This window comes from Stegodyphus dumicola, chromosome X1 (genome assembly GCF_044657685.1).
Source record: "Stegodyphus dumicola isolate Sdum_Otavi_A_Nest chromosome X1, ASM4465768v1".
NCBI classification, from domain to species: domain Eukaryota; kingdom Metazoa; phylum Arthropoda; class Arachnida; order Araneae; family Eresidae; genus Stegodyphus; species Stegodyphus dumicola.
This window is the reverse complement of record NC_140780.1, coordinates 240,138,138-240,615,467: the sequence shown is the minus strand read 5'-3', so window position 1 is coordinate 240,615,467 and position 477,330 is coordinate 240,138,138. Positions and strand designations below refer to the sequence as shown.

General features: G+C 34.0%; 2 protein-coding genes and 1 non-coding gene across 6 annotated transcripts in view; all 3 read left to right on the top strand.

Moving 5' to 3' along the window:
* The first annotated feature begins 52,263 nt into the window (after positions 1 to 52,263).
* On the top strand, positions 52,264 to 280,728 carry lgs (BCL9 domain-containing protein legless). Its single transcript, XM_085807268.1, has 14 exons — positions 52,264 to 52,646; positions 91,927 to 92,033; positions 201,623 to 201,717; positions 235,497 to 235,608; positions 235,820 to 235,915; positions 241,000 to 241,054; positions 241,252 to 241,439; positions 248,975 to 249,524; positions 249,814 to 249,909; positions 250,094 to 250,356; positions 252,163 to 252,682; positions 264,738 to 265,865; positions 265,961 to 266,180; positions 275,235 to 280,728. Exons 1-14 carry the CDS (start codon positions 52,622 to 52,624, stop codon positions 277,495 to 277,497), a joined length of 5,718 nt encoding a protein of 1,905 aa, XP_085663394.1. The 5' UTR covers positions 52,264 to 52,621; the 3' UTR covers positions 277,498 to 280,728.
* TRNAM-CAU (transfer RNA methionine (anticodon CAU)) lies at positions 120,133 to 120,205 on the top strand. Its single transcript has one exon. It is a non-coding gene; the product is annotated as a tRNA-Met (tRNA).
* Positions 280,729 to 310,129: 29,401 nt separating the features above from the next.
* SWIP (strumpellin and WASH-interacting protein) overlaps positions 310,130 to 477,330 on the top strand; it is a 228,808-nt gene continuing 61,607 nt past the window's right edge. The window contains exons 1-21 of one of the 4 annotated variants that reach the window (XM_085807261.1): positions 310,132 to 310,587; positions 326,856 to 326,995; positions 343,733 to 343,898; positions 351,164 to 351,231; positions 363,046 to 363,171; positions 369,382 to 369,606; positions 372,649 to 372,766; positions 372,865 to 372,992; positions 383,550 to 383,710; positions 391,494 to 391,611; positions 395,991 to 396,116; positions 396,509 to 396,616; positions 420,280 to 420,426; positions 420,511 to 420,590; positions 420,788 to 420,893; positions 435,475 to 435,591; positions 441,784 to 441,952; positions 447,498 to 447,652; positions 465,892 to 465,966; positions 475,237 to 475,341; positions 475,421 to 475,510. In XM_085807261.1, the coding sequence (XP_085663387.1) occupies positions 310,533 to 310,587; positions 326,856 to 326,995; positions 343,733 to 343,898; positions 351,164 to 351,231; positions 363,046 to 363,171; positions 369,382 to 369,606; positions 372,649 to 372,766; positions 372,865 to 372,992; positions 383,550 to 383,710; positions 391,494 to 391,611; positions 395,991 to 396,116; positions 396,509 to 396,616; positions 420,280 to 420,426; positions 420,511 to 420,590; positions 420,788 to 420,893; positions 435,475 to 435,591; positions 441,784 to 441,952; positions 447,498 to 447,652; positions 465,892 to 465,966; positions 475,237 to 475,341; positions 475,421 to 475,510 (2,583 nt within the window). In that variant the 5' untranslated portion in view covers positions 310,132 to 310,532. Of the gene's footprint in view, positions 310,588 to 326,855; positions 326,996 to 343,732; positions 343,899 to 351,163; positions 351,232 to 363,045; positions 363,172 to 369,381; positions 369,607 to 372,648; positions 372,767 to 372,864; positions 372,993 to 383,549; positions 383,711 to 391,493; positions 391,612 to 395,990; positions 396,117 to 396,508; positions 396,617 to 420,279; positions 420,427 to 420,510; positions 420,591 to 420,787; positions 420,894 to 435,474; positions 435,592 to 441,783; positions 441,953 to 447,497; positions 447,653 to 465,891; positions 465,967 to 475,236; positions 475,342 to 475,420; positions 475,511 to 477,330 lie in introns of those variants that run through there. The other 3 variants (XM_085807262.1, XM_085807263.1, XM_085807264.1) reach the window with 3 other exon arrangements.

The following is a 477,330-nucleotide window of genomic DNA, read 5'->3' as shown; positions in this document are numbered from 1 at the left end:
TTTAATAAAGATAATTTTTTAAATTAAATTACAGCTATTAACCTAAAATGGTAAATTTGAAAGTTAAAAACCATTCTACTATCTGAGAAGATTTGTTAATATTCATCTAGACAAGAAAACTAATTTAAGATGCTCTACAAATCCGATATTTGATAGGTTGATTATATATATATATATATATCAGTAGCTGAAATCTACAACTTGAAAATTTTTGAATTTCTGTGGAGAATAAACAAGATCTGGCTCATTATTCTTTTAAGCATTATAAAACTATAATATGAATGTAAAAGAAATTCATTTTTACTTTAGAACATACCAGATTTCAATTTAATATTTGTTTTGTATCCACAATTTTTACAATATCTCATAAATGAAAAGAGAGAGGCTTGCAGTCTCAATCAAACGTGCCATTTAATACGGATAAATGACTTTTTGTAGCACCCATCTACTTGGGAATTCGGTTTCTTAGAAAGAGGAAAAAAACAAAGTCGCGCAGTTCGTGAGTCTTCTTTATTCACCTTCGTATATAAGGTGGGGGACGGAAAAGCTGGCTATCATTCTTTGTAGGGGAGCTTTTAGATAAGGAGGAGGCCTTCAATTAACTTTCGCGCAGTTCGTTTAGACTACCGAAATGTAGTTTATGATTGGTCTACATTGAATCTATCTATATATAATCCCATCTTTCAGTTCTATAGATTGCCATTTTTTAATTCTTCTTTTGTTTAAACATTTATCAGACCATTTAACCTTTTAAGTGTCATGCCCGAGATAATCTCGGGCATAGCACTGATGTTCGAAAATTTCACGCCCGAGTATTACTCGGGGTAATTTTTTGAGTGCATCGTATTGTTATACCCGAATATATATCGGGAGACGTTTATTTCGGCTTCATCTCTCTGTCAAACCCGACTGTATCTCGGGAAAAGTTAATGTGCGCTCAATTCAATAGATGACAGCACTTTACTGAAGATTTTCAAGGTTAGAGGTTATAAGTTCTTTGGTTCAAAGTTCACGGGATCTTTTTGTTGTAATATGGCGTCCAGTTCTTTGAAAAGTTATATAGATGATTTATATTCTTCAATCGAAGATGAAGGATGTGTGTTTGATGAGCAGTATTCATGATACTTCCATGGTCAGCCTCTAAAATAAAAAAAAAATGGAGATATACTCAAGCCTAAGATTGTTTCTGACTACAGTCTAACTACGGGTGGTGTAGATCGCTGTGATCAGGAAATATCCTTTCATTCAACAATCCGAAAACGTCAGAAAAAATATTATAAAAAGATATTTTTACATTTACTAGACAAGGTACTCTGGAACTCATATTTTCTCTATAAAATTGTAGTTGGGAAACGTATTACATTTTTAGAATTTCGAATCCAAGTTGTAGAAGAGCTTTTACATAAATATGATGATGCAGCTTCTGGACAAAAGAATGTTGGCAGGCCACCTACAATAGATAACCCTGTCCGTCTTACTGAACGACATTTTATATCCCATATTCCTCCTACTCCTGTGAAACGTGAGCCTACAAGTGCAAAGTGTGTTGTTCAAAAAGGATAAAAATGGAAAAAGATAAGGAAGGAAACACGATTCTGGTGTAGTGATTGAGGAGTTGGTTTGTGCTTGGAAAAGTGTTTCCATTTGTACCACATAAGACTGAATTACTGAACTACTAATAGGTATTCACTTTTATTTATTTATTTTTTAGAAAATAATTAATTTTTTTCATTTTTAGAAAATAATGCTCCACTAGAAGCGAACTTTACAACTGCCATGTTGAGTGGCAGCCGCCTCAAGCAAATATGCAGTGGCTACAAAACTTTAAAAATTTTACCCATGTACTTCAAAATATCAATTTTTAACTACTTAAGTATATTTTATTTTGTACTAAACATTTGATTTTTGCAATAAAAAAATGTGACAATTTGTGTACCCAAATCATCAAAATAACTTGACAGTTAAAGGGTTAACGAGTAACTTTCCAATATTTCCATCAGCTGGCTGTATTTTTTAAAAAATCGTGAAATACGTATTGTATTATGAAGCGAATAATCAATGTTGAATTTTAAACATAAATTCAATGCTTCGTAGTTCCTGTTACAGAAGAATACTAAATACAAATATATAATATATAAAAGGAACATCAAGGTACAAGGGTAAATAAAACACTGTTTATGAAAATAAAAATCATCACAATATCTTTCTTTGTTTATACTGATGCCTAATGAGGTATCTCTTGTGATTTACAAAAACAATGCTCTCGACTTTATTTCTTTTGCTTTCCTTGCAAAATCACGCGGCCTCTATTCTAAGCTTTTTCGACCGGTTCTAGACCATCTTCAGACTTCTTGTCGGTTCAGTCAGATGCAAGATATACTGTCGTTATGACTCCTTACAAAGCGCGAACTTCTTTCTCTCTGATTACACTACGGCATAATCAGAGAAAGATGTTAACCTTGACCTTTTTTTTCTTTTCTTTTCTTTTGTGATTTAAACAGTAGCAAAAGAAAAATTTTTAGTCTTACACTTATACATTTACTTCGCAAGCTACAATACGCCAGTAGTTCTCTGTTAATTTAAAACATTTTACATCTACCTTCACAATTGAAATAATAATTAGCCCCCCCCCCTCCAATGAGCGGTCAAATATTTCTAACTCACTATCGAAACTTTGTGCGTGACACAAATGATAGTAATAAATTGTTTGAAAATCAAGACAATTTATTTATTGAATCAAAAATGAGTTTCACATTTGTACAATTTAGTACCTCTTAAAGATTTCAGCGGCTAACAGCTTAAAAGTCCGTTATAGCAAGATCCTAATTCAGATGTCAAATAATATTCTATGGCTCACCAGCGGCCGAGCGGTAAAAGCCACTGAACACTGGTAGTTCGGCCCGGGGTTCGAGTCCCGACGAACGGGCTGACTGCATGGGCATTTTCGTGGTTTTTCCTATGTGTAACGTGGATACGAGCCAGTTTCCCTTAAAAAGACCTCCACGGGGCATCCCTCGCTTTCCGTGTAGTGCCTAAGGACGGAGCACTTAATAAGCCAAAAAAATAATAATATTCTGTGACGTAAGAACTTAAGCACTATCATTTTCACTGCCAAAAAATACACTGCTGAACTGAATTTAAACTGAATTGTAACTAGCTTTCCATATTATGCCATATGCAATCTATCGGGAAAGATTTTAAAAGTTAGTTTAAATTTCTTAGGCCTTTTGCAAAAATGCAATAGTTATCTGAATGGTCATTTTTTACGTGAAAATGCCATAGCTATAGTTTCCTACTAGACGTATTCCAGGCGAAAGGGCTAGTAGTAAGGTGGGCATTTCTGTGGTTTTCCTTATGTGCAAAGTGGATATGGGCTACTAAAGTCCACCTATCCATCTTAGCATCTATCTCCATCATAGAACCGTATCACGACAGAAGGTCCATCTTAGCACCCATCACCTTAGACACATAACACACATGCTTTGTCATAATCAAATAAACCAAACCGTTTGGTCCCGTATGCCCCCCAATAACCCATCTTTTAATTCGATATGGCAGCAAATAACAGTAAATTTTCCTGCAATGCTCTTATTCACGAAGTAAAATTTTTTTACATTGACTACTCAAATAATAATTAGTGATAAATTCGAACAATAAACTGTAAGGAAGTGAAAGGCATTCCTTTCTTAAGACGTAGAGTTTCACATATGCAAATGATAGTTGGGAAATTTGAATTCTCAGTGAATTCTTTTCAGGATTTCCTACTTCTTAAAAAAAAAAAAAAAAAAAAAAAAAAAAAAAAAAAAAAAAAAAGGAGGAACTCGATCGATAAAAACTCTAATCGATTACTGAGACATTCAATAATCGATTACACGTTTCGCTTCGACATGCCAATTTCAGGTGTCATACACTGCAGCGAGCTTGAACATATATTCTAGCGGATCCAGTCACGTGATCCGCATTCTCAAAAAATACCTTTGTTTTGATCACTTTTAGTAATACAAATAATACTATATATGATGCTTATATATCAAACGTGAAACACGTGCTGTGCATATTAAAAAAGGTTTAACATGTAGCGAACGTAAAATTACATTAAGAGATAAATGTGTGACTGATTCAACACAGAAGCATATGCGAAACTCATAAAAAATACTAGTTTTGTCTTATTAAACAATTAAATCAAGAACATTGTATTTATCAGATAGAAATGCAGAGCTTATAGAGATTCTTTGAATAATTTACTTGGTAAAAAGGAAGGTAATTTTTTTTTAAATTAATGAAAATCGTCCCTAAATTTTATTCATGATTGTCACAATATTTGGATCGCACTCCACTGTCATAAAAAATAATGCTGTTCTTTATTTAGAGGGCAAGGATATGATATGAAATCATTCAAGTTATTTTTGAAAACATACCACAAAATACTTTAAAATGGTATTTCGTTTTCACGTAATGCGCCTTCTCGTGATGAATGCACACTATTTGCGGTGATCCGCATCAGCATGCGTTTCTCTCGCGCAGCCGCATTTGGTATTATGTTTCTTCTCGAGAGGAAGCGCTCCCTTCCAAAATGTTTTTACACAAGGTTCGGCTAAAATTCTGCGAGGACCGACTAAATATCTGACTTTCTCGATATTCAGTTTTATCCATGATCATAGAAAGGAAAATACGGAAAAATTGTATTCTGATAATAATGATGTATTATGCTGTAGGAAAAGATTACAGAAGCAGATGTAATTTTGTATTTTGAAACTTAATATTATATGAATGACAAGTACACAGTCTTTACCAAAATGGCTTCTCACTTTTTTCACATCTAAAGACTATTTTTTGAGTTTCAAATGTGTCCCGTATCGCCTACCTGTACTTAATTTCGCAATACCATGTAAAAACTTAACAGTTTTTATTTGGAAGTTATAAATAGAATAACACAAGCTAGACTGCCAGAGTGTTTTTAACAGCGGTACATCAGTAAATATTAAAAATGCTAAAACATGTATTGTATTGCGCAATTTTGAGTTAAAAATATAATACTAGTCATGCGTAGTCATTACAGAATATACATAAATTCAATAAGAGTTTAGGAGCACTTTGCTTGCTACATTTTTATAAGCTTCATATATATTAAATAGAGTTTAGATCCTTAATAACTTTGCCGTTTGTATGACTTATTTTTATAAAGCTAAATTAAAGAATATAAGAGTCTTCTCAATAGTACTACAACTGCAAATGCAGTTTCATAGCTTAACTTTGGTTTGGTTTATTTGATTATGTCATAGCGCGCTAGAGCTATCTGTCTAAGGGGACAGATGCCTTCAAACTGTCTCAGGTCCACGTTACACATAGAAGAAACCACAAAAATGCCTATGCAATCAGTAACCTCTGGCTTGCTGGTGGGTTTCTATAGTTTAATGGGGAAAAGAGGACTATACTAAACGCGTTTATACTGTTTTCTGATTATTCTTAAAGCATTTAAATTAAAAGATTTGGCACATTTAAAATATATATATCACAGAAATAAGGGGTGCAATGGCCAGCAGATTAATTAGTTGACAAAATGCTGTTTTAGCTAAGTGAAAAATCGATCCTATGTTAGGACAGGATGCATTTTACAAGAAAGAAAGCTTTCCAAAGCAATTTTCCTTAGTTTTCACTTCCATAATTTGCACTTTATTTTAAATATGATAATGCCATTCTCAAGGTGAAAAAAAAATTTAGCTATTTTTGACGGTTTATGCGATTACGACAAAGCTTCGAGGGCTACCTGCCTAAGAGAAGGGATGCCTTCATGGAGGACGTTTTAAGGAAACTGGCACGTAGATATGTAGCCATGGCGAAAACCACGAAAACGCCCATGCAGCCAGCCTGCTCGCGGAATTCGTACCTCAAACCGAACTACCAGGTGTTCAGCGACTTTACCGCTCGATATTCGATACTTTCTTAAGAAATAAAATTAATAAAATGACTTTAGGAACATAAAACTATTCCATAACTATGTTTAAAGTGCCCGACAAAGCTGATTCTGTTATCAGAAATTTTGGTTTGTTTAATTACGGCAAAGCACTTGAAGGTTGAAAAATACCTTCGAGGAGGACACAGGACTGAGCAAAATTTGGAAACTTTTTTTTTTTTTCTTGCATCGGAGTGAAATAAAATATGAATATCGATCCTTTTCTTCAATACCATTAATTATAAAAAAATGTAAAGCATAATCAGCCATAAAGACTGAACTTATTTTTGCAATAAAAAATTAAAATAACGATGAAGATTTTTAAAACATTGCAAAGAATCAGTCACGTGCCGCCAATGGACGTCTCAGACTAGGCATTAACATTTAACCTTTAACATGTTTAGACATAATACTTTTACTTAACATTTAAAAATTATATGAAAGACGAATGACATTTTATCTGTTCTGAGAGCGCGTGCTTTCGAATTTTCACGCAAATCGGACGACCTTGGATTGCGTCGGCTCTTTTTGAGGGTGGACTAGCTAATTTTCACCTGTTCTCATCGCTGCCATGAGTGCATTGTTAACGAGTGGCGGCAGGTAGTAATAAATTTTTCCTCTCTCATACTCGTTTTAAGTGATAGTACTTTAACTTGTAGTGCCATAATTTAGGTGGCATTCACAAAAGTGTTCTACGATACTTAAAAGAGCTCAGAGTAAAATAATATATTGGAGCCGTAAGTCTGAGTTTAAAATATGGAAGGGCACTCGGTATGATGAACGGTTCTTTTTACAAAAGGCGTTACAACCCATGAGCTAGCAAACTGTCATACTCATGGAGGTCATGAAACCGCTTTAAGTCGGCACGGTTGATCAGCGGCATAGTCTGATTTATGCAGGGGCAAGTATGCGGGACATGTGCTCCGACCTTCGTTTTTAAGGATGCCTCCAAATCTCACTCTACTATTTAAAATAAGTAAAATCATACGAATATATACAATAAAATTAAGGTAATAATTATGTTACATTTAACTATATTTTAATCTTCTTATTTCAGTTTCTCATAACCTTCTTCAAAACTGTGTCTGTGTCTCGCATCCTTATTGCCACGCGATGTTAAGATACTGCACACTTCTTTTACTTTTAACTGCAGGTTCCTGTTCCCTAGTAGAAAACGTCATTAAAAAAAATGATTTCTTCTTAATAAGAAGATGCTGATTTTTTGGGGGGTAGAGGGGGTTATCTGATTATGGCAAAGCACTGGAGGATCTGTCTAAGGGTAAGAATGCCTCTATGGATGACTTTCTAACAGAAATTCTTTACACATGGGTGTAAACCCCCATTCAGCCAGCCCGTTTACTGGGATTTGAACGCCGGTTGGATCTTTCAGTGTTCAGCGATTATACTGCTAGGCCACTGGTGGGCCGGTTTGGTTTATGATTTATTTAATTATGGCAAAACACTCGAGGGCTATCTGCCTAAGGAGAGGGATGCCTTCGCGGTGGACTTTCTAAGAGAAACTGGCTAGTATATATGCTACACATGAAGATAAACATGAAAACGCTCATGAAGCCAACATGTTCGCTAAGATTCGAATACCGGACCGTACTACCAGTCTTCAGAGCCTTTACTGCTAGTGGCAGGATAAAATTGAATGTCAACATTTTCTTCATAAAGCTAAATATTAAGCCAATAAATAGTTTAATCGCTTTAAGTTGGTTCTTCTCTCTGCAATGAAATTAACCAAGATTTGCAATCAATAACAAATTTTCAGGTTCTTCCCTTCTTCCGAATTCATCTGAGGGAATCTGAATCTGGTTTAAAATGCATAAGCTAATATTTATGCAAGTCATATAAACTGAAACCTTAAAACAAATCATAAAAAAGAGTGAAATATGCATTATTTCTGAATAACTTTAAACGAAAAAAATATTTAATTGGTAAGTTATTTCATGAAATACTTTATGTAATTTTCATCAGTAATACCTAATCCATTAAAAAAATTGGCAATGGTGGGAGGCCCTCCTTCAGAAATGTTTCCCAGGGCCACCTGTTTTGTAGTCTCTGATTGGCAGTTAGTATCACGATATTGTTATCTCGACCATATGTCCATCATTTTGTTGGGATCTTATGTTTTCAAGAAAAAGAAATAATAATCACAAAAGGTAAACCTAACCCAGATATTTCCGTTTGTACAAAAATGATAAAAACAAAACACAACCTATTTGACTCCTGTTAGACAAAAATTCACCGATATATTTAATTTTAAAATTTATTATGTTTAGAGCTCGTATACAAAGTGAAGAGAAATATTTAATTTTGCACATAACCGAGGAGGAACTATTAGTTTAGAATAAGTTTTCTGATTTTAATAGATTAAGTAACAAAGTATTACTATGTAGACTGCCGGATTTTTTACTCTTGTAATGTTTTTCAATTCACACTTACAAAATTACGAGTCACATATAACATTACTTACTTATTGCAGCAGAGTGTAAAGGACCATCTACTTTGGGAAAGATGCATCTGTCGCTTTTCTAAAACAAATCAACACGTATTCACGTTGCTCTCTGGGAATTTACGAAAATCCTATGTAATCAATGTTCAGGAGCGAGAAATTGAGCTAGCGACGATTTGGACTTGTATTATTTAGACCATGGCAAGGTATTCGAAGGCAAGCTGCCTAAAAAAAGAGAAGCCTCGTGGAAGGCATTTTAGAGAAACTCGTTCGTATTTATGTTGCACTTGGAGAAAATCACGAAAACTTTTGTGCAACCAGCCCTTTTGCAGAGTTTTGAGCTTTGGTCGAATAACCGAGCAGATTTACCACTCGACCGCTAGTGGGCGAAATCGAAATAAACTTGCAAGTAATTCGTGAGTGATGAGCTCTACTTAAGAGCTAAATGAATGAATTATTTGCATGAGTGTGTCTGTGCAATTATATTACAAATTACGCCTCAGAATGTTACTCATGAAGATATCGTTGGTAACGTCGCTGAACTGGTAGTTCGGTTCCGATTTCGAATCCCAGTGAACGGGCTGGCTGCAGGGGCGTTATCGTGGTTTTCCCATCTGCAGCTTGTATACGAGCTAGTTTCATTTAGAAAGTCCTCCACGAAAGCATCCCTCCCCCTGTAGGCAGATATCCCTCGAGTGCTTTGCCATATTCAAGTAAACCAAACCAAACAATGAAGATATTTTCTGAAGGTAGATTGTAAGATGCTTTTCCATAATAAATTAACCACGTGTAGTGGGAATGTTGAGTTTACATTAAATATAATTTACCTTAAGGTTTTGAAAACCCTCAACAACAAAATTATTTCAAATGAAATAGTCTGTAGCGGGTATGTTCAGCAACACTAAATATACCATTTTTTACGAAGCTGAAAACCTCCAATCTCAGAAGCATGCGAAATGAAGCAATTAAGGGCAAACGACTTTTTAGCAAAAACAAATCTTAAGCTACATCTTTGACAATGTGTGTTATAAATAGAGATTATAGTAGTCCGCTAACGAAGAACCACGTTTCATCTTAACCCTTTTTCTGGCAAGGTGGAAAAAATGTGGAAATATACCTGCACATGGACTGGTACGTGTCTGTTTATTAAATGATGCCAGCGCGAAGCAGCGAACGTGTTTTAAGCTGTGGCAAATCTGAGGCAAGTACAGATCATTTTATTCCCTAGAGTAAATCGGGTGATAGCCTATAGTTTATTTGAAAATTATTACAAAGACAGCACCTTATAAACGGAAACAGGGATGCAGATTTTACTTTCTTCATCACTGATCAATTGCCCCCACTACGGACCGAGCGGTTAATATCACTGAATGCTGGGAGTTCGACCCAATTTCTTTCCCAGGCGAAATGTGTTGTCTACACGGTTGTTGTCTACACGGTTTTCCCACTGGTTTCAACCAGGTTCCCTTATTATAGTCCTCTACGAAGGCATATTCTCTCTAGGCAGGTAACCCTCGTATGCCTTGCAGTATTCAAATAACGTAACCTAACCGAATATCGTTTCATAAGTATTTTAATTTCATGAACTTTGTTTAAGTATAATAAACTGACAAAATTTCAATTCGTCATTCACGATCATTGTTAACATTTGCACGTGCATGCTTCGCTTTTAAACAACAGGACACTAATTTAATTAGAATAGTTAATATAAACTATGGTGAATACTCAATAAAGATGTTAACAAGAAGGAGGCACCTAATGTTTGAAAAACCCATTAAAAAGAATTAACCTTTTAATTTTATCGTCCGTAGGAAGTTAACTGGATTATAGCAAAGCACGCGAGGGCCATCTGCCTAAGGGAAGGGATACTTTCGTGAAAGACTTTTTAAGAGAAACTGTCTCGTTTTACATTTCTGACATGAGGAAAACTGCGAAAACACCCATGCAGCTAACTCGTTCACCAAGATTTGAAGCCGATTCCAATCAGAGCTCGGCGATTTTACCTGCTCGGAGCTGAACCTAGTCTCCATCAGAATTTTAATACGGTTCCATCCGAGTAAAAAAAAGAATGTGTGCTACGAATAGCACTTTTCACCCTCAGGGAAGGTTTGTAGATAGACTAAGCTAATGTAGAGATTCTAAGCTAATAATATTCAGCTCTACAGTGGGTAAAAAAAAAGTATTGGCGATTGAATATAATTAATCAATCTAGCTAACAAAGGAAATGCTTCGCAATTTTAGCTGGGCATAATGAACACATGAGGGAATAAAGATACAAATCTAATGAAACTTTCGTTTTAATATGCCTTCTACACAAAATACACAACAAAAACATAAATTTGCATGTCAAAAATTATTGGCAAAATCATACAGCAAAATGTGGGAACAAAATTTAACACTTTGCATTTATAATAGCTTTTAATCTGTTTCTCATAGAGAAAACTAAAGTCCTGGTTGTTGAAAAAGTTGCACTGTTGGAAAAAAAAAACCGAATTTTGTTCCATTCTTGCAGAAGTATACGCTTAAGTTCCTCTTTAGATGAAATTTGTGCTTCCTGACTTCTAGGTCTAATTTGTGCCAAGAAATTTCAATTGGATTTATGTCAGGCGATTGAGGCAGGTGTCTTTAACTGACGTGGACGGTTATAGAGTAACTATTGCCAGGGAGGTTCACTGTATCCTTAGGGCCATTGTCCTATTGAAACGTAAATTATGTTCCTAAGTCAAGTTTTTGGGCTCTGAATTTCATGTTATGGCGCAATATGTCAATGTACGTATGAGCTGTCATAATACCATCAATGAAGCACAGGTTACCAACTGCGTTTGCTGCCGCGCAACCCCTAACTACGACGCTCTCTCCAACATGTTTTACAGTCGGTGTTAAATGTTGTTTTTTCAGTTCGGTGTTTGGCTATCTCCCCACATATTGTCGTCCATCACTCTCGAAAATGTTAAGCTTTAATTCGTGGGTCAAAATAACTGTGTTCCAAAATTCGTCTGATAAATTAACATGAGATTTTGCAAAATGTAATCTCTTTCTCCTGTTTATTTCTGAAATGTAAGGTTTCTTTCTAGCTGCCCTTCTATAATAATTTCTTTTATATCAAACATTCCGTATTATCTATACATTAAAAGTTTAATGCGAAGTATTAGCAACATCTTTGGCTAACTGGGGTGCACTTATTTTAGGGTCTTTCTTAACCTTTTTGGTAATGCCATGTTTTTCCTTGCAGAAAATATTCAAGGCTGTCCACTTCTAATCTTATTTTCCGTCGATCCTGTCGCTTTGAACTTTTTTGCAACACTTCTAACAGTAAATAAGCTTGTGTTCAGTTGTGTTGTTCAACGATAAGTTAAACTCCCATTTCTGAGCTGAATAATCGGGTTTTAACGTTAACATCCAACTCCTTCGACTTGGAAGCCATTTATCACAGTATTAGCAAAATAACGTTTTCAAAGTTTTGAAGTAGCACTGCAGACTTTATACTAACAGGGTTTCTTAATCGGTCTAAATACGTGACCTCAACATAACAAAAATTTGTATAGTACGTAGTTAGAATTTTGCGAATACTTTTTTGACATGCAAATGTATGTTTTTGTTGTACATTTTCTATAAGAGGCATATAAAATTCAGAGTTTCATTAGATTTGTGTGTTTAGTACCTCCTGTGTTCGTTATGTCTAGCTAAAATTGTCAAGCATTTAGTTTATTAGGTAAATATCATCAATTATAAGCAATTGCCAATACTTTTTTTTTACCCACTGTATATCACAATGTTCGTACTTGAATGCAGTCGTTTTTTTGATAAAATAAAGATGACTATTGCTATGTATGTAAGTTAATCGTACTTTTTTAGTATGGGATAAAAGTGTACCTGTTGTTAATTTTACATGATCCTATATGGGTGCCGTTAATGCATGTATTAAAATGTACTGATAATTCAAATAAACTTTTTTGCCATAATTAGTTGACCAAATCCAGTCATAAATGTTTATAAATATATATTGCAACGTTCTTAGGTTTTTGCATTTAAAATTAATGAATATTTAAGCACCTACTGTATATTAGTTTCAAGTTAAATTATTAAATATGAAATCAAATAATTGCTATCTTGCTTTGATACGCTTGATAGACAACGTATATTTTTTCAATTACAAATCAAATTTTTAAAGTTCCAAAGCTAGAAGCTACATCAGACTTCTAGATTTCGAAGCAGGGGAGAGCATCATAAATGAACTTTGAACAGGACACTGAAATTTAGGTCAAATGGGTGCCATTAAATAACCTATAAGAAAGAAAATATCTTCACTACTTCTAGGGGAAGGGAAATTATGCCCAAGGGGGTAACCTAGTGTCGCCTCCTCAGGTATGGCAATGAGATTAGATGAGATTCAGAAAGCTGGCTTAGAGAACTGAACATTTACCTGGACGGGGGCAAATGTAAAGTAAAATACGTTAAAAAGTTGAAGTTCTTTTACCCCCTTTTCTTTCTTTTTCCTTTGTCTTTTATTTTTATTTATTTATTTATTTTTTGTTTGCGATAGAGATGTTTTCACAAATTCCATTTGCTTTAATAAAAACTATACTAAAAAGCTTATGAATGATTAATCATTAACAGTATTTCATTTAATAATAACTGGATTAGAACAATCAAATTGGTAAAAAAATGCTTATGAGTTATGTTTTAGCTATGCTGACCAAAAATTTATACAATCTACTCTAATTTTAATTAAAAAAATTATACGCAGTCTTATTAACTATTATAATGTAAATTAGTATTTTATTATTATACCATTTTTCGGGCAAAATATTTTAAAAAGTTGACATTTTTTTAATTTCTTTAAGTTAAAATTTAGTAATAAAAACATGTCAAAGAGAAAAAATCGCAAAATATTACAAAACAGATCAGACCGATTTAAAAAAAAAAAGTGTATTAATCAGATTTTGCTCCTCAATTGTTCCGCCGTTTAATTTACAGTCTCTGTTGAAACAAGAACCGTATAACGAAAGGATATCAATATGTTTAGCGTCATATCTCGAGATCCCTTTGATAGCCTTTACCTTAATTTTTCCTGAATTTTAGTTACTTGGAATTTTTGTGGTTCTTCTTTACCTAGCGAATATAGTGAGCCAGGCTAATTTAAAAAGCTTCCTACGAAAGGCATTTTCTTCTCTAAGTAAACCATTCACTTGTACTTCATTAAAATAGTTAATCAATTTGTATTCGTACATATATTCAACCAACTACCTCCCTAATAATTAGCACAGTTACAAAACGACACCAAAGCAAAATCAGGAAATCACTTTCTTTTTTTCCAACCCAGTTCTTCCTTTAGCCTATTAGTGGTCAACGGTGAAATTGTTGAACAGTTATAGTTCGAACCGGCTTGAAGTCCCCGTACATGGGCAGATTGCATAAGAGATTTCAAGACTTTTCTTCGTGTGTAGCAAATTTTGCATAAAGGCTATGTTAAGATTCCTTAAGGGCTATCTGCCTAAGGGAAAGATGCCTGCGTGGAGGCATCTTTTCCTTAGGCAGATAGTCCTGGAGCGTTTAGCCGTAATCCAAATAATTCATTTTAATTTTCTGATATAAAATTACTTTCATTTTCTACACTATTATTGACGAAGCTTTTTCTGTTATAGTTCAAAATATGTTCTGTAGAGAAATATACGCGCGAAAAGTCCTCCACGAAGACATTCCTTACCTTAGACAGACTCCCAGAGGTAAAGTCGCTGAACACTAGTGGTTCGGTCTTTGTTTCGAATCCAGGCGAACGGGCTGGCTAAATGGGCGTTTTCCATGTGTAGCATGTACGCGAGCCAATTTTCCTTAGAAAGTACTTTAGTAAGGCATCCCTTCCCTTAGGCAGATAGCCCACAAGTGCTTTGCTGTAATTAAATAAACCAAACGAAATCCCTTATACAGATAGCTCTATTACTCCATGACATATTCAAATAACCTAATCTATCTCGGAAAGATCCAAACTGCCATCATTGGTAAATCAAAAGAGACTATTGAAACAATTTCCCATTTTAATAAGCAATCGAATTTTAACAACTGCGCTACGAACTACAGCCAGTTACGAAAGTATTCATATATTAATAAAAAATTTTAAAAGAAATCATTTCTGTTTTTCAAGAAATGCATTTAAAATGCATTTAATTCTTCTTTCTTTTTATTTACTATGAATATATTTTAATTTAAGAAATTTAAATTAGTCTTCACAGTTTGTGTTTTGTTTAAAATATGTAAAATTATGTTAATTTGTTCGATGTCAAAAGTATTCACATATTCCCTCTGATGTTATATAAAACAATTTGAAACGCCATGTGACTGCACTTTACTTTTGCAGTTAACTATTTTGAGAACATTTTCATGATATTTTTATAATATTTTGATTAATTTTGTGACTTAAATCTTAGGTAAAAGCTTTGCTACAATTCAAAGTCTAATTAAAAATATTTTAAGTATGCAGAACTGTTGAAAATAAACTTCGCACTGGCCATCCTCAAAAACTAATCCCAAGATGTAAAAGACTTATATTGCATATAATAAAACAAAATCCGCATATATCATCCCAAAACTCAGAACTGAGTTTCAATAAGAATCTTGTACTGTTTCTAGCTGAACAATCAGAAAAGCGTTAGATGAACAAGACTATAAATTACGGGGGCGATCTTCTTGAAGAAAGTTCCATGTATCAGCTCACGCAAAGAAAAGACTTTTGTAAAGAAATATCAAAAGTTGCCTTCTAAAATTTTGGAATAAGGTTGTATTCGGTGATGAATCTAAGTTTACATTTTTTGACCTGATTGAAGATTTAAATATGAAACTTACGAGCCACTGTAAAATATGATGATGGCAATATACTTGCCTGGCAAATTAATATTTATCGAAGAAAAAACTGACAGATTTAAGAACATAGACATTCGAAAGAAATCTTAGGCACATTGCTCAAATAATAGGATTGGAAAGTGATTTCGTATTTCAGTATGATAATAATCCGAAGCTCACCGCTTTGGATACCAGGCTGTGGCTTTTATATAATATGCGCAATTAATTAAATACACCTCAGTCACCACATATAAATTTGATAGATTATGCCTGGAACATTTGCAAGAAAACTATTAATTCCTTGAATTTCTGATAAGATGCAATTGGAAAAAAGTTTTGCAAAAGAAACGGGGGAAAAATATGCAAAGATTTTGCAAAAACTTAGTTAATTTAATGCTAAGAAGATTAACAAAAGTCAAGAACGCTACCCGACCAAATATTAATTAAATAAAAATCAAGAAATTATGCGTAAGTAATTGTTTTGAATTTAGTGTTTGAATACCTTTAATGCGTTCAGTTAGAACCCAGATACTTGTAGAGACATTAGGATTTTTGATGCTGAGAGACATAAAAAATTAGCAATGCCCTTGCCGGGATTCGAACCTCGGACCTCTCGAATACGCTCCGAGTATGCTGACCATCACACCACGAAGGCATGCTAAGAAGGCGAGAGAAATACCTTATATACTCACCCTTTTAAAGGGCAACTGGGGATTAGGGGACACAGTCGCCAAATCCTGTTTGTGGAGAATCATCATCCACCACCTTTTGTTTTAGTTTGGGCGCCACTGTAGGTTATTTTTGAAGCAGGAGAAGAGACAAATGAGCAATGCTCTCGCCAGGACTCTAACCTCGGACCTCTCGAATACGCGCCGAGTGTGCTGACCATTGCACTATGAAGGCATGCTAAGAAGGCAGGAGAAATAACTTATATACTTATTAGTTTCTCTAACTCAACTGAAAATAAAAAGAACTTATTTTTCTAAGTACATGACGATAATATTAAATACACATTTTACTTGCAAATAAAAGTTTTTCAACTTTTTTTCTGGTGTATGAATACTTTTGATACTGACTCTGGTAAAGTTCATTGTTCCTAGAATACTAACCCTGACATTTAGTACATTAATACTAACCATGCGTAAAATTTACTCACTACTTATTTAAATAACATTTACAGCATATTTAAAAAACGTAATTCTTGTATATGAGCATACATTTAAATTCTACACAAAAATTTATAGTACTTTTCTCTGTTTTGCCGGCGTAGGCGTTAAAGTCGCCAATAATGGTACAACTGATGCCAAACGTAATATTCTCGCTGGTAACCTTTTACGACTCAATTTCAAAACAATTCGCAGCCATTTCTCATCAGATTTATTGTTTCTTTCAATACTGGGATACAATTACATATAATTTTTACCAGATAGTTCACTTTTATGCCGTAAGGCCATTCGCGGTAATTAAGGCAATTAGGATGCAATCCCACCGCTCAGCCGAAGGCGAAAATATAGAAAAGGAAAGTCAAGGGTTAAATTCATCAATTCTAATGAGAATACACTAGCAAAGTAAAGCACTGAGGTATTACAAAATTTCTGAGTAAGCTATTCGTGCGAACTGAAATAATTCTTGAATTTAAACTTGTATTCCAAATTAAGATTTAACTTGAAATTAATGTAGATAATTACTGATTGAATTAGATTTTTGTAGCGTAGTTTACGCGAGATCAGATTACTTGGGGTCACGTGATATGAAAAGGCGAATCAGGATGTTGAACCATGAAAGCATAGTAAATTCTTAAATTAATATCTTTTTACAAATTTATTGACTTTATTTATTGGCTTTTTACAAAATTTTAAACGATATTAAAATGTTTATGCCTTCAAAATAAAAAATTCTTAAAACTAACATTTGTTAACATTTTTTATGTGTACACTGTATATTGTCGCCAATAAAGTCTGCTTTTCGAGATTTGCGCCGGCGAAACGGAAAAGTACCAAATTTATTTATTAAACACATCTTTGTAATAAAATTCAGCAAAATTAGCATACTTAATGAGTTAAAAAAGAAAACATAACGATGAAAATTACAAGAACGTATTGTCAGAAGTCAAACAGAATTTCTGCTCAGTGCTCATGTTCGCCGGATATTCGCTTTTACATTTACGACAATAAATAGTAGTATACTTTCTTTTAAAATATGAACGAGAAGAACAATATTTTCTAGGGCCTTTGCGCGCGCTTTTCATTGTTATGTGAGTAAAATAGACGCAGGTTAATATTCCAGGGTTAAGGCTATTTCAATTACTTTAAATTTTGAAAAAAGTACTTTTTGAATAAAACACACACGCACACAAAAGTAACGTCAAAGATGAAAGAATAATTTAACGAAATCGAGTTATTTTTTAAAGTAAAATGAAGGTTCTTACTCGATTTTCCTCACTGATGCAAGATACCATTCGGTTAACCTTGCGACGCAGTCGTGGACAAGCTTGTATGATTTCATGTTTGAGGTTCACATATCACTCATAAATTTCAGTTAGTCTTAATTGGAGGCTGACGAAATTTGCTAACTTATTAGAGAAATTGGCTAATTTGATGGTATTCAATATAATAAGATATTTGTGTCAATGCAGATTCTAAAGTATCTTCTATTACATCTACCGATTCTAAAATATCTCGAGTAGTTTCAGCTTTTTTACATCTACTGTCAGAAAGGAAAGATTAATAACCTGCCAATAATAGGGAAGGAGATATATTCCCCCGTCTTCAAGTATACGTAGCTAAATGCACAATAGAACAAAAAATAATAATTTTAACTTTTGCTTTGCTTTTATTTGAATTTTCATATTTTTACTAGGTTATCCCTGGGGGGGAAAGAGATTGTTTGGTTTATTTACCGTAATTTCCGGAAGAAACGCCGCGGCGTTTACGTGTTTAAAACTTAAATTTTCAGCGGGTGCGGCGTTTCTACCCATGCGGCATTTAGGTGCACTAAAAATAAAATATTTCCTATGATGGTCATTGTACATTGTTTGGATGGCCTTGTCATTGTGCATAGACTGGTGCTGTTCCCACACAAAAGACCACTCAGTTGTTTTTTGCGAACGTTATTTTGTATACATTCTTTCCCTTGAACGGACCTACATGCCTTATTCACTCTAAACGAGAACAATAACATTCTTCCAATAAACAGAACAATAACATTCTTCCCCCTTTCAAATCAGCATTTTGAATAGTCTCTCTCCTCTGCCATTCCATGAATCTTCCAAGACCCATCCTCTCCCCACCCCTGCCTTTTCTGCAATTTTTTTCAAAGGCGGACACGACTCCACCTGCCTCGCAATAACGAACTCTGACGTATTTCCCCTTCAGCATGAATGGATTTTTCTTGGCATTCTGCCAAATACAGATCCCATCAGTTTGTGTACAAGTACTTGTTGGATAGTATTTAATTCACGGAGCGGAAAATTTTTGAAAATGTCTCTAAACGGCACAGAAGCTATACATTTCTTACCTATAATTTATTTTAGAGTTATGGTTTCATTTCATGCATTTTTCTTAACTGGTATGTCATATATCAGGACTTAGGTTGAGTTTTTGCATCTATACGGCTCACCACGATGTCAAGCGCAATTTAATCTATTGCGGCGTTTACGCTGATGCGGCGTTTCTGTGTAATTTTAAATTTTTTCCCGCCATTTTTCTCGAGTGCGGCGTTTACGCTGATGCGGCCTTTCTTCCGGAAATTACGGTAATTACGGCAAAGCACACTAGGGCTATCTGCCTAAGAGAAGGGATGCCTTTTTGGAGGATTTTCTAAGAGAAACTGGCTCGTATACGTGTTACACACGGGGAAAACCACGAAAACGCCCATGCAGCCAGCCCGTTCGCGGGACTCGAACCTCGGCCCCAACTACCAGTTTTCAGCGACTTTACCGCTCGACCGCTGATGGGCCCTGGGGGGGGAGGGAAGAGAGAAAGAAAGAAAAAGTTACATCCTGAAATAATGGGGAAGAGCACATGGAATGGATAACAGAATACGGAAAAGTTTAGTATGTGATTGGATTATTTAGATTACTGCAAAGCATAAGGCGGCTATTTGCCTAAAGGAAGATGTGTTTTCGTGGAGGGCTTTTTAAGGAAAATATGTTTGTATTTTCCACGAAAATTCTTATGTAACTGGTCCGTTTGCCGGGATTTGATCTACGGGTTGACCTACCGGGTTGAATTTATCATCCTACCTCTGAATTTATCATCCACGCGCTTTAGGACATAACCAATTCTCAGAGTGTTAATATTCTGAAAAGTATAAGGTTCTTAATTTAGCTCTTGGATTTAGTTAGTCTATACTTGATGAAAAGACTGAACGATAGTGAAGTGTTGCCGCTGCATAAAACAAATGACCTTTAATTTATCTCCCACGCGCCTCGCGCATAGGTGGATCCTTAGAGAGATGTCATTCAAAATGTATTATCTTTAATTTTTATTTTAGAATTAATTAGTTTGCTACTGATTAACAAACCGAGCAATTTTAAAAAAAAAAAAATGTGCTTTAAACTAATCTGAATCTTTACTTTATTTTCTTTAATAATGAATCTAGTTGATAAAAATTAAAATGCGTTTAATCTGTTATATACCCAATCAATAATTTTTATTTGCTTTTGCATCTTTGTTTGTTAAAATTAACAAGAAATATCTCTAACGTCATATGTTACATAACTGCTATAGAATCATTTCTTATATCAATATCTATTTTATACTTTTTAATTTTTTTTTTTTTTTTTTTTTTAAATTTGTAGTAGAAGTCTCTTACCTGAGGCATCAGATTGTAATCCGGAGTTTTCAAACTGCAGATTTCTGGTCTTTAAAGAAAAAAATGGTTTTACAAATACAGTGCTCCAAATGCAGCATCATTGCATCATTTTTGAATTAATATGATGTACAGAATTCTATCGCGGAATAAATTAAAATGAAATAAAATGCAGTGCATTTGAAAACAAAGACGAAAATATTTAAAGAAATAATTTAAACCGGCTTGTTACTGAAAACTGTAAACTATTAAACTTGCAAAAGCGAATTTGAAAATCTTACTACGTATCTGCCTTTTTCTCCAATATATTGGTTTTCTCCGCTGAATCGTACTGACGTACTCCTTCCTCGTCTCTTTCCCTGATGTACTCCTTAGATTAAATTTTTTGAATCTGTTAAGAGCTCTTAAAAGTATTAAAAATGTCACAGCTTAGTGGTTCTGAAAATCCATCTGTATATGATATGGCCGCACAACCGAGAAAGTGGTTAACGAGCTGACTGTCGAACCGAAAGGTCTGGGTTCAAATCCCGGAGATGGTATGGATGTTTGCAAATGTATAGTATCTGTGCGGCATTGGGGTACTCTTAAATACGCAGTGAGCCGAAAGTCCTCTCGAGAAGTTGGTTCTAAGGAAAGAGTGGTGGGAGACCCTCGCACCCGTTCCATCGGAATGCTCTCCACCAAAATTGGGGGCGGAACTGAACAAAGTCGTAGTGTCACCTGTAAGGTGCTCAAGGCTCTTGCCAGCGACAGGAACAATCTTACAATCCTTGCTACCATCAATTTCGTGGGCTTACTCTGATGTTACTGTCATACAAGTGAGATAAGTAACAACAATAACATATGTGATATGACTGCTGATAACAACTTTTTTATTTCTCGTTTAAATCTTTGTGTTGCATAAAATTACGCTAATTAATGTATGTCTTTTTGCTGAAGATAAAATTGCGTGACTATAGTCTAAAATTCTAGACGTCGTTTAAACTGAACCTTTGGTTTCTTATTACGAAATTTTCGTAAGCAATAAAGAGCCTTTGTTAAACCAGTCATCATTTCCTGCTCTTTCCTTTTTATATTACAATATTTATTTCGCCATAAAATTTTTCTTGAATTACTTTCTTTTCTTAAAATCCGGAGAATTTAAAAAAGGTGGTTACAGGCTTTATTTCCTTAAATATTGATTCTAGACATCTACTTTCAAGTACAGAGTTCCCGGAAAAAAGATAAAAAAAATATAATGATAGCAAACTCAACTCTTCGAGTTGGAAGATTCTGCAGATATAAATTCAAATTCTTACATGGTCCCTGTATATCAAAATGTCCATTTAGTGAGACATTCGTGGTCCGTTAGTCAGTTAAACAGTAAATATTCTATAACTTTAAGTGCGAGATTCGAAAATATCTAAGAACGAATTTAAATAGCTTTTTAGTGCCTCTAACTGACAAAACTACCAGATATTTTTGTCACATTTAAAACGAGATTGCAAAATAAAAGTTGCTCGTTCTGGGAATTAATAGTTTCCTATTGGATAAAACAAGACATTTTATTTAATTTTTACCTGGTCTCCATGAAAATATTAGATATACGTATTTCCGTGAATCTCCACAAAAGGAATGGAATTATTCTTTTCTTTATTTTTAATTTAATTCGTTAGGCATAGGGCCCACCAGCGGCTGAGAGGTAAGGTCTCTAAATACTGGCATTTCGGTCCAAAGTTCGAATCCAGCGAACGGGCTGGCTGCATGGACGTTTTCGTGGCTTTCCCCATGTGTAACGTGGTTTTCCCCATGTATACAAACCAGTTTCCCTTAGAAAGTCCTCCACGAAGGCATCCGTCTCTTTAGGCATATATCCCTCGAGGCTTTGCCATAATCACATAAACCAACCAAACTGTCAGGCATAATGAATATTTTACAAATTATAATTTTTATTTTAGCAAATTATGCAAAAAATTAATTCTATTATAATATAGTTCTCATGCATACTTCGAAGCTTCTCACGCACAGTGTTTAAAACTGCTTTCAAAAAGCTCTATATCTTCTTTGATAAACTTTGAACCAGAAATACGTATCTAAGATCGTCATTTAAGGAAATAAAACCAATAGCCATCTTTTTCGGATACCTTCTACATATAGCGGCAGGGAAAATATTTGAGTTCAAATTAAAACGGTAAAAATGTTTGTTCAAAAACTTTTTGAAAATACAAGAAAGAAAATTCAGGAATTTTAACAAAATCGCGTTAAGAGAGAAAATTTTGTAAACCGTAGGAATACCTACATTAATGACAGAAAGCTTATACATACTGGGTCCGGTAGAATCTTGCTTCTTCTTGCTTAGTTGCTGTATATCAAGATTGTACTTCGACACTTTCAGCTTGACACATGCTTCTGAATGTGAAGCTGTCAGGAAACTTCTGTGCGGATTCAAGACGTAGTTCATGCATAAATAAAACCTGGTGAAATGTGTAGCTACATCCGAAAACAGAAAAGAGAGTAAATGCTATCTTCTTCAAACACGCGAAGACGTACTAGATGCCCAGCAAAGTAGGACTGCTGTAGAACTATTTGAACTGTCCTGTTCAAGACCATTTGCATAACTGTAAAATTTCTTCCACAATTTGGGTATCTCAAATTCTATGTGTTCCATCTCAAAATCATCAACGCCTATCCATTCAAAAATGGACATAATCAAATTCATCAGAAGTAAAATCCATCAAGTCATGTTTGGTGAGGTAAGAAACCATTGGCCTATAACTTTACAAGTCTTGCCCTCCTATTGTAAACGCTGCTTTAAGCACTTCTACATATTACAAAAACTCATCTGAAAGTTAATGGTATTTGAGTTGAGCTTTTATATTTGGGAAATACTTGTAATTTCTACTGATGATATTGTAATTTCTACTGATGATATTACGTTTTAGTTGCATCCAAGCATAACACAGATACGTTCAGCACCTTACCTTGGCAAAGCCAACAATTGTTACTTGGCAGAGGGAGATCACCATATGAGCTTTACATTTCTTCCAGTAATGAAATGAACCGTTTGTGAGTCAGTGCAGGACGAGACACAACGAAATTCACCATCCTAATAACAGTTCAACTGATGTGTAGGAATTTTGCATACAAGTTCTGTTGATGTATAATGCAGTTAAAGCTCAAAATATGACAGCCACTATGATCTCCAAGAAGCTTCACAAAACCCTTACCGACTAATGCAGGAGCATCATCAATGGTACCGCAAAATACTTTGCTAATGTCAATATCTTGATTTTCAAAGTAACGGAAGCAGTGTTCTCTCTCTCAGTTGCACCATAAACTGGGATTAGGCAGTGCAGTTTCTAATATAAGCGGTCACCACGATACTTAGCCACAACGACTAACCGCGACGCATCACTCACATCAACAGCGACACTGAAGCTGACAACGTTTTGTAAATAGTTTGTTTACTTTTCAGATACATTTTATGTCGTCTCTGTCACACGTCTTCATATTGATCTGGCGGAAGCATGTACCTCCCAAATACCGGAGAAGTCTGTTTATTCGTTTGATAACCTCGCTGAACAAAACTGTAGCACAATCTGTGTTTCTTTAACAAATTCTCCGTCTGTGAACGGTTTTCTCTTTAAATCCAAGCAGTAAACACTTTTAGTGCTTCATTAAATAGCTTTCTTTTTTGTATCAACTACTTGATTACTTTGCTTCTGACACCTGGAAACAGCTTTATGGATGGCTTCGGTTTTTCCTCTCGCAAAACATTGAGAGCTCTTAACCGACACAAGGAGAAAGAACACAAAAACCGGCTCTGTAAAAGACTGAAAATCAAATCCGCCACTGTCTTTACGCACAATTCGCAGGGTTGAGTCGGAATCACTGACTTAAAACAAACTTATCTAAACTGTGAGTTGCTAGTAGCATGTAATAATCTTTTGAAATTTAAAATTGTATACAGTTAGTAACCGCGTATATTTCGACTAAGACAAGTGTATTTATGACTTTATAGAGGTCTATTTACGATTCTTCAAATTAATAAATACCCCAGATCATTAAACGTTTTAATTTTTTTTAATTGTTTCACTTGCATTTAACGATGGCACCTTGTGCCGTCTTAAGTGCAAGTTTCATCAAATTTTCTTATTATCTTTGAAAAATAAAATAATTAAATTATTCAGCTAGTTTCACATTTCTGTTTTGTCATATTATGTAGATAACTGTTGAAGAGATCACATTATTTAACTTTTATTTGTGCTTTGTAAGTCTGGTGTGATATTCTTTATTCATATCAATAAAGTTAGTAGAGCAATTCCATCAGCAGACATGCAGTTAGATGGTACAGTGAAACTTATAAATACAACGTTAGATTGTATTGAAGAGTTCTGGGAAAATGGATTTGAAAAAGCTGAGGAAGGGGTAAGGGAATTGGTTGAATCTTTTAGGCGGTACTGGTCAATTTAGTCATATCAGATGCAGAAGTGTAAAAATGCAATTTTCTTGTAGAAGAAGGGATGTTCCCATTTTAGGTTAAGAAAAGCAATTACGAGTAAATGTTTTCAATATTATAATAAATGGTGCTCATATGCCAGTGAGTGAAAGATTTCAGCAGTTAAATCATTACTTTGATGTGTTTAATGTTCAGTGCATTTGCGGCATTGAGGATTTCCTAAAAAACAAGGGAGATCAGAATATCAATCTTAAAAAATGTGCCGATGCTCAAAGTGATTAGAATAAAACACGGGCGATATAAGTGCATCAGATTTTGCGACATTGGTGCTGAATTAAAAGCGCTATCCCCTGTTGCTACTCCAAACAGTCAACATGTGTCTAATAGCGTATTTCAGTGCATTTGTGAAAAGCAGTTAGTTGGAAGACGTTTTCCCCAAATGGTGTCAGTTATTCCGAGAATTTGTGCATCCAATGTCTGTAGCCTCAGCTGAGCGTAGATTTTCAACAGCCAGATTTTAAAATAATAATAATAATAATAAGTTTATGATCTTCAGTGAATGAAGAATGATTAAGTGATCTTTTTGTAATGACAGTTGAAAGGCAGATTGTATGCTCGTGTATGCTTTAAATTTCCTAGCAAACGCTACTGTGCTTTCAGATCACACCCATATGACTTTCTGTCATTGTAACTGATGTTTTAACAGGGATTTTTTAACTAGTGTACTTTCAAGTATCCTCTCCGGCGGCAGAAGTCCATGCTTCTGCATTAGTTGCACAATAATAAAAAAAAATCATTTTATACTGCCTTAAATTTACTTGGCGAGTAAATGCACTCTTTCTTGGCGAATCTTACCAAACAGAAGTATTCATCATAAGGAATGAAGGTATGAATTTATATTTCTAGTGCACTACTATTTTCATGCTTAATTTAAGTAAAAAATATACATACCTTACAGTTCAGATTGTTCAGATTTCGTCCTTCAGGTAGATCAGCCAAAGCAGTAATTACAAGATAAGTAATTGCTCAGTATTTTTTTTTCCTTCAGGTGTTTCACACATGTTGAATCATCTTTAAAAAACTAGCTCTTATAAATGAGTAAAACTATTACTATAATTTTGGTTCTTTTAGCTTCTTCCACCTCTGCAACATTTATACTGATTCTTTTACTCGTATGTCTTTGCAAGATGTTTATTTCTCTTCCATTACAGATTAGGTCTTTTCTCTTGCATATAACTTTATAATGTATTTCTCCTGCCTTCTTAGCATGCCTTCGTGGTGTAATGGTCAGCACACTCGGCGCGTATTCGAGAGGCCCGAGGTACGAGTTCCGACGAGGGCACTGCACATTTTTCACTTTCCTTTTTCAGAAATAACCTAATGTCTTTACAATGGCGCCAGAACTAAAATGCAGTGAATGATGATTCTTCACTACCAGGATTTGCGGATAGGGTCCCCTAAACCCCAGACACCCTTTAAGAGGGGGAGTTTATAAGATATTTCTCCTGCCTTCGTGATGCCAGCACACTCGGCGCGTATCGATGTCCGAGGTTCGAGTCTGAGCGAGGGCATTGCTCATTTTTCATCTCTCCTGCTTCGAAATTACCTAATGTCTCTACAGTGGTGCTCAAACTAAAAAAAGTGGTGGATATTGATTCTTCACCACCAGGATTTGGCCACTAATTCTCCTAATCCGCCGTTGTCCTTTAAAAAGGGAAGTATATAAGGTATTTCTCCCGCCCTCGTTATGTAATGGCCAGCACATTCCACGCGTATTTGAGAGATCCGAGGCTTGAGTCCCGGCGAAGGCATTGCTCGTTTTTCATGTCTCCTGCTTCAAAATAACCTAATATCTCTACAACTTTATTTTTTAACTGTAGCGCTTTTCAAGTCTAGCATTGGGAGATCTAGAATGATGCTGAATTTAGCAATGAAGATATGATAACATTATTTTTGCTTACGATTCCTTGTAAAATTTCTTACCCAGGTCAAGTATAGAATAAAGGCAGTATATTTTACTTACAGTAAGTTCAGTTGTTACGTTTTACGTACAATAAGTTCTTATTATAAACGAATGGATTTCTTTATTTGTCCCTTAAAAAAAGAAGTATAGTTTGTGCCCAAATACAGTGCTAGCATATGTGGGTAAACAATGTAAATTAAGAAGTTTTTTTATTTAACGCTAAAAGTTTGTTACTTCAGTCTTCTCCCTATGCATTTAACTCCACTTTCATGAAAAAAGGACATACTTTAGTTGTGCTCTTAACCGGTCACATATAAAAGCACACGTAATAAATTAGAGTAATAAATAATGAAATGAAAAATTATCGTTTATAACATAAAATTATTATATGTACATTATAAAAACGAAACTGAAAGTACGATGAAATTTCTGTAGCACTAAAAAGAAATCTTTTGTAAAGAAGGTTACTTATTTTTCGCATAACTCATGAAGGAGAAGTTTAAAGTCACTTTCCTGTACTTCAAAAAGAGCTAAAAGTTCCGAAAGCAAGTTTTGGAGTTCCACAGTATGTTTTCGATGGCAAAAGCAAACTCTTGCTACTATGAACAACTACTGAATAGTCAATATGTAACTTTCGATTCTTCTGCCGAATAGCATACAAAACTGTCCTTTTTCGGCGGTGGTTATCTATTTCATTATATTACAGAATCTCAGATAGTTCATTGTACCAACGTTTATTGTTATCTCTAGCCTTGACAAACAGATTTGAGGCGACTGCAGATTTGTCAAAGGTTCAATTACAGCTTTATCTCCATCTAATACAGAAAATTATCTGCTTCCTGTCATCTAACAAGCGGAAATATGTTTTATTACGTTGCACACAACTCACTTTGCTTTGGTTTCTTTGAACATTCTTGACCATATCGCTCCTCCGCCTTTTTTGTCAGACGCATTCTAATAAGAATTTGGCGTATTATTTGTCATGTGGATTCTGAATTATTGCAAAGACTGATCTTTAACGCGACTGGATTTGAAAACCTACTGAAAGAGAAAAAATAAAAACACACGAGCAATGTAATTATCAAACAAGAACATTGCCACATTATACACGCTTAACACTACAGGATAATTACACTTAACTGCACAGAAAGTGTAGTTTATTCTTCAACTAGCTGCCTGTCTAGTTTTAATTTTAGCAGTTGCCAGAGCGATTTTTTTTTCAGTATTTTATTCCACCAGCATCAATAACTTTAAATTCAGATTTATTCTAGTGAGCATCTAACTTGTTAAACAGCGAGCTTCGTACGTTTATACAATTTAACATGAGCCAAAATTTTTCATCATATTCAAGGACGCCGGTAGGATTCACAGGGCTGTGAACAGGAAATTATAATGGGTCCTAGCAGACTAACCTTGGATTCGTTTATCATACGAATAAATACTGCTTTTGTGTGTAGAGAGATGAGAGGTGCAGCTAAAGTAAAACACCCAAACAAATACCTTATGCCTTCAAAATGATTGTTCGGTGAATTTTTAATTTTTTTTCCTTTGAGATTATAAGACATCTTACATATATAGTGATAATTTGTAAGGTTATTATTTAAATCAACCAGTTATTTATAATTTCAGCCTTTACTATAACTCCTTCTTTCCGTTTCCTCACCAGAATGCAAATGAGTGTAGCTAGTATTTAAACTGAGGTTTTAAGATTTTAAGCCAGAGCGTATTCTGGATGCGCATGCACGCTACGTTTAGTTCCTGTCAGCTTTGATAGTTGTCATTCTCGGGCTTTGCGTAACTGGCTGCCGATAAATTGATTTTGGCACTCGGGTTAGAATTACTGGGCCAGCATAGAATAAATTTAAATTGTGCAATCTTTGACTACTATTTCATATCCTAACTTGAATTTGAGTGTTCCTTTAGTTGCATCACCACGAGCTGAGGTTAATTTTGTTAGTACAAGAAAGTGCGTTTATGTTCTAAAATCTGCTTAAATAAAAAAGTTATATAAAACCTTATCATTACTTGTAGTTATTTCAGGCCTAGCGATAATCGCTTCATGTCTGATTGCTTAATAGTTTCAGATCAAGTAAAGCCTCATGAATTTATACCATCGACATGTATATCGCCATGCACGAACGCTTCTCTTTCATGAATTAATTCGTTCTTTAACAGTTATTTACAAAAAGAGCGACTCTATGAATGAAATAAATCCGAGGAGGATTTTTCCTTTACAAAGAAATGTGAAACATGAAAAATCATTCTTCGTTTCTTTTACGTAATCAGAAACGTAAGATATGACTTTATTTGCAAAAGAGCACTCGGATTAGGAAGAGTTTTATTTGATGTTTTGTTTGTGAAAAATTCTTTGATAGGAAAACTTGCAAGGTTTTTCTCCTTCGTGATGTGTCTGGAAAATACGCCCGCCTAAGCAATCGAAAAGCCAGGAGCTCGAATCTTGGCAAAGACAATGCACAACTTTCATGTCTCCTGCTCCAAAACAGATTGTCTAAAAAGACTATACAAGTGCCGCCCTGAACTGAAAAGTGATGGCTGAAAAAACTGCCCATCCGTTCTGAGGAGAAATGTAAGGTTTTTCCCCTTCCTTACGCGTGCCTCCACGGCATAATTGAAAAGCACATCTGTCCAGCTAAAAATGCCGGATAGAAACAAAGACCATCTTGATGGGAGATCTCCCATGATGGCCTTGATAGAAACCAGTAAAATTTTTATGGTTGCCCATAGGATCCGATGGGTTTCTACTGACCTTTACTGGTTTCTATCGGTCTCTACTGACTTTTCTTACCAGTATCAAAATTCCTCATAGAAACCAGTAAACCTTTCTACTGTTACCATCGAATTCTACAGGTTTCTACTGTTTTTTACGGGTTTCTACTCATTTCTGTGATTTTTGTTTCTTACTGGTATCAATTGATACCCATACAAACAGCATCAACGTCAATATAACTTTCTACTAGTTCGTATTAGTTTATATTGATTTTTACTGTTTGTCTGTCTGGTATTAATAGATTTATATTAATATCACATCGATTGATATTGCAATAGATTTATATAAATATTAATGCAATCGAAATGGGTGTTAATATGCCTTCTATTGGTTTATATGGGCTTATGCAAATTTCCTAACTGACATCAATAGACCTCTTGTAAACAATGAAAGTTGAGGGATATTAATATTAGTATCAGTAAACCAAAATTTACTGGTATTCATATTGTCTATTGATTATTTTAAATATTTACTTAGTTATTTATACAGTCTTTATTTACTTATAGTACAGGTAGGAAGTAAAAGGAGAGGCCTTAAGTGGTTTTTCCCATTCACTGCTTTGAAGCAGTGGCGATCCGTTCGTGAAGACCAAAACATTCAGTCACTTACCATTATGATCGCATGTAAAAATTTTGTAATTACGTCGTAAATATACGTATAAATGTACATATTTTCTTTTTTTAGAGTCCTAAGTATGTGAAAAGAATGCATTTTTAAATGACATTTAATTCTGAACGGAATTAAATGCTATACTTTTTCTAGAACAGTTTGCACGAAACAGTTTAATTTGAATGAAATACTCGTATTTTAACAATTTTCGTTAATGACATTAGAAAAATATTTATGTGGAAGTGTCCCGCTTTTCGATTTATTTGGAACTGTCCTGTATGGAAATACTATCAAAGCGCTGTCAAGAAAGCTCTGGTTGTAAACAAAAATCACCTCATCTGGAGACCAAAGTCCGGGAGCAGTGCTTCGCTCGTAGTGTGAAGTTGGTTCCTCCTTTTATTCTTGCCTCCAAGGTTTCCGTAATACTTTATCCTCATTAACTGGCCCAAGGCATCATTCAGCGGAAAATAGTTCGTGACCCTTATCAATGCATGATAGCAGTTTGATTGCTCTTGTACGACCTGTGGTCAACAAGGAGGGGGATGGAAAAAAGCTTCGCAACCTCGCTAATAGCAGACCCTCCAAATGCCTTCAAGATTACAGACATCTTCTGGATCTTCGAATTTTGCCATTCAAGGACTTTATGAAGACAGCAACAGTGTAAGCCTGAAAATCACTCCCAGCTGAAAATACATTCTTTGACACCATGCCCTCATCAAAGAGCTGAACAATTTGAAGCCTCTTGCTGAGAGGACATGCGTATAGAAAAGATTCAGAAAAAACATTACAGCTTTTCAGAAAGGAAAAGGTATGCATAATCTTTTTGTGGAGAGCAAATGTGAAAAAAGATGATTAGTCCTCTTCAGAAAAGAAATCTGCGGATAGAGTACATTGTAAAGTCAAGTGATATATTTAAGTCTGTTATTAAAATTATTATCAATGCAGTTCCGCGGATAGTTTGCAGCCATGACGCCATCCTTTTTACTACGAGCCTTAAAAGCGAAAAGCCATAAATTGGGAGAATCACTTTTAGATGATTGATGTTGGAGGAATACAGAAGCAGAGAAGCTGCTTCTGCTAAAAAGAATTATTGTGTTCTATTCTACAAATAATGAATTTTTCTTCTAAATTTTTAATGTTATAATCGTTTGTCTTCATTAAAATGTCTTTCGTTAATTAATTTGTTCATCGTTATTTCCCCACATCAATAAAAGTTCTGGATCTTTTGTTGATGACAATAACATGTAACTGGAACAAATTCCTATCAAGATGTTTATCATGCTACTACTCCTAAAACCACATCTGCGATAGAACCTGTTTCTGTCAAACGTAAAGAAAACTGAGTAGCCATTACTTGCCCCATATTTATGAGCGAAACTAATGGTAAATTCCATGAAAAACTGTTAAGGACCGCGTTAAAATCCATCTCGATTTGGAATAAGATATTGCAAATATTATCATAGAGCAGTCTGAAAGAATGCAATATTATTTATTACCTTTACGAATGTAACATTCCCATGGTTGTGTTTAATTGAGTTCCCATTCATACAGATTGTGAAATCACCTAAGACCTCTGCTGCTTAGATTTACAGCATCGTTGAAGTCGCACTGATGGAAAAAAAACTGAAAGCACACAAATCGCCACTTGTCTTCTAGGTACAAGTCCATATTACACTGGAAACTTATAAATTATTTCCTAGGAAGAACCTAATACTCATATGGAAAGTACAAAACCTGTTTCAGAGTGGCTAGACGCCATAAGTGACAAAAAAGTTTTATAAACAATTAAATGACGAAGCCAGATTGTAAGCTGTTTTCTCTCTCCTTACTACCTGCCTTCGTGGTGTAATTCGAAGTACGTCCGGCTAGCAGTCGGGAGATCCACAGTTCGAATCCCGGCGAAGGCACAGCTGCTTCTTCCTGTTTCTAGGTTTATATGAGTCTTCAGTGGCACACGAAATAAAACGTGATCTGCGATGATTCGTCATTACCAGACATTGTCGGTTCGGTTTCTTCCTCCCAGTTTTTAACGGGGGAGAATGTAAGGTATTTTCTCTCTCCTTACCGCAGGCCTTCATGGTGGAACTGGAAGCACGCTCAGCTAGCAGTTGGAAAGTTTGGATTTCGAATGTCAGCAAAAACGCGTTTTTCATGCTTCCTGCTTCGACAAGGTTAATGATTCTGTAAGATGTATAACGGATTCTCTAGCTCAGCGGTTCTCAACTGTTTTTTCTTTCGCGTACCCCTTAATGAGATTTAATTATTTCACCTACCCCTTAATAAGACAGTAATTACAGAGCATCCCTAACCTTCCCCTTCAGGACCTATTATGTCCTGATCCTTCTTCAGGCCCCCGAGCGGTAAAGACACTGAACACTGATAGTTCGGTCCGAGGTTCAAATCCCGCGAACAGGCTGGCTGCATGGGCGTTTTCGTGGTTTTCTCCATGTGTAACGTGTATACAAGCCAGTTTCCCTTAGAAAGTCCTCCACGAAGGTATCCCTCTTTTTAGGCAGATAGCCCTTGTGTGCTTTGCCATAATTGAATAATCCAATCCAATTCAATCCTGATCCTTCTTCAGCATTCTCGCAATATATTTTACAATGCAATATATTTTACAATGCAATATATTTTAAACACCACAAAATTAGTAAACTGCAATAAATAAAATCAGAAAAGTTTAAGTTGTTCTTTCTCAAAGAATGTTAATTTTGAGGCTGCTTTAAGAGATTTTTCGTTGAAAGGATCTGAAATCCAATTGTCGTTCTCACTTCGTTTGGGGAAGTAATATTTGAACGACCCTTGGGGCCTTGTAAGTAGATTCTTATCCTTTCTTTGACTTCGTCGGTAAACTGAAGCTAATTTTTATGACAAGAATTTGTATAGTGTCTCTAAAATTTCGGTGCAATTTATTTTCAATGCACGATTCCCAGATATCTAAAATTTTCAGCATATTGAGCATAGAATTAGTGATGTCAGATACTTTGAAAGCAGTTATGGAACTTTTCAGTAATTATAAGCTCCGTTTATTTACATTTGAAAAAATATTGAATAGTTATGTAAGTCCCTGAAGCCATTCTTCATTGTGAATTTTCAAGCTAATTTGAAACGGGTAGTTTTCCAAAACTTGCTTGGCGCAGACGCCAAATCAGAATAATTTGCCGAAAGTGATTTCGTTTTCTGTGCAAAGAACTACTACTTGATAATTTATCTATTTTTATACAATCAACACTTTACAGTTCGCAATATTGAAAGAAATACGAATTTAAAATAAAGCTGTACGCTCAATTTGCTTTTCCTATTACAGTTTAAAGAGAGAGAACTGCATAACTGACACAATTATTCACTACATGCCGAAAATAGAGTCCCCGTATCCGATACGCTGGGATGAAAGGTTAGATACAATGTATATGAAATCAAGTAATATGACAATGAAATCAAGTAATACGACAATGAAATCAAGTAATACGACAATGAAATCAAGTAATACGACAATGAAATCAAGTAATACGACAAGTGTCGCAGGGATTACCTACAACTTATTACATCCTTTTAAACACATTTCGAATCATATCATTCCCATCGGAAATAGTCAAACTGATTTGTTTTTCCTAATCAAGGCCAAATTTAAATTTTCCCAATATTTTGATTTTTAACAGCATTTATTATAGCATTGTCTTTTTTCGCCATTAGTGATAATTTCTTGACGTGCCCCTCACTACTCCATTACTTAGGAGATATAGGGATACGCGTACGAGATTAGGAGACCCTAGGGATACGCGTATCACAGGTGGAGAATCGCTGTTCTAGCTCATCGCTCACCTCTTATCCAGGAAATAGTAGTAATAATAGTATTAATAATATCTACTTCACTGGACTGCGGAGGCCTCAAGTAACGCTGCAAGCTATATAGGTTGCCCTATGTGTCTTAAAAAATAAATCCAAAAGCTTTATGCATCCCAGATCTCATTATAATTTTAAAATGCTCTGAAATGAAAGTCCGTGAAAATGCTAAGATTGCGGACGACATCCCTAGTCAACTAATTCCAATAACAGAAAACTATACTACTAGGCTGACGCTGGTAATAAATTTTCTGAGCTCCTATAAACTGCAACAGAAAATCCATATACAGCCTCAAATGTACAAGCAGCTCTTGTAATCTTGTACAAACAGTTATTGTTCTTAATTAATAAACATCAACAATGGTAATGCTATTATAAACAATTTGAGTTCGTGAAAATTATTTGCACATTAAAAGAAGCCTTTGTTAACGTTTCTGTACCCAGTATAGTGTAATCGATGCAAAGTTATATCGATAAAATCAGAGATACTGCAAATTTTACTGAAAAACTGTGTATTCTTTCTGCAATCATGGAAGATTTAAACTATTTTCCAAAGCTTCAAAACTATTAGAAAGGTCCTAAGAATTATTGTATAGCTTTATAAAAGATATTCCGAAATTCCATTATCAGAACATAAGCACCAAAGATATTTCCTGCAGGTCCTCTCATTCTCTTTTCTGAATACAACGCTTTAATTAAGTTACCACACCCTCAGCCAAAGAGACACTTAGTCAGACAAACTGACTGAAAGCATCATTTTCATTTTCTATCAGTCACTTTACTGCTCACGATCTACTACGGATCCTGCTAGTGAAATACTTGTTTCAATGCTATGGACTAGGTTTAAATTTCATTTTGGATAGTACACGAGACGCACATATCTATCTATTGCAACAAATGAAGAATGTTACACTTAAGTCAGTCATCCATGCTAGCTGCTTCATGAGAAGTAAATTAATACGTTAAGAGTTCAATGTGAAACTCCTTCAAGCCTTTATAGGTAAAAAAAAATTGAAATATCCTATAAATAATACGTAAAGAATAAAATACGTTATAAAGAATTCGGCCATTCCAGCTCTAGATTATACTTATTTTATTAAAGTATATTTAGTTGATATTTTTTAGAAAAGGTCTAAAGCAATTTTAAGAGTTCTCAATTAATGCTGCTAATATTTTACTGAAAATGCTTTATATTATTCCTTTCCTCCTTTTCTGACTACTCTTCATAATTCGTGTAGTTTCAATAAGAGATCCTCCAACTCACTTTTCAAAACCACCCTTTGGTAATATTTATTACATTTATTTACTTATCACCTTCTTCCCTGCTAAAGTTGTCACAGCAGCTCAGATACCACGTTTTCTCTAAAACGAGTCACTTTGTATTCTGCATGTCACCTGACTCCTTCCGCTTTTACCTATTCTCAGTAGTCTGATGAGTAGTAAATGGGTATCTTCCCAGATTAATGGCTTGTTTCTGTTATTCATTTCAAGGCATATTTATATGCAAGTTACGGACTTCTTTCAATACCCGTAGGCCTTCTAACAAATGGATAGTCACCTTCATCTAAGAATTCTCCACGCTCGTCATGTACCATTAATATAGCGTAATGCACGGAAGCCTGTTAGGCGTGATTCTTATCGTTTGAGTCATGGATTATGTTATCTTACTAATGCTTGTTATGCCATCACACTTTCCTACTTTAAGGAATGGCTATTTTTGTCAGAAGGTCAGTTTACGATCAAGCTGCCGCCTGATGTTACTTTTAAAGGTAGAAATTTTAGTAATTTTGTCTTCTTATTTAACCTGTAGCTATCACAATATCACGATAATCACAATACCATAATTTTCGATGTTGCATCAGAAATCTTATTTCTCGATTAGTAGTATAACGCAGTATCGCTGGTCAAGGACGGTTTAAGTAATTTTGAGGCCTTCGGCCAGCTGGAACATGTGGCCCCCTAATGTGAACCCCTTTATTAACATTTTCTATAGCATATTTCAACTATTACATAAATCATTACCACTAGTCACTTTATGCCAAAATTAAAATGTGCAAGCACTTATATGTTATATTTTGTATATTAAAAATTTTCAGAATTAGGTAACTTTTCACAGCTAAATAAAATACAAGAATAGTAAAAAACTCAAGAGTGACACTTTCTTCCCCTAGATTGCTCTCATCCCTGCTTCAAAAGAAAACTACTATTTTAACTTTCTACATTTGGTGTCAGTGAATTGAGCACCCCCTAAACATGTAAATATTCATTTACTTTTATGATTTCTTTCAAATTCATTTATCCAGACTGATCAGTAACGCATAGCAATAGGGCTGAGCGACAAAATTTAGGGGCGGCACAGTTTTTTAGAATATCGGAGAAGCATAAGTTTTGGTGATGGCAAAATGTTTAGAGTTTAGGGGAGGTACTGGGCAGCAGAAATTAACAGAAACCAAACTTTTAAAATTTAAGGCGGCACCAAGCAGCATAACTTAGGACCCACAGAGATTGCACCGAGCGACAAAGTGTCTAACATTGGCCTGATTAATAAATGTGTGTCTAACTGCATGCCTTCATTTTGAATTACTTTATTGACATGATTAAAAATATTGTACCAAATCCCACGGTACTAATAAAATGTAAGTGATGTAATTGATTTTGACAAACTAGATGTCTCACTGAAACAGATGGGATACCCTTTTAAAAATTTATAATCTCCTCTAAGAATTATATTATAGCCTTCTTAATATATTCAATTCTCGTTTCCCATCTAATTTCACAGAGGAGTGTCTACGTCAGGTGAACATGACTGATCAGAATTTCTAGAGTGGTTTCATTGATGCAGAAAATAAAGTAACTAATCTTTGATCCTTGCTCCCCCCCCCGAAAAAATAGTTCAGTTTTTGAAGATTTAATTACATAACTAACAACAAATTCGTGCTATGAACAGAACAATGTATGCAACGTGTTCTTGGGTTTTCACGAAAAATATATCCATGTGTCGTATTTTTGAACTTTTCATGATGTTTTCATTATCCTATGACTTTCCATTGCAATCTACAAGATATCACAGGGCCAGGTAATATAAAAAACAATAATCAGTGAGGCATTTTCGAATATGTGTGGTATGGCCAGTTTCATAATATGGAAATAAATGTTTCTAAAAGATAACTGATCTAGACAGGGGCGTAGCTAGAGAGGGGCAAGGGGGGACATCTGTCCTCGGGCGCAGAATCCAAGGGGCGCCAAATTGATGTTACGACATTTTAGAATTAAATGTTTTCCATCCTTCGCAAGCAATAGGGGGCGCGAAATCTTCAGTTGCCCCTGGGCGCTGAAAACCCTAGCTACGACTCTGGATCTAGAATTTACATCTGTCACTCTTAAAATCACATTCAGCTTTTCTTTGTGACTTATGTTTAGTGTACAATCTAGAATAAATGAATAATATTTGTTTCTAACACTATTTCAGAACATGATACAAATTTTTGTTTTAAATTACCTTTCAAAAATACGTAACCAATCTCCCTCGTTTCGTTACCCATAGATCATGATCACTTTGTAAGGATATTAAGTTTTACTAAGTTTAGTTTATTTTAAATCTTTACTATCACTTCTTATTTTCTACTTCCGGCCAGAATTAAAAGCTTTAACTTATTTATGCAAATTTGTCTGGCGAACGCCAAGTACTTAAGTTGTGGCTTTTTGCCAAGCGAAGAAGAGGAAGGAGTTAGTAGAAGCAGGCCACGTGCCTTAGTAGTTTACTCGGTTGCTGGTTGCCTTCCAGGCCAGAGGTTTAATCCTCTTGATAATTTTAAACGTATTGTAGTGTTAACAGTTCTCTGTACTACATACGGCTTCCTGTTAATATACGGCCAATCTTCCACGTAGGCCCTTGTTTATTATTCCAAAGTTAAGTTAGAGTTTAGTTAATATTTTTATATTCTTACGTTCAGACCACAAGTGGTTGGTCTCTGTATTCCGAAGTCCGGAAATTATTGTAAAGAGTGAAAAATAAAGGGTTTCGTATACCCTTCCTGTGCATCTTGTCTACTTCCCACATTTATTGAACATAGCTTTAGTAAGCTCCCTGTTCCGAGTCAGGTCTTTGCATGTTCCCAAAGCAAGTAAGGCGGAACACAGAACCTGATAACTTAAGCGTCGTTTTTGGCAATTAATTCAACTTTTCCTGGAAAGTTCCCATGGGCTGGATTTCCAAGCTTCTCATAAGCGCGCTTAAAGGAAAATTCCTTTCTGCTGGAAATATAATGATAGAGAAGATGTGGCACCATAATGTTGGATTTGAGAGTGTTTGGGTTATTGTAACCACTACAGCTAGCTCTTCGAAGTCTAATTATTAGGTGCCACTGATTTCCTTTCCCGAGTTATCCAGATAGAAGTGATGCTTCTAGATTCCCGCAGACAAAAACTCAAATACAGTTCCCTTAAAACTTTAATGAATCTCTACTTAAGAATTAACAAAAAATATGCAGTTAACAGCCCACTCGACTGTGCTAAAATTCACACGTCAGTTTTACCCTAAGAGGAACCACAATTCTAATTGTAATGTGATAAGCTTTCAACCATAGCTTACCGTTCTGGACAGGGCTTCTCCGGCACCATCTACTTCAGCCAGGATTAAATAGCAGTATTCGACAGCGACTATTGGTCAGCGGCTGAATCTTTATACTCATCCCCAAAATCTACATAACAGTGATAGAAAAGATGCAAGTTTTCACAAAGCAAATATTTCTAAAACTAGTTTATATCTTTCTTCTTCCTTCTCAATTTGTTCTAGAATTAATTTACGAATTAATTTTTAGTTTTGGAGTCTTAGAGAAACTTTTTGCCTTTTTTATATGATATGGGCGATCTTGAGATAATTCATGATTAGAGAGAAGCTTCCAGAATTTTATCCAGTATCTGTACTCATGTCTCACAAGAAAGTTACAAATAGAATTGAAATATTTGTAACAACAGCAATACGTGTCCATTTTCTGTGAATATGCAAACCTGTAACGCTTCACTTTCTTACTATTTTAAAGGCGGCTACAAAAGCGATAAAACCTAACTCAACATCTTGTTTCTTTTTCTATCGGAAACATCAAATTCTCTTCACCAAGTGTTTGTAGATATTTATTGAAGAGAACTTGGGACATAGATGTGGCTATCAATTCTTAAAATTGATGACTGTAGACCTTCTAGTTATCTCTTGAATTAAAAATCAATGTAACAAAAAAACAGATCATTTAAAGCACTGTAATGGATCTCATTTTCATGCTTTTCAATGACTGTAGGATATTTAACAGAATATTTGCTATCTGAAAGGGGGCTGCCATGCACTAACTCTATTGTAATTTGTAAAAAGATTGTCAATATATCAATATTTTGGTGAAAATTAGTTCTTTTATAAACCTTTATATACTTTTAGTATAAAGGACATTTGTCATAATAAAGTAAAAGACATCTTTTATAACCACGTGACATCAGCTGCAAACTTTCTCAACTTAAAAATCTACATTATTAACATCTAAAATTAATTTACTGATACCTGCATCAAAAAGGATAGCCTAAAAGAAATGTTTACAAATACAAAAATCCATGCATTGAAAATAAATGAGCAGCAGTTTTGATTGTTTTAGAATACTAAGATACACTCGAGGACAATAGAATTTGCCCACAAAGAAGAAAACGTCTGACGGCTGCATTTCCATTCAAATAGCTAGAATATGAGAATAATCCAAATTTGGTGGGATTACGCATGACCGCACACCCTGCACTGACGCTATAAACACAAACTGGTAATCTTGCGTGTAGTCGACGCTCTGTGAAAGCGTAAATTACCGGCCAACATAAACAAGAATATAGACTGAAAAGAATGTCAGGACCTGAAACCAAAGATATTCGTTTACGAATTAAAAGATTCTGAAAGAGGTTTTTATCATCAAACTAAACACTACAGAGTAGTTGGCGCCCCTAATGCTTGGAACTTCCTGATCATACAGTCCGACGTTGTTGAAATCAGTGGACCAACACCTGTGAATCTCTTGCTTGACGGTGACTCTGCTGGACATTTCAGTTCATGATCCTGGCTCATCTACATCTGCTAATCACCTTGATCCTGATGAATTTGCTTGACTCAAGGCTGAAACTGAGTATTTGGAAAAATCTGAAGTTGGTCTGAAAGGTGTTATTGTCATAAAAGGAAGTTCCAGTGTTCGGAAGTTCTTTTTATGGCAATCACACCTGTTTGGAACACACTGTGTCAGTGTTCAGAAGCGACCGACACAAGTATCATTGATGATCTCGTAAAGCAGCTTGCATCAGGAAGCTGCTCTACGGGATCATTCTTAAGAGATCTGTACGAAATTGCCAGAATCAGGAAGCAAGTAAAGATACTCAGAGGTTAGTGTTTTCCACCTTGCAGTTCAGGCCCTATTAGTAGTATTCTTAATTATAATGCTAATAAACGTAAAAATGAAGTTGATCCTAATACCAACCCTGAAGGCTTTATTAAAGTAATTAAAACTAGAAAGCAGACTAAATTAGATACTCCAAAGAAAAATCCGTTATCTACCAGTAATAAATTTAAGGTTCCATCTAACGATGATAATTTTACTTCTCAAAATTTAAACCAAGAAGAACATGTGCAACCTCGGCCGACACCAGATCCTATTACTAGTATTCCGTCCATAATGGTAAACACCCCTCCACTAAATTACTTGGACTTTTTATAAAAACTGGCTCAGAATACGACTGCGAAATTAATTCGCAAGCTCAACGGCGAATACCTCAAGATTCTACACCACTGTGACGATGATCATAGACTGTTAAGTACATTTTTCAAGAACAAACGCATTGAGCACTATGTGATATACTCGAAATATGCACGACCACTTAAAGTCGTAGTAAGAGGTCTCCTTACGGAAACAGCTACTACCAGGATTGTTCAAGCTCTCACAGATCATGGTTTCTCCCTTAATAAAGTCATGCAACTGACCAAAAGACGCTCGAAGGCTCCCATATTGTAAAGTAGGTGATGGCAGATAAAATTTGCAATTTGCATTCTGTCATGTATTTTGCAATTTTGGTAGGAAAGTACATTTCGAAGAAATAGATGCTGTAGTGTCATAACTGCCGTAAATGGAAGGCAGCATTCTTCGGAAAACTGCTATTTCGAGCCGAGATGCGTAAAATGCTCTCTTCCGCATAAGGCGATTTCCGCATCAATAAGGACTTGAAACTCCCAAGTATGTTAACTGTAACGGTCCACAAACTGCCAACTACAGAGGTTGCGCTAAATTTCCAAAGAACAAGACTAAATAGCAGTCGATAGAAAATCTGATCAAGCTTGGAGAGTCTTTTGCTCAAGCTTTAAGCAATTCGGTCAGAAATCAAAATTATAATCGTGAACATGACGCCCCACAGTCGACTAAGGCTACACATACGAATAATAATATGTTTAATAATTCTAGAGTCAATAATCCCAGTAGTAATAATGAAAAAATTATAATCTTAGACTTTTTAGCATCTTTTAATTTGTTAAAGAAGTTAATGAAATTCTTGGTAAAAATATAGTAGGCGATCTTATTTCATCCTTTAAAAACAAATATGAACAAAAACTTAGTTTTGCCACTGATACCATCAATAAAATGTATATTTTCTATTTACTTATCTTAAACACAATTGAACAAAAAGATTAAATAAGGCCAAATCAGGCTGTCCTGGTGTCGCATGCTTTTACTACAAAAAATACTTTGTTTCTACTTGTACTTTAAAACAACATAAATCTTGATGAGTAATTGCTACGTAATTTCGTTGCTATTCTTTTTACATTTTTATAACTGACCATTCCCCATTTTATTATTTGGGTATTCCCTTCTAAAAGTGTGGTTCTAGAAAAGTCCGGTCTTGGTCTTCCCTTTTTCCAACTGCTTGAATTGCTTATGCGTTAAACCTACCTTCCCACCAGTCCTGAAACTCCTTGACCAGCTGACGTACCATCACATGACCAGCTGACGGGCCCATCTACTGAATATGCCTTCTGTTCTGATTTGGGTTCATTTGACTCCAACCGTCACCCAAGCTACATCGCCGCTGCAGTCTTCTGGCTTCTTGATTATAATCTTCTTATAATTGCTCTATCGCTCATGACGCCTCGACACCTAGTCACTTAGCATCGCAGCCAATTCCTCAAGTCTACTTTATCCTCTATTTACCTCTGCTATGAACTTTTACACCGGGGTTATCCCTAAGTTCACACCTCAAGCATCTATGCTCTCATCTATGTTCTTTATAAAACGCTATGTACAACTTCCACTATATTCTACTCAAGATAAGGCTTACAAGCTTAAGGAGCCTTCAAAAGTGTTCGTTACGAAAAGCTATGTACAACTCCCAGCATGTTCTACTCAAGATAAAGCTTACATGCCTAGGAGCCTGCAACAGTGAATAATTAGTTCATCTGATTCTGTTGCGGATGGACCAGGAAAACTGTTGACGACTATGTTGACGACGTAGTTAACTCATTTTAATTTTCTTTCTATCTGTAGTGTACCTGGTCTGTTTTCTAATTTTTTCAACTTGTTGTAAATCTCAAAATTTTTTCCGATATATCCATTGAAATATATCTGCATTATAATTCAAACCCGCATACTTCGTTTCATAGTTCGGCTGCATAGTGAAGATTGTAAATTGCTTTTAACTTAAGGTATCTGCCTACGTTAAAAAAGCGATTTCGGCGAAAAAATTTGATTTTTTTTATTGCCCAATTTGAAAGGTCAATTTTGTAGGATTCCGAAAATGGTTCATTTTTACGTTTGCGATAATTAGAAGAGAAGGTATAGCCAATTAACTGCACTGGAAGTGAAAGCAGAAAGACCGGAAGTGCCATTTAAAAGGCTCAACTTAAAGGTAAACAATGTTGTTATCCGTGTTTTTTTTTAACTGTTTGTGTGTAAAATTGTGCTAAAACATTTCATTTTAATTCTGGTACTTTTTTTTGTTTCTGGAAATAATTATTTGCCTTAATTCTTTGAACTGGGACTGGCAACATTGCGGTTTTTTTAACTGGGTTTGGCAACATTGCGATTAAGTATAAAGACTATGTTGCTGGGTGCACATATAGCCGTTTTAATTTTTAATTCAGGGTATCTTGGATTACTTCCTGTGTTTGAACATTTAGGCATATCAATTGAACAAGAAATGATTAAAAATTACTTTGGAATTGAAAACGAAAGAATAAAGAACTCGAAAATTCATTCGTCGCTCATTTCGAAAATAGCCAGAAAAAAATTAAAATCAAATAGTAAATCAAAATTACTTAAGTATAAAGATATGGAGGGTGTGATGTACAAATGTGGAGAATTTTAAGTGTGTAAATACAACAGAACAGTTTTTCTGTTAATGTGAAATCTTTAAATGCGTTTTCTGAAAAACTAATTTTTCTAGTGTTTTTACATACAAGAAATGTAATTACTCGAAATGTTCTAAAGATATCTCTATTAAATTTCACTAAAATGTTTTCTATATTATTTATTAGGTTTTAAGCTACAATCTAAGTAATATTTATTAATTTGATTGTTTTATAAGTATTTCTATATAAAACGATAAGAAATATTTTACAAAAAACTGTGTTTTTTCATGTAATTACACATATTATAGTAAATTTTAGAAATATCATATACATTTTAGTTCATAACACAGATAAGTGTTGTAGTAGTATACAGTATAAAAAAATTGAAATATATCCTGTGAGAAAAAATATACGGCATTTAACGTAAGTGTTAAATTCTCCTAAAAATTTGCATAAAATTGCATATATTTCAAAAATTTATAAAAATATTCCTAAAAATTTACCTATTTTCATGATTTGATATCATATTTTGACTAAATAAATATATATTTCATCAGAATTCTATGTTTTTTAAAAAAAGTGCTCCGAACGTAGGCAGATACCTTAAGTGTGAAGAACTTTCTTAAAACAATTAAGTTAGGTTTAAAATTTGTATTCATTTTAAAGATTAATTTAATCAAGTTAAAATAGTCCTCTCTTTCGTAATATCTTCTGTCCCTGAATGTAGAGTAAACAGGAAAGGATGAGGCTGGTTTGACTGGATGGTCAATTTGTAAAAATGTGCCGGCGCATTATTCGGTAAAGTCACAAGGTTACCCCGACATAAAGATACAAAGATACACAGCACTCTTATGTGAAGTTCAATTTAGATCACGAAAATTGATTTGGTTTGGTTTATTTGATTATGGCAAAGCACGCTAGGATATATGCTTAAGAGGAGAAATGCCTTCGTGGAGGACTTTCTAAAGGAAGCTGGCTCGTATCCACGTTACATGTGGAAAACCATGAAACTACCCATGCAGCTAGTTCGTTCGCTTGAAATCGAACCTACTCCGGACTACCAGTGTCCAACGATTTTACCGCTTGGCCTCTAGTGGACTACATCACGAAGAAAACCTTAATGAAGATGCTAAGTTGCCCATGAGAAAGTCTTTAATCTTGGCTAATAGCTACCGATTTAACCGTGCTAACTGCTTTGTGACAGGGCATCGTTATAAAATTATCGATGTGTTGGGACATGAAAATTCTCTGCTTTTACGCTGCGGAGTAAAGAATGAGATCCAGCAGTGATGAATTTGACTCGAGCTAACCACAACGGGGTCGAGACGACGCGTTTTGTACGTTTATTACTAGTTTAGCTTTTTTTGGGGGGGATGGGGGAAGAGAAGGGTGCAATCAAATATTTTTCTTTCAATGAGCTTATTGTTTTTTTTGCTGTATGAGTCTAACCTTTATGATTAATGTTGCATCCATCTTTAAATCATCCATATCAGGTGAGTATGCGGCGCTATTGCCTCCTCGCGCCTCGTGAAATTTGTCGAATTCCCGATACCCCATCCATCCCTGACAGTAGATCTAACGTATGCGCGAGTAATATCATTTGCATGACTTTGCAGAGGTTGCTTGCAGTCGGAGCTAAAACAGCCATGTTCCTGTATCCTACTGTGTCAGGAGAAATATGTATCTTATTAATCTCACCCCCTTCTAATTTTTCGAAAGCATTCTCGTTAACTGATTTGCAAATACGTATTTAACAGAATATTTTCAGCTGGTACTTACTCTTGTGTGTACTTCTCAAGGAACGATCGGAATGCAGGCCTGTCTACTGTCCAGGTCCAGACTGGAACACTTTATTGGACTAAAGTTATGTAATATCCAGTCTTGCATCTAGCCATAAACAACTTAAGGCAGCCGCCTGGGGCGCCGTTTCAAAAAGGACGCACAACGTTTTGTTACAAGCGTCAATATCCTGATGACAAGAGTAAAATATTAAAGTACTGCAAGCATATTAAGCATACTTAATATTTCGGTGCCTAAATGTCTACTGCAAAGCATGGGATATGCCATATGACTACTGATAAATGAATGTTGAAACTACTAATTTCCTTAAAGAAGGGATTGTTTTTCCTATTTCATCTTCATAATTTTATCAAACTAAATTTATCTTTTGAATAAGCTTTTTAATTTCTTTGGATATCTATCTTTTTTGGAAATTTTATTTCTGTTCTCTGTTTCTTTATCTCAAAATTGTACCTGTGCAATTAATTTCATTTTGCATTCATACTACTACATTTATTATGTTTTTGTATTGTAACTTCCATTCAGTAGTATTAGAATTTGATAAATGAACATTCCAGCGAAGCTTCAATAGATCCGGAAACGCAATATCAAAATTATTTTTTCTTAAATTCATTTTAATTAAGCATTTTCTTGAAGGAATAACTTCAGAAGCTCACCCTCTTCAAATTGTAAGGTTTTGCTTCTACAGAAGCTCAAATCAATGTCTGTCATACCCTACTAGATTGACTATCGCTTTGTTCTGAAGCAGTGACAAAGTCTTACAAGGGTTAAAATAACCTTTTTATTTAATTCTTGAAAAACGAACTCTACCACTTCCTGGTGTATAAAATTATATAAATTTAAATGCAAATTTAAGTTGTGTAGCCTAAAACTATATACAAAATAGTCTACTTATGCTGGCTCAATTTACGACGCGCCTTTAAAGTCTGTTAGCAAAATGAAGCCGAAACAAACTTTGGCAGATCCGGTGGTAAGGTTTAACTGCAAGTGCAGAAGCTCTCTTGTCTGACGTAGTTGACGCAGCAGAGTTGACGTCTGTCGTTGGTAACAGCCTTGAGCACCTAACAGGTGACAATGCAATTTGGCCCAGTTCCGCCCCCCCCAATTTTGATGGAGAGCAACCCGGGGGGACGGGTCCCAGGGTCTCCCGTCCTTCTCCTCTTCCGCCAAACCACACGACAGGACTTTCGTCTAGCCGCATATTCAGCGCCGCCATGCCACACGGACACTATACATTTACAAACATCCATGCCTTCTCCGGGATTCGAGTCCGGGCCTTTTGGCACAGCAATCAGCGACGCTGACCACTATACCGGTTGAGCGATGCCTGAAGCTCTAAAACATCCAAACACCCTGCTTAAATACTCAAGCAACTAATATGAATTCTGGTGAAGACTACAAAAAGAAGAAGTTATAGTAAAGTTTTAAATCATAATTGGTTAATTAAAATAAAATCGTGTATTTTTCCTCACCAGAATTTAAACAATCTACAATCTCAAAGCATCAGCCAGCTCTTTTTAATTTCATTTAAGTTCTTACCGCTAAATTTATATTCTATAAGATTTCACTTAACTTGCGTTTTCAGATCCATCACAGACTCTGCCTCACATCTCCTGCCAGGAATCTGGAAGGAAAAGTAGTTTAGCAGAGGAAATACGACATGCACAATTCTATATCTAGAAGAATAACTTTTAATAATTCCCTTTCCCTCTTAACCTCTTTTTCGCCCCTCTGTTCAGCCTGTATTGGGTAGAGAGTGTATAAAATTGCAGTATTTCAACAACTACAATGCTGACCGAATTTTTATGGTTAGAAGCACTAGACACACCACAATGAAACTATTTCAAAATCTATACTTTATGCTATAGACTTAAATTTCATCAAGTTTTATAAGTGTTGACTGGAGAGCCTAACTTTTAAATAAATTAGGTATGCTAGCTTTTAATTTTCATTTACAATACACGGTATTAATACAAATTTTGTTTTTACAGTACATTAGCATATTTTATTTTTACATTATACACCTCTCAAACACGTTTAATACTATTTTTCCCACAGTAATCTGCACCTGTATTCATTTTTCACTAATGTATTAATTAAGTAAGGGAAATGAAAATTGTCAATGCGGATCTTTATGCATGTTTTCAAATTCCATAAGACTCAGAATTCAAGTATATCTTAATTGACACCTTGGCCTGACCATCATAAATACTCGTATATTGGGCAGAGGATAACGAGTACTTGGCTTACCTTTCTTTAGTATGGATCAAAATTTCTCCCATGGGATCAGGATTTTTCTTTTGCTGTGGTTTAAACAAACTGCCACTCTCTCTGTAGCATTCTGTCTTCTCAGTGGCTGAATGGTTAAAGACCGCTGGATACTGGTAGTTCGCCTTATCTACGTACACTCTTTTGCCAAACAATCAAAGCACCATGAAGGAAGTGGTTGTATTTGATGAAACTGAATATGTGTACAGCTCATATACATATTATAATATGATTGGAAAATCAAGGTCATAGTACCTGTTCACGGCTCACAATCACCCATTGAGTGTTCAAATTGGTAGTTGGTCGAACCGCCCCTGGCGACAATGCATGCTTGAATTCATCGAGGGAAGGAGTGGTAGAGGTTCCTAATGTCATCCTGCGACACAATTCTGCCAGGCATTCATCAGTTGTCGCTCCAGATCTATATTTTGTGATGCCTGAGTATGACGGCCTACCATGCCCCAGACATGTTTGATTGGTGAAAGGTCTGGTGACCTTGCTGGCCAAGGAAGAGTATCAACCGCACCGAGACAGTCCAGAGATATGCGAGCGGTATGTGGCCTGGCATTATCTTGTTGGAAAATGACCCCAGGATAACTTGCCATGAAGGGTAATGCAACCGGCCACAGGATGGTATCAGCATATCGTTGAGCTGTTAAAGATGTGCGGAGGCTGACTAAAGATGACCTGCTGTCATAAGCTGCCCGAAGAGGGGTTGGATTTCTTTTTGACGAAGAGCGCCCCGGGGTGTCCGAGGGTGTCCCACCCCTCTCCTCTCCCACCATTCGACACAAGAGGACTTTCGGCTTTCATATTTAGAGTGCCGCCATGCCGCACCGACACTATACATTTACAAACATCCATGTCTTCTCCGGGATCCGAGCCCGGGCCCTTCGGTTCCGTAGTAGGCTCCCCTAATCACTGGGCGACCAATGTGTGGTTAATGAAAAGCAAATTTGAGACAATTTTTTAATTAAAACAAAATTTGAAATCTGCGTTTTATTAAAAAAGGACTTAAGAACACAGTTTTCAAAAATATTTAGAAAAGTACAAATGAATATAACAAACGAAGTACATAATTACAGTTCTTGGATCTTGAGGTTCATATTCCAAGTATAATCTGATGAAAGGTATTTGAATACCATATTAAATTTTTTACGTGTTTACAGTCTTTTCAAATTAAAGCAAATGTAAGAAGAAAAGGATTATTTCAGCACTTAACAACGATGAATATTAAACATTAGAAAGCTAAATTCGGTTCAGAAAATTCGCAGTGTGGCACTCGGCTGCTACGAAGTGATATCGGAAATTCATGTCTACTGAAATTGCAATAATCGCGTTGCTTTTTTATGGATGCTTCTACTCCACATCGGCAAAACTCATTTTTTAAAAACTTTGAATAAATATCTTTAACAGTTCTTTTTAAGCTAGATTCAAAAGCCTCAAATGATGAAAACAAACATGAAAATTCGAATTTTCGAATCTCGCACATCATTTTAAAGCTTCGTGGGATTTGAAGATTCAAATTCCCCATTTCTACTTGAAATTGTACGTTTCTTTGGAACAAATCGCATTTATTTTTGTCTTGAAAGAGACATGAGGCAAAATAGTATATCGTACACAATACTCTCATGCACAATACATTTTCCATATTTTATTTGCAAGTATAATATATAGAGTAGGGCAATGCTTTATGTATTTTATTATTATTTTATATAATGCTGTTGAGTCTTGCTGTACGTATATTATCAGTTACAGTCAGTTGTAACTATTTTATGCTACCTTAATACCATATTTCAGATAGGATTCGCTATCACGCGCGGTTTCATGTATCCAAGTACAGAACATTGCATATAAGGCTAAATTTGTGTAGCATATACAGGGCTTGATTGCCATCCAGGCCAACAAGACAAGGTTTTAGAGCTCTAGTCTTCGAGGCTCCAAAATCATCCTCATAACTCCGTTTCTCTTTTCATGAAAATAGGGCCAACCAGCGGCCGAGCAGTAAAGTCGCTGAACACTGGTAATTGGGTCCAAGGTTCGAATCCCGAGAACGGGCTGACTGCATGGGCGTTTTCGTGGTTTTTCCTATGTGTAACGTGTATAGGAGCCAGTTTCCCTTAGAAAGTCCTCCTCCACGAAGGCATCCCTCTCTTTAGGCAGATAGCCCTCGAGGCTTTGCCATAATCACATACACACAAACATACTTTCGTGAAAATAATTAAAGTGAGTGTTCGGAGCAACAAAAGAAATCTATGCTCCGTAGATTATATCAATAAGCCTCTAATTTTTAAATTATTATCCATTACCAGTGTTAAACAAAGTGACAATAAAATGTATTTAGAACGTTTTTCTTTTCTCTCGCTCTTTCTTTCTCGTATGTGTAGCAGTAATAACAATTCTGACGTTTAAACCTAGTTCTGAAAAGAAGATAGCGTTTTCAAAAAAGTCAAGCACAATTTTAAGAAATGACTAAATAAAAATCACTTTTCCGTCATTAGCTTCTGCAAAAATAATGAAACGACATCAGACAGAAACGTGCAAGCACATATGTGGTTTTATTTGCATAACATGCAAGACAGTAGCGGAGACAGGAGAGTCGGAGGGTAATGAGAATGTGAGCTGCTCTGTTTCATTATTATTGCGTCCCATTCGTGTGCTTGGTGCGCTCAATTTATAAATAGTTTATTTTGTTTAATTTTCAAGGTGTTTAAGGATTTATTAAGCCACTAATAACCTAAACCTCTAGGGACTAAATCAGCGGATAATAAATGATTTCATCTCTTATTTCATTTGAGTCTACCAAATAAAGAAGAAAAAATTTGATGGTTAGACACGAGCCCAATTAATTTCTTTGATACTCTTTTACAGGTAATGTTATCAAGAAATTTGTCTTAGTTAAATTTGATACTATACTTCGTGTTTAACATTGCTTGAAATTTTTACTGTCTTTTTACTAGCTGCTTGCGCCAGGGCTGGAGTTACGCAGTAGCTGCCCGGTACAATCTTTGCGGATCCTAAATTCCGCTACACGGCACTTCCATAAATTCTAAAAAATTTGCCGCCCCTGAATTCTGCTGGTCAGTGCGTGACCTAAATTCTAAAAGATTTCCCATCTCTAAATTTTACTGCACTTAATTTTAAATTTGCTACTCCGGTGCCGTCGTATCGGTTGCATCGGTTCTAGCGTCGGCCCTGCTTGCCGCTTAGAAAACTGCAGCTCCAAAGTGATTGATTTTCAAACAAATAAAGAACAGCTAATAATTTTATTTAGTCCTTTTCGATCATTGAAAGATTTTCGATCATCATCATAAAAAAAAATAACTTAAAGATTTATAGTATGAACTGACACTTACATTATTTTTAATAAGTCAGATTCATCAGACTTTTCCGAGGAATTACATAAATCAGATTTTTGAATAAATCATATATAAAAAAAAAGTGGGGAAGGGTAAAGAGCTTAGGAGGAAGGGAAAAAAAAAAAAAAAAAATACGTATATGCATCATGTGCACTATTCAGAGAAGATTAAGTAATTTACAGCAGCAAAGCGCTCGCAAGCTTGTCCATATGCCGGTATGGAAGTGATAGTTTAAAGAGACCTGGCTCCTTACATTTAGATGTAGGCCCACCAGGGGGCCGAGCGGTAAAGTCCCTGAACACTGGTAGTTCGGTCCGAGGTTCTAAACCCAGGAACGGGCTAGCTGCATCGGCGTTTTGGTGGGTTTCCCAATGTGTAACGTGTTAATACGAGCCAGTTCCTCTTAGAAAGTCCTCCACGAAGGCATCCCTCCCTTCCGTGTACTGCCTTAGGGCGGGAGACGTAAACAATCATAATTACATTTAGATGTGGGAAAAAAGAAAATTTCTGTACTGCCCCGCCTTTACCTCAAAACCAAAGCAACCCATGTTTAGTAGTTTCTGGTCACTAGTGGGGCAATATTATTTACGGAAAAAGAGCAAAGATACAAATAAATGAACCAATGCACATATATATCTAGATAGATAGATACAGATATGATATTATTTTCTAAATGATTATTATAGATTCAGGTCATTACAGATTTAGTTAATGAAATAACTTGAGCTTTTATTTATTACATGCTCCACCTTAGGGCACTACATGGAAAGGGAGGGATGCCCCGTGGAGGACTTTCTAAGGGAAACTAGCTCGTATTCACGTTACACATGGGAACAACCACGAAATAGCCCAAGCAGCCAACCCGTTCGCCGAGATACAGACCCCAGACCGAACTACCAGTATTCATCAGCAGCGCTCGGACGCTGGTGAGCAATAACTTTTAGATGAGCAATTGTCAGGGAAATCGCTCTATAACTTAATATAAAGATATTTTCAATTAATATGCCTTTTCCCTTCCATCATTCATAAAAATTATGATCATTTCATTTGCCAAATATATACCAAACGAGAAACGAAAAACTATACTTTTATCCAGGCTTTAATTTTTAAAATTAAAGTCCTGGAGCCTTATCGATGGCCATAAAAAAAGGTAACCAAAATTAAATATAGTTTTTATTTATTAAAATTGTTTTATTATTAATTCTTTTATTTAATTAATTTCATAATAAAATTAAAGAAAATTTAAATAAATAAATAAATAAATTTAATTATGACAAATAGTTAAGTAATAAATTAAAATTTTGGAACTCATCTTACTAGGGGGTTTCGGCTGGAATTACTCTTCAGATTAAAGATGAGAAGTACTGGAGCCGGATTTTACCTCTCGTAATTTTTCGTAAGGCGATAAAAACTGTATGGGATGGTTACTCCGAAAAATTATACGTACAAATGGTAAAAAATAAAACAATTTGTTAATGAGACAGAAATTTCATTCAATATTTTTTTCCATTCCCTTAATAAGAAAATTTTTACCGTTGTGCTTGCGTATTTTCCATAAAAAAATAATTTCCCCGATTCTTGTTTATTTTGGAATGCTTTTTGAGCTATTATTAAAAATGGTTTAACTACTTTTCTCTAATCAATTATTTTGCAAATTCATTAATTCAGGAAACTTTAAAGTCCATCTATTTCACCGTTTGTTTAATCTTGGCGACGATTTGGCTGCGATAGCGGCAACCCTGTCGGAGGTCGTTTCCCTCTCTCCCCCATCGAACGAAATGGGCACAGTCGTAGCCTCAGGTTGAAATGAGTGAAAGAGACGCAAAGTCTGAAAAGTTGTTCTGCTTATCGTTATTGTGTCTCGAAGGAATATTGCGCGTCGTTGTCTTGGAGGGCAGAATGTTAACAATTTTCGTTGTGTTGGGAAGTGTTAATTTTCCGATCTTGTTATTTGATCTGCATATTAGCCTGCAATAATTCTAATTGTGGAATACGAGTCTTTTGCCGCCTCTTAGTTTTTCATCGAGCCAATCCAGCCAAGATTCCAGATCACATGGCCTCAACATGACATATTCATTATGGAGGCCTCGGCTAAAATGCAGGCAAGAATGTCTAAAGTTTGGAGGTGAAATCATTAGAAGATGCCAAGGAAGCTTAAATCTCAAGGTATTGTACTATCTGTATTATTATGTAATATTTTTGTTATGAATACTTTCGTCGCCCCGCGAATCGCTACTAGGTAAAGCGCGCTTTATTTTTATCACCAGCTAGAGGGGGCGGGGGGCTAAAAAAGGAATTGTGTTAACCCTGTAGTCGGAAACTATTAATGAACTGATATCCCACTTCTTTGCTAATGTGCAACTTTGTTTTAACTGTTTGTTGTCGCTTTGATAATGAAGATAACGGGTATTTTTCATCGTTAATTGATGGTAGTTCACTGTAGTGCTATTAGAGGACAATTTCCCCTTTAAGCAATGCATGGCAAATAGACATATGATTCTGAAAATATGTTAGCTTTCTAAAATGTTTACAAAATATTATTGCACTGCATATAATTTTACTTCACAAGTTTCAGTATACATCATTTTGGCTCTTTAAATTCTGGGAATATTAATCATCATATTTGATAGCAGTGCAGTGTATGTTCAATAAACATCTTTTTTTTTTTTTTTTTTTTTTTTTAAAGAAACAATGCAGACAATAAAAAAAATAATGATTAATAACGGTTTCAGCTGGGGCGAAACTTTAATGTATTTGATGTGCCGAGAATTTTTTTTTTAATTCCGTCTTTTTAAACGGCATTGTTATTGTATTAAAAACATTGTTATGAATGCAGAGCATTAGGTATGAAGTTATCAATAGTAAACAAAGTGGATAAAATAGGCTATACTATTCTCTTCTAATTAAGTTTTAAAAAATTATACAGATGCAAAAGAGAATATTTTTTTCTCCTTCAAAAACGATCAGTGTCTTTGTTTTGCAATTGTTTATTTTGTTTTCATGATCGTGGAAACGGAATATTTTTATCGAATTTATGTATTATTCGATCATGACTATACTTTCTCGGACTTATTTCAAAGATTTATTGTATTGTTTCTGTGTCATAATTCAAATAAATTTCAGTTCTGGCCATATTTTGAAAAGGTAGGTTTTATCTAATAAGAATGCAGATATTAGCATAGCAAAGGATATATTTATTGGTTGGAATTTTTGGAAGGAATTTCTGAAATTTAAAGTATTTTAGAATCGATGCAGAGTATGCAAATGTTTTAGTACTTATCAGGCTCTTACGAGTAGGGAAAGAAAAGAAAACTTTGTTAAGATTTGTACTGATGGTTAAAAAAGGCCTCTTTTTTCATGCTATATATTTTATTCCTATCAATTCTATTTCTTTGTATTTTAAAGCCTTGAGGCACATATTTATGTGAAATTGTTTTCTTTCTGTGGTAACTCAGAAGTGGCATTGTGATAATTTAAAATATGTCTGTATCCCATTTTCAAGTTAACATTGGGAAGTGTCATATTAAAAAATATAAATTTATTCATAAATTGCACATAAATTTAAATACCTGACATTTATAAAATGAATATTCACTCATCAAGCACATAAACTAGTCTTGAGGCTGTCATGCCTGGATTATCAAGTTCTGTATATATGTAGGTATACATCCCACTTAAGAATTTCACATGGAGATTAGCTTATATTCGTCTCTCTTTAGAAGAAATTTTCATAGAGGTTAGCTTGTATTTGTTGCATATGTTGTAAGACATGGTTCATGCAACAAGATGTCACCTATTTTAAGATACTAAAAATGAAACTAGCATTATTTAATATATTGAACTGTCAAATGTATTTGCCAGGTTATAGATTAAAATCCTCTGTGTTTATACATGCAATTTTAGGTGTTTATTGAGATAGTATGATTTGAGTTTTCCTGTGCCTTTTTTAAACCAATTCAGAATATTGTCCTGATGACAGAAATATGTATGTAAAATGTAAATGGTAAATGTATATTTTATCTTTAAGTAGTGGTGATAAGAACCTACAAATATTTTATTCATTCGTTTATTGTTGCTGTTATTGATTGGATGTTTACATTTATGTTTATTTTTAATTTTACTCTAAAATTTTTAAAATCAAAACTCTGCATTAATTGTAGTTGATATAGGCTGAGATGTGGTATGTGTGAAAGAAATTCCATGTTCAGTAGCTGTTCGTTCTGTGGGATGGATGATGATAATTAGTGGTATTGATAGTTCTCTTTGGATTTACTGATGTTTATGTAGCTCCTTTAATTTTTCATAAATGAGTAAAGCTCTTGGGAAAGTAGATAGATTTAGCTTTTTAATTACTTATGAATACTGTGACATAAATTTTTACCCTAAACACATATTTAAAAGTAAATATAAAGATCTCTAATTTTATTTCATCATTAACTGCCTGGTTTTTAATACATTAAAGTTTATCAGCATTTTGACTTAAATACAAAATGCTTTATTTGCAATGAGGATAATAGTGATGAGGTTTATTATAATTTTGTTATGTAGTAAGCAAATTCATATTGTAGAAAATTTTTTATTCTGTTACTGTATAAGTGAAAATAGTCTCTTTAGCTATGAAAAATTAAATAAAACAATATCTGTTCCAAAAGAAAAATAACTTATTTTTTGGATTACCATCCGGAGCTTCGAAGAATTAAATGTGAACTTTTATGGATCAAAACATTGAGGCGTGTTAGGTTTTATCTGAGATCTTCAAAAAAACTAGAAAACAAATTGATCAAAAGGAAGTTTTTATGGACTGTATTTACTACCGAGAAAAAGCTATTTTCCTTGGGAGATAACTCTTCTGTGATCTGACTAATTTAAATAATTATATCCGTCAGTTGTAAGATGAATTTTTTTTTTTTTTTTTTTTTTTTTTTTTAAATGTGGAGTAAGTTGCTGATATGTGAAAATTTAAGAATAATTTACTATAAACCATTAAACATTATTTAAAACATTTTACATTTTCTGTTGTTTTCTTGTCTTTGTTTTTGTAAAATAGCTTTCATGGCATATTTGCTTTTGTTACAGCAGTATTGTAAATTAAATTGCAGTTTAAAAAGCAGTACTTAAATTTAAAAATTATAAATGAAATGCGAGCTTATATTATTCAAAAGATAACATCATTAACAATTTATTTCCCTTTATCATCTAAAGATAATGTAAAAAAAATTACCATTGTTACAAAAATTTCAAATTCTCATTTATGTACCCTGAATCAAGTTAAATAATTTGAATTCATTGGCAGTATTGGAGTGTTTTATTTATTCTTCAAAAAATGTATCATTCTTGTGAGAAGTAATCAGCACAGTCGGTATTACATTATTGTTTTATTTTATTAATTTAATATTAAAATAAATATTTGATATACATTTTTGTCACAAAAACCTTATATTAGCATAGTTTAATTAAATAAATGCAATTTATTACCCTTTATTACAAAATGTATCCATTTTAGGCTGATTTCAGTGACCATCAGAGCTGGTGTTAGGCATTTTGTCTCCTGGTTCAATTTCTGTGGGTCCTAAATTCTTTCGAAAAGTTCTAAATTCTGAAAAATCCATCACCTCTAAATACTGCTTTCTCTAAATTCTAAAAATTTTGCCATCCTAGATTTTATTGCTCAGTGTTTTTATGAATTAAAAAAAATTTTCCACTCCTATTCTGCCGCCCAAAGCAGTCGCACTTGTGCTGGTCCAGTATTATGGAAGTTCAGCACTGGTTAAAGAGTTACTAGTTATACACAAATTGTACAGAAATCGAAACAATTCACAAATCTAAACAAGCATTGATGTTGCTGGTGAGCAGAAATAAAGCAAGGAGTATATCCTTATATATAAACTAGTTTGGTTGTAATATTTCCTTTCTTCTCCCAAGAAGCATAAGATGAAAATATATATATTAAAAATGTAATGTGAATTATGAAAATATTTGTTTTCTGGAAACTGTAGCGATTCATTTCAGTAATATACATACAAGTAAAATGTTTTTGGAAAATTCATTAGAGTCTAATTGGTTAGAGTTGACTTTAGAGTACCCCTTGTATGATCGGGAAGTTGTTGTTTCATTTATGGTAACCTGAGTAGTTGAATGTTATCGAAACCCTATTATGAGGTAATTGCATTATTTTGGGAAATTTTGAATCATAGGATATTTTGTAAGGGCTTTTGGGGTGCGTGTGGTTAGAAAGTACATTGCTTGTTTCGTTGTTTGGACGGTAGAATGGTTGAATGTAGTAAGATTAATTTGAAGTTTCTGTATGATTTGGAACAAAAGGAGAAAAGTGCATTAATTGGCTAATGTGTAAATGAAGGTTTACTTCGTAGCCATTTTCCGGATAGTCCAGAATACGTAGGATATTTTTGACTCTTATTTTTGTGAATTTATGTGGCGATGCCGATATACGGTTTCTAATTCAGATAATTTTAGGAAGTTTTTGGATGCTGTTAAGGAATTTTGTGTGCTACAGACTGAATATTAAGGAATTTCTAAATAAGGTAAGTGGATATTTGCTTTGTGTAGTGCTTAAATGCATAACAGATTTTTGCTTTTTTATGTTATTTTATTGTTTGGTTTAAAATGTAGTTTATTGAGATTATGCATTTTTTGTTTGGCTCTACTGTAAAATTGGGTGCTCTTTTGACTTTTTAAGTGAAAATATATCAATGTGTACATGGACAAACTCAAGGGAGTGCACAAAGCCTAGTTTGTGCAATTCTCTGATATTTTTTAAGTGAAAATAGGTTGATGTGTACATGGATAAAGTCAAGGGAGTGCACAATGTCATTTTTGTACAATTCTGGGAATTTTTTTTAAGTGAAAATAGGTCGATGGGGTACAGAGTTTGTGCAATTCTTTGTCTTGTTATGTTGGCTTTGTGAAGAGGTGATTTTTGGCAGAAAAATCGCTGCTACGCAAGCCAAAATAGCAAGTCAAAGAATTGCACATCGGTATCCATGTACCGCCAATAATCGCCAAGCTACGCCAAGGGTGACCCTAAAATATATTTTTACCATCTAATTATTTTTTGGCTTTCATCCCCTTGATTCTGTAAGTTTAGTCAATTGTGCTTCTATCGTACTATAAAACTAATAGTAAAAGTGGTTTTCAACAACAGTAATTATGATATGGCATATTTTTGTTTAATTTAAAAACAGTGAATATTTTTAAGAAGCCTTTTCAATAAAATAAAATAATCTTATACATTGAACATATGAGATTCTGGGTAAAAGTATAGTTTAGGGTACACCTTGGTGAAACTTGGCGATTTTTGGCGGTACATGGATACCGATTTTGTGCAATTCTTTGACTCGTTATTTTGGCTTGCGAAGTGGCGATTTTTGAGCCAAAAAGTCAAAATAGCAAGACAAACAATTGCACAAACTCAGTATATACGTCGACCCATTTTCACTTATAAAAAAAATCCCCGAATTGCACAAAAATGGCATTGCACACTCTTTTAACTTTATCCATGTACACGTCGACCTATTTTTCACTTGAAAAAAAAAATCTCAGAATTGCACAAACTTGCAGTGCACACTCCCTTTACTTTGTCCATGTACACATTGATATATTTTCACTTAAAAAGTCAAAGGAGCACCAAATTCTACAATATAGGCAAACAAAAAATACATAATCTCAATAAAATACATTTTAAACCAAACAATAAAATAACATAAAAAAGGAAAAACATGTTATACATTTAAGCACTACCAAAAGCAAATATTCACTTACCATGATTTTCGAGTTCGCTTCGTACACCCAGAGCCACGTAAAAATCAAAATATCAATCATACTCAAATGTCTTTTTTCAAACCAGGTACTCTTTCTGATCGAACGCTTCACATAGTGACCATCTGAACCTTTCTTCCTACAAACCCATTCAAATCCATCTAAACAGTTTTAACACACACCACAAAAACGCTTACAAAACAACCCATGATTCAAAATTTCCCAGAATCATGCACCCGATTTCGTCACAATAGGGTTTCCATAACATTCAACTACTCAGGCTATCATAAATGAAACAACAACTTGGCGATAAGTCAAACATCTTTGCCATAATACAAGGGGTACCTTAAAGTCTACTCTACCCAGATTCTGTATTGCTCATACATTAAGAAAGAGAATGACTTATTGTTTCTCCCTTTTTTGTTTTTGCCAGTTAAATGTGTTTTAAATTACAGAAAGGTATGTTAAATATAAATCAATTAGAAATTATATTAAAATATTAATTTTATTTACTTTATGGTAGATACAGGGGTTGGACAAAAATATGGAAACACCTTTAAAAAAACATGTTTCTTTGCTTAATATGATGTAGGAAACCCGTTGGCATCCGAAACAGCTTGCAGTCTTCTCGGAATGGATAAATACAGTTCCTGTATGTTTGCCAAGGGAATATTATACCATTCTTCCTGCAAAACGGTGGCAAGTTCAGATAACGATGTTGGCGGTGGATAACGAGAACGCACTTTCCATTCCAATGTAGACCACAAAGGTTCGATAATATTCAGATCTGGTGACTGTGGTGGCCAGGGGAGATGGGACAACTCATCTTCGAAAAAACCAGAAAACCAGTCTGGTGAGCTGTGTGAACAGGGGCTTTGTCGTCTTGGAAGACACCATCACCATTGGGGAACAAAGTTTGTACCATGGGATGAACTTGATCAGCCAAAATGTTCACATAAGTCTTGGCAGTCATGTGCCCTGACACAGTTATCATGGGGCTAGCAGAGAACCACGATATGGCTGCCCAAACCATAAAAGAACCCCGCCATGTTTCACTCTTGGCAACAAGCAGTCTGTATTATAGGCTTGAGATGGCGTTCTCCAGACGTAAACTCGGCCAGAAGTGGGAAACAATGTGAAAGAAGACTCGTCAGACCATATTACTCGCTTCCACTGCTCTATAGTTCAGGCTTTATGACTTAAACACCACCTTTTCCTGTTACGGGCATTAACATCACTGATGAGTGGCTTCTCAATTGCAGCATGGCCAGCAATTCCCTGTTTATGAAGCTCCCTTCTAATTGTTTTGGTACTCACAGGGTTCGGTAACACAACATTCATTTCAGCAGTAACTTTTGCAGCTGTGGTCTTCTTATTTTTCATCACAATTGTCCTTAATGATCGTCTGTCACGATCACTCAGGACACACTTTCGTCCGCGCTGTGATTTAGCAGGTGATGTTTTTCCGCTTTTCAAATATGCGGAATAAATCTTCGATACAGTACCTTTTGAAACACTAAACACCTTGGCTACCTTGCTTACGGAAGCACCTACCATACGTGCTCCAACAATTTGCCCACGTTTGAAGTCTGTTAACTCTGACATAATGCAATGACAACCTCACATAAGAGTACTCCGACAACAACTGAACTGTTTAGCACATTTACGAAGTTGTATAGGTGGCGTCAGTAGTCAAAAACGCCAGCGCCACCTACATATTTCATTAAAATCAATCTTTCTTTTCAAACATGCATTTCACAAGGTGTTTCCATATTTTTGTCCATCCACTGTATGTATGAATTGTTAAGAAGTGTGTGTATTGTTTTTAAATTCCTGATTTCGGTAAGTGCAGTTATAATTTTCTGGCAATACCTCGTGGAACTGGTAGTTTGGTGGGCAACATTGAGGATAAAAGAAAGACCTTTTATCTCATGAAAAAAGAATATGTGCTAAGCCACATGGGTGATAAAATATCATAGTAGAATGGATTGAAAAAACAAAAGGACAAGCAAGCTCTTAACTGTATTACCCTCCTGAAAAGTCCCTGAATATTGGAGACTAATTTTTCATCAAGCTAAGAGAGAAAGAAAGACAACAGTCATTTTCAAAAATGGTGCAATACTAAGAACTATGTAAAAACAGGAACCAATTAACAAAATTCAGAACTCTAGAAACATCCATAATAAAAAATTTCTTTTATTTTGTGCATTTCTCTCTATTTACACAGTGATCTGTTTTAGATTAAAAAAACACCAGAAAATTGCACGAATTCAAGCCTTGTGCAGAACATAGCACACTCCATGCATTTTCGTTTTCCCCATGTACACAGCAGTTTGTTTTCACTTTTAAAAAAATCATGAGAGAGTTGCAGATTTGACATCACACACAAATTTTGATCTATGAAATTCGATTATTTTTAGAAAGTAAAACTTTATGAAATGTGTATTTTTCATTCTGTATTGTCAAACAAAATCCCATATTTTTGAAGAAATGTAATGCTTTTGTTTGTATCAGCTGGAAAACTCCACCATCCCATTAAATTCTTTAGCGCCTCAAAATATGAAAATGTAACAAAAACAGAAAATTGACCAGGATGTATTGCTTATGTCATGAGTTAACTATTTTGTTGACATAGTGGGCTGTATTGTGAATACTTTTCGGGAGGGGTATTATGATGGTAATATCTTTGTCTTGTGTGTTCCACTAATTCAGCTGTCTTATGTGCTCCACTACACGGACTCCAACTGAGGAACTCCTATAATAGGCAAGGGCTGAGTTGCCATTTCAGTTTCCCCATGAGATGAAAGTATGATAATCATGCTACTACTTTGGGCTCGCCATGCTTGAGACACAGACTTTAAAGTTTTTCTCTGTAGCCATTGCTACCTCCTGAGCACATGGGGGTTACCACTTCCATTTTCCAAGGATCAGAACGGTGGGAAACTTGAATGCCTAAAGATCTGACTGGTTGTTGATAATGCTACCCACTGATAGTATGCGGATTGCTCCGCCTTAGTGGAATTAAATGGAATTTGGTTGACAACAGACCAGCCACTGCACCACTACCAATATCTCCACCTTGGGGACTTACGACTACCAGACCCACAAAGAGTTAGGATAATATTTCTCCCCAAGGATTCTCGGGAACCAACAGGTTCATTATGTTTATCCCCTGGTGCCGAGACTGCCAAAAGGCTATCAAAGAGCTTGTTCTGTTGAACAAGAATAATTTTTTCTGTTTGTTTCACAAGGTAAGAGTGAATGCATAGCTTGATCTTTCTGAATTATGAAACAGTTTCATAATATTTTAGTAGAAATCAGAAATGAAAGTCATTTGAACCCTTATTTTATGGGATGGAATTTCATTTTCAAAAACCAAAATTTATAATATCATCCTCATATTCACTGAGAAAACAGTGTGTTCCATGCATTTGCTCTGATAAAAATGACAGCTTCAAACCAAGAATGAAGTTTTTTTTCACCCTCTCCCCTTTTTAAAGTACAGTAAAAGCTTAACTATTCAGCATTCAAGTAGCCAGAATATTTTAGAATTTTAGAAACTATCGCACCTCAAAACAATGAAACAAATGAGACTTTTATTACCAAGCAGTATGCTTTGTAATAGATAAATGTGACATAACAGTACAGTCATAAGATCTTCACCTTGGTTTTATGTAAATCTAATTCTTGATTAGTGAATTTAGTTTTTGTAGAGCCTATAAGTTACCGTAATTTCTGGAAGAAAGGCCGCATCAGCGTAAACGCCGCACTCGAGAAAAATGGCGGGAAAAAAATTAAAATTGCACAGAAATGCCGCATCAGCGTAAACGTCGCAATAGATTAAATTGCGCGTGACATCGTCGTGGGCCGTATAGATGCAAAAACTCAACCTAAGTCCTAATATATGACATACCAGTTAAGAAAAATGCATGAAATGAAACCATAACTCAAAAATAAATTAAAGGTAAGAAATGTATAGCTTCTGTGCCGTTTAGAGACATTTTCAAAAATTTTCCACTCCCTAATTAAAAACTATCCAACAAGTACTTGTACCCTAACTGATGGGATCTGTATTTGGCAGAATGCCAAGAAAAATCCATTCATGCTGAAGGGGAAATACGTCAGAGTTCGTTATTGCGAGGCAGGTGGAGTCGTGTCCGCCTTTGAAAAAAATTGCAGAAAAGGCAGGGGTGGAAAGAGGATGGGTCCTGGAAGATTCATCGAATGGCAGAGGAGAGAGACTATTCAAACTGATGAGAATGTTGATTTGAAAGGGGGAAGAATGTTATTGTTCTGAGATCCCGTTTAGGGTGAATAAGGCATGTAGGCCCGTTCAAGGGAAAAAATGTAAACAAAATAAGGTTTGCAAAAAGCAACTGAGTGGTCTTTTGTGTGGGAACAGCACCAATCTATGCACAATGACAAGGCCATCCAAACTATGTACAATGACCATCATAGGAAATATTTTATTTTTAGTGCACCTAAACGCCGCATGGGTAGAAACGCCGCACCCGCTGAAAATTTAAGTTTTAAACACGTAAATGCCGCGGCGTTTCTTCCGGAAATTACGGTAACTGCTATTTATCCTTTGCATTTTGTAAAAATTATTAAAATTTTAGACCTCCCTTCTTTTGCACATGCAATGGATTATTTTCGGAGTTTCAGGATATTGGCATTAAGATGAGACACAATATGACTTTATTTGAAAATACGGCAAAAAATTATGATAAGCAATTTTACTTGTATCTGTGGATTATCTAACTGAAAAATAAGTCTGCTCCTTTGAGCTTCTTTCAGAATGATTGATGCAATTTTGCAGAATCTGCACCAACTTTTATTGTTGACAGGATTTCAAAATTGGATAAAATATTTTACTTTTATGTTTAAGGTCTAAGAAATACATCGGCTTTTATGTGTGAAATGCCCCTCTCCCATATCTTCTAATTTAAATTTAGGCCTTTTATATTTAAAGTGATAGCAAATGATATTTTAATGGTGATTGGTTTTATAATTTTGGTACTTTTCTGTTTCGCCGGCGCAAATCTCGCCAAGCAGACTTTATTGGCGACAACATACAGTATACACATAAAAAATGTTAGTTCTAAGGATTTTTTTATTTTGAAGGCATAAACATTTTAATATTGTTTGAAATTTTGTAAAAAACCAATAAATAAAGACAATACATTTGTAAAAAAGACAATAATTTAAGAATGTACTATGCTTTCATGGTCAACATCCTGATTCGGCGGTTCATATCACGTTACACCAAGTGATCTCATCTCACGTAAACTACGTTACAAAAATCTAATTCTCTTAGTTATTATCTACATTAATTTCAAGTTAAATCTTAATTCGGAATACCAGTGTAAATGCAAGAATTATTTCAATTCGTATGAATAGCTTACTTAGAAATTACGTAAGACCGCAGTGCTTTACTTTGCTAGTGCATTCTTATTAAGAATTGATGAATTAACTCTTGACTTTGCCTTTTCTACATTTTCACTTTCGGGTGAGAGGTGTGATGGCATCCTAATTAACTTAATTACCACGAATGGCCTTAGGGCATAAAATTCTGGTAAAAATTCTATGTAATTGTATGCCAGTATTGAAAGAAACAATCAAACTGGTAAGAAATGGCTGCGATTTGTTTTGAAAATGAGGTGTAAAAGGTTACCAGCGAAGATATTCTGTTTGACATCAGTTGCACCATTATTGGGGACTTAATCACCTGCGCCGGCAAAACGGAAAAGTACCATAATTTTAAATCAGAAATTTCTTCCAGTTTTTCAGTTTTTTTTGTCTTTTCTGCCATGATTTGCAATTTTAATATGCCCAGCTATTCGCAGTTTTCACATACGGTCAAACCTTGCTTAATCAGCATCTCTCATAATGAGCAATTCGCATAACGAGCAAAACAAAATGTAAAAAATGACTCTCTTAATGAGGTATGATCATCAGAAAAAGTGAAATGGATTAATCATGATGTCGCATGGAGGATGTATCTAGACTTTCAGTCTGTGTTTAGCATTTGTTCAGCTAGCATCTTACTGTCACCTGTGAAAGTTGTATACAGATACATTATTGTGTATTTTTTTAGAGCAAAGTATAAGCATGCTCCCAAAGAAAATGCTGCAGTGACAAATAATTGAGAAGTCTGAAAGGTTGAGCGTGGCTTATCTACGTGCACATATAATCAGTCTACATCAGCAATTTGCACTATACCTTAAAACAGTGATTCCCAAACTGTAGATCGCGAGGTCATTTTCGGTAGATCGCATTATCTTGGCTAATCTTGATTCCGTCACTGAGCTGACGACAACTGCTTATTTCTCCTGCACAACTGCCATTGTCAGCCTCATCTTATAGTTGATGGTATAAGCATGTTTGTTTGTTGTGTGTGTATTAGACATTTGGTAACTTCGATAGTTTGATTTAGGCATTGGTATCTAACTAGGTCTGTTCTAACGATGGCTTGTTCAAGCAAAAAGAAAATTCTTATCACTTTCATTCGGAATGGGAAACCTATTACTTCTTTACTCAGGTAAAGGACAAATGTGTGTGTTGACTGTGTTATGGAAGTGTATCAGTCAGTAAGAAAGTAGGGAATTCAAAAAACATTTCCAAGATTTCAAAAGGATTTTAAGTTGTTTCCCAAATCGCCTTTTATAGAGATTAATGCTGAAGAGGTCTCTACTTGTATTACGGAGAATTCTGATTTTCAAGAAGATAATGCTGCACTTAAGTTGGAACGGATTAATTTTCAAGGTGATATATCTGTAAAATTGCTTTTTTCAAGCTCTGAAAATATTTTGCCTCTTGTTCCTGAAGAAGAATACCCAATTTTGTCCAGATTTGTCTCAAAGTGAAGACAATATTTAGCTCTACATATCTGTGCGAGATTTCTTTTTCCAGTATGAAATTTAAAAAGATATGCTGAGACAGACTCGCTGATGAACACTTGAACAACTGTATTCGAGTAACAGCCACTACCTACTCTTCCAACACTAAGAAACTTGTTGATGACACAAAAGAGTTCCATCCTTCTCATTAAAGTTAATAAGTCTGATAAAAAGATCTGTCATTACATTTGTTATTTATTAGTAACTGCACTTCAATTTCTTTCTTACGTGCAAGTCAATTTCAGTTTCTTTCTGTTATGTACAGTTTGTTCAATCGCCATTAATCAAATGGCGTCGGAGTGAGAAGTTATGTTTTGAAATAACTTTAACAAATTCAACTACTTCCAGTTTATACAAATCAATTTGTAAACATATAATAATAAAATATTCACACGTAAACATTTAGTAATAATTCAGCTATATAGATAAGCTTTAAAGTAAGAATAACAACAGTTATAGGTCAGCTACGTTTTTAGCGACCGAATTCTTCTGACGACAAATCTCAAAAGCATGTTGCCAACACAGGGCAACGAAAAGTGGAAAATAAATCCGATAGGCATGGAAGTGAACATACTCCCACCCTGTCTAGTTTAGTCCTGATATACAGGCAAAGGTGAAAGTTTATTAATTGGTCTTTTGAAGACACCAGTTTTAGTTTTGACTGTAGCTACGCGAACTAATCCATCCTTACCCGGATGGACATTGATGATCCGCCCTATAGGCCAAGCTAAAGGTGGAGATCCATCTTCAATGACAAAAACCACCGTGTTGATCTTAAAGTTGGGTTTGGTGTGCTGCCACTTGGATCTCTGCTGAAGAGATCAAGTATTACCTTTTCCAGTGATTCCAAAATCCACGTCATAGATTCTGTACAAGTTCCCACCTAGAACTCCTTGTTCGATCAGGCTGATGTGTCTCTGGAAAGGAAGTCAAAGTATCTTCTGTAATAAAATGAGAAGAGGTTAAAACATTAATAGAGTCAATATCAGAATCGTTCACGTAAATGGACAGGAATTCAAAATGGCCTCGATCTGGGTAAGTAGCATTGACAACTCTTCATAGGTCAAGAGAGTCTCTTTCAATACTCTTCTCAGATGAAATTTCGCTGAGCGAATGCCGGCTTCCCATATTCCTCCGAAGTGGGGTGAAGCAGGCAGTATAAAATGCCATTCAATAGATGACTGAGTTACACAAATTACACTTTAACTGTGAATTTCAGTTTTTGATTAGATGTGAATTTAAACATAAAAAACACAATTCTTGTTTCTTACAAAGTTCTTTAACATCCAAATTCTTAAATTTAACACATTTATATAAAGCATGAAGTCCATTACACAGTTTAATTGACTTCATATTTAATAGAAATGTAAGTTTATAGGCAGTAAACAAATGTAAGATTTTTTTTAAAAAATTGTAGTTCTTTTTGGTTGGTAGCTCACAGTAGGATTTAAAAATGGTACAGTAGCTCAGAAGCTTCATAAGTTTGGTGAACACTGCTTTAATATAGTAGCAACCACTACCTACTCTTCTAACACTAAAAAACTTGTTGATGACAGAAAAGAATTCCATCCTTCTCATTAAAGTTAATAAGTCTGATAAAAAGATCTGTCATTACATTTGTTATTTATTAGTAATTTCACTTCAATTTCTTTCTTACGTGCAATTCAATTTCAGTTTCTTTTTGTTATATACAGTTTAATTGACTTCATATTTACAAAAAATGTAAGTTTATAGGCAATAAACAAATATAAGATTTAAAAAAAATTGTAGTTCTTTTGGTAGGTAGCTCACAGTAGAATTTTAAAATGGTACAGTAGCTCAGAAGCTTCGTAAATGTTTGGCGACAACTGCTTTAAAATAAGGGTAAGATTAAGAAGATTGATGCTTCAAAGAGTGTCATTAGAATTTCTACGTAGCAACCACATATTTTTGATGATGCTGATAGATTGCTTTTCATATGGACCAACAACGCAATGTGACAATATTAATGAAAACATAGTTGTGAGAAGGTAAATCTAATTTTTCCAATTTCGTTAAGAAGATGCCAGGATCATCAATAGACAAAAAGTAGCATTCAAGATAAGCCGTGAGTGGTTTGAAGAGAAGAATTAGCATCGAAAGCATTGTGAGGCGTAGAGAAGCAGCTACCTCAGGCATAAAGGCACCAAAGGATTTCATTAGCATATTTAAGAAGTTTGTGAATTTTGATGGTTATCTGCCTTGCTAATTTATAATTGTGATAAGATGTGTCTCTTCTGGAAAAGATGCTCAAGCGAACTTGTATTACGGTGTAGAAGAAGGTATCGCTGGGCCACAAGTCAACGAAAGACCGTCTCATGCTGTTGTTTCATACAAAAGCACGTGGCAGTTTGAAATTTAAACCACTGCTTGTTTACCATTCAGATGGTCTACGAAAGAAATCTGAAGTTCAGAAGAGCATGCTTTCCATGAGAGGTCCAATAACAAGGTTTAGGTGACACATGACCATTTTGCAGATTGGATCAATGAAGTGTTTGATTCATCTGTGAAAAACATTCGCCACTTTATCTCTTGCTTGTTATGGACAATGCTCCTGTATATCCTCCAGGGCTAGAAGGTGACCTCTTTGAAGAATGTAAGCATATTAAGATCCATTTTCTGCCTCTCAACACCTATCCTTTTTTTTCAGCCAATGGAGCAGCGGTTCATTTCAAATTTTAAAAAGCTGTACACTAAAGCACTTTTCGAGTTTTGTTTTAAGGTAACTGCAGGAACCAATCTCATTAAGTTTTGGAAATACTACTTTCACATCGTTGCCTACCTCAAGATGGGAGACAAGGCATGGGAAGGGGGTCACCAAGAGAATACTTATTTCTGCATGGAAGAAGTGTTGTTGCTTTGTTCATACAATGTTATCGAACAAAATTTCAAGGGGTTTGACTAAGTGCCTGTGCAACCTGTAATCATGAGACTGTGTCTGTGGCCAAGATTATGGGCCTAGAGGTGGATAGCAATGACTGATGAGCTAGTGGACGAGCATAGCCATGAGCTGACCACTGAAGAGCTTATTGGAGCTGCGTTCTGTGTCACTCCAACATTTGTGGAGATTTCATTGGGGGAGGAGGAGATAATAACTTCAGCAAAGCAACAACCTTCCAGTGAAATAATGGAGATGTTGAAAGCATGGGAAACTCTTGCATCGTATGTTGAGAACTATTTCTGTAATAAGGTGGCACTTATGTGCTCTACAAATTTACTTAATGGTAATGCTGTATCTCATTTTTGCCAAATTTAAAAGTGTAGGCAAAAACAAACATATTTAGAGAACTTTCTTGTAAAAAAGGATGTATATAAGTAATAAATTATTTTATTATAAATTTATTTGAGTATTTTTCGAAAATGAAATGCATTATTCCATTTTACATTGATTCCTGTGGAAAAAATTGTTTCACATCATGAATAAATCAGGAACAAATTGTGCTCATTAAACAAGGTTCGATTGTATTTGTTATTTTCCAAGCTTTCTGGATAATCAAGCTTTTACTGGACACTTATTTCATTTTTTAAGTACAAAAATGCCTTTTTTTTTTTTATTTTTTTGGTGGGGGCTGCAGTTGTATTTAATCCTTTTCTTTCATAAATACATACCAACTTTATGCTCCCAGTATTGATTGTGCAAAATAAGGTTTCCTCCAAATATTTTCAGCAAGCTGAAGTGGGCTTCAACAAATTTTTCCCCCCCATTTTTGTACTTGAAAACTCCTGCCAATTTGGTATATTCTTAATCCCGTATGGGCCTGAAGTGCATCTTGAATGCCCAATGGCCATTTTTCTTCTTCAAATGACTATTGCTAGTCGTATGTTTTGTTATAGTATTCTTTTTCTGGCCTTCTGGTTACTCATTTTGATGAAAATTTGCATTCACTAAATTCAACTATTATATTTACCATATATATATATATATATATATTTTACATATTCCCCCCTTCTGAACATTTTAAAGAGATTCATGTAATTTTTCTGTCCCTCAGTGTGTTTAGAGCATGAGCTCTGTTATGTTTTAAAATAGATTAATCAACATAGTGATTGTTTTCGTCTTGCTCAAGACAAACTCTCACAAACTTGTAAAGGTTATGCCAGATCTTTCACTTTTGAAGGTCAATCCATAAGAGTATTCTCACGACGTAGTTGCCACTGTTTTGTTTCCGTCACCAAAATTTTCCATTACGCAAAGAACATAAACCTGAGATCGCTCATGTTCAACCTTTTTCATCTACAATATGAACGAACAGCTATCAACTGAGTTCTTATCGCATGTGTCATAATCGGGGGAAAAAACTTGTTGTTTACACTTTTCAGTATCACATTGGAGCTACATAGCGATGAGTTTTTGTTTAAAGATATTAACTATCCACAGCAAAAAATCATCAGCATTGTTTACGGCATCTCAGGTCTCTCAAACCATATATATAGGTAGAAATTTCAAATTCTCATTAATTGGAGGGAAGATAAAAAAGAAATGAAAGTCTAAATGCTCTCATTTTATATTATGCACACAAGGCTATTTTTTTAACGTTTTGTGTGTTACCGTTATTCATTAAATACAGTCAAAAGTCGTTAATCCGGACTCGTCGGGACTTCGGCGATTCCGGATTATCGATTTTTCCGGATTATAGATCATCAGTTTAAATCTCGTAAGATGGCATGCAGAAATTCTAAAATTAAAAATATGAAACCGTAATTTATGAAATAAAGAACAATTATGATCTAAAGGGTATCAAAATTTACAAAAAAAAAGGGCTTAATATTTATTTGTTTACTTTATTAAACATTTCTTTCAATGTAAGTTGTTTAAGTTGCTTCGTTTTATGTGATAATACTTTCTCTTTAATTCTATAAACAGACATAATTTCTTGTTCAGTTACAAAGTTCCGCTGTTCAAGTCCCGTTAATTGCTGTGCCGAGAATACCGACTAACTTGTCAATCAAAATTTTTTCATTTTCACTAACCTCTCTGTCACATTCTTCATGTCTTTATCCATTTATTGCAGCAATTCCACTTTTTTTTTTTGTTGGACATCGAAACATACTTTCATTTTGTAGATCCTTTGGAAGTTCCAGCATCGGAAATTCTATTTGACATAATCGAAAGTTCAAGTTTACTTTTATAAAATTGCTCTTACAGTTTGCAAAAAATAATAAGCGGGGTCCAATTCGAAGATTAAGGAACAACACAATCATTAACATTAACTGAAATAGATAATTAGATAATTTTAGCTTACACCGTCCATTATACATTAAACGCGCAGGCGAAAACGTATTCTGCACTTGTGCACACGCATATGCGCAGTAGTCAAGGTCTTACGCACACGCGTAAAACGCCTGTGCGCATGTGCCAACGCGGCGCATGCGCAGAAAGTTTTTAGCCTGGACTCGTCGGGACTTCGCCGATTCTGGATTATAGATCATCAGTTTAAATCTGGTAAGATGGCATGCAGAAATTACAAAATTAAAAATATGAAACCGTAATTTATGAAATAAAGAACAATTATTATCTAAACTGTATCAAAATTTACAAAAAAAAACTTAATATTTATTTGTTTACTTCATTAAACATTTCTTTCAATGTAAGTTTCAAGTAAATTTTTTCATTTTCAATAACCTCTGTGTCACTTTCTTCACTATCAGAAGCGAATTATAATGACGAGGAATTTGATTTAAATCATATCAAAGACGGAGTACATTGAGATGAAATACTACATTTAGTAAGGAATTATAAGCCAAATAAAATAAAAACATCTGCCCTGAAGCTAAGGATAGTGCTGACAGATCAACTTCCAATTCATTGGGCACGGCGGCGTTCCCCCCCCCCCAGAGCAGCGTGAAATTGATACACGGAATGGTTAGAATACGAAGGATAGGCCTTTATCCATTTTATTTGCATAAAAATTTATTTTTATTTAGGCCATTGCATAAAAATTTATTTGTGCCTATAATAACTTTTAAATCTTAATATTATGTGTTGTTAAATTGCGTAGTAAGTAAATTTTCACAATAAAACCAACTGAGTGTAACACTTTTTCTGACCAAACAATGAAACAGCAAATGAAACACTATGCACTTGTAGACTTCTATGAGTGTCACATGATTTTCTTTTTCTTCAATAATTCTATTGGCTAAATGCAGATATTGCTTGTATCTCTGTTTGGATGACCTTTCACCAGCGATATGCGTTTTGTTCTGTAATTTACACTGCTATCATAGTCATGTGGATGCATCTTAACTGTTGAACTTTGTGCCACTAACACAAGAAGTGACCAATCACAAACCTGAAACTGACATTGTCTATGATAGCAAATCTGAACTGACATTGTCTATGATTTTGCTGAGTCAGCTTCATGTTCACCTTTTGTAATTATGTATGGATGATTTGAGTCCTAAAGAGTAGTAGAGACAGCAGTAGGATGGGTAAGGTTCAAGTTACAGGGAGGTAGAATGGAAGATATTAATTTGGTATTGCAATGTTACTGATACCATGCATTATTAAAATGTAGGTTTCTTTTAAAAAAATTAACAATGTGATAGTTTTTTGCTGTATATCATGATTACTTTTCATTTGTTATGTTCTTGTAACTGTGTCCTTTGGAAATTAAATTATTTGCATAAATTTCCCCTCTTGATTTTTAGGTAATGCAATTAGTAAAAAAAAGGGGGATATGCAAGGAAATATAGTAACAAAAACAAAACTTGCATTTATTTCATAGTTTTTGACACAACTGAACTAACTGACTGATGCAGGGTGAGTAAGTATGTACAGGAGGGAGATGGGCAGTAGGGGCACATACAAGTGAGACAGAAGCTCTGAACAACATGTGGCAAATCGCTAGACAGCAAGCATCACATAGATTAACTAAATTATCTTTAAAAACTTACTTTCCATCAGTTTTCTTTAAAAAAAGCTTCTAAACAGTATTCCATATTTAATTTCTAATACTGGTAAATTCTGTATTTATTTATATCTGATTTTTAAGTATGAAAAAGATGTATCCATAATGATAAGGAGAGATACTTGATGTATTTAAGCCCCTTTTGTGGGTGTGGCAGCTCTGAGTATTATGTGATTTATCAACCCATTGTATGGCTCTAGGGTTAGGTGTTTGTATTTGGGGACTTTGCTGCATATTTGGGGGCATATACAAGAGTGCTGTAGCATATATGATTTCATTCATCATTTTTCTTAGATGTGCAGTTTTGTGTTGAAATCAGAACTATGAGGAATTGGTTTGCTAGCTAGTTTGAATGTTGTTCTGTAGTCTATCTTGTAATGAGCATGTTAGCTCCTGTAATCTATCTTGTGATTACAGGAGCTAGCTATCTAGTCCTGTAATCTATCTTGTGATGAGCATGCTCATGATGCATGAAGTGTGTGAGTCTTTGTATCTTGTGATGAGCATGTTAGCTGGTAAAAAGAGTGACTTTGTTATTTCTGGTTCCACCTGTGCATCCATGACTTTGTGGCTGTCCATTTGTCACAAATTTTGCAAATCGGAGAACTATGATAATTTTTCTTTCTTCCTCCTCTCTCTCATGTGCTCATTCTTTGTGAGTATGGGCGTGGCAATTCCAAAATACTTTAGCCATTCAAGTGATTGCCCTTTTGGTGAGACTTGGATCATGATCATGGAGCTCTAGTGATCTTGCCTCTTTTCATTTTCGTCTCTCCATATCTATGCTATTTCCATTTCTTCCTTGTGCTTTACCTTTTCAGAGGTTGGGCCTCAAAGTGAGATTCTGTAACATCCCTCTGTTTCTAGTTTCTAATGGAGAGAAAATCCCATATGAGTTTGTCATGTATTGTATTGTGACCTGTAAGCCTGGTCCTGGTAGTTGAAGGGCGAGGTACTGTCCTCAACACACTGTTTTGGCCTCTGCTTCAGATTGAAACAGGAGGCACTTAGCTGTCTCCACTAGTATCAGTTGGATGGTCACATGCCATTAGGATCAGTGGCTTGGGGATAAGCTTTCAGAAAAGCTGACTATGGGCCTTCAGATTACATGCAAACCCAGTTAACCCTAGTGCAGAAATCTTTGTTCCCTTGTTGGACTCCGTAGTGGTGGGGCTGCCAGTTTCGAATCTTACTTAAACTTCAAATATGGTCACTTTAAATATCACTAGTTCTACCAGTAATATTCCAAATAAAAAGTCAAAACATGTGTAAATGCTAATAATGATACAAAAACACCTAGATTTCTGGTTATTTAACAACTCGATGAGTGATCTGCTTAAAATGTCACCTTTCTTTATTCAGTGAAGTGTGTATAGTCTTTGTATAGGTGAACCCAGGACTATTAAGTGTGTGTGGTCTGGTGATATTCTTGTTGAAACTTCTACTCTATCTCAATCTGTAACACTCCTTGGATTAAAAAAAAACTTGGGCTAGTTGATGTGTCTCAGAACATCAGATCGTAAAACTTTAAATTCTTGTTGAGGATGACATTCTTCAGAGATTGACTTCTTGTTTGTATCTGAAGAGGAAAATGTCTCTAAGCTGTCCAACCAAAATATCTGTGCTGCTAGGCAAATTAAGATGTGCAGAAGTCAGTTGATAAATACTAAACATGTTATCCTGACTTTCAGTTCTCATGATTTGCCGAAAAGTTTTAATTCTTTTTAGATGGCAACCCGATAGAATTTAATATGTATAACTTTTTCAGTGGTAATAATACATGCAGCCGATGAAAAAAGAATTTTAAAACAAACTTTCAGCATTTGTTAAACTGCAGTTAAAATATTTAATAAAAGGCAGTAAAGCTACACAGGCACATCCCCACATAAGTATATACATTTACAATTAAATTAAATTTTTTTTGTTTTTGTTTTCTCTGTGATATATTCTGAAGCATGAGTCCACACAGAGCACTACATTACAATCTTTGTGCTCAAAATAAGATGTTTTCTCCAAATCTCGCTTTCTCTACATAGTTTGAGAGTAAAAATGCATCTTCTTCTCATTAAGAATGAGAGATGAAAAATGCCTTTCTGAGAGGCAAAATGGCACTGATGCACCTAATGTCTGAAATTTACATTCTCTCAAGGACCCTCTTCTCTTCTTCTCCGTAATTTGTTTGATTACTTTTAATTGAAAAGGAAGTGATGGTGTTTTTGTACCATTTTTTCCACATCGTATAAAACATGTGCATTATAGATTGTAATGTCAAGGAGCTCAAAAAATAATTTTTTAAAACATTTGAGAGATTTTCTGTAAGATGGGTAACTGCATCACTAATATCCACTCCTCCCATATTTTTATTGTGTTGCAGTACACAACCTGATTTCTTAATACTTTCTCCCATTTTGTAATTTTGTTTACCAGAATCTTCTAGTGTCCATACATTGTAGTTAAAAGCAGTACTTCTGTACTTTTATCTTTAAATGCAACCAAATACATATTTTAACTATGCATTTTTACATCGTTTTGTCTCATAGATTTTGAGGGAAATTTTTTGGTAGACCTTTCCTCATTTCCATTATTGTGCCACAAACATGCATTTTTTGTCATATAAATCTAATGCAAGTGATGATGAAATGAAAATAATATCCAGATATAAATTGTATCTGTTTCCCAAAAGATCACTTATGAGGGTTTTTGACATATAGGCCATTTATCGATATAAGATTGGTATCTATATTGAGAAGTTAATATTAAGAATATAGTTACATATTAAGAAGTTTCAAACATAACCCGTATTGGGTTAACTTGGTTTATATACACCCCTCAAAAATGAAATTGCAATACCAAGAAAGAATGCATGTAGCATCATGTAAATTGTAGGAGCAAGAGGTGTGAGGTGGATACAGAAATGAGAAAAGTTGCCCATGCATTAGATCACGTGGTACGCATATACGGGTCATAAAAGTCAGCCACTTTCCCTTCTCATAAACAGCATCTGAGGGTTTGTGGAGCATTGGAGACTTTTAGAAGAAGCACAAAAAATGCCTCTGAGACCTCGGCGAGTTCAATACCATCAGTTAACGAATGGGGAATGTGACTGTATCATCAAACTCCTTGAACTTAGTTTGTCGCTGCACACAATAGCTACTCGTGTTGGGCACAACATGAGTACCATCCAATGTTGTGTCACACAATGGATTCAGGAAGGTGTGCGTGCACATCAAAGAGGAAGTAGTGTGCACAGTTTCACGTCAAGAGTGCAAAGACCGGCATATTTGGCGGTCAACTATTGAAGATCCTTTTTCCACGTTACGTGACATTCGAAGCTAGTTGCCTGCAGGAGCAGGTAGATCTGTGTCCACCCAAACTATGCGCAACAGATTGCATGAAGTACACTTACATTCATGGGCACCAGCCACTGGGGTACTATTGACTGCTGAACACAAGACTAGATACCTGGTGTGGTGTCAGCATTATAGTGCGAGGACCATCGAATCACATCACGTTTTGTTCACAGATGAACCTCGTTTCTGTCTGTGGAGAAATGACGGATATGGCGGTGACCCAGAGAACACTATGAAACAGCCCATTTTGCCGAGCGTCACACCAGTCCTGCATTATGGTTTGGGATGACATAATGTTTGATCACTAGATGCCCCTGGTACACAGTAACGGCATTTTGACAGGGGACCACTACATCACAAAGTTGTAGAGCCTGTTGTTCTGCCCTGGTTGTAGGGTGCATCCAACATGGTATTCCAGCAAGACAATGCCGAGCCGCATGTCGCGCGGTGTACTCTTAAGAGCCCGACCCAATTTGATGTCCTATCCTGGCCGGTAGTCTCTGCAGATCTGAATCCCATCGAACACGTGTGGGGTGTGCGTTGGATGTGACATTGACTGAGGACCACGGCCGCGAACCCTAGATGATCTGCATACAACAGTGGATGTGGCTTGGCAAAGGCTACCTCAGGCAACCATCAATGAACTCATTGATAGCATGCCTCGCAGGATTGCACCCTGTATTGCTGACTGAGGTAGGCACATTAGGTACTGAATAAAATAGTTTGTAATGACTTTATGTGTCTGTTTTTTAATCATTTGCATATCCGTACCACAACTCTAGATCCTGCAATTTGCATGACGCTACTAGCATTCTTTCTTGGTGTTGCAATTTCATTTTTGAGGAGTGTACTTTGGTGCCATATCAGGTTCATTCCAACAGAATATATTGTCTGAAACATAAACTTTTCTTCAGGGCAGAACAATCAATAGGCACACAAACAATATGCATGCAAAATATGCAGCCAGATCGAAATCTTCAGCATAAGGTAGCACTAATAAACAAAGATTCATCAATGGACACATTTTTTCCCAGTTTATACATATTCTTAAATTTTTGTACAATTGGCTAAAACTTTTTCAGTTTATCCAATTTTTTAACACTACTGTGTAGAGTCATTAGGTTTAAAAAAAAAAAAAAAAAAAAAAAAAAGCAGGAGTTATGAGAAATGCCCTCAGCGGGACTCGAACCTGAACCTCTCGAATACATCCGAATTGTGTTACCATTATACCATGGAGGCAGGCTGGAATGAGGGAGAAAATACCTTATAACTGTCTGGTGTAAAGTGAAGATATCGCAATATCTTCAAAAATTTGTCTTGTGACATAATATTATAAAAATTAGCACTTACCTGATTTGTAGTAAAGTACATTTTTAGTTCCAGCTTTTTTATTATAACCATTAGCATATTTGATGCTAAAAAATGTTCATTTCTTCATGTGACATGGGACTGAAATGAGAAGAACCAGGGAGAATCTCCATATGACCCACTGAGGTATGGATCTCGTTGTAGGTTAAATTCTGCAAAATTCTTTGTTTTTTATTAAGTCATCGTCGAAAAATATGCCGCCCCCCAAAAAAAATATTTATCACATTCACCATCTATTGCATTCTAATTTATACCAGGTGTACCAGTGTAAGCATGCAGCAGTAAATCTCTTAGTGTATTAGACCAGTTGTCATTTATGAAAGCAGTTTGAAATCTGATAAAATATCCATATCGGAATCGTACAATTCATTGCTAAAACCGCTGACATCGCTCGGATCTTCTTGTAATAAAGCTGTATAATCAGCTTCCAATAAATATTGCTTTCATTCTGACATTTTAACACACACACACACACACACACACACACACACACAAAAAAAAAAAAAAAAAAAAAAAAAAAAAAAAAAAAAAAACTTGAAAAATTAAAGAATACCCTACTCTACCTATGAAGAGAAGAAACTAAATAAACACTGCACTAGCACAAGATAATCTTCCGTCCAAAAGTTACTTGAAAGAAACATAAACAAAAACACTCATGTATAAGACCCACCATGTTTGTGTACATTACTGAATCCTGCTATCTACCTTTCAGAATGAAATGAAGCAGTCAAAGGTCAGGCATCATGATTCCCATTTATCTTGGTACCATGGACATTGGGCATACAGCAGTCTAGCTAGGCCCTAATCCTCTGAGACGCAGATGTCACCCCCGCCATAGATGAACCAAATACAACTTTGACATATACGACACACCCATCTGGAAAGGATTAAGGCCGAATATTTACACTGCCCCATAAGACTTGACATACCAAACCCTTGCGATGCTTTTGGTGTCGGCATTTTAGCCACTCAAAAGTGTCCTCTCATAGCAAATTCACATGAGCACACTGCTCTGTGGAAAACCATGACAGCAATAATTGCAGTGCAAACCCACTATGTGCTAATTGCAAAAGGGAGCACACAGCATTTTCTAAGCCCAAAACTAAAGCCAGAAAATTAGGTACAACCAATAAAGTCACGAAAGAATATTTCATATGTTGAAGCTTGAAAGTTAGTAGCAGAGACACAGCCATGTAAAAATGTATCCTACTTAAATGCAGTGAAATCAATAAAATCAATAGGCACACAAACAATATGCATGCAAAATATGCAGCCAGATCGAAATCTTCAGCATAACGTAGCACTAAAACCAAAACCAACAATAATGGAAATACTGGGTATAATTAAGAAATAAAAGATAAAATGTTAAAGGAAAAAGGGAAATTTCAAAGCCTTCCAGAACTTTAAAGGCAAATTTGTTTGGGAGCATTAGCTCAGAAAATCTGAATTTTGATATGGATGTGGAGGACAGAATGGATATCCCAAAACATCTATTTCCACATTAAAAAAAAAAAAAAAAAAAAAAAAAAGCTTTGAAAAGCAAGCCTGGCTCGTAATGGTCATCCTTGTATCGTGTAAAGTTCAGATATGGATGTGGAGGACAGAACAGATATGCTAAAACATTTATTTCCAAGTAAAAAAAAGAAAAGCATTGAAAAAGCAAACATGACTTGTAATGGTCACCCTTGTATCCTGCAATTGTCACAACATCCACCAAAATCTTGTTAACATCAAATATTTGACCAATGTATATCAACCAGTGTGCTTTGTGATTCAGGAAGCTATGCTAGAATCAGAACAAGCAAAGCTTTGGTGATATTCTCTCACTAGGAAGTGTAATCTGGGACATGAGTGTGTCAGGGGAGGTGTAAGTCTCCTCACCTCACTTGGCTATATTTCCAGTATGATTTTTTTAACCACAAACCTCCAAGTTGTGGCTATCCAAATAAATGTATGGATTTGAGTTTCAAAATTTCCCTTTATTTGCCTCCAAATCACCACATTGATCAGTAAGATTTAGATGATCTAATAGACTACTGCATGAACCCTTTGTCACAATAGGAGACTTTAATGGTCATAGCCCAGTCTGGGGAAGTAAGGGGAAATGTAATAAAACGAGGCTAATAGGGGTGTAGTCACCTCTAACAAACACATAGGCCACACAGCATGTTGTCATACTATTAACAAGACAGGGAATGAGTCCATGTGGTAAATGGACCCATCCCTGCACCAAAGTAGTTCACAGGTCCTAGACTGTTTTCTGAGGTGGGTGGCAAATTGCAGTTGTTCTTCAGAGTGCATCCCAACCATGTTTAATAGGGCTAATGTTTGGAACTCTAGCATCTGCCTAATAACCTCTTTTTTAAGGTATTCATTCATCAGTTGAGCTTTAAGTGGATGAATGTTGTTCATAAAATGGAAATGAGTGTCAACTTCACGTGTAAAAATTCACACACAGGGCTGTAAAAGCACTTGTTTATCCTCTAAGTAATCAGGAAGCCTCAGTCAAGCATATAGAATGGTGTGTGACAATTGCATGTGATGCCTATCTAGACCATAACTCCTCCATCAGTTAATGCTCTTTTTCCTGAAGTTGGTTACATTCCGAAGTAACGTGGTTATCCAGAGGGAAAGTTTTAAATTGTCTTTTTGAACTTTTGTCTTTTTTAACCTTTTGAACAATCAGAAATTCAAATTTTCCTCTATCATTCAAAATTTGAATTGCAAAAATATTTATACAGTGAATTATGGTTGGTGCACTTAGCATATTTAGCTGATAATTTTGGAAAGTTAAATGAACTGAATTAATAATTACATGGACAATGTGTTAATTTTTTTACCATTAGAGGTAAAATAAGCTAGTAATTAAAGAACTGGATAATAATATTTTAAGCTTTTTACCACTTTTAAAAAGTTTTCTAACCAAAAATAATTTGAAAATAAAAGAATTAGCATACAACATTAAAAATCATTGTTTTTCATTGATAAATAATTTCAATTTGTATTTTCCCATGGATTATGAAAAAGAAAATTAGATTAGAAATCCATTTTGTTCAAATGTACCTGAAATTTTGCCTGAAAAAACCTGAAGAAAAAGAACAATTGATGTTTCAAAAGTAACATAGTTGTTAACTTTTGGCTGAACCGAAAAGAGTATCGGCATTTCAAATAAAGGTATGAAATTTTTATTGCCTTTTTGCACAATCTATTTGTGTGAATAAAGATTTTCCACCAAGTTATATTTGAAAAATAAACACAGAAAAAGAATTAAAAGTGGATCCTAATTTATGGTTAAAACTAAGTGAAATAAGACCAGGCATAAAGAAATTGATCTTTCTTAAACAGGTGCAAATTTTCACACTAAATTGTAGAATTAAAGTATTATAACTTAAATTTTGATAATTAAGACACAATAACATGCCAAATAAATACTAATGCAGAAGTCAAACAACAAAAATCAACCAAATCAGCAAAACCGCGCAGCAACGCAACAAATCAGCAAAATCAGGAAAAAAATGGTGGTTCGGTAAAACCATCGAAACTAGTCCTGTGAAAATTTTGTGAATATAACGCTGATTTTTGTTGTTTGACTTCTGCATTAAATTTTGATATTTAAAAGAGCAACCAATTTTTAATCTAATGTCTTTTATGTGTGCATTTTTAGTACAAATAGACAATAGTTTGTCTGTTCTGGCAACATTTATAGACTTTGAATCGGCTTATGATAAAGAATAGAGACTGCGTACTATTCAGAAATTACAGAACTTGGGAATAAATGTCAGGATGTTTTTATGGGTTAAAAATTTCTTATCACAGTGTTTTTCTCTTGTTCTATATTGTTGTGATATTTTTAGATTTAAACAGACAGAAACTGGCCTTCCACAGAGAACAAACAATCATCAGCCCAATTCGTTTTAATGTTTCTATGCAAATTTGGTTATATGGAGCAAGATGGTTTTTTAACCTCTTTTCAATTGCATGTTGCTGAAGATAGATGTGTTATGTATGTGTTAGTCCCAAATGTCGCTAACAGCCGTGTGATGTTCTGGTGCATCGCCGCCTGCATTGATCTTTCAGACAGGTGTGGCATATATGCACTCTCAAACATACACCTTCTTTTATAATTTTTTAAAATCACTAGAAGCTCCGTGTCCACTACGGTTAGCTTATTTGAACATATACATTGCTGACCGTGCGTATGTGAAGTACTTTCTGATTCTGGTAATTCGTTTAGATGTCCGAGTAGGTGATATAAGGTAAACCTAGCTTGTGCACAGTTGGCATCATGTAATATAAATTTTGAACAACTGTTCCGATGCTTAAAAAAAATAAAAAATATATATATATATATATGGGAAGATTGGCAGTGGAACTGTGATTTTAGGAGCTCTGGTTTGTATTTAGTTTGCATCTTCTTTAGATTGTAAGGATTATATTAATTTATCTAACAGTTAAATTTTGAGTTAAACTTCCTTTCCTATCATTTCTGAATTTCAACTTGCAACTTCCGGCCAGAATATAGTTTTAGAATCACGTTTGAATGCAAATTGAGGAAGAGTGGTATTTAACGCATTCACGACGGGCATTTCTGTCACCGAAACGTTGTCTTGGGACGGCGCATTAACCGGATGCATCGTCTTGTGGGTACAGGCAATTCGTGCTGCTAAGCCCAACTTTGAAAAAAAAAAATTCATATAAATTTAATATTTCATCCAATTGTTCCAATTTTTGGTACATTATGAGAAGAACATTCAAATAGTTGTCAGAATTAATTTTAAAGTTTTATTATTATATTTTTCTTAAAAATTTTATAAAAAACACTCATTCTAGAATAATATAATTTCCCCCTTATCCCACAAATAAATATATATGGAAAACTATCCAAACAATCGCAGATTTTATTTAACAGAACACATAATTAAAATTAAAAAATATTAAAAGTGTCTTTCATAAAAATTCAACGAAAAAGAAGCAATATTTCAAAAAAGAGACAGTGTATGATATTCTGTGAAACATGGGTATGCGTAAAGTCCAACGTTGCATATGTCACAAGAATAGAATATCTGCTGCTATTTTACTCAGCAAATTTGACTTATTTAGCATTATGTTATTCTACGGTCAGATAGTGCTTTAGTTTGGCCATTTAAAAAAAACCTTTCTCTCAGCGATACAAAATATTCATCTCAATGCCGGAAAACTCAGAGTAATAAAAAGTCTTTAATGATAGAACATGTACTCCACTATAACGGGATAAAAAATAAAATAAAAATAAGAAAAATTAATAAATTAAATTTAAAATAATTCCAGACCATCAAGAATATATTCATTTGTTTATATAAAATGACACAATAAGAGCCATTACATTACTCAACACTGACGAATTGGCATTTGTGTATATTCTAGGTTCATATACTGCTTTCGTTTGCCATTAAAAAAAGATTCGTTTCGCTGAGGCTACAAAATATTCATCTAAATGCCGGAAAAATCTAAGAGTAATTAAAAAAATCCTCTAATAATAGAACATCTATCCCACTATACCGCAAAAATAAAAAGTACCTCAATGCAGCGAGAACACTTGCATTTGCTTACATCAAATGAGGCAATTAAAGAGACATTACATTGCTCAACTCTCACCCACGAATCTCACTCTCATTCCGAAACAAAATACCAAAAATAAAAAACATTGCATAGGAATGAAGGTAAGCATACTTAACTTTCGATATATTTCACCATAACAGACATACAGCTACATCTAGGAGCAAAAAAAAAATACTAATTAAATGTTCTATCTAAAAAGTCAAATGTGGTACGCCCGGTAATAGAGTGAATTAAATGGCGATTTAAATATGACACACCTGGCTGTGAGGTAATGTTTGCTGCTGATGCATATATGACACGCCTGTACTGAACGGGTTAACCCCGAAGTTCTTGGTGAGAGAGAACCAGAGATTCTGGTTAGCACGTGTCTGCCTTTCAAGACTACTCTTTCTTAAGCTATTATTACGCTCGGCCTTAGGCTCTTGATAGCTTCGCAGTTCAGCATTAAGGGGCCAACTCTGTTAGACTTGATAGCTTCAGCTATATCATGTTCAACTTAATAATTCAGCTGAATATTTAGGTTGCATTCTCGATCCATGCTTAAATTGGAGGAAACATGTGCAACATTTGAAAAACAAAGCCGTGAGAAGACTCTCTGTGTCAAAACATCTGGCTGGCTCAAAGGTGGGGCTGTGACAGAAAGACATTGAAGACTACTTACAAATTATACATTCAACTAATTATTGGTTATTGTAGCAAGATCTTCATCATGGCTCCAGAGAATGTAGTCCAGATCCTCGAAGTCTTCCAGAACCAAGCGTTATGCATAATTACTGAGGCAGTGAGATCTACTCCTATTCTTGCAGTGCAGCATTTAACCAGTTTGGAACCTGTTTATGATTTTATTAAAAGAAAAGTGATCCAATTATACTAGAAGTTGGTGTGTTTGCCTGACCACCCTTTTTGCAGGAACTATAATATAATAATGAAATATCTAGAAATCTCAAACTCAAATTGGCTTTATCCAGACCGCTTAGAGAGAATTTGATGGTTTGGAATTGAGCCGAGGTTGTCTAATTTTAACCTCCTCTCTATTGTCCCTTAAACCTCTTTTTATTTAAATATAAATTTTGATCTTATTCAAAGAGTTGTTAAAAATAAAATGAGCGATTCACAATTAAGATGTACTGCAATGGAAACTATTGGGATTCACTATTCTCAAAATCAGTGGTTGTGTGTCTACACTGATGGGTCTATCTTAGAGAGAGTGCACAGGGCTGGAGCAGGTAGTTAAAGCAAGTTTTTAGTTTCTACTTACCAATGGGCCCTCTTACTACTGCACTTGATGGGAAACAGAAGCCATTGTTGTGGCTATTCAACAACTGTTGATTCATAGCCACTCTTCTAAATGAAGTCATATTATCAGATTCCAAAAGTGCACTTCAAGCTCTTCTGAATAATAAAATAGTTCCCAAAGAATCTTAGACTGTCGGTTTTTGTTTAAGGCAGTGGCACACAGAATTTCTTTCCAATGGACTTCAGCCTACTGCGGAATTATGGGCAATGAAAAAGCTGATACATTGGCTAAGAAAGGAACTTTGATAATGCAACACATTAATTGACTGCTTTATTTTCATACTGCTAATTTGTTTGTTAACCTTAAGAAAATCAAATCTTAAATAAATTCTTAAGCTAGATATGGTTCAATGTGCTATGGATAAGAGATGGGAGTATTCTGGGGAAAGAGACAACTTTCATTCCCAATTTTCCAAGAAAGACAGCAGTAGCTCTATTTAGACGTCTGACCACATATGACTGTTTGCGAGACCATCTGTACAGAATTGGAATGGTGTTTCCCCAAACTGTGTTTTATGTGATTCTAATCAGCCTATGATTTTTGAACATTTAAATAATTAATTGTATTGCACTTTCACTGTATGAGGACATTGTTAAAAAGTACTGGAAAGCCCGTGAACTTAATGGCTTGAGCGTTAATGTTTGACATTTGTAAAATAAATAAAATAAAATTTAAAACATAAATTAAAACAGAGATTTATTCTAAAAATATGTAAACAGTTTTCATAATAATTTTTAAATCATTTTTTGCACTTTCATGAGATTTTAATGTTATGATTTCAGCATGATAAAGATTATTTATCTAGTTGTAACAAATGTTTACCGCCAAAAAACATTCTTTATAAAGTTAGCGAAAAAAATCATGAAAGCACTGCCTTTAGTGCTGGTAGTAACCACCACCCAAACGTATGATTTTCTACCAACGTTTTGGTAGCTTTTCGAAGCCTTTGGCCTAGAAACTTTAAAGAAAAGTGGCTGTGAGTCCAAAAACAGATCAACTTCATTTCAGACAGCCTGTGCAGAATGGAAAACAGTTTGTATGTATTTTGGAAACATAAATTTCATCCGTATCATAGCGGACTAATTATCTTATTGGCTTGTTTATGACAAAACATGCTTCAAATGATTCAGTACATTCCTGAACTATCAATGCTAACTTTTGTATTTCATATTTGTGTTAACTAATATGACAGAATGGTTATGACAGTTACTGTCTTTATTAAAAGACTGATTGTAAGAACATTTATAGTGTTGATTACAACAAAGCACCCAAGAGCTATCTGTCTAACGTTTTTGGTTAGATGAGTCTTGCTGTCATTCAATACCCATTAAATCATTGACATTCAAAAGTCAAACACTTATCACACGAAAAAGGTAAAGCAAAGGGTAACAATAGTGTTGCTGTGTGTCAGTTCTGTGAGTGGAGGTGTGGGGGAAGAGAAACCACTAATTAATAATAAACAATTTATCTAACCAAGATGTTTAAAGTACAGTCAAAAGTTGTTAATTCGGACACTCATAATCCGGAATGATCTATAATCCGTACCTTAAAGCTACAAACTTTCTGTGCATGCGTCGCGTTCACGCATGCGCACAGGCTTTTACGACTGCGCGTAAGACCTTTACGGCTGCGAATATATTTGTGCGCATGCGCGTTTAATGTGTAGCTAAAATTATCTAATTCAGTTAATGTTGCAGATTGTGTTGTTCCTTAATCTTTTGAATTGTATCCGGCTTATTATTTTTTGCAGACTGTTAGAGCAATTTCATAAAAGTAAGCTTGAACTTTCGATTATGTCAAATAGAATTTCCGATATATATATTTACTAATATGTAATTTGTATCTACAAAGCGAAAGTATGTTTTGAAATCCGAAATCTGTTTATCATTTCACACCGCGGATTGGAAGTTGATCTGTCAGCACTATCCTTATCTTCATGGCAGATGTTTTTATTTTATTTGGCTTATAATTCCTTACTAAATGTAGTATTTCATCTCGATGTACTCCGTCTTTGGTATGATTTAAATCAAGTTCCTTGTCATTATAATTCGCTTCCGATAGTGAAAAAAGTGACCCAGAGGTTATTGAAAACGAAAACATTTCGGTTGACAAATTAATCGGTATTCTCAACACAGCAATTATGGGACTTGAACAGCGGAACTTTGTAACTAAACAAGAAATTATGTCTATTTAATAGAATTAAAGTATTATCACATGAAACGAAGCAACTTACATTGAAAGAAATGTATAATAAAATAAACAAATAAATATTAAGCTTTTTCTTTTTGTAAATTTTGATACCCTTTAGATCATAATTGTTCTTTATTTCATAAATTACGGTTTCATATTTTTAATTTTGTAATTTCTGCATGCCATCTTACCAGATTTAAACTGATGATCTATAATTCGGAAAAATCGATAATCCGGAATCGCTGAAGTCCCGACGAGTCCGGATTAACGACTTTTGACTGTATATCAGTGTGTGGAATAGTATGCATATTGAAAATCCTGGTTGACATGAGTAATTTTTATGAACTGTAAATTCTGTTAAATAAATTTAAACAACTAGACAGCATGTGAGATGGTTGGTATATATGAATTTCATACTGTTTCAGAAATGAAGTGATGAACTAAAGGAGAAGATAATGTAAAAAAAAAAAAAAAAAAATCATTTAATGAGTAGTGAAAGTTTTTATTACTAAGTAAAATATATTATAATTTTCTCTTTTTTTAGACTTGCACCATAAAACTTGTTTTGTATGTTTCAAAATATATTCACTTAGAGTATTTGGGAATATTAAATGAGTCAGTTCCTGAGATGTGTGATTTACGAAATCTCGGAGGTTTGAATACAACATTGTACAAGTTGATAATTATCATCATTGACAATTGCTTTCTCTAAGAGAGCCACTTACTTCCACAGAAAAGTGAACTTCTCTAGAACAATACGTGATTATTACAAAGAACGTTCACTATTTATTATGTGTACAAAAAATTTTTCTCTTTTATTGTCAGTTTTCTCTTTTGAACTTGTGAGGTTATACTTGTAAGGTTATAAGAACTTGTAAGGTTATACCTCCTATTTTAGTCATATAGCCCTAAAAGACATAACGAGTTATCTCTGTCTCTGAGACAGAGCAAATCCTTGTGAAGGTTATAAAACAACCTGGTTATTTAAACACAACATTGTACCTAAGGGCACGACTTTGTTACAGTTACCACAGCTCATTGTAATACAAATAAATAAGAACAGTCAATTTAAATTTAAACATTTATCAGTACTCTAATACTACATATTTAAATATTAAGCTATAAGCTAGCTCACTAAATTACCAGCACATGAGTTTAAAGTATTAGTGATGAGAGAAAACAAAGCCAAGATGGTTACAACTGCTAGAGCTGGCTGAAACTAAACATCCTGCTCTAGTGGCACGAACTCTCTCGCAAAGTCCCCAAACTACAGCTTAATAAATACACAAACAATTGATTTGCATTTTGGTAAGGAATAAGGAAAGAAGAAGTTAAAGTACATATCCAAACCATAATAACTGGTTAGTTTAAAATGAGGCCCTTACACACTTCATGTAAAATCATTGTTATGATTACATTTTCATTATTTAGAATATATTCTTAACATTGATATGAATTACCTTGTAAGCTTGTAAGTTTTAAGCAGCCTAATATGCTGCTGGCCATTCAAATTGCTGTACCAGGAACAAAGCAAAGCAAATAGTAGGATTTTATTTACTGTGCATGTACAGCATAATGGAAGGAAGATATTAAATTTGTATGTGGTTTGGGATATGCAGCATGCTGAATTTAGCACACAGATCTGCCACTTCTGGTAACATCTGTAATCCAACTGGGCATGCAGTCAGACCAAGCTTGGATGACAGATAAAGGTACTTCTTTTATTCCAAGTGGATGGCAGAATTCATCAATTGTAACAGCTGGTGCGTGGTAGCGTGTCAGTTTTTTTACCAACCTATGACCAGATATTCTCAGCAGTTGAGAGGTCTAGGGAATGTGTGCTCACCTGGGCAACAATCGAACATTTTTTAAGTATTGAGGAAGTGCAGGACAACATGTTCGACATGTGGTCTGCATTATCTTATTGAAAAGGTTCTGTCATGCAGGTATCAAAAATAGGACACATTTAAAATGCAGTGGCAGCTGTCCACATTACCCAGTATGTGAAGAGGAAGTGACTGAGATGTTTATCCAATGGTATTTCCATACCAGCAAACCAGGTGATGATGACAAATGCCTGCTAGCAACATTCATTCTTGGTCTACCCACATACACGTCCATTATGATCCTATACACAGAATGGGATTCACTTGAAAAGATGATGTGGTGTCATTTGTCCCACCTTTCTAGGCATATCTTTCTTTGCTGTAGCATCAAGGGAAGCCATAACAATGGTTGCCGCATTGACAGTCCATGGTGCTGCACTTGTTATCATACTATCTGTGGAGACACTTGAATGTGAGCCAAGTTCTGATTCAGGGTACATAACATGAATGTGTGATTTTGTAAGAGGAAAACTTGCCTGTCTCCTTGGGCATTAATCACCATGGGCTGCTGATATCCTACATGGCATTCGTTCAGTATGGCTCTCATGGATCCATCGATGACAGTTATGGGATCCCAAACAACAGCAGTTGCAATGCTGTGCAGTGATAAGCCTTGATCCTGCTGTATTTGAATTCCTACATATATTGTTAGGAGTTTCTCCTTACATGAGGCATAATATGACATTTTACACAAACAATGTGTTGAAATGCCATTTCCAAATAAAGAACTTGCTGTTCAGTCTTCCCATTTATATACAGTGTAGATGGCATTACTCCTATCTGCTTTGTGAACATGCATGGAAGTGCTAATCATTTCCACATTTCAGTTTGTAATACTTTCATGCAAATTTGATTCTTGTTAATGATGTATATACATATATGTATGTATATGCATTATATGTATGATATAATGCATATATATTATGATATGTATGATATATATAATATTTTAGTACACGCTGCTTGAAAGTAATGTGATGATGGAAGAAAGCGGTACTTTTAACATTTGGCAGTCGTAAAGACTGAGTGTAGATGCATGAAGATGACCCTGACAAAACTGAATTCGGAGACTCGGAATATTTTTTTCTGCACATGAAATCATTTTTTGTGTGTAAGATATTTCTAGATTAAAGTTAACTACAATAATTTTTATGTGCGTGGGTTAAAAACAATACTACATCATTAAAGAACAAATTAGATAATTAAGCATAACAGCGCAGAGATGTTTCAAAGGACAGCAAAAGTTGAGGAAAGAGTGACATAATTGCTCGTGAACAGGCTGGTGCGTATATACAGGTAAACTGCAATTAGTTAATTTTGGGTTGTAATTCTCTTTGCAAGCAGCATTATGTAAGTGTCATATGATTTTGGAAATATCTCGAATTTGGGAGAAAAGATGAACTTAGGGGGATAACGTAAAATTAATATGTATGTTATATGCATATATATGTGTGTGTGTACGTATATGCTTCTATATATACATCAAAGAGCCATTACTTTATGACCACCCTCCATCTATAATAATGAACTCACCCAGGAACAAAACCACTGCACATGCGTGGCCACTGTTGGAATATATAAAGCGACTATTTATTGTCTTTCCAAACATAGTGTAAATAGTGACATAATGGGAAAAGCAGCTGATTTATCAGACTTCGATAAAGGTCAGATCATTATGGCTCAGCGACTGGGAACATCAGTATCAGAAATGGTATGTTTAGTGGGCTGTGTACATGCAGTTGTTATGAGCACATATCGAAAGTGGTGTATGGGTGATGAAATGCTAAGCCACCAGCCACCAGTGTTTTGTCGATGGCGTATTGATTCCAGAGGAGAGTGAGATTGCTGCTACACGTTGCTCACTATGGCCGAAGAGATACAACAGTGAGACAATGTTTCTCGTGCAGCGCACATTGTTGCATGGGGGACCTATGCAGCAGTGTAGGGTTGAATCATCAGGAAGTGGTTCGAAGAACATTCCAGTTTCTTTCAAATCATGTCTTGGCCTCCAAATTCACCTGACATTGATCCACATTTGTGGTCCCACCTGGAAAACCAAATTTGTACTGCCACACTACCCCCTTTTAGTGTGCAGGACCAGTTGGTGAGCACTTGGTACCAGATACCTCAGACTAGTATCAGCCCCTTGTGGAGTCAATGCCATGCCTGGTGCTGGCGTTCTGAGAACTAAAAGTGGTCCTATATGTTATTAACAGGATGGTCATAATGTAATGATTCTTCGGTGTATATGCTAGTATTGAATTATTTCGAACTTTAATTCAACAGTTGTTTATTAAATACAAAGATCCATGTTATTTGTATAGCGATTAAAATTTAAGTTGAACTGAAAAATTTTTAAATTCTGCATAGTAGCTCATCACCAATAAAATTAATCTGATTAAACTGTATGCTCACTTATAAACCACTTGCGCTAAAAAGACGTGCCACGCACATCGAGATGCTTTTATCTCAAACCGCGAGCGACGTGAACTGCATGTCGATAGGCATTTATCGCAAAAATGAAAATAACGTGGTGCACACGTCACCTAACAACGAGATTGTTTATTTCTCGAGTTACAGCTCTGGATTGCACTCGCAGACATGGAGCGGCGTAAATGAGACACTTTATCGCTTGTTATATTGGAGCGCACGGCACCGCAACCATGAAGTTTAGTTCTAGCGCAAGTGGTTAATTAAAATCTGAGCTCATGCAAGAGCATGGCATAAATGAATGTGGAACCAGCTGGAAAGAAATATATCTCATAAGAGGCAAAACAGAGATTTCCTGTGAAATTATGGTACTTCTTAATTTCTGAACCAGTCATATTAATAAATGAATAATGTATGTGACATATTTGATATTTTTGGTATATTTTTGAACTAAACTTGGGTGAAAATTTGAAAATAAACCACTGCAAGAATTAATATTGTAGGTTAAGAGAAAAAGGATATTTTTCAAGAATTTGTATCTGGTTGTAATGAAAGTTTTCCGCCGAAAAACGTTCTTAATAAAGTTAGGGGGGAACACAAAATCAGTACCTTTAGTGTGGGTAGTAATCACCACCAAAATCTATGATTTTCTGCCAACATTTTGTAGTTCTTCAAAGCCTTCAGCCCAGAAACTTGGTGGCTGCAGCACCAACAAGATGAAGCTGCAGGTGTGAAAAAAGGCAGAGGTCTGAAGGAGCGATTTTGGGGCTGTATGGTGGGTGTGGCGAAAGATCCCATCCGAGTCAATAGGTTAGGTTATTTAATTATGGGAAAGCCTCAAGGGCTATCTGCCTAAGGATGAGGGATGCCTTCAGGGAGGACTTTCTAAGGGAAACTGGCTCGTATACACGTTACCACACGGGGAAGCTTTCTCCCTCATTTTTTGAAACTGTGCATATTCAGACACTGTTGATGAAGACGATAGCTCAGAGGAATCAAACACCCACAAGCAACCTTATTAACTGTGAATGAGATTTATCAATTTATCAGGTTTTAAGGTGGTATAAAAATGAATTGGAAATCAGGACATAGTGTAAAAAATAGTTTGCATCTAGTGGCAAAACAAAAGCAAATTGTCATTGAGGATGTTTTTAAAAGTGTTTTAAAACAATCTTTATTGCACATAAATCCATTGTGCTCTAAGTGCTGAACCATTGCATTGTTTAATAGTGAGCCCCTCCCAACAAAAGAAACCTATAAAAGCATTTGTATTGAAAGAAAAAATAATTTACCAAATTATATGTCTGTTCTTTCAAAGTTTACATTGTGAAAAAGATATTTTAATTTCCCTCTATGTCGATAACTCAAAGTGCTTACTCTAGATAAGTTGATTTATCTAAGTTTTTTTTTTGCTTACTTCATTTATCCTTCATTATATAAGAGATATTACCCAAAAGTGTGCCACTGGTTCATTCTGAATGGTTTTTCCAAATCGCTTTTCTTTAGTCGGTGCTATTTTAAGTTGTTAATGAAAAACCAAAGTCCATAGTTGTTAATAAAAGTAGTAATTACAATTGCCAAATATATGAAAGTAACAAAAACGGCTTGCTGTAGCTTATGTTATTAGGTATAAAATTTAAATCTGTAGTTTTGAAATTGATTATAACTGTTCTCAAATTTAGTGAATTTTTTATATCATTGCTCAGTCTTCTTTTTCTGTTTTCAGATGGGAATCCGTATGAGATCATACGGGGCATGTGGGAAGGTGCTTACGTGTCTCATTTTGTTCGACTCTTCAGAAAAAAGTTTGGTTTCAATTGTCTAACAACTCAGGTAATATTTATTATAAAAATTTAGTTCATTTTCAGTGCTAAATGTATGTTTTCCCACCTTCTGTCATGAATAAGTTGCATTGGTACCATAAAGGATTAACTTGCATTTAAAAAGTTACAAAAGTAAGAATAAGAATTACATTATTCTGTTGGGATCTTAGTCTTCATGGCATATGCATTACGTTGACATGTGGGAATTAAATTTAGTAGACCTTTTAGAGGTAAGTTAAAATAATATAAAGGTCTGAAAAATCTCAGAAGTTATCTAATGCTTTGAAGGTTATACCAGGTATGGATTTGTATGCATACTCCGAGAAACAGTGAGAGTCACTACATTCAGTTAAGTATGACCTGTGTTATGAAAGACTTAAATCTGTGTAAAGATCTGGTCGTGTAAACTGTATTTGTGTTATGTAAAAGGCTAAATAATTTTTAAGAATCAGGTAAGTTTGATTAAATATATTCTCAAATTAGTATAATTCTTTACAGTTAGCTGTCTTAGTCATAGTTCAGATTTTTGTTTTAAACACTTTTATATATATTTACTCTACAAAATATTGTTTTAGTAAGAAGTTTTATATGTATTTATGTATAATTTGATTTATTAAATGGAATAGATGCTTAAAACCTTTTAGGTGGAGTGAAATTTTGATCTGCTGACCAGTAGATGATTGTATATATTTACTATTCAAATTCTAAACAAGATTCCATATTAAAAATTTTTTGGCCCTTTTTTTATAATTATGTATAATGTGACGTTAATATATATATATGATTTAATATTTTGCATGGGTAAGGATTTCTTAGTTGATCTTTGAAACTGAATTTTAATCCTTGTTGATTGATGATTTTGCATTCATTAAATAACAGTCTGTTTTCTTCATCATAGCTAGAAATTAATAATTGCTGTTTTTATGAATGGGGAAAAAATCAATAGAATACATATATGTAAGAGGAAAAATATATAAAATAACCTAACTTTAATTTGTAATAGCCAATAAATCTCTTATTTAATTTGGTTGTTTCCCATTTCTGTCCACAAAATAGTAAAATGCTTTTAATAAACCCCTCTAAATTGGATAATTCCAAAACTGTATCATTCTAAGCCAAACCTTCATATTATTGTCTGTACAATTTTTTCTTCCTTGTTGCTCTGTAGAAATGTCACCTCTTATCTGCTTTTTTTTTTTTCCCGAATATTTCATTATAAAAATGTAAAACAAGCACATGTGTAACTGATTGAGAATGGGATTGAAATTTCACTACTTCAGCTATGCATTTTATGTTTGATAATATGCTTGTTGGTAAGAATAAAGGAGTATTACACCTCCACGATTGCTGCTCTGTTTATGCGCCAAGCTTCATAAATGTGCATCTTCATCGTTGCATCAGAAATTTTATTACACACAATGCATTTATACACACTAATAAGTAATATTAAATGACACCAAAAATTGTAATGCTTAATTTTGGAAATTTGAGAGAATTGAAAGATGCATCAGATATTCATAAATAAGCTTTGCGTGAAGATTGCATTTGGGCGATTGCATCAGTGGTAGTTATTTGAAAATATTTGTGGTAGGGGGATCAGAGGATCATCAATTTTGCTATTACAGTATAAAGTCTTCAATCCGGACGTCCATAATCTGAACCTCAAAGCTACAAACTTTCCGCACATGTGTAAACGCATAATGTGTTTGCGCATGTGAATAATACCTTTGTGCATGCATTTTACGCGTGCACATAATACGTTTATGCATGCGCGTTTAATGTATAATGAACGGTATAAGCTATGCTAAAATTATCTAATTATCTATTTCAGTTAATGTTGCAGATTGCGTTGTTCCTTAATCTTCTAATTGGATCCGACTTATTATTTTTTGCAGAACTGTTAGAGAAATTTTATAAAAAGTAAGCTTGAACTTTCGATTATGTCAAAAAGAGTTTCCAATTCTGGAGCTGCCAAAGGATCTACAAAGCGAAAGTATATTTCAATGTCCATTAAACAAAAAGTGGAATTGCTGCAAAAAATGGATAAAAGCATGAAGAAAGTAACAGAGAGGTGATTTGTTTCTCTAACCATTCCGAAATCTGTTTATCAATTTCATGCTGCTCTGCGGGGGGGGGGGGGGGACGTTACGGCGCGCAATGAACTGGAAGTCAGCACTATCCTTATCTTCAGGGCAGATGTTTTTATTTTATTCAGCTTGTAATTCCTTACTAAATGTAGTGTTTCATCTCGATGTACTCTGATATGATTTAAATCAATTTCCTCGTCATTATAAATATCACAAATACACATCAGATAGTTTTCTGGTTGCAATTTTCTAATTTCGACTATGCATAATGTATGCTTTACGCATGCACGAGTTGAAAAAATTTTTTAATAAAGTAAACAAATAAATATTAAGCTTTTTTATTGTACATTTTGATACCCTTTAGATCATAATTGCTCTTTATAACATATTAGTTTCATATTTTTAATTGTATAATTTCTGCATGCCATCTTACCAGATTTAAATTGATGATCCCTAATCCGGAAAAGTCCCAACGAGTCCAGATTAAAGACTTTTACTGTATAATATTGAAAACTTTGTTAGTTAAGCTAGAAGACCTTAAGTTACCAAATTGTTATTACAGAATTGCCATCAGATGTTCCTCATGAAGATATTGTTTAGGCTGTCATTGAAGGAGGTTTCTCTAAGTGCGTGAAGTGTATAGCTTATAAAATACCACGCTTTAATATTTTTTCCATTTTCCAACCAGGCTAGGAACCAACCAAGGTTCAGCCACACCAGGATTTCTTAGAAAAATATGTTCTCCACAGTTACAAATTTTAAAATTCTCACATTCTGTGTATATCAAATTCTGAAAGCAGGAGGGGGAAAAAGCATTAAATGAAGTAACTTCTTGTAAGCTACTAGTCCCTAAAAAATAATACTTCAGCTAACAGTAGCTCAGGACACAGGATAGATCTTTTCTGTTTGAAGACAATATGCACCAGGCAATTTTCTACAGAAATGTCAAATTAAACATGTTATTCTTATAATAGTGTTCTTGTTTTCAAATTAAGTATTGTCAAAAAAAGTTTGTAAAGTGTGTCAGTCTGTTTCATTTATTATTTATCGGAATAAGTGCATTTCTTACATTTAGAAAAATTTTACCACAGTCAAAATGAGCACAGTGGCAAAAGCATTTAGTATGAAGCTGAAGCATGTAAACTGCTGGCCATCCAAAATGCAACACCATGAAGAAAGCATCCAAACAGCATGAAACTTGCATCATGCATATGCCATGATGGAATACATAAATGATTATGATTACAGTGCATGTGTATATCGTGGGCAACTGCAGTGCTCCTTACAGTTTGTATATAAAAATAGGAAGTTCATCCTCAGTGGGAAAGGCAAAAATTATACTGATTCTGAAACCAAGTGGCCTTGGCAAAATCTTCAAGAGAGTCATCCATCATCAGAATCACTGAGTACAATGGCTGCCCTGCATTGTAAGTTGAACTTTGCTCTCCTCGTGCTAGACTTGGCAAAAGCTTTCGTCCACATCTAACATGAGGGGCTTATCAATTAACTCATTGACCATGAAGTTTGAGAGAGCAATCATCCAGCTTCTTGACTTCTTCCTGTCTTGTCAGAGCTTAAAGTGTTGGTCGACAACTCGCAATTCCCATCAGCGTTGGCATCCCCAAAGGATCGATAACTGGACATATTGTATATGTTTTATGTATCAGACTTCCTAAAGCTGATCTGCAACCCCCTGTTAGCATGTTGTGTAGATGAAACTCCTTTAGTGGTAAAATGTGAAAATGTTAATCACGCTGTTTTTAAGCTACATATTTGGTTTCAAGATTTCACTCATTCAAGATTGGTGCAGGCAATGGAAAGTCTGCATAAATGCACAAAAGTCTTGGCTGCTGTTTATCAGAGGAACCAAGAGGAATTGCATAATCAAGAAAAGCCTGTTTCTATTCAATGAACCAGTGCTGACTGTGGAACTACCAATGTTCAGCTACTTTTTTGAAAAGTTTGTTGAATCTGAATATTTTCAAGTTCTTGGTTAAAGTTTGCAGTTAACTTTATTAAAAAGTTATTTAAATATATTTAGCCAGAACTGTTCGTAAATAATTTTTGATGTACCTGAATTCACACAAAGATCATTTTCTGTTTATGCTGAGCACCGGAAATGCTTAAAACATTTTACGTCGTGTTTCATATTTGAAAAAAAATTGACTCGATGCTCTATACTTGAGGCTACAATTTATCATTTAATACTTTTCACATATTAGAACTTTGAATCAATGTTTTCTTAATACTAACCCTCATTTAAAAATACAATACAGCAGTATTATATCAGTATCTGTTTCATAATCTCAATATATATTGCTTCAGCTGATTGCAGAAGTTTGGGGTGTGGTATTCCAAAGTTGCTGTTGCCTAAAGCTGTTTTTGGAGTCATCAAAAGATATTGCCTTTAGAATTGTACCAGAATTCAGTTTAAATTTGGTGAATCATCGGTGATATTCCTCTCCCTCCCCAAGAAAAAGGAAAAGTTTACAGACTTTATTAAATTTTATCCATAAATTCACATTTATATCAAAATTTCTTATTTTTGTAAGGTACTGTGCATGCCTGTTTACAGTTGTGTGACTAATTCGAATGTGTTTTAAAGCAGTAAATGAGGTGATATAATAAAATGAGAATGGCCTGTTTATTCAGTTGCTTTGAAAGACTATATTCGATTCTGAATTACATATACACATTTCTGCATTTCATGTGTAATAATATGATATATGTTGCATGTGTATAGTGAGGAAAAATTCCTAAATTTTCAGATGTATCTTAGTGTTAAGAAATGGCAAAAAGCATTTTTTTTTTTTTTATTGGGCTTTTGAACTTTGCGTGATCTTCATTTGTCATTGTAAATATTGAGTCTCGTAAGTTTTATTAACGTTGCTTTGCTTTTTTATGTTGGAAATGATAACCAAAACCTTTTGTAACCCCCTATTATGAAGCTATTAATGCTAGTGAAGCTTTTTTTAAAAAATAATTTCTTAGTTTACCAAATCAAACTTTATGATTTATTTGATGTTTGTTTTGGCACTGATATACTTTTATATTAATAGTGCAAAACCAGTAAAGTTGATGCTTATTATAGCAATCCTTGCCTCTTATGGCGGGAGGCATTATAACGGATCACTGGAGACAAGTCATTAAGCTTCGACTATATAAATTTTCTCTGTTTTATGTAATTTGGTATCTGAACGTGCTTCAAATGACTAGTGTATTTTTTAGAAACACAAAATGAGGTGTTAACATTAATTATTAGCAACAGAGAAATGTCCCTATAACAATTAAATTTAAGTAAGAAAATATCAGAATTTCACAGGCTTGAAAAAGGAACCCTTCCCCGCGGGCTGAATGCAACCCGAAAAGGTCACTATCTAAGAAGAGCAAGCACCTCCCTTGTGGTTGCGGAAGAGCACCTCTCCTGATTGTGAAATCACAGTTTAGGTCTAGTTTTCTCTACTCAGAAAAGGGGAAACATGCGGCATCATTTGACGCCTGAGAACATTAGAAAAACATCTTTCGTAACTCCCAAATAATAAAACGGTCACCGCTCTTCCCACTCTTTTTCGAAAGAGTCGATCATGTTTATTTTTTTCCCTTTTAGCTGCCGTTTAAATCATTTTACTTTGACTTTTTTCCCTTACCAGGAGAAGGCCAGACCCCGATTAGGCCTCAGGGGTTAGAGGAAGACGCCATATCGTAAGTAGGTGGAGAAGGTAGGTTTTTGAGGAGGGGATGTAACGAGTCATTGGGGGTATGTGTGTGTGTGTGTGTGTGTGTGTGTTTTAATGTTGGGTCACTATCTTCAGTCTTTCATCGGCCTTGCTGGTTTGGCTGGTTTTCGTTTTGTGTGCTCCCTCATTTTGTGGGGGCTGTCAGAACCTGCCGCATTAATTTGTGCGTTCTTTCTTTTATTTTTATTTTATTTATTTATTTTTTTTTTTTTTGAGTATCCAATGCCAACTGTGTAAAACATTCGAGTTTGCGCAAGTTCTTGGAAGAAGCCGTATAGGGCGACACTGTTCACTGTTAATTTCTTACACGCAAGGGAAGCTGTTCTTTTCAAGTGGAGACTTAGTTTCAAACCGATTCTTATTAAATAAATATGGATTTTGTTTCTTTTTCTTCTGCAGCTTTACTCTTCGATTTAAATTTAAAGGCCATGAGAATTTTAAAAGGCACTAAAATTTTTAAAAATTTTAGTAGCTCCCGCGTGTATTATAACGTATTTGTTATACGAATTGCAATTCTCTGAAAATGATGTGTTATCCGAGCATTTCAGTTTCAACGTAAAATCGCAATTCAAACTAATTAAATAAGATCTGATTTTCGATACTAAAATTGGAAAATGAATATAATGAAACTGGACAATGTGATAATGAATATCAGGAGTGCAAAATAAATTACGATCGAAATGAAAGCTAAGCCATTAATTGTCGCTTCGAATGAGCTTAAGTATGAAATTTTAAATGACGTCTTCTATTCTGTACTCAAGATGAAAAGAAGTCAATGTTATAATGATTGTTACAGTAATGTTACAGGTTCTCGAAATACTTCCGGTCATTCAGCCTGAAAATAAGACATAGACGTATTCTCACACATACATAAACAGCTATCTCTTTGTAATGCTTTCTAATCTGATAACTTGTGGTTATGTTTGTAATGAAGGTAATTTAGCCATATAATCTCACTGTCATAAGGGAAGGGGGGAACTTTGTATCTTATGTTTAGGGAGATCTTCTAAATTTGAGACACTTCTTAGAGGCTTAAGAATTTTTGGAACTTGAAACGTGAGAATATCAGCTTTGCCTTCGACGGGATTGGAATTTTATAGACCTTCCGATAGTCGGACATGCGTCCACGTAGGAAAGTGGGGCGAAAGGAGAAAATTCCCTACATTCTTCCCCACTTTAAAGGACTGGAATATTTTAGTCCGGCGCCTCTATAGAACAATTAAGTGTTTGTCGAAGTAAGAAACATGAAAAATCAACGATGCCTTCGCCGGGATTCGAACTCCGAACTATCCGATGTTAGCTGAACGTGCTTCCAATTACGCCACGATGGTACGCTATGAGGGAGACAAAAAGTCCTTACAACTTAATCCTGAAAAATGACTCCATGGTTGTTTTGTCGTACTACTGAATCCAATAGTAATTCATATTAAAGAAAGAGAGTATTTTTCAGAAAATTGCGTTCAGAAAGTAACATCAAAATGATTTTTTGGTTGTATGCTTCTGTTATGACTTATTATGAGCTACTTACCTATTCGTTTTTAGCCTTAAACGAGTTTTGTCTATATCTTGAATTTATCTTGTGTTTCTTTGGTTCTGCTTTCTGAGATTTGGCTTTCCTTGAATATGCTAAAATATTCTTTCAACTTGTAAAGTTTTATGTTTATTAATTCATCATGTTATTATTTTTATCTTTACTGTCACTTCTACTTTCGTATGCTCCCAGCAAGATACAAATTAGTTAATTCATATAAGGACAGAGTTTTTTAAGTTAAGCCGTAAGTGGAAGTTTTGGCTTGCGAGCTCTGAATTTCTTTGAACCAGTTGACACTGAACTTTTAGAATTGCCTGCTTTGGCTTTAGCTTTTTGATAGCTGTGGTTTGCCCGCGTGAGTAGAGGATCTGAACCTGAACTCACTACAGGATTTTTCCTTGTGAATTGCATGCTTTAATTTTTTGACTTAAAACTCTTATTGACTTATTTTGATCTGCACGAGCTGTGTAATTTTTAAGTTGAGATTCTAATAAAAAGATTAATTTTAAACCTTCTTATGAGTTCGTCGTTATTTATCTAAGGCGCTTTGGTCACTTTTTTTTTCATGATTAGGGAGTTATAAATTGATAGTTAATGTGTCACCGAACGTGCCATGACTGTTTGATTTATAATGGCTTTGAAAGAGCAAGTCGTGATCAGAATTTAGCACCCTAAAACTCGTATCCCGCTACCAGTGACAGTGAAAAATTGTGGGCAAGTTTCAGAAGTCTGAGCAACGGAAATTAGTATTTAAAGCGAGCAGTTTTTCAGATTGATGTTAAAAAGCAAGCAGGATATAGGGAGCACTAAACGTTGTTACGAATTTTAACTATAGAAGCTAAGATCCATTATGAGTACATTTTGGTGAATTTCGTTTCCCCTAATTATATTTACCAGGTTGTCTTATTTACAAGAAAAGTTTTGGCTGTAACATTATTAGATTCACTTACTTCAGATCTTTTAAGTGTTTAGAAGCAGTTACGAAATTTCGGAAAGGTAAAAAAGCTCTGATCCAGTTTACCTTCTATGACCAGAAACAAGTTAGTAAGGCCTCATACGAAAAACATCAACTTAGTTCCATGTTTTCTATTAATAATTAAAGAAATAAATTAAGCACTAATTTTTATTAAATATGTAACTTACTTTACAAATGTGATAGCAGTAATTTCGGTATTAATCCAGAAAGTCTGAGAATGCGAGGCGTTGCTTTGGAACAAATATTACATTGTATTCCTAAGTGTTCAGTTGTCCGGATTTTTGCTGATGCGAAGTGGGTCAGTCGCAACGAGTTCCAGTGATAGTGATCCTTCTGTAATTCAAAATATAAACAGTAACGACTGCCAAATAAGATTTTTCTCGAAGTGAAGCAAAAGTTAAAATTACATGGAAAAGAACGTTTAGTTTGTATATTTTAGTAATGTATGACACGTTTTTATAAGAGCATGTGCTTTAGTAATATCCCCAAATTAATCTTGCCTAACTGCACCTATATTCCATGACGAAATCGATAATGAGAAATTTCTGTGGTGCTTTCGCCCCGTGCCCTACTCAAGACCGTGCACGTGCTTATTTTACTTGGGGATTAATTTAGCTCGCGCTGTAGGTCTGCGTTGAATTTATAACGTAACCTTAAAAAAAAAAAAAAAAAAAAAAAAAAAAAAAAAAAAAAACTAAGCTAAAAATCGTGAAATTGTTCAAAAAATTAGTACTTATATCGTAATTATTTATCAGCTTTTAGAAACTGTTGTCCTTATTTCACCTCTAAAAAATGCGACATTCAACTGGTGTTATTCCCAGTTTTTTATTTATTTATTAATATCGCAGTAGAGAAAAAGCGTTGTTAAGAAAGATTATGTATATAATTTATAGGCAGTGAAGTCTTGCATACAATGATATTTGTACCAAAACTTTTCATAAAGAGCGATAATAAATGTGTCTTTGTCGAGAAGTTCAGTTGGTACTTTCGATCAATGACCGAGTGGTTAAGGCTACTAAGTCCGACCTCTCTTGGTTTCGAATCCTAGCGAATGGGCTGCAGCATGATTGGTTTTCCTCGTGATTGGTTTCCTCCTTTTTGAACGTGAATATGAGCTACTTTCCCTCCGGAAGCCATTCACGAAAGCGTACCTCCTTTTGGCAGATAGCCTTCGTGCCTTTGCCGTGTTTAAATAATCTAACCTAACCTACCGAGAAGTAAAGTAAATTTGCCATTTTAAATCTGGCCATCTAGCATAATTCTAATCCTTATCATTCTTTTGACTGGCTAAGAAGAAAAATGTGCATTTTCCGCTCCGAATTTTTAAGTCACGTGCCGGGAACTGCTGCTGATTTCATTAACAGTTTAGTAACTGAAGAAGCTGTGCTAGGTGGAGAGATGACGTTTCACATGCAACAAAATTGGAATATGGGTATTTCCTCTCTGTATTGTAAAAATAGTAATAACTTTTAAGGACTGCGTCATTTCTATATCAGTCCATGTCGCATGGCGTGCGTAAAGCTGATGACCTAGCTAATTAGGCACGCGAACTCAATTTCGAGAACTGAAACCTATCTCTTAATAAGCAACCTGAATCAAAACTTTCTCTGGGTGAGCTACCATATTGGATTATTGCGCACTTTTGCTTCAGCTCTTTTTCCGTTAAGACGTTACTTCGCTCCCTTAGCCTCTGCCAGCTATTGTCCATTGTTCTAAAAATATAATCTGTATAAAATTGTGGGGTACATAGCGCATCCACAACGATGATGTGAAATGAACAAGAAGATGCGTCCTCGGAATTCATTATCCAGGAATTAAATTATGTGTGAAATTTACGGCTACGTCTTTCTTCGAAATCGAAATTATTATTACACACGTACACAAGCATTTTTCAGGCCTTTATTTTTGCGACCGTAGGCTGAAAACATATACTGCCTATTACAAAAATGTTTTAAATAACAAAAATGCATGTTTTGGCATTTTATTGTAAATCTTTCGAAAAATTATAAAGAAAATTGTAAATCTTTCGAAATGTAACTTTTTTCCGATCCCTGTACTTATATTTGGTAAAATTTTGTTCTTTTTATAAAAAATAAAACACAAAATGTTTCACTCGCGTACGACAGAAATTGATCGAGATGTGTTTTTAATATCCTTGTCATATTCAGAGGGCCTTACACAAATTGAGGAGCGAAAAGTTTACATTTGTACATAACAAAAAAGTAAAACCGTGTAGGAAAAAATTCCTAATGTTATGATATTCATTCAGTGCAGATGATTGTGAAAAAATTTTTAAAGTTTTTTTAAGGATCTGTACTAAATCAAAATCTGAAGTGTTTGATGCGAAGAGGGGATGTATAATAGTATAAGTTATGGAACATTCATAACATGTATGAGTTGTTGAACGCTCGTGTTATTTTAAGTTTCAAAATCTATCGTACCAAAGTTTTATCTTGCATTTGTTGTATTTGAACTTAAATAACTGCCGTATATGTCTTCTAAGGAGGAATACCTTTGTAGAGGACTTTATAAGAGAAATCTGTTCGTATTCACGGTACACAGGGTAACCAACTATGCAGCCTCTCTTGGGTTCGAAACCGGGACGAACTATCAGAATTCGGCGGTCTTCACCACTCAGCCACTGATGGGGTGATTATAGACTCGGCATTTCTCTAAATCTGCTCGTTTTAAAGCTATAAGTGTGATTTAATAAATTTTTAGAACTATTTCAAAAATTTGCAATCGGTAATTTTGGAGAGAAGTACAAAGACTGGGGCTAACTTCCAGTTATAGGGTTGGCGATGAAAAAAGATGGCGCCTTAGTACATATGAACTAGCGGACAACTTCCACGTTGCATGGAGGAAAATTTCTCTCAAAGCGAGCAAATTTATGAATTTAAAGATTATATATATGGTGGATCAGTAAAGAAAATAACTAGAGATCTAGGAATCGTTATACGAAATAACTAGGAATCATTATACTAAAGGCAAAAGTCTATAAATACGCTAAGAAGGCGGGCATAATAAATTAAATTATTAAAAATCTGCTCCCAGACATCTTGAAACTTCTTATACATGAAGAAGAATGTGCATTTTTGTGACATATTGAAAGAAACTAACTGGAATTAAATACGAAAAACGAAAATAAAGATACGCAAAACTAGCATAAAAAAATTGCTCAAGGGAATAACCATTTGTGAAAGTTTGCCTAAGTTGTGTTTTTTAGGTTCTTTTATCGAAATTAAAATATTTTGCAGTTTAATTTTTGAAATGATTTCATAAATTATTTGTCTGTTTAAATGTATATTTTACTGTAAACGTGATAAATGTAAAAAAAAGAATAAGAAATTATATAAAAAAATCTGTTGGACTTCATCTCCTTGTGGTGTCTCCCTGGCATGCAAATCGCGGCACTAGTGTGTTAAAGTAAAATATTAATAGTATAGTGTATAATAGTATATTAATAAGAAGTTTCAAAACAAGTATGGGGGAGTAAAATATTTTTTTAATTAAAGTCTGAGAGAGTTGTGAAGTCTTGGCTGAAGGAAGCGAAGCGTTCGTTTACGTAGTGTTTTTTTTTTATTTTTTTTTATTTTTTTTTTTTTTTTTTTTATTTTTAGTGGTGTTTGTGCGGGGGGCAGGTAAATTCATCCTAAAACAAACGTGTTTTTGGATGAAATACGAACAGCTGATATGGAACCTAATCGCGCTGAATACAATCATACCTGCGCCGCCACTACAATTCCTTGTCTAGTAGTAATTTGAAGGAGAAGGTTAAAGGGGAAGTTATTTCTGGAATAGCAAATGTTGTTCGGCATCTGGTGTATTCCCGAAAGTACATTAGGTGTCATCTGGGCTTGCTAAATGCGATGGTTGTCCGTTCTGTGCAATCTTAGCTCATCATCGACACCTTAATTTGACTTCCTCGTTACAGCAATATCGCCAGTTCTGGTGCATTTCTGGGAAGAGGACCTGCAGCGCTTATTTCCTATTTCAGCATATTCCAAAGTATTCATTTAAGTTACAGTCAGTGGAATGTGAGGTCAACGCGTTGTTTCAAATTCGTTTTCATCTTGACTTAGCCGTTCCGTAATAAAAGTAATTCCAATAACAAGGTGCGGTGTTTTCCTGCTGAAAAATGGTGCTATGATCCTGTTAGATTTCTTAACAGTTACGTTCGCTCTGGACGAGTATTGCCGCGATATCACGCCGAAGCGCGGTATTAGTTACAGATAGAAATGATCGCTTAAAAGGGGACAAGCTTGTGTTCATCATTCATTTTTTATGGGAAGATAACCAACGAGAGCAGCCTGTCACACGAACAAATTTTCATATCAGAAACGTTGTCTCCTACAGTAAATAAGGCTGCGTTCAAACGGCGACGTAAATGTGGCATAGTCACAAGGAATAAAATGCGGGAATTCCGTTCACACATGCGACACAGGGTGTAAGCCGCACCCACTTAGAGAAGCCAAATTTGCGCATGCATGGATGAGTCTACAGTTTTCCAGTCTCTTTTCCCATTCAGGTTTCGCGCAATCGCTCTGATTGGTCGACGCTTATCCCAAGTCGCATAAAGTCAAAAACTTCGAACTCTATGCCAAGAGCTTTAAACCAGGTTTTGTGATGTACAGTGGGTAAAAAACGTATTGGCAATTGCCTATAATTGATCATATTTCCTAACAAAGGAAATGCTCGACAAATTTACCTGGACATAACAAACACAAGAGGAAATAAACACACAAATGTAATGAAACTTTCAATTTAATGTATCTTTTGCACAAAATATACAACAAAAACGTAAATTTGCGTGTGGAAAACGTATTGGCAAAGTTTTAACTACTATGCAAATTTTGTTATGTTGAGGTCACGTGTTTAGACTGATAAGAAACCCTGCTAATATAAAGTCTGTCGTGCTACTTCAAAACTTTTAAAATGTTATGTGCTAATACTGTGGTAAACTGGTTTCGAAGACGAAGGAGTTGCATGTTAATGTTAAAAACATAATTATTCAGTTCAGAACTGAGGGTTTAACTTATCGTGCTATAGGATTACAATTGAACATAAGTTTATTTACTGTTAGAAGTGTAGTAAAAAAGTTCAAAGAGACAGTAATACTTCGCATAAAACTTTTAGTGTACAGACTATACGGGATGTTTGACATAGAGGAAGTTATTATGGAAGAGCAGCTAGAAAGAAACCTTTCATTTCAGAAATAAACAGGAGAAAGAGATTGAATTTTGCAAAATTTCATGTTAATTTATCAGACGAATTTTGGAACACAGTTATTTTATAAAACAAATCAAGGTTTAACATTTTCGAGAGCCATGGACGACAATTTGTGTGAAGAAAGCCTAACACTGAACTGAAGAAACATTTAACACCGACTGTAAAACATGTTGGAGGGAGCATCGTAGTTTGAGGCTGTATGGCAGCCAAACGGAGTTGGTAACCTGTACTTCCTTGATGGTATTATGACAGCACATACGTACATTGACGTATTGCGCCATAACACGAAATTCAGTGCCCAAAAACTTTTAGGAACATTATTTGTGTTTCAACAGAACAATGACCCTAAGCACACAGTGAACCTCACTTTGCAACAGCTACTCTATAACGCTCCTTGCTAGTTATAGACACCGCCTCAATCGCCTGACATAAATTCAATTGAACATTTATGGCACAAATTAGACCTAAAAGTCAGGGAACATAAAGTTTCGTATGAAGATGAACTCAAGCGTATACTCCTACAAGAATGGCACAAAACTCCCAACAAGACCTTTTTCAGCAACCAAGATTTTCTCTATGAGAAATGGATTACAAGCTGTTATAAATTCAAAAGATATGAATACAAAGTATTAGATTTTGTTCCGACATTTTTCTGTATGACCTTGCCAATACTTTTTTGACATGTAAATTTACGTTTTTGTTGTATATCTTGTGTAAAAGGCGTATTAAAACGAAGGTTTCGTTAGTGTTTGTGTCTTTATTGCCGCATGTGTTCGTTATGTCCAGCTAAAATTGTCAAGCATTTCCTTTGTTAGCTATAGTGTTCAGTTATAGGCAATAGCCAATACTTTTTTTATTCACTGTAGCACAGACTGGTTGCCTAGAAACGCAGCTCGCCTTAAACCACTTATGCCCTTTTTACCATCGTCTGAACGCAGCTTCAGAGAATGCAGTTGTGCAACGTTGTGATATGGTTTGGATTTGTGAACCTTCCCATTTCTTTCGTAAAAGAAAAAACTATTCTTAACATCAAATGATCATTTTCCAATTGCCGAGACCTATTTCCAGAGTTCTTTCATGTATGTGAGGAATGGTTGCAGTGCCTGGAGGTAACTATCGTAATATTGTGTAACCTTAAGCTATAAAAGGTTAATTTAGAAGTCAAACAACAAAAATCAGCGTTATATTTTCAAATTTTCACAAGACTAGTTTCGATGGTTTTACCGAACCATCAGCCTCAGCTGCAAAGCGCAAATCATTTGCGCTTATAACGCTGATTTTTGTGTTTTGACTTCTGAATTAATATTTGTTCGGCTGGTTATTGTATCTTAACTATAAAAGGTTTTATGACGCTCCGCTTTTATACTGGCTGGTAATCTGTGCAATGATTTTAGTTTACTGCAGTGATACCACGCGTAGAACCCACATTCAGCCATTGATATCCATTCGAGACTAACTAGTTTGCATCCAGCTGCTGGAATCTGTTCGTGGTAAATCCAATACTAATGCATCATTTAAACGGTGATAGCGGAATAGCCGACAAAGGCAACTGTTTTTGAAACACTGACGTCTCTCTTTTCAGATTAAATTATTTGAATATGGCAAAGCATACGAGTGCTGTCTTCCTAAGCGGAGGGCCGCGTTCGTGGAAAACTTTTTAAAGGACACTGGCTCGTAATCACGGTGTATAGGAGGAAAACTGAAAACCAACCATGCATCCAGCCTGTTCATTTGGAATAGAATCCAGGTCGAACTGCCAGTGTTCAGCGATTTTAATGCTTCTCCGTTGGCGATCTTGAATTAATAAGACAATTTGGAGGTTTATTTGATACGGTTGAAGAATGTTGGAAAGTATGTGTAGCTTTTGAAAGAACCTATTTTTGATGTAAATAAAGTTTTAGACTCTGATTGCGCCACCTTTGATCAAATTCATATAATATATTGTTATATTAAAATTGTGTTTTTGTTCACTATTTGCATGTCGTAACCTTCTTGCCTCGTATTTATAACTTCATATTCATTCAGTAATTGAAAAGGCTTGACGATCCTTGAAATTTTAGAGTTGTGTATATTAACTACAAGTGTATTGCATCAAATTCCAAGAACAAAGTAGCCTGAAAGCTTTTTTAGTTTCCCTTCCCTCTTTTTTATGTGTATGTATTAGTTTTAAGAAGAGACAAACAAGACGGGGGGGAAGGTGGACATAAAACTGACAAAAAATAACTTCTCTGCTGTTTTCAAATGGTATGCTGCGTTATTTTCGACCTGGCGCCGTGATAGTGAGCAGAAATTCGTCTAAAAAATTGGCTTCGCATACGGAGTGAAGTTATTTTCGTCTCGCTTAGTTTCAAAACGGAAGTAAATGAAGAACAAAACCGTTTAGAAATGCTTCACCTAATCTGAGTCTGTTAAACAAGTATTTTAGCTCTGATGCTGGTTAAAGAAATGACAGAATTCTGTTTCTAGTAGCAGCTAGAATAACCTGAATGTAGAGAAATATGCAGAACCCTTGATGCTATTCACACAAGACGTACTAAGTAGTAACCACGTGGTCCATTAAAGTCTATGCACTGGTGCTGCGTAATGGATTACATTGAATTTTTCTGCAGTGCTAGTTGTGATCAGGCTTATTTAATATTATAAAATGCTGTTATTTTGCAGTACTTTGTTTCGTGCGTTAATGTAACAAAGGGAGTACTTATCAATCCACAGTACATTACATAAAATAAAAATTCTTCAGTGGTGCGTTATATAAGGACCTTTATTTCATTGGTAGGACAGTTAAGTAGTCTCTAAATATAATTTTGAGGTATGCGGATATTCAGTCTGCAGTGGTGCAATTTAATACGTTCAAAAACGAAATTGCGATCGACTTCGATTTCTCTCTCTCTCTCACACACACCCAGCTTATGAAAAATGTACTGCATTTATTTACTCCCGTGATTTCCTCTAACCCTTTCCTACAAATTTATCGCTTGAAAACCGAGAAAGGAAAAATGCTCTGTGTATACTAATTCTGAAGAGGTTGCTTAAATGATAAACATAGCAGATTAACAGCACACTTAAAGACACATTAATACTAAATATTCCAAAGGTGGATTTCAAATGTACTTATATAGTTAGTCAACCAGTCTACGTTTAGCAGTTTTGAAAAGAAAAGTGAATCAATCCTGGGATATTAATTAATATTTCATAAAACGTAAAACACCATATTTGAAAATTGAAATTTCTTGTACAAATACCATTCACAGGTAATTGGGAATTACTCACTTGAATATGTTAATGTTCCGCAGGGGAAAACAAAAATCAGCTCGCTTTTGTTTAGAAAACCGCTGTTGCTTACTGTAGCGAATTCGCGGTGAAATCTGATTAGCTTTCTCTACGTTTCTCTATTTTGAATTAGTTCTGTTGAACGTTTTTAATAATTTAAAAGATAACTGCTGTGAGGTATTGAGATATTGTACGAATATTTGAGGAAGTTTAAGCATTCTTTTTTATTTGTTGTGATAATAATAAATTTTTAAAATTTTTCTTCGGACTTGCGCTTTCAATTCATAACGAACCCTTACGCACGCAACAATATCTTTCACAGCACTTCCATACGTCATCTTCCGCAACACGAGGCTATGATGTGGCATTTTCCATATAACGTTCTTAATTTTTTTCTATTCCTAATGCGTCTTTTTAAAATTAATTATCAGTTGTAAGACACATTGATACTGTTAACTTTTTTGAATATTCGTCAACGTAACGTAATCATTGATATTAAATGGTGTGAATATCTCTTTAAACAGAAGAATATAGATTTGCTCTGGGAAAATTCATTCACATTCGTAAATTTTAAATTAAGCAAAAATGCAAGCTAAATGCAATATGTATTTTATGTTTACTTAATATGCAACCCGTTGTAATTCTAAAGCATGATCTGGAACACCTCCCAAAGCCATCGTATACAGAAACTAAAAACTCGTTTTTAGACCACTCTGACATATCATTTCATTAAGGGATTAAGGGAATATGGAAAATGACGAAACTAGAAATTTCTGTACTGTCCTCTCTCCCCCCCCCAAAAAAAATAGTATAAAGTAGCAATTGAAAGGTGCTGTAAAATATTGACATCAAACGTAGCTGCTCTTTAAGAAATAAATATTGTTGCGAGCTATGGGTTCACGGAGATCTCATCAAATAATTTCTCCAGATGAACAGAAAGAAACTGACAATTTTTATAATTAATAAGAGATCAGCACAGCAGAATAATTAGTTATAAATAACTCGAGAACGCAAGATTATGCAGATGCCGTAACTCACAAGAAATAATGTCATTCAGCTAACTGTTATAACCGCAGTTTTTCTGAAATCGCTGAAAATTGGCTAGTATGTATATTGTGCTGCGCAGTCTTCTGCAAACGTAGGGAAAAATTTCCTGATAACAGCTTCGAAAATGCTTTTGCGCAAAATCATCACATATCTCCAAGGCTTGTCAGAAAAGTTTCTGCTTATATACACTGACGGAGCGGGGAATCCAAATAATAAGAAAAATATTGTAAGAGTAATGAAATTTCGGCAATACATATGTCTAGGTAACATATTTAATTGATTAACTTTTCGTGATCAGAGCTTACTGCAAGCACTAGAAGAGCCTTTTCAAGTGTGAAATGCTGGTACCTTAATAACCGGTGTAAACTACCAGAATTTTGCAAATATGCAAACGTGCTTGCATTATGTCGTTCAGTTTGTGGGATGGAGTTGTGTTTGGTCGGCCAATACAAGGGCAGTTAATGCAGATTGTGAATGACGCTAGAGTTGTCGTTCAATGCGCTTGATTGGAGAAAGATCTGGTGATCTAGCAGATCAAGGCAGCATGTCGACACTCTGTCGAATGTGTTGGGTTACAACAGCGGTACGAGGGCGAGCGTTATCCTGTTGGAAAACACCCCCTTGAATGCTGTTCATGAATTGCAGCAGAACAAGAATCATCAGTCTGAGGCATAAATTTGCAGTCAAGGTGCGTGGTATAACCACGGAAGTGCTCCTGCTGTCATACGAAATTACTTCCCAAACCATAACTCAGTTGTAGCTGTAGTGTGTCTAAACCGGAAACGGGTTGGCGCTCGCTTGCCGTCTTTCTAACCAACACACGACCACCACTAACAGCAAGGCAGAGCTGTCTTTCATCAAGAAGCACAACAGATCCTCCAATGAGCTCTAGCTTGACACCACTGACTTCGAAAACGGCAGGGGTTTGTACTCAGTGGAATGCATGCTCGAAGGTATCTGGCTCGGAGCTGTCCTTCAGGTAACCGATTTGTAACAGTTCGTTGTTTCACTGTGGTGCCAAATGCATCACGAATGTGTACTGCAGACGCATAACAATGCGCCACAGTCATACGCCGAACACGGCGGTCTTCCCTCTCAGTAGTGTCGCGCCGTCTGGAACACTGTTTTCTTGAACCAGTACCTTTCCTTTACCACTACTGCCAACAGTCATGCACAGTGGATACATTCCTCCCAATTCTTTCTGCAGTATCGTGAAAAGAAATTCCATCTTCTCGTAGCCCTATATTACGGCCTCGTTCGAACTCACTGAGCTGTTGATAATGCCTTCTTAATCTTCTTAAAAGCATTCTTGCCTAACATCAGCTCACGTCAAATCTCAACGATAAATAACGCTCACTCTGGTACTATTATTGTTATTCTAGCATGCAGCGGGGAATTCCCATCCCTGCTCTTTCCAGATTCCTGAAAGAGTCCTCACAGAGCCTGACATATGTAAAAGTCCGTAAAGGTGATATCCCCAACGAAGTACTGTTTAAAGAAAGAAAAATGAAGCTCTTTGCTTCGAAAAAAGCTGAGTAAAACAACAAAACTCGCAGGTAGAAACGGCAGCAAACGTGCTGCCATCTGTTAGTTGAAAGTGCGGTTAAAATAACGCAAGGCAGGCTATTGAAGTGGAGCCAAAGATCTGGAACTAACCGAATCAGGAAGAAGCGAAGCAGCCAAACCGGTGGGTGCAGAACATGTGACTGCCGCGGTCGGGTCATATTTCACAGGTGTAGAAATTTAAGTTTCTGAAGTCATATTTCACAAAATAAAGGTAAAATTAAATACCTTCAAATATTTCCAGTACTGTAAAAGCCAATTTTTGTTTCTGCATTAGCGACTTCGCGGTTCATTTGTAATATCATCTGGAGACGTGTCAGATGGAGTACCACAAATCACAACTTTTAGTGGTGTTTCGGCTTTCTCACGGAAAGTGCTGAACTGCACTTCGTATTTCATAGGATGGCAAGCGCACGGGCTTGCTGATCACTGGAATTGAAGGAAATCGCGATAGATTCACGAGAAAGGGTTCCAAGTCATATACTCCATTTTGGGTAAAAAGTCCTTTCAGTTCGCTCCAGGTTACTTCCGGACGACTGCAGATAATCGGCGGAAATTTCTGTTTCTTAACATACGGTGTGGTAGGAGAATCAACTTCGATTTGAGTTTCCTCACCAAGCGAAGTATCAACAGTCGTGGACTTTTTCTCGACGTGTTGAGTATCCAGTTTGGCCAAAGGATTGGAGAAACCGGCAGCGAAGTGCTGTTTTGGGTCTTTTGAAGCTTGGTGGTTCTTTTCTGATAGTCCATCCATCATTTGGTATGGCATTTCTCCGGTCGAGAAATTTTAACTGGAAAATTTTCACTCATTATCTTTTTATTAAAGTTCAATTTATTGCGTATTAAGAGCGCAGCCACTTTAACATCTGTTTTGCAACATTTGAGACGTTTTTGCAGTCCTCAATCTCAAACAGATCATCGAATAGATAATCGTTTTCTTCAACTCCCTATCTTTTAAGACGGCTTTTAGCTTTGCTCACATTAATTAGGAAGCGTTCAGTGGCAGACATGATGAGAAACTCAAAGTCCTGAACACGAAAATATCTAGGTAATACAGAAGCGTTAGAAAAATATGTCCGTCGCGCGGCAACGTCAACTTCGTAATCCCTCAAATAACGCTCACGAATTTTACAGCGCGTTTTTAAAGCCAACTGGATTTGCATTTTCATAGTGGCGCTGTCAGCCACACGTATGTATGTACCTAGCGCGAAATTTCAGTAGACATCATCCTTCAGATGTATAAGCACACTTAGCAAATTTCGTTTATTTAGCAGAATTCCTTTTTGGTGTTGGTTTGTTATGTTTTTTTGGGGGGGGGCGGTCAGTGTAGATGGTTCTATTTGAGCTATTTTTCCCATTTTAAACATTCAGAATTTCAAGATTGCATTTTTGTACGAGGCATGGGTACTTACATGCAAACTATGTGGTCATAATTCAATTACACGTAAAATGCATTCTAAAATGCAACAGTTTAACAAATAAATAAATACATGATATTACAACAGTATAATAGAACTCATTCAAATATTTACAGAAATTTAAAATAATATATTAACATGGATAATTAATGATCTGTAGCTATTTCTGTGATTCTTTTATATTTTTCAAAATACCTTTCAACACTTTTCGGATTTGAAACATGTTTTAATTATCAATTTTAAAGCATCTATTCCCATTAGACAACAATGAAATATCCTCTTTAGGGCGATGTGAACAGGTTCATTTTCGTTGATGCAACAGTAAATTATCGGTTGCTCTTCGTTTTCAAACTTTTTCATTATATAGCTTCTCACAAGTGTTCCAGAACTACATTTTTGGTGTTGACTGGTTGTCTTGAACGTTGGTCTTTTTGAACAGTTCCGTTGCCTGAAACACACTTGCTGCTGATAAACCTGCATTTGACCTAACGCATGCTCGCCAGAAGCCGTGATGAAACATTTCGAAGATTTCAGAAGCAGATCTGTCGCGTTTCTTACAAAATAATAAAATAATCTTGCTAAAATTCGTCAACTGAATTCGCAAGGCAATCTTCAGCGCATGGTAAATGGCAGACTGACTCAAAATGCTTGGAAGCAGTGCCCTTGAGCGTACAGCGTCCTATCTGTTGAACTGTACAGTCATGGCTTATATAATCCAGCCACCTTTCAGCACCGTCTCATTGAACTGTCTTACGTTTCTCGAGGTGTTATGATATGCATGTGTAATGGTGAATGATGTACTGACAAAAGCTTATTCCACAGCAACGATTCATGTGCATTGACTCTGCTTTCATTGCTTATATTAAATTTCCATTTTAAAATATCTAGAGTGCACTTTCAGAGATAAGCATTTAGTAGAGCTTAACTATTGTGTGAAATGACTATTCAGATATTTTGACTGGTGCAAGAGATCATCGATATGTCTGCACTTGTATTCCATAAATACGTGTTATTATTGTGTAAATTTTATGTGGCGCTATTTATAAAAAGGTTAAATGTAATTGCCCAGCCAGTTAAAATGCTTTTCTGGGATAATTTTGCTTCGTTATAAATTTGAGCCAGCTGTGATATTAAGCATACAACTAATCCACACACTTTTATTTCTGAAGTTTAACTTCAGTAATCATAAATTTTTCATTAGAGCACTCCAAACTAATGTTGAAGTTCATGAGATATCATTTGCTTAGACTAAATAATCTTCAAACCTACTCAAATTACCTAAAAAACTTTTTTTTTTTCTTTTCTTTTTTCTTTTCAACCCTACATCCTACAAAAAGTAAATGTTAAAGCATTTAAAATACATCAATATTGCATTAATTTTATGTGGAATATGAGAAGAAAATCATTATTTCATTAAAATGTTACTTAAAAAAAGATATAATGTTTTAAGTAACAGTAACAATAGGAATTAAAAAAAAACTATTTCTTTATTTTAGATGCTTTGTTTTGACGTCCTCGTGGTGTTACAAATTTCTCCCTAATTTTGTTCTGATTTGCAGAGCCCTTAAGGGAGTTGCATGGAACCAGGGTCTCACGGAAAACAGTTTGAAAGCCTTTGTCGTAAGCGATCCATATGCCATAGTGGCCAACTACTCTTGTTCTTCAGCATATGTCTCGGTCTTCCGGCAGATTACCGAAATTATCAGTTTTTAACAGCCTTTACTAAGGAATAGTATTTACGAAGATGTTTATTCAGCAATAATTAAAATTTATTAAGTAATTAAACGTAAATTATACGTATTCCGTTCCCCACCTTTCGTGATTTTCAGCATATTTTTTCTTATTAAATACTATTTGGTCTAAATGGCATTAATTTACTGCAGACATTTATACCCATCTAATAATATGTACATTGATTAATTATATTTTTATCGTATTTAAAAATACTTTGGTAAACAAGTTTTCTGAATTTTCTTAGCCGAAACGTGTATAGTAATACATTTTTCATCAGTAACCTGAATCATACAGTATAAAGCGAATTTGAGTCAGTTTGGTGTTGTTATGAAATGGTATCGACATGCTGCGCGAATTATTCAGTTTTTTTATGTTTCAAGGTTGGCAGTTATATGTGATAACCCGGTTTCGGGATGAATCCCGCGAAATGTAGATTGAGCTCAAATTTTTAGTCCTTTTATATGAGTAAATTACAGATACTGAAATTCATGAGACATCATTTGCTTAGACTAGTGACTTTCAAACCTTAGGGACTCGGGTAACCCAAAAGTTCTCCATCTCAAGACACACATCCCTGAAATACTATGCGATATAAATTAACTTAGCTGTATACGCCAGTAAGCAATCTACTGAACGGCGAGTATTGTAGAGATTGTTTTAAGCATTGGGAGAGATAAATGCTTACATTTGAGTCAAAGACTTTATCTGCCAGATTTCTTGGCTCCTACTAAGTCAAAATAAGAGCCACCAGTAGTGACTGGATTCGAAAATTGTAAAACAGAATAAATTCATAAAAGAAAAAAAAAGATCTATTGATATTTTTATAAGCTAATTAATGAGGAAAGAAATAATGATGTACATAAACAGAATCGAAAAGCCAAGCTGCATGAGCTTAAGAATATGTGTGAATGCCAGATTGCATGAGTAGCCTTAGATATTTTTAGAAAACACTATCTTTGAATGAATGCCAAATGCATCTAAGTTCATAAACAGTAAGATTATCTTTTCTAATCTCAAAACTCTTTCTGTTGATGTGAATTTCAGCCAGTTAGTTGTTCTCGAGACTCTCAAGAAGGTGAGCAGATGTTTTCCGTTTCCATGCGGTAACATGAACGCGATTAAACAGGAAATCCAGGTTACCTACACTCTTAATCTTAGTGTGTTCATTTGGGAGGAGTAAAACTTCTCATGGGGGGGGGCATCATTTGCCAGTCCAATGTATCCAAACACAATGTATCTATCATAGTTTTCCCATTATTGCTCTTGTACAATTATTGACATTTTTGTTGTTTTTGTTTTGAAACGTTTTCTTGATTGTGGCAATAAGAAGATACTGATGGGAGAAAGGGTTATATTATTGATTAAATAAGTAGTTGCTCAGGTCGTGTGTAAGACTCATGAATTCAGGTTACTGTTCCGGTATTTTGAAGTAAAGAACTTGCTTTCTATATATCCAAATCGTAAACTATTCACACACACACATAACGTATATATGTTACGGTGAAATACCGAAATCTGGAGAATGTCGACTTTCACCGGTGAATGTCAACATTCACATAGTCGCTTGGTGTATGTCCGAAATATTTTCAAAAATCTCTTATTTCTGACTTACACCGGATGAATGTTGAACATTTAAGAATATTATATTTTCGTCTCCGTAATTCAGTCACGAAAAAACTCACTTGAAACTTAAAATAAGAACTTAAGAATATAAGAACTTAAAACACACAGTACATTCAAAATGAGAACGGAAAATAATACAAGTAAAAACTTACTTAATTATACAGTACGTTCTAAATGAGAAAATAAAATGATAGTAATAAAAAACTTACTAAATTATGTGATTCAAACCCTATTTATTACAACAACTTAAACTATTATGACACTTTATGACCTCTCTTTTCGACCTACACGAGAGCATATCTGTGATTGTGGACATACACTGGTGAGGGTTCGAATGTACAAGAATGTAATGCAGTATTCGATCTTTCACCGACGTTTTTGGTGACGTTTTCCGGTGAAAGTCAACATTCTCCAGTTTCGGTCTTTCACGATAACATATATATTATAAAATGGGTCAAGTAAGTATTCGACCTCCTTACAAGTTTGGTTTGGTGTATTTGATTATGGCAAAATACTCGAGGGCTGTCTGTCTAAGGTGATGGTTGCCTTCGTGGAGGACTTTCTAAAAGAAACTGATTGGCTCCCGTACATGCTACATATAGAGAAAACCACAAGAACGTCCATCCAACCAGCCCTTTCTCCGGTCCATCCAACCCTCCAGCTATCACATGCGACGCATGTGATAACATAGTCTTAGAAATCGCATGCTATCAGTATACAAATACCATATCTCGAAGCTATTTAATGTTAATAATGATCAGAATTTCTGGAATGCTGTTACTTTCAGCTACAAATTATTTAACATAAGTAAGGAAAATTTTTATATGAAAGCCCAGATCAGAGATTGATCAATGCATCTCTTTGCTCGACTGTCAAACACTGAGGGATTTCAGTAAAAAAATTCTTGATTTACGTTAGCTGTTGAGCCACCCAGACAGTATAGTGGTTAAGGGTGCCTACTGCCGCCCGGAGGAGGCATGGTAGTAAGTGTCCGTCCCCCTTCATAGTCTACCTATTAGGCGTTTCCATCGCAAAGTGAATCGTAAGTGCCAATGGGGGGGGGGGAATTGGGCTGGGTGTGGAATTTTTTGGCGGCATGATGAATCAATATATATAATTATTTAAAAAGAAATTTTTAAAAAAGTCTCGAAAATTAGGTCGACTTCTTTTTATAACAGTACAGTAATCCCAAAACATGCGGCTCCTAATGCGAGGTTAGGGCACATATGTAATAAGTAGTGGTAGTTCCTGAACACTAGTAGTACGGTCCCGGTTTAAATCACGCGAACGGGATGATTACATGGGCGTTTTCATAGTTTTTTCCATGTCTAACTTAGATACATGCCAGTTTTGCTTAGAAAGTCTTCCACGAAGGCATCTCTTCCCGTAGACAGCCTTTGCTTGCTTTGCCATAATCAAAGCAAACTAAACCGATGAGCCATATTGCGCCTCACATTAACATTCATTATGTCGATTTTGACAATAATTTGCGTAAGGATATGACAAAATTTCGGACTCACACGTTGCCATGAAAGTGTTATAATCATTGTTTATGAGGTCAGCTAGATTTCATGGTTAGATATAGTACGGAAGTTGGCACGTTAGCTGTCATCTTCTGGAGAAATTCTGCTTGTTTTTATTTCATTTTCACTATATTATTTTCAGCAGTTGAGAAGTTTTCATTGCTCATACATTTATCGGACAAGATGTTCATTTCTAGTTATCACCCAGAACTTCAGATATCTGGGGTCAAAGACTACTATGCTTGTATGATTAGTATGCTTCCCGTCATTAATCCTGTAAACTGATTCGTATGATACTCACGCGTCTTTTGAACTTTCTTCTTCCGAAGAGCAGATGTTCATTTGCTTGAACAACGCGGGCCAGATGTCGCGTCTTCGTTTCGTAAAGGAGTGATTTCATTGACGCTTTAATTTCGCATCTGGTGTGTATTATATACTTCATGGCTCTGAAAAAGTTCAGCGAGTTGAAATAATTTCCATGTTTATTACACGACAAGCTGAAAATTTGTTTCAGTTCGTGTACCTGTTTGACTGATAATCAATCGCAACTTACTGGAAGTTAAAAACTTTAACAACTCTTTAAAAGCTAGAACATGGTCTATTTTTCATAAAAAAATCATAGAAGTTTCAAGAACAGTACAGTTTGCCGAATTTTTTGGCTTTATTTAATGGAGTGAATTCTGTTTGAAGAGGTGAAGGCAGATATGAAGTGTGTCATGGCACGTGCAAGTGAAAACTTGAAAGTGCTTTCAGAGAGTCAAGCATCTCTCCGTTGGAACAGAATCAAAAACGAAATTTGGCATGGCAGTAGTAGTTGGAATTCAATATACTTTTACTGATATTAGTAATTATCACGTATTGTACTGATCATGACTAACTACTTCTCTCTTGAAATCTTATACAAAATTTTGTTACTATTTTTTCTTTATTAGTCCAAAGAGGCTTTGTCTCTGAAGGACTATTGTTTTCGTTTTGCGATTTTGTGTCGGAACTCTATAAACGGCGTATCACTTTTCAGATCGCTGCCACCAAATACTATCGCCCTGTATTATATTTGAAGAAATTAAATAATGAAAAATCTGCATAAATGTATGTATAGTTCTCGCATTGTGATAAAACAATGTTACTTAGAGCCATCCAATTTTGAATGACGTTATCCTACTGCGAATATGGGCATCTGAAAGCCAAAATTTGGCATTTGTTTTATTATCGATTTCATATTTTGTAAAACTTTAAGGAATTTTTGATTAACAAACTCAACGAATTAAAAGCGAGCAATGGCAACATTCTACCGGGGGGGGGGATTTTTTATCTTCAGCGCACGGAACTGTGTATGGTAAATTCTAAAGATATGCTCATTTTAAAATTATTTTGCGACATTGCTGTTGAACTGAATTTTATGGTTTAAGTGCAAAGAACCAAAGAACATGATATTTAATACATAAAGGTAACACGCAAAACATTAAAAAAAAGTCCCTTTGGATGTAATTTAAAATCTGAAAATATTCAGATTTTTTTATTTTTATTGTTATTTCCATTCAAAATCCATAGCAAACATCGTCAAGCTAACCGATAGTGCGGGAATACTTCCTAGAATATTCTTTGTAGCTCTCGGGAATTGAATTGTAAAGAATTAAATGTAGTGCTTCTTTTTCAGATGTTATCCTTTAAAAAAAAAATAAGTTTTGGTCGTTCAGATTGTTTTTGTTCAGATTGATTAAGTCAGTAAGCTTCGCAATACATTCATACAGTATTTAAGAAGGATTTGGTGCACTCTTTGTTCCCCTTGTTTAAAATGTAATTCTGAAGAAAAATTTAGCCCCCCCCTTTTTTTTTTTTTAAAAAAAAATTGATGCTTTGTCTGATTCTATAAAAATTGTTTATCTATTACACATTTAAAAAATATAAAAAATAAAAAAACACTTCAAATTGATCTTATAAAACTTGTTTTTAAAAGAGTAATAAATACATAGCTGTGAGTGTTGTGAAACTGGATGCCAATACTCAGGTTTGAATAACATAAATACTTCTGTATTAATAAATTTGCTTGCGGAAAAAATTTTAAATAATCAAGAGATAATAATTAAATCAAAATAGGTAGAGAACTTATGAGGTATTTCTCCCGCCTTCTTAGCATGCCTTCGTAGTGTAGTGGTCAGCACGCTTGACGCGTATTCGAGAGGTCCGTGGTTGGAGTCTCGGCGAAGGCATTGCTCATTTTTCATCCCTCCCGCTTCGAAATAACCTAATGTATCTACAGTGGCGCCCGAACTAAAAGGTGATGAATGAGGATTTTTCACCACCAGGGTTTGGCGATTAGGCCCCCTAAAACCCCAGAGTATATAAGCTATTTCTCCCGCCATCTTAGCATGCCTTTGTAGTGTAGAGGTCAGCACGCTCGACGCATACTCGAGAGGCCCGTGGTTCGAGTCCCGGCGAGGGCATTGCTCATTTTTCATCTCTCCTGCTTCGAAATAACTTAATGTCTCTACAAACTAGCCAACAACAAGAATTTATGTTATTTACATATTATCGCAACCACCTTAGTAGAAATCGCCAAAGCTTCAGAATACACCAGACTCTGCATAACAGTTATTCAGGAACCATGTGCATGACAAATTTTTAATTTCGAACGTCGTCATTTTCATATGCGTTCCTTTTATTTATTTATTTATTTATTTTTTTATTATTATTCCAACATTCGCTTTTGAGAAAGTTCTGATTATTTTTTGTCTCAAACTAGATTTTAAAATTCTTGCGTGTAGGATTTTCTTATAGTAGACGAAAGAGAGATTAAATTTCTGCAGAAATACATTATTTTGCTGCAAAATCGCTAAAGAAGCAATGTTTCGTATTCTTTATCAAAAGAATTTCCGAAATTTCCACCACAACAAAAACATGTTTATAACTAGGTTTACTGATTGTCTTTTGGAATAAATGTATTAGTTAAACGTAGAATATGTGTGTAATACATTTTTTACAATAAAAGTAATTGTTCTTCTTCTTCCGTAAAATTCGCCAAACTGCGCCAAGGTGGTTGCGATAATTCATAAAAACGGAATTAATTTTATTGGTTTATATTGTTAGGAATTTCATATAATGTAGCATGAACGGACGTTAGAAAACAAAGCTTTGCCGGAAAAATAAGATTACAGGACAAGTCTATTTAACATTGAGAGGAATGGCTATCTCGCTAAAGTGGCCAAGGTAATATTACCAAGCTGGCGATGGTTTTGGCTACATTTTGGTCCGCTCCCTGTACGACTGTAATTGATCCGTATATGTAACTGTAACCGTAACCTTATATACCTTCCATAAATTTCGAGCTTCGACTGGACGGAGGGGCTACTATACATGACCAGGGAAAGCATCAGCTGTCTTCCCCCCCCCCTAGTTCAGTGTAGACTTCGGAGTACCGAGAGATCTCCTTGCGAGCTTTGCTGTTTAGATGTGCTTTGCGTTACGTTGTGCTTAACGTTCTTAGTAGGAAGTAGTAAATATTGATTCTGCTTTATTATACTGAGAAGATCTGTGCGAGTACTTTTGTGGAAAGTTCCAGAAATGAAATGTTCCTTATGGGAAAATAATATTCTATCTGTCTATTATCGACCCTGTGTGCATTCATTTCATTACGAACATGTACGCACACAACCCTATTCTTCCTGTTAGCTAGTTCACCACTTATTTTGAGATAATTACTATCTTTTGATTATATAACTTTTAAGTTATATAAATATATTCTCATTTAACTATTTTTATTTTAAATTGAAATAAGAATTTCATCCCTCCCACTTCATCCAGATATAATTCCGAAACATGGCTGTGTTGATAATTCTTTTAGCTGCTTCTTGACAAAGACCAAAGTATTATCAAGTATTATTTAATAGTTACGTAATTATTATTATTTTGTTATTGTTTTACTTTACTTTTATTTCAGTTTAGTTTTCCAAATTTATTCTTCATTGTTTTTAATGTTGCCTTCCTGTTAAATAGTTTACCACTCTTAGTGCATACTAATTCTCTATATTTTATCTTTCTTATTTAATTTATTAACTTCGAAGCATTTTGCGAGTCATTAATAATATTTATTAATTAAATATTCTACAGTTCTTTCTCTCTCTCTCTCTCTATATATATATACATACGTATAATAAAAATAAGTAGTAAATTTAAATTCATATTCCTTTGAAACAGTAAAGTAGAGGAAAACTAGTGAACACTGTCACAGCATAAAGCTGAGAAAAGTTATGTACAAATTTTAAAAATCTTAAAAAGGTAATTTTATATTTCTCGTGACATCTTCATCTGAGAAATGTGTAAAACTATTAGCGCCCTGAGAAATCTAAAAATCATAGCCTTTTTCGAAGTTAACTAATGTACAACTAAGGGCGGCTAAAATTAATTAGAAACTTCGAAAAATTATATTAAATTTTGCAATAGCTGTCCAATTCCGACAGGTTATGAGTCTGGAAAAGATAGCGCTTGGCATAAAGTTTTCATGAAACTATTAATATTATAAATGTAAACATTTACTCAGCCGTTATAAAAAAAAACGTATATACTGTGGGTATTATGCGTACACATAAAACATTCTTTTCCTTAAAACAGTTTTAAATTTCATATATACATAGTTGACCCGTATCTTTAGGAATCTCCCATTTATGAACTGCTCGTTTTTGCGGCCTATTTCGTTGATCGCGAGTAGTAATGTGTAGAACCAATGTTAATTTCCTTCAATTTATGAATTAAATACGATTTATGAACCTCTGATTTATGAATTAAAATTGCAGATTCCTTTTCGAGAATTCAAGCTGTCCATTCTTTTCATTCCTTTCCTTTCAACATAAAAAATTTTACGTAAGTGAAGCCTCCCGGCATTGGTTAAATGACGAAATTTCTCCAAACTTTCGACACGTAGAGCTCATTAGAGATAAGGCTGTCGAAGTGGAAGGAATGAGCGAAACTGATACCAATCACAGTAGAGATGAAGCTTCGATAGTAAAAATTTCGTTATCGAAACGCTCTAGTTTAAGACGACATATCAGGACCTCTTGTATAGAGTCTTGTATTATATATAACTATGCGTAGATAAAATATCCGATGATGAAATGATTTTATTTTTGCTAACATGAAATCTTTGGAATTTCTTATTTATTGACGCGTAGCTGTGAAGTAAACAAAAATTGAATCTGGGTTAAGCAAAGGTTAGTGCACATCGCTTATATTCGTTTGTTTAATGGCATCCTAATTTACGAACTCTCGATTTTGCGAAATATTTTAGCGATCCGTACGAGTTCCTAAAATCGGTAGTCTCACGCCTGTTGTTATAAAGTTTCTGTCGTAGAGTTTTGAAATTAAAATTTGATTTTGATGATAATGAAACTATGAAGTTGAATAAGGCAATGTTTCATGTCTTGTTTTATTGTCTTTTCATCTGCTGATATTACTTTTTTTATGGGTTATAAGTTTTATTGTAAATAATATTTTCTCCTTAGCCGATGGTCAAGTGGACCTATGGTGAGGTTTATTACACTTAACAACTGAGGGTAAATTTTTTCTGGACTATTCATTTTTCTTTCGGTCTATTATCTTTTGTGAGTTTTGCTGCTGTGCTTGGTATGCTAGATTTAAAGAAAATAGGCGTTAATTTATCTTACCTAGTTCTCCTGGTAGCATATACAAATCGCTACTTGCAAAAAGATTGACGTGTGTAAAAAATTGCGTTCCTCACTGCCAAATTCCTTTCACCCTTGTTGGTATAGAATAAACACCAAAGTATATTTTCACGTGGAATACTTTCAGGAAGTTAATTCGCACATTGAGTAGTACATGCGAGCTTTAAAAACCTGTTCAACTCTTCTCTTTCAGTTCTTTCATCGTATAGTGAGCAATTTTGCATTCTAAACTGCCATGTTTTGAGAAGTATTCATTTTTCGTTGTGTTGTGCTTAGGTTTGAATGGAAAACATTGGGTAGGAAAGAAAACGTTGTAATTGGGATTACGCTACTTTTCCTTACAAAAATTAAGCAAATGAATAATATTTAATATTTGATTAATATTCCAGTATATGAATACAGTATTGGGTGATGAATTAACTTACGGCATAGCTGGCTGTCAGTACCTAACAATTAAAGTTATGTTCTACGCAACAGCTCGATGTAAATAAAAATATTTTTGTCTTGAAAGCAAAAAACAGGTTTTTTTTTTTTTTTTTTTTTTTTTTTTTTTTAAACAGAAAGGTGGACAGACGATGGAAGTTTGAAAGTCCAATGCTCTCTATATGCTTGTCTAATATGTGGGTGCATAGTAAATATCCAATAGTAGGTAAATCAAAGGCTATTTAGCTCCAAAAGATTCTAAGCAATAGAGTTTCGAGACGGCTAAAACTGCAGTCGGTCATCTGCTTGTAGCAAAAACTAACCTCCTTGTGTGTAGGAATTCAACAGTAGGGGATTTAGCGATTATTAAAAATCACCAGCTGCCGTTAGGTAGTAATACTAGTTTTATTTCTTTTATTCTTGATGTGATTTTTATTTTTCTAGACAGATTTGTTGACCTAGTCAAGAATAGTGGTACTACTAGCAAGCTTCTTTTCAGCGTCAGTTTTCTTTTAAAAATTTGCATTAATATATTTTATGGAAAACATGTAATATAAATAAATATCTAAATTACATGATTATGTACATTTGCTTTGCTTGAATTCTGGAGAAAAGGCATGCATAGTGTTACATAACTTGCGCTGTTTTACCGAGACGTCCAATCCTTGACTCTGCTTTTGTCGAGCTCGTAGAAGATTTATTTCTAGAAAGAGGCAGAGTATTTATTCTTTGTTCCAACATTAGGATAATCGTCATGGAAAGTTCCATAGTCTAGCAGTTTCAGAGCAGATGTCAAACTGAAATTAATTTTTTTTAGCCTAAATGGCGTTAGCCCTTGCGCTGTTAATTTCGTTTTGGCATTTTACGCTGAAAACGTTGAATGCCCGTTCCACTTTTCAGATTTGCGCCACCTAATATTGTCTGTCGCCCTGTGTTTATATTTAAAGAAATTAAATAATGAAGAATCTACATAAATGTATGTATGTTTCTCGCATTGTGATAAAACAACGATACCTAAAGCCATCAAAATTTGAATAACGTAATCTTCCATAGAATATGGGCATGTGGAAGCCCTAATTTGAATTTGACATTTGTTTTATTATGGATTTCATATTTTGTAACACTTCAACGAATTTTTGGTTAACAAACTCAACGATTTCAAAATGAGCAATGGCAACACTGTACGAGGGGTGGGGGTAATTATCTCCAGCACATGAGACTGTGCATCGGAATTTCTAAAGATATGCTCTTTTAAATATTTTGTGATATTGCTGTTGAACTGAAAGTGCGAAGAACATGATATTTAATAAGTAAAGGTAACGTGCAAAATGTTAAAAGTCCCTTTGGGCGTAATATAAAATCTGAAAGCTTTCGATTTTTTTTTTAACGCCAAGTAAATATGGGGTAATTCCCCCTCCGCCGGTTAGCCGCGTAGTTAGGGTGGCTGGTGGACACGAATGATCAGGATGCTTAAAGAATTATTGTGACGAATTCTTGGCAAGGTTTCCATTAACTGTGAAGAACTGTGTTCTGTACTTTGCGACTGCGAAGTCGTTATTAATTCTAGCTCTTTGACATACGTATCTAATGATACGAACGATTTAATTCCATTGTCATCAGTAGTGTTTATGCAAGGTGTTTCTAACAGAATGCTAGTGACAAGCTCAGACCAAGCAACTCGACGGATGCTATTACACGATACACATGGCACCAGAAAAATCTTAAAAAAATTATAACTAGACGCACTCTTAGCCGAATTTGAGAGTACCTGTATGGTCCCAACCGTGCTCAAACGAACCGCTAAGTAAACGAAGGTTCCGGTCACAGTGAAGGTAGCTGATTTGCCCTGTGACCGATCATCTACGACTTGCGGACCCTCAGAAAAAGAAATTACCCTTCCTTTTCCACGTACAGACGCCACTAAAAACCAGCCATGGAGGTGCAAAGGATTGTTTCTAACAATTAAGTGCCATATTTAGATTATGTTGATAGGTATATTTTAATCCGATGGTTTAGATATTTTCAAAAATTATGAGAAGTTTTGAGGCAAAGATCAGAAATGAATATTTGTCATTACTTGTTCGTTATGGCCCGGAAAAGTGTAGTAATATTCAAGTCGGTGATTAACTCTTTGCACTTGGGGCGTTTTTCGCGCGGCGCACCAGCAACTCGAGACATTCGCAGTCTTTTTGACGCGTTTCTTTCCAGTAACTTAAAATCATTACACATACAAATTAATGTATAAAATTTTTATATTTTAACATTTTATATATCTGTACACCTTTATAAACATAATTTCTGTAATATTAGTCTCTGTAATTTTTCTGTGTATGATAGTTCATGTAACAATTCCCAAGGTTCATGCCTGGCTTGTTGGGGCAAGTATTACAATAATATGTCATATGGTGCCCTTTACAATAATATGTTGTATGGTGCCTTTTACAATAATATGTCGCATGGTGCCTTTTACAATAATATGTCGCATGGTGCCTCTTTCGGAGTTCATTTCTCTGAGAACAGACTTTGTGATAGATAAGAAAAGATAAGATTTCAGATAAGAGATATCAAAGATAAGATTCAGATAGATTTAAAGGGGTATCATTTTGCACTCCATAAGATTAAACAGAAAAGAGCGTAGGAACCCGCTTCCAAGAAACTAAGCGTAAGCAGTTATTGGCGTGCATCGAGTTTCCGCATCAAACCAAGTGGTGAGCGAGAGTCTAGAGTTGCGGCATGAAATCACATGGTGAGTGAGAGTCACCTCTCGAGTGCAAGGTTTAATATTAATAGGATATTATTCTGTAAAATGCATTCTCTTAGTTGCTTGGTTAGGATCGAGGCAGTTGGGTATCGCAAGAACATTAGAGGAATCTTCTAAAACTGTTCATTTTCCCTATTCCTATATACAGTGGTTCAAACAATGGAGAATACACCTTATGTTTACTTGATAAATCTAACTTTCAGTGTAAATAACACATTACCAAGAAGCGGAAACATGCTTTTATTTTTACCCTAAAAAATTTATTTAATTAAAAATAAAAAACAATCAACAAAAAAATTGTAAAATGAAAAATTTCAAAAACATTAAATAAAAATATGCAGATTTTTGCCTCAAAAATTGAGAATACACGAGTGAAAAACCCTACTTTTGAGACTTTCAAACAAATGATTTGAGTGTATGTCCACGTATTTCCGAATTGTGTGAGTTCCATCATTTCACGCCAAATTATCATTTCAGTTCCAGGTGTGCAAAATAGATTTTTGTTTTTCCCTTTCCTTGTTATTTTCATTTATTGGAGAAATCACTTAGTATTTCTGCCCTTAAAAAGTAATTTTATAATAAGACAGTTTTTGAATTTAAAGGGATTGAAATGCAATTCGAACGTCTCATACATTTTATTTCGCATTTGTCGTAGGCAAATAGCACTCGTGTTGCTTTCTGTTGTTCAGTTAAAGTATTAAGCTTACTAAAGTTAAAGCTAACACGTTATTGTATATTTTTGCCTTACTTTCTATCCTTTCGTTGGCCTTCGCTAAAATACAAATTAATCTGAATTCAAACAGCGAGGGAATTTCAATGAGAATGAATTAGAAGAGATCTAGAGGTGTGTGTGTGTGTGTGATTATGGCAAAGCCTCGAGGGCTATCTGCCTAAGGGGAGGGATGCCTTCTTGGAGGACTTTCTAAGGGAAACTGGCTCGTATACACGTTACACATGGGGAAAACCACGAAAACGCCCATGCAGCCAGCCCGTTCGCGGGATTCGAACCTCGGACCGAACTACCAGTGTTCAGCGACTTTACCGCTCGGCCGCTGGTGGGCCCCGAAGAGATCTAGAGAATGCTCTGCCAATAGCTTAGTATAGCGAATTGACCTTAGATGAGGAGCTGCCAAAGAACTTAGAATGAGAGCTGCCATTAGAGCAATGAAAATTTGTTTTTTTTTTACCGCTATATCGTGAAGACACGGCTGTGCAGTGAAACATCAGCGCAGGGAAGGGGAATCCAAGGAGATAGTAATTTTTTAAATTTTGCATTAACTCAAAATTTTAAACATGCATATATTTTCGGAGTTTTATGAGCAAAATGATATTAATTAATACGCTTTCAGAGACAGCATTTTGTTTCAAAAGGTGGACTGAAATTTTTAATGAAAAATTATAGATTTAAATTTTGCGGGAATCATAGAAATCCTACCCAGTTTTAACTTTTAATTTAATTGAAATTTTGCGGGAATCCTGCTCAGTTTTACTTTTAATTTAAACGGCAAGTCATGTATAAGACAAAATTTTAATGAAATATTTATTTTTTATCAGGATTCAAGTTTATTTTTAATAATTTGTATAGATGATCTTTTATGTTGTAATCTATGTGTAGTTGTTTAACATGAAAGCTACTAAAATTGAGATTGGGGGGGGGGAGGACGGAATCTGAGAGCTTTCAGATTTTATATATATTAACGTTTTGTGTGTTATCTTCATTTGTAAATATCTTGTTCTTCCCATTTAAACCATAAAATTCAGTTCAACAGCAATATGGCATAATAATTTTTAAAAAGCAAATCTTTAGCATTTCCGATACACAGTCTTGCACACAGGAGGTAATTTGTTCCCCCCCCCCAGTCCTCCCGTACTGTGTTGCCATTAATTTTTTTTTCCTCCTCCCGTACAGTGTTACCATTGCTCGATTTGAAATCGTTGTATTTCTTAATCAGAAACTCTATAAATGCTTTACAAAATATGAAATAGATAATAAAACAAATGCCAAGTTCGGGCTTCCAGATGCCCATATTCGGGTGGAGACGTCCGTTATTCAAACTTTAGTGGCTCTAGGTACCTTTCTTTTATCACAGTGCGAGAAACATACATACATTTATGCAGATTCTTCATTATTTAATTTCTTTAAATATAATACAGGGCGATAATATTTAGTGGCAACAATTTGAAATGTAATCCGGACTTTTAAACTTTTCGACGCAAAATTCCAAAACGAAATTAATAGCCCTTCTGGGCTAAAAATACTTGTCATTCCACCCCAACCTTTCTTTCTGTTAATCTTCTTAATTGTTTTTCATTTGATGTAATATCCAGGTTCAAATTATGGTTAACATCAGAATTAATAGCAAGCAAAATAAATTATTGCTGTGATGGTAATGAAAAAGCATTTTTAATACGTAATTAATCAGAAATTAATTACTTAAAATTAGCAGAATTAAAAAATAGCAAAATTCTGATTCTTTTCATATTAAGCATATTGCTAAATATTAAAATAAAGAACAACACATTTTAAGTTGATAATAGTATTTTTGACAGTTCTGCAGTTTCTGTGTGATTGCATGATGATTTTTAACATCTTCACAAATAGCAAGTTTTATTCTCTAGTCATAAAATTTTGTACACGATTATTTGAAATAACCATTATTAAAATCAAGAGCAGAGTTTGTAACTAATTATTGCACTTAAATTAACAAGTACAAAATTGCATTAAAAAAGTCTTTTAAAGAATTGCACATAAATTATTAAAATGACTAATTTTATTCCTTTGATTTCATAAAATTTTCAATACTTATTCCATATAATAATTTGAGATAAAATGCTTATCTTTATATGCTGAGTCAAATCAATAGCTATGCTGAATCAAATCAATAGCTATTAACAAAACCTGGGAAGAAATTTTCAGAATAATTCACTGAATGGAATGTTGTTATATCACTGACAAAGATTATTTCAAATTATGAAATTACGAATTTTTGTAAATAAAAATTACAAAAACGACTATTTTCAGTCTTCACTAAACAAGTTGTAAAAATTCTGTATGCTTGGCCTTTTCATAATTTTAATTCTGCAAAAAAATCTAATGAGAAATATTTAATTCATAATAACTTGATCAAGGAGTACCTACAGTTCTGTAAGCTTTAAAAAAAATAATTAAAAAAAATATTACTTACCTTACAATAAATATTGAATTTTAACGAATCCGCATTTAAAATTTTAGAGTGAAAATGAAAACAAAATTTGCGTGTAACTTAACTTAAATGTAAAAAGACGTTTTCTCCTTAGAAGTTGATTGACACAGTAAAAGATTACCAATATGGCTCCCAATAGAATTTCTTTGCCGGGACGCCGATTTGTTGACTTCTGAAGTTATTTCGCACATGCGTAGAAAAATTCTGAGCGAGGATAGATTGCCTCTGTGAAATAAACTTCAGGGATGTACAAAATGTGTCCCCTCGGTCTGGCCACCATTTTCTTTAGGAACCTTTACTCCTCCTTAGAAGTTGCTTGAAAGATGCTTACACAGCTGCCAGCCTGTGTACTGGTGACTAAATTTTATATCTGTTGGCGCAGGAATGCTCAACAAGTTGCTCGCGAGCCACCATGGACCTTATAAGAAATACACCAACCCAAGTGGGTTTTCTCCCTTGTCCTAGCGCATTCCCAGCTGTCACCTTGACCACATCCGGAGGAGTAGGGACGATTTGCAGAAAGTTAACAATAGTTGGCTATTGCAGCGCGTATAATTTTCAAGAAAAAGCTGGTGATAGCGCCTCATTTCACAAATTAGAATTTTTAGATACCTTTATTTTTGAAACTGAGATTGATTTTTAAAAATTTAGCATGTTTATCAAGCATAATTAATGTCCTAAATAATTATAAAGCCATTGCATGCTTTCATGTCTGGATATTTTTTTAGCTTTTCCTATGCTGTAAGGAAACTTGTATCTACTTTTTCTATTGGTGTAAATAAATATAAAAAAATAAATAAATAAATAAATAAAAAATAAAAAATAAAAAAAAAAAGGGGATTTTTGAAAGTTTTTGTTTAAAATTCTTAACTGTACTGCCATCAAATTTTGAATAACGTAATCTTCCACCCGAACATGGGCACCTGGACGGCCTAATTTCGAATTTGTTTTAATCCATTTCATATATTGTAACAAACTCAACGAGTTCAAAGAGAGCAATGGCAACCCTGGACAGAAAATAAGATTTTTATCTCCAGCGCGGAAATTCTAAAGATATGTCATTTTCAAATATTCTGAGATATTGCTCTTGAATTGAATTTTATGTCGTTTACTTGCGAAAAACATGATATTTAATAAATAAAGGTAATACACAAAACGTTACAAAAAACGCTCCTTTGGGCATAATACTATGAAATCAAATCTGAGTGCTTCCAGAGTTTTATCTTTTTTTCCCTCATTACACTCAAAAAAGTTTATGCTCTGAATTTTATGAACTACTAAAATAAATAATCATCTTTTAATGTTAATTAATTAATGATCATATAATCAAATAAATGATAGTCTTGTTATGTTATAATAATTTTAAAAACTACTACCTGAAAATACTCATAAAATCAAAGAAAACTATCAGATCTTGTTTAATTTTACCTTATTTGTTTCAAAGCATCATTTAATTTTACTTTATTTGTACACAGAAATAAGTTCATAAGTTTTGTGTTTAGAATTTTTACCGTTTTACCAACGTAAAGATGTTTGTACAAGAATTACGCGTGAAAAAAATGCGCAAAATGCAGTAAAAAGTGCTTTAATGAGATATATTAAATCTTATTTGCAAAAACTGTGACTTTCATAATCTCATCACTTATACAACGTATCACATTTAATAATTAAAAACAGTTATGTGATACAAACGCCATAGGTTTCCGTGTTAAAGTAAGCCAGATCGTCCCTACTCTTTCTTGCGGACTTGTGGGTGACGCACGCTCCGCCCACTGGGTTAGTCTGTCTCGTATAAGGTCCATGCGAGCCACCTTTTGATGTAACTCGCATTGCAATTTTTTTTTTTTTTTTTGTCCCTTCTCAGTCTTGGGAAGTTAAGTGCCAAGAAAGGAAAAGAAAAGTCAAATTCTAGAGCCGCAGCCGTTTTCACACGTGTTCAGACGTTGCGCGGTAACATTGCTCCTCAATATTCCTCGCGTTATTATTGATGTCACGGTGAGTTGCTTCGTATTGAACTAAAGGTTGCATTTTCATTCGCTAATCCATATGCCACTCAACGTTAAGATACGTTACAGCACCACTCTCTTGCCGTAGCTTTCATGAAACACACGTCAGTGAACACAGAACGAATTTACTAAATTGTAAAGTAGCTAATTTGTGGTTTCATGCAAGTGTAAAAAATATTCTTTCTTCTGAGTATGTTAAACATTAGTTTTAAAGATAATGATTTTGAAGTTACTTTGCAAAAGATGATTACTTGAGATGGAAAAAAAAACGCTACCATTCTAATTTTAACGATGAATAGGAAGGGGAATATACTTTATTAATTTTAAGAGCAAATGCATTTGTTTGATGTGTCGTTCAACAACTTCTGTTGGAAAAAAAAAAGAACATAGAACAATATTTTACAACAGTTCATAAAAAGTATGGTACTGAATATTCTCGCAGGAAAATATAAAGTGAAAAAAATTGAAAATAGTCAGTGTTTACGAAGTCCGCAAATAAAAATGAAGGTTGCTACGATTGCATTATTTAAGGTTGCACATATACTTGCCATTCATAGAAACCCCTTTGAGGAAGCAATGCTTTCTTCTTTAATTATGTTTCTCTCCTGTGGACAAGTAAAAGATAATTTATAAAAGTGCGTTTCCTTAAGTTTACAGTGTGATGAATCAACAGATATCTGCAATGTAGCTTAATTAAATAATTTTATGAAGATGGTCTTTAACGATTACCCATTAATGAAGGTACATTGTTAATTTTGCCATTAAAAGGCAATGCATGCGTAGTGGACATACACCAAGCTTTTAAAACCGTACAATTAAAATTAATCTTCCGCTTCCAAAAACTTCCATAGCCTGCTTCCGTGGGTTAGGCGGATAATCGAGAGAACGGTGTATGTTAAATAAAAATTCTACTGATTTAGAAGTTTAATTTTCAGTCTGATCTGCAATTAAAAACAAGAAATCACAAACAGAATTTTGGATACTCGTAGTGAGAAAAAATATAAAGAAACTTTTCGTAAGTTAACTTACCTTTGCGAATGTGATTTTTCAACAGTGAACTTGTTAAAATCAAAATTCAGATCCAGGATGACAAACTAAAATCTGAATGACTACATGAATTTAGTCATAATATCATATGGCGCACATACATTACAATGGCCATAATATCATATATCATATGGCCATCATATCGTACGGTATTCATGCATCACAGATTGCAATAAACTCGCAGAAGACCTGCAGTGTCAGGTTTCGCGTTAAAATATGCTTTTCCTGTATATAATTCACGTCTTGTTGAATTTTTAATAAATAGTAATAAAAAGATTACATAATTACACTTTTTCTTTAACATATTGCACCACAAATTTTTATAGTTTTTGCATTATTATACATTTATAATTGAAATATGAAAAGTGTACTATATAATTGTGGCTTGCCAAAATTTTTTAAATTCTATATTGTCTCGCATTAAGTTAAAGATTGGCACCACTCTATTAGCGTGTATTTGAATCCCAGCATCGAGAGCTGAGTTAAAAGGTTAAGTTAACTGTATGTTGTTCTGACTTAAATATGTGGATTTTTGAATATTGCAAATAGTTGTGGCAACTATCGCAAATAGTTGTTGATTTTGAAGTTGTAAACTATAAAGCGTTGTCTCACAAATCTTATAGTTCACTTTTACATATTTCTTGAAGTTAAGTTACACTTCTGCTAGTTTGTGAAGATGACGTTTCAGCAGAGGAAGAAGAATTAAGCGAGTGCAGTGTGATAATTAATTATGCTAAACTTAACAAACCAAGCAATCGAATTTATCGGTTCTTAATACACTTTTGTTATTCCATAATTCATAGCTACCAACGCTTCCGGTTTTTAATGGTTAGCCTTTGCAAGGTTTCTCAGCAAAAAACGAGATTTATTGAATTAAGAGAACATAAATTAGGCAATTTCCACCCCACCTTTAATGATTTTCAGAATAATTTTTAATCGTTAAAACTTATTTCATCTGAAATATAATTTTTTCATATTACATTTTATTAATCTTATTAAATTTAATTTGTTCTGAGTATTTTTAATCTACTGTAGGCATTTGTAGATTTCTGTGTGAAGATTCAGGCGACGTTTAATCAGTTAATATTTATATTTAATTTTGTTTACTCTGATAAACGGTTTATTGACACAAAATACTATGTACATTAATTTCTAATTTTATTTTCATCATATTTAAAAGTACTTCGACAAATAAATGTTATCCTTCCTTACTCGGGAGTTTCTTGGTACAAAAGTGTATACAGAGTGAAATCAACGAAACAACACAAAATTTAGAATATCCAATTAATTTAATAAAATTCAGTTAAATATATTTCGCATCTGAATTGAATCACCAATAAGTCAATAACCTGAACCATGCAATAACCCCTTCTTGGTCGGCGTCGCATGTTACACGTTCGGCTCTTTATTGCCCGTACGGTCGGCATCGAATGTCATGCGATAAACTGCATCGTTGAAAGTAAAATCACCGCTACTTAACGTCTCGTAAAATTCCGCGATTAATTTTTTGTATTTATGAATATTGCTAAGAGTTGGCGTTACTAGTCCTACTTTCTTCACATTTTTTACGGTGAGATTTCCCATCCTGAATGAAAAACATACTCATTTTGCATCTTCTGTAATTTCTCTCCCCCCTTTTTTATTTTTGCATGCCAAAAAGCATTCAGAGTATGCGTCCAAAGGAAGTGAATTACATGGCCAGGATTTCGTTTTTTTACAAAGTAAGCAATAAAATAATCTGCAATAAATGATTTCAATGTGGTTGTTACGCTCTGATATCAAGAAAGATTATAAAGCTTTTTTCAGGGTAATGTTGTAAAATTATTTTCCAAAATATTTTTAATAGTTATTTTTATGCAGTTACTTATCTTAAGTACTTCAAAGCAATAGATTATATATATATATAGTATCAAAGAGTATTTTTTAAATTTAATATTTGGGTGCATTGCTGGAAAAACTGTAGATCAGTGAACGGGATATTACATGTATGATCCAGTAGATCTAGCAAAAAACACTTATTTGCAAAAATGTTTTGCATTTCCGAATTTAGGATAGAACATAACGCTAATTTTCAGCAATTAAAAAAGTGCTCTTTTTGGATCGGAAATTCAAATAAATAAAAAATAAAAACTCCGACCAAGAACAGGTTAAAAAGTGAAAATTTGTAGCTTCTTTCAAATAGTGTCGCAGGGCAGCGTGAACGTTCCGGTTTTCTCGCAAAACATTTTTTTAAGATTTCAAGGTTGGCAGCTATGATAAAAAGAAAAATGTGCATGTTATGTACAGATGGTGTGCATAAGTTGGAAAATTATTAAAAAAATTTCGTCTAATCGGAAGAGAAGTACACCATTGCAAAATTTATAATTAGACCAAAAAGCAGCCTTGGATTAGATTAAATTTTCAATAAAACTATTGATTTCAAGTACCGTCAAGCATAAGTTCCTCTTCTTTAACAGCTGCTTTTTTGTGTGTGTTATCTTAGAAATAGCAGTAGATTTCTCCCATTTAGTATGCAAATGAGAAGGGGGACTGCAACTTTTAAGAAAATGAAACTTAATGTAAAATCGTAGCATATTTTACCTGTTATTTATAAATTAATGAATAAGTAGCATTAACTTCTTAAACATTTAATGTAAAATACATACAACAGTAGCATCGTATTTTCCATATTGTAGCTATTTTTCACGCACAGTTCACGCCTTTTAAGGCTGTGTCTTCAAATTTAAAGCGCTAATTTCTTTGCCGTGAATGGCGTGTCTCCGCTCTGTATCAGCATCACAGCGTCATCTATAGAACCACGGACTGTCAACACGGTAACTGTTGTGGCTTCCATTGACCCTGCAGCAGAGGCAGACACGCCTACAGTAGTACTGAACACAGGAGTGGCAGCGCGTTGTCTTTTCAACGAATTCGGAATCTGTGTACAACATCATAATCGACGTATTCGTATGTGGAAGTACCAAGGAGAAACGAAAGTTCCAATTTGCATTCGTCATTGTCATACGGACTCTTTTTTTTTTTTTTTTTTTTCTTTTCTTTTTTTTGGGCATAGTCGATAATGTGGAAAACGGCCGTTACATTTCACACGTGTTAAGGCCCACATGAGTGCTTTGTTTTCCGAGGCCTGCGTGAGGCCATCTTTTAGCAAAATAATGTACGATCGCATGCTGCCTATGCCGTCCTGACCTTCCTCGATACAGAAGGTGTTCGAATGTTGCCTTGGCTAGCACTTGCTCCAGATCTGTCATGCATTCAGAACGTCTGGTCATGGGCTGCCGAGAGCTGCATGCCACCGCTTGTTAGCCATTACGATTGGTGAACTCTGGGTGTAAAGTCACATTGTGAAGATGAAGTCACATGAGATGAAGTATCTTTGTCTGTCATTCGTGCACAATTCGATTCGAAGCTCAGTCGGCTTGCAGGCGTTGTTGCTGCTAGAGCTGTGTACTGAATTCTGCACATTGTGTATCCCAAACCACCTGCAAATTTCACCATGTCTTCCTTCCATTATACTGTATATGTACACTGTTCATCAAAATTAAAGGGTAATGAGAAAAAAAAAAATGTGCTCATTAAGTTAATGTTGCAACCAATAACCAATGCTGTAATTATGTATGTTAATTAAATACAATTGAACACAAAATTACTTCAGCGCCAGAAATATGCAACTTCGGTGATTGACAGTGTGGTGCGCAATGATCGCATGATGGAATTCCGGTCTGTAGTGCTGTTTAAATTGAATGTGATTTCTTAGAGTGATTGTTATTCAGTAGTTATAGCTCAGTGGCATCATTTAAGTGAAGTTCAAAAGTGGCGAATAATTGGTAGAATCGATGGAGGTCAAACACAGATCGTCCATGATTTGAATATCTCTCAGAGGGTCATATCATAAGTTTAGAGCCACTTTTTACGCACTGGATCAGTTGATAGACGGCCTGGTCAGGGGCGACCAAGAGCAATAACTGCATCAAAAGACCGTTTTCTGTCGTTGTCCGCGCGAAGAAACCGCGAAGCGACTACATGAGATTTGGTTTTAGACTTTCAGGCTACCACAGGAACTCGAATCAGCCATTTTAACTGCTCCACGAAGGGTTAACGATATTGGACTGTATGCGAGAAAGCCAATGATTTGTGTTTCACTCACTCCAGCTTCCTGAGGGGCTCATTTAAACAGGTGCAGTCGTCATGTTCAATGGAACCAAGACGACTGGACACGAGTATTGTTTACTGACGAGTGCAGATACAGTCTGAACAGTGATTCTAGATGTGTTTTGATCTGGAGAGAGGAAGGAACAGCAACTTGCCTTCCCTTGTCCGCGACCGCGGTTTAATGGTTTGGAGAGGAATGATGACAAATGGCCGCACAGAGCTGCATATTTTTCTAGGAAGTTCTGTAATCCCTCAGATATATGCGGACGAGGTGTTGGAACCGGAAGTTAGACTGTTAAGGGTGCTGTCGGCAAAGATTTTGCTAATGGATGACAATGCTCGGCTTCATCGAGTACATGTGGTGTCAGAATACTTGCAAACAGAATATGTCTCTCCGAATGGATTGGCCACCTTACTTACCGGATTGGATATATATGGGGTGCTTCAGGGCCCCGAATTTCAGCACACCAAATTCCTCTCCGGACACTCCAGGAGCTAAAAATTGCACTTTTAAGAAGAGTGGCCACAAGACTTGAGCAACACTTTAGTAAAGTATGAAATCAAGATGTGAGGTATGCGTATTTGTCCGAGGTGACCGTACACCATATTAAAGAAAACTTTTTTCCACAAGAGACTTAATTTTTCCATCAGTTTCGAATTTTCATAAATTTGGTTTTGATTTCAATATTTTCGAATAATCAACTGCCAAACATTGTTATTTATGTTAACTAGTGCTTTTGTACAAATTTATGTGAATATTTTTTTAAGTATTAGTTACGTTTTATTTCTGTCATTATCCTTTCATTTTGATGGCCAGTGTATGATTAATAAGATTCTGCTTGCTTTACATCCTGTGTGTAGTAATTTTAATGGTCAACAGTGTAGATTTATGTTTTTTACTTTCAGGATTTCTAAAGAGCGCAATTGATTTAACCTGTTCAACACTAGCTTGAATGCAAGAACAAAAAAATTGCGTTTTCGCTGGCTTCGTTCCGCGCATATTTTAAGCATATAAATCGCAAAGAATTTGTAGGTTTCTGCAGCTTAACTTTTCACAGGGATGTTTGTGGTTAAATTTCAGACACAGGTGTAAATATGCTGTATATTTAACTTTAAATTGCTTTCTATTTTATAAAAATTGCAGTGGGAGTTATGTTGCAAGTAATTTCTTTCAATCTGGAAAAAAATACTACAAAATCAAAAATACAATAAATCATAGAAAATACAAAAACTTTTAAATAATTTTTATTTTTTAGCTGTGACTATTAATTTAAAATACTCAATTTGATGAATTACTACAGCAGTTTATAAATACGATTACTAATCCTAATAGCATTGAAATAGCACTGTGTTCTACAAGATTTTTAACTGCTTCTTCATCCGTCCTTGTCAACTATGCTTCTCTTGAAAAAATATGCATTTTTTCGCTTTGAACTTAATTGCCTAATAGTTATTTTTAATTTACTGCGTTTATTAATGTGAAATGTCCAACTTGTCAAAATGTAGCCCTAAAACTTAATTATTTTGAAACTTGTTTCTTGGTATTTTTTTCACCGCTGGATGCTATGTGCTCTCTCTCTCTTTTCCCCTCCTTCCTTTCCCCTTTTTATAAAGTGCATTAAAATAGCGAATGCTTACTAATTTCTAATTACGAGAAAATTAAAAAATTTCCGGAAATAATGAAACGGAAACCTTGCTTGATTACTTTTCGTTTGCTTCACCGTTCTGAATTGGGTTTATATTGTTATTTGAATTTTAACAGTAAAAGGAACTGAAATAAATATAGAGTAAGTTCTATTTTATAATGTGATTTCACTTGTACTTGCTAAGCTGATGCATTGCGTGCATATAATTAAAAAAGTATTGCTATTGCTGTCATAATTCGTAAGTTGCAAAAAGTGAGAATTTTTTTTTTTTTTTTTAAATAACCATTGAACTTTCGCAGAATTTGTGTTACTGAAGTGAGTAAATTCGAGTATGAGTTTATGAGCGAACTAAAAATTTTATAAAGAACAGTTAGCCGAACCAAGCATTCCTTATGCACATCCTACACTTAAACGCACGTTATTTTCAAGGTTAACCTGGTAATCTACGCAGAAAACTACAAATAGCGCAGTGGACGCTTATTCTCATCCTACTAATATCCGTGGGTAACCGGAAAATACTTGTTCTTTCATGAAGGAAAAACAGCATTTCTTCATTCGCGTTAGATTTTCCGTTCAGTGCTGTTTTTTTATTATTGTTATTATTATTTATTTATCCTTGCTTTTAATGAATATTTGAAAATTCTTTTTAAGGAAGCTACTCGTGTATGTTTGCTTTTCAGTTCAGTACCTCAAGCACTTCAGAACTATGTATTTTGAGGTAGACATTCATGAAAGATTTTCGGAAAGGGAAATAGGCTCGTATTCTTGAGTTATTGTTATAATTTATTAATTGTAGTAATTTAGAGGATTGGTAGGTAACATAAACGTAATTAATTTGTATATATGTGTATATTAATTGCATATCTGCATATTCAGAGTTCGTAAGTGTTGGAGTGGATATAAGTCTGCTGATTAGTATGCAGACAAGGATTTAAATTCCAGTGAGATCAGCCTCTGTCTGATAAAATTTAAGTAGGAACAATTTTTTTTTTTTTTTTTTTTTTTTTAAAGTAAATAGATTTCTAGCTGGAAGTTTTGCGTTTTCCTAAGATCTATTAGAATACTAAATGATTTTGTTGTAATCGTTGTTAAATCATATATTTTTTTTCTTTTTCCTCACAATTAAATATCCGTTTGTTTACGCTGTAACTTACCATAAATTTTATTTTCGGAAATTTGTAGAAGGCATTGATTCTCTTAAGTTCTAAAAAATCTCAACAAAAGAGACTTTTTATCTTTCAGGCAATTTCGGTGTCGTTATGGGGGAGGGGATTATCGAATTTCCAGTCTGAAATGTCTTAAATAATTAATATTAGCTAATTTTCAAATTTTTTGAAGTAGTTGAAGAAATTAATCTCAGTTGCTTACAAAATAAGATATTTTTAGATTATGGAATTACTGCATTTTTCGGCATTCCTAGACGGGTCGGTTATAAAAAAAATAAAACAGAATAAATTCCGGATTGAATTTTTTCTTTGTTTTAACACCGTTCAGTGAGTGGTATTCCTTTGTGATTCATTGATATTACTTAGTCGTGTGTAATGTTCTTTAGTTTATAGTTTTATTACATATTCCGGAAACATTTTCACACACATGTAATTTGTAAGCTTTTTAACGCTAAACATGCATTTAAAATATTCATCCGCAATTTTATTGCTTTAGTAAAGAAAAAGCATATCTAATAGTAAAGAAAAAGGAAAAACATATCACTCTTATTTTATACAAATAATGTTATGATTTGGCTGTATCCTGTTTCTGTTTTCTAGAACACGAATTCTAAGATTTTATGAAGTAAGATCTTTTGGCAAACTTTGTTTGGATGAAAACGTTTCTTGACAGTTCGTTAGCATTATTTTTGACGTATAATCTTAAATTCCAGAAAACTTTCTTAAACTGATATTTCATTTCTGGTTACGTACAGATGCAAACATTTCGCTTTTCAATATGTGGACGATCCATGAGCGTGATCTCAGATTTTGAAATTAAATAAATATCTTGGTCATTTTTTGTCTGCGGAATCAAACGTTTTGTGTTTTGATTTTTAAAATGTATATAAACTTTTAATAAATGATTAAATATAGGGTGGCCACATTAAAAGTTGGATTTCGTAATTTTTTACAAAATGAATTTTCTTAAAGTGTATGCCATGAACGAATGACTCCATGAAACGAATATCTTCCTTATTTTTAAAGCACTTTTCTAATTGGAAGTGTATATTTACGGCTAGAGGTTGCGAAAATAAAGGTTGCGTAAGGCACGGTGTATATTCACAGAACTACAAAAGCTCGTTTTTGCTTGACATATAATGTATTTGCGTCTTAAGTATTTCAAGAAATTGTTCCTATATGAGTAAATAATAACGTTCACTCATAATGGCAAGGCCCCTGCAATAACTCATGTCACATTGCAGATGGGTGATGATTCACTCGAATTGTTAGTGTGGTATTCAGTTTACTTCTTTTTTCCCTTCATTCCTTCCCCTTTAATAGGGGGAGGGTGTTAACTGTACAGAATCTTTGGTTTATATGATGAAATTTGTATACATAGATTATGTTGTTTTGTTCTGCAGTGCATTTCACTTTTATAATGAAATCTATTGCCTCCAACGAAAAATTTTGTTACAGGGCAGTTGATTTTTTCCCCCGTAAAAATTGTTGAACTGCCAGTGGCCGAATGGATAAAAAGCTGAAAAATCGCTCAGTTCGGAATTCCAACGGCTGGCCTGACTTTATGACTGTATAAAGATGTCATAATTTGTGTGTAATATAAATGCAGTTTCCCTTATGAAGTCTTTCAGGAAGGCATCCTCTTTGTACTTTGCCGTAATCTGTAAGCAAGTGAACTATGTTATAGCTGCATATTAGACGTAGATACGACGGTCATTTCTGTGTTTTGTTAATTTCTAACTGAACTAATTGATATTCCAATGGTTTGAACCATTGATAGAACCATGATTTTTAGTTTCTCAAAACTTATTTTTTTTTACTTTGTACTTTAGTATCTTACACTGTATATCTCAATTAGCGGTCTAATAGTGGATTGAAATAGTATGGTATGAAATGTGTTTTAACCTGTCATTACAACAGCGGGTATGAAATTTCCTCCAGCCACTTTTTTCTAAATAGAGAAACGTGAGTTACTTTTGCGGCATTGGAGAGAAGTTGTAACGGAAAGATCTTTGCGAATTTGTTAGTATTTTTTATTTCGGCTCATAGCCACGTGGATAACACCGTTAAACACTTGTACTGAAAGAACTTCTTTAACGTCTCTCAGATGGGGTCTTTTCACTGCGAAAATTTCGATCCTTGACAGAAATTGTTCTCACTTCATTAGCGGAAAACATATTGGTTTACATGAACCGATATGTTTTCCATATAGGTTTGCGTAAAACGCATGGGTATGGCATAAGCGCTTGTATTATCTGCCCCCGCTTAGTGTCATGGAGGTAGGAAGTAAGATGAAGTGGCCCTAACCGCGTTCCCCCATACCCTGCTTTGAAGCATTGGCGATCCCTACATGGTGAACAAAACATTGGATAATTTACCATTAAGTTCAATGGGTTTTGACACGGTCGGATGTAAATATTTTGTAATTACGTTTTAAATATACATATAAATGTATATATTTTCTTTTTCTACAATTCTTCAGAGTCCTAAGTATATGAAAAAAATACATTTTTAAACAACATTTCATTCTGAACGGAATTAAATGCTATACTTTTCACAGTACAGTTTGCTCAGAATGGTTTAATTTTAATGAAATATTTTCACTAGTTTTCGTTAATTACATTAGAAAAAAAATTAAGGTAATTCCATTTTATTCGGTTAAGGATTACAAAAATTAAGATCAAAGTTTATTTTATTATTAATATTAAAATTATGCATTATTTCTTTTCTATTTATAGAGTTTCTTCTTAAAATACTTTCTCAAATATGGCATGATATTTTAGTTCCTGAGGCATCTTTTAAATCGAAAAATATAGGTAAATTTATAATTAATGCTTTATTCGGTCCATTTCAAATCAGAGCACCTTTTATTTTAATAGCGATATACTTTAAATAGTACTTAACTTTCTCTGAATATTTCTGAAAGGGAATAAAATAAGGATTTTTTCTTAATATTATTTAAAACTTGTAACTGAGTTATTACAAAATGTAAGGGAAATTATTCTTTTAACTATACTTATCAGATTTTTTTACCCTTAATTTCAACAATACATATTCCAAAACTCTTCTTTATTACTTCCTTAAGTACGCATCTCATAAAATTTGATTTACAATACTTTTTAACAGATTGCTTTCCAGTACGAACATTTCTTGCTTAAATAGTTTTATAACGTATTTGTCAACATGATTTCAATTTATGTTTACAATTCAATATTAAGGTTATTATATATTTAGATAATATTTATAATCATTATAAATTTAGATACATTTAATAATTAGATTTCTTCACAGTACCATTCATGATCGGACCTCCTTTAGCAAGATACGCAAATGTTTTCACCTCCGTCGATTATCCTATTTTTAAATTCTTAATAAGCTGTCTTGATGATGTGGCACATTCACATGGTCACATCATTTTGACCGCACGACCGCCGAATTCGCAAATGTATCCGTCTTCTGTTCCACACATTTGTGTAAAACTGTACATAATTTGACACAAATGTTTGGTTACAAATCAAGGAAAAGTTAACTTATTGGCATATCTGTGTGTATATTTATTAATTTTGAAGACTGCAGCATTTGGTGGTAATTTTATTTTTAATTACCCAAATAAGTAAAACTTGTAAGCCCAAAGTGATTATTTTTCAGATATATGAAAATGAAATGAGCAACAGTAATGCCTCTCCTCTAAAAAGTACATGTTACAATAATAACAATAATATGTATGTGAAAAAAAATATTTTATTTAAAATATTTTGTCGTTTGGAACATAAAATAAAGTAGCGAATACTCTATCAAGGGTATCGAAAGATGTATACAATTTTAAAGGTACCATAAGGTATTTTTCATTCTTTTAAGCATAACATTTTTGTTAAAATCTATATTTTTGCAGGTCAACAGCTTAGAATTTTATAAAACAAATTCATAATCAAAATCGTGTTGTTAATTATCGAACTAAGATGTGATTTTTGCGTAAATGTTAGTAAACTATACAAATTGCTATTATCCATCACACTATGAATATTTCTTTTATGCGGAAGTGTCCCTTTTTTCGATTTGTATGGAACTGTCCTGTGTCGAAATCCTATCAGAGCGCTGTCAAGCGAGCTTCTGAATGTAAACAAAAAAACACCCCATCGGGTGAACGAAGCTTCGGATTGGCCACTCTTTCCTTTCTTACCTCCGTGTTTAGTCATGGAGGTAAGAAAGGTCTAACTTCCTACTTCCATGTGTTTAGTGTGTGGAGGGGTTCGCCTGCTTTGCACGTACTCCCCTTCGTGGAGTTCCAAGTTAAGTGATTGAGCGATAAGGCTACGTAGATCAGTATAATCAGATTGCTGTTCCCCCCCTCGTTTTTTATTTTCTAAATTTATAAAGATTTTTAAAAATGTATTAACTTATTATTTTTAAACTTCTTTGAGGTGTTAGATAGACAATGAAATTCCCAATTGCAATTTCATGTTTGTCTTGTGGATAATTGCGACACAGTGTGCAAATTGCTATGGACGCACATAATGAGGTGTGCTAACTGTTAAGGACACGAAGTTATGATGTATCAAAGTGGACAAGTAGTATTTACTTGAACGATGAATTTAACAAAAGTGAACATAGAATAGCCTACACAACATCATATACTTTGGGCTATGGAACTATCAATTGCCTGAACTGATGTGACTTGCTTACTCTGTGGATAACTGCAAAAATAATACGGACACACATCATTAGGTGTGTAACTGATAAGAATATGAAGTTATGATGTATTGAAGAAGACATAGGTTTAAAAACTGGTTGATATATAAGTTCCACTCTCCACAACATAGATCCTATCCATGACAATGTAATTATTAATTGATCGTATATGTATTTTCATACGGATTATTATGTAACAATTATTGTATAGATGACACTGTCAATTTAACATTGTAATATTACTATCATTGATTCAGTGAATGCCGCTGGCGATGGATTGTAGATTCTTTTCCATCGCATGGACATATAACTCTGATTGGTGTAGAACCTTAGGTCGGAGGTCCATGCGACTGCGTATCAGTATGATGCTTTCAGATTGCAGCTGTATTTATTCTTTAACCTTTTTCTTTGCTAGTGGTTTTTATATGTGTTTTATTTTTTTGATTAGGAGATCTAAATTATGTTTTATTAAATATTTTTTATGCATTAGCTATAGTCTAAGTACAGTGCAATGGTATTAAAACTGAGCCATGAAGGGACTATTGAAAATTATCATTAATTTGAGAAATCATCATGATTAAGGTTTGAACATGATGTAATCGTTAAAATGGTAAAATTTATTTTGTTTGCATTAACCGATTGTCTATATGTTTTACGTTTTAAGGACGCATACAGAAAAATATTACTTAAAAAAATCCCTAGTATGGAATAATTTTCCGTTGCTTTTTGCACATTTCGAGCTAAACTAACGAAAACAATTACAAAATCGAGGATATCATTAAATTTACGTTGAATTGTATTTTATTCGTATAAAAGTACTTTTAAAGCTGTTTACAACAATTTGTAGAAAAATATATGAAATTATTTTGGAGTGGAACCTGGATTTGTCGTGTTTTAAGGAAACGAAACCGGGAGGGGGCAATTAACGCGGAAAATTGACTGAACTGTTATATATTGTAAACAAGAAACAGATTAGAAATAAATAATGTTTATTGCTTTCAACATGAGTACACACACACACACACACACAAAAAAAAAAAAAAAAAAAAAAAATGAAAGCACTAAGTCTCGATGAAATTTGGCACTTTCCCTTCTCCGTTTTTGCTTTTTCGTCCATATTCCCTTTTAGGTTTGGTTTAGTTGATTATGACGAAGCACACCAGGGCAATCTGCCTAAGGAGAGCGATGTATTCGTGGAGGACTTTGTAAGTAAAACTGAATTGTATTCGTGTTACACGTGGGGAAGACCACGAAAACGCTCATGCAGGCCACTTTGTTCGCCTGGAATCGAACCGAAGTCGGAACTACCAGTGCTCAGCGATTTCACTGCTCGGCCGCTTTAGACAGAAATTAATCTTAAAACTCCTGAAAACATAACGGGAATAAATTTATTGCCTCTTGTAACAAAATAACTTTCGTTAATGATGTTAATAACGCGGATGTCGAGCTGAGAACTACGTGCGATGAATTAATGCAGTACAGAGTTTCCATAATTGTAATCTGAAAAGAAGGTTAACTCGCTTAATTAACTCATACTTCGGTTCGAATTTTTTTTAAACAATTCATATGGGAAACGTGAGGAACGTGATTTGTAAATAATTAATACCAGGAAATGATAGTTCGGAGAAGAGTGGTTGCAAGAATAAACAACGTCATTTAACTTCATTCGGGACCAAAGATGGCACATGCGAGAAAACGATCTTTACGGGAACAATAAATTGAAGTTGAATTGTTTATTTTTTGAGTACATGAAATTACTAATATCAAATATGCGAGGGTGAACTTTACATAAATTATAGTGTGTAATGACCACTGTAATAAAAAAGTTGTGCAGTGGAATTTTAGTCTACACATATTCTATTGTTATTAAATTAGGTGTGTGTGCTAAAGATGATAATAAAAAACTATGTAAATCAGTGTTTCCCAACCTTTTTTGTGCTATGTCCCACCTAATCCTCTCTAAAATTCTTATGCTTCCACTAGCATTTAAATGTCCATGTCTACATCGAAAATTCTTTATGAAATACTTAAAATACACCGCAGTTTAAAAACTTTTTTACGTATATATCACTTACATTATTCTTTATTTTTGGGAATAAAAAATGAAATTTTGAAAAATTTCTACTTGGAGAAGATTTGGTAATTTGAACGTCCCTGGTCTCCTTAAACTCTGGACGAGTCCATTTTCGAATTGCCCTCCGGGGGCTCTCGTTGGGAAACTCTGATGTAAACTGTACTTTTTACATTGTAATGATTTATTAATACTATTTTACAGAAAAATCTATCCGTGTTGCATGTAAGAGCATGCAAATAGCTGTATTCTGACAATATATCCGAGCGAGGATTTGGGGAAATAACAAATGGGTGGCCTTTCCAGGTTTCCGAACTATGGTTTGTTGGTCGGTTTTTCAATTTAAACGTCGGTTTTGGATTTAAGGAATCGACTGCATCTCCGAAGAAGAGTCTGACCATCGAGACTTCACTGAGACATAGAAAATTATTAGAGCTAGAAATATAGTCTGTGTTTATAAATACTTTTAAGTATTTTTGACTTCAAAAGTTTCCTACTATTTTGTATGGTGCAAGCTGATTTTCCATCAACATTATCATCGTGCCATACGTTGTCAGATTGCGGTTCCTCTAAAAAAAAGTTTTGAAAGCTCGACAGCTTTTAAGAGCTCTCATGCCGCAAACATGCTGTAGTTCGGTGATTCGAGCCCGAACCCTGAAATCCGTCAACTAAGCACCATAGTATCTGGTAGGGAGGCGGCGTATATCTTAGAAACACCCTTTAATGAAAGAGTAGGAGCAGCGAAAATTATTTATTTGTGTTTATACATTAATATATAGAAAAACGCCAAACTGTTTATTACGTAAAAACTAATAACCATATTATCTACACTAAAAATGCGAAATTCTCATTATTTTTTTTTTTCCAAGTGCTTTTTTTTTTTTTTTTTTTTTTTTTCCCCTGTTCGAAAATTTTTATTAAAGTAATGCAAAATATCCAGTTGAGAGTTTTGAATTTTCCTGAATTCTAACAAGACGGCTCCTATGGTCATTAATTTTTTCGAACCCTCATTTATACACTTCCTGAACTTACGTTTCATGCAGCTTTAGAATGTGAACTGTGTTCAGCTGTAAAACTACTTTGGAAAATCTGTTATTTTTTTAGCTGTTTAGCTATGTCACATGCTTTTTGCTGTTTTTATTGAATTAAGTCAAATTTTTGTTGTTGTTTTGAGTCATCACTCAAAACATTCTTGGACCAAACGCTAAACTACACTGCCAAGCAGATGTAACGCACTTTTTGTAAGTAGATTTATATAATATTTTAGATAAGTTGGTCGAAATGCTGTCTACTTCGTCAATATGATTACTTCCTGTATTACACATAATTTTCTGATAAAAATCTACAATTTTGGTACCGTAATTAAAAATTTAGTTTATATTACCACTATAGCTGATTCTCCTTATACATATTGGTATGAAATGAGTAAATTATGTTTAGTGAGTGCACGTTTAATTATTGTTTAATACAGTAAGAGATGTCGCACAGAATAGTTGACAGAAGACTTTAAGTTCCTTGCATTTTGTAAATAGCTTCGCTAGATTTGGAAACGCCACATTTGAAGCCTGACTGAAATTTTAGTGCATTTGGTAGAAAATGCTGAAATATTGGTTCATATCCTGATGCATTTATATGGTATCTTGCTTAGATCCTAAGTCTATGAAAACTTCTTTCCCGCTTTATTGCTGTAGAGAGAGAGAGAGAGAGGTATTGTTTTCTCCCTTGTATTCAGAGCTAGACGAAGATAACTTGGAATACTAGAGGCAGCGATCTTCCTGCAGTCCCTGCAGTCTCGAATCTTAGGCTCGGGCCTTGACATTTTTTTCCATCTCACCCACAGCGAGATGAAAGGAAGCGACATGGAGTACTGCCTGTCTCTCTTTGCTTCTCTGTTCCTTTTCCTCACCAGGTTCTAACTCGTGCTGCGAACCAGCAGGATTGGATTGAATTGTTTGAACTATGGCAAAAGACGCGAAAACTAACTTCTTAAAGGGAGGGATGGCTTCGTGGAGAATTTTCTAAAACGAAAGTATGTGTTCGCGTTACGTAGGGGCTTAAATTAATTCGATTACGGTAGAGCAGTCGAGGTCTGTCAACTTGAGGAGATGGACGCCTTCATAGTAAACTGACTCATAATCACTTTATATGTGAGGAAAATCAAGAAAATTCCCGTTGAACCCGGATCGAAATACCAGCTTTCAGTGGTTTTATTGTTCGGCGAGTGGGACCACAGTAGCGAAAGAGATACAATCGCAGAACAGAGGTAGTTCGACCGAAATTTGAATCTTAGGGTCAGTTTTCTTTAAGAAAGTCTTAACGAAAGCATCTTTACCTTAAGACAGATAGGGCTTATATGTTTTACTGTCTTCGACGAAACTGCTTTTATACCTAGCTTTGACCTTCCTATCTTATGCCAATATCTATAGTTATCTATCTTATGTTAGTGCTTCTTTTCTTTTTTAATACATACGATAAACTGTCTTTTGAACATTATAGGGCATTTTTTTAACCCTTTCGCACCGACTGTCACGCATACGTGCCATCAAGAAACGCACTCATTTTCCGACCGGCACGTTAGCGTACCAGACCGTTTTCTCTTTCACCCCCGGCTGTCACATATTTGTGCCAGTCTCCTGGAACGATTTAAAGATCGCTAGATAGCGTCCTGTGTCCATTACTTTTTAACTGAATAATATTTTTAGGATACCTGACCTTCAGTTTGATCACATTTTGCGTAATATTGGTGTCAGCTGTTGCGTTAGAGGAGAGAATGCGTTTTGCAAACCAACTCGACTCTTTATATCACGCGAATGTTTATACAACGTTGTAACTCGTCACGTAATATAAACATTCGCGTTTCTGATACATCCCTTCGAAACCTTTTTTTATTCTTTTTTTTTTTTTTTTTTTTTTTTTTTCTCTCCCTCTACTATGCAGGGTTTCATAGGGTTGCTATGTGGGATTCTGTTATCCTTTGTATTGCTTTTTTATGGCGTATATTTCGCGTACTTCCTTTTTATTTCAGAAAACCTTGATTTCAGTTTATAATGGCTAGCAAGCGTTATTTATCAGACGAAAGACATACTCGCATGGTAAATGAGCCACTTAGTGACATGAATGAGAGTGATGGTCCATTTACTAAAGAGTTAGAGAGCGTTTTAAAGAGTTTCTAGTGATTTTGATATGGACATATTGACAGAGAGTGAGCTGAGTGGCTGTTTTCCTGTTCACGTGTAAGATTTTTTTTACTTCTTGTAAATAGTCTTTCTTGTATTTTTTATTAATTTAAATGTTTACTCATGTATTTTATCAACTAAATTTTCAGAATAATTTGAATAGCGCTTCTGAAAATTATTTCTCGAAATAAGCAATTTTTGTTTTTACATATTTTCATATAAAGTAAAGGGGGAAAGATATTAAACGCTAATTTTAACATATACGAAAGCTTCGGACTAGACCAGTACTTTCAGCATATATATATGAAAGTTCGTGTGATAATCTAAAATAGTACCAAAAATTATGACGTTAGGATGTGAACTTTTTTTTTTTTTTTCATTATTTTCTCTAAAGTGAGGCGTAGCGGACGCAAAACCCCCGTCCTGTGCGATGATTCCTTTCGACTCCCATCGTCTCCCATCCCCGAGGGAACGTCTGAAACAAAGGTCTCCAAAGGATTTCTTTTTAAATTAAAATATATTAATACGCATTCAATGTGCTTTGTTAATGGCTCTTAATTTTGAATAAATTGAAAAATTTTTATTATTAAATACTTATACAAAAGTGCCTGTTTCCCATCTTCAAAGAAGTGTAATAATATTATTGAGTTTTTTAAGTTAAACTTCCACATGCACTCAACAGTATTTTTTGTGCAATAACAAGACATTATTTTTCATCGCCACTTTCACTTTGTTAGCGTCCAAACGGATGAATAGTCGTGTGGTTGCTTGTGTCTACAGTCGGCGTTTGTCTTACATTGATCGTTATAAAGAGAAGTTGTTAAAGACCTCTCTTTATAACAGTGACCGTTCGATTAAAGTGACCAGTGCAAAAAGATACTAGCTAATTGAGAAAACATTAAATCCACTTGCGTTGCTGCAACCACTCATTGTCGTGTCCTTATTCTTTAAAACGCGAAGGATCGTTATAATGAGCGTTCACTTTGTATCACCTGCTGTGGGTTAGGACATTAACAGTGTCAAGGTGTTACGTATGTGACACTGTCAGTGAATTATCGCCACCAGAACATCTAACCATGAAACAAACAGACATTGCGTTAAAACACTTCAAGCTTATCGTACCTTACCTCTTAGAAGTAATTAAATTAAACTATACAAGCATAAAATTACTGGCCAACCTGGACCTCATTTCAATACGAAGCTCTTTTTCCAAAATAGCTATAAATTCAACAGTTTTAGTCTAACCTAGGTTAGAAACTTACCTAGACTGGGGCAGAGAATCAAACGCACACTTACCAGAGCAGGATCTAACCTCACCTACCATTTTTATAGCAAAGCCACTGTTAGCTTCACCAAAGACTGCTCTAAATGGCAAGGCAGCGCACCGCAGGCCAAACTGTCACACTCCTATTGGTACAATTCTAAACTTTATAGTACTTGCCACTCATATCTACGTGAATTAAGAAATGAGCAAACATCGTAGCGAAAAGGGGCGCTATGGAAAGAATTGAATTATATAACATTTCGTTAGTAAACCGTGAACATAAATTCCACTGATTGTATTTAAATAGTATTTTTGGAGAGTTTAGTATTGCATTTCTTGACAATCGCTACTTAGTTATTCGTTGGTAAAATAAATTTTTACAGTTTTTTAATACTTTAATTAGAATCCATTGTTTTTGTTTCAGTATTAAAACTGACCGATGAAAGTTTAAGTTTTTGCAGTTTTAATTGAAGTACGTAAGAACATTCTACCGGTGTTTAAATCAATAAAAATAAAATGTAAAATTTTAATATTTTTCAGAAACCTACAAACTTTTATACTTGGTAGTTTAAAATATGTAAGTGGTCGAACAATGTGGAATGGTGAAAGCTGCAAAACGCTGATAATGTGCGTCGGATTCTTTTCCTGGTTGTTCAGTAGATTGGCTGCATTAAGTTTCACAGTATTCCTCACATGCAGAAAGCAAATATGAACCATTTCCTAAACTCTCCTAAACAGCAGGCTTTCGAATCAACTAATTATAAATTGGGAAAAGCTCCTCTCCGCTGGTAATTCGTACGAAGTTCAGTTCCCGGCAAACAAGCTGGTTGCATGGAGATTTAGTAGTTTTCCTTTAAGGAAGCTCTGCAGAACTTATTTTAAGGTTAAGTGATTCGAAAGCATCCGTTCCATGAGGCAGATAAGCGTTTGCATGCTTTGTAATTAACTCTAGAATGCGTATAGGGGTTACTCACAGTCTCAACTCATTTTAAATTTAGCTCTTGTATTATCCTAAGGTTGGTCAAAATAATATTGTTATATCGTTTAAATAATTTTAAATACATATTAGAATTATTATGTAACTTAATTTTAATGAAATAACCGACTTCCCCATGTAACCTCTATTAAAAGTCAAAATTCTATATCCACTGAGGGTTTAACCAATCTACAGCCCTGTAGGAAGATATCTCATGCGCTAAATGTTGGAAGCTCACTTCGGGTTAGATTCCCAAACGAACGGCCCACCAGCGGCCGAGCGGTAAAGTCGCTGAACACTGGTAGTTCGGTCCGAGGTTCGAATCCCGCGAACGGGCTGGCTGCATGGGCGTTTTCGTGGTTTCCCCCATGTGTAACGTGTATACGAGCCAGTTTCCCTTAGAAAGTCCTCCACGAAGGCATCCCTCCTCTTAGGCAGATAGCCCTCGAGGCTTTGCCATAATCACACACACACACACACACACACATCCCAAACGAACGGGCTGGGTGCTTGACTAGTTTTCATAGGTTTTGCAGTGTGTAACTTGAATATGAGCAAGTTTCTCTTAGAAAGTCATCCACGGAGGCATTGCTTCGCGATTGGTTAAATCTCAATATATCTGTGCATGTAGTGTTATCCGTAATCGTTGAAGGGAAATATAGAAAATTTTATTCTTTGTAATGAATGCAATTTTGTGCTTAGATTATTGACAGATGAAGTATACATCAAGTACACCATTTTTTAAGGGAATGGATGACAGAGTCGAAAGATACATAATACTTGTTACAGTTTTATGCTTTGAACGTCATGTTACATGGAAACGAAGTAAATAAGAAATACTTACATGGAAACGAAGTAAATAAATACTCTGCTTTTAACTTTTTCACTTCTAAGGATCGTTTTTCAAATTACAAATGAGTTTCGAATCGCTAGCTCGCAATTAATTTTGCAATGCCACGTATATACTTAAGTCTTTTTATTCGGAAGTGATGAATAAAATTAGTGTAGATTACCAGAAAATTCTTAACAACGATGAATGTTAATAATACTGAAAAGTACATTACTGATATATTTTTTATTAATTACATATTAATAGCATAAGTAATGACTGAATGATGTATATATATGCAATTCAATGATAAGCGTTATAAGATACTCAATAGAAGTACTTTGCTTGCTAGGTTTTTATAGGCTTCATCTTTTTTAAACAGAATCTTATTGTTGATAGCAATTTCTAGCCTTTTCTTGTCTTATTTTTCCAGTACTAAATTAAACTGCATTATAGCCTCATTTCCACAGTACTGTAACTGGAAATGCAGACGGCTTTATAAATGAGGAATTTTAGAGGAAAAAGGGATTTAAACTCTTTCCTTATTATTTTTGGAGCATTTAAATTCCAAAGTTTGGTACATTGATTAGATTACGGAACTAGGGTGCTTGTTGGAGGGCAGATTAATTAACTTATAAATTTTAGTTTTCATTGCGTGAAATGAGAGGATATACTCTAATACATTCTACAAAAAAGAAGCGCCCCCCCCCAAAAAAAACATTTTATATTCGTATCCATAATTTCTTCTTTCTTGCTTAAATAGGTTAATTGTCTTCGCTCGGTGAAAAATTTTATTTGGTTGTCGCTGAGAACTGCGACCATTAGATCATGTAGTGATTCAAATGTATAAGATATAAAATTTAGTTATTTCTCCAGATGTAAGCTATTGTTGCGAAATGTACAGGCGCGGTGAGATAGCTTCTCCGTAAATTAGATTTAGGGTTGCCATAAAATGGCAAGGAAAGGCAGGGTTGCCACATTTGGCAAAAATCGCCCATTTGGCGACAAAATTAGCGATATGTCGTGGACGGATGGAGAACCTTCTGGAACGAATTCTTAACCGGTTTAGCCCAGAATGTTCTCGAACACAAGCCGAAAGCTATATAAACTCTGCTGGTACGCGGAGAGTTAGTTTAAAGATGTTAGTTTAAAGATTTCAGATTGATTTCATTTGTTGATCAATTCAAGAAAAAGAAAACTGCAGCTGAAAAATTTAAGCTTGCTGTCTTAGTGAACTTTTAGATGGCATAGATGTTTAATTTACATCTGCTTTGGAAAGATGACTGTCCTAGTTCCTTCTAGCGTCCTTAGATGGCACATTACGGTGACTTTTCATGATGCCCTGCTTTGCTCTACCTGCGTGGTTCGTAGTCACTCCTGCTCCAACCTACTTCGACTTCTCTTTAGAGATCCTCCCACGTCTGGAAATTATTATGTCATGTGCCTTCGGGCAACGTTGCGTTGTGCAATAGCTCGGTATACTTAAGTGTTTAAGTCTAAGGAGAGTTAGTTAGTGCCTCGTCTAGTCAGTCCGTGCGGAGTCGATCGAGTTGACAGTCGGTCAGCGAGTGTCGAGTGGGTCGTCGAGTGCACCGAAAAAGTCTCTTAGTGTATCGCCGTTAGTGCATCGTCGAGAGAATGTGTTGAGCTCCGGGAACGACTGAACCGAGTAGTCGGAAGCTGTGCTCTAGTGTTTCGTCGAGCGCATCGCGAGTTGTAGCGGGGAGAGTCTCGAGAGTACGTGGAGTTCCGAGAACGACCAAGCAGAGTCGGAAGCTGTACTCTTGTGCTTTGCAGTGAAGCTGTCTCCACCGTTATAGCCTGATAACCTGAAGGCTGTGTCGCTGATTGTTCCAGCGAGTTTATAGTAGGTCTTCGACGACTGTAAAACGTGACTTTGGAGCTGTCCTGATTAATACCGGCCAATAAAGTGTGTTTCGATATTCCATCAAGTGCTGCCGTCGTTATTCACTCCAAATCCACACGAACCCCGTACGAACGTGAAGGAAGAAAATAATGTAACAACTGGTGTCGGAAAATAAAGCAACACTATAATATCGCATGTTTCCCACAGTATGTGTTTATGTGTTTCGAGACAATTTATGGTGGGTTGAGAAAAACTTTGCTGTACTGTTTTTCTTTTTGGTGCTGTTGTTGTTGTTGTCGTGTCTATCATAAAGCCTATTCAAATAGTGCCATGGGCGAAGGCCCCCATTTTTTAGCAGCTCTGAATGGCCGGACAATCAAAAATATGTGCAGTTGTCAGTTCTGTGCCCGGGCAGTTATCACAGTTCTTGTAGGTTTTCCCACCTTCTCTGTCAATTTTCAATCCTCTGTGATGGCCAGTTCTTAGTCTGACTATAGTTTTCGTTATAAGTCGATCTCCATTGATGCTGGAGATCGACTATTTTCGTATGCTATTTTTCACGTACTACAATTATACAGAGTGTATCAGTACAGCGGTGACAAACTTTCAGATAGCACCTAGACAATGGGAAATCACATAGGAATGCATGATAGGAAACGCTTTTCTGGCGCAGTAGTGACGGCACAAAAGTCAAGAATGAAAGGACACGAACGGGGTGAGAAAACATGTTTATTATTCGGAATACAACAAAAATACAGAAAAAACAACGTAAAGAGACAACGATCATCATCAAAGAGGATTTTCGAAACCCGGACCGTGATGCAGGAACTGTGCATCATGCATCTTCCATTCGTGATGCAGATCTCCCATGCGCCAGAGAAATGAAACCTGCATCACGGTCAGGTGTCGTAATGTCGCATTGCTTCTTTAATGACGATCGTTATTTGTTTTTGTTCTTATTTGTATGTTTCTGCTGTACTAAATGAAACATGTTTTGTCTCACTGTTCTTCTCCCTTTTTTGCGTTCTGTGTCATCGCTACTGCGCCTAGAAAGCGTTTCCGACCATGCATGTGATTTTCCATTGTCTAAGTGTACTCTGTCTCTCCTGAAAGTTTAGTCAACGCTGTACTGATACATCCTATAGACAACTATTTTTCTTACACTGTAATTACATATATTTAATTAGAATTGCGAATTATTTTATAATAACCAATTAGTGTTAATGCTTATTGTCAGTATATATACTAAAATTGGAACGGTACGTTTAATTTACTTGTAAACCTCGCTATTACTTTTTCTTTCAGGCTATCCTCCTCACCAAGAGTAACTGGCCATGTTACTTATTGCGATAAATCTCATCTACATATGTAAGTGGGCCTTGAGGCTAAAAGGTTTGGGAAAAGTTGAAATAAATAAAGACATAAAACATATTTTTAGAAATTATGGCGGCTGCTCTACTTGATAGGATGAACTACGAGTTGATAAAACATTATTGCATCAACAACACGGAAATGGTTCTAAGCTTGTGTCGATCTGTATGACTGTGAAAAAAGTCGGAAACTTGATATTGATCCATATCATCATGAATAATGAGAAACGTCTTGAAGTCTTTAAGAGAGTATCAGAAGAGGTAATGTGAAGTTTTCTAAGACGAGATTTTATTTTCGACTATGACAAAGAATCAGACATGCGGAAATAGTAAAATTGCGATTGCTGTACTTCTGTAAGCAGCTTTAGATTCCATTTCATTTTCCAAAGATTAGTGTTATCGGAATTTATAGTAGATGCTACAGAAGGTGTAAACCTTCACGAACAAAGAGCTTGAAAGAAGTGCAAAATAAAATTTTTTGTTAGTTCTATTAACTGAATATCATTAAGTGCTAGCCCCTAACGACCGAGTGGTAAAGTCGCTGAACCGTGGTAGTTCCGTCCGGGGTTCGAATCGCGGCGAATGGGCTGGCTGCATGGGAGTTTTGGGGGGGGGTTTCTTCATATGTAACATGTACGCGAGTCAGTTTCCCTTAGTAAGTCCTCCATGAAGGCATCCTTCGGCATATAGCCCTCGATTGCTTTGCCGTAAACAAGTAAACCATCACAAAGCGCTATTTATCTAAGGATCCTTCATGATAGCCTTCCTAAGGGAAACCTGTTCTTAGTAAGGAAAAAAAAAAAAAAAAAAAAAATTACAGAAGCAAACTACAAAGACCCGTGTAGAAGCCATGCGAAAACAATTGAAAGGTCCTGTTCAGCTTAAAGGCTGCGCAATAAAAACGTTAAATATGTAAATTTACTTAAATGAAGAATGTTGTTGAATGAACAGAATCTTCGCTCAATTTTGTGATTATCTGTTTTCAATCCTGTTGAATCAACGGTCATCTGTAGATGAAATTGTTATGTCTGAATATTTAGCTTTTAAATATCTCGTTAAACGACATATTTAAAAGCTAAAAATCCAGACACGGGGAGTTGAGGCCTTGGTTGGTAAGGAATACTAAAAAGAAATTTTCGCGCAGTTTTGTGAGGTGTAGTTGATAATTTAGAATAGTTTTGCTTCATGAAGAAGTTGCAAACCATGGCTGTCCATCAGGGAATACATGGAATTTTTCTGTAGAAGTAACAGTGTAAAGTTTATTTTGAATTTTAAATTTGTACTTAGCATGCTATATTTTTAGAGTACAGAATGAATCATGAAAATTGTTGCCAATGTCTCATATTATGTATATTCGTAATAAATACACTTTTGAAATAATTTTTTTTGGGGGGGGGAATCTGGTGTGCTTATCGTAGCTGTTTCACTTTACTTATATAATATGCGTCAAGAAATTATATTTTTTGGACGGTGGACATTTGCAAACCGTTTCCTCATAGTTAAAATCTTGCTGCGAAAATATTGTGTCTGATTTGCATAAATGCTAGTAATTTGTGCAGCTCTGTATATTACAGGTAATTAAGGAGGTTACAATTTGCTTATTCCCCTTGCTTCCTTCCTTTTAACGTTAAAGTAAGTTTGAAAGACAGCTTTTATGCAGTGGATGTGAGTCATTTCACTGGAGAAAAGATAGAGACTCCTTTTTCTTAGAGAATTGTTTCTTCTGCTTGAGTCCGAATTATCCACAGTGGGTCGATAAACTTATCTGTCATACGATCCTGTGACTGGATTACCTTCAACCCGCCTTGACCTTCAAACATAACCTGTAGAACAAAACGATTGACGTGATTTGAGGAGGGGCCAAAATTCTAATTTTATTATGTTGTTCTTTGGTTGTCTTTTTCGTGGTTACTTGCTTCGCTCTTTTTGGTTATTGCTTACCCTCCCTTCTTTTGTACGGCAATTTTTAAATTCCCGCAAAGGTGACATTGTTCTCCGTTTTTCCATTTCTATACTTTTTTCAGTCTTAATAATAATGGCTGACTACCTCTGTCTCCTTTCGTCTTTTCTGTCGCTGTAGGTGTCGTTACCGTTGCATCATATTGTGTAATTTGTCGGAATTTAACGTGTAGTTCATTTATTTACTGTAAATACGTAGTATATCTTTCGTAGATTTGTTTTGAGTAGAGAAGTGTTAATTATGTTGTATCTTAAGAAAAACAAGACTGCTTCATGCATAGAGCTAGCTCTATGCATGAAGCAGTCATAAAGCAGGGCTATTTTTGTATAAATATAACATGGTAATATGGGATGTAGCATAACTGTAAAGAACGGTTACGTTATAAGGCATTTCGTTTTGAATTCTTGAATAGGAATTAAATAAATAATAATCTATAAGGTATTTCTACCGCCTTCTTAGCATGCCTTCGTGATGTAGTGGTCAGCACACTGTGTGCGTATTCGGAGAGGTTCGAGTGCCGGCGAGGGCATTGCTTGTTTTTTACGTCTCCCGCAGCAAAAATACCTAATGTCTCTATAGCTGTAGATAAATTTTTTGCTAGATTTAACGTCTACATAATCTTGCAAAATCTATTATAAATGATACGTTGTAAGTGGACAAAATTTACGTCTGCCATGAAGAAATCCAGGTTCTTACATATACGTACTTTTTTTTTTTTTTTTCGTATCGTATGCAGGCTGCTGCTTCTTTAATTGTGAAAAAAAGCACTTTTTATTATATATGTATTTTAAAACACCTAAATATATTTCCCAGCGAACAACTGTATATAATATGAGTTAGCATATGTCCCTCCCCCCAATTCGGAAACATTTTAGGATTCAAATTCAAAAACAATCTAGGTTTCATTCCGCCTATAGTTTGCAGTATATGTATGTCTCACTAATGCTATTTAATTAAAAAGTGTGAAAGTAAACTTGTTTTAATTCAAAATTGTCTAAAATGTTAGTATTAGATGTTGTTAAAAGTACCGAAGAAAATTGACCCAAATTATTAATTTAGCTGCGCTTTTAGTTTTGGTCTCATACTGCTGACTTTTAGTTTGTAACTAATAATGTTGTTGTGAAGATTTTCAATAAAATTATTTTTTTGGTTTCCTTTATTTTTATTTAAGTTTCTCCGCAACTACTTAATTTAATACTCCATCAAAGGACCGCAGTGCATGACTGGCTTGCTAACATGAAGTATATTATGTTGAATAGGGGAAGTTGTTTGCGCTTCAAATCTTTAGGTATTTTCTTTTTCAACCTAACTCAAAAACTGGCAAAGATGCCGCTGAGAATTTTCTTTGAACAGCTAGAATAGACCAGTATACTGTAGTGCAGGTTTTCTTAAACTGTGGGTCACCAAAAATTTTAGCAGTTTTGATATTTCTTCAACTTATTATAATAATTTTACAATTACCAAATATTTTTACGCAGTGTATCTGAAAATAGATAAAGATAAGACAATACAGACAAAGAAGAAAACCAAAACGTATCGACGCATTCTTTATTCATTCGCCTAAATAAAAAATACATATGTTTGTATGTTCATAATTATAAACTTTTTTTTTTGTTTCTTACTTCAGCTTAGCACATAGTAGCTTTTCGATAAGTGTACTTTTGGAGTGAACTTACTAGAAATTATCTTCATCACGGATTATTGATGCTCATCGGTCAGTCGGGTTATTTTCTTATTAATTTTCAAATGTGAAGGAAAAAAAAACTGTTCGCGTATAAATATATTCCCAAACAAAACGATTATTCTTAGCGCAAAAATTCGTAATTGATATATTTTTGACAAGTACAAATAAATGTTAATAAAATGCGTGTCTTCAAAATCTTTGAATAAGATTTAAATCACACTGTAAATTAATTAGCGCTATTTCGGTTTTATGATGTTCGTCATTAATGGTTATGAAAATAATGTAAATTGACTGGGACTTCAAATAGTTAAAATCTTAAAATATTTTTAACAGCGTATTTGCAACAAGAATATATTTGAAATATATTCGCAGGCCGCCAGTTTCAGACCCCTGCTATAGTGCTGCATTGGAGCATTAGGTAAATGAGGATCAGTAACGAGAGGAGCCTCTCCTGCTATGTATTAATGGGACATTTTTTACGTTTCTTCGACTGTAGAATGCAGTCTTCGCGTATGGAGACTTTTACTCTGCGACAGCACCTTGTAAATATGTGTACGCACACACATTTAGCCCGGATGTTACTGTTGCAATACTTTGAGGTTTTTCCATTTATTTGGGGGCGGGGGGTGATTTTTGCTTTTCATATTTGTGTACGACTCTTTCTTCAGTTGATGTTGTTCTATTTAGGATTTTTAATTTGTAGACCTTTCATAAAGCAGTTTATTTAAATTAAACTATGCTCAAAATTCGAAGCATTTCAAATTTGTTGGTACAGTGGGAAGACTGTATTTTATCCTTGTTTCAATTATGTAATTGCTTTTTATTTTTGTTCGAAGAAACTTAAATTGCGAATTTTAATCATTCTACGCCATCCAGTTGTTTATCAAAAACACAGAGACATGGTTTTGTATGAGGATTCGTACATTCTGTTCAACCATTAATTGCATATGAGGCCATTTGCGTACGACTACAAACATCTCTGCCTAGAGATTCGGAACGGAACTCGGGACAACATAGGATTTAGTCGCTGCCTTAGCCACGTAGCTAATGGCGGATTGAAGTGTCACTGTATGCCTAAAATATTTTGTTTCTTTATGTAAAAATGACCATGGTTCTTTGGCATATAATTCTATGCAGGGTTGTTAAAAGGTGTAAAATGAAAAGTTGTATGTATTGTTCGAAAGGTTAAAATGTAATTGTTCTCTTACACATGAAAGGTTAATGGGTAAAAATTGAAATTTTAAGTAGTCAGCCATTATTCATGATGTTAAAAATAAAAGAAAGTCATCCCTTCCTCAAAAAAAATTATACATCGGATATTAGGTTTCTAGTAGTCTGTGTATAATTCTTGTTTTCTTTAAGATTTCTAGTGGGGCAATGGGGATCCAATCAAGTATTTTACACAACTGAAACTTTTGCAAAAGTCCCATACTCAGCAGTTCCATTCCCATACTCAGAAGATGAAAGAAATCGATAAGTAACTAAAGTGGTACATATCAGAATAAAAACTCCTCAAGCGGGAAATCGGAACACCCTCCCCCCCCAAAAAAAAACTCTTAATACCAAACGCATTGGAAAAACTGAAAGACACTAAGCATTGACTGTGTGATGAACGGTTAGTGTGCATTAAACCGATTGGAAAAAACATCGAAACAGTGCAAGTTAATCAGTTAAAATTTATGCTGTGTATCTATATTTTAAGTGGAAACAGATGTTCAATTGAAGTGTCACTTTGGGGGGGGCGGTAATTCATTCTTCGAGAACTTCAAAAAATTAGTTTATAATAGGTTTATAGTTAGCTAGCTCCTGTAATTAAAAACAAAAAATTGCAGTTAAATTCTAATAAATTAATAATGCATATTACAAACATACAAACACGTTTAGCAACAAGACGTTGTAGTCCAAGTAGCAAAAAGCCCACCAGCGGCCGACCGGTAAAGTCGCTGAACATTGGCAGTTGCGAACTGGATTCGATTTCAGGCGAACGAGCTGCCTGTATGGGCGTTTTCGTGGTTTTTCCCAATCTGTAGCGAGTATACGAGCCAGTTTCTCATACAAAGTATTCCACGAAGGCATCCCTTCCCTTAGGTAGATAGCCTTAGTATGCCTTGAGCGGTTTTTAATTTTCGTCATCGTGTCTGTTGTTTTAAATGACTGGACACTTGGAGTTTAATGCTTTTATTGGAAAATGCCAATACCCATCTGTCATTTAGCAGTCGGATCATCGTTTGCCCGTTCATCTGTTGCCCGAGTTGCATCTTAGAAGGTTGATTTTACACCCGCGAGTACGGGGGACTTCTGTCCCTAACCTCTCTGGAAGACTTTCAGCTCGCCACTATTTGAAGTTGCCTTGATGCAGCACACTCACATTTACAAACATCCGAGCCTTCTCCGCGATTCGACCAGAGCCCGACGATGCATCAGCCGGGAGCGCTAACCACTGTACCGATCAGCGCGGCTGATTGTAGACTTATACTTCCAATTATAAAAATGCTTTGAAAAAAAAAAAAAAAAAAAAAAAAAAATGTTTTGGCGTTTTCAAATTTTAAAAATCACATTTGAAAAAATTACGGAATCTTTAACTTTTTATACGGTTTTCTAGTAAATATTTATACTCATTTTAAAAAATTAATATGTTAATCAATGTCCTCGTTTAGTAGCAAGTGTGTAGTTCTACCGTGCATGTTGAAGGCTATTTAATCTTGTGTTTAATGTTTGCGAAAGAGTCACGCCACGTGCGTGAAACTTGCAATACTTTAATTTGTTCTGGCATATAATATTAGCATGCTCACTTTAAATGAAATGTGTGAAGTAATAGTATTTGGGAATGGCCTTGATTCGTGTTGAAGAATAAGAAATAATTGAAAGTAAAGGAATTGAAAGACTTTTTCGACTATTAGGAGCGATATCGCATTTTTAGCAAAGGAATCCAGATTTCTTTGATCAGAAGCAGATTTCTGTTATACCATAATGGCCTTATTTGCTAGATTTTTCACCCTCTGACTCAGTTCTCTCTTATCCAGATACCTCTGTTGGGAATGGCGGTAACCGTTTCCAGGAATTTTAAGTATTCATGCAGAATACGTAGCGTGTGCTGCTCATTCATTGAATCTTGTTAGGGAATATACTATGTCGAATTGTGTGAAGGTAGTGTGTAAGAACTGTATAATTATTTTGTTTCGTCTAACCGTCGATAACAAACGTTATAGTCAATTAGCAGAGGAAGTTAAATCCATAACTCTGTGATCTTCAAGCTATGACTCTTGTTGGAGCTGAATGCAATTATGGAAAAAGATATTAATACCTCACGTGACATCGAATAAACGGCATTTAAAGAAGCATAACCAGGAACATAGCAAAAAGATTGCAATCTTTCATTGAGTACTTAAAAAAATGTAAGAAATAATTCAGATGAATTCCAAGAAAAGCGACATTACTAATTGATTAAGTAGTAAGATTAGTGAGACGAAAGAAAATTTCTTCGCCAGTAGTAAAAATCCAGTAGTAGCCCAGCGGATGTGAATGCTACAAACACTAGTAATTCAGACCAGGCTCAAATTCCGAGAAAGAGGCTGACTGCACACAAGTTTTTGTAATTTTCCAATGTTTAACGTATTTTGTGAGCAAGTTAACCTTAGAAAGTCCTCCACGATCCATTAAGCAGATAATCCTTGTGTACTTTGGCATAATCTAATAAATTATTCAGACCTGGATTTAAATTTCGGTGAACGAACTGGTTGCATAGGCGGTTTCGTTGTCTTCCATGTATTATGTGAGTATGAACCGTTCCTTTAAAAATTCCTTCCTTCTTGCTCTTTTCTCTAAGCGCTGGCGAAAAAAGTTTAAGAAACCAGGGTGTCTTAAACTTTTTTCAGTCGCGACCCCTTTTTATCACTGAAATGTTTTCGCAACCCCCAGGACCCCATAATATTTACAAAACTTTTGTGGGACCCCATAAGTATTGCGCAAATCCAACACACACGTTTGTGAAATTGTCAATTTTTTCATTTTGACTGTAATATACTATTACAGTTTTAGGTCATTAACTCTAATTTTAAGTCATAGAACAATGTGAAAATTTTATATAAGTAACAAACGAAATGACAGCGTCACGTGCAAATCCAGGAAATTGAACGTTTATATTATAAAAAGAATGTTTCGAAACGTTTTCGTTTTTTCTTTGTCTGTATTGTCTTTATCTATTTTCAGATACATTGGGTAAAAATATTTGGTAATTGTAAAATTATTATAATAAGTTAAAGAAATATAAAAACTGCTAAAATTTTTGGCAACTTACAGTTTAAGGTGGTGTATTTAATTACGGCAAAGCACACGAGGGCTATCTGCCTAAGGGAAAGGGATGCCTTCGTGGAGGACTTTCTAAGGGAAACTGGCTCGTATACACGTTACACATGGGAAAAACCACCTACAGTTTAAGAAACCCTGCTTTAATCAATCAGCCTAACCTCTGTCATGAAATCCCGTTAACGTGTGTGTGTGTGTGTATTTAATTATGGCAAAGCACACTAAGGCTATCTGCCTAAGGGGAGGGATGCCTTCGTGGAGGACTTTCTAAGGGAAACTGGCTCGTATACACGTTACACATGGGGAAAACCACGAAAACACCCATGCAGCCAGCCCGTTCGCGGGATTCGAACTTCGGACCGAACTACCAGTGTTCAGCGACTTTACCGCTCGGCCGCTGGTGGGCGAAATCCCGTTAACGATCGGGCGAATAAGACCACCGTTGAATGCTTGTGTTTCGACCCAGGTTGAACTTATCGTGTGTTTCCCCATTGTTGTGTAAACGAACCAATTTCTATTAAAAAGACTTCAGCTAGACATCCATTCCCTTAAGCAGATAGGCCGTAATATGCTTTGCAATAATCTAATAAATTCTGTGACCAATTTTCTCTGACGTAAATTAAGAAAAAGCATATGTTAAATAAAAAAAATAACTATTGAGGTAAAACCGCCTTTTTAATTTTTGATAGGTTTTCTTTGCGAATTTGCATACGAATCGGTATGTGATTAAATTTGAAATTTTGTATAATTACAGGAATTTGTATACAAAACCATAAGGACATGTAGCATGAACTTTTGTAAATTTTATTGAAGTGGTTGGGGAAAAAAATGATAAAGAACATATTTATTTACGAAAGTATTTAAACCAGTAAATGCATCTCTAAGCAATTTATGCTGCTGTAATGCGATTTAAAACTGTTTTAGGAATAAATAGCCGAGCGTTGATGTTGCCCTGGAAATGTGCACCTGTACGATCGTTTCCCTCCCCCTTCTTCTATGAATAAAGTATATTATTTTAGATTGGTGTGAGGAAAGATTAAACGATTTGGCAATTTTGATTGTAAAATGTGACGTGCTCAATAGTATTTCTTTCGATGACGTAAGTAAAAGGCTTAAGAAACAAAATTACAAACTAAACAAGAGGTGTCGTATCTTTGTGTTTACTTTTTAATAACTGATAATGTGCAAATTATTTATCAAAAGGTAAACTGCGAACTAAATAGTGATTTTCTCCTTTATTATGCTTAATCATGTTTTTCTTTTTTGGGGCTTCAATCATTTCACATTGCATTTTTTTTTTGGCAAGTTTTTAATTTCACTTTGCACTTGCATAAATAAATAAATAGAAATACACAGAAATAAATAAATAAAGCGGCAAATTACTATAGTTTAGGGGCGGCAGAACAATTTTACCTTAGCAGCGTCAAAGCCTTAAATCCACTCTTCCGTAGCGTGCATTGCCATAATAAAATAATTCAATCCATATGATAGAGATGCAGTGGAACCTCTGATCACGAACTCCTCTCTTCCTTGACAAATTATCTGAATAAAAAAACGTCTCTGATTACGAACGGTGTCTCGAGTTAGGAACACTTAAATCAGCAGCGTATAATTTTCAAAGGCGTTTTGAGGTAGCCTGTGCGACATGACTCACATTCATGGCCTTATGGAAAAATCATTTTAACGTTTTCCATTGCTTTAACTTTCATTAAGAAAGCTTGTCAGCAAGTGACTTACAGAACCCTGTCTTCGGTCTGGAAGAAATTATGGCCAAATGGGGTTGCTGGCAGAGATTGGGTACTTTTGACACTTAAGACTTTTTTGTTATCTGTGATGTTGTATTTTAAATAAACGGGGGTAAATACAACAGCTGGAGAATCATCTACAAAAAGCGATATCAGAAAAAATGTCTCCGGAAGAAGGGGAGGAAAAAAAGTGACCCCAGTTTCTTATCCACGAAATTTGTGTAAAATGGGGTAAGATGCAAAGTTTTTAAGGATTACATTCTGATAGAGCAGTAGCAAGCTAAAGTATAAGCATTTTCAACGATAATGCCATGTTTCACCTTTCGAAATGTTTTAAAACATTAGGCTACTGGGGGCAAATTTTGAGTAAAAAAGAGGCTTCAGAGCAAAGACAAATTTACAAGCAAAGACAAAGTGGCATTTAGAGACAAAGAAAAAATGAAAGAAGATACCTATGAAGAGAGTTATGTTTATATGAAAGGGAAATTCGCATCCAAGCTATAGCATCTTCCTCATCATTTTTTTATTTATGCCGTCTTCTTCGTACACTGTCCTTTCTTTTTACAAGTACAATTTTCGTCTATTTTATGTGTTTAATATTTTGTTCATGTTTCTTTTCTTTTTAATTTAATGATTTCTTTGGTTTTGGGTGCTTGTGCACAAAGTACTGTAGTAAAGTTTAAATAAGTAATCACTTGTGATCCAGGAAGGAATTAATTTATATTGCATGAACTCTTATCGGACCTAGAAGTTCTCCACGAAGGCATCCCTCCCCTTAGGCAGGTAACCCTAGTATGCTTTGCCGCAATCTCAATAAACCAAACCAGTCCTAATGAAAAATTTGTTTCGACTTACGAACATTTTATTTGACGAATTGCCTTCAAGAATGTATTAAGTTCGTGAACCGAGGTTTCTCTCTATTTACTGTGTATATGAAAGATCTTGTACCATTCAGAGATATGTTAGCTTCCTACGGCGAGACCAAGAAGCATTTTACCTTATAGGCCTTTTACAAATATACTTATCTGAGTTAGAGGAGACAGAAAAATCAGTTGTCTGACAGAGCAAAGCTACGATTTCCCGTTCGAAAAATCTCATTTTAGCGCTAGTAGACCCATAGAATTGACTAATCACGAAAAAAAGAATCCATCAGCAGCAGCAGCGCGCTAACTTTCAATACACAACATGGCTGACGATATAAACCAGAAAAAAAAAAAGTAAAGATAGGTATGTCTTCAGGAGGCGGTGGAAATAAATGTGATATTTTTTGCTTAAAGAAATTGTTGTTGTTGATATAAAATGGTTATATTATTTGATGTGAAAAACTGAAAATAAAGGTTTTTTTTGTTGGAAGTAGAGGACACTACGCAGTAGAAAAAGTAAACACATTAATACACTGGAAACAGAGGTATAAAAAAGAAAAAAAAAAAAAAAAAAGATCTTTGCCAAAATTTAATATTGCGAGTACTACTAAAATATACTACTAAAATAAATGAATTTTCATTAAAGCTGACATAACGGCTACGAATATAAAAGACCGAAAAAAATATTTTATACACAAATTTAAATAAATTAGTCGTAAATTTTGTTGCGAACGTCAATTATTTTTATTCTTGTCGGAGTTTTCTCTATTTCCTCTTTGCATACTATTATGCAAATAAAATAAGTATAAATTAAATTTAGTATAATTAATACCGTCCGCTAGTATGTATTGCCTTTTTTTACACTGTTGGCCATTAAAATTGCAACATCATGAAGGAAAGCAAATACAAAAAAGATATTTATTGTACGTAAACAGTGTGACATGAAGACAAAATGATTAAACTTGTAAGCAGTTTGGGGTGCGAATGAAATTAGTAGAAACAATTGCCACCACTGGCAGCTAAAACGGCCCTTACCCAGTTAGGCGTGGAATCGAACTGGGCTTGGATGACAGGAACTTGCAACTCATTCGATGCTGCTTCAAGTCTATGCCGCACTTCATTAACCGTATTAGCTGCAGAGGGGTGGCGGGCCAGTCTCTCAGCAACACATGACCATATGTTTTCAGTGGGTGACAGATGTGGAGACCGTGCAGGCCAGGGCAACAGTTGAATACCCTGTGTATCGAGGAAGCTCAGAACACGCCGTACAACATGTGGTCTTGCATTATCTTGTTGGAAGATGGCGTTCTACAGACCTCGAATATAGGGCACAACCGGTGGACGTAACATGTCTGAAATGCACCGATCTGCGTTCAAATTGACCCGAACTAGAGATGTGCGTGTCGTGTACCCAATGCCTGTCCAAACCATCACACCAGGTTCAGGGCCCCTCGGAGCCTCCAGTCACGTATACGGCCATCAAAATACAGCACGCAGAACCGGGACCCGTCTGAAAAGACGATTGTGTCACTCCTGTATCCAGCTTTGTCGTTCAGCTCACCAGAGTCGCCGTCTCTCTCTATGCTGCATTGCCAAAGGGAAGCCGAAGTAATGGTTGCAGTCCATTCTACTGAAAACGTCGACACACCATACGAGCTGATACTGGGCGTACTGCAAACATGCCCATTTCCTGACTAATGGTCCGTGATATGGTTGTACGGTTTTGCAGGGCTGGCCTTACAATATGTGTGTCTTCTTGGGCGTTAGTCATGGGAGGGCGTTGAAACCCTGCATGCCGTTCAGTATGACCCTCAGCAATCCATTGACTCCATATTCGCATGGCACTGGTTGGATGTCGAGCATTGCGACGGGCGATATTACGGAATGATAACCCACACTCTCGATAGGCAACGGTCCTGCCTCTATCGAATTTTGACACTTGCTGGTTAGAATTTTTTGTTATTATTCGAGGCATAACACGATATTCTGAGGAAACTCGGACCTCACAGCATGCTTTCCGAATGAGAAATCCTCTACACAACTTTTTTTTTATGCAGTACTTCAGATGTCATTTTTACGTCCTGCGTCATCTAAATGCGCTGAACTTCTAATAATTTGCATATCCCAACCTCTTCTTCCTTTCATTTCATTTTGACGTTCGTCAGATCATTCCTTCCTGGTGTTGCAATTTTAATGGCCAACAGTGTATTGTTTAATATATAGTAATTAGGTGAAAGGCATTTTGCGTGCTAAATTCTTTTATTTTAGCTTAAGGCTCACTTTCAGGAACTTTTATTTATATTATTTTTTAATATGTTGTTAAAAATAGAATAGTCTTGAATTATTTAATTATTATTAACTAATTAATTAAAAATGATGTCTTGGTTAATAGTGATTTATTTCCTTAGTTTACATTATATATATATGTAAGATAAATACGGAAATCAGCTTTGTAATTTAATTTAAGAATAGCCTCTTGATTCCTACTTTTTAATTTGGGTATTTCATCTCTGTATTCTAAAAATAGTAATAACTTTCTTGACTGCGCCATTTTAGATCAGTCTACGTCACATGGCTCGTATAATGCTCATGACGTAACTAATTCGGAACTTCAACTCAATTTCGAGAAAAGAAAATTTTCTCTTAATAAAGCAACCGAAACCTTTTCTTAGTGAGCCTCCGTGTTGGATAACTGCGGACTTTAGCTTCTACTTCTCTTCTCGTTAAGACGCTATTTCGGTCTGCCCCCTTCCTGTCGCAACAGTATCAAACATGTGAATGTTCTTGGATAGGCATGATTAGAGTGCCAAGTAAATTGTGGCTGCAAATGTCAATTGAAGCAAAGTTGAATGTTTAATCTTACTCGGCTGACAAGTTTCCTCTCCAGTATGGGTTACGTTTTTACGCTAAGGCAAACTTCTAATTTTAATTGGCTACAACCTCTGTTATTTTTTATTTAATTTGGGGACTTCTTTCTCAAGCTCAGTCAACGCCGTCTCGAAGAACTATCTAACTGTCTAGAAGAACTGTTTTAAGATGTTCTGAAAGGTGTTGACTCAGTTATATCGGTGTTCCTTCCATTGGTTAGTTCTGCTAAAATGAAATATGAAAAGGCCTTTTACGGCGTGGATTACTGAGTTTTACTTAAGGGTCACAGAGTATCCAAATCCAGCTCCTTTTTTGGGGGAGGAAGGGGGAAATAATTAAGTCCATGAGAAAATTGTCTCTGTACTGAACAATAGTTAATTTTCTTCTTCACTGTCATTTTGCCGTTTCGTATTTTTGAGGATTTTTTAGGTAGTGTTTGACACACGTTTAGTTTCTTACTTGTTATTCTAAACCAGGTACGTCGTATTAAAAAAGCTATACAGTATTTATTAGCTTTACTCCCCCTTTTTTTTTTTACTATTTTTATCGTAGGAAAATCGATAGGGGAAAATCATGCGAATAATTTAATTTCCGAAAGAAGCAGTTACAGTAAGCACGTGACAAATGAAAAGCATTCAGGAATAAATTACCGGTAAATATCATAATATAATTTCTTTGAAAGAAGCCTGCATTCCAATAAGAATATATGTATAGTAATATTAACATTACAATATCTAGTAAAATATCTTCATTTCTACTTTCCCCGTATTTTGAATCTCGCCCGTTTTTATTCTTGATCCTCTGCTACTTCCTAGGCCCCAAATCACTTATTGTTGGTAAAACTGCTGTCTGTGTCGTCTTTTACAGCTTGTAAATCGTCGCCTTCGTTAACCATTGTCGCCCACCAGCGGCCGAGCGGTAAAAGCGCTGAACACTGGTAGTTCGGTCCGAGGTTCGAACCCCGCGAAAAGGCTGTCTGCATGGGCGTTTTCGTGGTTTTCCCCATGTGTAACGTGTATACGAGCCAGTTGCCCTTAGAAATTCCTCCACGAAGGCATCCCTCCCTTTAGGCAGAGAGCCCCAGAATGCTTTGCCGTAATTAAATAAACCAAAAACCAAACCAAGGAAACGTAACGGGAGGATTAACTCGGGAACTGTTATATACTGTAAACAAGAAACAATATGTAACATTTATTCCTTTCAACATGAGTATACACACACACACAAAAGAGAAAGCTCTAAGTCCTGATGAAATTCAACACTTTCTCTTGTGCGTTTTCTGCTTTTCGTCCGTATTTTCTGTAGCTTTGGTTTAGTTTATGACAAAGCACACTAATCTGCCTAAAGGATGGGATTGTATTCACGTTACATGTGCGGAAAACTACGAAAACGGGCATGCAACAGCCCGCTCGCCTAGAGTTGAACGAAAGTCAGAACTAAAGTCAGAATTTCACTAACCACTATACCGTTTGTGTGGCACATCTGGATTACAGTCACCTCGAAACTTTCAGGAGTGATTAAGAATGTAAATGTATAAAGTATGCACATGTACATTCTTAATCACTCCTTAAACAAAAACACGGGTACAAAGTTCGCAACATTTCGCAACCCCCAAAATCGGGCGTTTTCGTGCCCGGCGGCGCTTTCGCAATAATTGCAGTCATAGATTGGCAAACATACTACATCTTTGAGATCCTAGGTATTATTTTCGCGAACGGGATCCATCTTAACGCCTTTTGGAATTTCCTTTATAAATGCTGACGAATATTGTGCTAATTTGTGTTCCATTGTACCCTCTGTTTCAAGATCGAATTATTTGTTCATCGAATACAATATACCGTATTTTATTCGATGTTTTCTTGTATTTTCACGTAACTTCAGTTCAGAATTCTTTTTATTCCGATTGGATAAACAGCTCTCGTACAGAGCTCTCGTTTGTCCATACGTTGGACCATGTCCTCTGTTGGCTACTTGTATCTTACCTCCGTCACTTGTATTTATACCTTAATATGAGGATGATAAACCGTTTGGCTAATCGTACAACATACTTAACTCTACAGCAGCGCTTCTGAAACTTTTTTTCACTCGCAAGCCCTTTTTATCATCGAGATTTTTCGCGACCTGAGGTATTAATTTAATTGTAAAGAAATAAAAGTAAATATTTTTCCTTAAATAATTTGTATCTTTAGCAAACAGTATACATATGGGGGGAAAAAAGTAGTTTTAGCATTTGTTTTAAGTGTAAAGACATTAATGAAAGAAAATCAAGCTTTAATGAGACGGATGTGCTTGTAACTTTCCTGCATAGCAAATTAAATCTTGGTGCAGTATTTGTCACTGCTTCACAGTTACGGATGAAACAGATGACACCTTTATGGGAAAATTCAGTGCTAGCTCCTATCCAGAATTCAGTCAAGGATATTTGCGGAAATTCAAGTTTTAAGTCACTGGATAGCTTAACAAATTTCTCTTGGGGTTTATATGGCAGTTAACTAATCTCATTAATGTCAAGTAAAATGGTTTCTGAATACAAGATAACTTTTTAAATGAATTTTCGATAGTCGAAAGCATTTCGAAAGAATAATTTTCCACTCTGTTCTCCCAGATGTTGAGCTCTTTAATAAAACATTCAGTTTTATCATTCGAAACAATATATTGCTGTTTATTCCTTGAAGAGCCAAGTTGAGATCATTTAGTTTCTCAAAAATATCTGACAATTAGCACAGTTTTGATAGCTGGATTTCAAAATGCCAAACTATTGATAGCTTGGCATTTTGAAAAACAACGGCAAGATGAGATTTTTATTCGGTTAAAAATATAATAATATCGTCTTTTTATTAACAGTGATCTTCTTAAATTTCGCCGCCTTAACATCCATCTTACTTGCATGTTTAATAATAAATTTTTGTATCCTGAATTTTGCCTTTGCAGAGATTTGGGAGGAGGGAAAAAGCAGTTATTAAGGGCACGGCTTTTTAATTGTGTGAGTATCCTGAAGCACACTGTTCAATTCCGTTGCTATCCCCCCTCCAAGGGCCTCTGGATGGATCAGGCAAGGTGTGAAAGTTAATAATCATTACCAGCAGCTTTAACGAATGATTTAAAACCAGTATTTTCGCCCATCATCGATTTTTGCACCATCTGACCTGTGTATTTTCGAGTGCAATTTTTCCATTCTAAACCTTCAATTAAAAAAAAAAAAAGTCAACTTTATTATTTATGTCTTGTTCTGTTGTGTGTTCTTCCAAAGGGTGGTATAATAACAATTCTTCATCCATGTTTTCGTTATAAATATATCTGACATTTGGAGCAATTTTTGAAATATCCGTTGTTTCGTCCTAATTGAATTGTAAATTTCGCGCTTTCAAGTCTGCTGGCAAGTTGCTCAAATTGGTCGCTGTTAATTTGAGAAATTCTATTGGCACGTTTGGCAAGTAGTTTCCGATTTTCGTGCTATATTTATTTCCGCAAAGTATTTCTACCCTTTTAATAACAGCAGGTAATACAAGATCTTCTCCAACGCTGTATAGTTTTTCTCCTAACAGCGAGATACAAAACTTCATATAACGCGAGTAATCATTTTTCGCCAACAATCATGAAAGTCTAAAAATATTATTTCTTTTTATTTGAAGACTGCAACAGTCGTTCGGAGTATTCTTTTGGTTTATTGACCTACGAAGGGTGCTTGAATTCTGTATCCTTTTTTAAATTTGGTGGTTTCATACTCACCATAGCTGACACGTTATTACAAATTAAACAAAGAACTTGTTCGTTACCATCACAGTTGTTAAAAGTAAAGCCAAACTGGAGAAATGTCTTATCACTATTTGCTTTTTCTGGTCTTAGATGCCTTTTTCTGATTTGCATTGACATCATTGTCATTACATTTGTTACTCAAGTTCAACTATTTCTCTATGGGTAAAATAATTATTCAAATAAATACCAACCTTAGTCAAGTAGAACCTTTAAGTATAATATTGTATTATTGTTGCGATGTATACACACTTGTTGCAATGAAAAGGAAACAAACGACACGATAGTGGAAAAGCTAACACTACACTAGTCGCAGAGGCGTGGACCATATTCACGGCACACCTGTGTGTCGCAAGATGTTACGTACTGCGCATATTTTGCATAATTTGTTTCTGAAAGAATGTACTTAAATTGCAATGCGACACCGCTTTCATGATGTTCGTAGCGATATTTTTTAATGTAAATACAGTTTGCAGTTCAACTTGGGTAGTATTACGATTTTATAATGGCGCTGTTCAGAAACTGTAATATGTTAAAGCTGATGAATGGATTGCGACTAATGTTTTCCTTTTTAAATTTATGTAAGTGAAATAAATTTTTGCGACCCCAACATTTCGTTTAGCGACCCACAGTTTAAGAAAATACTTAAAGCACTGTTTGTTACCAGTCGAACATTCCAGTACTCTGTATCACACTACTCAAGCAATAGTCACTGCTATACGAACACGCATGCGTCGTAACAAGAATGCCTCATAGTATACAAAGACGTCGTAACTATAGATACGCTGTTTTCCAATCTTTTGGCTGCAAATGCTGTAGATGCGTACGCCACTTTAAATGACCTCTTTGGGTGATTGCGAGCGATTCCAAGATACAACGCTTTGCATGTCTTTTTTTTTATTCACACACTTGGTCACCTCATAAAATTTTCCTACCAATTACCGTTGAAGTCCGATAGCTTTTAGCTTTTTTTCTTAGTAGGAAAAAAGTACTGAAACTGTTATGTTTTTTCGAATCGTATAGGATAAAATAGGACACTATCAATATCGCAATATCTTGCTACATAAGCAAAAATTGCCAAAAAAGAAGAAACAGGAACGACTTAATACCTCGCATCTTGCAGCTTAAAGGCGAGAGCAGTATCATGTCGGTGGACTTGTCAGAAGTGTTCGAGGTGCAGTCCGACAGGATTTCGAAAGCTAGCAGCTGTAAATCGACGAAGTCTTTTTGAAGAATTCTGGTGTCTTCACGCTTCAGCCTAAGATATGAAATTGTTTGCGAATCCAGCTTCAACTGTGCGCATCACATTTCATAAGTCTTTTCAGACTTATTGTATTGTATAGACTCGCATTGTATTAAATCCTTCACAGATACGAGAAGTGAGCAAAGTCTGTTCGTGCTCATAGCTTTGAGTCACTTCATTGTCCTCATTGACTTGTATAATGAGGAGAACGACTTTAAATTTTGTTTACGTCTACGGGTGCAATATGTCGACCACATAAGATGTAAAATAATAGTGTAAGGCTGCTATCACACGTCGGTTTGTTTCGGAAGAACAACTGTTTGGAACAATTTTTCTGCTTTGTCACAACAGCCAATCAACACAGATCGCTTTGGAGTTAATGCAGGGAACACTGGTTCCCCATTACAAACAAGCTGATAGCATTCGAAGCTGATAGCTGATTGGTTGAAAACGAACAACCTGCAATTTTTTTGGAAAGGAAAAAAACGTCGCGCGTCTTTCTTTCAATAGTAAATCAGGCAGAAACAGTTGTTCGTATGAAACAAACGCCGTGTGATATGGGCCTAAGTATCTAGGACAGTATCATTTACGCTTATTAATTAATCACATCAGTGTGTTTATGCAGCGATGGAACCCCCCTTCCATATACCAATCTGATAATTTCCAATGCCAATGTACCACTCAGATCAGCGTTATCGAAACTCCCATGCAGAAGAATTAACGATGACTTGACTTGACTTGCAACGATACGCGGATGAAAGACGGGAAATCCATTGCACAGATCAAACGTTTCGAATGTGTTACAAGAAACAATAATTGATCGCACCGAGAGTTGTGGGCGGTGTCGCTGTGTATCTCAACTAGCAAAACGTCACTGCCTTGTAACAGCTAGTCACGCTTAATAATCCTCGTATCTGCGTAGCAAACAACTTGGTCCTGAGACTCCAATCCTACTGTGCGCAGCATGAGCATTATGTGAAACAATTCATTTATCAACTTCATGAAATCCGAACATTCAGTTTGGACTCCATTAGTTCGTAGTTTTAGGTTCTTTATACATCGGTCTAACTTTCAGCAGAAAGACTTCTGTACGGATATTACTTATATGTATCATAGTTCTGATGTTACAGACTTGTGCGTGATATGTTATGTAGCGAGCAATGAATGTCAAATAACCGTCAATGATGTATTTACATATAAACTAGCGGACGTAATTAAACACAGCTTATACCCCCGTTTTTAAATGTGTTCAGTATTTAGTAATCATAAAACATTTTGAATGATTCATACAATGCGCGTTTGCTTGGTTTATTTGATTATGACAAAGCACGTGAGAGCTATCTGCCTAAAGGGAGGAATGCCTTCGTGGAGAGCTTTCTAAGGGAAATTGGCTCGGTGGTGTGGTGTATTTAATTATGGCAAAGCACACTAGGGCCATCTGCCTAAGGGGAGGGATGCCTTCGTGGAGGACTTTCTAAGGGAAACTGGCTCGTATACACGTTACACATAGGAAAAACCACGAAAACACCCATGCAGCCAGCCCGTTCGCGGGATTCGAACCTCGGACCGGTTCTACCAGTGTTCAGCGACTTTACCGCTCGGCCGCTGGTGGGCCGGAAACTGGCTCGTATCTACGTTATACATGGGGGAAAACCACGAAAACTGGCCCATTTGTCAGATCGACCTACCAGTGTTCAGCGATTTTACCGCTTGATTGCTGGTGAGCCAAATGCGCATTTGCAAAAAGTCGCTTGCAGAATTTATTCATTTGTTACGACCTTTCGTCGACATCCGTCAGTAATCCGTATTTCGTTTCATCTTATGAAAAAAAAAAATTGTTTTAATGAATAAAGATGGATTTGGTTTGTTAAGTTCCCAAAATTGCGAAGAGTTTTTGAGCGGTACGAGGTGTTATGGGAGAAAATGCATTGAAGATGAATGAACTACGTTGTGGTAGAGATAGATCATCTACTTCAGCTAATGAGCAACACGACGATCTAGTTAAATATATGGTTCTTATCGATTGTCATTTAACAATTGGGGATATCACTAAACGAATTCGTGTACTATGTGGATCCTCTCAACTAATTTTGAGAAGCACTTTGGACTTGCGTATCGTCGCTTATCTAGTCCCCCCCCCCAAAAAAAAAGGCAACGTGACCAAGTAACCGAAGAGCTTCTATCTCAGTGCGAGTGATTCTTAAAACTCATTATTTACCAGCAGTGAGAGGTGAATTTGCGCTTTTGGTATTGGAATAGCTCAGGAATCAAGTGCTTGAAATATCAAGCAAGACCAAAAAGACAAATTCAGATTGAATCAAAAATCAAAGTAATGGTTTACTGTTCTTTTCCCATTGCCGAGGCGTTGTACGTTTTGAATTTCTACCAACTTGTCAAACTATTAACAGAGAATATTATTTGAGTATTTAACGGCACTCGCTGGAAGCATTTCGTAGAAAACTGTCCGAATTGTGGCGCGGTAATTCATGAACTTTAAACTATAATAATGCACCAACTTGTAATGTTGTTGCTCTTTGTGGTTTGGTTTGGTATTATTTATTTAATTGAGGCAAAGCACACGAGTGCTATCTGCGTAAGGGGAGGGGTGCCGTCGTGGAGGACTTTCTAAGGGAAACTGGCTCTATATACGTTACACGTGGGGAAAACCACGAAAACGCCCATGCAGCTAGCCCGTTCGCCGTAATTCGAACCCCGGACCGAACTACCAGTGTTCAACGACTTTAACGTTCGGGTGCTGGTGGGTTCGTTGCCCTTTGCGAATTTTTTACCAAAAATTCGCAAGCTCCATATTCATATGATACCGCACTATTTAGGTTTTTCCGCGGTTTAAATTGCCATTTCGCAGTTAGCATTTTGAATTTATTGATGCAATAAAAGAAAATTCATTACGAGTCCTGAAAAGAAGTTCACGAAAACGAGTTTAAAACATGCCTCGAGGATGGGAAAAGGCACTGTATAAAGTTCATTGCAAGCGGAGGGGATTATTTTTTAAAGGATGTGATATAAATATTGTCCATGTGTTTTATTAAATCAGTCCCGATAATCACGGTATATATATGCACAGAAATGACGTTAATTTTGGATGCATAGCAAGCTCATAGGTCACCTCACTTTTCAATAAAAGTATGATCCACTTTTACTGATATCAGTACAAAATTTTAGACATTTTTAGCCAGGCAGGTCCTGTAAACATAGTGTGTCAGTGAGGAAAAAGTATTTTTCATAGTCAGTTGCAGCTCTGTCACCATCGATCAAAATTAGCTGAGATATCATTAATTCAAATATTGGGGGCGATATACAAATAGCGCCAAAGACAGCAACGTTTGTTAAATTTTCGAATGCAGTTGTTTAAAAGGTAATCTGATAACCTTTTACTTCAAACTAACATCCAAACCGTATTGCAGACGTTTGGGCTAACTTCTCACTTGTAGAATCGCTTTGCTTAATTTTTAAATTTTTCGCTTTTTATTACTTATTTACTTTAATATGATATGTTACCCCTGTAGCGATTTCCTTGCAGTTTATTTTAGCCAGTTTAAAACAATTTAAGTAAAAAATTATCGAAATAATTAATAATTTCTTTTAAGGACATATCTTTGCATATCTTAGTATCGAAATATAAAAAAATATATATTTATGTAGAAAACGCATTAAAAAACTTAGATTATGTTGTAATGGTGACTTATTTCACTTGTTTAACAGTAACATCAAAACAAGCCCACGAAATTCGTCGTGGCAAGGAATGGAAGATTGCGCTCCAGGCAAGAGCCTAGAGCCACCATACATGTAACAGTACGACTTTGCTGAGTTCTGCCCCCAGTTTTGATGGAGAGCACCCAGGGATCGGATCCGAGGGTCTCTCAACCCTTTTATACATTTACAAACATACATGCCTTCTCTCGGATTAGAACCCGGTCCGTTCGATACGGCAATTAGCGTTTCTAGCAGCTATTCTGGTTTGGCGACTAAAATTACTGTACTTTTATTAAATGCCAAAAACTGTCGTAATCTTAAAGACTACCATGTATATAAAATTACATCTTATCGGATGCCGCATTCCTATTGTATAGACTGAATACAAGCATATTTTCTTTAAAAAGGCCTTCCTGAGGGCAACCCCTCTTCTTCTACAGATAGCTCTCATATGCTGTGTCGTAGTCAATTAGCCCTATTGACTTTCTAAAAGTAGACATCTTTTATTATAAAAACGAAATACATTGCTGTGTTAATTAGTAATGATGCTTTCAGTAAATTTTAGTTAAACGGGTGTTATATAATTCAGTTATGTCGGGATTTGTTTTGTGTGCATCTTCTGTTTTTTCCAGTGTGTATTGCAGTAATAGTTAATTCAGATTTTTTAAGAGAAGGATTCTGATTGTAAACTAAATATTGAAGGAAGTTAACATTTGGTTTTTACTCTATTACATGTATCATAACATGATTGGTTGTTACTGTTATAAATTTTCCATGGGAATGTGTATGTGGTTAAATGCATAAGTACTTCATATTGATTTCAATGTGTTATGCCGTTAAGATGTTTTCTAAGTGTAGCGGATTTGGTAATGTGTAAATATAGAAACGGCAGGTACTTAGAGATTTTTTTTTAAAGCAGTCTTTAACTAAAATGTTCATATTTGTTGTAATATCTGATGGGACAATGAAAAGGATACGTAAGTGGCAGTAGAATGTTTGTTCATTCATAAAAATATTCGGATTGCAGTTCTAACACGCCATCAGGAAAATAAGTTCTTTGAAAGTCTGTTGTTATTGGTGTGACTTTATCCAGGGCTAAAGAAAAAGAAAGGCTGGGTCATCCCTTTGAGGGAAGCGATGCTGACACGAATCCAGTTGGGGAGCAACTTGACGTCACTGGGTTCCTTACCTCGCCTTCTAACCAGAGCTTCATACTGCGAAAGCTTAAATCTTTACTTCTTATTTCTTTGAAAGAGGTTTCTTTTACTGGAAAATTATAGCTGAGGATACTTATAAAATAAATTGTTATTTATAAAGTGTTTGTAACGGGAAAATATTGAAAAAAATGGGGCCTGTGCCGTTGCTAACTGCAGTAATAATACGTATCATAATAGGAAAGAAACAAACGTAATATTTCATCCATTTCCGTACAGAAAACGTTTAGTAGACAAAGGAATGGCTGCGTCAGTGTTGCAGAAGCATGCATACTTTTTTTTGGGGGGGGGGAAGCATGCATACTTTTTTCAGTCTTTTATCAGTTCATCATATCATTGCTCAGTTTTCTTACTGAAATGGCTTTACAAAACTTTTTTTTTTTTTTTTTTTGTCTTTTTATTATTAATGTTTTGGTGTTTATTTATTAAATATCCCGTTCTTGACGCTTCCGACATATAAAATTCGGTTCAACAACAAAATCACAAAATATTTAAAAACATCAAATCTTTAAAATTTCAGATAGACAGTCTCGCGCCCTTGGAGGTAGAAATGTGTGTTTTTTTTTTTTTTTTTTTTCGTACAGTATTGCCACTGCTTGCTTTGTAATCGTTGAGTTTGTTAATTAAAAATTCATTAAAGTTTTACAAAATATGAAATAGATAATAAAACAAATTCGAAATTCAAAATTCGAGTTTCCAGGTGCCCATGTTCGGGTGAGGATTATGCTATTCAAAATGTTGTGGCTCTATGTACTGCTGGTATGTCATAGTTCGAGAAACGTGCATACATTCATGCAGATTCTTCATTATTTAATTTCTTTAAATATAATACAGGGTGATGATATTTGGTGGCAACAATTTGAAAAGTATACCCCGTTTACAGAGATTCAACGCAAAATACCGTTTCGAGACTAATATCGCATTTGTGCGTAACATCCCTTTCGGCCTAAAAATTAGTCAAGAAAATGGAAAATTACGGAAAATGAAAATAACCGTTTAAAAAATGTACGTTTGAAACATATATACCGAAACACAAAGAAGTGCGTTAATGAAAAACAAGCGAATTAAATTGTGTGCAGAATTAGTGATGGGCAACTTCGGTACTTTCTTGTACCTGGTACGAGAGTAACGGGTACAGACAAGTACCCGGTACAAAATACCCGTTACTCAAGTAACCGTTACTTTGAAAAGTACCGAAAACCGATTTTAAGTACCGAGTACCCAAGTAACGATTTGGAGTACCAAAGTAACGAAATACCGGAGTAACGGTTTGCTGTACCGGAGTACCCTAGTAACGGTTTGCTGTACCAAAGTACCCTAGTAACGATTTGGAGTACCGAAGTGCCCTAGTAACGATTTGGAGTACCGAAGTGCCCTAGTAACGATTTGGAGTACCGAAATACGCAGCTAACGATTTTGCGCACTGAAGGAACTCTGCCACGTCACCACGTGTTTGATTTTATCTGTACGGAGTAAGATTTTGAATATCAGAAAACATGTGAACTACAGAAGTGCCTGAGGAGCAGGCAATTCATGGACACAAGGAGCGCATATCACCATTTCGCAAATACAACCAGATACTACTGTCCTCGTACCAAAACCGAAGTGAGATGAACCCTCAACGAATACCGAAAAGTACCCGTTTCGGTACAGAAGTAACGAATACCGAAAAGCATCCGTTTCGGTACAGAAGTAACGAATACAGAAAAGTGCCCGTTTCGGTACAGAAGTAACGAATACACAAAAGTACCGATTTCGGTACTGAAGTAACGGATAATTGGACGTACCGATTTTCAGTACCCGTTACAAAATACCCGGTTCGGTAGTACCGACTCATCACTATGCAGAATGCATTTCAAAGAGCATTGTAATCAGATCATTATCCGTAAAATTACAGGTAGATATAAGCCATTTTCCTTAAAACGCCTCCACGAATGTTGAAGAAAATTTTTGAAAATGTATGGGAGCAATTAAAAATCATATTTCGAAATTTGAAAAAAGTTTTCCTTCCGTCAATAAGAACACGATTCGTTTATTTTGCTGCTTACGAACATTCATAAGCGTTTACAATAATTGGAATACATCCCTTGTGTCGGCAAGAAAAGCTAACCAGAAAATAGGTAAATTGAAAGAAACTAATTCATTTTATTGTATCAAAAAATATTTCAAATCATTATTTGGTTTAGTATTCACGTAATTTGTTATATTACTTATTGTATGCACTTTTTAGTTGTTTATAAAATTATACAAAATAAATTATGAAATTCTGCACAGAGATAAATTAGCATTAGAATACATACTTTTAAAATATAAGAATGCACGAGTATACATAAGAAAGCATATAAATATCAATTTAGAATATTTTCATTATTTTATGAGTAATGGACGCTGCATAGTAATCCTGATTATCCATTATAATGCTTTCATAATAGTCACTGCAAAGGCTTACGAAAATCTGATTAACTCATTTCGAGTGTTAGTTGAAACACGAAAATAAATGAAGCGAAATTTGTTTGGATTTAATGTATTATGAAATTTATTATTAGCAATATTTAATTTTTAATCAGATGGGTTTAAAGTCTTTCTAAGTACGTATTCTGAAAATACATTTGCATAATTTTCTTTAATATTTCTATTACGCAACTTGTGACATTATTTGCGATATTTTAACTCAAAAAGAATTCTTAGCAAATACAGAAATTTATCAATGTTTTTGTCGATAGATTACTATTTACGTACATTTAAAAAAATATTGTGGGATAAATGAACCATATTTAACGTACTATTTTCAACTTTAAATATTAGTTTAAGCTTATGTTTTTTTTCGTACTATGTTTGTGTGCTAGGTTAATTAAATGTGCCATAGATACTAGGTCAGATAAATGCATATATTGTTATTATCACGAGATAAATCTCTTCTTGCTCATAATATTTACCAAACAATTCTTCATAGCCTTTTCAAGCAAATTTACTCAATCGAAAGCGAAATAAGGATTGTGCCTGTCGTTGGCAAGAGCCTTGAGCGCCGTACAGGTGACAATGCGACTTTGCTCAGTTCCGCCCCCCCCCCCGTTTTTATGGATAGCACCCCGGGGGTGGGTCCGAGGGTCTCCTACATCCTTTTCCTTTGCCACCATCCTCTCGAGAGGACTTTCGGCTTGCCGCATGTTTAGAGTGCCCCCATGCCGCTCAGATACCATACTTCTAGAAACATCCATGCCTTCTCCGGGATTCAAACCCAGGCCCTTCGGTACGACAGTCAGCGTCGCTAACCACTATTCCGGTTTTGCGGTCCTTTGTGAGTTTTAAACAACTGATGTTTTTGATAAGAAGCTGAGCAGTCTTGGCGTTTCCTATAAGTTTAATACTGCTGCAGTATCTTCTACATGTGAAATAGTACTTTGTTTCCTTTAAAATATTTAACTAGTTGATTAAAAGTGTTTTTCCTTTTTTTTTTTTTTTTTTTTTTTTTTTTTTTTTTTTTTTTTTTAACATCTCAAAGAGCTGTTAATTATTTTCAATAAGCGGATTTCGCGCCTTGGCAAAACAAAAAGAAAGGACCTGAAGAAATATTTTCATGCGCAAGCAATCTAATGAAATAAATGCACAGCTAACTCTTGAGTAATTAAGTTTTTTCATTTTAAGCGGATAAGTTCCCGCTTGGCGATTTTTATGAAAATTCATACTATTTTTGGTACATAAATAAAAAATAATCTTGCTTTTGACAGATTAAACTGTTTTCATAATCTTCTTTAATGAGTCTGAAATAAGAAGAAAGAAAGAGAGCCGTATAAGCTGCTGCTTGTAACTCAGTGTTATGAGCAGATGTTGATGAATGCGTAAGAAGTGCTCATTAATTTGCGTTTTACAAAGAAATGAAATAAAGAGCACTTAATAATTCATATTTCTTGAAAGGCGGGAGAATTAAAGTCGAGCAAAGCATGTGAAGAGTATCCGTCAAAAAAATAGAGGTGGTTTTGGGGGGAACTTTTCTAAGGGAAATTGGGTCATATTCACGTTATACAGAGAAAACCACAAAGACATTCATACAACCACCTGGGATTTGAACTCGAGGGAGTGTTAAGCGCTAAAGCGTTGTTATCAGCTGTGGTGAGGAGGGAGAGGTGCATTGCTTTTAAATGTGTAATTTATCAGAAATAAAAAACTATTCAATCTGCCCTCAGTCATGCATTTACCGAAACAGTGCTTACTTCTGTATACTATGCTGCACCTCTCGAAATGTCAGTCAGTCGATTGTGTCAGCCAGCACATGACATTTACAAACAGAATTTGGTCTAAATATTGAACTCCGGTAAATGCAATCTCTGTAATGCCGTTTGTTGTTTTTACGCTGTTTGACAAATCATAAATATTAAGAATGTCTGCTTGGCGCTGCGTTATTTTAATTTATTATATTATATTTTTATTTGTTTGTTATATTGGTCAGTCTTTAAACGAAAAGAAGGCTACATATTTGAAGTGATGTTACACTAAGCGGTTAGTATTAACCGGTGGTGGATTTACGGTGGAATGCTACCGTTGTTTGTTTGTTTGCGTAGTCACTTTTGGTAAAGCTCAAGGATTTAATGATATACATAAGGATGTCTGCCAAAGGGAGAGGATGTCTTTATGGAGCATATTTTTTAGGAAAACTGGCCCATGTTCACGGTGATAGATCCGTTATCTTTATGGTGAGGCACAGTGACTGCTCTTCATAAGAACTCGGAATTAATTTCAGTTTTGTAAGTAAATATTTAAAAACCAAAACTGATGCTGATTAATCCTTAATTAGTATGCAAATAAAATTTTATCTTTACGTGAAAGAAGCAGGTCTTCCGTTTTAGGCTTCAACGGAAACACCATTGTCAGCAGACACATGGCCGTATAGTGAAGATTGCTTTTATGGGAAGAATCCATTGATGCAATAGCCTACCAGCGGCCAAGCAATAAAACTGATGAACACTGTTAGTTCGACTTAGATTGAATACAAATTCCGGAGAACAGGCCGGTCCCGCTCTACATGAGAATTTACGTATTTTTCCTCTTGTGTAATACGAGCCAGTTTCCCTTAATAACTTCTTCGCGAAGGCACCTACCTGTCTTTTGTCGTAATCCGAATAATGCAGTCCAGTGCATTGATGCAGTATCAGAGAACCCTTATGATGAAGCCACTGTCCCCCTTTTCCGATTCATTTGTGGGGAAAGTCTGTATTCAAGATAGTGTCGAATATATTCCAGTTTATTTGATGTCAGTAATTATCTAATTGGAGGTCAGCACTGGTTGAGTAAATAAAAACTTCTGAACACTGTTAATTTGATTCAAGTTCAAAATCTGGCAAGCGGGATGAATGCATACTCGATTTTGTCGTTTTCGCCATGCATATGATGTGAACACTAGTTACTTTTTCTTTTAAAAGTCATCTAGTACATGGTTCTCAATTTGTTTTCCCCCCTTTTATCACTCAAGATCAGTCATCCTTTCCAAAATTCGAAAAGTTGCATATGCATTTATTAGACTATTTTTTAACTGTACAGTAGGAAGCAGATGGTGTCGGGGTGATCGCTTTTCCCACTGAAAACTATGAAATCCTTCACTTGTAGGGAATTCCCCTCTTAATTGAGAATCTCTGGTCTTCCTTTCCCCTAGGCCAGTGCTGGCGAACCTTTTGGGGGCCGCATGCCCAGAGTGGAATGGCTGCATGCCATTCCGTTTGAGGTATTAAATTAGAAATATTCAAAAGTTACTTCAAAATGCTTAGATTTGAAAACTGGAATCTATTTAACAAAGTATTAAAACTCACCGGCAGTCTGTAATAAATTTGAATTCGTTTTAACGAGCATTAGCTGCTTCATTTTTGGCGTATTCTTTCCATGTAACAAGTAATATGATTGGTCCAAACAATTGAAACGTCATAAATTGGGTCAATATATATATCATTTCTATGGCGATATATGAAAATCTTGTATCTAGGCTTATGCCCTACGCCAGTGGCATTATGCGATAAGTAAGTAAGTGAAACATTCAAGAACAGACTAAAACACTTATTTAAATTACATAGTATCATTCTATTGTGATTGTTGGTTAAGGAAATAATATTTTATTCGCGTGCCATCTGATGAAGCTCTGCATGCAGAATGTGGCACGCATGCCATAGGTTCGCCATCTCTGCCCTAGGCAGATAGTTCTCGCATGCTTTTCTATGATTGATTAAATAAACAGACACACAAGTCTGATGGCAATATTCTTGTCGATTGCTCGCCTTAGTCGATAGTGATTGGCAACAAGGAACATACTTTCATCGATGTTCGATGTATTTTTTGAGCAGTGCTATTAATTCAGTCTACGAAAACCTCATGCATGTAAATTAGGCATTCCTTCCTTATTTTTTTTAATGTTAAAGTTTGAAATTATATTTTTTAGCGTTTAAAACTTGTCATTTATTTATTCATTCATAAAAGTCTGTAACACTTGCGCGTAATGTCCTAAGTTGCTCTCAGCTGCACGAAAAGGCCTTAAGCTCCTTCTCCTTTCTTTTCACCCCTATTGAACAATTGTAGTTCGAGTTTAAATTCCTACCGAACGGATTGGCTGCGTGGAAGTTTTCGTAGTCCTCCCCGTGTGTACTAAGAATACGAGCCAGTTTCCCTTAGAAACTCCTCCATGAAGTCATCGCTTTCGCTAGGCAGATAGTTTTCAGAAAGAGCAAATAATAAAACCTTTTTGCTAAAAACTGTTTAAACACGGATCGGTCGAACTTTTAACTGCAACGCTCTGTATTAAATTTTAATATGCACCGTCCGTTTTATGTAATGAATAATTTTTATTTTGTACATGGAAACTAAAAGTACGGAGTTACGTTTTCCGTTTGTAATCTATTCGTGTATAATCCATATATAGTATTAACATTACATTTAATAATAACGGAGCGAGTTCCTCTTGCATCATTTAATCAAAAGAGCTTAGTAGATTTTCTTTATTTGAGATAGTTCGCATCGTTAATTTTCTAATGTTCTTTATTTTTAAATGTTTTCGGTACTTAAATTACACTCAGAGCATTTTATTGTTTTCTAATACGATCAAAGTGTATTTTCTTCTGATAAAATGACTTGCTGACATCGCACTTGCTGTCTGCTTCTCGGTTTCGCTGACATCATGCTGATTCGTTTCTCTGAAATTCATAATCAGTGCCGATGTAGTTCATCTGAAATAGACGCGCTCTTAGCGCCGATTATTTACGTTGGCTTAAAAATTTTTACTAACTGTGAATAAAAAAGAATAATTTAACAAAATCTAATCCATTTGTGCGCTGGTGGCAGCAACAAGTGATGGTAATAATCCAAAATGAAATAAATAAGTTAAAATTCATCCCATATTCAGTTAAAAATAAACCGCATGCAAATACCAAAAAACAGAAGCGCATTGGCAAACTTCAAGAAATAGGGGAAACTTCGAAAACCTTATTATTTCGCATCGTTTTTTAATTTCTCTGTAGAGATGCAGAATATTTTGTTTTCTAAGATAAACTTTGTGTCTGTCAGGTCAGGAATAGGTTGTTTTATTTATTTGCTTCTTTCATAGCACCAATACCCTTATGACGATGCAAAGAAAGATGTAAATATAATTTGTTTTGACATGCTTTGCCCCCTGTTTTTTCAAGTTTGCCACTGTGCTTCTGTTTTTTTGGTATTTGCATGTGGTTTATTCCTAGCTGAATGTGGGATGAAACTTTGAACGTGTTTTCTACTTTATTTCATTTCGCATTGTATGCATATATATGTTATAAGTATTAGAGATTATTTGATGATTTTGTTTATTTTAAAAGAAAGCTTCACTATTTGAAACTGATTTCATACTCGCACTTTTACTTTCTCAATAGCAGCCATGATTTGTGTTTAATTTACAGGCAATGCTCCTCAACAACCTCTGGATTTATTTCAAAGAGAGAGTTTTAAAAAGGGGACAATAATTAACCCATTGTTTCCAAATTAACAGTTTTAATAGCTTATTATATAAAAATAAAACAAACCAACAATGAAATTTGTACGTTTTTGAAGAAAGCTTGTAGAACGTCGCCATTAGTGCTTGTGATTAATTTCATTAAAAACTGAATTAAAAGTTATAAATAATTGAGGGGAAAAGTTTCAAAGAAGCAATCAGTGCAAGGAAATCAGCTGCAGCCTGCATTAAAGAAAAACGAACACTTACAAAAGTAAATAAACGAAAAGGAGGACCAGGTCAAACGAATAAATAAAAATCAAAATAAACCAACAAAGATGGGTAAAAAGAAATATGGAATGAAATATCAAGTGAAACTCAAATTTTAAAGAAAGGAAGCAGATTACTTGAGTGTTAATAGGGGAGATGCTACCGTGATGCTTATTGAAAGTGCACTAATTTATGGGAATTTGCAGTAATTCATGGGAATTCATGGAATATTGCATCTTCTACTTCCATATCTACATTCCGCTTCTGCTTAAATCAGCAAACAGATTGATGATTTAGGTAGAATTGTGGTACCACTGAAACCAGGTTAGTTAACTATTAAGTAACTTTTGATGAAACTTATTATAGGTCTAAAATGTATAGCATCTGTGAAACTTTATAAACTATATATACATATCTAAAATTTGGTGTAATTTGTTTATGAAGGAAAAACATAAATGTTAATATTCAGTATTTGTCACATTTAATTTGTATGTGTTATCAGCTGAAGATTAGCCGAGACGGATTAACCATGCTTTGTCTAAAGAAGAGGTTAAGTTTGTTTATCGCGGAACGTTGGGCAAAACTGTCCATGGAAAATTACCACATGTAACGTGTATACAAGCCAGTTTCCCTTAGAAAGTCCTCCACTCCCTCCCCTTGGACAGATAGCCCTGGTGTGCTTTGTCATAATTAAATAAACCAAACCAAAAACAAAAATCTTTTTTGTTTTGAATTCTTATTTAATTTACTTAATTTTGCGAACTTATTCTCCAAATTAAACTGCTTGAAGATACAGACAATTTTTAGGAGTATTTTTCTGTTGATTATAAAGTGGGTTATTCTTCTTTTCTGCGTATTTTTAACTGCCCTCGAATGAACCGTGATTTTGAGTTAACCTGGCCGTTGTCCTCGATACCCGGTAGATCAGGAGTTGATTATGTAGTGCGTCTTAGCGGCTATCCTTTGATAATTAATGAATGTTTATATGATTAAAATTATCTGTGGAACTTTTCTTAAAACTATTATTATGTGTGAGATCTTCATATGATCTAATTATATAATTTTTTGTAGTACGTAATGATATTTATACATCAGTTAGCTGATTTTCATGAGTATTTTGCGTAACTCAGGAGTTATTTTATTCTCTTGGGGTTAGTAGCTAACTAAGTATAAATTCTTGTCTAGTCAAATGATTAGAAATTTCTCTACGAATATTTGTAGCCCAAGAATAAGCGTATAAGAGTCTTGTTTTTCTCGAGATTACACGTCCCTATGCACGTCATATGGTCGGTGAATGTAGTCAATGTTAAAAGATTTTCTCCAACATGAAATAGCAGTTTCTGCCAAAGGTGCGAACCGGTAATTTTTACATGTTTGAATTGTTGAATTTATGGTGTCGAATTGACAGTTAAGTTGCTTGTGCGTTTGGTTGCTTAACTCTTGTTGATATCGTATATTGCCACTACGACATGAAATATTATTTCCGTGTAGTATCCTCACCGAGCCTACCCGGGTCTGAATGAGTAAGACCGCTGAATACTGGTACTTTGTCTCAGTTCCTGGTGAACCGGGGATGGCATGGCTGCATGGAGTGTTCATGGTTTTAGCAAGTGTAACTTTAAATGCAGACCAGTTTTTTTTTTCTTAAATCCCAAAGCCGTTAAGGAATCCTTTCTGTTAACCATATAGCTCCGTCTATTTTGCCATATATCAAGTAACCAACTAATCAACTTTTCTCACCTTTGTTCGTTGTGTTATATTGAAAGAGTATTTACAAATCATTTACATCCTGTGTATGTGCGTGTGAGAAGTCTGGATTATTCTAGCGTTCATTTAGAAGTATTATTAAGTATTTGAGAAAAGTTTTACGTTTCTCACTTCCATACTTGCATAACTGTTGTGGGCAGATGTACTAAGTGAAGTTTCATGTTTTTCCATTTAACCGGTAATATTAACAAACAGCACTTATGTTTAAAAAAATTTGTTAGGCCCACTTTTGTATTTCTTGTTATTTTAATGCATATTTTTTATTCTTGGTAATGCTTCGATGAAGCTTACTTTTTAGTTAGAAAATGGTGATAATATGCGTAACCATAATTATGGTACTAATAAAAATGGTATTTTTCTCCTGTGATGTCGTGACCATTTATATTATTATTAGTACTAATATTTATTTTTTTGTTCTTCGTTCGCAAACGGAACGCGCTCGACCTTTATCTTGAACAAAACATGGAACGTACGGCGGGGACAGTCGAGTCGACCAATCTATTGTCCCCGGATCACGGAGAAAAAAATATGAAATAAAATATAAGAGAAAGGTGGCCGCCCTTCCTTATATGGGAGGGTACCTTATTCACCTTGGCGCTCAAGCTCAAGGACAGCGTAGGTCAGGGGTCGGTAAGAATCATGTGAGGATTGACTGCTGCCCCAAGGGGAAGCAAGTATCGGTCCAGGTATGCAGTTCTCGACTGATCAAAATGTCTGACTGCCTACCTGCTTCTATTTTTTGGGGGGACAGTTCCCAAACTTCATCTATATTATCCATTGCATCTTCTACTTCCATATCTACATTCCGCTTCTGCTTAAATCAGCAAACAGATTGATGATTTAGGTAGAATTGTGTTACTACTGAAGCCAGGTTTCAGAATTTGACTGTCTGGGTGTCTCCTGTTAGTTTTAGTTTTTATTTTACATTATTTGGCAAATCAAAAAAAAAAAAAAAAAAAAAAAAAACTGCATTATTTAGCAATTAAAAAAGTACCAAATAGTTATTTTAATATTTGCGAACGTTTAAAAAGGCTGCTGATATATCCGGTATTATATTGGTATATATTTGTATATATATATAGATAGAAAGGTTGTCTTTTTCTGGCATTAAATAGCGGAAGAATTTTCACATTTGTGAGAAGAACGTAGTTTCTTTAAGAAAAGTGGTATTTTGTAGGCACAAATGCATCCGCTAACAAGATTTTAGTGTAAACCCCGCATTCTAGCTGTGCTAAGCAGAAAGTAATTATGTGTATTAATTAACGTATTAATGTGCATCATGAGCAGCCTAAACGGGAAACTGCTTAGTGACTCTGACTGCCGTACCGAACGGCCCAAGGTTCAAATCCTGGAGAAGGCATGGATGTAAATTGTCTGTCCCTTCATAGAGGCAACTGTGGCGCATAGGTGCCTCTAAAATAAAGTAACCACCGCTTCCGGCCTTAATAGTGGCTAACGCCCATAATCGCTAGTGTCCGCCATAAGGGGCACTAACGATTATGGGCATATGATCGTAGGATTTCTAAACTAAGTATTAGTGTCTTAAATTAAAACTGTAATAAATGTATTTTAATATCACCATAGCAGAGAGTTTGTGAGTTGTTTGTTTATTAAGTGCAACTTTTTGTGCTACTTTGTAACTTTAGAACAATGCATCCATCGGATACTACTTTTCAGAAGTTTTTTTTATAAATTTGGTGTGCTATATTGCGCAATCCACTATTGACCGAGTGACTAAAATCGTTGAACACTGGTTGTTCGCCTTCAGTTTTCCTGGGGAACGGGATAGCTGCATGAAGTTTCTGACGTACTTTGCATCCTGTAACGTGAATACGAGCTAATTTCCTGTAAAGAGTCGTTTTAGAAAGACCTCTTCGAAGGCATTCTTTCAATACGTACTTTGCTTTAATCGGTTAATTAATATTTAAAGCCACAATCCATGAAAGCACCTCTCATTTGACCTCACAGTTATACTTCTCTTGCGTTGCTTTTAATTCAATTGACTAAACACTCATTTGCGAATAAATGTTATTTGCATTCCGAATACATAATTTCTAATATAAAGTAATGGCCTAGCGAACAGGCTAGCTTGCAGAGGAGTTTTTATGGTTTTTCCTTATTTGTAACCTGAATACCATCCAATTTCGTTTCCGAAGTCCTCCGTGATTTTGGTTATTTCAGTTGCGGCAAAACGTACAAGAGCTACCAGCCTGAGGAATGCCTTCGTGGAAGACTTTCTAAGGGATACTGGCTCCTAGTCGTGTTGTGCGCGGGGAAAACCACGAAGACTCTCATCCAGCCTGCTGATTCGCCGAGATCTGAACCCGAGTTTAAATACCAGAGTTTTCGGCAATTTCACTTCTCAAACTCCTCCGCATCCTTCCCGTAGGCCCGCCCTAAAGGCTGCTGAGAGTTTCGTTTCGGGCTCGAACCCAGGAGAATGGGCTTGGTTGTATGGTTAGCTTTTGTGGTTTTTCCCATGTGTAACGTGAATGCGAGCCAGTTTTACTTAGAAATTCCTCCACGAAGGCATCCTTTCCCTTTGACTGATAGTTCTCATGTGCTTTGCTATATTCAAATGACCAAACTCTTTCCTCAGGGGGAGGTAACCCTGCCATGTTTTGCGATACTCATAAATTTTATCCAATTTATGCAGTTTGTAATACTTAAAATTTTTTAGAAATACGTCGTATAAAAAATGGTTTTATTCGTAATCACAGTGTGTAGATTACTGGTATAACGCTTTTAAAATTCGCACTGCTTTAAATATCAGTATTATACGTACACTGTCAATAAATGAATTCACACTGAGTTGTTGTAACTAATATACAATGCATCATCTATAAAAGTCAAATGTCATTTTAATTTGAAAACAGCTGTAGTGTTATCTCTACCGGGCCGTTATGTATTATATTTTAGAAAAAGCCGTATTTCACAAGACAAGCATATGTACAGTTGCATTTTAATTGTTTTTAATGATTTCAAATATAATGGCTCGAATGCAGTAACTAGGTTTGTTATGAATTGAATGTGCCACGCATGTAGCATGACTTGCTAAAGAAATACGTGAGATGGAAGTATAATTTACACCAGCTACGGTGAACGTGACAGAGTTTTATTCAGAGCGGTTAATACGTAACTTACATTAAGTATAAAAATAAATGAAACTTTTGGTGTACAGTATCAGTATTTAAACATGTATACGATGAATACTGATCATAGCGTGCTAAAGAAAATTTATTTTGCGCTTTTTTTACATTGTGATGTTACGCTGACAATTCGCTTGGCAGTTATTTATGATAGTTCGCTTTTTTTTTTTTTTTTTTTTTTGTTGTTGTTGTTTTTGTTTTTGCCATGTTTCATTTGTCATTGAAAACGGTGATCTTTTTTATTATGATTATTATTTATAGTCTTACTATTATAATTCAGCTGCTGAATTTTCTTCAATGCGGAACTTCATATGCCTACTATATGCTGTAATTTTTTTTCCGACGATATTTAAAATCTTCGCTTAAGAACATTTTCGTGAAGGATTAAAACGGGAGGGATTATATTTACGACTGCTCTCAGGATATGTAGAATTGCAGTCTGTGAAAGTTATCATTTTAATTATTTGGATGTTTTTATGCGTCTGGGATCATTTGCAAAAAGTGCAGTAATCGATGCTATGCTTTTGTGCAGGCATTGATAAGTTATTAAGCGACGAATCAAGTAAAAGCTGTTATAGGTCATTTGAGCAAATTTTGTTCCGAAATGATATAATAGTCATTTGTTTTTATGAAAATAATCAGTATTTAAAGTTAGTTTTTCAACTTCTTAAGAACTTTTAATTGTAAATTTTTGAATCACCCCCCTGATCTTTTGCGGGAAATCAAGATGGGGCGGTTCTTTCATCAACCCATGAGGTTGTCTTTTCTCGCTACAGTTTCTTATTCACTTTTTTTTTTTTTTTTTTCCTTTCTTTTCTTTTCTTTTTCCTGCTTGGATTTTCTTTTTCGTTTACTTTTTACGATCGTATTATTTTTTTTAAATTGCGTTGTCAGAAAGGATGGACGAAGAGTTAACTTGCCTGAAGACCTGGGTGTTTTGATGTAATGTTTGAGTGGATTTTTTCCAGTTGTATAACTTGTTGACTTTGATGAATAGTCATGAGCTGTCCATTTTGCTGTATTTGTGATCTGTTTGTGCGTTACCATATACCAGCTGCTTATTCTCTATGCTTATGTTTAGTAATCGTGATATTTATATAAAAAGGAAATAGTTGATTTCCCTTCTTATACATAGATTGATTACGAGTATCTGTTGTGCTCTTCATTTTCGCATTTTGAAATAAGCCTTTTGAAATTGCGGAAGGTTTAAAGATATATTAACAATTAAAAATTCGTGCATTATGTTGAACGTTATAAATGCATATTATTCTATTATTTTATAATTACTAAGTAAACAGAGAAATTTTATAAATTTTTAACGTAGCCCTTTTTTGTTTTTTAAATAAAGTTCTAATAATATCCGAGTTAGCATTGCTTTTGACCTGACAGTTTTTTCAGGTTTTATTTATTTATTTATTATTTTTTTTAATTCTCCTAACGGGAACAGTAATATTTTAAATGTTGAAAAACCATGTAGTTACATACCGCTTTATCAGCATTTATGTTGTGTTTTACTCTTGAAAACATTTGCATTGAATGACCGGTAAGTTAGACCTGACTATTAAAACCAAGGAGACTTTAGTTTAACCTTCTTGATTAAAGACTCTTTCCTCTTTTTTGGTGGTAACACTTTCTTTCATCAGAGCCGTAGTTAGGGTTTTCAACCCCCTCCTGTTTGCAAAGAATGGAAAACATTTCATTTTAAAATTTCTTAACATCAATTTAGCGCCTCCTGAATGCTGCACCGGAGGACGGATGTCTCCCGTTGCAACGCTTCTGTCTTTCATAGGGAAAGATCGGTACTTTTCCGTTTCGCCGGCGCAAATCTCGCCAAGCAGACTTTGTTGGCGACAACATACAGTATACACATAAAAAATGTTAATGTTAGTTCTAAGAATTTGTTATTTTGAAGGCATAAACATTTTAATATGGTTTAAAATTTTTTAAAAAGCCAATAAATAAAGACAATAAATTCGTAAAAAGACATTAATTTAAGAATTTACTATGCTTTCATGGTTCAACATCCCAATTCGCCAGTTCTTATCACGTGACCCCCAAGTGATCTCATCTCACGTAAACTACGCTACAAAAATCTAATTCTCCCATTAATGATTTACATTAATTTCAAGTTAAATCTTGATTTGGAATACAAGTTAGTTTAAATGCAAGAATTATTTCAATTCGTACGAATAGCTTACTCGGAAATTATGTAAAACCGCACTGCTTTACTTCGCTAGTGCATTCTCATTAGAATGGATGAATTTAAACCTTGATTTTGCCTTTTTTATATTTTCTCCTTCCGATGAGCGGTGTGATTGCATCCTAATTGACTTAATTACCGGGAATGGTCTTAGGGCATAAAATTGAACCATCTTGCAAAAATTCTATGTAATTGTATGCCAGTATTGAAAGAATGGCTGCAACTTGTTTTGAAAATGAAGCGTAAAAGGTTGCCAGCGAAGGTATTCCGTTTGCCATCGGTTGTACCATTATTGGCGACTTTATCGTTTGCGCCGGCAAAACGGAAAAGTACCGAAAGATCTACCAATTTTGTGTTTTTTTCCGAAATTCCAGTTAAAAAAAAAGTTACTATTATTATACAAATAAAAATATTGTCGGTTGGTAACTATTAAGTTAAACGTGTTGTTCTGAGGGCTTGATTTACAGAACTAGAGGTATGGAGCCAAATCTGTTGTGCAGCTCTGACATCTCCATTTTGCCTACCCCACCCCCAGTTTAGTAGAATATGACCAAATTAATGCAATTAAATTTTTTATCTTTTCAATGAACAAGTATATGAATAAAATGTAGAATTAAAAAATGTACTTTCAAACCTGGAAAGAAATCAATTCTTTGCATGGGTCACTGCTTAGTGTTTTTGTCCTGACTATCTTTAAATATTAGTTTTGAAACTGTTCAAAAATCATGTCACTTCCTTCAGCTTTCAAAAATTTTGCATATGAGTTTTAAAGAGATGCATGAACAAAGTGGAATACGAAGTTTAACATTTTATTCCTTCTTAGGTGATATTTAAGACCTCTAACTGGTGGGGGGGGGAATAGAAAATACATATTTTGAATGCTGTAGGAGGATTTGGATACTTGGTGTAGATGCCTCGTTTCTCACCGTTAAAACCAGGTCCTGTGGTTGTAGCATGCCAACTTGACATTTGTTGTAAGAAAACACTTTCATCATCAATTTACTTTGACTCTTGTAAAATTTTTCTGAGCATTAGAAATGTATCTCTTAAGTTAGACAAAAATTAAAACTGCATAAAAAACTTTTGACAGATAGTGTATACTTTGAAAACAAGAACATTGTTATAAGAGATAAGAATATCACATTTAATTTAACCCTCTAAGCGGCCAGGGTTTTCGCTAAGTAAGCACAAATTTCCCAAAACTACTATGAGAACAAATTATTTTTTTGATTTTAATGTAAGAAACTCTCCTGGTATTTCATACCTGGATTTGTGTATTTTTGATATATTGCCGTAATTTCTTTGGCATATTTTAATATGCACGTATATATACGTTCTTACAGATATCACAAAAAATATTCTAGTATATATACGGCCTTGCCGCTTAGAGTGTTAACAGTGGCTTATAGGCAATGTTGGCAGTATTGTAACTAGAATTCCTGTTTTATTTCCCCATGCAGCGCAGTGCGTGACGAGTTTTAAGAGAAAGCTACACAGAAAAAGTAAAAAAATACAGGAGCACGCTCATTTAATAAATAGATATCTCGTAATTTATATTTAAACTGGATAAATGTAATTGACTAGTGTGTTAGCTGTAACCAGTGGTGTAACTAAGACTCTTGGGCTCCTATGCAAAAAAGTTTCTTGAGGTTCCCCAAAAATTTAGATACTCCAAAAAAATTAAAAGTTTTTAGACTTTAACGGCCACCCAGAAGTGTTTGTTAAGGTTTTTTACGCTCTCGCCCAAACACACAGTCTACTAGTCTGTTGTCGTATTCCTGCTAACCAGACCACACCACCTCTTTTTTTTTTTTTTTTTTTTTTTTTGTCTTTTTTAGCATTATTATTAAGCATCGTTTTCTTTGCATTTATGCCACATACACCAAATCACAAAAATTTTTAAAAGCTGAATAACAGCAAATGTTTACAGCTCCCAATGCAGCGTTAAGTGTTAGCGTAAATTTTTATATTCGTTTTAGTTTTTTCCCAGTTCATTATATCCATATTCAGTTTTCTCAATAAGATGGCTAATATTTTGTGTGTGTATGTGTTTTTTTTTCATTATTACCTTTTTACGTGTTAAATTTATTAATTAAATATCACATTCATCTCACTTATACAATTCAACAGCAAAATCATAATATATTTAAAAATCAGCATAGAATTCCAGATAGAGTGTTTAAGTTTGCCATATATACTTTTATATTCGCTACATCATTTCTTTCAAAACTAGCCTCTCACATGGGGCCAGCCGCCTAATAGTTATCTTAAAAAGAGAAAAAGTATATAATGATTTTAATGAGTCCAGCTAATTTGATTGCAAAAAAATATTGAATAGTTCTAATTAAACATGTCATGAGTTTAAAACATGTTTATTTAAATTAATCGCATTAAAAAGTAAGAAAAATAATATTCTCAAGAACAGCGCTTATTGGTTTCAAATCATTTAGTTAATTATTCAGTAACCTTCCAGATTAAATATGAAAGTGTTTTAGGCTTTACTGAAAATCAACATGCAGACGAGTGGAAGATAAAAAACCGGCATCGGCAACATGTTGCTTTTTGAGTGAAGTTTGTTAATTAAAATTGAAAGCTCATGAACTGAGATAAAGTTGTTTTATTTTGAACAGCATTACCACTGCTTGCTTTCATATCATTAAAGTTGTTAATCAAAAATTTATAAAAATTCTTAAAAATATGAAATAATAAGGCAAATTGGAAATTCGGGCTTCCAGGTACACATATTCAGATGGAGGACTACGTTATTCAAAATTTAATGGCTTAACTTAATTAGGTACCTTCGTTTTTTTTTTTTTTAAGATGCAAGAAACACACATTCATACATGTGAAATATTCATTCTTTAATTACTTTAAAAATACAATAGGGCGATAATATTTGGCAACAATTTGAAAAGGGATAGGCCATTAATGGTGAACCAATCTAACAAAATATAACATAATTTATGTTATCATAATAACAAAATATATAAAAATAAAACAATATGCAAAATAGTTACATAAAATAACATGCTAAAAAAAATTATTAGACCTGTTTTCAGGTATCTTGTAATTGTGAAAATCTATTTCGAATTCACTGTAAGATCTTTCTTACAGAATTTAGAAAGACGACACGTTTTAATTTATTTGTTATAACACAGAATGTTTGAAAAGGGCTCTGTAAGCTTGTTTTACTGCACTTTGATTGTGTGCATATACTTCCAATAAAATAAATTGCATAATATTTTGAAAATGGCTTCCACATAGAGGGGAGATTTGTGTAAATTACTTACACATCCCTCCCCCCCCTTTTCTGTGAAAAAATAATAAACACACTAATAAATTTTATGGGGGAAAAATTTTTATTAATAAATCATTCATTATATTTGAATTATTTAAATAAAATTTTCCATACATTTACCTGCAAACTTTGCAAAGATTTACTTGGCAAAGTCTCGGCTCGTTTCTGATTAGATGTACTCATACATAAAACATAACTAATAAACATACATATAAAAAGGTCTTCTTCAGACAAGACATTTAAGGAAAATTTCAGAGAAAATCTTTATGTGAAACTTTTAGTAATAACTATCTTTTAAAAGTAACATTCTTATTTAGCCTATATCATTACTTAAAGCTTCTATTGGGGTCTCTTCATTTTTCAGGAAAACATTCATTGTGTCAAATAGCTGATTGTTGTCTGCTACCTTTATATTTTCTTTGATTTGGAAAGTGCTAGAAATGTTAACACAATCAACGCTTGTTATAACAGCAGCTCTATTACAATGACCACTATAAAGGCCTAGAATTGCTGAGAGTCTATTTTAGGTCAAATATCGCAACAACTGTCATTCGTTATAACCTATCTTTTCTTCTCTGCGATGCAAAAAATTCAAATATCAGTAACTTATAAGTCATATCGAATAAGATTTCTGTACGAGATTAAAAAATAATTAAGCAAAGAGGCTTAAATATTTTTTCCCAAAATTATATACACAAAAACCAATATTGAAATTTATGTGCACCTGAAGAATTATAAACTATTTAATTCTGATTGCTGAAAAATGAAATGTGAAAAACCCTTAAGAGTAGGAAACGTAAATAGAAAGGAAAAAAAGAGATTTTAATCTCTTTTTTTTTAATTTTCATCCGGAATGAACCATTATTGTGAGATATAGATGTAAATAAATTAATTATATAACCAAGTTTTAAAACAAGAACTAGTGTGAAGTCTACAATGCACAAATGAAGTAGTAATTTTTGCCTCATCCAACTCGCACTTTTCATATACGAGAAAATTTTAAACATAGTTGCAATATAAAATCTTTTCCTAAAAGTGGAATTTCGGGTAATTATATAATTATAGTGAACTTTAGGTGGCCTGACTTCCTGTATCTTCATTTTTGTTGCCTTTAACAGCTGCTCACTTCGAGAAATTCAGAACTTATTCTCACAATAAAACCCAACAAGAGTCAGGCCCCGGTTATAGCTAATGACTTGCAAGCTGTCTTGGAGGGGAATCAAAACAAAAGCATACAGCTTTATTGCTTTGTGTTCAGTGCAGCACTGAATTCAGCTGTTTTGTCTGCTCACAAGAGCCTCCTATCTATATATGTGTATACACACATATGTATGTATATGGCATAATAAAAGCAAGGAAAAGGCGGAGCATGGTTGATGCATAGTTATCGTATATTGAAGAGGAAGTATTCTGTTTGTGTTGTAAGCTAAAGTGTTGTTTTCGTGAGTATCTAAAAAACTTGGCAGTCGAGGCGATTTTAATTCCATTTTTATTTCCAGTTGACATTATGTGGCCACAGATCACTTAGCACCCTAATCGTGCCTGTTCAAGAACATTTACATTATTGATATTATTGCAATAGGAAGCAGCATTGCAAAATTGCGTACAAGCACAGCACAGACAGAAGTTGAAGTGCGTTCTTTTGAAAGATGGAAGCACGTGAAGAGAAAAGTTTTGGTTTACAGTGGTAGTTTCAGTTCCCAATTACTATATCATCAGAACTGCGCAGGCCAGAATGATCTAGAAATGACGCAATCCAGAGAAGTTATTGCGATTTTTAGAATAGGGGGAGAATTAATGTTTTACCGTTAGTTTAAATTATAATTTTGATTCACATATTTTTTATCTTATATATATATATATATATATATATATATAGGGAGGCCTTAAAAACTTAAAAGAAGTTGGATTCTATTATATATATTTGTCTTCTTTTAAATTGAAACATATAAATATAATTCAGCAGGACATTCCAAGGGCCCCCTAAGCCTTCACGCCTGTATGCAACAGCATTCCTTGCATACCTATATTTACACCACTGAATGTTGGTGCCTATGTTTCTGTAGAAAACTGTGTGGAGCATCTTATTTTATAATTGAAAACATTAAGAAGCTCTTAAATTGTGTCATTGTATTTATTTCCTTTTTAATTGGAATAACTGCCCTGAAATTTATATTTTATATGTTTAACGCTCATCTTTTTGCCATGTTCGAAAACTGTCTTGAGGTAGGTTATGTGCAATGCAAATATGAGCCTGTGTCTCTTAGTAAGTTCTCTTCAAATGCATTTCAGTCTGGCCAGGTAGTCCTTGTGTATTGTATCAAAATCGATCAAACATACCTAGCAAAGAAGGTTATCCAACTCTCATTAAAAAATGCATGTGAACTGTTCTAGAAATATAAAACAATAAAAAAATATTGCTAATCTATAGGTATTTCCAAAAAATTATTAAGTTTAATGTTTTTGACTACCATTGGTAAATTATTTAATGAAATTTGGAGTAGAATTTTAAAATTTTGTTTTCCTATGTACATGAACTTTACACTTAATATTTTTAGCATATGTACATATTTGATTAGCACAAAAATATTGTCTTCTATTAGCTAAAAATGATTAGCAAAAATTGCTAAGTATTGTATCAAAATGAGTAAATAAAAGCATATTTAAAAACAGGAAACAGAAATTTTAAGGAAAAAAGAGATTTAGCTGCATTTATGAAAGTCTTTAGAAATTAGTCATTTATGAAAGACCATCACAAAGTAGTCCTTTGAAGGTCAGTATACCATAATTTCTGTGTTTAATCTCATACTATCGCATCATTTTGAAACTGCCGTCAGTGAAGCCATGAGATGAAGAATTTTTGGAAGTGTGGCCAGATGCCAGTGGAAATAAATTTTAAAGTATATCGAATAATATTTTGTATTTAAATCCTTTTTGCTTTTATTAAAAAGATATTTTTTTCCTGCTATTCCTGAGATTTTTCTCTTACATTGGTATGCAAATAAAGTACATCATGGCAGCTTATTTCTTGCTTCATTTCACCATTTAACCGAGCGGCATGATCAGTTTTATCTGGTCTTGAGATTTTTTGTGACTTGGTATATATTAGCTTATAATTTAAGGTTATTTTACTTTCTTACCTTCTTCAATAACATAAAAGTTGTCTTGATGAATGTAAGTTCATGAAAATAGAAAATAAAATAAATAATTATACAAATTTACCTAATAAAAGCTGTTTAAATACACGTCTTCATGATAGATCCAAAAACCCATGCTGCTCAGGTGGTTCAAGAGGATTATTGTTTATGAGTAGTTATACATTTTTATTTTCAGTGTTGTGGAAGAATCATCTGGTTAGCTTATTTTTTACTAAAATGCCATGACAAATCTAATACTTTAATTAAACGTCATACTGTAGTGTGAGAAACATACCGTTTTACTGCATAATATTACTTACTTATTATTATTATCAATGCTGCGCTTCCTGTAGCCAAACTCTTGTTTGGTTACTATTTCTTGAATTGTTATTAATATTAATAAAGATTTAACATAAGCATGAATTTTCTCATTGCAGGATTTGGAAGAAGCTCTTGTTGATGAGGAAAGTGTAGCACTTGCAGATATCTTTGCAAGACTGCTGAGATATGTGACTGGAAATTCAGACATTCTGTACGTATTGTGTTGTTATTAACTATACAACAGTTAATGATTTGGAATTTAAATACATGACCAATAGCGTCTAAAGCCGCTTGTTTGTAGAAGAGATCTGTAACCAGTGTCGTCTAGACTCCACATATTATATATCAGTACATATTATTCAGTAAGTCTAAATATATTTTATATATATTCAGCATAAGTTTGATGGTTCCTGTCATGCTCATTACGAACACTGCATTGCTTTTAATGGTTAAGCAGTGTTTTGCACATTGTCAAGACTTGAAAACTGATACAGTTTGGATAATTTAAGGATAGTGGTAAATGTGATTTCTTGAATAACATTGAAAAGTAGATATTATGTTAAAGGAATATCCTAAAAGTCATTTTTATTGACAGTAATGTAAATGACAAGAAATTTAATATATGCAGCACTACTCTAAATGATTCATCAAAATTTAAAACACTGTATGACATGTACAATAATAATTAATACATGGAAAGAGATAGAAACTCTCCAATTTTTTCTCATGTACTACAAATGTTCTAATTATGCCTTGTTGGTCACATGACACGTATGTATTTCAAACATAATCAAGTTTGGTTCATATCTTTTGTAGCATTCTTCTCATCTTTGTAGTGTTGATACATTCCTTGAACTCTACAAGTGTTGAAGAGTTAAACCATACTTAAAATGAAGTTAAAGCAAACTGAAGTTCTGGGAACAAATGAATGGTTCAGTGAATTTTCCAATCTTTTGTTGCTGTCTCCTGTGTTGTTACTAGGTATAAGGTTACTGCATTTTTGAGGAATGATGGCTATATCACCATTCCTTAACTTTGACAGTTTGCAGTATGGCAAATTGAAAAAAGTATTTTTTGTGATATGGTCTTGTGGTGATTTCTAATGCTTCTCCTATTTTAAGGCTGCTTTCAAGCTCAGGTTTCTGGATGTTTTTAGCTTTATCTTATTCTTTTATTTAGTTACTCCTAGGAGTATTCTGTTAAAGATGTGTTATATTGGTTGTTGGAGAGTTCGTACATCTTTTGTATACTCAGCAATTCATATTAATAATTTTCTAGGTAATGAAACAGTATACTGAATTTCCATATTTCTATTTTGATCACGGATGGGGATGGTATTTGTACATGATGTATCTTTTGTGCTGGCATCCAGTCTGTCCATCATATGCCCAGCAATTCTTTTTGAGTAGAATATTTCATTTTAATAACCTGTGCTTTTTGATTCTCCAACATGGCTTATGTATATGCAGTTTATTGATATTTATTTATTTATTGATTGATTATTGTTTATTGTTTCTTTTTTATTTGATTCTCATAAAACAGTTGCTTTTTATTTTTACCTTAGATAGTTAAAGAATTCTGTAATATACCTGAATTTTATGAAAACAAATATAAGTGTATCCAACAAATGTTAGATACCCTTCCACTTTTGTTGAAAACTGCATCAATAAAATCAACAAATAAAATTTTGCAATTGTTTTGGAAAATGTAAAATTGCTACTAAGGCATGAAGCAGACAAAAGTAAATTCATTGGAACATTCCCTCACTATCCCATTATCCCCACATATCACTTCTGATTTCAAAATTATTTTATACAAACATACCCCAAGTCTCATCCATCTGGAAATTGTTAAGATTGCACAAATTGGAATCCAGCACAAGAGATGTGTCATGTTTGTATACCATCCCCATCTATGTTGAAGTTCAGTATATTGTTTAAAAGTATTAAAAATTATCATTGAAATATCAATGTTGGTGATATCTATATCATTGAAAAAAAACATATTAAGTGTACAGACTTTTAGCCAGCCAATACAGCAAATAAAATAGCACTGCTTTTGTATAATACTCTTTGAAGCATTCAGACTCAGTCCTTAAATGAGACAAGATAAAATCATCAACAAACCCTGGCTTTAAATGCAGCCTTAAAATTAACCCACCAAGAGCATATGGGTTTAGCCCTGAAATTTCAAAGTTCCTCAAAATATCATGAATAAATGTTATTTTCTTGACTACAATTAAAAAATTACTCTTTCCCCATTGTACTTTGATTCCTTTTCTTCCAATATACATTCAACCTAAAATTTGATACATTAAAAGCTGGCAGAAATTTTCTTATGTAATGATTACAAAAGCAAAACTTCTATACGGAATTTTTTGTCCATAATGCTGAGAGGGGTAAAGAAGCGTTAGATCATAAGATTATATGGCAATAGAGACCTTGCCTGAAATCTGGATATTAGTCCTCAAAAAAAGAATTTTAATGAGTATCCATTCTGATCCCAACTGATAAAGCAGATTGGCTGACTATAAAACTTCCTTACTTACTAACACTTAAAACATATTTTTGCTTATCAACCTAAGATATTTTATTGAATTCTAACTTTATTGGTGTTAGCAGTTGACAGGGATCGTACAGTCCTTAAATGTCCTTAGTTTTGGCCAAAATTAGCAAAAGGTCCTTAATTTTACTCATCTGATATTTCTAACTTTTTTACTGTCATTTTGAGTGTTAATTAAGATTTTTGAGGAAAATATTTTGGTGATTTATTGACAAATATGTATATGATGGATTATCGTGTGAATTCCTTCTTATGTCTAATTTTCGTACTTCCTATAAATGCTACTCTGCCTCTATTTAAACATTTATATTTCAAAGTTATTTCTTTTCTGAGAATGAAGAGTTCATAAAATAATGCTTTAAAACAGCTTTCCCTTTTTGAGATATAATTTCTTGTATTTATGCGATGCTAAATTTAGCAGCCTATCATTTTGGCGATTGAAATCGCCAAAAGACCAATTTGTTAACGAAATTTTTATCTGATGATTTGCAAATTTTCAAATTTGCTTTTTTACAAACATAATAATATTTATAAATATCATTAAAATAAGAATAATCTGTTAGAATTGTAATTAAGAAATAACATTAAAATATAGCGTTTTTATTTTCCCATGTCAGATTTTAAAATGACATCGCTTTCCATTGTGGGCTCATAATGAATACGTCTTAAGATAAAAAATACCATAAAGCACAGTTTCCAAAGCATTTCTTAGCAAATGCAAAACAGCTACCTAATTATTTACAAATAAATTTCATCTGTCCTGTTTCATATTTTTTCAAGAGTTTTCTTTGTATGTAATTGTTTCAGAATATTCAAATGTGTGTCAGTTTTCTTTTAAAAATTCACTTTACCCTTTTCTTTTCTGAATTTTGTATTCAAGAATATTTTTTTGGGCCGGGGAGGAGCTTTTGCAGAGTGGATTAATTTTTAGACTTTGCACCTTGGAAGGTTTAGGATTTGAAAGCAAGATTTATAGAAAAATATCACAAAATGAAAAATGTTTCCATGGCATTATCATATAATAAATGGGTTTGGATGAAATGGGAAATTTTTTGGAGAATATTTCTAAGAACATTGAAAAAAAAAATTATTTGAATTTTCTACTTTTATCCTAAAAGGCCTTACTCTTAACATGTTTATATTCATTTTATTTTCTCATCTTTTCACAAGATCTATCTTATATGTCTTACTGCACTGTACACAGGGATAGGTGTATTGCCACCCGTTACACATTCTATGTATCTTGAATTTGTCTTCTATGGGTTTTTCCAAAATTCTAAAATTTTGCTAACCTTTAATTCCCCAAACTTTTACTAATCTGTAATTTTTTTTGGCTCACTGCTTCACTAACTTCAAAAATTCTGCCATATTGGCTATGGCACCAACCCTGACCTTATATCATTTTAAATTTATTCTCAATACTCATATTATTAATGAAATAAAATTAGCAGTTTCTTCGATACATTCTAAATACATGCACTTTAGAACAACAAAAATCTTCAGTTAAATCTGAAATCCTAAAATGAAGAGGAAACTTTTTGAGAAAGAATTTGATTACATAAAAAAAATTTTTCCTCAAAGGTATATTGATACAAATAAACTTAGAAAAGGTGCTAGAAAGAAGAATGATGTAAATTACGTAAAATATTGTTAAAATTTTCAGATTAAAAAAACTTAAGCAACTACTCTTATATATGCCTTCGCTTGGTGACAATTTCTCGCCAAATACTTTGGGCGTGAAACTCCACGATGCCATATTACTATCTAAATTTTTTTCTACATTTCAAACTGTAAGCCTAAAATGTCTCCAAAAACTACGTTTTGAACACTTAATTTAAGCTAAAAATCCGAAACAAAAAATTTAGATAGCAAAAATGTAGTTTCTAACAAAACTATTTGACAAGAATCCATGTACACAGCTATATGTTTTAACTTAAAAAAAATCTACAAATTGCACAATCTACGCAGCAAAGAAATCTACGAAATACGCGTACCTCGCTTTAATAAATTAACATAGCAATAAATTTAAAAGAATGCCATGTACACAGCATTCTGTTTAAACTTTAAAAAAAATCTACGAATTGCACAATCTAGGCATTACTCACAAATAAACAAAAGAAACTAAAATAAATTACAAACAATTCAAATAACAACAGAAATTCATAGTAAAAAAACAATGAACATAATATTCTACAAAATAAAAGCAATAAAATAAAATGCACTTACCATAATACATATGTGAATAAAATTTTGCCAATCACACAACGTCTGTGAACAAAAGTGCCACGATTTTGCTATATCACATATCTTTCTGCGATTCAAAATTTCGAAACTAAATGATAAAAACTTCCTCCAAAGTTAACTTACTGCACGAAAACCACAATCCATAACTTAAAACTCCTGACAGCCACATATTTTATCAGCAACCATTTGACTGCAAACCCACACAAGTCTATCAGAAACACCATTCTTTGTCCAAGTTCTCATATCAGCTCCACATTTCAGACACGCCAAATTCCAGTTTAAAAATCCTGACTCCCACAGAAATTCCAAAAAGGCACTTCTACCCACATAAACACACCCGTAAACAAAAGATTCGTTATTAACTCCAACATCGTACCTTTTAATACTAAATTTACTTTGCCCACAATCTAAAATATGCGACTGAAATCTTGCCACCACATCTCTCAAACATGCACAACACGAACCAATGAGCAATTAAACCACTGCAGCAAAAGAGTTAAGTTTCAATGTCAAAAGGGTTGCCATACAAACAGCATTGTCCACCAAACCATCCCACAACACGGAAACGCACCAAAAACCAGCACAGAACACATATCGCCACATTTGGTGATCTTAGGGCCCATATAAGAGTAGAAGCCAAACATAAATATTTTGTTGTGAGTTGTTGCTATAAAACACATATGTTTTGTAGTTTTTTATGTATAATTATCCTATTAGGCTACTAGAATCAATGTAATAAATTACATGCCTATTCTGTTAACTATAATAATGCATCGTACTTGTAGATTTATTTTATTTTGGGAATATATTACAAAAGTGAATTTGGGTATTGATAATTGCTCTCATTTATTAAACTCCCTCTGCTGACAGGCCTTTAATTTTTTCATTAAAGGTCCTTAGAAGTCCTTAAAACCCTCTGAGCATTACGGTTTTAGCTCTCAAATTTCAAAGTTTCTCAAAATGTCATGAATAAGTGATATTTTATTCAGTTTAATTAAAAAATGACTCTTTCATTTTGTACCTTGAGCCCTTTTCTTCCAATATACATCCAAACTTAAATCAGATACATTAAAAGCCAGCAGAAATTTTAATGTATAATGAATGTGGAAGGCAACCTTCTGTACGGAATTTTCCTTCCGTAACGCTGAGAGGGTTAAATTCCATGTACAAAAATGTACACATCCTAAGTACATATATGTAAATGTATATAGTAATATTTTTTTCCCTTCAATTCTTCATAAAAGAAGAAGTCATGGCATTAAATCGGAAGACATGGGGAAAGGCACGATACGAAAGATATAGATCAAACTGAATTTACTTCTTGAATGCATGCCATATGACCAACGGGCACATTTTGAATACTTGTAGTGTATGAGGAAAACTTGACTTACAGCTCTTTTTATGTATAAAATATTGTTATATCAGTAATACCTTGAAAAATGCAGTGTTAGAAGTGTAATAGCCTAATAATAGGTCTATATTCATATACTATATCAACATAGAGGATATGTAGAAAAGGTGACTGGAGGCTGTATTTCCATAAATATTGACCTTAGGCCCATTTCAGTGCTTAGGTGAAGAATTTCAAATTTAAAAAAGGGCTTTAAAGTTTTGAGGAAAAAGACTTCTACAAGTATAAAATCTAGTTTTTTGCATGGTCCTTGTGATCGGAAAGTCCATTTAAGGAAATGTGATTTATTCTGTATTTAGTTGAATCTAGAAACATTCTAAACCTCTAAAATTTGGGGAGATATTAATGACTAAATTAGCAAAATGGAATGATTTTCAGTGCTTGTTATAAAGTGCTTTCAGTAAGAGAAGAAGAGCCTTAACTGTTTGACTGCTATGCAGCGCTTTTGCACTGTGAGTTTCAGTGTGTCTTTGTTGCTCCATGGGTGTGAACGTACGTAAACCTTTTTTGTGTTTAACTTTTTAAAGCATGATGAACAATCCATGCTTCCCCATGGAATCTCTTTATCACCAGGTAGATTAGCAAATATCCTAGCTTTTAATTTTTAACCTTTTATTTCGGCGCTACTGATGTAATTTTTTATTTCTGCCCATTAAACTATGGATGAACAGGAATGGCTGTGTGACCATGCAAGACGACTAGGCAAAGAAGAGCACAAAAACAGATTTCTTACATAGAATGTTCAAATCAAAATGAACGATCATAACCTAATTACTGTGAAGTGAAGATTGTTTACTGCATTCATGTACTTTTAAATATGAAGTAAGTTGCAAACTCTCCCGATTTAGGTGGGATACTCTCGATTTTGACCCTACCCCTGCCAACCCGATTTGCAACATATTTCTATCGGCTTTCTCATTTTTTTAAAATTCCTCATATTTTTATGCAGTTTTGCTTAATACTTCATTATCTGCATCCAAACAATTATGTCACGTTTCTGCTTTGTGTGTGGGAGTCCAAAACACATGTCAGAAAATGTCTTGGTCCAGTTCTCTAATAAGGAATCAAGTGCCACTGTAGGTCATCTGGCACATAGTCAATGAGCACAAAGCAAAATTGAGGTTGTTTATTTTGTTCGTCTTGCTAGTGATAAGCATAAGTTCCATGTGCTTCCCAGAAACATTTTAAGAAACTGTGATCTTATTATATATGTAAAATACATATTTTTCAAAAATCATACACAGATAACTTTCCTTCTCTCATTTCATCAAGGAAGTGTAATATTGTTGTGTGTACGGTTTGTCATTGTGATTTTTGGATTTTGCACGGTGGTAGGGCTGATGTTCTTAATCATGTGCATATACAAGGACAAATGTGGGTTGTACTGGGGGGGATTATTTTTTTGTGTGGAAACAAAGAACCAAAAAGTTATTAATGCAGAACAGCTGTTTTCTAACTTTTTACTGGAGCACCACTGAATGCATCGGTTTCTACTGCAGCTTTTTTTGAAAAATATTTCCCAGTTAAATTGCTAAGAAATACTCATGTGCAAGGACAAAAATGGCTGCAATTGTAAAAGAAATGAGTCAACAAAGTGGTATGAAAAATAAATCTTCAGTTATTGATTGCGTTAAAACAGTTCCATTCTGCCTCTCTACAGATGGAAGCTATAATACCGATCCAAAACTGTATCCAATGTTTTTTAAAATCCAGAGTTTTCAGAATCTGAGTATAGTTTGCTTTCTATCCCCACTTTAGAAGGAGATTTGACAGCTTTTAATATATAGCACACTTAATTATTAAAACTTTAGAAGAAAATGCAATTTTTCGTGATAATTGCTATGGTAGACTTGAAGACTGATTTTGCAAGCATCATAAAAAAAGATTCATATTTGCAAATTATGAAATGCACCTGTTTAATCGTAAATTTGAAAAGTTTGAAGTGAGGAGCATTGTCTTACCCTGGATTTCTAAATTTTTGAAAGCCAGAACTGTCAGGGTTAAATTTTATAAGACCCTATCTAAAGATTTCAGACTCAGTCAGAGTGTACTCCTAGGCTTGGTCATGGGCCCTTTGCATTTTTCACTGTTCTTTGCTGAAATCGAAAAGGTGATATCTATGAGATGTAAAATTGGCATTTTGCTGATAATGTTGTCCTCTGGCACTCAGGCTGTGTTATCAAGAACATTAAAGTTTATTTCAATAGTTCCAAATCTGTGACCAGTTTTTAATATTACTAATAGACACAATTATAATTATCAACCTACTATTGTTATACTAATGCTATACTTGTGATTAAGAATGCTAATGTGAAAAGAATGCTTGGGATATACAATGGATCAAGAGATTCTTAGTAATAGACATACCCAGACTGGAGGTAAGAAGCAGAAAAAAGGCTAAATATACTAAAATATATTTCTGTGCAAGAATGGGGAGCAGATGCCCCAACTCTGAAACAAACTTAGATTTCCCTTATTCGACCTATCTTGGAATATGATTCTCCTATTTATTTCTGTGCTGCAAATTCTAATCTCAGTAGGCTGGAAAGAGTTCAAGTTAGTGAGGTGAAAATCATTTCTGGCTTGAAACATAGCTGCCTGCCGTAATCATATTGCTCTATTTCCATTGAGTATGATCCACAGCCATTGAGTATGATATTTTAGTGTAGAAATTTAAGAACTTAATTTTCTTTTTGTTCACTGTATACCCTTGATATTTGTGGGTACAGTATTTTTTATATCTGTTTTGACTGATTAAGTGTATGTCATGAATGAAAAGGTGGGAGTATTATTCAAACAAAGCCTCAGTTGTTATCTTTCATTCATAGTTTGACATTGTAAAAGAGCCAACCTTTTGATCTTTGTGCTAGTTTTGTTATTGTGCTATGAATTTTGGAAATAAACACATGATGCTTTGGAATATTATATGTAAAATTATTTTATTTGAAGTTTATTAGGAGAAAGAAGTAGAAATTCAAGAACTTAATTTTCTTTTGGTATAGCCTTCATATTTGTGGGGACAGTATTTTATATATTTGTTTTGTCTGATAAGTGTATGTCATCAATGAAAAGGTGGGAGTATTGTTCGAGCAAAGCCTCCGTTGTTATCTTTCATTCATAGTTTGACATTGTAAATGTGGCAACCTTTTGATCTTTGTGCTAGTTTTGTTATTGTGCTATGAATTTTGGAAATAAACATGATGCTTTGGAATATTAAATGAAAAATTATTTTATTTTAAGTTTATTAGGAGAAAGAAGAATGACTAGTTCTTGCAAATTTCGAACAATGTCTAATTAAATTATATTTTACACCAGAGTTACATTATAAACAGTTCAGTAACCCAACTCATGCATTATAAGATGAACTGAAGTCAGTTTTGTATTCTCTTGTTATGACATAACTACGCAGCGTAAAAATTTCCCGGTTTTTCTGATTTCAAAGTTCGTAGCTATATAAGGTATCTTCTTTCTGCATGCCTCCATGTTGTAACTGAGAATGTGTTCAACACGTATTTGGGAGGTCCGGAGTTCAAACCCAATGAGGGCATTGCATATTTTTCACATTCCTGCATCAGTATAACCTAATGACTGTGCAAACAGCACCTACTAGGTGGTGGTTGATGATTCATCACCACTATCATTTGGTGATTGGGTCACCTAATCCCTAGTCATCCTTTAAAAGGGGGAATATATGAGGTATTTTCTTCATTTCCGCATACCTTTGTGATGTAACTGGAAGCGTGCTTCACGCGTCTTCAGGAGTTAACAAGTTTGAAACCCAGAAAGGGCAGTGCAATTTATCACATTCTTGCATCAATATAACCTAATGAATCTATAACTGTGATGTCAAGAATTAAATTTTATAATCAGTTTTTATGATTATTATTCTATTGCAATAACCAGTGCAGACATACCCAACTGAAACGAATATCATAAATGCATTTCCATTATTTCAGTCACTCATTATAATGCCCTTTTTCCATTTGGGATATGAGGTATGATTATGACTAGCATGACGTCTGTTTACAACAGCCCCATTCTGAGACAGTGTCTACCTTATTGAAAATTTTGAAACTAGGATTGCATGTCTGGGATCAATATAAAGAAGTAAAGCCTGAGTGACCTTTTCCAACATCTTCTGTACGTATTGAAGGGAAAAACCTAAAAGCCAAAATGATCTGAGAAATACTAGTAAATAAGGTTAAAGAAACTACAGAATGAATACGTCGGGAAGTTGCGAAACTTAAAAGATATTGAGGTGTATATAATAAAGTCTTATTTCCTCTTTGTCAAAGTACAATTGTAAGAATTAAATTGCTTAGTGAATCCTAAGACCAAATATTTTTCTCGTATTTTATTCAATCGACTATATATGGATGGATATCTCGACTATATATGGATAGATATATGTAATATGGGATCTTGAAAACCATAGCTGTATGAAAAGTGGTCTTTAGAAAATTATAAATGAAGATTTTTTCTGTTTGTCAATGTAAATTTGGCTACTATTGAAGTATATAAGACTTGAAACTCTGATAATGACTTGCGAGTCCAATTCCCAGGAGTGGGACATGCTGGATTCATGTTTTAATGTTTTTTCACGTGTGTTATGTAAATACAAGCTTGGTTTCCTTTAAAAATGGGGCCTTTCCCTCAAGGCAGTAGTCTTCAAGTGCTTTCCTGTAATTAGCAAACAAATCAACTAGCATCCAGGCAGTGGCATGCTGGGGGAAGCAAGGGCAAATCTATTTCCATATGCATCATCCAGGGTGTGCCAAACTGAGATTACAAAACGTTAGAATAAAATGTTTTCCATTCTTGGCAATTAGGAAAGAGTGCTAAATCTTCATCTATCCCTGGGCACTGAAAACTGTAGATATAGCTCTACATCCAAGTAAGGAATTATGCCATCAGCATTTGTTTCTCACATGAAATGTTTTGAGTTTGGCGCTAGTATGAAAAGTAAAAGGCTTATTTTTGCAGTCCATGTTTTATGATTTTTGTAATCTAAAATATTTTTAAAAGAAGCATAAACTTTAGTTAGTTACTTTGTTCATCTGAATTAGTGTAGCCCATAATTTTGCTATTTTTTGCTTTCTTAATCTTGTATGCAGGGTATTTTCATTTTAGAACACCTTGTGTGTCTCCGTATTATAATGTATATGCAAATCTAAGGTGACATAGCATTAATTTAAAGTAACAAGTTTAAGATTTCATATTGTAAAATTGTTCTTGTTCTTTTCTGATTATCCACACCTCCAAAATGTCATCAATTTTTCCTCAAAGAACTGCTGTTCTCAAAATGTAGCATCCAAATAATTCCATAAAAAAGTAATCAACTCTGATATTAAAAAAAAAAAAATGTGCTATAAATCACTTACCTATTTCATGGACTTCTTGTGTCACTTTTTGTACTGTTTTACATATGTACACAGCAATCTGTTCCCCCCGCCCTTAAAAAACATAAGAGAATTGTACAAATTTGGCATTGCATGCTGTTGTTCGCCCTGCGAACACAATAATCTGTTTATGCTAAAAGAAATCTGAGGTGTGCAAACTTGTTATTTTTATGCCTTGTAAATAGACTGTGATCTATTTCTGGTTTCTTAAACTTTTTTCAGTCGCAACCCCCAGGACCCCATAATAGTATTTACAAATATTTTGTGGGACTGTATAAATATTGTGCAAATCCAACCCACGCATGAGTGAAACTGTCAATTTTTTCACTTGTATTGTAATATACTACTGCAGTTTTAGGTCATTAATTTCTAATTTTAAAACATGTGAAAATTTTAAATAAGTAACAGATGAAATGACAGTGTGACGTGCAAAGCAAGGAAAATAAACTTTTAATATTATAAAAAGAATGCATCGAAACATTTTCATTTTTTCTTTGTCCGTATTGTCTTATCTGTATCTGTTTTCAGATACATTGTGTAAGAATATTTGGTAATTGTAAAATTATTATAATAAGTTAAAGAAATAATTAAACTACTAAAATTTTTGGCGACCCCCCTCCTGCAGGTCCCGCAACCACAGGCCCTTGACCCACAGTTTAACAAACCCTGATCAATTTCAATGATGTACCCAGTGCTGCTTATTTTTTTATATTCTTCTTCTCCCATATAAGGCTTGCACACTTCTTGGACGTAATTACACCAGTGTATAGTAGTATTAGGCGTACTTCTAGTTTATTCACAGAACTTCACTGGCATATATTCTTTTGTCCAACAATAAATGAACCGAATAGCTGTTGTAAAACAAGATAGGACTACCTTCAGATTAAAACACTTTGCTTCAATTTTTCAGATTACATCTGTGTAAAATTTGGTTATTTAAGAAGTACTTTTATGGAATATGAATTTTTGCATTCTCTACTACTGGGCAAAAAGCAATATTTCTGGAGAAATGCAATGCTTTCTTTTTTATCACTCAGCGAACTCCACAGTCTGGTTATGATTCATTGCAAAGGAAAAAATATACTTAGTGCAAAAACAAATCGCAAAAAAAAAAAAAAAAAAAAAAAAAAAAGGACTGTCAAATTTAGAAGGTGAAAATCTGTGTGTCCTTAAATCCTTGTCTTGTGTGTGCATGCATAGCTGGGTTGCCACAGGTAAAGGTTGAAACAAGGCTGGCACCTGCTAACTGCTAATCTTGTGCTTAATTTGGAATTCTTAGGGAGAGATTCCTGGGGGGGGGATAGTTCGGTATTCTCACACCTCTCATTTCTACCACCAAGCTCTTGAGAGGGTTTCGGCTCGCCATATGTTTTGAGTGTCTCTTTGCTGCACAGACATGATATATTTTTCCAAACATCTGGGATTCAAATTTGGACCCTTTGGTACAGCATTCAGCATCACTAACCACTATGGCATCTGGATGGTCCTAGGTCACCACATGAATAAGTTGCATTGCCACATAACTATTTTGGGGCCATAGTGCATTGCCTTCTGAATACATTTTGGAATCAGTTTCCCTATTCATTAATTTGCATAAAAGGTTAAAAAAAAGCCTACCTTTTTTCTTTTTCTTCTGTGAGTAGGTAATAAGAACAAATTAACTTTGTTTTCTATGTCCTTCAGTGTGCTAAAATTTTTTTTTCTTTTAATGGGGCATCAGTTAGCACCAAAATTTGGCATGAAATTTAACTAAATGGCATACATATACACAGTATGAAGTCCATAATCCGGAATGATCTATAATCCGGACATCAAAGCCACAAATTTTTTTTTGTATGCTTTACGCATGTGTGTTTAATGTATAACGGACGGTGTAAGCTAGGTTAAAATTATCTTTACTGATTCTATGGCAATTCAGTTAAATGTTGCAGATTGCGCTGTTCCTTAATCTTCTAATTGGATCAGGCTTATTATTTTTTGCAGACCGTTAGAGCAATTTTATAAAAATTAAGCTTGAACTTTGGATACTATAGTAAAAAATTCAAATCAGAATTTTACCTTTAAACAACGAGAACATTATCCAACGATCTCTATGCAAATATTTTAATTAAAAATTTTGTGTGAATTTTTAATGTAGCAGTTGCAGGACTGAAACAGTGGAACTTCCTAATTGAACGAGAAATTATGTCTCTATAGAATTAAAGAGAAAGTATTAGTATAATTTTTTAAATTTTGTTTTTATTTCTACATGTCACTGTACTATATTTAAACTAATGATCTAATATTCGAAAAAAATCCGAATACTAGAATCATCGAAGTCGTGATGTGTGTGTATCTCAGATTTTGTACTGTGCTGCACCTGATGGCTGGCACCCCATTAGCAGAAAACTACTAAAATCCATAATAAATATATAATTTATCTGTTGAAGTAATAAGAAAGAATGTGTAACTTATACTGCTAATCTATTAGGTCAGTCCATAAATTCATGCACATTTTTTGGTAAATTTTTAAATAATATTAAAAAAACACAATTTAACATTTTAATCAATTATATATTTTCCTCCATTATCCGCAGTGTCTCGCCGTCTTACAGGCAGCTTTTTTATGCCATTGCTGTAGAAAGACTGGTTTTTTGATGCAAAAAAACTTGAAAGTTCATTGTGTACATTCTGTTTAGAATATAATTTTTTTCCCAATAAAAAATTTTGTAAGGCACGAAATAAGTGAAAATCACTTGGGGCAATATCTGGGGAGTAAGCAGGATGTGGCAAAATCTTCCATTTAAATTCACTAATTTTTTGCCGCGTTGTTCGAGCCGTATGTGGTCTAGCGTTATCATGATGAAACAACACTTTCTTGATATTCACCAATCGTGGGCATTTTTTGATCAATTCTGAGTTTAGACGACAAAGTTGTTCACTATAAACTTCTGAATTAATCGTTTGATTTGATTCTAACAGTTCAAAACGTTTTGAACGCGGCTCATCATCAATGCTGCTTTTTCCAACTTAAAATTTTTTAAACCATTTCTGGGCAGTCCTTACACTAATAGTGTGTTCACCATTCCTTACACTAATAGTGTGTTCACCATGTACACTATCAATTTTTATCGCTGCAAACCTGGCAGATTCACCACACGAAAATAAAAAATGTAGCACAGCCTGTTTGTACTGATTGTCTATATTCATCTTCTATGGGTACTAAAATATGTTCAATATTTACGAAAGTTGGTGATGAACTGAATAATATGTTAGTCAAATGATGACAAGTTTCAACAGATTCAAAATTGTATTGTTTTAGTAAATGTGTCATAGTGAATTCCACGGATACTCTTAATGTGCACGAACTTATGGACTGACCCATTACAAAAGGGGAATGTGTGTGCAAAGAATATGATATGTTTACATATGCATTTCACCCCTTCCCCAAAATCTTTTGGTAGTTAATATTACAGGATCATGATGTTTTCATAAACATTGCTGGTTTTGTGAACAATTCTTGATATTAATTATTAATTGATAAAAAAATAATAACTTGCATATTTCTATCTTGATTTTGATGTAGTGGCATTAAACACAATCTAGATTAAAATTTCTTTTCCGTATCTAACAATATATGGACACTTTTTTTAATTTAACTCTAGAAGCTTATCAACCTTTTGAAAAAATGTTACAGAGGTGTAATAATTTATTTAAAGAAATGCATTGAAAGAAATGGTCTTGGAAGTGGTATTTCTGCAAAATATGAAGTGTCTTCCCAGCATAGTGACACAGGCATGGTTTTGTGCCACGTAGCTTAGAAGATGAAATAGCCACAGCTGTAGTGGAGGTGTTCTCTGTTGCAAAGTACAACAAAATGGAATAAATTGTCGCAGTTAAACGATTTTAGTTCAGCTTTGAAAAGTCACCTCTAAGCTGGGAGATTGTTGGTAATTGGTACAAGAAATTTACAAGTGTTTATAATAAACCTTGTGTATCTCAAGAACAAATTGAACACATTTCAGTGCTTTAGTAAAATCCAGGAAATCAATAATAAGGGTAACTCTTGAATTTCAGGTTCAGCAGACTGTAATTTGGGAATTTTATGAAAACAGCTAAAATTATGCTATTTTCTTGAAATTGTAAACATATGTAATTATCATGTAATTTTTTGGAATTGCAGTTTGTTTGCAGCACTTGATGTCCATGCCTCTCATTTCATTTTTAGCAAAGGAGTGCATATAGTTAAGAGAAAGAAAACCACCTGTTTTATTTTTCAAATTATTGTCTCCCACCCTCACTGCCCCGCGTGAAAAGACTGCATGAAAGACTGAAAGGCCACTTCATGTGTCATATTTGATTTACTGCTTTTAAAATCTTTATGCAATTATAACGAGGAAGAAATTTAAAAACCAGAAGAAAAGTCTTGGTACTTTGTAATTTATTTAGTCAAAAAATAGCAGTATATGAGAGGTTTTAGCTGCCTGAGGGAGAGATGCATTTGAGGAGAATATTATAAGGGAAGATAACTTTTATTCATGATGTGCATGGAAACAAAAAGACATGTATGCAGCCAATCCCTTCACTAGGATTCAACCCTGCTTGAAATATCAACATTCACTGCTCTTATCCACTTGATGACTCACGGGTGTTCAGTAAAATTCGTCGTGTAAAGGTTTAAAATTTGTACATCATAGGAACATATTTTCCTGAGTATAGACTAAGGGCAACAAGAATTATTTTTTTATAAGTAACACATTAATTAAAAAATGCAAAATGCCTGTTAATTTATCTCAAACATTTCTTTTTGTGCTGGAAGAGTTTTATTTTTTTTAATGGCATATTTACATACATATAGTTGTAGTGTTTGAATAATGCTGAAATCTAATATGCAGCTCTCACTGACACAAAGTCTTGTTACGAAATGCCCAGCGGCGATAAGATAACTTCCCTGAAATGCAGATTTAGGGTTGCCAGATTTAGCACGAAATCCCCCATTTGGCGACAAAATTGGCAATATGCTATAGATGTATGGAGAACATTCTAGAATGAATTCTTACGGGTTTGGCCCATAATGTTCTCGAAAGCAGACCAAAAGCTATATAAACCTTACCTGTACACAAGAGTGTCTAGTCTAATATCGCAAGTTGGTGCATCAAGAGTGTGCATCATTGAGGCTATCAAGTGTATCGTCTAATGAATGCATGGCGAGTTGTAGCATAGAGAGTCTCGAGAGTTCGTTGAGTTCCGAGAATGACTGAATTGAGTCGGGAGCTGTACTGTAGTGCTTTGCCGTGAAGCTGACTTCACCGTTATGGCCTCATAGCCAGAAGGCTCTGTTTCTGATTGTTTCAGCATGTTTGTTGTAGTTTTTAACAAGTGTAAACGTGTTTTTCGAGCTGAGTTAATACTGGCTAATAAATTGTGTTTTCATTCTTTATCAAGTGTTGTCTTCAATCACTCCAAATCCACAAACCCATACAAATGCAACAGTCCCGACATCCCTGTTGTAGACATTAATTGTTCAAGCTCCTGAATATTGGTATCATTCCTTTGCATTTGTGGTTTTGTTGTCATTTTTAATGGTATAAGATTTGGATGAAAAACCTGCTGTACAGCACTGCTTTATTTTAATATATTTGGTGTTGATTTTTGTTTTTATTATGAGTCCCATTTTGTATGAAGTAGCTTTTTAAAAGGATTTAGGATATGTCTCTACAGTATAAAAACAGCCTAGCTGTCTTTCAGCTGTCTGCAAAATACTGTGTACAGTAGAATTCCAATAATCAGCAGATGCCTATAATTCCCACTCAATTTTGGATGCAAACAAACCAAATTTTGATGAGCACAGTAAATGTATCAGTAATAACTTTATCTTACTTAAATACGTAAGTAAAGTTTTTAACAAAAATATTCGAGATTTATTATGTATTTTGAATGAAAAAAAGTGAATTTATTTTTTTCACCGAAATTATTGAACTTTTTCTGCAAGCTTTAGAGCTCAAGCAAACATAAATCATTAATCTGAAAATCTTTCAATTTTTATAATTATTATGTTTGGATGTGTATTTCACTCTCTTTCAAAATTAATTTTGATTTTATGTGATTAACATTTGTAAAAAATTTGCTTATCCACACCTTCTTAGATAATAAATTTATTTCCTTACTCTCCTCATAATGAATAATGCTGATTTTCAGTAGCAAATACTAACAGATTCTTAAAAATTGATAGCATAATATTAAGGGATTTTTAAAGTTTTAATTATACCTTTTGTAAGGCACTAGGAATGTTATTAATCCAGTTGCTGCTGTGCAGAGTGTAATAGTAAAATCAGTGTAAGGATTCAGTTTGAGGGAAACCATTCTACTGGGGTGTTTGTATTCAGTATATTTATTAATTTTATCTTGTTTTTCTTTTATTTAAAAGCATAAAAATTAGTTTGAAAATAATTACACTAGATGTATAGTCCCACTGTTTTCATTTATATTAATAAGATTTTAGTAGCAAGTAATGTGTAGATATGAGCAGTTCCCATCTCAGCTGTTAAGGAAATGAAACAGGAACCCCTGCCTTAAAAAAAAAGGGAGGGGGGAACCCTTTTCCAGTGCATGTATCCTATTTTTGATAGTTCTGTTCAATAATATCCATATTTATTGGTGTTTTGCATTTTCTGAGTGAAAATTTTTAATAAACTCAAAATATTTCAAATCATTCCTCCTGCAAAATAAAAAGAAAGTAAAATCTATCGCATGCCTTAAAAATATACTTTTCAAGCCTATTATGCAATCTTGTGAGAGACATTCATGCAGTATTTGAATGCTCTGTATAATTAATTAAACAATATTTTATGTCTTCTTATATACGTTTCCCATGAAAAATCTGGTGGATTTTCTAGAACTCTTATGTTACTGTTCAAATTTGCAGTGAAAATGATTTTTTCTTGTCTAGAGGTAATGTTGCAGATATAATATGTATAGAAATAATACAGTGGAAAGGATTTTGGGTTTCATGTCATAAATGAAAATAATTAGATTTGTAATTTTAAAAAGCTAGACTAAATCAAAACAAATTAAAAATTTTGCATAAAATAATTTTCTGACTTATTTATAGAGAAATGTAATTTCATGTAAAAAAAATAAAAGCATGTGAAAGTTATTTGTACATTTATCAAACAAATGTTTTATGTTAGTTTGTGTTAAAACGAATAATTACGATATTCTAGTATGTGTGCTTCTCTCTCTCTCGCACACAAAAGAAGTCATTAATTTATTATCAGTTGTAAATCTAAATTAATGTTTTAATTATTTGCCTCCAGAAAAAGTGATAGTCAATAGAATTTGAAGTTGAATAAGAATATAACAATGTCTTGTTATCACCAATGCTTGCCATTGCTATCAGCATGCTAACAATTCAAACACAGTTTTAATTCAGCCTTTCCACTTCAGTGTAATCCCCCCCCCTTCTTGTTCTTTTTAACTACCAAGTAGTGGAACCATTTTTCTAGAATTTAAATTTCTTATTGCTGGAACCTCATTTTCCAGTCTTACTGTAAATTTTCCTGTTGACATCAGAGAAGTTATGTGGATTTCTAGAATTCATAGATTTTTGGTAAAAACGTCTGCTGTAAAAACATGACAAATTACGAATAAATAAATTATCATGAAATTAGTTTCGGGAAAAGTTAAGCAATAAGCCATGTTTTTATAAAGTGAAAGTCCACTAATTATCTGTAATTTTCCATAATAAATTTGTAGCACAAAAAACACTGTTACTAATAAATACTAAAATTAAAAAGAAGTGTAAGTAATGCCCAGTGAAATTATATATTTGTCTTGGTATAAGGTTGCTTTTCTGACTTTACTGTCAAACTGATGATAAAAATTTTTAGGTTATATAATTAAGGCTTAAAAATAATTATGAGGAGGTCTGCAAGTGCATTGTGATATAGCATCATAATGATGAAATAAAATGGTGAAATTGTTTCTATTGACCATTGTCTTCATGTGTTTGATTATTCAGTAATTTGAGCAACAAGACGATGAATTAACCACATTGTATGTAAATTGTCTTAGCTGGAATCCTTTTTGTCCTATTGGACTTTTAGGGAATATATTATGATATGCAGTGTATGGGAACTACTCTTTCTTTTGGATGTATATGTTGCGTCGATCTAAAGTTCCATACTTTTGTAGGCTTAGAAGCTCCATGCATATGTGTACAAAATTCACTGAGCTACTCTAAAATGTATTTATTTTATTGATTATGATGATTTCTTAGTGTTTAATACAGATCAAAATTTCAAATTTCTTGACCACATGCAGGTGTTGACAAAACTGCAGTAAAAGCCTGACTATCTGGCATTCAGCTAACCAGAAAACTCAAGTAGCTGGAATGTTTCAGATTTGTGGAACCTTTTTTCCCTGGAAAAATTAAGCAAATTAAGAGGCTTGTAAAGCAACTATATAAAAAATGTATATTATGTAAGAATGTAATTATATAAAGTATGTCACACCAGCCAAACAGTTTGACTTAGTGCCAAAAGCGTTAAGTGTGATGTTGCAACTCCGATCATAAGATCTTTGTTTTGGTTGTATGTAAGCCTGAATTACTCTCAATAAGCTGGTTTAAATTTTATAAAGAAAGATAGAAGTTAGCTGCTGTTTATATATTTTTGGCTGACATTTAAAAAAAGTTTAATTAAAATTTGCAGTTTGCTTGCCTTCTACAGATTCCTGGCATCAAGAAAAGTGTATGTCACTGGGTGCAGTATGTGACTTTATTTGAAAGCTGATAAAACAATGGTAATGCAATGGTGATAAGTGGTTTAAGTTTTTTATATACTGTATTTATAACTTATGTCTGTTGATTATCTGACTAATGAAGAATATTCTATTCTTTTAAACTTCTGAAATGATCTGCATAGGTTTGGCAATATCTTTACCTACTTTCTGAGTAACAGGGATTTCAGAATTGGGTAAGGTGCTTAGGGCCAATGTTGCCTTGACTTTTGGTCTGAAATTGCATTTAATTTAATAGCAGATTTAAAAAAAACCTGTTTTTACAATTTTGAAGTTCAAGTGTCTTCCATGTATTTGGTTTTTCTACTGTGAATATTATTTTTTAAATTCCCCTCTATTCAGAATTTTCTTGTATCTTGCATTCAGCATTACCCAAGCTTTTTGGATAGTCGAGTTTTTACTGTATTAAACTTTCAGTTGACAACAGCTGTAAAGTATTAAATTTCTCCTTTTTTCCGAGTAATGATTCTGTACTGTATAAAAAGTACTTGTTGATAAATTTGTAGCTTAACCCCATGAAACTATTACATGTAGGATTCTGAAATTTTCCATGCGTTAGTTAGAATTTGTTTCCCTTAAAGTGTGATGTAGCTTTTATTAATCGGATTTTTTTGCTGTGTGGGGATCATATAAAAGCATAGATTTTATTTCAACAGAAATATTCTAATAAATGTTGAAATTGTACCCGTATGACTAATGAACAGTGAAATATATGTTTAATAAATGCTTTAGTGAAATGTATTTAATAAATGCTTTAATAAGTCATATATAAAATCCTTCTTGCATTTACACAAAATGTTTTGAGGATATTAGAAAGTAATAATTTTATGAGACCGTCTGACAGATTTTTAATAAGTTCTGTTTTACTCAGTATGGAGAAACTAACTGCCAAAAGAATAGATTATGTTTTATAGTTTCTTACAAAATCTGGTGAAAGGTGTGCAGTAAAAGGCTTTTAAAAGTCAGTAACTTTGTTTTCTAATATAACTGCTTCCCTACTCCATGCAGAGATATGAAATTTTTGTATGTAACACGTTAAAATATAATGTATATTTCAAATTAGAAATTTCTTTTCTAATATAACTTTTCAAATTAGAAATTCTTTTTCTAATATAACTGCTCCTCTGCTCCATACAGAGATATGGAACTTTTTGTGTATAACATGTTAAAATATAATGTATATTTCAAATTAGAAATTTGGATCTGCAGGGACCATATGAATATTTAAGTTTAATATTTACAGAATCATTCCAGTTTCATCACCAGAATTATTTGCATAGAGTTCTTTGTCTTATTTTGAGAAACATTTTAATTGAAAGTGTATATGAGTAGGATCAATGTTTAAGAAAAGACAGTTGTTAGCCCCGCCTTTTGTTTTATTATTATTATTATATGTAGCATGCCTATGGAAATCCTTATGTGATCTTTATTTCCCAACTGTTTCTCGTAGATATAGACTTCCAGTTGTAAAAATATTTTAAATAAGGTGAGTAATAATATGTTGCCATTTTTAAATTTTAAAAATCAGTGAAATATATCTTTTTATATGATCCCCATATATGTATAGCCTGTATTTATATTTCATTCTAAAAAATAGACAGACAAAATGTTTTACTCTCGTACAACAAAAATTTGCTGAAACTCATCACTGGGATAGAATAGTATTGTGAATATAAACTTTGCATAACATTGTGCTTTATGTAACCAAAAAAAAGTTAGTATTTATTAAAATTACCTGGAAAAATAGCTTACATTAATCCATAGAAATGGATTCAGTTTTTAAAAACCACATTTTTATATTTTGCGGTCCTGTGTCTTACCGATTTAGCCATCTGTTTATATAGAGGAATAAATGCATTTCTGTCATGTTTGTTTTTTATCTGCTTCGGTGTGTTAGAAAAAATTATGCAATTTTTTTCTGGGGTTTCAGTCTAGCACTTTTTTTTTTTACAGGTGTTAAAGCTTTTTCTATTTCTTTTGCTTGTTTCAGTATATTTTTTCACTTACGTTAGAACTGGATTTTAGGTCACCACAGAGCAGTGCTGATTTGTGCTCTCATTGATTTCTTATGTTTGGAATTTTTCAGCGATTCATTAAATGTATCAAATTCATATTTCATCTACTTTTTATGGCAGCAATTAAAGAATTATCACATTTCGTTATGCATGCTATCATGGTGTAAGCCAATAGTGTATCTGTTTGAAAACTGGGAGTTCCTTTGTTTGAATCCAGATGAGTAGCTTTCTTTATTTTTCCTGTTTCTTACTTTGGAAATAGCTGGAATTTTTTTTTTAATTACTATTATTTTTTATTTATTTTGAAGCAGCTTCTGTTGTAATTTTACGCTCTTTTTCATCTACTATTTTGAAGGAATTAATGAAGCATTTCCTACAATTAGCAGAGCATCCCGAAAATTGTTTACCTTAAAATTAATCTATAGGATTGTAAAATATGAAATGAAATTAAGGTTTTAGTCAGTTGAGGGTATACAAACATAAAATTTTGAAAAGACAGCAGTTATTATTGTGGAAGATACTTTTTATTCATTTCGTGTCCTCCCAGTATCCTCTGAAAAACAGCATCACTGAATTTAAAACTCCGTATGGTTGTTTAAAATACTTTAAAAAATAATTAAAGTACATATAACTTTTTTTGTATTGCAAATAATTTAATTTTTTTTTTTTTTTTTTTTTTTTTTTTTTTTATTGAATTCAGTAATAAATTCTCTTTAAAATGATATATACAAGTTTGCATTTTGCAAAAAGTAACATTTTCTGTAAGCATACAAAGTTCAAAAACATAAAAATTTCCAAAAGTGTCCACAATTTTGGCCACCACTGTATATGCAGTGGAAGTAAAAAGTGTATTTCTCATCCACTTTTGTATGGGCCATTTCCCAAGGCTTTCACTGAGAAATTTTAAAGGTAAACTGCTTCATATTTTAGATAAACTACTTCACATATTCTTTAAAGTGTTGGTTAATTTTCTTTTGGAAGTATTGATCAGAGATAGCCTAACACTGCCTGTCTCTTTCAAATTTGTGTCAGGTTTCAGGGTGGAGCGTTTTTTTAGCCGTTTTTTGTTGATGTTGTTGTTGTTGTCTTCCTTAGTTTGTAGTTTTGTCTTACCCCATCTTTTCCATTTCCATGTACTACTGGTATGTTCTAAGAAGAGTTAGACTTTATTCATCTTGCTGGTCAGAAGTATTAGGTATCAGAAGTCAATCCTTTGCATGTGCCATAATGTTGTGGTTATCTAATTTTTTTTAATGCCCAAAATTGTTGCCAGAAATCTCTTGAGAAATCTTGTTCATATCGCTTGAGTTATTCTTCCTTTTCAGCAATGCAGTCAGCTTCATTGTTGCTGTGATCAGTAGCTGAGCCCCCCTGAGAAGTTTCATGAATAGAGCCTGAAGGTGTAATAACAGTCTGCAGTCTTAAGTCTTGTTATAATGGCAACTATAGTAATTTGCCACCCAGACAGTATAGTGGTTAGGGGAGCCTGACTGCTATACCCAAGGGCGTGGGTTTGAATCTCGGAGAAGGCATAGATGTAAAATTGTCTGTCCCTTCATATGACATAATGGTGGCTGCCTGCAGAGTCGTAGCTAGGGTTTTCAGCGCCCAGGGACAACTGAAGATTTTGTGCCCCCTACTGGTTGCCAAGGATGGAAAACATTTAATTCTAAAATGTCGTAACATCAGTTTGGTGCCCCTTGGATTCTGCGTCCAGGGACAGATGCCCCCCTTGCCCCCTCTAGCTATGCCCCTGGCTGCGTGTTAGGTGCCTCCACAATAAAATGGCCACCACTTCTGGCCTTAGGAGTGGCCAATGCCGTTATAGGCTAGTGCCTGCCATTGGAGGAAAAAAAACTAATTGCAGTAAGATTGTGTTGAGTGTAACCTATTCAGTACACTGTGACAGTTAATTTCTTCAAATATTTCTTTAGGTACTCCCCATAGCAATAGTACACAAAATGGAAAGCTGTTTGTAATCAATATGGCTCATGGTATCATAGGTGCTCTGAAAAAGCATTAACTGTCATGGCATATAATCATGTATATTCTGGGTATATGAAACTGAAAAATCTTTCTGCTGTAGGTAGAATGTCAGCTGACTGCAGCTATTTCCAGCCTCTTGTTTATGTCAAAACTCAGGATGGTATGAATTTACAAGAAACCTATTGGAAAAATTCCTCCAAGGGTTTCAAAAGTGTGTTTTCTGAAAATTTCTGAATGCCAGATTGATGAGAAATAACTAGTTGTCCTGTACTAAGAATTACTTTCAGAATATCCTGTTTTGACAGTATAAAGATTACTCAAAAATATACAACAAATAAAGATACAATTATTATAAAAGTACACTGAATAAATAAATAAGCCAATGAAAACGAATACACAACAGTGTCTCTCCCTTTTAAGGGGGTTGCTCACTGTATACTTTAGATTTATAGTCTTATATTATAGGTTTTCTATCGAGAAATTTCAAAATGTTTCTTAAATCTATAAAAATTGTAAGGTAAAAAAATTGAGTTCTGATCTTGTACACAGATTTCATTTTAGCAACTGAAATGGTTTTATGATTAGCACACTTGCATTCATAGACTCCACCTGCAGCAAAACTTGTCAGTAGTCAACGTGCGAGCGACATTTTTACAGCTTTGAAAATGTGCATGTAACGCATGTTGTAATTCACCATTAGCCCTTTCAAGATGGGCATCCCATATACGCATTCCCTAAGAATGTCTCTTACAACCAGGTGACCCATCCACGCATCACTAGAGATTGCATTCAGAGGATGGGTGATGCATATACGCATTTTAAGCTGGAGCGTTTTTCTGGTGGCCACTAGATGACATCCTATGTCCATTACTTTTGAAATGAAGACAGTTTTAGGTTCCTGACCTTGAGTTTGATATACAGTCAAAAGTCGTTAATCCGGACTCGTCGGGACTTCGGCGATTCCGGATTATAGATCATCAGTTTAAATCTCGTAAGATGGCATACAGAAATTCTAAAATTAAAAATATGAAACCGTAATTTATGAAATAAAGAACAATTATGATCTAAAGAGTATCAAAATTTACAAAAGAAAAAAAAAAAAAAAAAAAAAAAAACTTAATATTTATTTGTTTACTTTATTAAACTTTTCTCTCAATGTAAGTTGTTTAAGTTGCTTCATTTTATGTGATAATACTTTCTCTTTAATTCTATAAAAAGACATAATTTCTTGTTCAGTTACAAAGTTCCGCTGTTCAAGTCCCGTTAATTGCTGTGCCGAGAATACCGACTAACTTGCCAATCGAAATTTTTTTGTTTTCATTAACCTCTCTGTCACATTCTTCATGTCTTTATCCATTTTTTGCAGCAATTCCACTTTTTGTTTGTTGGACATCGAAACATACTTTCGTTTTGTAGATCCTTTGGAAGTTCCAGCATCGGAAATTCTATTTGACATAATCGAAAGTTCAAGTTTACTTTTATAAAATTGCTCTTACAGTCTGCAAAATATAATAAGCGGGATCCAATTCAAAGATTAAGGAACAATGCAATCATTAACATTAACTGAAATAGATAATTAGATAATTTTAGCTTACATCGTCCGTTATACATTAAACGCACAGACGAAAACGTATTCTGCAGTTGCGCACACGCATATGCGCAGTAGTCAAGGTCTTACGCACACGCGTAAAATGGCTGTGCGCATGCGCAGAAAGTTTTTAGCTTTGAGGTCCGGATTATGGGTGTCCGAATTAATGACTTTTGACTGTATATTGCCTGACTTTGGTATTTTACTCATCTGCTGTTGCAAAGGTTGGAGGAGGAGGGCAAGCATAAACAGAGGTGGGTTCTTTAAATCGCTGCGTGCTAATGAAAACATTCTCATGTCCGATTTATATCCAATTCCTTTTTTTATTCTATTTTTTCCTCTACAATGCACGATCTTTTAGGGCTACTGTGTGGAATTCTTTTACGTTTTGCATTGCCTTCAGATATATTACCGTTTCTTCTCTTTTTATTTAGGAAAGCCTCACCTCCAGTCTATTATGGCGGGAAGGTGCTATTTATCAGAGGAAGAATACCCTCGTATGGTTAGTGAACCATTTACTAACGGAAATGAGACTAATGATTCATTTTCTAAAGAGTTAGAACATGTGATACTTTTTCTAAGAGTTAGAAAGTGGTACTTCTCCATGCTTTGAGATTTACCACACTCAGTCTTCATTTTAAATTTTGTTACTTCTTTAATGTAAATGGTCTTTATTGTGTTGTTTTATTAATTTTAAACTTTGTTGATGGATTTTATCAATTAAAACTTTGGAATAATTTGAATAGCGCTTCCGAAAATTATTTTACAAGATAAGCAATTTTTAAAATATATTTTCATATAAAATAAAGAAAAAAAAATGTTATTAAGTACTAATTTTAACATATATAAGAGCTCAAGTAATAATCTAAAATGATACTAAAAATTATGATGCTAGAAAGGAAACTTTTTTTTTTCCTGATTTTTTGAATAAAATTAGGCTTAGCGAAGCAAAACCTCCGTCCTGTACGGTGACTGCCTTAAATTCCCATGAGCGTCTTAAACGAAGGCGCGCCATCGCGAAAAGGTTAATTAATCATTAATCAATTTTATTACATTTAAAATCCATATACATATAAAAGGGAAAATATGCCTTGTTAATTATATGCACATTTAATTAGAAATTTTCATTTAACTCCTCAAGCACATATATCACTAAATCTACTAATATATGAGTAAAGCAAGTATTTTAAATCACTACTAATTATGGAAAAAATCAGAATCCATAAATCATATATCTTTATTCCGGATTTGATTTCCACAGGGAAATAAAATTTAAAAAAAATAGATAACCAAGAATAATACATATAATTATTAGAAAAATACTTATACCGTAATTTCCGGAGAAAAGGCCACATCAGCATAAACGCCGCACTCGAGAAAATTGGCAGGAAAAAAAATTTAAATTGCACAGAAACGTCACATCAGTCTAAACGCCACAATAGATGAAATTGCACATGACATCATCGTGGGCCATATAGATGCAAAATCTCAACCTAAGTCCTGATGTATGACATATCAGTTAAAATGCATGAAATGAAACCATAACTCTAAAATAAATTAAAGGTAAGTAATGTTGAAAACATATTTATGTTCACATATATACTTATATTTACCCACTAAAGAAGTCCATATTTGTAATACTCAGACTAGATTATAAAAAATGTTGCAACAACGAAATATTAAATTTGGATGACAAAAGGAAATTTTACTTACAAAAGGAATTACAGCAAACTATACATTATATGAAGCCATCAAAATCTGATTCTTCACTATTTAAATTAAAAAGATTTAGTAAATCCTGATCTAAGTTCCAAGTTTTCCAGATCGTCACATTCATCCTCTTGGTTTACAGTCTCTTTATATAAGGATATAATTTCAGCTTCTTTGAACCCTGCTATTATTGACGATGTTTTTACTGATTTCTACGCACTTCCTACCCACTCTGCAACTTCATCATAAGCTGCTCTACGCATTTTACCGCTTTTGGTATACGTATGCAATCCTTCACTCATCCAACACTCTCACCACTTTCGGACTTCAGCTTTGAAGGATTTATTACCTGACTAATCTAATGGTTGTAAGATTTTTGTCAAACCACCAGGAATTACTGCTATGGTCATAAACAATTTTTGACATCTTGTTTTCACCGACTCAAGTAAATAAATCTCAAGTAAATGAACGCATGGAATCCATTATCAATAACCCTTTTGGTTGGAAAAACGATCCCTTACGACACTGCCAAACTTTTTGTAGCGACTCATGCATGATTGTTTCGCACATCCAGCTGTTCTCGTTTGCATAAATAATTACATCATTAGGAAAATCTCCCTTCAGAATAGTCTTTCATTTAAAAATGATCATTGGCTTTAGCTTGTCACCGTTCGCGGCACAAGCTAACACACATGTAAATGACGTTCTTTCATGCCCCATCGTAAGCACAGATACAGTTTTTGCACCAGTTTCATCAACAGTTCTGTTTGCAGGAGAGTCAAAAGCTAACCGCGTTTCATCCATGTTTATTAGCTGTGACCAAAGAAGTTTTTTTTTTTTTTTTTTTTTTTTTTTTTATTTCAATAATATCTGTCACATATTTTAGAAAAGATGCCTTTTTATCCTGTTAGTCCATTGGTAATTGTTGTTCGACTGTTGTTCTAGTACACACAGAAATATTTTTTCTTTTCATAAATCTGCTAAACCAGCAAGGCCCTCCTTTGAAATCATTTATATTCATTTGTTTTGCTATAAATTTTGCTTGTAAGTGAATTTTTACAGTCGAAATTGCCATTCCCTTTCCTCGTTGCTCCTTTATCCAGTTTGCAAGGTCGTCCTCTAGATTCGGCCTCCTTACAGTATTACATCTTTTGGCTCGTTTCTGTTGTGGCATATTTTTAAGAAGTTCTTTTTCACTTCTCCAACGTCGAATACATCTCTCGCCCACTTCAAACTCTCGAGCTGCTGCTCTATTTCCAATTTGTTCAGCACGTAAAATTACATTAAGCTTAAAACCAGCAGTAAAGCTTCTGTACTGTTTAGGTGACATTTTCAAAAATTTCCCTTTCCCTTCGTACTTAAAAACTATCCAACAAGTACTTGTACCCAAACTGATGGAAATCTGTATCTGGCAGAATGCCAAGAAAAATCGATTCATGCTAAAGAGGAAATACGTCAGAGTTCTTTATTGCGAGGCAGATGGAGTCGTGTCCGCCTTTGGAAAAAATTGCAGAAAAGGCAGGGGTGGGGAGAGGATGGGTCCTCTAAGATTCATCGAATGGCAGAGGAGAGAGACTATTCAAACTGATGAGAATGTTGACTTGAAAGGAAAAAGAATGTTATTGTTCTGAGAATCCCGTTTAGGGTGAATAAGGCATGTAGGTCCGTTCAAGGGAAAAAATGTAAACAAAATAACGTTCGCAAAAAGCAACTGAGTGGTCTTTTGTGTAGGAAGCACCAGTCTGTGTACAATGACAAGGCCATCCAAACTATGTATAATGACCATCATAGGAAATATTTTATTTTTAGTGCACCTAAACACCGCATGGGTAGAAATGCCGTCCCCGCTGAAAATTTAAGTTTTCAGCACGTCGCAAGCTTAAGTTCTGATTTTGAGAATGTTTTTTTATAACACAGTTCTTCATTTGCCTGCATATTTATTTTTTCAATCAAAACTGCTTAGAGTTTTAGGACCTAAATTTGGTTGAAATTCCATCTGATTTTTTTTAACAATAGAAAAAATTCTTTCGCAAGCTACATTTGAATGAGGTATTATTAAGACAGCAAGCATTACAGTAGGCAGTACTTTGTATTTAATACACCCATTCATATTTTTTAATTTGGCAATTTCTCCCCATGCTGTATCAATACGCAAATCTACAATTTCTTTCAAATCATATACTTTATACATAGAAAATTCAATTTCCACTTTATTAAGATATTTTTCATCAATAATGGATGGAAAAGTATTCATCAAGTAAAGAAAAAATGGAAATGAAACTACAGTTCTCAAGTTGATGTCAGCAACTTGAGCATGTTTTAGAAATGGATCACTTAGTGGAAATTTATCTATTATATATGAACGTGCAGTTACAAAAAAAAGCTCGCACAGAATTGAAAAATGATTTCACTTCACTTTCATTCAACTTAGCTTTTTATAAATATAGTCTTGTTTCCCACACCAATTATTAAATTTTCATTTTCTTTTTCTTTACTATACTTCTGAAATGGAATAGATGTTGGAGCAAAATCTTCATTTTCTTTAGAAATTACTGATGATTTTACGAATCTAACAAATATAATTCATGAAAAGTTCAACAAGTTCTCTTCTCAATTTGTGTATATAAGGAGCTTGTTGTTGCAAATTAATATTTACTGTTGTAAACAAAGATGAAGTATTTTTCAAAAATAACAAGTATGGTTTGGTGGTAGATGATTGTAAATTTTTTTTTAATGTTTTGCAATCTCTTTCTTTCATTCTCACTGTTATCTGGTTGATCCCCCAAAAAATTAATGACAGCATCCCAATGTTCCAAAATCCTTGTTATAAATTCTACAAGAGACAATATCTCGTACTGCAGTATTTCAGAATTTTATGAGATTTTCCATTATGTCCCAAAATGTGTTGAGCAACTTTGAAGCTATGCTTCCGTTTCGAACTTTTCTCCAGATAAAAATATATATCTATTAACAACATTTCGATTTCTGAGCCAATTAATTTTTCAGTAGCCATTTTTGCAGTTATATACAAGAGGTGGCATGGACAACCTCAGATGATTATGCTTGGTTGCTTGGTTGATGCATTCTGATAAATAATGCTACACCTTTAAACTTTCAAATCATATTACTAGCATTATCTGAAGGAAATTATAAGTGAATTTTCCATTCTAAACCTTTGCTTTTAAAGTTTTCATTTATACAATTAAAAATACCTTCTCCTGTATTATTCAGGCATTCTAAAATAGAAATCAATGACCCAATTATCACTCCCTTTTCTTTACTATAATATGTTATAATCAATGGGTACAGTTTATTATCATTGTTATTATTACTTCCATCAGTACTTAGAGAAAATGTATTGCACACTGATTTTATAATATCGGCAGCAGTACTTTCTGCAAGCGTTTTCACAATAGCAGCAGTTTTGGTATGACTGCAGCTAAATTTTTTTGCTATGGCAGAATCTGGAAACATTGCTTTGGAATGATCTGAAACAGAAAGCGGTAGATTATGTTCAATCAAAAATCGAACAAAATAGCATTCGGCTTTTATAGGATCTGTTTCATCATCTTTTATTAAGAAATTCATTATTTCTTTAGATTTTACAGTGCCAAGTTCTTTATGTGTTTGAGGAAAATCATGCCATTTACAGTCATCTTTTCCACCATGTCTAGCTGAGAAGTCTTTGTTGCATACATTGTAGTGGGCATGATTCACAGGAATTTTGTATGTTTTAATGCATGGAAATTCTGAAGAATATGAATTTTTAAATTGCTACTTTGATCATTTTGGCTTCTTCATTCGAGGTAGCATCATTAACCCCTTAACTGCCGTGGAAAACGTACAAGATTGATTTCCCAGTGCCACAGTTTTTCACATAGGTGCGCATAGTTATGCGATGTATTAGGGGGGAAATAAGTGCAAGTTTTAATTTCTAGAAACTGTTTACTTTCACAAAATAATGAATAAAAGAAAAAAAATGAATGCACAAAATTTAATGTTTTGAGTAAAAGCATAATAAAAATTATGTTTTTATAATAAAAAAGATCCCTAAAATGGAGTTTCGATCAATTCATTTTTAGACCAGTAAAGTGTAATATCAGGTTTCAATGTTATAGTTTGTGAAATCAGTATGCCTAAAAAAAAAAACATATATTTCTTCTGAACTGGTTGAATGCCACGATTTTGTTCTTGATTTTTTGTTTGCAGTGTGTTGGTTCATATACTTATCTACAAAGCGGTTAGTTTCAGTAACAATATGAAGCACGAGCGGTTCAAAAAAAGATAAATGGGTTTGAAACATCCGTTATATCTTTCTTTATTCCTGGAACCTACTAACAAAAAGTAAACGAAAACGGAGGACACAGAATTTTAAAAAATACGTTTTATTGAAACAACACCAGCCAATACCACGCAGTCATTACTTTCATCGCTTTAGACACACCCCTCTCTCCAATTTCTCGCCACACTTCTCTGAAATAGTATCCTCCTTTGCATACTTTGTCAAGGTCATTGTTGTGTTGCATTCCAAAGCTTTGCGAATAATTTTAGGGGTAGCAGTGCAAAGCAAATGATAGTATTTTGGAAGGACGTATATATACGCTCGGGGCAGTTAACGCATCATCTGAGCAAGGCATATATATACGCCCGTGGCAGTTAAGGGGTTAAAAAGAACTTCCACCTGAATCACAGTTCACAAGACACAAGCTAAGCTCTCGCCGTAATCTAAACAATGGAGCAGAATGCAGGCTAAACACGCGGCAGCAATGAACCTGGGAGACAGACAGACAAAGTAGACACATGTTGCAGGGTACTATTGACAAGTCATTAATGGTTGGAGTTACTGATCTACGATTGACTATTCTTCAACACATGATATATGATGACACAAATATTCAGCCAATCATCAGATGAATTAGTTGCTTCCATTTTGCATACTGGTTCATCTACCCTGTTTCTGTAAAATCCCCAAGTTTTTTCCATACTTTTTGTAGCTCGTAGTTTTTCATGAATTTCCATAGCCAACTACGGAGAGTCCGTAGTAGTTGCAGTCTATGTTACATTAAGAATTAATTAATCCCTGCGCCAAATATTAAATGTAGGGCATAAGATTTGATATTTAAAATAAAGCTGTTGATGAAGCAAAGTCGAATGATAGGGGGAAAATTTGTTGTAATATTATTTTGTGACAAATTAATTTTGTGTGAAAGCTTGTAATCATTTAATAAATAATTAATTTGCAACAAAATACTTGATCAGTTGCATTCTTATTAACAGTATTTTTTGCATGTCCACATTATTTTAGGTTTTCTAAATAGTGCCTGTATTTAACTATTTTAAAATGAGAATTTGAAGTTGAATGAAATAATTATGAGAAAGCTCATGGTGAGGCAATGCCGTGTACAATTTGCTTGTATCTGATTTCTGCACCCAGAAAGATATATGAGAAAATCCTGAAAGAATTCCATATATCAGTTTTTTTTTATAAGGGGGAAAAAAAAATTATATAAATTAATGTTTCGTTATGTTTGTTTCTTTTGCTGGTAGCAATAACTAAATGTGCTTTCAAAGTATGTAATCTTTCTTTTTAAATATACTCCCTCCACCACCAATTAAGATTCTGTATTTTGTATAGTAAGAAAGCAAGAGAAATTCTGTGAAAAACAGAACTCATTTTCTGTGCAGGCAAGCTGGATGTACAAAGAAAGATACTTCAAACCAAAGAGTGGTACTGCAGGCCTCATAGATTCTTAAACCAGCCCATTTTTTGATACTCTGAATTAGAACTTTTTTTCTGATTCTGTATTCATCTTCACCATCAAATGAAATCAAATCTCAAAATTTTAAACATATTTTATTGAAATTTACTTTGTTATTTATTAAATTAGTATTTTCTTGGCAGAATTCTCATCTTCTAATTGTGCTTATTCTAAAATACAAATCTAATGGACTTTTTTTTTTCAAGTTATTAACACAAATGAAATAATTCTCGTACAATATACTCATGTCACTCATAGCTTTAACATGGAAAACTCTAGAAATAAATGATTTAAATTATGAAGATTAAATTTGCCATTCATAGTCTGCCTCTGTTGAGTGAGGGTTAAGTTCTGAAAAAGTGAATGCAGATATCTAGTACTAGTTTTCTGTATTCCAATTCATAAATAGTCCTGCAAGAAAGTCTTAATTAAAACCCCCTCCCAGTTTCTTATCTATAACCAAAACTTCATATCTTTTTAGAGTATTTCTTAGGCTTATTTTTATCAGAAAAATATTAATATACCTTTTCTTTTTCAGCATTGCCAACTTTGATTGTTTTTTACGAAATCTATTGATAAAAGAAAACGCCGAAGTTCCACGCTTCCTTGAAAATGGTACAACCTGGCAAGATTTAACTCCGGAAGAAAAGGCAAGTGCTGATTTATTAATGAATCAGTCTTATTCTAATTATAGAATAAAAAACTTTAACTTTTTTTTTTATTATTTATTTGTTTGGGTGCAGTTTTGATGCATTTATATTGATCAACCTGGTCTAATATAAAATCAACAGTATGAGTACAAGTGTATGTTATTAAGATTTTACATGCGTAAAAAAAAATTTTTTTTTTTTTGGTTTTCAGTTAGGAACACTAAAGTGGCTTATTGATCATGTTTATCAAGAAAAGGAAGAAGACATTGCTGATTATTTGGATGAAAATTATTGTCCTGATGATTTGGTAGGTATTTGTTTGCGGTGTCTTTTTTCTCCAAAGGGGCTTTGTCCCTGAAGGACTATTGTTTTCATTTTGCGTTGAAAATTTTAAAAGGCTGTATCACTTTTCAAATCGCTACCAAATACTATCGCCCTGCATTATATTTGAAGAAATTAAATAATGAAGAATCTGCATAAATGTATGTATGTTTCTCGGATTGTGATAAAACAACAGTACCTAGAGACATCCAATTTTGAATGATGTAATCCTACTGCAAATATGGGCATCTGAAAGCCGAAATTTAGATTTTGTTTTATTATATATTTCATATTTTATAAAACTTTAACAAATTTTTTATTAACAAACTCAACAATTTAAAAGTGAGCAATGGGAACACTCTATGGGGGTCGGGGGAACCTTTTTATCTCCAGCACCCGCAACTGTGTATTGGAAATTCTAAAGATATGCTCATTTTAAAATTATTTTAAAATTATTAAATAAAAGTAACACACAAAACGTTAAAAAATAGCCCCTTTGGGTGTAATTTTAAAATCTGAATACATTCAGATTTTTTTAAATTTTATTTTAAAATACATTTACATTATTGTGAAGGATCAAAATGTACTTCATTAGTTTTGAAGTGGAGACAAACTCAGAGGGGATTGATAATAGTTATCAAGAGAAACTGTGGAACATGTTGTCACAAGGCATATTTAAACAGTGAAAATACTTATGCGGGATCTAATGTCTAGTGTGGATGAGAGAAAATGCAAAAATTATTGCAGGGATTGATCATAGTAGCAACTGCAATGTCATTACAAAGCCCTCAGTGATGAAGAAATATTTGTATGTTCGAAGGTACTAGGCTTGTTGCTAAAGTCTGCGTTATGAGATTCTGAGATGTCTTTGTGGATTTCGCATAATTGAAACCCAAACAACGAATTTGATGTCCAATAATCATGGAGCCTGCGCATTAAGTCTGCTATGTCTCGTTTATTTTCTGGGCTGCTAACTAATTTTGCAATTTTTACTAACTAAACATGGTTTGCAATATCTGTTCCACTGGATGCCTATTGTTACCCATCTGGGTTCATTTATGCTTTAGCAGAAAAACCCTGTATTCTCATGGTGATTAAAAAGTTGGTTAACCTGAAATTTCAGGGAGTATATTGATTTAACTAAAGTGATAAATCACCATACCATCATGTATGCTAGACTTTCTGTTATTTGCAGCATCCAACTTACATAAAGCTCACTGAAAGTTCTGTGAAAGGAGTAAGATGATGGGAGATCATGCATTTAAAATAGGGTAAAGAGAAAGTCAATGACATTTGATTAGAAGGCAATGAATTTTCCTGCTGGAGTAGTTAAATCATTTCCATTGTCAAATACTTGGAAGTTATTCTTCATGATAAATTCAGAACTTTAAATTTTCCTCATCCATGCCTGTGTTTAAGAAATGAAATTTTGTGTTGTGATTTTACCTTCTCAACAGAGATTAAATGTCATAAGTTCTTTGCTTCATGGATTATTTTCATTACTTGTTTTTCTGTCTTCACCTCCAGTCAGCTGTTTAAGAGAATTTACATATATGAGGGTTATGTTGCTAATATGATAAATCTGGTATATGTGGAAGTAGTTTTCTTTTTCCCAAACATTTTTTTTTTTTTTTCCTTAGTTAACTGACATTCTGATCTTCCTGTCTATGTGTGTGGTATGTCTTAGAAGATCATTGTATAATTTTGTTATTGATCAATTCAGTCTTAATTTACTTCATTTATTCATCAGTTTTTATGTAGAGTTAACACTGTATTTGAAAATTTTACATGTTTAGAACTGAAAACATTTCAGAGCTCATTAAAAACATGTCAAAAAAATGTGGATTTTTCTGCTCTAATTCTACAGTGAATTGTTCTATTTCTTGTTGTAATTAATCTAAGAATTATGCTTCTTCGAGAATGTATTTATTAAGTCATATAGAAATTCCACAGAACCAAGTGACTGGTTAAAGAATAGACTATTGATTATTGAACAGATTATTTTTATCTTATGCATCTTCCAAGAAAAGTAATATCAAAATAATCCCTTGATTTATAGCGACAGTGATGAGAGATTCCTTTTTCTTTTTAAAATGAGACTTTTATATTTCTAAACAATTCTATATTTGCAATAGTTAAATTTTGAAACATTTTGAAAAATTTGAAACATACATTTGAAAATGTATGTACCCTCTTTTGTTTCATTTAAAAGTGCTCTAAACCAACTGATAACATTTTCAGAGTTACCTACAGTTCACATGCTTACTTGCCTTTCTTTATCAGCTTGTAGATTTTGTGTTGACTAGTACATATACGACTGGGCGAACTGTGTGCATCACTTATTTTTAAATGTTGCATCAGCTCAAAAAAATTGCTATCCACTACTACTAATTAAAAAAAAAAAAGATTGAATACTGCAATTCAAATTTTTATTTAAAACATGCATTAGCAATAATTTGCCTGTTTTTTAAATATTCTGTCAGTTGATTTTAAATTTTTTAAACATGTTTTAAGTCTGTGAGCATTTGATTATGTGACTTTTTTCTTACAAGCACATTGTGTGTCGGATTTAGTGTATGTTATTGAATATTACAGCATATCTGCATTTTATTTCTTTCAGTGTTATAGTTATGAGTGTTTTACATACTAGTTAATTTTTCGTTGTGAACCGATTCCTTATAGAACTGCAATTTCAAGCATCCTAGTTTATTCTTTCTCAATTTAATTTCCATTCTCCTGAAGCTACTTGTTTGCAGATCTGTGCTGCTCCAACATTACATTTCTGATGATCCCTTTCGAGAGCAAATTTTTACATAAAGAAGGAAATGATGAGAATTACAAGTAAATAAAATGTGTGTATATGGATGTATTTTGTAGTGCATGGAGGCAGGTGTTACTGTTTTTTTAGTATGAAGAAATCTGTCTGAGGAAAATTTCTTGCAATTAAAATAAGAAGTTGTTGCCACTTCTGTCATAAAAATGTTTTCAGTTGTCTTCCAACAGTGGTAGCATTATCTGTTGTAGCTACAGTAGTTAGTCATTTGAGCATCAGATTCATCATACAATATGATATTGAGAAACTTGTATGATAAGTCTTATATTAAGCCAACTGAGTCTAAAGACCACTAACAAGAGCTTGCACCTTTGCTGAACACTAGTGCAAAAATTTCTTAATCGATTCCTGTTCGGTTTATATATTAAAAATGTGTATGAGTGAAATTGTTCTTTGTTATTCCATTATATTCTTAACTTTTGGTGTAAGAATATTGAAAACAACACTTTTTCATAAAAATGTTTATTATAACATTACATGTATGTTAAATATATTAACTGATCATTGATATCAAATTTGAATAAATATTATAACTACTATGTGTTTTTAATTTGGTTGTATTTGATGCGTCTTGTGTTATACGAGGGCCATCCAGGAAGTAGATTACGTTTCCGTCTGTGTCCGCTAGGGGCGGGGCTAGCGCGGCCATCTTGGGGTCAGAGCGTTGCGCAGCTCAGTCTGCATCTAGCCGTGCTAGTGAAAGGTTCGTGCTGTGCTCCGTTCAGATACTGTGACGGTTTGAAATGTCTGCGTTAATTGAAAATCCCGCGAGCTGCGAGGTGCGCTCAGTAATAAGGTTTCTGACTGCAAAAAACTGTAAACCGATAGAAATCTATCGGCAGCTTCGTGAAGTGTATGGGGACAACATTATCACTGAAGGTGGAGTGCGTCAGTGTGTCATAAGATTTCAAAATGGCCGAACCAATGTTCACGATGAAGATCGAAGTGGGAGACCCAGCATAGTGACCGCTGAACTTCTCGAAAAAGTCGATGCTAAAGTCCGTGAAAATCGAAATTTCACAATAACGGAACTTTCTTTGAGTTTTCCACAAATTTCGCGAAGTTTGTTGCACGAAATCATCAGCGAAAAGCTTGGTTACCACAAGTTTTGTGCAAGATGGATTCCAAAAATCTTGACAGAGGACCACAAAAATCAGCGAATGGCTGCAGCGTTGAACTTTTTGGACGCTTACCATAAGGATGGTGACTCTTTACTCGATCGCATTGTTACTGGTGACGAAACATGTGAACTGTGAAACGAAATTGCAATCAATGCGTTTTGATGACGACGCACAGCTGCAAGAAGAGGTAACGAAGTGGTTGAAGGCGCAGGCGGCCGAATTTTTCGACGAAGGAATTTCCAAGCTCGTACATCGCTACGATAAATGCCTTAATTTGTATGGTGACTATGTAGAAAAGTAGTATTTGAGTGTGGCTTTCATCTGTATATAATAAAATTTGTTTCCTATACTTTGTTTATTTTTTTATTCCAAAACGTAATCTACTTTCTGGATAGCCCTCGTATTTTTAATTTGGGGATCTAGTTTCTTTGTAATCTGATTTTTAAATATTTTGTGGATCTGTGTGAACATTGCGATTTTATTTATCTTTTAGGGATATATAGCATCTGTAAAGGATATTGTGATTTTATTTATCTTTTAGGGATATATAGCATCTATAAAGGATATTGTGATTTTATTCATCTTTTAGGGATATATAGCATCTATAAAGGATATTGTGATTTTATTCATCTTTTAGGGATACATAGCTTCTATAAAGGATATAATAAAAGGTTACTCTGTAGTGCAGGTATCTGGTAATATATGATGAGTATTTCTTCGTATTTCTGGATGGGATTAGACTAAGGCCAAATTGAGACCAAGCTTCACTGGCTGTGTTAAGTAAATTAAGTTCTTAAGACCATGCCTAAGGTATTAATGTTATTCATTTCTGTGTCTAAATTATTAATTGTTGGTAAAAATGTCAATTTTGGTGTGCTTATTATAAATTGAAATTGAGTTAAGATAGTGCTGGATTGACAATTCTGCTGGCATTGAACAATGTTTTTCCTGCTGCTGAAGGGTTAAAGTGATCATCTAGTTTTACTAGTCTGTTTGCTAATTGCATGAAAATTAATTTCACTCTTCATAAATTTCATGTTCATTAATTACTGTGTTTTAAACATCTGAGTGCTTATGTTTTTATATTGTACTATTGTAATGTATTTATTTATTTAGAGAGGTATTTGTGCGGGACAAGATGCCTTTAACAATGTGTACTGGTATTTGGATGGTAAGTAATTGCCGGTAAGCACAATACTGTTCTTTCTTCTCCTTTAACAGGAGATTTGAGCATAATGCTGAATAAGCAAATAAATAGTAGTTTTTAAGCCCCCTTTTTTTTCTGATTAAAGAAGCTAATAAAATGCATTTGCATGTGTCATATGGAATGTATTTATCCATCAGTTTTAATTTTCCTTTATGCATTAGATTTAAGGTTGTATCGGGAATTTTCCCATAAGAAGCAAAGTAAGAAGGATTGGGAATGTGTGTGTTTAACCCTCTCCGACTGGCATTCTTTTATCAAGCAATTTCGGAAAACTTCTAATGTGCAAGAAAAGGAATTGTATACTTATCTAAACTTTGAATTGTTTCCCATTGTTGAGCTTGAACTTCTGGTAAGTAAATAATTCTTTACATATTAGGTAATGAAGTATTTTAATAAATACCTGTTTTTAGCTGTTTGTGCAGTTGAAACTGTGATAGTTGCACTTTATTATTCTACATATTCATCAGTGAAACTGTTCTCAAAAGTATGGATACTGAAGCATGTTTGATTGTCAGTATGTACGAGAAAAGAAAGAACTATGTACAGAGTAGGAAGAAAGTAACTAGCTATGGAAAAATGAAAATATTTTAATATATTTAGAATTTCTCGGAAAATTACAGTTTTAGAATAGTATTGCATACTTGCATACTTCACTGTGACATGATATATGAAAATATATTAATATTTATAGAATTTCTTGGAAAATTATAGTTTTAGAATAGTATTACATGCATATTTTACCGTGACATGATATTTTCTATGTGATACCAGATATCATGTATGGTAGTTGATGATGTAGCACGAATACATTTGAACCCTTTTATCTTGCTTGGAACATCAATAAAATTGTACATTCAAACTGGCATGTCAGCATATTTTGAAATTACCATACAAGCTTGGCGAGATTTCATTTCCAGGATGTTATTTTGAATGATGAAGGTCAGCTGATTACTGAATAGGCTCCCTGAATTCCAAGTCTCACACCTTGCTTCTTTTCTGAGCTTAGGCAAAGGATGAGGTGCACAAGACTAAATCATGCTCTTTGGAACAGATGGAGGTATGGCTTCTAGTTGTGATCTCAGATATCCTGAATATTGTTATGACAATATATTCCATGCCCTTTCAATAGAGGAAAGTTGGTAGAGAGTAGAGTTAGAGGATCCACTCGTAAACTAATTTACTTTACTGAATGAATGATCATCACTTCAGCGAAAATGAAACAAGTTCTTTAACAGTTCACCGAGAGCTGTTGTTGGGAAGCATGCCAAAAATTTGATTTCTCTTAATGTTTTTTATGTGTGTATTATTCATGTATATATGTATGCTTTTGATTTGATTGTGTTCCATCTAGTATTTAAAAAAAAACATTAAACAACACATCTCAGCAAAACTGACCACCCTTGTTTGCAAATGGAAGGAGTTTTTTCCCCTTATGTATGGCATTTTCGAGGATCTGTTTAAAGTATGTAAATTATAAGTGCTCAGTTTCCTCTTCGGGCTCTTCCTTCTTTAGCTGTGGATCTGGTTCCTATGGAAACTTCATTATTCACTCCTTTCATCACTCCGGCACTTCTCCCTTGCCCCAAATCTGGATTCTGTGTAGTCTTCATTGTTTGCTCTTTTCGTTTCAGTGGAGCTCTTCCTTTTGAGTTTAATTTTGATTCTTTGAATACTGTGTCATAGTATAGGTATAGCTATGTATATTAGGTATTACCTTTTTTATATAATATTATTGTAACATTTACGTAAAATAATAAATTATATTTTTATTTATTTACTTACATTACTAATGTCTTGTAGTCAAGAGCTGTGAATTTCTCTTTAATCTTTTGATTTACATATATTTATCAACATAAATGTTTCCATCTGATCTATTTTTTCAAGCTCATAGAACAAAATGGCGACCCTATCGTGTAGAAAAACATCAAGTGATATGTGGTATCATTTTGTCAAATTAAATTTAAAAAAAAAAAAAAAAAGAGAGAGAGAGAGAGAGAGAATGCCCGTATTGTAAGCAGACATGTTCCTGTTCTTTGGGATCAGCCAAAATAAATTTCTATTTATTTTTACACTGTGCTGTGTAGTAGCAACAAAATAGCTATTATAATAATAAAATAATATAATGTCTAATGTGGGTGAGTTTAATTTTCATTATTTTTTAACTTTTTTAACATTTTTTATTTTAGAATTTTATTGTTAATTCTATGTAGAAAGGTGTTTTCAGAGAATCTCAGAATTACAGTTGAAAAAATTAAGTCCAGGTCTTGAATAGTTAATATGATTGAGTTGATTCCATTAATTCTGCTTCTTATTTGATTCTTTCTGCCTTTTCCCACATCTTTGCAGACTGCTCTTGATCCACGCCTGTTCCAAGTACATTCATCAAGGTTATTCTTAGTGAGCAGTAAATTGTTAAAAAGAATTGATTCACTTCAGTGAGCGACCGGTTCGAATATCATCCCTTAAAGGAGCAGTTTTGCCCATCTCTTAATAGACGGCACCATTGCTTACCCTGAATTGTGAGCTCATAATGTTCTGTAATGGATTAGATATTAGCAAAGCTAACAGGTGCTCTTCAATATGTAGTTTCTTTCCACATACCTTCTCTATATCATATTAGAAAGAATTGTGGTGAATGTTAACATAGCTCATAAAAATGCTTTTGACATAACAGGGAAAAGAGACTGTAAGTTGTACAGTTTTGTGATTTAATTGAATTTATGTCACATTTTATTCTGGTCTCTTTCAGTACTCTTCATGTAAGATTTAATCATAATCTTTTGTCTTAATTTTTGTTTCTAATGAAATAAATTCTTATTCAAACTTCTGCAGTAAGCCATAAAGCATGGCCTTCTTCATCAGCCAAAGTAATTTTCAGTGCTGTGAAGGCTTAATTTAAGAAACAGTTATTCAGTTCTCTAATCTGATGGGAAACAGCTTTTTTCAGACTGAGCAATAGTGATTTGTCATGTAAAAGGAAGAAATATCAGTTTTTATTTACAGATTTGAATTTGTGGGGGTTTTGAATTTCAGCTATTTTGGAGAATCTGAAATCTAAATATGAAAAGCAAAAATTCTTGGTATGTTCCTTTAAACTTTACTTTTTGTCTAGAGATTCTCGAGTGCAGTTACTAACACTCTGATACAGTGTCAAGTAATGAAAAGACAACTGTAAATACTTCTAATCTCCAAGATTTGAATTTGAAAAATTTATGTTAAAGTTAATTTTTCTTATCTTTATTTTTGAAGTTTCCTGAAGGAAAATTTTAAGACCGCCTCCCCAAAAAGTAAAGATGGTCTCTGCTCTATTAGAGTTGTAAAGCAAGACAGTTTTAGAAAAGTGTAGTAGTGTACTAATTTTTAAAATTCCTCATATTGTATCATAGTATTATGATACTAAAATTAACCTCTGTATTTAGTATCTGCATGATTTCTCTGTTGACTTAAATATGAAAGAAAATAAGAAGTTGCAATGTATTCATCGCTTATCAGCATCTTTGTGCTGTGGGTGTTGTTCCCTATATCCTGTTGAATAAGATTCTGCTGTCATTTAAAAATATCATCAGTTTAATCAATCTTAACCTTTATCATTATGCTGCTTCTTGTATTCCATCCCTTCCTATTTCATCTGGATTTTGTAACTTTTTTTCCAAACATTTTATTGAAATTTGTGAATTAGTGAATGATTATATAAGTTTTCTTGATTATATTTTGTTCTGATGAAATTTGTTAAGTTGTTAGTTTTATCAATGCATTATTTACTATAGTAGCTAATTCAATTTGACATTATTAGCTTTCTTGCTAGTATTTGCCTGCCTAATATCAAATGTTTCCTAAATTGGAGTTATCACTATGTACTACGTACTAGCAACAAGTTCATAGAGACCATCGCATTTGCAGGCCATTTTTCAGCACTGTTGTTACTGCTGCTAATTTGGAAATTTTATGTGTAACAAATGACAAGCTTGTATGTTGCTGAGCTCATCTTCTATTAATTAAATATTAAATGAAAATTGGCTATTTTTTTTCTAAATTGTCTAATAATATTCATGTATTTTTTCTTGTAACATATGAAAACATAACAATTATTTTACTGACCTGAATTAAGTGTGTCAGAGTTTTATACTCTTAGAAACTTTCATCCACAGTGCTAAAATTGTTTCCATAAAAAAATTTTCCTTGTTTAAAGAAACACTTAAGTACAGATACAGATCATGGTCATATTTAATGCAGTCCCTGTAGCACCTGTTTTAAACATCATACATGCATGTTTTCAGACATATATTTAAAAAAGTTCAATTTAGTTCAAAGTAGTTTAAAGTTAATACTTTTATTTATGCTACATTACAAAACAGCTATTTATGTACATGATTTGAAGTTCATTAATGAGTCATTGGTGTAGTGTATTTTAGGGCTGCCCTGTTAGTGATTATCATTGGTAATCTCTCACCATTCATTACTGCTTAAAATTAAGAAGCATATTCTGAATAATAGGTGCTCTACTTACTTGTCTACATTCCCTTTTCTAATTTTACTGCTTGAAAATTAATGTGGAAAATTTATATAGCATATTCTATTTGTGAGCTTAAGTGAAAAGTACTTAGCATATTAAAAAAAGTGTGAATATGTTTATTAATACTGTAGTATTTCAAAGGAATGTGTTGTTTTTCTTACTTTGTATTTCATTCATTCCTCGGACCATGTGTAAAAACAAAATTTCATGCTTAACTGCATAATTTAAACTGGAACATTCATTTTACCAATACAAGAGTGTAGTATTGAAACAAAAAGATGAAAGAGAAAGGCTGTATTATCTTATTATCTGCATATTTAAAGGTTATAAATTTATTCACTAAAAAAAAAAAAAAAGATCAAACAGATCAACTACTTTGTATTTTCAAAGGTGGAGGGAATGTATCTTAGATTTTTCCTCTACCATGATGAAAAGCCGATGATAAATAGTAGTAGCTAGGATATTAAAAAAAAAAAAAGTAGTGAATGACTATGATACATGTGTAAAGAATAATTTTCTGAGAAATTTTAAAAACTCATCATTCATTTGGAAGAGTTAATTTTCTGAATTCATACAGACACTAGATAATCATTAAATCAAAAGTTTCTAAATAATATGCTAAAAAAAGCTAGGAGGAGGGAATGTGTGAATAAACTTATAGGGTGTAGTAATTTTGTAGTCTAATGGTTTGATTTTCGGTATAAAGCATTTAACTTTTGCATTTATATTTGTAGCAAAATCGTAATGTGTTATACTGATAATCAAGCTTTTTCCAATTTTTTATTGAGGTAAAATAACAAAACAGTTTGCTAAATAGCAGCATTGCTTTTCAACTGCTACTTTTTATTAAAAAAATGTCCATTTGAAACTTCAAAGTAGCTTTCTAGGTGTTGAAGAAAATTAGTACACATTTTCTTAAACACTTATTATAAGCAAATTCCATATAAACTTTAAACTAGTCAGTAGTAAATGAGGTGTAATTTTTCTAGGGCTCTTTTTATGGTTTTCTTTATTTTAAAAGTTGCTTTTAAAAATTTCTGGACTTAGTGATACGTATAGTTATGTGGAAATTTTGTTAAATGTTCTTCATCTGGTGGAGGAAACACTTCTTTATTATAGAATTGAAATTTATTTTAATGTTCCTTTCTGGTGGCAATTTCATTAATGTTTTCTTTCATTCTTAAAATGCAGTTTAATTGGATCAAAAAGTTGTTTCTCTTTATGAAAATAATATGGTAAATATATGTAAACATTTGAGTTTATTTGATTGTGTTGTTTTTATATATTGTAATATTATGTATATTTTTACTTTAAAGGTGTTATTTTTTCGGTGCATTTTATGTGCAGTTGAATGTGTGGCTGCAAGATTTGTATATAAAAATTTAATTCTTGCAGATCTTTTATGAGTTCAACTAGATTTAAACTCTGTAGCTCAAGTAGACTGCAAGATATGGGCAACTATGCTTCTGATGAGTCTTTATCACAATTTTTATCTGCAAGATAGTGACATTTAGCGATATCTTATCAACTTGGCGACTTTCTAGAGGATTTTGGAAAGCTGATTTATGGTGCCTATGTATTACCCAAAGTTTCCAAAAGCTTGTGCTGCACCATATCTGTGCCCAATCAAACACTGTATGCATGTGGCTCTGAGAGCCAAAATAAACTAGTTCTTAATTAGCTGTGAAAGTTAAGTGTGAAAGTTTGTATTTTAGAGTTTATTTTAAGGATGATTTTGAGTATTAACAATATTTCTCATGCAGAGCAGTTGCTTAATATCTGCATTCTTCTTGAGCTATTTACAGCTATGTATTTTATTTCGTGTTAGTATTTATAATAAACTGTTAGTTTCTTCTTGCTTATCTGTAATGATATCAGTGAACCTATAGCTTGCAACAGTATTATAGGGTCTACCTATTTTTTAGGGAAAATAATGTATTGGATTTAGAATGTGAAGAATGTTCAGAAGTAATTTTAAAACTAAACTGAGAAGCCAAAACATTATGATCATCCCCACATTTTCAGTGAACTCATCTGAATTGCGTGGAAGGCACGTGATCAAGTGGGAATGGTATTTTACTTCTACTGGAGAAGGTAAGGAATTATTCTTGCACTTACTTGTGCTAGTGATGGGAAAAGCTGCTGATCTAAGTGAATTTGATCGAGGGCAGATTGTAATGGCCCAAAGACTTGGAACAAGTATCTCTGAAACTGCACGACTGATAGGTTCTTCACAATCTTCCATTAGTATTTATGCAGTGTGAATAAATGACGGTGAAACCAGTGGTAAAATAATGTGATGGACGTCCATGCATCATCAAAGAAAGAAAGCATCAAGACTGTGCTGCTTGGTACAGCAAAATTGGCACCAGACAGTGGCTTAGCTGGCAGTCTAATACAATGCAGGTCAAGTGCAAGTGTTTCAGAACTCTCAGTTAAGTGGACACTGTTGGATATGAGAGTGTGCAACAGATGTCCCACTTGTGTGCCTCTGTTGACCAAGTGTCATTGTCAACTATGCCTACAGTGTGCTGAGGAACTTTGAGACTGGACCATGCATAAGTGGACGGCAGTTGTATGGTCAGACGAATCATGATTTCTCATTCATCATATGGATGGTCATGTCAGGGTATGCCGTCTTCCAGGCAAACAGTTGGCTTACCTCAATGAAAGTACAGCAGGTCATATGTGGTGGTGGTATTTATTATACTTTGAGGAACATTCTCATGGGCTCTAGGAACCTTAGTTGCGGTAGAACAGACCACCTAAGCTGTGGACAATCTGAACATAACAACATAATTGTGGATAAGTTGCACCCTTACATAACGTCTTCCCAACTGGAAATGGGATCTTCCAGTAGGAGAACACCCCATGTCACAAGGCTCAAATTGTGTTAGAGTGATTCGAGGAGCATAAGGATGAATTTTCCTGTCCACCTAATTTGCCAGATCTTAACCTGGTAGATCATATTTGGGATGTCAAGGAGTGGCAGCTAAGAGCTGAAACACCACTAAGTCGAAATGTCTAAGCTTTGCGGGACCGCTGCTTAACCATTTGTTACAGCCTGTCTCCAGGCATCTACGAAGAACTTGTGACATCCATGCCAAGGTGAGTTGCAGGCCAAAGATTACGCAATGTGTTATTGAGTAAATGGTCATAATGTTTTAACTATTCAGTTTAATTTATATTAAAAAAATTTCACATTGTGAATATAATTATATGATAGTTTCCAATGCTGGGCTTTAAACTATGTTCATCCTGTTGCAATTTTTTTAGTATAAATAGCTTATGTCCTCCAGTATTTTTTAGCTAATTTGTTAAATGTCATTTTATAGCTTAAAAATGCATTGTATGTCATTTTTTCTTCTTAGGATAAAAAAAGTAAAGCACTTCAAAATAAAGAAGAAATCAATAAATTTCTCATAAATCGTGAGCGAGAAGATTTGGAGGTTATGCTGGAGAAAAAGACTTTTTTAGAATGCAGTAATGGGACTGTTAAACAAGATATAAATGGTACAGATTCTCTTTGTCATGAAAAACATAATGGTGCAGTTGCATCAGTGAAAATTTCCAGTGCTGATGGAAATGGTATTTCAGAATATTTTGTGAAAACTGAAGAGAGCAGTAAAAGTTCTAACATGAACCATTGTGATGGTCACTTGAATATCAGTGAAGGTAATTTTCCAATAACTAGCAGTTTGAGTAGTTCTATGATGGACATTAAATCTGGCTCTTTGTCAAATATGTGTGCTAATTCCTGTTCGAATGCTTGTGCTACAAGTTGTGGTAGCACGCAAGATACATGTGCTGCTGCTAGCAATGGAAATGGAGGTATATGTGGGAATGGCATTAGTTGTAATAATTCCACCTCAGCTTCTACGTCTGCTGCAGTACCATCTTCTAAAGACAGTAGTCAAGAAGGTGTGTGCATTAAACTTATTGTAAAATATTAAATTGTTGTTATTGCATAAATATGTAAATTTTCTATCTATTTTAGTTTGTGCCTGATATGTGAATTTTTTTCCCCTTGGACTAAATTAGAGTTATTTTAATTCAGCTTTCCTGAATTTTATTGTTGTTACTTTTTCCTTGTTCTCATAAATTTTTTCATTATAGTTCTGAACAAACATTTATTGCTTCAGTTTTAATACTATTTATTATGTTCTGACAAAATAGCTTTTTCAGTTTTTATTTTATTTCCTTTTTTTAGTGAATCTGCAACCTATGAGTGATATTCCTAGTGATAGCAGTTCAGTAACTAGTAACAAGGAGAATGCCCCTCCATCATCAGGGAACTCAGGAAATGGTTGGCATTATTTAGATTTCATATGCTTTATTCTTTAGATGTTGATTGATCTGTTAAACTATAATTTTCTTTTCTGTCAATTATAATATAAATTTTTCTTGTACAGTATGTTACCTGTTATAGGTTGTACTTTTCTAGGTTAAAAGTGTGTACAAGTAAAATTCTTTTTATCTCTTTAACCTAGATATCCCTCCTATGTCAGCCATGTCTAGCATGGTAGGGTCCACTTCTGCACCAGCCACAACTGCATCCGTCCAGCCTCTACCCAGTAACATGGTTAATAAGACATCCTTTCAAATGGAAACTCAGTATATGCAGCAGCAGAGTCAGATTTTTGTGTTTTCAACTACTCTTGCTAACAAGGCAGCTGAGTCATATTTATCAGGCCACTTTCCATCCATTATTGCATTTCACTGTGCTCAACCTGGGACAAAATCCTTTCTTGAGGTATACCATGACTAATACTTTACTTGGTGTTTATTGCTTTTAAAATGAAACAGGTCTTGAGTTCAGCTGTTAAAATAAGAAATAATCATATTTTTAAAGAATGTGTACAGGTTGCAGTACAGTCAGCGGTCTCATCATTTTTGCACATTAAGAAAAATACAAATTTTTCTGAACTCTCTTTTTTGTAATTTAAAAATTTTATAGTGTGCTCAGGGTTCGTGGCGGTCCTTATAAGTGCTTATAAGTCCTTATATTTGAAAATAAAATATAAAGGCCCTTATAGGTGCTTACTTTTTCTTTAAAGCACTTATTTTTTTGTTTTTAGTGCTTATTTTTTGCTTTAAGTGCTTTTTTTTTAATGAATGTGCTATTTTCGCCGTAACGAAGCTGAAATTAAATAAACAACTTTTCTTCCTAATATGGAATGTCAGATGGTGAGTCATACTCCCCCTTTTTCTGCATTAACATAACCTTTGGTGTGCACGAAGAGTACAGACAGGTGCCCGTCGTTCTATTGGTCAAAGAATTGCGAAAGCAGTAGAAAATTCCGCTATATTCGGCATTCTTTTCCTCCCACCCAAATACTACACACGTTTGAATTTATATCAAGATCCTCAAAAGATTTGCATTCTCGTTCTGCTTGGTCAGTTCATATTCGTGTTTATTATGATCGTTATGCGAGCATATGTATGAATGTTTATAACAACATAGTTGCAGTAACTGCTGAAGTATAGTAAACTTCCAAAAATGGTTGTGTTTTAACACAGATTAGCTTTCTAAGGAATAATATTTGGAATGGCTTAAATAAAGGGAAAGTAATCGAATAGTCAAAATAGTTTCATTTTTTTTGGCCAATACATTAAACAGTACGAAGGTTGGGAGGTCTCCCCTTTCTCCGCAAAATCTTGAATATTGAAACTGTTACAGTTCGCTGCAAAACAACCAGCGGACCTTTCTTTTGGGGGGGGGTCACTTTCCAATCTGGATTGAATAGGACTAAAAGTTCTGCGGTCTACCAACCCAAGCGAAGAATGATTCTATTCCGGAATTTTAACGCCGTCTGTTGAAAATTAGAATGCAAAACACTCCAGTTATTTAGTTCTTTTTTCTCTCAATACCAGCAGTTGTTGATTCCGATTGCGTAATATCACGTAGGGAAGAATTACAGTGCACGTATTGGGCAATAACGTTTGCGATATTTTGCAGAGATAATTAATTTTGATGTTCAGTCCGAGATTTGTTTATGAGCACTTAAAAGAGTTTTACTGTCCTTGCGAATACAATAAATATGCTTTATTATTATTATTTATTTTCTCTATTTTGAACTGAAATTTCATCATTAAATCTTGTAATATAGTTTAGTTCTTCATAGTTTTTTTTTTCCTCTCATTGTAAACTAGTTCTGTAAACTGAACTATTATTTAAAATTAAAAACCAAAAAAAGTAATTATTTTCCATGGTTGAGGTAATGCTTATTCTCTCTTAATAAGTACTTCATTTCTCATATTTTAAATTACAAGTCTAATTTTTAAGGTTATGCAGTTGTGTATGATGTAATTAGGCAGGTGCTTATTTTTTTTCTTAAAATGTGCTTGAAAAGTGCTTATAGGTGCTTATTTTTTTAACTAAAATGTGGCTATGAACCCTGTGTGCTAGATTTTTCTCATTCTTTACAACTTTTAATGCAATTAATTAATTTTTGTTTTCTGACAATTACAATTAATTAATTAATTGTTGTTTTTTGTTTTCTGATAGTGTCTTTAAGAATAGGTAATATTTCAGTAATTTAATCTGATTCTCTTTCAGAAATATCCATTAAAAGTTCAGCAGTTCAATCGACAAAATCCTGCTGCATGGTTAAATACACTTGCCCAGATGAAACAATCTGGACGTCAGATGAAAAACACTTTAAACCAGTTTCCAGGACATAATTTAAACAGTCGCTTTCCTGGAGCATCAGTTGGATCTGTAACAACTCCTTGTCCTGGTTCCTGCAATATGCATGGGCCAGGTATGTGTTCTGCCCCTCGTGGTCCTTCTTGGCCTAATAGTTGCGGAGGGACTAGCTTGGGACCTACAATGCCTAATGAAATGTGTCCACAGCCATGGTCACCTCAACAGTTTGGACTTAATGCATCCTCGTCTTCCATGAATCACAGGTTTACAAGTCCAATGCCTCATGTCAGGCAAATGGTGCCATCAGGCAGCCCTTTATTAGGCTGCATGAATAACATGAACTCTAATGTTAGTGGTCCTTCATTTCCAAATCCAAATCTAAATGCTATGCAATTAAATCAAGGACCTGGAGGACCTACAACTTTGACAGGTAAGCATAGTAAATATTCCATTTATCTTCAGTTGATATTCAATTATTGCATTATATATTTTTATAGATACTTAGAAATTTTAACAAAGCACCAAAGTTCACAATTATTTATTTTGAAAGACAAAATGGAAAATTTTATTGTTCGATTTAAATATCTCTTTTCAAGCATTGGATTAATTGGTTAATTGGACAGAGAGAAAATTTTCTGTATGCATCATTGCTCCTAAATTTGGTAAACGTTCTTCCCCCCTTTTTTTTCTGATTTTTGCATATTGAGTAACGATGCCTGCCTATGTTAAAATTTTCAGAAACTGGGAGAAATTTATGCAACGCATATATAATATTTGTTTTTAAATTTGCAAGTAGAGTGCAAAATTGCAGAAGTGTGTAATAAAACTTTATAAAGTAATGATGTAGAGACATTAGGTATTTTGGAAGTAGGAAAAATGAAAAATATGCAATCCCTTCGCATGGAATCGAACCGTGGACCTCTGGAATACCCACCCGCCTTGCAGACCACCACACCACAAACGCATGCCAAGAAGACGGGAGAAATACCTTATATACTCCCTTTTTTAAAGGGCAACTGGGTTTTTAGGGACCCTATTGCCAAATCCTGGGTGAGAAAATTCATTATCCACTACCCTTTTAGTTCAGGCGCCACTGCAAAGACATTACGTATTTTGGAAGCAGGAAAGATGAAAAATATGCAACGACTTTGCCGGGAATCAAACCGCAGACCTCTGGAATACGCGCCCAGCGTGCAGACCACCACATCATGAAGGCGGGAGAAATACCTTATAATGTGCACAGATTGTCTGTATGAAATTAATCTGGTTAAAGAAAAAGTAAAACTGATTAATTTTAAATTACTTTCTTGTGTATTTTTCATATACCTATAACTTTTTTATAATAAAATTATTTCTTTCACATTCATATAATTTAAAGTGAGTGCAACAGAAAAAAATCTGTTCTTTGTACTAGAGATTCACTTCCACGTTGTGTAATAATGCTGCATGTAAGATAGATAGTAAAATTTAAATCCTTTTATAGTTTGCATTCATATATTAGCCACCTGGAAAGTTTTGTGGTTTGTTGATGTCAAATGAAAATGAAGCAGAACAAGAACATAAAAAATTTCATTTGTTATCTGTCGATCAGCTGAAATAGTCCTTTTTAAGAAATCATTATGTTTTTTTCATAAACAGGTTGAGTTGCTATGTGATAGTTTCTAAAAAAAGTGAGCTCTGGAACATTCAGAGAATTTTGAAGAGATCTGATGAGATCAGAATTCAAATGTCTGCAAGGTCTTGTGAATATGGGGTTGACACAAAACATCCTGGCCATACTGAATGATTGATTGACTCTTTGAACTATGCGATGAAGTATTGTTATGATGAGGAACAACACCTTAATAAATTGATCAGTTCTATGTGTTTTGCTTCAATGTCTGCTTTTAAAATTGCCATTTTGGAATACAATTCCTTTGTATGTCACCGTATATACACAAAGCATTTCTCATTGGGATGCAGACACATTTAATGTTACTGAAAGAGGTTCATTTGGCTTACCCTGTGATCTTTTTCTTGTTAACATTATTATACAGTGTTCAATTTTCATCTCAAGTAATGAGCCATTTAACCACTTGCACTAAAAAGACGTGCCATGCACAAAGATATACTTTTGTCTCAAACCGCGAGCAACGTGAGCACCACATCGATAGGCATTTATTGCAAAAATGAAAATAACGTGGTGCACACGTCGCCTAACAACGACATTGTTTATTTCTTGAGTTACAGCTCTGGATTGCACTCGCAGACGCGGAGCGGTGTAAATGAGACACTTTACCGCTTGTTATATTGTAGTGCACGGCACCACAACCGTAAAGTTTAGCCATAGCGCAAGTGGTTAAAAAGAAAAGAGCTTTATTTTGTGTCAGGAAAAAGCCTACCATGCCAAAATTGGAGCAAGCATATTCTGCTCTGTTAAAATATAAGGTACCTATGCACAGTAGCAGCCTTTAGCTTACATACTCGGTCTTATTTAAATGATCATTCACTGTATACTTTATAGAATGCTTAATCTATCTGGCAGGTTTTTTAACTCTATAATGTTGATTTTCAGAGAAACTTTTTTAAACTGTTTTAGATCTCCTTGTTTACAACGGATGGTCACCCAGAACTGCAATAATAATTATCAAGGCAGAAATTTCCAAATTTCTGAAACTGCCTTCAGACTGTGTAGCGCTTCAGACTTCACCACTTTGTTCATGTTGGCAGTGGTGATAAAGGCAAAGCATGTTTTGCTTCCCTTAAATAAAGCTAAGACTAAACTAAATAAAATTCTTGCTTTATTCCGTAAATAAAATAAAAGAGCTAATACTGTAGCCTTTACATTTTAAAATCATTTAGTGAAAGCAAACTAGCATAAAGCTAACTGATAATCACACAAGAGAACAAGAAACAAAAAAAACAAGATTCACCGATACCGGCGTACATATATATTATACTTGGCCATCCCGCCGATCTTGACGTCATCGCTTAATCAGCGGCAACCACGTTAGCTTACCGCCGATTGACCTCCGATCAAAATTTGCATGTGGAAAACTAAAGCCAACAAACAGCCCTCTTTTCCCCATGCAAAGACAAAAACAAAACTTTCACAGAAGTTCATAGTTCAATTCTATTATACGAAAACACTTATTGTCTTTAAACACTGAAAACATCTAAACAAAACTTTCTTAAATTAACAGCAGTCGCTGCTTTTGTAAATAAGTCGGCAGTATTTAATTTACTGGTGATAAATTCAAGGTCAAACACTCCATCATTTACTAGTCTTCTAACAAAGTAATATTTTACGTCTATGTGCTTAGTTCGGCGATTTTCTATTGGCGATCTAGAAAAATCAATGGCAGACTTGTTATCACAAAATAGTTTACACTCTCTTAAATTAAACTTTAAAATTTCATCTTGTAAGACATTTTTCGTCCACATTAATTCCTTCGTTGCTTCAGATAAAGTGATATACTCCGCTTCCATGATTGGTAAACTTACACATTTTTGTTTAACAGTTTTCCAGATTACAGGTACTTCATCTAAATATAATATAAATCCTCCCATGGACACGCGGTCATCTCTATTACTTGCATAATCAGCATCTGAATAACAATATAAATTTAGATGTTTAATCTTCGATAAGTTTAACTTATATAATTTAGTACTATTGAGCTAATCAAGCAATTTCAACAATGCTTCCCAATGCCTAATTCCAGGATTCTCCTGAAATTGTGATAAGATATTCACTGCATATGTAATATCAGGCCTTGTCCTGTTCTCTACAAAAACTAAATATCCTAACAGATTTCTAAAGGGTAATGTATGCATTTCCGCAATTTCTACATTTGTAGATGGACAATCTAATTTTGTAAGAATAGTGAGTGCCCTTAGCTATGGGAAGTGAAGTTATTGGTATCTGGAAATGTTTAAATTTTTCAAAAATTTCTTCCGATATATTTTTGCTGATGTATAAAAACCCCATTCTCATTCTCTAAGAATTCAATTCCAAGTAACGTTTTAGTTTTGCCTAATACTTTAAGATCAAAAAACTTACTCAGCTGTGAAATTACTTTATCTATACTATATTGATCTTTACTAAAAATCACAATATCATCTACATATAACAAGAGAATTACATTTGAACCCTTATAAACACAATTACACCATTGTATTTTCTTAAAATGTAGATTTTCTAAAGTACTTTCAAATTCACAAAACCATTCACGGCCGCTTTGATGTAGACCGTAAATGGCCTTGTGTAATAAACACACTTTATTTTTCTCTTCGATAAATCCCTCTGGTTGGGTCATATATATTTTCTCATTTAGGTTTGCATATAAATACGCGTTCTTTACATCTAACTGACAATTAGTCCATCCATATAAACATACCAGTATAGTGAAAAATATTCTTATGATTGAAAAATTTACTACAGGACTGTAAACGTCATCAAAATCTTCACCTTTTTTCTGCCTGAATCCCTGTGCTACTAAGCGTGCTTTGTATCTAACCACTTGATTCTTTTCATTTCTTTTTAGCGTATAGACCCATTTGTTTCCTATTATAGTTTTATTTTCTGGCTTTTCGACTAATTCCCAAACCTTTTTTTTTTTATTGTGTTGATTTCTTCTTTCATTGCCTTATCCCATTCTTCGGCATTTACTGATTTTCGTGCTTCTTTAAAATTTTGTGGGATAACTATTTCTACGGAATTTGCCTCTTCAGACACAGAGCTAGTCTCCTGTTCTACCAAATTAACTTTCCCCGAGTATTCGTTTTTTCCACTAAAATCGAACTTATCTTTTTCATATTTAATATTTCTTGCCTCACAATACTTTTCAATATCATTATAGGATCTAAAACGGGTGTCTGTTCCCTCTACATAATAATATATGTCTGTACGTGTTCCATCTGGCCTTTTAACTGCTTTTCTTTGCCAGTTTAAGTCTGAGACTTCTTTTGGAGTAGATTTGTCATCTGACAACTTTATTTCTTCTCTAGAAATTTCCTGTTCTTCATCTGATTCTGCTAATAGCTCAGATTCCTCTAGTCTTTTAAATTTAGGTTTTGATTTCTGTTCCAGGATGCCATTTACTGCATACAGTTTATCATCGAACTTCACATTACAGGTTTCTATTAATCTGCGTTCTTCTAGCAGCCATATCCTATAACACCTAGTTTTCTTCACATAACCTACCATGATTCCTTCTTTGCACCTCATTTGTAATTTATTTCTAATCTGTTTTGGCACGCCAACATAGGCTTTACAACCAAATACCTTAAAATAAACAACACTGTGTTTTCTATTTAGGAACATTTCATAAGGGGTTCGGTTGCTTTTATGACGTACTCTGTTCCACATATGTACGAAACAGCCAAGAGCTTCTGCCCACCATTCTTTTCCCATTTTACCATCATTAAGCATAGCTTTAACTGCGTCTAATGCCGTTCGGTTAAAACGTTCACACACACCGTTCTCTTCTGGGGTGTACGCGTTCGTGCGTTCAACACTAATTCCATTTTCGGCTAAGTACCCTTCGAATTGCCTGTTACAGAATTCCCCACCATTATCAGTGCGTATACTTATTAATTTTCTATTCATCAGTCTTTCCATTTACCTATGATAATTCTTAAAGTTGTAGAACGATTCTTTTTATTTTTCATACAATACACTGTTACTAATCTACTATAGTCATCTACAATAGCAAGAAAATATTTACTCCCACCCTTAGATGGAACTGGTAGTGGGCCACAAACGTCTAAATAAACCAACTGCAATGGTTTATCCAATCTTTTCGGAACAGATTTGAAAGTTATTCTACTAGATATAGCAATAATACACGATTTACACCTCTCTATTGGTTTTTCAATTTCTGGTAATCCTTTCACGCTTTGATTCTTACTAGTTTTCTTAATGTAATCAAAATTTACGTGGCTAAATCTCCGATGCCATAGCATTGCATCGTCTACTTTATTTAACTTTCCAATTTCTGTACCGTAACTAGCTTCCCTTTTACTTGTTGCATATCTAAATGGTTTTACGTGATAAAGTCCGTCATATCGTTTAGCGTAGCATAATCTATCCCAATTATTAAAGTATATCCACATCTTCCCTTTTGAAATCACAAAACGAACACCAGCCTTTTCTAACCTTGCTCCCGATAATAAATTTCTTCTTAGATTTGGATTATATAACACATTATCTAACTCAATCCAATTTATTCGATTGCCTACTTTTACTGCAAATTTGACAGTACCCTTTCCTAGTACTTTACTTTCACAATTTCCTACAGCTAAAGACATACGTATATCGTTTATTTCTTCAAAATTCGTCATTAAATTTCTATTATTACATAAATGAGTTGTAGCTGCAGTATCTACGACCCAATTAAATTTATCTGTGTTACCTCCTTTATCTGTAGTTGTTACATAATTTTCTACTAACATTAATTCTTTATCTTTAAACTGTCCATTTTTATTGTCTATTTTAAACTTCTGATTTTTACTTACATTTTCTTTACATTGAGCAATTAAGTGCCCAAATTTATGACATCTGAAACAAGGTCCTATTCTCATATTCCCCATTTTTTTTTTAGATTTAGTTTTATTTTCAACTTTATCTTTCCCTGCGTTTAAACTAATAGTATTAAACACGCTTACCTTGCTGTCTTCTAAATCGGCAATTACCTGGCGAAGTCGGCTTTCTTCCCTTACCAGCTCTTCAGCAATTCTTTCCAGCGTAAAATCTTCGTCCTTCCACCTATATATCAACTGTACAATGCCGGAGTATTCCTGGGGTAATCTCCTTATTGCCTGGAATCCTTTAAAAAGATCTGCCAAGTTGTGACCAGCTTCAGCGAACTTCTTTGCAGTCATTCTTATTCTTGCGATGAATAATCCTATTTCTTCATTTGGCGTATCTCTAATACTAAAAAATTCATCCAGTAACTGAATTATCCTTGCTCTTGTTTTGGGTTCGAATTGCTTCTGTAGAACTTCCCACGCTTCTTTACCACTTGAACATTCTTGTATCATCGGCCTGAACTCTTCCGTAATATAACGTAGTGAAGGCTCTGTTCTCCCTCAGTGTGAACTCCTGCTTTTTATGCTTTGTTGCACTTTTATCTAATTCTTCTTCTTTGTCCTCTATGAAGCTCCAACAATTTCTATCCAATAACAGCATTTTCATGTCGACTTTCTATCGATCCCAGTTGTCATGGTTTAACAACTCAAAACCTTCAGGTAGTAATGACATCTTCAATTAAGTGTGAGCACAACGACTTGAACAAACTTCTGAGACAGGTCAGCTTCTTTTCGTGGATAACGGCCCTCTTCACCTACATTCCTTTAATGCTGAGTTGAACTGGATGACTGATTAGCTGTTGGCGCTGGGCCCATAACCCTGTTGGCAGTGGTGTTAAAGGCAAAGCATGTTTTGCTTCCCTTAAATAAAGCTAAGACTAAACTAAATAAAATTCTTGCTTTATTCCGTAAATAAAATAAAAGAGCTAATAGTTCATACACAGAGCAAATTTTATGAAGCACTTTTTCCTTTTTTTTTAATAAAAAGGCATTAATATTGTTATGAAACTCCCAGCTGCGAAAAGATAGCTTCTCTGCAGAGCAGGTTTAGGGTTGCCAAAAAATGTCAAGGGAAGGTAGAGTTACCAGATTTGGCACGAAATCCCTCATTGGGCAACAAAATTGGTGAATTCTCTAAAATGAATTCTTACTGGTTTGGCCCAGAATGTTCTCGAATGCAAGCCAAAAGCTATATAAACCCTGCCTTTATGCAGAGCAGTAGTGCGTATTGTCAAGTTTTATCTTGTGTTGAGCTCTGAAAGCGATTGACTGAGTCGAGCTGTACTTTACAGTGTTTAGCCATGAAGCTGTCTTCACTGTTATGGCCTGACAGCCTGAAGGCTGTGTTGCTGATTGTTTCAGGGTGTTTGTATAGTTTTTCAATGACTGTAAACCGGATTTTGGAATTGTCCTGAGTAATACTGGTTAAATAAATTGTGTTTTGTTTCTTCGTCAATTGTTGTCATCAGTCACTCCAAATCCGCGAACCTGTAGAATGCTACAACCGGTGTCAGAAGTGGGATTTGTGAGTAAATGCCAGTGACCCGCCGTATAGGAAAACCCATGGTGGAGAAAATGAAAATGATGAACTTCTTAACAGCTGTAAAAGCTGGACTCAAAGAGATGAAGACTGAGATGGAAGTCGAACAAGAAGAATTATTTAGCGAAATAAGGTGGTATCAATAAGAAATAAAAGCCGGCAAGAAAAGCTGCTAAAGGAACTCCAACTGATGAAAGTGGAGCTTACAGAAGAAATTGGAGCTAAAATAGAAGTCGTGGAAATGACAGTAGTAGCATCTGAAGAATCAAAGGCTGAAGAAATGAGGGAAGTAGCTTGTGAAGTATCTGAGAAAAATCAAGAAATGAAGGAGGAAACATTTAACGAGATTAAAGAAAAAGAACAAAAAGGTGAAGAAATAATTCATGGAAATAAAGTTCTTTCTTTAAGTGCTTGAAGTAAAGATGGAAAAAAGTGAAAATGTGACTGTTAAGTTTGTAGAAACTGATATTGGAGTTACTGAAGTCACAGGTCAGGTATTGAACCATCTGAAAAAACATGTGATGCAAAGATAGGAGAAGGTGATGTACAGCTTAAGCAGAGTGTTTCAGTATTGCAAGAAAATACACCCCAACTGGGTATGTGTCTCATAGTGCAAGTTGTATAGATACAAACTTGATTCTTAACCAGGAGACTTCTGTTTGTAAAGAATTGGATTGTATTCATAACTCTGATGCAAACATCGGAACTGACTTTCAAGAAATTGAGGTAAATAAGCATGTACCAACTGCTAAAAGTACCGAGGTGAACTGTACACATGATGTGACTAAACCACAGAGTAGTGAACAAACTGTTTTAGATCTTCCTGTGGATGAAAGGACTGAATCTTCAGACTGTGATATGCAACACAGAAATACATCTAAGAACTGCAGTGAAGGTATTTAAACCGGCAATAACTTAATGGGGAAAAAAAGAGATTAAAATTCATTCATCTGTATAATTTAAAATTATGTGGTTAATTTTTGTATATAACTTGTAAATACTGTAAATGTTTGTTTTATTACCTTTAGCTTGTATTGAATTTGGCTTTTGACCAAGGATTTTACTGCCCAGGGCATGCAGGCCTTGGGAGGGGGCAGTGTTATGAAATGCTGAGCTGCGATAAGATAGCTTCCCCGCAAAGTGTGTTTTAAGGTTGTCAGAAAAGGGCAGGGATACCAGATCTGGTGCAAAATCGCCCATTTGGCAACAAAATTGGTGATGTGCCATAGGCGGATGGAGAATATTCTAGAATAAATTCTTACCAGTCTGGCCCAGAATGTTCTCGAAGGCAAGTCGAGCTATGTAAACCCTGCCTGTATGCGGAGTAGCATTGAATTTAACCTTGAGTGTGTTGAGCTTCAAGAGTGATCAACCAAGTCGGGAGTGGTACTTTAATGTTTTCCCATGAAGCTGCCTTCACCGTTATAGCTTGAAGGCTGTGTTGCTGATTGTTTCAGCAGGTTTATTGTAGTCTTTTTATGACTATAAATGTGACTTTGGAGCTGTCCTGAGTAATGTTGGCTAAATAGTGTTTTGATTCTTCATCAAGTGTTGTCATCAATCACTCCAAATCCACGAACCCGTAGAATGCAAGAATATGATAAAAATAAACTTTTGGGCTGTCCATACTTAACACTGTATGGAAACCAAAAGTGTGCAATAATGCATGCTAGAATTACACATAAGCAGATTTAGATGTCTACTTAATAAAAGTCACTCTTTATCACTAACAAAATAATTTGAGGAAAACATGCTTCGATTTAATGAACTCCAGAACTTGTTCTGTGACCCAGCAAGTAAAGAAGGATATGAATCATTGAACAACAAGGTGTGTAGATATTTTGAGGCATTTAAAGTGCTTCTTCTCAATTCAAGATTAATGAAAATTATAAAGAATGCATTTGTTACAAGAAGGTAAGAAGAATGTCAGTGTTGCAAAATATAGCTATGCGATAAGTTAAGAAAATTGCCTGGAAACATTAAAGGTACTTCTGCTTGAAAATGGGTAATATCAGTGCTATCTTACTTTCTTTCAGCCATTAATACCATTTTCATGAAATTGGTCGCTAAGAAAACCTGTAAAACTAGTTTAGTTATTTGATACAGTGTCTGTGATGTGAAGAATATGATTTTGCATTTTTTTTCCTTTTCAAAAGGCATTAAGCAAGATATTGATGTGGACGAGATTAAATATAGTAAGATACCTAAAAATTATTGTCTAGCTGCAATTAGGTAGTGTCTTAGAATTAGCACTATTCTGTGAAGTGTTCTTTTCTAAACCTTGGAAAAAATTTAAGGCTTGGAATTTTTATTGACAGATTACAGGGTCAACCAAGTAAAAATTGCACAACAGAATCATGTAGCCATAATTATCCAGCATCATCATTACTCAGCATCAACCCAACATGATGGCTTAATCACACTTCTTGGGTAGAAATGCTAATTTATTTTGTTTTGTTAATATTTTGTGATACATTAATATGAAGTGATATTTAATATACTGTAGGGGCGACAAATAATGTACATACAATGATTATTGCAAAGAATTTAAATCTTAATTTCTGAAGCAAACATAGCTTTATATCCTACTCAGTTAGTTTTCCCAATACTGAATTACATTTTGATTTTCTCATATCATTAATTTACATTTAATAAAACTTCCTGTGTTGTGAAATTTCCTTAATCTTTATTTCAAAATACTTGGTGAATATCTAGATCTGTTATTGTTGTTTCATCCAATGTAAACAGGGTAAAATTCAATAAATAAAAGTATTTGAAGAATGGTGTTTTTTAACTAGCAGTTTTTTTTTTTTTTTTTTTTTTTTTTTTGTGTGTGTGTGTGTGTGTGTGTGTGTGTGTGTGTGTGTGTGTGTATCCTGTTGGCAAATCTATGCCAACAAAAGCTGATACTTAAATATGTAAAGTGCAATCAATATTCAGAGAATTTGCATTTAATTGTCATAAAATTTCATTTACTTAATTAATTCCCAAAAGAAGAAATAATTGAGAAATGAACATGAAACTTCCTATTTATGCATTATTCCCTGGCTAAATAATTTTATCTCATTTCATCATGTTGCATAAAAATACAGATACAATTTTTGAAGTCTCGTAGAATGTAGCATTACTGCAATCAAGTAATTTTTTATTCATGAATATCTGGGGAGCATTTTCATGCAGTATTACTCTGTATATATTGTTACATACATTATTTTTGTTTATTGTTAAAACATTTCTGATTAATATGGCCTAATTTATCAGCTTTATTAGTTTCAGAGTTTGTATTAGAAAATCACACCAATCTTATTTCCTCAATTTTAAGTTCTTTAGTTTATGATAATTCTAAATTTTTATGATTTCAGATGTCATGTCCCTAACAGAACATCTCTAAGTTAGATATCAAGAAAATACTAAGATAACAGCTACTGCTATTTCATTGCTGTCATTTTTAATTTGTAACAGCAACAGATTTTCTGTAGCTTACAGATCTACTGCCCATTTTCGTATAATTTGCTATCATTTTTTATTGAGGAATTGTGATGATTTTTCACAATTCTGTATTATTTTAGTACATGTGTGAATATGAAAAACTGAAATTATTTTTCATTAAATAAACTTTCCGTACTTTCCGTGAAAGATATTACAAATTTTCACTTGGTGAATATTTGTCTTTATTTTCCATACTGATGGCTGTAAATAAGAATGTTTTTTATTTGCTTAATTGATTATGCAAAACATGCAAACAGTTCCTTGAGGGGAAGAAGACATGAAGTACATTCTGGAAGTAAATGGCTCATATAAATGCAACACAGCGGAATAAAAAAGATGCATGCAGCTAGCCTGTATATGTGCCAGTTTCCCTCAGAAAGCCCTCCACAAAAGCATCCCTTCCCTTAGGCACATAGTCCTAATGTTCTTTGCCATAATCATCCAAACCAAACCCATGCAGCTGGCCTCTCTGCCAGGATATTTTCTTTATGTTATTAGCAGATAACCTTATGTAATGCAATTCATTTTTCAGTTATGTGAAAATGTTTGCTGTGTTTAGTTGAATATGTCATGTGTAAAAATGTGATAATTCTGAAAGTTCTTAAAGTAGTAAATGATACTACTAAAAACATTCTAGTGGCACAGATGTTTGCAGAATTTGCTGTGCTTTGAATGTATATTTTGTCACTTGGTCACTCTTTTTATTTGTTCTTTATTACATAACTCAGCATTTTATGTTAACTTGCTATGAATTTTAGAAAAATATTTTATTGTGCATAATAACAAGTTGTCAGATTTTTTTAATCAAGTACGTACATAAATTAGTAATTTAGACTAATTTATTACAAAATTTTATTCAGATCACATCAAGACATATGAATCTTTTTAGGTGTAAAAGTTCCTGATGAAAACTTAACCCCGCAGCAACGGAGGCATCGAGAAGAGCAACTTTCCATGATAAGAAAGATGCAGCAGTTATTATTTCCAGAACAACAGCAAATGGAACAAGGTCAGAGTAATATGGGACCAGTCCTTGCTGGAATGCCCCAACAGCATGGTCCACAATCACGCTTTGGGCCTGGTGATATGTGTGTTCATCCTGGTATGGATGTATGTTTCAGTCCTCATCAACCATGTATGAGTGACCATGAGCATGCCCATCCGTCTTCAGATATGTATATGGGATCACCAGTGGTAGGAGCAGGATTTCATCAGCAGAATTTTCCTGCTGCGTCTGTATCTGCTCAGATTGAATGGCAAAAATTACAACATCAATTTTACGAAGAGAGGCGCAAAAAGGTTTGCAGCAGTGTTCCATTGTCTCACCCTGCCATTGGACCACAGATTCAACAGACTACAATTCAACAGCAAGCGCCACCACTGCAACCCCAACAGCAGTCTATATCTCAGCCCCAGACACCACAACAGCAAAATTTGAACAGTCCTAGTCCAAGTTTAGGTTTAAACTCTGGTGCAAGAGTTCAAGGCCCACCACCACCATATCACCAAACGACCAGAAGAGCTATGCCCAGTCCTCATCCTGCATCACCTAATCCTAGTTCTCTTTCATTACCTTCTCCACGCATGACGTCAGGACTACCATCTCCTGCAGATCCTTCAAGACAGTTTCCACATCCTACTCCTCCTGGTCCAAGATTACCGCATCCTAGCCCAGGGTCAAGCACTCCAGCAGGCAGCAGTAGTTTGCATACTACTCCTCTTAATTCTCCAAAGCCTCATAACACATCAGGTCCCGGTTCTAATGGAGGAACATTAACTAGGACTCCTACTACTCCATCCAACACTGCATCTACTCCCGCTGGCACTCCAACTAGTTCCTGTGCCCCTGTGCTACCTAATTCAGGTCCTGCAACTCCTGCAGGCTCTTGTACTTCAAATAGAAAACAAAGTCTATCATGTGATATTCAAGATTCTAATTCAGTTGGGTCAGCAACTAACACAAACAATGAGTTTGTATCTGGTCCATGTCCTATATCAACATCAAGTAGTTCGCAAGGTAATTAATGTCATGGTGTCGTTTCAAAATTTGTGTATTATTATGCTTTTTGTACAGTATTTCCTGAATTGTCATTTTCTTGGTAATTTTTATAGGTGAATTATTTTGCCATAACATTCATTCATGCAGTCAGTCCACCCAGAAGCCAGAGCATTGTTCTGGACATAGTGGGATGTGTCAGAAAGAACCGAGTCTTATGCCTGTTCCATCTCCTCAGCAAATTCAGTATTTGAATGCATTTGATGGACAAGAATTGACTATACAGAAACAACCTAACACAAGCATTAGAGATTTAGATATGATGTCCCCAGCTAGGTATGTGTGATAAATTGTTTTTGTAGCTGGATAAATTTAAATTTGTGATAAATACTGAGTCATGTGTTAAGGAAAGCATTCTCTTCATACCTTAAATCCCCAAATTATTTATTGAATTGAGCCAGTTGTTAATTCCAACATATCAGAAATAATAAGTATTACAAAGTTAGTGCTGTTAAATCATACTTTGATTTTATAATATTTCAATATAGTAAGATAATTCAAATATATTACTTTAATGGATCTCAAACTCTTTTCAGAGGCATGAGTGGAGTAACTGGTCTTTCTAAAAAGCAGAAACCTCAATGAATTTTTGCTTTTGTAACTACTTTCTAACCAATTATATAGGTTATTTGGAAAGTAAGGTCTGATTTTTTATAAAACATAAACCATCACAGATATTTCCAAAAAAAAACATTTTATTAATTCTGTATATGTTTCTCTATTTTTCTACATAGTTCCCATATTTGTTTAAACATTTTTCATAATGTTCTACAAGCTTTTGTATGCTTAAGCCATAGATATCTGCCACCTATAAGGATAATCAGTCTTGAACTGCTTCTTTCACTTGAATGCTTTGCTTGCAATAAGTGATCATCATATCAGTTAATACATTTTGCTATTAATAGTGCCTCACCTATAGTGCTTTCTGGAATTGTCTCAGCTCATTGAAGGATAATTATTAATAGTACCTGTGAGCTGGCTTTGACAGAAAAAAAAAACTAATTGTTTCATGTTTTGAAAGGAATTCTGGTTAAATGTTCCGGTTGTCTTAGAATGTCTTACATCATATGTGGAAGTGTTTTCATGCGATTAAAATAAATATATGTTCCTAAGAAATGTTAATTGTTTGATTTATTGGTTAAGCTCATGAAAATGACATGCCTAAATGTGAGGTTACTATCATAGAAGCCTTTCTGACAAAATCTGGCTCTTAAACATTAAGGGAAATTCATAAAGATTCATGAAGCCATATCTTTTTTTGCAAGTGTTGGAGATCAAAGCAAAACTACGTGTCTTCAGTATGCTTATTTCCATGATCACTAATGGGCCCTATTTTAGTGGGATCTCGTGCTGATTTATATTTCATATACAAAAGTTCTGTTCGGTTGGAAATCTCCATTCCAAAAATTTTCAAACCTGAATTGTTAGTTTGTATGGATATCTGTTTGAGAGCTTTCTATTTAGGAGAAAGGGGGCCTTCATAGAAATCTTTCTAACAGAAACTCACAAGAATTCATATCATAAAAACACCCATGCATCCATCTCTGCTCAGAATTTAATCCCATACAAGACTATTTCCTTTTTGGCTTTTAGCCATTTCAGTAGAGTCAAAGAATCGTAAATTCCAGGTTGCTCTTTTTTTCCCCCCCTATATGTATAAGTGTGATTGTAACTGAAGGCAGACCCCTCCTCTGGGGGGAAAAAAAAAAAAGAAAAAAAAAACTTGGTTAGTAGTTGCACCTGGAATTTGATACCTGTAACTGGGCTGTCTACAGATATTTTTGTGGTTTTCTCTGTGTGTAAAATTCCACAGAGGGAATTTCACGAAATTGGCAGTCCTTTTGCCATATTCACGTATTTCCCAATTACTCCTTGCTCACACAAAGTATTATTCGTCACTGCATTTTCAACAGTTAAAAAAAAATTTGAATAATTTTCCCCTTGAATGAATTTGATTTTTGAGCTACTCATTTTCTTATCTCATGAGATTTTCTTAATCCCAAAAGCTTCAAGTATGAGTTTCAAATATTTATTTATTAGAAAAGAATAATTTGTGTAAAAACCAAAAAAAAAAAAAAAAAAATTTTTTTTAACTGGCAGTTTGTCTGCATTACAAGTGTAATAAAAGCTCACTTGCCAAAAACTTAGGAAAGGAAAATTTCAAATAGCTGAATACAAAGGAAATGCAATTTGTGGTTTAAAAAAATAATAAATGTAAATGGAAGAAATTTCTGGTCTAAAATTGTAAAAACAATAATTTTATATCTTATCAAATATCAAAGATATCTGTAAAATTATGCAAGTTTTATTAAATGCATTCAGGACAAAAAAACGAACATATTCGATATGCCCTAATCATACAGAATTAAAATATCTCTTCTGACTGTAAAATCCCTCCCTCAGCCACGGAAGTTGGCAGAGATGTCACCAAACTTGTGTAATTAACAGATTCAAGATACAGGTACAGCATAGAAAAATATCAAACTGCTTAGCATAATTTTTCAGCTTGCATTGCCATTATTTACTCATTGAAAAAACTGAATATTACACATAGTTTTCTTGGTACCAGGATCCACTACTTTGAAACTATTGCACTGCATACTGTTCGATAGAAGTCAAGTCTCAAATTTTAATAATTTTTTTCAAAATGCAAAGGAAAAGCATTTAACTCGTATCCTTCTTTAACCTTTTAACTGTCAAGTTATTTTGATGATTTGGGTGCATAAATTGTCAATTTTTTTTATTTCAAAAATGAAATGTTTGCCTCACAGTCAAAAAAATGCTGCACACTTTGAACTTCAACCTCTATCCTTTGAAACCTTCAGTAAAATGCTGCCATCTGTTGAACTGAAGCCGAAATAAACTTTACACGATATATATTCGGGTATAACAATACGATGCACTGAAAAGAAATTAGCCCGAGTATTACTCGGGCGTGACATTTTGGAATACCACGGGCATGACAGTTAAAAGGTTAAAAAGATTAACCAGTTTATCGAGCGTAATTGGACTTTTCATCAAGCTAAGGCAAATGTCTTATGCTTGTGTTGTAATGTCATGCTAATCGATATTTAAGATTATTATTTAATGCCATAAATGGGGACCTTGTTAGCTAATATTCTTAGAGTCTGTTAGTCGGTATTCTTAGCTTTACAAGTCTGTTAGTCAGTATTCTTAATCTAACACCGTTAGCCAGTATTCGTAGTATAATTGCTTTACAACTGGTTTGTTCACTTGATTTTCACTTGCAAAAAAGAAGTTTATAAATTGTACCTGGTTACATCTGTTTTCTGGTTGGTTAAATGTTTGATAGTCAGGCTGTTACTGTGTTATAAGACAAAATGAATTCGACTTTTAATGATTTAATGAAAGTTCCTCAAACAGTTAGCTTAAACAGTTGAAAATTACTTAGTGTTTCAGATAATGTAAGCAATTTCTTTTGCAAAAATTACGTTGCTTTTGTATTTTTCCTTACAACTATTGCAGCTGCATTTTAATAAGTAACTTTCTTATAGCCGTTTTGAGAGCAGCTGTAAGCTCATTTTGAAAACACCTTCATATTGTCTGTTACTGGAAAATACGTGGACTATTTCTCTTACACTGATAATGCATTATATCACTATCACCATTTCACTGAGATAGTCAGTAGTTTTCACTATACATTCCTAAAGTGGAATGTTTAATGTGACACATATTGTTTAGTTTGAAATAGCCATCAAACAGCTTTTTTATTAAATTTTATCATCCTACCTCTTGTTTAGCTTTTTAGTAGAAAGTGTTATCTATGCTAGTGAGAGAACTTGTTTTTAATTTATAAAATACTAATAACATCTTTCAGAGTAGACATTTTTAAACCCCTAATTCTTCCTTAAATTTAGATAATTTTGTTAAAGAATTTTCCGATCTTCCACATACCATAATACTTCATTGAATATACTTTAAGAAATTCATTTAAAATTGACCAGGGGTTTGTTTATAGCATAGGTGTAATAACAGTTTAGTGTTGGTTGTATGCATGCAAATTGTTAGATGTTATTGAATTACTGGGTTAATTAAGAATGTTTATGATTTTCGTTGCAAAGAATGTGGAGGTTTTTTAACTTCTGAAATCAGGTTCTATGAAGTTGAAGCTGGTCATGACTGGTATGTAAAATTTGGAGGCAGAGAAGATTTTCGTGTGGGATTCATAATACAGCAGTGTTTCAAATCAATACTGAGCATAGAGAAAGAAAGAAATACTGATCAAGAAAGGAATCCCAAAGATGCAAAAGACCTGTCTTCAAAAGTAGGTTTTAAGCGCAGCAGGCCAGAATGCAGAAACAAGGTTAGGGGGTAGTAGCATCTACAATTAACTCAGATTCACAGTTAATCCAAGGAGAGTTAAAATCAGGAAAGAGAAATAACCTTTGTTGTTGTTGTTGTTGATAATCATAAGATTAACAAAAAGAAAAAAATTATCAGCAATTTACCTATACTTTCGAATAATTTCATCTGGAGAATAAATTCATTTAGTTATGTGACTTAAATCAATATTCAAAACAAAAGAAATATTATAAATAATGGAACAGTAAGCATCAAATAGAAACTAAGTTAAATATAGTGGTAAATAGAATAGAAGAGAAACATGCCAACGTGACAGTCAAAAATCACAATAACAACCTTGTATTTAGCTTACATATATTAAAACACTCAATCAATTTTGAGGGCAGCTAAAGGTTCCTCCTCATCAGGAGAACGAAATTACTAGAAATGGGGAAAAAAAGAAGAAAAATAAAGCATCGGCAAAGGAGTCGCAGAAACACATGGTCACAAGCGGACATTTTTTAATTCGAGGTTCAAACTTGGTGTGTGAAGGTGCAGTTGCCCCTTGCTCCCTATTTTTTTACTTCACTGATTTTCTTTGCGTTTTAGTCTATGTGTTAATTGTTTGATCAGATAGCCTGGCTCGGTAAAAGTAGGCCAGTGTAACTCTGATTCAGAACTTTCGCTTATGACCACGTGCAGTGCTGATAACAATCACGTGTTTCTGTGACTCCTTTGCCAATGCTTTTATTTTTCTTCTTTTTACGCCTTCTTTCCTTCTGATGAGGAGGGACCTTTAGCTGCTCTCGAAATCGATTGAGTGTTTTAATATATGTACGCTAAATACAAGGTTGTTATTGCGATTTTGATAGTGGTAAATAGTCAGAAGTTATCGTGCACCTTCAATTTTTCTATATTTCTTTATTCCCCCCCTTGAGAAATTAATGAATTGGTTTGTAACTGCAACCATGTAAATAACAGACTTCAGCTCATTTCCAGTGAAAATTCAGAGGCAAGTGCATTTAAGGAATTAACAGAATGATTAAGAAGACAATATTTTTTATACCCCTGCCAGGAAAATGTATGTAGCTTTAAAATATATATATATATATTGCCTGCCTTAGTTAATGCTTATATGCATTTTCATAAAAATGACACATATAATAACAAAAGTAAAAAAAGTGTTGTTTTAAAATTTCATGAAACTTGGAGAAATTGTGTCAATGTTCTAGAGAAATATCAAACTGGACTTTTGAATGAAAGCAGTGAATATGTGATGAAATATTAGCTATTCAGAGTACCTAATTTTTAATTGTGCATGTTCAAAATACATCAACTTTTTTTCTTCCAGAATTCAGTAGCCAGCTATACTAGCAGTCAGCCTAAGTTAAGAACACTTAAGTATAGAAAGTGTGCATATCTGTCATAAAATATAGCTCTGCTGTTTTGACCCCGAAAAAAGCAGAACTATGAACAATTATAAGTGATGTAAAATAAATGCAAGCTGACATCTCTTAGAAAATCCAATATGAAACTATCTCACCAGTGGACAAGTATTTAACACCACTTAGAAAGTTCACAAATGTGTGTCACCCCTTAGGCAGATAGTGCACATGTGTTTGGCCATATTCAAATCACGTAACCCAATTAATATGAAAATGTTGGTCAATTAACTATAGCAAGAGCTAAATTTCTGTCCAAAGAGAGGGATGTCTTCTTGAGACACTGTAAGGATTAGACTATTTTTATTTAATACACTGGGGTACTCCCATGCTTCATTTATCGCTTAATGCTTTCATTTATTGTTGGAAACATATTTGCTGCATACTACCAGTGTTTCATAACTTTAGCCACTCAGTCACTGATAAGTGTAATATGCAGATGATTCCGTCTGTGAAAGCAATTTTCTAAGATAAATCTGTTATATTTATTCCTCTAAAGAAATGTATTGTTTTCAGCTAACTTATGCAATCCTACTCCAGCAAAGTATAATTTCTCAGAGATATCTGAGAGAACATAAAAGCAATGTGTTCTCTACTGCACAAAGCAAAAAATACATATTTCGCGTTTTGTTGCACCTTTCCACAGAAGTCTTTTATTTGACAAAGCACAAGAACTTTAATTATTTTTTTAATACAATCAGCCAGTCATTAATATATATGATGAAGGATTTGAAATTAATAAATGCACTTTAATAATTTTAGCTTTTTAACAATGAATCCAGTTGACATAAATTAAATGTACTGTAATTTATATCAATGAGATGCATTCTTATAACAACTTTTTTAATACTTTTCTAGTATTTCAAGCCTTTAGACTGCAGTCTGAAGCTATCAGTTTTGCAATATTTTTAATTAGTTTATTTTTATTTTGGACAGTAATTAACAAAGTGGGACAGAATGTACTGTGGGAAAGTTATTATCTGGGGATGACTGGAAGTGTATACGCCTTAAGAGCCATTACAGGAATAGTTTTTATAATTAACCATTCTCCGTTCTATTTACGAGCTTAATTTGTCAGAGGGCAAAATGTGTAGAAAGGAATTAACACTTTAGTTGCAGTTTCAGTTTTTCACAGTTTACAAAATCCATAGATTTTGCGCAAATCTCTGACAGTATTTTCTTCTGTAGCATTCATATTAGTTAAGTCATATAGAAGATAAGGATGTTCTTTGTTGAGTGTGCAGTTTTTCTCATAGGCATCCGTTTCCTGAGGCAAAAGGCCCTAGTTATTCTTTGTCATGTTCAGTTAAATAAGCAAATAAACCTGGGTATTTCAAAGATGATTCAAATGAAAAAAATAATGCTGCTGTTATTTTAACAGCATTAAGAAGAAATGTAATCAGTTCGATGTGCATTAACCTTCCAAGGATTAGGATTATGTGTGTAAAATTCTACATAGAAGGATGCCTTTCCAGTTCATTTCACACAGAAATTTCTGCTAGCTGCTCATGTATCGAATTTTAGGTTGTATGTATATTGGAAGAAAAGGAGTCAAGTTACAAAATGAGAGGGGATCATTTTGGAATTATAACCAAGAAAATAGCAGTTATTTGTGGCATTTTGGGTAACTTTAGGGTAACAGAGCCAAACCCTTGTCAGCCACCACTGACCAAATGATTAAGGCCATTCAATGCTAATAATTCGAATCTAAGTAAACGGGCTGACTTTTCAAACTATAAAAATTAGAAATCGTGTGATTTTTTTTTTCTAAATTACCCTGTATCATGTAACATTCATAAACTGGCTGCCTTCTGAAATCAATTTATAAAATCTGTTACCTGAACAGCAGCTGCAGCTTATATGCATTTACCTTTTTCTGTCTATTACAAAATCTCAGATTAAAATATATGCATCCATTTATCTTATTTATTTTTTTTTTTTTTGTTTTTGTTTTTGTTTTGTGTGTGTATAGTTTCGCTATTTTATTTTTTAACTTCTGTTTTGCATAGCTTTCTAAATAAATATAATAAAATTTCTGAGAATTTTTCATCTACATTAAATATTCTTATTAATATGTACTACAAGAAGTACCATGGAAAATACTGCTTGACACTGATATTGCCCTATTGTGGAGGAATTACTTACAAATGTGCAAATAGCCGAGCAGGTGTGCTCACTCAAGGTACACTTAACTAGAACTGTGACATATTTTCATGAAATAAATATGCAAGAAGAAAGAATGATGTTTCACAGTTTGAAGTCTTGCAGGTATTTCATAATCTGCTGAAGTTTCTTGAAAATTTTTCAGCAAATAACAAAAATGCTAAGTACACATAGCTGGTAGGTTAATACTATTTACTTTTCAAAAGAATAAAAGTTGTAAGTATTTGTTAAGTGAGTTCTAGTTGTATAGCTTCGTCTGTGTGCAACTGGATGTATGAATTCTTGCCTATTTGCACTAGTATTAACATTGAGTTTCTAACTTGCATTGCAAAGGCGGTGGTGCAGTTCAGTAAGTCATCACACTTTTGACAAGCTGATATTCAATTCATCATACAAGTGCAAAGACCTGATGGCAAAATTAGCATGCTATGCCATTGAGCATAAACATTGCCATTGGAAGCCAAACTGTAAGAAGGAAAAGTGTGCAGCGACTATTGCGTAGATTAATTGCAGTATGTGAATTATTGATTGCATTACATTACCATTATGTGACCATTGCAAGCTGTTATAGGATTCATCTGGCATAGTGTTAGTCATGCAAACAGGGGGGTAGTGGCTGGACTTTTCTTGACCTCATTCAGGATTCTGATTTCCCTCCTCTTTGCACCAACTGTTGTTGGATCCATGCTTGACGATGCCTTGGTGAGAGAATGGATCCGAGTTTCATTTGCAACTTCCATACCTTTCTGCAGGTTGGCATCATGATACAGGATGACAACAAGGCATCCCGTGCTCATGTCAGAGTTCATTGATACTGCATGATACATAACAAAATTCTGAAGCTGACTGGATTGTTGTTCCTGAATCACTTGCAGTATCTCTTTTTAGATAATAATATCTGTTTATACAAGGTGTGCATCAACAACATATCATGTATACCTATTTTACTCTGTAGACAGTGTTTGTAGTGTGATCTATGGCTATCAAGGTTAAAAATCTATAAGATGATATTGGACATCATCTGCAATTCATCTGGCCAGTGTGAGAACTCTCTTGATATGACAGCTGAGTGACCGTTTTTAGTTTTAATTCCTCAAGTCTGTATTCATAGGTTATAACTTATTACTAATTGCTGCTGTTTATAGAAGTGCAACTACGGATTGATGCATCCAAACTGTACTGCAATAGCTCATCTTCTAAAGCAGTGTAGGTAGCTTAAAATGAAACCAAAGTAAATCATAGTGTATTCATCGTTACTTGCTGTATTTAACTCAACTTTTCTTGTTAGGGCAATTTTGAATGTCAAGTAGTATAATTACTATGGAACTTTCAAAGTAATGTTCTTTAATTTTTTCCAGTGTTCCTTAATTTAAACTGCCATAACTCAAGAGAAGGAATATATGTATTCTTTTTAATTTTTTAGTATGCCTCCATCTATGGTTATGAGTGCAGGCTCACATTCTCAGTTCCAGAGTCCAGATGCTGCATCCTTTCCCAATACACCTGGAAGCTGTCCATCAGCACTGGAAAACAGCCAAGACAGTTTAACTAGTCGTTATCCTGTATCAGCACCTGCCAGTATGGAGGGAAACATGCAGCGATTTACAGCTCCAAGTCCTCAGATGCCTGGTTTTGAATCAGGTCCAAGGCATATGATGCCTGTCTCACAAATGGGAGATAACTCAGTGTCTAGATTTCCTGTAGCACAAAATTTGGAAATGATGAGAATGCCTGGTCCAGGATCTATGGGTCACAATTCATTGGATGACAGTGTTGGTAGGTTTCCTGGTCCTGGATCTCAAGGTCCTGTTTTTGGACTTGGTTCTAATAATATGAATGCTGTATCTCGTTTCCCTGGTAATACCTCTGAAGGAATTCAAAGGTTTCGTGGGCCAAGTCCTCATCCTAATATGGACATTGTGCATTCACGTTTCATGGGAACAAGCCCTCATATGTCATGTGTAGATAATATTTCACAGTCTTCTCAATTTAACAACATGGGCTCTGAAGCAATACCACCTATACCTTCTCAGTCCTTTCCAAATTCTGCTCAAACAATGACTTCTAGGAGTAGTCCTTGTGTTAATAATAATTTTTTAGTTGATGGACCTATATCTCATTCTCTTCAAAATTTACAAAAAATGACGCCTCCTTTTGAAAGCATGTCAGGGAACAAAGTATCACCTGATGTTATGTCACCAATGGGACAGTGTTCTAACTCTTCTGTTAATGGTTCTAATAATTTAAGTATACCTCCTTATGGTGGAACTAGTCCATTAACATCATCTGCCCAAGCAGGTTCTTCCCAGCGACTTTCTCATTTTGACCCCATAGCTTCAATGGCAGCTATGAGTGAATCTACTGTACCTCTTATAACAGCTGGTGGAACAACTCAAACGCATCAAAATATGGTTACCTCAAATATGAATGTTACAAATATGCAAGTGACAGGCAATTCTGCTAATAATAATCAGCCTGGTATTGTTAATTTTCATACAAATATGCAGTCAATGCAGAGTGCGATGCAAAGTAGTGTGGCATGTTCAATGCCAAATCAGCATAATCAGTATAGTATGCACAATCAAATGGCCCACAATGCAGGTTGTGGGCCTCAAACTGTAAATAATACACATGTTAATGCCACAATGTCAATTCAACAGCTAAATATACAAAATGTTATAACTACTGCTCCTTACAATACAAATACTCAAGGATCTAATATGAACAATCATCCAATGCATGCAGGTTGTCTTGGAAATGGAGCAAATACGATAAGTTGTTCTGTTACAACAAACCATCCTATCATGCATACAGCTGTAACATCAAGAACTTCAAATTCAAATATGATGATGCCTGGGCCTAGGCATGGGCTGCAGAGTTTTCCTGGCCAGCCTCTTGTGCAGAGGAATGTTGCTCCAACTGGTGCTGGCAGTCCCACAATGATGGCAAGGGGAGCACCATTTAATAGCACAAATATTCAAGTTAAAGCAAGTGCTCCAAACACAATCCAGTATCTACCTGCAAGGCAACAAAATGCTAATCCTGTTCACAATCGTCCTCCGACGCTGGAGTTTCTCCAAAGATTTGCTGCTCCTTTAACTAATCTTGATAATAAAGTTCCAACGCACAATCTACAATACTTCCCTAATAGTGGAAACTCCAATCCACCTACAGTTCATAGTGGGATTGGTATAAATCCTGCTTCAGGAACTGTAGCACCTGGTATGATGAACAGTCAGAGGCCTGTAAATATGATGATGGGACCTATGATGAGGGGAGCTAGTCCTAATGTTTCTCATCCTAGTAGTCAGATGTTTCCAGTTGGATCTGGTCTTCCAGGTGCTGAATCGCCTATGTTTGGTCGTCCTCCTTGCCCGTCCGTAAGTAGTCAAATGATTCCAATGAATGCAATGAGTGGTGGTCAAAATGTTGCCATGTTTTCAAATAAGCAGATGCCGCTGCCAATGGGTGGAATAGCTCCAGATGCTACTCAACCATTGCCTCCCTCAATGGGTCAGTCATTTAATTATAAACAGTCACCATTTTATGGACCTACTACTGCTGATCCAAATTATGCTGTTCAGTTTCATAACTTCCAGCAGCAGCTTTATGCAACAAATACAAGAGGCAGTCAAATGAATTCCCAAAACAGTATGGGTGGTCAGGGGTTCTTTGGCCCAAAGTGATTTGTTGAACTATGTAATTTGTTGATGGTGCCATTTTCAGCCATTATTGAACTGCATGATGTTAATGAGGTGCTTGTGTTGAGCACAGCATCTCAATTTACGTTCCTGCCAAATGTGGCTTAGCTCTTGTATTGTTAAGGACAAATAATAGTCACTCATTTCTTAATATTGTATATATTCTCATAACATTCATTCTGTAGGATAAATCTTGTACAGGCTTTTATTGTTTGTATATAAATAAATACCCTGCCAAGTATGTACATGCTCACAAGTTGTTGTTATTCTAAAAAGAAATCCTGTTGGCTCAGTGTGCAGTGTCAACCTGCTCAATGTGTTATAAGTGAAGCATTATAAGCTTCAGTGGACAATTACAAAGCTGCACACATGATATTAATAGAAACAGAAAAAATGTCTGATAGCTGTATTAAAACAAGAGCTGTTTTTTTTTTTTTTTTTTTTTTTTTTTTTATGTATATAATACATAAAGAGAAGAAAAACAGCTCTTGGCTTTTTCAGTTAGGTGGAATCAAGAATTGTGGTGCCATCAATTATGAGTACCTGGCTAATGTTATGCCAGAACTGCAATTTCATGTGTAATTTTGTTTCTGACAATCCTCAAAGACCAAGTTACTTACTATGTTTGTGCCATTGTGACTATCAGTCGCACTTTATACATTTTTACTGTGTACATATTACCTCTCTTAATTATGTTCTGTGATGAGATTGTGTTGCATCCACTTCTTGACTTGTCTTATGCTGCTGTTGTATTTTCTTTGGGAGTTGGACTGTTAAAACATCAGTCAGTAGTCTGAATATTTTTGCTTAGATTGATTTACTACCTCATGGCAAGATAGCTAAATTTTTTACAGTTAACATCAACTCATTCCAACTTCATTAAAGTTTATCAGTTTTGGTTTAATCAGTATTTAACAATATTTATTATTTATTTCATATTCATTATATTCAATCAAATAGCAAGCATATTTATATTGTTTGTAATTTTTATTTTTTATGTTTTTAGTTGCTGGAATTGTTTTTAATACTTAAAAATATGTTCAGTCTGAAGAGAAAAGTGTAAATGTGTTTAGTTCAAATAGGCATATTCCTGGTGTGAGTTGATGTTTTTTTACTACAGTTAAGCAATCTGGAATTTTTTTTTTTTTTTTAATTTCTGTTTTGTGCAAGTTCTATTTCATATAAAAGACTCCATAACTGAAAATTATCAGCTTATTCAATTATTCAAGCTGTAATTCAGATAAGAATTACAGACTTTTCAGTCATAAAATTGTTTTGAAAAACATGATTTTTTTTAATGTGTGATTAAATATATGTGTGTCAGAAAATTCTAGTTGTTATTTTCATTTCATATATATATATATATATATATATATATATATATATATATATTGGTAAAAGTACATGGTAAATTGGCTCTCAAATTATATTCAACAGCTAAAACAGGTAGAGAAACATATCATTGTGTACCCATGACTATTTATTAATAAAAATGCATTTTTGAGCATGTATATATGAAACCTTGAGTTTTGTTATTTTGTTGTCCTTTTCTCCCCCCTTTTCTTCATTATCATTTTATGTAGCATCTTGTATGTTGATTATTATAGATCTGTGATACTTGATGTTACATTAAATGGAAACATTAATGCAGTGTGTAGGAGCATAGGTTTAATGAATTTGTTAATATCTTCAACCTTAGTGTATTACAGACTGAAGCATATTTTAAACTGTGTGTGTGTGTGTGTGTGTGTGCATGTGCATGCATGTAAGTCTGTACGTATAAAATAAGTTTTATTGGCTACCATATTAAATTATTAAACATTTGCAGAATGTTCTTGTTTTCAAATTTTTATTCATGTACTTAAAATATTTTTATGTTGTCATAGTCATTTGTTTTTGAAGTGAGTCTTGTGGTACTGAAATTCTTCATCAAGACAGGCAATTATAACTATTTCTCAAATCATGTAAAGCCGTATTTGATTCATTGAGCAACTGTTATTTACGTAATTTTTACTTTGTTAATGGTAATTAGAGAAAATTCTCATAAGATGTGCCTTATCAGAAGTCTTACATAAATGGATCAATTAAATGATCTTCAATCCTCGTAAGAATAGTTTTTGTTTCATAAATGCACACCAAAATTATATATATTTCTGTTAGTGTTTACTATTCTGCAATAGATGAATTTGCTGTGTGATGCATATTACTTTTTAGTTAAGTCATAATTTGTAGGTGAAATACTTATGATTTCAAGCACATTTGATTCTGTTAAAGTAAGATGTTTAAACTGTAAATGTGGAATGTTTGTCCTCTTTTTTCCCAAAAATAAAATTTGCAAGTATTGATACATAGTATTCTTTTAATGTAATTTTTTTACAAATGTGCTTTATTCTTTGAATAACAAAATTATGATTTCAATTTATTTATTGTCCATCTATGGAAGTCTTTGTAAAACCTGATGTCTTCCCATATTACTGTGTGGTTGCAGATTCATAATTATTAATTGATGACGTAATTTATTGACATAAATTATTCCTTTATGAAATGACATTAAATAGCTAGTCTTTTAAACTCTGAGGGCATTATTTGTTTTCAATTCATAGCCAAAAATGGTCTTGGGAGACTGCATAAAATTCATTTACGTTATAACAAACACCATTTTTAGTCCATGAAATATAATTATTGGTATTTTATTGAGTGATGGAATGTTAACATCTTGTTACATTGGTCCTATTACTTACAAATAGAGAAAAAGGCTTGAAAGTACAAAAGTAATTTATTGGGTAAAATAAATCATTTGATTTTTCATGTTTTTTATCAGTAAGGGTTTAGATCTTGCTATGTACAATCTTTGAATGTTGTGACATAATTTTAAAATGTTCATTATTGAATAAAAATTTTAAAAAGTTCCTAGGCCTGAAAATTTCAGAAAGGATAAAAAAAAAAAAAAAGATTGCCAGCTGCATATGTTAACATCATACTGTTTCAGAAGTATATTTTTGATAAATTTTATATCTTGCTTAATCTTTTTTGTTTCTTTGTTTTCCCCTTTTTTCCCAATTCAAGCGGAGTGTAGCTGTCTTGCCTTTGTTGCTGCTGACAAGTCTGCTATATTGTTTTAACTGTGCTTAATTGCATACATCTTTGTATGCATTGCCATGTATACTAACAATGTTTTGGGAATGGGGAGAAATAAACTCCTTTTATTGAAAAAAATTGACTTCATAATTATATTTTTTATAGTATGTGTTGAGTGGGCTTTGTTGACTCTTGCTAGGCGTATATTTTAAATTGTGAGTATAATGCCATTTAATATGTTTTTATGTAAGGAATATGAGATTGAAAAGCCTGTCTAATTTTTCTGCTTTCTTCCCTGCCCCACCAAAGTGAGTTTTACATAAAAATAAGAATATTTTAATGGCCTTTTGCAGTGTGTATGGATATTCAGCTTAATTGTGAATCTGAAAATTACGTCTGCTAGTTGAATTAAAAATTACCTAAAATCTAGTCATTTATAGCATTAATTTTTTTAACTTTGGATTACACTTCTAAAGCCATTGTATGAGTGTAAAATTTTCCATTAAATAATGAATTCCATGGAAAATGAGATGCTTACATTATAGCTAGAATTCCACTTGAAGATTGATATTATTAATCAATGTATTATATATTTCATAAATTTTAAATGCCTTGAAATATGCATTTTTGGTAGTAATATATTTCCGTATATAAGCTAATAATTTTTTGATTTTTTCTAAAGCTAAATGATGGGGATTGGCTTGTACATGGGTCTGCTAATATCACAAAAAGTGTAGGTATTTTTCTGTTAGCTGAGTGCGAATGATAAATCACTAAATATCACGCTTGTTCATTTCTTTAGTTTATATTTCTAAAGTTAATGGAAAAAATAATTTTAATGAAATTAATTATTCATTTTATGAAAATACATTGTTTATAATGATGGTTTTTGACATCATTGCCAAAATGTAAGATTTGTTTGCGAAATTTGAGCCCGGCTTTCATCATTCTGGAACTTGTTTTTCATTTACAGAGAAATGCTGAGCAGCCATTCTGCTGTTAGAATTTTCACCAGACATGATTATGTGTAATTTGAAATTTGCCTTACAAGAATTTCACTTCCCAGTCATCTTTCGGATAAAAAATAAATCTAGCACAGATACCACAAATCATATATGTACAGCAAGTAAATGGAATAAATGTGTTAGCTTCTGATAGGGTTAGTAGAGTTAAAACTATTGTTGTTGGCATCTAGCATTTTACTTTACAGTAGTTTGATTCAGAAAATTCCACTTGTTATACCTGCTTGGTGACATGTTTGAATGTTACAAGAATTTTTTTTTTTTCCCTTCTTTCCATTTCCTCTTATATACAGGGGTAAATGTTTGAAGAAAAATCACACTCCTTATATTCGGAAATATATGGTAATTCTATTGATCATGTTTTCAATTTAATTAATCACAAGCTAGAGACTATATTTTTTTTATGACCATGTAGTTTTTTAGGAATTCAGTTTTATCACCAAAATTACTATTATTTTATTTCTTACTACATTAGCAAAATAATGAGCACATATTTTAATTGTAAAGTAGGAAAAAACTCCATAATTGGAAGTTTCACAAGCAGGGCCGTGTAGTGATCGGGAGCCAGATTTTAGGTTATTTAAAAACATATGGTGGTTCTGTAATTTATATTAAAAACTTGCTGTGAGATTTTTTATGTTGTATTATATCATAACTTTTTCAGACAAAGATTTAAGTTTATTCCATCAATTAACATATTTTGTATGGAAGCACTTTTAGGCACATCTTATTTAGTACTCTAATTCTTACCAAATGTAACATATTACATCTGTCAGATACTAAAATAGCAACTTTTATACATTGTTTCATCTTCACAAGGAAGGGAAGTTCTGATCTCGCATATCTCCAAAAAGAAAAAGTGAAAAATTAACCTCTGTGACTCTCCTTTATTCATAAAGCTGTTTTAACTAAAATCTAGTGCTGCAAAAGCTCAGAATTTTAAAATCTTCATAATGTTGGTAAAAGTCCAATGTCTGTTGTAGCACTATGAGGATGGAGCACTAAGGAAACTATATCACTAGGAGTTCGGGCTGGCAGAGGAAAAACACAATATCAGACAGTGCAGTAACAGAAGTTGGCACTGCAGTGTTCAATGATAAAGGGACTAGCAGTGGTCCAAGTGCTGATGCAATAGCTCACAAAATCGACATGGCTTATGCTACTTTCAGGAAAATCCTACGGACAATGCTTCATTTCTATCTATAAGTCATACATAAGAATTAAGAATAACAGATTGTGATAAGGGCTTGACTTTTGTACTGTTTCTGGCCTGAATGGAAATTGAAAAATATTGTAGGAAGATGAGGCTCATTTTTATCTGAATAGGTCCATCAGTACTGACAGCTGCTGAATTTGAGCATCTGAATGTCTCACAGTGATCTATGAAGTGTTACTGCATTCTGCAAAACTGTGTAATGTGGATTCATGGCCAATTTTGTAATAAGACCATATGTTTTTGAGAATGTGTTACCTGCATCATTACGAATGAGCAATATCAGCAAATGCTGCAAACTTTTATCCCTCAAAGACAGTTCTGGATTCGAAAATTTTTTTGCAAGATAGCCCACAGCCGCATATTCTCATTTCAGTATAAAATCTTTTACTTCACCATTTCGGTAATGAGAGAATTATCCTTTCCCAAACATTCAGCCCATGTCACTTTTGGTTGTGGCAATACCTCAAATTCTTTTTGTGCGGGTTTTAATAAATTAATAGCCAGAATACCTGGTTTTTTACTTTCTTGTTTTAGGATTTGTGAAGTGTAGGCACTGTAATCAGAAATCTGTAAATTCAAAATATTTTCCAAATTTTATTTTAGAACAAATAACTAAGCAAATGCAGTTGAGAAGTTACAAACTAAGTTAATATTTAAAAAAAGTTATACAGTCAAAAGTCATTAATCCGGACTCGTCAGGACTTTGGCGATTCCGGATTATAGATCATCAGTTTAAATCTGGTAAGATGGCATGCAGAAATTACAAAATTAAAAATATGAAACCGTAATTTATGAAATAAAGAACAATTATGATCTAAAGGATATCAAAATTTACAAAAAGAAAAAGCTTAATATTTATTTGTTTAAGTTGCTTCATTTTATGGGATAATACTTTCTCTTTAATTCTATTAAACAGACATAATTTCTTGTTTAGTTACAAAGTTCCGCTGTTGAAGTCCTATAATTGCTGTGTTGTGAATACCGACTAATTTGTCAATCGAAATATTTTCGTTTTCAGTAACCTCTGGGTCACTTTCTTCACTATCGGAAGCGAATTATAATGACGAGGAACTTGATTTAAATCATATCAAAGACGGAGTACATCGAGATCAAATACTACATTTAGTAAGGAATTATAAGCTAAATAAAATAAAAACATCTGCCCGGAAGATAAGGATGGTGCTGACAGATCAACTTCCAATTCATTGCGCGCCGCGGCGTGAAATTTATAAACAGATTTCGGATTTCAAAACATACTTTAGCTTTATAGATCTTTTACATATTAGTAAATATATATCGGAAATTCTATTTGACATAATCGAAAGTTCAAGCTTACTTTTATAAAATTGCTCTAACAGTCTGCAGAAAATAATAAGCCGGATCCAATTCGAAGATTAAGGAACAACGCAATCTGCAACATTAACTGAATTAGATAATTTTAGCTTAGCTTATACCGTCCGTTACACATTAAACGTGCATGCGCACACACATATTCGCAGTCGTAAAGTTCTTACGCGCACTCTTAAACGCCTATGCGCATGTGCGACGCATGCGCAGAAAGTTTGTAGATTTGAGGTCCGAATTAACGACTTTTGACTGTATTTCCACTTTGTCTTATACAGAAATAGAACAAATTGATATTGTATACTTTTGGGCTGAGGTATTTAAACTGAACAAAGACAGCAAACAGAGATACCCAGTAGTCAAAAAAGTGATTAAATCTGTTTTAACTTGCTTCCATGGACTAATTTTTGAATGTTCATTTAATTATATGTAAGGTATGTCAGAATGAAGAACTTCCTTGATCAACAATAGCTTAGATGCTGAACAGACTGAAATGTTATTTATTCTCATTACACAAAACAATATATCAAGCTTTCAAGTCTGATGAATATTAGTAAAAGTTTTAGGGACAATTTACTGCATTACTAGACAGCTTACTAAGCCTCTTCATATTCTATGAACCATTCTCTTTTTTCTAATAGTTCCTTATCTCCAACATTTGTTGATGCATACTGCGAGTTCAAATCTAATTCTTATGTGAAAAGCCATTGTTTATACCAAAATATTTTTTCATACTGAATTTTCAGTTCTTAGCAAGTGTAAGTGCAGTAGTTTCCAGAAGTATTACTGTCCCCCTTCCAAAAAAAAAGCAAGCTTAGCTTAATTAAATTTAAAAATTGTTGAGAACCTAAATAGATAGGCACTATGTTACTTGATGTTGCAAAACACAAATTTATTCTTAATCAATTTTAAAAATATATATTTTTTGCTTTGGTAGTGAAATAATTTTAAAGTTTGTATTTGTATCATAACAATATTCAGAATTACTTGGAATTATCTAAGATTCTTACCGCATTGTATTTTTCAGATTTTTGAAATGGGGTTGCATTTATCCCTCCTTAAACTCTCTTGAAATTTCAGAACTAGCCATCAGTATGCCACTAATGGATGGAAAGTCATGCTTTCAGTACGCTATATACATATTAAGAGAGTCTTGGGGAGTTTATATATAAAGTTTGGAAGCTCTCCATATGTCCACATAAAATCCTTAGAGGATTTCATTCCAAAAGGATGTATTAGATAAAGACTATGATGTCTTGTCCTGTATTTTAAAATATAGTAATAGATCTTCACTTTAAGTTGTTTATTGCAAATTATGAAAAAATGATAAATATTATTTAATAATATGAAGACCCTTGAAATTTTTATATAGTATAATATTAGTGTTTCTTTATGTGGGCTTTTTAACTTGTTATGTAAATCATTAGTCTCTTAAGAAATGGTTATATACTGTGTACTTTTCCCTCTTGGTTTTAAAGCAGTAAAATCTTGAAAATAGGGGAGAGGAATATGCGAGTAAATATGGGATAGAAAGGTGTTTTCCAATGTATCTTAATTAATTGTTATAACTATAGTTTGTAGAGGGTCTTATCCTCAACTTGTGATATTTTGTTATTATTTGCTCGATTAACTTTAAATTGTGCCACAGATATAGGTGCAGGAGTTTTCAGTTTATATAAACAATGGGCATTCCATAGGCACATATCAAATGACAAAGATATTTCTTAAACCGTTTTGCATCAGTTGTGCCTAAAGTGTGAATGTGACACAACTAGTGGATGTCGGATATAACTGGCACTAGCCAATGTGAAGAAGTTAGACATAACAGTGTTAGTCATAAACAGTGACTAACACTGTTATGTCTAACTTCTTCAGACATAAACAGTGTTAGTCAGTATGAAGCATTTCGTGGATGCTATATATAATGAGCACTAGTCATTAAAAAATATAATCATCTGAAACGGATTTTGACACCAATTAAATTGAGCAATATACCATCGGGACTATTGCTGCGTAGGTAAATATTGTCAGGCATTCAGAACACAGTGTTAAGTGACTATTATAAAAAAAAAAGGCTATCAGAAAACTAGCATAACTTTTTTACCCTTTCCGGCATGCTACTCTTTAAAGTTGGAATTTTACCAAAAACATTTGTATGCAGTCTATTTAGGCCGAAGAGAGTATGCAGGTATAATTTTATAAAGATTGCACAAACTGTTTCCATTTTGTGGGATGTCCGAAGAGAACAAACACACTGAGCTGCGATAGGTGAGCATTGCTGTGAAGCACGTATTACAGTAAAATACTTTGTCTATGATTTAAAAACAGTAGAATCTGATCTCTGTAACATATTTAGCATAACCCAGGGTGCACCACGGGAAGGCTTGCTATTCTACACTCCTAAAAAGAACGGGGGGGGGGGGAAGTAAACTCATTGTTTCGGCAATGCTGAGGCCCCTCCGAGCCCTTTACACAATTTTAAAATTTACAAGAAAAATAATTTAAAAACTAATATTTACAATTAATTATTGACTAGAAAAAAATAATTATTAAATAGATATACAAAAAAATCTACAGAAATCAAAACTAAGCAAACTACTCATGATGAAAGCAAGAGAAAAAAGGGTTTGCTCTCGCTGAAAATCAAATAGCTTTGTGAAAACAAAGCACCAGAGTCTTCAAAACCAAAAACAGAAAAAAATATAAATAAATCTGCGCTCTCAGCCTCCCCAATGTTTGAAGCACGAGACAAGATTCTGTGACTCACTCCCACATGACAGGCGCTACTAGTACAGTGTTCAGTCCGAGCACACCATACGCAATATTTCAAAGATAAAAATTAAAAGTTATACAGATTTTTTTCATTGATATTCTTTATATTTAAAAAAAAAATCTGAAAGATTTCTTTGAAAAATCAGTGTCTTTAAAAACAGAATATATCTCAACGTTAATGATTTGCTTGTGTGGTGCTGCCATCTATTATTCATAAAAGAGATTAAAAGTAATATTTATCGATTATTTTCAGTATCTAAAGAAGGAATATTTTTGGTGTGTTCAGAACCGAACATACTGCGCCGGAAAGGGTTAATGTACAGTAAAATCACTTGCAACTGGTAGTATCAAAATTTCGGCACTTTTGAGGTTTCAAATCAAACTCCAAATTTAGGTTTATGAGAAAAAAATTACATAATGGGCTAACAATCTGGTTACACTGTAGTATATAAAGGGCCGATGCTATTCGCACCAGCGGTGCCATTAGCCGCTTAAGCTTTTCGCACCAACATTAACCACGCATGCACATTGAGTTGTCAGATCCGTCATTTGAACCGAATCGAAAAGAACGGATTCTACGCACGCGAACTGCCTAGTAAGTGTTGTAGTGAATCTTTTTTTTTTTTTTTTTTTTTTTTTTTTTTTTTAAAGCGGGGTACTACCTTGGCGTAGTTTATCATTTTTTAAGCGTTGGCGACTTTTAAAAGTTAAGAAAGGAAAATGGTTTCCTTTTCTTATAAAAGAAGGAACACATTTTCCTTTTATTAAACTATTGTATTCCTTCTATTGAAGGGCAAATTTTTATGTTCGCGATGTTTATCGTTTTCCTGAACGGTTGGAATAGTTTAAATGACTGATTGGGGGGGGGCAAAATCTTGTTTACATTTTTTGTACTTCTTAGAATACATTTAGCTTCAAAGATGTGTTTTGCGCAATCAAGACATTAATTCATTCCTCTTTGAAAATTGTCCGAGAAAAGATAATAAAAATTAGACAGGATTTCTGTGTAGAAAATTTAGGCATGAAATAAGTTAAAAGCGATTAAATCAACAATTAATCCTATTATATAATACTGGTTATTAATAATTCTGTATGCTTGTTTATGTTTTTTTATGAAAATACTTGGCATTTTCAGGACACAAAAAGTACTTCAAAGAACTTTTAAATAGTACAAACACATTAAGAAATTCAATTGAAATAAATAATGGGATGTAATTTAAAAGACAGAATTTAATGTAAAAGATTTAGATTTAAAAATTTGCGCACACAAATGATTTATCAGATTTTATAAGGTTTTATTTCATAAATAACTTTGATTTTGAAACATGCCATTTGAACCTATAAACATGCGTGGATACTGAAAAAGAGATGAATGTATAAGAATATTATAATTTTCAGTAAGTTTCCTTATTGAATAATAAATTCTGGCAGTCCTATGCTATAAGACTGGGGTTTAAGTTTGCATAAAAATTCCTCTGTTAAATAAAAGAATTTTAAGTAATTTTCTGTAACCTTTTTTGTCAATACATTAAGGATTTTTTAACTAATTACACGTCCTTGCAATTAGAACCATCATTAAATCCCTATTTTATCTAATCATTTCCTGAACATTATGTATATAGATTTACCTCGTCTTTGTAACTGATAATTATTACTTTCAATTTATTCTCTTGCTGGTGAAATATTAACAATCCTTTCTATTACTGAGTTAGGGTTAACAACCTTCGCTCTCGCTACCACCCGGAAATAGGGGTAAAATGCTGGTACCTGGGCTGATTTTGTGAACGTAGGTGGCGTGAATAGCCTCTTAGCTATTCGCACCGTCAATGCGATTAGCCACTGCGTATATAAAGCCATGTTATATGCCGTTGCAATTTCACAATTTGACTCGTTCTTTAATACTCCCAGCAGCTCATTGTGTAAAAGATCATATGGTGCATATCGTAAAACGTGTCGATGGAATCCCGATTCCGCACTATCAAACTATATTTCGTGTATATATGCTAGGCCGTGTAGTGTCGCTATATTCATTCTGGTCCTAGCAGTAGCACGTGAAGGTTCTCTTAGCACGGCTCTCGGTTTTACCAACTCGATTAGATTTTTCTTCTACGATCAGTCGCTAGCACATAAAAGGTTGCTCACCGGTCTTAAGCGACCAGAGTGGTAAAAAGGCCTTAGTGCGATTTTACTGATTCTTGCATTTATTTTTCCTTGACGACTGAAATGGTATAAGGACTTGATCATCATGTCACTGGTCAAACTGTTCTACGTTCGATATTAGGAATTAACTTCTGAAGAGAAGGATTCACCTTTGATTGAGGATGAAAGAATTGATCTGGATTTTCTACTGAAACTTCTCCCTAACCTATCGGATAATGTACGAGCAAGTCTGAACTCTGCACGTTCCTCTGAACCAGGCTTAGCGGCAAGCTAGTTCTAATCGGTTAGCATCTAATGAAATTGGTTCCCACCATGCTGATGTCTCCCATCACGATATGCATTGGATTGCTGTTACCAAAAGGACGAAACGTACTCTGAGCGATACTGAATCGGACCCTCCTGAGGTGAAAAAAAAATTCGATGTTCTTGCGAACATAACTGATGATGACTCCGCATCCGCCGCTAAACAGTACACACACAGTACCAGACATAAAGGTGATGTTAGTTTAAAACGAAAACCCAAACTGAAGTCTCCCAAAAGTTTAAAAATCTCACCTAGTCACGACTTAGGTAGCAAAATTACACATGCATTGATTTCCCGAGTCTGCGGCCAGCAACCACGATAATCTGGCGCCATCTCGTGAAGGAACTGGAAACCGACTGCAGCGAGTAGGTCTCAGACCGAAAACGCAGAGCGGCCAATAAGTTATCCTGATGAGGTTACGTGCCCGGCTGGGCCAACCGACGCTCATACTCCCCAGGCTGGCGCAACTCGAACTAGTGCGGACGGACACTTTACATTTCCCCAATTCCCAGCTAATATGCCTCCAATTTGCATTGAGGGATGCAAATTTAATTGGAAAGATTTTAATGAAATGCTGGAAAAAGAGGAATTAACCGATTTCACGGCAAAACGAAAAGCACAATACGAGATACTTGCAAAAAACCTGACACGCATAGAAAGATGACTACACTTTTCAAGGCAGACGATCTTTCATATCACTCCTATCTGCTACTAGATCAGAAAAACCTGAAGATTGTAATTCAGAATCTCGATATTGACATTGACCGGGCATACGTACAAAAAAAAAAGCTTGAAGAAAAAGACTTCACTGTTCTAAAAATCGAGCAATTATTGCGGCGCCGAGGAATAGAACTTGAAAACTATCCTTATTTTTGGTCACTTTACCCAAAAACGAGTAGAACAAGCGTATACACCAATGGAAATTTCTCATCAGGCTGCAAATCAAAGTTCAGAGATATAGGGGACGTAGAGGCTCCACACAATGCTACAGATGTCAGCGATATCATCATGCACAAGTGGCATATAATCACCTACCACGCTGCTGCAAATGTGCGAGCGACCATGAAAGCCGAGCTTGTCCCAAACCCAAGGACTCTGAACCCAAGTGATGCAATTTTCTTGGAAAACATACTAGCAACTGGAGAGGTTGCGATCACAGAAACCCAAATCTTACACCATCCCTAAAAATGAGGGCAGATTTGTGGTAAACAAATCCTATGCTCAGGCTGTTAAGTCTGACATATTTGCTGAAAAAATTACTAAGGCACTTTTAGAAGCCCAAAACGTTATGCAAAACTTACAGGACCTCATTTCCCTGTTGCATAACTTTCAGCACATGATCGCTGAACCAAATTTAATGAGGTCCCACTCTACGACTAATTATGAAGCTTAGGCCGCAATTAAAAATTAATCCAGTGACACTCTTAACCTGGAATGCCCATAACCTCACAAACAAACTGGATGAACTAAAAGATTTCCTTCATACACATAAACATTGACATTGCCCTCATCACTGAAACACATGCCACGCCCGCACACTCACTAAGCATTCAAAACTATCGCAGTTACAGATGTGATAGAATTCGGCATAGAGAAGAACGCGCCTTTATTTACGTAAAGAGCAGTTTTAACTCAAGCTATCATTCTTTGGATAACAGTAACGGATTCGAAGAAGTAAGGTCTACTGTTCACATTTCCAAAGTGGGAAGGAGTAACAATATGCGCCCTTTACAACCCCCCTCACTCAATCTCCAAGACCAACACCTTCTCAATCTTTTAAATAATCCATTTTCCACTTTATTAGGCGGAGACCTAGAGGCCAAACACACCAGCTGGGGCTGCGGTAGGACCAACAAAAATGGCGAAATTCTTTAATTTCCTTTTTTAACAACCCATTCTTCATTCCCCCAAATGACTTCACCTTCCGACGGACTAATACCAGGCAGTACCCAGATATTCTGGACTTATTTTTATCATCCACGAATTTTCCACTAGCCACGGAAGTGATAGTCGATTTATCATCAGACTATGTTCCAGTTACTGGCGCACTTGGGAATCTACAAGGTGGAGAAGGAGCATATTTCTAAAAGCACAGACTGGAACGAATTCAAAAATTTGGTAAACATTCAAATCCCAAACACGTTTACCCTAAGCACCACAGAGGACGTTGAGAACGCCATACAAAATATTATTGAACATATAAATGATGCCATCAAAAATGCTACTGTGGAAATAAAAACAAATAAAGATTATTTAAAACTCCTCTCCAACATTAAAAAACGAACAGACAGATTAAAAAACTCATTGACGAGCACCGCGTCACCACCTGGAACCACACGATCGACAATCTTAACGTGGAAATACATCAGAAGACAAAAAGCAAACAAAACTAAAAATACGCCATTGAAAAACAACACTGAGCACTTATACACTGATGAAGAGAAAGCAAATTCTTTTGCTGACCACTTAAATGCAGTTTTCAAGACATTCCTCCGACAAATGGTTAGGGCTGATTTCTGCGGTAATAGACAGCTATAGGCATTCTGTTGGAAGATATTCTTATGGCAAACAGATACTGCATTTATTTAAAAGTCCACTGTTCGAGTGTCAAAAGGTGACGAAATGGCCCTAAAATAATAATAATAATAAAATTCTGAAAACTTGCAGATTTTATATCACGCCCAAAAGGGCGTATTTTAACGTTTTGTGCGTTGCCTTTATTTATTAAATAGCATGTTCTAAAATTCAGCTCAACAGCAATATCGCAAAATAATTTAAAAAGAGTATATCTTAGCTTATCAGTAATCCTTACTAATATTATAAATGCGAATGTGAGTTTGTTTGTGTGTTTGTTACACTTTCACGCCTTAATTACTTAACCGATCATCATGAAATTTTCCAGAAATATTTTTGATATATTAGAAAAAGTTATAGGCTATAAAATGTCTTCGTACGACTTTAATTAGCCGAGATACTACGTTTTCCCTACATTTTTACTTACTTTGTTGGGTTTTTCTCTATTAAAGAGATTTGGCTACGCGCCAATTAATTTTTTCACAAATATCTACGGAACGGCGGTTAGTTGAATTTCAAGACACATAATCCCTGATTTCAAAAATTCGTCGGAGTCCATCGATACCATTCTTATCTTCGTACGACTTTAATCAGCTGAAATATTAATGAAAAACTCTGAAAACACTAATTTGAATGAGACTCGATAGCGACATAAGGGATTTTTTCTTAGGTCTTCCCGTGTGGGTACAATAAATTGGTGATAAGAATTATAAATTTTGATCTAATTACCCAAATTTCTCGAAATTTAGAAACTTGTGTCGCACTTTGAATGATAGGAACATTAGTGGTGGAACTTTTTTTTTTTTTTTTTTTTTTGGTTGCTTAATTATTTCGAGCTTAATTCCAGATGAAACAATACTCCGCTTGCTAGTGTTAACTCTTTGTTGATAGGCTGCGATTCGAAAGTGAGGGAGAGGGGTAGCTGGTATCCGGTCGACCGAAAGAGTCAAAGTTCACGAATTTACGCCCGGAAAATCATTCAAAAATTAATAACTTGATTTCTAATTAACTTACTTGAAACTATTATCAACATTTCGACTTTTGTGATATATTTAATGTTTTGTTTCGTATTTTTAAAGATCTATACATTCTTTTTATATATTTCTGTTATTGTTGCTTGAAAAATTGCATTTATATTTTATATTTTTTACATTTTACTGTGTGCGATAACAACTATTGTTTTATCATTTTAAGGCGCTCGAATGTTCTTTATTTTTAAAAATAACCCTTTCGTCAGGCTTAAATACAAAATATCGGCGGCCTATAGGTATTGAAAAAGGGCAGTATTTACTGAAATCTTAACGCAGAGTGTATTTTTAAAATTCACGGGGAGTTGAAACTTATTTAAGGACATCAACGCGAGCGAAGCCGCGGAAAAGTTAGTTGCCAATATATTAAAAAACAAATATATAAATCAAACGAGTACAAAATTGAGTAAATTTAAAGATAAAGATAAAGCAAAAGACAGCGGAACAGATAATCGTGTCAATATGATTTTCAGTTTTAATGGTTTTACATTAAACAATATTTGTGTAAAAAAATTTAAAAAATAATCAAATAAATTAACAAAATCACTACAAAAATTCGAATACATACGACAGTATCGACAACCCAACTCGCGCACAGACACTGAACGCAACAAATGGTGATAACCAATTGATTCAAACGACGTCAAATTTGGCTAAGTAAAAGGGTTGCCATTGACATTTCCTTTATCTATTATGTGCAAAACTAGTTTTCAGCAATAGCTCTGTTGGTTCATCTCAGGGCTATTTTTATACCAGTGACTTTGCTATTAGATGGCGAACACTTCGTTATATTCACGAATATTAAGAAAAAATTTGGTAGCATGCAAATATTAGTAGTAGTAAACAGAGAACGAATATTGCTAAATATTAAGTAGAATTTATATTTGGATTGGTATTGTTCTTGGGCGTTTCACATTACTTACATAATTAATGTCGTAATCATAGTCATTAATACACAGAAAATATATAAATAAAATACATTCAAAACAGTTCATTCATATACGGGCTGCCTCTACCCGAGGCTGTGTGCGTTATGAATAAAGACAAAAAAAAATCTTAATAAGCGAACATTTCTTTATTTTCATCATAACAGTCTTTTACGCTTCCGAGATCAGTTTTCAGTTCTGTCTACAGGGAAAACATTCGAAATATTCAGCATGCAGGCTGACGTCATGAACAGCAGCGTATGGCTCCAGTTATTACTTCAGTTCCTTTCACAAACTCCTCCCCCCCCTTGAGACTCAGGTTGAGTCTTAAGCTCATAACCAACATTATTCAAAAGATCAAGTCTTTTTGGAGCTTTTACAAGTCCTCCAGAGGAGGAATATTGTTGCATTACCATTTTATCAGGTACAATTCCCCCTTTTAATGTACATCAAGCACTAGAATTAGATTCCTCTGCACCCAGTTTTTTATCAGGAATTATGTTTCTGTCATTGGCCTGCATCTCCAGAGGAAAGATGCGTTGTATTGGTCGTACAACTGTTCCATGCCCGGTCTTAAGTTTAACCATGCGAATCTCTCTATCACATCCAGGGATCAATTCTGTAATTCGGGCTAAGGGCCAAAATAAACGTTTTTTGTTATCATCTCCCATCAGTACCATTTCTCCAACTACAGGTTCCCGAGATCATTTTTCATTATGCTTTTGAACCAGTTGACTAAGGTATTCTTTTCTTTTCTGAAGCGTTGTCGCAGATCATTTAACAGTTTAGTTCTATACTTATCATAATCTCTTATTAAGACTTGAATTTAATTCATCAAGATCTTCAACATTGGAATTTCTCTTCTCGATAAGAAACATAGTGGGTGTCAGAGGGATAAATTCCTGCGGATCTTCAGAAACATACGTTAAGGATCTACGATTAATTATAGGTTCACAATCACAAATAATAGTATAAAGTTCTTCATATGATTACACTAATTTACATAAAGCACGTTTCAGCAAGTCTTTTACTGTACGAACCAACCTCTCCCACCCGCCGCCCCACCAAGCTGCGGTAGGTGGAATAAATTTCTAGAGTATCTTTTCAATTCCCGTTTCCTTTAATACTTTAGCCCAATTTAGTTTTGATAAATCATTAGATGCACCCCTAAAATTTGTTCCGTTATCAGTATAGATTATTCTAAGGCGTCCGCGCCTAGCAACAAATCGTGGAAGCGCCAGGAGAAAAGCATCAGTAGAAAGAGAATTTTCAAGTTCAAGGTGAATGGCATGGTACACAGCGCACGTGAACAGCGCGATCGACATCTTTCTTTCATTTTTTAAAAACAGGGTTCCAGCTGAATGAATCCCTATGATTTTAAACGGCGCACAATCCGTAACTCGGTCTGGTGGCAGAGGTGTCGGTTCGCTTGACATAGCCTTAGTTTTAAATCTTTTACAAACGATACAGTTAAAGAGGACATTTTTAATGGCCTTTCTAGCTCTGACTATCCAAAATCTTTCTCGTAATATACATTGCATCATATGAAGACCAGCATGACAGTTCTTATTATGTACACTGCTAAAAAAAAAAAAAAAAAAAAAAAAAAAAAAAAGGGACAGTGCTATATCTCCCGTTCTACTGGGGCGATTCACGAAATTCAAATTGCGTTCTTCATGTCTCGAAAGCGCGTCTTAGGATATATATTAGATTTATATATAGCACTATTCTAACATAGGTATTTTGACACAAAATCGGACTTTTTCTGAAATAACATACCAATTTTTTTACATATTTCGATTCTACGACTCAAATTATGCCAGAATACCAAGTTTTGTAAAAATCGTACGAGTAGTTTTTGAAATATTAACTCTCAAAATTTTAGCTCCTCAATATTAATTGAATTTGGCAAATATTTACTTATATCTCTTTTTTTTATTAAACTTTTTTGATTTTTTCTCTCACATTTGGAAATTTAGGTTCATTCCAAATAAAATTTACCCATTTTTTGTGTTTTATTTTTTAATTTTCTATTTTTAAATAATTTTTATAAATTTTTCGAAAAAAATTTTGAATTATAACCTACAAAATTTTTACCATCATCTTAAAGTAGGTATATTTTTAAGCATATCTGCAAAAAATTAGACTTTTTTGTTCAAAATTTTCTATTTGAATTTTTCTCCATTTTTTCTCCATTTTTTTTTTAGCAGTGTACATTTCTGATTAATAACTTAGTGAAATCACATTTTTCTGACAACAGTATTGGATACAGAAAAGATTCATGGCCATCTCTATTTATTATTTTGGTTTTAACTCTCAGAATACCATCATCATCAATGAGCGTTTCGATAAAATTATAAGATTTCTTATCAGACAGATAATAGTTTTGAACCAAACGAATTAAAATTTTCTCAAATTTTCAATTTCATACTGTGAAAGTTCAATGTTTCTATTCTTTTCAGAGCCATCTTTACAATTATTTACATATCCATGCAAATATTCTAATCATTTTATCATAATTGGATACATTGATTCGATGCCAAGGGAGATGCGCCTTTTGCTAGATCAATATTCACTATTTTTATCTCTTTTCTCTCCAATTGTACTTCTTCATACAAACAGATAATCTCACCAGTGGGCCAGTTTTCAGGGCCTTCTCGCAACCACAAGGGGCCTTCCCACCGTCTAGACCGAAGCATTTGCTTCGCAAAACATCCGCGTGATAACAAGTCGGCAATATCCAGTTTCCCAAGGTTTCTCAAATATCCTTAGAAAATATTTTACTGATCTTATCAGTTTCCCTGGGGCATGTCTCCATGAATGACATCACATCAACTCTCGAATCTCTTTAACCCTATTTTCGACGAAAACGGACCAATTTCCTTGCTCTGTTATCCACCAAAGAGCAGTGGTGGAATCAGATCAGAGGGTAACTTTTATGTTGGGCAAACTGAGAGCCTTGATAATAGAATTTGCAAGTCTAGAACTTATACAACAGTCCATTAATTCTAAACGAGGAATGCTTAAAGGTTTTAAAGGCGATACTCTAGACTTCGTCCGTACGAGATTTATTTTTACCTTAGAATTAAATACTAACCGAACAAAGACGCATGCTGCATACGCCCCCTTGCAAGCATCCACAAATACATGTAGTGCAGACGCGTCATTAATAAACAAATATCAAGGCAAAGTAACATCTTTCAAAACATTAAGTTCTTTAAACCAGTTCAAAAATGTATTTACATCATTTGGAGACAATTCATCATCCCATTTAATTTATTATTGCAAATTTCACTTTCCACAATTTATTCCACACATATTGCAAATTTCACTTTCCACAATTTTTGCAACAGCAGTTTCGGAAGCAACGTAGTTGGCGTTAATAAACCAATAGGATCAAAAATTGTCTGCACAATTGTCAAAATTGTCCTCTTTATGATTTTCGTATCACAGGTCAACGTATCTATATCCAAGGCTCCTTCTAAAGGAGCCTTATCTATATCTGTGCAGCACCTCAGCGTATCATTATCCAAATTCCAAATTACCCCCAAAACGGAAGTATTCCCTGAATGGTTGTCCATGCTTCCACATTGCCACATTGCTTTCAAAACCGCGCAGGTTAAAACATCCATTTGATATGATTAATTTGGAATGTTCAATAAAAGTAAACTGTTCATCAATACTAAAAATACTAGATAAACAATTATCCAAAAAAAATGACGAATTCAACTTTTCAGCAACTTCACTATACTGACGTGGAGAGTTTCCTAATACATGCATTATAGATGCGTTCAACAAGTAGGGGCTCGAAGAAACTCGAAACACAACTCTGCAATGCCTATAAATAAATTGTCCTTCATTGCATGGGAAAAAATTCTGAGAAAATCTCTATCTTTAGATGCGACGGATAACATTAAAAAAGCCTTTTCAATATCGGCACTAATACCTATCGGATACATCCTAAAACGATCTATAATATCGGGTATTAATTCAATAAGATTCATTCTATTACACAAACATTCATTCAAAGAGAGTTTCCCTCTTTCAGAGGCAGAGGCGTAAAAAACAGGACGAATTTTTGTGGTTTCACTTCCTAATTTGATTACAGACCTATGCGGCAAATAATAACATTCATTATTCAGCTCGTTTTCTGGTACGCTTTCAATAATATTCAACCATTCAACCTTTGGCCGAATTTGTATAGCAATAATTTGTATAGGACAGGTATAGCATAATCTTGGATACAAACTGTTTTTCAAACGAGTAGTTTGCTCTCTAAAAATAAAATATTGCTTCGAGTCTTGAGAACAGTCTTGCTTTACACACTTGAAATTTCTGAATAATAGATATTAAGTGTGGGGCTACGAGAGAGTATCAAAAAATAGAAATTAAGGAGGTTTTACTGTAACGTCATTGATAGAAGCGTTCCATCAGGTTATTATGTGGAGAAGTTCGTTACTATCTTCTCCAGCTTCTCCAAGTAATCTCCGTGTTAGGCTGCCGCGCGGTTAGCCCTAACACGTGCTGAAATAGCCGATGCGGAGTTTCCGCCGTTACCAGCTAAGGATACGAAAAGTGTGTTATGTGAATTAATACCTGGAATTACGGAGGATATATGTGTGTTTGCTAACAATATTCTTGATTCGAACTAAAGTGAACTCCTGCGAAAAGAGACTTATACGCTTCAGGAGTACCTTAATGCGTTACAACAGATCCATACTTTGGAGATCGCTGTTAAAACAAGCGAGCTTAATGCCATGCGGAGTATTGCTCGTGCAACTTCCGAAGAGGAAACATTAGTGCATAGGAATGATATCAAGACTCTTAAAGGCATTACTGAAGGATTGATGCAGTTATATAAAGGTGAGTGTGCCTCTTTTGGTGCCAATAATCCTACTTGTATAAACTCTGCTATTGCAAAACTCAGTAATAGTGTATCGTTAAATAATGGTGTTAGTAATTCTGATTGTCAGGTTATGTCTGATAATTGTGAAAGTTTGGTGGTTTGTGTGCTTAATGCATGATATAATTAAAGAAAATAAGAGTAGACAATCTCCTATAACAAAAGAATATATTAAGTACTAAATTACAATTTAAATTACATTGCAGAGATCAACGCAGAGCTCGGAACACAGTTCATGCTATCGCCGCGTACAGTTGTCTGACGAGAAGTCTGAGTGAGTAATGACGTCGCTTTGCTGCTCCGATTAAGAACTGGATTTTACACGTGGCGCCATCTCATGAATAGAAGTTGAAGTATCTGTCGGAACGCCACAGTACTTGCCCCCAAGTACCATCGGTACGTTATAAGTACTTTGGGTTAAATTTAACCTTTCTTCCAGATCTGGTAGTTTTAGGTTGCTCTTTAACGGGATGTAAGCTTTCTTCCGGGAGTGATGTTGATGAGGAAGTTGTTGGATCTTGCATTAGAAATGCTGGTTTGAGACGATCGATTCCAATCACTGATTGTTTGCCATTGCAGATGATGGTGAAATGTTTCGGTGTTCGTTTGACAACTTTGAATGGACCATCATATGAAGGTGTTAAAATTGGCTTAATTGCATTGTTGCGCACGAATACGTGCGAAGATGTCTCAAGCGCAGGATGTACAAAATAACTTGGCTGGTTATGCGAAGATGCTGGGGTTGGCGAGATATTGCTCATGGTCTCACGTAAACGTTGAAGGAATGTTGGAGGGTCGATAACTGGAGTAGATTCTGGGTGAAAGAATTCACCTGGCAGACGGAGGGTTGCACCATATAACAGTTCAGCACAAGTGCTACCAATGTCTTCTTTGAATGCTGTGCGAAGACCAAGCAAGACTAGGGGTAAGGCTTCTGTCCAGTGTGTGCTACTGTGGCACTTCAGACCTTGTTTGAGAGATCGATGAAAGCGTTCCACCATCCCATTTCCAGATGGATGGTATGGTGTTGTGCGAATATGGCGAATGCCAAGAAGAGAGGTGAGGGATGCGAACAAGTGACATTGAAATTGTCGGCCTTGGTCAGTAGTGATGGTGGTAGGCATGCCAAATCTTGAAAGCCACTGGGAGATGAATGCTCGAGCTATAGTTTCAGCGGATGTATTTTCAATAGGAATGGCTTCAGGCCATCTTGTGTACCGATCAATACAAGTGAGGAGGTAAGTAAGTGTAACCATTTGAAGGAGGCAATGGGCCAACCAAGTGCACATGATCAAAGCGTCTTGCTGGAAGGTTAAATTGTTGAATGGGGCTGTGAGTGTGACGGGATACTTTACACTGTTGACATCTAATACATGAACGAGTCCATTCTGTGATGTCTTGATTCATTGCTGGCCAGACAAATCTGTCTGCGATCAGCTTTTTGGTGGCACGGATTCCAGGATGTGCCAAATTGTGCAAGGCATTAAACACTTCACGTCTAAAATTGACAGGAATATAGGGACGTATTCTATTGTTCTCTATGTCACAGTAAATTTTAAGCGTTGGATCAATGTGCAGCGGTTGTAACTGAAGGGAGGTTTGTGGATTTGAGATTAGGTTCTTGAGTTCCTCATCATGCAATTGAGCTTTTGCAATTTCAGAGAAATATGGGGTAGTGAGGTTGATATTGTTTACCCGAGACAAGGCATCAGTGACACAATTATCAGTACCAGAGACATATCTGATATCTGTACTAAACTAGGCGATGAAATCCAGATGTCGAAGCTGACGAGGAGAACATGAGTCAGAGTTTTTTCTAAAAGCGAAGGTTAATGGTCGATGATCGGTGAAAATGCTGAAGTCGTGTCCTTCCAAGTTGTGCCGGAAGTATTTAACAGCACAGTACACAGCAAGTAGCTCCCTGTCATATGTGCTGTATTTCCTTTCTGCAGTAGTAAGTTTTCTGGAGAAGAATGCCATTGGGGAAAGTCCTTTAGTGGTATGGGCTTGAAGCACTGCTCCTATGGCCGTATCAGATGCATCTACCATTATAGAGAACTGATCACTAGGTAAGTGATAAGAAAGTGTGGCTGCATTTGCCAGATCGTGTTTGCATTGCACGAATGCTGCAGATGCAGATTCAGTCCAAGGGACAGCTCGTTGATCGTTTTTTTGCTATTCTTCAGAAACTCATGTAGGCAGGCTTGTGTTCTTCCGGCATTTGGCAGAAAGCATCGGTAGAAATTTAACATTGCTAGAAAACGCTTCAGTTCAGAGATGGTTTTGGGCTGAGGTAGGTCGTTAATTGCTTTGACTCTTTCCGGTAAAGGTTTGACTCCATTCTGGGTGATAAGACATCCAAGAAAGGAAACTGAGGGTTGACCAAGTACACATTTGGATGGATTTAGTTTTAATACATGATCTTTAAGGCGAGTGAAAATCTGACGCAGATGTTGAAAATGTTCTTCCGCATCTGTAGATGCAACCAGGATATCATCAAGATATGGGATGCAGAAATCGAGGCCAGACAGTACTTGGTGTATGAAACGCTGAAATGTTTGGCCAGCATTGCGAAGGCCAAATGGCATATATAAGTACTCAAAGAGACCAAATGGTGTAGTCACTGCGGTCTTGGGCACATCTGCAGCATGCACTGGGATCTGATGATATGCTCTGGCAAGATTGAGGGTAGAAAATATGTTTGTTCCATGAAAAAGATGGATACAGTCTTGGATATGTGGGACTGGATATCTGTCAGGGATTGTGGCGGCATTAAGTCGACGATAATCTCCACAAGGCCGCCAGTCACCATTAGACTTTTTAACCATGTAAAGTGGACTGGCCCATGGACTTTTAGATGGGCGAATGGTTCCCTGTGCTAGCATGAATTCAAATTCTTTGCGAGCAGCTTTTAGCATCTCTGGAGAAAGACGACGAGGCTTGGAAAATACAGGTGGGCCATGTGTTTCAATGTGATGATACACTTCTGGCTGATGAGTATGCTGACCTGATTTGGATGGGTTTAAAATGTCAGGGAATTCTGCTAATAACCGATGAAACCGTGTGCTGCCCAATACAACACTTATGTTGGTAGGTACGTTCAATATGTGAGAAGCTTGGCCCTGTGATGTCAGCTGAGTTGTAGCATCAATTAAGCAATTATTCTTGACATCCACTAGAAGGTGGAAATGTGTCAAGAAGTCGACACCAATAATTGCTTGAGTTACATCCGCAATAATAAAAGGCCAGTTGAAAGTCCGGCGCAAGTTTAGATCAAGTGTCAATAGTTTGGTGCCGTAGGTTGCAATTTGGGTACCATTGGCTGCATACAGTACAAGTTTATTCCCCCCGGGGGTCGACGTAGAGAACTCTGCGAAGCTACTGGCTAGGATCTGTACCTAGGCAGTCTCGGCCACGGGGGTATAAAATTTATGAACTTGGTGGTTCTGAAGGCTCTGGGAAAGGTCACTTATTGGCCGGCCTCGGAGTCTGGCACGTCCTAGCGGGGCGTGGTGCTAGTAACCCGTGGGGTTTTCCCCCGGGGTCGCTGGGTAATGTCCCGCTGCGACGGGCTCGCCCGAGCGACTGGCAGGAGCATTAGACGACCGGTGCTGCCTGGTGTCGTATCCAGGTGGTGCGCGGCTCTGCTGGAGGGTAATAGTGGAGGTTGAACTTCCACGACGTGCCCAAAGGCAGAGTCGACCTGTAGTGAGATTTAGTTACTCGGAACAGGGAAGCCGAAACCCATAGTACAAGTTTATTAAGTTGGTGAGCATTTGTTTTAGTTCTCGGGAGCACTGATATGTCAGCTCCAGTATCTACTAGAAAACATAACTGAGTTGAACGATCAGCCAGTACTATTCTGTCGATGTAGCGGACATTCTGTTGGCCAGCAGAAGACCGCCCATTTAGTTTCCCGCTTGTTCAAAAGTGCATGGAGGGGCACACTGGCGAGCTTGAGCGCCAAAATTCATATGATAAAAACATATGCCACTTGTGGGTTCTTTGTACTGCGTTCGAGTATTGTGACGAGATAGACTCCTGCTTCGGCCACGAAATTTATTACGTGGGCCCTGATTTGATGGATTGTATCTCCGTGAAGCATGAAGACTTGTAGAGAGTTCAGATACTTGTTTGGTCAATTCAGCCACTTGTTGTTCGAGGGATGAACTGGAAGGTGCAGCATTAGCAGCACTGACATAAGCTGGAGTAACAAGTTCATTAATTTTGTCAGCCATTGCTGCTATACGGGTTAGATCTTCATTGGAAGCAGCAAGAATTATTTGTATGTTATTAGGGAGACGCGAAAGCCATAGTGACTTCAACAAGTCGTCACTAAAATGGCTTCCTGCCAGATCACGCATTCGTGACAGCAAGTATGAAGGTCGTTGATCTCCAAGTTCAAGTCCTTGTAGTAAAGTACGTATTTTTGAAGATTCACTTTCTGAATAGATTTCAATGAGCCGCTGTTTCAGTTTGGAGTATTTATCACAATCAGGTGGTTTGAGAATTAAGTCATGCACTGAATTCAGAATATCAGACTCAATTGCTGCAACTACATGGTTGAATTTTGTAGAATCCTCACTAATGCGAGCGATAGAAAATTGTGTTTCGATCTGAGCGAACCACAATGAAGGATTATTTTTCCAGAAAGGCGGTGGCTTCACCGCAACGCGTGTGATTTGTGGCTCTGGTGGAATATCGTCAGGCATACTGATAGATAATTTTCACTTTAATTAATAAACACTTAACAGCACAAATATCGTAGCATGAGGATACACTATTGATATTTTACCATAATAACAATAAATATTTTAACAATGCAGAAAAAATTTACGTAACGATACATACACAAATAAGACACGGTCAGCAATTACACACACAAATAATATTTTACCGAAATGCATTTGAAAAGAAACCCTTATTTGAGAAAAAAAATGATCACTATTGTATCACATTTGTCACAAAAGTTGAAGTATCGAAGAATTATTGCACGACTGGCGAAGTCAGCGGAACGGAACAGATCACATTGATGATTTGCTGAAGCTCCTTGCGATGATATGCACGACTTTGAAAAAAACACAAGCAATATATATCAATACTTCTAGAAATAATTGAAGGGCTACGTTGTAGCATACGTTTAATGTCCATATTCGTTGTTATTTTTAGTCAGTTCTTCAGAATGCCTTGGATGCACGTGGCTTAGGGTCGTTGAAAATCCATTGTCAGTAGCGTGCTCAGTCAAAAGGTCACCACTTTTGGTGGTTTGTGTGCTTAATGCATGATATAATTAAAGAAAATAAGAGTAGACAATCTCCTATAACAAAAGAATATATTAAGTACTAAATTACAATTTAAATTACATTGCAGAGATCAACGCAGAGCTCGGAACACAGTTCATGCTACCGCCGCGTACAGTTGTCTGACGAGAAGTCTGAGTGAGTAATGACGTCGCTTTGCTGCTCCGATTAAGAACTGGATTTTACACGTGGCGCCATCTCATGAATAGAAGTTGAAGTATCTGTCGGACGCCACAAAAGTAATTTATCATGAAAATGAAAATGGTTCTGATAATGCATAATGAAAATGTTAAATAATGAAAATTTTTCTGATAATGCATGTTGTTCTACTGATAGTTCTGATGTTATTAAACCTAGTACAGTTAAGAATGTAAATGCTAGTCCTAGCGTACCACGGCCTAAGCGGCCCTCTCAGGAATGTAAACGTTGTTCAGAAAAGCTACAGGACGCCGATGGCTTCATTCAGCCGCGTAATGCGGCCAGGCCATCAAAAATTGTTAAATATAATAGCGAGGTGCCTGTTAATAACAAATTTGATAAATTAAGTGAGAATAATATTAATGTCAATAATGTGAATGTCAATACAGATGGTAATAATATAGAAGTAGCTGATGAGGATGAAATCGTAGAAATAGTGCAGCCGAAAGTTAAACCGATAATGGTTAAGCCGGCTATTAAATTCTCTGACTTCCTTAAGAAGCTCAGAGATGATACTAAGTTAGAATTTGCAGGGAAAGTCAACGGGGAATTTTTAAAAGTATTTCCCAAGTCAGAGACGGATCATAGATCCATAACTAGATATTTAGAGGATAATAGTGTTGATCACTATATAATTACTAGAAAAACTGAGAGGCCAGTTAAAGTAGTCATAAGAGGACTGCCAATAGATTGTCTCTCTGAGGACATTTTTGAAGAATTAGAGCATATGAAGTACAAACCACGAAAAGTGGTTCAAATGAGAAAAACTAGATCTAGGGCCCCGATGCCGTTATTTCAGGCTCGCCTCGATAACATACCAGGGGTGCAAAGCATTTATGATGTAAATAAAATATTATGTTTTTATGTAGAAGTACATCCATACAAGGTGCGTGGAGGTGTTGTGTAGTGTCACAACTGCCAACACTTCCACCACTCTAGTGAGAATTGCAAATTGCAGCCCCGCTGCGTAAAAATGCGCGGGTGCACATAAAACTACAATGTGTAATGTTAAAAAATTAGAAACGCCAGTTTGCTGTAATTGTTTACAATCAGGGCACACGGCAAATTACCGTGGTTGTCCTAAATTTCCAGTACGACGCACGGCTGTTCCAGTACGACGCACGGCGTTAAGTCAGCTAGTACAAATAATGTTAAAAATGCTGATGTCAAGGCACCCAGTGCGCCTCATTCTGCTATGGTGGCCCCCGGCCGAAGCTACGCCAGTGTGGCCAAAGGTTCAACTGTTAATCCTGCTGCGGCTTCCGTAGAAAAACAAGATGTAAAAAATGTAAATAGTGTTAATCATGTTAGTACTAGGACTGTAAATAACAACAGGACTGATGTGGCAGCAAGTAGCAGCAATGTTAATGCTTTTACCGATATTTTTAAAGTGTTTAAAGAAATTTTTCACATGTTCAAAGCAACTTCCTTTGTTACTGTTTTAGCAAAAATCTCCGCAGTAATGCCTGAGTTAAGGGCAACGGAGACACACTATGATAAACTGTTCATCTTGTTTAACGTGTTAGATGATGTTTTCAGTTCTTCTTTAACTGCTTAATTATGAATTGTACTGTATATAGATATTTAAACATAATTACTTGGAATGCGAACGAATTGTATCGTAAAATCAATGACCTCAGGGAGTTTGTAAATGAGCACGTCCCCGACTTACTTTTCCTACAGGAACACAAGCTTCACCCAAAAATACCAATTAATGTTGCGAATTATAGCACCTACAGATCTAAGAGAAATGCCAATGCTGTACGACCAAGAGGAGGAGGAACAGCGCTCCATATCAAACGCTGCATCCCTCATAATCATGTAACAATACCACAGCTTTCGGTCGTTGAGGCCACAGCTATCTGAATCACAAAAGACACTAACATAACATACACGTTTGTTTCCACCTATAAACCACCAATGAAACCAGTGGCTGCTGTTCAGGCAGACCTTGATACGTTACTGATACTTAGAACACATATTGTCATAGGTGGAGACTTAAATGCACGACACCGCGCGTGGAACTGTTACACCTCAAATGCTACAGGCAAATTAATTTACAGTTTAGCCGGTTCGGCTCGATTTATTATAGCAGTTCCAAAAACCCCAACACGGTATGCTGTTGGGTCAGCTGCAACAATTGACTTCTTCCTGCTCAGAAACACCAGCAGTCCGCTGGATGTTTCTGTGCTGGATGAATTGTCATCTGATCATAATCCGGTCAGAATTATTCTGGACCTCAGCAGTTTTACTACAACAGACAGAAGAGCCTTTCGCACCGACTGGCAAATTTTTGCCAAAGCTCTAACCAACATTCAGTACACGATTCCAACGATACATTCGGGGGATGACATTGATAGTTTGGTTAAGGAATTCACCAGCCAAGTTCAATCTGCTTATGAGAAAGCAAGGATAGACGTTAAACCTGAGAAAGGCCTTCAAACCATTAGAGTTACATCTATTGTTAAAAGAAAGGAATGCAGCCAGAAGGCAATACCAGAGAACAAGGCACCCACAAGACAAACGGTACTTCAACCAACTGTGTGAGGCAGTCAAGTCTCTTACAAACAAACTTGCACAAGATCGCTGGACCAGCTACCAGGGATCACTTTCCTGTGAGGATAGCTCTTTATGGAAAGCTGTGAAAAGGTATAAAAAATGCTACAAGTCCATTCCGCCCCTTAACGGGCCTCAAGGGATCCACTACACTGGAGCTGAGAAGGCAGAACTTTTAGCGCAGCATCTGGAATTTTAGTTCTGTGTGAACAACACTTCAGACAACAACACAGATCAGCTTATTGCTGACTTTCATCACAATTACACAACAAGCCCATACACCGACAACATAATCTTAGTCATGCCGTCGGAGGTCTGCAGTTATCAAAAGGCTGAGAAGGAAAAAGAGCCCTGGGTTGGATGGTATTTCCAATCAGATGATCAAGAATTTTCCATCAAAAACCATATGTTATTTCACCAAGCTGGCTAACTGCATCTTACAGTGGCAATACTTTCCGGCATGTTGGAAAACTGCTCAAATTACGCCAATACTGAAACCTCACAAACCAGCCACTGCACCTGAGTCCTATCGTCCCATCAGCCTCCTGAGCTCTGTCAGTAAACTAATGGAAGCAATAATACTGAGCAGATTGAATAAATATCTGGAGGAGCATAAGGTCATCATTCCATACCAATTCGGTTTTCGTCAGAAGCACTCAACCACCCACCAGCTTTATAGAGTTGTGGAGATGATCAGTGATGGCTTACAAAGAAGCAGAGTGACTGGAGGTCTGTTTCTAGACATTGCTAAGGCCTTCGACCGTGTGTGGCTAGATGCCCTCACATACAAGTTACACAACCTGGGGTTACCAGGCTACATCACTAACACGATCAAATCCTACCTAACAGGTAGACACTTTGTCGTTCACGTATTTGGCACATTATCCACCAGCCGCCCTATAAGAGCTGGCGTACCACAAGGGTCCCTTTTGCGCCCCACTCTATTCAACATTTATGTGAACGACACGCAGTGGCTAATCGCACCGACGGTGCGAATAGCTAACAGGATATTCACACCACCTACGTTCACGCATGCGCACAAGCAGCCCAGGTACCAGCATTTTACGCCGAGTTCCGCAAGGCAGGCGGTAGTGAGAGCGAAGGTTATCAACCCTAATTCAGCAATAGAAAGGGTTGTTAATAGTTCACCAGCAAGAGAATAGTTTGCAAGTAATAATTATCAGTTACAAAGACGAGGACAATCTATATGCATGATAATGTTCAGGAAATGATTAGATAAAATAGGGATTTAATGATGGTTCTAATTGCAAGCGAGGGCGAGTAATTAGTTAAAAAATCTTTATTGACAAAAAGGATACAGAAATTACTTAAATTCTTTTATTTAACAGAGGAATTTTTATGCAAACTGAGACCCTATTCTTATGGCATAGGACTGTCAGAATTTATTGTTCAATAAGAAAACTTACTGAAAATGATAATATTCTTATATATTCATCACTTTTTCAGTATCCACACAGGTTTATAGGTTCAAATGCCACATTTCAAAATCAAAGTTATTTATGAAATAAAACCCTACAAAATCCGATAAATCATTTGTGTGGGCAAATTTTTAAATCTAAATCTCTTACATTAAATGATTTCTGTCTTTTAAATTACATCCCATTATTTATTTCAATTTAATTAATTAATGTGTTTGTACTAATATTTCAAAGTTATTTGAAGCACTTTTTGTGTCCTGAAAATGCCAAGTATTTCCATAAAAAAAATAAGCAGGCATACAGAATAATTCATTTAATAGTTCATATAATCACTTTTAACTTATTTCATGTCTAAATTTTCTACACAGAAATCCTCTGTCTAATTTTTAGTATCTTTTATCGGATGAAATTTCTCAAAGAGGAATGAATTAAAGGCTTGATTGCGCAAAACACATCTTTATAGCTAAATGTATTCTAAGAAGTACAAAAAATGTCAACACGATTTTGCCCCCCTTCAAATCAGTCATTTAAACTATTGAAATCGTTCAGGAAAAGGATAGACATTGCGAACCTAAAAATCTTCCCTTTTTTATATATACTTTAATAAAAGGAAATGTTTTATTTCTTTTTATAAGAAAAGGAACCCATTTTCCTTTCTAGACTTTTGAAAGTTGCCTACGCTTAAAAATGATAAATTACGCCAAGGTAGAAACCCGCCTTTGACAACTCAATGCGCATGCGTGGTTAATGTTGGTGCGAATAGCTTAAGCAGCTAATCGCACCGGTGGTGCGAATAGCATCGGCCTGAACGACATACCCACTACACCCAACACGACACTCGCAATGTATGCAGACGAGACTGCGATCCTTACACAAAGCGCATTTGTTGGTTCAGCTATACAACACTTACAAGAACACATCCGGGCATTAGAGGCTTGGCTTGTCAAGTGGAGAATTAAGGTTAATGTTGAGAAAACTTATGCTATATTGTTTACAACTAAAAAGAAATTTCCAGTCTGCCTGCAGATGTATGGAGAAAGCATCCCCTGGGTCAAGCAGGTCCCTTATCTTGGGGTGATCCTCACTAAATCTCTTACATGGAATCCACACATTACAAATATTATAAAGATGTTTCGAGCTAGTAAAGCTTTACTCTTCCCCTTAATTGCTCGAAACAGCGTTCTATCTATAGATAACAAGTTGCTCATTTACAAATCTATGTTACGCCCCATTCTGAGTTATGCCTGCCCGATATGGGCATACTCTTGTAAATCACTTAGAAAAAGACTGCAAGCAGCCTAGAATGGGGCAATTAGACAAATTTGCAATGCCCCCTGGTATGTTAGGAATAGACAGCTCCACAAGGAGCTAAAACTTGAGGAACTCAAGCATTATTACAGCCGCCTATCGCGGAATTTTCGTGACAAGCAGGAGGCTATTGACAATCCTGCGATAACTAAGTATAACTATGATGTAAATAATCCTATGAATATTAACCGCCCGCGGGCCATTATGTGTGTTAACCTACATTAATTTCTGTGTGTAATGACTGATTATTATTATACATATATAATCTACAAATTTCTGTACTGTTATTGTATTATATATTATTTTTTAGTATCATGCATGTTGTCAGTTTAGCGGCACCAAAGAAGCGCACTTACCTCTTTTGTTTTGCCATGTTTGTCTATGTTCTCTTTCCAGCTCTACCACTTGACAGCTTCTGTGCTTGACTGGCTTTCTATCCAGAATATTGCTTTAAGTTACTACGTTATGAGATATGCTGTTAAAAAATTATGTACCATTACCTGATAATTATGTATATCCACAACATTTTAAGATATGTTCGTTAATGCATTCAGTTATAATTCACATATATTCGAAACTATACTATAATATGTTCGATGAGGGGTACCCTGATGTCTGGCCCCACTGTAGATTACCGTACATCCAAGTAATCTCCGTATCGTTTCCGAAATTACATGCGTAAACACTTGCGCCCAGTAGTCAAAAGAGTGCCTGAATGATTTGTTCGAAGTTGTTTGTGTTTTCCTCTTTATTTTTTTTTGAACGACTGTGCGGCTGAGGGAGAGGTAGTGTGGTGCGGCGAATTTGTACTATAGAAAAAATAGTCATTTAATTAAAAACTTAATGTATAAGTTGTTTGTATAAATTATAGGTGTACAACATTACGATTAAAATGATTATTGACGGAATAGACTGGGATATGAATAAAGTTGACGATGGTGTTATCAGTATGTTGTTTATTATATATTTTAATTTCTGTTACTTTTTTAAATATCTCAAAAGAGTTTGCTTGATTTAAAGAATAAATTTGTAAGATAATTGCTTGAAATTGAGTAGTTATACTGAAATTTGAGCAATTCCGGAACTTTATCAGTGGGGCGTATTGTATTAATTCCACTGAAAATTTATTCTGGTTACCTGTAGTTGATTGCTTCCTTTATGAAAATTTAGTATTAGTGAATTATACAATGGCATGAGTTTTCCGAGAAAATATTATGTATGTTTAAAGAGAATCAGTTGTAGAAAATACTGAACTGGTACTATACCAGAAAGCGGCGAGTTGTTTTTTAATAGGATCTTAATATGAAACTTTGCGTGTTTCTAAATCGAAATATTACTCTGAACAGCCGAAATTCGTTTATCAGACTTTGACTACTATATTTATTGATTTTTTACGATACTTTCATATTTATTGAAAATGTTATGATCCTTTATTATTTTAATGTGTTTGTTTTATCTTTGGCATTTTGAAATACATTAGTGCACTTTTGATTTATGTTTTTAGCTTTTATGTCATTCCAAAAATGATTACTTATTATTAACAGCAGAAAATAGTTTTTGTTCTCACAATGGCTGAAATTGGTTAAAAATGTAATAAAAAGGTATTTTAAATGTTATAATAATTAATAATACTTACTTATTATTTTAATGTGTACAATATTGCATGTGTTGTAATTAGTGTATGTTAATAATAAAAATAATAGATTATTACAGTAATCGGCATGCAATTCTAAAAATGGAAAAACAGTAAATGTATTCAGTTTTGTTTGTTTATATCCTTGTATTTCTATAAAAATATATACCTAAAATTAATCATTAAAAGATGGAATACACCTTTTCCTACAGGCTGACATTTCTTGTATGACTTGTCCCAAAATAAATAAATTAAAAAAAAAAAAAAATAAATAAATAATAATAATGATAATAATAAAAAAATCAGTTATTGGCATTATGATTTTCTCTTAAGTAGTAATTAATAAGTTTTTGTGTACAAGAATGTTGTGGTTGAATGAATTAGCAACCAAAGCAGCTTTTGCTAAGTCTCACAGACTGAAGGAGGACAAGAAAATTTGGTAAAAATACATTTACGGGTGCCCCTTGGCGATTTTTGCTGGTACATGGGCACCAAGTTGTGCAGTGCAAAAATCGCTACTACACAAATCCAAAATAACAAGTCAAAGAATTGCACAAACTCGGTATCCATGTACACATCGATCTTTTTTCACTTCAAAAAATATCAGAGAATTGCAAAAATTAGGCATTGTGCACTCCCTTGACTTTGTCCATGTACACGTTGATCTATATTCACGTAAAAAGTCACAGGAGCAGCCAACAGAAGATATATAATCTCAATAAACTACATTTTAAATCAAGCAATGAAATAACATAAGAAAAGGAAATTCATCTTAGCGCTACACAAAGGAAATATCCACTTACATTATTTAGGAATTTAGCTTTCTTCAGTCAAACAAAATTCCTTAAGAGCATCCAAAAAATTCCTAAAATTATCTGATTTAGAATCTATATATTGGCATTGCCACTTAAATTCTCAAAAATAAGAGTAAAGAATATATCCCGTAGTGCCTGTATCATTCGACGTTCGACCATATGCATATCCTTCTTACAAACAGGACACTTAATAATGGTTACTAAGTAAACCTTCATTTACACACCAGTCGATTAATGCTTTTGCCCTTTCATTCTAAATCGCACAGAAACTTCAAATTAATCGTATCACATTCAGCCATTTTACCGTGTAAACCACAAAATAACAACGTAATTATCGAAAAACCAATGCACACTTTCCAAATCTTTTCCCATGATTCAAATTGACCGCAATCACGTAGCCAATTAGGTTATAATAGGGTTTCCAAAACATTAACTACTCAGGTTACCATAAATGAAACAACAATTTGGCGACTGGGCTTAATTTCTAAGATTAGAAGGGTCGGAGCCCTATGGAAGACCGTCAGCAAAGAGGAACAAGAGTAAGTAAATAAATAATATTACTATTAAACACATTAATAATTTTAAAATTAAATAGTTAAATATTATCAAATTAATTTATAGCTGATTAATGTTTATAAATTGTTATTTAATCAGTAATTATTATATAAGTAATTAATTATAATTTAATTGATAATTATTAGATAATTAATTAATAATAATTCAATTTATAATCATTAGATAATTAATTATTAATAATTTAATTGATAATTATTAGATAATTAATTAATAGTAATTTAATTGATAATTATCAGATAATTAATTATTATTTATTGAAATAATTAAAATTAAATAAAATGTAAAGAGATAAATTTAAAGTTAATACGCGATTTTTAATATAATTTTATTGTTAAAATAAAATTTTCAAGATAAAATTTCTACTGAAATTGTTATTCAGTTACATAAAAGAACTGCCACAGCCTTCTTATTCAGGGCTCTGGTGCGTTCTGGCTAGAATTATGATTTATTACAAAAACTAAGAAGGGTTGATCTTTACATTATGGTAACTTGGCGATTTTTTGGCGAAAATTTGGCGACCAACTCTCCTACAGCAACCCTCTGTTTTTTTTTCCCCGTCGCCATTTTGTCTTCACGAAGTAAAGACATGTTTCTTTTCTTTTTATCTCCTGAACACTTCTTCCAACAATCTACTAGCCGAATTACACTTATGTTAGAAATTTTATCAAACAAAACTGCTTAATCATGACAAATATTCACTGCAAAATTAGGAAAAACTGCACAATACCATCCTCCTTACGCATTTTTAAAATAACACATACACATAAACCATGTACACACCGACTTATTTTTACTTAAAAAACATCCCAGAATTGCACAAAAACGGCATTGCGCACACTCTTCACTATATCCATGTACACTGCTTTTTTCTCATAAATTAGAAAAATTTCACGAAAATACATGACAATTTTCTCAATCTTTAAACCCGGTGAAAAGAACATATATGAAATTACCTGATCGCAAAAAAGTATTTACCCTTTACAAATATGAACATTTCCACATATAAAATAAATAAAATATCCAAAAACTTTTACCTCTAAATCATCTATTACATTATACACGTCACCAACGAATTCATACCGCAAGCATTACAAATACTTAGTATCAAATATTTAAATTATTTCCATGCACGTTTATTTCAACTTAAACATATACCAAATTCCTACAAGCATAAAATTCACAAAATAACTATCATTTCATTAAAATATCACTGAACCATGTACACGTCGACTTATTTTTACTTAAAAAAACATCCCAGAATTGCACAAAAATGGCATTGCGCACACTCTTCACTATATCCATGTACACTGCTTTTTTCTCATAAATTAAAAAAATTTCATGAAAATACATGACAATTTTCTCAATCTTTAAACCCGGTAAAAAGAACATATATGAAATTACATGATCGCGAAAAAGTATTTACCCTTTACAAATATCAACATTTCCACATATAAAATAAATAGAATATCCAAAAACTTTTACCTCTAAATCATCTATTACATTATACACCTCACCAACGAATTCATACCGCAGGCATTACAAATACTTAATATCAAATATTTAAATTATTTCCATGCACGTTTATTTCAACTTAAACGTATACCAAATTCCTACAAACATAAAATTCACAAAATAACTATCATTTCATTAAAATATAATTAAATTCAAAAACACTACTTAAAATATAAATGAGCACATACATTAAATTAATAAAAATTACCTTACAATCCTAATTACTTTAAACTAAATCATTGCTAATAACAATTTTCCCAATAATACCAAATTCCTTTCCACCTTACATTTAGAACAATGCATAAAAATAATTAAAAATACTAACTTACCTAATCTTCTTCAGAATCTTGATTACGTGGCAGATACACTTTTCTTCCTTCTGTTTCAGAATCTTTAAAATCATACTTATCTTTCAAAGCAAGACACCAGGTAAAATAAATAACATAATAAAACATCTTTATTTCTCTCTTGCACAGCCTTAAAAAACATTTCTTACTATCCTTTTCAATACCACTAAATACCCATTTCGAATTCACTTTACTTACGGCCATGGGATCCAAAAATTCACAAACACTATTTCACACAACACAGAATAAAGCCAAATACAAAATTCCCAGATTTTTCCTGATTAAAGAACAGTAATTCGTCCATTAATATCACATGACGTATCCCATGATCTCTCATTTCCCTCACACAAAATAATGCGTAATCAGAACTGAATACTACTCACATTCTTAACAAAGTCTAACTAACCTAATCTTCTTCCGAATCTTCCTTACATGATGGATACACTTTTATTATGGATTCAATAAAATTACTGAACGATTTTTTTTCCGAATTTTTCCTCCAAACTTCCTCTGCTAAATAAAAAGCAAAATTCTCCTTGTCGCAATGCCTAGGAATGGCGCTTTTTATACCACTCCAGGTGCCCTCTATTGTGTTGGTATGCGCACCACTTTCCGGATCTTTAAAATAATACTTGTGATTTACAGCAAGATGCTTAAACCCTTCATCTTCCAAACATTCATATGATTTCCAACAATCTGAAATAATTATAGTACCCGGTAAAATATATTGTTTTATAAAACTCAATAAACAATCTTTACTTCTATCTCGCACAACCTTAAAAAAACATTTATTACTACCCCTTTCAATCCCACCAAACACCCATTTTCCTTCCACTCTCCTACCTCTCTCATACTTCCGGTTCCCAAACTTACTCTCATCAATTTCCACAATCACATTCATACCACCAAGCATACCCATATCATTTTCGCAAAATTCCACGCACACTTCCCTACAAAAAGAATTCCAATCAGCTGCAGTCCTACTACTAATTTCTAAATCCGAAATCGAATAGTCAACTGGCAATCTATTCACCCAATAATAAGAAATCAATAAAATCTCACCCATACTCAAACGACTTTCAGCAAACCACGTACCCTTCCTTATACTCCGTTTCACAAAATGTCCATTTTCACCAGATTTCTTGCACCGCCATTCAAACTTATCAGTAATATCCTTCCTTTCACACAATCTCATTTCATTCCCACATTTTGGACATTCATACTTATCTGCAATTAAACCTACACTCATGCACCATTCAACCAATTCTTTTGAATTATCACACAAACGTATTAAAAATTTCGAATTCACTTTAGACAGCGCCATACAATCCCAAAATTATTCAACCCTACTTCACACAACACACAATGAAGCTTAATACAAAATAATATACATCCACAGATACTTGTCCAAATTCCCCCCTTTTCCGATTAAAGAACCGTAATTCGTCCATTAATATCACATGACATATCCCATGATCTCTCATTTCCCCCACACAAAATAATGCGTAATCGGAACTGAGTACTGCTCACATTATTACCAAAGTCCCAGGTAGTAACCTTTATCGCCTCCAAAATGTCGCCAAACTACCAGTTACCATATTGTAAAGATCAACCCTAAGAAGCACCGGAGCTGATTTAAGCTCTGGTCTAATTTAAGCTCTGATCGTAGGAGGGAGGGAAGTTCTTTTATCATCACAAAAAAATTAAATATACTTAAATTACAGCTGATGAAGATTCCAGGGCGAAACAGAATGAGGGTATGAGTGGGTGAAAACAAAAAATGAGGGGAATCTTGGTGAGAGAGACCGTTCTCTTTGACCGCACCTCTCGGCTGATATAATTATAGCCATCAAGCAGATGTGTGTAAGGGGTAAAATGAGTCTTGAATCTGACTCCTTAGGATGAATGTAAAGTTGCTGGTTACGCTTCCCCCCATTAGTGGATACTGTGGGAAGACAATGTATAGGACGTGCTTTAGTAGTTTATCTCAGTAATTCACTCTTATTGTACTCACTGTCACTTAACGCACATTTAAGAACACAAATTTCCTTTCCTGTGAGGATAACTAACTGTAAGTATCGATAACAATACACTAGATACGATGGCATGGCGAGAAATTTATGCATTCCTAAATAAACTCCCCCAAGGGAAAGGTTTCCGCATGTGAGAGAGGGGACTTTACTTGAGCGTCTCATGTTCTCATGAGTTCGTATTTCTAGGGAAATATAGTATTGCAAGGTCTGCTTATTGTTAAACTAAAACGTTAGGAATTCTAAATTTTTTCCCCTTTAAATTGTGTTTCAGTTTTATAAAAAGAAGTACCGGAGCTCATCTTATTTAGGGCTCCGGTGCGCTCCGGCTAAAATTGTAATTTATCTTAAAAATTGAGAAGCACCGGAGCCAGGCTCCGGCGCAATTTAAGCATTGTTTGGCGATGACTGAAACAGCAACTTGGCGATAATCCAAGGGGCGTCTTTAAATCTACTGTAACCGAAAAATTACAGTGGTGATTATCAATAGTAAAAATAAGTGATACTTTTCTGTTTTGCCGGTACAAATTTCGCCAAGCAGACTTTATTCGCAACAGCATGTAGTATACACGTAAAAAACGTTAACAAATGTTAGTTCTAAGAATTTTTTATTTTTAAGGCATAAACATTTTAATATCATTTAAAATTTTGTAAAAAGCCAATAAATGAAGACAATAAATTTGTAAAAAGACATTAATTTAAGAAGTTACTATGCTTTCACGGTTCAACATCCTGATTCGCCGGTTCATATCACGTGATCCCAAGTGATCTCATCTCGGTGAACTACACTACAAAAATCTAATTTTATCAGTCATTATCTATATAAATGTCAAGTTAAATCTTAATTCGGAATACAAGTTTAAATGCAAGAATTATTTCAATTCGTACAAATAGCTTTCTCAGAAATTATGTAAAACCGCTGTGCTTTACTTCGTCAATGCATTCTCATTAGAATTAATTACCCTTTCTATATTTTTGCCTTCGGGTGAGCGGTGTAATTGCATCCTTATTGATATAATTACTGTGAATGGCCTTAGGGCATAAAATTGATCTATCTGGTAAAAATTCTATGTAATTGTATGCCAGTATTGAAAGAAACAATCAATCTGATAAGAAATAGCTGCTACTTGTTTTGAAAATGAGGCGTAAACGGTTACCAGCGAGGATATTCCGTTTGACATCAGAGTTGTACCATTATTAGCGACTTATCGCCTGTGCCAGCAAAATGGAAAAGTGCGAAATAAGTAAAATTTTTGGCGACAAATTTCTCGCCAAAAATCCTGAAACAAAAACAAAAAATTTAGATAGCAAAAACGTAAAGTTTCTAACCAGAAATATATGACAAGAATTCATGTACACAGCGATATATTCTAACTCAAAAAAAAAAAAAAAAAAAAAAAAAAAAAAAACGCAGAATTGCACAATTTTTGCAGCAAAAAAATCTACGAACTACACACACCTAGCTTAAATAAATGAACAGGTCCTTTTTCCGTTTTGCCGGCGTAAACGATAAAATCGCCAATAGTGGTACAACTGATGCCAAACGGATTATCTTCACTGGTAACCTTTTAGCCTTCATTTTCAAAACAAGTCACAGCCATTCATCAGATTGATTGTTTCTTTCATTATTGGCATACAACGTTGCGGCGTGCAATGAACTGGAAGTTGATCTGTCAGCATTATCCTTATCTTCAGGGCATATGTTTTTATTTTATTCGGCTTATAATTCCTTACTAAATGCAGTATTTCATCTCGATGTACTCCGTCTTTGATGTGATGTAAATCAAATTCCTCGTCATTATAAATATCACGAATACACATCAAATAGTTTTCTGATTGCAATTTTCTAATTTCGACTATGCGTAATGTATGCTGTACGCATGCGCAGGTTGAAAGAAATGTTTAATAAAGTAAACAAATAAATATTAAGCTTTTTTTTTTGTAAATTTTGATATCCTTTAGATCATAATTGCTGTTTATTTCATAAATTACAGTATTATATTTTAATTTTATAATTTCTGCATGCCATCTTACCAGATTTAAATTGATGATCTATAATCCGGAATCACCAAAGTCCTGACGAGTCCGGATTTAAGACTTGACCGTACCAAACTTTTTTGCATGAAAAGCATAAGAAACTGTTCCTATTGTTTACAGATATTTGGAAGTGTGAAGAAGAGAAAGCAGTGATTAAGGATTATTAAACAGTGGGGTAAAATGCTAGTATATGGTACGGCCTTGGCATGATTTTTGAACATTGTCACCAACACCAAAATGACTCATTTACTGCTCATCATAAATACTGCATTAACTCTCTCCGGCACGCTACCTTTTAATTTTGAGTAAAATTAAAATTTTTTGAATAAAAAAAGAGGTAGGCAGTCTAATTAGGCCTAGAGGAGTACACAAGTAAAATTTTGTGAAGATAGCACTTATCGTTTTAATTTTGTGGGTGTGCCCAAAGTGGCACACTGATTGAATAGAGCTTTGAAAAGAGTGCTGAAACGAGCATTGTTGTCAATGAACTGACCGATGAGATATGGAGAAACAAAGAATACAGACTCTCAGTTGTCCTAGATTATTGGTGAGCCTAGGGTTTGCCGTTCGATTTTAGGCAAGATTTCAAGATAAAAATTTAAAACTAATATAGAATAAGGAGATTAGCATACAGCCAAAAAAATAACATAGAAATTTTTTTCAAACAATTCCTTTTATACCCTAAAAAAATCTGGAAGATTTCTTTGAAAAATGAGGGTGTTAAAAAACTAAACATAGCTAAAATATATGGACTGGTTTTGCCGCAAGGGTTAACTGCTCATCATAATGCAACCAAAAGTCGCTAAATCGCATGTATACCATTATATTACAATTAAACCAACAGTGGTTTCAATCCATAGTACATGTATCCTTCGGTATATGTGATGCTTAAGATAGGATACACACACACAAAAAAATTAGCACTAATGACAGAAAATAACAAAGTATTATAATGAATATTGATAAAAGAAAAAAAAAGGTTCAGATAATTTAAATTAACCATACTTGCACAATTACTTTCCCTTTTGTTAAAAAAATAACCAAAATTTGTGCAAACGCAATGTAATTATTTGTAACTATCCTCATCTGCACCATTTATATTGGGGAGTTCCTTATTCATTAAATACAAACACTCCCCCCCCCAATTTTGTAATAGCATGGCATATGAAATGATTTTTAGCCAATAATATTTTTAACTTTGAGTGAATTTATCAAATAAGTTATATAGCTATCTTTCTTTACACAGAGTTTGTATGATCCTTAAAAGTCCATAGTGTTTGTAAAATGACTTTAAGTCTTTAATTTTGGCTAAAATGTACTAATGTCCTTAATTTTGCTTAGCTGATATTTCCATCCAATTTCTGTGACTGAGATTCTTAATGTGAATTAGACCCCATAAGCATTGTGCAAATCGAACACACGCGTGAGTGAAACTGTCAATTTTTTTCACTTATACTGTAATATACTATTGCAGTTTTAGGTCATTAGCTTTAATTTCTAATATTAAGATGTAGAACAATGTGAAAATTCTAAATAAGTAGCAGATGAAATGACAGCGTCACATGCGAAGCAAGGAAAATGAACATTTATATTGTTGCATTGAAACGTTTTCATTTTTTCTTTGTCTGTATTACCTTATCTTTATTTTCAGATACATTGTGCAAAAATATTTGATATTTGTAAAATTATTATAAGTTAAAGAAATATCAAAACTGCTAAAATTTTTGTCGACCCACAGTTTAAGAAATCCTGAACTACTGTCTGTATTTATTGAAAAGTATATTTTGGCCTTCGACGTTCTGTCACGAAAATGTAATCTTCAGAAAAGTTGATGGTTGAATTTCATTAAAATTTTTTTATGATTTTCATTCACTTCCACCCACTGTTATCAGTTAATTCATAAACTCTTTAAAGATATGAATAGAAGACATGAATAGAGCCCTCAAAAAAGGAGAATGGGTACTTACATATTAGTGCAACTACCTTGGTGCAGTTTGGAGATTTTTTTACTAAAGAAAAAGGATGATTACTTAAAATTGCAAAAAGTTATTTATTTCATACATGCATGCTATTAGGTGCATATTTTACTCTAGTATTATACCCAAAACCAGTTTATAAAATTAATTACAAACAGGCTTTTGTTCAGGTGCAAATTTTATAATGATCACTTTAAGAATAGATTCAAAGCAGTTGTTTCCTTTACCAATGACAGTTAGATAGTTATGATGGTGTATGAATGCCACTAAATACAATTTTCAATTGTAAAAAACTGTGTCCATGTGCTTCTTGTTATGCCATTTTGTGAATCCTCACATTCTTTTTATGTTTTGCATATATACACAGCAAAACAAAAAAAGAGACAGTTCTGTATCTCCCGTTTTTCTGGGCCGCTTGACGAAATTCAAATTGCGTTTTTCATGTCTCGAAAGTGTGACTTAGGGTATATATACAAAGGTTGATCCAAAAAAAGTTTATAAGCAGAAGCATTTGAAACGTAATAATTGTGGAGCGAATATTTCCACCCAGGGTGGTTGACAGATGGCCTAGTTGCCCTACAGTGGTTCTACGAGTAAGTAGGGTCAGTACGCAGAAACTTAAAAGCGACACTAATGGCACGACGTCTAAAAAAGTGGTCTCGCATAGAGGTGCGAGCCGTAATTCGATTCTTATAGGACAAGAATGTGGCCGCATGCGAAATTCACAGACAAATCATTGAGGTATATGGGGACAAAGCAATGAGTAGACAACAGGTAGCGAAATGGTATCGTTCTTATCAAGTGGGCAGGGAGCATGTGGAAAACCGTAATATGGAAGTGAGCGGCCGTCCAAGTTCTTCAAGGACGGATATCAACACGGCATGTGTTGAAGAAATCATCCAAAGGGATCAACGAGTAACTGTGCGTGAGATTGCCTCAGAGTTGGACCTGAGTTATGGTATCGTTCAGCGTATTGTAACCAATGAGTTGCGATGTTCCAAAGTTTGTGCCCGCTGGGTTCCATGTGTGTTGTCCGCGGAGCATAAGGCCACTCGAATGATGTGCAGCCTCACATTTCTTCAGCGATACCATTCAGACGGCCAACACTTCATTGATCGCATCGTTATCGGTGATAAAACATGGCTTCATCACTTCACTCTCACATCCAAAAGAGCCACGATGGAGTGGAAACACGCTGGATCACCGACGAGGAAGAAGTTTAAGGTCACACCCTCTGCTGGTAAAGTGATGGCAACCTTTTTCTGGGATACGACTGGTGTTTTCCTAAGCGAGTATTTGGAGTGGCTCCATACAATTAAGACCGATTGTTATTGTGCCACCTTAACAAAATTGCGTAAAGCCATCCGACGCAAACGGCCTGGATTACTGAGCAAAGACATCATTCTTCTGCATAACAATGCTAGACCCCATACAGCTCGCCAGACTCAGGAATTGCTGCAAAGGTTTAAGTGGAAGGTCTGGAATCACCCCCCCCCAATACAGCCCCGATTTGGCTCCAAGTGACTATTTCATTTTTCTGGCGTTGAAGTGATACTTATCTGGAACACAGTTCACCTCAGACCATGCAGTGAAAACAGCTGCCGAGAAATGGCTCAATAAGCAGGACCTGATTACTACCAAGACAGGATAAACAAGTTGGTCGAATGTTCTGACAAATGCCTAAACAGGTTTGGCGACTATGTGGAAAAGTGAAGGCCAGATGTGTCTCTTGATTCCCATTTGTATCTTGTTTTTATTGTTAATAAATACTTTTTCATTTGCCTTGTAAACTTTTTTTTTGGTTCATCCCTCGTATATATATATATATAGCATATAAATTATATATAGCATTGTTCTAATATAGGTATTTTGAGACAAAATCAGACTTTTTTTTAAATGACGTGCAATTTTTTTTCCACATTTCGGTCATTTCCTCAGTCGACAATTTTTGCGACATCTGGTAAACCAACTGAATTCAAATACTGGCGAGCTTCGAGTATGAAATGATTTTCAAACCAGTCATTGTTTAATGCTAGTGTCAACCATGTTCTTTTGTTTGCACAATATATAACAGAGAAAATCTTTACTCCTTTAACTGTTTGAGGTCATGTATTTTTTCGGATTATGAAAAGTTTACACTTGTGTGTTCTTGCAGCATTTGTATATGCTAAAATTATTAGTCTCGCTTTGGAATCTTTTACAGTAGTTGGAGCCTTTTTTGTAGAGTCTACCAAGGTATTTTGCAGTACATATTGCCAGAAAAGACCAGTTTCATCAGCCTTTTAAATTTTTTCTGGAGATAACTTTTCAATATTAGTGAGTTTAATGAATTCTTCTGCAAATAGTTCAGCAGCTTAAGTATCAACTGATGTTTTTCACCTGAAATTTTTAATTGCCTTATAACCATGGCGATTTTTTTAAGTTGGTTAACCTGTCAAATATGTGTACTCAGATTTTAAGTTCATTTCTTCATGAAATATTTTAGCTGGAGCCATTAGCATTAGACCCGTCAATGGCATGACTATTGAATCTTTACGTTATAGTAACTTGGCGATTTTTTGGCGAAAATTTGGTGACCAACCCTGCTACAGCAACCTGCTAGTTTTGTTTTGGACGTCATTTTGTTTTCACGAAGTAAAGGCATTTTTTTTTTTACTCAACATTTTCCCCAACAATCTGCTAGCCGAATTACGCTTATACTAGAACTTTTATGGAATAAAAATGCTTAATCATGACGAAGATTAAGTGCGAAATTGGGAGAAAGTGCAGAATCGCAAACTGCTTGCTGCGTTTTTAAGAATTGCACATACACGGTATCCATGTACACATAGACCTATTTTCACTTAAAAAAAATCCCAGAATTGCACAAAAATGGGATTGCGCGCACTCTTGACTTTATCTATACATACATCGACCTATTTTCACTTAAAAAGTCAAAGAAAACTGACAAAAATCCAATTCTTCTTACTCTTGTAAAAAGCACCAGACAAATAAGTGGGTGATTCTGCACTTTAGCAACGAAATTGTTTCTAAGTGCTTATTAGCTAAAATCACGATCGAAATTTTCCGGAAAATGTCACATTACATGTCTCATGATCTCTCATTTCTCTGAGACAAAATAATCTGTGATTCGAACTGTGTCCAGATTCAGATTATTGCTAAAGTCCTAGCTAGTAACCTTTATCGCCTTACCAAAATGGCGCCAAACTACCTGTTACCATATTCTAAAGATTAGCCGCACGCCCTTGTGCGGATGCTGTCTGACCTTTTGATTCAATCATTGACCTTCTGATTCAATCATCCCTTTGTCATAATCATCACTTTAGCATAATGAATAATTTTTCTGTTATTCGTTGCGAGTGAGGTGTCGGAAGCCACAGAAAATTCAGAAGGTTCCTTTTTCTGTTTTCTTATGTCATATACATTTGACTTTGTAATGCCATACACCTCACATAATTTTGAGACCGAAATACTTTTATCCATTTTTTGCAGCAATTCCAGTTGGCCATCGAAAGATGCTTTCGCTTTGTAGATCCTGTTGCTGCTCCAGAATTAGAAACTCTTTCCGACATAATCGAAAGTTCAAACTTTAATTTTCATAAAATTATTGTAATAATAACAGTGAGCAAAAAATCATAAGCTTGATCAAATCAAAAATTTAAGGAAGAGAACAGTCTGCTATGCTATCTGAAATTCCTTGGAATTCATAAAGTATAACTTTTGCCTAGTTTAATAGCATCCACTATACATTATTGGCTACATATCAAGAGAATGGAACAAAAGAGAAGTTGTTCCGCTAAATGTTGTCTTGCTTCTATCTAACACTCAGGTATTAAGCCTGAATTGTATCAGTTTAGTTATTTATTATAATTACGTCCATTTCTTGCAGATGCTTAAAGCTTATCTCAGTTCTGAATAAATAAATTTTCACGTATACTTAAGCCTTGTCAAAGGCCGTGTCTAGATATCTTGCTGCCTGATGCAGTCTCTGTGGGTCCTACATTTTGCTACCAAGCTTCTCCATAAGTTCTAAATTTTTGCTGCCCCTAAATTTTTGGGCCCCAGTGCTTTCCCTAAATTCTAAAAATTTTGTCATCCTTTAATTTTGTTGTACAGTGCTTCTCTAAATTCCAAAAATTTCAAAAAAAAAAAAAAAAAAAAAAAAAAAAAAGTATATTGATTAATGATCTGCCTGCCATATCATTGGGCCCTAGGTTCAAGTCTTTGAGAACACTGGACTGATTAACTAAAAGTTTTCTTATGAACATAACTTCACTAGATGGTGTTAAGGAAAGAAAGGTGGGAGATACTCCGATTTCCAGGGGTGTTCTATATCAAAATCAGGGTGCAGCTGTACAATTAGTGTTGTAGGAACTGTAACTTTAAAACAACTTGTGAAGTTTTGTTATCCTGCCCACTTCTTGCTGTTCTTTCATTATCAGAGTATTTGCCTTACCTGAGTGGACCTACCCTTGTCATCTAGCTTTCTTGCTACTGTTGACATCTGTTGCTGAAATCCATTCAAGGAACAGAACTGGAAAGTGGTAATACAGCAAAGGATCTAATGGCAAAGTAATCTTTTCATTTTAAGTAAACAGTTTTAAGTAAGCATACTTTCCTGTCATCAAGGTTTTGTTGTTGTAGTTAAGTAGAGTGAAACCTGATCATGAGTAATAGTTGTTTCTTCTGCAATACTCTTCTAAATTTCTAGGAGTGGTTTAAGATATTTGCCAATGAATAACAAAGGACAAATGTCCATCTTGAAGCATTTTATAATCTTCCTGCTTCCATAACTGTCTGGCTTTGCTTCTAAAAGTCTGCCAACTTATCCCTTTGAAGATTCTTGTAAATGAAACTTGAGTGTCATAAAAATTGCTTTGATTAGATTAAGCATTTATAATCAAAATTTTAAATTGCAAAAGTGTGTGAGGGATTGTGCTTGTGATGCCTTTGAATGATTTTATGACATTATTTATATTTTAGAAACTAATAAAACTAGAATGGATATAGTTATGTTGCATGTGTACTGGTTCATAATGAATTGAATGCACATAGAACCAATGATAGCTTGATAAAGTTTATTTTACCTAAAGGAACATTTTACAGTTCTTTAACTTTCCACAGAAATACTCGTACAGCTCATCAGCATTACGGACCACAATCCATAGTTACACTTCAAACTACAAAGAGCATTAAACACAACACAGTACAAAGTGCATCTAAAGAGGGAAGCTCACATGGAGATATCTTATTATTCTCTAGTCGACTCTAAACTAAGAACCTGAGAGCTAATGCTCTCTCCGGTCTTATGTAGTTTTTCCCTTGTCGCTGAGAAATCTCTATCATCTTCCATTTCTTGAAGGCATATGTGGTTAAAGTTGCGTATAAGGGCCGGATGCATTTACATATAGGAACCAATTGCAGTATCAATTAGTTTTATCAGGGACCAGACTAACATGTCATCAAATATTTGGCAGGTTTGGGGACTTCGGGCGATTTTCATCAAATTTAAGCCATTGCCAGCTTGGTGATATCTCGCAGATTTAGCGAGATAGTGATTTACCTCAATGTTAATTAGGTTTGTCCCTGTAATCTTATTTTTCCGGCAGATCTTCGAATCTTCAGCTTTTCAAGTTGCCTTATACAAAAGGTACTTAACTGTAAATTCACCAATATTATTTTATGTAGAAGAATCCGTAACAGTTATTAAGTTTGACTTTTGGTCATTCCTTGAAAAAAAAGAGACTTGATTTGTTATTTAATGTAATATAACATTTTACACGTGTAAGAATGATTTTGGATATTAGTAACTATTGCTTTAGGAAAATTCTTTCATATATTTTCGTTCCTAATTGTATTTTATTCCCTTTTTTAATGTTTTAGTGCTATTTATGTATATAATTAATATGTTACATAAAGTTTTAAATTTATGTTTTATTGGTTGGCTTTTTGCAGATTTGTAATGATTCATTTTTATAATTTTATTTAAAAAATATTAATTTTAACTTTTGTTATTGAACTGTTTTAAACGATGTATCCTAATGTTCTCAATTGTGCCTTTCTTATTTGACCATTAATTTTGATTTTTAATGCTTCTGTGCATCAACGCTTACTGCTGTAAGCAATTATGTGACATAGTTCCATATTTATTGATTGAGGCATTTTGGATTGATGTTATGTAAAAAGAGCTGATGTAGATTTAGTTTGTATTATAAAAATAAAGTTTTCATTGTTTTTATTTTATATCTTGAATAAGTGATTTTTTTTCCTTATACATTTTTGCATTTAGAAATTGTTGAAGAAGTTCAGCTAAGAAAATATGGCAAGTTTCTTGAAGAATATGGGACACAATTGAGAGCAATTGAACATGCACTAGATGATACTTTGAGTGATGTTTGGAATTCTGATTTAGATCCACTTTCATTATTAGTATGTATTATTAGTTTGGAATATAATAGATATCTCTTTCTAAAATTGAACATTTGGTTCATACACTGAAAAGACAAATTATTATACATACTGTTAAATACAGTATGTATAATACCATTCCATCTTTTGTTTGGTTAACAACAGCAGTAACAGGGAAGGGATTTGTTGAGGAAATGAAAGTTAGATGTAGTATTGACGCTCAGCAGTCCTGCAGTGTCTGCCATAAAACCATCATTAGAGCATCCTTATGAATTCAGAGAGTGAGACCATTGTAGCTCCCCTCACAGATGCTCAAGAGGATTCATTTCTGGGGACCTTGGAAGCCAGGTGAGTATTTCAGCCGCATTGCCATGTTCACTGAACCACTCCTGTGAGATATGCAAGCAATGTTTTGGAACATTATCTACTTGAAAGAGTACATTGTTCTGTGGGAACAGCCAAGCGCATAAAAGGCTATAGATGTACGAGGGTTGGAACTTTAATAGTGGCAACACAGCTGAAACAACGCTACGCAACAAAACCAAAGACTATCGTGCATACCACACGTGAACTACATACCTACCTTACCTCTCAGCAAAACGACTCGTCCTGCCTACGTTACGCGCATGCGGAGTGACGCGAAGAATGAATCCTTGTATTAGCTCGCGGTCTAAAGTAAGTGTTGTCAGGATGTTTTCAAAACAAGAACAACGATGTTGGATTAAAATTGAATGTGCCAGAGGTCGTACAGCATGACAGTGTCATCAAGAGCTCCAAGAGGCTTGCGGGGAATCTGTATTGCCTTACAGAACCTTAGCAAGATGAGTGAAAGTATTCAATGAAGGACGCCAAAACGTGGCAGACATGCTGCGGCCAGGTCGTCCGAGTGTCAGCGATGCAGACAGTGATCGCCGCCAAACGATTCGTCAGCTGGCCGGACAAACAGGATTAGCGCATATGACTGTGCTGAACATCCTGAAGGAACAGCTGTCCATGAGAAAAATTGCTTCACGATGGGTTCCACATCAATTGACGGAAATACAGAAATGGCTACGATACGATGCTGCCCGAACCCACCTGGAGTGCTATGAGCGCGAAGGAGATGCTTTTTTACGCCGTATCATTACGCTGGATGAGACTTGGGCTCGATCGTACCAGCCAGAACTGAAACGCCAGTCAAACGAATGGCGTCATCACGGGTCACCACGACGTTCGAAATTTCGTCAGAACCCCAGCAATGTGAAAGTTATGGTGATTTTCGTGTACGACTGTGATGGTGTCATCCTAACGCATACCGTTCCCCCACAGCAGACCGTCACTGCGCAGTATTACTGCTCATTTTTGGAGCACAATCTCCGACCAGCTTTGAGAAAAAAACGGCGACACTTTCTGCAGAACGCTTCTCTCATTTTGCATGACAATGCTCGGCTGCATGCAGCGCAAGCTGTGACTGATTTGTTCAAGTGATGGGGCTGGGAAGGGCTTTACTATCCACCATACTCCCCAGATCTAAGCCCTTGTGACTATGACTTAATTCCTAAGATGAAGGAACCACTTCGTGGCAGTTGCTTCCAAACTGTTCCTGAGATTCTTGCGGCAGTAGACCGGTCCATTCAAACTATCAACAAAACAGGCGCTGCTACAGGTATTCTGCGACTTCCACATCGTTGGAAACGGGTTGTACACAATGCTGGCGACTATATTGAAGGACTGTAAAACATGGTGACATGAATCACTTTTGTATTCCTTGTAAATAAATAGTTGCCACTATTAAAGTTCCAGCCCTCGTAGCTTGAGCTCAACAGGGTTCCATTCACTGTGGTGTGACGGCACCATGAGAATTACATGAAGATGCCACAGTTAGTTACATAGCCATTACCTGCCAATACAGTGCCTGTCTGATGCAAGTGATGCAATGTTTTGTGCATTTTACACTATACACAAACTCTGCTATCCACCTATAGCAGCTTAAATGTCAAATTGCCAAACCAGATGACTTATAGCCATTCCTTCTACTAGACATGTTTCCACTCCTGAGATGGCTGCTGGCTGTTATAACTGAATTACGTCTGTTGCCAACAGACAGATCTTGTGGAGATTCTGAGTGAAGCAATTTCATTAAATCCTGTTATAGTATGATGTGAGGTTTGTGCTTCTTGCTGTTAATATGATACAGCTGAGTCTATGAGTACCTTGTGCATGGCTTGTTTGTATGCATCTATACTTTGTATGGAGCATGCTAGTTTTTCTGCTGAGGCGCTGTGATTACTCTGTGGCATGCTCAGCAGTTTGGTAGTTTCTGATATTGATGAAATGCAAGTACCAATAATTTGTCAGTGATCAAACTGGCTTAGATTGCCGTCTTTACCAATGATAACAATTTTTAGCATGCTCATTGAAGCTCGCATATTTATACTTATTGACTCTGACAAAAGCCAGGGCCTTGTCTGTTATTGGTTCTCATTATGCTTATTTACAACATCATATGGCAAATAAGTATTGTTACGTTTTTCTCCTCACGTTAAGGGGTCGTGGATTTGGAGTGAACAACAATGACACTTGATGAAGTATGAAAGCACAATATATTAGCCAGTATTATTCAAGACAGCCCCCAAAACACTTTTGTAGTCCTTAAAGAACTACTATAAACACGCTGAAACAATCAGTGACACAGCCTTCAGGCTGTCTGGCTGCAACGGTGGAGACAGCTTCACGGCAAAGCACCAGAGTACAGCTCCCGATTCTGCTCGGTTGTTTTCGGAACTCCACATACCATTGAGACTGTCCACGCTACAACTCATGATACACAAGAGTACAGCTCCCGACTGTTCACCCGTTTCCGGAGCTCAACACACTCTAAGATGCAACTCGACAATGCACTAACGTGCGATACACTAAGAGACTCTCTCGATGCACTTGACGACCAGCTCGACACTTGACTAAGAGATGGACTCCGCACTGACTCGCGATCAACTCGCTAGCTGATACACTGACTGACTCTCCACGTGCCAGCAGGGTTTAGATAGCTTTTGGCTTGTGTTCGAGAACATTCTAGGCTAAACCAGTAAGAAGTTCGTTCCAGAAGGTTCTCCATCCATCTATGGCATGTTGCCAATTTTATTGCCAAACGGACGATTTATCGCCAAATATGACAACCCTGCCTTCAATTGTCGTTTTCTTGCAACCCTAAACCTGCTTTGCTAGGAAGCTGTCTTACTGCGCCTGGACATTTTGTAACAGTATATTAATTTGTCTTTTCAGTGTTTGTATTTATATAAAGACAACTTGTATACTATAATTATACAGTTCAGAAACGTGATTATAGGCTGTATTTTCTCAAATGTTGATTCTCAACATGTACTTCCAGTGTTTTTAAAAATAAAATGCAATATTTGTTTGAAAGCAGTTTAGGAAGGTTCTGTGATAATTGTTTTAGCTTTGTATTGTGTTTCTCGTAAAGTAAAAATCCAATTAGTAATTTATTCAGCATGTTTAGGTTTTTAATAGCGAAAGATTGCAAAATTAACTTACAAGCATTTGAGATTAAAATTAGAGAGCAGCTGAAAAATAAAAAGTTTTTTTTTTTTTTTCCCAATTTTCTGTTCTCTGTTTCTTGAATTCTATGTTTATAGCCAGATTCTTTATTTTTGATGAATATTTGTATTAAATGCACCACCATGAATTTTATTGATAAAGATACAATGTTCTTTATTTAATTAAACTGCAGTGAATATTTTTCTAAAAATAACTTAAGGACATCATAAAAATATATTTTTTTCATTCCCACACCTCGCAGAATCCTCCCCTCATAGCATTAGTATTATTTTGATAAAATTAATCTTATTTAAAAGAACTAGTTGAAGTACAAATCTAGCATCAATATTAGTGAAATAAAGAGAGTGCTATATTTTTTAGGGCTCTATATCTGTGATTCCATAGTTATTTCATGTATTACTACATGCTTTTATAAGCTAATTTATATTTGAAATGTAATTTTTTTTCTCTGCCATATGTTTTATTAGTTTGCAAAGAAATGGAATTTTGTTAAATATGTTTCTTTATTCCAAATAACCTTTGAAGTCTTCTGTGCGTAGACACAAACATTTGATTTTATTTATGCTTTGCAATTGCCAGAGTATGCTGTAATGTTTACATGAAAAGTATAAATTTTACTTTCTTGGAAATATAGTAATTGCAAGTTTTCTATCTCTGTACATCATTCTTCTTAGCGTTTCTCCAATCAGCGAGCGAATTCACTTTGATTGACATCTGCAATCCGGTCAGTGTGCGGTGACGGATGACATACGGATGGAGTTCAACAATGTTCAGCTTCTATCCGTATGTCTGCGGATGCGTTGGGGTCACGTGGTAAAAAAGGAGCAATAATGTGTAGTCACCAAAAATTAATGGCGGCAGAAGAGTGATGAATGCTCGCTTAGGAAAAGAACGTTTTGCTAAAAAATACTTATTTCTGAATTAACATTATAGCGAGAAATCTGCGTGCTAAAAAAGATAGTAATCAGCTGAATTTAGTTAAAAAAAAATAAGAAAAACAAGATAACTGCAACTACAGTACTTGTTCGTTCAAGAAATTCAGTTCAAGAAAGTCAGCGGCAAAAATTATAATTCCAAGTCCATGAAATAGCAAAATTTGTCCTGACAATTATTTCCCAGTTCTGCATACTCATTTAGCTTTAATGAAAATGAATGTGTGACTATATCAAACTGCTATAGCAAATTAGATATGATTAAAAGATTTGCTTTTTTTTTTCTTTTGAAACAGTAAAAACTAAAAACGTTAATTATAAATTAAATTTGATAGCCTTTTAAATACTCCAGTTCATTGAAGAGTATGTTAAATTTGTATTTCCTTTTATAAATATATCTTTTTGGCTAATATATATTTGTAGGCACATGAACTATATTTTTAGCAGCCCGTTTAACTTCAAACGGAACGCCACTTTAAAAGATAATGTTTTTTGTAAAAAAATGTACTAGAAGCTGAAGAACAAACTCTGGTGAATTTTTCAGACGATAGCACACTGAAATAGGACCAAAAAACTTAGTTTTAAGAATTGATTTACTTGATGATGTATATAAGCCAAAATATGCATGCGACTCCCGTGCAATGCTAGCTTAGTGGTAAAGCTGATGGTAACAATGTTCACTTTTTGGAGTCGTGAGTTCGAATCCCATACGCTTTTTGCACCCTGTCTGCAATTTTCTTAGCTTTTTATTCCAATTTGATCTATATTCGTGTTTTATAATTTATTTCTATTATTATATACATTAAATATATTGTTTTATTTATGCTCTTATTTATTTAAATTTTTTCCGCAAGAAAGTTTGAAAATTATATAATACTAATTTAAAGCATATCCTGTACATATATATTGGAATTTAACAAACATTCTCTATTCGTAAAAAGCAAATTTAAAGTTAATTAAATTTAAATGAAATTTAATGCAAACAAAGAAATGATTAATTATTGCTGCAAACTAATGTACAATATCATTTAACCCTTTGACGGTTATAGAAATGAGCAGTTTCCGTTTACTTAATTCGCGCAGCATTAGGAGTAAATAGTAGTCGAAAGTGGCAGCTGTTTTCCCCTGCCGTTCTTCCGAAAATGTCATATTTCTCTGGCGATGCCGTAGATAGCTAGCCTCGCGCATTTTAAAAATTTCTTAAAGTATTTGTAGTACATAAATAACAGTTTTTACGTACTTTAAAATAATTATTAAACAGTAAATTATAAATGATTATAACCAATTATATAAATAATAATAGTTAATTATAAATATAAGACAAATATTAAATTGAAAGGACTAAATAAATACAACTAATGTAAAACTTTATGAAGCACAGTATAAATACAGTAATTACCTAAAAATCTTTTTGTGTGTGATATACTTTAAAACGTGGAATTGCACATAATGGGGCATTACAGTCTTTGCAATACGTACGTGTTTCACGGCAAATTCTTTTTCCATTAGCATCATTTTTGCTGCAACATACCACACATCGTCTAGTAGGTTATTTCTAATAGAGAATTTCAGAAATATTTGTCACGCAAGCTTTCATGCCTACATCACCAGTAAAACTAAATCGGCTTGGAGTGTGAGAACTTAATCAATTATACACCACTGTCGAACACTCGAAAAATCTTCCTCATCGCTTGAATCGTCTTCTGAGCTTGAATTACTGTGAACAAAGTCTTCATCAGATTCAAAACTTGATAAGCTTTCTGTATCACAATCATAATCATCATCATAACTATCTAACTTTTGAGCCATTTTACTGTACAAACACCCTAAAAACCGCGCCAAAATACATATAAAATGAACAAGGTCAAAAAAAAAAAAAAAATCCACCTTCATTATGCAAAGAAATTCATGGAACTCGTACTGCCATCTGTAGACAGTAAAACTAACTAAATTTCGTGAGTAGCATTTGTTTGAAACACTATCAGTGCAGAATAATAATGGCGAACGAAGTCAGCTCGTCAACGCGCATTGGGGAAAAATTTCACTACGCGAGTAGTGCTCGTTACTAACGATTTCGGTCAAAATCTTGCTCCCGAGCGGAACTCGTTTGCGCGCATTATGAAGCACGGTTTGATTGCGAGCTGAACTCGTTCATAACCATCAAAGGGTTAAATTCTGAGAGCATATGTAAATCAAGTGCAAGTATCAAAATCCGTGAATAAATATACGAGGGCCATCCAGGAAGTAGATTACGTTTCCGTCTGTGTCCGCTAGGGGCGGGGCTAGCGCGGCCATCTTGGGGTCAGAGCGTTGCGCAGCTCAGTCTGCATCTAGCCGTGCTAGTGAGAGGTTCGTGCTGTGCTCCGTTCAGATACTGTGACGGTTTGAAATGTCTGCGTTAATTGAAAATCCCGCGAGCTGCGAGGTGCGCTCAGTAATAAGGTTTCTGACTGCAAAAAACTGTAAACCGATAGAAATCTATCGGCACCTTCGTGAAGTGTATGGGGACAACATTATCACTGAAGGTGGAGTGCGTCAGTGGGTCATAAGATTTCAAAATGGCCGAACCAATGTTCACGACGAAGATCGAAGTGGGAGACCCAGCATAGTGACCGCCGAACTTCTCGAAAAAGTCGATGCTAAAGTCCGTGAAAATCGAAATTTCACAATAACGGAACTTTCTTTGAGTTTTCCACAAATTTCGCGAAGTTTGTTGCACGAAATCATCAGCGAAAAGCTTGGTTACCACAAGTTTTGTGCAAGATGGATTCCAAAAATCTTGACAGAGGACCACAAAAATCAGCGAATGGCTGCAGCGTTGAACTTTTTGGACGCTTACCATAAGGATGGTGACTCTTTACTCGATCGCATCGTTACTGGTGACGAAACATGGGTGAAACATGTGAACTGTGAAACGAAATTGCAATCAATGCAGTGGGGGCACACAAGTTCTCCCCAAAAACCCAAGAAATGCATGCAAACAATGTCGGCAAGGAAGATGATGGCGACTGTTTTTTGGGACAGAAAAGGTGTAATTTTGGTGGATTTCCTGGAAAGAGGCACTACAATAAACTCTCAAAGGTATTGCCAAACTCTCCAAAAACTCAGAAGAGCAATTCAAAACAAGCGCAGAGGAATGTTGAGCTCTAAGATCTTGTTGATTCACGACAACGCCCGGCCCCACACGGCAAATGTCACTCGTAAAGTTCTTGAATCTTTTAAGTGGGAGTTGTTTCCTCATCCGCCATACAGTCCCGACCTGGCACCGAGCGACTTCCACCTATTCCCAGCAATGAAGAAGTGGCTGGCTATGCAGCGTTTTGATGACGACGCACAGCTGCAAGAAGAGGTAACGAAGTGGTTGAAGGCGCAGGCGGCCGAATTTTTCGACGAAGGAATTTCCAAGCTCGTACATCGCTACGATAAATGCCTTAATTTGTATGGTGACTATGTAGAAAAGTAGTATTTGAGTGTGGCTTTCATCTGTATATAATAAAATTTGTTTCCTATACTTTGTTTATTTTTTTATTCCAAAACGTAATCTACTTTCTGGATAGCCCTCGTATAATTCCAAAAATTTATTAATCCTAACAAATTTATAAAAATGCATAAGTAAGAATAATGGGATAGATTATTAATCCTAAAAAATTATAAAAATGCATAAGTGAATAATAAGATAGATTATTAATCCTAAAAAATTATAAAAATGCATAAGTGAATAATAGGATAGATTATTAATCCTAAAAAATTATAAAAATGCATAAGTGAATAATAGGATAGCTTATTAATCCTAAAAAAATTATAAAAATGCATAAATGAATAATAGGATAGATTTAATCCTAAAAAATTTATAAAAACGCACAAGTGAAATAATAGGATAAATAAATTTTTGGAATTGTATATTTATTCATGGATTTTGATACTTGCACTTGATTTACATATGCTCTCAGAATTTAAATGATATTGTATATTAGTTCGCAGCAATAATTAATCATTTATTTGTTTGCATTAAATTTCATTTAAATTTAATTAACTTTAAATTTGATTTTTATGAATAGAAAATGTTTGTTAAATTCAAATTTCATTCCTTGCAGCAATGGCGCAAGAGAATTATTTAAATTAAATTTATTTTGAAACCCTGTAGATATATATATGCATTTTCGTTTCACTTTTATGTGAATGTATATACATGTGCTCAAACTTTGGGATGTTTACTACTCTAAACTTTCATTCCAATTAACATGAGACAGTATTAATGCCCTAAACATTTTTTAACAAAAAATTTCTATAATAATTACTTTTAAATTTAGTCCTCTCCAGCAGAAGCGCAGGAATTAATTAAATATTTCCATTTTCTTTACCTAATGTGTGTATATATAAAGAGAAAAATCTTATTTTTATAACTTCTTCTATAAAAAGAGATATGAATTAAAATGTTTAAATTAAAAATAATATTTTATGGATTATGCATAAAATATAACTGCCCATAGTGCATTTTAAAGCAAACGAGATTTCTAATAAATTATCCAGCTATGACCCTGAAGTCAGCGGTATACAAGCATAGCAAATTTTGTGTAAATATTGTGAACCTTTCTTTACAGTTGCTCTTCATTTTTAAAGTACCAACTATTTTTTAATTCCTTTAACTTTTTTATTTTATTTATTTATTTGTTTACTTTTTCACTAACAGTACATTTTAGTTTTAATAATATACATATTATTTCATTAATATTTAAGGCTTCTAGAAACGCAAAAAATTTTTTAAAATTTACTTCAGCTTCTATGGAATTAGTGATGTTCATAATATGCATTATAACCTTACTTATCTAAAAATTGCTAGCGTACTTTACTTTCGCAGTTCATAAGCAGAAATAAAAATTTCCAATAACATGGAATTTAGTAAACAAAACTTTTCTGCGTTTTACGTCAGGATCCATATCAAATCCAAAACAAACAATACTCTCTTAAACAGGAAAAATTCAGATGTTCAGCCTCGTAACTTGCGAACTGCTCGTTTGGCGCCAAAATATTACAGTGACACATAGCGGCGGAAAATGAAAATATTCTACGGATACGCGGCAGTGGAAACTCTTGTACGGATGCCACAGGCATGTCTTCAATTGACACAATGCGTTCGTACGCAGTAGTGGAAACGAGCCTTAACTGTAGATATTTTTTAGATGCTAATGACTGAATTTACCTAGGAAATGATTTCTTTAAATGTCTGAAATTGTAAACAGTAGCATTATAAATATAGGATATAAGAAATTCTTAAGATCTAATTATAGTTCTAAATTTAAAAAAAATTGACGTTTTAATATGAAATTTGGTTAAGATTTGGTAATTTAAAATTTTATCTTGTGCGTCATGTTTAGAATGTTATGCAACTTGTTGTTGCTAATCATTTTGATTTGTAAACAAAAACAGATAATTATTAATGTATAGTTTTTAAAAGGATGTCATTAAAAAAAACTTTGCAAAAGAAATTAGAGACATTAAAAATGAAAAGGCTAAATAGATTAATTAGAAGTTAAGTTAATAAAATGGTTTATGAACGTGTCCATCTTTGCCAAATAAATTACAAGCATATTTTAAAAAAATGTATTGCTGTTCTTGTGATGTTTTACGTTTCCATGCAAATAAATCTATAAAGCTGAACAAACTTTCAGCTAATTTAGAATTATAACAGATTTACCAATTTAAGCATTTAGAATTTAAAAAAAATTTAAAACTGAAGGGGGGAAAAAAGAATAAAATTCCTTGCCTGAAATCCATACAGCCTCTCAGATAGCAATAAAATGTAGGTTGTGAGTTTGTAAAAAAAAATGCTCAATGATAAATAAAATTTTTATTTCATACTCACAAAGTACTTACATATGACAAGTACTTACAATGAATTGAAAATATTTAGCCATGGTATCTCAAGAGTCCGGCCGCCCCTGGTGTTTGCCGCTCATGTACTTTTACATGCTGCACTCCCCACTAGGAACAAACCTCGTAGAGCCAGTTTCTTCAGTGATTAATCTGGAGGCTTTACTTTGCACCATATCAAGGGTTGAAGATGACTCTGCAGTAGTATTTCTGAGTGTACCTGACAATATAGTGGTTAGTGATAAACGATGGGCATGAGATCAAATCCCAGAGAAGGCATGGAGGTTTGTAAGTGTAAAGTGTCTATGCAGTGAGGAGGCACTCAAAATATATGGCGAATTCAAAGTGTGATTGATTGGTTGGTTGTAGGGAAAAGGGTGGGAAACTCTTGGACTTCCCCCCCCCAGGTGATTTCCATCAAAACTGGCATGGAAGGTTTATTTAGGTTAAAAATGAGATAAAATACACTAGGTTGATACAATGAAACTATATTTAAACACAGAAAAAATACAGCAGCTTTTCCAAACAATCTGTCCACATCGTCAGCTGGAATGAATATCTACATGGGGCTCAATTCATGCTAGGCAAATTATTGAGTGCAGAATTGGTTATCAAAAACGTCATTGACTTTCATGTATTTGTTATCAGAAACAAAATTGCTTGTACAGCGTTGAAGAATTAGAAAGCTATGTCTTCTACACTTAACATTTGGAAGAACAAGAAAATCTATGACAAACAACAATCTCAGGATATGCAAATGAGATAAAACAGGTGACGTAGTCATCCTTGGCAAAGAAATTTCAGCAGAAAAGTATACATAGATCTGCAGGATACAAAATGCATTCTTGGAGATATCTGAAACACTTTCAAACTAAATAATGCATTTTGCAGAATATCCCAACATAAAATACTACATTGGTAATATTAAGCCTGATCCTAATTATGTACATTTAAACTTCACGTTGATCAAAACTCACTGAGAAAACTGTCTAGCCAGACCTTTGGTAAAAAGTAGATTTTCAGTTCAGTAAATTCAAATATGAGCTTGCCAAACTTTGTTCCACTTTCACAAAAGATAGTATATCAAGTGTGCATTCTACAAGCAAATTCCATGCACAAATTCCAAAAACAGTTGGTCATGATATTGCTATCTTCACCATTGATGTCAAATCCTTGTTTTGGTTTGTCTCTTTATTTGTATCTTAAATGATTTTGATGAAAACTTTGATTGAAAAGCAAAGAATTATATCCAAATTAATTACAAACATTTATGAATTATTTCATGGCATACATAAGTTTACATTGTGCAGAGCCAATGGACAAGTCTTCAAATAGCAAGGTCTCTTTATTTGAGCATGAGCATTGCCTCTTTTGGATGAAATTTAGGTACTGTTCTGTTACCAGGATCAAATTCAGAAATGTATGTATGTATGCATGCACATATGGATGGATATACAGGGGTTGGACAAAAATATGGAAACACCTTTAAAAAAACATGTTTCTTTGCTTAATATGGTGTAGGAAACCCGTTGGCATCCAAAACAGCTTGCAGTCTTCTCGGAATGGATAAATACAGTTCCTGTATGTTTGCCAAGGGAATATTATACCATTCTTCCTGCAAAACGGTGGCAAGTTCAGATAACGATGTTGGCGGTGGATAACGAGAACGCACTTTCCATTTCAATGTAGACCACAAAGGTTCGATAATATTCAGATCTGGTGACTGTGGTGGCCAGGGGAGATGGGACAACTCATCTTCGAAAAAACCAGAAAACCAGTCTGGTGAGCTGTGTGAACAGGGGCTTTGTCGTCTTGGAAGACAACATCACTATCGGGGAACAAAGTTTGTACCATGGGATGAACTTGATCGGCCAAAATGTTCACATAAGTCTTGGCAGTCATGTGCCCTGACACAGTTATCATGGGGCTAGCAGAGAACCACGATATGGCTGCCCAAACCATAACAGAACCCCCGCCATGTTTCACTCTTGGCAACAAGCAGTCTGTATTATAGGCTTGAGATGGCGTTCTCCAGATGTAAACTCGGCCAGAAGTGGGAAACAATGTGAAAGAAGACTCGTCAGACCATATTACTCGCTTCCACTGCTCTATAGTCCAGGCTTTATGACTTAAACACCACCTTTTCCTGTTACGGGCATTAGCATCACTGATGAGTGGCTTCTCAATTGCAGCACGGCCAGCAATTCCCTGTTTATGAAGCTCCCTTCTAATTGTTTTGGTACTCACAGGGTTCGGTAACACAACATTCATTTCAGCAGTAACTTTTGCAGCTGTGGTCTTCTTATTTTTCGTCACAATTGCCCTTAATGATCATGTGTCACGATCACTCAGGACACACTTTCGTCCGCGCTGTGATTTAGCAGATGATGTTTTTCCGCTTTTCAAATATGCGGAATAAATCTTCGATACAGTATCTCTTGAAACACTAAACACCTCGGCTACCTTGCTTACGGAAGCACCTACCATGCGTGCTCCAACAATTTGCCCATGTTCGAAGTCTGTTAACTCTGACATAATGCAATGACAACCTCACATAACAGTACTCCGACAACAAGTGAACTGTTTAGCACATTTACGAAGTTGTATAGGTGGTGTCAGTAGTCAAAAACGCCAGTGCCACCTACATATTTCATTAAAATCTATCTTTCTTTTCAAACATGCATTTCACAAGGTGTTTCCATATTTTTGTCCATCCACTGTATGTGCTTATGTATGCATGTATATATGTACATACATATCTCTGTGTGTGTGTGCACATACATATACACACATACATGCATACACATGTGTATACATACGTACATTTCTGAATCTGGTCCTGATAAGAGAAGAGTATCGAAATTTATATGTAACATGTGGAAAAATTTTGTTTTTTGTTAGTGCCCCGAAAACCTATTTTTTGGGGGGATAGGTATATGGGTGATATTTTTATGGGATGGAAATATTCAGAAAATGAATTTAAAGCTTTATCTTTTATTTCAAGAAATGTACCCAATTTGCAGCTTGCAGTCAATGCAGAAGTCAATGATAGTATTCAATTTCTTGATCTTTCAATTTTAAAAAACGGCATTTCTCTTCAGACTAGAATTTGTCATAAACCAACTGTCAGTCCAGTAGTAATCCGGTTGACTCTTTCTTTTCAATAAATTGCTGAAAATAGTAGATATTCTTCTGATTTTGTAGAAAACTCACCAAGAAAACCAATAAACAAGCTTCTGCAGTCATTTCTGAGTAAGTAAAGTTGTCACTAATGTAAGTATCAAAGAGCAGATATTTCAGGTCTATGTACTGTTTAGTTTCACAATGCACGGTAACTCAATATATCTGCTCAACATCCAGAAAACTATAAATAAGAATTCTCGGGCATTGGAAAGGTATCTCCAAGCTCTTTGCCAACCATTTAATTTCTGAAAATAGCGCATCTTCAGTCGAATACTTTGCTTTGTTTGAAAGCAGTTAAGAATTCACCTGTCTATTACTGGAATAATAAGAACTTGCTGAGCAGTTTTACAAGTTTTCTTTTGAAGTGAAGAAGCAGGATCAAAAATGGCTGGGGGGGGGGAACCTATTCATAGCCATAAAAATTTTTGCTCCAAAAAAAAAAAAAAAAAAGAGTTCTAATAATCAAATGGATTTTTAGATATTTGAGTGAAATTTTGGTATAAATAAATAATTATGGAATTGAAGCTACAGGACCATTACAAATGGATAAAGGTTATAGTTCCGCATTGTGCCACCTCTGTCGTGAATACACAATGTAATACAGGTGGACGTAGAGGCATACAAGTCTGATACAGTATTCTCTGTTATATTTCATACGTACTATAAGTACACTTGTAATTCCGCCAAACTCCTAGCCTGTCCAACCTGGCTGTCCCAAGGGATCTCAAGCGTGTTCGATCAATGACAAATCTGGGAAATGGGCAGATCAGGGGAGTATGGTAATGTGGAAGAGGCATTCGTGTGACATCTTGTTATGTTTGGTCAATCCCATTGAAAAATGTCTTGTGAAAGCCCTGTGACCAGTGGCAACACAGAACTGAAGAATATCATGAACATGTCATGGTGCCATGGATGACACCATACCATACATCAGCTATGAGAACAATACACCATAATAAAGCAAAGGCAAGATTAAGACATTTACCACAGAACCTTCACATATGTACACAGCTGTCATCACAGCCCCAATTGAATCTTAATTTGTTGCTGTAAACAACCTGGTTACATTTGCATGTGGTTTAACTCTGATGAGTGCCACAGCACTACAAAAGGAGGCAATGATGTATGTAATGGGCATTGCAATACCAAATGTCCTTCAGCCAAGTGCCTCTTTATGCTGTGCACAGATACAGGGGTCTGTACTTAAAGTTCTATCTGTATCTGGATGACAGTCAATGGTGCAATTGCTGCCATATATGCGTGTTGTGATGTGGTGTTCCTCTCGGGTGTTTTGCTGTTTGAAGGCATCCTGACCGTGCCTCCTGAACATGTGACTTCTGTCTTATCCACTGGTGCCAACACTTCGTTACATTAAAGTCAGAATAGCTAAGTTGGTAGGTTACTTACTGATCAGGCAGACCACCAGGCTTCCACCATCCCAATAATAGTCTCCCTCTCAAACTCTGACAGCTAACCATGATACCCAAGTGAAATAACTCTATATAAGTGCATAATAGAAAATTACAAATTTAAATGTCTTGAATGGTAAATGGTGACACAAAAGTAATGTTTAAATAAAACATCTGACATTTAAAGTAGTATTTATTGAAATTATGTTGTTTTAAAATACAAAAACATATATTCCCCCCCACCACCCAACCAATGAAATGGGTGAACCTGATGTGATGATATGATGTTATTTATGTTCAACTGTATGTTTGTGAATGACATTTGTAAGTCTGTATGAGCACTAATTTCCAATCGGTTTCTGTTTTTCATGATGAGGCTTGTAAATGTTCTCAATCAATGTTCTATTAAATAGTAAGTTATAGGAAAGCAATCAACAACTTTTCTATTTTGGCCCATAATATAGGATATAAAATTGGTATCTGTTTTTGCAATTAGAATTTATAGTATCCTTGTTCAAATTTTCAGCTCCTTATTTGTGAATAATTTAATAAATTTTCCTGCATTAGTATGGATTCATCTGAGAATGTGGGTCTACTTGAGAAAGGTCTATAGCCAGTCAGGAATAATGAAGTGAAAAATGGTTTAGAATCTTTGGCTGAGGTCGAATGGCCAATTAAATGTTGACAATAAGCAAGTAAATTTTCACTTTGTTTTGGAAGTTTTGAAAGATTTGGAAACTGAGAACATTCTCATGTCCACAAGTTTTGTTTGTATTGAAAACGCTTTGCAATAAATGCAGATATTATTCTTTTAATTTTAATTGTTTGTATAGCTGGTAGAATAAGTTCTTCACCAATGGTGCGGCTTTCCAACTTTGTAGTCAGTAAAGAAATGCTATAAGAAGCATGGAGTCCATTGTCTACATTCTGTCACAGTAGCAGTATTTTCAAATATTTTCCGTTGTCTGTTTTAAAAAAAGTTAAATCTTTATCTTTTTTGTCTCTGTGGACTTCTGTCAAATGTTCCTCAAGAATCATTGATTAGTTTGACAAATTTTATTGCACAGGAGGCATATAGGTACTATATCCTAATAATGGAATAAAGTCATATTTTAAATATTCAACACTATGTTGTATGCATTTTTCTGTCGGTTCATTCATGTGGTTATCTGAAAAAAAGGGGGGGGGACATAATTTGTTTTATTTTAATCATGATCTAAAAATTGCTTCCATATAGTTTATTGCTGTTTAACTTTCACAATAATAGAAATGGATGGCATTTATTTTGTTAGACTATTCTCAGACCTCCTGACATCGTCCATGCAGCCCCAAATTAATTTAAATTTTCTATAGACCCCATTCAGAGGTCATAAGGACCAATGAGGGCCTGTAGGAACCACTTTGGGAACCACTAATTTAGAGGAATCTTCATAGACATTGCTAGCTGTAGTCAAGGTTATAGATAGCAGCAATAAAAGTTATATTCATTTTTAGAATCAGTCAAATTTGGAAAAGCAGTACAGATTCTAAATAAACCTTTTTAGTTTAAAGGTTGTGATTAGAAGAGTTACCAGCAGTTTCATTGGCATAAAATTTTGACTGAAAAACTCAGTGAACTGTATATTGATAGTCGAATTAACTGTTACAGTGAACAAATTTAAAAGTTAAATTTTTTTTCAGGTATATAATTCTAAAATTTTTTAAGAAAAGGAATTGCATAAGTAGTTACATTTTTATCGTAGTTCTAAATTATTTTAGGCTATTAATTATCAGATTAGTCTTCTGTTATCATCTTAATTTTCTTATAGCTCTTGCCTTGTGAAAGAATTACAGTTCTGGATTTGATATGTACTGATAATAAAGTGCTAAACAAAGTTATCTCTGTTCTTGCTGTATTATGTTGTGAAATGGATCATCTCTGTTATGAAGCAAAAGAGAAATATTTTCCAGCTGTTCTTTTCTATGGTGAAGGAGGTAAGTTACAGTATATATTGTCCAAGCTTTAGCATACAAAATATTTTCATAGGGAGAATAATTCTTGAGTGCTATTTTGCCAGTGATGTCTGTTTCTTCAATTCAGAAAATATTGCAGTTAAGAAATGTTAAAGCTGACAAAATCTCATAGTATATGACATAAGTAACTGGAAGCATCAATTGATACTTTTAAATTGCAAGGGAATGAATGAATTGATGACTGAGATAGTCTAGTTATATTCTCGTAAGTTACAAACATTTGTGGAATCAATCAATAAATTTATTTTTAGCTGTCTTAGTTTCGTGGATAATAATTCTGTAGAGGTCTTTCTAAGAGAAATCAGCTCATATTTATACAAGATGTCCCATTCGAAAGAGACCCCACAAACATTTGATTGATTTACACGTAACTTACGCATAGCTTTGCATAAGAATCAGGAAATAAATAAAATGAGCATGTCGTACCTTATTCATGGGAAAATAAAGGTGAATAACAAAAGGTGCTGGAAATGACCGCCTTCAACTTGTAAACAGAGTTGAACACAATGCTGCAGATTCTCGAATGTTGCTGCCAGAACCTCAGGTATCACGCCTAGATTTCACAAAAATGATGTTCTCATAAATCTTCCAAGTTTTGAGGTTTGTTCTTGTATGTCTTGCTGTTTAGGTGACCCCAGAAGAAAAAGTCAGTTGGTGTTAAATCAGTTGATCTTGGGGGCCGCAGTCCTTTCAAAATCACTGCTGGGCAAAAAGGATTCGACCTTAGCCATGGACATTCAAGACATGCGACACCACCTTGTTAGTAACAGCCGAGGGTAAGTTCTTCATTGTCCAACTGGTTTACAAATTCTCGAAACAGTTTGATGTAATGATGATTTCTTGCATTTCATTTTTTCTTGCATTTGTCACAGTAGACTAAACAAAAATTGGTCCGATGATGTGACGCTGTGATATTGCACAAAACACTGCAATCTTTTGTGAATGCAGTGGTTGCTCGACCAGTGCATGTGGATTTTCGTTACACCACAAATGTGTATACTGAGAGTTTAGCCAGAGAGGTAGAGTCATTGACATGCAGTTCCTGAACAGCTGTAAACCTGTATGGTTATATACCGGCTTTCCTTGCAGCACTGTGACATGTGCTCCGTGACATTTCCGAGATAAATGTCGAACAGACTTTGCAGGAGAGGCCATCAATCGTTGTTTCGTGTCAGTCACTTTTTCTTCCAATAATGGTGACCGACCATCGCTGTGAAAATCCAGCACCATTCCATTGCTCTCAAACTTGTTCACCTAACTTTTGCATGCAGCATTTAGATGGTATATGTTGGTCACCAAACCGTTCAACAAACATTCGCGGACATGTCGTAATGGAACCAGTAATCCAATACTGTTTCACACTAAACACACACTTTTCGACAGAATAGTGATACATTGTCATGAAACACTAAACAGTGAGCTCAATCTCAAGCCATAGCGATGTACAATACTTGCGGAGTGCAGTTTATTTTATTTACTGATTCATATGCAAAGCATTTAAGTGTAAATTAAGCAAATGTTTGTGGGACCTCTTTCGAGTGGTACACCCTGTAATATGCTTGATGGCCATATGTGGGCAGTCCTTTCGTGTGGGAATCAAGCCTCCAGATGAAACAAATTGGTCATCTATAAGTTTCATCTAGAGATTACATGATTGTCAGATAACCAGTGGCTTTAGTATTTTAGCCACTAACAGGTTGTCTTCTGAATGATAACTGTTTGGAAACTTAAGATTACTATACTCCGTAGAGTAAAAAAATAAGAAATTCTTCCCTTCTCCTTTTATTTTCTGCATTCATGCATGTTTATACATATTTTTTTTAAAAAAATTTATGTGCCACACAAACACGAAGTAAAACAAATTTAGTTTTTCAGTTAGTATGCCACAGAATCCATATGCTGTTCTTAATGCAAAACAGAGTTCATTATGTGTGACATTTTTCAGTCTGTGCACACTTTCATTATGTAGGACGTTTAAAAAATGAACCTGATATTGTCTTTAGTGGCATACTATATTAGAAAAATCTGATGTGTACACCACATGACTTCCTTGTATGGAATACTAAATTATACGCATTTTTTCTTGCATTTCATTTAAACTTATTGAATTAAATCTACTTCGTCAATAGCGCATAAACCACAATAGAATAAATGCACTCTTTAAAATTCACTATATTTGTTTACTATAGTGACACTCTGGCGCTAGGTTCACTTAACAACATTATATTTCGTTCATATTATAACTCAGAATGCACAAAATTTATATCATTTGAGGAATTATCTAATCATTGCCACATGTTCTATTCAAATACTATGATAAATCTAGAATGATGTATAAAAGAAGTTAAGCAAACAAAATAAAAAAGAAACAGTTTTTCACAGATGATTCAGTATTTTTCATTCAATTAATTCAGTTCTCACTTCGCGTCAAGGAAAAAATACATAAAAACTCAAAATATCTATATTAAAAATTTCAAACTAAATCTTAAACACTTATTTCCTCGAAAAATTTCCAGAAAGGATTAAGCATAGTTTAATTTGCAATAAAAAATGAAGGCATTATCTTTGTTGTTGCGAAGCTTAGTCTCTCTAGATTGGCAACAAATCTATTCTGCTGTTTCAAATGTAAACAAATATGTCCGCCATGTTATTTAAAAATTAGGCTTAAGTGCACTTAAACAGCTTTTAAATTGTTGATAATTGTACAAATATTGCTTGCAGATTTCCTAAAGGCATAAAAACCTTAACCGGAAGATAAGAACAACATAATTCAATCATTTTTATAGCAGAAAATGCACAATTTACAAACATATAAGAGTAAAGACACTGAGATCACTGAACTGGGTAACAGAGTGGATATATATATAAATATATTTATCTACATTTGGTGTGGCCGATTGCAACCAAAATACGATGGGCATATCTACATGTTGTAGCAGTCCTATGTACAAAATTTCAAAGTTCTGAAGTTACTCGTTTTTGAGTTATACAAGATACGTACATACGTGAGTACCCACAGACGTTACGAAAAATTCTCTTCAGAATTAATTTTAAAGCAGTTTTATAATTTTTTGAGGAAAAGAGTCTTTTATTCTGTCCTTACGTACAGATGTCATGCAAAAACATCGTTAAATTGCATTCGATAGCGGTCAAAATGGATATTTTCATTGAAATATGTTGCCTGAAACTTTTCATGATTACAATACTTCCTTTTTGCTTTGTACAAGGAAGTAAAAATAAAAATACCCCCAAAATATGAATGCAAACACAAAAAAAGTTTTAAAATCTTAAAAATGCAAAAAATCATATGATATTTAGAATTATTTCATCATAAACTTTCTCAAGCCATGTGGCTCCCTTTAGTTCTTTTGTTATTAACTGTTATGTGTATTTCTCTTTCTGCTGACTGTAATCTTTTGATGTGGAGGTAAATGGTTCCTAACTGTAGGTACTGTATAATAAGTAATCCTTAGTAATGTCTTTGGGTATTTTGGACATTGGGTATTTGTCTTTCGTATTTCATGATTATTTGAGGAAAAGGACAATTAAAATTCCTTAAAATTTGCAAAACAAAGATTGTTTAAATTTTTGGGCTTACCGATGTGGTATTAATTAATACGTATGAATTACATGGGAAGGAGAATGGGAGATTTAAAAAGGAGAGAATAAAACAAACTTTAACGTTGTGTATACATTTTGAGACTTCGCGATAAGATTAAACGAAATTAAATAAAAATTAAATGAAGGTGGATGAATTATTTTATTAAATTTGTAAGGTATTCCTTCCGCCTTCGTGGAATAGTTCTCTGCATGCTGGGCGCGTATTTCAGAGGTCTGCGGTTCGATTCCCGGTGAAGGCGTTGCTAATTTCTCTTCTGCTCCCCCCGCAAAAATTAAAAAAATACAATTCATCTGATACAGTGTGTTTATACATTTTGGATTTTATTCACCGTTCGTCTGGTGCATAATAACCTTCAAGGTTTCGTGCCATTAAAAGTCAAGCAACCAACCAGTCAAAAAAAAAATTGCCTAATGTCTCTACAGTGGCGCCTGAATTAAAAAGGTGGTGCATGATGATTCTCCACACCCAGGATTTGGCAATTGGATCCCCTAAAAGCCCCAGTTGTTCTTTAAAAGGGGAGGTATATAAGGTATTTCTCCCATCTTCTTAGCGTGATGTAGGGGTCTGCACGTTGTGCACGTATTCCAGAGGTCGGCGGTTCGATTCCCGGCGAAGGCATTGCTAATTTTTCAAGTATCCTGCTTCCAATAAAAATACTTAATGTCTCTACAAATTTTGCAGCATAAGTCAAACTTTGTGTAATCGTGAGCAGTAAAATTAACAAAATAAATCAGCTCATGAAATTAATCAAATAATCACTTTAATTAAAAACTTAACTAGTACTAGCACACCTATTTTAATATTTGTTTGTTCTACCTTCCATTTTGAACGCTGTGGTAGTGTGTTTTAAGTAACAACCAATGATTCCGTATCAGTTGGACAAATCTGGTAGTTCGTTTCCATCGAGAGCCTGTTTTCAGGTATATCGTTTAATTCGGGTTCTACTATAGCATTCAAGGGTCTTCCAATGAGAAAATGGCCTGGTGTTAAGGCCTCTAAATCATTTACATCGGAAGATAAGGGAGTAATAGGGCGAGAATTTAAAACAGACTCTATCTGAGTTACTACAGTTAATAACTCCTCGAAAGTCAGCCTTGCATTACCTACAATCCGCCTTAAGTGATGTTTCACGGATTTAATTCCAGATTCCCATAGTCCACCAAAATTAGGTGTCTGTGGAGGAATAAACTTCCAAACGATTCCTTCTTCACCTAAATAATCTGCTAATTTTTTGTCAGGATTTCTAATTAAAGTGTTAATTCTTAATTCGGCATTTACGCTGACAAACGTTTTTTGCGTTGTCTGAGAAAATGATTGAGCATTTTCCGCACCTAGCAATAAATCTCTTTAAGGTGGCAGTAAATGCGTCAGTGGTGAGGTCACTCACTAGTTCAAGATGCACTGCCTTTGTTATAAGGCAAATGAAAAGAGCTAAATATACCTTATGCAGAGTTCCTTTCCTCTGTCCCTCGTATCTAATAAAAAATGGGCTACAAAAATCGGTGCAGACATGGTTAAAGGGTGAGTTCGGATTTACACGCTCTGCAGGTAATGACTCCATAATTTGTTCGATAGTGACTGGTTTATTTTTACTACAAATTATGCATTCACGGGTAATATTTCTAGTTAAATTCCTACCTTGTAATGGCCAAAATTTCTGTCTCATAAAACACAATAATGCTTGTGGACCTACGTGTGAATATTTCTGATGATAATGCTCAGCAATCAGCTTAGTTAGTTTGCATTTAGCAGGCAAAATTATTTGATGTATTTGTGAAAACATTACATTGACCACTTGTAATCAGCCTCCTACTCTCATTACATTATTTGCATCCAAAAAATGGTTCAAAGAAAGTAAATTGCTTTTATTATTAATGGGTTTACCTTTTGTGAGGGAGTTGAAATCTAAATAAAAACTACATTTTTGAACCTCTCTTACTAAAAAGGATTCTGCCTCATTTAACTCCTTTGAACTTACCCCTCCTGTTCTTATCTGTGCTCCTTTCTGTTTTTCCTAGAGTTCCAAATGAAACTGAAAATATAACTAATAATATGTAATAATTTTAAGTAATTGTTACTGATATCTAGGACATTATTGATAAATTTTGAAAGTGAAGTGCATAAACAAGTAATGTTAGTTCTTTTTCTCAGTTCACTAAAAAATGTCTCTGTTTTCTCTAATTGTTCAAAGTCAATGTTCTTGCTAGGTATAACACCTTCCCTCAAGAATGGAGGACCTTTTCACCAGAGATCAGCCTCATTCAACTTGTGAAAATTCAGTCCTCGGGAAATAAGGTCTGCTGGGTTCTCCTCTGAACGCACGTAATTCCACTGGCATGTCTGTGTTCTTGGATCTTCAACACTCGGTTAGCAACAAAAGTTTTTAGTACATGTGAAGAATTCTGAAGCCACGCTAACGCTATGGTTGAGTCACACCACAGACATATTTTACTGATGTCCAATTTCAGTAAAGGCACCACCTTTGTAACAAGCTGTGCTAGCTGTACAGCTGCGCAGAGTTCCAGTCGTGGTACTGTCAACGGTTTTAGTGGAGCTACTCTGGACTTGCTGCAAAGCAAATATAAAAATAAATTATTGTCACTTCTACAGCGTAAATAGATGACTGCTTCATATGTGTGTTCTGATGATCTGAAAAATCCATTAATTTGTATCTCAGAAAAACTGTCTTAAAACATATCTACTCACTTGCAAATTGCTGATGGATTGCATGGAATCAATAAAAAGTTGCCACTCCTTAACTATCTTCTTGGGTAGAGGATTGTTCCAATCACGTTTCAGTAACCAAAGTCTTTGGATGAAGATTTTTTCTTTGTTATACCTGGACGAAGCAGTCCTAATGGATCATAAATGCGAGCAATGTCAGACAACACTGTTCTCTTTGTGTAAGTAGCTCGTTTCGTGATCGTTGGTTTGTACGAAAAACAATCTACCTTTGGATTCCATAATGTCAGCACATTGCCAGCATGAAAACATGTTTTGATATGTGTGTAGAGGTCAGAGGAGATCACATTCCATTTTATTTATTTTTTTTTCTGGATCTTCTTTATAACATATTGTTACCATTTCTGATATGTCATGCTGCATTTTTTTATATCATATCATGTGCAGTGCTCTTAATTTTTCCCCTGTGTATTTATGTGTTATGATATTATGTACCATTCATTAAACTGTTTCTGAGAGTTTAAGAGATCTGTAATTTTATACATGTAAAGATAATTTTGGACAGAGTGTAGCTGGATTTATAATATAATTTGAAATTCAAATTTTAAGTTTTTGGGCTTGGCTTACACATGGATCAACTTATATTCATAACTATATGGTTGGGTATTGAATGTTACTTTCAGATTTGAACAGGAAGTGGTTCCCAATTTTTTTTTGTTTATATTTTTAATATATTTTGATTGTAAATCAAAATTTTGTTGTATATTTTGATTGTAGTCACTTGCCTTAAGGCATTGCTATTAATATAGATTATATAAGCTTGCAATAAACTAGATATGTTCATGTTAATTTGACTGCAGTATTTTTTATTCATGCAAATCTTTTTTTTTTTTTTTTTTTTTTTTTTTTTTTTTTTTTTTAGATTCACCTGCTGCCTTGGTAGATGGTGAAGCTCATATTTATATAGGAAGGATGATTCCTTTTATGCAGGTATTAGCTTATTTTAAAGTAATATGTAATGAAAAGTATAAAAACATCATTTTAAGCGATATATTTATATAAGTTAGTAATTATTGGTTTTAAATATATCATAGATGGGAAAGGTCTAGTAAGTAATAAAATTCAATTTTATTCTGTAAAATTAGCTCTGTAGTATATACCATCTAATGTTTTACAGAGGCTGACTTTGTAAGCGCTTGAGTTCTGGTTAAGTTTCTGGACAAGCCAAGTCATAAGCAGTTGTGATTGTAGTGTCTTTGAGGAACCGAGATGCATAAAATTTGTTGATCTGCAGGTCTTTTTGAGAAATGTGTTATAGAGGTATCGTGTATCTCATTTCATCTGACGTGCTTTAAGTCAAAGTTAGTTTTGAACTTGAGCAGATAACCTGTGTAATTTGGATTATTAATAATCCAGTCTATTGTTTGAAATTAATTTCCAAAGAAAGAGAACATTATTGTATAATGAGGAATAATAAAGAATTATCTTTGCTTAACCCTTTGGGTACACATATTTTGCATTTGGAGCATATTTAACCCTTTGGCTATATTTGACATATCAGTAGATCGTGCATTTGTTTGGGTAAAGATGCACACGACGTTCTGATACATCATTGAAACTGAGACAAGAGTTAGCTAGTTCATTCTGATTTATTTCAAAGTAATGTGTATCTGTTGCAGCAGAACAAATAATTTCAGTAGTTTGGTGGAACCTTGTTTGTGATATACAACACCATAATGACAGAAATAGAGAACATGTTATATCAAAGTAATAACAACAGCTTTAATGAAAATAGTGATCTTGAATCTGATGAAGAAGTTTATAATGATCCTTTAAGAGATTAAAGGCAAATTTCAAAATAAAAGTGAAGAATATATTGAATTAGAAAGTGGTAATGATAGTGAAATTATCCCAAGACATAAAAGACATGCTTATCAAGCAGTGATAGTGAATCTTTTCGTAAAAAAAATTAGATGAATGTATTTGGGAAGAAAATGTACCTGATGTAAAACGGTTTTCTGAAGTATTTGCAATCAATAATTTGTGCCTGCAAAGGCTAGGTGATAATCCTAAAGCATTAGTTGTTTTAAATGAAGTTTAGATGAAGATTTTTGGAATATCATAGTAGAAGAAACAAACAGGTATGCTAGACAAATAATAGAAAAAGTTTTGGGGGAAAAAAAAGAAAGGTGGTCTCTTGTAAATCATCACTTTGATAAAATATATTCTCAGTCATTATGGGGTTGTGTATTCCAAACAAGGTTCACCAAACTACTGAAATTATGTGTTCTGTTGCAGCAGGTAAACATTACTTTGAAATAAACCAGAATGAACTAACTCTCATCTCAGTTTCAATGATGTATCAGAATGTCATGTGCATCTTTGCCCAAACAAATGCATGATGTACTGATACATCAAATTTACCCAAAGGGTTAAAAGCAAAAATTAATCTGCCCAAGTCTAAAGGTTGAAGTATTTTAAGATAGTATAGAGGAATTTGAATATTGTCTTTTGAGAAAATGAGAAATGAATGCTGGGCAAAGTGCATGTAAAAGCAAGTGGGTTGAAATTGGAACCATTAATCATGTAATTCAAAGAAACATAATTCATTGATTGATGATACCTTTTTGAGTAATTAGCTGAAGAAAAAATTTAAAGAAAAAATAAATAAATAAATAAATAAAAAAGCTGGAGTATTAATATATTTGCTAATTTGAGATGTAAAATTCATGTTTTTTCCTGCAAAAATTTTCAGGTTTGTCTTTGGTTGATTGCCGTGTTATTCAGTGTTGCAATTGGTGCTTTGATCTGGAAATTGATTGAAACCTTATTAAGCATATAAATGTGGAATAGAAAGTCTTTTGAACTAGTGAGGAACCTGTGCTATTCTGTAACTAACAAAAGAAAAAAAAATCAATTTATTGATTATAATCATTTTTAATATACTGATATCCATTAAGAAGAACAGAACATTTTGGAAAATGTCCAATTGGTAATGAAAAAGAGAGAAACCTTCATCTGTAACAACTTTTCTTGAATAAATGAGCTGTTTAATGAAGAGCTTCATAAAATTAAAATGGTGGCTATTCCAGTATGTAATTATTGAAACTATGCTGCTGAATTTCTCAATCATTTAAGACCCAAAGAGTCATTTCAATTTGTCCTAGCATAGATGGCATTCCCTTTTTGTAATGTTTCTTTTCTCAAAAGGTGCATTCCACATGAAATGTTAAACACTGAAAATTAAATATTTTTTTAAATGTTAGCTGGCATATATGAATTTCACAAAAAAATTTAACCAACTTTTAGATGGAATTTTGGAGTTCAGTGCTCAGCCAGGCTCTTACAAGGAGGATCATAGTATTCTGGAGGAGCAATTGTCTGTTGAAAGTGAATTATTTGAACACAATGCTTGCAGTCTTGGAAACTTGGAGCTACATTGCTTTGTTCTTTCACAAATAATTATAGGATTCTTTTCATTTTTACATAGTACTTTACATCTGTTAAGTAAGAGATCAATGAAATTTAATGTTTAATGAATTATTACTTAATAAAATTTTAAAAAGAAATGTTTTAAATTTAGCAGACTGTATCTGCAAATGAACATTTAAAAAGAATGCTACATTTTGAAATTTGTTTAATTTTAATGAAAATAGTGAAAATCAAGAATTTGATTTTAGTGTTGTGTCTTAAACCAATTTTTGAAAGAATTCTGTGCAAAAGTATCTAACCACTTAAGGATAGATGATCAAAATAGTTGAAATAAATTGTAATCGAAGCTTTTAATTGAGATGTAGAAAACTCTGCATAATCTGTATTCAAAGGAGATTATTAGCATATAAGAATAGAGTGTGCATCTCTGCATCTAGGGAGATGCAGTAATCTGAAAATTTGTTTTCTAACCTCTTCCTTTCTTCACGTTTTCAGCATGTACACTGCTCAGCATTGATATGGCAGTAATAAGAAGGAAAGGTTATCAAAATTTGAAATTCTGAGGATGTAAAATAATATAATAGAACCATCAAGATTTCATGTTATCCCGGATCTCAAGAAACATTATTTTATTCAAATCGTACACAAATCACCAAGGTAAATGTACATTCGAATCAGGTTTCAAACTTTTAAGTTTATTCAAGTCTAACACTCATTCAACTGGCGCTGCCAGATCCAAGAACAAGAAGTATACATCATGAAAGATTTATGCCCTCTCTGGCGATTAAAATATATTTTCACATAAAATTTCTTCCCGGCTGAACAGTAGTTCAGAATAATCAAGATTATCAGTGATACATGAACGTTTTCAGGAATTATGCATTTCAATACAAATTCAAGTTTTTGCAATCAAGAAAATGTCACATAAACATCAAGAACATGTAAACTTACCATATGTTTCAAGAATATCAAGTATATTTTCTTTCATCAAGGATTATTGTCATAACATTCCTGTTCAAGCATGAGGAATTTAAATCAAGAATGTCTACAACTCAAGATAATATTAAACAAATAACATTTCAATAATCCATCTAAAATAGTAGAATTATTACAAGAAACCTGTCTTTTTTTTTTTTTTCAGAATTAAATTAAATTTTAAATACACTTATACATTACTACAACCTTAGAATTTTCTAATATATACATTTTTAACTTTAAATATTAAATATACAGTATTTTAAATAGCATTAAGATTACATTTTCAGTAAGAAATATACTATCACATAAGATTAATAGTCTTAGCACTCTAACTCTAGATGGAGGTAATGGTGCTATGACCTTGTTCCATCGGTTGGAAGTTATAACGCTGACACAGTACGCAGTTTCTTATAACACGTTTTACATTTTGTCTGAATCTAATTTTCCAGTATTTTTCACAGAGGAACATGAGAGTGCTACCTAAATCTGTGCAAAGAACTTGTTCATGTGCATCACGTGCCAGTAGATCTGTAAAATGAATTTTTGAAGGAGTAATTATAGGATGCTGTTCATGAAAACCTAAACATGATTTTTGTAGTTTTCCTTCTACTAACAAAAATCCTTCCTCACTTAGAAAAGAATTTAGTTCATAAATTTTTGAGTTTTTTGAAATAAATTGTCCAGACTTTAAACTATTAATTTCATCAGAAAAATGTTCATATTGCACTTCTTTTTATCAAATATAATTCTGCAGCAAAACGTTCTGCTGCAATCAAAGGTTCTGTTTTCTTGTCAGTTTTATTTTTCAGGTTGTAAATAAATCTAAATATCCATGCAGTCACTCTAATAGTAATAATAATTTACCATAATTTTTGAGATTCAACAGAGAATTAGATTTTTCTGCAATAGACTGTAGTATTGTGGTATCATTTATACACTTTTTCCGCTCTAATTCAGCATCAGAAAATTACATTGTCGCAATAAATTTACTAGGCCAAGCACTCGCTGATTCAACTAACAAATCTGGTCCAGAGTGCCATAATTTTGAAGACAACAAATATTCGGCTGAACATCCTTGAGATAAAATGTGCGCTGAATTGCACTTCCCGTTACAATGTCTCCAGTTATTTGGGCAAGTTAATGATTGTATTTCAGATACTCGATTTTTTACAAACATTTTCCATCGTTCAGGAGCACTATGAATCCAGTGAACCACTATCATACTGTCAGTCCACAGATAGATATTTTCTTCATGAATTGAAAACAGCTGTTTTAAATTTTTAGCAAGTCTTGCTGATGTTAATGCTCCTAACAACTCTAGCTATAGAAGTGTTAGTTTTTGTTTTATTGGGGCAATTCTAGATTTTGCCATAATGAATGCTACCTGCCCTTCTTTAACTGTTCTAAAATATGCGACTGCATTGTACGCTTTAATAGATGCATCACAGAATAAATGCAGTTTAGTATCTTTATTTTGCTTCAACTTGCTAGGGAAACATTCTCGAGAAATTTCAAATTTCTTTAATTTTTCGATTTTACCACAACTGCTTTGGACCACAACTGCTTGCATTCATTTGGAGTTTCATCGTCAAATTCTAAACTCAGCTGCCAAATTATCAATTTTGCATGTAATACAAATGGCGTCAGGAAACCTACTGGATCGAAAATAGTAGCAGTCACCTTTAATATATTTCTTTTTGTAGTGTTTCTACAACTATTTAATGTTTCACACAAGTTATCTATGTTCAAGGAAATTACATCTTTAGTCGTACACCAGTTAAGCCCTAATACTTTTAAGAAGCTATTTAGTTTATTTTCTAATTTAATTATACCACAATCATCCCAAACTTTTTCGAGTTCCTCTGAATTTGTACTAAACTGACGCAAATTCATTCCGGCATCTTTAAGCGTGCAATAGGCTCCAGTACTTAACTTAAAAGCCTGTTCCACGGAATCTGCCCCATAGATAACATCATCTGCGTAGATCAAACAGTTCAACATCGCAAAAATATATGGATTTTCTAGCACTGTTTTTTTTATATGTGTTTTTTATAGTGCATGCCAGAATGAAAGGGCTACATAATACACCGAAAGGAACGTGAGTCATTCTATAATGTTTTAAATTGTAATTATTATCAAAGTATTAAAACCGTAATACATCTCTATCGATTTCAGAAATTCCAATCTGGCCTTTTCAATATCTGCTGAGAACGCATGTTTGTATTGTCTGAACTGCAATATCAAGTCCAAAACAGAAGGATTCAAATTTGTGCCAGGCATCAAACAATTGTTCAGAGATACTCCATTGTTACACTGCGAAGATATGTCAAAAATGATACGGACTTTAGCTTTTGATACATTTTTTCTTACCACTGGTGAATGTGGCATGTAATACATTTTACTACTGTCACAACTTTCAATTTCACACTTTTCAATTATTTCATTTTTTAACTGTTTATTATGCTATCATAATTCACCCTAAGCCATTCATCATTTTTTAGTTTATTATCCAAAGGTACTAGACATTGCATGGCATTTTGTAAATTATTACCCAAGTTTTCACGATGTGATTTCCATAACAAATGAGCTATATATGTACTATTACTAAAATACAATTCTTTTTCAAATTTCTCAATGACTGATTTATCATCAGGATTCTCCCTCTCCTCTAAACCCGAGTGGTCCAAAGTCCAAAACCTTCACAAACAGTCATTAACTGAATTATTATCTTCCTTCAAGCAATGAGAAGCACCAGTTATAAACATACAGGTGTTGGACTAATCACCTTCCAAGGATCCAACCAAGGACCAACCAAATATAGAAAGATACTGCAAATAATTTATTACTTACTCTTTTCTTTTTTTCTGTTTGCACTTCCCAACATGAATCAGATCCTAACAATATTTTTATTTCATCTGCTTCACCAATATCGGCTAATTTAAAATTTTGTGATTTTAATATTTCTAAAATGTTTTGGAGGGAATTTTTATTATCACTTCAGAAATAGTATCTGTAACAAGAGCTTCAACAGTGATTGAGTCATTAGGGCAGTGTATACTTTTCAGGGTAATTTGAACAACATTATATTTCATTAGTCTATCCAAAAGAATAAATATATAACCTTTCTTTCCTTAAAATCCTTAATTTTAGTTCTTTAGCTAAGTCAGATCTAATAAATGACATCTGTGATCCACCATCAATTAGGATTTTTACTATTCGCCTTCTAGTATTATCTGTATGTGAAGCATAAATAGTGCAAGTTTGTAAATGCACACCTTTATCAGCAGTCTCAGAAACAGTCTTAAGAGTTAAACAACAGGGATGCAACTACATTCTGCTAGAATCTGATACTGTAACGACTTTCTGTCTAACATCTGAACTGGCTTCAGGAACAGTATTTTTGCAAAAAAACTTATTATGATTTGAACCATTGCACAACTCACAAGGCTGAAGTTTCACCTTATATCTAGGCAATACATGGCCTTTCTTAAAACATCTGCAAAAACGTCCATTGTTTTTTTTTTTTTTTTTTTTAAATAAATATTGCTCTATTTTTCTTCATTTGTTTTCTCACATTTTCCTACATCATGTGTATTTTGATTACAATAGAAAAAAACAATATGGCTTAGTCACTGTGGCTAATGCCGAAGCAGTAGGGAGTGCTTGCCTCTTTTAAGTAATTATTTTCTGTTGCTAAACACCGTAATTTGTGTCTCTTTTCCTTGAGTTTATTATTAAATTAGAAGATTTCTGACTCTCAACTTCCAGTCTAATGAATTAGAGAAGTTCTTTTAGGTTATGTTGCTGTTTAGAGTTTCTTTTTCTGTTAAACTCCAGATTCATATCGTCTGGTAAAAGCTTCAAAATAACAGGTTCTAAAAGGGTCCCATAAGCTTCCAGGACAATACCCAATGAATTTGAACTTCTTATATTGATTTCACAGGAATTGTAAAGTGTTCTTAGTGCTTTCACATTGGAGAAACTTTCAACCGGTTCAAGATTCAAGACTTTGTTCATCTGAGAAGATATAACCGAATCTGTTCGTCCAAATCTTTCTTTAATTAAACTTATCGAAGCGTCATAATTTTCATTAGATAGTGCGAACCCAGATACTGCACTTAAAGCAGGTCCTGCGGCTTTCTTCTTGACCTTTGTTAACTCGTTATTACCAGTAGCATTTCAAAAAAAAAAAAAAAAAAAAAAAAAGAAAAGAAAAAAGAAAGTTATAAAATTCCAAAAATAAACTAGGATCACCATAATATTTAGGAATTGAAATTTTAGGTAAACGAATGTTAGTTTTGTTTTCAACTTTTACGGCAGCAGTATGGTGGTTACCAGGTGATTCATTTTCAATATTCACTGAGAATTTAAATTAAGTTTCTTTTTAGCCCTAAAAATACATAAACTCATTTTTTCATCATAGTCTAACACAATATTACATTTTTTTTCAATTTCGTACTCATCCCCTTTTAAACACTTTAAAAAACTTTTAAACACAGTATTTTTTTATTAATTTCTTTCAATGCAGATTGCTTAGAAGTAAGTAAAAACACATTTTCTTCTACCGTGTTCTTATCCCAAATGTCTTTTTTAATTTCAGGTTGTAAAACATTTATTATTTTAGAAATAGCTTGTCTCATAGTTTTTCTAGCAGCTTTCAATTTAACAATATCATCTGCCATAATAACAACAAAAATAATTTTATTCACTTACCTGCTGCAGGCTTCAGTGATTTAATCCTAATTTATAAACTCACTTTCCAAGAGAAAAGCATTCGCAAGTATTCTGAATGTTTATCCTACCACGTTCAGTGCAAAGGAATAATTTTTCAACATGAAAAGACACTGCAATCTTAAATAAAAAAAACTGTTCATGCTCAACTTTTGGGCGCCAAAAATGTAAAATAATATAATAGAACCATCAAGATTTCATGTTATACCGGCTCTCAAGAAACATTATTTCATTCAAATCACACACAAATCACCAAGTTAAATGAACATTCGAATCAGGTTTCAAACTTCCAGGTTTATTCAAGTCTAACAGGCATTCAACTGGCACTGCCAGATCCAAGAACAAGAAGTATTCATCACGAAAGATTTATGCCCTCTTTGGCAATTAAAACATATTTCCACATAAAATTTCTTGCAGAGGATTGATAGATATGTTAATTACATGCAGATAATAATAATAAAAAAAAATTGGAGCAAAATATTGAAAGCATCTTAATTTATTGTATGTGAAATATGACCACCATGCAAGGATAATTCAGTGTACATGGAATATGACCGCCATACAAAGAAACACAGTCAGGAACATGCATTCACATGCTTATCAATGAAGTTCTGGTGGATTGTTGAAAAACGGTTTCTGGGACTGCTTTTGAAAATTATGCCTGTAACTCTGCAGTCAGATTAAACAGTGTGCCAAGAAGGAAGACTAGAGAGACACTAAGCATTATGCTGTCCTTATACCATTATATCAGCAGCAGGACCAGTATGGCATTCTCTGATAAAGGCTTGATGGTGGAATTGCTCATATTGTTTAAATAGTGATCTGAGATTATTATTGCTTTTGAGACAGTTGAGTCTTATTGCTGAAGACACAAACAGTCTTTCATTTTTAGCCTTCACTCCTTAGTTGATGTAAATCATGGGAACCATTGAAAAAGAAAAAAAAAATGGTGGCTTGGGATTAGTTGAATGCCTGTTATTCTTTATCTGGATCTTGGCTCGGTATTGCAGAAATGTATTTTCATGGTCTGTGTATAAACTGCTGAATTCCAAAGATTATCCAAGTTAACAGCAGTTTAAGGATTATTATGTACCTCTTTAGTAATCCAACATTCTGTTTGAGCAGGGTTTAACTTGTTGTTACTACTTGCTGTTATCATTGGACAGTGGACATTTTGACTTAAATGAGTAGCAGTCTGCTGCAGTGATAAACCAACATCTCTGAGTTCAAGTTTTCTGCTGTCCTTTATTTTAAGTAGGGGGTGATATTTAGTATGTTGAGTCACTGGACTCTTAGACGCAAGATCTGAAGTCTCATGGCAAGAAAAACTTGCATTCAGTTATACTTTTATATTATTAAAGCCCTCCCTACATGTTGCTAATTAATGGCGGGTACTTCAAAATATGATCATTTTAACCTCTTAACTACATTTAGTCTGCCCTGTTTTCAGAACTGCGTGGCATTTCCTTCTTGGTGCTGCAAATTTAGTACTAAGCAGTATGCTATAGTAGAATCAATCAATATGCAACTATTATTGCGTTATATTATTTTAATTGATTGTTATTACTTTTGTTTGGATCATGGGGTTATGAAGTAATATTTTCAAGATGGTTTTCAAGGAAAAAGAGTACAAGAGATTGATTGAAAACGAATCACAAAACTGAAAATCAAAACTCTTAAAACTGAAAATAAACTTTTATAAAGGCATGTATTTAAAAAAAAAAAAAAAAAATAGGTAATTGGATGTTCCGAAAGTTCAGATTCTCTTATCATTCTAAGGAAATGTGCACTTGTATGATTAAATTGTGAAATTTGCATATTTTATTAACGGTATAAAAGTGAACGAAGTCTTTATACAAGAGAAAAAAGAGGAATAAAGTCAAATGTGAAAACCATTGCAGTTTACGATAGTAAGTTCATGAGGCTGCCAGATAAAAATTAGAAAGAAGGACATTGTTGAAATTTCCATGGCTCTTTATGATAAATGTTGCTTTTATCATGTGCTAGCTAATGAGAAATTTCATAATGCAAAACCATGACAGGACATATGTTACAAGATAAATAACTGGCAGATGGATTATGAGATTATCAACAGCCAAAGAAGTCTTTTATGTCAAAGCAAAAGGGGGTCTGGCAATGAAGTATTTCAAAGCTTATTTCAGTTTTGCATCTGGATTACAAAGTTTTCAGTTCTAAGAAGTTGGCTCACAATTCTCTTTTAAAGTATAGCCCCCCAAAAAGTAACAATTACATTGGATTTGCAAATACATGTACTGCAGGGAATTAAGCCAAAGGCCAAAAAAAAGGGGGGCTGAATTTAAATGTAAGGGTTACTGGACAAATTAATTTTAGGAAAGAAATAAGGCTTTTGTTTTACGATAGACAACAAGGAGATGAATAATTAAAGTGTGGGAAGATTGCCCTGTCAAATTTTTAAACAGAAACAAAAGTCAGTTAATTATTGCTCCCTTGATGGCTTGAGATGATTGCTCCCTTGACGGTCTCTTGATGGCTTGAGATGGGGATTTCAACATTACTGCATCATCATATGTTTTCCCAGCTTGACAAAACAGTAACGAATGCAGAAAAATATGCTGTATTTGAATTAACCTATCTTGATCACTTATTTCAACATAGTTAAGAACATCTGCACATCTTAACATCTTTTTTCTACAGCAATGGACAACACTTCTAACTGCTGAAGAATTAAATTTGGCTGTTTATTACTTACTGCTGGAAAGACTGCAAAATTTAGTGTCATATGTAGAAAAGTATTTGAAGCAGTCTTAAATCAGGGCAACTGCGTTAAAATATATATTAGTTTCTGTGTATTTTCAGGACATTTATCTTTACTGAGTCTACATTTTCAAAACACGGAATGTCAAGTTTGATTAATGTTGCTATTATTTTGTATTTTGATAATGCAAAATCTGTTGCCTTGATGAACCTCAAATGCTGCTTTGTTTAATTTTTACCTGCTTTCCATTAATTGGGGCTTTCAATTGGGCCTGAATTTCTGATTTACATCACATTTATAGACATCAATTTTCCAGTCTGCGTGCCTCGAAGGTACATCCTCAAAGCATAGCTATTATCAGTAAAAATCATAGACACCAAGATTTCTTTTTAAATCAGGAGGGGGCATAAGGATCTATTTTTTTCTAAGCTACTTGTTTTTTCAGTAGGAATTTATATCAGAGGCACTGCTGTATTGAGATCACAGATTATCATTACAATAACTTTTATGATTTGGCTTTCTGTAAATGTCATCTAGCCATCTTTTTCATTGCATTGTTATAATCCAAATCTATTGCTTTCTTTCTCATTCTGGCCAAATATCAATTTTGGAAATGTGTAAAGTAACTTTATTCTAATTTCTAAAGAATAAAGATTTCTAAGTAGATACAAGTTTTTTTCTGTATGCTCAGTAGATATTGGAATCTACACACACACACAAAATGCCAAGGTTATGTAATTACTGAGGCTGTGTGTGGGCACAATGTCAAGGGGATGGTTTTGGAAATTGATCATTGGTTCAACAGTATTACTTAATGCTTATCTCTAGTTTCTGGTTAATGTAGGGGCAGTATGTTAAATATTATAGTTTAAATTATAATTTTGCAAGTCACTGATTACAAATCTAATGAATAATAATATTTATAGGAACTTTCCTGCTTTGTGAAACGCTGTTACCTTGTAGTGAAAAATGTGATTCATCAATTATCAGCTTTGTATTGTGGTGGTAAAAATGAAACTGCAGTAATTGATGTTACTGATGTTCACTTTCAGGTAAAATGTACTATGCTTTCTTAAATTAGTTTTGATTGTGTTTACTGAGCAGTTATTTCTGAAATTACAATAGAGTATAAAAAAATGCATACTGCTTGGGACCCGAGGTTGTGTACAATTTAGAGTTTTATGGATTTTAAACCTGCAAAACCCTGAAATTCAAACTGTCCTAAAATTTTAGTTTTGCAGATTTTTATATCATAAAAGAAAAGTAATTAGATATACAGTAAAAAATGGAAGAAAAAAGTAACTTTAAAAAATAAAAGACGCTTTTTGACTTTTAATATTAAAAAAAATTTTTTCAAACATGTATTAAAATTAATTTGTTGGGTATTCTAATTTGGGTCCCAGTTTCCTCAAATTATACAGGTATTAGTTTTTGATAAGTCACAGTTTTGTTGATCAAAAATTTTTTTTTTTTTGTTTAATGAATACTTGCAGAATATGCAAAATAGAATGATCCAGTGTTGCTTCTAATAAACCTTTCATTTCTTGGTAAAGCTTTTATGCTCAATTTTTAGTTAATCTAAAATTTTTGTTAAAATTTAAATCAGGAATATTGAAGAAATGTATAATTGTAATTCCATATTTATTCAAAAGTACCACCCCCTTAAATTTTAGAATACATTTTAAGAAATAAAAATATATGTGCCTATGTGATGAGAGTTTGGTTCTAATTAGAATTTATTTGATTCAGATTAAAATGTAAGGTAAGCTAACTAGTAAATGCAATATTTTACCATAGTATAGAGTTGGGAAAAGTCAGTTTGACATTGTTATCTGTTTCTTTACGAGCATTCTAGTATCTGTTTTTTTGGGGGGTTTTCCAGTGACCAATATCCCAAGTAGCACTTGTCGCGGATGTCATTGCAAAAACATTGCAATGCGTCATCTTTAATAGCGGTTGTTGATTGAAACTCGTCGGCAGTCGTGCATTCATATCATTTCCCAAGTAGTACAGCAATGTCGTAACTCGTCGTGGATGTTGTAATATATTGTCTTTAAGACGCCCAGATGTCCCTGAACATCCACTGTTTTGCAACCATTGCAAAGATGTCTTTATTACATCTTTGCAGATGAAGTTTTTGTTGCATAGACATCGTTATTGCGTCTTTTGCAGGTGATATTTTGGTTGTGAAAGCATTGTATCGCATCTTAAAGACACCTAAATGTTTGCCAATTTCTACCTTTTTGCAACAGTTGTGAAAATGTCCTTATTATGTCCTTGTGTTACATATTGATTTATGCAAAAAAATAACCTTAATAATTAATATATTTTTCTTTTTTAAAATTTTGTATTCCTTGTATTTATCTTGTATCTTTATAAAAGTTTAAATATTTTATCAATGCCTGAAAACCAGAAGATAATACAATTTTTTCTCTTTAGACTAAATATGCATAATTAATAATAGCTTTCATTATTTTCAGTACTTTAAATTATATTTTTTAAATAACTTAAATTCTAAGTTACGATTATTTAAGATTTCATCATTTTCCCCCCTTAAGTGAGAGTAATTATGAAAGTGGTTATTATAAATATATAACATTTAATAGTAGGCTTTAAGTAAATAAAACTCAATTAGACATAAATAAAAGTAAAGATACATATGTGGGTAAAAAAAAAGAGCGTTTCTGATAACAGCATTATCACATTTATTTCTGTTAAATCTCAGAGGCATTGAAAATTGCCCCTGTTTCTGATAAATTAGGAAGTGGTTCTTAAGGTAACATAATTAGTATTTCACCTGAAGTCAAGTATAAATTTATTCGCGTTTCACAGTAAAAAATATAACCATTAACTTATACTCCACTTATACTACTATATCTCCAAGATATGCAAGTAAAAGACAGTGTAAAATATTAAAATAAATGTGATCAAAAATATACCTAAATCTAATAACTTCCCATATTCATATCTAAAATGAAATAATAACCTAACAAACAACATACATGACAGCACTATTTAAGAAAAAACATGTAGTGTTTGAAAGTATAAATTGCAGTAGGAAGGTAACAGAACTAAAATTTCCAATTAATAAAAAAGATTTTTTTTTTTAATAGTAAGCAATTAAAAGTGCAATAATTGTGGATTGCAGTATTTACTAGTAATGCTGATGTTTCTTAACACAAATTCTTTCGATCATATGTAAATATATTTACCTATTTTTAGTTTCTACATTTTAGAATAGTGCTAGATTACAGTAATCATTTCAGGCACTTTTTATAATCAACCTTTTGATACTGTACAGAAATAATTTAAATAATATAGTAGACAATAGTAAGCTAAGTACGTTAAAGTAAGCTCTTCATTAAATAGCACACGATGATACATTTTGTTTCTATTTATTATGAATTGCTTTGTTATCACAAGCACATAAAATGTAAGCAAAGAATATACTTAAATTATGGAATTTAATATACTTAAATGACTTACTTAATATACTTATTTAAGTATAATGAATATACTTAAATTTGATAAAGAACAAAACCTAATTTCCAACGTTCATTTATTGAGATAATCTAATAGACATACATAACAGCAATATTTAAAAAAATGCAAATTACGCAGTGTTTGGAGGAATAGATACCAAACAACAAGTAATAAAACTGCAATTTGCAATTGATAAAAAAAATATTTAGTGTTTTCAATACTACACAATTAAGTATGGCATAATTATAGATTACAATATTTCATTTTAATGCTAATGTTTCCTTAACACTATTTTTTCGATAAGTCTAAGCACCAACCTGTATGATGAACACAATAATTGATTGATATGAATGATATACGCTATAGCACTTAGGATGCTATAACCGAATCCATGTATCCAAATATAACGGTAATTCGTGTATCCAAATATAACGATAATCCGTGTATCCAAATATTGAACTGCTGTAGCCACTGAAAATTGGATAACCACAATATAATTTTAATCATGGCAAAGTATAAAACAAAACAGAACACTATTTAACTCTATAGACGATGTTAGCACGTTACAAGCAGATATTCACAAACAAAATAAGCAGAAATTCGGCATTACAACGAAGATTTTTCCTCAATTCAAAATAAACTGCCGTCATTATATTTTTTGTACGTCGTTCTCTTTCTGTATTGAAGCTCTCCAGTATTTAATTCCGATGGTGAATTACAAAACCGTGAAGAAAATATTTCTGAAAATAAAAAGGAGTTTGAAATTATTGAGTCGTTAACTGACTTGTTCGAATTTGGCAGCTAACCAAAGTGCGCAAGGCTCGACCTGAGATGTTCGTTTGTATAATCATCTAGTAAATATGTACATGGAATGTCAATCTCTCGAACAGCAGTTTAGTCAACTTTTCAGCGGTTTATACAATGTCATTAAACATTTAGACGGTTCTTCTGATAATTTAATAGAATCTTTCTTAAATGGCACAGAAGAATTATTTCAACTGAATAGAATTATGAACAATGTTCACAAGATTATATTTTTAAAAAAAATATTTATCGGGCTCGCTAAAACATTTGTAATGTCTAAACATTTGTAATTTGTAATGTCCTGAGTGTACCGTATACTAGGATTAAATCAAGCATTTTTAAATGCATGAAGATGGACAAAAGGGTAACAAACAGTTCATCAAAACTTTTATAGGTAATGAATTTCGTATTTGTGTTCACAGTTTCCCTAATTTTGATGTCAACATTTATTAGTAATTTATCAAAGCCATTAATTTTGTCATTTTACATTAAAAGTGTTAACATTTCTTTCTCCTCTTCCATTAATTTTCCGTCAGATATTTTGGACAGCCTTTAAATATGCATGGATATGCAACGTCTTTTAACATTGGACGTTTTCTCGTAATTTTTAAAATCGCCCCATTTATAATCGTGAATACATCTTTACGCACAATCATATCTTCACGAAAATTGTACTTTTTGATCTGCATGCGGTAAAAATGTTTCATATTATGTCAGCATATTAATTCAAATAAATTTGTCCGTACTTCAGAAATAATAAATAAAGTCATATTTCAGCAGTAAAATAATTGCTAACATGTGATTTGCATTGATTTCAAGAATATGATTTTTTAAAATATATAAAATGCATAACTTAATAACTTACGTTATAGATTACTTTCATTTTTAAATATTTTGCTATAATATTTATAAAAAGATATTTTAAGTATTAATTATTTTAACAATAATTTAGCACATATTTTTAGTACTAATTAAATTTAATAATTCAAGTATTTATATATTAAATTTATATTTCATTAGATGAGTCTACCTTAAATTAATATATTTAGATGAAATAAAGTAATGAAACATTGCAAAATAAATCTTATGCGGTCTTCAGATTCTTGAAAGGGCAGATTTAGTCTCTTTTCAAAAGTAACACTGATGAACTATGAAAAAGATGCCAAAATGACCACGCTTAAAAGCGGTCATATCATGACACTGCAGCGACGTTGACAAATTGCCAAGATGCAACGGCAAATATTTTGCATCTTCGTAACGTTGTAAAGACATCGTAAAAGTTACCATGACCACTTTGCAACCTCTCGGACCAGTTTGCAATGTCCTTATGACGTTGCCGTGCTACTTATGATAGGGTATGCAGACCTGAGTTGTAATTTCTAGGCTAGATTTTGCTTAAAATCAGCAGTAGTTATGCAGTTTATGTGTATGATAATTACCCATGTAGTTTACTTAGTATTTAACCTTTTCTTGGGGGTTGGGACATATATGTCCCACACGTTCACTACTTTAAATGTGTCTCAAGAAATTTCAGTAAACTATGAAGATTTAAAATTTACTCCTTAATATGGATTAGGAAGTGCAAGACCCTGTCGATTTGTTTTTCTGTTCCTTTCAGTTAAAATAAGTGACTAAATGGCCAAAATACATTCGAAATTGGACCCTATAGCCCATGGGAAAAGGTTAAATAATGTAATTATAAGTGTATTATATAGTATGATGACTGAATTCTTCCTTTCATCCTGCGATTTCATTTATCAATTAAATTTTAAAACCAAAGGTATAGCTGACAAGAAGGTATGTCTTATATTAAATGCAACATATCATTAATATATGTTCTGCCTTGATCATTTTAGATATGCACCCCAGTTAATAAATATATCATATTTGGCTGAGGTAAGTAATCCTATCAGCTTAGGTTAATGTGTATTTTGCCATATGCTGTTAGTATGTATGTTTCATACTAGCAGCTAATTGGCTTAAGCTGTGAAACACTGGTAGTTAATCAGGGGTTCTGTTCCGAGAGACTGAACAGTGCAGTTGCCTTTTGGTTTTCCTCATATCTAATGTGAATACAAGTGTTCACTTGGAAAATACTTCATGAAGGCTTCCCTACTTACGCAGATAGCCATTGTGTCTTTTTTGTAATAATTTAACTAAGTATAGTCAATCTGTGAGTTTCATATAAAACTTTGTACAGTTGTGCTCAGTATCTGCTGATTCAGTATCTGTAGTTAATCATGAACCCCATAAAGCTTCTTGTAAATGAAAGGAATGACTTCTAACTTTCAAATTATGCACTAGCAAGAATTAGATATAATAATGTGAAATTCAGTAGCCTTAATGTAGCCAATGCCATCTCTTCCAATTAGCTCTGTCTTAATCATTGTCTTAATGCACGTATGATTCAAAATGAATGATTGATGTATGGACCTTTGACTAAAAGCATGATTTTTATATTTTTCATTCCTCAGAACTTTGCATGAGATTATATATATATATTTCCATCAATGGGCACTTAGCTAACTTAGGCTTGAGCACTACTAATGCCGGTAGTAGTGGCCATTTTATAGTGCAAGTACCTGATAGGTGGGCCACCATTACCTTCTGTAAAGAGATGGGCAATTATAGACATGTCTTCTGTGGGATTCAAACCCAGGCCCTTCAGTATCACAGTAAGCTCCCTTAACACCTATACCGTCTATGCAGCACACAAGTTTATATGAGGATAGTATTTTCCACTGTTGTGTTGTCTTTTGAGAATTAAGCTAAAGTAACAGAATCCTTTACTCCCATGTCTGTGAGAGAAAGCACATTTTCATGTAATTGCAGTAAGTCTTGGAATGTATTATTATCTGCAGTTGCAAGGGCACTACTGTACCATGTTTTCTGTACAAAAGGTTCTAATCAAAAATAATTCTGTATTTTCATTTTATTATTAGTTGATTTCAGTGTAAATTTTCTTATTCATTTAGACTGTTTATAAGCACTTGGGATCACTTTTAACTGCTCTAGTCACATTAGATGAGATTATAGATGGGCAAGTGACCCTTCGAGAACATTGGACTCAATATAAAAGAATGTTGGTATCAATACATCACAATCCATCGAAATTAGGGTTTACAGCTGAGAAGTTAAGACCATTTGAGAAGCTGATGAGAAAATTAGAAAACCAGCTATTGGATGGATGTATATTTTTGGTATGTAATCAAAATACTTTATTTGTATTTTAGCCTTTTACTTTCTTGTGTAGTTTACCATTTTAGAAGCCCGAGGCCAAATCAAATATGCTTATGGCTTAAAATTAAACAAAATGCAATATCTTGAAATATTAAAAAAAATATCATGCTGGAGGGGGTGGCTGGTTTAAAGTGAATGTGAAGTGTTCTAATATGAAAATTCCCTCAAAAAAGCTTGTACTGTGAAAAGAAAGTAAAGCAACAAAAATTAAGGATACTAAATCATAAATTATTCAAAATGTTTTTTCAAGTTATTAATAATTTGTAAAATATCAATTCTTTACGCAGAGGAAAGAAAGTTTATTTTCAACTCAGAGGAAAGAAATTTCAGAATTTCAATTCAGAGGAAAGAAAGTTTCATATTTAGTGTTGGGAAAGGGGAAGTGGGGGGGGCAAAAAATAATTGAAAGTAAACTAGCATGTCCAGAAAGTGGGAAATTTTATATATTTTGTGGAACATAGGAATGAAGTTTAGAATATCATGTTGCTTGGTTTCCAAGAGTCATAATTCATAAAAGACAAAATGTCCAGGTAACATCTGTGCATCGTGTTGTGCATGTGAAAATGTAACATGATATATTAAAAAAACTAGAAAATTGCCTTTTTTGTTTTTTCTAGAAAATTGATATTTTTTACCATTCCTGTTTTAAAAAAAGCTGAAGAATTGGTTTGTATCACTTATGAAAGTTTTAAGGCTTTATAAACCTAGATTCCCCAGTGTTGGAATTTAAAATTATGAAGCACATAATGATGAAATGATCACCTTTGTTAAAGATTTGGCATTTGTTTGGATGTTTGTTTTCTGATCTAGCTGATGATTCCGAGGGCTTAAATTTCACACTGATTTGTATGATAGCTAAGCAAGGATATATGTGATATGTCTGTTACTTCATAATGAAATGAATTCTAACTCAAAAATTGAAAATGAATGAATTCTAAATCAAAATTTTTTAAAGTGTAAACAACCTATTTTTGGAGAAGGTGTATATGAAATTTTAGTTCTTGGATTTTCCATCTCGGCTGTATGTAGCATAGAAATTACACGTACCGCTTACAAACAAACTTCCCTTTATTACAAGAGGACAGAAAAATGTATGTATGGTTTGCAGTTTTGTTTTCAGCCAATTAGTGCATTGATGGAAGACAGCTGCAGCAAGCCAACAGTTTCTCAGTAGGGTAGAACTTAAATCTTCCTAGGTAATTGGGAATGTGAATGACCCCATATAAACAAAAACTTGGTTAGTAGAAACTAAATTTAATTCATGCCAGTTTTTCTTTAACTATTTTTTCTGAAACTGATTATTTGTAAATTTGAAAATAAGTATACGAGTGTAGTTATTAATATATTATCCATGCTTTTGTTACCAGATAAAATTTGTTTGCTGTAGGTAACAAATAATTCATACAGAATTTTTGTTTTCTGACAAAATATATATATATTAAAAAAACTGGGAAAAACCCTATTAAAATTTGTGCAGACTGCGAAATCATAGCAAATTTCTTTCCATTTTTATGAGACTTTTTTTTTAAATGAAAATGTAAGTTAATCTTTATTTTGCTGTAATCCTATAACTATATCAACTACTGCATGATTATGCAAGTTTTTGATCAACAATTTTTAATCCATAGTAGAAGCATCATGACATTGCTTTAAATACTAAAGAGTTTCGCTGAAGTTATCAGTGGCTACTAGTTTTTGAACAGTAAGATCTCAGAATACCAGTAGCTGCTAATTTACTGGCTGCATGGATGTTTTCATGGTTTCTGCATATGTTATGTGCATACATGGACAAATCCCCTAAAAAATCGTCCACACCTTACTTTCAGCAGAGAGCTTTTGTGTGTTTTGGCATAATCATAATTAACCAAGACCTCAGCCTGACTAATTTTCACATTTTTCATTTCTACATCATTACAATTTTATTGTTCTTTGCCTTTATGTTACAAATATTTTCTTTGTAATTAAAAACTTCAAAAATTGGTTCTCTGTTTTGTACATTAATCCATTCTAAATGTCATCCTCTTATCCTTTGAAATATGCTGCCAAATTAGTAGTCAGTCGGCACTGCTTTCATTTTTAAAACATGTAAGGCATATTGCACAATAGGAGGATTTTTAATCCATAGGAGAATCAATAGGAGGATTTTTAATCCATAGGAGAAGCATCATAACATTGCTTTAAATACTAAAGAGTTTTGCTGAAGTTATCAGTGGCTACTAGTTTCTGAACAGTAAGATCTCAGAATACCAGCAGCTGCTAATTTACTGGCTGCATGGATGTTTTCATGGTTTCTGCATATGTTATGTGCATACATGGACAAATCCCCTAAAAAATCGTCCACACCTTACTTTCAGCAGAGAGCTTTTGTGGGTTTTGGCATAATCATAATTAACCAAGACCTCAGCCTGACTAATTTTCACATTTTTCATTTCTACATCATTACAATTTTATTGTTCTTTGCCTTTATGTTACGAATATTTTCTTTGTAATTAAAAACTTCAAAAATTGGTTCTCTGTTTTGTACATTTATCCATTCTAAATGTCATCCTCTTATCCTTTGAAATATGCTGCCAAATTAGTAGTCAGTCGGCACTGCTTTCATTTTTAAAACATGTAAGGCATATTGCACAATAGGAGGATCGTTAAATGACCCATTAGTGATATAAAGGCTTTAAAAGATCCATTACTAATAAAATTCATGAATGTTCCTGATTTTTGCTATACTCTTTCTAATGTTACTATATTTTTACAGTTATTTCTTCAAGTGATTCATAACTTAGTTCATAAAGATAGTTTGGTTGATTGAGACACAGTTAATAGATTGTTGTAATTGGAAATCAAAGATTTATTTATTTGTAAACTACAATTACCAAGGCTAATCTGATAATTATAACTAATCTGATTTATAAATATGCACATTACTTTAAATTTACAATTTACATTTGTGTTTTTAAGATACAGTTAATTATTTTTTTGGGCTCTAATCATGATATTTTTTCCAGCGATGTGTTGAACAAATTTTTGATGATGAGAAAAATTTTGTGTCGAAGAATAAATTTTTTGCTGAAGAATTTGCTCTTAACATTAAGAATCAGTTCATAGTGATGGAGCCAAAGTTAGGTAAAGATATTTTGTGTATGCATAAATGCAGTGAATAATATTTAATTCATATTTGTAATGTTAGGAACAGTACTAATATTTTTTTTATTATTATTTAGGTGAAGTTAATGAATTTGATGCTCGGCTAAAGCTTCCTGATATCTGCTGTCTGTTTGTTTTACATTTTTATTTGTTTCGTGTCATTGATAAGAAGTTCTTTAAATCTCTGTGGGACACACATAAAAAGGTATTTTTAGAAACCTTAATTGAAAAAAAATTCATCTTTAGTATTAAACAGGTGCCTGAAGTTATCCTTATAATAAAGTATAAAGCAATAAATTGGTCAGATTTATTTTTTATGTAATGACTAAAAGAACATAATTATTAACAAAAGCAATTTTTCCAGTCTGTTTTTGATATGCAAATAGTGACATCACATCATGCAAACTCCTAGCAGATACTTTAAATGCGGTGAATACACTCATGAACTTCTGCAGTTTAAAATTTGATTTTAGTGTTTATTAAATCATCATAGCCTTTTATTATTTCGAAGTTTCTTTAAGAACCATATCACAGATTAAAAATATTTCAGAACAACTGCTTAGTGCAATTTCTCTGACAAGGGATATTTCCTACTCATCATCACTGATTTTACTCAAATTTATAGGACATGCATGGCTTGGCTAGAAATGAAAGTACTCGAAGTGGGAACTCCAGATGGCCAAGCATTTAGAAAATAAAAAAGTTGAAGTGGCTCCTCTTACTGTATAAACCATTTACGTTAGCGTGTTTGTCAAGCAGTAGTTGGCATAGCGGTAAGAGCTCTGACTAGTAATTCGATGATCGTGAGTTCGAGTCCTCGTGTGGAGACTTTCTTTCCTTTTTCTAAATTTTTATATTAATCTTTTTCCAACTAAGCAAAGAGGTGAATAACTTATTTTATTTATTTATTTATATGCAAAAGGTAAAAAATTGGGATTTCGGACTTTTCAACAAGGGATTGTAATTAAAGTGCATACGAAAAGACTTTGTACATTAAAATTCAAAACTTTATTCATTGATGTTGGATGATTTACATGTGTCAAGGTGATATTTATCGTAGAAACAAGAATTAATTATTTCTGCATCTAGCACTAATTATAAATGCCGCATTTTTACAACCACATCATTGTTTCAACGTCGCCATAGAAAAACATACTTGATTGACATTCATAAAGCATTCTCTCTCATTGTAAAGTTTAGAAGCAAATAATGCTTAATGTAGCTTGTTACCGAATATTGCCGCGAATAATTGATGATGAACAACAACAACAATAATTGGCATTCCCTGCTCCGCGAACTTAATCGCACTACAGGTCCCCCCCCACTCCTTAGAACCAGACTCGGAGGTTCAACCTCCTTTCTGGTCCCTTAGAGAGGGAGGCGCACCGCCCAGGCAATCACCTGGTACGGCACTGGTTGTCATTTGCTACCCACCAGTCGCTCGAGCTGCCCGTTGCAGCGGGTCATTACCCAGCATACCCGGGGGAAGGTATTTTTTAACCTGACGATAAAAATATAGATCACAGGGTTGTACCAGTGGGGTACATTTAAGAGTTGCTTTGATGTTACATAATGGCAATCCTTCTTCATCTTGGAAGAGTACATCATATAATTGCGGATTTGTCCTCGCCACGAGTCACTCAGCAGAAGAACTTTGTTCTCTTGTACGTAAGGTTTCATCACAGCCGTTAAAAATTTTGTGTACAATGCTATTGTAAGTTTTCCAGATTTTGAAGAAGTGATGCCGACATTCTTGTATTTTGCTGTGTATTCATCCACCATTTTTTGAATCCTCTGTCAAAAAGAGACAGTATTCTCTTGTAAGCATATGTATACTTTAGGCAATAGCATATAGCACATTGCGCTATATATGAGTTGGTTACTTTGTTCATATCCTTTCTTTTTACAAAAACCGTTTTTACCCCTAAATGTTCCAGGGTTCAGTTATATGTTGACTGGTACTGGAAAGAGAATATATGCATGTAAATTTATTATACATGCCGTTAAACAGAGTATTTCGTTTGAGGCAGACAAATAAGAATTCTTGACTTACCTGGTTGATCAGTGTTGATAACAAAATCTGTGTATTTAGGAATGAGAGCTCGATTTTGGAGTCGGAACTTATCTGCCGTAGCAAGGATTTCCTCTTGTGCAACAATACCATGTCTCAGTTCAGAAATATTTTAAATCTTAGATTACATCAAATCACAGTGGACAAATTTTGAGTGAAATGGAGGCTTAGTGAGTCTCAGAGGGAGAAAAATAATGCTTAATGACAGAGAAAAAGTGAAGGAGTTGCCTTATCAAAACAATAACATTTACCTCATTTATCACTTATGCTGTCTACTCTTTTTCATACAGATGCAATAAAATTAAAGCAAGTTTTTATCTAATCTGTTTAATATGATGTTCATCTGTTTGATTTTATATTTAATGAATTTAATTGGTTTGGGGTTAAAACTTGTGCATAAAATACTGTTGTAAAGTATAAATAAACAAGCATCTGTGGTTCAGGAATGAATTAATCTTTCTTACATTAACTTCTGTGGGCAAAATTGCTTTGGTCACAAACATTTTGGCTGATGAATGACCTTTAACCTTTTGTGGCACACCTAAAAATTTCCTTCTGTACACAGAGAAAAATTGAATCAAAAATGATTTATAGGTTACTCTGAACTTTCTTTAGTTATAGTAGATGGCAGCCCAAGACAAACCAGTCCATATATTTTAGCCATGTTTAATTTTTAAAGACCATTTTTTTTCAAACGAATCTTCCAATATTTTTAGGATATGAAAGGAATTGTTTCAAAAGATATTTTTATGTTATCTTTTTGGCTGTATGCTAATCTCCTTATTCTATATTAGTTTTAAATTTTTGCTTGAAATCTTGCCTAAAATCGAACAGTGAACATCAGGTGTGCCCAGAGTGGACTCTGAGACTAGGACAAGACCAAAACCTGTATCTTTTGTTTCTCTGCAGCTCATGAGTCAGGTCTTTCAAAACAGAAAGGTGGGTCCACATGTACGTTTCATTTCCTGTTTTTCTCTTTCTTTTTTTTCTCTTTTTTGGGGGGAGGAGAAGGGGAGGTTTGGTTTTTAACTGAGAAATTGTTGGGGTGATTTTCTGAGGGTCAGGTAGTTTTGTCAGTTAGCTATTTGGTTTTTTACTAGAGCGGTTCTCTTTATCTGTTTTACTTTCATTCAAATACGTTTTGTTAGCACTACGTTTAATAATTTTGAGTTGTAGATGTTTATTTTATAGTTTATAATTTCAAATTGTAGATGTCATATTAGTAATATTCGGATTTTAAATTATTTTCCAAATGGATTGGAGAGGGCTGACCATTTCTGAAGCACTGAAAGTGGTACATGAATTGCTTTCAGATAGTGAATCTGATTTGGATCCCGGTATATGTGCGAAACATGCAATATCGGGTTGTGCTTTTTCAAAGGTGGTGTCACTTTCTTTGAAAAGTACCACCATGAACAAAATAGATGAAAAAAAAGAAAATAGATGAAGAATAGTAAATATGAAATGTAAATATCATATACCCAAGTTACATTTTCCCCCATTCACATGCATACAATCATCGTATAACCAAGAAGAGCTTTTTTAGGGGGTGTAGAGTAGCAGACCTGCCCATGGCACACCCTGATAATGCAAAATCTGCTACAATATTCAGAATTTAGTTTTTTTTACTTGTAGGAAAAATCTCTTACTCTTTTACGTGCTTCTCAGCAATGCTCATTTCAACACTCTTTTCGAAGCTTTATTCATTGAGTGTGCCAGCTTCGGGCACACCCACAAAATTAAAATGATAAGTGCTATCTATCTTCACAAAATTTTGTGAATGGAGCATCTATAGAAATACATTGATGCACGCATGGAGCATCTATTGAAATTTGGATAACTATAGTTTCACTGTAAATTTAATTTATCAGAGTAATTACAGTGTTCACAGGTATGCTTTCATTTTGTCCCATTCAGTATGAAACACCGTGTATGTTCCTTTATTCATGATAAGTGTTTCGCTGTTCTTGCAACTATAATTGCTGAGAAAGTATCGGAAGTGGGCTTCTGACTCAGTTATGGATTTATATTCAGTTTAACATCTGATTCTAAATTCATTTGTAGTTTAAGGGAGCCTGGAGCAAAACATTATGTTAGCCAGGAACTTCTCTCTGCAACAGTAGAGAATATGAGCCTTATGGCAGCTCTGATGTGATGGTATGAACACTATCTAATGATTTTTAAAGGTTTGTATGGATCAGAACTTCGGTTTTATGGATCATAATATGGACATTATGCAAACATGGTTGATGAATTTCATGAATCTAAAAAGACATAGAGCAAATAAAATAACCAGAAAAATCTCCTGTTGCTTCATATGCTGTGAAACTTCCCCACCATGATTTATCTTTAGGAACAGATTTGTTCATATACTCTTTAGTGTATCTGTTTGCTTTTTGGACTATCATTTTTAGTATTCAATTATTATAAAAAATCAAAATAATCCAAAATACTTGCAGTATTCACCATGTTCAATGTCATTTCTGGTTTGTCAGAAGAAAGAAATGAGGCAGGAGGCATCGAATATTTTCATACCTTATTTTGCACCACTGACAAGCATTTTGAATGGTTAATGAGACTTTCATATTCATTATTTCTTTCATAATAGCTGTCACTGTCTTCAAAATGGCTAAAATCACTTTCAGAATCTGATATTTCTTCAGAAACACGTAATCTGTCATTTTGCTATTTATCTGCTGAAAGCCTCGACTAACCCGTTCGTGGCGACTGTCACGTCTACGTGCCAGCAACGAACACACTCACCTACCGGCCGACACGCAGGCGTGACAGAGCATTTTCTCGTTTACTATCTACTGTCACGTATTTGTGCCAGCGTCCTGGAATGTTTTTCAAACTATAATTTCTGCCACAAGATGGCACTGTATGTCCATATGGTTTCAGATACATGTACATTAGACCTTCTACTCGAAATGAGAGAAACATGACTCACATACACGTGTTTTTGATTATATAAACAAACGGGGAACTAAATGTTTCCGAATGGCGTGATTTATGATCTCTCTTTAACTCGCATTTTATTCGCACGTGGTAGTTGTTTATTGTAAGTAGAAGTTTTATATGCGCTAAAGCATTGAGTATTTCGGTTTACAGTTCAGTTTTTAGAAAATAATTATATCTTGTTAGACGTGAATTATTTCTGTTTTTACCGTTGCAATGTCGAAGCGTCGAAAATGTTTAACAGAGCATGAAATAGCAGAAATGATGCAAAATATTTCAGATATTGATTCTGAAATTCTGATATTCTGATATTGATTCTGAAAGATTAACTGAAAGACATTTTCCAAAACTTTGTTCAGAAGAGACTGATAAGAAAATGAGACGACGATGCTTTGTTTGTTCACATTCCCGGAAAAATCCTCCAAAACAGCAAATGAGTTATTACGAGTTCAAGGAATCTAACGTAGGACTGTGTGTAGATCCCTGTTTTCAAATTTTTCATATGAAAAGAGAATTTTAAGTAATATATTTAGTTTTCAGATGTATAATGTTAAAAGTCATAAAATGGTGAGTAATTAAAATAAAATGTGTAAAATATGCATTTAAACAAGAAATAAGGTAATTAAAGTATATATATATAAAAATATTGATAAAGCATAAGCCGTTTAAATACTCTATAGAGCATTATTAAACAATGCGTTGATACTTCGGAAATTTCATGGATTTAGGCTTAGTAGCAAAAAAGCCCCCGGCCCTGGAGAGACGCTCGTGGAAGACACTGCCGGCCTCCGCGATAAGCGCGCGTTTTCGCTACCCGGCTCGAAGGGGCTAAAATTCGATATGTATGAAATAAATGAGGGGGCCGTCGTAAGATGGCTGCTCCCTGCTCAGTTCCAATGTGTATACTGTTCCTGGCAGATTCAAGTGGCATGTAGCTGGAATATTCTATGAATGTAAAAAAGCTACCTGCTTGGTCCTGCCAGTAACCATAAGCTTGTCTTAAAGATTAAACCATGCATATCCTAAATACATGCTGTATTAAGGCAAAACCATAAATGACTCACTAAATCAGTGATGGCTGTTTGGATCATGCCTGGACAACTGGGGCAATTCTATGGCTAATAATACATGCAGCAGAACTCCGACCCTGTAGGGACAAGTGTCAAACCAATGAAACTTCATGTCTGTATTATGTGGTGATTGTATGTCTTTGGGCTGATCACATGGACTTGTTGTTTCAAAAAGTCCATTATTTTTGGTGAAATGTTATTCATAATATCTATTACATAGCCCTCAAGAACTTCAGTTTTACGGGGAGGTTGTACGGAGCTAATTGACAGAATGGGTTTTTCATCTTCAGATGGTGGATTCTTCATTATATCTCCCAAACCACATATAAATCACTGGATCATCTAGTATTTAAATTTTAGCCTCAAATTTCACTGCTACTGATGCAGATCACTGAATCTCCCAATTTAAATTTTTAGCCTTTTACATGCCATTACTGATGCGGCCTTGTCTTTTCACCCATCAAACTACAGAATGAGCACAGAAACAGGTTGTTGAATCCGCATACATGCTCAAGTCAAAGTGAGTTGAAAGGATTGTAACTTAATATGCAGTGAAGAGATTGTTAGTCCAAAGGGACAATTTGCCCTGAAGGACTATTAATTTCATTTTCGCATTTTGCATTGTAAACTTTAAAAAACTGTATCATTTTTCAAATCATTGCCACCATATACTATTGGCCTATCTTATATTTTAAGAAATTAAATAATGAAGAATTTGCATAAATGTATGTATGTTTCTCGCATTGTGTTAAAACAACGTTACCTAGAGACATCAAAATTTAAATAACACAATTTTCCAGAGTATGGGCATGTGGAAGCTCTAATTTGAATTTGTTTTATTATAGATTTCAGATTTTATAACACTTCAACGAATTTTTGATTAAAAACTAAACAATTTCAAAACGAGCAATGGCAATACTGTATGGAAAAAAAAAAAATAATCTCCTGCGCGCAAGACTATCGGAAATTCTAAAGATATGCTTGTTTTAAAATTAATTTGTGATATTGCTGTTGAACTGAATTTTATAGTTTGAGTACGTAGAACATGATGTTTAATAAATAAAGGTAACTCATAAAACGTTAAAAAAAGCCCCTATAGACATAATTTAAAATTTGAAAACTTTCAGATTTTTTGACTTTTTAACGTTTTTTTAATATTTTTATCCTGCATTCATCCACATGTTCCAGAATGCTTAAAATTTACATTTGTCAACTAATTTTATTATTTGGCATTCATTATTTATTTTATTAAATTTAAAGTTATTTTGATCAGAGCTGAGCAAAATGTTGCGTACAGTTACACATTGTAATTGTAGTTTCAGCATGTAATTGCACTATTGTAATTGGATTATGCAATTACTTTATACTTGCTTTTCAATTACAATGTAATTATGAAATCTTAATTATAATTACATTATGGTTATAATTATAAAATAACTGTATAATCTAATTACAATTGCATAGTGATATGTGAAATCTAATTAGAATAACAATGTAATTGAAATAACTCTGTATTTGTGTTACAGTGTAACTAGGTAATTACAATTTTTTAAGTAGGGACATAATTGCTCCTGATAGTTTCTGTTACATAGCCTACTGGAATCATGTTCGTAATTGAAAATTGCTGTAAATGGCAATACATCCGAAATGGCGCACCAGATTCTAATAGGAAACTTACTAAATAATACAAAGCCATAATTGCATATAAGAAAATTATTACTATTCCATCTGGAATCATCCTGCTTAATTTCTGCATGTACTGCATTTTGTAATAGAAACATAAATTATTAATTAATACTTTTTAAGTACTATACATATTTTCAGAGAGTTTGTAAGAAAAATAAAGCAGGATATATTTACAGGAACTAATTTTTGATGTTTTGTGTAGAGCTAAATATGCATAACTTTGTTAAACAAATATATATATTAATGATGATCACAAACAGATATGTCAATTTTATTAAGGAAATGTAAACAAAGACTGCATGCATATGGAATGAAATAGCTTTGTTGAGGATTTGTTAAGTGAACTCGTCTTTTTTCATATTACACAGGGAATAAATCACGTAAACTTCATTTAGTCTTCTCGTTTGAATTCCGGTTTTCTACCTTAGCTTGTAGGAACATGACTCTTATGCATTAAGATCCTCTTTAATTGCTATGTGTACTATAAGTATACATAGTTAAAACTATTTTTGTGCATAATTAGTATGAATTAGTTTATTATTAAATACACATTGTTTCAATAAATTAATATTAAAACATTATTTACTTGCAAGGGATTACATCTGTACGATGGTTCTCCAGAGTAAATTTAAGCAAATATAATTTTTAAGTCTGTATAGATGACTATTCCGGCAGAAGGTTAGGTTATACAGATTATGGCAAAGCACACAAAGGCTATTTCCTTAAGGTGAGAGATACTTTTGACGAGGACTTTCTCAGGAAAATTGTAGGATTTTTCACATTATAGGGGAGAAAACCATGAAGAGGCCTATCCATCTAGTCTGTTTGGTAAGATTTAAACCAGGTTCTTCAAAATAATTATGTTAGCGTTCCTACTGCTCAGCTGCTGGTGGACACTGAATGCAGCAAAATTACAGTATATTCCATCTGAAACCATCATGTATAACTATTGAGTAATTCCAACTTACAGTTATGATATTAACTATGAAATAAACTTTTATTACGTATAACCAATATCTTCATTAATTAATTAAAAAATTTTTTATTACATATAACCAATATCTTCATTAATTAATTAAAATATATTATTTTTTATTGGCGGATGCATTTGCTTAAATTAGTTCTCATAGCTTCAGGTAGAAATAAACAAGCATAATAGGTTTTCATTTGATATAGCCAGTGTTTTGGGCTAATAGTTAAAACATATTTTTTACTAATGGATGCGTCTGCCCAAATTATTTTGCATAGATATTGTTAAAAAGAAGTGTCTGAAGAATACAGTTGCAGGCATAAAAATGGAATTATTTTCTGAGACCATCCTGCATAATTATTGAATATGTTCAACTTAACAGTACTGATATTAACTATAAAATAGACCTTTATTAAATATGACCTACATTTTCAATAAATACCGAAAACCTATTACTTTTTTACACTGGCCCGAACTATTTTCCATAGCTTGAGGAAACAATCAGTTCAATTAGCAAGCATTGTTAAGAAGTCGGTGAAGATGACAGCTGCTGGCAAAAAAATCTCATTTTTCTATCCAAGACCATAAGTAATATGTGATCTTCAACTTCAAGTAGTGGTATTAAGTATGAATTGGGCGTTTAATAAATACAAAGCATAATTGCAATAAATAGTTGAAGTAAGTTTTGCTGCAAGTGAATTGCTTATACAGGAAACATTTTGGATAAAAATAAATTATGTATATATTTGTTAAGCAAAAGTACATGTTGATTGTTTATTTAATTTCAACACAACCAAGCATATAAGGGTAAGGATATCTACATGGAGAACTTTTTCAGGGAAATTGATTTATATTCATGGAAGGAAAACCATGAAAATACCCAAACATCTTGATTGTTCACCACAATTAAAAAACGAATTGATCTATCACTATTAAAAAAACTTAACTACCCTGTGAAAATATAAGACCTTGCTGTGAAATAGCAAGAGTGTTCAGTACCTGTCAGAACTGTTCTGTTTTCTTGTTAAAAACTTACCCTTAGAAACAATAGTAAGTGTGTGAGATGAGAAGATCATAACTGAAGTTTCAATAGTAGATTGATTGATTGATTAATTTTTCGTGTTATTCTTTACTGACGTAGTCTTTTTGATTGATTGATTAATTTTTCGTGTTATTCTTTACTGACATAGTCTTTATTAAAAATTAGTACAAGCTTATGTTGCTGCTTATTTAGTCTGAACTGTAAAATGGAGAAGGATGTGTTGTCATGTCATGGTAACTGTAAAATGGAGAAGGATGTGTTGTCATGTCATGATGTTTTTTATGGCTATTATTCTGATGGGTAGTGATACATTTATTATGTAGCATATTACTCTATTTGGAGAGAAGCAATGTTCCCCTATTTTTCCTGCTGCAATAGGTAAAGTTCTTTTGCCGACTGTATCCAAATATGATTTATAAAGTAGTTTTAAATCAGTTAACCTTTTTTTTAGTCTCCATGCTGTCAATTTGACAACCTTTTTTCAGAATAGCTTTAGAAGTAGGTCAATGTAGGATTCATCACCATGTATCTCTGAATTTTCATGTAATCTGCTAGATGTATGCCAATAAAATTCCATTAATTTGCATTAATGTCAGGCCAGTAAAGTGATAATAATGTAATTAGTACCTATTATTTCCTCCATTAAAGAAAAATACCACAGAAAGCAGAAAAAATGTTTCTAACATTTTTTCTGCTGGAGTCGTGTGTACTTTAATTCTTAAATAGTTGTTCATTTAACCCATTTTTTTATTATTATATTTTTGAATTATATTCTTGAATGTACAATGTGTGGTTATTAGTGTGTGTGCAGAAAAATTTTCTCATTAATGTATCAGCTTACTTAACATATTCTTGTGTGAAATTCTGACTATTAGACAATGTAGTAATTAATATTTATGTTTACAGAAACATGATTTAAGACTGTGTGATTCTTAGATTTGTATTTAAATGTGCGTATTTAACAGGTTCCTGGGGTGCCTCTAGTTGGTAACATATTATGGTTTTCTGATATATTTTTGTTAACACGTTTACCTGTAATGGCTCGAACTGTAGAGAGAAAATCCCAAGATGCTGTGAAGCAGTCACGCCAGTCCTATTTATTACAGAAAAATCACAGCTTAATAAAGTAAGTGGAAATTTTAAAGACCTTCAAAAATTTAATAATTTTTTTATTAAATTTATTGAAAATAAATGTAAAATTTGAAGGCCTTTCATAGTTTAAAGAAGCTCCAGAAAGTTTTGAGAGTGCTAGAAAAGATGTGAAAACTAACATGCTTAGAATTGTTGCTTATTTCCTGCAGAATAATTGCCATAAGAATAAACAAACATATTGTATTTCTGAAGATCCCCGGGAAAGTATTTGTATTTTAAATCCATTTCTTTTGTTGCAGTTGCTTTGTCTCATCTTTTTTGATAATTTAGGTATTTAGGTCTTTTAATGCCCATTTTATTGTGGTGAAATGGGAACTCATCATTGTGTTGTAGATTCAGGGAATAAGGGGCATGTGGCAAAACAGTTATTCAATGCTATACCGGACACTGTATAGGGTTCAAACTATGTAAAACCCCTTCTTGGTCGGATTCTTTTTTTGAATCCTCCCCCAAAAAGCATTTTTTTAATTGCAGAGTATATGATCTATCCTGAATTTGAAAATTTAAAATATTTTCAGCAGTAAACAGTTTTTGCTTAATCTACTGTGGTCATACATGTGATATCCTTGTCACTGATCTCCAGTTTTCCCTGCAATACGCCCAAATTTTAAACTAAAAACATACTCTCCAATACTATATATATATCAGATTTATTCCTCTGAGGTATTTAAGATGTATAGCTGTATAAAAGGAATTACTAAAAGTATGTAAAATGTGTTTTAGAAATAGTTTTACAATATTACTATGAAAACAGCTTTATAAGCTTTCTTGACTTCAAAACATAAAAAACATGTTGAAATCTTTTATTGCAGAATATTTTATTTCTTACTTCATCAAAAAAAAAAAAAAAAAAAAAAAAAAAAAAAAAAAAAAAAAAAAAATTCTTGGTAATGTTATTCAATACCCTTGGACTTACACTCAGAATCCATCATAAAAGCTATTTTGATATGCAGTAATAATTGAAGAAAGTAAAGTTACAGAAAATATAAAATGTTCCCTCACTCATGGCATGAAATCTCACTGTAAAAAATATGAAGAAAGTATGAATAGTAGTAGCAACTCTTAGCAATATTTAGAGATACAAAAAATAATCATGGGATATAAAGAAATATGTAAGTGATGATGAATTCCCTTTCAACAATGCAGTTTTCTTATGTGACCTGAGGGCATGAAAAAAACCAGTGCTGCTTGACACCCGTCAAGAAGGGGTAACCCAAAGTCTTTCAGACCCTATCAGACTGCCAGGCTAGTTATTGCTCTCTTTGAAAAGATATGACAGTCTTATAAAGATTTTTAAATAAACCTTTTTATTTAAGCTGAAATTGAACAGAACGCACAGTTTGTACATTCAACTCCACCACTTATGGATATTAAAATAAAATGTTGAACTTTAATGATGGGAATTAACTTTGACTAGTAAATACTAACTGGGAAAGCTGGGCGATAAGAGTAAAGTTGCAAGCATTGTTGCCAATTGCATCATGGTCTGCATCATGGTGAAGACTAATGAAATGGAAATGTACATCTCTAAATCGTAAAAATTTGTTAATTAACATAAAATGCCTTTTAGTTACTCCCACCAAAATTTGAAGTAGTCAAAAAACAATGTACTTAACCTTGATTGTAGAAAATTTAATTACAGTCAAAAGTCGTTAATTCGGACACCCATAATCCGGACTTCAAAGCTAAAATCTTTCTGCGCATGGGCCGCGTTGAAGCATGCGCATAGGCGTTTTACGCGTGCGCGCAAGACATTTACGACTGCGCATATGCATCTGCGCAAGCGTAGAATACGTTTTCACGTGCGCGTTTAATGTATAACGGACGGTATAAGCTAAACTTATCTAATTATCTATTTCAGTTAATGTTGATGATTGCGTTGTACCTTAATCTTCGAATTGGATCCGGCTTATTATTTTTTGCAGACTGTAAGAGCAATTTTATAAAAGTAAGCTTGAACTTTCGATTATGTCAAATAGAATTTCCGATGCTGGAGCTCCCAAAGGATCTAGAAAATGAAAGTATGTTTCGATGCCCATCAAACAAAAAACGAATTGCTACAAAAAATGGATAAAGGCATATCCTTTGTTTATCTAACTGTTCCGAAATCTGTTTATCAATTTCATGCTGCTCTGCGCGCAGTGAACTGGAAGTTGATCTGTCAGCACTATCGTTATCTTCAGAGCAGATGTTTTCATTTTATTCGGCTTATAATTCCTTACTAAATGTAGTATTTAATCTCGATGTACTCCGTCTTTGATATGATTTAAATCAAATTCCTCGTCATTATAAATATCACGAATACAAATCAAATAGTTTTTTGGTTGCAATTTTCTAATTTCGGCTATGCGTAAGGTATGCTTTACACGTGCGCATGTTCAAAGAAATGTTTAATAAAGTAAACAAATAAATATTAAGCTTCTTTTTTTTTTAAATTTTGATACCCTTTAGATCATAATTGCTCATTATTTTATAAATTACGGTTTCATATTTTTAATTTTATAATTTCTGCATGCCATCTTACTAGATTTAAATTGATGATCTATAATCCGGAAAAATCGATAATCTGGAATCGCCGAAGTCGCGACGAGTCCAGATTAAAGACTTTTGACTGTATAAACCAACTTGAGCCAAACGTTTACACGCTCAAAGTTAACTTTATGTTATTTTAAAGTCAAATTTGCATTTATCATCTTTCATTCTAGATTTTTCTTTGGCTTACACATTGTTTATGAATCCTGGAAGGGAAAATATTTTAGCAGAAAATACTTTGAATTGCGTAGTTTTTAAAGTTTTAAATCACCTGTTAGAATTTACTTTTTATCCCCTTAACATACTTTTTCACCCTGCTCTCCAGCTTTGTGTTGGTTGAGTAATTGCATAACATTTGTAGTATTACAGTATCTTCTCCTAACTGAATTCCTACATGGTTAAAATTTTTTGAGCACAGGACATCAGCGATACCCCATTTCAAAATCTTTACCTCATACTTTACAATTAAATCTCATTTAAACTTTAAAAGTGTTGATCGGAGAACCTAACTTCTAAATTTTTGAGTATGAAACTGCTTTTAAATTTTCATTTACAGCACAAAATAGCCATAATACATTTTTTATTTCACAATTCATTAAATCTTAACATTATTATTCATGTACAGTACTTTCGAGATATTTAATTTCAAAGCATTGCATTTACTTAAAATTAACTTTAACATAGAACATGTATCAAATCAACTTAAATATCCTGTTTGATGTAAAATGTAGGTATACAGGCAACTTTATACACATAACATAAAACTTATACTTGCACAAATAAATTAAATTTTACTTATCTTGTGTTGAGATAATCAGCCATCCTCTTTGCCACAAATTCACTCCATGGAGGGTAGTTAATTCTCTGTAACTGAACCCTTCTTTGGGTTTGGTGGTCATTCTTATCCTCAGTGGATCTCTACTGCTTTTCTGTTAGATCCTTGATTAAGGTTGATTTCTTTTGTCATTCAGCAGACAAAGGAAACTGGATATCTTTAGTAAGCATAAAGTATATCTGTATGTTAGATTGTTATCTATATAGTAAAAGCTTGACTATTCAGAAAGTTCTGGAAATGCTGAAATCCGGATAGATAGATAGAAAATTCCGGATAGTTGTGAGTGTATAAAACATGGAATTCATGTTAGAAAATCCAGATCAATGAGAAAAATGTCCACTCTAAAAAATAATCATCTTATTTGTTACCAACTTGAATATCGAAAGCTAAAGTTTAAAATTACATCTTGTATTCGATTTCAGAAATGTTATATATATATATATATATATATATATGAAAGGAACTTTTCTGATTTTGACAATAATTCTGCAAAAATTCAACTGAGGTATATTAAATTCATACTACAGAGGCACAATGTAAGTACTTAAAGAAGGAGGAAAGCATAGTAGGAAAAAATGACTAGGATGCATACAGTATGGAACAAAGGCTTTATTGGCAGTAGGGCATTGGTGCAAAAACTGTCTGACCAAGAGGAAGAACAAGAAACCAAAAGTCATTTTTAAGTTATATGACCTCCCCTAATTGCAAAGGTTGCATTGCACCATCTATCAGTACTTAACACCAGATTATCTATTAGTTCTTGAGTTAAAAGTTCCCATTCTTCAAGGAGCATCTGTCTATTCTGTAGATATCTTCATTTTCTAGGAGTTCCTCAACAACATGAGTCTTGTGTGGCCGTGCATTCTCTTCCATGAACACAAAGCTGGGACCAATGGACATAAGTTACATATGGGGGAGGATAACTTCATCACAGTAACATCCCAGTAAGTGAACGTCTATCAAATTGTGGAGTTTCTTATGTCCTTTCATCATAATGCCTTCGCATACAAACATACCAGAACCACTCCAGCAGTCTCTTCCCTGATGTTACTGTGATGAAAATGTTCTCCTACCTCTCTCTCCATACCAACGAGTGCCGAGAATTATTTGTCGGACTGAAACGACTCACATCAGTAAACAGGATGTGACTCCACTAATGAAGTTTTCAGTCTTTGTGTTCTTTACAGTCTTTGTGTTTGGGTGAAGAGGCCATCTTTATGAAATCAGTAAAGAGTAAGCAGGGCACATGTTGTCCATTTTCTGTTTGGAGGGGCTGAGCAGTGTTGCCTGCTATCTAGTTTTGATCTGTTTGTGTCTGCAAGGCGATATAATGGTTATCAGCCACCGTTTTTTTTTCTTGGCTGACCACCACCATCTTTCTTACAGCTATACATGCCATATGGAAGGCATTCTAAGCCTGTGAAACAAGTTTTGTCATTTCTGAAGTCTTGGGCAATAGACATCAAATTACATTCCTCCTCAAGTTTGCCAGTCATTCTACCATGTATAAAGGCATCCTAATGTTTTCTTATATCCATACTGCACCTACAGTCCCACCTTCACTTGCAGGAGAATGCCTGGAAATTCCGCTTTTTTTCTTCTTTTTAAATTGCCTTTTACTGCCCTTGCAGATTACTCATGTTCTGCGTGCCCCGACATTTTCATTGTACTAATTGCAAAAAACCCTTTTCGAAACAGTTCCATGTTGTATGTTAACAATGGATTAATTACTTAAGTTTTTCACACCAATGTGTAATATTTATATGTATGCACGAATACATAAATGTTTGTTCATGACATATGTAGCCAGTTTTTCTAAACATGTTTTCCACAGATTTCTCTATTGAGAAAGCAAATTGAGTATCAGTTTTCAATTCATAGGACATTTTTGTTACATGATTTAAAATGAAGGAAATTTTGTTTAAATTTCTTTATTTATAATGAAATTTTATATAAAAAAAAAAGAACTGGTTTATTTCCTCAAATATTAACAGTATTAATTATTAAGATGTGATATTGCTTCCAACTTAAAAATTTCTAAAAAAAAAGGCTTAATTTTAAGAAAATCGATTTTGGGTAGTGAATGAGATAAGCTTAGTAATTATAAAATGTAAATTTTCATACAATTTTTCATCGAACCAAATTTCCAATTAATGTATTATTCATTATACTTTTATTAATTAAATAAAGAGTTTCTTTGTTTAAGTGCAAAATTCGTAAAGTTATGATTTGTTCAGTTAATTCTACATATTACTTAGAACATAGAATTCCTTGGTTTGGAAGAGATTTCACCAATTTTTTAACATCTTGTGTCAAAATAAAACACAAGTTTCAAATCAGTTCTATCCCAAAACTGGAACACCAATCTGTTCAACAGCCAGATGTTTCTCAGAATAGCAAAAACGTGTCTTCTTTTTCATAATGGTTTCTTCATCGGGAATGAGTTATTACACTGAAAGGCCCCCTAAGACTTTCCGTTTCCATGCATCAGCATACTTTTCATACCCCTATTTATTCTACTGTCTGTAAACCCAAACCTTCTCCTACTGTAAGTATCAACATATTTCAGACCAGCAGAAAGGCCTTGGTAACTACCAATTTAAGGTTGAGAAATTACATATATTTTTATTTTTTTAATCATGTTATATCACATTCCTAGTCCATTGTCATTTACCTTTCATTTCATCCACAGAATTGAAATGCAATTTATGATAGGCATTGTGTGGATTTGGTATAGTGCAAAAAATTGCTTAATGTGGAAATATCTTGCAAAGCCTCTCTCAAGTATTGGAGCTCATACAGCTGCAGGTGTTGTGGGCCCCTAAACCAATGCAGGGAGCAAGTAGTAATTTCAGGAGGAGAGAAAGTCCATCCATCTTGGATCACAATTTGATGTTTCTTAGTATTTGCACTTTAAAGCAGAACTTGCAAAATACTTCATCAAAGCCACGATTCATGATAGTATAGCATTTCTTTATGTTGGAGATAATCTTTTACATTTTACTTCTGAGTCTACATATTTAAAGCTTTTCTAGCCTGTACCCTTCAGTGATGTGTTATGTGGTACCAAACTATCAGGCTTGCAGCAGATAATTTTCTTGCAAATGGTGTAGCCGAGAATTTTAAAAAGTCTAAAAAATATGCAATTATGCTGTAAAAAGAAGCAAAAAATATAACGTCATTAAAAGTGAGTTTTCTGCATTCACTTTTTCCTCCTTTACATCTGTAAAATCTATGAATAATAATTATGGCAAGACCAAGCCATCTTTTGTTTAGAAAGAAGCTGGCATAAGAGATTAATCTTATAAATGTTAGCAGATTACTCTTCTAACCTCTTACATGAGAGCATCTGTGGGTTTTAACTAGAGGACAGTAAAGAAGCATCATACTTGTAAAAAGTGTTGAGATTATTTTGTACTCTTATTTTAACAGCCACTCTGCATACTTTTAATGAGTAAAACCCCTTGAAAGATCCTTTGTTGCAAATAAAAATAAATAATCATGTATGTTTTACTAAAAGTAAAATTGTCTTTTATTATAATTTAATATTTAGCTAGCTATCTTATAACTGTTAAAATAAAATGTACAGTATAATATGGTAAACCTAAGCTAATGTAAGTAAAATGAGTTTAAGGGATGTTTTTACCGTAGTGATTTTCCATAGTCATAAAAGAAGTTAATTAAATGGCAAAGTATAATTCCTCTCAAAAACAGTAAAAGTAAATGAATCAAGTGGAATAGTATGAATTGATCAGAAAGCTCAATAAAATCTAGAAAACAAGAATATACATCCATAGAAATGAATCAAATCACAGATTTAGTAAGTAATTGAACTTTTATGCGTATGGGAGCAACTACAGATTTACATTGGCTTCCATCTGTGAATTATTAAGAATCTTGTTTGCTCGAAATAGTTTCTTGTTTAAAATACTGCTAAAGATGAGGACTTTCCTTTAATAGATTGGTTTCTGAAAAGTCTTACATAAACTTTCCAGTTTCATTGATTACCTATATCTTAAAATTCAAATTCAGAACAAAATAAGCATATTTCTTTTAATACTTCATTTGCTTAAATTATTTTGCTTATGATGTGCTATTTGATTGTTTCTGCTTAGTTTTATTGTAATTTTTGCTATTTGAGCAGTCATATTTTGCTGATACACCATTTTCATTTTTACTGATTATGAAAGTGGGGATTTTAAAGTTATGTCTGCTAATTTATATTTTGCCTCTTCTCAAAAGTATGTCAGATTACTTGGTATACTTTGCCTAACTTTAAGAAGTGTGAGTGACTTGCCAAATTTCATTGACTTCTCTCTTTTTTTTTTTTTATTTCACTCTGAAATTCAGTGAGTATGTTTCGTGTTTTAATAATGAAACTTTCATTTAGAGATGCGCAAAATTTTTATGTACAAGTCATGGCCTGGATGATAGAAATGGATTCTTGTTTAACAGATACTGGACAACTTCTTGAAGATCTTAATAGAAAATGTGCACTTCTGTTGCAGGTACATTTTAATGCCTCTGATAATAATTTTTTTTAACATCTTAAAAAGTGTAATCTTTATTTTGCTAGATTGTCCATGCAAAATAGGTAGCTGTCACTAATTCACAATACAATTTATCTTCCAGTTTTAACAGTGTGTTGTGTATTAATGAAGTAAAGATCAGTATTATGTAGTGTAATAAAGCTTTTAAATGCAGTTATATTTAACAATATTTTGGTATATTTCTGGGACAACAAGTTTTACATTATTCATTTCCTTAATAAAGAGATTATATTTATTATTATTAATGAAGTAAACTGCAGTATTGCGTAGTGTAATAAAGCTTTTAAATGCAGCTGTATTTAATAATATTTTGGTATATTTCTGGGACAACAAGTTTTACATTATTTATTTCCATAATAAAGAGATGCTTTTAATACCTATATTACTCATTTTCCTTTTAATTCTTCTATTATTATTTGAGAAAAGATAGGTTCCCCCTTCCTTAGATATTGTTGGACAGAATTCTTCAAAATGAGATAATTTTATGTAGGTGGTCTCAACACTGTGGAATGGAAAGATTCCGTAAATATAAAACCTAAATCATATGTGACCCTCACGGAGGGGGAAAAATTCCCATTAATAAAGCATAATGTTTTAGTTAATGAAATGTTAAAAGGTTCTGTAGTTTCATATGTAAGTTCACATAATTGGTAGTTAAATGGGGCCAACTATTAATTTGGTAATGCATGCTGATTTATGTAGCTATTTTTTAATAATTATTCACTGGTGCTTAATCTAATGAAAATGCATTTTGAATTTTCTGTTTAATATTTTTTAAAATGTAACATGGATAAAGTTAGATAGCAAGTTTGAACTTCATAATCATTTTAAATTTCATTAATGCTAAGCCAGTTGTTTTAATCAAAAAGCTGACATAAGGAGTGCATGAACTTGTTAATTTTTAACAAATTTTGCTTACTTATAGATGATTTTAAAGTGAATACATGAAGACAGAACTAATATCTATTATAAATAGGGAGGAAATTTGAGGCTAAAGTTTGGAATAACATGTACCATGGAATTCCATGGCATATTAGAAGCTCTGATTGTGTGATGGTTAACATTTTATTGTAAATGAAGCCTTCAGTTGGAATTCCATCTTGGCAGCATTTTTTATCATTATTATTAATTCTTCATACGCAATTTCTATTTTGAGAGCAAATTTATTCCTGAAAAATATTCTTAATAGCAAAAATGAAATATAAAAATTTTAAGAGATAAAGTAACTTTTAATAAATATTCAGTTGCATCATTGTAATTTTCAACTCAGAATCATAGTATCTCTTTGTAAGAAGGTGGAAAAATTTATTCTTTGTACATCATCAACTGAATTCATTGCTTTTGAACCATGTTAAAATCTGTGCAGCATCAGAATTACATATGTATAAAGAAAACTTGATTGTTAGTAAACTTTACTTTTTTGTTAAAACATTAAAAAAAATTTTTGAAAAAATATCTTAAATTGTTAGAAGCATCATTTGTTCATTGTATCTGATGCTGAAATATTTTTATGACAAATATCCCACCAACTATCAGGTTGTTTTAATGAGTATTCCATGTAACATAAATGCAAACCAGTTTACTTTAGAAAATCATGAATTAGGGCGTCTCATTCCTTATGCTGATAACCCTCATATGCTTTACCTTATGCAATAAAACAAGCCTACATACCAAGTGTATATGAATTTAGGGAAAAACGTCATAAACTAGAGAAAAATAAGTGAAAAATTCTTTTTTCACAATGTTTTCATTTTCTATTATTTTGCAATGTTCCTTTAAAAATAGTTTTCACCAATAAATTGTTTTTCAAATAGAATAAAATAATAATCATGATTTAAAAAGTAATTACGCTGGAACAGAATGATTTGAACTGCAAATGCGCTAGTCACTGTGCCATTGAGGCTTCTAAAATGCAGTGGAATCTGAACAAGTAGATTAGCTGCTTGTGGTTTTTCATAAGTTTTCTTCCTGTATAACATGGATAAAAGCAGTATATATTGCAGTCTAGTTAGGATAAATAAAATTGAGAGCACAGTAGTGTCAGTAATTGATACTGTAATTCAGTTTTGAACAAATCTCTTAAATGATGCTTAGTAGTAATAATGATACTTAGTAGTAATAGATGGAGCATAATTTTTCCTTAAAATAAACATTTATAGCTCAAGCAGCCTGTCTTCATTAAAAGATGCAAAGAATTTAAAGCATTTGGTTTCTATTACAATGTCAGAGAGGGGTATTGCACGTAGTTAAAGACATTGCCTGACTGCGCTGACAAGGTCTTTAAAAATAGAAGCAAATGGTTTCAGTTCTACTTCTAAGCCCAAAATGTTTTTATTTATATGTATAAATATGTTTTGGATTTGTGATAGCGTCTTATATAATAGTTTAATTTTTGTAAGATGATCAATATTACTAAGCATTAAGAAGGAATGGAGTTTTTTGCAGTGAAGACAAATTGCAAATTTTATAGAATGGCCTTGGCTAACTTTTTGGGAGATTAATTTGAATTTAAAAAGAAATGCCATGTACTAAATATTTTTATTTATGTAATTTCCAAAAAAAGTTTTATGTTTAACCAAATTCAATGAGTGAGATAAATTTTTCTTCTTTTTCTTCATCAGAAACAGAACCTTGAAATGAGACTGGCTTTCATAGTTTGATTCAATTCAATTCAATTCAACAAGCGAAAATACCATATGATTTGCATACATATAAAGAAATCATAATTATTTAAAAAAGAGTAATTAATGTGTTTTCATCTTCTGGATAATAAGAATGTTCATTTAAAGGTCATAGAAATCAGTAAACTCCACAAAGTAACACACATAGACGAGTTTGATTTTGCGGTACTTATGATCTAGGTTTAATTTTTGAGGCAGGTTGATAAGTGATGCAAAAAATGCTATCTATTCAGTACTTTATTGGTAAAAATTTAGATAATTAAGTTGCTTTTTGTTACAATCTTGCTAGATAAAATTATGGCAAATAAAATCAAATTTCCTATAATAGAGTACATTAATTTTGAAAGGAGTTCCAATTTTCTTTTATAATGAAGTACATCAGTTTGGAAAGGAGCTGCCAAGAAAGGTATTTGTATTTTTTGTGGGTGTGTGTCATTGCAGATGAAAATGCAGAATCATTTATGTTGTAGAAAGTTAGTTGTCTGCTTGGATTTATGCTGTAGAAATTGCTAAAGCATGACTGTTCTTAGACAATTTTACTGATAAAATTTGGAGAGAGGATTATTGAATTAACTGAAGAACTCCACTCATATTATGCTCCACCTGAACAAGTTGTATCTTGAAAATCCTCTTGCAGGAAATACTGTTTGCGTCTTTTACTGCGATTAGTTGACTAACCAATCAACCTGATGCATTGTGAAGTTTAAATAATATATAAATTATGTAGAACATTGGCTTTGATTATTCCTGACTGGAGCAACTTTTCTTCATATTCAGTTCAGAACACTTTGAATTATGTGAAATTTGAGCAGAACAGGTGGGTTCCAAGTTATCCATTCTTCTTGTGAGCTAAATGTAGAAATGTTTTTTTTTTTTTTTTCCATCTAATCTTCATACCTAGTATATAGCTACTGTTTACCACTTCAACATAAATACTATTGATATTTTCCCTGCATGGTTATACAGAATAAATTGCATGCTGTTTACATAAACAGAAGAAATAAAAAATGATATTCAAGCATCTAACTACCCCGAGATTGCTTTTATGAGTTTTATTTGAAATTATTATCATATTCTGCTTATATTTTAACCACAAATGAAATACAGATTATATTCCAGAGATGCTGAACATTGTATAGGGGTTGTTAAAATGAATAAAATTGAAATTTTACAGTTGCAAGCTTTATGCATAGTATGCTTGGAATTTAAAAGTTGCAGTGACCCCCCCCATCTTTTTCCTCATGTCTCAGTATGCTTTTAATTAAAAAGTTGGAAAATAATATTGTATTCTTATTTCTATTATATCTCAAGAATGGGATTCAGTGTTTTTAAATTTCTACTAAAATGTTGAATATGTTTAATTCTGAAGACATCATTATTTATATTTATCTTTAATTAAAATTTTCAGACGAAAATGATTTACCCAATTCTTTTATTTAAAAAAAAAATTATAATAAGAACTTCATGATAAGATTGAATTCTTGATGAGGGGAGCTTCACAGTAAGATTGAAATAGGAATAAAATGAAGCTCAAAATACCTTCTTTCTTTCAAAACAAATGATATATCTATATATAGATATGTAGCTGATAGCAAAAATGCTGCTGATTTAGTAAGCCATTGTAGATAAAAAATTCTATATAAATAATTTTTATAGGGTTTGAAACTAGCATGGAATATTAGTCATCAAGTAAAGACAGTCATGAATCTTCATATTTCATTATCAAAACCAATGACGAAGACTTCAGTACTGGCACTTTGTAAAATGATTGAGATGCTGAAGGTGAGCAGGTTTTACTTGTGGAATTCTCTCTCTCTCTCTTTTTTTTTTTTTTTTTTTTTTTTAAGAAACACCTGTATAATAGTGCATGAAGGCAGGTGCTTCAGTATAAAATTTTTAATTAGGCAGAAATCAGTCTAAGATAAATGTTAGCTTTATGGGAAAATTTTATATTTTAGTTCATCCTCCTTTGATCTCCTGCCATCTTTCAAATTTGACGCTTTCTGCCTAGTTTAAAAGGACATATCCAGAATGTTATGCTAATGTTCAAAGATTTTTCTTTCCTCCCCTCCTGAATTTATTAGTTATTATTTGTAAAAATTCTCTTTGAAAATTTAATTATATAGCCTTTGGAATTGATAAAATTTTCTATCCTTAAATTTTGTTCCTGGTAGGGAATTGAAGGATGTTATCATCGACATGCTGTTGTAATCAGTGAATCAATAACTCATATTGTCCAGCATTTGGGCTATCTTGCCTTGACTATCATAAATATTGGCAAGGTATGTATCTATATTATTACATACTTGTATAATGCATGAATGTATTTCTGAATTGAATGATTGTGATTTGGTGTCAGCTTCAGTATTTGTTCATTCAATCTGTCATGTGACTGTGATTAATTGTTTTTAATATGATATCTCAACTGTGTTAATTTAATTATGGCAGATTATGTGAGGCTTTACATGCCTGGAAAAGTTGTTGCCTTTGTAGAGGACTTAACTGGCATATATTTAATTACTCTTGAACTGCAAGACACAATGTAGCCAGCCCACTATTATGGACGTCTTTTTTAAGGAAACTGCCTTCTTTTTACAAAGCACTTGGGAAAAACTATGAAAGCCTCTTGTAGTTTACTCATTCTTTCACAGAGTCTGGAACTTGTGAAGAGCTTCTCTATTTTGGGTCTCCATAAGTCCCTTAATGGGCAAAACTTGGAAAAAGAATTAATTTTGTTCAATTTTGAATTTGGGCTAAATAAACTTGAGTGGTCCAGCTTTTGGGATCTGTTTATGAAGATTTGTATTTAACCCTTTGAAGTTTGGTGCACAAAAAAATTTTTTTTTCACAAAAATAACTTTACACATAGATAATTAGACGATGTTACTTCATGGGAAAAAAAAACAAAAAAACTGATAAACCTTTAAGGGAATTCATGATGCAGTAGGATACCACTTGTCCAACTGCGCATCTAGAATGATGAAATGGCATCCTTCTCTGAGTGTAAATTCTCTTAACATGCTTATATGAAGTGCTACTTTTAGCAACCAAATGAAACTTCAAAGCATATATAAAAACGTTTTTGAATAATTATCTAGAAAATATTGATAATATTCGCTAAATTATAAATTTCTCTTACTAAAAAATCACATAATTTAAAAAAATTGCTCCTTGTACGACTTTTGAGATATTTTTTAATGATTTTATAATAGGTTTAAAATAGAGAAAATTTTCGCTTCAGTACTTGCTACAGATTTGAAAAGGAGAATGTTTGAAGGCCATCATGTCTCTTTACATTTCACCTCTCTTTCCTCTGCTCAGGATATTTTTTCTATGGTGACTCGTAGCTAAATTTATATCCATTCAGTATTCAATGATATTTCATGTTAAATTTTTATTATTAATTTATATTTTCATTTCTTGAACACGGCACTATAAGATATTTCTCCCACTTCTCAAATTTCTTTTACCCCTTTTAGGCTGCACATTATTATCATTTAGATGCAAATTCGACAGCAGCCAACTAAATCTTTTTGATGACATATGTTTTGTTATATTTATCATGTAGTGCTGGTGAAGAAGTGCCAATAATCTCTATAACTAGGAAGTATTTTTAATCCCATATATAGATTGATGCCAAAAAAGCAAAACATTTCTTCTAGTGTTGTTGGAGTTTGGCCTTTTTGAGTTGTCTAAAGGTTTGTTTAAAAACCCAGTCTCCATAAAATTACAGGTCAATGTAGTCAGAAATATATTTATGGATGAAAATTCCTTCAAAGACAGTAGTTCTTCTGATGAGCCTGTTCTTTCACTAAAGATTTGTGAACTTGAGCTCATATCTCTCTTATTCCATGTAGGAATTATTGGTTTCGAAGGTTCTGGAGCTGTAAAATCTGAGTTTTCAGAATCTGAATCGTCAGGAAAATTCTCAGGATCACTCACAGTTTCTCCGCACTGATCAATTTTCTGTACACCAGGAACATATTCTTCTTCACTATCATGCGAATCGGAAACTCTACATTCTGCGTCGAAAGGAAGGGTTTCAAAAAGTTCAAAAGTTTTTGAAATGCTAAGCTTCTTTCTAGCCATAATGTTACAAAACTAAAGAATGGTGTACTTAGAACTAACCATAAAGTAAATCTAAGAAGAAATCTCAGAAAATTAAACCGAAAGTATCAAAATCACACTGGAACAAATTCTGGGAAAAACATTTCAATGGTGTTGCCATCTAGTAGCAGAATTTCCTACATGCGCTGTGGGACAAATACATCCCACCTTTTTTAATTTTAAATATTTTTAATATACATGAATTCAAATAATAATTTTAATCTGAAAAGAAATATTAAGATTAAAATATTCATTCCCATACCACCAGTTGTTGTCAGATGATTTATATTGCATAAAAAATTAAAAAAAAAAATAACTGCTTCAAAATTAGAGCTGCAAAGAATTTTTTCTACATTATTTACATGAATGAATACTAGTGTTGCCATCTGTTATAGATTTAGAAAACTAAAATGTATAATTGTATGTATTTTAAATGCAATTTTGCAGCTTTCATCTTGGAGATAAAAAATGATAAAAAAAAGGTGAGGCGTCCCATTGCCCATGAAAGGGTTAACTAGCTTGTATTAGCTTAACTTTTACAATTGTTTATTTTATTCTTTGTTTTCATAAACATCCATTCATTAACATGATATTTACATTATTAAAGAAAAAAATATGTTATATTCAAATTTAATGTATACCAAGTGACCAAAAAATGTCATGATTAGATAAATGCAGTTGTGCAACTCGGTTTACACTTAAGTTATGTTTTTGGTTTGATTTAAGAATATTCGTGTGAACATATGCTTAGTTTATAATAATAAAACTTTATCTGAGTTGTAACTAAGTTCACCATTAGGGAAAATTTAGTGAAAGAAGTTGGATAATTCGTGATTATTGAATGCATTTTTGAGTAAGGAATCTTTGGAAAGAATTGTATTTGAAGAATTGCTGCATGTTTTAATTTGATGTTAGAAAACAGGAAAATTCCTTTGTTAAAATCGTAGTCAAGGTAAGTGACTTAAGTGATCCAACTACCAGCCTACCTAATACTGCTCACTGAGAGTTGTATTTTTGATTGCTCATCTCAATGATTAGTATTAGATAGGCTATTAGTTGTTGGATAAAACTACTGAACAGTGATAGTTTAAGCCATTTTATGTGTGAGTCTTAGCAGTGTGAACCATCTTGTTTTGTGTTTTTGTAATTTTAACCTATATAACATAAAGGTTCAGTTTCCTTTAGAAAGGTCCTTATGAAAAAATTCCTAAGATAAAGTAACTCGCATCTATTGCTTACCTTCTTTGTTGGTGAGTTTTCTGGGTGAAAGGAAGTTGTGTGTGTGTAAGAAAGATAATAAATATAAATTAACAAAAGCCCCCTAATGCTTAATTTTTCTTTTGCTTAATTTTCCCCCCGCTCTATTCTAATAGTAATCGTTTTCTGCACTACATCATTTCAAGACTGATCCATGTGTGGTATGCTGGGGGTATAAATCAAACTGAAACTCAAACAGTCAATAATAATTTTAGAGCAGCATTAATTATATAATGAAATGCATTGAAAAGTGAAACTAACTCATTCTAATTTAAGATTTCATCCTGAACACAACTTATTTGCTTTCTGTACCTTGGTCTAGCGGGACTGGTGCTTGCTGCTTCTCTTCTTGCTGCAAAGCTATCAAAAATGTAAATGTTTCAAAATTAGCCTGAATCAGAGTGTCAAGTTGTTTGTGGCTGCAACATGTTTACTGAAATAAAGATGAATATTTAATCTGCCGCAACTTCCAAGTTACTCTTCATTATGGATCAACATTATATGCAATCAGTGTATCTACAACATCATTACTCCTAAATCTGCTTTCGTTATATATATGTGTGTGTGTGTGTGTGAAGTAACTAATACTGGTGTGTTTAATTTTTATGTATAGTGGTGGAAAATATGCTTAAATTATTAGAAAACATGATTTGAAAATTTATAGTGTATGTTTAAAATGAAGGCTTGTAATTTTTATGTGATATGAGACTCTATACTTTAAAAGAGTGTTTTTGCCAAAGCTTCTTTCAGAAAGGCCTTTTGAAAACATAACAAACTGACACTGCTACTAAATATTCAAAATTTATTTTAATAGTTATTTTTGTTTAAGTTTTATTTGTGTACTATGTGTTATAATGGAATATTGCTTTTTAAATTGCAGTTTGTTAATTTTGTAGATTTTTGTTCATTCTATTTCATGTCATTTATTTCCCCAGTAGGTTAATATTCAATCCCAGTTCATTATTGTAAATAAGTTTGTTCACTCCTGTTCCTGTAATTTTGTAATTATTTGATATTTTTATTGTACGTTGTATCCCCTTTTCAGCTATATTCAAAAATTTTATTTTTAATTGCACCAATTTAACATATGGGAGCATAATTTTTCTTAATGGCATTAGCTTTATAAATCAGTATGTTATTCTATTTCAATACGTATGTTGATTAATCTATGCTTTATCTGTGTATTTGATCATAGGTAAAAGAGTAAAATACCAAATTAATTAATGAATAAGAGGTGTATAGATTTTGTTTGGTTTATTGAGATTACAGCAAAGCACACTACGGCTATTTGCCTAAGAGAAGGAATGATTCCTTTGTGGAGGACTTTCTAAGGGACTACAAAGTTAACTAAGAGGATAATTTTAGCAACTGCTCATAAAGTATTTAATTATCTAGGAACATTATCTCTAATTACTTTGCTTCCTAAGCCTATGCTTCAGAGTCAGTGGAAATCTACATTCTCTTGGAATCAATAAGTTGATTCTGTAACTAAGTCAGAATTTTATAAGTGGATGAAGCAAGGTAATAGGAGATAATGTTCCTAGAGAATTAAATACTTTATGAGCAGTTGCTAAAATCATCCTCTTAGTTACCTTTTCGGGCAATTCATTAATAACAATAATAATATTCAAGCTTAGTGTATCGCTACTACATTCCCATGGCATTCCTAACATATTAGTAGTATTTAAGGAATTCTGTGATGTATCAGTGTGTTCACATCCACAAAATTCAAATTTCCTTTCAGCTGAAATGTCTGTAGTCATCTGTATGAAGTAATGTAATTCTTGAACATCTTTCACGCTACGTAAACAGTTATTGACATAAAAAGTGTTTTTCAGTTTTTCAGCCATTTTTGCTGAATATTTTAATTTTCCTTCAAGAGCATCTTCCAAAATGGAATCCAAATAATATTGAATAACAGAACTGAGTAAAAACACCAAACGTAACTCTACTGTATCTGTAATATTTAAGTTGGCCATTGGTTTGATACAATAAAAATCTCAAATAATCCTTGTCTTTATAATTAAGGCTGATTTGCAAAAAAAAAAAAAAAAAAAAAGCTTTTCGTATGTTGTATGTAACTCCTATTTTGTTCATCTGAAATTCATGAAGAACTGAAGGAATGAGTTCAATAAGATTCAACCTCTTTTCAAGGCACTCATTTAGACTGAAAGTTCCTTTTTTTGCTGAAGCATCAAATACTAGTCTAATCTTTGTTCTACTGTTTTCTTTGACTATGTGATGATGAGGTAAGTAATGATAAGGTAACTCAATTTCATTTTTCGGTACAAATTCTATTATTCCTTTTTGTTCCCACACACAGAAAACTTCCTCATATTCCTTATAAAAATTTTCCGCTTTCACTTGTTTAACAGTCGAATCTAATCTTTTAATAGCCAAATTGAAATTTTCTGGCAAGTGCGGATGATAACTAAGCCACTGCTAGCATATTTGAAAACGATCTTCGTCATTTATTTTAACTGTAGATACGAAATGTTTTGCTTGTTCTAGAATTTCTAATTTATTTTTCTTTTCTAAAGGGTCTAAAATTCCCAGAACGTCAAGAGCCCACAAATCGGATACTAATGGCTCTTTATTGTGCATTGAAGTGACAAGAAAAGTTGACTTATTTCGAATTTCAGACATTGAGTTTTTGCTCATAACTGTCCATCCTAATTTGGTCTCAATAGCAGCAAGACCTGAGGCAAGTAGTCTAAAGCTTCCAGTCATCAATTTTTCCACATACAGTGGTGGCCAAAATTATGGACACTTTTGGAAATTTTTATGTTTTTGAACTTCGTATGCTTATAGAAAACATTACGTTTCACACAATGCAAACTTGTATATATCATTTTAAATAGAATTTATTACTGAATTCAATACAAAATACAAACTTCAATTATTTGCAATACAAAAAAAGTTAAACGATAATAGTTATCGATATACATTAGATAGTGATGATTGCAGTGAGTTATCAGTACTTAGTGGGATACCCTTTATTTTTGATTACAGCTTCACATCGACGTTTCATTGACCTGACTAGAGTTTTAAGCTCTTCTTTCGTTATTACATGATGCCAGGAAACAATTATAGCCTCAATTAGTTCCCTTTTATTTGATGGGCGCCTCATTCGGACAAGAGTTTTCAAACGGTGCCACAAATTTTCGATAGGATTGAGGTCAGGACTGTTTCCTGGCCATGACAACAATTTAATGCTCTTTGTACAAAACCACTCTTTCGATATTTTGGCCGTGTGGCAAGGACGAGAATCCTGCTGAAAAATAAACGGAGCATTGTTGGGAAAGAGATCTCTGATGAAAGGTAGAAGTTTTGTTTCTAGAATAGTGTCAATGTATTTTCTGGCATTCACTGTCCCATCGATGACATGGAGGCGACCAATACCATCTGCTGACATGCATGACCAAATCATAACACTAACTGGGTTCTTCACAGTTGTTTGAATGCAGTCAGGATGTAGCTCTTCTCCTATTCTACGTCTTACATATTTTCGCCCATCACTACCGAATAACGATATCTTAGTTTCATCACTCCATATAACTTGTGACCGCTGATCATCTGTCCAATTAATGCATTCCTTTGCCCACTGTAGTCTTTTTTTTTTTTTTTTTCGTTGCTGAAAATTAAGATAAGGCTTTTTTCGTGGAATTGTACCTCTTAGTCCAACCTCTGTTAATCTTCTCCTGATTGTTCTTGAACTGACGGAAACACCAGCATCATTCAGATCACTTCTGATGGCCGTTGATGACGTTTTTCTATCTTGGAGACATAGTCTTTTTATTCTTCTGTCATCAATAGACGTGGTGCACCTTTTTCGGCCTTTTCCTTCTTTGTTTTTTATTGAATTTGCCTCCTGATATCGTAAACAAAACTTTCGGACTCCAGATGTAGTCACTGAACCACCCACCTGTCTTGCAATTTCAGCATAGGAAAGACCACTTTCTCGTAACACAATAATATTACATCTCTTTCTAGGTGTCCAATCTACTCTTTTATTTGATGTCATTGCTTCTTGACTAAATATTAAAATTTTTTACAAAAATTCCTACTAGTAATTGCAGTGTATAAGAAACAGGTCCTCCTTCTACAGAACAAAGCAAAATAATGAATTGTTTCAAGTGTAAACATGATGTCAGCTTCTACTGGCAGTTACTGACATTTGATTGGTTCTCAGAACAAGAACAGTGATTGGCCAGGAAAGCTAGACATTACAAACCACTTCATAACTGTGTTTTTTATTTATATTAAAGTACATATAACTTTTTTTTATTGCAAATAATTGAATTTTGTGTTTTGTATTGAATTCAGTAATAAATTCTCTTTAAAATGATATACAGTCGAAAGTCGTTAATTCGGACACCCATAATCCGGACCTCAAAGCTAAAATCTTTCTACGCATGCGCCGCATTGACGCATGCGCATAGGCGTTTTACGCGTGCGCACAAGAAATTTACGACTGTGTAATGCGTCTGCGCAAGCGCGGAATACGTTTTCGCATGCGCTTTTAATGTATAACGGACGGTATAAGCTAAACTTATCTAATTATCTATTTCAGTTAATGTTGATGATTGCGTTGTTCCTTAATCTTCGAATTGGATCCGGCTTATTATTTTTTGCAGACTGTAAGAGCAATTTTATAAAAGTAAGCTTGAACTTTCGATTATGTCAAATAGAATTTCCGATGCTGGAGCTCCCAAAGGATCTAGAAAATGAAAGTATGTTTCGATGTCCATCAAACAAAAACGAATTGCTACAAAAAATGGATAAAGGCATATCCTTTGTTTATCTAACCGTTCCGAAATCTGTTTATCAATTTCACGCTGCTCTGCGCACAGTGAACTGGAAGTTGATCTGTCAGCACTATCGTTATCTTCAGGGCAGATGTTTTTATTTTATTCGACTTATAATTCCTTACTAAATGTAGTATTTAATCTCGATGTACTCCATCTTTGATATGATTTAAATCAAATTCCTCGTCATTATAAATATCATGAATACAAATCAAATAGTTTTCTGGTTGCAATTTTCTAATTTCGGCTATGCGTAAGGTATGCTTTATGCATGCGCACGTTGAAAGAAATGTTTAATAAAGTAAACAAATAAATATTAAGCTTCTTTTTCTTGTAAATTTTGATACCCTTTAGATCATAATTGCTCATTATTTTATAAATTACGGTTTCATATTTTTAATTTTATAATTTCTGCATGCCATCTTACCAGATTTAAACTGATGATCTATAATCCGGAATCGCTGAAGTCCCGACGAGTCCGGATTAAAGATTTTTGACCGTATAAAAGTTTTCATTCTGCAAAACGTAACATTTTCTATAAACATACAAAGTTCAAAAACATAAAAATGTCCAAAAGTGTCCACAATTTTGGCCACCACTGTATATCAGCTCCAATTAATATTTCTATCAGTCCATCACTTTGATCATTCAGATAAATATTATTTTCCCTAAGTTTGTTTATCAAGTCACCTCGTACTACTGGTGATAGAGTACCACAAAATACCTCTTGGCCAAGAGCCTTAAAACTGCATTGATAATTACCATCTAGTTTCGATAAAAACACTGTAAAAAATTTTGATCTATAATTTCAATGGTTGTCCCTCCAAATAACGAATGCTGTAGTTTTTCTTTGATAGATGCTTGGAAATTACATTTCAGGTGCGGTATTCTTCAAAACATAGGACCTATATGATGCTGAGTCAGTGATAACTCTTGTTTGCCATTTTTTATATTTTCCTCTCAGACTAACCATCAAAGTTTGTAATAACATGTTAGGAGTTTTTGAAAAATTTGCAAGTGTGGCATCATGTTTTGGTATTTGTTTATCATCTTCTCTTGTATTGCTGTTGGTGCTACTTTCAGTTTTGGACTCAGATTTGATGTTTTTGTGCAAAAGTATGTGGTGCTTTTTTCCCACAAATTACACATGAAACCTTTTTCTGACATTTGGCCACGTTCCCTATCCAAACACAGAAAACATCTGCAACTATTTTGTACTGTGCCTAATCTTTTTTCTACCTACATCTTTCTGGCTTTGCAACAATCACTGGATTCATAAACTCCCAAAAAAAAAAAAAAAAAAAAAAAAAAAAAAAAGCACAAATTTTGATTTTTTTCTTTTGTCATTATTAAGGTGGAGGCCGATGGTATTGGCAGAGATTGGCCATGATTTTTAAGACAAAAACGTTTTGTATTCCACTGTGTGGAAGACTGATCTTTGACAAATCATTTACTAGCTATGAATACACATTCTGCATCCTCAGTTTAATCAAGCAAAAATGAAAGTAGACCATCTAAATCCAAGCGATGTGTTGATTCCTTTTCTCTCTTATTATCATTTCTCCCTATTGCTTCTATTTCTCTGTGGTCACAATTAACTAATTTAAATATCTGCCACATGTGAAGAATATAACATACCTGCATATTTATCTCTGGCAACTCTAAGAACCTCTAACGTGCAGTTTCGATTCTAAATTATCATACAATTTTCTCAAATAAAATTTGTGATTTGAATTCTTTTGCAGTACTAAAGAAAAAAAAATCCCTCACATAAACTTCTATAAAAATGTTTTCTATGCCAAAACGTCCCTCAGGGGGCTCACTTTTGTGAGTACGGGTGTGGCAATCCCGAGGTACCCTAGCCCTTCAGGGGATCATCTTCTTGGTGAGACGGGTGTCACGATCCTGGAGCCCCAGTGATCTATCCTCTTTTCCGTCTCCTCTCCTCTTGGCTGGATCTTTTTCCCTTCCCTTCTCCCTTGTGGTTTCTCTCTACGGAGTTTGGGGCTCGTCACGAGAGGCTAGAACAGACCTTGTTTCTAGTTTTCAAGTGGCGAGAAAACTGCCCACGTGTTTGCCGTGCGTGGAGACCCGTGTCGCTGGAAAGGAGGGTCCTGGTAGTTGAGGGGCGAGGTACTGTCCCCAACACACTGCTTTGGCCTCTGCTTCAGCTAAACTGGAGGCACCTTAGTCGTCCTCACGGGTGTCAATCGGCTGGTCACTAGTCCTTGTGTCAGTGGCTTGGGGTCAAGCTCTCGGGAGTACCTGCTTTCGGGAAAGCCGACTGTGGGGCTTCAGTTTGCGTATAGGTCCGGCTAGCCCTAACACAGGAATCTGTATTCCCTTGTTGGGCTCCGTGGTGGGCGGGGCCGTCGGACCCGAATCTTTTCTATTTTCAATATGGCAAATACACATATTTTTTTATTAAAAAACTTTGAAGTCACTCCAGTCTCTCAACCTAGTTCTGAAACATCTACTACTAAACCAATCATTCAACCTAGTTCTGAAACATCTCCTACTAAACCAGTCACTCAACCTAGTTCTGAAACATCTACTAATAAACCAATCATTCAACCTAGTTCTGAAACGTCTCCTACTAAACCAGTCACTCAACCTGTCGCTCAACCTAGTTCTGAAAATTCTGCAAAAAAATTACGGACAGATGCAAATAAAAAAAATCATAACAATAGTCCCCGTTTCCTAGTAATCTCTAGTCCTTCTGGCGAAATGCATAAGATGTCTCCTTTCGTAATAAACAAATACATCCAGTCTTGTATTGGTGAGCCGAGAAACATAAAGCGTCTCCGCTCCGGAGACTTGCTTATTGATACACACTCAGCCACCCAGTCTGCTTCTTTACTTCAGATTACTAAACTTGGGCAAGCGAATGTCACTGTAACACCCCATAAGTCACTGAACTATTGTCGTGGTGTAATCTCAGAATTCGACCTTCTGTATGTTTCTGAAGAAGAGATCGCTTCTGAGTTATCCGAACAAAATGTCTGCGGTGTAAGGCGGATCAAGATGCGTAAAGAAGGTAAGTTGATAGACACGAAACACGTGATCCTTACCTTCAACACGCCTGATCTGCCTAAGAATATTAAGGCCGGATATCTAAATATTCCTGTAAGACCTTATATTCCAAACCCTATGCGATGTTTCCAATGCCAGCGTTTCGGCCATTCTAAGACGTCTTGTCGTGGCAGCCTCACATGCGCCCGATGCTCACAGATTGGCCACGATTCTGATAATTGTACCGCTGCGCCTTTATGTATAAATTGCAAGGGTGACCACCCAGCATTTTCTCGCTTGTGCCCAAAATGGAAATCGGAAAAAGAAATCCAGACTGCAAAAGTTACTAGGAACATCTCTTACGCCGAAGCCAGAAGACTAGTCCAGAGCACACAGCTTCGACCAAATTCATCATACGCCAGTGCTGTTAAATCATATCGTACAGTCGCCACCCAAACATCAATAGGCACACAGACCCTACCAAATAAAACCCAACCGTCTACATCCAACAAGAAAAAAGAAAATGCAACTCATATAGTACAAAAGAAAGAAACAATTATTCAAAGTAAGCCGAAAACTGCCACACAAAAAATATCAAATAAAAATAGAAGTCGCAGCAATAGCTCTCTTGATGACATGATTTCTGAATCTGCGGATTCAGACTTTATGGAAGTGGAAGAGGGTCTGGAATTTCCCAGGCATCTACTTCCACGAAAAACAAAAGAACAGCACAGGAAAAACAAAAACCATTCATAATGGCCACCCTCGTGTCATGGAACTGTCGCGGTTTCCACCGAAATTTGCTTGACATCAAATCTATAATAAATGTGTACCATCCTGTGTGCTTCGCAATACAGGAAACAAATCTGAAACCAGAACACCATGCAAAACTTCGGAGGTTTTCTTTCGTCAGGAAGGATAACCTTGCAGGTGAGCGTGCCAGTGGAGGAGTAGGTCTCCTCTCCTCACTGGATTATCCCTCAAATGTACTTCCTTTGACGACATCCCTCCAAGTTGTCGCTACTCAAATAAATTTTGATATTGTTGTTTCATTTGTTTCTTTGTATTTGCCTCCAAATGAGCACATTTATCAGCAAGATTTAAATAATCTAATAGAGCAGCTGCCTGAGCATTATATTATAATAGGAGATTTTAACGGCCATAGTCCACTCTGGGGTAGCAAAGATACAAATTGCCGAGGAAGACAAATTGAGCAGATGATCGAAGATCACAGCCTTTGTCTCCTAAATAATGGGCAAGATACATACTTCCATGAGCCTTCAAGGACATTCCACGCTCTCGATCTTGCCATCTGTTCACCATCTCTGTTGCCATTTTGCACTTTTAGTGTCGGAAATGACCTGTACAACAGCGATCATTATCCTATTTTTGTGTCTCTTGCACGAAGAGGAGCAAACCCCATGTCGAGATCCCCTCGATTCATACTGGACAGGGCAGACTGGGAACTCTTCTCTTCCATTGCAGAGCTCACAGATGAAATGGTAGAAGATGCTCATATCGATGACGCTGTTGAAGCTGTTACTAATACTATTATTCAGGCAGCTATGCTCTCCATTCCTAGAACATCAGGAAAACTACTAAAATATTCAAAACCATGGTGGAATCGCGACTGTCATGAAGCACTGAAAAAACAGAAAAAAGCATGGGGTATTTTTCGTAGATATCCTACTCTGCGAAACCTCATAGCTTTTAAAAGATCCAAAGCAAATGCACGGAAAGTAAGAAGGCAGAGCCAGAGGGATTCCTGGATTTCATATGTGTCCTCAATAACATCCTCTACGCCTAGTAAGCGGGTTTGGGAAAGAGTTCGAAAAGCATGCGGAATGTATAAAGACCACTCACTTTCCTTTCTGGAAAAAGATGGCCGAGTGATTAGCTCCATAGAAGAAATTGCAAATACAATTGGTGAGACATTTGCTGCCGTTTCTTCCAGCCGAAATTACTCACCTGCATTTCTTTCTATCAAGCAACGCTCTGAGAAAAATCCCATCGCTTTCAACTCTTCCAACTTTGAGCCGTACAATAGAGACTTTACTATGGTTGAATTAAAGAGAGCTTTGTTGCAGACACATAGGTCTTGTCCGGGTCTGGATGGCGTGTATTATGAAATGCTAAAGCATCTGTCCTATAAGTCACTGAGTGCCCTTCTCACACTTTACAATAGAGTGTGGAAGGAGCGTACATTTCCCAGTGCATGGAGGAGAGCTGTTGTCATTCCTATTGCGAAGCCAGGGAAAGACCCGAGGAATCCCTCGAACTATCGGCCAATTGCCCTTACCAGTTGTGTTTGCAAACTGTTTGAAAAGATGGTAAACAGCCGCCTAGTCTACTTCTTGGAAAAGAATAATATTATATCGCCTTATCAGAGCGGTTTTCGACAGGGGAGAACGACCGTAGACAATATGCTTCTATTAGAGACATCTATTCGGAAAGCCTTTGTCAGAAGAAGTCACCTTGTCTCAATATTCTTCGACATTGAGAAAGCTTATGATAAGGCATGGAGATACGGTATACTCCGGGATCTTCACGAGAGTGGCTTGCGCGGCAACCTACCAATTTTCATACAGAATTTCTTGAACGCTAGAACTTTTCAAGTAAGGATTGGCTCTGTTTTTTCGGATGTTTTTCAACAGGAAGAGGGTGTGCCTCAAGGCTGTGTGCTTAGTGTAACGCTGTTCAGTTTAAAAATAAATTCTGTATTAAAAGAACTTCCTCACACCATCTTAGGATCACTATATGTAGATGATTTACAGATTAGCTGTCGAGGAGCAGACATGAGATACATAGAGAGGCAATTGCAGATGGCTCTGAATAAGATCCAAGAATGGTCAGACAAACAGGGATTTACTTTTTCGAAACAGAAAACTGTGTGCGTGCACTTTTGTAGGAAGCGAGGTCTCCATCCTGAACCTGAGTTATATCTAAATGGTACAATTATTCCAGTTGCGCCCGAAGTAAAATTTTTAGGAGTAACGTTCGACCAGAAATTGACTTTCCTTTCTCATGTTTTAAACCTGAGAAAGAAGTGTCTCAAAACACTAAATATGTTAAAAGTGTTGGCGAACACCTCCTGGGGTGCAGAGCGTTGCTCCATGCTTCGCATTTACAGAGCGCTTATCCGCTCTAGACTGGACTATGGCTCAGTTGTTTATGGATCCGCTCGGTCATCTGTTTTGTTAAAACTGGATCCTGTTCACCATCAAGGTTTGAGGATATGTTCAGGAGCCTTCAGGACTTCTCCTGTCCAGAGCCTGTATGTTGACTGTAATGAACCATCACTTTATCTGAGGCGTGAACAATTGTCCCTTTTGCAATATTTTAATATACTATCCCAACCTGAACATCCCAATAAGCTGTGCTTACTTGATGATGTGAGTAACGCGTTATTTGAAACACGTCCATCTTGTGTTCCTACATTTCTTTTAAGAGTTCGCCCTGTCATTGAGGAACTTTCCCTCTCTGATATGCACCCCCAAGCAGTACAGAATTTTGAAATCCCACCTTGGGAAAATGCACGGATTCAGCTTCTTGATGTTTTTAAGTATCATGTGAAGGCAAGGACTAACGAGATTATTTACAGACAACTCTTCGCTGAGCACAGGAACAAATATAGCAGTTATCTTCCAGTTTATACAGATGGGTCCAAGTCAAAAGATCATGTGGGGATGGCATATGTAATTAAAGACCACATGGAGGGCAGACGCTTGCACAATGCTTTCTCTGTCTTAACATCCGAATTAACTGCGATATATTATAGTCTTTTATACATCTCAAGGCTCTGCTACAAAAAGTTTATAATTTATACAGATTCGTATAGTGCTCTTAAATCAATAGAAGCTTTTCCTAATACTCAAAATCCAGTAATAGTGGATATTCTCAAAATACATATAAACTTAATGAATCGTGGGTATGATATCCTGTACTGCTGGGTTCCCGGGCATGTGGGAATAAAAGGGAATGAGCTGGCAGATATCACAGCAAAATGTGCTGTTGAACTGTCCAGTCGTCTCATCCCTTTTGCAGACATTTGTTGTGTTGTGAAACAAAAGATCCGAAAAAAAATGGCAACAACTTTGGGATGTTCAGCTTCAAAATAAATTAAGACATGTAAAACCTAGAATTGAGCACTGGGAATTAACCAAAAATCGTAAGGAGGAAGTTCTTTTGACTCGCCTCAGAATTGGTCACACTAGAGTGACACATAACTACCTTTTAAAAGCTGAAAATGAGCCTGTTTGTTTTAACTGTAATGTTTGTTTATCTGTTCGTCATATTTTAATTGAGTGTCCATGTTTTAATAGTCTTCGCCAGAAATATTTTAATAGCTGTGACTTACCTCTCGACCGTTTAATCGGAAGAGAGGTCAATTCTAATTTATTTTATTATTTAAAAGATATTGGCTTTTATTACCAAATGTAATTTGTTTTGAAGACTGTCTCTTGAATTTTAATATGTGCTTTTAACCTGTGTTTATATGACTTCATCCTCTGGATTTGGTACATTTATCTACTTGTTTTTATTTATTGAATTTTAATGTCATCAATTGTAATCATCTTATCTTTTGTTTGGCGCGTCATAATCATCTCTGGTTTTGCGCCATAATCACTCACTCACTCACTCACTATGCCAAAACGTAACTGAAGTTGTTGCAAAGCTTTGTTGTAACTATCACCACCCCAAGGGAAAAGCTTTTAATTAACTCTTCGGCAGGTGATCCTCTTTTCATAGATTGTAATAAATATGCAAACTTGTCATCATTATCCAAATTACAATCACCATCTATCTTTTTAAATTAACGCAAAACCCTAACCAATTGTTTACATTACCATCAAAAGTCGGCAATTTAAGTTTTGAATAACAAAGAATTGTACTCTGTGAAACAGACATATCAGCAGCCATTAAAACTGCTCATCTTCTTATTCAAAAGGTTAACTAACTCAGTTTCTATTATTCTCCATTTATCTATATAAGTTTCTGATTCATCAAATTCTTTGTTAATTATATCCTCACTTTTTTCAAATTTAAAAAGGCTCTTCTCTAATCGTTTGTTCAACTTCTGGCATTGGTTTCACTTTTTCTTTATTTTGTAATTTTTTTACTCTTGGTTAAATTACTCTCATCTTTCTCAAAATTGTTTGAAGCTCTAATAAAGAATCTTCTATACTCAGAGCATTTAGCTTTTAAAGCATCCATAGTAAAAATACAATTCTAAACAATGTTTACTTACAGGTAGAAATGTAATAGGGCACCCAATGTTTCCTATAAGTAAATGGGTATAGCCCTATTACACTTCCATTTTTATTAATTTAGAATGTAATAAATAAATGTTTACAGTTGGTACCTTTGCACTTACAAACTTTGGAGTTATTTCCAGAATTTTGATAGTACAGTAGAATTCCAGAAATCCGCAAAGCTTGGGACCAAAGGTTGTGCAGATTTGAGGACAGAAAAGATAAATCATAATATTCAGACTAAAAGTGCAAAATAAATAAGGTGTATTAGATACATTTAATTAAATTATTATACACTATTACAATAATTTATTATGTAAATTAATTATTACATATATAATTTGATTATATTATATTAGTATTCATTCACATTAGTGCTTACAGGGATATTTAAAAGCATTAGGGATGTATTCAATAGACATACCCACTACCCACTACCGCTGGTTTACATTTGTAAGTTCCAGCTGCGTTGCTGCATATTAAAATGGTAACTCTTAGCATCTTTCACCCCTGACAGTGCACTTTCTTTGCTTGTCACAAATGTCTTTCTTGGCAAACATCGCCAAAAAAGTGCAGTCTCGTCCATATTAAAAACCTGTTCTGGGCTAAGATTTTCTTCTGCCACTAACATAGAAAATTCATCAATAAAAACTCCTCTGCAGCATCTTTATCTGCTGAAAGTTTTCCCCCGCATGCTCTAGATAATGTATACCATGTCTCTGTTTAAACCTGTTCAGCCAACCGCTGCTGAAATTGCACAGCTCCTCTATTTTTAAATCAGCATGAATCTGCTTCGCCTTTTCTTTCAGGAACAGTCCTGAAATTGGTACCCCATCACTCCGCCGCTGCCGGAACAACTCGTACAAGACAGCATCGAGGTTTGCTGATTTTGCCTCATGCAAAGATTTCCGGTTTCAGATTCCGGTGTTAGAATCACTCTTGCTGTAAAATTTCAACAGTTTTTCTTTATTTTTCCGTATATCATACACAGTCCGTGTCGCTATTCCTACGATTCTGCTATAAAGCGAGGAGTAGCACCTGCCTCCATCTTTCGCAGAATTTCCACTTTTTGCATCACCATCAATGCAACGTGTTTATGTTTTTCAATGTTGCAAGCAGTAAAATCATGAGTGCGTTTTTTATCTGTCATTTAAGTGCTGAAAAGGGCTGAAATTTAAAATATTCTTAAATTATACACAAAATATACGGATAAAAAAACGGCAGCACTAAACAATCTCATGAAATAACAAAGTTTAGAAAATACAACAACATGAATCGTGAACTTGAAATAAAGAGTTGAGTTGAATCGTCTGCTTTTTTACCTCGATGCAGATTGCAGGGGAAAACACTTTTATCATGATGTCAATAATTTGCTATTTCCATTATGACTCATTATTATTCGGTAATTATGATGTCATTATTTGGTAATTATGATGTTATTATTCAGTAAGTATTTTTTCTTTGATATTTCATACTCTATGTTGTGGGTTCTGGAGCCTATAAACTTAATGTTTATATTTTAAGAGGCAACGCGGATTTCAGGTCGGCGAATTTTCGGTATTTGACTGTACAAATTTTATTACAAATACAATTTTCTTTTTTGCAGAATTTTATCATAATATATAATTAATCATATTAAATCTTTAGGATCTTTCTTATAATAGATCATATTTTTCATATTTCATGTTTTGTAGTGTATGTTTGTATATTCATAATTCCTAATGGTAAAATTTATTTGTAATTCACAATAGAATTATAATCTGTGAGGTTATAATTATTGGAGTTATTGGGTAACTGAGCTGTATTTAATTAATTAGCACAAAGTTTTTCTCCTCTGGGTGAAAGGCACATCATGCTATTTTCTATTTTCTTTCTGAAATGTTTATTCTTGATTGCAAATTTAAGACGAGCATTTGCATTTGAGGTAGGCAATTTAATATGAAATGGTATGGTAATATGAAATAGGTCTATGTCCTGTGAGAAAGTAATTTATGTAGTGATTGACCATTGTGCATTGTTCATTAACATGAGGAGCGATTTCATACAGTCGTTATTTTGCCATTCATTTTCCCAGATATTTGTTTTAATTTTTCCAAGATGAAATTAAGGTAGGATTTTGGCCAAGGATGCTGTATTATTGGAGTTATAATTGCATGTTATGGATGATTTTGCAGCTGTATCAGCTTCCTCGTTCCCCATGATTCTAACATCAGCTTTGATCCATGAGATTCCTGGAGATAGGTGAAGATGTAAGGTGCTTTCGATAATTTGTTGAATCAATTCAGGTTTATGCTTAGTATTTTGGAGCATTAGAATTGATGACTGACTATCTGTAAAGATATTTATTTGCTGCTAGTTGTTAATTATTGAATAATCAATTGCTAATTTTATTGCTACGAGTTCAGCTTGAAAAATGCTATTTTCTTTGGCAAGACATGCTTTTAGTGTAATTTTTTGGTTTTGTAAGGTAATACAAGCACACCCAAATCCTAATTCCATTTTAGAGCCATCTGTATAGATAATAAGGTAAGAGGAGTACTGAGCGGATGTTTACTTACAGTTATTCAGTCCTGTCGAAGGATGATAGATATTCCAAAAAAAGAAGGAAATGAAATAGTAGATTCTAACAACAAATATTTCCCTGCCCAGAACTGAGGCATGTGTCAAAGTCTAAAAGAAGATTCCAAATCTTTCACTTAAATTCAAATTTATTAATATTTACATCTGAAACCAAACGAAAACCACAGTTCAAAAACAAATTCATGAAATACAGATAACATTGTCACACACAAAAAAATCTAATCATTAAAAGTGTCTAAAATTACTTTTCATATTCAAGAGTGATGTCATATTTCATGAAACTCATAATAATTTATCCTTTCAGCTGGTGTAGAGCCAATTCTCACAGCGCCAATCACATTGTCTTTCAGAAAGGAAAAGCTGTTTTCCAGCATCTTTTGTTTTCAGTAACTTTGAGAATCCTGAGATTCGCATGCACATGGGCAGTGCATATTGAACGAAAGTAAATTCCCTCCCCATTCTCATACAGAAAAAAAAAAAAAAAAAAAAAAAAAAAAAAAAAAAAAAAACTTTTAAACCTTTTCTTCTTTCTTAAATATCTTATTTGTCATTTTGGAGAAAAATAAAAAAAATAACAGTCTGTCATCTAAACTATTCATGTAATATATCTATATTCACCAAAATACCATTGATTTTTGTAATTAATCTTTTAATCCTTACATAATAAAATTTGTTTTAACATTTTTTGTATCATTTAATGTGTCTTCTTCCTACTAATTTTTTATTATTATTATTATTATTATTATTATTATTATTAGTTAATACTTTCAAATTCCAGGCAATTTTCTGTGGCATACTTGTAAAACTAATTCTAGCAGTAATATGACATACCATTATGAAATTTAGTGCACATATTTTTTACTTATGTATGCTGCTAAATAGATATTAAACTATTTGAATTTATTTGAAAATATCATTAAATATATTTCTGTCTTCCTTTAGCTGCAAAATGTTTGCAGAAAAGACATTAATAAATCCTGATTGGGCAGAATCTAATCTCAGTTTCAATCTCATTTTAAGCAAAGCTGAAATCATGACAATGCAAACATATTATGGTTTAACAATTTGTTGCAGTATCAATACTGCATTAGATGAGATGGTGAAATCTATATGGGCAATTTATTTCAACAAATTGTCGACACATGCAAATTCTGAGCATGGCCTTTCCGTACACATGATGATTCTGGGTGTGGCTACAATAAAGCCATATGAATTGGTAAAAACTATGTCCATAACATGCTTTGCCAGAATCCATTATATTAGATGTTAAAAATGTGTTCCGAAGTCTCTCTTACAAAAAAATTCTGTCAAAGTGCACTCATAGAACAACTCTAAACTCAAATGAAAGTGGTAATAATTGCCTCTGGACATTCGTACCCAAAACTGTTTTTGTGAGTGTCATCACATTAAAATTAGGCTTGTGAGATGTGGTAATATGTTTTAATGATAGTGTACAAAGCCACAATAAAATAATGGAACTATTAGGAATACAACTAGGATTTTATATGGTAAAATCTTTGTAAAAATAGATTGATAGAATTTGTGAGGTCCATCTCGCTCACCAAAACTTTCTAAAATGGCCAGAAAGAAAACTAAATTAATAAAATAAAAGCAACTTGACGTGGAAATGTCAGTTCAAAATGATTATGGTGCAGGAAAATATAAAAATGAATTTTTTTTTTTAATAAATTACTTAGAGTTTACCCTTTGCAGCACAGTGTGTCCAGTCTGGACACACCTAAAAATTTTCTTCTGTACCCACAGTAAAATTGAATGAAAAAGGATTTATAGATTGCTCTGAACCTTTTTTATTTATAGTAGATGGCAGCTCAACACAAACCAGCCCATATATTTTAGCCATGTTAATTTTTTAAGACCCTCATTTTTCAAAGAAATCTTCCAGATTTTTTTTAGGGTATGAAAGGAATTGTTTGAAAAGAAATTTCTATGTTATTTTTTTGACTGTATGCTAATCTCCTTATTGTATATTAGTTTTACATTTTTACCTTGAAATTTGACTGAAATCAAACTGCGAACCCTAGGTGTGCCCAGACCATGGTCACCGATAATCAAGGACAACTGAGAGTCTGTATTCTTTGTTTCTCTTCATCTTGTCGGTCAGTTCATTGACAACAATGCTGTTTCAGCACTCTTTTCGACAGAAATAAACGATAAGTGCTATCTTCACAAAATTTTACTTGTGTACTCCTCTAGCCCTAATTAGACTGCCTACCCTTTTTTTTTTTTTAAATCAAAACTCCAACTTTAAAAGGTAGCGTGCCGGAAAGGGTTAAACATTTCCCCCTCCTCAAAATGTGTTTTTCTTAACTTTCAATACTATTCTTCAAACTGCTCAACCTAGAAGGTTTAAATTTTTAACAGTTGATGATCTTAATTACTTCTTTGAAAGTATGCAGGGCGTAAATTTTACGAGCTTTAGTATTATTGGATATATTAAAAAATTAATTTTTTTTTCCAAAACGTTTTACTAATTTTTAATATTTTTCTTTTAAAGTAAAATGTAAAATACTGCTTATTATTCTTAAATGATATGTTTTTCACCATCATGCAACATTTGAAGAATTTTGGTGAAGTAATTAAGAAAAGTGTACCAAACTAACACACTGTCACAAGAGATTTGTCAAAGGTAAGTGAAGTTAAACAACTAGTTTTTAAAAACATTAGGCATTTAATTTATATTTCATGTATTTTAAATAAAGAAAAAAATTGAGTGTATAAGTTTAGTTTGACAAAAGTTATACCCTGGCAAATTTTGTCTTGAAATAGTTGCATTTTGTCAGTCGAGGTGTCACATGCCGCCTTGTATGGAACTGTGAATTTTATTGAAAGAGAAAACAAGTTGAATTCCTGTAAAATATGCACAATTTTATTGCTAATTGTTTTTTTAATCACTTGGTAAAAATTCTCATTTCATCACATCAAAAAGCACAGTGTTAGGAGATGATAAGATTTCTGTTGTCATTTCCTTCTTTTCATCGATTAGCAGTAAAATTGCCTATATTTTACAGAAATTCAACTTTCAGTTCATTTTTGCTTCTGCCAATGAAATTTGCAGTTCCATACTTAAGGACACCATTCTAAATATGATCTCCTGGGGTATATACTGGGTTCCTTGCCAGTGTCGTTTAATTTACATTGGTCAAATTAACCTTAAAATTTCATACGAAGGAGTATGAGGCATATGTTAGGAAAAAAGAAACACATCCATACACTGTTGGTCAGAAATTCATATTTTCTATTTTTTTCAGCCGAAATTACTCAAAAATCATGTTCTGTTGTCAAATTAGATTTTCTGGAGGCTTTTCACATTAAAAAAAATCTCTGTTTCAGTTAACTGCTGTTCTGAATTTTTGAAGGTTCTTGAGAGTGATACGCAGTAGTGTAAAACGTGGTTCCCTACCAAAGGAGTAAATACACTTGCTGTAAGTTGAAAACATAAGATTTAATGTGTGGGTTCCTTGAATTTAACAAAATAGATAAATGTATCATGTTAGACTATGACAGCTAGTAAAAATATATGATGAATAACAAATGAACGTACTTAGCCACGGTACAGCAGGATATGAGTCTACTAGATGCAGTTCATTCAGCCAGGCAGGTACTTGGTAGCATAGTAAATTATCCAGGGTACTGTTTTAAGATTCTTGTTGCAATCTATTCTTGCATAGCCATATCCCACTGCAGGTTTCCATGCCTTGAATTCGTCACACCATGCTGGAATGATTCACGGCTGTTGGCCACATCAATAAAGCATATCAGGAGGAGACACAGTCATCGCCTCACTTCTTGTGGATTCTGCTGCAGCATTATATATTTTACTTTTTTTCTGGCCAGCACAGCCACAAAGGAGAAATGCAAATTTCCCAACATTAACAATCCCAATTCCATTCCCTCTTTATCCTTGACTTTCAAGAAAATTATTTCATAGCCATTTATGTTTTTCATCAGTAGATTGTGCCAGTAGCTTGACTTTTTTTCTTTCATTCTTATACCTGAGCACTGGTTTTTGTCATTTGCACATCTGCAAGTAAGCAGGTTTTATATTTTAACCTTTGAAACTAGTCCTTCAAATTTATGAATATTATACTAACTCTTGTTGCTCTAACTCCTATAATAATTCATATCCGGCTTGTCACTATAACTCAAAGAAAGCGTAGTGTAAACTTTTGGGCTGAAATATTCAGGCAAATGGGGAGGAAAACAGGAATATCCTGTATTGACAAACTAAAATCTGTTTTTGCTTGTTTCTGTGGAACCACTGATGAAAATGATCTGTATTATATGTTTAAAAATAATATAATTAGTTGTAAACAATTCTAACTCTGTCAATCGCATTGCTAAATTTCTTATGCCTGGCACTGTACCAGTAGCTGAGTGGTTAAGATGGCTAAATACTAGAATTTCGACCTGTATTCAATCCCAGGTGAAGGGACTAGCTAGCTGCATAGTTGGTTTTTCCCATCTGTAACATTAATTAAAATCAGTTTCTGCAAGAGAATCCTCCATGAAGGATCCTTCCACATAGGCAGATAGCCCCCATGCACTTTGCCACATTGAAATAATCTAACTACACTGGAAAAACGTTGGAACATCAATGTTAAATTTTTTTTTAGATATGTATTGCAGAAATTAAGAATAAAATACTTTCATGCATGTAATGTATTGTTTCAAATAAGCATCTAGCAGAGTGTATTTCCAGATTTTGTGTAATAATAGCATTAATAAAACAGAACCGTATTGTATTATTTATGGGAGATATTTTTAGAAATATTAGAGCATTTGTGCTGTTTAAGTTTGAATGGCAAAGCTATGTTTATAAACTGTATCAAACAACTAAATTTTTAAGCATGATTTTTCTGGTAACCAACAAAAGTAAAAAAGTAATGCGTTTATATTTTTTGCTTGTAGAAACGCTTAGTCTCAGAAAAGAAGTATAGTGAAAGACGGCTAGATGTTTTATCTGCCTTAGTTTTAGCAGAAAAGTCATTAAATGGTCCAGGCACAAAAGAAAGGCGATTGATTACATATCTTGCTATGTCACTTGGTGTGCAAATGGTTTGTAGAAAATCCCTTTATTACTTTGTTTTTATTAGTTTCATGGCTTGAACTGAATGTCTAAAACAGGTCACATATTTTCAGAAGTCATTTAAGGAAGATGAAGTAGTGAGCTTTGCTGGTGTGATGAAAGAATTAGATTTTATATGTGATCTTAGACAAAAGTGAATATGTCTTCTATGTTTTCTCTTGTTTTTAATGTAAAATTTTCTTAAATAATTCTATTTTAATATTTTACAGAAACTAAAATTTAATTGATATTGTGCATCTTTTGTTTTGATGCAGTAGTTGTATTATTAGTCTGATGATTAGTTTATTGCTTTATAGTATACAAAAAATATGTTTGTTATTTTTTATGTAGAATTAAAGAGGCTTGTGACTGCAGTTTTATGTATTGGCATCATATTGTGTTTCCTACCTATATAGCTGAGATTTATGAAACTGGAGTTGATATTCACCGAATCAAAGTATTTTTTACTTTATTTTCTCATCTAATTCTTAAAATGATGTGACAAGAATTAATTTGAGCATGCTTAATCTGATGATATGTTCTAAGAATAATAAGAATTCTGATAATTAATTTAATAAAAATTCTGATGATTTATTCTTAATAATAAATATTGCTGTTCATGCCTCAGTTTTCTAACAGAGTTTGCTCTGATGTTAAGAAACTTACATGTAAGAAATTTACTGTTATGGAGGAGAACTTAAGTTTTAGTTGAGGCAGTGTTCAAATGTTGGGTATTTATATGTATTGAAAGTAGGAAAAGTCATATTTAGGATACAAGAATGTCCAGATTCACCTGGCAGACTATATTTATTCCGGTTTCATAACTTTTGTATCCTGATGAATTTCAAGGTGCGTCCAAAGGCATTTTGATTTTCACCTTGAATACAAAATTTCAAGATAAAATGCTTTCACCTGCTGTCATTTTCATAGCACGGGTGGGGAATTTTATGCCAAGCATCATCACTGATTAATCAGCAGTAACATCACAGGGAAACTATTTTACTGTGATTTGGAGCATGTATATTATTTTCATTTTCTTCTAAATCAGGTTTAGTAATACAGTATTCTTGGATTTCTTCATGCAGTAAAAAGTACTTATTTCATTAGATGTTTGTCATTGACCCCCATGTGTTATTTTGTTTTACTTCTATCAAAAAATTTCTTAACTGGGATTTATATACTGCGTCTATGAGCAAACCTGCTGATAATGTAGCGTCACTATGTTCTTATGCATACTTTTATGAGTTTGAAACTAATTGCAACTGCACAAATTTTTAGGTATAACAAATTTTGCTTTTATGCTGAGAGTTGATTTTATTGTATGATTTATTTATGTGTGCATTTATTTAATGTAATGCTGTTGTCCAAAAGTTAAAGAACAAACAGAAAAAGTTGCATATTCACTGAAAGAAACAACGTGTCATAAAATTAAAATGTGCAAGTGTGTACAATGCGCAAAAAAGGAGGGGGGACAGTTCTACACTGGTGTGCAAAAATTAAGGACGAGACGGTTTTTTCAATATAACTTTGTACAAAAGCTTTCCAAATCAACACATTTAATACCGTAAGATCTCCAATACGTAAGGACATGAGTAATGTAAGCAACACTTACTAAAAGAGAAATCAGAGGGATAAAAAGAAGCTTTATTGAAAAAGTAGCATGGAGCGCAATGCGACTGAAGGCCGAAACATCCCTGTGATGGGTGTCCAGCACGAAACATCCGGTCTTTAATAGGGGATATGATCTCCCCTGACTGCTAGGCAGGTTTCACAGCGTCTGCCCATGCTGAGAATGAGGGTGTCAATGAGTTGTTGAGGCATTGCTGCCCATTCGTCTTGCAGCACCAATCGAAGCTCCAGAATCGTTACTGGTGGTAAGGTACGAGCTGCCAAGCATCTGCCTAGAAAGTCCCATACATGCTCGATGGGATTGAGATCCGGAGGTCGTGCCGGCCAATCCATACGTTCAATATCCTCACTCTCTAAGAGCTGTTCGGCAGCTACTGTGCGATGACATGGTGCATTGTCGTCCATTGAAAGGAACTGCGGACCCATAGTGCCTCTAAAAAGACGCACATATGGAAGAAGAATCTCGTTACAATAATGGGTCCCGTTGCCTGAACCTGCGTCGAAGATGTGAAGGTCTGTACGACTACCAAGCATGATGCCTCCCCAAACGAGAACACCGCCACCTCCATACCTGTCCCTTTCAATGATGTTCGAGGGATGATTGCGGCTTCCCTGCTCTCTCCAGATGAGTATGCGATGAGAATCGTTACTCAGACTGAATCTGATCTCATCTGTAAAGAGTACTCGTCCCCATTCATTGTCCCTCCAATTCCGGTGTTCCCGGCACCACAGAGTACGCCTTCTCCGATGGGCAGGCGTTAGAAGTACACACCGTACAGGGCATCGTGCAAACAGACCACCACCGTGCAGTCTTCTGGCCACGGTAAAACGCGATATCGGTCGTCCAGTCGCCTGTGTCGTGTGTCTAGCGATTTCTCCCGCTGTCTGCCGCCTGTTCTTTCTGGCCTGTAAGGCAATATACCGGTCATCTGCGGGTGTGGTTCCTCGTGGACGACCACTACTAAACCCCAGGATAGCTGTTCCTGTAGTTTGAAATTGTCTCCAAAGTCGTGAAACAATGCTGTGAGCAATTCCGAACTCTGCAGCCACACTTGTCACACTGCGGCCTTCCTCCAACTTCCCAATGATTCGACCTCGGGTAAAAGCATCCAGATGTCGTCTAACAGATTGTTTATTCGCCATTTCTCGTTGAGGCAGCAACTCGGTGTGATTTTAACTGCTATACGGCGTGCAATATCTTTGTCAGAAATACTGATCTTACACCGACAACATGCTTTATTCTACTCAGACACTCCCCCATTACGTCTACCTGCATATCTGCGCATGTGCTACCGTACATCACCTTACTTAACCTCCTGATTGGTCTTTCTGTCCGCTCTGCCTCTTCGTTCAGCTGATATGCTAATTTTTCGACTTCGTCCTTAATTTTTGCACACCAGTGTATATCTCATATTCTACTGGGCTGATTGATAAAATTTGAATTGCATTTTCATGTTTCAAAAACGTGACTTAGGATATATATTATTAGATTTATATTTTCACACAAAACTCGGACTTTTTCTGAAATGACATGCCAGGTTTTTTTCCATATTTAGATTCGATGACTCGGATTATGCCTAAATATTACATTTTATAAAATTTGGTGCGAAATTTACGGAGAAATTCAAAAATTTATCCTGCCACATATTTTTCAATTTATGCTAAGAATAATTCACTTGGAGAACTTCTTAATATGTGGCAAAATAGTTTGCTTTCCCTTTTTACATTGTGCATAAGCAGAAAAAAAGCCATTGTTCATCATTTCAAATATTTTTAAAAAAGTGCGTAAACCACATTTGGCGTTATTATCACTTATAATAAGTATGCCAAATTTCAAAACATGCCAATATCTAAATTCACATATATCCTAGGAAATTTTGAATTAAAAACTCTTAATTTTTTACAGGTATGCTTAAAAATACGTCTACTTTAAGGATGATGGTAAAAATTTTATAGGTTATAATTCAAAATTTTTTCAAAAAATTTATAAAAATTATTTAAAAATACAAATTTAAAAAATAAAGCATAAAAAAGGGCAAATTTTTTTTTTGAAAGAACCTAAATTTCGAATTCTGGAAAAAGGAATCAAGTAAGTTTAATAGAAAAAAAGAAATATTAAAAAATATATACCAAATTCGATTAATATTGAGGAGCAAAATTTTGAGAGCTAATTTTTTAAAAACTACTTGTGTGATTTCAAAAAATCGTTTGTGCAAAGATTTTCCACATAAAACTTCCTGGTGTATGATGCAGTGAATCAACGGGCAATCAATGCCATTTTCTTTAAGAAGTCCCACGAATCCTGTCACGTCCACGTAGCTTTTGCTCCATCAGTTACGATGCAAGAGCATTTTTGAAATCCTCCGTAGTCTATGACAGTTTTATTGACAGCTAGAAAGATATCAGCACTTTTGGTTGTTTTGTGTAATGGTATCAAATTTAACATTTCCTCTGTAATAGTAAAATCTTTTGAAATGCAACAAATAAATATAAATAATTGACTGATATCTGTCTGGTCAATACTTTCATCTAAACATATTGAGTAGTATTTGCAATCACATAATAGTTTTGAAACATATTCGCCCATATCATCTACTCGTCACGATATTGTATGGTGAGATAATGCTACAGATTCAAACTCTTCCACAAACTTTGGCTACATGAAGTGTTGAGCCATTGAAACTGCACATTTTTTTCATTAAAATCCCATCACTGAATGGTTTTTTTGCTTTGGCTAATAGTAAAGGAACTTCATAAGATGCAGCCAAACTTTGTTCATTATCTGTACTTACTTTTGAAAACATACTTGTTTCATGTATTAGGTTTTTTTTTTTTTTTTTTATACTCGGCTGCAATAATTTTTCTTACTTTACCGATAATTTTTTTATACTTTTCTTCATGTAAAGTAGTATAGTGACATTTCACATTGTATTCCTTATTCACCGACAAAACTTGCATACAAATCATACACTGAATTTTATTATTATTGTTGCAGATCAGATAGTCTAATTTCCATTTTTCATTAAATGCATGATTTTCATCACTTATGTTTTGCTTCTTCTGAGACATAATGAGGTTTGTTATTTTGCAATAGAGTTGTATTTACTAATTAGTTAAATCACGAGTTTAAATTGACAAAAGAAATAAATGAAGGAGTGAGCTCAAATTGCACACAACCACTGCAATTACTAAATAGTTACTACACAACACTCGTCGTGTAAAATGACAACCAATAAATAAACAACAATCAACAGCCAGTGCTATTTCACTCCCCGATCGTGTGGCATTTTGGCAGGGAAAGCTCGGCTGACGGGTAGCAGGAAAATGATACGCAATCTAATAACTGTTGTAGCACGCGACAATAAGGTGCAAGTGAAATTTTCTCCAGTGTGGTACTCCGGAATTCAAGCCAAGTTGCCGATAAGCTGCAATTTTAATGCCCAACAGCGTTTCTTCTGTTGAGTTGGGCGGCTTTTTAAAAGATCAGAGCAATGCAACTTCTGTTATTCTGTGGAGTGGCTTTGAGCGGAGACGGACAACCGCACTTGGCCGTGAATAAGGCGCTAAACACGAGTGGGGACGGGACTCACAAATATGATTCAATATTTTAGTTATTTATTTGTAATATCATATAAAATAAAATAATTTCTACCAACAAAATTTGAAATTTTTAAATCGATTAAATTAAATTCTAATAATATTGCTTAATAATGTGTTGGCGATTCTCTACCTAAATTGCATCCCTGTTCCTAAATTTTGGCGAAATCCTTTCTTTAGTATAAAATATATTAACCTGTTGGCGCCCGCCAAATCACCAAACTCATAAATCTGTCATATTACATAAAGTCCTTAAGAACACTCCTGATGAGAAGGTAGCGTCACCTTGTGATTTCAATTAATATCGCTGATTGGATGAGCCTCGAGACGCACACATATGTATAAATAGGACTTCTGCTCAAGGTACAAAAAGAACGCTAGTGAAATGGATGCTAAAATAAACCTAGCACTTTATATTCCAAAATTTGTCTCATTCCTGTTGCCCCGGCTGCACAAAACAAATGTATGAGAAATTACATTTCAGAAAGCCGGTAGGATACCACCTTCAAAGGGATTATCTAAAAAAGAAGATAGGATTATACGGATAAAATGTTACGCACTTTAGATGAATTTGCCGCTGTGCGACTTCTATGTTTCTACATTTTTCTCTAGGCGTTTTTGCTTCAAGAGAATCATCCTTCTGCTACCTGTACAGAAGGTATTCTGCAGATTATTTTACGTCCAGAGAAGCATCCTTCTGCCCCCTGTGATGCGTCATCTGTGTTTCCATCGAAAGTTCGTCGTTCATCAAATGTGCTCTTACCGTTGACCTACTTTTGAGGATGGAAATCTTTCCCTACGTCTACGCCGTTCTGTGTTGCTCTCGAGAGCTTTGTGCTCGTGTGGTGATTGATCGTGTTTTGCGAAAATCTAATCAAGAGTGCACAAAAATGTGTATTTTCGTGTCGATTTCATCACTCATATTCTCGTCACAATAAGGCAAACAGAAGCAATTAGTAAAAAGATTGGCGATGCAAATGATATTATTACTATTGAATTATAATTACTGATTTAATAATAGTGTTTTTATTTTGAAAATTCTAAAAAGTATTATTTTGGTATAAATGTATTTTAAATTTGGTATTTAAAGGATGTATTTTGGTTTTTAATATCGTTTTGGGAAAATTTAAAAGAGTATTATTTTTGAGTTAGTTTTATTTATGAAAGTATTATTAAGAGAATAATGGCTAATGAAAACATCTTTGATCCTGATGATTCATTAAGGGCAGCTAGCGCTGAACCTGAAACAAGTGTAATTCCCTTTGACGCGCAGAATGATATGGATATAAATTCATGGCTTGAGTACTTTAACAAAACTCATTTAGATAAAGATGAAACGTGGAAGCTTGATAATGTAGCTCGATATCTAAAAGGTAATGCACTTAGCGTATGTGTCAAAAACTGCCATAAAATTACTAAATATGTGGAATTAGACCAAATTTTAAAGGAAAATTTTTTCGACCGCACTTTAATTACGTTTGGTGATTTTGCCAATTACAAGTACAATCATAAAGAGGACATAACGCAATATTTTCGCAAAAAATTAGATATTGGTAAAAAATTAAATCTAACTCATGAAATGATCTTGGAGGGTCTGACGGATCGCCTTCCTATAGAATTAAAATCCTTAATGATGATCAACGCACCCTCTGACCCCATCTCTTGGCTTACTCATGTCCATAAGCTTATTAAGATTAGTGAAAATCAACGAATCAAAAGTGCACCTCCCAGATTTGTTACTCCAATTGGGAACAGTCCCCAAGATTACAATCGATTTAATAGAAGTAGAATTTCAGCTTCAAGCTATGAAACTACTGTAAAACAAGATTTTCCTAGACCCAACAATTTCCAACATTTTCAGAGACCAAGTAATTTTTATAATCGGTTCAGTGGTCCAAGATTTACAAGCCATCATAATTATAATTCTCAAAATAGATTGTCATTGCCACCCAGTCCCTGTAGACTTTGCACCCGGAACAGAATCCCAAATGCTTTTCACTGGTTTCAGGTTTGTCCTTTCAGAGGGGAGAGATCTGATACATCTAATGTTACGCCCCTTGCAATAGAACCAACCCCAGAAACGCCTCACAGTAGTTGACTATTAAAGGTGTCGGGATATTTGCCCAATAAGAAACGTCTAGAGTGTGTTGTAGACAGTGGTGCCACCATATCAATAATTTCTTCCAAAACAGCTAGACAATTACGTTTAAAAGTGCAAAGAGTTAGATCATTTTCAGTAACCCAAACTAAAGGAAAAATAATGTTCAACAAAATATGTTGTATACAAATGAAAATTGGACGGATTAGTAACCAAATTACCTTGTTTGTTCTTGATAATAATTTGAATTATGTAATTTTAGGACTTTATGAATGCAAATTATTTGAGTTGAGTATTGATTGTACTAATTTAAAAATTAAACAGAGAGCTATTGTACTTAATGATGACTGCCATTTTGACAGCCGACCCATATCTCTACACCTCCAACTTCAAGGTGGTACAATAAATGTTTATCCATGTGTTAATAATGATGATGATGTAAGAAATTTTCCAACCTGTAAATCTCGGACTACAAATCCAAAGAAATTAGTTTCTCAGTCTAACATTTATGTGAAAAATCCTGTTTCTAATACTGTCGATAACAAAGAGTATAACTTGGAAAAATTGTTAAATGATTATTCATCTGTGTTTTCTAAAAAAAGGTATGATGTAGGAAAAATTAATATTGAACCTCAACGAATTAATTTAAATTCTGATTTACCTGTATCATTAAGACCTTATAGAACATCCCCTATGGAAGAAGAGGAAATTAAGACCCAAATTGATCAATTATTACAAGCAGGTATAATTAAAGAAAGTTGTAGCCCATATTCGTCCCCCGTGACTTTAGTACTTAAACATGAGGAAGGTAAGAAAACTAGATTGTGTATAGATTATCGAAAATTGAATTCCCTGGCTAAAACAGATGCAAACCCTCTTCCTCGCATTGACACTTTGTTAGACAAATTAAGTAAAGCAAAAGTATTTTCTACAATTGATTTGAGATCTGGTTTCTGGCATATCCCGATTCACCCTGCAGATACTGAGAAATTAGCTTTTTGCACGAATTTTGGATTATTCGAATGGTTAAGACTCCCTTTTGGTTTCAAAAATGCTCCTGCAATTTTTAACAAACAATTAGACGAATATTAACAAAAATTAAAATTAATTTCGCTTGCAGTTACTTTGATGATATAATCGTTTACTCTTCCTCTGAGAAGGAACATTTAGAACATTTAAAAATTTTATTTGAGGTGTTTAAAGTGGAGCATATTAAATTGAATCGAAACAAAGGTGCGTTCGCCAGAGATCAGATCACATTTCTTGGCTATGAAATAAAAAATGGTAGAATAATTCCCGATAACCATAATATAGAAGTTATTAAGAAACTTAAAAACCCCAGTAACACCAAAGAGTTTTGGGAAGTGTGAATGTATATCATAGATTCATTCCGAATTATGCAACTGTTAGAGCTCTATTAAACAGACTCTTGAAAAAAGATGTCAAGTGGGAATGGGATGACCAATGTCAAAAAGCTTTCGACGAAATGAAAAGAATACTGATTTCCAAACCTGTTTTACAATTGTATGATTCCAGTAGGCCATGTCATATTTTTGTTGACGCTTCTCAAACTGCTGTTGGAGCTGTTTTGAAACAACCAGATGAAAATGATGTCCTTCACCCTGTATTATATCATTCTGGAACTTTAAGAAATTATGAGAAAAATTATACGATTACTGAGTTAGAATGTTTGGCCATAGTAGATGCCCTAGACAAATTCTATTACTATCTGCATGGACAAAAATTTATTATACATATGGACCATGCGGCCCTCATTTGGCTAAAAAATGTTAAAAATTTAAAAGGTAGACTCTTCCGTTGGTCACTCAAACTAAGTATGTTCAATTATGAAGTAAAGTATCAGAAGGGCTCTACCAATATTGAAGCTGACATGCTTTCTAGACATCCTGTTTCACAGCACCTCCAACATTATGTACATTTACTTGATAGAAATGAAATAATCCAACAACAAAAAACTGATAATGTCTGCGGAAAAAATTACCAAGAGATAAATGATATGATGGTAATTAAGAAAAAGAATTTTTATAAAATTGTAGTACCTAAATCTTTAAGATTAAAATTGTTGAATAAAACCCATGAAAATTTTTGTCACCCAGGAGTTAAAATTATGCTTAACTTAATCACCTCTCAATATTATTGGCCTCATATTAGCGAAGATATCGGAAATTTTGTTAAACATTGTCATACTTGTCAACTTAATAAAAAGAAAAAACAGAAAAAATTTGGTCTTATGCAAGACGTACCCCCAACCGACAAACCTTTCGAATGTCTCTCTATCGACACTGTGGGAGGATTTAATTATTATAATTCTACAAAAAATATTTACATATAGTTATTGACCATGCAACAAGATATGTCTGGGCTTTTCCCTCTAAAAGTGTAACTTCAGAAACCTATGCCAATTGTCTAAAACAGATATTTCAAATACAAGTCCCCGAAGAAATTCTGAGTGACAGGAATGCAGCCTTTACTTCCTCTAGATTCAAAAAATTTCTTAAAAAGCATAATGTTAAACAACTTTTAACTTCATCTCACCATCCCCAGACAAATGGTAAAGTAGAAAGAGTAAATCAATCAATAGTAAGTCGACTAAAATGTAAAGTAAATTCTTCTAAAACAATACCATGGACTAAAGTGCTAGAGCAAGTTGTTATCGAATATAACAACTCCCCTCATACGGTAACTAAGTTCACCCCAGCATACTTACTATTTGGTAACCTCCCTTTTGAATCTCCAATTGATCAAAATAAATACCCTTCCTTAAATGAAGCAAGGGCTTTAGCAAAGAAAAGAACTATCAAATACCACCGAAAGAATAAAACTAGATATGACATCAGATTTGTAGAATCTAAATTTCAACCTGGAGATTTTGTCCTTAATGAGGAATTCGAATACCCAAATACTAGAAAATTGACTTCACCCTATTCAGGCCCTTATCGGATTATGAATAAATTATCTGAAGTTAATTATGAAATCGACAGGGAAAATTTTTACACGAAGAAACCAACTGAGATTGTACATGCGTCAAAATTAAGGTTCTATTATCCACCTGAGAACTTTAAATTACATCATGAATAAATCAAAATTTATAAATCAATAAACTATCCATAACCCTTCTTTTAGTTTTCATCCTGTTGTCCCCCTTAATAGTTGATTTATCTCTCAGTGCCTGCAAAGTTTGTCTGCCCTTTTCTTTTACTGGGCTCCTTCAAAATTGAGTTTCAGGTTCAGTGCACTTTCCGCGTGGGAAACACTCAATTGAGGCTATACTACAAGTAGATTACTATACCCTCACATTTCATTGAGCTCATGTTTTCCTATATTTGTGTTATAAATTGTAGCAACAGTTGAAAAAGTTAAATTTCAGTTGTTGAAATTTCTGAATTTCATTTTATTTTTCTGCAGCATCATGTACAAAAAACTGGTATAGATGTTGGAAGTTAAATTTTGTTTTGTTATCATTAATAAGAGAAAAATAGAGTGACAAAATATGTTAAAAACCTAGCAAAATGTGTATTTTCAACAAGAGTATAAGAGCTCTAGTATCGTGACATAAAAAGTGAAATGTTTTCAGTGCCAATGCTGATCCATAATTCTAACGCTAATTAAATGATCCGGAGATCTCCAAAGACCAGTAAAAGACTGAAGATGAGCCTGAATGACAACTCTAATGATTGTATGGACTCATACACAAACTGTGAATGGCATGCCTTAAGATATCAACTTACAAATTCAGTTATATTACTATTTCCTATTGCCGCGTAGCTAACCAGCAATATGTTATTAGTGCTTTATTTGTTCTGCACTTAGTTACTATATTATAATTTCATTAATCATTTATTATATTTTATATACTGTATTAATTATATTCAAATATTTTATGTCATATTTTATATAACATTTTGTGTTTTGAGGTAAATCCAATCAGTTTTCCTACTCACTTAATTTCCTAATAACTAAAATTTCTGCTCTCACTATCTGGACTGTCTTGGGTCAACGGCCGCAACTGCAAGCCTTTTCAGATGGGGGGGATAATCTGTAATGATATTTTTAAATCAATTGATTAAATTAAATTCTAATAATATTGCTTAATAATGTGTTGCCGATTCTCTACCTAAATTGAATCCCTGTTCCTAAATTTTGGCGAAATCCTTTCTTTAGTATAAAATATATTAACCTGTTGGCGCCCGCCAAATCACCAAACTCATAAATCTGTCATATTACATAAAGTCTTTAAGAACACTCCTGATGAGAAGGTAGCGTCACCTCGTGATTTCAATTAATATCGCTGATTGGATGAGCCTCGAGACGCACACATATGTATAAATAGGACTTCTGCTCAAGGTACAAAAAGAACGCTTGTGAGATGGATGCTAAAATAAACCTAGCACTTTATATTCCAAAATTTGTCTCATTCCTGTTGCCCCGGCGCACAAAACAAATAATGTATGAAAAATTACATTTCATATATATATAAATACAAACTACAACAGATTAACTAACCTTTATGCAGTTCCCAAATCCCATAAAACACCATTAAAATTCAGATTTATAGCTAATGGGACTAACAATTACAAGAAAAATGTAGATTATTATTTTTCAATTCAACTGAAAAAAATCTGTAAATTCATTTTCAATGATTGTAACACTAATCATAACTATTGCTGGATCATCCATAATAACACTCCTGTCATTAATGCCATTCAAACAATTAACATCCAAAACATTAACTGCTATGACATTGAAAACTTATATATCTCACTTCCTCTAGAAGAAATCTATACTAGTCTACTAGATCTGCTTAAACTCTTCCCTGTTATGCTCACAATTATGACTCTTAACAAATGGAAAACCTACCTATAATGCATACTTTTTCATAACTACATCAGATTAAAAATCAACTTTTTAAGCAAGTCAGAGGTCTGCCAATGGGCTTACATTCCAGCACCTCAATCTGTAATATATTTTTATTTATCAAAGAATTTAACTTCTAAAAAAAATCTACAACCACAAGAGTTAAATTACTACAAGCACACTTACAGATATATTGATGACCTTATTACAATTAATAATTTTTGTGAAATTGAACACTCTGAGATTTATCCAAATTGTCTTACACTTAATAAAACTAATAATTCACAAAATAGCATAGACTATCTAGATCTTCAAATCATTAACTACAAAAAAATTTTACTTTTTGACAAAACAAGAAACTTCAATTTCAATACTAACAAATTAATAAATTGGAATTCCAACATATCCAAAAAAGTAATTAACAATACAATAATAAATCAAATACAACGAATTAAAAATATCTGCACAGATACAATAGATCTACAACGCGAAACTTTTCTCCTTATTAAAATTCTCAAAAATAACCTAATACCCAATCGATTTATTAACCATTGCCTTAAAAGAGCAGGCATTAAATACTCACTCTAAATCATTTAACTGATAGGGATATGATAATTTGTTCCTAAACCTGAGAAGGCGGTATAAGTTTGATGACTATCATTTGAAGGATTTGTATATAATGTAATTACTCAGTTGTATATATTGTAAAAAGCTAATTGCCTTCAGACTTATGCTGTTACTAAAAAAATGGGCCTATTTCATAATCTTTAGTCTGTCAAATAGCTCTTTGACAGTGAAAATTCCTTTTTTCCTTTCTTAAACACTTTATTGTTTTGATATGACAATTAACCAGAAATTAATTAATTTCCATTCACTAGTATTTTCAAAATAATTTTAACAGAAGGTTTCACTCAAATAAGACTCCACAGAATACATCCCTCAAGAATTTCGAGTTCCACCCACTACCATAAATTACTTCACCCAAGTTTTACCGACTGATATTATTCAAAGCCCCCACTGCCACTAAGAATTTTTCGGAAACACTACATTTCTGAGTCAGACGCGAAGAGAACACTTTGCCCACTCCCCCACTAGAAAGAACGTAAGTTTATTAATACTTTTTCTGGCCCTTATATCTTCATGTACATTCACTTTTCTTATTATATTTTTTTTTATATTATTTTTGATTTGTTTTTGCAAAGTTTGCATTATTTATCTTGTATTTTGTAATTTTCTAATGTTTATATCAACTACTTTGAATTATATTTCATAATGACAATTTCCAATGTTTAATTTTTACAAATAATATTGAACTCAAATGCATAAACACGAGGGTGTCGGAGGACAGTTACTCGAGCTTTATAGAAATTTACTACTGTAGAAATTGCTTTTCACTCAAAATTGAATTGGTTAAAATGCTTAATAGGAATAAGTTCTTTGAATATCAGCATTGGCTCATAATTCCTTCTGTTCACGGCAATATTAGGCCTGACTTGCATTGCCGGTTTGGCTTAACCTTATTGCTCGAGTAAAGATTAAACACCTTGGTATTTATTTATTAATTATTGTTCATTGAACGGGAGTTGGTTTGTTCCCCTTGAAAAGTCAACTAATTTCCGATCAATGACAACGATTACATACAATTACTTTAATTCTTGCCTTTAATTTATTCCTTTTTGCAATCGAAATTTTGTTATTCATGATTTAATTCCAGTCCCCGTTAAAACATTCTTAACATTTTGCTTTCAAGTTACTTTGAAACATCTTTCAAAATATAACTTACTAATATGGATTCACTCTTTTAAGATAATCCTACTATAATTAAACTTAGGAGATAATATAATCAATTAATGAATATTTTTAGTATATATATATATATATATATATATATATATATATATATACACACACACACACACACCATGCTTACTCGCATGTTTCTCCCCCTAGCATAATTTTCCTCCTAGTTTCTTCAGCATGATTTAGGAATTTCTAATTTATGGTAACAATGTGAAATGTATCCACTTGGGAAAGAATTTTGTGTTATTAAATAGAATAATATTAACATTGAGTCCTTTAAAATGCATAATATAATACAATTAGTGTAAATTAAGTACACTAATTATATTATGCATTTTATATTATTTTGTCTTATACAATTAGTGCATTACAAACAGTGTATAAACAATATAGTCTTTAGTGTCTTTTGTTTGTCATTTCATAATAATAGTAATTAGAACTTGTAATTTTCCCCTCATAGTTTTCAAGCATTCAAATTTGTAGGAAAAGGGGAGGAAAATATGCAAGTAAATGCGGTATACATTTTCTTAATTTGAGAGGTAAATAAAAGGTGTGAAGCTATGTGAATTGATATCTGCATCTATGATTCAAGTTCTCTTAAGAACTTTCTATTTTTAATGAAAAAGGAAACAAGATATTATTTTAGTGTTTATGGCTTCTGTTGTAGACTTTCAGATAGTGAGAAGGTGATATTTCAATTCTGATTGTAGCTGCATTGTGAGACATGGGTACAGAAACTGAAAAGTATTCTCAAAGCTTCCCTCTAAGCATATGTTATCTCAAAATCAAACAATTCATAGATTGCCAGTTTGAAGAATTGTCTCTAAGAGTCCAAAAGTCAGAATTTCCAGATAATTATTGAATAATTTTAGTATTTTACAATCATTCTACAAATTGCTCTTTTTTTATTGAAATAACATCTTGAAAAATACCAGATAAAAAAACATTATTTGTATAATCATTTCTGATTTTGTTACCCATGTTTTGTGTCCGTATTTTAAATTTTATTCAAAAACCAGTTTAATTTTTTTAAATATAGTACATGATCTCTGCTCTCCATGATTGTATTGCTCCAATCCTGTCTTCTCATCATGAATCATCAGCTCTAATTTTGTTAAATGCATTTCAGAAAGAAACGTATTTGACTATCAAAAAGGTTAGTTTACATTTTTGATTGAAATATGTTTTTCCATTTCATGTATTGTGTTTTTCATATGATTTGTGCTTTTAGTAAATTCTAATTATAATTAAACTACACTTGTGTTTAAGATGTTATTTTATTTATTTATTTTTTAATTTCACTGTCACATGCAATGCCTTTTCAGTCTGTGAAATGACAGGTTTACTTAAAAAGGCAGAAGATTTAACTTTGATCTTTTTCCCCTGAACATTTCAAATTATAACTATTTTGGTTAATTTGATGTAGTTTGAAATTTTAATGCCATCAGCCTGATGTTGAAAGAAATTTTTATTTAGAATTAGAGATAAGGGTAGTGATTAAGGTTAGTTTATTATAATGGGATGTAAAAAATAAAGGCAATTTTTTTGAGTGATTAAAATAACTGCAACTGATAAATTAAAATATTTAACCCACTGCTGACAAAAGGAGCTTTGCTTAAGCATCTGTATGGACCATATATGTGTGTTAGCCATCTGCAGCAGTGTTAATGATGGGAAGTTTAACTATATGTTGCTATTTACCTCCATACATTCACATTTAAGACCATTTATTAAAAAAAGTAACTTTTTTTAATTAATTTTTTTTAATCAAAAATGAAAACATCATTGTTTATTCTTTATTGTAAATATATGTTTCTGGGTATTTTTAATGTCTGTTAAATGTCTTGTCAAATGCTGAGAAATAAATAAATTTCCAATCAATGATATTAAGAGTAATGGCCAAATAATTACTTAATAAGCTTGAGTAGAATTTTATGAATATGCGTACAGCTGAACTCATTGGTAAAAGACAGTTGCTAAATACTACATGCAGGTGCTATGAAATTTGGCAAAAACTTGCTGTAGAAACTCTTTTATTCAAATTAATTGATGTAGACCTGTTTTAGATGACCCAGGGTAAATATTTTTGGCAGCTTACAGCAAAAATGTGTAACTGTAGCATCAAGTAAAATTATATCTTGGAGTAATTTGCTTATCTGTGTTAAAGTAAAGAGTGATTATCCTAGATTTAAATTGTGCCCTTTTTACTGCAGCACAACATATACTACTTCCTGATCTGGAAGGTCAGGTAAGTTATCAGTAAAGAATAATAATAAATAAAAAGCATCTGATCTGTTGTACAGTTGTTCCATTATTAATGCAAGTCTTATGCAAATAAACCAAACTTCAGAATTTCCTTCTTAAGTTTTTATTTTTCATAAAGTCCTGTAGGTGGAACAGTGTCTGGTTTCTGCTATTATTGCATTCATTTTAATGCTGTTTGATCACATTATGCACAAACTACGATAAATGTTTAAGAAATTTATATTTTATGTTATTTATGTTAAAAGTGATATAAACTGAGTTTTCATCAATCAAATTATATATATATGTGTATAAATTTAATTAAATTTAATATGTGTATAAATATAATTAAAATTAAATGTGTGTGTATAAATATAATTAAAATTAAATGTGTGTGTATAAATTTAATAAATTAATTTATTAAAAACTTTACTAAATGAAACGCATTTTATCTTTCACATTTTGCTAAATTTTGTTTAGTTGTATGTACACATGTACAAGATTGTGTATAAATTTTGTGAAATTTTTCAATAGAATTTCTCAACAGAAAGTGTATGATAACATTCAATGAACTTCTTTCAGTTCTAAAATCCTTCAAGGAATCTGAAGTGCATTTCCTGATTTTGCAGCTGCTGGCATACCAGTGTATAGGGATTCTGTGTTAGCCATATGTGCAATATATTCATAAATGTTTTTGCTAATTATTGGTAAATTTTGATCAATGGAAATGTACTTCAGGATAAATCACTAAATTTCTTTCACTCTGCAGGCATTGTTCATCCAGCGAATCTTCTCAACGGAATCCAGACATTCAAGTAATTTTGCATAGTTTGTTTGCTGACAGAGTTACTATGCATTGTTAAGCATCTGCAAGGAATCAGACAAAGATAATAATCTTCATTGCATTCACAGTTTTCTTTTCTATCCTTAACAACAATCACCTTCTTGACCACAGTCTTTCTGTAGTGACATTGTAACGCCTGCTATGAGTTCCAACTAACTTAGCTACACGCTTGTTCTGTGCAGTGACTTATAGAATAGCTAACCATATCTAACAAATTGACATAGAATTAAAATACTTTAAAGTTTATTCTCCCTCAGCACTTGTGTTTAAATTAAAATACACAAACAAAAAATTACCAGCCGATCTGGACCTGGTTTCAACACAAAGCTTCCTTTGCAAGGAAAAAAAAAAAGGAAATAATAAATTTGACTATTTTAACCTAATCCAGGCAAAGACTACAAGCTTTCTTAGATTTAATAATTTCAAAAACACATTTACCAAACGAGCAAACCTCCGCCTAAAGTATTCCCTGCAAGAACAGTCTTTTCGTCAGTTGGGTGGGCAGTGGAAGCAGTCCAAACTCTTGCTCTCTAAAATGTGAAATTTTACACTTTATCATAAAACCACTTGCCATTCACAATCTACATAAATTCTGGAATGAGGAAACATCACTATGAAAAGAAATAGAAAGGAAAGAATTAAATAACATTTCATTAGTAAAACTTAAATATAAATGCCACAACATTTGAAGGCTTTTATAATTTCCTGTTTCAAAGAGTGAATGATAGAAATTTTCTTTAGAGGTAGAAACATCTGTCCATAAAGCTCATGAATCAACTGTTCCTGAGTATGTAACTTAGTAGTATTCAGTTAAAAAAAGATGTGATGTAATGTCAGTAAGAAAGATCATACAACCAGGGTTTGTTTCTAGCTGCTGAATAGCTTTCCCTTTTATATTACTACTGTGTTCTATGCTACTACAACTACTGTGTTTGATGCAATTATTGATGGACCCCCCATTGGTAGATGTTCCACTTAGCATTTCCTACTTTAGGTTGAAACTAATAAAAGTATCTTTTATTTCCTGGAAAATGTCTTTACCCCTTGTTGTATCCATCATTGGTTAGAGAGCATGCAATTCCTCGACTGAATTGAAGTTAGGATAATGTCCATCAATAAATATAGACAACTGAATGGTATCAATGGTGCCTGAGCTGTTATTAAGAGCAATGGAAAATGCTTCAGATTTTGATGTGATGGATAATGTATTGTTTTTAATATATAATTTTATTTCAGTGGCCATTTCATTAATTCAAAATGTTGCTATCTTTTTAATTTCATTGCTTTTTTCAGGACACAGCGCTTTTGTGTCGGCAGTAGCATAGTCCTTGACAAACTCATCTTCGGAATATTATTTTGAGTGTTTTGCAGGTTTAACCATTGAGAGTAAAGCTTGCTTGAACAATTTTGTCAAGTACATCATTATGTTATGTTGGCGGAACAGCATCTGTGTACAGATATACTCTTTTTCTAATCTTGTATCTTATGTGTTCTCAGTTGATTCTTGTAATTAGTTTGTTTTGTATTGTTTAAGTTGCATTCTTTCAAAACTGAAATAGTTTCTAAACATATCAAACAAAGAGGTTATTTGCTACTACATTCCAAAAAATCCTCGGTCCACTTCACTTGAAATGCATGGTTCTCATCTTCAACTTTTCTCTTCTTTGATAAAGCCTTCTTAATTAGCGTTTCATCGCAAATTAACAAATATATGAAACTGACATAAAATGGAAACTGGTAACTACATACAGCAGCAGTGAGTGCAATCAAACTACTGACAGCAGAAGAAACAGACAAGCAACAAAGCCCAACCAGTGGCAAATGATGGCCATTAACCCTTTGACAGTTAGGGAAATGAGCAATTGTCGTTTACTTAATTTGTGCAGTATTACGAGTAAACAGTAGTCAAAAGTGACAGCAGTTTTCCCCCACCGTTCTTTCGAAAATATCACCCTTCTCTGGCGATGCCGCAGATAGCTCAACTTAAAGCCTTTTTAAAAATTTCTTAAAGCATTTGTAGTACCTAAATAACAGTTTTTACGTACTTTAAAATAATTAATAAATAATTATCAAATAGTAAATTATAAATGATTACAATCAATTATATAAATAATAATAGTTAATTATAAGACAAATATTAAATTGAAAGGACTAAATAAATACAACAGATGTAGCATTTAATAATTAATGAAAGGACTAAATAAATACAACTAATTAAGCATTTAAATACAGTAATTACCTAAAAATCTTTTTTGTGTGTGATATACATTAAAACTAAATCGTAAACTAAACTAACCAGTAAAACTAAATCGGCTAGGAGCGTGAGAACTTGAATCAATTTTACACCACTGTCGAACACTCGAAAAATCTTCATCGGTTGAATCGTCTTCTGAGCTTGATATACTGTGAACAGTCTTCATCAGACTCAAAACTTAATAAGCTTTCTGTATCACAAGTATAATCACCATCATAATTATCTAACTTTCGCTTTTGAGCCATTTTACTTTACAAACACCCTAAAAAATGTGCCAAAATATGCATAAAAAGAACAATGTAAAAGAAAATTCCCCCTTCATTATGAAAAGAAATTTCTGAAATGCGTCCTGCCATCTGTAGACAGTAAAACTAACTAAATTTCATGAGTAGGATTCCTTTGTAACATAATCAATGCAGAATAATAATGACAAATGAGCTCAGCTCGTCAGCGCGTATTGGGGAAAAATTTCACTATGCAAGTAGTACTCGTTTCTAACCATTTGGGTCAAAATCTTGCTCCTGAGTGGAACTCGTCTGTGCGCATTATGAAGCATGATTCGATTGCGAGCTGAACTCATTCATAACCATCAAAGGGTTAAGATGCGATTCCTACGAAAACAAACAAACAAGAAAAAAGGGGAAAATAAGAATGAAAAGTTTAAAAAATAGGGAAAAATAGAATTTTTACAAAATCATTCATTACAACTATGAGTAATGGGCCAGATTCAATGATATTTAGGAAGGTTGTCATGGGCGAAGGGCCCATAGGCCGTATGTTCCACATACCTGTTTTAAGTAATGAGAGCCAATAAGAATATCATCCATGTAAAATGCTTCTTCCAGCAACTGTTGATACCCTTGGTAATGATTCTTAATCTTCATCACACTACTACTTCAGTATCCTTGTTGCTAAGTAAATAGCACTTGTAGTTTCATATGTAACAGCAATAAAGATCTTAATAGATTCATTTGAGTCTTCCTTCCATAATATTCTTCGCAAGTCTTTTTGTGATGTGTGTAATAATATCTGGCTATACATCATTCAAATATCTGCTGTACATTCATAAGCATGCTTCCTGAAGTCCAGCATTATTGAAAAGAGATCTTGTGGTATTTTGTCATTTTTCTGAAGTTGGTTTAAAGATATAAGGTGAGAGCTAGCTACTAGAAGATGGTGAAACTGAGCCATTATAAATTATGAATATCTGAGCAACTTGATCAGTATTTGCCTGAATTTGAAGGTGATAAAATTGGTCTGACTGTGTAACGCATTGCGCTTATGCCTTAAACTCAGAGACTGAGAAAAACAATCATTTTAATATAATTGTTTCTTCTAATTATCATAAACATAAACTGATCTTATGTTCCATATCAGCTTTAGTGTTCTGATGCATAGTAGAGTGTAATTTGTTTGAATTACTGTATAGTTTGATTGTATTTTTGTTAACTGTTGGGGATGTATGAAGATTATGTAACATTTATATATCTTATAAATGTCTACTTTTATATGTATGTGTGTGTGTATATATATATATATACACATACATGCACATATCTATAATGTATAGTTGCCAAAAGTGACAATCTGTGTGATGTCAAGAAGGCACAATTTAAAAAACATGAAGCATAAACTTGGAAACCAAACTGAGATGTTGGTAAATTAAAACAATAAAATAAATAAATGAATAAATTCCTTGATCTTTCTCAAAGAGCTGCCAAAAGAATTATCAAGAAATTGAGGAATTACTTTGTTCATTAACTTGTTTTGTTTTTGTTTTAATTTATGTATATTTCAGATTTGATTTCCAAGATTATGCTCAATACTGTCCTTATTGAATTTCCTCCTTTTTTATGTTAAATAATTTGCCACTTTTGGTTACTTTTTGATAAATTAATTAAGCGTTTAATGTCACATTAGTAGTATTTAATTAAATGTTCAAGTTTTGGTCTCTCTGTCTCTACATGTATTTTAATTTTTTTTTCTTTTTTTTCTTTTTTTTTTAGCATTTGCTTGATCCTTTATGCAATGATATTGAAACTGAACTTCGTCTTCACTGTCATTATCATCTTCAACTAGATGACAGAAATCCACTTAAAATTGGTCTAAAGGACTTCTCTCATTTGCTTAATATATCTTCTTTCAGGCTCTTTGATCAGTTTATCAATGTAAAATGTAAGTTATGTATAACTTAATTTCTACTGAAAACTAATATATACAAACATGGTGATTTTTTTTTAAAACACAATTTGTTTCATTTCTTGCTTTTAAAGGACAGATTTTTAGTTTTGAAAACAGTTCTTGGAAATAATTGTGCATACAGATATAATGTATGTCAGTGGATATTGTAACATATATGAAAATTAGATTACTTTTATTCCTGATACAGTTTCAGTAAATGGAGAAAAAACTGAAAAAGAGTATATAGCTTAATCAGATTGTAATTAACTTGTAAATAGTTTTGATTTGACCATCTAATAATTGATTTCAGAATATAAATTTTCTGTTTTTATAAAATAAATTATTTTAAATTCAAGGTTTAGTGTTAAACCCCACTTATGCACATGTTGTGTAGTTTTGTAACTTTGATCATAAATCTATGGTTAATTCAAAACCCCCCAAAAAATTCATTGTTTTGATTTCCAATGGTTAGGCAAAAAGTTACAAAGAACTAAAATGTTATAGTCAGAGGTTATAAACAGTAGAACTAAGAACAAAAAGGCCAAAGTCATTGCCTAAAGAGCATTTTTTCCTCTCAATATCTCGACTCTTCTATAAGACCAGAAAGAGCTGCACATTGAAGCAGGTGGTCCCTGTCCATTTCTTCTCCAGAATCACCATGTGTGCAAATAGGATTGCTTGAAATGCCTATTTGGTGCAGTTTTGCAGCAAAGCAATCACGTCTTGTAGACAGACAGAAAGCTGCCAATGCATTGCATCTTGGACTCTCGGGAATAAGATAAGGACTTAATATTCTCTACCTTTTTAAGGCAGTATGAGTCTGAAGATATTAGTAAATAAATACGTAATTACGTAAGTAAATTTTTTTAAAGCAGTTTAATCCTCCATTGTCTGCATTAGGATGTTGTAGTAAGCTGGCAGCTTTTTTTGCAAGGAAGTCTTTTTGTTCATTGCCCCAAAGGCCACAATGACCAGGCACTCACTGGAAAACGATTGTTTCCCCTTTAAAGTGAGTGTTCTCAGGAATTCTAGGCATTCCAAAATTTCAGATTTTAATGGTTATTCAACAGAGCTAATTGATCAGATGGCTGCATGAGAATCAGAAAAAGTGACTGCCTTTGCAAACTTGAATTGGATAGCTAATAATTGCTTTAAGGCTATACATATGGCTGTTACTTCACCATCAAAGAAGGAAAGAATGTACCAAAAAAAAAAAAAAAAAAAAAAGTCTACTGTATACCAACTTCATTTATATATATATATATAATATAGTTTCATAAGAAAAAATTGAATTTAATTAAATAAATTTAATTTAAATAAATTGATTAAATTTAAATACAAATTTAATTAAATTCTTTGCGCCATTGCTGCAAGGAATGAAATTTAAATTTAAACAAATTAAATTAAAATTTTAACAAACACATATAAAAGTAAAAAAGCAAATTTAAAGCCAAAATTAAAAAAAAGCAAATTTAAAGCCAAAAAAATTGAAAAAAAAAGTGTAAACATTTAAAAGATTTAATTCTCGAACTAATCTACAATATCATTTAAATTCAGAAGCATAAGCAAATCAAGTGCAAAACCAATCCATGAAAATAAATTCACCAATTTAGCAAATTAAAATTAATCCAAACAATTTTTTTTTAAATGCATAAGTGAATGACTGTTGAGCAGACAGGAGACAGACTTATCAAGGGGAAGTTGCCTCCAAACCAAAGATTGGATATCCAATCTTTGGTTTGATTTCCAATCCTCCAAACCAAAGATCTCCAAAGATTGGAGAGTTAGGTTTGGAGGCAACTTCCCCTTGATAAGTCTGTCTCCTGCCTGCTCAACAGTCATTCACTTATGCATTTAAAAAAAAAATTTAAATTAATTTTAATTTGCTAAATTAGTGAATTTATTTTCATGGATTGGTTTTGCACTTGATTTGCTTATGCTTCTGAATTTAAATGATATTGTAGATTAGTTCGAGAATTAAATCTTTTATATGTTTACACATTTTTTTTAAATAATTTTTTCAATTTTTTTGGCTTTAAATTTGCTTTTTTAAATTTTGGCTTTAAATTTGCTTTTTTACTTTTATACGTGTTTGTTGAAATTTAAATTTAATTTGTTTAAATATATATATATATATATATATATATATATATATATATATTATTTGGTACTATCTTCAGAAACTGTACTAGTAGAGCAATAAGTATAAAATTATTTATGGTTTGAAAACTTGATTTTTTTAACTGTGTTCTGGAATTTTTATAGGATATGCTATAAACATTTTTCTCAAATTTTCAAGATTTTTTAACATTAGGTTATTTTGAAGCAGGAGACATGAAAAATGAGCAATGTCCTTGCCAGGACTCGGAACTTGGACCCCTTGAATACACGGTAAGTGTGCTACCGTTACACCATGAAGACATGCAGAAAGGAGGGAGAAAACACCTTATTTACTCCCCCTTTTAAAGGGCAACTGGGTAAAGGGTCCCAATCGCCAAATCCCGGTGGTGAAGAATCGTCATCCACTACCTTTTAGCTTGGGCATCATTAGGTTATTTTGAAGTTTGGAGACTTGAAAAATGAGCAGTGCCCTTGCCGGAACTCGAACCTGGACCTCTCGAATATGTGTGAGTGTGCTACTGATACACGATGAAGGCATACAGAAAGGAGGGGGGAAATGCCTTATAATCGTAATTATTTCTTTTAATAAACTTTTCTGCTTTTTAATAAATGAAGAATTTCAAAACTGATGGTTGTCAGTGGCATGATAACCAGACTAACATGAAAGGCATTCATAATTAGATTTCAAAACATGCTTTTCATGAGTATTTTTTTAGGGGGGAGGGGGGAGATTGGTGGTGATTGTGCAGTGTTCTACTTACAATGTCAGTTGAATTGAGGATGATGCAGGTGAAGTCATCCCTGAAAACGTAAGTTTCTCTGGAACCATTTATGAATGTTAAAAATCTATGCCAAATAAATGTTGCTTTTTTGCCTACTTAATTTGTTTTTGCATTCCTTTAAATAATGTGAATTTCATACTTTGACATTTTTGACAGCATATCAATGAAGTTTATGTTTCATTTCAAGAATTTAATATGGTAAACCTCTTAACTGCAGGATACTAGTCCAAGTGAATATTTTTCCGCAAAAGAACAGCAGACTTTGAATTGTTGCCCTTAATTATACAGGTATATGATATATGCCACAGCTTCCTCATGGCAACAATCAATAACAATGTTAAAAGCAACAAAAACAGTTGAAACATTTGTTACAAATTGCTGCTACAATAAAAGCGTTAGCAAATTTTTTTACGTGTCTATATTCAAGGACAATGAAAAAAAAATTTTTAAAGCTGGATTGGAGATTTGGCGCTATTGAAAAATTAGTCAACTTGATTATGAACATAGGGGTTTGAAAAAAGAAATTTTAAAGCTAGATTGGAAATTTGGCAGTATTGAAAAATTAGTGAACTTTATTATGAACATAGGAATTAAATGTTATATTCCCCAAAAAATGAGTCTTATAAGGATATTCTCTCAAGTATAATTAATCATACATCCATTGAATGAGCATAAAAGTGCTATCATCTGATTGGAAGTGTCTAGAAACAAGACAATTCACTGAAATATTAAGAGATACCTGCCAGTGTACAAACTAAATTAGACAAAGTTTCAACCTTGTGTTGGCATAGATTTTAAAATAAAACTATACAGATTTCTAATGCAATCAATCAAAGATCTCTTCTCTTCAGAGGGAAAAAAGACATCTACAAATGAAACAAAGAATTTTTTTTTTTTTAATTGAAAGAGTTTCATTTCAAATATCAATTTCAGGAGGAATAAGTAATTTCATGAATCAGAAGTCATGCATGCATTCCATGTATGGAACTGCAAACAAGAATGCAAATGAAACTTTATGCTTCCCTAATGCTATTTTAACCTTATGCTTTCCCTTCCTTTCCTTATACTAGATTATAAAACTTGTGAATGATTGTGAATTTATGAGCAGAGTGAGTATCTGTGTGAGCATCTTGCAGAACACAGGATAGAACACCATGGGAAATTTCTTGACTGCTGCAATTCAGATGCTTCTTACCTAACGAAGAATTGTTAAGCATCTGAATTGTAGCAGAAATTTCCAGTGCCATAAATGTGCCCCATTTAATGTTGTGGCATGCACTTATGAGACCAAATAATTAAATCCTACCATGTATACAGGATACATGCCTTGACACCTGCAGATAACAAGACATATTGATTCTGCACACTGGCATCTTTAGCAGACTGCAGTGGATCTAGAATTTGCTGCACATTAATGAATTTACTGAAGAATGCACATGAAGGAGTTTCTGACTACCATAATCCTTATGTGTGGGCAGCCAATAATCTGCGCATCACACTTCGACATTTATATTAGTAGCGTATCTGTATAAATGTTTGTGTAGACATCATGTTTGACCATTTGATTGGCTCATGTCTTTAACCAGACCGACTGGTCAAGAATGCACCTGTTATTTTTGCAAGGAGTCATGCCAGTACCACTGCATCCTCTTCCATCAAACATTAAAACATGTATATGGATCCAGTATGCCACCATGTTTCAGCTTGGAAAGATTGTTTGGAAGGACCATCCCATTTCATCTCGAATGTCTGGGATGCAGTAATCCTGGAATAATCGATTGATCGGGATGAACCAATCACTTGGCTAGAATGATTTTTGGATCTCTAATCTGGTCATGTTCCTTTCTTTTTGAATAGCCTCATTTGCAAAAGTCTCATTGATTTCAGTCAGGATCTTATTGCCAAAATTTCTGTTTCAATTGTTCAAGAAATGCATTGTATTTTTGCCAGAAGCTTACACTCATATTGGCTTTTGTTTTTTTAGAGCAGCTTCTATAATTTATTCAATTTTTCCGTGCCTTCTTTGTTGTTCTTATATTTGCTATTCCCTTTTGCTTCATTGCTGGAATTATACATGTGTGTTATAGGATGAAACATGATTTTCAGGTGCATTCTATCAGCTCTTAAAATTTGAAGAATTTTGAATTACTTTATATATATAGGCTTATATATATAGGCATGCCTACTGCATTATCTAAAGTGGTTTGGAAAGTATAAAGCATATATGCATGCTTGAAATGACTGCAAACTACTTTTTCTACAGTCTCATAATCTGATCAGTGAGTAGTAGCATTAATATATAAAACTTCTGCACTATGAAACTGGAGAATGTTTCAACTTACTAGCCCAGTTTTATTTTGTGCGAGAGAAAAGCCAGCTCATAATTGCTTTTAAATGTAACTTTAAATCTCCCTCTAAATACCCTTCTGTAAACAGATTCAGACTTTTTTACTTATGAAATTTGATATTTATTATTTAATTAAACATAAAATTACTTTGTATATTAACATTGCAGCAAAAATTTTATTTTTGTTTCATGAAACTGAAAATTTCTTGTTTTTAATATCTTAAAATAAGAGTGGACTGCGTTTTAGTAAATTTTAGAAGACTGATAGAATGTCACATTTATTTTTTAGCATATGTGGAGCATTATTTAGAAAAAGTATTTTATAACCTAACAACTGTGGCTTTACATGATTGGAAAACGTATGGAGAAATGAGAAGTTTAGCTAAACATAACTATGGCCTTATAACAGTTGAAGCTTATTTACCTAGTCAGACTCTAGAACAGGTTTGTCTTAAAAATATCTTCATTAAGTTATAATGTGTGTGTTTTTTAAACAGAATTAAGTATTTTTAACATAGTTAATATTGTCATTTCCACATTTAATATTCAAGTAAAATGAGTTTGATTTCATTTTGATCTGTTTCTGATTTTCATTAAAATTTTTTGAAGTGTTCATCTAAGAAATTGTATAAATTGTTATGAAGGTATTGTAATGCAGGTAAGCTTCTGATTTTTAGGTATCTGTTAAGAAGTTCTTAAGTAACCCTGTGTTCAAGAAGTTCACAGAAAATGCCTGTAGAGTATCCTGTATGAAATGTTAAAATTTTTTTCATAGTTGTTTTCAAAGTAAAGTCTGGGGAAGCATATATACTTGTTCCAATAATCCTGAACATTTTGGAAACATTGGAAGAATGCATGTATTCTGTATTGCAGATAGCCTGTCATGTCATTTTGAACAACTTAAATTGTCTAAAAGTGTTGACTCCATAGAACTATCTTGAGTAGAGAGAAATCTGGTAAATAATGTGGTTGTGGCATGACAGTGATTAGCCTTTTAACTGCCATGCCCAAAATAATCTCGGGCACAGCACTGGTATTCCAAAATGTCACACCTGAATATTACTCATGCTAATTTTTTTTTGAGTGCATCATATTGTTATACCTGAATATATATCGTGAGAAGTTTATTTCGGCTTCAGTTCAACAGATGGCAGCAATTGCCTGAAGGTTTCAAATTATAGAGGTTAGAGTTCAAAGTGCACGGCATTTTTTTTTTACTTTGAGGCAATCGTTTCATTTTTGGAATAAAAAAATGACAATTTATGCACCCAAATCATCAAAATAACTTGACAGTTAAAAGGTTAAGTTCATATCAAAACAATCCAAGATTCTTTTTTCAGGCAATCTTTGCTCAAAAGGAGGAATTGTGCCACTTGGTCAAAAATTGCTTTCACTTTGCACTGTGGTCCAAATTGTTTTTTCCTGGATGATGTTATTTCAGACATTTTTTTCTGTCAAGAGTGAATTAAAGCACTTGTAACAGTCAGATTAATTTATTACAAATTTCGTACATGTCCTGTGAATTTTCTGCAAGGCTTTTGAAGAGAAGTATTTACAAAGTGTTATTTGAAGAGCAACTTTTGATTATTGTAGGAAGCTTTGTTCTATCCAGGAACATAATGAATATGAACTTACTTCCTAGGTGGCTCTCTAGGGGCTTGAAATGACTAATCCGACTTATTAATAACTCGCATATTTGATGAAAACACGAATAGCTGCTACAAACTACAAGGTGATTACGTATGTGGCAGGAAATAGATGAGACTATATACAAGTGAAGCAAAGCTAACGTTTTTTACACATATGCATCTTTGAATACCATCCTTTATACACACTGAAGTGACAAAAGTCATGGGATACCTCCTAATATTTTGTCAGTCCTCCTTTTGCCTGATGAAGTGCAGCAACTCGACGTGGCATGGACTCAACAAGTCGGAAGTCCCCTGCAGGAATATTGAGCCATGCTGCCTTTATAGACGTCCATAATTGTGAAAGTGTTGATGGTGCAGGGTTTTGGGCATGAACTGACCTCTCGATGATGTCCCATAAATGTTTGATGGGATCATGTCGGGCGATCTAGGTGGCCAGATCATTCGCTGGAATTGTCCAGAATGTTCTAACCAATCGCGAACAATTGTGGCCCGGTGACATGGCGCATTGTCATCCATAAAAATCCCATCATTGTTTGAGTTTGTGAAGTCCATGAATGGCTGTAAGTGATCTCCAAGTAGCTGAAGGTATCCATTTCCAGTCAATGATCGGTTCATTTGCACCAGAGGACTGAGTCCATGCCATGTAAAAACAGCTCAGACCATTATGGAACCACCACCAGCTTGAACAGTGCCTTGTTGACAACTTGGGTCCATGGCTTCGTGGGGTCTGTGCCACACTCGAACCCTATCATCAGCTCTTACCAACTGAAATCGTGACTCATCTGACCAAGCCACGGTTTTCCATTCGTTTAGGGACCAACCGATGTGCGCAAGAGCCCACGAGAGTCACTGCAGGCAATGTCGTGCTGTCAGTAAAGGAACTCGAGTTGGTCTTCTGCTGGCATAGCCCAAGGAAGACAAATTTCGACGCACTGTCCTATCGGACACATCCCTCGTACGTCCCACATTGATTTCTGTGGTTATTTGACGCAGTGTTGCTTGTCTGTGAACATTGACAACTCTACGCAGACGTCGCTGGTCTCGGTTGTTAAGTGCAGGTGGTCGGCCACTGCGCTGTCCATGGTGGGATGTTATGCCTGAAATTAGATACTCTCGGCACACTCTTGACACTGTGGATCTCGGAATGTTGAATTCCCTAACGATATCTGAAATGGAATGACCCATGCGTCTAGCTCCAACTACCATTCCGCGTTCAAGGTCTGTTAATTCTTGTCGTGCGGCCATAATCACGTCAAAGCCTCTTCACATGAATAACTTGAACACAAATGAAAGCCCTGCCAAAGCACTTCGCATTTATACATTTTCTACGCGATACTACTGCCATCTGTATATTTTCATATTGCTATCCCACGACTTTTGTCACTTTAGTGTATACACGTCTTTAAATGCTGTCGGTGTCGTCTGGCTCTTACCAGCGTCCTTCTCCGAATGATTGCGCAGATCACTCTCTTGTAGTCCAAAGTCGTTTTTTCTATGGCTTGGCTCTACATCTACTCGATGATGCATTTCCATAACTGCTCGTTCCATCCTGATAGAATGCGGCATTCTTGTAGTACCACCATCTACACCTAAGGATCTGAAAATAAAACTAAAAAAACAAAACAAAAAAAATATTTAGTTAGTATTGAGGGAAAAGTTGTCTTAAATGGTTATTTCAGCCATCTTCCCTCAACATCTTAACATCTTCAGAAATAACGGCGTTAGCTCTTCTTAAACGCTCTTTCAGCGTTCGTTCATCTTTAACTGTCTATCTGAATGCATGTATTTCTCAAACACGTCTTCTTTGATGTTGTCTGGAACAATTCGTCTTCGTATTTATGTCTTTTTAAACATCGTCTGAATACGTCTTCTGGATGTGTCTTCTTAGATACCGTCTGAATACGTCTTCTGAATGTGTCTTTTTAAATCATTTTCTTTAAGCCGTCTTCCTTCATAGATTTCATCCTTAGACATCATCTTCATTCTTCTTAAAATAGTTCATTAGTGAAATCGGGACAAGTCTCTAATCAGGAATCGTCAAAATCGGTATTTCATTATCAAAGCCTTTTGGTTTTCTTCCTGGATCTTCTGAATCTGCTGCTTTGCTTTCTTTTTTCTCACCTTCTTTAGTTTCTTTTGTTTCGTCTTTGCTTTCTGTATCAGCGTCGTTCTCATCAGGTTTTCTGATCAACTTCAATCTTTTCTTCTTCGATGGTCTCTGTAGTTTCTTCGTCTCCAGTAGCATCTTTTGCTTCTCTATTGCAAGGTATTTTATTGAAATTGTTCTTATGGAATTCACATTTGATTCATCACCTTTAGCAACTGACGCTTCTTCGGGAAAATGCTTCTCTTCAGAATCTCCTTCTGTATTGGCGTTTCTCCTCATTGGCTTCGAATCTGTATATTGTGTCTTCTTGAGCCTTCTTCCACTAATTCATGGTTCACAACGTCACTTTCATTCACACTTTGTAAAGCACATCATTTTGTAAAGAATAATCGTAATATGGCTTAGACTTCAAAATTTCTTTTATAACTTTTATATTTTCATCAGTTTCTTGAGCCTGAATTATCTTAAATGTGATACTATCTTGAATTATCTTACATACAGGGTTTCTAGTCAAAGCTTCAACATGTTGGATATGGGTACCAGATCTGTGTTCGATTGTGTAATCATAATCTTGTAACATTAATGCTCAGCTAGATATTTTAGTACAAATGTCTTTCTTGCTCATAGTTTGTTTGAATTCATTACAGTCTGTCGTGATTTTAAACGATATGCCTAATACGTACACTCTGAATTTTTTAAGAGCATCTACGACTGCTTTAACCTCTAGTTCATAGCTCGAATATTTATGTTCAGTGTCTGTTGCCTTCCTGCTCATATAATAAACCGGATGCATCTTATTATCAGTTAAGGATTTCTGTAACAGAACTGCACCATAACTGTTAGCACTATTGTATTAAAACCTGGTGAATTCTTTCCGAATATTTAATTGCCATGTGTGAAATAGCCAGTTGTGTTTCTGTTGATGATTCAGCAATTCTTGATTATGTAATCAATGGGGTACCAGATCAGAGTAGCAACAAAATTATTTTGTATGGGTGTAAAACTATTTCTGAATTCAAAGAGAAATTTAAAATTTATGAAAACATTTGTGTTCCAGATATGAAGAATAAGGGTTATTCAAGTACTAACACACAAAATAAACTATGCACTATACCTAGTAAGAGTAAAGAACCAAGGTGTTATAACTGTGGAAGTATAGGTCATAAATCTAACTCGTGTAACAATAAGAGTAAAGGATACAAGTGTTTTAAATGCGATTTGTTGGGACACAAAGCCACAGTCACTGTTGTATTTCGGTTTCTGCTTTTGGATTATAAATACACAAAACAGGTTAAGATGTCAAGATGCGTTTTAATTTGTTAAAAGCATAAAGTACTTTAGTTTTGAATTTAAATTTATAATCTTTCTTCAGTAAATCACTAAGTGGTTTTGCAATTAATGAATAATTAGGTATAAATTTTCCAAAGTAACCAGTTAAACCCAAATAACTTTGAACATCTTTTACACATTTAGGTTCTGGAAAGTTAATTACTGCTTTCATTTTGGAAGAAGAAACATATAATTACCCATCATTAATTTTGTGTCCTAAAAATTCGATTTTGGGCTTCAAAAATTGACATTTCTTAATGTTTAGTTCAGCCCATGTTCTGATACATTCTGTAATACGCGTTTCAATTTTTGGATTCCCTGAGCTTCATCTTCAGAAGGAATAATGATGTCATCCGTATAGATTACAACTGTACTGCCCTTTAAAAGATCACGAAATATATCGTAGATGTGTCTTTGTAAAACACTTGGGCTGTTAGCAAGACCAAACGGGACTTTTTAAAAATTCATATTGCCCGTTTTGTGTCACTAAAGATTTGTACTTTCTACTTTCTTCGTCTACTTTAAAATGAAAAAAAAAGTTTTTGAAATCTAATGTTGTAAATACCATCGCTGCTTGTTATTTATCAATAACATCATCAATTAATGGCAGAGGAAAGCGATCGTGAATTATTTTTTTATTCAGGCGCTGAAAGTCCAGACGTAGTCTAAATGAACCACATTTTTTCCTACTTAGTACGATATTACTTGCGTAATCAAAACAGCTTAGTTTAATGATTTGTTTCTCTAACCACTCCGAAATCTGTTTATCAATTTCATGCTGCTCTGCGGGAAAAAAGCGTCGCGTCGCGCAATGAACTGGAAGTTGATCTGTCAGCGCAATTCGCATCTTCAGGCCAGATACTTTTATTCGGCTTATAATTCCTTACTAAGTGTAGTTTTTCATCTCGATGTACCTTGTCTTTGATATGATTTAAATCAACTTCCTCATCAGTATAAATATCACGAATATGCATCAAATCTGGTTGTAATTTTCTAACTTAGACTCCTTTTTCATTTACAGTTAATTCCTGTTGCCTTATAATATCAGTACCAATCATCGCTTGTAAAAACATTTCGTTTTCTGTGATAACGCAAATATTTGATCGAAATGAAGAACCATCAATTTCAAATTCACCTTCAAATCTTCCTATCGGCTTAGTTTTCCCATTACCAAACCCCGTTAACTGTAGATCTGCTAACTTAAGTTCAGGAGAACCTATCTTCTTATGTATATCTTCTCAGATTAGCGTTACTTGACTGCCAGTATCTATTAAAGCATCAATTTTCAAATTACCTAAATTAATAGTTTTATGCATTTCTTTCTGACAAGTCTGAGTTATTGGTGTTACAGTTTTGGCATCTTGGATATTAGAAGATGTCTTGGAACAATCTGCGGCTTTGTGTCCAAACAAATCGCATTTAAAACACTTGTATCCTTTACTCTTATTGTTACACGAGTTAGATTTATGACCTATACTTCCACAGTTATAACACCTTGGTTCTTTACTCTTACTAGGTATAGTGCATAGTTTATTTTGTGTGTTAGTACTTGAATAACCCTTATTCTTCATATCTGGAACACAAATGTTTTCATAAATTTTAAATTTCTCTTTGAATTCAGAAATAGTTTTACACCCATACAAAATAATTTTGTTGCTACTCTGATCTGGTATCCCATTGATTACATAATCAAGAATTGCTGAATCATCAACAGAAACACAACTGGCTATTTCACACATGGCAATTAAATATTCGGAAAGAATTCACCAGGTTTTAAGTGCCGTTTCTGTAATAAATTATGAAGTTGTGCACTGTTTATTTTAGAACCAAATTCAGATAAAAGATTTTCTTTTAATTTGTCCCATGACATTATACATTTTAAAGAATGAATAAATACTTTAGCAGAACCAGTAAGCAATTTTTTAGAAACACAATTTTCTGTAATTCCGATAACTTAAGGTAGATTCTAAGATATCACGAAAATGTAGGGAAATATTTCTAGGCATTATAATGTTTTTATCCACTGAGCAATTTATGGGAGTGATTCTGACCGAACAGAATTAACATCATAATTTTATCAGACTCATAAACACGTTTGTTTTCGGATAACTCATCGTCGTCATCACTTTTGGATTTTAGAAGCTTAAAATCACAAAGACTATTCAATATTAAATAACAGTTTTTAGCAGAATTTGAATCATAATTAAGATGTAACAAATTACACACAGAAATAAAATCATTTGCAGTAAGAGATTTTTTTTTTTTTTTTTTTTTTTTTTTTTTTGTTTCTTCAGTATTAAAATCAAATGGAAAACCACAAAAGCTACGCAATCTTGCTCTATTTTTCCGATCAACTCAAGTTCCAAATGCAGTTTGATGTAACAGTTTAATTGACTTAGTCGGCCCAGTCCTTAAAGAATTTGAAATTCTAGGAATAGAATTTAAGGTAGTCATCTTAATTCACACTATTGTAGAACACTATTCTTAGAAGTAACAATGTGGAAATAATTGAAAAAAACTTACTTCTTTTCTTTTGTAATATTCATCATGATTCTTCCTAGGCTCAAAGCAGCTGGAGCACCCATGATTGTAAGAAGCTTTGTTCTATCCAAAACATAATGAATGTGAACTTACTTCCTAGGTGGCTGTCTAGGGGCTTGAAATGACTAATCCGACTTATGAATAACTTGCATATTTAATGAAAACACGAATAGCTGCTACAAACTACAAGGTGATTACATATGTGGCAGGAAATAGATAAGACTATATACAAGTGAAGCAAAGCTAAATGTTTTTTACACATGTGCATCTTTGAATACCGTCCTTTATATATACACGTCTTTAAATGCCGTCGTTGTCGTCTGGCTCTTACCAGCGTCCTTCTCCGAATGATTGTGCAGTTCACTCTTTCGTAGCACCTTGGAGTCCAAAGTCCTTTTTTCTATGGCTTGGCTCTACGTCTACTCGATGACGCATTTCCATATTATTTAAGCTTCAGACGGAAGAATTTGAAGATTATGTTTTATACTGTTGCTTGAAAGATGAAAGTTATGCCTCTTGTGCTTATTAACTGATCATTATTTTTATAAATGATGTAGAAATTTGACACTTACTATGAATTATTCTGTTTTTGTTTTCTGTGCATCTTCGTGGAAAAGGAACTTACTTAAATGAATTATTTATTACCCAGCTTTGACTTGGATGCTGTATATTTTTTAAATCATTTGGAATCTTAATTTTCTTGCATGTTGTCTGTTAATATATAAACTGCAAAGGATGCAGATACGTGTGCATAAATTAGCTGTATTCATCTCTTCCTTTAATAGTGTGTAAATATGCATAAGTAAACTGCGTTAAGCTTGAAAAGCATTCCGTACATGTAGTTATGATTAAAATATAAAAATTTTTGCGTATTTATATATTTAAATGAAATTGTGTATCGTATAAATTTTTATACAAATGTCCAAAACTATAATTGAAAAAAAATTCCATTTCAGCAAGAAAAGAAAAGTTACTAACAGAAGGTACAAATGTTTGATTTACTGAAATATGTACAGATGTGTAGGCAATCATAATAGTTTTATTCAGAGTAATTTAAAATTCTATTGTTAATTCTATTGTTCCCCCTAACTCTTTCAATTTTCAGTTTTTGTAGTTAGTATTATTTCATTCATTTTTGTAGAATACTTATTACTTAGTTCTAGTTTTTTTTTTATTATTCTTAATACTTAGCTATTTACTTCTAATTATTCTTACAAGTATATATTTGTTTTCTGATGGTACAAATGGCATGTAGGGGAAGCTCCGAATTTACTTGTAACTTGTAATATTAATTATTATTACAGAAATTTGCTCAAAATGGTTTTAAATCTCAGATGTTCCAGAGGAAAGAAACATGTTTTTGTAACTCATTAATCGCCTAAGTTTGAAGTTTTAAATACTTTTCCCTTGACAAGTTCTGTTGAAGTGGTGACCGAGGGAGATTATTATGTTTTTCTTTTGTCAACTTTGTTTGCAATGTTTCATCTATACTTTCTACTGTTACTTTGATGAATTTTCATATTAATTTTAGAACATCTTTAACTTGTTCTGGTTCATGTCTCCCATACAATAGGTTTACTATATACATGTGGATTTGGATGGTGTGTTGTGGTCATGTGTGATTTTATGAAAAAATGGGGCTTTCACCTGAAAGGAATTGTGAATACCCAGTTAGGGTGCCAATGATTTTAAATCAGATGAATAATATCAGCAATTTAAATCAGGATTTAACAACAAGCGAATTAAAAAAAATTGAATAAAATATATTTTCCCATACCACATTAATAGTAATAAATTTAATTGATTTAAATTAACAATAATTATTATTAACATAGCTATTAGTTTAATATTTTAAATGTGCCATGTTAGTGTTGTTATTTTAAACCTCCAAATGTCTCGAAATGCAATGATTAATGTGTTTTCTTTTGTTAGCTTGTATTCACCTCTCAGAGCATTAAATGACATAATCTATGTTTTTGGGCAATCTACCAACTTTAGAACTTCAGTTATATATTAGTCATAGTAATGTTGATTGCTGTAGTATTGTTTACTTTTCCTAATAAACGCTGTCATCCCTGTGATGAAGGTATAATTCAATTTATTTATATAACAGGTTATGGGCCCAGTAATTAGGAGAAGTCTTTCATAAAGGCATATAGTAATATTTTGAATCAGCATTTTGGATTAAAATTGCTGAGCTGTGATTACTTTCATTTTCTTCTTTCGTCTTTAAAAGTTACGTAATGGTGGCTATGGATTTAAACCACGTCTGTATCGAAAAGCTGAATGACCGAAATTACTATACTTGGAAATTTAAACTGGAACTCTTGCTGATTAAGAAGGATTTATGGGATGTTATTACAGAACCTCCATCTCCAGTAACTACGAAGTGGGTTTCGAAAAACGGAAAAGGTAGAGCAACTATAGGACTTTTGTTAAAAGATAACCAATTAGGACATATTAGAAAGTGTACGACTGAGAAAGAGGCATGGAATACTCTCAAACAGTACCATGAAAAGTCAACACTATCCCAAAAGGTTGGGCTTTTGAAAAAGCTGTGTAATTTGCAGTACAGCAATAAAGAGCAAATGAGCGATCATCTAATGAAAATGGAAGCTATTGTGGATTAACTAGTAGTTCTAGGTGAGCATATTTCACAACCTTTATTCGTTGCATTTATTTAAGTAGCTTACCTGAAAATTATGCTACGTTAATAACAGCTTTAGAAACACAACCAGTGGCAGATTTAATTGTTGAATTAGTTAAAAATAAATTGTTGGAAGGGTATACTCGTCAAAATGAAAGTAATGAACCTTGTACAGGAAGCAAGAATAAAGCTTTGAAGTCATATTCTTCTTTAACATTTAATATTCCAACTGATAGAGTACCTAATTATTTCTTTTGTAAGGAATATTAGGGCATTTAAAGGCTGACTGCAGGAAATATGTGAAATGGAAGCTTAAGCATAATCAAAAGCAACAAGTCAACACAACTATGAATTCAAGTAACATTAATGAAGTGAAACGAGTTTTTAATCACCATTGCTTTGCAAGTGCAAATAATTTACATAGTTACTGGTGTATCGAGTCTGGAGCGACTATTCATATGTGCAATGATAAAACTCTGTTCAGCAGTTTTGACAGTAATTCTATTCCTGAATGAATAACTTTAGCTAATAGGTATACAGTGCTTAGTCAGGGAAAAGGTAATTGCTTGGTAAACTATCAAAATGATCAAAATGAGGAAATACATGCAGATTGTGATCAAAGGTGTGCTTTTTGTTCCACAGCTATCTGGATATTTATTATCCCTAAAAAAGCTGACCGATAATGGAAATGAAGTGAACTTTAAAGGATGCAAAATGCCATATTGTGAACAATGATAATTTAATAGCTTTTAGCTACATCAGAGGAAGTTTGTATCTTCTTAAGGAAAGTGAACATGCTCTTCGTACGAAACAAGTCCATACAAAATGCATTCATGACTAGCATATAAAATTAGGTCACAGAAATCCTGCCGATATTTTAAGGATGTGCAATGAATCTCTGGCTGAAGGTATGAATATTGCTCCCTGTTCTACTTTGGGAACCTCCAAGATACTTGATTTAGTGCATACAGATCTTTGTGGACCAATGCAAACTATAACTCCAGGTAGTGCAAGATATATGCTAACAGTAATTGATGATTATAGTAGATACACTTCAGTTGACCTTCTGAAGCTTAAAGAAGAAACTAAACAACATATCGCACACTTCATCAAGCAAGTGTTAACACAGTTTGGGAAAGCGCCAAAATGACTAAGATCAGATCGAGGAGGGAAATATATAAGCAATGACTTTGAACAATTGCTGAAAGAAAATGGAATAATACATGAAAAAACTGTTCCTTATTCTCTGCAACAGAATGGAATCGCTGAAAGAAAGAACCATAGATTAATTGAGGTGACAAGAGTGATGTTAAAAAGCTCCAAGTCTCCCAAACAAGTATTGGGGCAAAGATGTTATTATAGCAAACTACCTGCAAAATAGGTTGCCAAGTAGAGAACTTAAAGTTAAACGTTATGAAAAATGGCATAAAAGGAAATCATTACCTGCATATACAAGCATTCAGTACTCCAGCATATGTGCATTTACCGAAAGAGAAGAGACAAAAACTTTATGACACATCTGTTAAACAATCATGGGTAGGTATGAAAAAGGAATGAAAGGTCATCGTTTGCTGGATACAAATACTGACAGTATTGTAATTAGTTGAGATGTGACATTTATACCAAAAAATCCCCATCCTAAGGATACAGAAAATCTAACTATTTTTAAAGATAATTCAGAAAAAGAGTGTATCTCTGAAAATACAGAACTGAGGCAATCTCCTAGACAAAGCAAAGGTGTACCACCTGTGAGATATAACATTAAATCATTCTTAGCACAGTCAGAAGAAGTAGGTGATCCAAGCTTGTTCGGGTATTATGAAGCTTGTTTGGGTACCAATAACCCTTTAACTGTCAAGTTATTTTGATGATTTGGGTACACAAATTGTCAAATTTTTTTATTGCAAAAACCAAATGTTTAGTACAAAATAAAATATACTTAAGTAGTTAAAAATTGATATTTTGACGTACATGGGTAAAATTTTTAAAGTTTTGTAGCCACTGCATATTTTCTTTGAGGCAGCTGTCACTCAACATGGCAGTTGCAAAGTTCGCTTCTAGTGGAGCATTATTTTCTAAAAATAAAAAAAATTAACTATTTTCTAAAACATAAATAAATATAAGTGAATACCTATTAGTAGTTCAGTAATTCAGCCTTATGTGGTACAACTGGAAACACTTTTCCAAGCACAAACCAACTCCACAATCACTACACCAGAATCATGATTCCTTCCTTATCTTTTCCCCATTTTTATCCTTTTTCGAACAACACACTTTGCACTGTCTTGTAGGCTCACGTTTCGCAGGAATAGGAGAAAAATGGGATATAATATGTCGTTCAGTAAGACGGGCAGGGTTATCTATTGTAGGTGGTCTGCCAACATTCTTTTGTCCAGAAGCTGCATCATCATCATATTTATGTAAAAGCTCTTCTACAACTTGGATTCGAAATTCTAAAAATGTAATACGTTTCCCAACTACATTTTTATAGAGCAAATATGAGTTCCAGAGTACCTTGTCTAGTAAATGTAAAAATATCTTTTTATAATATTTTATCTGACGTTTTCGGATTGTTGGATGAAAGGATATTTCCTGATCACAGCGATCTACACCACCCATAGTTAGACCGTAATTAAAACAATCTTCGGCTCGAGTATATCTCCATTTTTTATTTTTGAGGCTGACCATGGAAGTATCATGAATACTGCTCATCAAACACATATCCTTCATCTTCGGTTGAAGAATCTAAATCATCTATATAACGTTTCAATGAACTGGACGCTATTTTACAACAAAAAGATCCCATGCACCTTGAACCAAATAACCTCTAACCTTTGAAATCTTCAATAAAGTGCTGTCATCTATTGAACTGAGCGCACATTAACTTTTCCCGAGATACAGTCGGGTTTGACAAAGAGATGAAGCCAAAATAAACGTCTCCCGATATATATTCGGGTATAACAATACGATGCACTCAAAAAAAAAATTACCCCGAGTAATACTCGGGCGTGACATATCTCAGGCATGACAGTTAAAATTATAAGGAAAAATGGAAGCAAGCCAAAAGGCGAATGGCACATGGATTTTTACGAATGCACCTGATGGGAAAACCATTATAGGCTGCAAATGGGTATACAAGTCCAAACAAGATTGCAAAGGAAAAGTATTTCGTTATATGAAGCTAGACTTGTTGCTCAAGGATACAAGCAGAAATATGGTCGTGATTATGATGAAGTATTTGCTCCGGTAGCCAAGCCAACTAGCTACTTTGAGAATATTAATTTAGAAGTCAAACAACAAAAATCAGCATTATAACTTCTAAATTAATATTTGTTTGGTGTGTTATTGTGTTTGACTTCTAAATTAATATTTATTCGGCATGTTATTGTATCTTAATTACTTTGAGAACGCTTCTTACCATAGCAGGAAAAAGAAAATTAGCAGTAAGACATTATGATATCTAATCAGCATATTTAAATGGAGATTTATCTCATGATATATACAGGAAACAACCTCCCAGATTTGAAGAAGGTGATAAAGTTTGTAAACTTGTAAAGCAAGGACTCAAGCAAGGTTTCAATGAATGGAACAGAAAACTTAATGAAATTTCTCTTAAGCATAAGATTTGAATGAAGTCAAAATGACCCTTGTTTATATACAAGACAGGATAAAGAAGGGTTTCTACACATCACTGTACATGTGGATGATATGGTCGTTGCAGCAAGCACAGAAGATTCACTTGAAAATTTTTTAAGCGAAATTGGTAAACATTTCTCGGTGAAAAATTAAGGAAATCTTCAGTACTATTTAGGCATGCATTGTCAATATGTCAACGAGGGAATATTCTACCTAGACCAGTCAAGCTACATTTTGAGAAAGCTGAAACAGTATCACATGACTGATTGCCAAGTGTCTATGTTTCCTATTGATCTAGGATATTATAAGCAAAGGAAAGATGCAAAAACTTATGGTAAAGTTGAGGAATATGAAAGAGCAATAGGATAGTCTTTAGGGCAAACAAAATAAAACTTTTAGGCAAAACCTTGGATTATTTTAAAGATGTAATTTCATATTATATATTGATTTATTGTTTTTATGCATCTTAAGTTATTTTGTTTTATTAAGAATTAATTATTGAGGAGGGGTGTTGTTATTTTATACCTCCAAATGTCTCGAGATGCAATAATTAGTGTGATTTCTTTTATTAGCTTGTGTTCGCCTCTTTGAGCATTAAATTATGTAATCTATGTTTTTGGGCAGTCTGCCAACTATAGAACTTCAGGTTCTGTATTAGTCGTAGTAATATTGATCGTTGTATTATTGCTTACTTTTCCATTCTCCTAATAAACGCTGTTATCCCTGTGATGAAGGTATAATTCAGTTTATTTATATAACAAGTATGTCTATTCCATTGTGTAACTCTGACAATTAGTGCCCTAATTGAAAATGTGTAGTGCATGTGCTAAGTTTTTATAATGTAAAAAGACCTTCTTTAAAACATTAAGTAGGTACTTTTTTTATGTTACAAATGCATCATTTCATAGTGCAAAAAATTCTTGTCTCATAAAATTAATGGAGTTATTGTTGTATAATGCCAGAGAGTTGGTCTAATATTCATGATCAACCAATAATTTGCATATGTGTTTGTACAGTACATGGAACTGTACATTTAATGGAAACTATTAGTATATCATTAATACCACATACAAGGGAAAATTTCTTTATTTTTGTTGTTGAAACCCTAAAAAAAATTGAACACAAAAAAAGGAGAAGGCATTGGGATTAATAAAAGTATGCAGATACTGTTTTCTTCAGCATTAAACTGAATTTATTGATTTTGTTTTACCCTTCTGCAGAACTCTGAAAATAAGCTAGTCAGATCGATGATCATATTTGAATGGTGGAAATCAACAGCAGTTATGAAAAAATGCACTGGGGGGAGGGAGAACTGAATATCATTGCCATGCTAAGCACACAGTAAGATCTTCATCAGCAAGGACTGAAAGAATGTTTCCTACTTCTGGAATTATGGACTTCGAATTGGGAAATCAGTTTGTGGGTAAAAAGGCAGGGGGGGGAAATGTTAGTTGAAGCATTGATTGCAAATGGCAATAATGCAAATGTGATATGATTGTGAATGTTATGCAGATTGCATGTTAAGTGCCATTTCTGTGGTTATATTTGCTCTGATTGTTTTTTATTTGTACTTATGTGAAAGATATAATTACATGAGTTTTTTTTATGTGTGTAGGTTTACGTATTAGTATTTTATGTGTACATAAGTCTATATGATTAAATCGTCTTTGTTAGCTACTAATGCCAGAAAGCTATTTTATTGTTTTTTATAGTACTAGTTAGGAAAATTCTGTGCAATTTATATTGTACAAAGTCATATTCAAAATCGTTGCCGCATTATTTTGCAGATTTTACATCATCATTTTAAATCTAGTAAGATGACATGTAGAAGTTATAAAATTAAAACATGAAATAGTTGTTTATACAATGATGAGGCATTTATGATCTTAAGAGAATCAAAATTCACACACACACACACACACACACACAAAAAAAAAAAAAAAAAAAAAACTCTTAATTTTTATTTGTTTAATTAAACATTTCTATGAGTGTAAGTTGTTTAAGTTATTCCATTTTTTGGGCTAATATTTTTGCTTTAATAGGCAGACATAATTTCATTTACAAAGTTCCGTTGTACAAGTCTTGTAATTGCCATGTCATGAAATCCCACTCAACTGTCATTCGGAATCTTCTCATTCTCAAAAGCATCCTTGACATTTTCTTCACTATCAGTAACAACATTTTCTGGGTTTACAACCATAAAGATTTCACTGTCCGTTAGCTGATTGGGGACTATCATAGCAATAGAACATTTTTGTTATAGCTTCTTCATTTAGTATCACTTCTTCGCATTCCTTCACAAATTATCAGTTGGAGAATTTTGCCTTCTATAGCACTCAAACTCTATGCAAAATAAGACTGTTGTCTTGCATAATTTTGAAATCACTTTCTTAAGCAGGAATTGTGCCAAGGCCACTATGGAAAGTGAGTGCTAAATATGCTTTGCAGATCTTGCCACAGCTTCAGAATTACGAACTCTTCAACATAATCAAAAATACGAATTTTAATGTTTATAGGATGGATGTAATATTAATAGCTTGCAAAAAATAATAAACTGGATCAAATGAGAAAATTCAGGAAGAGTGCAACTCTAATTCTTTGTGTCTTTCTCCTCTGCTATGCCAACAAAAGAAAATTATTATGTGCAACATCTCACTCCAAATGTATCTTGGAGCTTCACTTATTGTTTAGGTCAGATAGAAAAATTTTGACCCTCTCCTCCACAACCACTCAAGGACCGAAAGCTTGGCTGTGACTAACACCAATCAGTATTTTGCCATTGACTATTGTGTGATTTACTAGTCAGCAGGTGTTTGAAAGACGTACAGGAATCTCAGTTATTAGAAAAATCTCTTTTGCTGTGCATTTTTTTTTTTAAATGTTATATTTCCCATTCTTAGACTTGGTTTTAAAAAAGTTCTCATTTTGTAAAATTTTATTATTGTTGTTATTCAGAAGTCTGCGTATTAGATTATCCGGAAAAGTGAGCATCCAAGTATTGGACTTATTATCCCTAATTATTATAATATTAATTTACATGCCAAAATGTATATTATGCTTCTTAGTATTAGCTAATTAGGGATTTACTTACTTTGAAAACATTGAGTATGTTGTAACTATTTAATTAAGCCAATGTAGGAAGAAAATCCAATGTAAATTTTAAAAAATCATGACTTTTTTTCACACTGCCCAGAGTAATTTGAACAATACAAAATCCAAATGCAGTTGAAAATTTTGTTTTGTCATCACACATACTGCAGGAGAAACAGCTTCATTTATCATTGGCACTTTTTCAAGGGCATTAAAGAACTGAAGCTATGAGTGTACTTTGTTAATCTAAAAAGCATCATAACATAATAAAGGTTTTGTTGTTGCACAGCTTAGCCACCCATCTGGTACAGTGGTCAATGATGCTTACTGCCATACTGATGAGCACGTGTTCGAATCCTGGAGAAGGCATGGATGGATGTTTGTAAGCATGTCTGGGCATGTAAGCATGTAGTTTCTGTGTGGCAAGGAAGGCTTCAAAATACACAGTCAGCTGAAAGTTCACCTGAGAGGTTGGTGGCAGACGAAGAAGGATGAAAGACCCTTAGACTGCTCCCCGAGGATGTTTTTCCTCAAAATTTGGGCATAAGTTTAATGGTTAGTAGGTTGTTAGTGACCAATACCTTAGTCACTAACAATACTACAAAAGTGCTGCTAGAACTTCTGACTGCATCTGCAGCACAGCTATGTGACTACTTTTATGCATACGGCTAGTCATTGTCATGTAAGATGGCCTCCATTATCAGATGATTAATGTGTACTTTGAGAATATTTCAGAATTGTTATTGATTCTGCAAAAGTTTCCTTAATTTTGTTCCAAAACTTTTTCCATATAAGAGTATTTTGATATAAGAAGAAAACTCTGAAGTACAAGTGATTGATTATCTAAAAGCTCATTTAAAATTAGTTGGTATATCAATGAAAATTTGAATTAATTTATTTCAGCATGTTTTGCATTTTATAATTCAGCAAAAGTATTACAGTTTCAAAAATTTTTTGAATGTGTTTAATAGTTGTATTTTACTGCAATTTTTTTTTTAAGATTACATTTTTGTTGTTGTTAATGCTGAAGTTACAATTATGCTAACATATGGAATATACGCTACTCTTGTAAAATAAATAGTACCTCTTAATGTCATAATACTTCTTGATTATGTTGCATTACTTTTATCTTGTAGTAATAGTCTAGTATCTTAAGTACAAAATTTTGTATTTCAAAAAAAACCATTTCAAATTAAAAAAGTTTTGAAGATCTGACTACTGTTTGATTGTGTTTTCTTCCAACAAGTGTACCAGGAAATTGACAGCAGTAAGTGTCAGGAAAGCTGACTTCTCTCAGAGATCAAAATACAAATAGTGCAGTGAACATTAGGAATATGTGTGGCCTAGGTTATGCATTTTTTTGCTTCATATGGCATTATACCACTACATTATTCAAACTTGTGGGCCAGCAAGTTTTAGTTGCCAGTTTTGTGGAATATCTAAATCATTTTTCAAATTAGAGACCTTTAATTATAAATGAACAAAACCACTAGAAAGAAATTATTCTGTATAGTGTGAAGATATATGTTATCTGTTCAGAATTTGAATTAGAAGATTTATTGATGTGTAATAAAAATTCATCAAGAATAAAGTGTATTTTATTTCAATATTACATGACATATGCCATTATATAATTTTTTTCTTTGAGTAGCTCTTAATATATTTGTTTAAATATTTTTAGGGTCTGGATGTGCTTGAAATAATGCGGAATATTCACCTGTTTGTGTCAAATTACCTGTACAATTTAAATAATCAGGTATGGACAATTTCCGGGACTTCTGTTTATAAAGTGTTAATTTTAACTGATTTTATTAAATAGTTTCTATATAAGAAAACACTAACTATCAAGAATGATTTAAATATATCAAAATGTGTAATTTGAATGTCATTTGATTGCAGTAGTTTAAAATGTGGGTTTGTATGCATAGATATATACAGTCAAAAGTCGTTTATCCGAACTCGTCAGGACTTCGGCGATTCCGGATTATCGATTTTTCCGGATTATAGATCATCAGTTTAAATCTAGTAAGATGGCATGCAGAAATTATAAAATTAAAAATATGAAACCGTAATTTATGAAATAAAGAACAATTATGATTTAAAGGGTATCAAAATTTACAAAAAAAAAAAAGCTTAATATTTATTTGTTTACTTTATTAAACATTTCTTTCAATGTAAGTTGTTTAAGTTGCTTCGTTTTTTTATGTGATAATACATTCTCTTTAATTCTATAAACAGACATAATTTCTTGTTCAGTTACAAAGTTCCGCTGTTCAAGTCCTATAATTGTTGTGTCGAGAATACCGACTAATTTTGTCAATCGAAATTTTTTCGTTTTCAATAACCTCTGTCACTTTCTTCGCTATCGAAAGCGAATTATAATGACGAGGAATTTGATTTAAATCATATCAAAGATGGAGTATATCGAGATGAAATACTACATTTAGTAAGGAATTATAAGCCAAATAAAATAAAAACATCTGTCCTGAAGATAAGGATAGTGCTGACTGATCAACTTCCAATTCATTGGGTGCCAGGGCATTAAAGATAAACAAAGTTTAGATAAACAAAGGATATGCATTTATCCATTTTTTGCAGCAATTCCACTTTTTGTTTAATGGACTTTGAAACATACTTTCGCTTTCTAGATCCTTTACATATTAGTAAAAATATATCGGAAATTCTTTTTGACATAATCGAAAGTTCAAGCTTACTTTTATAAAATTGCTCTAACGGTATGCAAAAAATAATAAGCCGAATCCAATTCGAAGATTAAGGAACAACGCAATCTGCAACATTAACTGAATTAGATAATTTTAGTTTAGCTTATACCGTCCGTTATACAAAAAATGCACATTTGTAAACGTATTTTGCGCACGCGCACACGCGTATTCGCAGCCATAAAGGTCTTACGCGCATGCGTCGCGCAGAAAGTTTGTAGCTTCGAGGTCCGGATTATAGATCATTCCGGTTATGGGTGTCCGAATAAACGACTTTTGACTGTATCAATAATTAAAATATATGAATATTTACAACAAACTATTACAGCAAAATGAAATGGATTCAGTTACTTGTATAACTGAAAATGAAAAAGAAATTACCAATGTAATTTATTATGCCAAATAAAACTAGAAGGTAGTCAAAAAACTCATAAGAATTTCAGAAACAGTGCAGTTTGCACAAAATAAGTCATACAAAGCGTAGTTGGGAGTGAAAAATTATTTAGATCAAATTTCTCTAACAGACGGCTCTGTGCCATATCGATAGGAATGATTATTAATAGAAACAGGATTTAAATGACTTTCACTGCTTTCTTCTGCAGTTGAATACATTGAATAGTTAATTTTGTGATGTGAGATGGCTTTCCTGTACTGAATAAATAATTTTCGCAGAATACCAGGGACCTCGTCGATGGCCAAATTGTAAAGTTGCTGAACACTGGTAGATCAGTGGAGATTCAAATCCTGATGAATAAGCTGGCAGCATGTCCATTTTTCAAAATGAATGCTTTTGCTGTCACCCTTCCTCCATCAATTTAAATGAAATAAATCATTTAATCAAATCAGATCCATGATAAACTGTACAAAAGATCTCTCACTTTGTGTAATTTGATGCTATAAATGTACAACAGGAAAAGTAAGAAAGCTTGAAGAGTGGGTGTCTCACAGTAATTGATGAGAACAGAGCACATTGTTTGGAAATCTTCTGTCTTAAAAAGTAAAGAAGAATGGTTACTACAATTAATTGTGACAGTGAAGGAGCAGTGGATATTCTTTGACAATGATACACATTCATTACAGTGGTTGTAAGTGAAATATATTCTAGAAAGGACTTCTAGATTCAAAGTCATCTTTCCATCCAAAGATGTTTGCCATATGGTTATTTTTTGCTGGTTGTATTCCCTGTTCATTCCTTCCATGAGTTGAAACAATAAATGCTGCTTGATGCTGTACAAATGTGCAGTAGAGCAACCATCACTTGCGAATTGACATGAGAGTCTTGTTGCTTTAAGTAATGCCAACTGCATATGGCAATGGCAATCATGCAGCAAATCTGCCATTTGAGATTCAAAATTGTGGCCCATCCTGTATATGTTTGATATTTCTTGAAGAAAATATAATTTTTTCTAAGACTTGAGCCATTTTTTGTGCAAAAAATGCTTTGATAGTCAATATATCAAGAAATAGAGGAACTCCTCACTTCCAGAGACATTGTTTTTGATCAAAGTGATAGCAGTGACTCTGTTATGCTGGCACCAGTTCATTGATGGTGTTATGGATTACTTTGATTAAACTTGTAATCTTTTTATTGTCACCTTTTTCAATTGTCGGTGAAATCGGCTGTTTCTTTTGCGACAGTCCAATATTTTGCTCAAAACATAAGTATATTGAAGTAGAGCATTAACCATACTACTAAAATGCACCCATGTAATTCTTTAATTTTGTCTCTAACCATGCTACTAAAATGCTCCCAAATAATTCTTTAATTTTGTCTCACTACCACATTTTGGGTACTTATTATCTTCAACCAGTTTTCTCATTGAGACAAAAAGGTCAAATGTGGAAATGCTGTAGTTATCTGGAGGGGTGAAGGGGGCGATCCAGATCGGCAGCAAGTTTTTAGTGGGGTATTTTTTGTCTGAAGCTTTATTTTATAGTGGTTATTCAGTTGATTCTTATTTCAGTTGATTCAATTAGATTCTAATTTGCTATACAGAATTCTGAAGAAGATTATTTTTAATCTAGATAGTGTTTTAAGAAATCACCAAATGATTTCAACGGCTGCATACTTTAGTTTTTTTTTTTTTTTTTTTTTTTTTCAGTGAAACTTTCAAATACAAATTACGAATATTAAATAAATTATGATCACAGTGACAGTCATAAGGAAGATTGCCTCATTAAGAAAGAAGTATTTCAGAGTTTTATTTCAATCGAACATCTCGGAATCATCTTGGATCGTGAGATTGAAACACAAATGTTAAAAAGGATTATTTTTGGATTTTTGCAATTAATTCTAAAATGCAATCTCCAGAGCAAAGTTCCAAATATTGTAATACTAGGGCCAACTTTTCTGTCGATTACTATAAATGTTGCTAGGTGTGAAAAGTGTTTTCAAAACAAAAATTATTTAAGAAATGTTTTTTAAGAACTATATATGTGTATTTCACATTTCAGAATTCTTTCTCTACTGTATATGTAACAGAAAGAGCAATCAGATAGACCTCTACAATGTAACTAATGGTTTTGCCAAAAATATTAGTAGTAAAAAAACTTTTTGTAATTTTGAAACAAAAGGTTTTCTTCAAAAATAAATGTAGTCATAATTTATTGCTCTGCATGTCATTTGGATATTTGTGGAGTTATTTATTGTAGACTAAAAAGAGCAGCAAATTCAGCGATCATTCCAGGCTCTAAAAGTTCTAATTATGCCTCTGTGTAAAGGGAAATATGTAATGCTACTCTGTATTTGTTGAACAGAACACTATATATACATGTAATGCTTCTTTCCATAGTTCATATCAGCTGATGTTACTTCTCAGATTGAAATATAAAGGAATTTTTCATTTTTTCTCCTCATCATCTCTATCAGCCATTTTGATACTTAACCAGAACTCTTGCTGTCAATATCTAATCTGCTACATTAATCTAATTTTTTCATGTTTTGTAAATTCAATGTTTTGTTTGCTTTTTCATTCTTATATATATGTGTGTGTGTGATTAAGATAAAAAATATGAAAGCAAACTTCTAATTTTAATTGGCTATAGCGTCTTTTATTTTTCATTTAATTTGGGGACTTCCTGTCTCTCGGTCCTAAAAATAGTGCTATAAGTCTGCATCATTCAAATTAATCATGTAATCCTACACTCAAGAGCCAAAACATTATGACCAGCCCCACATTTTGCGATGAACGCGCCTTGATGACGTGGAAATCACGTGATCAGGTGGAAGTGGTATTTAACTGCTGCTGGAGAATCTGAAGAATTATTTTTTCACTTAATTCTGTGTGTGATGGGAAAGGCTGCGGATCTAATCGACTTTGATAGAGGGCTGATTGTAATGGCTCGAAGGCTCGGAACAAGCATTTTCAAAACTGCACGACTCGTGGGTTGTTCGCGATCTACAGTTGTTAGTTAGTACGTATGAAAAGTGGATGAATGACAGTGAAACCAGCAGTAGACGACATGGTGTTGGACGTCCACATGGTATCAAAGAAAAAGGTCGTCGGAGACTGACTCGCATGGTGAAGGAAAACCGGCAGTGGACAGTGGACCGGCAGTGGACAGCAAACCGGCAGTAGACAGTGGCTCAGCTGACAGCTGAATACAATGCAGGGCCAAGTAGAAAAGTATCGGAGCACAGTGTTCAACGGACACTGTTGGATATGGGGCTACGCAGCAAACGTCCCACTCGTGTGCCTTTGCTGACCAAGCATCATCGCCAATTGCACTTGCGCTGGGCCCGGGAACATCCTGACTGGTCCATGGATCAGTGGGAGAGAGTTGCCTGGTCAGATGAATCACGGTTTGTCATTCATCACGCTGATGACCGTGTCAGGATACGCCGTCTTCCAGGCGAACAGTTGCTCCCTCAATGCACGATAGGTCATATATAGGCCAGTAGTGGCGGTATTATGCTCTGGGGGACGGTCTCTTGGGTGTCTCTGGGACCAGTGCTTGTGGTAGAGCAGAACATGAATGCTACAGGGTATCTGAACATCATTGCGGACCAGTTGCACCCTTACATGGCCTCTGTTTTTCCAGCTGGAAATGGAATGTTCCAACAGGACAACGCTCTGTGTCACAAGGCTATAATTGTGTTGGAGTGGTTTCAGGAACATGATGCTGATTTCCAGTTAATGTCCTGGCCGCCTAACTTACCGGATCTCAGTCCGATAGAACACATTTGGGATGTCATGGGATGGCAGCTCAGAGATCAAAGACCACCAATTCGCAATATCTCGGATTTGCGTGATCGTTGCTACAACATCTGGTACAATCTGTTTCCGGCCATCTATCAAGGACCTTGTGGCATCCATTCCAAGGTGGGTTGAAGCTGTGTTGCGTGCCAAAGGTGGCCCAACTCGTTATTGACAGGTGGTCATAATGTTTTGGCTCTTGAGTGTATGTAATGCTTAATGCAGATACCCTATCTAATTATAAACAAAAACTTTTTAACTTGGAACTGAAACTTTTGGACTCCCTCTTTTCTTCCTCTGAGTTGCTACTTTCTTCTTGCTTACACTTTCATTCTGGCAAGACACTTCTGATCCATGCTGCTACGTACCTGCTCAAGATGACCCATGTACCTGGAAATTACTGCATTTAACTATGAAATTATGTTTCGAAACAGCCATATCTGCAAGTTTTTTATTTATCTGTTCATTCTTCCAACTATGGAATAAAGTGTCTTCAGAGGCCAGAAATTAAAAGTACCGGATTCCGTCATCTGCGCAGTAAAACATGACATATATACATATATATATATGTTATGTATTTATCATGTACACTGTGAAAAAAAATGGGACAGTTCTACGTCTCCCATTCTACTGGGCCGATTGACAAAATTCAACTTGCATTTTTCATGTCTCGAAAGCGTGACTGAGAATATGTGTTAGATTTATATATATAATTCTTCTAATATAAGTATTTTGACACAAAATTGGACTTTTTCTGAAATGACATGCAATTTTTTCCCAGATTTCGATTCTAGGACTCAAATTGTGCCAAACTGCTAAGTTTTGTAAAAATTGCACGAGTAGTTTTTTAAAAAATTAGGTCTTAAAATTTTAGTTCCTCAATATTAATTGAATTTGATATATATTTGTTAATCTCTTTTTTTTTTTATTAAACTTATTTGATTCTGGCTTTCGTATTTCAAAATTTAGGTTTATTCCAAATGAAATTTTCCTATTTTTATGATTTATTTTTTAAATTTATATTTTTAAATAATTTTTATAAATTTTTCGAACACAACCTGCCACTGAATGCATCGAATCACGCTGCAGCTTTATTTAGAAAAATGTTTCCTGATAGTGAAATCGCTAAGAAATACTCAAGTGCAAGGACCAAAACAGGTGCAATTGTTAAAGAAATGATTTTGAAAAATAAATCTTTAGTTATTGTTGCATTAAAACAGGTCTGTTCTGCCTCTCTACGGACGGAAGCAATAATACCGATTCAAAACTGTATCCAATTGTTGTTTCTTTTTTTAATCAAGAGTCTTCAGAAATTGAGTGCAGTTTACTTTCTGTCCTATTAAAACTTTAAAAGAAAATGCAGTCCCTCTGCATAATTTCTTAGCACTTGGTGCCGATAATGCACCAGTAATGGTAGGCTTTGAAGACTGGTGTTGCAGGCATCTTAAGAAAGGCAAATTCAGATTTGCAGATTATGAGGTGTACTGGTCACCTCTTAAATTTAGCAGCTGAAAAAGGGGCAGCTTCTTTACCAGTAAATGTGGATGAACACATTGTTGATATTTATTATTATCTTGAAAGGAGTTCTTAAAGAAAGGAAAAATTGAAACAGTTCCAACAGCTGCATAATACTGAAATGAGAAAAATTTTGAAACGTGTGTACACGCTGGCTGTCTTTAAAGAAATGCTTATCTAGAATCCTCGATCAATGGAACCCACTTCTTGCATTTTTTAAAGAAGAAGTAAATGCTTCCAGAGTTAAGATAAAAGGCTCTATTGAAAGTTATAAAATACCTAAAGTAAATGGAGATGTAGTTACTACTTCCATTGTTAAAAATAGGTTTGAGAAAAATAAAGTAATTTCTGCATCATTCAGCAATTCAACTGGCAGTTCTCAAAATAATACTGCAAAATATAAGCATAAAGCTGATACAAATTTCTTTCAAAATAAAAAAATTGCTCAACACACAAAATATTTTCCGATTACTGTAAGATTATCTTGTGAGGAACGGATATTTGTGTTTTTTTCTTCGGACCTTAACAAAGCTTTTTGCTTTTTTTTTTTTTTTTTACAATTCATTTTGCCATCATTCGATGTTCTTAACACAATTCTACAAAGCAGAATTCCATTAATTGATGTTTTGCAGTCAATGATTTATGATCTGTTTAAAGACATTTTATCAAAGTTTGTAAAACCAGTCTGTGTTTTGTCTTGTAATTCTATATATGATGTGATTTATGGTGAAATAGAAAATCAGAAGAAAGATGAAGATTTGGTAATAGGAGCTGCAACTACAAAAGTAGTAGAAAAACTTTCAAAAGAAGACAAAAATAAGTTTTATCTTCATGTTAGAAGTTACTTCTGTCGAGTATGTGATTACATACTACATATATTTCCAGTCAACAATGAAGTGATTTTGCATGCTAAAGTTTGTGATGTTTCTGCTCTAGCAAATGCATCTTTTTCTGATATAAGGTACTTTTTGAATAGATTTCCTGTGTTACTTCATTTAGTCATGAAAGATGATGATATGCATCTTTTTCTGATATAAGGTACTTTTTGAATAGATTTCCTGTGTTACTTCATTTAGTCATGAAAGATGATGAAATTGATGTGCCACTGATATACTGCAGTCGCAATTTTGCAGTTTACAATTAGAAAACTTAGATGAAGTTATAAAATCAGCTAGGATTGACACCAAGTGGAGTTTAATTGGAAACCTGAAAGGTGCTGATGGAATTTTAAAATATCGTGAACTGTCTAGAATTATGTTGGCCATCTTGACAGTTTCCCTTAGTAATGCGGAGTGCGAGAGGATTTTCAGTGTTGTTGCGAAAACGAGGACTAAATTTAGATCTAATATTAGTGATGACACATTAGGAAAACTTTTATTAGTGAAAGCAGGCCTACATGGCATTTGCTATGAACAAAATTATGAAGTTTCTTTCTTAACAAAAGCAAAATCTGCCACTGTTCATAATTTTTGTACAAAAACTGATTAAAGTGTCTTTTTTTTTTTTTTTTTTACAATGCAAGTAATAAAAATGTTTTTTTATGTCTAAGGTATTTTTGTGTTGCTTGCATTTAAGACTTAGTAACTATTTAAAGTTAATTCATTATTAAAAACCATTTTTATCATTTAAAGAGTCTTTTTAACATTGTGAAAAATCTCCTGATTTTTGAGTGTTATAGGTTGGCAAGTATATGCCATTGGACTGTTTACCTTGAGACCGATGGTGGCAATTGCTCTGGCATCCTAATTTTTACAACTCAAGTATTAACTTGTTAATATGTTGCAAGGGAGTTCTAACACCTGTAAATAATATTTTGTAGACTTATTTTTTCTAATATATTTTGTAGACTAATATATTTTGTAATATATTTTGTAAATAATATTTTGTAGACTTATTTGGGGGAAGGTTCAGAATCCAGGGCTTGAAAGAGTTAAAGAAAATTTGTGTTCTTTGGTCCTCTCTTTTTAGTATATTGCTGGAAGTATCTTAAAGTGCTATTTTCATCAACCTATCCCTGCATGCTCTCAATGCAAATACACTGGTTTGTTACACTGAATGTAAACAAATCAGCTTCAGAGTATTTAGGTTTGAACACTATATTATATAAAAGTATATATAAAAGTATTATATAAAAGTTGCAGATGAATACATTTTTGATACATCATGTAATTTTAAACTGAACCACAGAATTTAATGCTTAATATTAAAAAGCAGTCCTGAATTCAGCAAAAAATGTGCTGTAGTCTGCGATCTGCGTGTCTTGTAGAAAGAGAGTGCCAAATGATTTCAATAACTAAGTAAATTTGTTTCTTCAGTTGAAATATTTTATAAATTTACTGTATTCAACCATTTATTTTCGTATAAGGAAAAACTGATGTTGAATTTGCCTTGCTGAATTTTCTGGAAATCAAAATTCTATTTATTGGAATTCAGAATTGAATATGAGAATTCATCTACGTGTAATATATATGTATGTTTATATATATATATATATATGGTGGAAATGTTCAATCTTACTATCTTAAGGTAGAATATATGTCTGCTTATTTTTGTATTTATTACATGATGCATGTTATATTTGATGTTCCTTTCTAGATATTTGTTGAACGATCAAGCAACAATAAACACTTGAATACAATTAATATTCGTCACATTGCTAATTCAATAAGAACACATGGAATTGGTGTTATGAATACCACAGTAAGTTTATCCTTTCTGTTATGTACTGTTAATGCTTATTTCTTATTATTTGAACTGATTGATTTTTTTTTTATTTCAGGTGAACTTTGTGTATCAGTTTCTAAGAAAAAAGTTCCAGATATTTTCTCAGTTTTTGTATGATGAGCATATTAAATCGAGGCTAATAAAGGTAACACTGAGTTTCATTTTCAAGTGTAATGCTTATATTCATTCCATGCATTTGTTCTGTGTGTTTTACAAAGAAATTATATTGTGTAAAATGTAACATTGAGCATTTATAGATATAGATTTTAGTTAACTAAGATTGTATTGATCATTTCAGAACTTGGTAAAAAAATCTTTTCATTGGCATGGTTTTGAAATTTCTGTTCTAAGGGTATATAAGGAAAAAAACATAAGGCAGCACAAAAGTGTATCTATGTTAATTGCATTCTTTAAACATGAGTTCTGATGCATCTTTCGATAATAATACGATCTATCAAGTACTACTATTGGTCTGATGTATCTTTCGGTGCAGACACATTGCTGCCAAAAATCTTCCAGTTTGGATTACTGCATGCAAAACAGGTTGTTGTATTAAGATTATATTCATTAAGGGTAATGAATTAAATGTGAGTTATTAGTTGAAGCACTTCAAGATGGTAATGTGGATACTAAAGCTTTGATAACCCTCTGTCATTATTCAGGAAGTTTCTGAATCTTGTAACAATAAAGATTATCTGCATTAGAGTTTGCCAATTGTTCATTCACATTGGCTACTCTGATGAAACCAGTACCTCAAGGATAGAGTTTAGCAACTGGAAAATGTGCTGATCAGTTCTTGCAAGACTGTTAAAGGTATTTATTTTGTCTGGTTTTGCAGCAGATAAGACAAAATTTACAAGCCAATTTCAGTAACATTTTCGACAGTTCAGTCATTTTTGTCTGTGTATCACTGAAGATTATATATAACAATATTTGAACTCGTACAATCAATTCTTAGAGCAAAGTTGCATTAGGTTAACTGGTGCCAGAGAAAGTTATCTTTGGGTAGAAGGCATCTTGATAGTGAGAACACGAGAAAAATATGCTTTTTTAAGTTAATTTTAGACAAATATCTTAATAACAACCCTATTAAACTTAGCTTCCTGGGTGGCCACCTGTATAGCTTGTTCAATAATTTAGCATTTCTGTCATCCTTATGCAAAAGTCGTATATTCTGCCTTGAATGAAAAGATCAATAAGCAAATAATTTCCTAAAAAAATCCATTAAAATTAAAATATTTTATGTATGTTTTATTCTTTAATGCTTAAAAATAATGGAAAAATTTAAAATTTAATTTGTCACGTGTCACTTTCTGTTTCACCATCTATCAAATCTGCACGTCATATTTTTTTCTTAAATTTCAGGTGAGCTGTGACTGCTTTTGCCATTTATAGTTACGAATGATAATATAGTTAAAATTAGGTAATATTAATTTATTACACATGCAAATTTAAAACTTTCGTGGGGAATTTAAAACTGATGTGTGACATAAATCTAGTTATAAATTCTTACATATTTATGTATCTATGTATACATTTTTGTCTTTAGTGGTTGTCATTGGTTAGTATAATATCTGTTGCTTCACAGCTGTATGGAATAACTTAATTTCTTCATTTATACTTTTCCCTTTTTTTAATCCAGTTTTCTTAAGATTCCATTTCAAATTTGAATTGTCTGAGCAAAACTCATCTTACTGTATATTTAAATTTAAGAGAGTAGTATATCTAGATGGTGTAAGGTAGTTTGCCATCATCCTTGTTTCATTGCCTTACTCTTAAATACTATTTTTTCATGATCGTATATCTAAATCAGTGTGCCAACAAAGTGGGTAGCCAGTTACTGATTTCTTTCCAATGGCCAGAGTATCAGTCATCATAGCCAAGGAATAGCTGTCATATTCTCATATTGAGCTGTCTGTAATTCTTGAAAAATCTTGCAGAATTGTAGTTTTATTAGTTAGTTTA

Excerpts from the sequence above, each read along its gene's own strand:
- lgs (XM_085807268.1), top strand. The coding sequence starts at position 52,622 with ATGCCAAGGAAGCTTAAATCTCAAG. Across the intron at positions 235,609-235,819 it reads ATTTAACTCCGGAAGAAAAG|TTAGGAACACTAAAGTGGCT; the intron begins GCAAGTGCTGAT and ends TTTGGTTTTCAG. Across the intron at positions 235,916-240,999 it reads ATTATTGTCCTGATGATTTG|AGAGGTATTTGTGCGGGACA; the intron begins GTAGGTATTTGT and ends TTATTTATTTAG.